This window comes from Stigmatopora nigra, chromosome 7 (genome assembly GCF_051989575.1).
Source record: "Stigmatopora nigra isolate UIUO_SnigA chromosome 7, RoL_Snig_1.1, whole genome shotgun sequence".
Taxonomy (NCBI): Eukaryota; Metazoa; Chordata; class Actinopteri; order Syngnathiformes; family Syngnathidae; genus Stigmatopora; species Stigmatopora nigra.
The window spans coordinates 15,854,455-16,303,792 of NC_135514.1; the positions used below are offsets into that span (position 1 = coordinate 15,854,455).

Here is a 449,338-nt window from a genome sequence, read left to right on the forward strand (position 1 = left end):
TATAAATAGTCTTCATATGACAGTTACGTCTTTGTAGATGACGGAAAAGTTTCCTAAAATAACAATTGAAATGTCTTGTTCTCATCACTGTAGTCTGGTCATGTGACCTTTGACCTCTCCTCTTTTCTATTGCTAACTACCACAGCGCCTCCTTGTGTACAGTATCAATGTACAAAATAATAATAATACAAATATTTTTTCCTGTATTTTCACGAGGAGCAGGTGATTAATCACAGTCTAGACGGGGGCCGAGTGGGCGGAGCCAAGCGCTCCTCCAAGGCGCCACTTTGCGTGTGAGCTCGGGATTAGCACGGGAGGGGGTGGGGCTTGTTGGTGGGGGTTCCTGAACCAAACCCCCCTCACACCCCCCAACACTCCTCCGGCTCTCCGATTGGGCGCCGGCTGGAAGGACAGGAAAGACCCGATCGATGCAAACGGCCACGCTCGGGTTTCACCGGCACACAACTTGCTAACGGGGACCAAAAATGGCCGACTTGGCGCATCTTCGTCAAATATGATTGGCATGTCAATGTTCCAAAAGTGTTTATTGAACAGCAAAAGAAAGAAAACACGGGAAAAAACAAAAACAATGGGTACTTTCATTCATTTTCCAAACCGCTTATCCTAATGACCTTCTGTTTTATAATAAAAAAACCTAAATATTATATCTAAAAGGGTCTAGGCCACATTGACATTAACGCGGCCCGCCAACCAACCCGAGTCTGACACCCTTGTACTAAATCGACCATTCATTTATTATCCTCACAAGGGTCGCAGGTGGGCCTTTTTTGGGCGAGTAGTTGGCCCAGGTTGAGAGGAGATCCTCCCGAGTGTGCTCGTGTTACAGATTGGGACCATCTGGCCGTCAGAGTGGTGGTCCCCACTGTCCTTTCTTTGCCTGATGAAAGACATCATTGGCTTAAAAAAGCCACCCCCCACCCCACACACACACACCCCCACCCGACACACACACACATACAGAGCCACCCCTAACCCCCTCCTCCCCTTCTCCCAAGCCACCTCCCCATACACACTTACGTCCTTTGTTTGTCCAGCGGTGGCGGGCTTTTTCAAAGATAGTGGCAGATGTCCGCTTGGGGGTCCGGGGACGCGTGGACGCTCACGCTAAATATGGCCGGGGGTCCGTGACCCCGAAGGGGGGGGTGTCACGTGACGTCAACCACGGGACGCTTGATCGAAAAAAATATAGACATTGGTACGGTTTGGATTGCACTTTTCGGACAAATGTCGCGTCAATTTATTAATTTGAAATTCTGTATTGAAGAAATTGTTTTTTTGGTCGTTTTGTTTTATTCGGATGTGAATGCGGATTTGTATTAAGAGTGAAAGTGGATTGGGTGCGCGATAATGCGGGTGTTGCCGTCATGTGGGAATATGAGTCAGCGCCGATGACCTCATTGCTTTTTGCGGCTGTTGGGTCACTGGCCCCGCCCCCTTAGTGAGGAACATGAAAGCTTCTTCCTGGATGCCGATGACCTCATACACACACACACACACACACACACACGAGGATCGAATATGATGTCACGACTGAAAATAGCTTGTGCACTCAAAATTTGATCATTGGCCAATTTTTCAACTCGAAAAGTCAGAGAATAAATTATAATATAATAAATTATATATTTTTTCTCTGTACATTTAATGTCGTATTGTTTATTGTTAAAATTGTTATTTGTTTGTATGTTATCATTGTATCATTGTATACCTGTGAAACTATCATGTCGTTAAAAAAAAAAAAAAAATATATATATATATATATATATATATATATATATATATATATATATATATATATATATATATATATATATATATATATATATATATATATATATATATATATATATATATATATATATATATTTGTTTCACAGGAAATTTATTATTATTAATGTGTAACATTTGAATTGAATTAAAATAAAAATCAGATACAATGATGATATATACAAACAAATACAAAGTTTAACAGTCAACAATACAACATAAAATATAAAGTTCATCAATAGGACCCTTCAAAATAAAAATTGACCCCACCCACACTCGATTTTTAGAAATAAAATGGGAAGAAATTTAATTAATTCACCAGAAATAAACAACGAACCTGATTTCTTCTGAAAAAACAAATGTTTTTGATTCATTTTATTCAACGACGGAACGTCCACCAACGTTTATCAAAGGAACACGTGTGTCCCTAATTGCATATTACGTCCGCCAGGTGGCGCTGTCTAATTAAGTCAATCCCTCCAGCCTTGTGCTTTTCTCCCCTCGACGTGTTTGTGTTTGTTTTGCCGTTGGCGTTTCACGAAAATTAGACTTTATTTTGTTAATGTTGTTTTCTTCTTGGACGGATTTTAACGGATTTGTTATGTAAGCGTCCAGTCCAGGCGGCGTGGCTCTTTTTCGGATGTGTTGAAGCCAAACACGTCGCGTGGCGTAGACGACGAAGACTACGAGCACCCTACGGAAGCTTCCGTAAATCTCAGGTGAGCCTTGTCACTATTTGAACGAAATATAGTATGTATAAAACGTCTTCATTTCGATTAAGCGTTGCAGTAGTTGTGGAAATGTGCATGGTTTTTAGTTGGGGTGACGTCATCAACCCTGCGACCGAATGTGCGTAATTGAATGTTATGAAGTGTAGGAATACTTTTACGCCGCGTGGGGGCGTCAGAGCACAGGCAAATTCATTAATTAAAAGAAGAAATCAAGGGTGGAAATCGATGAAATGAAATATCACTGAAAAGTTTGTCTGACGAAAAAATAAACTTATAAACTGATGAGAATAGCTCATGTTTTTTTTTGCCTGAATCGTCTGTTAAAGTTCACAATATTCTACGTTATGTATATTATGTTGTATATTATTTTGTTTTGATGCACTAACCAGTTATGAATGCATCTCTATATATTTCAATAACTCAATAATGTCTTCATAAAGCATATACGTTTGACTTAGAGTAAATTACGCATTGTGGTTGTATTTTTAATATACGTTTTAATTAAATAAACAGATTAAAAGTAAAATATTTATTTAAAAAAACTTGTGTGCAAACAAAACTGAATGAAGAAAAATGTTAAGGTGATACAAGAGGACATAATAAAATAATTTGATATCCACTAAAGACGTTGTTTACATTTTTTACGATAAATAAAAGATGAAACATGACAAAAAGTCGAAACGTTTCTTAAAAAGTTACTTTAAATTGATTAATGATTCGTTTACACTCATTAAAATCCACTCTAAATTGGACCTCCCCTGCCAAACTCCCCGTCCACATAAATTGGACAACTTTCCCTGTCAATAAATTTTGGGCATAAAATAATCAAACTTTGCTACTTAGTGCAAATAAAAAGTTTGAAAAAAGTCACGTTGGCAAACTGGAAAATGCTTTTTTTTCTACTCTACACTTTTTCCTTTCTTTTTTTTTCTTTTCTAAACACACATTGCCTTTTCAAGCTGACATTCCTGCGAACGTAAACGAGAGTGAGTGAGTCACGGATTGGCGACACACCTTTGCCGACGCAGGCTCGGGGAATGCGACGATGGGCGGGCGGGCCGGCGTTCTTCGTCCTCGCTGCTGTTTGCTTTTCGCCTCGTTTGACTTGTTTCAATGAGAAAGTCTCGCCTTAATGATCACCTTTGCACTCTTCACGTCACCGAATTTTTTTAACAAGGTTCGTTTGAAATAAAAGAAAACAGATGAATACATTTTTTTATGTCAATAAAAAAACAAATATGGGCGTTGATATTTGTCCAATCGATACTTTTCTTTAGAAACTAATTGTTGTCACTGAGCACGCTGTAAGATGTTTTAAAAATGTGGGACATCCCTAATATGCACCAACGGTGACATTTTTATAGTAGCTTGTTTTTTTAAAAAAAAATTAATTGTTTATTGCCAATCTTGTCTTAGTCAGAGGATCGGAATTGGGTAAAAAAATGGCTTTGGCGGTTAATGAGTTACAAAAAATGACCTCCAAGAATGAGGTAAACAATAATAAACTATTATATATATTTTGACGATGTGGAAACATACTGTAGTAAAAAAACCAAAAACAAATCTTAACTAAAATAGCTCCTTTTATGGAATTTGGTCACCAGTTTAATCACTTTACACGTTTATTCATGTTGTTTGTTATTTCAACAATTTATTTTGGTGCTCCACACCGGAGAAATGGGATTTATGTTTTTTTTGCCATTTTAGATATCATATTTAGGTATTTTTTTTATAATTGGATTAAAATAACTAGATTAAAATCCCAAAATATTCAGTTTTTATAGATCTAAAACAATGTTTATTTGATCTGTTTTAAAATATTTATTTAGATTTTACAAAAGGATTTTTGAACTAAAACACAGAAAAAATGATTAAAAAGTGACAATTAATGATTTAAAAGGGTTAAAATCATAAAATTTTATTATACATCTATACTTTTCATTTGAATATGATCCTAAAACAGAAAGTAGGTAGTCATAATGAACTTTTTTGGGCCACACAAAATGAGGCAACGGGCCAAATGTGTGCTTTAAGCCTTAAACAAGGAGATGTGTGTGTTGTGTCAGATAAAGCTCAACAGCTGCTCACACACACGCGCTCGCGCGGATGGGCGCGGCAGTCCGGCAGGGCGGCAGGCAGCAGACAGACAGAAAGGCAGGCAGGCAGGCAGGCAGGGCGACTCCTCCTTAGTCGCCTCCCTCTTTTCCTCGTAACCCGGAAAGTGGTCCGTGGACTTTTCCAGGCGTGAACGCATTCTCGTGAGAAGTCAGCGAGCCAGCCAGTGAGGCCTCCTCTCGCTCTTCTTTTTCTTCTTCTTCTTCTCCGCCACGCCGCTCTCGTCTACCAATCCTGCCGGCCTGCCTGCCCTTCCGTCCAATCCTAAAAGGTAAGCGGCCCACTTTTTAAAGCCTAAAAACTAGAAGAGAAGAGCCTAAAAGTAGCACTTTGGCATAGGAATGAGCACTTTAGCGAGCGGTGGGTGGCCGCTTTGGACGCCCACTCCGCTTACCACGCACGCTGAAAAGTGCTCCGTCCCACCCCCTCCCCCAAATGGCAAAAAAGTTGTTGTTAAATGTGGAAAAAAAGAAAAAAAAATGTATCAAATGGACTTTCTTTTGTAAAAGTTGGACTTGAGTTTTTCCCGTTGTTTTGTAATCAATATTTAAATGTTGTTGTTTGTCGCCAAAAGTGGAAAAAATGGACCGCAAATGGGATGTAAAAGTCGAAATGTGTCATCGTTCTTGTTTGCAATTCAATTATCATGTCGTGCGTTGATATCGTTAGCGCTTTTGCTAATGACCACAATGCCTAGCAATGTAAGATGAATGGGAATGGGCACGCTGCTGCCCACTAGTGGCCTGTTTGGCTTCTCGTTCTTTTCTCCAAGCTTGCAATTCACAGTAAAGCTGCATATTTTTTTTTCATAGAATAGTTGATCTGTTCTAATTCAATTTGGTTTCAATGATTCTGTTTAACCATTCCACAAATATCATTGGATTTCTTAACCTAAAAAATAAGTTTCAGGGAAATTAAATCTGACCGACAATGACTTAAAATATTAAAATCCCAAAACATGTCGGCAAAATTTCACAAATATGTATTTGCAAAGAAACTAAAGCCATGATGATTTTTGCTGTTCTTTTTTTTGATCCTGTTGAAATGTGCCCGCTGGGAAGGTTCCGTGCGTATTTCCGTGCCGCTTTTCTGGCCAGAATAATAGTCGTAGTAAAAAGTAAGAACAACAGCCCTGTTCAGTCACAGCCCCCGAGCCTTGTGGAAACTTTTCACTCCAACAACAAGAATAAAAAAAAGAGAAAGCTCTCCCATGTCCATGCAAAAAGAGTAGAAATACTTTTTTGCCCCAACTTGAACAAGGGCATATTTTACATTGACTTTGCATCATTTGTTTAGGTAAGAAAAGGTTGGGAAAGCTAATAGCCAATGGGAGAGACGCTCTATTGCGGTATTTTCAAAATAAAATACAGGATGCAAGATGAATTTTTGGCTTTTTGTCACTTGGAATTTTCTCATTGGATATTTTGTATGTAGAGGCATTTGTAAGTAGAGGTAATTGTAAGTGGAGGTAATCGTAAGTGGAGGTAATTGTAAGTGGAGGTAATTGTAAGTGGAGGTGTTTGTAAGTGGAGGTGTTTGTAAGTGGAGGTGTTTGTAAGTGGAGGTGTTTGTAAGTGGAGGTATTTGTAAGTGGAGGCATTTATAAGTAGAGGCATTTATAAGTAGAGGCATTTGTAAGTAGAGGCGTTTGTAAGTAGAGGCGTTTGTAAGTAGAGGTATTTGTATTTTTACCTGTATTTTTCGGATGAGAAACACGTAAATCCATTCTGACGCGTCGACTTTTTTGTTTGCAGCCGTTTGAAGCCATCGCCATGGAAACGCCGGGCCAGAGACGCAGCGGGCGTAGCGGGCGCAGTGGGCGCGCCACGGCCTCCTCGCCCACCCGCATCACCCGCCTCCAAGAGAAGGAGGATCTGTGCAACCTCAACGACCGGCTGGCCGTCTACATCGAAAAAGTGCGCTCGCTGGAGACGGAGAACGCCGGCCTGCGTCTCTGCATCAGCCAATCGGAGACGGCCGTCAGCCGAGACCTGAGCGGCGTCAAGGCGGCCTACGAGGCCGAGCTGGCCGACGCCCGCAAGACCCTGGACCAGGTGGCCAGGGAGCGCGCCCGCCTGCAGCTGGGCCTGGGAAAGGTCAGCGACGAGTACAAGGAGCTCAAGGCCAGGTCAGAGACGCCATTTTGGCTCTAAACCGACATTGTTTCATGGCTTTGTCTTCAATCTTTTTCTGAAATTCAGTCCCCATAAGACGGTATAAAGTAGTAATGTGAAATTTGGTAGGCTAGGTAAAAAAGTTGCGGGAAGCTATGCCCAAAAACCTACGGGGGCGGCCATTTTGGGTCTAAGCGGACATTGTTTCATGGCTTTATCTTCGAATTTGTTGTGAAATTCAGCCCCCAAGACATAATAACATAAAATTTGGTGGGTGTCTCGGTCACATGTCGATCCATAAAAAGCCTGGGGAAGAAGCTATGCCCAAAAACCTACAGGAAGTCAGCCATTTTGGTTCCAAGCAGTTTAATTTCATATTCAGCCCCCAAAAACTTGGCAACATAACATTTGGCAGGTTTCCCAATCACATGTAGACCCACAAAAAAGTCTCGGGAAAGCAAAAAAACAACTAAAAAGTAAAAAACTACAAACTAATACTATAGGAGGTCGGCCATTTTGATTGAAAGCGGACATCCTCTGATAACTTATCTACAAATTAGTGTAGTAATTCCGCCTAAATGGGCTTGTCCACCAACGACTTATCCCACAAGAATTATTAGATCCCCGAAGAAAGATTGAGCCGACACGCCCGTTCTGGTCCGGGCGCGGCCGCCCCGCCCGCCCACCCATGCCGACGCCAACGTTACGCCCATCCCTCCAGCTGTCAACGTACGTTTGAAGCCGCTCTTCCACGTTTTGATTTATTTATCCCGGCCGGCCTGGCTTTACCTGCGCGTAATAAACATAACTTCCGTATTTGCTTTGGCTGGCAACCCGCCTTTGTTCAACCACTGACAACCCTCCCCTTTATAACCGATTGGTCGCCTAGCGACAAACACGGACGCCATTTTTGGTTTCAATTTGAGCAAATTGACTCTGTAATTTATAATTTTTTCAAAGATGTTTTGCTATGAATGACATTAAGTTTACCGATCCACTTAAGCGAGTGAGTGTTCATTCGCTGAATTTGATTGGACGTCAGTTGCCGTTTACAGAAGAGCTTTTTTTTGTCCGCTTGAGGTCGTTGAGGTCACGTGCGACTTTTTTTTTAGATAAGTTTCCTCAGAAGTTCCCGCGAATCCTCGTAAATGATTGTGAGAGGGGTGAATGAATTCCATCCGTCTGCCTTGTTGCGTCATAGTGTTGGCACTTGGAAGGGGGGGGGGGGGGGGGACTGTGGGAAGCCCCGCCCCCTCGGCTTTGCCCTTTTCATCTGAATTTTCTTTCTATTTGTGTTCTATATAGTGGACAGTTTAACCTTTTTTTTTTTTTTTTTTTAGAATTACACTATAATGGGGATTAGTTTTCCTATTGTAATTTTTAAAAGAATTTTTTTTTTTTTCATTTAAAAGAATTTTTTTAAGGAATACATTTTTTTATTTTCTTTTAAGGATTTAAATTTTTTTTTCATCATTTACTACTTCATTTTTGAATAGATTGAATTAAATTTGAATGCCATTATTGTCATTATACAAGTAGAATGCAATTTATAGCTTCACTATGAAGTGAAAATAAGTGTTCTTATATATTTATATAATTAAAAAAAAGAATCCTATCACTTAAAAATGGAAAAGTTCCAAAAATGCTCACGAGCGTTCCGAATAAAAATAGAATTCCCTCCACCATAGCGGACAATTGCAGGAAAGCCTCGTTAAAACATCCCGGTTCCCTTTTTTGTCATTTTTTTTCTTCATATTTTTGTTTTTGTTTTTCCTTTTCCATGTTGCTAACACGACCAATTCGGGAAGTGAGCTAACGACTCGTTAACCGATAGCGGCGTTCTTTCTCTGACACGCCATCTTTTTTTTTTGCACGAGTTTCTGTGAATGACGACCCGAACAAAAGGCCTCTTGTAGTTTTCTATTTTTTTTTCACATTGGAGGCGGGACTTGATGACGGGCAAAAAATGGATGGCCATTGGAAGAGAAGCCGTCTCATTTGAATCTGGCATTAGTTGGAATAGTAATAAAAAAAAAAGAAAGACACGCACATGTTGACCAGATGTGCTTGCAAGTGCGTAAAAGAGGAATGAACAGTTGATAGCTCCGCCCCCCTTTTCATCAGATAGTAGTGGTTTGGAGGAAGGACGACAGCTGCCCGGCAACCAAACTAAACAGTTTTTAGCAAGGCTGTCTTAACAGAGACTACATTTTAATTTACATTTTTTTCATTCTTTAAATATTTTCATTTTTCAATTGTTTTCATCTTTTAGATTTTTTTTCATAATTTTTTTCTATATTTTTTTTCATTTTTTTTCATCTTTTTTATATTTTTATTTTTTTAGATAGTTCTTCTTTTTTTCATTTTAGGGGGGATAGGGTTAGGGTTTGGTTAGCGTTAAGGTTTGGCTAGGGTTATGTTATGGCTAGGGTTAGGGTTAGGGTTTGGCTTGGGTTATGGCTAGGGTTAGGGTATAGCTAGGGTTAGGGTTTGGCTAGGGTTAGGTTATGGCTAGGGTTATGTTATGGCTAGGGTTATGTTATGGCTAGGGTTAGGTTATGGCTAGGGTTAGCTTATGGCTAGGGTTAGGTTATGGCTAGGGTTAGGGTTTGGCTAGGGTTAGGTTATGGCTAGGGTTAGGGTTTGGCTAGGGTTAGGGTTTGGCTAGGGTTAGGTTATGGCTAGGGTTAGGTTATGGCTAGGGTTATGTTATGGATAGGGTTATGTTATGGCTAGGGTATGGCTAGGGTTAGGGTATGGCTAGGGTTAGGGTATGGCTACGGGTTATGTTATGGCTAGGGTTATGTTATGGCTAGGGTTAGGGTTTGGCTAGGGTTATGTTATGGCTAGGGTTATGTTATGGATAGGGTTATGTTATGGCTAGGGTTAGGGTTAGGGTTAGGCTAGGGTTAGGGTATGGCTAGGGTTAGGGTATGGCTAGGGTTATGTTATGGCTAGGGTTATGTTATGGCTAGGGTTAGGCTAGGGTTAGGGTATGGCTAGGGTTAGGGTATGGCTAGGGTTATGTTATGGCTAGGGTTATGTTATGGCTAGGGTTATGTTATGGCTAGGGTTATGTTATGGCTAGGGTTATGTTATGGCTAGGGTTATGTTATGGCTAGGGTTATGTTATGGCTAGGGTTATGTTATGGATAGGGTTAGGGTATGGCTAGGGTTAGGGTATGGCTAGGGTTAGGGTATGGCTAGGGTTAGGGTATGGCTAGGGTTAGGGTATGGCTAGGGTTAGGGTATGGCTAGGGTTAGGGTTTGGCTAGGGTTATGTTATGGCTAGGGTTATGTTATGGCTTGGGTTAGGGTATGGCTAGGGTTATGTTATGGCTAGGGTTAGGGTATGGCTAGGGTTAGGGTTTGGCTAGGGTTAGGGTTTGGCTAGGGTTAGGTTATGGCTAGGGTTATGTTATGGCTAGGGTTAGGGCTTGGCTAGGGTTATGTTATGGCTAGGGTTATATTATGGATAGGGTTGTTATGGCTAGGGTTAGGGTATGGCTAGGGTTATGTTATGGCTAGGGTTATGTTATGGCTAGGGTTATGTTATGGCTAGGGTTAGGGTTTGGCTAGGGTTAGGGTTTGGCTAGGGTTAGGGTTTGGTTATGGCTTGGGTTAGGTTAGGTTATGGCTAAGGTTAGGTTATGGCTAAGGTTAGGTTATGGCTAGGGTTATGTTATGGCTAGGGTTATGTTATGGCTAGGGTTAGGGTTTGGCTAGGGTTAGGGTTTGGCTTGGGTTAGGTTATGGCTAGGGTTAGGTTATGGCTAGGGTTAGGTTATGGCTAGGGTTAGCTTATGGCTAGGGTTAGGTTATGGCTAGGGTTATGTTATGGCTAGGGTTATGTTATGGCTAGGGTTATGTTATGGCTAGGGTTAGGGTTTGGCTAGGGTTAGGGTTTGGCTTGGGTTAGGTTATGGCTAGGGTTAGGTTATGGCTAGGGTTAGGTTATGGCTAGGGTTAGGGTTTGGCTAGGAATAGGTTATGGCTAGGGTTATGTTATGGCTAGGGTTATGTTATGGCTAGGGTTAGGGTTTTGCTAGGGTTAGGGTTTGGCTAGGGTTAGGTTATGGCTAGGGTTAGGTTATGGCTAGGGTTAGGTTATGGCTAGGGTTAGGTTATGGCTAGGGTTAGGGTTTGGCTAGGGTTATGTTATGGCTTGGGTTAGGGTATGGCTAGGGTTAGGGTTTGGCTAGGGTTAGGGTTTGGCTAGGGTTAGGGTTTTGCTAGGGTTGGGGTATGGCTTGGGTGGACTTCTGATGATTTGGTTGCCGCGTCCAAGTCGGACAATCGGTCAATCTTTTGATCTCACGAGCTGTTTCAAACATGAATACTTTGTAAGTGTGTGTGTGTGTGTGTGAGTTGTTCCCAAAGGCAAGACAGCCTGTTTATATCATCCACGTCTGATTTGTGTAATGTGAGGCCCTCTTGTGTAAATATCCTGGAATGTATTACAACTTTTTCCATGTGACTGCCAAGCGAAAAAAAATCATTTTAGCTCACTACTGCCCCCTATCCACTTCCTGTAATCCATTTATAGAAAAAAAATGTAAATATGATATCTAAAATGGTCCGGCCCACGTTATATCGACTCCAGTTTGACACTCTTGCTTTAAAGTATTTTTTTTTTACTCTACATAATGTATTTCAGTCATTGGCTGGCATTAACGTCACTCCATAAAATGAACCATCCGTCTTCTTGCTCAAAGGGGCGTGGCCATCTAGATGAGTCTTTATAGTCATTAGATGCGTATCTCCGACAAGATGACTCATTGGCGTCCATTCCGTTTTGACCGGGCGAGAGAGATGTTCGACGTTAACCCTTTCGCTGCCGATCCGACTGGATCGGATGTCTGGCGAAATAGTGGGCGTGGCCTTAAAGTCAATTGCTTTTCGCAGCCGCTCCCCTAAAACGGACACCGTTCGTGTAACCGGAGCGCGAGGAGGGCTGAGGTGGCACATCGTGGGAGAGAGAGCGCGAGTAGAAAAAAAGTGGGCGGGAAGTCGAGTTGGAATGCGTTGGCTGGCGTCCCGGGTTGGGCCATGACTCACGGGCGCACTATCTTTGTCTTGCGGACGCACGCATGCCAAAAAGAGAAAAAAAAACCACCACGACGACTTCCTTCTCCTGTCTGCCGGTTTGCTTTCCCGTTGCCACGGCGACCGACCGGGCCTTTATCGCAAACTCAGCCCAGGGCAACTTTTTCTTATTTTTACGACACAAAAAAGACATTAATATCCGACACCGAGCCCAACGAGTTGTCTGTCTTTTCAAATTTAAATGAAGAAACTAAATTTTTAGCAACTTACAAAAATAAAAATATTAATAATCATTCCCACAGACAAGATATGCAATAGTAATAATGGGACATAGGCTTTGTCATCATCATTGACTCGATGAAAGTCTAATTGTTATCATAACCAGAAACTGCGTATGACCAAATTGAGCCACTGCACCTGTAAACGCCGCCATTTTGGATCTATCAATGTAGTCAAGGTGCAATATTGGAAGGATTACTGTATGGGAGCTATTTTTGTTGACATCTTTCTTTCTCCTTACCGGCAGGAACGCCAAGAAGGAGGCGGACCTGGAGGCGGCGTTGTTGCGTCTCCGTGACCTGGAGGCGCTGTTCAACTCCAAGGACGCCGCCCTCTCCACGGCCCTGAGCGAGAAGCGCGCCCTGGAGCTGGAGGTCAAGGAGTTCAAGGCTCAGCTCGCCAAGGTCATTTTTAAAAAACTTACTATACTATCTCGTTTTTTTTTTTTTTTGAGAAAAAAGCCTTACTATACTATGTCATTTTTTGCAAAAAAAATTCTTACTATAGTTACTATAGTAAGATTTTTTTTTGCAAAAAATGACATAGTATAGTAAGGCTTTTTCTTTAAAAAACAACATACTATAATATAGTATGTTGTTTTTTTAAAGAAAAAGCCTTACTATACTATGTCATTTTTTGTAGTATAGTAAGGCTTTTTCTTTAAAAAACAACATACTATAATATAGTATGTTGTTTTTTTAAAGAAAAAGCCTTACTATACTATGTCATAATTTTAAAGAAATATAGCATTACTTTAGTATGTCGTTTTTTAAAGGAAAAAAAAAACATACGATAGTATGTCGTTTTTTTAAAGAAAAAAAACATACGATAGTATGTCGTTTTTTTAAAGAAAAATCCTTACTATACTATGTCGTTTTGAGTCCCATTTTTTCATGTAGAAGCCAAAAACTGCCCCCCCCTAAAAAAATCCCATGATGACATTTTTGAAGGAAAAACGCGAGAAAATCCACCTAACACCAAAAACGGGAAATAAAATAACAATCAGCTCCCTTTTGTGCCATCAAAATGAATAACAAAGACATTTCTTCTCATGTCGACGGACATTAGAAGCAAAAATGTATTCACCTGAAACGATGAATTGAAAAGTTGACCCAAAATCAAGGCTAAGGTTCCCAAAAACTCAACCAAAACCAATCTAAATATAAATTAAAAGGTTTGTTTTTTGCCCCCGCCAGTTGGACGGCGCCCTGGCCGACGTCCGCGCCCAGCTCCAGGACGAGATGCTGCGCCGTGTCGACGGCGAAAACCGTCTGCAGACGGTCAAGGAGGAGCTGGAGTTCCAGAAGAACGTTTACACCGAGGTACCGAACCGAACCCGGCCCTCGCCGGCGGCGGCTAAAAAAGAGGCGGGGCTGCCTTTATTAACCCTAGACGCTCCCTCCCCGACACCCGGCAGGAAATCCGCGAGTACAAGCGGCGCCACGAGACGCGAGTGGTGACCACCAGCCCCGGATCCCAGCGGGAGTTCGAGAGCAAGCTGGCCGAGGCGCTGGCCGAACTGCGCCTTCAGCACGAGGAGCAGGTGGCGCTCTACAAGGCCGAGCTGGAGAAGACGTACGACTCCAAGGTGAGCCACGGCGCCGAGTGACGGTGACGCCAACGCCACTGCCGTGGCTAACGCCGTCGCTAACGGCGTGCCCTTTACCCCAACCAGCTGGAGAACGCGCGGCAGTCGGCCGACCGCAACAGCCACTTGGTGGGCGCCGCCCAAGAGGATCTCCAGATGACCCGGGTCCGAATGGAGGGCTTGTCTTTGCAGCTGGGAAAACTCCAGAAACAGGTACCGTCCACGCCAACTTCCTATTAGCCTAGCGCTCATTGCGCCACACGGGCTCGCGTGGATGTTCTAAGTATGGCTTTTTTGTTGCAAAAAACGACATAGTAAGGCTTTTTATTGAAAAAATGACATAGTATAGTAAGGCTTTTTTCTTGAATTAAAACGACATAGTATAGTAAGGCTTTTTTCTTGAATTAAAACGACATAGTATAGTAAGGCTTTTTTATTGAAAAAAACGACATAGTATAGTAAGGCTTTTTTATTGAAAAAAAACGACATAGTATAGTAAGGCTTTTTTATTGAAAATACGACATAGTATAGTAAGGCTTTTTTATTGAAAAAAACGACATAGTATAGTAAGGCTTTTTTATTGAAAAAAACGACATAGTATAGTGAGGCTTTTTTATTGAAAAAAAACGACATAGTATAGTAAGGCTTTTTTATTGAAAAAAAAACGACATAGTATAGTAAGGCTTTTTTCTTGAAAAAAACGACATAGTATAGTAAGGCTTTTTTGTTGAAAAAAAACGACATAGTATAGTAAGGCTTTTTTTGTTGAAAAAAACGACATAGTATAGTAAGGCTTTTTTATTGAAAAAAAACGACATAGTATAGTAAGGCTTTTTTCTTGATAAAAACGACATAGTATAGTAAGGCTTTTTTATCGAAAAAAACGACATAGTATAGTAAGGCTTTTTTATCGAAAAAAACGACATAGTATAGTAAGGCTTTTTTATCGAAAAAAACGACATAGTATAGTAAGGCTTTTTTATTGAAAAAACGACATAGAATAGTAAGGCTTTTTTATTGAAAAGAACGACATAGTATAGTAAGGCTTTTTTATTGAAAAAAACGACATAGTATAGTAAGGCTTTTTTCTTGAAAAAAACGACATAGTATAGTAAGGCTTTTTTATTGAAAAAAACGACATAGTATAGTAAGGCTTTTTTATTGAAAAAACGACATAGTATAGTAAGGCTTTTTTATTGAAAAAAACGACATAGTATAGTAAGGCTTTTTTATTGAAAAAAACAACATAGTATGGTAAGGCTTTTTTATTGAAAAAAACGACATAGTAAGGCTTTTTTATTGAAAAAACGACATAGTATAGTAAGGCTTTTTTATTGAAAAGAACGACATAGTATAGTAAGGCTTTTTTATTGAAAAAACGACATAGTATAGTAAGGTTTTTTTCTTGAAAAAAAACGACATAGTATAGTAAGGCTTTTTTCTTGAAAAAAACGACATAGTATAGTAAGGCTTTTTTATCGAAAAAAACGACATAGTATAGTAAGGCTTTTTTATCGAAAAAAACGACATAGTATAGTAAGGCTTTTTTATTGAAAAAACGACATAGAATAGTAAGGCTTTTTTATTGAAAAGAACGACATAGTATAGTAAGGCTTTTTTTATTGAAAAAAACGACATAGTATAGTAAGGCTTTTTTCTTGAAAAAAACGACATAGTATAGTAAGGCTTTTTTATTGAAAAAAACGACATAGTATAGTAAGGCTTTTTTATTGAAAAAACGACAAAGTATAGTAAGGCTTTTTTATTGAAAAAAACGACATAGTATAGTAAGGCTTTTTTATTGAAAAAAACGACATAGTATAGTAAGGCTTTTTTCTTGAAAAAAACGACATAGTATAGTAAGGCTTTTTTATTGAAAAAAACGACATAGTATAGTAAGGCTTTTTTATTGAAAAAACGACATAGTATAGTAAGGCTTTTTTATCGGAAAAAACAACATAGTATAGTAAGGCTTTTTTATCGAAAAAAACGACATAGTATAGTAAGGCTTTTTTATTGAAAAAACGACATAGTATAGTAAGGCTTTTTTCTTGAAAAAAAACGACATAGTATAGTAAGGCTTTTTTCTTGAAAAAAAACGACATAGTATAGTAAGGCTTTTTTCTTGAAAAAAACGACATAGTATAGTAAGGCTTTTTTGTTGAAAAAAACGACATAGTATAGTAAGGCTTTTTTCTTGAAAAAAACGACATAGTATAGTAAGGCTTTTTTCTTGAAAAAAACGACATAGTATAGTAAGGCTTTTTTATTGAAAAAAACGACATAGTATAGTAAGGCTTTTTTATTGAAAAAACGACATAGTATAGTAAGGCTTTTTAATCGAAAAAAACGACATAGTATAGTAAGGCTTTTTTATCGAAAAAAACGACATAGTATAGTAAGGCTTTTTTATTGAAAAAACGACATAGTATTGTAAGGCTTTTTTATTGAAAAAAACGACATAGTATAGTAAGGCTTTTTTATTGAAAAAAACGACATAGTATAGTAAGGCTTTTTTATTGAAAAAAACGACATAGTATAGTAAGGCTTTTTTATTGAAAAAAACGACATAGTATAGTAAGGCTTTTTTATTGAAAAAACGACATAGTATAGTAAGGCTTTTTTATCGGAAAAAACGACATAGTATAGTAAGGCTTTTTTATCGAAAAAAACGACATAGTATAGTAAGGCTTTTTTATCGAAAAAAACGACATAGTATAGTAAGGCTTTTTTATTGAAAAAAAACGACATAGTATAGTAAGGCTTTTTTCTTGAAAAAACGACATAGTATAGTAAGGCTTTTTTCTTGAAAAAAAACGACATAGTATAGTAAGACTTTTTCCTTAAAAAAAACGACATAGTATAGTAAGGCTTTTTTCTTGAAAAAAACGACATAGTATAGTAAGGCTTTTTTCTTGAAAAAAACGACATAGTATAGTAAGGCTTTTTTATTGAAAAAAACGACATAGTATAGTAAGGCTTTTTTATTGAAAAAACGACATAGTATAGTAAGGCTTTTTTATTGAAAAAACGACATAGTATAGTAAGGCTTTTTTATTGAAAAAACGACATAGTATAGTAAGGCTTTTTTATTGAAAAAACGACATAGTATAGTAAGGCTTTTTTATTGAAAAAAAACGACATAGTATAGTAAGGCTTTTTTATTGAAAAAACGACATAGTATAGTAAGGCTTTTTTCTTGAAAAAAAACGACATAGTATAGTAAGGCTTTTTTATTGAAAAAACGACATAGTATAGTAAGGCTTTTTTCTTGAAAAAAAACGACATAGTATAGTAAGGCTTTTTTCTTGAAAAAAACGACATAGTATAGTAAGGCTTTTTTGTTGAAAAAAACGACATAGTATAGTAAGGCTTTTTTCTTGAAAAAAACGACATAGTATAGTAAGGCTTTTTTCTTGAAAAAAACGACATAGTATAGTAAGGCTTTTTTATTGAAAAAAACGACATAGTATAGTAAGGCTTTTTTATTGAAAAAACGACATAGTATAGTAAGGCTTTTTAATCGAAAAAAACGACATAGTATAGTAAGGCTTTTTTATCGAAAAAAACGACATAGTATAGTAAGGCTTTTTTATTGAAAAAACGACATAGTATTGTAAGGCTTTTTTATTGAAAAAAACGACATAGTATAGTAAGGCTTTTTTATTGAAAAAAACGACATAGTATAGTAAGGCTTTTTTATTGAAAAAAACGACATAGTATAGTAAGGCTTTTTTATTGAAAAAAACGACATAGTATAGTAAGGCTTTTTTATTGAAAAAACGACATAGTATAGTAAGGCTTTTTTATCGGAAAAAACGACATAGTATAGTAAGGCTTTTTTATCGAAAAAAACGACATAGTATAGTAAGGCTTTTTTATCGAAAAAAACGACATAGTATAGTAAGGCTTTTTTATTGAAAAAAAACGACATAGTATAGTAAGGCTTTTTTCTTGAAAAAACGACATAGTATAGTAAGGCTTTTTTCTTGAAAAAAAACGACATAGTATAGTAAGACTTTTTCCTTAAAAAAAACGACATAGTATAGTAAGGCTTTTTTCTTGAAAAAAACGACATAGTATAGTAAGGCTTTTTTCTTGAAAAAAACGACATAGTATAGTAAGGCTTTTTTATTGAAAAAAACGACATAGTATAGTAAGGCTTTTTTATTGAAAAAACGACATAGTATAGTAAGGCTTTTTTATTGAAAAAACGACATAGTATAGTAAGGCTTTTTTATTGAAAAAACGACATAGTATAGTAAGGCTTTTTTATTGAAAAAACGACATAGTATAGTAAGGCTTTTTTATTGAAAAAAAACGACATAGTATAGTAAGGCTTTTTTATTGAAAAAACAACATAGTATAGTAAGGCTTTTTTATTGAAAAAAAACGACATAGTATAGTAAGGCTTTTTTATTGAAAAATCGACATAGTATAGTAAGGCTTTTTTATCGGAAAAAACGACATAGTATAGTAAGGCTTTTTTATCGAAAAAAACGACATAGTATAGTAAGGCTCTTTTATTGAAAAAAACGACATAGTATAGTAAGGCTTTTTTATTGAAAAAACGACATAGTATAGTAAGGCTTTTTTCTTGAAAAAAAACAACATAGTATAGTAAGGCTTTTTTATTGAAAAGAACGACATAGTATAGTAAGGCTTTTTTATTGAAAAAAAACGACATAGTATAGTAAGGCTTTTTTATTGAAAAAACGACATAGTATAGTAAGGCTTTTTTATGGAAAAAACGACATAGTATAGTAAGGCTTTTTTATTGAATAAACGACATAGTATAGTAAGGCTTTTTTCTTGAAAAAAACGACATAGTATAGTAAGGCTTTTTTATTGAAAAAAACGACATAGTATAGTGAGGCTTTTTATTGAAAAAACAACATAGTATAGTAAGGCTTTTTTATTGAAAAAAACGACATAGTATAGTAAGGCTTTTTTATTGAAAAAACGACATAGTATAGTAAGGCTTTTTTATTGAAAAAAACGACATAGTATAGTAAGGCTTTTTTATTGAAAAAACGACATAGTATAGTAAGGCTTTTTTATTGAAAAAACGACATAGTATAGTAAGGCTTTTTTATTGAAAAAACGACATAGTATAGTAAGGCTTTTTTATTGAAAAAACGACATAGTATAGTAAGGCTTTTTTATTGAAAAAAAACGACATAGTATAGTAAGGCTTTTTTATTGAAAAAACAACATAGTATAGTAAGGCTTTTTTATTGAAAAAAAACGACATAGTATAGTAAGGCTTTTTTATTGAAAAATCGACATAGTATAGTAAGGCTTTTTTATCGGAAAAAACGACATAGTATAGTAAGGCTTTTTTATCGAAAAAAACGACATAGTATAGTAAGGCTCTTTTATTGAAAAAAACGACATAGTATAGTAAGGCTTTTTTATTGAAAAAACGACATAGTATAGTAAGGCTTTTTTATTGAAAAAAGACATAGTATAGTAAGGCTTTTTTATTGAAAAAACGACATAGTATAGTAAGGCTTTTTTATTGAAAAAAACGACATAGTATAGTAAGGCTTTTTTCTTGAAAAAAACGACATAGTATAGTAAGGCTTTTTTATTGAAAAAAACGACATAGTATAGTAAGGCTTTTTTATTGAAAAAACGACAAAGTATAGTAAGGCTTTTTTATTGAAAAATCGACATAGTATAGTAAGGCTTTTTTATCGGAAAAAACGACATAGTATAGTAAGGCTTTTTTATCGAAAAAAACGACATAGTATAGTAAGGCTCTTTTATTGAAAAAAACGACATAGTATAGTAAGGCTTTTTTATTGAAAAAACGACATAGTATAGTAAGGCTTTTTTATTGAAAAAAGACATAGTATAGTAAGGCTTTTTTATTGAAAAAACGACATAGTATAGTAAGGCTTTTTTATTGAAAAAAACGACATAGTATAGTAAGGCTTTTTTCTTGAAAAAAACGACATAGTATAGTAAGGCTTTTTTATTGAAAAAAATGACATAGTATAGTAAGGCTTTTTTTTTGTAGTTGTCTTCGAGCGAGGCTAAAGTGCGCGAGCTGGAGGAGGCGCTGAGCCGCGAGCGTGACCTGTCGCGTCGTCGGCTGGAGGAGAAGGACCGCGACATGGCCGAGATGCGGGCCCGCCTCCAGCGCCAGCTGGACGAGTACCAGGAGCTCCTGGACATCAAGCTCGCTCTGGACATGGAGATCAACGCCTATCGGAAGCTGCTGGAGGGCGAGGAGGAAAGGTTCGAACACACACACACGCGTATCAAGGCTCCACTTTTTGGAGCTACCTCTACAATGGCTTGTGTGTCTTTGTGAAATTTCCCAAATAGGGAAGTTCCCACAAACCATTCCCTTGTCGTGCCCCCAAAATCCTACAAAATGGTCCCCTTATCGCTAATAAAAATGAGGTAAAATTAAAAATGACAAAATTAAGAGACATTTCCTTTTTTTCTCAAATGACTTCAATGTTTACATACTTTAATTGGCCATTTCCACCCCCCCCCCCCCAAAAAAAAAACATTGCAACAAATCCGATCACCTCCACTCAAATAAATTCTAACAATATTTGCATGAATCGTGATGCATTTTATTCAAACACGGATCAAATGAAGCAATATTTTGGAGGCCTAAATTTGACATTTTCCCCCCGCAGGTTGCACCTGTCCCCGAGTCCATTCGTGGCGACCTCGGGTTCCTCGCAAAGCCGCTCGGCCTCCAGAAAGCGGCGGCGCAACGACAGTGACGCTTCCAGCGTGATGGCGGGCGGCGTGGGTGGCGGCGTGGGTGACATGATCACCAAGACGCGCGTGCTCCAGCAGGCCGCCGCCAGCGGCCGCGTCACCGTGGACGAGGTGGACCAGGACGGCAAATACGTCCGCCTCAGCAACAAGAGCGACGAGGTGAGCTTTTTTCTAAAAATAATAAATAAATTAAAAAAACATATCTTAGGGTTTGGTTAGGGTTAAGGTTTGGTTAGGGTTAAGGTTTGGTTAGGGTTAAGGTTTGGTTAAGGTTTGGTTAGGGTTAAGGTTTGGTTAGGGTTAGAGTTAGGGTTTGGCTTTAGGGTTTGGCTAGGGTTAGGGTTTAGCTAGGGTTAGGTTATGGTTAGGGTTATGTTATGGCTAGGGTTAGGGTATGGCTAGGGTTATGTTATGGCTAGGGTTAGGGTATGGCTAGGGTTATGGTGTGGCTAGGGTTAGGGTATGGCTAGGGTTTGGCTGGGGTTGGGGTTTAGCTAGGGTTAGGGTTTGGCTAGGGTTAGCCTAGGGTTAGTTTGGTTAGGGTTTGGCTAGGGGGGGCTTAAAGACCAGATCTAATGCATGCATCCATGTAATTGTTTGTCTATTTTGTTTGCGGCTCAGGACCAATCGTTGGCCGGCTGGCAGTTGAAGAGACAGGTGGGCAGCGGCACCCCCATCCTCTACAAGTTCTCGCACAAGTTCACCCTCAAGGCCGGAAACAGCGTCACGGTAAGAGCAAAAAAAGATGGCGATGCCCTTTTTTCCTTTTCTTTTTGCCCTCTGTGTGAGCCGTAACCTTTTGCCCAGGTGTGGGCGGCGTCCTCCGGCAGGAGCCACGCCCCACCGTCGGACCTCCTGTGGAAAGGTCAGGACTCGTGGGGAAGCGGCGACTTCCTCAGCACCACCCTCATCAGCGCCGCCGGAGAGGTGCCAAAATGATTTCTACTCACTGAACTTGACCGATCTGAAATGATGAGGAGAAAACATTTGGCCATTTTGATCTTCTTTAACATTTGACGGACGCAATACACTTTGTGTCCACCAGGAAATGGCAAGCCGCACTGTGACGCGCACCCTCTTCCAGGAAGACGAAGACGACACGGTAAGATGGTCCGCCACCGACGGTCGTGAATGTGGAAACGATTCTCGCCGATTGGCGTTCCATCGGGTTGGAATGACCCGCCCACTTTCTTGTCGCAGGGCGCCCCCAGCACTAGCGGCGACAACAACGACTACAACCTTCGCAGCCGCACGGTCATCTGCGACTCGTGCGGCCAGACGTCGGACAAGGGCTCCTCCCACGGCGGTGGCGGGGGCGGCGGCCCCGAAGCCTTGGTGGGACATTCCTTTTTCCTGCCGCCAAACCAGCCCAGACAGGTCAGCCGTTTTGGGATTCCTTGTCAAATTATTTAAACATCATTTAAAAAGAGAGCACTTAAGAGTCATTAGCAACCTCTATCTGTGCACTGCGGTACTGCATCAGGAAAAATGAATTGCTGGTTCCCCTAAATCTTAAATAGGATTAAACATAGATCGTTAAAAAAAATATATATATTCTTAAGAATAATTGTCTTTCCTTCCCTTAATTACATTTTTGAATTTTGTTGTAATTCCACTATTAACCACTTAATGCTTTGACTGCATTTTGAAAAATCATAACTTTCTGGCTTCTTAAAATCCGAATTCCCCCTGTGATACAATAACTCCAAAACCTAATTTCAAAAAATACAATTTACTTCCGCATCATTTATTTTTGGTGTAATTCTTCGTTCAACCACAAGATAGGAGTAACCCTCGTTTGTTCTTTTGTCTCCAGAGTCGCGTCAACCCCGAGAACTGCTCTGTCATGTAAATGCAGATTTGGTTGGCCCCGCCTCCTGTTGCCACTTGGATGGTTTTTCTTTTTGTTTATTTTCATTTTGCTGGTGTGTAATCCACTTTTTCTATGCTCGCTCGCTAGCTAGCTAGCCCTGCCGCTAACGGTCAAGCGCACACGCTGTCTTTTTTAATATTGTCCGATCAAGGTATGGATTGGTTGTTTTTCCATTTTTTTGGAAAAGGTTAAAATATGCTAAATTTAAAAAAACAAAACGTCACAATGTTTTCCTTCTTTCCCCCCAGAATTTTCCATACATGCTGGCATGCTAGCTTTTGTCGTATTTTGAGCGTTTTGTAGACGAGACGGAGAGAAAAAAAAAACACTTGTACGGGTTTTGGTAAGTTTCAAAATTAGCTTATTTTCTTAAATTGTCCTGAAACGCTAACACCGGTGCTAATTTCCGTTAGCTTGTCCATGTGTTGTTAACAATTAGCAAAATTCGACAACCATGCTAATGGGCTAACAATAGTCGTTGATTTTTCACAGTTAAGCTAAAAGCTTGTTTTGTTTTTTGGTTTAGCTTCTGGCCAAAAAAAAACTTGTCTAATTATTCTTTTTGGCTAGTTTACGTTTAATTTGATTATTTTTGTGCCTTATCTTGCAACGTTAGCCTCAACGGAACATTGTACTGTCTTTTTTTTTTTAGCCAAAGAAAGCCGGGCGCTTATAAGAAAATACTTGATGGCTTTTTTTGGGGTAATTTTGCTCCCCAAAAGTGCCTTTTCTTCCTTCCAATCGTACCCAAAGATGTATAATCGACACCAAATGATGTTTTCCGCAAATGCTTGCTGCTAAAAGATTTCTTTAAAGTCATATTAGTTGACGCCAGAATATTTTTGTGCTTTTTTTTCCCAAAATAAAATTGAAAAAAATCTAAATTTTCATGCTGTTCATGCATAACATTCTCCCAAATCAGAATTATCATTAAATTCAGTGACCTTTGTTGCATGTAGAGAAAATGTAAAGACGTTTATTCATTTACAAATATACAAAACGTTAAAAAAAATGGTTACATCTTGAAAAACGAGTTGAAATGCAATTTTCGGGGTCAATGTACAGCGCAATTGACGAGGGAACTTTAAAGAGAAAAAAATGTAACAACGTTCTCAAAATATTGAGCAAAACTGAAACAAAATGATAGTATTTTCGTACATAAAGCGGCGTAAAAGTAGTGGCCGTTTTTTGTTTGACAACGACGGTTTTGAATTTAGTGTTATTTGAATAAAACTGCCGGCCAATTGAGTTAAAAGCTATTCTTACTAAAGTGCATCATTTCAAAAGTATTTATTTGTTTGGGCCAAACAAAGTAGGACCAAGTAGTATTAGTACAAGGAAAAAATGTTATATGACTCACCATCGAAAAATACGCCAGAACGTTTGACTCCTTTTGATTGGCCAATTATTTTGACCATTTTCACCATTTTGTGTATAACGTTTCCATTTTTGTCTTTTCAGGTTAACAAATGCCGTTGGCCTCGAAAGGCTTGTTGAAATTATAGGTGCTACTCAAAATATGGGAACTGATGTTGTCGTAGTAGGCCCAATGGCATACTACCCTGAAAAAGTTGGAAGTTAAGCAGGTTAGTATTTGGATGGGAGATCAACCGATTAACTGACTCTTAAACTTACTCTTATGTTACCACGTGTGACATTTAACCTGTAAGAAACAGTTACATCTATCATTCACAGTATTTCTGTTGCAGGGTCATGGCCTAACTCCTCCTCCGGAAGCATGGATCTCTGCCTGCGTAGGTTCAAATCCCAGCTTGGTAAGTATACCCTTTGTTTATTTCTTTGTACTCTAAACACATGTCATTTTTTTATTACTTAAACTAATGTAGCCTCTGCTGGGTGAGTGGCTAGAGCATTGGCCTCTGAGAACCAGGGTCCTGGGTTTGAATCCCGGTCACTATCCGGAAACAAAAATCTTGTTTTCCTCCCGCCAGAGGTCTTGGCGAACAAAACGCTTGGATATCATAGTGTCCAAGCGTTTTGTTCCCCAAGACCTCTGGCGGGAGGAAAACAAGATTTTTGTTTCCGGATAGTGACCGGGATTCAAACCTAGGACCTTGGCTCTCAGAGTCTAATGCTCTAACCACTCACCCAGCAGAGGCTACATTAGTTTAAGTAATAAAAAAATAAATTGACATGTGTTTAGAGTACAAAGAAATAAACAAAGGGTGTTATACTTACCAAGCTGGATTTGAACCCACGCAGGCAGAGCAGAGCTTCATGCTCTTGAGGGCGACACGTTAACCAGTTAAGCCACGATCCCCCAACAGAAACACTGTGAATGATAGATGTAACTGTTTCTTACAGGTTAAATGTCACACTTGGTAACATAAGTGTAAGTTAGAGCAGCTGGTAATAATGTCAGTCAGTCGGTCGGTTACTCTCCCATCCAAATACTAACCTGCTTAACTTTCAAGTTTTTCAGGGTAATATGCCATTGGTCGCCGGACGTTTGGTCCCCGGGCGTTTGGTCGCCGGACGTTTGGTTGCCGGACGTTTGGTCGCAGAGAGTTTACTGTTGGAACCAGCTCCCAAAATTATATTCATGAGATAGTTTAATATCTAAGTACTGTTGTAAACAGTAGCTATTTAGATATTAAATTATCTCTTCAATACAACTTTAAGAGCTGGTCCCAACAGTAAACTCTCTGCGACCAAACGTCCGGCGACCAAACGTCCGGGGACCAAACGTCTGGCAACCAAACGTCCGGTCATGAGGACGTCAGATCCTCTATTTTGAGTAGTACCTATAATTAAAGCAAAAGCAAACTTTGACATGTTTAGTGCAGAATTTTCCTTGTGTTTGGCCCACAAACATACTTATTACTCAATGTACCTAGGCAACGATTTTAATCTCGTCAATTTGGTATATAATCGTTTTTTTGTTTTTCGGTAACATTTTGACGTGTCATGTTTTCTCGTACTAATACTGCAACATTAACTTTGTCTTTGTTTGGCCGTGCAAAAGTGAAGAAAATGGGACAAAAAACACAACCAAAGGTGTTTTCTGCCTCTAACCTGCTTTCATCCAGTCATTTGTCTCCCAGCCAAAAGCTCCGCCCACTCGCTCAGGGCGGCGAGGACTCGGGCGAGGGAGGAGGCGAGGGCGGCCGGCGCACGGGCGGGAGGTCGTAGTGGCCCGGGATGTGGCTGTTGATGGGCAGGTCGTAGTGGCTGTGGGTGTGGCTGTCCTCTGGGGGGGCGTGGCCTAATGAATGTTGACGCTCTGCAAAAGACAACTATACAATTAGAAAGAGAGCAGGAAGTATATGACAAAGTTTTACATGGAGGATTCTAACTTTTTGAACATTTATGAAATTAAAATGAGTTTTCAATTTTCACAAATACTTTTGATGACTATTTTTCATTAAAATATAAGAGTTTTGACCAATTTCATTGTGTTTTTTCAAGTTACATCAAATGAAAGATTAGCGTTAGTGGCTAATTTTAATTTCTCATCTTAAAAACTGAAAAAGCAACACGTTTTTTTATGGCTAAAAAAATGAAATTCTTACGTCTCCGTAGCGAGGCGGTGTTGAAGGGTGGCGGTGGGTGAGGTGGTGGCGGCGGTGGCGGTGGTGGGGCGCCCTGGGTGTAAGCCCGGGGTCGGGGCAGGACGGCCGCCTTCATCTCCATGTAGCCGCCCTCCGATTGGGGGTCGGACCAGTCCTTGATGGTGGCGTACGGGTTCTCGCTGTCCAGCGAGCCGCCGCTCGCCGCCGACTCGTTGACGTCTGCGAGAAAAGTCATAAAGTCAACATAAAAAAATATGAAAATATTTTTTTTTAAATCCATTCATCTCATATATAATTTTAATTTCTGTTCTGAATTATAATTCAGATGGGACAAGGTGAGTAGCACCAACCTTTGTTGAAATATTTCCCCAGGCTGGCGTTGTAGCTGTAGCTGCGATCTATCCCAAACACTCCTGCCAACAAAACCTTTTGTTAGACGTGAAAAAAAAAAAAAAAAATCACACTTTTTTTTTTAATCCCTCCCATATCCTTTGGACTCGGCTTAGAGGAAATAAAAGTGGTTTTATGGGAGGTTTTATATGAGGAGACTTGGCAAAACGTTCGTTGATTTACGTCCGGCACACGAATGCTATCAATAAAAAAAAAAAATAGGAATTTCAAGGCAGTTTTTTTTAGCATTGTGTTGATTCGCGGGTCGCTTTAACGTCAACTCGATTTTATGTGGGCCGGACCATTTTAGATAGAATAATTCCATTAAAAAAAAAATGGATTAAAAGATGTGAATATTCAGTTTTTTAGTGATCTAAAACAATGTTATTTTAGCTTTTTTAAATATATTTTTAGATTTTAGTAAATGATTTTTGAACTAAAAACAAAAAAATGAATTTAAAAAATGACAATGATTGATTTAAAAGGGGAAAATAGGAAATATAATATCCATCTATGCTCTTCATTTGAATTTGATGCTAAAAAAGGAAATGTGGTACTCATCATTGACTTTCCCGCGCCGCACAAAATGAGGCGGCGGGCCAGTTTTGGCCCTCGGGCCGCCACTTTGACACCCATGGCTTAGTGTATAGAAAAAGAGAAAGAGAAATGTAAATTTAGTCTCACCTGCGTCTTTCCCACGAGAACGCTGACGTTTCCAGTCGGCGGGCAGCGTGGCGTTGCTCCGGCAGTTTTTCATGCTGCAGAACAGCTGCTCGTTGGTGTTCTGTAGTAAACAAACAAATAAATAAAACAATGGAGGAGGGGTCACTCACGGACGGAAGGAGGAGGGGCGGAGCTCGGGCAAACTCACCTTGTGATTGTTGGGCAGGTGAGGCAACGGCGGCCGGTTGTCCCGTAGCGTGTGATAGCTCGGGTTGGAGTAGTAGTGCTGGTAGCCGGGAGCGGCGTCTGTGCGCAAAATACAACTATCATTTTTGAACAAAAAATGGATTAAAAAAAATGGCAATTATTGATTTAAAAGGGGAAAACAGGAAATGTAATATACATTGTATACTCTTCATTTGAATTTGATCCAAAAAACTATTGATTGACTTTCCTGGACCGCACAAAATGATGCCGTGGAACAGATTTGGCCCCCGGGCCGCCACTTTCACACCCCAAAAAAATGTTAGCTACCTGACACGATGTAGTCGGAGTTGACGGTGCGTCTGACGGTGGTGGCACCGCCGCCGCCGGAGGAGGAGGAGGAAGCGGAGAAGGAGACGGTGGGCGTGTTGTTGTGCTTGAGCTTCTGTTGCCGTCGGTAAAGAAGTAGCAGCGTCAGCAACAGCGCCGCCAGCAGGACCAGCGCCGCCACGCCGCTGACGGCCGCCCAGGGTTCGCGCTCGCCCGGGGGCAGGGCCACCATCACGCCGCCCGCCTCCGATCGTTCTGAAAAAAAAAAAAAAAGATTTGTTGGGCCAAGGGTGTCAAACTTGGGTTCCAATAACGTCAACTCTATTTCATTTGGGCCGGACCATTTAAGATTTTTTTATAATATAGATAAAGAACTTTTTTTTCTTAGTAAGGGAAAAACTTCACTTCAAATTGTGCTACGTTTGGTGAAATAATGACGATTGGGTCAACAGGAGCCAAAAGTGAGGGACAATTTAAAGTGGGAAAATTAGCCTAGCAAGAGTCATTTGCCTACTACCTTGTTGACAATCAGCGGTGTCGCACGGGCATTCTCCCGTCACCCGGTCGCACGCGGCGTCGCCCGGACACGAGCAAGTCTGGGCGCAGAAGGAGCCGAAGCGCCCCGCGCCGCAAGCTGGAAAAAATGAAAATAAAGATGAATATCCTTTCAATGAATATGTTCGCCGGTCAGTCACTAACGTATTGAGCAGTCGCTTGCCGTCCAGCCGGCGGGACAGCGGCACTGGCCGTCTCGGTGGTCGCAGGTGGCGTTGTTGGCGCAGTGCGGGCACACCCGCTCGCAGCCCTTGCCGTAGTAACCCGGAGGGCAGACTGCCGAGAAAAATTAACACCAATCACATCGTCTGTCACAGTCTTAACGGCGGCAAAACGCCATCCTTGACCCGTGGCCGGACGTTTGGTCCCCGGACATTTTCTCCCCGGATTCGCTCACTCTCAAAACTATAATGAGAGTTTGTAAATGTCAGAGCATTAATATCTAAATATTTAATATCAAAATTATCAACACGTTGCGTATTATTGGCGTGTGTGTACATGTCATTTGTTGCCGGATTCGCTCGTACACATGCCAATAATACACAACTTATTGGTAATTTTGACATTAGATATTTAGATATTAATGCTCTGACATTTACAAACTCTCATGATTATAATTTTGAGAGTGAACGAATCTGGCAACCAAACGTCCGGGCACTAAACGTTCAGGGACTAAACGTCCGTCCGACAAACCATCCGGGCACCTGAACGGCGACAGACGTAGCGTAGCACCCACCTCGGTGGCAGTCGTCCCCAGTGTATCCCGGGAGGCAGTCGCACTGGCCCGTGGCGTGGTGGCAGCGATAGGAGAGGCCGCAGGACGGGCAAGACAAGGCGCACTGCGAGCCGAACGTCCCCGACTGGCATTCTGACAAGGTAAAAAAAGGCGGGTCGGTTCGCCCGGGCCTTGGACCCGAGTCGGAACCCTCACGCTAGGTAGACTCACTGTTCTGACAGGTGACCCCCCAGAAGCCCGGGCGACACACGCACGCTCCCGTTTCCCGCAGGCAGGTGTCGCTGTTGGGGCAATGCTGGAAGCAGGTGCGGTTGCAATGGCGCCCCCAGAGGCCTTCTGAGCAAGGCTCGCTGCAGCGTGGACCTGACGGCAAATTTACCAAAAAATATCAACAAACCTTCCGCAATTGGAGAAAAAATTAAATTAAATAGCAACATTAAAATGGACAGAAAATAAAGACAAATGTCTTCAAATCATGAGAACATACAGGGAGTGTTCTAATAAACAGGAAGTATTCCAAAACACAAAATGGCTTCCTATTAATTTTGAGCCACTTGTGACTTTTGAGCCACTCAGTCACTGACCTGACCATCCCGGAAGGCAGCGGCACTCCCCCGTGGTCGCCTGGCAACCGTCGGCATGGATACACTCGCATCTCTTGAGGCAGCTCGGACCGAACGAACCCATCTGTGGGAAATCAGCTGTCAATCATTTAGCTCAAGGGTGTCAGACTCCGCGTTAACGTCAACTTGATTTCACGTGGGCCGCACCATTTATTTACATTTTTTTATATAAATAAATAGATTAAAAGAGCTGGTTTAAAACCCCTGAATATTCATTTTATACTGATCTAAAACAATGTTTATTTTAGCTTTTTTTTAAATATATTTTTTAGGTTTTACAAAATGATTGATTTAAAAGGGGGGAAATCAGGAAAAGTCATATCCATCTATACTCTTCATTTGAATTTGATCCGAAAACATAAAGTCAGCACTCATGATTAACCTTCCCATCCGCACAAAATGATGCGGCGGGCCTGATTTAGCCCCCGGGCCGCCACTTTGACACTTGTGATCTAGCTTAAGCAACACTGCCCCCGGTGGTTCTGAATGGATACTGCACCTTTGGCCTTAGATTCAATCTTATTTATTAGTGAGGTGATGCCCGAAAATTGTCAGTACTCACCGGACAGGGCCGGTCGCAGAGCGCCCCCTGCCAGCCGACGGCGCAGACGCAGGAGCCGTCGGCGGGGTGGCACTTGGCCCCGTTGGCGCAACGGCAGGTGCCGTTACAGCCGCGGCCCCACGTGCCCTCGGCGCAAGGGATCGAACAGTCGGGTCCTCGCCATCCTGAAAAAAAGTGGAAAATTGGAATGGTCTACTTTTCGATGGTGCATTTAGGTGTACAAAAACCTATTGTTTGCCCAGTGGGCCTCGGGCGAGAAGCGTCACTCACTCACTGACTGACCTTCTTTGCAGAAACAGACGCCGTCGACGGGCGAGCAGTCCACAAAGTTGTCGCAGGAGCATTCCAGGGAGCAGTTGTTGCCGTAAGTGCCGCTTTTGCAGGGATTCTCGCAGTGCACGCCCTGGAAAGACAAAAAAGATGAGCTCTCTCTGGTGGCGGTCGAGGGCATAACCCAAGGGCGTCAGACTTTATCGTCAAATCGATTTGACCTGGACTATTTTAGATATAATATTTTTTTTTAATGAATAGATTAAAAATAACTGGATTAAAAGCTCTGAATATTATTTTTTTTAGATCTAAAACTTTATTTGAACTTTTTTTTAGGCTTCAGGGTCATTTTTGGGATTTTTTAAATTGGATTAAAAGCCCTGGATATTCTGATTTTTATATATCTGAAACAATGTTTATTTGAGCTTTTAAAAAAATATATTTTTAGAGTTTACAACGTGATTTTTTAATTAAAACAGAAAAAAATGATTACAAAAATGACAATTATTTATTTGAAAGGGGAGAAATTAGGAAATAATATAAAATAAAAAAATCTATATAATGAATAAAATATACACCTACAATCTTCATTTGAATTTGATCCTAAAACAGAAAGTCGTGATTGACCTTCCCGGGCCGCACAAAATGATGCGGCGGACCAGATTTGGCCCCCGGGCCGCCACTTCCACACACTTCCCATCACTGCTTTTAGACTAACCGTGTATCCGGGAGGGCATTGGCAGAGTCCGGTGGCGCCGTGGCAGACGCCGCCGTTGACGCAGAGGCAGGGCTCCAGGCAGCCGTGGCCGTAGAAAGCGTGGGCGCAGGTCTCGTTGCAGTGGAGCCCCGCCCACCCCGCCTGGCAAGTGCACTCGCCCTTCATCGGGTGGCAGCTGGAATACACCAAGAATACCGTCCGTCAACGGGAAGGTCAGTCAGTCGGTCGCTCTGTGACTCGAAGCTTACCTGAGCGTGTTGGAGGCGTGGCAGAGGCAGGCGCGCTCGCAGTGCATGCCGTACTTCCCACGCGGGCACATCCTGTCCTCGCAAGTGGGCCCGCTGTAGCCCGGCTCGCACAGGCAGCCGCCGTCGATGTTGTAGCAGCGGGCGCCGTTGGCGCAGTCGCACGCGCCCTGGCAGTCCTGGCCGTAGGTGCCCACCCCGCACTCTTCGTTACACCTGAGTCGACACAAAAATGGAGGGGTTAGGGCTACCGCTTTGATACGCGAGAGGGGATTTCCATTTTGGGGTCAAGAGGTCAGAGGTCTCGAGGTCCAACTTAAGAACGGGAGCTCATCTGACCGGCGGCATATTTGTGATAAGGAACGGGGGGAGCTGAGGCTAATTTTGGGCTCATGAAGTCAAAGGTCACCAGGGTTTGGAAGAGAATCTTGCGATAACTTGAGAACTACTTGAGGGGATTAAGATCAAAGTCACAGGATATGTTTGTAACGTGGACCAATCAACTTGTGTACCTTTTAGGGTCACGAGGTCAAAAAGGAAGCCTCGGGATAAGTGAAGCCTGAATAAATATGAAAAATACACATTAAAGTTCTGACCTGGCACCGGTGAATCCGTGGGCGCACTTGCACTGTCCCGTCTCGGGGTGGCATTTCCCCCCGTTGTGGCAAAGGCACTCCTCGGCGCAATTGGGCCCGTAGCGGCCCTGGGGACAGCGTTCCGTGCACACCGATCCCTACACAAGCCACAAGCCCCGTGTGAGCCGCTTTTGGTTTTTCCCCCGCGGGATTTCCCGGTGGCTCACCGTCCAGCCGGGTGGGCAAGCGCAGACGCCTTTGCCCCGGCAGATGCCGCCATTTTGACAAGGACACCTGGCCGGGCATTTCCTGGAGCATGTCTTCTCGCAACTGCAACAAAAATATATATATTAGTATCAGAAAGGGGCGTGGCTTTATACGGAAGAAATTTGACGGGTGGTACTGACAAGGTTCCGGTGAAGCCGTCCCGACAGTTGCACTCGCCGCTGGCCGGGTTGCAGGTTCCGCCGGCGCCGCAGCGGCACTTTTGGAGGCAGGCCTCGCCGAAGGTCCCGGCGGGACACGCTTCCTCGCAGCGGCGGCCCGTGAAGCCCGGCGGGCAGCGGCACGTGCCCCCCGACGGCTCGCAGAGGGCGCCGTTCTGGCAACGGCAGCGTTGGTTGCAGCTCGGACCCCAGCGCTGGTTCTCGCATGCTGTGGGAGAAAAATAATATTAAATTCACAAAATCAAGCGGATTTGCAGACATTTCCTTTTTTTCGCAATAAAATAGTATGTTTTTATCATGAAAGAAGAAGTTCTTACCATTAATTATTAATTTTCAAGGGATCTGACAACAATAAAGTTCATTAAAACGAATTAGTTTGAATATTAAAAAAGGGAAGTTAAGAAAATGAAGACTGCAATCATTTCAATAATTAAAACACAAATTATTTTTTAAACTGAGAAAAACTATGCAAAAATGAAAAGGTAAACAAATTAAAAAAATGTATTGATTTATTTGAATAAAAAAACATTTTTAATTTTTTTTTTTAAATTTAAACAAGATATTAAAAAATGATCACGTTAGAAAATAATTCCTATTTTTGCTCAAAATATTTCTGCGCGATTGACGTTGGCGCCGAAAGAGTTAAGAAGAGTCACCCAAAAACCGATGAGTGTCAAAACCCTGAGTAGTATATTTTCACCGCAAATAAATGAAGAACAGAAGTATTTGTGGCTTTTTTTTCCAGGCCTCCCCCCGTAACCCACCCACCCTCCACGCTCGTCATCCAAGATAGGGGGCGGAGTTCCCGGTTCTGGGAACGTTGCAACGCCTGTCACGTGACTTCACGTGACCACCTTTGAAACCTGAACGGTCGTTTGTCAATTGTTTGGTTTCAAGGATCCCCGGCCGTTTGGTTTCAAAAGTGTCCAGGCCCCCCCCCCTACCGCCCGCCGGTGTTTATGAGCTGGTCGGTCGGGGGCCGCCGGTCTGGCCTCCGTCGTCTTCTCGAGTAATGACAAATTCAGATGGCGGATTGCGCGCCGTGTTTACACGGGCGTTGGGCGATGGGAACGGAGCGACTGGAAAACGGCGGCGTGCTAAGTCTCCCAAAAGGCCATAAAAGGTCCGTCTCACAACTCCTAAAAAATCATCAAAATAAACATTTCCTGATTTTTCTCCCCCTTTAAAGCCATCATTTCATTTTGAATCCATCTTTTTCAGTTTTTAGTTCAAAATTAATTTTGTGAAATCTAAAAATAGATGTAAAAAAACCCAAAATAAACTTTGTTTTAGATCTACATTAAAAAACGGAATATTCAGGGCTTTTAATCCATTTAATTTTAAAAAATCAAAATATTCTAATCAGCAACTTTTCAATGATGGCGGCCATGTTTGGTCGAAATGAACGGCGCTATTCAAAGAATTAGCATCTCAACTCATTCACAATATATGAAAAATAAGGTGTACTACTATCCAGCTAAGCTAAACTTGTGAAATGAGCCCTAAAATGAATATTGATATTCTTGAAAACCCACTTGATGTATTTTTCCTGCCAAAAAACAAAGCTACATAATACACACTTGTACTAACGGCGGCGTCCCTCCGGGATCAACGTTAGCACCCATACCGGGGAGTGTAAATATCCATTTCTGCCGACGAGTCATCATTTCTCTGGTTTTGACGACGTCACCAGCTTTGACGGATTGATTTTTAAAGCCCGAAAGCGAAAAAAAAGTCCCGGCCGGTGTGAAAAGCGTACACAAGATCCTCCCCCATTTTTCCACCGACGTTGCTAAGCCCAGCCACATTTTCCTGTAAAATTTCTCTCGGGCGCAAACTTCCAAACCACATCATTTTTGAACGCGCCTTCAAAAAGACACGCCAGATTTGGCGACCGCCATGGACGGCGGTGGGCGTCCAATCGTGTGAGGTTCAATGGGTGGCGACTTCATCCAGACTTAATGTCCCAAAAAAATGGTTCAAATGGATGTCAATGATTTCCAATTGTATTCATGGGTTAATTTTTAGAGAATTGGATGATGTATTGCAAAGTTGTATCTCCGCATTTTAACCAAAAAATACTTGCATTTTGCGTTAAAAAGAACCCGGCGCCGTATAAAGGGATCCTTGTGGTAGGCACAGGTGTTTTTATCATCTGAAATGTTGGAACTCTTTCGGCGCCGGCGAAGTCCCGTCACACTATTGCAAGGGTATCAAACTCGGGTTGTTTTTTGGGCCGCTTTAACGTCGACTCTATTTCCCGTGGACCATTTTAGATACATTTTTTTTAGAAATGGTTTAAAAGAACTGGATTAAAAGCCCTGAATATTCTGTTTTTTGTAGATATAAAACAATGTTTATCTGAGCTTTTTTTAGAAATATATTTTTAGATTTTACTAAATGATTTTTGGGCTAAAACACAGAAAATTTGATTAAAAAAAGACAATGATTGATTTAAATGGGGGGAAATCATGAAATGTAATATCCATCTCTACTCTTCATTTGAATTTGATCCTAAAACAGAAATTTGGAACTCATGATTGACTTTCTCGGGCCGCACAAAATGATGCGGCGGACCACATTTGGCCCGCGGGCCGCCACTTTGACACCAGTGCCCTATTGGCTGCAAATGGACGACTATGGGTGTCAATGGAGAGGTTTGAATGGGGGGAGGGATTGTAGGGTACGCAGGGAGCGCGAGGCGAGCCGGAGAAAGAAGGCAGGCAGGCAGGCTGATTTTTTCCATGGCCCCTTTCCTTGGCCCCCATTGGCCCTTTTCCCTCGCGCAGTCGCGGCTAATTGGCGGCTAAAAACAATAACAACGAGCCCGACTAGCCAGCGTACTTTGGATGAAGCAAAGACGAGCGCTCGATTAAAGAAAAACAATAATGCACGTCTACTTCACGGACATACTGACTTGGTTAATTTCCCTGGAACTACGGCATATACTTATTGATTGGTGTGGAATATTTGCAATGTTTTGATGATGACATATTAAAATATTATTATTATTTTTTTTCATACCGCTAGAGCAGTCGTCTCCTCGCCACCCCCCCTCGCACTGACAGCGGTCCGGGGCCACGCAGCGGCCGTGGACGCATTCCTTGGTGCAGCGGGCTGTAGAAAAAAGAAAAAAAAGAAAAATAACATCAATAAATAAGGACCATTTTCCAAAAGAAATATGACGACGGGCTGTTTATTAAAGGGAAGACAAGAAGGCCTTGTTTGGACGCTACAATTATGTTCGAGGGAAGAAGCTACTACTTTCTTTGACATTATTATTTCAAAAAGTCACCACGGGGCGGCCAACGGGCGCTATCATTACGCCCCCCCCCCAGCTAAAAATAGAAAAATCCGCCCCAGTGCGCCAGTGGGATTCGGACTCCAACCGTGGCTATTTGCAGAACGGAATCTTTGATGGGAAGAACGTTGGAAAAAAAAAACATTAGCATTGTTAGCGTTGTTGTCATAACATGAGGAGGCTTATTTGACGGCAGGAATATTCGGTATACGCAAGTTGTAGCTAAGCGCTAACTGTTGATGTCCAAGAGTTCATTTAATATTTATGGAGATTCGTGGATTTAGATTAGTCAGTGTGGTTCAAACGTGATTCATTTGTGGACACGGTTGAGTCGTATGCGGTTGCAAAATTGTAAAATTGGGAGGAAACCTGGCAAAATATTTATTTGGAAGATTGGAACTCATTAAAAAAAAAACCTTTTTTTGGCCAAAATACAAGATCCCCTTAAGCACAAAAAGTTGAAAAAAATGGTAAAAAGGAAAATATGTGTAATTCTTAAGAATGTTGGCCCAAAAAACATTGAATATATATAAAAAATTTTTTTTTAGATATTTTCTGGTGTAATACAAAAATAAAAAACTAGTCAAATGATGACTCTCATAGTAGCCTGGGCTACTTATATACTATCAAAATAAAAAAATGTATCTAAAAAAAAAAAAATACTTAAAAGAGAATTATAATAAAAATAATAACAATAATAATAATGAGTAATATGAATGGAGACTTACGAACACATTTGTCCCGACTCTCGTAGTATCCCGGGCAGCACTGGTAGCGTTTGCGGTAGTCCGTCTTGACGGCTTGCCTGTAGGCCGTCTTGTAGGTGATCCTAGCACAAATCAGCTCCGTCACCCCTTGCCAACACCCCCTACTCTCTGACCAATAAGATTTCAACCCCACTTGATTTTCACCTGTGTCGGGGGCAGCGGTAGTTGGTGCGAGGGTCCGGGCAGGGCTCGTCGGTGGCGTGGTCGTAAGGGTGCGAGTACGATTCCTTCACGGAGGTGGTGAAGCTGAAAGACAAAAGGAGAATAAATATATTAGATTATTGGTTGTTGTTTTTTTTTTGGGGGGGGGGGGTATAATAATGTGTAATTCATTTATTTTAAAAGGAAAAATAAATAACTAGCCCTTTTATAGGAATCATTTTAATTTGAAATGGAGCATAAAACAAAGTGCCGCCTGATTTATTTTGAAGACCCGCACTTGCTATCATTCAACTAGACGGAGGGAGGGAGGGAGAAAGACTAATATTTTCTAACCGACAACCCATCCTTGACTGCAGCCTTGTCTGGCCTTGGAATTGTCCAAAAAAGGAAGTCCGACGCTGGACGCTTTCGGATCGACGCGAGCGCGACCTGGCGTGACCCCGTCGTCACCCCGGAAAGGAAAGGACTTTTTGGCGGACTTGGGGGTCAAACCAGCCGGGCGGCCGGGTGGGCTCACCTCTCCCACAGGCTGCAGACGTTGGGGTCGCGTGGGTTCAGCGACCAGGCCGGCGGGAAACAGAGGACCAGGACAAAGAGGAGGACGTCCATGTCGTCCTGACTCGGGACCGCCTGAAACACCAAACGCAAAATGGACGCCGTTAATGTCTTGGTTTTGGACGTACAAAAATAACAACAATGTTAAGAGTACGACGACAAGATGTCGTAAAAACATGGCGGAAAGTTGACAAAAAAAGAAGTAGAACCAAACTAAACAGAAGAAGAAGAAAAGGTAAAAAAGGAGTAGAAAAAATATATCATTAAAAAATAGCAAAAGGCAAAAAAGGATTATAAAATAAAATAAATTTTAAAAGGAAGTTAAAGATAAAAAAGGAGTAGTTAATTTAATTAAATAAAACATTTAAACAAGAAGTAAAAGGTTAAAAGGCGAAATAAAATAAATAAAACATTAAAAAAGAAGTAAAATAACTAAAATAAAATGCAGACAGAAGTCAAAGAATAAAAAGAAAAGTAGAAGTGGTAGAAATACAAAAATTAAAATAGATGTCAAAGTGAAAAGATAAGTGTTTACAAAAATGTAGAAAGCGTAGTAGAAGTTGTACAAGTACAAAAACAAAGTCAACGTAAGAAAAGAACTCAAGTACAAAAGCACATGGAAAAAGAAGTCATGCTGTAGAAAGAAAAAAAAAAAGTCAACAAAGAAAGCCAGTGAGATTTGGCGCCCACCCCTCAGAAAAAGAAGACCTAAAGAAGAACACCCGGATCAAGATACAACGCAAACCCCATTTTTTTTTTAATTCCACACCGGGTCACTTGGACGTGTCCTATTGACCGTTGGAAAGGAGACTTGGTGGGGACTAACTGAGTCTCCGCCTCCATTCGCCGAGAAGGCCGGCCGGCGCCATCTGGATTCCATCAAGAGCACGAGAGGCGGCAAGGGGACGCCGTCGGGCTCTCAGGGAGCGAGAGGGAGGGAGCCAGGGAGAACGAGTCCCCCCCTCCCTCCGTCCTCGCCATTCCCAAAAAGCCAATCTGGGGACACTCTCTGGGAAAACAACACCTGGGTCGCGTGGCCTCCCAGCGATAACCTCCATCCGTACGTACGTAATGTTACTTTCTAATGGCTCATTTACTCATTGATGGTCAACCCATGCATGAGCCGTCCAATAAATCCCGCCCACATACGGCCCGTGGAAAACCATATATTATTATTGATTTTGAAATCACATTTTGTTATGTATTTCCAAGATATACATATACTCACTGTGATAGGCAGTCCTCCTCCTGGCACCCGGAGTCAGATGGGATAGGCTCCAGCACCCCCGGCGACACTAGTGAGGAAAAAACAGTTCAGAAAATAAGATGAGTTGGTTTAATTTTTGATGTTTGCATTTGGAATTCCAGTTTTCATTTATTTCGTTCACGTTTGAATGGAATCACTTGAAAAATTTATTAAATTCCATTTTTATTTATTGGTGTAAATTTCTCAAATATTCATTGATTTCCCCGCCCCTTTTTTGGGAAACTCCCATTTCAAACCTTTCTAACTCCTAACTCTTATTGTCTACTAGGGCTAATCTGCTAACGACTAACTCTTTTTGTCCACCATGGCTAACTGGCTAACGGCTAACTGTTTTTATCTGCCACGGCTAACGGTTAACTCTTTTTTTGCCACTCGGCACGTGCGCCTATTTGGTTGGGTTTGATTAGCGAGAAGGAGTTGATTCCCTTCCGAGTCCCCAAAAGGCGAATTTAACGAGAAGAGACACATGTCTCCCATTAAGTGCAACTGTTGGATATTTCATTAACTTCTCCTCTTAATTGCGGCCGGTTGAGGAAAAAGAATGCGGCAAAGCACACGCTACATTCCTCCAAGCTAACACAACAAACGCTCGCAGGAGTTGTTGTTTTGGACTTTTGCAGAAATCTGGGGCTCTCAATCCAATTCTGGAGGCGGAGTCTCAGCCTGAGCTCAGCTCCAGGTGGTGTTGTCATCACCAAGCAAAAAAAAGCAAAAAAAAGCAAAAATGAAAAGAGCCAGTCCGTCCACCGACCTTCATTTTTCTTGGAAAAAAAATCATCTTTTTCTTTGGCCGGCGACCGTTTTTTTCCAATCGTTGTGCCAAGCTGGCGACGGCTAACGCTAGCTCGCTAGCAGCTTTCAGCCAGTGGCCCGACACCTGACGCCGACGTCGATGGACGGCGAGGAAAAGTCGGGATTATGTTTACAGACATTCAAATTATACAAAAATAATCCTAAACGTGATCTAAATAAACCTTAAAAATGACCTAAAAAGTCAACTACTTCCTAAATGGTACTAATATACTATGGAAAATACTCAAAAATAGCTAAATATACTTCTTAATGCTTTTTCAAATGTTACTCAAGTACACAAATACTCCATAAATTGCCCAAAATACAGAAAAGCTTCCTAAAGATAATCTGAATACACTTGCATTTCATCACATAATCATAAAAATGACTTAAAAACGACATTCTAGTGAAATACTTCTTAAATGCTACTCAAAATATTTCCTAAGAATGAAAAAATACACATTTATTTTGTAAAAACAATCTGTATACATATTCTTATTTTATCATGCTTGTTAAGAACATTACAATGTTTTGTATATTGTTTATAAGTATATTTTTTAATGAATTATTTTGTATCAGTTTGAAAAATGCCATGTTTGTTTTGCATAAGAGTTTTGAAAAAGTATCTCCTACTTTTATGTTTAATATTTAGAATTTATGAACAGATTCCCTAATCTATTTTTGGGCTTTAGACTTTTGAGCATGCGTTTGACACAAACATACGGAATTTTATTAAATATGACTTGGTTTTATTTGTGTGAACGTGTCAGTGAATTTGGCAAAAATTCTCGAGTAAAAATGTTTTTTTTCCCTTTTTAATGAACTCATCCTAAGACAATTTTTTTCCCACAGCTTTATTTATAAAGTGTTTGGTTTCTGTTGTTAATTAGGCATGGTAACAAAGCCGATCAAATCCATATTTTTTCTTCTATTCTGGGTTGCGGTTTGCCCCCCCCCCCCCAATGAGCGCGCAAAGAGTATTTTTAACACAACGTGTGGCTTTAAATCTATTAAATTTTAGATTACCGTATTTTCCCCAACTAAAGTGATACCTGACTGAATATAAGTCGCACAAGTCAAAGAAATGGGAAAAGAATTTGGCCCCCGGGCCGCCACTTTGACACCTTTGGCTTAAAGAATTCAACATAACGAGCTGTTAGCGGTTAGCATGAAAAACACTAAAAGATAAAAGTTGCAGGTTCAGCAAAAGTAGGAAGAAGAAAAAAAGTGATTTATAGTCCTGTATGATTTTTAAGGGTCCAAAGGCACTTTTTGGCTACGAAAATAAACTCGCAACACTTTGTTTTACGGCAAAAAATGTCCGTCCAAAATGACGGCGGCTTCCGATATAAATTCTACGGGCCGTGTACAAGACCAGAAAGTGAATTATTCTTTTCTTCCCACTTGAAATGGTTTCACGCGCGTGCTACCAGTACAAAAAAATGTATTTGATGTGGGGTTGCCGTGGCGACGGTCAGCACAACACACGCGCCGTACAAAAGGGCTTCCAGGTGCGCCTATTCGGCAGCCTCTGGACTGACATTTCCAAAATAAACTCCATAAATGTACGCAAGCGTGAAGATCAGTGTTACCGTTTAACGCGGTAGCGATACGGAGCCAAAATGGCGTCTGAGCCAATAAATTAACGTCCGCTAGGAACGGATTGGACCTTCGATGTTAGGAGGAAAAAGGACAACGAGGTGTAAAATAATGGCGGAAAGTCAAAAAAAAAAAGGAGAACCAAAACCAAAAAGAACGTCAAGAAAGGAGTAGAAAAAAAAGATCATTAAAATGTTTTAACAAAGAAGGAAAAGGTAAAAAAGGATTAGAAAAACATAAATATTTTTTAAAAGAGGTAAAAGGTAAAAAAAGGAATAGAAAATAAAAATGAATGAAAAAAGGAGATGAAAAATAAAATAAATAAAAAATTAAAGGTAGAAAAACAGAGTAGAAAATAAAATAATAATGGGATGGAGGGTCATTTTAAATGGCAGCAGAAGAGGGATTGGACGCACAATTTACGGACATTTGTTATGGTCTCGGGGGAAAAGTGACAGGCTATTATAAAAAAAAACTAAAATTTAAGACGGCGGCCATCTTGGGTGGGGCGACAGCCATAAAATGGAGTTTCCGGTGACTCGACAAAGACGACTTACGGGAAAAAGACAACTCACGCCGAGCACCTTCCTTCGGCGTGACGCACCCGTTAGCGGCTAATCTTTCTCATCTGGAAAGCGCGGCGAAGGGGACTTCAACGACGCCAGCCAACGCACGTGTTTACGCTAAAGGGCCCCGAAAGGCCGAACACCCTCGCGTTGGAAAATGTGCCTCATCGAGGGGGGGACGGGGGGACGGGGGGGGGGGGGGGGGGGGGAGCCTCTTCTACGGACGGAGGAACGTAAGAAATCAATTGGTGACTTATTAATGGGAGACGGGAATGTGTTGTGGTAGTTAGCTAAAGATGAATTTGACATTGAAAAATGTGTCGGATCCATTTCAAATGAGAGGAACCAATCAAAGAGTTAAAATGCATTTTTAAAAAGTCAGAAATACGGTGAAAAGTTTCCGGATTTGCGTGTTTTTGGTGATAGGAATCCGAAAAATGGCGGCAAACTTTTCTCCCAGAGATTTTTGGGCGACCTTTCCCAGATTTTGCAAGATGACGTCGGCGCCGTCTCCAGAGGACGGAGCGCTGGGCGATAAGGTCGCCGTGGAAACGCACGTCTATCGGGGAACGTCAACAACACAACACGGCCAACTTTGAATCTTCGTTCCTTCTAAAATATACTTTTTCTTCAATCAGATAAAATAAATATTCAATTTTTGGGGATAAAATATATTAAAAAATGAAAAATAAATATTAAAGAAGACAACTTTTTAATATAATCATTTTTTTAAAGAATAAAACGAATTAAAAATAGCATCAAGCCATAAAAACAAAGAAAGAAATGAACTAAATTTAAATAATACGAAAATTTTAGATTAAATCATAAAAGAAGGAATAATTGACCATTTTTGAAATAAAAACAGAGAAAGATCCCTTGTGCGCTCATTCCTTGTCACTCAATTTCCTGTTTGACTTTTGTCATTTAATTTCCTGTTGGCCTTATGTCACTTAATCCCAAAATTCAACAGCCAGCATTTTTTTTCCCCCGCAAACTGTTTTAATTACCAAATGACACGCCTTTCCCTTTTTTGCCCATAAGTGTGTGACTTCCTCGCCGTGGCGAGCGACCGCACGTGCCATAAATCGCTCTGAAAGGAATTGAAAAAAAAAGATGACAAAGCCAATAAACGCGCCGTGGTCCGTTGATGTCGGGCCAGCTAACGAAGGCCGGACCCAATGGCGAAAAAAGCCAAAATGGAGGACTGTGAAAGGTTGCGGCTTGTAATTACACGTGGCGTAATTGGCCGCGGGTCATAACGGGCGCCCCAACACTCGGACTGAAGGAAAACCAAAACCAGAAAACACAGCTTTGCTACATAAACATCGGCCACGGCGACAAAACCTCCGCGTCCGCAAATGTCGCCGACGCTAAGCGACGGCGGTGCCCGCTCGCCTCAATATTTGTTTTTATTCAATCCACTCAGAACGCAACACTAAAAAAGCCAAATGAACAAATACTATCGGCTTATTTCGGCATTATTATTAAATTTAACATCAATATGTTCATTATAATGTGCTATCCCTTATTAAATAAGTCAAACTCAAACTATTTTGCTCATTTTGAGCATCGATAGCAAAAGTTGCCCTTTCCAAAATGGCCCCCGTGTAGGCACATTGCTTACTTTACCATGTGGCGGACATCTTGATAGGGGCAACTTGAATAGAATGGAGTGTTGTTATTGTCATTTTACAATTAGATTTTAAGCTTCACCTTAAAAAGCGCATAATAAGTCGGCATGAAAGGATTTATATCAAATAAAAAAGATGTTTGGCTACTGTGGTTAGTAAGATGTTTTTTTTCACATCACAGGCAAATGATTGGACGTCAGGCGCCGTCAATGAGCTCCACATTTCTTCGGGTAGGCCGAGAGAGGAAATGTTTCCGTCTTTTTTGGAAACTCGCTGAGTCAGAGGTCACGGCAAGAACAAGAAAATGGCCCACTATCTTTGGCATTCTTGACCCGCGCGACTTTTGACCAAAGGAGCCATTGATCTATAAGGACGTCGCCATGTTTACGACGTCGCTTCCCGACATCCCGACTGACTGTTTGGGGGGGTCATAGGTCACTGACCTAATAGTTTGGCTATCCTCGTATTATCTTTGTCGTTTTTTCGGAAGATTCCGGCGACCCAATGACTAAACACATCTGATTGACCACTTCCTCGCCGTCTTTCGTTCACGCAAAAACGTGGGGCGGGGCCTATACGCTGAAATGGGCCACATTACATTTGGATTTTGTATGGAAACGCAACGAGCGGCTCGAAAAAGAACAACGTGAAGAAAAACAAGGCGAGTTCCTTCGGTTCGGGCGCGCGCGCCGCCAAGCATGACATCACGTAAACTGGGGACGGTTTTGTTTTTCACAAGCAAAAGAAGGAAAAAAAAAGGCAACTCAGCACGGGCGCCCCCCTAAAAAAGGACTTTGTCGTTCGTTCTTCTTTCAATTTCTGACTTTTTCAAGTGTCGGGTTGCAGGCGGTCTTAACGAGCGCAAACGCGTGCACACACGCGCGATGAGGGGGCCAACATAAGCAAGTCCAGGAAAGACCCTGACCGCAGGACCAGGAGTGTGCGGTGCGCTGGGGGGAGGGGAGGGGGCCCACTTATGCAAGGCCCGCCCCACCCCCCCACAGTACCCGCTTCCAAAAGTGGAAAATGGAACGGCAACACGGGCAAAGAACGGGGGTGAAAAAGCGACTCGAGATGCTATTTTGAAAGAACACGTTGACATGATATTGACCGCAAAGCTTTTCCACAAGGGGGAGCTATCACTCGACCCAATGGGAGTTAAACCACCAAATAAGAAATTGGAAAAAACATTGAAATCGATTCTATTTCAAGTTTTAACGGGTTTAAATGTGCTGTTTAACTGGATAACTTGATGTTTTTCGTTTTGAAATAACAAGTTTGTCCATTTTGGTTACATTTAGCTTAGTAAAATCCAATGATTTCTGCAAACGGTATTGTTAACCTTTTAGCTGTGAATGCTCATCTTTTCATTTGGAAACATTTTTTTCCCATCTGAACAGAAGAAATATTTAATTTCAAAAATATATGAAACTGACAATAACTGATCTTGTTTTTTTTTTTTTAAAGGGCATTTTAAGAATATTTATCAATGTTTACGTGTTACTGGGGCCACGACCAGTGCATGTATTTATTGACTTAATTAAATCAAAATAATCCCAATATGAATGACATTAAAAGGTTCAGAAGAGTTACGTAAGAACGGACGGGGGTTCGCGTTAGGACGTCTATCGCTGTCAATGCCAGTCAATTCGTTAAAAAAAAAAAACAAATAAATAACAAGCAAATTGATCATTTTTGCCTGATTTCGATACTCAGAAAGTTGGTTACTTAGTAATAACAATGTCTCAATATTTTTCTCTCTGTATGACCGACGATGAAAACTCTCTTTTTTGACCACCGGCCAATCTTTTAAAGTTTTTTTAAGGGGTACTCACCTTTCCGCTGCTTTTCTACCGAGTGTCCCACGTACGAGCCGTGTCCAATCTCCTCCGGGAAAAAACTAAGACGGCATCCCACGGCTCTTTTGAGGAACAGCCCGAGGTAAAACGGCCAGCGTGGAAAGCTGCTCGCCACCGGGAGGGCCGGCACAAACTATGTGAAGAGAACCAAATGAGTTGTGTGGCATCAACACCAAAAAAAAAAAAACAGTAGAAGAAGAAGAAAAAAAGAAAAGGGAAAAGGGGGGAGGGTCGTTCAGACCACGCAAAGTGGAAAAACTGTCACACATGGAGGAAAGAGGGAGGCAGGGAGGGAGGGAGGAGGGGACGTGTTGCTTCTTTTTTTTTTACCTTTTTTTCACATAGATGGATGGCTTAAGTCGTCGGCTACCATGGACGGAGACAGGCGTCCAATTCATTTGGACTGGGAGGCCTGGCAACTGGAGAAGAATGGAAAATATCTTATTGGAAATGTAAACATAAAAAGTGACTTTTTTATAAACAAAACATTATATAACCGGTGAAAAAGTGGACCTCACAGTTCTGGGTTCGATTCCAGGTCGGTCCACACTTTGTGGTGTTTGCATGTAAAGCTAAGTATGTGCTAAATTGCCTAACCCTAGCTGTGATTGGTTGTCTTTGGTCTCCTTGTGCCTTGTCATTGGCTGTATGTAGTTGGCTGGCATGGGCTCCAGCACCCCCTGCGACCCTTGCGAGGATAACCGTTTCAGAAAATGAATAAATAAAAGAGAACTCCAAAAGAATAATTTAGCATTTATAAATTCTTCTATGATTTAAGGAGGTTCTGACTTTCCTTCGCACACTTTTTCCAAAAAACGCATTTTAATCTTCAACGCCGCCAGCCCCTCCCAGGCCAAAAGAATTGGACGGCGTCCACGACAGCCAGCCAATGACGCGGTAGCGCATGACTTGGACACTTACGTGAGCCTCAGCTGTGCGTCGGGCGGGAGCATCATCACGGGGGCCGGGACGACAGCCGTCCATCCGTCCGTCCATCTTGGGGCGACACGGTGACCTTGGTGAGCAGCTGCCACGCTGCTTTTTTTGGTGGCCTTGTTTGCCCCGCTCGTCATTTGGATGAAGATGTCCTGCCAAATATAGAAAAGTGGAAGAATGACAACAATGTTCCCACAGTGAGACTTTCTCAGAGCGCTCGGAACTGAATTTAATGTCAATATGGGGTCAAATTGCAATGCAAAATAATCAGAAACTTTGACAATATCAGAAAATGTCATAAACGCTATGTTCAATTTTTCAAAAATTGATATGCACACTGTATATATTGTCAATTATTTTCCCCGAAGGTTTATAATACGTTTAAGACTTTTAAACAGCATTCCACAGACATCCTTTCATTAAAAATCAGTAGTCATAAATAAAAATGCCATAAAAACAAGCTATAAAAGAAATCCAGTAGTTTTTGGTCATTCCCGATTTGAACAATGATTGACGTCATTGCGATCACGAGACGCTACTGTATTATTATAACCATTTGGCGAACCTAATTGTAGTTAAACGTGTTTGATAACATATGGCGCCACCTAATGTACATATATTGGTATGGCCATCACAATTTTGGTTGTCAAAAAACTACAATATTATATTTTGGACTACAAGGGGCTGGCGTCCACTTATGACATCATTTTTCTCAGACACTGCATCATGTAAAAATCTTTGTTTTTATATTTTTCAGGTCTCAATTAGCCTACATATCACAGAAAAATAAATTCATGCCTCGCAAGAGTCTGGGTCTTGGGTGATTAAAGCTTAAATACCTTTACTGAACAACAATTTCAGTAAAATGTTCACGTTTAACGTCTTGAGGTAAAAGCGCTTTGAGAGCAAGCTAGCCAATCGTCGTTTAAATTTCAACGAAAAAGTGTAATTTTCGACGAAAAAGTTAAACATCGTGGAAAAACTGTTGAAACAACATTAAAGAGTATAACTTTAAAGAGTCGTTAACCCAAATAATTCTGTTTTTGTTTTGCTTACCGGACATTTCTTTCGGAACATGTTTGAGTGACAATGAATTAATGGCGAATGTACCGGAATGTTACTTCCGGTCACCAGGTGCAAACGGAAATCAAACTTTTCAAATTCATAGACGTTAATTTTTAAAAACGAGTTATCATATTATACTGTTTACCCTTAGAGTTAGAAAATGATATCTATGGATTAATTAAGTGTAAAATGATAAATCTAAACAAATTTTTCATGTATGTACGAAAGAAAAGACGGAAAAATACACGACTCAAACATGACGCATTTCTGGTGTCATGGCAGCCTCCTATTGAATCAGCGTGTCTTACTTCTCTGAAGGTTTCTATTTTGTTATTATCTATCTCGGAATGAATGAGGCAGTAATATTTTATCGGATTAAATCCCGACACAAATACCTGTTAGTAAAACATCGATATGAAAAAAATGACCGACGTATTATTGTTACAAGGCGTTCGCGTCTGTTTCCATACTTTTCTAGTCGACTTGCAGTGAAAAATAACATTCAAGTTGTGTCCCAACTACAATTGAATTGCATTTATTTACCACATTTAGATGGCGGACGACGGCGAAGTAAAGGGCCGCGGCTTGAAGTTTGCTGAGGAGCAGATGAGACGTCAGGGTTGGAAAGATGGTCAGATGTTATTATTATTATTATTATTATCCCATCACATTCATTGACAGTCATAGACGAACCACATTCGACTTTTTAAGAATCGTTTACACTGTAATTATGCCATATTGCTACTTCAAAAGTTGTGTTAAAAGTCTTGACTACTGTTATCTTAAGTGTTTTTTCTGAATTGTACTTGTTTCTTCTAGCAAATGTCTAAAATGACGCATTCAGATAGAAAAAAGAAGTCTACCGTTGTCAATGTCAGTGAATTATTATTTTTATTTATTTTTTAAGGCAAAGGACTGGGTCGGGAGGAAGATGGCATATCCAAACCCATCAAGGTCAAAGTTAAATGCAACAAAGGCGGGGTAAGGATTCATTTTCTGGTGTCTTGGTGTCATGTGATCATTCCCTCAAAGACTATAAAATCAATAAATACATTTTAAAGTCCTTTTTTTCCTCTACAAAACTTCAAAAAAATTGTGTACAACAGGTGGGCCACAGAGAAGGAGAAGAATTTACCTTCCAGTGGTGGGATCACGTCTTCAATCAAGCCTCGTCCAGCTTGCAAGTGGAGACCAATCAGGTTTGTCTTGACCTGGTACTCCGTGCCGTCTTTTCCCAAAGGACAGAAATCTCATCTTTTGCTTCATCCAGGACGGCATTTCGCTAAAGAAGACGGTGGCGGCGACGGAAGAGGAGGATGACGACAGTAGGCAGATTTCCAACAAGAAACCTCGGAAGGCGGCGCTAGCCAAAGGAAAACTTTACGGCTGCTTTGTCAAGGTAAAAAAATAAGAAGAAGAATTAAAAATCAGGCGTGGTTTTGAAACTCCTTGTCTTTGTCGCGTCCAGACGGCCACGTTGTTTTCTGGTCGCGAGTGCCCGGAATCGGCCAACGACGACGACGACGACGACAGCAGCTCGGATTCCGAGGACGATCACAAACTGGATTTGTCCTCCATGACTAAGTGAGAAAACTCAAAAGATGGCCATTTTAAAGTCATTTCATCACATAAAAAGTGTTCTGAATACGCAAAAAGAATAATTGTCCACTAATATATTTCATGACATAAAAGTTACAACAAATATAAAGCCATTCAAGTCATTTGATCACCAAAAATACCCAACATTAAAAACATTTATTTTGAAAGACAACATCATGGACTAGAAATAAGATGAAAAAATATATAGTACACATTTTGTAAAAAAAAAAAAAAAACACATTTTAACCCGTGTGTGCATTTTCAACACACAAAGTACATTTTTAAAGTATTTCAAACACAAAAACACTGTTTTTAGTGACAGAAAAGTGTCATTTTTTTTGTAGGCTGTCTGATTCGGAGCTGATGAAGGCTTGCGGGGGACGGACCGCCCACAAGTTAGTCCCTTCTTCTTTTCTTATTTTTCTTCCCCACGCCAAGTACCTATTCCCCTAATTTTGTCCACTGTTTTTTTTTTTCAATGTTTAAGGGGAGCCAGACACGGCTTGAGCATGAGCGCCAAGTTGGCCCGGCTGGAACAGCAAGAAGCCCAATTCATGGCCAAGTACGCCAACAAGACCGAAGACCGCCGGCCTGAAAAACAGACGCCGAAAAACACTCAAGACGGCGGAACCAACGTCCCCGACGATGACGACGACCTCAAAATTGAGAAAAGGGAAAGGAGGAGGCGGCGGCGGCGGCAGGAGGAAGAGGAGGAAGAGGAAGCCGCACTCTCTGCTCCAAAACACAAGAAGAAGAAGAAGAAGAAGAAGAAGGAACGTAGTGGTGAAGAAGTAGAAGAAGAAAAAGAAGAAGAGGAGAGCAATAGTGGGGAATCCCAGCTGATTGTTTCTGAAAAAGTCCCAAAGAAAAGCAAAAGAGACTCCCAAGATGACCACAGTGAGCCAAAAACAGCAAAGAGAAAGAAGAAGAAAAAGAAAAAACAATTTCAGGATAAAGACTTGACAGACTCGAGGGAGATGGCTGACCGATCATCAGAAGAAGAAAATACTCAGATTTGAACAGTAAAAAAATGAAGCACAAAAATGCAAATTGATGAAAATTGTGTCAGATGATGTCTGGAATTCAGTTTTTTACTTTTTTTTATGCTTCATTTGTAACTTTGGATGAATTGCATTGTGAAAATGAGCAAATGATTCCTTCCATAAATCACAATCTTCTTTTCTAAATTTCCATTTTTTGTAGTCAACCGGCATGTTGTGAAATATAAAGCAATGGCACAAATGCAAATTATGCAAGGGCACTTCTCAGAAACAAAGAAATAAAGAGGAAGTTCTAAAAAAAAAAAGGAAACCCTGCCTTGGATCACAATTTGACTATCAAAAGATCAATCTAGAAAAATAGCTCCTCCATCTGAGAGGCCCCAACTGACCAAATGGAACATCCATTTTTTTGTTCTTTTAGTCCCGCAGCAAAAAAAATGAAATAAAAATCTGACCTGCACAAGAAGCTTCAGTTCACCCTACATTGCACTTATGGCCCACATCAAACCGAATTGACGTTATTGCGCCAATGAACCCGAGTCTGACACCCTTAAATGGCGCCGTGTTCATTTTAACGATACGACGGTCGGGCTCACCTGACGCTCGAGACGGACGGACGGACGGAGGGAGGGATGGCTCTGTGACAGCGTTGTTGACCCTATCCCTGGTCAAATTCCAGGAAGGCGGGCATTTGGCAGACGTATCGGTTCTTCATGTAGCAGGAGGCTCGGCTCCAGTTGTCCAGGTACCAACCCGTCTCCGACTTGGACAACAAGCCGCAGCGGTAGCTTTTGTAGATCACTTCGTTTCGCCAGAAGCTGAAGGTCAAACAAAGCGCTGGACGTTGGCCAGAATGGCGACGACGACAACGACGACGGCGTTGAGCTCACGTCTGATTGAGCACGCTTCCGTCGCGCCACCCCCACTTGTCCGTAATGATGTCCTTGGTGAGAGCCATCCAGTAGCCGTGCTTCACGTCGTTGTAGTAGCGGCTCTGGTTGGTCACAAATTCCTTGAGAAATGGCAATAAAATAAGTAAAGAGACAAAGAAAGGTCAGGAAAAATGCCTCAACGATGGAGATTTTTGAATAGAAAACACGGGGGTCAAAGTGGCGGCCCGGGGGCCAAATGTGGTCCGAGAAAGTCAATCACGAGTGCCGACTTTCTGTTTTAGGATCAAATTCAAATGAAGAATATAAATGTATGTTAAAAATACTGATTTTTTTCCCTTTTAAAATCAATCAATGTCATTTTTAATCATTTTTTCTGTGTTTTTTGTTCAAAAAGCATTTTGTAAAATCTAAAAACATATATAAAAAAAAACTAAATAAACATTGTTTTAAATCTAAAAAAAAACGAATATTCAGGGATTTTAATCCACTTCTTTAAATCCATTTATAACCAAAAAAAATGTAAATATGATCACGCCCACGTGAAATGGAGTTGATATAAAATAATAACCACCCCCCCCCCCCAAACTGGTTCTTAAATAGTTGTTTGTGTCATTGGTGTGCAAAATATATGCTATGCTAAAATAAGCTAAGCTACCTGCTCTTGTCGGCTGGCGACGGTCAGCAGGCTGGCGTTCCGGCGGCGGCACTCACCGGCGCTCTCCTCCCACGACTTCCAGGTGCCAGAGTACTGGTGGTGAAGGAAGAGGTAACACTTGGAGCCAAAGAGCAGCCAATGGCGTGGGCACGCCGTGCACAGGCTCAGCACTGAACAGAAAACGAGCAAGCAAGCAAGAAGGGACCAAAGAATGATTGGACGCCTCTCATTTCAAAGATGGCGCGCGAGACCACGAGTGACAGATGCCATTTTTGGACAGGGACTCATTTGACACTTACCTCTCTGCGGGCAGTAGGCCATCACGTGGAAGACGTCCAGGGCCAGGACGGCCTCCAGCGTGCGGTTGAGGCGCTGGCGCTCAATGCCCAGCGGCCGCCAACGCCGCCGCAGCTCGTCCAGCTCGTCCGCCGCGCCCTTGGCTGTCGGCAGAGCGGACGGTCAGGACGGCGGCCGACGAGACGACGGCGGTCCGAGTACCGACCGTGGAGGGCCATGGCCAGCACGGCCGAGGCCAGGAGCAGGCAAAGCGCGGCCAATATGGCGGCCGTGGGCGTGGGCGTGGAGACGCTCCTCCGCCATTTCTGTGGGCCGTTTGCTAAAGACAAAAGTTGACATTCATCTTTTCGGTGTCTTTGTCATTGACGGGTAATCAACGTATCCATTTTTGAAGTTGAATTTGTGTTCATTTTTGGCTCCATTTCATTCACCATTCGCCTTTCTATCTTACATCCCACTCAACTATTTCTTTCAACATTGATAGTCGTTTGATTTCTGTCAATCTTCATTGATATGGAATTTTGTTTTGAATCCATTTGTTGCCATTTTTTAAACCTATACAATCTTTAAAAAATGATTTATTGAAACTTTTTTTAAGGTGATTTCAATAGTTTTCAATTCATTTGAAGATATTTTGATTGATTGCAACTTGTTCTTAAGTCATGTAAAAAAAAATCAATCCATTTTTAGATTTTTTTTATGGATGGCAACTTTTTAAATGTGATTTAAATCTTTTTAAACCCATTTTTAAAAATATTTTTATTTATTGCAACTTTAAGGTGATTTAAATCTATTCTAAAATCTACATTTCAAAATGTTATTATTACACTTTTGCTTATTTATTTTCATTTCTATGGGTTTTCGTGCATCTCTATTTAAATCATTTCTAGATATACTTTTTGTTTCAAAGCTATGTATTAATCATTTAAAGTTTTTCCATTATTTACATTTGAAATGGGGATGTGTTCCATTATTGCTGTTCATCAATATCTATTCGTTTCTACATTCTTTAATGATACATTATATTTAGAAAAGGACTTCGAATCCCCCCCCCCCCCTTTTTTCTATATTTGAAAACGTGCGAACCTTTTAAGATGGGCGTCGGGTGGGCGGGCGTCGTTGTTGTCTCCTTGCTGCTGACGTCATCGTAGATGTTTTCCGCCTGTGCCCGTTTCTCTGCAAAGAGTTCAGAAATGGTTTGACATTGAGTTTCGGTCGAAAGTTGATGCCGTCCGGGAAGGTCAATGGCGCCGACAACCTGAGCTCCACGTGGCTCGCTGGCTCCTTACGTCGTCGTAGATGACGCCTTCTGTTGGCGGCTCTGAGAAGAACAACAAACAAGTCTTGAATCATCGGCTGCCGTTGACGGCAATAGACGTCCAATCCAGTTTGGATAAACTCCTCCCCCAAAGAATTGATGCGATTTATCGACTAGCAAAATTGTAGACTACATTTCAATGATACATGATATTGCACGACATAGAGTAGGTCAAAGATTACATTTGGGACTCACGGTTGGTGTTGAATTTGACGGCCACGTAATTGAGTTCTTCGGCCATCGTTGAATAAAATCAAAGAAAATTGACAAATACCCCCCAAAAATGGAAGAAAAAAACAGATTAATCCAGAAAAAAACGTTTCGGGTTGAGTCGCCGAGAGACGAACGTCAATGAAACTCAAGCTTGACTGAGTAACAACGTCACTTCTTTTTTCTTCATCCTGAGTCTTCTGCTTTTTTGAAGTGATGCAAAAAAAGAGGAGAGCAAAAGTCCTCTTTTGGGTGTCATGCGATTTTTGGCCACTAGACGTCCCCTTTCAAAAACTAAAATTGCCTTGTTTACAAACTTCTTCATTAGCACAACTGACAAATATCGACACGTACATAACAATTATAGTGCGTATTCGTTACAGCACGTTTACAAAATAAACGACTGCAAATATATCTATCGGTAAACGCAACATAAATAAATAAACACGGCTGTTTCAGATTTGTACTTTCTCCTTCAAATACAACGGCTTTATAATAATATTCACATGGAAAAAAAAGCTTTCCTGTCGAACCTGTTGAAATAAAAGGACTAAAAATAACTGACATTCACGACTACCAATAGTTAAAGTTCCGAAAACGTACTCAAAGTCAATAAAAAAACATTGTAGTAACTCGTTTACCTGAAGCACCAAACTGGCCGGCAACATTCCATGTGAAGATTCAAACAATAACACCGGAAGTCACCAACAGGTGCCTGAGAAAAAGAAAACTACGTCATTAAACGAGGGACCAAATAGTCCCTCTCTCTCTAATTAATACAACGTTCACAATTGGGGACATATATACTTATCTGTTCAGTGTTTTATTGATAATCTTCTAATGAAATCATCGTATAATCCAATTCAGATTGAAAAAAAATGCAGATATTAGAGTGGTTCAAAAGTAAAAACTGATCAACACACAACTGAGGGTGCTTTAAAGGAGGAGCGAGTTTGGAAGGCAAGGCGGAAGTGCGCGTGCGCCACAAGTCAAACACCTGCGCACCATTACAGGAATTAAAAAAAACAACAACAAAAAGCACAAAGTCACTGCCACTGGAAGAGGACGAAGACGAAGAAAAGGAGACGCCAAGATGCTTTGCGGGGGATTTGTTTGCACTCGAAACTCCCTTTGCGCACTTAATATACTCTACGTGGTGAGTTGCCTTTTATTTTGAAACGCATAACCTCAGTTTTTTTTGTATTTCTATTGCCTATTCAAATAATTCGGAAGATAGTTCACGTGTTTTACTTTTGACTTTTTGATTTCAAGTTAACTAGAATTTTCATGCTAAACGAGAGAGAGGGAAAATGGTGTCTAGTGTATTCTATTGTTTATGAAGCTCCCTTATTAAATGGTTAGCTGGCTAGCATATGATATTGTTGTCTATTTACGACTAATACGATAGAACCTTGCTAACTATACTTTGCAAAACATTTTTATTAAATATTATTCCCCAATTCACTTCAACCGAAGTGAAGGAAGTTGCCAAACGTCAACAGGAAATGACGTGTAAGTACCCCAAAATGAAAAAGTGACTGGAATTGTAACCATTGCCACTGATAGACAACTCATTTAAATGGGTTGCCATTGCTAACGTTTCATCTCTTGCCGCCAAGCGAGTTATTTTTTTTTTTGATGAATTTGTTAATCTGTCCAAAAGGTGCCCTCCCACCAATGTATAGTTCACTAATAATTGTGCAATCCCTTTTTAAAGTGGCAGAAAATCAATCATTTGTTCTCTCGACCTTTGGATTGGACGTCTTAGGCCGTCAATGGCAAAGCGGCGTGGCCGGGGGCTCAGCGTTTTCTCTATTTGACAGTTGGTGAGTTTGCTGCTGGTGGGCGTGGCGGCGTGGGGGAAATGGTTTGGCCTAGTGTCCAGTATCGGGGTGGTGGCCGGCATCATCGGCGTGGCCGTCTTCCTGCTCCTGGTGGCCTGGGTGGGGCTCTGCGGCGCCCTACGACACCACCAGGTGTTGCTCTTCTTTGTATCTTTTGGCCTAAAAAGCAGAGCACCTTTTGCCCATCCATTTGAGCCAATGTGACCTTAACGGTTAATGTCAGTACATGATGGTCCTCTTCCTGGTCTTCGTGGTGCAGCTGTCCGTGTCCTGTGCCTGTTTGGCGCTCAACCAGGAACAGCGGGTAAATAGGAGATGGTTAACTGTTATCCGGTCACTCCTTGAGCTAACTCTGGTGTGTACGCAACCCCCCCTCGCAAAGAACGCTCTCCTGGAGGCCGGTTGGAACAAGTCGGAGGCCACCCAGATGGACGTGGAGAAGACGCTCAACTGTTGCGGTTTTGCTCGCGTGGATTATAACGGAAGCTGCCCCGCCGTCAGTGACGCCGTCGAATCAAGAATAATCCCGCCGGCTCTTAGAATGGTGCTCATTTCCATGTTTTTTTTTTTCAGATGTGTTTCACGCAGGAAGCGCTATCGACTTGCACCACGTGCTCGGAAATCATCGAACGCTACGCCGGTCAAGTCCTGCGCTTCGTGGGAGGTATCGGGCTCTTCTTCAGCTTCACCGAGGTTTCCAGTTTTTGCAATTCCAATCCACTTCTCGTATTTGGTTGGCTACGTCAGGTCAATAATGGACATTTTTCTTCTCTGCAGATCTTGGGCGTTTGGTTGGCTCGTCACTACAGAAACATGAAAGACCCCCGATCCATGCCCGGAGCGTTTCTCTGATGGCCGGCAAGGAAGCGGCTTCCCCCGTTTGCCGTCCAATATGGCCAATAAACTGTTCCCCTGAAAACACATGATAGTTAGTTTCCATTTTACTGCAATTTTGCTTTGAAAGTGGTCATTCAAGAGTTAAAATATTACCGTGCCAAATTTGGGCGTCAACCCCCAGCAGGTTGACGGGCAGGTGACGCAATAGCAGGAACCGGACAGGACCGGATGACAAAGAAGGTGGCTCGGCCTGTTTTGGCCCATCAAAGCAACTGCCAAAAGTATATTGCCCTGAAATTGAAAGAGCTCAATACTTTTGAGAATAAACTATCTTTAAAAGACATCTTTCTCAATTTTCAAATCAATGTCTTTATTTAAGCGGTACTGTACACTAATGTACGGAAAGTAAACAAAAAAAAACCCAACTTGATTTCTTTCAACCTTGACGTACGCACGCACACAGCACAGTAGCGCCCACTGGCGGACGCGCACCAAACATTTCAAACGACCCGCGTCATCGACGCCTTCTGGCGACAAAAAGCGCGGGCCGATCATAGTTTGACGTCAGCGGGCGTACGGAAGATGGCTGAATTTAGAAAAACAAAAAGAAAACAAGGCTGACAAAAAGCTTGGGTCCAAACTAAGGAGGAATATTTGCAAAGGATGAAGCGCGGTGGGCGATAATAAATAGGCACTAGTAGCGTCCTGCCCTTAAGGAAGGACGGCCACGACCGATGGGATGAGGGGCGGGGCTACTACGAGTCCGACAGGAAGGCTCTGTGCGTGTCCGGGAACTGCTGAGCGCTAAAGTCGGCTTCGTCCCGCACTCGTTTCTTGATGTCCGACTTCACCTGAGCCCAAAAACAAAAACGCAACTTGATGCCTCCATCTAGACGACGACACTTTGTTTTTTCAATTGAAAAAGGTGAAAAGGTCACCTGCTCTGAGTAGGCCTCCCGGAGACGGGGCTCGTCCAGCTCCTCCTGCAGGCGCTCGGCGGAAGTGACGGGGCGCGCGCCGGCCGTCCGGGCCGCTTGGCTCACCGCCTCCGACAACGACGCCAGACTGCCGCCGCCGGGTCCCGTCTGGGTGGACGGACAAACGGTCAATCGGAATGACAGTCAGTCTGTCACTCGCCCCAAACTCACCTTGCGGCGTTTAGCCGGCATGCCGTGCAGGTAAGCGTCCGACAATGGCGGCTGCGCCTTCATCTTCCTCTGCGTCATCATGTCGCAGCGGATGATGGGAACCCACTCCTGGGGTAAAGAAAATGAGCCGTTTACAAATAGTCAGACATTCAAACGTATGGAATGAAAAAGCCTCACCGGCGGAACGGCCGCCGTCCACGCCTCCGTCTCGGCCGCCGGGTCGCGGGTGGCGGCGGTGACGGTGGCGTTGCCCTCGGCTCCCGCCTCGTCGCCGCCGGTCGGTGCGGGCGCGGCCCCGCCCAGGTCGACGGGCGGCGCTCCGTTCTCCTGCGTGGACATGGCCTCTTCGGCGGTGGTGGCGGCGGCCGGCGACGGGCTGTCGCTCATCTTCTGGTCAAATTCATGTTAGGATGGGTGGGTGCCAACAAGATGGCGCAGGGGCGACTTACCGTGGCGTTTTGGGCTTCTGGCGCCTCGGTGGGGGCCACGGAGCCGTCTCTCTGTCAAAGACAAAAAAAGCACATCTATTAGCAATCCATGTTGCCATCCACCAATTGTCATCACTTAAATGGGCACAATAAAAGGCATTCATATCAACCATGGAGACAAAATGGCGGTGTACCGGATCGGAGCCCGGCCCGCCGGATCGGTCCTACCTGGACGTAGACGATGTACGCCTGGATCTGCTCGCGGCTGACGGGCAGGTGCTCCAGGATGAACTGCAGCCGCACGCTCATCATGCTGATCAACCAGTTGAGGAGGCTGGGGCTGATGTCGCTCGACATCCTCCGCTGGAAGGAAAGGACGGACGGACGGACGTGAGGCGGCGGCAAAGGAAGGACGGCGTGACGGCATGACGTCCGACCCCTACGTACGATGCGGTGGTTGACCACGGCCGTCAGCGCCCGTCGGTCTCCTCTGAGGCAGTGCAGGTTGAGGGCCAGGCACTCAAAGAGGGCCCGGTTGCACAAATGGAGCAGACGTGGGCCAAAAGTATCGTCTGGCCAACGGAAAAAAAACGCCATATTTAACATTAATTTCTATTTCCTCTCCCAGAAGGGCAGATGATGGAAGCCAACTGACCGGTGCAGCGTAGGATGTGCGTGGCCATGTGCGTCAATTGCTGCCTGAAGAAGGCCATGTTGGTCTGAGTGGCGTCCACGCCATCCAGCACGCTCACCGACGACTCCCTCTGTGTGGGGGAAAAAAAACGTGGGTGGGTGACCCGGGATAGCACCACGTCGTCCCGGAAACCGGACTCACGAAGCTCTCCGTGATGTCATCCTCCAGCTCTCGGACGATGGTGTCGGCGGCGGCCTGTCGGGGAAAAAGAGACAGTACGGTTTAAGCCCCGGTCCGAAAAACACGGCCCGGCGTCCACACTGACGGCGATGTTTTCGTCGGTGGGCTCCCGGCCGCCCAGGTAGCTCTGGTGGAAAAACTGTGCCAGGCGGGGCTGGATGCGGCCCAGCGGCTGGTGGTTGGCGTGCAGGAGCATGACCAGGTCCGACATGGTGAAGGTCTGGCACACCAGGGTCAGCAGCTCGCCAAAGAACCCTGAATGGAGGGGAGAGACCACGACGCCGCCGTCAAACTAAAAGGTCGGCGCCGATTACGGTGAGGGGAGGGGGCGGCGCCTACCTGAGGGCTCCTCGGGACTGATGAAAATGTTGGACCTCTGCGAGAGCCTCTGCATGAACTGGGCGATGCTCTCCGTGTCGTTGTGGGCCTGGCCCAGCGAGCCCATCAGGCTGGTCAGGACGCCACGCACGATTTCCACAAAGGGCTCCTGGTCGGCCACGTCGGGGACGGAGCCCGGGGCCGCCGGCGCCGTCGGGGCGGACGCCGGGGGATCGGACGGAGCCTCCGAGGAGGCGGCGGCGTCGGGCGGCGTGGTCGGTCTGGGCCTAGGCGCGAAGAGGGGTTGCTGGTGCTGCGGTGGAACAAAGAAACTTGCAAATGGAGATATCCAAAAGGTACATTCCGTGCGCCGCGGCCACGCTATTTCTTAGGATGCTACGTAGGATCGGCGACATCCATTTCTTCTGTGTTCTTAGTTCAAAAATCATTTTGTAAAATCTAAAATTGAGATGGATTTTGAATTCCCAGCGGTACTGACCTGTCGCATCAAGTCGGCCACGCCCTCCATCAGGCTGGGGAAGCTGGCTTCGTCCAGCTCGATGGGGGGCGCCCCCCCCTGGCCGCCCAGCAGAGAGCCCAGCATGTGACGGAGTTCGGCGTACGTCTCCGTGGGCGGGTGGCCCTCGCCCTGCCCGCCGCCGCCGCCGTTGACCTCGCTGCTGGACGCCGAGAAGGTCGAAGACGAGGAGGCGGAGGAAGACGACGTCGACGACGTGGTGGTGGTGGCGGTGGTGGAGGCCGAAGTGGCGCCGACGGTGGCCGTAGGAGCGCCTGCGAGAGGAAGACATCACAGCTTCAAAAAAACTAATCTTTCTATATTTTCTGGTGCCAAAACAATTTTTAATGTGGCCCACTTGCCCATTTGTCCCGGCATCATCAGCTGGCCGACCACCGCGCTGATCATCTGGTTGAGGGCGGCGGCGTTGAAAGCCTGCCGACGGACAAAAAGCCTTTACGCCGTGTCAGCGGGCGCCAAGACTCCGCCCCCTTGCCCCTTACCTGACCCTGCTGGCCAGGCACGGCCGCCCTCACGTTGATGGTGGTCCCCCGGGTGCCGAACGGCGCCAGGGGCACGTTGGGGGGGAAGGGGGGGCGGGCGAAGGGCGGCCGGGTGAAGACCACTCGGGCCTGGGGGCCGCCGTTGGGGGGCTGCGGCGGCGGCGCCGCGGCCGTGGGCGTGCTGCTGGGGGTGTTGGGCCCCGTGGTGGCGGCCGAAGAGTCGGCCGTGGAGCTCGGCGGCGGCTGCGGCGGGACCGCCTGCCCCGCCGCCGTGGCGGCGGTGGTGGCCACGGCCGTGGCGTACTGGGTGATCTGCTGCATCAGGTTGCGAATGAAGTCTGGGGGGAGGTCACCTGATCAATTAGACGGGGAGACCTCAAAGAGAACTAATGCTTTGCGTAACTAAGCTTTTTTTTTGTTGGGATTACTTTAAAAATCTGGCTTTGAACTTATATTCTTCTTTAAAGTTGTTTTGTTTTTTTTACCTGGTTGTCCGGGAACCTGGTGAGCGGCCGTCTGGTTTGGGCCTGAGCCTGCAAAAAAGGAGAGAAAGGGTTGATTGGATGGCACAGATGGAGGGCCAAAAACCAGGTCTGGACAAGACTGGATTGGACTCACCGTCCGTGTTCATCTGCATCATGACCAGCGGGCCGGCCTGGTGGCTGATCCTGATGAGGCGGGGGCCGTGGCCCTGTCCTTGACCCTGGTTGGGCTGCCCGGGAGGGCTCTGCCCCTGGCCTTGAGCCGTCTGCTCCGATTGGCCGGACGACGGGGCGGGCGGGGCTTGTTGTCCCTCGCCACCGTTGGTCGCCGTTGCAGAAGCACCACCCACGTTCAACTGGGGTGAACAAAAAAAAAGAATGTACTGCAGGTCACTCCATAAATGGACTATTTGGATCAAAAAGTAAAATAAAGCTTTGAAGAAAACAGAAATAAATGAAAGCATAAAGCAATATCAAATGACCTCATACAAATATAAAGGAATAGACGTTTACCTTATAACAAAAAAAACTGAATCAAGGGAACGATTTAAATGCGCACAAGATTTGCTATACTCTTTTTCCACCAGTAGATGTCAGCAAAAATATCATGTAATATTTGTAGGTTATTTTCAGTTTTGCAAAATAACCATGACTGAACTTTGCAAAAACTATTGTTGATGGGTTGACATCATGAAATCGGGCCTTTTACGCCAATCACTTACTTGCACGGGGACGTGGTGGTGCACGGCGCCGGGCACGGTGACGGGAAGCGAGTAGTGAGAGATGGGGCGCACCACGTGGAGGTGGCGGGGGGCGGGGCTCAACAGGTTGAGGCGCAGGTCGCTCAGGGCCACCAGGGCGTTGCCGAGGAGACGCATGCACTCCCACGTCAGGACCAGCGTCTGCTGGTCGTCCTCTCTTTCCTGTAAGCGGAAAAATAAAGAATAAAAAAACTCATGTTTGATACACTGGTGTCAAAGTGGTGGGCCGGGGGCCAAATCCGGCCCGCCGCATCACTTTGTGCGGCTCGAGAAAGTAAATGATGAGTGCCGACTTTCCGTTTTAGGATCAAATTCAAATGAAGAGTATAGATGTATATTACATTTGCTGATTTTGTCCATTACAAATCAATAACTAAAATGGTCCAGCCTACGTGAAATGAAGTTGACGTTAAAGTGACCCGCCAACCAACCCTCGTCGGACACCCTTGGCGTACCGTGTTGTTGCTGTACTCGGCGGTGGTGGCCGTCTCCAGGATGGCGTGAGCTCTCTGCACGAAGGGTTGAAGGCGCTCCTCCACCCGCCGCATCTCCGAAAACATCTCGGCCAGCTCGGCGGGGCTGGGGTGGCTTCTCCGGGGGAGCGGGAAATAGGAAAAATACATACATAAATACATTGGAAAACGCTTTACCGTGAGCAGCCGGGCGGGGGCGGAGCGTCACCGGGGTCCGGGTTGAGGGGCGGGGCCTTCGGTCGGCGCCGCCGAGGAGGACGGCGGCGGGGGCGTGTCCGGAGGGGGGGAGGTGTCCATGGGTTGGGCGGAGGGAGACGGGGTGGAGGTGGCGGAAGACGGGGGCGGTGGGGCGGCGGCGGCGGCGGGAGGCTCTCCTCGGGCTTGGGCGGACGCCTCGCCCGTTCGACCCTGATGCCAGCGGAAACACAAACAAAAAAAGTCAGACTTTTTTAAATGACAAGGACTTCATTTGGGCTGACTTTAAGTCATTCACAGTCTTTTTTTTATTTGGGGACATTCCCAGGTCACTTGCAAGCAAAGAAAGCTGGAAATACCCTAAAGCACCGGTCGGTGTCAAAGTGGCGGCCCGGGGGCCAAATCTGGTCCGCCGCCTCATTTTGTGCGGCCCGGGAAAGTCAATTGCCAACTTTCTTTTTTAGCATCAAATTCAAATAAAGATTATAGATTTTGAATCCATTTTTAAGTTCAAAAATCATTTTGTCAAATCGAAAAATATTTTTAAAAAGCCAAAATAAACATTGTTTTAGCTCTCTATAAAAACAGAGTATTCAGGGATTTTATTCCAGTTCTTTTGATCCATTCATTAAAAAAAAAAATCTAACGACCCGTGATGAACTTTGGACTGACCTCCATCCTTTCAATCAGGTCGTTGATGTCCCTCAGCATGTTTTCGGCGAGCACCAGGCGGAGCCGGGGCTCGCTCTGCACCGGCTGATCCATGTCGATGTGAACGTTGACCGAGCCGTTGCTCTGAAAGACGGGAATAAAAGCACATTTAAAGCAAACACGACATTTTTTTTCTCCCCAAAAACTCCTGTTTGCGACTTACCCCGGTGCTGGTGGTCACTCTGGCGTTCCTGGCGTTTTCGCCCATCCCGGAAACCATCTGCTGAACGGACATCTAATGGCACGGGAGGGAAGAGAAAGGTGGATGGCCCCAAAAAGGGGAAAGCCGGCGCCGCCAGGGGGGCAAAATGATCGGCACCTGGATCTGTTGAGGGTCCATGATGTTGACGGGCAGGTTGAAGGTGCCCAGCATGACGTAACTGTTAGCGTTGCGGTCGTGCGGGGGACCCTGGGGCCCGTCCTGGGACGACGACGACGAAGATCCCTCGGCCGAGGTTCCGCCGGAACCGGAGCCCGGTTGGGAGGGCGGCGGAGGAGCGCGCTCCACCAGGTGGATCACCTTGCCGCCCACGTCTAAGAAAATCACAAAAAAAATTGGGGACTTTAGGGGTGAGTGTGTGTGCCTTTTGGGGTGAGGGGGTATTAAAATATGTTTCTGACTAATTTACAAATCAACGAGTGACTGACTTCTAGTTTGTTCTATGTTCAAAGAGAAAAACTAGATTTAAGGACCATTTGGAACACAATAAAAGACCAATTCTGGTGCAAATGTTGCAATCAACCTAAAAATAAAGTCAGAAAATAAAACCTAACTTAAAAAATAAAACCTAGCTTAAAAAAATAAAATTGGTGTCTTTTTAAGAACGCCGACCGAGTGTGGATGACTCACTGTAGTCGGCCAAGGTCCTTTCATCTTGCAAGACTCTGCCCTGGTAGATAAGCCTCTGTTTGTCATTGGGGATCCCCACTGACGACGCAATGTGCTCCTTGAACTCTTTCACGGTCAACTGCAGGACAAAAAGAAATAATAAAAGATTAGATGGAGCTTCCAGAAACTTGATATCCACTTTAGAGTTCCTTCATTTTTACCTGCGCGCCGACGGTGTAGGTTCTGCTCTGAGAATCTAACGTTTTCACCGTCACTTCTATCTCCGTACTTGGTTCTTCCATGGTCTTTCTGTAATGTGAAAATAGGTTCACAGAAATCAACGGACTCGCATTCCTAACGGTAACGGCTGCACAATTCAATTAAAAACAAACAATTTGACAGTAAATGACAATGTTTATTTTGGTATTTTGTATTGTTTTTATTCTAAGTTGTCATTCGTCGAGTGAGTTTTTTTAATTTTACAAATCATCCTATGAATGACGATCCTGTTTTCTTCATTTCAAAATTCATTAGCATTGTTGCACGCAGGCGTCCAATGAATGATGCGTATGGGTAAACAAATCACATTTTGACGTCACTAGAACACCTGGCACGGGTTGGTTCGTTACATCACAGATTTTTCGACGCTACTTGAATACTAAATGAACCCATAGGTTAAAAATAAATTTAAAAGGGGAACTAAAACGAAATTTAAAAGGCTAACACACACGAATCCACGGGACTTGGGATTGCTACTGGCGCGTTTTTTCCCCCAGATTTGACAATGTAGATGACTAGCAGAGAATGTTAGTCCCGCTATCAAAACCAAAAATGGCCGAACGCAACGGAAAAACAAAGATTTATTTTCTTTGTGCCAAAAAAGCAAATGAAAGCTTCTTCTCGGCGTTCGTGCTAAGAGAGATGCTAGCAAAGAAAGCTAACGGAACCGTACCCCGAACAAATGTCCGTCAACGATATTAGTGTTTATTGACAAAAATGGTGGCAAAGAGTTTCAGACAAGAGGAAAAAAAAAGTCCATCATTACCTTAATGGCGACTCTGGTGTGTTTGACTAATCTGTCGCAGGCGTCTGTTTGTTATCATCAATTTCCAATGGCTTTCGGGCTAGCGTCTCGAGTTAGCTAGCATCCGCCGGGGCATGAAGTGACGTCACGCACAAACAGGAAACTATAAATAGATTTACTCGTCATTTCATTCACATGTAGTTTTTCTGTGCTCAAATTTGTCATAAGTGTTTGCCTGTGAAATTATATAATAAAAATCATTCGGCAAAATTTCGGCGCAGTTGCGTCCTAACAAGTTAACCGAAGGGTATTACTGGATTATTATATTATTTATTTATATTGTCTTTAACAAATGTGTATTTATATTTTATTCGTAATGACATTTGTTTTTATTTATGTGACTAATTCCATCAATTTCACTTTTATGTTAATGTAAAGTATATTCTACTATAAACTGGTCGAACTGAACCCAACCACAATATCTTTTTAAAGCCTTTTCGATGAGTAAATATTTCAATGGCACAAAGTCAAAGAAAAGCTTTTCGCAGGAGCCATTTTTTCGACATTCGTTTTTCTTTGGAAAACGAAAGTTGCTGCGTCACGGTTGCGTCAGCCAGCACCATACCAACGAAGAAGAAGAAGCAACAGCAGCTCGGAAGCGGCGCGCTCGAAGCAACATGGCTAACATGCAGGAGGCGAAAACTCGGGCGGAATTTGAGGATTTGCTTGGCAAAAGCGGCCCACGGCTCACCGTGGTCCACTTCCAAGCGTCGTGGGCTCCGCAATGCGACCTCATGAACGAAGTCATGGTGGAGCTGGCCAAGGAGCAAGCCGACGCCACGTTCGTCAAGCTGGAGGCCGAAGCCGTCCCGGAAGTCTCGGAGAAGTACACCGTGACTTCGGTGCCCACTTTCGTCCTCTTTAAAGGCGGCGCGCAGGTGGACCGCCTGGACGGAGCCAACGCTCCGGAGCTCACCAAGAAGGTCCGACGCCTGGCCGCCTCCTCGGGAGCCCCGGATCCTCCGGAGTCCTCCGGCGGAGCCCCGTCGGACTTGAACGAGCGCCTGAAGAAGCTGGTCAATGCGGCGCCTTGCATGCTCTTCATGAAGGGCACCGCGCAGGAGCCCCGCTGTGGCTTCAGCCGCCAGATAGTGGCCCTCCTCCGCGAGAGGAACGTGGCCTTCAGCACCTTCGACATCCTGTCCGACGACGAGGTGCGCCAGGGCTTGAAGACCTTCTCCAACTGGCCCACCTACCCGCAGCTGTACTCCAAGGGCGAGCTGGTGGGAGGCCTGGACGTGGTCAAGGAGATGGCCGAGTCCGGCGAGCTGGACGGCGTCCTGCCCGAGGCGCCGTCCCTGGAACGCCGGCTCAAGGAGACCATCAACCTCGGCCCGGTGGTGCTCTTCATGAAGGGGAACAGGGAGGAGGTCCGCTGCGGCTTCAGCCGGCAGATCGTGGAGATCCTCAACGGCGCCGGGGTGGACTACCAGACCTTCGACATCCTGAGCGACGAGGAGATCCGGCAGGGGCTCAAGACCTACTCCAACTGGCCCACCTATCCGCAGCTCTACGTGAAGGGCGAGCTGGTGGGCGGCTTGGACATCGTCAAGGAGCTCCGGGAGAGCGGGGAGCTCGAAAGCGTGCTCCGGGGTGGCTCTTAGGACGCACGGCGACCAATCCCTTTGAAGTGGGAGGAGCCGCCGGACGACTTCCGACGTTGGATTGGACGTCACTGGCGAGAAACTGGTTTAAAATGACGGACAAAGCGATTAAGACCTTTCCTCGCCCCTACCCACGTGGCCTCTTACCGGCCATGTTGGTAGGGGCATAAAGTCCACTGGAGAAGGACGAGCGGCGTGTGCATTGATGGCGATAGACGTCCAATCGATATCCAACTTTTTTTTTTTATGGCGCCTCCCTGTTTAAATAAAATTGGATGTGGATTGGCGTCAATGGCGCGTCGGCTTTAAAGATGTTGCCACATTGTTCACTTAACGGTGGATGCTTCATACTTTCACTTTCATATTGAGTCATTACTTACTACTGTGTGGCCAGGATGCAAAATAAAAGGTGATGATAGTATAGTACTTCACACGTGACTGTGTTTGTTTGGCGGATAATTATCACATTTAACCAAAAACTATTTGGAAAAAAATGGTTTTTAGCTTTCTTTTGAAATAATACGGCGGGAAGAATGATCAAAAGAAATCCTATTTAATGTACTTTTTCAACTAAAATGACAGTCTTGATGAATGAGACATTTTATACGGATTAGATACCGCTTCATGTAATACTATACACATAATATTGCAACTTTTTGCCTTAATTTTAAATCTTTGAGGATAATGTTATGTCCAATTACTTTTTTGTCAATATACGTTACGTAAAAATGACTTTTCGACAAGTAAAGACGTGGGAGGAGCTTCTACTTCTGGACCCTCCGCTTTGGCCGGGACGGCGTTTACTTCCTGTACGCCCAGGTCACCTTGGCCCCCGGGTTCCGGTGGTGAGTGACGGTGAGCCGCCAGCCCCTGCATTAGCGTGCGCGTGGATGGCGACTTTCTGACCGAAGACACTTTCTAGGGGGCTTTTCAGATCCGCTCGCTGGAATAAACTTGAATTTTGGAAAAAGGCGCTTTTACGGATCAAAAGTTTTTATTTCAAAATGAACGTTTGGAACGGTCTGACTGGTTTGGACGGAGAATGTATTTTTAAACATACTTTTTGTTGTATTCTATCAAAAAAATCTGAATTAAAAATGTCATGAAAATTTTAACTCCTCCCCCTTTTCCATTCGACGTGACAGAAATATGTTTAAAAAATACCTAGTTATGAGAAATGCGAGGAAAAATAATGAAACATTTCAATAAATGTTCAAGTATAGATAGTTTTCTCTATTTAAAATCCAAATAAATTATTTTAAAAAAATCTAATAATAGAGATAAATCAATAAAACAACATTTTCCAAACATTTAAATAAAATAACAAAGTTCAAACATTGTTTTTCCGCTCTGTTGGAACAAAACGTGCACCTCTGTACTTTGACCACCCGATGGTGCCGTTTTACGATTTCGAAACACGCCTGCACTTTTTTTTTTAACTGAGAAAGTGCTACATTTCAATATCCTTGTGAGAAGCCTTCTATTTTAACAGACTAAATGACTTATGACACAGCCCAGATTTTAAAAAAATGTCTAATGAGCAATGCTGATAGTTCTAATGGAGGCTAAGCTCATTTTTCTGGGTATTCAGATTGTCTCCCTCCCTTTATGTCAATAAAAAAAAAAAACAATTTGAACTTGTTGCCCTTCTTCAATTGGCTCGATCCCGGTATGCATTTTATTGTCAAAGATGATTATAAACATTTCTTTTTGCTTTTCTTTCCAGGAAACAAACAAACCAAAAAAGAGGTTTACAAATGCCGAGCGAAAGTGAAGAAAGCGGCGGCGATTGGGCGAGCCGTCGTGTCGTGTCGCGACGCGTCACGACGCGTTACGACTGCAACCGGTCCTTCTGGAACTTTTCCTACACTCAACTGGATTTTGCAATTGTTTTTGGAAAGAAAGAAAGATGGCTGGGAATTTTTCATGCCGACATGCAAGCAAGCAACAAGCAAGTATTTTGGCAATGGATGCCGTGTGTTGGGTCAATTGTCACATTCTTTTATTTTTATTGGATATTTTATGGCCATTTAAAAAAAAAAAGGGAAATTTTGTTTTTATAATTCATTTTGATTGAAATGTTTGGCTATTGAAAAAATGACTTTTTGTTTGGGTAATTCAATTTGATTTAAAATGTTTGGCTATTCAAAAAAACAATAACATCTCGCTTCAGAATTCATTCCTATTGGACATTTTTGGGCTAATTAAAAAAAAACTTTTTATAATTCATTTGGCTATTTAAAAGAAAATGACATGTTTGTTTGTGTAATCCATTTCTACGCTGACAGGTAAAAAGGTTTTGAGCAAAAGTATTGACAAATTGATGGACAGCTAAAGATCTTCGCCAGCACTTTCAATGATGACGACGAGGAGGAGGAGAAAAAGTCTTAAAATAGATTTGGAGTTGCGCTCATCCATTGACACAAACACACCCACTGGCTTTTCAAAGGAGGGGAGGGGCCCCGGGGCCACGCAGTGGGGCATGCCGTTTTGACAGCCGCCAATCTAAATTTAAACGGCGTCTTAAATAATCTCAATCTCGTCTGAAGGAGGTGGAACGCCGCTCGGTCATTTGGTGGCCTCTCCGGTGGAAACTTTGCAAAAATTAAACTGGAATTTTCTGTTGACATCAACAATAGATTTAAGTTCATTAAACTATATAACAGTAGTACTACTACTACTATGACACATTGCACATTGGCGTACACCCAAACATATTTTGGCGGGTGGCCTCAAATGACCAAAAAGAAAAGAAATCTACGTGTTAGCGCTAGCCCTATGGTAGCATGGATGGCTAGCTAGCCTTCCCTCGTGGCTAGCCTTAACGTGCGCTTCCGGAAATGGCCTTCCAGGTTAAGTGAGGCGATTTTGAGGCCCCGCCCACAGCGAGTATCGATCCGACATTGCGCCAACTATAGAAATGTGAAAAACATGGCAGCAGGCCATCTTACCATTAGCGAGCATAATGGCGACGTCGATTGTGGCTTTGTTGTGATTTTGCAGAGTAGCAAGTCTCTTGTACTTTTTGTTTTTTGTTGTTGTCTCAGCCCTGAAAACAAACACAAATCATTATTAATAGTTGTAAAATTTAATATAAAAAGTGGCCAGCTGTGTGGAGCGTTAGCATACGCGGCGTGTGTCTGCTCTTCTCGGTTAGCTTTGGAAAATGCGGACGGTCACTCTTTTTTTCCCCTTTGAATCTATTAAGGCCACCCGCTGTTAGCCTTCCCACCAGTAGGTGGCGATAGCGGGAACACTTGGACAAAATGGAGGAAGTGTTTGCTAACGAAACTAGTTAGCACATAAGAAACCATCCATTTGTGTTCACCTGACATGTATTTTCACTTAAAATCCAAAACAATATGAAAGAAGAAATTAGAAATAATACTAAAAAAACTACAACATATTGCGTTGTCATATTTTGTATTTGTTTTCTAAATATTAGTATTCACATTGAAATTAAAACAAGCCGCTTTAACGTCAACAATAGACAATTTTAGATATATTATTTAAATTTTCTTTTTTATATGTGAATTAAAAGAAGTGGATTAAAAGCTCTGAATATTCTGTTTTTATGGATCTAAAACAATGTTCATTTTAGCTTTTTTCATATATAATTAGATTTTACAAATCGATTTTTGAACTAAAAACACAGAAAAATGGATTTAAATTGACAATTATTGATTTAAAAAGGGGAAATATAATATACATCTATATTCTTCATTTGAATTGGATCCCAAAACAGAAAATCGTCACTTTCCCGGGCCACACAAAATGATCCGGCGGGCCAGATTTGGCCCCTGGGCCGCCACTTTGACACCAGTGGCAAAAAGTCCCATTTCTGTGAGATTAATGACTCTTTTTTTGAGTATTAGCACATACCACTGGAAAAAGTAGGGGCTTTAAATTGTGAACATACGACAAGTAATACATAGTAGTCATTTTTGTCTTAGAATGTGTGGAATTTGTGCTTCCGTCAGCTTCATGGAAAACATGCGCAAATGCCACAAAGGGGCCACCAAGAGGCAAGAATGTGCCCAAGGGGGGTCCAAAAAAAGAAGAAAAAAATGGCATTCGGGCGACTTTGCGTCACGGACGGAGGGGGGGAAAAAAAATGTGAGTATTTTAGCGTGCCCGTCCGTCCGTCCGTCCGTCGTTAGCGAGTGTCGGTCGGCGGTTGAGCAAGAGGAAGCGCGCAAACTCGTCCGACGGCTCGGGCGCGCATTCCGTCGACGCGGGCGGGCTCCGTCGGTTCCGTCGCCCCCGCCGGGTGGGCAGGAGATTGAAACTGCCATCACGACGACGCTGGAAAGTTAGAACGCTCCCTCTCCACTTATTTGGGAGTCAATGATTGGTCGCCATTGTCCTCTGAAAAAGGTCATACGGCGTTCATTCCTTTTCAAGTCGCACACATTTATTTAGATGACTAACAAGTGTTTTTAAAAGGCGTTATTTTGCTGGGCTCATCGTATTAATGAGGTAACATTATTAATAATGGTTTTAAATAACAATTACATGGAAAAACAGGTTTGAAGTGAATGAAAACATTTTAAATACAAATAAATCCATAAAACTTGTTAGCATGGTGGCTATTAAATGGCAAAAGAAGGGAATATCATATTTTTTTGGTGCAAAAAATACACAATATTTTCAAAAATGTAAACAAATAATAGCTATCTGAAGTTCCACTTTTTTGTATGCTAGTTTTAATGGTTTTGTTTATCATTGAAATGGATTGAAATAACATGAATGAAGTCATTTTCCTGTGACGTTGACTTGCAATGTTTTGATTGAAATGAGCCCCGCCTTTTGATTGCATCACAATATTTTAAATGATCATTTTTGCCGAATTTCATTTTGGGAGCATTTTCCAACTTGGTTTACATTTTAAAAAATGACATTCAAGAGCCAACGGGGGTCCGTTTAGGCAAAAACCAATTGGATGTCTTTTGTTTTTACACATTTTACTGACGCGTTCCTAAATGACTTCATTTAGTATTTTTAATTTTTTCATTCGTGCTGTGACATGAAAAGAATGAAAATATGAAAAATCGGAAAGCACAGGATGTTTTTTTTTTTTCTGGATTGGTCCCACGGCTTGAGGTGTTCCTGCCTTGCTCAATTGCTCAAAAACTTTTCCTGATCTTGTAGCCTCGGGGCATTTTCGTCAAATTTTTTACAACACAATCTCCGCCGCTGCTGACGTACCACAAAAAAAAAAAAAAAGGTTACGGCGAGTTTAAACAGTGCTAAGTACACTACCCCCAAAAAAGTGATTAGTACGTTAGCCTCAGTTCTGGGATGGAGGGTTCAAATCCCTGCTGGGTCCTCGCTGTGTACTCTGGTTTCCTCTTTCATTTCAAAAACATGCATGAACACTGAAAATTGCCACTAGCTTGGTTGTCTGTCTTAATGTGCCCTGTGATTGGCTAGCCACTAGCTCAGGGTGCCCCCCATTTTGTGCCTGAAGTTGACTGGGAGGGGCTCCGGCACCCCCCGCGGCCCTTATGAGGAGAAGCGCTTCAGAAAAGGGGTAGCACTTTTTGCATGGCAACGCACTCGTAACATAACAAAATTTAAATAAAGTTGGATTACGATGCAAAAATAAGTTTGATCTAACCTTACACTACACTTAATTCATTTTTTGATAGCTTTTTTGGCTTTGTTTGAGTTTCAGATGTAACCTATCGGGGGTTGTTTGCTTTTGTATTTCCTTCAAAATATGCTGAAACTTATGCGCACACATGTCCTCACAATAAAACACCGGTGTCAAAGTGGCGGCCCGGGGGCAAAATCTGGCCCGCCGCATCATTTTGTGCGGCCCCAAAGAGTAAGTCACGAGTTTCTGTTTTAGGATCAAATGAGGGGTATCAATGGATATTACATTTCCTGATTTCCACCTTTTAAATCAATCATTGTCATTTTTCCATCCATTTGTTCTGTTTTTAATTCAATATCATTTTGTAAAATCTAAAAATATTTCAAAAAAAGCTCAAATAAACATTGTTTTTGATCTCTATAAAAATCTGAATATTCAAGGCTTTTAATTCGGTTCTTTTAATCCATTTATTTAAAAAAATAATATTGTAAATATTCTATCTAAAATCAGCCAAGCGGCCCGCCAACTAATCCGGCCGAGTCTGACAGACACCCTTCTGGTAGACTGTTTCCAGGTTGACAGTCATTCAATGAAATGTTTGGTAAGTCTTTCTGACGTAAAAGCCACCCGATGCCATTCGTGCAAAAGACAATGACTTGAAGTGACCCACATTTTGCGCCTTGGAAAGACGGGAGGCTGCAAACAGGTCAAACATTTCGACGGCCCACAAACGTGACGCTTCAAGCCTTTTTTTTTCTCTTTTTTTCTGAAAAAAAACCTTAAGCGCAGATGCTCTGGGTTTGAGGCTTTTTTCCAGCTCGTCACGCTGACTAAATATTTCTGCCACGGTCACCGCCAAGCCAAGCGGCGTCCGCTCTCAATGTCTTTGCCGATCGAAAAAAAAGGAACAAAAAAAAAAACGCCATGGTTTTTGAGCAATTCTATTTTTTTGGGGCCACGGTTTGATGAGCGCCGTTAGAGCGCGGCAGCCGCGCTCTCCACTCGACTTTCAGGCGTGACATCATTGGGAGTTTCCCCGAGGCAGCGACGGCAATAAAAGAAGGCGCTCTGCGACGGACTGTTCACTCGCAGCGGCAGGGAAAGACAAGTCAAGTCCACACAGAGCACCGGAACCAAAAAACGAGACCCCCCTCCCCGAAAAAAGATGGTGGCATACACGCCGACGACGACGGGCGACGTGGAGGCGGCGCGGGGCCTGTGCCCCGCCGACAAGATGGTGGTGCTGGAGAAGCGCTCGTACGGGGCCTGGATGTGGAAACTGTCGGCGGCCTTGCTGGCGGCGGCGCTGTGCCTGGGTATCGTCTTCCTGTTGGCCTGGTACTGGCACGACCGACCCCACGCCACGGTACGGAGCGGTTGGGGGGGGGGGGGGGGGGCTGAGTCTCTTCGGGCTGATGCCATTCCGGGCTATAACGCGCTTGTGGCTTTTGTCTAGGCGCCGTCGGTGGGGCCCACGCAAGCCCTGGTGGGCGACGGGGAGAATTCCGACCCGCACCATACGTTGAAGAAGATTGGCACGAACGCCAAGGCGGCCATTCATCTCGAAGGTGAGAAACGCTTTATGAATTTTAGTCTTTTTTAAAGGATAGATGCGCTTTGAAAATGTCATTGATTTAAAAAAAATACAATGATACAGCAGGCCAGATTTAAGCCCTGGGCCACCGCTTTGACACATGTGCTTTAAATAGACAGCGATAAGGTTTAAACAGTGTCATAAAATTGATCAAATGGGAGAAAAAATGGACCCAAACAGAATCACCTTTTTGTACCTAACCACTTCTTAATGCTATCTACTTTTATATGTATTACTTGTATACTAATGACAATAAAGGGATTGAATTCAGTTCAATAGACACGGAAAGCAGTACGGTCAAAAGGGACGTAACGTTTGCCATTCTGACGACGCCGTCTTTGTTTTTTGTTTTTTTGTTTTGGTCAGGCATCTACGAGGAAGGAGGCAAAGCGCAACTGCAGTGGCGCAACGGGCAAGGACAGACGTTCGCCCAGGGCGGCCTGGACCTGCGAGACAACCAGATCGCCGTGCCGCACACGGGGCTCTACTTTGTCTACAGCCAGGCGTCCTTCCGCATCACCTGCGAGCGGGACGGGACGGGGGGCGCCGGGGCGGCGGACGCCGGGGCGGCGGACGCCGGGGCGGCGGACGTGGGCGCCGGCGCCGGGGGGGCCCCCGTGCCCCTCAGCCACCGCGTGTGGCGCTACTCCGACTCGGTGGGACGCAAGGCCTCGCTGATGAGCGCCGTGCGCTCGGCCTGCCAGCAGGGCGGCGCCTCGGCCGAGGACGACGGGGGCGCCAAACACGGATGGTACAACGCCCTGTACCTGGGGGCCGTCTTCCAGCTCAACAAGGACGACCGCCTCTGGACCGAGACCAATCAGGTGTCCGAGCTGGAGACGGACGGCGGCAAGACTTTCTTTGGGGTTTTTGCCCTCTGAAGGTGCCGCCGCCGCCGCCACTCTATTTATTTTTTATTATTTAACATTTATTCCTGCCGTGGCCTGAATCTTTAATTGCTAAGGGTCTTAAATAATCCATTGTTTATTTATTTTATTTTTTAAAATATTTATTCCTGCCGTGCCCCCAATCTTTAATAATTTAAAATAATCCCTCATTTTTTTTAATCATGTTTGGCCGGATGATGGCTCGATTGAAATTGTTGGCCTTTGAATCCCCCCCCTCAATTTTTATCGACATTATGTTTTAGGCTTTTGGCTAAATATCCAGGGCACGGCCTCGAACCCCCTCCTTAGTTTCTTTTTGTAACGGCACGGCGATATAAATGAGCGGTGGCTCGAGCACTCGGCGGGCCTTTTTTCATCGTCCAACGGTGACTGAGAACTTGCTTCCATCTCCATGGAGATGACCCCCCCCCCCCCCTCCCTCCCTCGAGAAAAGCGCCTTGAACAAAGCACCTGATGTTTATCAACTGTAACAGTTTGGAATCTCCTTTTCACTATTTATTAATATTTATTGGTCGTATTTAAGCCGAGCGGGAACCTGGTGTTTTTTTTTTATTTTTATTGTTGTAGTTTGTTTTTAATGTTATGCCACTGGTGCTAATGTGGATTGCTGTCTTGTCTGGTACAAATAAAAATGAAATGACTCACTCACACCAAAGGTCCAAGTTGTCCCATTCCCTCGCATGCACACGCGTGGCCAATCCAGGGGGAACGGTCTCCAGGTCCGGTCCGGGAATTCCCTGCGTGTCCAAAGAATGCAGCGTCAGACAGAGGTCAGCCACCAGCGGCATTGGGATTTCCCAGCCAACCAACCACCACCGTTGTTGGAAGCTCCCACCAAACAAACCACCTGCCGCGCATTCCTGTCACATATGCTAGCGCTTTGGCAAAAATTCCACATGGACTTAAAGATAAAAAAACAAAAACCACAACAGATAGAAAAAATGCCCTCTCAAATACATTTTAAGAAGTTTTGGGGGGGATTTTTGACGGCCTACTATCAGCACGTCTCCTAAGTATTTTACTTAAGAGCGCAATGCTAAAGCTAGCATTTTGAAAATCTGGAATGTATTTTGCTTAGAGCATAATTGTAGCTTTTTTTTAAAGTTGTTTTTGCCATTGAAAATCAATTAGGATTTTAGGGGTCTTTTATCCAGAGTGTAAATTAAATTAAATACTATTCAGGACCACTTTCTCTAGGTCCAAATGGACATAAAAAGCACAATTTCATTTATTTTGCTTAGAGCCAAAGTGTAGCTTTTTGAAATCTCAATTGTTTTCCCATTGAACATGAATGGGATCATTTTTTGGGTCTTTTTATTTTGTAAATGAATTCATTTGGTGGCATCCTCTCCCATTCAAAATAGATTGGACATCAAGAACCATGAATGGAAAGCACTGAGGTTGTCAACAAGCGTCCTACAAAAGATGCGGAACCATAATCAGGGTTTCCTCTTTCTTCATTGCAGAATTTACAGGAAATGAAGTCAAAAAATAAAGGATATCTGTCAGTGCGAGCCCATACAAATCTTTGAGTGTGTGTTGACAACTTCAAGTCGGCAGCATTCAATCTGGAAATTCTCCCCTGACTATTGTTTACAAACGCCGTAAGAAAAGAAAAATGCCTCTAAAAATAGTATCAAAACGTGAGTGCTGTCATTGTACTTCCCACGCATTTTTTTTTCCTACTCGCTGCACCTTTCGACGGCGTCTCTCTCTCGCACGGTTCGAACAAAAGGCGCGGTGGCGGTTTCGTCATTTCGCCGTAGCGTCTTCTGGACGGACGGAAACGGCCGTCCAAATGTGGGCCAATCTGAGACTTGGAGAATGGTTGAGTATGCTGTCGTAAAAGACAATGGCTGTCATTGTTTACTTATCGTAAGCTGTAAATGTGATATTCCAAATTAGAGCACGCTACCGCACGCTTTTCAACTCTTGCCAATGTCAGGAAATTTCACGAGAATGATGTTTTGGGAACAATGAGCTATTGTACGGCAACTGTCAACAAGTTTCAAAGCTGAATTTTTGGTGTTTTCAGTCAAATTCTGCTTCAATTGTATCAAAAAAAGTACTACTTGTAACAAGCGAACTACATGCAAAATTACACAAAAATACACAATATATAACAAATTGTCTGATGTCAGTGTCATTGGGGTTTTATCAACTAAATTGCTCTTCACTCATGGAATTTTCTTCAATAATTAAACATGTTTTTGTCCATAATAAAACGTTAACCTGGCTATATTTTAGGCTGAAGTTTTTATCGTTATTATATCATAGCCTGCTATAACACTAGAATATTACTTTTAACTGGAGGTAGGGGTAGTAGTGAAATAACCTTTATTTTATAGAAAAAAAAGTGTCATTTATGAGCTCCCTCGTGAATATAAACACAGCAAGTTGGTACATTTTGGGCAACAGAAACCAACCTGTGTTTTTATTGTTTTAAACTGTTGGAGGCTAACTGGCGGACGAGCTAATTACCCATTAGAAACACCCGAGTTTGTTTTCAAATAGAAAACGCGTGTTTTAATATGACTTCTGAAACGCTGGCCAGTAAATTTAAGAAAAGTACCAAGTCGTTTCTGTATCTTTAAGCGGAACGTTTCGACGAGCCTTCGTTTTGGTATCTTTAAGCTAAAAGTTCTGACGAACGAAGCTTTTCAATTTCACAAAGCACCTTACGCTACCCACAGCTAGCCCGTTCAGCTAACGAAGCAACCGTGCAGTTTTGACGACATGTAAACATTTACTCAACGTTAAATGCAAGGTTGGATGATGGATGCGTGTATTTAAAGTACAATGGGATTCAAACGAACTATGAAAAAGGGTTAATACATCGTTAATTTAATTATTACAAACGAGTGTCAACTTACCACAAGTTGAGAAATGGCGCCAATCGATGTCGTCACACGCGCAGTGCGTTCTGGGATACGTAGTCTGACCGAGGGTTTGGCTCTGTTGCTTTGTCAAGTTCTTTAGATACTATTGTCGTTCAATATCTTTTGGGATTTTTTTTTAAATGATTTATTTTTTTGTGTATTCCATTTTTTTCCAGATTTGAAGAATATCTTACATAAAATGTTTTTAAACCCCACAAAATAGGAGTATATCAGATGATTAGGCGTGTCCAAAATAACCGTAGTGGCATCTAGTGGACAATTCAGGTGATACAGTTAAAGTAAAACCTTTAATGGAAGTCACATAGTTGCCTACACATTTGAAATATATGAACATTTATGATTTGATACAATAGAATGAGTACAAATATGACCTCTTTCACAAACACCTGCCTACATGTGCAAGATTTGAACAGAATACTTTTCTGCATTCATATGACGTACTTTTTCCGAGACGACGTAATATAACTCCGCTATTCATAAATATGTATAAATATGGCCTATTCATTTCAATCTCATAACCACTTGCGCACCCTGAGCTAATGTGGATTGTAATAACGGTATTTGACTCAAATCAAATAACAATAATCATTATCATCCAAGCTGTGCTTTATCGCGTGAACGCGTCACCGTACCAAAAAAATAAACATTATCAAAGATGAAATGGAAAAAAAACAATCGTGAAATAAAAAACACAAACATTTTGTCATACCACATTAAAAAAATAAGTGCTGTAAAACTGTAAAACTTTGCGTGAAAGCGCATGTCGTCGTGTTACTTCAATTGTGCTTGTGTTCTTAATTTATGTACACAAAGTCCAAAGTAGTGGATAGCGCATGCACATAAACGTCAACTCACGGCTAACCAAAGTGTCTTGTATGCTTGTGGGCGGGGCAAGGGGGCGTGTTCACAATGGGGACCGCCTTCCCCGTCCAAAGAGACAATGTCAACCAGAGTACAAAAGGTCAGGGGAGTCGGAGAGATGCTTGCCGTTGCCGTGGTGACCGTGGGCCGCCGCTGGCAAAAAGGCAGTGTCAGTCAAGGTGGGGAAATGGGGGCGGGGCTTAACTTCAAAATCATTCGACAAAAGGCGAGTGCAACACAAAATACGGGACGCACAAAACAAACTTTGCAATACGGATACACAGAAGAGACATTCGCGCGTTTACTTCGACGGCCACGGACATCCGATCCGTCCCAATATTTGTGGAAAATAATCTGAAAAATATTTGAAAGATATGTTTTTCCCCCAAGAGATCACATTCTAATACGGAGTGGATTGAGTTGTAATTTGATGGGAAAACCAATCCATTCGAAGAGGGAGGATTCACACTTTGTGCAATCATCAATTTAAAAGTAGAAATGAGCATGTTTTTTTAAAATGTACTACTCTCATAATAAAATGGGAATTCACGCTAAGTTAATAGAAATAACTGAGATGAATGGCCATTCATTTCAAATTCATAACTAGTAGTGGATTTGTTCAACATACCGCCATATTGGATGATCGACGGATCGGACGTCTGACGCCGTCAACGGACCCGAAACGGGAGCCTTGGCCTTGGCCCCGCCCCACCCCGCGGCTACTTGTAGAGGAGCGGAATCTGGCTGTTGTGACAATGGTTGCGGCTCATCTTGCTCTCGGCGGGGTAGAGGTTGGACGAGTTGGAGAAGGAGGCCGGCATCGAGTGGTTGTCGGCACCGGGGTAGCCGGGCGGCGGCGCCAGCGGCTGGGCGTTGTGGTTCTGGTTGTGGCCCGCCGACGGGCGCCGCCGGCTGCGCAAGGCTTGCCGCTCGGCCAGCTGGTTGCGCAGGGCTGACACGCGTTCTTCTTTCTGAAAACCGGACGGTAGAAATTAATACAAAATATATATTGTAAGGGGCATTTTTGTTGTTGTTTCTGACTTCCTGTATGATCTTTTGGAGCTCGCGGTTCTCGCGCTCCAACTGTCGCGACTTCTCCTCGTCGTTGTTGTTGGTGGACGAGCCCGTCTTCAGCGTGTCCTGCTGCTCCGACTGCCACTCGCCGCGCGTGATCAGCCGACGCATCTGAGCACATTTGCTCATTTGAGGACATTTTTGCACACCGTCCAGTAAGTATTATTCAACTTTTGACGTTAAATAGACCATTGATAGTCCGGAAAACGGAGTCAATGTAAATTGAGGCATCAGCTGCGTTGATAGGACATTCCAGGAGGTGGCACTGTTTCCTCACTACAGAAACTCAGTACTATATATTATTCCCATTTATTTATTGGATTGCCTATATTTTTCCCCTTTTTGGAACATAAACACATTGCTAACTCTACTTTATCCACCCTGAAGGTTACCTTGGGCACAAAGAGCACCACCAGCGTGATGTAGGCGGAGAAGACAATGGCCAGAGCGGCAAAGGCGAAAGAGGCGTCTTGCTGCGACGACAGGATCATGGTCACCGGCGCCGTGATCAAGCACAGCACCTGCGCCCACCCCCCGTCACACGTCGCCGTTAGAGAGCCCGCCTTAAAGCCGGGCGCCAGAGGGACGCGGCGAAACTCACCGCTACGTTGTAGATGGCCATGCCCACCGCCCGGTGGTCGTTGATCTTCTCCGTGGACACCGACTTGGTCTCGTAGGCCAGGAAGATGCCCAGTAGGAGCAGGAGACCCTTGTAGCCGTAAACCACGCCTTGGGATATTATGTTGAAATGGACCAAATTTGAAATGCGGACACGTCAGAATTCAAGTTTCCGGAAGAAGAAAAATGCAGAAGTAAATAACGTACCGAGCCAGGTGTTCATCTTCTCCGAACTGCAGTGCTCCAGCAGAGGCTGGATCAGGACGTCCAGGTCCACTTTTGGGGCTTCTCGGGTGAATTTCTGCCAGATCCAAAAAAAAAAAACGTCTCCAAAACTCGTTCAAATATGCATCCAAAAACATTGGGGTCAATAAAAGAAAATGCGACTTCACTTATCGCAAATTCACTCCTGCGCAATTTTTTTCTAACATTAACTATTTTTAAACATTTATTAACTTTCATAAAAATGTGAAAATCCCATGCTGAAACTTGTAAGCTGGCTATTAATTATGAATTAGTCTTACTTCACAAATTTTCAATGATCGCGGCCATGTTTGTTCTACATAAAGTGCGATATTCGAGGGATTACTCAAAAATACTCAATAGACAGAGTCAGAAAATGCCAGAAAAGATGGAAATGTATGAACAAGAACGTTTTAAAAGACAGCATTTCCAAATGAATGGATATTAAATAAAGAAAAAAGTTTAAAAAAGAATGTATTTGAAAGGCAAAATGGCCAACTGACTGACCTCCACCGTAATGTGAAGCGGGTCCACGATCTGCCAGATGACCAAGGACAGAAAGTCCACGGCCAGGAGGACGCCCACCGTGGCGTACAGCTTCCACGGCTCCAGCTGTTGCTGAAGCAAAAGCGCCCGTCGTCAATTGTCGTGGACATTTAAGGACGGATTCCCGCCGGGTCGCTGCCTTACCTTCTTCTTCTCTTTCTTCTCGTCCTTCTTGGTGAAGAGGGTGTGGACCCACCAGATCTTGGTGAACATGCTGCCGTAGGCCAAGCTGAAGCCCAAACCCAGCAGCCACAGTCGAAACTGCCCACAAAAAAAGACACATTGTTTGTTTTTCTTCCACAAAGAAGAAACCCCGGGGGCGCCGATATCGTTTGGCGCTTCCAAATACGAAGCTTGGTGTTGTCGCTAAGCCCAAAGGTGGGCCGGGCCGCCGATGACACCTCGGAGGGAAAGCAATTTTTCTTTTATTGCGCTTACACATTTTCCAAAGGGCAAAAAGAGATAGATTAATGTGGCAATAACATTCTTAACATAGAGCAAATCCATCTGGATTAAAAACATTAAAAAGTCATCATTTATAGCTGCAAATATCGCCGGCTTCCGAGATATGCAGAAAAAGAAAGTTGGGGAAGAATGTCCGCGGTAGAGAGACGCACAAAAAAAAAGCCTCCAATTGAACGTAAAGTGGACCATTTTGTTTTAAAGAAGCCATTTGAACCTGCCGGCGTCCGTTTACAATCGGAGAAGAAAATTCGGCCCCCGACATCCGTTTCATTTAATGACATGAAATTTGGCAGACATGTCCGTTGTAGAAATGCGCACAAAAAAGCCTCAAGAAGCCATGCCGTCAATCAAGCGAGAAGTCAGCCATTTTGTTTTAAAGCAGTCATTTTAACCAGCCAATACCAGTTTCAAATAGACAAAAAAATTCAGCCCCGGACACCAGTTTCATGAAATGACGTGAAATCGGGTGGACATGACCATCAAAACCAGGCGCACAGAAAAAAGCCTTAAGAAGCCATGCCGTCAATCAAACGTAAAGTCAGCCATTTTGCTTTAAAGCAGCCATTTCAACCAGCCAGCACCCTTTTCAAATGAACTAAAAAAATTCAGCCCCAGACACCAGATTCATCCAAAGATGTGAAATCTGGCGGACATGTCCGTCGTAGACGGGCGCACAAAAAAGCCTCAAGAAGCCATGCCGTCAATCAAACGGAAAGTCGGCCATTTTGCCTTAAAGCAGCCATTTCATTTTGTAGCATGAAATTGTCCGTCTCAACCAGGCACAAAATGGAGGGGGGCAAGTGTTGAAAGTGTGCATTTTGCTGACCTGGCAAACGACGGGGAACTGCGATCGATGCACGTGATGGCCGTCGATGCCCAGCGGGAAGACGGCGGCCAGCGCCATCATGCAGCCCGCCGCCGTCATGTTGTTCAGGTACGGTTGCGAGTTCTGGATGTAGCTGCATAAAAAGAAGGAAAGAGAGAAAGTCAACCAAAGTGCAAAGCTAGAAGAAGAATTAAAGCCCACAGACAATAAAAAGAAGCCGGTTCTTACCGCACGTTTCCGTTGTAGATGTTAAAGGTGAGGCAGACGATGCCCAGCAGGATGCCCAGGCCGGCGAATACCGACACGGCGGCAAACAACTTCTGCGACAGGAAGCGGTACTCCTCCTCCACCACCGTGCGGTCGGCCGGAGGCCCCGCCCCTAAAGCCACGGCAGACGGCGGACAAAAAAAAACAGACCCAAAAAAAATCCACATCAAGTCACCCCTAAAAACAAGAAATGTTCCAAAAAGGACAGGAATTTGTTCATTGGCAACAACAAAGAAAGGGGGGAAGAAATATCAAAATATCAGTCGAAATGTATTCTGCCATTTTTTTCATGATTTAATATCTGCATTTTGAAGGGAAATAATTTGGTTTAAATGTATTTTTTGAAAGAATATTAACAAATATATCAATGTATTTGTTCAATGAAAACTAGAAATTAAAAAGGTCAATTTCTTAAATAGAAAGAGATCCAGAATCATGTATGACTTTAGTCATTGGCGTGCATATTTTTCTTTTCTCATATTTGCTTTGGGATAAGAATCAAGTCGGAAGAATGAGAAATTCCAGACATTTTTTTTCATTTGATGCAAGAAACAGTAAACAGACAGATAACCGTGTGTGTGTGTGTGTGTGTGTCAGAAAGAAGGAGGTTGATGCTGTGTGTGTGTGCGTGTGTAGGCAGCAATGTGTCAGATGTCAGCGTCGGTCGGTGTCAGGCGTCAACGGCTCGCCGCCCTCCCGCGGCTCGTCACCGCGGCAACGCGGCCCGCCGTGTCTCAGAGGCGCCATCTGTCTGACGGCCGCCTGACAAAATACGCCAGCCACGTGACGGACAAACGGACGGGAGGAAGGACGGCCCACCAAGACCATTTTTTTTTTAAGTCCCAAGATACCATGGTCCTGTCAGATATGGACATGGATGTCAATTTCATTTTTCATGCTAGTCCAACATCCACATATTTTTTGGGTGGGGTGGCATCCCTGGTGGTTACAAAATAGGATGGTTTAAAAAGGATAAAAAAAAAATACATTTAAAATAAACAAAAAAACTGAATGTTTCATGTTGCTTTTTAAAAATGGAAATGTCAATACATCCTTTGTACTAAGAATTAGTTCACTCATTTAAAAAGGGAAAAATAGTGCCTATTTTCTTTCAACAATACAAAAGAACATTTTTAAAAATCAATGAAGTTTTTTCCAATTAGTTGTATTCTTTTGTATTTACCCAATCAAAACAAGTTAAATAAAAATACAACTGTTGTTTACAAAAGTTTTTTCCTCGTTCATTTTCCTATGAATATGACGAATAAAAACTTACATTTTCAGACTATTAAGCTCCCGCAAAGGTCAAGTTTTATCTGAATTATTCATTAACGATGAAAATATGTTTCAAGTCATTCGCTAATGAGGTGTCAATAAATCGTCATTTAAACTGCAAATGCTGGCTACTTTTATTTCCATTAATAATATATTTTTCTTCTATATTTTTGTTTCTGCAGTTGTTGCTTTGTGTGAGTTTTCCCCACGCGAGACAAATAAAAAGCGCGTGCGTTCTACCGTCTAGTGTCCTCCATTTAAAAAAAGGTGGAGAAAAAAGGAGGGAGGGGGAGGAGGAGGGCACATGAGAAGAGTGTTGCCATGGCGACGGCGCTGGGTAACAGTTGCCACAGCGATTAGAGGAGAACCGACTTTGAGTGGTTGTTAGGGCGACCGCAAAAAGAAAAAAAAAACGAGAAAAAAAGGAAAGAAAAGACAGAAATAAAGGAAGCAAAGATGCACTGACCGATCCACACGTCGTTGCCGAACCACGACAAGTTCTTCTGCGAGCTGTCGTAGTAGCCGATCTTCTTGTAGCTGCCCCCTAGTGGACGCAACACACAAAAGACAAAGGCAAATGATATTTTTCATCTTTTACTCACTCATTAAGACTTTCCCTGGTGCAGCTATAAAAGGTCTAAAATTCAAAAAAGGCAGTCAGCGGACGTGATTTTAGACCACTGGTGTCAAAGTGGCGGCCCGGGGGCCAAATCTGGTCCGCCGCATGATTTTGTGCGGCCCGGGAAAGTCAATCATGAGTTTCTGTTTTAGGATCAGATTAAAATGAATACGAGTATAGACTTATATTACATTTCCTAATTTTCCCCCTTTTAAATCAATAATTGTATTTTTCATCCATTTTTTCCTGTGTTTTTAGGTCAAAAATCATTTTGTAAAATCTAAAAATATAAATAAAAAAAGCTAAAATAAACATTGTTTTAGATCTATAAAAAACGGAATATTCAGGGATTTTAATCCAGTTCTTTTAATCCAATTATTTAAAAATAATCTAAATATTCGATCTAACTCATAAAATGGATCCACATAAAATGGATGAGGTTAAAGCAGCCTGCAAACCAACCCGAGTCTGACACCCTTGATTTAGACTAGCTTGCTATTGCTCGGCGTCACCAAGATGGCCGAAATCCCTCCCATAAGACGCCATCGAGATGACTGCCTCTCTCTCTCTCTTTCTCGCTCGCCCATTGTACAATCTCGAGTGCTTAATTGAAATTGATAATTGCAGCAGAATAATTTCTATTGGCCACCATTGGCCGATTTAGGGTCCGGTTCCCAATTCCGTAACGGATATTTCCGAAAATGGAACGCCGACCGTCTAATAATGCCCAAGCACTCCAAAGACATTCATATTGCCTTTTTTTCTGCCACTTGAAGAGCAATTCAGCAGGAGGAAAATCTTCTTTTTTTTTTTTTTTTTTGAATTGGCAAAGACGCTTCTCGGCTTTGTGTGTCTTCCGTAATTGCGGCGGACGTGCTCGGCGCGCCGTCGGGCGGGATTAGCGCGCCGATGGACGGTCACTCTTAAGGACTTTGAAGGATGAGCATGATAATGATGATCATCATTCAAGGAAGGAGGAGGAGCCTCCTGAAAAAGGTCATTGGGGCGGCGCACACAAATGACCCCACACCCCAAAAAGGCGTGGCCAAGAAGCTCATTAGTATTCCCGGTCGATCAAGACCGCCACGTTAGCTTCTTTGTCTTTTCTGTCACCTAGGTTTTCACTCTTAACTCTTTCACTGCCGGTACAAGTTTAAGATTTGTTAATAAGCACGCGAGTCACGTAACGTACAATTTAAAGCGTAAAGAGGACCGCCATTTTGTTGCACGTTTGCCCCATACGTTAATTCGTAGCAGAGTTAGTAAATGAAGAGAACATTATTATTATGCCAAGTTATTTATTACATTTCTCTAGACAGATTTGCAATTGCGAGAGTTGCTAATCAGCCCACCTTATTAAATCACATTTAGATTTTAGAAGCCATTTTGATTCTGTTGCGGAAATTGAATTTTAGCCTCAGAGGGTTAATAACGTCTTAATGCTCTCTACGTTATATCGCAGGTTTTAAAGTGGCGGCCCGGGGGCCAAATGTGGCCTTTTCATCCATTTAACTTTTTAAAGACCATGGATGGAGACACAAATGGAGGCTAACGTACCTTGTAGCTGTTCGATGAGTGTCATGGCCATCCTGGAACCCTGGGCGTCAAACACCACCTGGCCCTAAAGCCAAAGAAAAGAGCCAAATTATAACCCCAGAGAGGAAAGAGAGAGAGAGAGAGGGAGGCAAGCTCCTTTACCGAAACGCCCTCGAAGGAGCTGGTGTTGAGCGCCCGGTAAATCTCGGAGGTGATGTCCTTGTTGTTGTAGTTGAAGTCCTCCAGCCGCCGTCCCTTGGCCTTGAGCGGCGCCACCGTCTTGTTGAGGGCCAGCGCCAGGGCCCAGACGGCGTCGTAGGCCAGGGGGGCCTCCTGGAAGCCCCCCGTCTCCTCCGGGTTCATGCCGCCCAGACGGGACATCAACGAGCCCAAAAACTCTTGCGAAGTCTGAAGGGACACAAAAGGACACGTTAAAAGAGTCGTCACTCGGGAGAATTCCGGATTTGGCCAACATTTACGGACTATTCAAGTGCATTTAAGAGTAGTTTGCTAATATTTAGCATCGATTCAAAGACTTAGCTAACATTTAGCATCAATTCAAAGACTTAGCTAACATTTAGCATCAATTCAAAGAGTAGTTAGCTAATATTTGGCATCAATTCAAGGAGTAGTTAAGCAAATATTTAGCATCAATATTAAGAATAGTTAGCTAATATTTAGCATCGGTTCAAAGAGTAGTTATCTTAAAAACAAAATGACCGACAAAAATAATCATGAAACTTAAGTCGTAATACTCCAAAATGTCACAAGAAAAAAAGTACTTTTGATAAAATATAAAAAATGTCAGTGGTAACATTGTGAGAAAGTCATAAAACGATAAGAATAAAGTCCTCATGGATATATACAGAATATTTTGTACTGTATAGATAATTGGAGGCCACAAAAAGCATAGATGTTGCAGCTGGCGGCCATCTTGGGTAGGGCCCTTGAGAGCTAAATCTTGAAGAAACTATATTTGTCCCCCCCCCCCCCTTATCTCTCCCAAGTACCAAAGACGTCACATAACGCCTTATCAAAATGTCTGCGACATTAACGTTGAATTAATGGTCTCGACTTCACCAAGACTCAACGTTATTAACGCGGCCATTTTCCCACGGGAGCTAAGGCTAGTTTGCCCGTAGCCAACCATAAATCAAGCGTCTGCTTACCAAAAGTTGAAAGCATCTCCCGCTGGCGAAATCACGGTTTGCCGTACTTCCCGTTCGTTCATTTGGCAAGCTCGGAATTGGCACATTTTTGTGTGGCGGCGCCGCCGCGGGCGGCGTGATAGCGCCTCACTTTTATACGGCGAGGTGGAATTTTTTTAATGAACGGGACTCGTCACAGGCCGACGGGAAGCGCTGGCGCAGGCTTTTTCCCCGGGGACGGTTCTGCGCTAATCTGTCGTCGCACGCCGCCGCTCGCGGACCGCCTAATTGCTCGCCGTCGTCTCTAAGTTCCGTCGGCGGCGGCGGCAATCGCCGGGGGCTGGTTTGCGCCCGGAAACAAGCATGCGGGGAGGGGGCGCGGGTGTTTTGGTTTGGAACTTGTTCAGACTCCACGCACGGCGCTAAAGTGACGCTTTGTCGATAAAGTTGGATGGATTGGCGTTAGCGCAAAGCATTTTCTCCTAGCGGCGCTTTTGCACGTTTTGACGCGCTTGTCGGCAGCAACTTTTCTTCAAATCATTTGAATACTATGGAAAGATAGCTTGAATCATCCAAAGTATTGGCCAACTAAAATTGATGCTAAATGATAGCTAACCACTCTTCAAATTGATGCTCAATATTAGCTAAATACTATTAGAACCGATGCTAAATATTAGCTAACTACTCTTAGTGCCACTTTTAGTCATTTTTCTTAAAAATAACTTTACGACTATCATTCTTTGTAACGATTACAACTTTAATGGCAGATTTTAGTTCATAATATCAAGACTATTTTAAAAAATGACTTATTTTCCGGCAAAATCAGGTTATATAACGTAGTATTACCACTTTAATCTCACAATATATGACTTTACACTGGTGATATCAAGACTTTAATGCAGTCGTTTGACGATCCAAAAAAAAAAAGAAAGAATTCTCCCTGTTAATCTATTTGCAGTTGTTTTTTGGTCGATTTTGGGAAAGGATTATGTCACCCATCTGAGCACGACGTCCTATCCCCCCCCCCCCCCCCAACCCCCCCCCCCCCCCCCCCAAAATCTGGTCACCCCAGTTAAGAGGCTTTGGACCACATCCGTACCGAGACAGAAAAAAAATGCTGACAGGGAAAAAAAAGCAAACAAAAAACGACGGGGAAAGTGCGGCGACGAGCGCCCCCCCGCCCGCCCACCACGTGTGGAAATCCGCCTTCCTTCCAACGAGGAGATTTAGCCAACATATTGTTGATCGAGCGCTCCGAATATTTATCGCCGCCGCCGCCACCGTGAAAATCTGGAATAAATTTAGCGGATAAACGCTCGCCGCGGGTGCGAAATTTCCAGAAAAGGAGACGTATCTTTCGACTTTCTTTTCCCCCTCCGGCGGTCCGACGGCGTACGTACCATGTTGGAGACGCCGCGCACGGTCTCGGGGTTGAGCATGACGATCTCGGTGGTGACGTGTCCCTCCACGGCCTCCGTCAGGTTGTCCACGCTGCAGTTGACGGCCGGGTCCTTGATCTTGAACCAGTTGTCGGCGTACCAGCCGATCAGGAACCACACGTACTTTTTCCCGTAAAGCTTCTCCTTGAAAACCTGCTGTCGATGCCGATGTGACGTGGTCAATGGCGAGTCCATTAGCACGAAAGCCAATCAGAAATGGTCACCTCGCAAAAGACCTTCCTGGCTTCCGTCTCGTAGAAGAGACCCACGATGATCCGGGCGTCCTGACGCTGTCAAACAAACATAAATACCATCGTCATCGGTCATCATCCTAAAAAAACATTTGCTAATTAGCGGTAACAAACATTTATGGTGAAAATAACGGCAGACTTGAGATTATTTGGCGCTCCCAATCAAAACGGATTGGACGCCAAGCCCCGTCCATGGTTGGTTGAGTTAAAAGGTTAAAAAAAATCGAAACCATCCGTCATGATTCAATAAACCACGCTATCTTAATTTGTCGTGATTAACCAACAATGCCATCTTAATGTGAGGCAATCAATAAACAAAAAAAAGTGCACTCGAAAAATACCGTCCTACTGGAGAAGACGTTTTCGAAGCGTGGCGTTTCAAAAGCGCGGGCGCATCTCATTAAGGCGGCAAATTAATTTCTGCCAACTGGCGTCGGCGCTAATGATATTTACAGCTGCCGCGGCGGGAAAGGAAACGGGAGGAAGGAACGAGAGGAAGGAGCGTCCGTCTGGAAAGGCAGCCAGCGGTGGACAGCTGAAGAGAATTTTTCATCAAAGGCACCTTGAGGTTCTTGACAGCCACGGCCGGGTCGCTCAGGAAGCTCTGACGGACGCTGATCTCGATGCCGGCCTCCTTCACGCGTTGCTCTAGGTCGTCCAGAGTCTCAAAACAAAAAAGGAGGAGGACATTTTAGAGGGCCTGCCGACTCCGCCTTTGGTGCGCCGGGGGCGGGCGTGGCCACCCACCGAGGTGAAGACTTCAGTGGTCTGCTGGATGGTGGCGATGCGGGTCCACTTCCACTTTTGGAACAGCTGCACTCGGGTGGGGTTGTGCAGCGTGGCCGACGGGTGCGTCCGGAAGAAGGTGGGGAAGCGTTGGCGGTTGGACAGCGCCGGCGAGCTGGAGCCGTAAGATAGCTGCCAAGAGGGGGGGGGGAGGAGAGGCCGTCGGCTCGGGTGGTCCATTCACGGAGAGAGCGCCGGCCATCGACGGCCCACCTCCCGGCTCCCGAAGGCTCCCCGTCCTCGACTCACCACGATGAGGTTCCACATGCGAGCCGCCTCGGCCACGATGGTGGAGACGCCGCTGCAGCCGGGCATCAGCACGATCTTGATGGGCTCCGTGTAGAGGAGGTCGTACAGCAGCTTGGTGGACTCGCCCGGGTCGCACTGCAAATGCCGCAAAAGCCGCAAAAATGGCGTCAAGCAAGACAAAAAAAAACAATGTAAAAGTCGACTTTTTGACAGCCTTCAATCAAGTTTTATATAAAAAAGGAATGTTGGTTTGAATTTCCTGACGCTGGATTCAAATCATCTCATTTACATTCATTCAAATGTAAACTATTTGTTTTTTTTCTCACATTTAATTGTCAATTAAAACAGTGCATTCTTCTGTTCTTTGGTGAATTCCAAAATATAAACAATCATGATTATCGATATATTCATTTTTTTTAATGAAAAGGGGAAATACATTTGTTGTGCTATTTTTAGGAAAATGAACCCTTTTTACTTATTTTAATTGTAAATATTCCTAGCTTCTCCTTTTGAATTCCAAAATACAAATGTCACTGATTATTTACTTTGTATATATTTATAAAAAATATATTATTTAATGAAAAAAAAGGGAAAATATATTTTTTGTGTCAATTTGATTTTTTTGAAGCTCAGAAAAACATCATATTTTGATAATTAGTATAGTGTAAGGAGAATTTTTTCCAGCACCTATTTCTACAATCAATCACTTTCCGCCATTGACAGCGACGGGCGCCGCCCACCCGCCCGCCCTCCCTCCACGTGGCGCGACATCCCACTCCACGTGATAGCGCTTAACGATCCATATTTCCGTCAGAAACATGCATCAATTACTCGTATTTGAGCTGGGCGTGAGTGACAGGCAAGGCGTCCAAAATCCCGCCCTCCCCCCCCGCCCGTCAGTCACGCCTAAACGCCAGCGTGGTGACGAGCGCCGTGACTCACCCCGCCGGCCAAAATCGACGGCGGCGGAGACGGGTTTCCTAATTGGAGACGCTCGTCTCTTTGCGGCTAACGAGCCACGGCGCTTCCACGTCCTTCCTTACTTTTGCCGCAGCCATAAAGGGCAAATGGCGATGGCGGCGAGGAGGCGAGGAGGAGGCCAAGGCAAAAAGGAGCACCTGCTCCTTCTAATGAGCCGGAGGGGAGGAAAAAAAAAAAAAAAAGAAAGTATGGTCCACCCTGACGTTTCCGCCGCGCAAAATAGCTGAGGGGAAGGAAGTTTCTAATTAAATTGGCAAGCGGGCTCTGGCGGAACCTTGAATTGATCATCAAATATGCCATTTACAAAAATAAAAAACATTTTTTAAAATGCCCTGCTGGTTTTGCATCTTTAAATTGACCCAAAACGGCGGATTTGGGGGAAAATGTTTGTGTTTAACTGACTGGATTTCAAGTCTTGTTATGACAATGGTGGCCACCTGATTTCCAGTCATTGTTAGTTTTTGGTTCCATTGAAAAGGGGCCGCATGCAGGTGTAAAATGGCTGCTTAAAAAATAAAATGGCCGACTTTAGGTTTGATTTAGGGTAGGGCTTCTTGAGGCTTTTTTGTGCGGCCGGTCACGATGGACATATCCACCAAATTTCATGGCAATAAATTTAACTGGTGCCGGGGGCTGAATTTTTTTGTTCAATTGAAAAGGGCCCTGATGTCCAAAATAGCCATTTACAACAACAAAAACCTTGACTTTAAGACAAAAATATGACACTTTTCTACCAAAAAGCTCATCATTTTTTAGTAAAAAAGAAAAAGTAGTTCGGGGAAACAAATCTAAACTTCAAAAAGGGACTAATTTTGTAAAAAAAATTGGGGGAAAAACAGTCAGTTGTTATTATTGATATATTTATGGAGCTTATCCTTACAGGGCTCGCCCGCCGCTATTTTGGGCAAAATTGATTTCAATTTTTTGAACAGAAAACGTCAGCTATATTCTGGTTTTTAACCTCTGGAACGAAATGTTGAGACAACACAAAAAAGAAGGAGGAGGAGCATCCGTCTCCTTGGCCGCCGCCGCCGCCGCCATCGCTGATTTAACCCTTAATGCTTTGCGACATCCCACCTGGCGCACTCGGAAAAGGCGGCATCTGCGCCGCCATTAATAATTCATCAAAGTCGTCGCCACGGCAACGCTCGGCGCAAACGGAAACGCTCCATCCCGACCGACGGCGCGATACACTCGTGGGCTGCCGTCGACGGCCACGGACGTCCAAACCAAACCAACCTTCCTTCCTCCCTCCCTTCCTTGGCTACCGAAAAAATGATAATTATTGATTTAAAAGGGGTAAAATCAGGACATTTAACGTACATCTATATTCTTCATTTGAATTTGATCCTAAAACTGAAATTGGGAACTCATGATTGACTTTTTTGGGCCGCACAAAATGATGCGGCGGGCCAGATTCGGCCCCCGGGCCGCCACTTTGACAATAGTGGTTTAGACAAAATGTAGTCTTTTCATTTTTTCTCTACAATCTTTTTTTATAACGTCATAATAATTCAATATACGGAGCGATGAGTAAAAAAGTGTTTTTGTTTTATAAAACGAAGCTAACGACTAAAAATTGTCATTTTTTTTAATCTTTTGGAATGAGAAAGGAAAGGCCAATTTCAAGCCATCCCACAATTTCACGGCACCCCCCCCCCCCCCCCCAAGTTGAATTGACGGTGGCGAGCGGACGTCGGCGGCAACGGAAGACATGGGTTTTGTCCTGGGAATCACCGTGGAAACGGCGAGCGGCAAAGCCCCAGGCGCCAACGCCGCTCGCCGTCCGTTTGGCTGTTGCCATGCCGACGGAGAGCGACCGAGCGCGCCAGAGAGAGAACGCTTTGGGCCGTCCCGCCCGAGTCGCGGACGGACGGGAAAGAGACGGACGTCCGCTAACCGGGCGCCGTCGGGGACCGGATGCCGCCTGCCCGCCCGCCAACAAGTGCCACAAATTGGACGCTTTGTCATTTCCAGCGCCTCCCTCCCTCCCTTCCTCCCTCCATCCATCGCAATTTCAAAGGGACCAGACACAAAGAAAAAAAGATAAAAAAAATAGATAGAAAGCAACAAATGACAAAAAAAGTCAAAATTATCCAAAAACTTCACTCGTTGGGGGCAAATGTTCTATTTAAGATAAAGTCCTACATTTACAAATGCATAAAAATGGGGCGGGGGGAATGGTGTAATAATTCTAATAGACTAATAAGACTAGAAAATAAAATAAATGCAAAAAAATATCCATGCATTTAAATGGAAATTTTGAGATTTAATCATTTAATTGTATTTTTAAACATAATGTATTCAAAATAAATGAGCTCAAATAAAAACAAATCTTTTTTCCTTTTTCTAGTTTTTTGTTCCCATCACATCCAATAATTGTATAGGTTAAATTGTCAATATTATATTTTTTTCTCTTTGGGCTCCATTCTTCAAAAGGTCCATTTGAAAAGAAAAGATGAGCGTCGTCCGCGACAGTTACAAGAAATTAGACGTCAATCCTCGTCAATGGCAGACAATGATTCAAACGCACATGGAAAAAGAAATACTTTTTAAAGCATAATTTCTGCTTGATTTCTTTAGAAATGAATTTCTATTTGTCCTAAAGAACGACAACACTAACAATTCACCACATAAAAACAACCCCAATTGGCAAAATTACCCATTTTTTGGTCCTTACGATTCAACAGGGTAAAGTCACTTGACTTTGGCTTTTATATCCATTTGCGTTTACCCTAATGGGCGTTTTTTTGGTTTTGAACGGTCTCGATGGAGCTGGATTTGCGAGTATCTTTGTACTTTCTACTTGGGGACTTGGTTAAGCACCCCGGCGGCCTGGTTAAGATACGACGGGATCTGGGGTCACGTAAGCCGGGAACTCACTCACCATGCTGTCGTAGTGGATGAGCTCCAGTTCGTAGTCGGGCAGGATGTCGCTGCGGTTGTTGACCAGGTCCAACGCCATCTGGGCCGAGGGCATGCACGCCTGGCCGCCGGGCCAGCCGCCGCTCATGGGGAACAGAGCGCCGATGTACAGCTTCTTCTTGCCTGCCGTCGCCGCCACGGTCGCCAAGCACAGCCACCACCACAAAAAAGACACGCTCACGGTTAGAGCCGTCGGCTGCTGCCGCCGACGCCGCCGCCACCACCGCATGGTTCAAACCGTCCGCATGTTTGAGGAGCGCCGCGGGAAGGACATAAAAACGCTAGCGCGGCGAGAAGCGCGGACTACGGCGGAGGCGCCGTCGCCAGCGCGCTTTAAGGCGGCGGTCGCCATGAAGAGGAGGCGGGGGCGCGGGCCCTCCTCATTGGCTACGTAACAGACGGCCAGGGAGAGAGCGAATCAGAGAGAGAGAGAGAGAGTGAGGAGAGGAAAAAAAGAGAGAGAGCAAGAAAGCAAGAGTTGGGAGGGAGGATGCGAGAGAGAGATAGTGAGAAAGAAAAAGAATTAAGAGCGAGCGAGAGTGTAGGTAATAAATAGCAGCAGAAGACAACATCCCAATTCGCTGTTGGTTCGTCACCATGCCGTAAGATGGAGGCCAGAGTTCTAAACCGCCTCCCACCCACCCACGCCATTTGAGCGCTGGAAAAAACCTTTAGCAGACGTCTCTAGTCACTCAAACCACTGACTAGCTCGCTCGCGAGCTAGCTGCTTTTGGCTAACATCGTCCCCCCAAAAAATGCATGCCCAATGATCGAGAGTGGCTTACCGGCCTTCTATGCTTTACAACAGGTGTTAAAGTGGCGGCCCGGGGGCCAAATTTAGCCCACCGAATCATTTTGTGCGGCCCGGAAAAGTCAATGATGAGTGCCGACTTTCTATTTTAGGATGTTTTTACATTTTCAGCCACTGGGGATTTTTGCTCAATGCCAAAAGTGTGCCGCACGCCGTTCCAATCAGGTCGTGGCGAGTCCAAATGGCGCCTGGAGCGCAACCCGCGCTACAACGGGATTGTTTTGTGACACGGATATCTTGAAAACAAAGGGCGACGACGCGGGGCCATATCGTCGGACGACGGTAGCGACTTAGCGGCAACCAGGACTTGATGTTGTACACGAGGAAGACGGGTCGGGCCATACGACAGGCAGGTGGGTGGGTGGCGGGTGGCCAAGCTCTGGCATTTGCCCGTCATCAATTATTCAGCGTTGAACTTTCCGCACCCGCCTTTGTTTAGAAGGACCCCCCCATTAAGCACCTAGCCCCCGACCGCTAACGCGCTTGGATGCAAAGGTTGCGAGGGCGCATCTCGGAACGCTCCAATATTTTATGGCGTTTAGGCGACGTAGACGTCCATTTTTATAGTTTCACGATCATCTTTTCGACTCTATTAAAAATGTATTTATTCTCAATGTTTATAATCAAAATGTCATGACTCATTATTATTAATACTGTTATTGACCCACTCTAATCTTACAAATTGTCAAAAATCGAGAAAGTAAAACTGTTACTTTCATGCTTTTTAATCAATGTAAATATGTCTAAAAACGCATGTATTATTTTTCCAAAGTGACACAACATTACGAAACTCTTGCAATGGAACTCCAACATATAAACAAATGAGACCTCATCTTTAGATTCAAAGCGAGCACTGCCCCCTAGCGGGGAAAATGGCTAAACCTTTGAAAGAAGTGTGCTGCCCCTTGCGGTCACATCTATGCAAGCTGTGAATGATGATTTACATTAGAAAAAGTCTCACCTGTGCTGTTCTTGTCATCTTTGGGAGGCAGAAAGAGAAAGAAAACAGAAGATATGTTATAATGACGTCAACATTATGACTGGCTGCCATTAACAGGGATAGATGGACAGTTTATTTTGGATTGGACGTCTATCACCGTCATTGGCACTACACGATGGGGAAATTATCAACTAAAAATGTAAAGCTACACATTAAAACATTGGGGAAATAATAGCTATGAACTGACATAGAAAACTAAGAACGCCGGCACTTGTTAATGTGACCAGCAGAAGGCACTGTAACCGTGTTCCCATTGAATATGAACCCATCGGTCAGGGGGAAGAAAATAAAAGAGCGAACTCTAGTATGGCTAATGGTTAGCAAGGCGTCCTTAACAACATGATATGTTCGTTCATTGTATCATTTTTAAAATAAACAACACCACACGCGCCGTCGAACAACATTCCTCCTTAATAAAAGTTCATTTTTAAGCTCTTGGAGCGCCTAAACATTAGCTGCGAGTCGGCTAATGTTTCAGCTAATTCTCGAATGCTAGTAGTAATGCGTACCTCGTAACTTTGTCCCTCACTGGTTGTCTTTCTTTCTCGCTCTCCTATTGCCTTTTCTCCTCATTTCTTTGTTTTGTTTTTGTCTTTCCAGTGGCTTGTCGCCTTTTTCTGCACCTCATTGTCGTTAGCGTACTTTCCAGTCCATTTCGATTTTTGTAAAGAAAGAATACTGATTTCCGTCGCACTTGTCTGGGAGGCGGGGCGGGAAATTCGCGCGAGTTTTTTCATTGGACAAACTAAACCAATCAACGTCCCCAAAAAATACCAACCAATAGGCAGCGTATGTGTGTCTCTAACAGGCCTAAACCTATGTTGCTCAGTAACACTGAAGGGGGAATACAATACAAGTAGTGCCCACTAGACGTCACTAATAGTCCCGTTAAATCCACATTACACAGAGATGCCCTTACGTAATGTCACGGATAGAACTATTCTGGATACATATGCATATGTATATAACACACTATGTATATATGTATTATATAATATATCATACACACTAATACACATATATCCATATTTATACATATAGACTTATATTATGAGATATATAGAAAACTATATGTACGTATACATATACATACACGTACTACACATTTAAATTTTGTGTATATATAAGATGGGTGACCAGGATAGGGCTTTCCAAATTGTTCAGGATGACACAACCGACGTTCAAATCGGTACGAGGGCCACTTTATCGGTTGTCTTGGCGACGCTGATAACCAGATGGCGAGCTGGCGCTTTCTTTGATTAAATCCCCATTCAACCACGTCACGTAAATCCGCCAATTCCTTAACGTTATCGACTCGGATCGAAATGACGGGACTCACAGAGGCAGACGGGCTTGGGCGCGTCCCACTTGCCCAACTTGGTGCAGCGGCTGACGTTGCGCCCCTCCATCAGGAAGCCCGAGTGACAGCGGTAGTGCAGCGCCGTGCCTTCCACCGGCGGGCCCGGCGGACGGGCCGTCGCCTGACCGTTCTCCAGCGACGTCCACACGCGAGGACACAGCATGACTGCGGGACAAAAGGAACCGGCTATAGCACTGGTGTCAAGGTGGCGGCCCGGGGGCCAGATCTGGCCCGCCGCATCATTTTGAGTCTGACACCCCTGGGCCATAGGACCCGATTTAGGGCCCACTTTTCCCCCTGCTTGCCAGAGAGAAAGTTTCTTTCGGGCACTTACGGCAACTGCTGTGGCGCGTCATGTCCGTCCACGTGCCGTCGGGCAAGCACTTGCGGACCTTGGGCCCCACGATGACCCGGTTCCCCCGGCAGATGTACTCGATCTCGTAATCCACCGGCAGGATCTGAACGCTGCGGATCTGAACGCGAGAGAGTGTCACTCGCCTCGAATATGATCAATTTGTTCATCACGATTCCAGCCGTACCTGCTCTTGGGTCAGGCCTCTATATCGGATGCCTCCGTCCCTCGGAGGGCGGATGATGGCGCATCCTGGAAGAGGAGAAAAAAAAGGAGTTGGGCTATCTGGGGAAGCCATCGATGGGTCGCCTCAAATGCGAGGTGACAAACGGTTTCACAAATGACCTCCACTGGATGAATTATGGATGGCCGCGTTGAGACGTGGAAGAGCGTGGAGAATCAACAGCAATCCAAGCGCCGACATGGCCCCACCTAACAGACAGTAAAACACATTGACTTTTGCTCAAGAAGTTGGGATTTTGAAAAATACGTTTTTACCGCATAATTGTACCATATTTTACGTCGATTTTTTAAGGAAAACACAAGAGTGAAAAGGACAGAAAGGAAGTAAGGGAATGTCCAAAAATCAGGCGGAAGAGACCTAGAAATTACCAAAAAAACAAGAGGAAAGTTGGCAAAAATGCTTCAAAATCTAGAGCACCGGTGTCAAAGTTGTGGCCTGGGGGCCAAATCTGGTCCGCCGCATCATAATTCATAAGTGCTGACTCTCTCTTTTAGTATATAATTAAAATGAAGAAAATAGATGTATATTACATTTCCTGATTTTACCCCTTTTAAATCAATAATTGTATTTTTTTTGATCCATTTGATCTGTTTTTGGTTCAAAAATCATTTTGTAAAATCTTAAAATACATAAAAAAATACAACAACAGGAAAGGCTCCAAAACTAATGGAAAGAAAATGCACTCTGATAAGACCCAAAAATCAAGAGAAAGGACCTGGAATTGAAGAATAAAAGAATATGGGCGCTCATTCGCCGGCGAGGCAAACGAAACCGTCGCCATTTGTTTCCATAGATAGAAATGGTTGAAGCACACCTCCACGCGGTAGGCAGATGGCGACGGCCACTTTTGTTGGACCACAGACAAAGGGGCAGGCACCGTATTTTTAGACCAGAAAAGCCAGCGTCTCCGACCGACTACGGCCAACGCCGACATTGGCCGCCGCTCGTGAATCACGGCGCGTGACGGGCCCGGGACGGATCAAAGCGGCCGTGGTGGCCTCTGGCTCCAAAAGCAATTAAAGCTCGGACGGCACCCCCCGCGCACTTTGTCGTCTAGCTTTCCTGTCGTCTTGCTGAAATATTTACGCACCTTCAAGTCGCATTTTTTAACCTGCCGTAAGCGCTTTATGGACATTATTTCCACCATCGGGGACAGAATCGGAACGAGAAAAGGATTGACGTCAGTGGCAGGGAAGGAGTTCCGATACAGGATCAGGAAAAGGCCAAAAATCAATTAAGCAAATGATTTTTGAACTAAAAACAGAAAAAAATAGATTAAAAATGACAATGATTGATTTAATAGGGGGAAAATCAGGAAATGTCATATATATTTATACTCTTCATTTGAATTTGAAGCTAAAACAGAATGTCAGCACTCATCATTGACTTTCCCGGGCCGCACAAAATGAGGCGACGGCCCAGATTTGGCCCCCAGGCCGCCACTTTGACACACGTGCGTGTTGTTGAATGGCTGTGTCAGATGTCCCTCAAAAAATCCTCCACCCTCATATCGCCATGCATGACGACACATCGCCATATCAATATCCACATGTCATCCCTCGATAGAGCAGATAAACAGTATCGCTCCTCCTGCCCGCTGTCATGTATCGTATCTGGCATAGTAATTGGACACCGGAAGCTGCATGCGGGGGGAACCGATCGACTGGCATCCATCGGCAAGCTGGTCACGGGGAGGGTGGCACCACCGAACCGAGTCGAGCCGAGTGGAGCCGAGCGGAGCCGAATGAAGCCGAATGGAGCCGAACGACATGACCGCACGTAAACGCAACGCAACGGCGTTCACGCGCGATTGCGGATCGGCCAAACCCAATTGGAATCGAACCTTGTCGAAGACGTCTCACGTCCACATCAAGTCCGCTTACCTTCCTTCCGTCCACTTGCTCCACTTGCAGATGATGACGAGAAGCACAGCGAATCAAAACGCCTGCATTTTTCCTGCTCTTCTTCTTCTTCTTCGCGCTCGACGTCGACAGGCACGCGACAAAAAATAAACAACAAACAAACAAACAAATCAAGAAAAATAAAATGTAAAAAAAAAGAAACGCTGACAACCGCAAAAAGAAATAAAGAAATAAAAGCGACAAATGTCAGACGGCCACTATGTACAACGACGACGAGAAGAGAAGAGGCTCCTCCCTCCTCGACAATCTGGAGCTAATTCGCGTGCGACGTCATCTGGTTGACGCGCGCATGCGCAAGAGGACGACGCGACGTCGAGGTCAAGCCTCCATCTTGGAGCGAACAGAACCATCCACTCACATCAATCACGTCGTATTTTACGTGGAGTAGTCGAAACGGGGACGCAAATAGGCGTCCTTATGTTTGTAAATCAATGTCTGTCGTAAAGGTAGAGCGAATTATGGAATAGAAATGGACGGGGATAGACGTCCAAGTCATTGTGAATGGGACGTTACTCTTCAAAGTGACGTAATTATAACGAATATGATTAAAATATGAAGTGGGGGGAAGAAATTGACACAAAAATAAACAAAGTTTGTAGTCTTAAAACATCAATATGCACTATTTTATTTGAATGATGATTACGACTGTACAACTAACAAGTTTATTTTTTGTTGCAATAACATGAGCATGACACAAGTCACATTCGAATTGTTAAGTTATTATTATTATTATGAATAATTGTGGAAGCCAGAGGGATAAAATGATCATCACTCTTACAATTCACAAAATAAATCACATTCAAGTTTGCGTCAAACTGGAAGAATAAAATGAAGATTTGGACGCAAATTAAGCATAACAATTAGAAATGTGATCCAAATATGTAGAACTAAGTCTTCAGAGAATATTATTTTTATAATTTACCATTGATAACGGTGGTAAATTATGTAAAATTAGTCTTATTTTTGAATTTGTCCAAAAAATGTTAGTTTGTTCATTTGTCAAAACAAGCCTATGTCTTTCATTCATTTATTTGGACATTCCATTTTATTAAATTAATGATTTAATTCTCTATAATATTCTTTATTGCACATGGCAAAATGTCTACGAGCTTTTTTTCAATTCATGAACAAAAACAAAACCTCGGCGGGTGGGCGGGGCTTACAGTCAGGTGCACTTTAAATAAAAAGAAAAGTGTGGGAGTTTCTTTGAAAAAAATAGTTTAAAAACTGTTCAGGGCAAAAGAAAAAATACACAAGCGGCGGCGGCGGCGTCACGCAGCGTCGTTGGGACGCCGTCGGCCGGCACGCCACGCCGACGTTCCCTCGGGCGCGAGGATGGCCAACTCCGCCCACTTTTCCAGCTACAAGCTAAAGCTGCGGTGGTGCTGCTTGGAGAAGCGCTCTTGGCGGAGGCGGGCCACCTCGCGGCCAGGCTCCTCCCCCACCCCCTCGCCCTCTTCCCCGCCGGCCAGGCTGCCGGCGTCGCTGAGGTCGCCCAGGTGCTCCACCGAGTCGTACTTCTCCAGGTCGGACGCCACGGTCCGAAGACTGAAGACGGACGGCGAGTCGGAGCCGGCGCGCTCGGCCGGCCGGTCGCCGTCGGGCGGGTTGGCGCGGGCCCCGCCCTCCGCCTCGGCGCCCACGGGGGGGCTGCGTCCCAGGGGGCCCGGGCCCAGCCTCTGGGCGTGGATCTGCTCGCTGATCTGCTCCAGGTTCTTCAGGGCCGACGAGTAGCGGCTCTTGACTTTGGACACCTGCTGCTCTAGCGCCACCACTTTACTCTTGTGTTCCTGCGGGGAAAACGTTTGGGAATTTAGCGGGGGGAAGTCATACGGTGGATCCAATCATTTTCAGCTTCAAAAATTCAACCGCAAAAAAATAAATAAATTGGGTGACAACTTTTTTGCCAAAAATGAGATAAACCTAAAAAACATGCAAAAAATTGTGGCAGAAGGGGGGTCGACAAAAGTGACCCCCAAAAATTCAAATTTGATCGGCAACGGAAGACAAAATAATGTAAACATAGCGCAAAGCCGTTTTAGATATAATATTTAGATTTTTTTACATAAACGGATTAAAAGAATTGGATTTAAATCCCTGAATATTCAGTTTTTTATAGATCTAAAACAATGTTTATTTTAGCATTTTTTAAATATATTTTTAGATTTTACAAAACGATTTTTGAACTAAAAACAGAAAAAATGGATTAAAAAAATACAATGATTGATTTAAAAAGGGCAAAATCAAGAAATATAATATCCATCTTTCCTCTTCATTTGAATTTGATCCTAAAACAGAAAGTCAGCACTCATCATTGACTTTCCCGGGCCACACAAATGATGCGGCGGGCCACATTTGGCCCCCGGGCCGCCACTTTCACACCATTGTTTTAAATCAAACTAGCGTCATGACGCCTGGCAAATGGAGACCTGCCAATTTGGAACCATGAAAACTGTATTATTGCCGGACCGGAATCAAGCGCGTACTTAGCATTTTAGAGCAAACTGTGAGGAATTGTTGGCAAAATAATGTTGTCGGGCGGGCGCTGCGTATTTTCACCTCCAGGATGCGGTTGAACTGCGCCTTGAGCTCAAAGTACGGCTTGGACTTGACGATGGCCCTCTTCAGCGACTTCTGCAGCGTCTGCACGCGGCCTTCCGCCTCCTGACAGGCCCGAGTCACGCGCATGTGCTCGCGCTCGCTACGCAGACGCTCCTCCTCCGCTTCGTTCACCTCAAAATTAAAGATACGTACTATTAAAAACAAGGAGCTGGTCGGGGCCGTTTAGGACGGATGTCACCTTGGCGGTGGCGTGGTTGAGCATCTCCTGCCAGGTGGGGTCCAGAGTGTTCCTGCCGTCCGCCATCAGGCCCTGCTCGGCCACGTAAACCATCTCCCTGGCCGCCGTGTGCATGGAGACGGCGCGTTCGTAGCTCAGCGCCGCCTTCTGGGTCTCCTGCTGGGCCTGCGCCCACCGACCGACCGATGGCCGTTTGTCACTCGGAGGCGTCCGACCGTGGCATTTTTACCAAAGGCGTGGTGGAGAAAACGCGCCCCACCTCCTTGGCCAGCCGGCGGGCCTCGTAGTAGGGGCGGGCCTTGTCGATGCAGCCGCCCAATTGGGAGCTGTGGGCGTTGAGCTTGCGGGCCGAGTCGGTCAGAATCTTGCGGTATCCCGAGCGGGCGTCCTGGAGAGAGGAGAGGGAGGCCCCTCGTCAGACTCCGCCCACAAAACGGGACGGCGAACTCCGCCCACTTACGTCCAACTGCAGCTCCAGTTTGTTTATTTCGGCGCTAGCTTCGTTCAGGTGCTCCAACTCTTCCTGTGGACAGAAAAAGAAAAAGAAAAGTCAGTCCGCAGATTATAAAAATCATTTTTTGAGAAAACACTATTTTGTATTGCAAATGTAGAGAACCAGGACTGTTAAATAATAATAAATATGTAAATAATTGGTACATCTGTTGGAATTTGACGCAACTCTTTATAAAATTAATTATTTTATTGAAATATTTATTTGACCTAATGAATAAGCATGATTATAATTCACTTATCCATCCTTGTTTTGTTCCAAAATTTGATTCATTTGCAATTCAGAAGCTATTTTTTTGCTCTGCAGGTTAATTGTGATTCTGAACGTGCTAGAAAACTTTGTTTACGTCGAGCTGCAGTAACCCGGATGAAGACTAAATTCTGAACTTGTCATTGGCTAATGCTGGTGGAGGTGGGCGGGCCGAGCGGGACCCTCCCTTGTGTAAACACACAATCAAAACAATAGCTTTTTGCGCAGCGAATCGTCCTTTAAACAGTGAAAATCCATGTTTAACCACCGAGAAGCGTCTCAAAAGTACTACCGATTCCAGTACTGACATTTCTATGAGGGTCTTTTCCGGATTGTACGTCTCTCGCCGTCAATGGCAACCAATGAGTTCATGACGCATGCTTTTGTTGAAATGTGCACTACTATGTTTACCAATGAGTCAGAGAAGGAGTGATACTTTGGAAAGTGTTCATGATACGAATGAAAGATGGATCGGTCGGTCGGTACCTGTATTCGCGGATCCAATTCATCGTCGTAAGGGCTGTGGAGCTGCTCGCCCACCTTGTTGGCGTGGTTATCTCCAGCCACATCTTGTCGGCAGGCGTCCCTCGGCGACTTCGGCGACTCCACCACCGCCGCGGTCGGCTCGCTTTGGGCGGCTTTGCTCTCGTCGTCCCCGTCGGGTCGAACCTCCCTCCAGTCCCCGGCGTCCGACTCCCCGGAACCGGCTGGGCTCTCCCGCTGGTCGCTCGGCTCCATCCCGGACCGGGAGATTTGCGCAACAAATTGAGACTATTTTCCCACTTTTAGTCATAGGCCACACTCGAGAGGGTTGTCGACGTAAATAGGGGGGGAAAAAACAAATGGGCCATATTGGGGCGAGTGCGAGGTAGCCGACGGGCCGCCATATCAAATCACACCGAGTCACTTAGCAACCGGAGCTAAACTAGCTGCAGGCAGGTGCTTTCCGACCGTAACATCTCCCGAGGCTCGCAGCTCTTCTTTTTGTGGCGTGAATGAAATAAATCTATGAGAATGCTAAAACCTTCAACAAGCCCGTCATCTTTGTTGTCGCCTTTACATCCCACCATTGAATAAGGAGGTAGCTAATGAGCTAGCTAGCTAGCGAGTTCGGCTCACATCATCTCTACATTTGGGCGTGCTGTGCCACAGCAATCAGATTATAAGAGGCTAGATGCCTAATGTCACAAATGAACGGCGGCCATCTTGCGTCGGGAAACCGCGAGCCCTTGGTCCATGCATTTCCGTTCACCCAAAAATATTATTATTTTTAAATAAATATAAGATTCACGTTTTAATATCGAATTCGACCAAATAACTAGTGTAATTAGAAGCCAACATATGTTGTTTACGGCCACACAGCATAAAAGTAAAGCATATTTGTAACCAAAAGAAGACCAAAATTATATTGACACTTCCGGCGCTTTACAACGTCACAAAAGCGACGGCGTCAGCTACCCTCGAGTATCACGGTAAGGTCTTCGGTGTTCTTTTTCTAATGCTTCAATTTAATTTGAGGGATATTTATTGGGGATTAACACCCGTTTGTTTAAAACATAAGAGAGACTTAAATCATAATAGTCAGGTTTTATTTGGTAGGCACCTATAATGGGTGACGTTTTGGGGAAGGCTAACAACTAGTGCTAGGTAAACTAAGGACTGTGGGTAAAATGCGTGTTTAGATTAAGTTAGTTTAATGTAAGGGTTACATTCTCACAACGTTCAGTGTGATTATTGCACACATCATGAATGCCTATAATTGAGTAATGATAATTTTTAATGTACATCAACTTTGAATTTCTTTAAAATGATCCAAAATAAAACTTGCAGACTTATTCCCCACTCAAATATGGCTATAATCTTTATATCTCCTTCTAAAATCACAAAACTGAAATTTTACGATATATAACTTAAGATAACCATTGATATTAAATTATTGCCTTATGGCAGACCATTTCCACAAGGGTGATGTGGCTGAAAGACGGAGAGTTTGACCGAACCAATGAGGTTTTCTGCTGAAACAAGCAAAATCACCTAATTACAGTTTTAAGAGAACAACTTCGTGTAAGAAAGGGCCTTAACTGGTTTTTAAATAAATAGAGGGGGGAGAGTACATTAAATTGAACCTTGAGGGCCACCGTAATTCAATTCGCATTTAATGGCTGTCGTTCCTCGGCCTACCACTAGAGTGAGGCCTACACGCTCTCCCACCTGAGAATCACATAATTCATCAGCTGACGTACACGCCCGATCCATATAGAATGGAGCTTCCTTTATTCGCTCCTTCCAGTCCAAATGGATTGGACGTCTAGCGCCGCCCGCGGACGCCCACGAGTCAAGTTTGTCCTCCTGGCAGGCGGTCCGATGTTGGCCTCCGTCCTCCGCTACTCTCGGCCCGTCCTTCTCTGCCGCTCCCTCCACATGGACCCCTCCCGCCCCGTAGAGGGCGCCATCTTCGCCAAACTGACGGCCGCCTTTCAGCCGGAGCACCTGGAGGTGCGCAACGAAAGCGGCGCCCACGCCGTGCCCCCCGGCTCCGAGTCGCACTTCCGCGTCATGGTGGTCAGCGAGCGCTTCCGCGGCCTGACCCCGCTGCAGCGCCACCGCCTGGTCAACGAGACGCTGAAGGAGGAGCTGAGCGCTCGCGTCCACGCACTCGCCATCCAAGCCAAGACTCCCGATCAGTGGCGCCAGGACCCCGCCGTGGCCCGGAGCCCCCCGTGCGCGGGGGGATCCCGAGGGGACGCAACCGTGGAGGAGAAATTGAAAGCGGGGCGATGACGGGGACGCTTGCCGACGGACGCCATCTTTGTGGGGGCGATAATGAGGACGCTAGCTTTTGTGAAACACTTTGTCGGGATTACACAACAATAAAAATGCTCATAGACTGAATATTTGTTATCTTTTAAGATCTTATTTCCACTCAGGCTTTCAAATTGACAATATTTTCAGGCCCCAAAAGTCTTTTCTGATAAAAAGAGAATATTTTGAAGTCTTTCAGGGTAAGCTGGTTAAGCTTTTAGAGAGGAAGTGACTATTTTTGGTCTTTATATCTAAAATAAAACCCACCAAAAACAATATTAGCACAGATTACAAATATATTTTTGAGTCTAATTTGTCTAATTTATTTTTTTAAGTCTTTTTCAGTCTAATTTTGTTGTATTTTTATATAAGTGAACAGAATGATATTTAATTCTTTTAAAAGTGATTAATTTATGTTGCTCTTCTGCAGTACTTTTCACTGTCAATAGCACTAGTTGTCCACAAGAGGGCGACATGCGCACAAACCACACGTCCTCAATTTAGGACGATTCCCACTGGAAGAGTTGTTTATGCGCTCATTGAATAATTTATGATTTGGGAGATTATGTTAACCTGATTTATTTTGGTTTGCGTGGGTCACATTGGAGAAGAGAAGGAAAAAAAGATAAGATTGACGTACAGGCGTCAGCGTCCGTGAGAGCAGACGGGGAGTGTGTTTTCATTTCATCTTCTGGACAAATATTGGCCATGGAAATGTTGACTGGTGTCACTGGAAGCCTCATCGTCATGACGTCAAGCATATCGTGACCTTCCTCAATCTGCCCGACGGCTATAGACGTCTAATCCATTTCAAGTGCCGGGTGGGGCCTGCCAGCACTTTTGGGGAGATTTGTGACATTTATGCTCATATCCCCTCATCTTACACCCCCCATCAGACAAAATAATAATTTGAATGTGGGAAAAGCAGTCTAAAGCATGTGTGTCAAAGTGGCGGCCCGGGGGGCCAAATGTGGCCCGCCACATCATTTTGTGTGGCCCGAGAAAGTCAATCATGAGTGGCGACTTTCTGTGTTAGGATCAAATTCAAATTATAGATGTCTATTAAATTTCCTGATTTTGCCCCTTTTATATCAATCATTGTCCACATTAGAACTAAATGAAGAATCGATGATTAAAATGGTTGTCAAATCATGATTGAATTGATTAATGGTGGCAGCGCTAACATAGACACACACGGTGGGCCGGGCATGCTGGGAAATCCCAGCGCTAGCCAACCATTTGACCCGGCGTCAAAAGCCAAACGCTGTTTGCCATCTTTTTCTGAGCTGGAAGATTTGGCTCCAGGTGCCAAGTGGAGGAGGGGCGGGGGTCAAAGGTCGGGGCGCGGGTCGGAGCGCGGGTCGGAGCCTCGTCTGGAGCCGTTTACCCAAATCACTTTGGACATTTTTACACACTTTTGTCCAATACATTTGGACTGGAAACATTGGGACAATCCCTAAGCATTCTTTGCCCCTTCAATAGAATTTAAAAAAAAAATAACATAAGAAAAATCCATGGCCTCTTTTTAAATGATTGAAAATAATCACTTGGAAACCAAATAAATGAAGAAAAATATTCATTTGCCTTAAAAAAGGATTAAAAGTCCCAAATATAACGATATTAACGGCCAAAAAGGGCCTAAAAGTCTGAGAAATGGCGACAAAATTAACAAAATGAGCAAAAAGACTGTTTTTAAAAAGTTTATCGACGTTAAAACTAGCAGACGCCAAAAAGAAGTCGTGGTCGGCTTGCGTTTATCAAAGCATGTCAGATCCTGTCATGTGACCCAACCCCCCTCTCTCCCTTTTAGCAAAACCCACCTGTGTGGACTTTATTCCTAATCCAACCCCTCCACCCCCCCAACCCCAAAAAAGTGCCTCCTGAAATAGTCAGACTAGTGAGTGTAACTAATTGTCCCACACAAGGATATTGTCTTTCTCTATCTGCGCTTTTGTCCTTCTTTTTCAAGCCTATTCTGAGCCTATTCACTCATATGGTGAGTCAGGAGGAGGGAGGGGGGAGGGTGGGATGGGGGGCTCCTTTCCAGAGGCGGCATTTCAAAATAAAACAACTTAATAGGCCATTAGCATCCACCTCATGCCGGCCATCCCACTGCTTTAAGATGAAAACAAGCACAGTTCGTGCTTCATTACATATCTGCCTAACGAAAGTAATTATCAATCTGTTATTTTGTAGTAGTACATTTCTATGGACATTTTTTCAACTATTGTTTTTAAAAACAGATTTCAAATTTGTCGTATTTTTTCACTTTATGTTAATTTATCAACCGATTGATGATCCAAAACCAGCAGTCAGTGAGCCTTGTCATACTCCAGAACTAACCGGAAGTGACCCAAAACCAACAGGAAGTTACCCAGAATGTACAGGAAGTGAGGTAAAATATACATGGAAGACTTTTTTTTCAGCAATGTCATGTTGCCCCTTTTCTTATTGTCTTTTTTTCGGTTGACATTTTTCCAAACAACTGTCCGTCCGGGTATCCTTCAGTCGACTCCCGGCCACTCAGTCCGCCGTGGCTTGAGGGTGGGCGGGGCCGCCTTGCGTTTCACGCTTGACCTTCCCTTCGCTGGCTTTGTGACGCCGTCACTCCCGCCTGCAGTCTCTTGACCTACTTGCTCTGCCTACGTTTGTTCGTTAGTTAGCGACTGGCCGAGTCGCCGACCACGGCAAAGTTTACGTCTGTCTGGCGCATCTGGACTTGGCCCCGCCTGGGTCGTCCACGGCAACCGGGGCTTTATTTTGCCGTAATGCCAATCAGCTGAGACGGGAGCTGTGACGTCTGTCGCTGTCGACGGCGGCAGCGGCGGCGGCTAATGAGCTTAAATGCAATTTCCTGGCCAAGAAAAAAAAAACTAGTAGTGACCCGGATTTGACCTGAAAGTTACCTGAATGAAGGAATCCATAATGTACAGGAAGTGACCTTTCAATGGCCCAAAATCAGACTGTTTAAATGCTTCTAAACAATAGCCACAACACAAAATCAATAACAAGTAAGCTGGAAAATGGTCCAAAATCAACAGGAAATCATGTACAGCAAAGTTAGAATAGCGGTGACCCTACTTCACTATTTTCAATTATGGCGGCCATGTTTGTTCTACATTAAGCGCCATATTCCAGGGATTACTGCCAGACCATTTTAGATAGAATATTTATATTTATTTAAAGAAAAAAACTATTTTTCAACTAAAACCACAGAAAAAAATGATTAAAAAATGACAATGATTGATTTAAAAGAGGGGAAAAATCCGAAAATTTATTAAACATCTCAACTCTCCATTTGAATTTGAACCTAAAATAGAAAGTCGGCACTTTTGATTGACTTTCCCGGGCCGCACAAAATGATGCGGCGGACCACATTTGGCCCCCGGGCCGCCACTTTGACACCTGTGTCATAAGAGTTTATCGTCCAAAAAAACAAGGTGGTCTTTTGGAATTGGGCACAAATGGAGCAAGTATAAACCACCTTTCAAGTCGACTCGCTAGCAAAACAAAGTGTTCCGTGTCAAGGGGATGACACAAAAAAAACGGCTCTTGGTGTTCTCCTTTCATTTCCACGTGACTGACGGCAATCTCGGGCGTGTCGAGCTCCACGACGCCATCACATAACGTGGAAAATAGCCAAAATAAACATTGTTTTAAATCTATAACAAAACTGGATATTCAGGCCTTTTAATCCACTTCTTTTAATCCATTTATAATAAAAAAAAACTAAATATTTTATTTAATATCTAAAATGAGCGTCATGTTGACGTTAATGCGGCCCGCCAACCCACCCGAGTCTGACACCTTTGCATTATGGGATGTCGAACACCCAAAGACCTGGAGTTTTGCTCATTTGAGCGGCGCCGAGAGTGAAAGTGGACGGTCCGCTCCATCGGGGAAAAGCCGTCATTAAGCGGGGGTCTTTGTCCCTCTCTTTCGGAGGCCTCCCACGACACGGCCCCCGCCGGCCATTGTGCGGGCGGGCGGGCGGGCCGGCCGGTGAAAGGGCCCGGCGGCGGGGGGTGGCGGGGCCCATTCTCGCAGCGACGGGATCCTTTCTGCTCTTCTTTTCCTCCTCTCATCCAGAACAAGGAGGTGTCACTTTGGCCTCCCGCCACGCCGTTTGGCGCTTTGAGAAAGGACGCCGCCGTCCGCTCGGGACCTTTCGGACCTGGGGGGGGGGCAAAAGAAGCGATGGTCGGCTCCGTCCGTCGCTTCATCAATCAGCCCATGTTTATTTGAGCTTTATTCATGTATTTTTTAGATGTTACAAAATGAATTTTGAACTAAAAACAGAAAAAATGGATAAAAAAAAAAACATCATTGACTTTCTCGGGCCGTAAAAAATGATGCGGCGGACCACATTTGGCCCCCGGGCCGCCACTTTGACACCCGTTCCGTAGCATTAGCCTTGCGCTAACCACCCAAACGGCTTTTCCCACAGCTCATTGCGGCCAATTACCGAGTCCATTAGCGGCAGTCGGAACACGGATGACTTGAGAGGGCCAATAAAGATCTTAAACGTGTTGGGGCCGGGGGGGGGGGGGGGGGGGGGGGGGGGGGCTCTGGGCCTCTCCACAGGGGATTCAAAGACTGGGGGGCCAAGGGTCGACCACTCGGATCCGCCCGCGTCCTGCGAACGTGCGACAACGCTTGCGTTTTGTCCAAAGTCCAGCTGTCCGACACATACACAAATACACCCCCCCCCACTTTTTAGTGTCATTTATTGGATCTTAACCGTTTTTATTTCCATTGATTGTTATTTTTAAGATCCGCAAGGAAGGGCTGTTGTTTATTGTTGTTTATACAAAACAGAATTCCACTGGACATCTTCATATCTTTAAATTTCATCCGTTTTAGGGGAGACTCGATAAATACATATATTTATAAGACAATAAGAAAAAAAGGCATTCAAGCCAATGAATAATCAATCAAATTGACATTTAAATATGTTGTTATTAAGCTCTACGGTTGGTTTTTCGTTGCAAGTTTTACTGACTTTACTCCAATGACTATTTTTTTCTCTCTCCTCCTTTTCTAGGACCCCCCCCCCCTTTTTGGTTCCCCATCTCGCTCATTTGTGGTAATGTAGGAATGTCACGTTCCCACTGGGTCTCCCCGGGGCCCCCAGGCGGAGGACAGATGTGGAGGCCTTCCTTTCCCAGCATTCCCCGGGGAGGGCAGCGACAGGTCTTAACACCCTCCAGGAGGGGGAAGGATGGGGGGGGGGGGGCTCAAAGTGTTCGGGTGGGGGCCAGCTCCCCCGTTATTGGCTGAAGCCATGCATAAGTAATGCTTTGTTTGGAGCCGCCCAATGGACGGGATTCCACCACAATTGGCTTATTGCTCTTCAAAAGAAAGCCCAACGCATCATGGGATAGTAGGGTAAGCACATTTTACAATTTTTTATATTTATTTTTATTATTTATTTTGTATTTTTTCAGTGGTGTTTCAAAAAAAAATCATGAAAAATACAAAAATCAGCTTACTCTCATGCGTTAGCCTTTCTTTAAATAATATTATTATTATTAAAAGAAAGGTCAGCGCATCATGGGATAGGGTAAGCACATTTTTGTCTTTTTATTTTTTAAACACGAATGAACCCTAAATGCTGATCAATTTCTAGTCAATAGCACCAAAATAGCTTTTTTCACCCCTTACCAACATGGCCGCCCCGTGTTCACACTCCCATCCAAATCAAGGCGTCGACTTCAATGGGAACGTGACTTTAACCGAAAAGTTGTGACGAGCCGAGCGCAAATATTCCATTTCCTTTTAATCGGGTCCTCTGTGTTTGGACACCGAACTAAACGTCGGGCGTTTTTAGACGTTACCGGGACGTGACGGTTGGCGACAAAAGTCGGGGTTCCGGCCCCCCTCCGTCCCCCTCCGGCGCCCTCCGGCCAGACGCGCCGCAAATGTCACGGCCCTTCACCGCGGTCGTCCGGTTATTCGGCCAGACAAGACGCCACGCGCCCAGTCGGCGGCGCCGACGGCGAACGACGTACGCGTGCGCCCGTTCCTTTTCTGATGTTTATGTGGAAAGTCAGCGACAGGGTTTGGGGAAAAATAAATAAACACCCAAAAAAAAATCAGATTCCGACATCCGAGTGGCACTAAAACGACACCATTTTTGTCCGCTCGACCCATCCAAGATGGCCTGCGGTTGTGCGCGTTTCTTGCCCTATCCAAGATGGCCGCCAGTTTTACACGGCGGCTTGAAAAAGATGATGATGGACCTCAATACTGAGCACTTCCGTTCCTTGTGAGTTGAATTTGAAGCAATGCATTGGCTTGGCTGAGAATTTTGCCCCTGCCAACATGGCTGCCGTGGAGGCCATCTTGGTAGGGGCTAAAAAAATCTCCACTGCACTATTTTTGTTGTTATTTGTACTTGTAAAATGGAATTTGAGCTTCTTAAAAGTCATATTTGCAGCACTTTTGGGTTGAAATTGTCCGCTTTTGTCAATTTACCTGTTTTTTTCCTCCCAATTAGAACCATGAAACACAAATTTAGCGTTTTAAAATTCACCCGAAATGTCATCTCGTCTTGCCCATGAGTTTGTGTTCGATATCTTTAATAAAGGACATAAATATTATTAAACATATGTAATTATGCAATATGATAACTGTAATTTTCCGCTTTGAATTCCGACAGTGGGGACCGCTGGGATGAATTTGACAGACGGCCGCTTTATTGGTGTCCTCCTCATTCTGGGAAGGCACAAAAAAAAAAAAGAAAAAAGTTTTTTTCCTAACAGCGGGATAAAGCGTCCCGTTGTTACGGCGTCGGCGCACACAGCCCCGATTCTTCCCGTAGGTCGGGATGGGGAGCCGGCGGGCGCGGCAATTACCGGCCGGGCCGGAGGTGACGCGCCCCCGACAAAGAAGTCCGTCAAAAGTAGCTGACAAAAAAAAAGTCCATCAAAATGTTGGACGGACACTTTGCCGTTTGTCAGCCGACGTCAATGGCAAGGAAGGCCGCAAAATGCCACGTAACGGCGGGGGACATAAGCGCCCTTTTCACACGCTGCCTCTGCCATACTCAGCAGATTGTGTCCACGCGTCAGGAGGACCAAACTGAAAATTGACGGGCATGGCCGTCCAAAAAATTGGCTTACAAGCTAATTAAACATAGTTTAGCTTTAAACATTAAAAGAAGTGGATTCAAAGCCCTGAATATTCCATTTTTTATATATCTAAAACACTATTTATTTGAGCTTTTTTAAAATATATTTTTAGATTTGACACAATTATTTTTGAACTGAAAACAGAAAAAATGATTAAAAAACGACAATTATTAATTTAAAAGGGTTAAATCAGGACATTTAATACACATCTATGCTCTTCATTTGAATTTGATCCTAAAACAGAAAGTCAACACTCATCATTGACTTTTTCGGGCCGCACAAAATGATGTGGCGGGCCAGATTTGGCCCCCGGGCCGCCACTTTGACACCAGCTGTTTCTAAGCTCATTGGGCCTATTTTCCCAATAGACTGACTATCGTTTTGGGTCGTCCTTTCCGGGAAAAAGATCCAACGACATCGACGACAACAAGGAAAGAGAGAAGAAAAAAAAGAATAATAATAAAAGCAAAGGGCGTTTTGGAGCACCTAAGCCTGGGGGACCCTGCGGAACCCATGGGTGCCCTCGGGAGGGGCCCTCCTCTCTCCCCCCCCCCCCCCCCCCCCCCACCCTAGAAACCCGATCCGTCGGCATGCAGCGCGGAATTCTCTGCGTGGCCCTGACTTTTGACCTTTGGCCTTTTTGTCAGCGCACGCTGTAGAAGATGAAGTGGCCCAGCCAGCCACGGAGCGCCTCCTCTCGCCTCCTCTCGCCTCTCTCGCCCCACACACAAAAAAATCCCCTGTTCACAACCTTCTCCCACGCGCTCCTTCCTTCGTTTGCTCCTTCCTCCGTTGGCTGGCCGTTCCGGGACGTCCGTCTTTCCAGAAAACGCAGCGTGTTAGCCAAAAACAAAGGCCCTTTTGGCATCCAAAAAAAGTTCAAAAGTTGCATTGTTTTATGAGAAAAAAGTGACTTTCAGGCAATAACGGAGTAAACACGCTATTCTTAAATAGGCCATTTTAATTTTGTTTTCTATTTAAGGGTTACACTCAACGATAGTTAGCCGTGCTAAAACAATTTTTTTTAGTAATTCTGTTTATTTATTTCTATTTTTTCTTTCTAAAACTACATTTACAAATTGTATGCTAACACACAAATGCTATCACTAGCTGACTCTCTGGCTCCCTTTGACGGCGCTTGATGTCCAATCCATTTAAAGTAGGAGGGCTGCTATTCAGTAGATTGGACGTCCGTTCATAGGAAGAAAAAAAAACGATTGGACGCCGCGCGATTGGACTTTTGCGCACTCCTTGAACTCGCCGCACTACGTCTGTTTTTGACGCCGGCGTCCATTTTGTGCCGAACCTTCGATTTGACCTCGGAAAAAGCGCTTGGGAACCTCCGAGCGAAGAACGTAGCGTAACTTTGCTCTTTAATTAGCATTCTTGTGGCAGACCGTCGTTCTTGTCAACTTGGTGGAGAAGAATGAAGCAATAATTCATTGTTCAAAATATATATAGAGGCCCTGAAATATGTATCATAATGCCTTTTGATTGAATTGAATAGAGAGCAATCAATCAAACGACTTTGGAGTGACTTTTTGTAGGTTTTTGCCCGCCGTTAGCGTGCGCTTTCGAGCTCGACTCATTTGCATGAAGTAACGGAGCGTCGGCAAAAAAAGAAAGAAAGAAAGGTTTTGCGCCAGAGACACGGCCGGCCGCCCACCCAAAAAGTGTCGCGCGCTGATCCCTTGACCCCCCCCCCATCAGAGAAAGCCTTGTTCCGCATGCCCGCCCGCCTGCCCGCCCGCCGACGCGCTTCCTGTCGCCGCTCCCCAAAGAACGCCAATGGCCAAATCAGCCATTGCATTCATTTTTTTTCATTTAAAATAAGGTTTTTTTTTACATTTAGTCTTTTTTTTTTTTTTAATTTTAATTTAAAAAAATCTATTTTTAAAAATTGTAACCCACTTTCTATTTTAGTAACTATTCCTTTAAAATACAAAAACAAATATTTTGTAACTTTTAAAAGAAAAGCAGAACATGTATTGAATGTATTAAATAAAGGAGAAAAGATGATTGAAAGTATTTTCAATTGAGGGACTAAATAGGCTGTCCAAAATCCTCCATGAATGCTAATGGGTGAAGAGGGGTGTGGGGGGTGCTTGACCCTAGGGTAAGCTGCCCTCCGGTAGTTGCGAGCGTGGCATAATGGAGCCCCCTCATTTGCCGACAGGGGGGGGTTTCTCATCTTTGATGCTTGGCGTCCGCTAACAATGCGGCCTTTTTGCGCCGGGTGACAAACGGCCAGCGGGGGGGAACGGAGTCGGAGGGCCGGCGGGCAAGGGAGGGGGCGGGGGGGGCATCAAACCTTAAACCTAAACGGGGGATTAGCCGGGCTAACTCCTCACTCATCTTAATTAGCCTTAATCAGGGAGGCCAAACCTTTCTTTGGCGCCAAACGTCAACACCGTGACGTACTCGCGTCCCGCGGCGCGGCGGCGACCCGTCGTCCTCGTACCGTCAATTGCAATGGCTTTCCTGTCGACCCTCCCGCTTCCCATGGGTGGGACGTCCAACGCGTGAGCGAGTACAAAGCCGTAGCATTGGAGAAATAAGCTAGTTAAGACTTGAATTATTTTGGATGGGAATGTCGCCGCGGGGCGGCCATCTTGGTAAGGGGTCATGAAAGCAATTTTGGCTATAGCATTGGATATAATTGTTGTTTTTATGTTGAAATCTTGCTGGCAGGCATTATTATTTTTTTGTTTTTGACGCATTCTATTGTCATTTTCTTTTGGAAAGGTGCAACAAACGAGTCCAGTGGGTGAGATTGGATCTCTTTTTACACTCGCGTTTCCTCCGCCAAGACACATTAGGCCACTTTGTCGGCGAGGTTAACCCCGTATTGTCCCGGTGGCCCATTTGGAGCCGGTTCAAGTGACGACAGCCAATTGACGTAAAGCGAGAGGGCGGGTGGGACGTCCGTGGCCGTCAATGGAGGCGGCTCAAGTAGAGCGTGCGCCCTGTCAAGCGTGAGGCGGCGTTTGTTTAAAAAGTTTGCGCGGGGACACCTGGTATCACTTTATGAACCCTGAGCTGTCTTGACCCCGAGGGGCGGGGCCCGCGCCGACGTCAGTGCCGCCGGCCCTTTGAAGCCACGCGATGACTTTAGCATGTACGCTGACCCCCCTCCTCTCCCCTCCCCTCCTATGCTCCCGCTCGCCTCCGCCGAGTCGGCGAGCGCCGAAAGGTCAGCGCTTGGTCACGCCGTTTTATTGGGGAGGGGAGCGGGAGAACGTGTTCAAGACCACCGCCTGCGTTTTTAAATCCGGGGGGGGCGGGGGGGCTTAGGTTCTGGTGGGTGGGTATATCTGGCCGCCCAACCCGTTTCCAACCCGAGCGAACGGCTTTAAAGCTCGTTTTGGGGAGGGCATCGTTAGCGGCTCTTTTCAAGGCACTTCATCCGCGTTCTAGTCGTGGCTCAGCGATGCCAAAATGTTAGCCATTTTGAGCTTATTTGGGGGTCCTGTGGTGATTGGCCCGCCCACCCGACAAAAAAAATCATTTTGCCGAGTCCAACGGGCTCCAAAATTCCTCCACTGAAGGACGGCGCGGCGGGCAGGCGGGCGGGATTAGCGCCGATCTCCGTCTGACGTCATCGTCGGCGAAGCCTAAGTGAGCCGCCGATTAGTTGCGGTCATCCGGGATTTCCGCAAATAGGACGCGTAAGAGCGGGCTGACCTTTTGCTGCCGATGGTTGGGGGGGGGTTCAAGTTTGACGCTCGCTTGACTTTTTGACCGAAATATGCAATTGAATTACATTGGACGGCTAGTACGTGCTAACTTGTTCTTGTGGCCCTGCTATAACTTGAGTTTGTCCAATTGGCGTCCCATTTGAAATGGATTGGACGTCTAGCGCTATCAATGGCAGAAAACAATCTAAAGAAAAGCTGCTTTCACATTGATGAAATCATTTTTGAAAGAAAAAAGCTCAATGACTGCCCCTACCAACATGGCCGCCGCCAAACCATCTCAATAGGAGCGACGACTGACCGTCCAAACTCGATTGGCGCGTAGCCTTAGCGCTAGGTGAATAAAACATTGGAGGGGGCGTGGTTAGTTCACACAATAGACGAATAGATAGATAGATAGAGCTTTTTTCTTCTTCTTTTTTTTATGAGAGTGACATTCCTAGAGTGGTTGAAACAGAAGCCCTTGTTTAAAGGTGCCCCCTCCCCCGACCCTCCTTTTTTCATCTTCCTGGTTTTGGAGCCCGGGGTCAAAGGTCGAGACCCCCTCCAGCTTCAGAGACATGTCAGGTCAGGCAAGCCGCATAGCATTCCCCGTATAGCCGCCAGGCTATACTCGAACTAACCCGGCATCCATCAAAAACGTCCATTTCCCTCCCACGAAAGTCGGCGGCGTGAAAATTCCCAAGGCAGCCCGGGAGGATCCCAAATTAGCCCCGTAAATAGAGTCCAAAAAAGACGGATGTTCCAACGGCGCCCGTCCAAACAGCCCTAACGGAATGGATAGCGAGCGACGGGGCGAAAGAAAACAGCCTCATGATTTAAGCGCCGCTCGGCGCAAAAGCAGGAAATAAACGGCCATAAATCCAAAGCGTCGGGAAGCAATTAGGACCCACGCCATCATTCCGGGGAACAAAAAAAAATGTGTGTCGTATGAAAACAAGCGTTCTGGCACAGTCCGGACCGGACCATTCGCTCGCTCGCTGCCTGCCAAGTGTCACGGGTCGAAAGCCTACGCCGTCCACTCGCCAATTGGACAAAGGAAACGCCACCTGGACAAGTTTTTATTCCACTTTTTTTGGCACAAGAATATCTTTTGCGTGGTACCTCTACTTACAAAGGTTTTTTTTGTAAAAATGTGTATGTAGAGGTACTACTGTGTATACATAGTGTGTGGCCTAAAATAGACAAAATGTCATCCATAATTCACAAAGGAGCGACGTGGGAATGTTTAAATCTCCTCACAAAGTCATCAGAAGATGTCCAATTCCTTTTGGAGTTGAAAGAGCCAATCACAGAAGAGCTCATACCCCAAAATGAAAAGGATGGGATGGAAAATGTACGCACCATTTCTCCAGATAAGGCATTTTCTAGCTGTTTTTCTGGTCAAAGTTTTTTTTCTGGGGCGTATCTGCCAAGTGTCACAGGTCAGGAGACTGGCCGGGGCCGACGCTGACTCGGCAGATGGGACCGGACCGGCGGGCGGCCGGCGGATAAACAAATAACCAAATAAATCTTGGGGACAACGTTGGGTGGTGGTGGGGAGGCGGGGGGAGGGCCCATGTGGGGGGGCGGCGCAGGGGTGCAGGAACCGATAAATCTCGCCTCTCGCTAACCTCTTAATCAACCCCAATCGCCCGCGAGGAAACCGCCGCTGCCACGCGTGCCCGGGAAACGCCGACGCAGGAAAAACGCTATCCTCAAAATGGGATGTGTTGACCAGAGGATGTGTGTGTGTGTGTGTGTGTGTGTGTGTGTATAAGTCCATTTGTTATAGATTGTTCTAGCACGGAAATTGTAGTCATTGAATGAGAAATACAATGACTACATTAATTCTTTTTTTTAAAAGTTGGTCCAGTGAACAAGTGGTTCGTGTGTCGCCTTAACTTTCTGGGGTCGAGGGTTCGATGCCAAGTTTGCATGTTCTCCCTGGCCTTGTGTGTGTTTTCTCTGGGTACTATGGCTTCCTCTCACATTCCAAAAACAGGCATGTTAGGCTAATTTAGGACTGTAAATGGTCCCTGGCTGTGCTCCAGCACCCTCCGCCACCCTTGTGAGGATAAACTGTTCAGAAAATGAACATTTAAAATAATAACATTCATTTTGGACTGTCTTTCCTTCAAAAAGCCAATTTAATTCCATTGCTAATCATTTTATACTCATAATCGCTATTGATAATTTCATTTTCAATAACAAACTCTGCTTTTTCAATGATTTATTTGCAGTCTGGAAGGGCCAAACATTTGCTGATGATTGGTCGTCGATCTTCTAAATGCGTCGCCGTCCTCGGAGGTCGCGACCTGCGGCCTGCGCCCTTTTTGTTTTCTTTTTTTCTCGACTGGCCAGCCTGTCCACCCCCCCCCCCCCCCCCTCGGCGTATTGAGTTTCACTTTAATTATTAGGCCCAGTTTGGCCGAGGGGGAATCCCCCTAATAGTCCGTCGGGGGGCTAATTGGCCGCCAGGTAAGGTTACATGTGACAGCAATTAAGGCCAGCGACTTTACGGCCCCTGGCCGGGCCGGCCTCGCTCTGGGCGCCCAGCCCCCCAAAACGCCAGGACGCCCTCGCCTCGCCGTGGGCGGTGTCCCGACCCCTCCCTCCTCATGCCTCACGCCAGAAGTGACGCCTCTTGCCCGTTTTGACGTGAAACTGGACTCACACTTTTGAATGTAGCCACGGCCCAAAAGGAACAGCGAATCGGCCATTTTGGCTCCAAACGGCCATTCATTTGGCGCTTTGACTTTCAAAATAAGGAGCCCCCAACTATTTAGCATTTTGAATACAATGGTGATGGCTTAACGAGGCGATCGCAAACACCTGGCTCACTCGGAGCCAGAAAAGACACAGCAGGTGAAACACATTTGTAATCAAGCCACCATTGGTGTCACTGTCAGACAATCGGGAGCCCCCGGTGGCCATTTTGGCTTGACGCAAAAGCCCCATGTCCGGCAGAAATGTGGCAAAATCATCAAGCATTCCTTCTTGTTCATGACCTTACCCACAGTTAAAGAAAAAGGCCCCTAAAATCAACATGGGCTCAAATGGCCGACAGTTTTGCGGGCTCCCCCGCTAATAAATGCCACCTTTTGTTGACCGGTCGTCTCCAAATTGAAGTTTTTTTTGTGGGAGCAAAACCACATTGTTTTTAAAATGGACATCATACTTTGTTTTATCTAATCTGCCTGAAAAATGGGACTGAAGTATCACAAAAAACTGCAAATGTCATGTTTAAGCGCCATTGACGGCAAGAAATGCTCCATTTATTTCGACTTACAATGTTAGCTTTTCATAAATACTTCATTTTACCTTACTAATTTTACGGTTTTTTTTTTTTTTAATAACCGATGGCAAATTGACTTTCATTAATGAACATTTTTTAAAAAGTTTTTCTTGATGACTGGCCCTGTTTGGATATGTAAGTCATCCCCTTATATGGGCGTTGGTCTGTAAGGGGGCGGAGTCACGGGCTGTCCACACCGCCCCCCTAAGGAGCGCGCTTTGACTCGGGAGGGAGGCATGCATGCATGCGCTTGTTGTGGATGGAGCTCGCTGCTTTTTCAGCCCTCTTTTATTTCAATGCACGCTAGAGAGCGCCCACTTGGTCGGGAAGGCGGCTCGGCAGGAAAGTGGGCAGGCGGCGACAAAGCCAGATAGCTTCCACTCACTCACTCACTCACTCACTCACTCACTCACTCACTCACTCACTCACTCACTCACTCACTCACTCACTCACTCACTCACTCACTCACTCACTTCCCGAGTCAGTTAGTCGCTTAGACGGCCGGCTGGCCGGCATCGAGGAGAGTTTGTTTCCCCCGGACGCCGACATGGACGTGGACACCAAAACAATACGTCCAAATCGATCGTGAAGCGGAGTATTTGGTTCGTTTGTTTGTTTGTTTTATTTTGGGGCTCGAATCGGGACGCCGGTTCCACGAATAGGACGCGTTTATGGATCGGCGCGCGCCGTCCGGCAGCACCGGGACCAACACCACCAACACCAGCACCTCCTCCGACGCTCCTCGACCATGACTCGCCAAAGCCGGCCCTCCACTGAACTTTGATCACCGGGAGGGGGGAAAAAGTGGGTCAAACCAAGACCCAAAAACAGCCAGATCCCGTTTTTCCTATCCAAGGTCGTCCTGCGGGGGATCGTAGCATGGCAATGGTAGTAAACCAGTGGTCAGAGAACATTTCCGGCGGCGGAGGTGAGCCGGGCTCGCATTCTCATTCCCTCTCGCACTCGCATTCGCACCCGCAACTGCAGCTGGCAGGACTCTGCGGTCAGCAGCAGCAGGAACCCGGCGGGGGAGGCGCTCCCGGGACGCCCACCGCCTCTGTCGCCCCGGGTTCTGGGTCTGGCTCCGGTTCCACGCCCGGACACGAGGGTCTGTCCGGGGACAAGGTGCCCAACGTGGACTGCATGGTGTGCGGGGACAAGTCGAGCGGAAAGCACTACGGACAGTTTACGTGCGAGGGCTGCAAGAGCTTCTTCAAGCGTTCCGTGCGTCGGAACCTGTCCTACAGCTGCCGGGCCAACCGGGACTGTCCCATCGACCAGCACCACCGTAACCAGTGCCAGTACTGCCGACTCAAAAAGTGTCTCAAAGTCGGCATGCGGAGAGAGGGTGAGTCCACGTCACTTTACTTCATTTGTTTTTAGTCCAGAGTGGCAGACCCGGGTGGGTTCGCGGGCTGCTTTAACGTCAACTTGATTTCATGTGGACCATTTTAGATAGAATATTTAGATTTTTTTGTTTTATAAATGGTTTAAAAGAACTGGATTAAAAGCCCTGAATATTCCATTTTTTAGAGATCTAAAACAATGTTTATTTGAGCTATTTTTTAAATCTATTTTTAGATGTTATAAAATTATTTTTGAACTAAAAACACAGAAAAATATGATTAAAATTGACAATGATTGCTTTAAAATGGGGGTAAATCAGGAAATGTAATATACATCTATAGTCTTCATTTGAATTCGATCCAAAAACAGAAAGTCGTCACTCAATATTTACTTTTTCGGGCCGCACAAAATGATGTGGCGGGCCACCTCTGGCCCCCGGGCCGCCACTTTGACACATGTGCTTTAGTGTATATAGTTATTTCTATTATTATATTCAGGCAGACGCAAATGTTCCTCCTCAAAGTTGTGTCATGCGGGCGCTTATTCCATTTATTCACAAAAATAAAAGCGAGAGAGTTAAAGGTTAGGCACAAAAATAAGAAGAAATAAAGATTAAAACATGAAGTCCAAAAGAAGCTTGAGAATGGCATTAAAAAACATAAACTGAACCTGGGAATGGAATGACAGCAAAGTCGCTGAAAATGTACTAAAAAAGAAGAAAGGTCAACAATCCATCAGATTGAAAAAGCAAACACGAGACATCATCTGGCTCCCAAAAATCTCCCACTTTTGTCCCCGGGGGACTGGCGTCCAGTGTGTGACGGCTCCGGGACTGGTCTTAAAGGGCCGGAAGCCTGATTTTTCAAGCTCCCTCCATTCAAAGGCCAGCCCGCCGTTCACCTGAGCTGATCCCTGCCGCCTTTCCAGGTCACGCTCTCTGTCACTCTCCGTGTGTGTGAGAGAGAGATGCGAGAGAGTGCCACGCGCTCTCTCTTTTTTTTTTTTGGTAGGTGCGTGCGAGAGAGTGCCTGCATGTGCTCTCGTGCGCATCTCGCACAAGCCAACTCGGTCACGCTCGTCCCCGAGGAAATCTCCTGATGAGCTGCAATCTTTCCACTCCATTAAGATTAACCCCGCCCCCCCTTAAAAAAAATCCCCAAATGTACAGGAATGCCAAGCCAAGAGCGTTAACCCGTTACGGGACGCTTCTTAGCGTCCACGCCGCCACCATGTCTGACCTTTTTCATGTAGGTAGGAGCATTGGTTTTTCAAAATAAAGGCCATGAACAAGTTTTTGCGACAAAAGCGGGGATTTTCCTTCATTTCCAAATTCAAATGAAGACTAAAGATGTATATTACATTTCCAGATTTTCGCCCTTTTAAATCAATCATGTCATTTTTAATCCATTTTTTTAGTTTTTAGTTCAAAAATCATCTTGTAAAATCTAAAAATATATTTAAAAAAGCTCAAATCAACACAAAATGATCCAAATGTACAGAAAGCCACCCAGTATAAAAATGTAGAATTATTTTTATTTCATTTTAATGTAAGTCAACCTCCATAAATGTTTTGACATGAAGCCAAAGTGGCTCTCGAGCACTTGTATGACTTTAAGAATCAAATCAGGTGGTCAATGAACAATAAACAAGAAAGCGCGAGAAAGGCCCCGAGTGGCCAATGACAGTCACAATTGTTTGGAATAAAAATTAAATAAATAAATAAATAAATAAATAAGAAGTCCCAATCTACGCGTTTGAGGTCGTCAGTCGGCGGGCGGGCGGGCGGGATTAGCGGCTGTCCTCAAATCCTCTTTGCCGTCCGCTTTTAAAGCCCTTTTCCCGGCCGGGGTAAATAAACAATGTCCGCACGAACGCCGCGTCATCGTCGTCATCATCATCATTATTTCATCGCCGCGCATCCACGCTCGCTAACTTCAAGCCGGCTGGGCGGGGCAAAAGATGGCGGAAGGCGGGCCTCGTCGACGCCTGTTATATTTTAAAAATGGGAAAAAATCGTTGGCTACTTGTTTGTGAAAGGCTCCAAAAAAATATTTACGTCTCTGGCCCCGCCCCCGGGCCGCCATTTTGTCACAGATAGTGCGAAAAATCCCCCCCTGGGGGCAAAAGGCGAGCACGGTCAGTGGGTCATTTCCCACCCCTGGGCTTCCCGGAACCTTTGGCGCCCTTTGGCGCCCTTTGGCGCCCTCCTCACCCGCATAAAGACGGCCTTCACGACGGATTTTCTCTCCTGAATAATTAGCGCGTGGCGGCGTGGGTTGGGCTAACCCGGATCGCTAAAAGTTTAACGGCTTCCTCGTGCGGAGACCTTTGGGGTGCTCTTCCTCCTCCTGTTTCTATTCTGGCTCCTCCTCCTCCTCCTCCTTAACCTGGTCCGACCTCTCTTCACGGCCCCGTGGCGGAACGTCTTGTCCTCGCCCGACCCCGTCCTGCCCGTGTTTTGCCCGGAGAGAGACGGCGGGCGAGGAGAGAAAACGTTAGCGTGACAAGTCGCCGGGAAGCCAACGTAGTAAACAAAAAACACGGAGCTCGCCGCACAACGCCGCTCGTGTAATATTCATGCTGAGCGTTGCAGCGCTTTTACAATTGTTACCCCTTCGCTACTTAAATCACGTGACACGAATGGGCGAGAAAGTGTCTGTATGCTGTACAAAGTGTTAGTTGTCCCACCCAAGATGGCTGCCAGCCATGCACGAAGCCCTCCCCGAGATAATGCTAGGTATCCAATCATGTAGCCTTTCGATAAGCCTCTCTTTGGAAGTGAAATGACTTTTTCATTCACTGCCAACCTCTTGCTTCAAATAGCTTCGACCTCTAGCGCCACCTATGGCAGACTATGAGGAGACAATTGGCATGGATAAAATAATGTCTTAAAAATTGGTTAAAGGGAAACTCATTGGTTCTTCATTTCATAAACAATGCGCTGAATAGGATGGGAACATTGCCCCTACCAAGATGGCCGCCTTCCCCCTCATTTTCTTTGGCCAGTGAAAGTCAGCCGTCTTTTGCCGTCCTTTGATTGGCTCACACTTGACATTGGAACGTGACTGGCGCAAATTCCAGGCCGGGGGGCTTTGGGGGCCATTTTGTTGAAAGAATGAAAGTTAATGTTTAACTCTTTGTTACTTCTTGGAATACTCGCACCCAAACAAACAAAGCAACCCACAGCCCTCCTCCCCCGAATGATTGCCGTAAGGTGGCCGACCCCATGGCCGACCCCATGGCCGACCCCATGGCCGACCCCATGGCCGACGCCACCTGGCTCTCCATTAGCGGCGCCGTAGAAAATGATACCAAGAGAAATTCTCAATGTTCCATTTTTGTCCCCTTTTTAATAAGACGTCTTTTTTTTGCGTGCCCGTCCGTGTCTTTCCACTTTTGTCACATTAGTTTCCCCTTGACGAGAAAGGAAGGACGGACGCGTGTTGTCTTTGGCTCGCGTGCGTTTAAAAATAGCCGCCGCCTCTCGTGCGCTCGCCATCTCAAGAAGTGGTCCGTGCCAGCCCGTCGCCCGCCGTCCCTCGCCCGCCGTCCCTCGCCCGCCGTTTTACTAATTCATGGGCCCAGAGATGGGAGCCCCCCCCCTTTTCCCCGTCATTTCCATTTTTTTTCAACTCATTGCCTGACATTATCTGAGATAGACTTTCTTTCCGTGGGAAGAAAACCCTCTTTGACTTTCCCTGGCGTGCCACATTTGGCCCCCGCCCCGCACTTTGCTCTAAATGGACATGTAAAGGTCTCTGATTGCCCCCAAATGACCAGGAAATGACCTAATGAAGTGGTGAAAGCGTTGCCGCACAGCGTCATTCATTGATTGTACTTTTAGTAATGATTCGACGTCCAATTGATTGTTGAAAGGTTTGCTTTTGCCCTCTTCTGCGTGCGCGTCCTTTGCTTTTTCGATTCCCGGAAGGCCGGTAAGAAAAGTTGTCCTTCGGGGAACTTTAAAGATCACGCTCGCCGCGTTGACTTAGCGCAGCTGCGGCCGACATTTGTGTAACGCGACACCGACCCACCGACAGGTGTTTTGACAACACGTGTCGAAGGCCGCCATCGGCTTCTTCATTTTTAGCTAAAGAAGGTGCCGGCTGTTTTCGAGGAATTTAAGAGAAAAAATATTTTGCCCGGGGTGATGTGACAAAAAAAGAGAAAAATTCCCTTGAATGGATCCATTTTTCTAAATCAGCCCAGAAAAGGAACTTTGAATTATACAGCCGTTTTTCCACACTCATCATTGGTCGTTGAATGGTCGTTTGTTTCTCTGTTTGTCCTGTGACGACCAGTCTAAAGTGTAGAGTGCCGCTTTTGGCCACACAAGGAAATATGTCAGGAAATATAATGTCCATCTACACTCTTCATTTGAATTTGATCCTAAAAAAGAAAGTCAGCACCCAAAATGATGCGGCGGGCCAGATTTGGCCCCCGGGCCGCCACTTTGACACCGGTGGGCCACACCATAATGCAATAACGTGTACCTTTTGCCCTTTTTTTCCCCGCTAGCCGTCCAACGCGGACGCACGTCCAACTCGCAGAGCAGCCCGGGCCAGTATCTGAGTAACGGCGGCGGCGGAGGGGGCGGGCCCGGCGGGGGCGAGGCCTACGGCGGCCAGACTTACCTGTCGGGCTTCGTGTCGCTGCTGCTGCGCGCCGAGCCCTACCCGACGGGGCGCTACGGCGCCCAGTGCGTGCAGGGCAACAACCTGATGGGCATCGAGAACATCTGCGAGCTGGCCGCCCGTCTCCTCTTCAGCGCCGTGGAGTGGGCCAAGAATATCCCTTTCTTCCCGGATTTGCAGCTTATGGATCAGGTGCGAAAGAAAAAACTTTTAAAAAAGAAGAAAAGAAAAAAAGAAGTAACGCGCTCTTCTGTCCTCCGACCCATAGGTGGCACTGCTGCGCATGTCGTGGAGCGAGCTGTTCGTCCTGAACGCCGCCCAGTGCTCCATGCCGCTCCACGTGGCGCCCCTGCTGGCGGCGGCCGGCCTGCACGCCGCGCCCATGTCGGCCGAGCGCGTGGTGGCCTTCATGGACCACATTCGCGTCTTCCAGGAGCAGGTGGAGAAACTCAAGGCGCTCCAGGTTGACACGGCCGAGTACTCCTGCCTCAAATCCATCGTACTCTTCACCTCCGGTGAGTAGAAAAAAAAATACGGTAGCTTTGAAGGAGCGTTTAGCCCATGGGTGTCAAAGTCGAGGCCCGGGGGCCAAACCTGGCCCGCCGCATCATTTTGTGCGGCCCGGGAAAGTCAATCATGTGCTGACTTTGTGTTTTAGGATCAATTTCAATTGATAATGTATATTACTTTTCCTGATTTTCCCCATTTTAAATCAATAATTGTAATTTTTTAATCCATTTTTTCAGTTTTTTGTTCAAAAATAATTTTGTAAAATCTAAAAATATATTTTAAAAAAAGCTCAAATAAACATTGTTTTAGATCTATAAAACTGAATATTCAGAGTTTTTAATCTAGTTCTTTTAATCCATTTATTTAAAAAAAATGGAAATATTCTATCTAAAATGGTCCGGCCCATATAAAAGCGAGTTGCCTTTAATGCGCCCCGCCAACCAACCCGCCTACTAGGCCACCAATTTCGACAGAACTACCCATAATGAATGAAAAAATGTGCAAAACTGCCTGAAAAAAAAAGAAAAATCCCCAAAATATGACCCAAAAATGAGCTGAAAATGGAGAGGAAGTGAGTCAAAGCATCCCTACTGGTGAAATGAGGAAAGCTTCCACCGGGTGGTCCGAGTCGGCTGGCCGGCCGGCCCTTCCCCCACCGCACAGCTGAGCGCCAAAGAGGGCAATGTGTGTGTGTGTGTGTTATGGATGGGGGGGAGGCTACGTTGCGCGCTAGCTCCACTTTTCACACTCTTGGTGTCGTGTCGGGGGGCGAGCGCCAGGGATTTGGCGCCGTGTGAAGTCCAAACAAAGACGCTTTTTTGAGGGGGGTGGGGGGGTTGTGACCCCCACGTGAACCCCTTCGTTCCTTCCCTGGCCGGGTTTTAACCTGTCAGCTTGCATCGGGGCTCCTTTTTGTCACAGCGCCCTTTCACGGCACCCCCGCAAAAAAATTGTCAAGCCGCGTGAATCACTGCCGGGTTTCCACGCTGCCTCGTTGGACAGCTGGACTTTTTGTGTGTGTGTCGGTCATGTTCGTGACAAAGAGATTATCCCGGCCGCCCCCCCCCCCCCAAAAAAAGCCGCTTCGCGTGCCCGAGCCGGAGCAACAGTAAGTTGGCTGCCGGCGGCCGAGGGCCCGTCCGATTGGACGGGGACGGTTGGCAGCGTCTCGGCCATTTTTTTTTTAACATTGCCTTTTATGATGGATTATGATCATGAGTATTATTTTAAACAGTTGGAAACAGTCGCAAGTATTTTTTTCCTTTTGAAAGCATATATTATATTACAAATTTAATTTAATTTCAAATTGTTAAATTGTTAAAAAGACAACCAGGGTGGCCTCTTGACTTTATTTCTGAATTATTATTTTTGTTTCATTTTATTTGATATGATGGTTATTTAACATCATTGGCGTTCAGTTTTTTGCATGACTGTGAATAAACAAATATTAAAAACAGACCATAGATTATAAAAAAAATACAAAGGGGGGGGGCAGATGTAGGTCACTTGGGTTGGCGAGGGCGCTGTAGCCAATCCGCCGCCATGCATAATTTAGCTGGCCAGATATGACTCAATAATAGATGGGATCACCGAGGAAGCCAAAGATCTCCCTAGCTTGTGTGTTAGCTTGCACTTTAGCGCTCACGTTAGCTCACAAGAAGCACCTGACTGATTGGAAATGGTGTTTTTTGTGGTCCCAATTGGGCGGGTCCTTGTTTGTTTTTCTTCAGTTTGTGAATTTCAAGCCCTACGACATGTTTTTTTTTCTGTTGGTTGTTGTTGTCGATTAGACGCCATGGGCCTGTCGGACGTGTCTCACGTGGAGAGCATCCAAGAGAAGTCCCAGTGCGCCCTGGAGGAATACGTCCGCAACCAGTACCCGGGGCAACCCAACCGCTTCGGCCGGCTGCTGCTGCGCCTGCCGTCGCTGCGCATCGTGTCGTCGCCCGTCATCGAGCAGCTCTTCTTCGTGCGCCTGGTGGGCAAGACGCCCATCGAGACGCTCCTGCGCGACATGCTGCTCTCGGGCTCCGGCTACAACTGGCCCTACGTGCCGGCCGCCGCTGCCGCCGCCGCCGCCGCCGCCGCGCAGCGCGAGCGGCCCGTCTCGCTGCATTACAACGACGGCGGGCCCTGAGCGGACGGAGACCCCGCCCCCTCTCCTCTCTGGACTAAAAGCGCGAAGCGGCGTGACGTGCGGCTCCAAAACGGGAATTTTGACGGTGCCAAAATCCAATATGATATTTTGGGACACACACACCGGAATTGGGAGTTTTTATTTTTTAACCTGGAAATCACCAGCAGTTTTCTTAGAATTCGGACAAAAACAGCTAAATATCCTGTCAAAAGTACACAAAGAAATTGGTTTTTGTCACTGATTTTTTTCAACTACATGTTCAACTACATTTTAGCCAAATTTTAAAATTTGTATTGAAGTAAAGTTCATGCTTTTTAACAGTCATTCTTTTCTGAACAAAACATTAGCCAATTTTTCTTATTTTTTTGCAGTTGAAGTTTTTCAAATCAATTCTTTGCTGTTTTTTTTTAACAGTCAACTTTTCACAACCAAATTTTTACTGCTGAACTGAAATGGCCACCATTTTGGCAACCCAACTTTCACCTCTCAATTTTTGGTCACTGGATTTTTAAAGCCGATTTCATATGCTAAAAAAAATAGAATTTTAATCCTGGATTTTTTTTTAAATCCGAAATTCAAACTCTGTTGTCATATTCATTTAATTCCATCATTTTAAAGACAAAAGGCGGTTAACAGAATCAACAAAATCCTCCACACAGGCACGTGCGTGTTTGTCAAAATGTGTCCTTAAATGGGTTAGCGACCAATCCGGGACGGTCTCCATTTGGAAATTGCATTGTGAATGTCCTGCGTGTCCTCGATGGGCTGGCGACCAGTCGGAATTCCACAGAAATTCAAGGCACTTGCGTCCATTCAAACGGGAAGTCACGTATTTTTACGCAACAATGGTCACCAGTATTTTTTTGTCTTTTTTGGGTGGGGGGTGCGTTTTTTTTTTTTTTTTTTTTCCAAACTAGCTGTACTTGCCTTAGAACAAAATCACATTTATCTTATGACTGTGCCATAATGTGTGGTTACCTGTTATGACAGGTATTAACTCTTTGACTGCCGCGGACAGCGACGGACGTCCCGTCCGGGATTGGACGCCGATTGCCGTCCGTGGTGCCCCGAAGAGTAAACAAAAACCTCAAGTGTTGGTTCCGCTCGGATGTTTTTTTTTTTCTTCTTCTCATGGCAAATATTCGCGACTTTTAACGCTCGAGTCTTTTTTGTTGTTGTTTGTTTGTTTGTTTTTTGACGTTCTGACGGACGTTTTTTGACGTGGAGGCGTCGCGTGTCCTTTCTGGTCTTTTTTTGGGTGGTCGATGGCGTGACAAGACCATTTGTTTAAATAAAATTTGGTTATTCACACTGTAGTCTGACGTTTGTCACTCATTGGACTAACAATTTCTCAAAAAAAAAATATCTTAGAGGGGGGGTCAAGGTCATGTACAAGTCAGGCTCCCTTAAACATTAATATTAAGGAGTTTCTAGGATAAAATAAAAATGTACGTATAGCAGCGGTGAAAGACCTTCTCTGCTGTCTTAAAAAATATCTTAATTATAGACGGCTTTTAATTGTTTTACGTCCATACATAATTATTAAATAATACAGAATTAACTGTTCACTTTTCCCCGGTTGCGCTACTTCCTTATTTTGTTTGGATTTAACCAATCACATTTGAGTTAATATGTTGTTGCCAGGATAAAAAATCTGTCGTCGGTCCATCAGACAGTTACTTTAACCAATCAGAATTGGGGTTGGCGACAGCAAGGCCTTCTGGGAAACGGAAACATCTGCGTTTTCCCACCCTGTGATTGAACAGTGAGAGAGCGGACAAGCTAGCTAGTGCTAGCAAACTGCACCTGTAGCGAGCTGCAGCAGGAAATATATTGTTGTTTTGTTTTAATAACGGTTTTGTCAGCCCACAATGGCCGAAGAGGTAGAAGAAGTTTATTTTCTGGCAGTTATGTACGGTCGAAGCCATTTTGTGGACGGACTTTTCAATGAAGAGACCCTAAAGAAATCTCCCAAGCTAGCTAGTTTGCTAGTTAGCCTGTCACTCCAAATCCGTCCGACATCTTCTCAAGGAAAGAAAGGAAGACAGCCAAAAAGGATTTTTGGTGAGTACAATCATTTTACTAACATTTGGCTATGTTCCCTAATAATATCGCAATTGTTTGATGTTATTATTAATGTATTTTGTATGTGTTGTAGCTGCAATTCATGTTTTTTCGCCATAAAATAGGGATTGAGCTGATTCAGGTTGTACACAATTCAATTCATACAGAAAGTTTCTATGGTGTACGTTTAAACGTGTATTTGTACGTCAAAATATGGCTCATAATGTCAATTTCAATGTACGGAAGGATGATTGGACACTGGTCAATGGTGCTGAAAGAGTTAAAAAAAGCAAAGAATTTGATATTTCAGACTGGGTGGTCTTCCACAAAGCCTCCATTAGCAATTGGCCTGGCCATCAATATTAATATTTTGCTTGGCGGCAACTTTGTCCCGCATTAATATTCATGCTGCCATACATTACTGGCCACCATTTTTAGGATTTGGAGTAAGTGGAGCGGGTGGGCTGATGTGTATTTATCTCGTGCACCATTTTCCACGAGGGTGCCGTTCCCGCAAGGTTATTGGCAAAAATGAAACTTTCGTACGACAAACTTGACGGGGCTGGACGTCCGTTCCATTTAAAGGATTGGCAGAAAATGACCTGGAAATCCCACAAAATGTACGCAAAATAAACAAGGTGAAAAAAAGCTGAAATAAACATCATTTTAGATCTATAAAAAACAGAATATTCAGGGATTTTAATCCAGTTCTTTTAATCCATTTATTAAAAAAAACTAAATATTATATCTAAAATGGTCTGTCCCAGGAAGCTAATGTTTTTGCGTCCGGCGTCGTCAATGGCAACCGGTGAGTGCGCATATTTATTTCTTGCGCGCCCGCGTGGCCTCATGATATCATGGCCGCGGCGGCGAGCTAGCGCAAACAGGCGATTACGCCGGGCGCCTTTCTGGGTCACTAAGTTAAATATTGCAGATGGTTTATTTTTAGTGGGCGCGCGCGCGTGCGCACACGTGCTAATGCGCGCGGGTTGTCCGCCCGCGGGCGGCGTTTGACCCACTAAGTCGCGTTCGCACGGCCCGCGGGCCCCAGGCAGTGTTTGGCCTGGGCGCCGTAACCATGACAACCGACGCGTCCAATTCACGCCGAGGCGGAAAACAAATGGAGCGTGATGGACTGGCAATTTGGAAACCGAAAATTGACATTTTAAGCCCTCTTCCTTTCTATTTCAATGAAATGGCAGCCATTTTGAAATTGTTTTAGCCAGCTAAGAGACGAACAAATAAATAACGAATCAAATAAACACTAGGAAAAAGCCAAGTAAATGCGTGTTTCAGACTCAAATTAGGCATTGATGGCGACTATACATGACCCGCCGGCCGGATGGCGGCCAAGCCGGCCGGTTCCAAGTTCCGGGGCATTCCGCCGGGCTCTCGGCGTCAAGCGTCTCGCGCCGTCCCCGTGAGCGCGACGCCCCGATCCGACCGACTTCTCACCTGCGCCATTGTGCTCCCTCGCTAATTGGGAGCGCGGATTCCGGGCCGCCGTTTCCTTTTGTCCCGCCGCCAGCCGCGAAGCGCTGACCCGGACGCCGCGGGTCACAGCTGCGCTAATTGGCGCCGCCGACGAGCATGCGCGCCCGGCCGGAACAATGGCGCCCGTCCGCCCCTCGCTTTGATTTGGCTCCCCGGAATACGAAGGCATCATCATTGCCTACCCGGTGACATCTTTTGCAAACGTGCCTTGTGGTAAAAAGCGGTACTACATTTGCGCTAAATTGGGTAACTACGTGACTGTAATTAACAGGAAATGTGCCATAATTGACAGGAACTCGGCCCTTAATATCAGAAATACATTAGAAAGTGACGTCATTTTAGATAGAATATTTAGATTTTTTTAATAAATGGATTCAATCAACTGGATTAAAAGCCTTTTTATAGATGTAAAACAATGTTTATTTGAGCTTTTTTTAAAAATATTTTTAGATATGATGATTGAGCTAAAGACTGAAAAAAATGGATTAAAAAAATTATAATGATTGATTTTAAAGGGGGATCATTTACGCCATTTACGCTCAAACGTAAAGCGCTTGGAGTCGGGCCGCCGTGTCAAAAAGTCAATGCGACCGCTCGCTCGCTCGCACGCTAGCACGCTAAGTAAGAGTAGCGGCGTTGGGCCCCCCCGGCGAGCCAGCCAGCGGGTCACGGACGGGTCAGCGCCAATGGCTCGGGTTCTATCTGGTGTTGAGCCCGTGCACGGACAGACGGACGCTCGGATTAAACGGGGGAAAGCGAGCTTGTCGTGACGGCTCCACAAACGCCACGCCATGTGGCTAAGGCGCATTTCACTTTGCCTTTCCACTCATTGGCTGCCATGACGGCCACACGTGTTTCGAACGGGAGGGGCCAATGGAACAAAAAAAAGGTCACATTTGTTGCGCTTCAACATGTACGGGGAATACTATTATTCCACTTCAGGGTATTCACTCAATACCATAAATTGACTCCTGTATTTTGTCAAATGGACCAAAAACACAAAAGATTGGAACCCAGTAGGTCACGTGTCCGAACATTTTAGATATTATTTTTAGATATTTTTTTAATAAATGGATTAAAAGCCCTGAATATTCCGTTTTTTTATTGATTTGAGCTTTTTAAAATATATTTTTAGATTTAAAAAATGATTTTTGAACTAAAAAAAAAAATTCTCTGGCGTACGTGGCCTTCGGTCATCACCTGTCCGGCGTCCCATAGAGCGGAAAGATGATTTTCCGGACGCACGGAAGCTAATCCGCTTTCCATTCGACTTTTTGGGTATCGACGCGCGCTTGACCCGAGGTGGACGGCGCCCATTGACCGCTGGGAAAGTTCAGACGGCGGTCACGGGACGGCAGCGGCGGCGGCGGCGGCCGACTCTCACGGGACTTTTTCACGTGCGCCTCGCCAGCGCTAGGTCCCGCCTTTTTTTTTTCATTTTTCATAATGACTACAAAGGGTGATAGTTTTCATTTTATTTCAATTTTAAAAATCTAAAGAAAAAGCTCATGTCACGTGATTGCTTTGTATCATTTTTAATCCATTTCATATGTTGATTGTAAGAAAGTAACTATGCTAATTTGAAGAAACTCTTCAATGTCCTTTCTCAACACACGCAAAAATCAAAATATTCCATCTAAAATGGTCCGCATGAAATGGAGTTGATGTTAATGTGAGCCGCCAACTAACCCGAGTCTGACACTTTTGCCTTGGAGGAAAAAGACAAAAAAAATGTATGTACAGTAAGTGCGTTAACAGTAAGGACACCAGTCCGTGTGTGTGTGTGTGTGTTTGTGTGTGTGTGTGTGTGTGTGTGTGTTTGTGTGTGTGTGTGTGTGTGTGTGGGTGTGTGGAGATCATCAAGTTTGGGTTCATGCTGAGTTCAGGGGGAGGTTCAACGGGCGGTTAGCGGGCCATGTCCAGAACATGTACATTCCCCCCCCCCCCCCCCCCCCCCCCCGCTATAACTACGAAACATGCGCACACACACGCGCGAAGGCACTCAGCTGATCTTTTGTCTCCAGTTTGACCCGTGTCGTAGCAAGAGCAGGCGAGTGTGTTCAAATGAGGTATTTTTAGCTTCTTTTTAATGCGTCTTTCCTCCACGCACGCTCTCTTTACAAGACAGCGTGGAGGGGAAGAAAAAAACATTTGCACAGAATATCATTCTTTTATTCAGCCATGGATACCTTTAAAAAAAAATATATATTCCCATATCGATTGATTCATCCATCCATTTCAATTGAAGAGTTCATAAATACAGAAAACCAGATGTTAAAAAAAATCCTCACTGAAAAAAATATTTTTAAATGATTCTATTGATATAGAAAATGTCGCCTGATTTTTGGCAAATATTTAAAAAATACATATATTATTATAGCCTTACAAAAAAGCACCTGCCATCTGGGCAGCCATCTTTTTTTGTGTGACTCGCACCCTTGCACGACAAACGTAAAGGCGTATCGTCTTTTTTTTACGGCGCCCCCGCCAACAAATGGCGGGTCACGCTTAAGTAACCCTATCTTGTAATTGGGTTCAAGGTTAAGCGACCCCACCGCGCGCGACGGAGTTTAAGGTCACCGCGTCGCTGGCGGGGGGGGGGGGGTCCCGTGGAGATGGGAATCGAGGATGGGGGCGGGGTTAACTCTTGACTTGCCATTGACACGCCTTAAAAAAAGGATTTTCTCACATGCAAGCCGTATTTGTAACAAAAAAATGATGACTGGACTTGCCATACTCCTTTTCACCAGTAGATGTCGGAAAAATAACATTTACTATTTCTGGGTTATTTTCTGTTTTGCAGTAAGAAAAAAAAACATGCCTGGATGAAATGTGGAGAAATTGTGAAAAAAAAATACCATTTTACGGCTATCTTAAGGGTGCGGCTTATGTGCGGGGTGGCTTATGTGTGAGTAAATATAGTAGGAGACATTTTTGGGGGATTTTCCTTCGCTTCATAATCATTTTTTGGGAGGCGGCGTTTGAGATTAAAGCTCGCGTGGTTATAGAAGAAGCTTTTAAAAGGAAAAAGAAATCATTTTTGGTGGTGGTGATGCGTTTGAACTCCATTCCGGGCTCTTAATGTGCTATTTGCTAATTCCATAATTCCACCAAAGAGTTGTTTGGTCTGTTTGGCGGATTAGCCTCAAAGAGAAAAGCATTTTTTTTTTTGCACAAATTTGGAGAACGGATTGCTTTTGCTCTTTTTCAAGATTAATCACATGATTCCCCCCCCAAAAAACATGTTTTCTTGGCCAAGGCAACCTCACCTAAAATTCTTAAACAATGAACAGGCATTAAACACGAAAAAAGTTCAACAATGCAATGTTTTAGGGGGCGGCGGCTTGATTTTTTTGAAAGGAGAAAGTCTTGGCACTTTAAATTTCTGCGCCGCCATATTGACCTCGCCGGCGACCCCGCGCCAAAAGCGCATTTGGCTCGGCCGCTGCCCACAAAGGCCAGCTAACGCGGAGGGCCGCCGCATTGGAGGTGGCGCGTGGATGTACCCCAAGTGACTCTTGTGAGGATGAACAGCCAGGGAAATGAACTCTCTCTGTGTATTTCTCCAAATTAATTAGTTTTGCCGATTGGCTGCTGCCATCCCTCCCGGTCAAATTGGATTGGACGTCAAATGGGCTTATTTTATTCATTATTTTTTTACTTCTCGTCCATGGCCGGGAGGTTGACGGCGGCTCAATTAGCTTGCGTGGTGGCGGCGGCGGCGACTTTGAGCCGGGGCCAGCCAGCTAGCCAGCCAGCTAGCCAGCCAGCTAGCCAGCCAGCTAGCCAGCCAGCACGGGTCCAAATCCTCTCCTGCGGGCCCAGCTGGGAGGATTAAGACGGGTTCCTGTCCCGTGGCTGACCTCTCCAAAGCCCCAACAGATGTCCCGGCCCCGCCCACCCCCGTCACCGGCCCCCGCCGCCGCCGCCGCTCCCCTGGAACCCCCTCTTGACCCCGCACTCAAAAACGGCCGGCGCACTCGGGCGACGGCTCTGGTGGAGAGAAACCTTGGGGCGACCCGCCGCTTGGTTTTGGCGTCTCCCTTAAGGGCGGCCTTCCCCAATAGACTCCGCCCCCTAACCGCCAGGACATTGAATGGCCGCAGCGAGTGACTTTAAAATGTGTATTTTGACCAGCACCCACGCTCCCATAAAAAAGAGGACGAGGCGACGATAACGGCGCCTATTATTTTGTACTTTGAAAGACGGCGTTTGGGCCGTCGGAGCGTGGCCGGCGGGCCAATTTGTCCATTCTTTTGCCCGGCTGGCATCCCGGCATCCCGGCGTACGGCTGTCAGGAGTCTTAGGGAAGCGCTCATCTGTGAAATCGCACAAATTGCCGCCGCTTCTGCGTCTGGCCCGCCGACAGAGAAAGAAAAAGAGAGAAAGAGAGAGCCGTAGAGTTGCGTTTTTCACCCCGGCGACCACGTACGGGCGGACACATTTTCCGCCTCGACACTTGCCGGCCCGTAAGCCCACCCCAATACCGCCTCCCCCACCCATGGCACAGACACCTCCACCGCTTTGCTACGTCGTTTCCGGGTCACCTCACACACACACACACATACACAGGTCCTCCAGAGTACTGGTGCCAAAGTGGCGGCCCCGGGGACCAAATGTGGCCCGCCGCCTCATTTTGTGCGGCCCGAGAAAGTCAATCATGAGTACCGACTTTCTGTTTTAGGATCAAATTCAAAAGAAGAGTATAGATGGATATTAAATTTCCAGATTTTTCCCCCTTTTAAATCAATCATTGTCATTTTTGAAATTCATTTTTCAGTCGTTTTTCGTTCAAAATTCCTTTTGTAAGATCTAAAAATATATTTTAAGAAAGGCTAAAATAATCATTGTTTTACATCTATAAAGGTCAAAAACAAAGCTATTTAGGCACACGAGAACCTTTTTAAGGAGAGCCCGCCGCCACTCGGAGATTCTTGGTATCGGCCGCCGGCGAACGCCCACGCCTACGCTTGGGGAAAGCAAAGTGGTTGCGGTGACCCGCGTCCAATTTACCAAGAAGCGGGAGGTTCGATGGCGGTCAACCGGTTCGTTTTGGGGTCAGATGCCGTTGATTCGGGGGAGTTTATAGGTCACTTTTTGTTGACTTTGGGTTACTCAGCGCCAAGTGACCTGGGAATGTCAACAACCAGTCACTCCAGATAAACAGGAAGTGGTGACCCACCTTCGTTGACGGCCTCCGTGTCAAAATAATCAAGTTTGCTGCCATTATTTATGGCCAAAGAGGATATTTAGGGGAATTTCAGATCATTTACTGTTGATTTGGGGTCACTTCCGGGTGGGTTTGGGTCACTTCCGGGTGGGTTTGGGTCACTTCCTGTTGATTTATGGTCATTTCAGATCATTTACTGTTCATTTTGGGTCTTTTCCGGTTCATTTTGGGGCTTTTCTAGGCCACTTTGGGGAAATTATATATGATTTAATTCTATAAATGTTCGGTTACTAAGCAAGAAGTGACGTAGAATATCCATATATGTATAGAAAGTGACTCACAATCCATAGGTAAATGATAAGTACAGTAAAAACAAAAAAAAAACTTGGTATTGTTGGCTTGGCATACTCAACATCGTTGAGGCAGTGACCTCTAGTGGCGAAAGGATTCAATTACTACACTACCTCCCAATTTAGCCTTCTTTTGTTTTTGGTATGATATTTTTGTGACATTTTTCATCTGCAAATGGCTGTTGTGAATGCAATACAATTCTTTTACATAAACATGCTCACGCAAATGAGATAAAAAGAAATTAAATTGTCATTTTGAGGGTCTGACGTCGACATTTGACACCTTCAAACCGAGGAAGTTCCTTTCAAAGTTTCTTCTCCGGTGGCAACAAATTGTTGTTATCATTCTAAAACTGAAAGCGATTCGCTTTTGGTTGTGAAATGAACAGGATTGACACGGGTAGCTTTTTGATAAAGTGCCAATTCCCCCAACTGGAATATTTCATTGTTTTATTCTTCACAACCGGAGTAGAAAGTTGCCTTAAATTCTAAATCCAGAAAGTGAAAGGTCACGTGAGCACGTTTTTGGGCAGCTTTTCTTTTGTCAACCAAAATTAAAGGTGAAACTTATTTCAACAATCTGTTTAAAAAAAATGCTATTTGAATTTCTTTTTAAGAGATATTTTACAGTGTTTTTTTTTTCAAGTGATGATGTTTCTTTCTAAACATCCATTTTTTTCTTGTATTTTAGTGTCTGTGCGTCCCACTTTTTCTGGACTTTTTTCTGGACTTTTTTCTGGACTTTTTCCATGGCGGCCCTCGTTTGGGTATTTTGGGACCTCCTGATAAATATTCAAAGTGGTAAGTTGTGCTTTATTTCCTTATTCATAAAAAGAATGCATTTTTAATCATGTATAAATATTTTTTAGCCTTGCTAAAAGGAAATATTGATTTAATATTTTATTTGACTTTTTATTCCTATTGAGGAGAGATTTAAAGAGGGAAGAAAGTGAAAATATTTTTAAGGAATTGGTTATGAATTTTAAAAAGACATGAAAATGATATTTTTGCTTTTTTTTATTAAAAAAACATTGAATTTCAGCTTTTAATGATGTTGCATCTCATAGTAAAGAGCATTTTTTGTGTCTTGAAAGCTAATATTCTCTAATCAAATTGTCTTTTTTTATGAAATTTATTTGAAATGTACTTCAATTTTTTTAACAAAAATGTATTACAAATAAAATTCATTCCATTTTTTTCCCCCCTAATATAAAAGATGGTATTTTTGGGAGCATTAACACCAAGTGGAAAAGGCCCATCTGACTTTTAATATTTTAATGTAATTGAATTTGTTTGGTGTTCTTTTCCAGCCTATTCGTCCGTGTGTGGCGTGTCCTGCTTCACCGACTACAAGATCTTGATCAACTGCTCGTGCGCCCGCCTTCCGGCGCGCCCGCTCCGCCTGCGCGTCAACTGCAGGTACGGCGAGCGTTTGGCCAAAGCCCGTCCAAAACCCGTCCGACCGCACGGGCCACTCACAACCCCGCCGCCGTTTCCTCCACCGCAGCGACGGGGAGCTCCACGCGGCCGGCGGCTGTCTGCTGACGCCCCCCCGCCCCTGGTGCGTGGCCTACCCCCCGCGTTTGGACGACATCGCCGCCGTGGGGACCGATTGCACCACGGCGGTCGGCGGCGAGTCTTCCAGCTGGGCGCTCTACAATGAGGGTAAGCCAAAAAAAAAAAATCTTCCAACCAGTGATGTCAAAGCATTTGCTATTTTCAGTATTTTACGGACTATAAGTCGCTCTTTTTTAATCATTTTAGCTGGGCCTGCCACTCGTACTCAAGTGCCACTTCTATCTTTATGTAAGGGTGTCAGACTCGGGTTGCTTTAACGTCAACTCCATTTCCCGTGGACCATTTTAGATAGAATATTTTGATCTTTTTTTAAAATGGATTAAAAGAACTGGGTTAAAAGCCCTGAATACTCACTTTTTTTATAGATCTAAAACAATGTTTATTTGAGGTTTTTTTTAATATATTTTCAGATTTTACAAAAGGATTTTTGAACTAAAAACAGAAAAAAATGGATTAAAAAATGACAATGATTGATTTAAAAGGGGGAAATCATGAAATATTATATACATCTATATCATTTGAATTTGATTCTAATACAGAAAGTGGCCACTCGTGATTGACTTTCTCGGGCCCCACAAAATGAGGCGGCGGACCACATTTGGCCCCCGGGCCGCCACTTTGACACCTGCGAGTTAAACCAAGACGAGCGACTTTCCCCAATTTCAGTGAAACCGGCGGCGCCCCACGACGTCCGAGCGACCAGCTCCCCCGACGGCGACCTCGACATCACGTGGGAGCACGTGGACGCCAGTGAGCAGTGCCTGCGCTACGGCCTGCGAATCCGACCTCCCTGGCCGGTGAAGTCCGTCCGTTCAGAGGCCTCCCCTGCCAAAGCGCCCTAAAGCCCCCATCCCATTCTCTGCCACCGTCAGAACCCGGCTCGCTCCTCGGTGGCGGTTGACGGGAGGTTCCTGGCGGTGAGGCGCGACGGACTGCCGCCCGGCGTCCGGTTTGACGTGGAGGTGCGGGCCAAGTGGTGCCCCGAGAACCCGTCGCAGGGCCCCTGGAGCGACTGGAGCTCTTCCGTCCATTGGACTTCGGCTGACGTGGCGGGTAAGGACAAACCAAAGTGTGTCAAAGTGGCGGCCCCGGGGCCCAAATGTGGCCCGCCCCATCATTTTGTGCGGTCCAAAACAACCCACTCAAAAGTGGAGTAGGGTACTCTGATGGTGGATCATTCAGTTATACAACGGTTACAATTCCTCTTAAAGCTGTTATTTTTCAACTCTAGCGAGAGGATGGCGCTCACACGCCCTCTTGGTGGTCTTCATCACGGTGGCGGCGGTGGCGGCGGCGGCGGCGTCCCTGGCCACCGCGCTCCTCCTGGCCTGCCCTGGAAAGCGGTGAGTACCAAACCCTGGTGGGGTCACGTTTTGCCTTGGCCGCCGCCAAGTGAGAAACCACAATGCGAATGAACGCGCGCTCGACAGGAAGTCACGGCGTGCAAATGCAACACCTTACTTTCTTTCCACAAGAAACGGAAGAAAACAAACACCCAAGAGAAAGAAAGCAAAAGAGAGAGAGTAAACCCAAGCACAATGCCGCTCAACAATATACCTGCTCTTGGCACTCGTGAGAATAATAATAATAATAATCATAATGGGACATGGGCTTTGTCATCATCATTGACTGGACAAAAGCCTAATTGTCATCACACCCAGAAACTGCGTATGACCAAATTGGTAAAAAAAAAATTAAAAAAAAGAGCATAAGCATAGAGCCACTGCACCCGCACGCGCCGCCTTTTTGGATCAAAACAAAAGAAGGAGACCAGCCAAAAGAGGCAAACAGCCAACCATAGCAAGGGACAATTTAGCACGTTCAAGCATTTTTGGGTGGAAAATGTTGTAGAAAAGCTTTTTTCTTTGCTCTTTCACGTTTCAAATCCATCCATTTTATAATGGTAATCCACGGTTTGACCTTCCAAATGTTGCGTTTTCCAGACGCTGGCTGAAAACACTGCGAAGGAGCGTCTGGGTGTCCAAGCCGCATCACTTCTTCCAACCGCTCTACCTGGACTACGGAGGCGACTTCAAGGTGACAAAGCGCCAAACTTTTTCACCGCCCACCTGGGAAGGCCCCCCAATTTGACACCCAAGGGTTCCGTGCCCTCAAAAATATTTGAGTTTAAGCTCTCAACGTCTGTGTTTCCAGTCTTTAGATAGATTTGTTTTAATTTCCGGTTTAAGCGAGAAAGGAGCGTTCGTGGCCCCTACCAAGATGGCTTTCGTCTTGGTCGTGGCGGCCATCTTGGTTGGGGCCACCTGCTCAACCAAGTCATTGTGCCGACATTCAAATTCAATCGTGACTCACTTATTTAACGTCCAATCAAATGGTTCTTCTGCATTTTTGGGAAATCCTCACGCGGCAGGAGTGGGTCAAGCCCGTGTTCGGCGAGCACGACTTGTTGCGGAACGCCACTGCGACGGATACGCCGACCGCCGCCGCCCCCGAGGATCCCGACCCCGCAGGCCGGCCCCGCCTCCTCCGTTTCCTCGTCCTACCAGTGGAGAAGGGCCACGCGTCCATCGGCACGGTGACCGTGCAACGAGGAGGAGACGGCAACGGCGCTCCCGGTGTCGCGCTGCTGTCGGAAGAGGACGCCGCGGCGGACAAATCCCCGCCGTGGGACGACACTTACCCCCGCTTGGAATTGGACGGCATTTTCAGGGAATGCGCCAGTCTCGTTAAATGGGGCGCCCAAAAGCCAGGTGATTTCCCAGATGAGAACTTGGTCTCGCGTTCCCACTACGTCAAGCAGTGGATTATGGGTAATGACCACCAAAGCGCTCTGAGTTCAACGCTTGAGTAGTCGCACGGGGCTGCCTTTTCCACCTATGTCGGATTTTATGTATGTGTACCTTTTTGTTTTGTCAATTAAATCACACAGGATTCCTTATAATGACTGTTTTTTTTAATAAATTACATTCGTAAGTACAAGTGTCTCCAACTCCTAGTCCAGTATTTGTTATTATTGAACGGCCAAAAAAAGAAATATGAATGATTGAATGAAACCATTTCGGGGGGAAATAATTGTTTAAAAACCCAAATTAATTGTATAATTTTTCCTCTTTTAGACTTCGAGCTACTTGCTACTCTTGTGGCTTGTCATTACTCTTCCCGTCCTCCGGAGGGCGCTCAAAGGTCGGGCAGTCCACCGACGACAGCCGATAAACAACCCCGCATACAGCATACAACATCAGACGGCGACGAGTAACGAGTAAATTAGACGGGGACGCCGCGTTTTCGCCACATTGACGCAGTCACATCGCCAATTTGTCGTCTTTTAATGCTCTCCCATCGACGCCAAGTGTCCTTTTCCCCACTTAGATGTAACTTTTAGCACCAACGTGCCTGTCCGAGTTGTTAGCCGTTAGCCACTAGCATCACAAAAGGCATGAATTTGAGCCAAAACGCCGGCCTGAGGCCGGACGAGGCTCTCATGGTGGAGAACGCCATCCGGCTGGCCATCGACTCGGTGCTCAACGTCCTGTACGGCGTCAACGGCGGCCGCTGTCGCGAGTATCAGCGGATACTAGCCGACAGGGACAAAGAGATCCACCGGCTACAGCGGGAGATGAGTGCTCTGCGGCGCCGACGGGGGTGCGCTTCGTGCGGCCAGCTCAACCGAGGAGGCACGCCTGACCGCTCGCCCGGATCCGGAAACGCCGAGCGGGATGCCGAGGAGGAGCAGCAGCCGGTGAACTCCGAACCTGGCTTCTGTACGTAAATTCACATTTCCCCCACTCTTTTATATAACTCATTGACGTGTCTAGACGTTCAATCCGTTTTAAGCCGGAGTAGCGACTGGACGTGCTGTGTTATATCAAAATAAAACGCTATCTCAGTACGGGCTGGCTTATATCACGAAAATATTGAGATTTGTTTTTAGTTTAGGGGCCAAATAACAAGAATATTCTAGCGTCAACATCTCTGATAGACCGTAAAATGTGCATACAAAGTCCTCTTTAACAGCCAATGGGACATCTGGAGGATTACTATAAGCAAGTGAGTAGTAGTAAGTAGGCGCTGTCTGCTGGCCGAAACGGGCATTGCAGTCTAAACACTTTTAGAGGCATGTAAAGTCAGGAGAAATTTTTATATCATACATCTTATAACAATGTAAATTGTTGAAATCTGGGTGCCCTCTGCTGGTTGAAATCGGCATTACTTGAACAGGTGTACTGAAATAAGGACCATATCTTAGTTTTAAACGTTACTATCTGGCAAGAAGTTAATGGTGTTTATCTACCCTGTTAAATGTATCCACAGTGAGCCTGTTTGACGCCGCGTCATCTCACTGCACCACCCCGACGCTCCCCTCGCCCACCCTCGGCCAAGCGGAGCCCTCCGCCGCCTCGGTGCCGGGCGTCAAAGACGAGCCGTGCCCAGTGGACGTCGTCCCGATCAAACGGGAGCCCGTCGAGGAGGGGCAGCCGTACCCTGCCGGAGGTGGAGGCGGAGCTTGTTGGGACGCGGGTAACTCTTTGGACGCCAAACTGGCGGCCAATTCCACAAAGACTTTTATCTCGTTTGTGATTGGTCTTTGCTTTTTTTCCCAAGAACTGGAGTTGAGAGAAGTGATGACGTGCGAGCAAGCCGACGGAGCGCCCCACAACGCCCAGGCCCAGCAACTCAGGTGATTCCATCTGGATACACTAGCGCAAAATTAGCCACCTTAGCCACAATTAAGGGTATTCCATTAAAAAGCCTGGGTGGAGAACCATGTGGCCGCCATTCACAACCAGTATACTTGAATTATGTAGTCAAGTTTTGTTTTTTGTTGTATTAAATGATGGCGGGGGCGGTCCCTCCCTCAGGCACGAGAGGAGGCGTGTCCCCACGGCCGAGCAGGCCGAGGAAGCCCAGCAGCAGAAGCGGGCGGCGTGGCGAGCCGCCTCCCGCCGCTACTACGCCCGCAAAGTGGCCCGCCAGATGGCCGGCCCCGCCCACCTCTACCACCCGCTCCCCTCGCGCTACGACGGCGCCCGGAAGTGGACGGTGGCGGCACTGGCGGCGGACAAGGGCCCGCCTGCCGACGGGCGAGCGTGGCCGGCCCCCTCCAGGAAGTTTCACCGCACCAGGTACCACGAGCCCCACCCACAGCCGGCGGGGGACGACAGAGGAGGAGGAGCCGGAGAATTTTTACCCAGTTGATGACTTGGACAAAAAGAAGAGAAACAAAAACAAAAAAACTTGTCAATTTCCTCCCCAGGGCCTCAAACTCAAATAATTTTGTGGTTTTATGAGGTAGGATCCCGTCAGTTCCATCCCAAAATATTGGAATTCCGTTTCAATGAGGCCACTGAGGTTCATTGACTCGCTTGACAAACAGCGCTAAGCTAAACACTCTCATGCTAGCTTGCTCTCGAATCCATTAGCCGTTGGCTATCTGTCTTTAGCCTGAGCTAAGCTACCTTCATCAGGTAAGTCATTAACCGCAAAATATTGGAATTAGTTTCAAATAAGAGACAAATTGAACTCTTGAAAAGCCTTTAACTTATTATTCCATCTTCAAATGTGGATTTAAAGCCTATTTCTTAAAACGTTGTGTTGAATTTTCACAATTGTACTCTATTGTATATATTAATAAAGTATTCTTATCGAGTCAATTTACAGAATATAGATTGAATCAATGCAGAATTGAAATTGAATCAAGAGCGCCCCTTGTGTTCAAAGTTCGCCATTACATCAGGAAGTCATGTCTTAAGTTAGTTTTGCTATCCAGTTTTGAATGAGTTATTTCATTCAAAATCTTAAATGAAATAAATCATTTGATGAAGTATTTGCTTATTTTTACACAGTAAAAATGTCATACTTTAATGCACACAGCTATTATAAATTATAAACAATTTCACTGACAACAATAGATGTCAAATAATCCTATAAAGAAGAAAGGACAAATATTTGACATAAATATAAATCCACTTATTTACAATTGTATGCTGTTTTTTGTCCTTTTGCGTTTCTCTATTTAAAAAATCGAAAGAAACTAAAGAAAATTAATACAAAAATTCCTATATATATTAAAAAAATGTATTCAAAAAAGGAAGGCAAATGACAGCAGATATATTTGAAATGAAGCTAACTGTATTTTATTTTTTTAATAGGGGTTTTTGGGGGCCTTTAGAAGACAGCCGTTGCAATTTGATCCGCTGGCTCGACAGCTGCTCGCCTGGAACAGCCGCATGCATGCCAGCTTGGTTAGTACTGGTGGTCTCTCTTTTGTGAACCTTCTTTTTTTTTTTTGCTTTTAAACCCCAAACAACCTTCATTTTATTCCACAACTTCCTCATAGTTGCGACGCATCATTTGCGCGCATCTCGTCAGCATGCAGACGGAACCGAGAGGGTGTTCTTTTGGGCCCGGCCATCCATCCATCCGTCCATCCGACAAGATGTATTGAAGATCCACCTTTTCAGCTCCTGAAACAAGAGGGGCTCAAAATTAAGTGAGTGTGTAGCTTGTGCGCATGCGCGCGCCGCCGCTTCCACACTGCGCGCTTTAAAGGGCTCGATTGTGTCACATTACACGCTTGTGATGCCCTTGAATGCTTCGCAAGCAGGACTAATGTGGTTTTACAAGTTTATTTACCATCAAACACACTTTGAAGGCGATGAATCGAGCTCTTGTCTCTTTCCAGTAGCGATTGCGCCTCGTCGGGGCGCTTTCTGTTGGACCGACTCCAAGAAATATGCTCCACTTGAGGTTTTTCGCTGGAAAACGCACCTTTTTAAGATTGGATGTGCAAATTGGCGGAATCTGTTGAGAACTTGGAGAGATTTATAAGCTTTGTTCTTATTTTTGAGCAGGTGGAAAAGGCATTCTGGCGTCAGGGCGCACGTCGACAACTTTCTGCTTGGTTTCGTCGACTTTTAAGTCATTTGAAAGTGGGTTATAAACGCCCGAGTGTCTAAAGGACTGCTGGATATTCTCAATGGAGCGTTTGTTGTGTCTAAAGTTGCTTCGGGGCTGAGCTAGACGCTCAAAAGCTTCCTTTTTGGAGCTCAGCTAGGCGAAGGCTGACAAGTGGGTTTTACATTTAGCCGTTGGACTATGGAATAGACCAAAAATATCTTCCCTACCGGGGTGGACTACTGGAATCACGAGGGCCTTTTTTGATATTTTGAGCATTGTAACTGACAATTTGATGCATAAAATTGAAATTGTATTCTATTTTACCTTCTAAATGACAATTTTACGCACTAAAAAGCCTCTTTAAACCTTTAATAAATGGTCTTCCTCAATATTCTCACCCCTACACGTTTACGTAGATGGACGTGTCCTTTTCATTGCAGGGATTGCTAGGAAGAAGGAGGAACCAGTCGAGCCTGGGTCGGACGACAAAACACTCGGATCAGCCAGACAACCACTGAAAAGGTAGGAATTGGGCTGGCATTTTCTGGGTAATTGTGTCCAATTTAGCTAAGGAGCACTAGTAGAAGGTGTAATGTTCATGTTGAGGCAGAAAAAAGCGAGTTTTAATGACTAATTTGAGTGGTTGTTGACTTTTTGAACGGGTGAGGCCTGGGCGTTTGCGTTCGCAAGCTAACACGGAGGCGCGGCTAGAGGGAGCCAAAGTCGGCAAATAGGGAGGCCCAAGGCCTCTAGTTTTAACTAAAACGGATGTTGGGGCTCATTTAGAATTCCGAAAACACCCAGCAAGTCCGGAAAACACGCTATTGTCAACGTTGTCGGAGTTATGTCCACTTTAGCTACGACTGCTGTGTACTTCCTTGTTCGGACAAAGACATGGTTCCAACTTTTCCCTCAATGACTGACATCAAATTCGCCTCAAATGTTCTGTTGGACGTAAAAAGTTCATTTTGGTCACAATGGTTCACTTTAACGTTGGATTTTTAGTGTTTAGCTTAGTTTTTGGTAGTGGTTAGCTTAGTTTTGGGCTAAACTTTCAGGGTTCAAGATGGCTGTCGATTTTTTTTTCTGATAACAGGTGACGTCAAGAGGCTGATTAAGACTTCCATGGAAGTAGCAATCAAAATCGAAAGCCTTTTTCTTCATACACAGCTGCGTATAAGGAAATTGGCCACTTTACATTTCAGATCCTATATGACTTGAAGGGCAATTTAATGAGTTTACACAGTAAATAAATATATTTGCTAATATTTAGGGAAAAAGTCCAATTCTCCTTGAGTGACTGACAAACAAAAACCTGCTACTGTTTGAAGTCAAATTAGTGTCAATCACAAAATCTTGAGGAAAACGCCCAAACTTGCGTAAGGGCACAAGTTTGATTGTATTCTGCCGCACTCCTCCAGTCCAATCCAATTCGATCATGAGTTTCATTTCCAGAGCTTGTTGAGGTTGCCAGACGTCCAATCCACTTGAAGTTCACGTTGACTGTCTTCTCTTGACCTCCACCCAATCTGGCAACCACAACATAACAATATTAAAATCCGATGGATCTTTTCTCCAACCAATTTTGGAATATTTGACAAGCCACCAGATTTGAATGTTCGCCACCGAGTCGATCAAATCACCGGTTGAGAAATAAACTAGCTTTGACATGATTTTTAACGTCAATGCGTTGACGATACCAACAGCGCCACCCTTGGCCGTCTTTTCACGCTTTTGCCACCAATTGAAATGACTTGGATGTCCATTTTGGTAAGAGCGCCGCTTTAAATGGATTGGCCCGACCGGCAGCAGTGGCAGAAAACCAGTTCAACAAGGCCTGATTGGACCATTTTGGATAGAATATTCACTTCTTTTTTGAATAAGTGGATTAAAAGAACTAGATCAAAATCCCCGAATATTCCGTTTTTAAAGGTCTTAAACAATGATTTTAGCTTTTTAATGTTTTTAGATTTTACTAAATGATTTTTGAACTAAAAACTGAAAAAAATGGTTTTAAAAGTCAAATACTGATTTAAAAGGGGGAAAATCAGGAAATGTAATATCCATCGATACTCTTCATTTGAATATGATCCTAAAACAGAAAGTGGGTAGTCATTATTAACTTTTCCGGGCCGCACAAAATGATGCAGCGGGCCACATTTGCCCCCCGGGCCCCCACTTTGACACGAGTGATTTATGGCTTTACATCCAATGATGAATGGATGCGAGTCAAATTTTCCCCACTGCTATTTTGCTTTTGGTCCACACACTGTGGTGCTGAAATCCGTCTATGTTGACTTTTCTGCCCTCTAGTGGACACGCGCGGCCACTGCTTTCGCTTTGTCCACGCCCTGCAGGCTGCTTGGTGCTGAAACGCTGCAGAAATAAACGTTGTCTCTTTCTGTTTTAGAGCGGCGGCGCGCCAGTTTGACACTCGTGAACTGCAGGCAGAGGAAGAAAAAAAAACTCAAGCAAACGTGAGTGTCGTCTCCTCCGCCGACCCCCCACATCCCTCCCCGCTAACAGGCTAATGGGCTAACGGCAATCGGTCCCTCCCTCATCCATCCCCGGCGACAGGCAGCCATGTCGGACCACGTGATGGGAAATAACCGCTCCAAGCTGAAGAGCGGCGTGATCCAGGCCTTAAAATTGGGGGCCTGCATCTCGTCGGCGGCGGCCATGGTCAACCCCATCTTCGGCGTGGCCGGCGCCCTCCTGCGCGTGGTGGTCAACCACGTGGACGACGAGGACATCTGCAGGCTGAGGCAGGAGTTCGGCTCCATCAACCGGAGCTTGGACGACATAAAGCGCGAGAACGAGCGGGTCCTGAGTGCCATCCAGAAGGAGACGGTGGTAAACCAGTACTCCAAGTTGCAGGAGAACCTCAAGAACCAGTTCCGCAAATACGTGGAGCTGCTGGAGGCCCCCCCCGAGCACCTCCAGGGCAAGAAGGAAGACTTTGTGGCCTCCTACAGAAGCGATGGCGGCGACACCAATCTCTTCTCGCTCTACCGCGGTGTGGTGGCGCACGCCAATGTCTTCAGCCACCCCATTCTGGAGGTGAGTTCCGCCCGTGTCGGCCACCGGACCATTGGGCGACCGGACGTTTGGTCAACTGTTCTTTTTTTTCTGGCCTACAGGTGTACCGGACGCACTCTGGTGGCGATCGTCCCAGCATGGAGCGCTTGTGTACGCAACTGACCTACATGTTCTGGATCGGCCTGGTGGCCCTGCTGGGGTTCAGCGCCCTCATCGAGGACGACGTGGAGCAAATTTCCGAAGATTGGAGCCAAAATATGCAGCAGGTGAAGGAGAAGATGGAGCAGGTGCTGGCCGAGTGCAAAGAAAAACCCTAGGCCTCCCGTCCTTTTTTCCGCCGCCCCGGCCGGGGGGGGTCCTAAATTGCCACGCTTTCGCCCCCGTTTTCTTTTCCCTCTTTAAATGCACGAAGGGGAAGAATTGGATTGGATCACTTTTATTCATCCCGGATTTAGGCAAAGGCCGCAAATCAAAGATAGATGGGATCATTAAGAATCACCAAATCAAATCATTCAGACAAAAAAGCAGCAAGAACACAAAAGCAACTAAAGTAGGCGGAGCTACAGCTTGCTTGCACTTGAAAGTTGTAAAAACATGCAACAAAAAGAGCTTTTAAAGTTGGATCACACGCATATTGGAAGGTCAAGAGCAAACTACTGGATCGGTAACTAACGTTAGAAAAAAAAATGGACAACGGCACTTTGGGCCAAAACGGACGGCCGTCGACCCCGGGAAGACAAAATTCCCCTTTTTTATCCTTTTCCCACCTCAAAATGCACTACAAAGGATGGCCCAAAAAGTTACGTCAGAGTCCAAAAAACGTGATTATATCGATGATTATATTCCCGTTAATCTTCTTTTTTTGGGGTGTAGGGTCACAATTTCCAAAAATCAGTCACTCTAAATATGTTTTTCTTCAAGTTATCTCGTATGTCAACACTAAATAAGAAGTTAAACACTACTTACTTAAATATCACTACCTTTTGATGATTTCAAATTTTTTTTAAGCACGTCCTGCCTTATTTTCCGTCAACGTATTGCAAAGTCAAGCTACGGCGGACATCTTGTGCCGATTTGCGCTGCCTCAAAGTTTTTATTTTTATATTTTTACGGATAAATATGCTACGTTTAACGGCTCGATGCCTGAATGAACACTTAATTTCATGTACTTTAAGCATTGGAGGACATCATAAGTACAGAAAAAATAGTATTTCTAGAAAAAAAGGCACTTAACCTAGGAAATAAATTCAAACTCAAATTTATTTTTTAAAAAATGGATAAAAAATGTTTGGAACAATGAAATCCCACCTCATTCAATTAATTTTTTTCAACGGTTTTGACATTTGGTCGTGAATGTGCATTTTCTAAATGACACAAATTTATCACAAAAAAATAATTAAATTCAAAGAAATCAAACAGGAGCTGAAGTTGAAACAATTCTAAAATATGGCTAGTAATTATACATTTCTAAAATAAGATTTAGTATGGTAATGTTTAAAATGTTTTTCAGCCAATCAACGTTTTAGTAGAATAATGTTCATGTCCCCCAATGCTTTTGCATTCATACATTGGGCCTTAAAGTTGTTACTTTTTTTAAACTCGTGTTGTGGGGGAGGGGAAAAAGGGTACTATATATAATAGGTCTATCATAATGGGTTTACTTTTTATTGTATGGGACTATCTTTCCTGTATTTGCACGTACTTCAGCACCTTGACTGCAAATAAATCCCAATCCTTGCATATAAATCAACTTGGCGCTCCAAACTTTTTCCCTTTTAATTAATTATTGTTATTTATCATTTCATGGATTTTTTTTAAGTTATATCAATAAGGGGGAAAAATAGAAGTACCATATATGCCAGTTGAAATCTCAAGTGTAGTTATCACTTTTGTCCAGCAGAGCCTGCTATTTTCCTTACCATACCTGCTCTGTTGATTTTAGTTACCGTTTGATTGATGGAAAGCAATTAGGTTTAAAGACGACCGATTATTTAGTTTTAAAAGAAAATAAATAGACTGACGTAAATATTAAATCCAACATTTAGGTGACATTGAGTACAATGACTTGTAGTTTATTTTCACGGAAAGCTGGTCATTTCATTGTTTTTTTTCCCCTCCCTTAAAAACTAATTTTAACTTTTTAATTTCATTTTTCAAACACGCATAACAAAAAGAAATTGATAATTGGGCCTATCCACTCATTTCTATCCCGATAGGCGATTACTATGTTTGTTTGTTTGTTTTGACGTTTGGGGCCATACAAGACACAAATCCTTCCGCATTTGTGTGTAGATAATCCAAGGGTGCAATTTGACAGGTTGTCCACCAGATGGTGGGCTTTGACTTTAAAAATTTCCTTCCCACGGCCCGCTCTAATATGTATTATTTTGACTCACAGGCCGCTATTGATACAAATACATCAAGTTTGATGCATACAAATTGGAAATAACCTGAATAATTTCCTAAAATATCTATTAGAAAAACTTATGACGAAGAGGAAATAATGTGGACATTAATCAATACAATTTAAAAAAATGTTGACTTAAAAATGGAAAAGGGTTGGCTAAAAATCATCGTCATTGTCTATATAGTTTGTGAAAACTTAAAGCAGGATTCGAAATGTCTAAAATTGGACAATTTTGTGTTATTTAGCCACATTTTCAATTCCAAATCGAATGTATTAAATACAAAATGAAGACAAATGTATTGAAATGAAAATATCAATGTCAATGGTTTTTGTTCCAAAATGATCTTTTAGAAATGCCAGGTTGAAAAGGAGCCATGTCTGCCCTGCCGACCCTCCCAGCCTCAGCGGATCGGACGTCTATGGGCGTCAATGCGGACGAATGAGCTGGAAGGTACGTTTGTCGCATTTTGCGCATCCGTCTTATTGCCGTCCATATCCGATATGATCCCCTCCTTGATCTGAAATGGTCTTACCTGAAATCCATCTTCCCATTTGATGATTTGAACAAGTCCAAAGGTCTGACAAATCCAGTCCACGAATCGTCCAAATTCTCCTCCAAAATAACCAAGTGGACCTAAAAATCCGTCTCTGTGCCTGGAAAAAAAGCCACTGTCAAATGTGACGTCTTGCACTCTCTGTTCTTTCTTCCCCTCCCTCTCTCTCTCTCTCTCTCTCTCTCTCTCTCTCTCTCTCTCTTTCTTATTTATTTATTTTTTTCCTTCTTTATTTGGACCCCTCCCTCCCTCCCTCCCTCCCTCTTTGCCTCCCCTGGCAGCTTTTCTGGCGGACCAGCGATATCACGGAAATCTTCCGCCAGCCAAACTTGTCGGACGTTGAAAAGAAGAAGCCGGAGAGAGAAAGGTAAGAAAAATCCCATTTCCATCATTTTTTTGCAATTTATTTATATGTTCAAACGCGTCGTCACGTGTCCCGTCCGTCTCGCCCCCCGTTTGTACGCCATTTTGTCCCCATGACATCACCATCTTAAGGTTTTGTGTTTAAGAATTGTTTCATTGTGGAAATTGAGATATCCCCACCTCAAACATGGCCACCGGCTGATTTTAGTGCCATTGACCAACGACTGTGGTGGAAGAAAATGGGCAACCTACGAAAAGATACAAAAAAAAAACAACATAAAAAATGTCAAAAATCGCCTAATATCTGCAAAAAAAAATTGGTTTTTCGTCGTTGGATGTAGACGTCCAATCCAATTAGAGTAGTACGGGCAACTGAACAAATGCTTAAATATACACACCCCTCTAGTGGGAGGGGCTATCAGCAATCGTATAACAACAAAATTGGGATTTTCCTATGAAACGTTTCCATACAAACGACAAAATCGTCAGCCATTCTCTGACTTTTAAAAACTGAACTTGAATTGATTGTCCGTACTTTATTTTTTAATTTTTGTTCCAAACTGAAAAGTTTGAGAGCGGTCGTTCATTTGGCTCAAGGTCATATTTTTTCAAAAGTTTTTTTCTTTTCTTCAGTCTCTGATGGAATTTTTCCGTCCACATCAATAATGGATGCCAACAAAGCGGAAAGCTAAATGGAAGCAGCTCTCGCGCCAAACGGCTTGGGCGCGAGAGGCGGTTGTCACGACAACCGTCGATAGCCGCTCGCCTCGTGGATGAAACCAAGGCGTATGACAGAACAGATACCTTGAAATCAATGGCCAACGCCCTATCCACCGTCGTAGATGTCCAATCTGTTTCAAGCGGGAGGGGCGGCGGATGAATGAATGTTCATGTACCCAGTCTATGGGTCTCTTGGCCAAAATCGAAATCGGTCCGACCCACGTGAAACCGAGTTGACGATAACGCGGCCCACCAACCAACCCGAGTCTGACACCCCCGGTCCACCCGTTTTCCGTACGGTGGCTTCATTGAACCGTGTGTGGTCCGGTCCCGCAGATCATGAGCGCCCCCCTGGAGAAGGCGCTGGCCCAGAAGAAGGAGGCCCTGGAGGCGGCGGCCGACGTGCTGGAGCGCGGCGCCGAGGTTCTGGCCGGCACGGTGGGCCAGCTGTTCCCCCTGTGCCAGGCGGCCGCCCCGGTCCTGCGCCTGGTCCTGGACAACGTCCACAGCAAGGAGGTGTTCTTCGTCAAGGAGCGCTTCCAGAGCCTGTGCGGCCGCCTGGACCTCCTCTGCGTCCAACTGGAGGACGTGGAGCGCGAGATCCAGAAGGCGGGCGTGGACGTGCGCTACTTCTCGGCCGAGGAGAACGTGCGCCACCAATTCAGGAAGTACTTGGACGTGGTGGAGGCCAAGGCGAGCTTCCGCCAGGTCAAGACCAGCCTCTTCCTGGACTATTTCCAGCACAGCGGCGGCGAGAAGAACTTGTTGGAGCTCTACCACGGGATCATGGGCCAGGGCGCCTTCGGAGAGTCCCTCCTGGACCTGGTGGAAAGGTCGCTCGCCGTCGCCACACACAATTACCGCATTTTCACCACTATATGGCACAGTGTCAGTAACCAGTGCTATTTCTGTATTTGACACACACACACACAGGACGCAATGCATTTAAAGGCGCAGCCAGGCATGGCAAAAAATACAAAAGCTTTACCATAATATACGATATTCCTTTCCGACGTTGCCGGCGAGCTAATTGTGCTTCTTTTTAGGTACGTGTCCAGGAGCCGGCGGCGCCTGGAGGACTTTTGCGCCCGCATGAAGGAGCTCCTGTGCCTGGGCCTGATCGCCCTGATGGGCCACGCCGCCCTGGTTCTCAGCCCGGAGGAGGAACACCACCGAATGCGGGAGTGGAACCGCAAGATGGATGAGATGGAGCTCCGCATGAAGGACGCCGTGCACTCCTGCACCGACGCCTTCCCGGAGCAAGCCCAGCTCGACGTGGGGCTCCTCCTCCGGGAGGAGCCCGAGTCCGAACCCTCGCCCCAAACTACGCCCACACCCCCGCCCGTAACCCCGCCCCATCTCCTGGATTCGGCACAACGGATCCTGGCCTTTCTGGTCCACAAGTACGACTGGGTGAGCTGGTCGGTGCGCCTGGTCGACCACGCCGGCGGCGGCGTCTACCGCAACTGGAGGGCCGGCCAGCGCTTCCACCAGATGTCCGGGCGCAACTGCTTCGAGGTGGCGCCGCCGCCGGACGGCCACGTGGGCGTGGCCGTGTCCTACAGCGCCCTCCCGCGCCCGGTGCCCAGGGACGCCGTGGCCGGGTTCCTGGAGGAGGCCGGGCGGCGGGGCCACGCCCCCGCCGTGGCCGAAGTCCTGGAGAAACGCCTGAGCGGCTTCGTGGTGCACGCCGTGGACCGCCACAAGGAGGCGGCCGCCGCCTGGAGCTTCCCCGAAGATTGCCACTACTGGGAGAGGCACAAGAACGTGGCCCTCTGCGTACACTCGGAATAAAGGCCCACACAAGAAGCTTGAGTTCAGCTCACGTTTCGTTGCGCTTTGTCAGTTTTAACGCTCGCTCCCTGGCCATCATGTCCAGTCAATGTAACTGGACCCTTTTGTTTTCATGCCTTCCCTTTCTAAACCACTTCCCCTCACCGGCTTTTCGGGGGTGCTGGAGCCCAATGCAGCTGGCGGAGGACACCCAGCCTGTCACGGGGTTCAAGAAGACAAAGGACAAGCCATCATAGCTAGAGTACAATTAGCCTAGCATGCATCTTTTGTGGGATGCAGAGGGAAAAAATGAAAGTACCCCAGTAAAACCCACGCGCATGGCAACACGCCATTGAACTTTCCATTCCAGAAAGACGAGGCGGATATGCTAACCACTCTGCTGCCCACATTTAGTTTGAAGTCAATTTCTGGATCCCCCAAAGGATGGTTAGGAAAGGATTGGTCACCGACGACTGGTCTCACAGTTCAGGGATGGTGTGTCCAAGCATTATTTCTTTATGGACTCTCCGGCACGGCAGGAATGAAGATAGCAGTCAGTGGATGGGCGTGGCCTCTGGCTTGCCGCCATGGGCCGGGGCGCAAAAGTGATTGACGCTGCGGCGGCGGCGTTAGCATGGGCCGCCGCTAATTGAATTGCCCCCCCCGATGCCCGAGTCAGCGTTTCCCAGACCGCGCCGCTAAAAAGTTCCCGCAGGCGAGCGGCAAAGTGCTGCGCTCACCACCACCGCCGCCGCCGCCGCCGCCTTTGCGGTTTTTCCCGCCCACCTTCATTGAACTATTCACTCTATTTTTCTTTTTTTAACATGCATCTACTTTAACATTTAGTGTAACGTGTTATAAGAGGCGTAAAATCATTTAGCTGAGCTGTGCCTGCCCGCCCGGCTGCCTGCCTTCCTGCCGCATTTTAATGGGGCAGATTGATCGGCGGTGGGCGGTGGGTGTGGCCTCTGGCCTCCGCCAAGCCGTATTGATTGCACCATCTCTGGTTTTCATCTCCGTCGTCAAACCAACCCCCCAAAAAAATAATTCCCACTTTTCCCCGAAGCATCTGAACAAGTCGGTACAAGGCTGCAGCACCCTCGGCACGCAGAATCGGCGGCGTCATGCCGTGGCTTAAAAAAGAAGAAAAATGTAAGATGGCGTGCAGAGCCATATCTCGTGTTTTCAGTGTTTAAATCCCCCTGCAAACAAAACCCCCCAAAACACATTTTGTTTTACATTCCTCAAATCTGATATATCACCCATAAAAAACATATTTTATATTCTCCTGCAAAAATACAAGCCCCCATCCAGCAAGCCTTCAAAAATGTATCCATATTGGTATAGATGCACTTTTATTGGAATACAATGCATCACCATTGAGACAAATGGAGGCAGTTTAGCTAGCAAAGAAGTCGGGGCAAAGGGCACTATCTCGTTTCCTCTCCAATATCAATATTTCATAAGGAAAATGAAAAAGGCGATCGATGTGGCAAGGCGAGGCGAGGCAAGGCGAGGCTTCTTCTCGGCTCCTTCTCGGCTCCTGATGATGTTATTAGGCGTCTATCCTGCACTTTGACTCAGCCAATTGGATAAAAAGCCTTCGAGCGAAATTTCCACATCGAGCGGAAGAGAGCGAGAGAGGGATTTGGCCCTCTCGTGGTCACGCTGTGAACAACGCGAGGGAGGCCTCCAAAATTGATTCAATGCCCTTACCGACATGCCTTTAAAGCGGCCATTTTGGAAGGGGCAACTTTCCCATCAACGTCATTGTAAAGACAAACAATTCAAGAAACCATTTGTTATTTTTATTTTTTTTAACGTTAAATATTTTGGGTGGCTTTCATCGACAGCATCTGACGTCCAATCCCTTGATTGTGAAAATTTCTCAGCAAAATATAACTCGTTTTTTTGTGGCTCCCCACCAGCATTGGCGTCTTTTTGCCACTAGACGGCAGCAGAGTCCCACTCAAATTCAGGAATGCATGTTCTCCTCGGCCCTGCGTAGGTTTTCTCCGGGTACTCCGGTTTCCTCATGCATTCCCCTAGGCTGTAGCTAAATTGGCCCTAGGTACAAATGTTTGGTTGTTTGTCTTCTCGTGACCTGCGATTGATTGGCTGGCCACCAAGTCAGCTCAGCTCCAGCACCCCCTGCAACCTTAGTGGGGATACAGCGGTTCAGAAAATGAGGTGAGATGAGAGGTATGTAGAACATTTATATGTTGACATATTCATTTGAATTCACTTTAAAACCAAAGAACCAAAATGTATAAATAAATGTTCAACTCTATTATGGGTAAACATTTCAATCATTTGAGCATTAAATCAAATGATGAATTTATTGATTGGTCTTTTCTTTTTTCCTCTTGGTCTTCTTCAGAGAGAAAAAAAAGAAATAATCTGTCAAGTAACCTTTTAACAAGAAAAAGTTCCAACATAAAACTTGTCAAGGGCTACCATACCTGTCAACTGGTACGTTCTCGCCGTAATTGGTACAACTGAAAGCCCATTTTTATATTGGTACGCTGTACACATGAAAATGGTACGCTAAACGGTGATTTTGAGAAAAAAAAATAAATTAAGGCACTTTCTAGCCATTTTTCACCATCCGCCATTGTTTCTTCCCGGAAACGCATGTCTGCCAAGTGATATATCATATATCACTTGAAACGAAAATGAAACGAAATGTTTATCATGATCTTTTTTTTTTAGCCAATCAGAGGCGCCGGTACATATAATATGTACCGGCGCCTCTGATTGGCTAAAAAAAAAAGATCATGATAAACATTTCGTTTCATTTTGGAACTTTGAAAGCAATAAACACATAAACATACATTTTCTACTTGTTGTTCGTGATTTTTTACAAAAAAGTAAAGTGGTAAGATTTTCCATGTATTTATACATATATGTAAGGGCGAAAACAAAATTTGGTAAGATCACAAATGGTTCGAGGTTGACAGGTATGGGCTACGACGTTATTGATTTTTCCTGGTAAAACTCATTAAGTGATAAGACGATATAGATTGGTCTTCCCTTTCTTTTGTCCTTGGGTCAGCAAAACGCTTCCCGGCAAACAAACGAGCGCATCTAATCTAACCGCTAATGTAATTAAGCAGCATGTCAAGGGCCAATAAGCAGAATTGGACGCTGTAGAAATCTATTCCACTTCCCTCTTGGCCATTTGATCTTCTTTTTTTTCCCCTCAAATATTGACCGAGCCAATTTGAGACACTCCTTGGAGTCTTTTGTTTGGGTTTTTCTTTGCTCTTTTTTGAAGTTCAACCCCAAACTGGTTTGTCCAGTATTAACAATAGTCAAATATTATTATTTCCCTGTCTTGTTTGCACAGATTCTATCTACAAAGCTAACGCATTGGATCAATGTCAAATGGTGCCTGCAAAATATTATCCATTGAGCACCAATTGGCCCCTCGGCCTCAGGTTTAAGACCCCTTTTTTATGTGAATGTCTCTGAGTTTGTGGATGAAAGCTTTAAAATGTATATGATTTATTTAGCATATTTATGGCCTCGGGTGTATTTTGTTCAACGAGTGGAAAGATGCTCAAATAAAAAAATAAAAATAAAAAAACCGGATGTTCCGTTTTGAACTTCCTTTTTAGTGTAAATCGCATGAAAGGACACAATGATCGCCCGTAAGTACGTTTAAATGCTCTAGATTTTGTGTAAAGTTTGTATAAAATAGTTAAGCAATGGTACGAGTGCTAAACTTTTTTAGCACTTGGCAGTCGCGCTAGCACAAATAACGCTAATGAGTAGCTTTAATGTTGTAGCTTGTCAAATAAGGCGACTGCTTATCACATGGCGGCCACGCAATTTGGCATCTTTTATTTTAAAACAGCCCGTCAACTGTTGTCTTCGAATTATTTTTACAGTTTTCTACAGCGATAAAAGTTAAAAGGATGTCCGAAAGGCCTCCTAATTGGACGAATTGTGTGTAGCTACAGCTAGTTAGCAGCAAGCCGGCAGCACTGTCTCTTCTTCTTGGCCGAAATTGCCGTAGGTTTCAGTGCTGCCCCCGCTACATTGCGGCACGAGGCGGTACTACTGATAAGAAGACAACGTCTGTAAATTTCGGGTGAGAATGACGAGAAATACGAGGAAAAAAAACGCCGAGTCGTCACGATGCGTGTCCGCCTGTCACGGCTTCTGGGAAGGGACAACCGCCTCCATTCACGCTGTGACTGACCGATTCTGTCGGCGACCAATCGCCTGGCGTCGCAAATTTATGTCTAGGGGCCCGAAGAGTGAGCTGGTGGTGGAGTATGTGTGTGTATGTGTGTTGGCTATGGTATAAGGACTAAGGCGGTTGGTGGGACTGTGCACGGTTGCCGTGGTGACCAGTCTGAGCCACAACAAGGCCCGTTTTGTTTCGGGACAACCGGGGTCGGGTCGAGCTGCTCACATTTGCACTTCCTCGCTCTGCATATGATGGAAATAATGATGATGATGATGATGATTGTTTTGATTCAAATTGAAGCCATTTGATTGTTCTTTGATTTCTTTTTTCTTTTGTTCTCGCTGCCTCACAATTCTTTCCATTTAAATATAAAAATGTCACTCCAAAATATACGTTGTTTAAAGAAAAATGGAAGCTGTGCTCAAATCAAATGGAAATTCCATTTGATGATGTTACATTGTTGAACAGGTTTAAGAAAAAGTTCAAAAGAAGAGTATAGATGGATATTACATTTTCTGATTTTTTCCCCTTTTAAATCAATAATAGTCATTTTTTTCATCCATTTTTTCTGTTTTTAGTTCAAAAAGTATTTTGTCAAATCGAAAAATATATTTAAAAAAAGCTCAAATAAACATTGTTTTAGATCTATAAAAATGGAATATTCAGGGCTTTTAATCCACTTCTTTTAATCCAATTTATTTAAAAAAAAAATCAAAATATTCTATCTAAAATGGTCCGGCCCACGTGAACGCGTCCCGCCAACCGACCCGAGTCTGACACCATTGGTCCTAGATTGTGTCGCGAGATGACAACTTTGCCGATGTTTTGCGGTGGTGGGAGCAAATAGAAGTGAGCCTGCCTCCCACAAAAGCCTACTAACGCACACACTTCCTGTGTATCTTTCCAGGATGTTATCTGCTTCTTTCCCACTGTGTCTTTCTCTCTCTCTCTCTCTCTCTCTGTCCGTCCATCCATCCGCTCGCCCTTTGGAATGCTGGGAAAGGACGGCGGGCGGCGTTCCCCAGCAGGGGCGGAGTGACCAAATGGGCGAGCCAGAGACAGACACAGAGAGAGAGAGTGTTGGTGGTGGTGGTGGTGGTGGTGGGGGTGCCTTTTTAAAGCCAGTCTAGCTGTGGTTGTGACACGCATTCCCTCCTCCCTGGCCGCCCGCTTGGCTGGATTATCTCACAAGTTGGAGAGTGTCAAGGTGAGTTTGCCTCTAATTTTCTTTAAAGCTGCACTTTTTTTGCTTCCAAAAATGGTCATAGAGACCACATCATCCTTATTAGTTTACTTGATGATCTTTGGTAGTTTATTTTTTAATGAGACGTTGGAGGACACTAATTCACTCTTTCTTAAAAATACACGCTACCTATTGCATAATATCATTTTAAAAAAGGAATCTTTTTATGGCATCTTCATTTTGAGCTGACGACGATAGACGTCCAATCCGTTTTGACGGTGGGGGTGGGTGGGGGGCGTGGTTTCATCAAACTAAAGATCATTTTATCTGAATATTTGGATCTTTTTTTTCATTTTTGTTTTATAGATTAAGGATTTTTCAACTTTTAATTGGCATTAGCATTTTTTTTATTTCATTTTTGGATACTTGACTTTTATTTTAGGTGCTATTATGTATGTTTTGGGAATAAAAATGCCAAATGTAGCAAATCAAACGACAAAATGTCGCCAGAAAGTGAGAGAATCGGATAGATTAAAAACAATAAATGTCGATAAATATATAGAAAAAAAATACCTCTTCTAAAATGATATTTTCTTGTTTCTTTTTTATTTTCTGGCTGCTATTAGGACCCAATCAAAGACTGACTGTTTTTTTTTCCATACATATACTCCCTGAAAATGTTGAAGTCTATGACATTTTTTTGAAAATCCCTACCACAAAAATCCACCAGTGGGCCTGAAAAGAAGAGTGAAAGTGAGAAATGTGTCTGCGCATTGTAGCGGAAAAGATAGTCAACGTCAAGGTCCACTCGCTGCTATCACTTGTTTATCAACTTCCTTTTTCACCTAAAAGGAAATTGAGAAAGAATCCCGATGGCAGCTCACTTTTTTTTTTATCTGCATTTCAATCACTTTGAGCTCCTCCAACGTTCTCGTCAAGCGTGACGTCCATCCGTCCTCCTTTGGACCTTATTTTCTGTGAAAAATCCAAAAAATGGTCAAGGCTTTTTGTGCATCTGCGTGTGGGGGTTGACTTGCTGTTTGGGAAATCACTGTAATCTATAAAAGGGAGAGAAAAAAAGGCAGGGGCTGGCTTGTTTGGAAGGCCTCGCCCTTTCAACAACAAAAAATTCCACCTTTTAAAATGAGCTCACGTTCTTGTGCTGGGAAATTTGGAGGGAAAAAAACAGAGCATTCCTCGTTGTTTTTCTGGCGGGGGGGGTCCGATCGGGTCGCTGACGTCAAATGCGCCCGTCCACGGAGCTGTTTTGCTTCATCACAATTTGTGTTTAGCCATCACCAAGACCAACAACAAAAAACAGCAAGTTGAAGTGGACTTTTGAAGTGGCCTCCCTCCCTCCCTCCCTTTTATAGATCTAAAACAATGTTCATTTTAGCTTTTTTTATATATATTTTTTTTAGATTTTACAAAATGATTTTTGAATGAAAAACAGAAAAACATTTATTAAAAAATGACAGTGATTGATAAAAAGGGGGAAAATGAAATTATTGATTTAAAAGGGGGAAAATCAAGAAAATATAATATACATCTATAATCTTCCTTTGAATTTGATCCTAAAACAGAAAGTGGGCACTCAACATTGACTTTCCCGGGCCGCACAAAATGAGGCGGCGGGGCCAGATTTGGCCCCCGGGCCACCACTTTGACACCAGTGTCCTAGATTATTTCAAATCAGAGTTGACATTTTCTAGTCTTTTAGTGACCAAGTACTGTTAGTTTTAAGGAATTTAAAAAACAAACCAAGATGGCCACTTTGATAGTTCCAAACTGGCATTTCCTGGCTTTTTAGTTTAAAGAGGAACTTTAGTTAAGAAGACACTTTGGGCTTTGTGGTGTTTGATTACAAGGTTTGCACAAGTGCGCTCTGGGTAAAAAAAAAGGGCCTCGCGGGCTTGGGCGGGCCGGCCGCGCGTGAGTGACGTAACGCACGTGGACACTCTGGGGAGCGCAACCCGGATCGCTGGCCCGGATGACGCGCGTTAAATCCCCCCGCCCCCTTTCCTCCATCTGTTCCACGCCACCTATACTGCGTGCCGAGGGTGCGGCGCCGCGTCCTCGGGCCGACTTGTTTGGACGCGTCGTGACAACGTGGGATTTGTTTTTTTTTTTTTTTTGCTATTAAACTAAGAGGGAAATGTTCCACGCATTTTTTCATTTCATTTGTTGTCAAATCCATTTCAACTGTCAATCATCTTGCTTCTCTTCTTTGGAAATTAACATTCATGATATAACTACATAATGATTCTAATTAAGTTTGTTTCACGTGAATCTCTTTTAAGAAGAACCTCATTAAGTCATTCAAGCCTTTATTGTCATCATACACAGCTGCGTACAAACAAATGGGTGGGGCTACTTTTATAGCTAGTTTAAAAAAAAACTATAAAAGTATAAAAAAGTCACATCCCGGCTAGGTGAATTCTAAAATATTGCCCAGATTCTAAAATATGGCACGGATTTTTAAAAATATTGCACATTGTTATTGTACAGAAGGGACTGTGTCGTGCTACCGCAAGTTCAGAGTAGTAGTAGTGAAGTCTATTTGTTCTGTATTCTGTTGTATTTATGCATTGTTGATTTTCTTCCACACTGCTTTCTCATTGAAAATTAAAATCTTTTCAAATGTTTACAAATATTAAAAAACAAAAGTCATTCGTTGGAATGACTTTAAATGTTAATCCTTCAAAATGTCCTCACCAGGGGAATTTGCAAAAGTAGCCTGTTGTCAATGGTTTAACGGGGACAAATTGTCATTCGCAGGGCGACCTTGACCCCGAGCGACCCCAACAACGGACGCCATGGAGAACGTGGCCAACTGGCTGGCGGACAACCGCGACAAGATCGAGAAGGGCCTGGAAGTGATGGGCCAGGCCTCGGAGGTCCTGGCCAGCACGGTGGGGACGCTGCACCCCATCCTGGAGGCCGTCTTCCTGGCCTGCGGCGAGATCCTGGGCAACCCCGACGGGAGGGAGGCCGCCTACCTGGGCCGCAAGATGGAGGAGGTGGACCGCCACCTGGCCACCCTGCGCGGCGACATGGGCCGCCTGGCCCTGGAACAGACCAAGACCTCCATCAACAAGCAGAACTTTGAGCGCGAGGCGCACATGCTGGGCCAGTACGACAAGTTCCAGGAGTTCCTCAACGCCAAGCCCGCCTTCCGGGACAAGAAGAAGGACAAGTTCCTCAAGTACTACGAGAACACGGAGGGCGACCTCAACCTGGAGGCGCTCTACAACGCCGTGACGGGGGATTGCGCCGACGGGCGCCCCCTGCTGGACACGGTGGTGGAGACGGAGCAGAGGAGCCGGCGGGCGGTGGAGGACTTTTGCGCCCGCCTCAAGAAGCTGCTGATGGTGGGGCTCATCGCCGCCTTGGGCTACGTGGCCCTGAAGGAGGGCGGCGGCGGCGCCGGACAGGCGGCGGCGGCGGCGGAGGCGGCGCTGGACAAGTGGCAGGAGCGCACCAGGGACGCCGAGCGCCGCATGAAGGAGGCCGTGGAGCACTGCGCCGTCACCTTCGCCGACCAGGCCAAGCTGGACCTGGAGGAGGCGCTGAAGGACGGCCAGTGCGCGGTGGGCCGCCAGCTGACGGACGCCCTGCTGGCCTCGCTGGCCGCCAAGTACGACTGGGTGCGCTGGTCGGTGCGCGCCTTCAACAGCCGCGAGCGCATCTTCTTCTACAACTGGCTGGCCGGCCGCAAGTTCCACGGCAGCGGCGGCGCCAACTGGTTCGAGGTGCCCACCGGCAACCGGGCCAAGGTGGTGGTGTCCTTCTGCGTGGACCCGCCGCCGCCCGTGGACAAGACGCTGATCTACCAGCAGATCGAGGCGCAGCGGCTGAGTGGCAACATGATGGCCGTGGCCCTGGAGCTCAACCGCCTCTTCCCCGACTGCCTGGTGCACGCCGTCAACCACTACAAGGAGGTGGTGGAGTCCAACAACTTTAGCGTGGAGTCCTACTACTACGGCAGGCACAAGCGGGCCTTCATCTGCATCCACCCGCAGTGAGAGAGACCGTGGCGCCCTTGACGCCCGTGGCGGCCGTGGGGCCTGGTGTCGTCGTCGTCGGTGGCCGCCGAGGATTTACATTTCAGTTTCAAAAAAGACAAAAGAAAGAACTGCACAATTGAAAGGAATACATTGGAGAATGAAATCCGCATCTTTCAATAAATCCAAGTTCCAAAAAAAACAACTACCATCTAGTAAACATGCTTATTTCAAATCACATGTAGGACATTTTCAAGCCCCGAGTTGGAACTCGCCGCCAGTAGATGCCCAATCCACGTCGGCGGAAGACCAAAGCACACCATGTGATGTACATGAAGACGTACGGTAGGTCTTAACACTCGGCCATTTGTTTTGTTAAATAGCCTGGCAGCTGATGGGAGGAAGGATCTGCCCAAGCGCTCCTTCCCGCAATTAGGGGGCGGCGTGACCGGACGTTTCGTCGACGGACAAGGTTAGTGGTTAAGGTTTAGGTCCGATTGCTGAAAGAGCTTCGGAGGGACTCCGCAGACTTGTGCAGGGGTGGGAGGTGCCGTCCATGATGGTTTGTTGTTGAGCTACTTCAAATGTATCCACTATTTCGAATGTCTGTATCTTGGATGTTCACCCGAGTGCTCTGTTGACGATTCCTGCGATTCATGTGCTTTCTTTATGCGCTGTAAAGGTCATTCGGCGGAGTAAAATTGCATTTATCGGAAATGTTAAGTTGAATTTTTTGGGGCGTTGGCTTTGTGGATCCATGATAACGTCATCTTTGGGCACTTGTTTTTCTGCATGGGCGGGAGTTTTACTTGTTTGTAATTGGTGGTTGATATCATTTGTTTGCCTCTGCGCTGGTTGAAAGCATCGTGGTGAAAAGTTTGGACGTTTTTTTTCCTCCTCGCCTGAAATTTTTTGGTTTCTCTGGTGAGTACTACTAAATCTTCTACGAAATCAATATTTACTGCCACGCGCTTTCCATTAAGCGAGATAACCTTGTTAAAAACGACTTATCGACGACGTACGTAATTACAAAATCAAGGAACGTTGCGCCCCCCGACAAAGGTTCGAATGGGTTTCTTTAAGCGATATAAACGTCAATTCAGCGGAGTACAACTGCGTTAAAATTTGCGTTTATCGGGAATGTTGAGTTGAATTTTTTGGGGTGTTGGCTTTGTGGCTGGATAATTGTTTCAGATCTCGTCTATAATCTGTAACAATTAGGACGTCATCACCCGGTTTGGGCACTTGTTGTTTAACTGCGTGGGCGGACATTTTACTCGTTTGCGGTTTTTGTAAGATGGTTCATATCATTTGTTTGCCTCTGCGCTTGTCGATCGATAAGTGGCCATTAGGAGAACTCATTAAGAGCATGTTGGCTTTCAGGGAAGTGCTATTGGGACCCCCCCCCCCCCCCCCTTCCCTTGCCTTCAACCAGCTCCATATTTGTGACATTCCATGTGGAAAGTGCAGTATTTGGCCAAATATGATAAACGAAGGCCGCTTTTCGATATTTTCAAGCGGCAGCAGCACGAGAGATGGCAGAGAAACTTAAGAATCTGGTGTCGGAGAATAAGGCCTTGGTGGAGTCGGTGATGGAGGTCTTCGAGAAGGGCGCCGAGGTGGTGGCCAGCCTGGTGGGCGACTTCTTCCCCATCTTCTCCATCGCCGCGCCCATCGTGCAGCTGGCCTTGGACAACGTAGAGAGCAAGGAGGCCGTCTACATGAAGGAGCAGTTCCAGAAGGTGCGCGACCGGCTGGACGCCGTCTCCGATCAGACCCGCCACATCCACGGGGAAATCCAGCGGAGTGGCGTGGACATAGAATACTTCTCGGTGGAGGAGGACATCAGCAACCAGTTCCGTAAATACATGGACATCCTCAACGCCAAGCCCAAGTTTCGGGAAGTCAAAAAGAAGCTCTTCCTGGAGGACTTTGAGAGGGTTGGCGGAGACAAGAACCTGCACACGCTGTACGACGCCGTGACCGGCGACAACTTTGGGTCCCGATCGGTGCTGGAAGTCATGCTGGAGTGCGAGGAGAAAAGCCGGCGGGCCCTGGAGGACTTTTGCGTGCGCCTCAAGCACCTCTTCTGCTTGGGGATCATTGCGCTCATGGGCCACGCCGCTTTGAAAGGCTATTCTGGGGAAAAGGCCCTGCTGGACAAATGGGGGGCCAAGATGAAGGTGGTGCAGGAGAAGATGGATACCGCCATCCAGGTCTGCGTACGGGACTTTGAGGCGCAGGCCCAGCTGGACACCCGCCGCCTGCTGAGGGACGCGCCTGACCGGGGCCACCGGCAGCTGGCCGAGTACCTGCTGGCCCACCTCCGGAAGAAGTTCGACTGGGTGGGCTGGTCGGTACGTGTCTTCGGGGCGCCCACGGGCTTCCGGTCCTCCAAGAAGTTCCACTGCGCGGCCGGGAAGAACAGCTTCCTGTCCCCCAAGAAGTTCCACTGCGCGGCCGGGAAGAACCGCTTCCGGGTGTCGTGGGCGGATGACAAGCTCAACGTGCACGTGTCCTTCGGCCCCCGGACCACGCCGGTGGACCGCACCGGCATCCAGCAACTGCTGGCGGGCCACAAGAAGACCAAGGCGTCCACCGTTGCCGAAGCGCTCTTCGCCCTGGGCTCCGGCCCCGTGGCCGTCCACGTGGTCTTGGCCGCCGCCAAGGAGCCGGTGTGCGTCTGGAGCTTCCCCGACGAGACGCACTACTGGGAACTTCACGGCAAGCGTCTGTACGTCTGCCTCCACTCGGCCTGACGGAGGACAAAGTTAGAAAAAGCAGGACTCTACAATTAGCATTCTAGGGTCTTCAAAAAGTACCATTGTGACCCTGGAACAGGATACTTTATACATAATTTGAGGTCAACATCTTGTTTGTTAGTATGGTGGGATATATAACGTGGATAATTAGCCTTTACATCTCCATGAACTAAAAGCAGCTTCAAATGTGTTTTTTTTTTAAAGTCGAAATACACCACAAAGCTATGTTGTTGCTAGCCTAACTGTTTGTAACGAGGTGACTGCAACTATTAATTGAATACTTCAAAACTATTATGCTTTATTTTCCTTGGCAAGTTAGCTTGTTATTGTCTGAGAGCAATTATGTACTATACATTTTCATTTGGAAGAGACTTTTTATTTAAAAAATGAAATACATCCTATATGGCAACATAATAATATTGCAACAAAAAAAAGCAAGAATAATTTGAATTCCTCCAGGTACGCATTTCTCATTGTGGCGAAGTTATAATTTGGTCGCGTTCAGATGACGTCTCTCACTGTTCCCGCCCATGCCCCAATCAAATACCCGGAAGACGAAAGCACACCGTGGTGAAAAGTTTGGAAGTTTCTTTCTCCTCGTTCGAACTTTTTTGGTTTCTCTTTGAGGAGGTGAGTACTACTAAATCCCATACGAGGTAAATATTTACTCGCACTCACTCCGTGAAAGCGAGATGACCTTGTCAAAAACGACTTATCGACGTACGTAGTTACAAAATTAATGAACGTTGCGCTCCCCAACAAAGGTTCGAATGGGTTCATGTGGTTCCTTTAAGCGTTATAGAGGTCAATTTAGTAGAGTACAATTGCGTTAAAATTCAGTTTGTCGGAAATGTTAAGTTGTTTTTTTTTTCTGGGGCGTTGACGGCTTCGTGGCTCGATGATGACGTCAATGTCCGGTTTGGCCATTTGTGTTTATCTGTCTGCGTGGGAGGAAATTTTACTTGTTTGCGGTTTCCGCAAGATAGCAAATACCATTTGCTTGCCTTTGCACTTGTTGAAAGCACTGTGGTAAAAAAGTTTGGACGTTTTTTGGTTTCTCTTTGAGGAGGTGAGTACTACTAAATCCCCTACGAGGTCAATATTTACTCGGACGCGCTCATTATTGAGCCAGATAACTTTGTTAAAAACGACTTATCGACGTAGTTACAAAAACAATGAACGTTGCGCTCCCCAACAAATGCTCAAAGGGGTTCATGTGGTTTATTTAAGCGTTTTAAAGCTCAATTCAGCGGAGTAACATTACTTTTGTCGGAAATGTAAAGTGGAATTTTCTTGGGCGTTAGCTTTTTGGCTCGATAATGACGTCATCACCCGGTTTGGCCACTTGTTTATCTGCGTGGGTGGACATCTTACTCGTTCGCAGTTTACACAAGATTGTTCATATTATTTGTTTGCCTCTGCGCTTGTCGGTCGATAGGTGGCCATTATGAGAACTCGTTAATAGCCTGTTGGCTTTCGGGAAGTGCTATTGGATTTTTTTCCCCTATCTTCCCTTGCCTTCAACCAACTCCATATTTGTGACATTCCGTGTGGAAAGTGCAGTAATAATGCTGAAAAATTTTCAAACGCAATGGTCAGAACGACAACATAATCATTGGATTTGGACTTGTTTGGCATCGGATGCACGCCGAGCGTCGAATGCGGCGCCCCCAGTATGATAAACGAAGGCCCCTTTTCGATGTTTTCAAGCGGCAGCAGTGCGAGAGATGGCGGAGAACCTTCAGAATCTGGTGTCGGAGAACAAGCCTCTGGTGGAGACGGCCATGGAGGTCTTCGAGAAGGGCGCCGAGGTGGTGGCCAGCCTGGTGGGCGACTTCTTCCCCATCTTCTCCATCGCCGCGCCCATCGTGCAGCTGGCCTTGGACAACGTGGAGAGCAAGGAGGCCGTCTACATGAAGGAGCAGTTCCAGAAGGTACGCGACCGTCTGGACGCCGTCTCCGATCAGATCCGCCACATCCACGGGGAGATCCAGCGGAGCGGCGTGGACTTAAAATACTTCTCGGTGGAGGAGGACATCACCAACCAATTCCGCAAATACATGGACATCCTCAACGCCAAGCCCAAGTTTCGGGAAGTCAAGAAGAAGCTCTTCCTGGAGGACTTTGAGAGGGTTGGCGGTGACAAGAACCTGCACACGCTGTACGACGCCGTGACCGGCGACAACTTTGGGTCCCGATCGGTGCTGGAAGTCATCCTGGAGTGCGAGGAGAAAAGCCGGCGGGCCCTGGAGGACTTTTGCGCGCGCCTCAAGCACCTCTTCTGCTTGGGGATCATCGCGCTCATGGGCCACGCCGCTTTGAAGGGCTATTCTGGGGAAAAGGCCCTGCTGGACAAATGGGGGGCCAAGATGAAGGTGGTGCAGGAGAAGATGGATACCGCCATCCAGGTCTGCGTACGGGACTTTGAGGCGCAGGCCCAGCTGGACACCCGCCGACTGCTGAGGGACGCGCCGGACCGGGGCCACCGGCAGCTGGCCGAGTACCTGCTGGCCCACCTCCGGAAGAAGTTCGACTGGGTGGGCTGGTCGGTACGTGTCTTCGGGGCGCCCACGGGCTTCCTGTCCCCCAAGAAGTTCCACTGCGCGGCCGGGAAGAACCGCTTCCGGGTGTCGTCGGCGGACGACAAGCTCAACGTGCACGTCTCCTTCGGCCCCCGGGCCACGCCGGTGGACCGTGCCGGCATCCAGCAACTGCTGGCGGCTCACAAGAAGGCCAAGGCGTCCACCGTGGCCGAGGGACTCTTCGCCCTGGGCTCCGGCCCCGTGGCCGTCCACGTGGTCTTGGCCGCCGCCAAGGAGCCGGTGTGCGTCTGGAGCTTCCCCGACGAGACGCACTACTGGGAACTTGACGGCAAGCATCTGTACGTCTGCCTCCACTCGGCCTGACGGAGGACAAAAGCGTCCAGAAGCCCGGCTCAAGAGGACAACGGGTGCATCGGCCCTTTTTGAGAATCCAGCCCCCAAATTTGTTCCGGCAAGCACAACGTCTGGAAGAGCCCTTTGATTTTCTTTAAAACCCCCCACCTAAGGAAAAAGCCTTTTTTTTTGTAGACACTATAGCAAAAATTTGTCCGGAAGTCAGCCATTTTGGCTCAAAGTGACCACAAACTTTGCCATTTGGTTCCAAACCTATCGTATCTGAAACACGTCAAAATTCTGCTTGCCCCCAGTAAGCCATTTAGCTTAGAAACGTAGCTAAACCTAGCAAAAAGGCTAATCAAGCCGTGCCCAAAATAGCCACAAGAAGACGGCTGTTCTAGGTGGAATCAGCCATTTTGAAACAGGAGTTTGCTGCCTGTTTTTTTTTTTTTTTTTAATTTGTTTTACAACTAACGCGATGGGATGATTGCTTATTTTTGTGTATACGTACTCTACTCTTGTGAATGTATCTGCTCTTTACTAACCACTACGGGGAAAATGCTACAGAAATATATTACCGGAACATTTCATGGGAAAACATCTTGGTACCTAAATAATTCTCAGAATAAAATCTCCAAAAGTTATTTTTGGCGGGTTTTTCCATTTTAACCGCTGCGCTGGACTTGAGTCGTAGAGGAAGGCTTTTTTTAGCGTAAGTGGAAACGCCCTGGCCAGCCCTGTCATTACCCGATTGCGACTTTTCTATCCATAGACGTCTGCTCCATTTCAATGTCTTTATGCATAGTCACAAATGTAATATTTCCCTAGAATTTTTGGGGGATTGAAAACTTTCAACTCGTCCCCAGCCAAAATAGTTCACTAATATTATTTTTGTCATCGATGATAATAGAAATGTCGGAGAAAAGTCGATAAAATTAAGATGTAAAGACACCTCCCAAACAAAGGAGGCGCTGGTGCCACATGAATGCTAATTCTAAACCAAAATTCCTCTTTGTCTTTCATTGGTTTTTACTGTACATGGCATTTCAGGGTCGGTCGCAGACGTAGTTTGTGGGATTTCCGCCTTATTTGACCATGTTTTTAGAAAGTGTGTCGCGTTCACCAACAGGCTCCGCCCTCATATTAGGGTGAAAACCAAACATTTTGGTTACCAAAAACGGCAAAAACAAGTCACTACTACGTTTTTTTGGTGAGCGCGTGACCCATTTGCTACCAATCGAACTTGTCGAAGACAACCATGTTTTTTTTCTCTCCTGATTCAGCCCTCTGCCTTGTTTTTTTTCTGTTGTTTTTTTTCAGGCTGTAACAGAGCGGACTTTGGGGACGTTGAATAGGTGCCGTGATGTTTTCCATTTGAGCGCACAGTCGGCGCATTGAGGCGCCAACAACGGTCAGGACATGGCAGGAACGTGGATACAAATCACGAGGTAAGGCTCGGATGGGCGCCGCCGATTAGTTCTGTTGCAAAAGTGTCTGCAAATTGAGGTGCTTCAAAAAGTGGAGCTCCCTCTAGGTGTACACAAAAGTATGATCGTGTCGTTAGGTTTTTTTGGGAGAAAAAAATGACCATGTATGGTAAGACTTTTTAAAATTAAGATGACTATGTATAGTAAGGCTTTTTAAATTTAAAAAAGATCATGTATGGTAAGGCTTTTTTTTGCAAAAATGTCCATGTTTCGTAAGGCTTTTTTCTTGAAAAAAAACGACATAGTATAGTAAGGCTTTTTTCTTGAAAAAAACGACATAGTATAGTAAGGCTTTTTTCTTGAAAAAAACGACATAGTATAGTAAGGCTTTTTTCTTGAAAAAAACGACATAGTATAGTAAGGCTTTTTTCTTGAAAAAAACGTCATAGTATAGTAAGGCTTTTTTATTGAAAAAAACAACATAGTATAGTAAGGCTTTTTTATTGAAAAAACGACATAGTATAGTAAGGCTTTTTTATTGAAAAAACGACATAGTATAGTTAGGCTTTTTTCTTGAAAAAAAACGACATAGTATAGTAAGGCTTTTTTATTGAAAAAACGACATAGTATAGTTAGGCTTTTTTCTTGAAAAAAAACGACATAGTATAGTAAGGCTTTTTTATTGAAAAAAACGACATAGTATAGTAAGGCTTTTTTATTGAAAAAACGACATAGTATAGTTAGGCTTTTTTCTTGAAAAAAAACGACATAGTATAGTAAGGCTTTTTTATTGAAAAAACGACATAGTATAGTTAGGCTTTTTTCTTGAAAAAAAACGACATAGTATAGTAAGGCTTTTTTATTGAAAAAACGACATAGTATAGTTAGGCTTTTTTCTTGAAAAAAAAACGACATAGTATAGTAAGGCTTTTTTCTTGAAAAAAACGACATAGTATAGTAAGGCTTTTTTCTTGAAAAAAACGACATAGTATAGTAAGGCTTTTTTATTGAAAAAAACGACATAGTATAGTAAGGCTTTTTTATTGAAAAAACGACATAGTATAGTAAGGCTTTTTTATTGAAAAAACGACATAGTATAGTAAGGCTTTTTTCTTGAAAAAAACGACATAGTATAGTAAGGCTTTTTTCTTGAAAAAAACGACATAGTATAGTAAGGCTTTTTTCTTGAAAAAAACGACATAGTATAGTAAGGCTTTTTTATTGAAAAAAACGACATAGTATAGTAAGGCTTTTTTATTGAAAAAACGACATAGTATAGTAAGGCTTTTTTATTTAAAAAAAACGACATAGTATAGTTAGGCTTTTTTCTTGAAAAAAAACGACATAGTATAGTAAGGCTTTTTTATTGAAAAAACGACATAGTATAGTAAGGCTTTTTTCTTGAAAAAAACGACATAGTATAGTAAGGCTTTTTTCTTGAAAAAAACGACATAGTATAGTAAGGCTTTTTTCTTGAAAAAAACAACATAGTATAGTAAGGCTTTTTTATTGAAAAAACGACATAGTATAGTAAGGCTTTTTTATTGAAAAAACGACATAGTATAGTTAGGCTTTTTTCTTGAAAAAAAAACGACATAGTATAGTAAGGCTTTTTTATTGAAAAAACGACATAGTATAGTTAGGCTTTTTTCTTGAAAAAAAACGACATAGTATAGTAAGGCTTTTTTATTGAAAAAACGACATAGTATAGTAAGGCTTTTTTCTTGAAAAAAACGACATAGTATAGTAAGGCTTTTTTCTTGAAAAAAACGACATAGTATAGTAAGGCTTTTTTCTTGAAAAAAACGACATAGTATAGTAAGGCTTTTTTCTTGAAAAAAACGACATAGTATAGTAAGGCTTTTTTCTTGAAAAAAACGACATAGTATAGTAAGGCTTTTTTCTTGAAAAAAACGACATAGTATAGTAAGGCTTTTTTCTTGAAAAAAACGACATAGTATAGTAAGGCTTTTTTATTGAAAAAAACGACATAGTATAGTAAGGCTTTTTTATTGAAAAAACGACATAGTATAGTAAGGCTTTTTTATTGAAAAAAACGACATAGTATAGTTAGGCTTTTTTCTTGAAAAAAAACGACATAGTATAGTAAGGCTTTTTTATTGAAAAAACGACATAGTATAGTAAGGCTTTTTTCTTGAAAAAAACGACATAGTATAGTAAGGCTTTTTTCTTGAAAAAAACGACATAGTATAGTAAGGCTTTTTTCTTGAAAAAAACAACATAGTATAGTAAGGCTTTTTATTGAAAAAACGACATAGTATAGTAAGGCTTTTTTATTGAAAAAACGACATAGTATAGTTAGGCTTTTTTCTTGAAAAAAAACGACATAGTATAGTAAGGCTTTTTTATTGAAAAAACGACATAGTATAGTTAGGCTTTTTTCTTGAAAAAAAACGACATAGTATAGTAAGGCTTTTTTATTGAAAAAACGACATAGTATAGTAAGGCTTTTTTCTTGAAAAAAACGACATAGTATAGTAAGGCTTTTTTCTTGAAAAAAACGACATAGTATAGTAAGGCTTTTTTCTTGAAAAAAACGACATAGTATAGTAAGGCTTTTTTCTTGAAAAAAACGACATAGTATAGTAAGGCTTTTTTCTTGAAAAAAACGACATAGTATAGTAAGGCTTTTTTCTTGAAAAAAACGACATAGTATAGTAAGGCTTTTTTATTGAAAAAAAACGACATAGTATAGTAAGGCTTTTTTATTGAAAAAACGACATAGTATAGTAAGGCTTTTTTATTGAAAAAAAACGACATAGTATAGTTAGGCTTTTTTCTTGAAAAAAAACGACATAGTATAGTAAGGCTTTTTTATTGAAAAAACGACATAGTATAGTAAGGCTTTTTTATTGAAAAAAACGACATAGTATAGTAAGGCTTTTTTCTTGAAAAAAACGACATAGTATAGTAAGGCTTTTTTCTTGAAAAAAACGACATAGTATAGTAAGGCTTTTTTCTTGAAAAAAACGACATAGTATAGTAAGGCTTTTTTCTTGAAAAAAACGACATAGTATAGTAAGGCTTTTTTCTTGAAAAAAACGACAGTATAGTAAGGCTTTTTTATTGAAAAAAACGACATAGTATAGTAAGGCTTTTTTATTGAAAAAACGACATAGTATAGTAAGGCTTTTTTATTGAAAAAAACGACATAGTATAGTTAGGCTTTTTTCTTGAAAAAAAACGACATAGTATAGTAAGGCTTTTTTATTGAAAAAACGACATAGTATAGTAAGGCTTTTTTCTTGAAAAAAACGACATAGTATAGTAAGGCTTTTTTCTTGAAAAAAACGACATAGTATAGTAAGGCTTTTTTCTTGAAAAAAACAACATAGTATAGTAAGGCTTTTTTATTGAAAAAACGACATAGTATAGTAAGGCTTTTTTTTCTTGAAAAAACGACATAGTATAGTTAGGCTTTTTTCTTGAAAAAAAACGACATAGTATAGTAAGGCTTTTTTATTGAAAACACGACATAGTATAGTTAGGCTTTTTTCTTGAAAAAAAACGACATAGTATAGTAAGGCTTTTTTATTGAAAAAACGACATAGTATAGTAAGGCTTTTTTCTTGAAAAAAACGACATAGTATAGTAAGGCTTTTTTATTGAAAAAAACGACATAGTATAGTAAGGCTTTTTTCTTGAAAAAAACGACATAGTATAGTAAGGCTTTTTTCTTGAAAAACAGCCTAACCTTAAAAAATGACAAAGCCATGTAAGGCGTAAAGATATTAGCGTCGTAGGACAAAAATGTTGTGTTAAGAAATAATTGTCTTTATGTCATGAAAGATGCATTGGACAGTTTGGCAGTGGAGCAGGAGGAGAAGAACGGAGTGCAGCTCACCCACCGACCGACCTACGCTGCCTCGGCAAGTAAAAGAGCGCCGGCCTCACCCCGTGACAGCCGTGGGTTTGAACCGTGTCAACCTCATTTGGCACCTTCTCTTTATACTTGGACTGGCTAAGTATTTTCGGTAAGAGTGCGCTCGAGTCATTTTGGCTAAGTGTGCTAGCCATCTTCCAATTCAGCATGATTGAATGTGAAATTGAATTGTTATAGTTTTTTTTAGTAACAGGTAATTTACCTTTTGTCGCAGGTAGGACCAAGAGTGCGTCTGCGGGAAGCGAACCGGCGTCTTCTCGGCGGTAGGCGCATACTCACTGTTTGCGCTAGATGTCCCAGCCCACACTCCCACTCAACTTCGAGCGCCCGAGTATTTTCTTTTAAAGGGCACTTGACTCATTTGACTAAGTGTAGAAGCCACGTCCTGAAAAAGAAAAAAGAAGTATGGGTCTGTTCACTTGGTTTTTATTTGACTTGAAAAGTGAGAAATTGGAGGAGGAGGAGGAGGAGAATCCAAGCGATGGCCTTGCGTATTGGGAAGTTGGTGCTCTACTGTTGAGGTCAGCCACCTGGTGGTATCGACATCCTACATCAGCTTCATCCACGGGTGAGTCTAAGAAAAAGAAAATAAGTATTTTCTGCACAGCAACATGAATGTCTTTTCAACTTACTTTTTTGTCTTCAGGTGTCCTAGCTCTCCACGTTTTGGAAAAGCTTTTCGTTGGAAAACTCTGCATCCCACAAGTCATCCATTTTTGCCTTCATCACTCATCTGAAAAAATAAAAATAAAAGTTGACAGCAAATTATCACTTGTTCTCTCTTGTGACCTTGACTTTGATTTATAAGAAATATGGTTAGGGTATGGCTAGGGTTAGGGTATGGCTGGGGTTAGGTTATGGCTAGGGTTTGGGTTTGGCTAGGGTTAGGTTATAGCTAGGGTTAGGTTATGGCTAGGGTTAGGTTGTGGCTAGAGTTAGGTTATTGCTAAGGTTAGGTTATGGCTAGGGTTAGGTTATGGCTAGGGTTAGGTTATGGCTAGGGTTAGGGTTTGGCTAACATTAGGTTATGGCTAGGGTTAGGGTTTGGCTAGGGTTAGGGTTTGGCTAGGGTTAGGTTATGGCTAGGGTTAGGTTATGGCTAGGGTTAGGTTATGGCTAGGGTTAGGTTATGGCTAGGGTTAGGTTATGGCTAGGGTTAGGTTATGGCTAGGGTTAGGTTATGGCTAGCGTTAGGTTATGGCTAGGGTTAGGTTATGGCTAGGGTTAGGGTTTGGCTAGGGTTAGGGTTTGGCTAACGTTAGGTTATGGCTAGGGTTAGGTTATGGCTAGGGTTAGGGTTTGGCTAGGGTTAGGGTTTGGCTAGGGTTAGGTTATGGCTAGAGTTAGGTTATGGCTAGGGTTAGGTTATGGCTAGGGTTAGGTTATGGCTAGGGTTAGGTTATGGCTAGGGTTTGGGTTTGGCTAGGGTTAGGTTATGGCTAGGGTTAGGTTATGGCTAGGGTTAGATTGTGGCTAGGGTTAGGTTATGGCTAGGTTTAGGTTATGGCTAGGGTTAGGTTATGGCTAGGGTTAGGTTATGGCTAGGGTTAGGTTATGGCTAGGGTTAGGTTATGGCTAGGGTTAGGTTATGGCTAGGGTTAGGTTATGGCTAGGGTTAGGGTTTGGCTAGGGTTAGGGTTTGGCTAGGGTTAGGTTATGGCTAGGGTTAGGTTATGGCTAGGGTTAGGTTATGGCTAGGGTTAGGTTATGGCTAGGGTTAGGTTATGGCTAGGGTTAGGTTATGGCTAGGGTTAGGTTATGGCTAGGGTTAGGTTATGGCTAGGGTTAGGGTTTGGCTAGGGTTAGGGTTTGGCTAGGGTTAGGTTATGGCTAGGGTTAGGTTATGGCTAGGGTTAGGGTTTGGCTAGGGTTAGGGTTGGGCTAGGGTTAGGGTTGGGCTAGGGTTAGGGTTGGGCTAGGGTTAGGTTATGGCTAGGGTCAGGTTATGGCTAGGGTTAGGTTAGGGTTTGGCTAGGGTTAGGTTATGGCTAGGGTTAGGTTATGGCTAGGGTTAGGTTATGGCTAGGGTTAGGTTATGGCTAGGGTTTGGTTATGGCTAGGGTTTGGTTATGGCTAGGGTTTGGTTATGGCTAGGGTTTGGTTATGGCTAGGGTTTGGTTATGGCTAGGGTTTGGTTATGGCTAGGGTTTGGGTTTGGCTAGGGTTAGGTTATGGCTAGGGTTAGGTTGTGGCTAGGGTTAGGTTGTGGCTAGGGTTAGGGTTTGGCTAACGTTAGGTTATGGCTAGGGTTAGGTTATGGCTAGGGTTAGGTTATGGCTAGGGTTAGGGTTTGGCTAGGGTTAGGGTTTGGCTAGGGTTAGGGTTTGGCTAGGGTTAGGTTATGGCTAGGGTTAGGTTATGGCTAGGGTTAGGTTATGGCTAGGGTTAGGTTATGGCTAGGGTTAGGTTATGGCTAGGGTTAGGTTATGGCTAGGGTTAGGGTTTGGCTAGGGTTAGGTTATGGCTAGGGTTAGGTTATGGCTAGGGTTAGGGTTTGGCTAGGGTTAGGTTATGGCTAGGGTTAGGTTATGGCTAGGGTTAGGTTATGGCTAGAGTTAGCTTGTGGCTAGGGTTAGGTTATGGCTAGGGTTAGGGTTTGGCTAGCGTTAGGTTATGGCTAGGGTTAGGTTATGGCTAGGGTTAGTGTTTGGCGAGGGTTAGGGTTTGGTTAGGGTTTGGTGAGAGTTAGGGTTAGGTTAGGGTTCGGTTATGGCTAGGGTTTGGCTAGGGTTAGGTTATGGCTAGGGTTAGGTTATGGCTAGGGTTAGGTTATGGCTAGGGTTAGGTTATGGCTAGGGTTAGGGTTTGGCTAGCGTTAGGTTATGGCTAGGGTTAGGTTATGGCTAGGGTTAGGTTATGGCTAGGGTTTGGCTAGGGTTAGGTTATGGCTGAAGTTAGGTTATGGCTGAGGTTAGGTTATGGCTAGGGTTAGGTTGTGGCTAGGGTTAGGTTGTGGCTAGGGTTAGGTTGTGGCTAGGGTTAGGTTATGGCTAGGGTTAGGGTTTGGCTAGCGTTAGGTTTTGGCTAGGGTTAGGTTATGGCTAGGGTTAGGTTATGGCTAGGGTTAGGTTATGGCTAGGGTTAGGGTTTGGCTAGCGTTAGGTTATGGCTAGGGTTAGGTTATGGCTAGGGTTTGGCTAGGGTTAGGTTATGGCTGAAGTTAGGTTATGGCTAGGGTTAGGTTGTGGCTAGGGTTAGGTTGTGGCTAGGGTTAGGTTGTGGCTAGGGTTAGGTTGTGGCTAGGGTTAGGGTTTGGCTAGCGTTAGTTTATGGCTAGGGTTAGGTTATGGCTAGGGTTAGGTTATGGCTAGGGTTAGGTTATGGCTAGGGTTCGGTTATGGCTAGGGTTCGGTTATGGCTAGGGTTTGGCTAAGGTTCGGTTATGGCTAAGGTTCGGTTATGGCTAGGGTTTGGCTAGGGTTAGGTTATGGCTAAGGTTTGGTTATGGCTAGGGTTAGCTTGTGGCTAGGGTTAGGTTATGGCTAGGGTTAGGCTAGCGTTAGGTTATGGCTAGGGTTAGGTTATGGCTAGGGTTAGTGTTTGGCGAGGGTTAGGGTTTGGTTAGGGTTTGGTGAGAGTTAGGGTTAGGTTAGGGTTCGGTTATGGCTAGGGTTAGGTTATGGCTAAGGTTTGGTTATGGCTAGGGTTAGCTTGTGGCTAGGGTTAGGTTATGGCTAGGGTTAGGGTTTGGCTAGCGTTAGGTTATGGCTAGGGTTAGGGTATGGCTAGGGTTAGTGTTTGGCGAGGGTTAGGGTTCGGTGAGAGTTAGGGTTAGGTTAGGGTTCGGGTTGACAGCCCTACTATACATGGTCATTTTTACAATAAAAATCTGACAGGAAGATGTCAGTCACCTTAAAGAAGAGTTTAGTTTGCTTCGTAAACAAACATTTATAGCCTTAATTTAATCATGAACATAATGCTAGTTAAAATAAATGTTATAGTCATTGTCCTACCTGCCCGGCGTCCAATAGTTTTGAGATCGTGTGCTTGGCTCCACCACCTGAAGCCATTAGAAGTTGATCAGCGTGTTGTTGTTTCCGTGCCCTGCGATTGGCTGGCTGTGAAGCTTTAGTTGGCTGGGATAGCCTTCAGTATCCCTGCGCCCCCCTGCGGAGAAAAGCGGTACGGTAAATGATTGCATCAATGAAGTATTTATTTTGAAAAATTGAATTATATTGGCATCATAAAAATAGACCAGAGCTATTTTGTATAGCTACCAAAGAGATGTATCTTCTTCCAAATAAATAACACAGAATACATAGCAGCTTCATGACATGACTATACTATGTCGTTTTTGAAAAACGACATAGTAGAGTAAGGCTTTACTTCTTCAGAAAAAAAGACAATGGTTAGCAGGGCACAAGTCACTCGTGCTTTTTTCTTGTCACTTTTATTCAGGAGCAAAACAAGTACAGGGTGTTCCAAAATGTTTGACACCATTTGGTAGGCCAATCAATCCCTTTTGACTATTTTCGTTGCAATGACGTCAAATTTTGGCAACTTGTGTCGAAACGCTTCAAGTTTTTCCGTGTAACGTTTGTCATTTCCAGGTTAACAAATGCCGCTCACTTCAAAAGAGACGGCATTTTGCGTGTTGGAGCACGTTCGTGGCGGCCTAAGTGGTGATTGCGTTGGCCTCACTGCTACGCAACTCTGGCCACGAAGGTTCAAATCTTGGTGTCCCCGATCGCATGGCAAACTCCACACTGGACCGACTGGGATTTGAACACGCAAAATACCTTTTCCTTTGTAAGTCAGCGGCATTTGTTAACCTGAAAAGAAATGGCAAATTGTTAGACAGAAAAACTTGAAGCGCGTCTACACAAGCTGCCAAAAGCCGACGCCTTTCCGACGAAATTTGTCAAAATAATTGGCCAACACACTGGAATGCATCACGTGGAAATGTCAACGTCATCACACCGAAAGGCAAAATATTCAGCAGGTTCAAATGTGAACATGATCACTGTAAACATACTTTTTGTTCCTCTTTGAAAGAATGCAAAGTCCTATTTTTGAGCTCTCAATATTTAACACTGGTCCCTAGAAGGTAAACAAAAGTCCAATTCAATCATTATACCATAACAAATACTATTTTGGAATAATACTCCATACTTCCATCCAAGAAGGAACGAGGCTAACGTAGCTTAAGTGGCTAGCCGCCGTCGCTTCTTATGCCAAAGATCTCTCGCTCGTTTGGAAGATTGGAGAAGTACCTCGGGAAGACGGGCGCCATTTTCCATTCGCGGCCTAAAAAAAAGTCAGCGCTCAGCCCTCCTTGGCGTCCATTGGCTAACCGCCGTCGCCGTCCGACGACGCGATGGAGTCGTTGACGGCGTCGCGGTCGTCGCCATCCCGGGAAAGGCGGCGCTCGGCAGCCAGGCGGCGGCGGAGGCCGCGCACCTCCCGGATCAGCAGCTCCAGCGGGTGCGTGTGCTCGCCGCTGGGCGGGTGCGAGAAGGCCTGAAAGACAACAAACGCCTGGTCTAATCACACACTTTTGGACATGGGAAAGGTAAATGCGTATAGCACGTGTGTCAAAATGGCGGCCCGAAGGCCAAATCAAATCATTTTGTCAAATCTAAAAATATATTTGAAAAAAGCTCAAATAAACATTGTTTTAGATCTATCAAAAACAAAATATTCAGGAATTTTAATCTAGTTCTTTTAATCCATTTATATAAATAAAAAATCTAAATATTCTATCTAAAATGCTCCGGCCCACGTCTGACACCCCTGGCGTACATTAAAGTAGGACAACGGTTGAAAAATGGAACGGTGCTATTAAATACCTGAGCGTGCAGCGCCCCCCGGTGGTAACATTCCCTCCACAGACCCAGGCAGGGTCCCAGGAGGAGGGGCAGCAAGGGGCGGCAGGGGTCCCGCTGGGCGTCGGCCTTCAGCAGCCGCTCCAACCCGGGGAAGCTCTCCGAAGACGGCGCCCTCCGGTGGCTCTTGCGGTAGACGCCCGAGATGCTGGCCGCCGCCGCCGCCGCCGTCACGCCCGCTGTCCCGCCACGCCAGGGTGGCAGGCCGGCGGGACATGAGAAGATACCCCGGGAGAAGAGGAAGACCGTGCCCGGCGTGCCCTCCTCGCTGGCCTGTTGACAAACAAAAACTAATCTTAATGTTTTTTTCTGCCACAATAATAAAATATTTTAGCATTCTTCATAAATGTTGTATTTTTTTGTATTATATTCATAAAAAATGAAATATGCAAGCAAAAACAGCCTCATAACCATAAACTTTTGAAAATGATTTTTGACGGCTTACCCCGCGGGCGTCCGTTTGGGCGTTGAGGTTCCCGTTCAGCAGCGGGCGCGGCGCAGGCGGCGCCGGAACGGGCTGCGTGAAGCCCGCCCGCCGCCGTTGGCCGTACTGCAGCGACCAATCCCACACCGACGGCAGCGGCGGGTCGGCCGGCTCGGGACCGCCGTTCACCGGCGTGTAGCGCTGGCCCGCATTCTGGGGAGAGACCCGGGTGGTAAAATTAACGTCACGGCGGCGGCGGCGGATAGGTGGCGCCGTACCTGCGTGCGGCGGCAGCGCTCTCTTTGCGAGTTGGCCAAAAAGCTAGAGAAGAGCGGCAGGTGGGCGCTGTCGTGCAGGGCCAGCAGGAAGTCGTCGCTAAACTGGAAGCGCCACGGGAACTGAGACCACAGTTGCCAGACGCAGTCCAGGAAGAGCAGGAAGACGGGAGCCTGCCAACGGAACGCCAGGTGACGGTCAAAAGCTCCGGGGGGGAGGAGCTTAGCCGGACAGAGAGCCAACCTCCTCCTTGGGGTTGTCGCGGCCGTAGTTGGCCCGGCCGCGGAAGCGGTGGCCCGCCGTCACCCACTCCTTCTGCACCAGGCTCTGGAAGCCGCGTCGGCCGCGGCAGTGCGGGTCGCACATCACTTGCGCCAGGCTGGACACCAGGCAGCTCATGTCCCGGTCCTCTGCCTCTGTCAGGGGGAGAAAGGGGGAATGGGGGGCGGGACAAAAAGACACCAAAAACAGCTTAGAGGGCATGTGTCAAAGTGGAGCACCGGGGGCCAAATCTGGCACGCCGCATCATTTAGTGTGGCCCGGGAAAGTCAAAATAAACATTGTTATAGATCTTTAAAAACAGAAAATTAAGGGATTTTAATCTAGTTCTTTTAATCCATTTATAAAAAAAAAGGATCTAAATATTATATCTAAAATGTTTTTTTTCTTCTTCTTTTGACTCACCCTGCAGCGCCACCGTCATGCCACCACCGCCACGGAGAAGGCGCGCCACCTCCGAAGCCTTCTTTAGACACGCCCTGCGCGGAGGAGGCGCGTTACGGGGGTCAGTCAGTCAGTCTGTCCGTGACCGGCGAGCGGTCGACGGTCACGCTCACCTGGTGTAGTCCAACCAACGAGTGGCTTCCAGCGTGGACAGCCATTTGTCATCCGGCACGGTCGCCGACGTGGAGATGTCTGGAAAAAAAGAGAGAAAAAAAAGAAGGTGACAATAATGCCTCCAGACTCGCGTCCTATGGGTCCAAGACTCCGCCCACCTCCGAGGCAGAGGGCCCTCAAGCGGGCGTGCGCCAGCTGGACGTCGGGCGGCGAGGGCAGCTCGTCGCCCAGCTCCACCACCACGCACAGGTTGCCTTGGCAACCGAAAAGGATGGTCTCCAAGTTCCTAACGTGAGGCACAAAATGGACATGGTCATCAATTCTTTTTTTTCCAAACCCTATTAAGTTTCACACAACAATTCAAGGAAATAGACCCACAAATAGTAAATGTTACTCTGCCGACGCCTACTGGTGGAGGAGAATATAGCAGAATTAGACTGACTAAGTCAGTTTAAGGCATTTTTTTTTGTTGCAAATAGAGTTTATATGCGAGAAATTAACGGTATATATTCATGCTAAACTTTACATTTTGGACTTTCCTATAAAAAAATAGGAGCAAATGTGGAACCTTGCTAGCTAGCTGGAAAAGAAAATGAAATTGGATTTTTGTCCTAGTATATTGTTGTTGTTGCTGTGTAAAGTGAACGTCCAATCAAATGGTTTGCTTCAAAAATGTCCAATTTTGGCGCAACCAAGACGAACGACGTCCCAACCTGATGTCGTCCTTCTCGTGGTAGATGTTGTTCTGGAAGCCGGCCATGCGCAGGAGGTCGCTGCCCCCGCGCGGGTGGCGCCAACACCAGCGCTGGAAAGAAAGAGATCAATAAAAAACATGGAAAATCAATCCAAAGCTTAAAATCCACATTGGAGAGAAGGGAAGACTCACGGGGATGCGCCCGTCCTGGAAGTGGGCAAAGACCTTCTTCAGCTCCGTGTCCAGGACCTTCTGAGGAACCGCCAGGTACCGGGGAAGACTACCAAAATCAAAAAAAAGTCCCATTTGGTCATGTCAGCTCATTAGCATCGATTCATATCATTTGGTCGACATTATTTCAAATGATTTACACTTGCGTGATGCTTCCAAACAAACGATATATGCCAAAAAAATAGACTAATATCATTGATGAAAGGAAATGGATAACTAAAGGGGGAAAAAGGATAAAAGAATGAAAGGTATCAATACAGCAAAGTAAAGGAATCAATTAAAACTAAAACACATTGAAATTGAAAACAAAGTTACATGATGAAAAATGTATTATCTCTAAAAAGGGACAATTTGGAGCGTTTGATCCAGTCCGGCTGGCCGGCCCACATAAAATGGAGTTGACGAGCCAACCCGACCCGACTTTGACACCCCTGGTACCTGGTGGACATCTCGAAGCGCTCGTTGACCGAGCTGACTCTCCAGCCGGTGGCGCCGCAGCGCTCCAGCTCGCGCTCCCAGTCGCCCGCCGACTCGTGCCAGTTCATGTGGGCGTCTCGCTGCCGGTTGCTTAGAAACTGTTTCATTTCTGTCCGGGAGATCGACAGAAAAAAAAAAAAGGTGAATAATCCATCCACATCTCGGAAGGAACGGAAAATCCGTACGGGCGCCCGACCAACGTACCCACGCTACCCAGCGCGGCGTTCTGGAAGGCCGAGACGCAGCCCACCCTGGCGGGCTGGTACGTTTTGGCGATGGTGTGCGTTATCTGCCCAACGGGAGGAAAAAAAGGAACGTGAAGGAGGGGTGGCCGTAGCTAGGCCCCACCCCCGCTGACCCCGACGACCCCACCCACCTCTAGGACTTGCGCGTCGGGGGTCAGACGGTCAAAGAGGAAGCAGACCACTCGCAGGTCGCGGCAGTAGAGCACCAATTCCTCCGGGGTGAACTTGAGCGACGAATTGGGGGTCACCAGTTTGGTCCGGTTGGGGCCCACTGCGGAAATGACACGGGACACGTCAGGGGGGGGACACCAGTTCCTTAGATTTGGAACCCGGAGGAGCCTTTATGGTCTCCACTCACCGACAACGACCTTCTCGATGGAGGCCAAAGCCACGTCGTGGTCCCCCAGCAGAACCGGGTCGGCGTCGTCCTGCAAAGACATCTTTTGATTTATATTTGGGATTTTTTTTTCACCCGATTTTAGGACGGCACCAAAGGTTGCCAACCTGAGGCTTGGGGGCGTCCTGGGGCACAAAGGCCACTCGGAAGGCGGTGCAGAAGAGCGTCCCCGACAGCCAACCGCGGCCCTCCCTCGCCGTCAGCTTCTTCCGGACCATGACGGCCCGCCGCAGCACCACCTCGCCTGCGGACCAGGAGGTCGGTCGGGGGCGGCGTGGCGACGGGGGCGAGATAGCGACTTACCCGGAAGACACGGCAGTCCCGAGACGTCCGGGCGGCGGGCGTTGCTCCCGCTCTGGGTCAGCATCCTCTCCTGTTGAGAAGGGTCAAAGGTCAGGGAATTGCAACATCACTGTCTTTAAATCCGCCCATCCACAGCAAATCCATGTTAAAAACAATTTTATTAGCAGGAAAACAGTAAATATATTTTCAAAATATGTATATTTTTTCAACAAAAGGTATTCCAATTTCTAGTTAGGTATTTTGATGTTATATTGTTAACAAAAAAATAGAGGATTAGGGAAAAACGGCTATTTATATAAAACTTTAAAACGTTTTTTTTAAATAAATATTAAGTTGAATTAACTATTATTATTTAATTTAACTTTTGTGAGTTTTTTTACATTTAAAAACAATAAACCATATTTTCTTCCCTTTTGGACTTTGTTTAAAGCTTTAAAAATCCAACTCATTTGAAAAAAATAACAATTGTATTTGTTGATTTTTAGTAAAACAACAACGAGACTTGATTTTCCTCATTTCTTCAGTAGGAGTTTGGGAAGTGGCCGGCCAACATCTGGAAGTGCGCACGTTTACGACAAAACCCCGGCGAGAACCACTTTGACTTTTACGAGGAAGGAGGGGCGCCTCGCCGGAACGTACTTGTGCTCGGAGAAAAAAAACCAAACAAAACGGAAAATGTTCCGGTCCGAGGCAATATTTCATCCTGGACTCATTTGGCCTCGCTTATCTGTCGGCGGCCAAGAAGCGCCAGGGGAGGAAGGGCGGCCCGAAAAGATCAAGTGAGTGGCTGGGTGGGTGCGCTTCCGCCAATTACGGCCATTAAAAGGCCCCCGCCAGCAGCGGCGCGCTCGTAATACGCTAATTAGCAGCCCCAGTGCTATTTCCAAGGGGCTAACTCAGTATCCACATGAACAACAACAATCAATCAACAGGCCTTAGGCTTGTCAAAATTATTCATATAAATTACAGGAGTCAAAGTGGTGGCCGTGGGGCCAAATTTGGCCCTCCGCATCATTTTGAGGTCAAATGACGATGCAACGTTGCTTTTTAAAATGGACATTTTCCTTCCAAATTTGGTGTCCAAATAAATGGCAGAATGGTGATTTCCGGGGTGGGATGGGGGGAGGGACGCGTCTCATTTTGTAACGGGACGCCAAAACACACAACTCCGAGATTCCGATTGCACCGTCGTCATGGAGACGGCCAGATGTGCTCTCTTCCCCTTGTTTTCCGTCACGGACACAAAAAAACAAACGCGTACGCAAGCGAGCATCTGACGGCAGGCAGGCAGGCAGGCAGGCAGGCAGGCAGGGAGGCAGGCATTTCCCCTGCGGACGCTGAAAATAACCGCAGAGGAAGAAGAAAAGAAGGAACTTAGACGGACGGCGGCCTCACTGGCTTGCTTGCTTGCTTGCCTTCTTTTTTTTTTCTTTTCCCTCAGCTGCTCCAAACTAAGAAAATGACTCAAAAGTCAACATGACAACGGAAACTACCAAAACAAAAATAATTCCTCCTGGAAAAAAAATCTCAGTGGTCGGTATTCATTTCAACCACATTTTGGTCGAAAAATGCCAACAAACAAACGTCACATATCATTTTTAAATCTCTTAAACAAATATTTGACATTTGGAATCAATTAACAGTATGACAAAAACATCTGATTTTACTTTTTGGGGAGGAAAAAAAATCAATTTTAATCCAAGAGATTTTCCAGACGACTTTCAAACGGAAAATTAGCCTTACTTTGTTTTTTTAACAAATGGTATGGAAATGACAGTCAATGCCAAGGAGATGGACGTCTAACGCCGTCAATAACACCGAGTTAACCACGAAGGGACCCAAAATAACCCCAAATCAAGAGGAAGTAACCGAAAAATCCAAAGAATGTGACGCACCACATCCACCACCAACAAAATTTGCCTTTTAACGTTCGGATTTCATTGCATTAAAAAAGCTTTTGGGGTGCATTTGAGTCCAAAACATCATTTACAGTTACTTGCTGTCGAATATTATATCTCGGTTAAAGTATATTTGGAAGAAGCAGGTGAGGCTAATTGGTCGAATCTTACCTTGATGTCGGCTCCCATTTGCCTGACTTTGAACGTGCTTTTCGAACCGGTCAACATGTTTCCTCCAGAATCCAAAACACTCCAAAAAAATAAAAAAATATAAGGAGGAATAAAGGGTAGCTAGTCCCGTCCGTGTTCCATGTTAACTGGTCGAAAAAAATCGCCGAGGGAAATGAATGGAGGAGAAAAGTGACGAAAGTGCGGCCACGGTCATCTTCCCGTTAATTACACGACCTCCGCCGACGAAGATGAAGACGAAGAGCCCGACTTCGGAGGCGGCTTCCCCGCGGCCGACGACGCTTTTCATCCCCGTGGACGTCGGCGGCTCCTCCGCAAAAAGCAACAAAACCGTGTTCGTTTCGTGAGGGGGAGCGAGGGGCGCCCACTCACTCACTCACTCACTCACTCGCTGGCTCGCTAGCTAACCAGCTAGCAAGTTAGCTGCCGAACGTCGACGCTTTCTTGGCCGGGGCGAAACATTAAAATAGCGCCTTGGAAATGCTTGCTAACTTGTCATTACTCCACGAAGACGGCGAGTTTCCGAACAATCCCGAGTGAAGTTTCCGAACGCAGCTCAGCCGAAGCGCCCACTTTCTTAAAGAGACACACGACCGGAAGTCGCGGCAAAACAATGGCAGCATTGTTTTCTTAGCAAAAATATTAACACTTTGGGCCTAACCTTTACCCTTTCACTCGTTTCATTATTGTTTTAAAAACAGTTTTGGAAAATTCCCCAATTTCACATAAACACTTACAAATAGTTTGCACATATGAATATTATAATTTGCCCCTGGGCAAATTTGAACCAGAAAATATTCCCCACTTTTAAAAGCTGGAAGAATTCCAATATATTTGAACCCACTTAAAACGGCAATTAATACATATAAAACTGCAATTTTCCAATTGTGGCTACATTTTGACTCCAATTCCATTCTTTGAACCACACCAAAGCCTTCACTTATTTCCACTTGAAAACATTTTCCGCATTTGCCAAGTCGTCCATTTTGTGGGGCGTAAAAACCACAACATTTTTGGTATCGAGGGCAAATTTCTCAACTGATTTCCACATAAAAATCCATCCCACCTTGGCCAAATGCTTCCAAAAATGATTCGAAACCACTCCTTTAGTGCTACCTTTTTTCACGAGGGCCTCCGCCGGTGGCTCTTCCCGCGGCTCATCCGACGGCTTTGAAATTTCTCTCATCGGAAAGTGAGCGAGCGACTCTCTCCTCTCCTCCGGTCTCCTCTCTTTGTAAAACACAAAGAGAGCGAGAAGGGGATTTGCCGCCGGTCGCCGCTCCTTCAATATTACATAAGGCTCTCCAATTTCTTCCATTCAAAACAAAACGCGCACAGGTTGAGGGCACGTTGGCCAAAAACAACATTTTGGGCTCGTCGGTGGGGACAGACGTCCCATCTGTTTGAAATGAGAGAGATGGTTAGCTGGTGGTGGTTCACATTCCAACCAAATCAAAACTAGGATGTACTACTCCATTTATCCAAATCGTAGTTTTCAATATATACAGATTTTTGTATATTTCAAAAAAAAAAATCCCAAGCGAGTGTCCTTCAAATACAAAGAAAATTTATTCAAATGGTGCAAAAGTGGGCTGGGATGAGAACAACACCCTAATAAACATCAAACGCAAAAATATTCTTTCCGTCCACATTGCATACTCGGTCGGCAGCCTCAAACAAGTGTTCAAACAATAAAAGTCCTTAAAAAGAAAACTAAAACAACAGCCGTTAAAAATAATGCACACATTTGGTTTAGAGATGCATATTCATGCAAATTATCTGTAAAAAAAAAAAAAATAACCAAGTCGTTTTTAGTGTCGCTGGAGGGAAAACAAAAAAAAAACAACGTGAATATAACTGACAACCAAATAATGATTATAAAAAAAAAACACCCGATGAGACGCATCTATAAATATATAGTATTTCAATTGTGTACCATTGGAACCGACATATACGTACATTCTTCTTCAACTTTTTTGAGTATTTTCCTTTGCATAAACGTTGCAAAATTTACAAAAATAATATTTTCCGAGCGTTCCTTTTGCGCTTTCCTTTTTTTTCGTACAAAATGCTCATCTTTGGAGTAGTCAAAAAAGAAAAAAAAAATGCACCCGAAACACACGGCAAACGCTCAAGTCGGGGGTTTGTCGCCTCCTGTTAGCGAGGCAGTGAACTGCACGCAAACTGATTTTTGTGCTTTCATTGTAGTGGTCCGTTTATTGTAGTTTTTATGTTATTTTTTGCGTAGCAAGCATCGTCTCCGACGCCTATTGGCTATGGGAAACTTTAAGCGTGTACACGCGAGGACACCTTTGGGAGGAAGCCAGGCCTTAAGTACGCAACAAGCGGAAAAGTGGACTCGCCGAAAACTCAATCTAGCGGTCCGGTCAAGTCCAACCAGGTAAGATCAGTGCAGAGACTTTTTTAAATGTGGGCTTAAGGTTTTTTGTTGGTTTGTTTGATTCTCATCGTACAAGAGGGCTAGCTCATTTTCCTTCGCCATGTTAACAACCCAAATGAGTACCCCATCGAGGTTTAAGGTCTGACTTGGAGACACCACAGATAACTTACATAAGGCTAGATGTCTATTTTTAACCAAAGGAGGGGGAAAAAAACAGTAAAAAAAAACTGAGAAAAAAACCAAAAACAAATTTGCATGCGTGGCCCGGTCATTTTCAACGCACTACAAAAAGGTTGGTGCTTGGTGGCCATCTTGGAACAGACTAAACAGACGTTCAAAGATGCTCTTAACTCGCACTTACTGACATATTTTGAAACAATTTGGTTTGGTTGGGAGAAAAATTAATAACAAGTATTTATTTTAAAAAAATAATCATTTATGGCAAACCATTGGTTTGAGAATGGAATTGTCTATTGTTGTTTCAAGTTACACACGCATTTTACTTTGAATGCTATAGGTGCAAAATGTCAAGCAAGACGGAGTCTCAATTTGTCGGCCATTTTGAGACAGGGCCGTCCTATTAGCATCACCTGGTCAACGGCGTATAAGCATCGGCGTATAAATGTCGAAAAGCAGTCAACAAACCGTGTCCTCAAATTAATTGTACGTAAAAGGCTTAACCGTGTCACTGATTAAACCATTGGCTGCCGCTAGACGCCTAAACCATTTGGACAGTCCTTACGTTTGAAAAGAAATGGATGTCAATGACGGCAGTTCAATCAAATCACCTATAGCCTGTTGCATGGCCTGGAATTTGTATTTCAATTGAATTCATTGAAATTTGGAATACACATTTTATTAATGTGTAAAAAATAAAATAAATGCTAGTGTGCTCGTAATATCAGAATTACTAATGTTTAAGTACTTTTACATGGCAAAAAATGGTCACTAAAGCCTTCAAAAAGCCCTGAAAAGGATTAAAAAAAAAATAAGGAAGATGAACCATTACATCTGTCCTGAATCCCAGCCACGTTAGTACAGTTTGTCATAAATCCAAATATTTGCAAATCCCTCCCAAAAAAAGAAGCGTATTTGAATGGCTCACCTTCGATGGCTTCTCTGACGCAAGATGGCCGCCCGTCATCTTCTGACGGTGGGACGCCAGTCCCGCCGTTTACATTCTTTCCAATAGGAGGCGACAGAGGACAGGACTCGACGCCCACGTTAGAAACGCAGTGCACTTTTGGGAGCGGGGGGAAGGGGGCGCTAGTCTTTTTCCTCCGGGTCAGAACCTCCGTGCGGGGACCCCCGTCTCCCTCTTCTCGCGGTAGCAGCGGGAGCAGTAGTCGCCCGTCTCGGGGTGTCCGTAGAATTTGCACTCGGGGCTCCGACACTGCGCCGACGGCGGGCCTGGGAGGGCGCCGGCGCTGCCCACCGAGTAGTGGCGCACCGGCGGCGGGAGCCCCTCCGACGGGTAGTCCGGCGGGATGAGCTCGGGCGGCTCCGCCTGGGCGGGGCAACGCCGCGGGAGCGTGGCGTACGCGGGGCGGGAGCCGCCGGCCAGCTGCCGGCGAGCCTCGGCCGCGTGCTCCAGGAGGGAGGGCCGCGGGATGGGCACCACGCCGGCGTACGCCGCCGGGCCCAGTAGGGCGGTCCCTTGGGGCGGCGGCGGGGGCGGAGCCGGCGGCGGCGCTCCCTGCGCCTTGCGCTCGGCCTCGCGCCGCTGCTCCTGCTCGGCCCGGAAGCGTTCCTCCACTTCGGTCAGGTAGCGTTGGATGCGGCGCTCCCGCTGCGGGTGCCGGTCGTCGGTGGTCAGCACGCCGGCAAAGACGAACTTCCTCTCGCCGTGCATGGCCGCCTTGAGGAGGCCCAGGCTGGCCTTCACCTCGGCGCCGTACTTGGAGACCTCGCCGCCGCCGCCGCCACTGCCGGATGAGGGCGAGCCCTTGCGGTGAGGGTCCTCCGGGGCGGGGGGCGAGCCCTTGTTGCCCGCGTCTCCCGGGGCGGCGGGCGAGACCTTGGCGGAGTCCTCCGGGGGCGGGACGAGGTCCTTGTCCGCCTTCTTTTTGAGGGGTCCGGCGCTCTCCTTCTTGCCGGCCATCAGCCCGCCCACGTTGCGCTTCAACTTGCTGCCCAGCGTCTTGCCGAAGCTGCCCAGTTTGTTGGCCACCGACTCGGCACGCTTCTTCTCCTTCTCTTTCTTGGCTTTGTCCTTGGAGTCTTTGGAGTCCTTGGAGTCCTTGGAGCCCTTGGCGCCGTCGGAGGAGGGGCCGTTCTTGGCAGAGTCTCCGCCCCCGCCGTTGGAGCCGCTGCCCACCGACTCCTTGTCGGACTCGCCCGAGTCCTGCGGCGTGCGGCCGTCCTCTCCGGCCGAGGCGGTGGGCGATTCGGGCTGGGCCAACGGCGCTTGCTGCGAGCGGGGAGAAAGCGGGAAGTAAAGATTCTATCTAAAATGGTCCGTCCCACATGAAATGGAGTTGACGTTAACGCGGCCCGCCCGCGGAGCGACCCCACCGGGTTTGATGCCCTTAATGTAGATGAACGAGTTCCTTATCGGCCACGACTGTTCGACAACGCCGCCTCGTGATATTTTTGCCCTTTCGGGAGACGCAAAAGTCCCCAGAAGGGCGTGCCCAGTGCGTACTCACCTCGCAGGGAAGCGGCAGCCAGCTGACGGTCATGTAGGTGTGCAGCATCTGGAGCTTGGCCTCCAGAGACAGCGCCACGCTGTCCACAAAAAAAAAGTCTCATGTCAACAACACACTACATACAAAGTTTGCATTTCACACCGGGGAAAAAAAAATCTTTTTGTGAGCCGCTCTCTAGTAGGAAGATTCGGCAAAGAGCTAGCTAGCTAGCTAGCTAGCTATCCACGGCTCATTTAGCACTTTCTCCAGTCAGTCGTAGCCACGACTTAGTCGACGTTAATCTGGTGAAGGAGTCTGGCTAATCTGGCCACGGGATCAGCCTGCCAAAATAGGAGCACACTACGAGGCGCGTCTACACGTCGTCTCGTCGCCCAATCCAGCTAGCTAGCGCTTTTCCTCCCGTGGCCAAAAATTCACAAGAGAGGTCCGCATTTTGGATCAAAGATAAATAATATTAAATAAAATAGTGTGCTCCTGGCCAACAGGCCAAAGAACCTAAAAAGAGGCGGACTTTATAGTTCGGAAAACGCGGCGCTGTGGTGGGTGACGTAAGCCACAAGTGTCAAAGTGGCGGCCTAGGGGCCAAATCCGGCCCGCCGCATCATTTTGTGCGGCCCGAGAAAGTCAATGATGAGTTCCCACTTTCTGTTTTAGGATCAAATTTAAATGATAAGATATAGATGTGTATTAAATTTCCTGATTTTGCCCCTTTTAAATCAATCATTGTCATTTTTAATACATTTTTTGGTGTTTTTAGTTCAAAATCACTTTGTAAAATCGACAATTATATTTAAAAAATGCTAAAATAGACATTGTTTTAGATCTATAGAAAATTGAATATTCAGAGCTTTTAATCCATTTGTATAAAAAAAATCTAAATATTCTATCTAAAATGGTCCACGTAAAATGGAGTTGACGTTAATGCGCCCCGCCAAGCAACCCGACCGAGTCTGACATAAGATAACGTTTGGTACCTTCCGAGCATCATGTTGTTGGCGTCGTCCTTTCCCCACTCCCAGTCTTTCCCCGGATCCACGGCAAAGTGCAGGGGCAGCATTTTGTGCTCCGAGTCGGTCAGCGGGATCACCACTGTGGATCAGGAGAAAGAAAAAAATGGGAGGAGTTTAGCCGGCGTCTCCCCCGAAAGGACGCCGGCCTCACTCACCTGACTCACCTCGCTCGGCCGAGCCGTCCTTCTGCTCCATGGGCACCAAGGCCGAAAAGTGCGCCTGGTCGTAAGCCAGCACCAGCGGCGAGCGATGGCACTCGCCGCACGCCGCCTCCAGCGGGAGGTAGATGCCGCCGAAAGGAATGGGGGCGAAGGCTGACGGGGGACAGACAGGAGGTGAGGGGAATAAAGGAGACGGGAGGTCCCGGCGAGAAGGAGGCCACACCTTCTCCTCCAGAGTCCCTGAGCACGGTGTCGGCCACCACCACGATGGGGCGCTTGAGGACGTGCGCCAGGACAAAGACGTGGAACTCCTCCAGGCTCTCGTAGACGGGCTCGTCCGACGACTCGCCGGCGCCCCCGCCGTTGTTGCCGCTTCCGCCGCCGCCTCCATCGCCGTTGGCCAGGTGGGCGCCGTAGCCCAGGCGCGGCTCGCTGGACGCCAGCTTCAGCAGCTCCTTCCACTCCTTCTGCCACTCGTCCTCGCTGTAGACCAAGCCCGACTGGCGCCGTCCAATGTGACCCGCAAAAAAAGAAAACAAAAAAAGAGGACCTCCGTGTTACAAACTCAATCATTTGGAGATCAAAGCTAACCCAACAAAAATGTGTTATATGATTTTTTTTTCCCATTCATTTTGTGAGCCACTTATCCTCACAAGTGTGGCAAAAGGGGGCTGGACCCAAGTATCTACGGGCATTGGCCAATCACAAGTCATTATAGCTGGAGCCAACCCAGAGTGCTAAATTAGCCTAGCACGCATGTTTTGGGGATTTGCCAGGCAAAAAAAGGTGATTTTTTTTTACACCAAAATGTGGAATTATTATCAGTAAACTTTTAACGTGCCTTAGTTTTTAACCAACGACTTTGTACCGGTGTCGTCGCCATCGTTGCCAGTAAACGGCGGAAAGACGCAAAGGCCCGACCGGCTCGACCTGCGCCGCCGACCTTTTGACATTTTTTGTGGTTTGGCGTGGACGCCGGCGCGGAAACGGAAGACAAACTTTTTGCGGCACCTCTTTGTTCTGCTGGGTCAGCTGCCACCTCCAGCGCCGCCTCAGGGCCTCCCGCTCCTCGCCGCCGTCCATCTGCCGGTGGAGCGCCTTACGCAGCGACAGGTCGCGGTCGTGGCAGCCCCACATCCCTAAAAAAAAAAAAAAAAAAAGTTCAGCGGCGGCGGTCCAAACAGACGGCAAGTGTCACGAAATGTAGACCCACCCAGCGAGGCGGCGTGCAAGAGGCAGTTTCCGTCGCCCGTGGTGGTCAGCGGTAACAGGCTCTGGCAGGCGGGAACCACTTTGGTCCACCAATTGAGACGTCCTGTCGAGTCCAAGGCGTTACCATCGGTCGGGGAAGGCGGACGAAGGAGTGGCGCCCGGCCGTTCACCCACCGGCGTGCTCCAACGCCACCATCATGGACTTCTCGATCAAGTCCCGCTCGCTGACCCGAAAGTCGTCCTGGTAGGCGCTCAGGTCCGGCAGCTGGAAGGTGTACTCGGGGGTGTTGAGCAGGCGCTCCTCCGCCAAAGCGGCGGCGGCGGCATCGTCGTCCATCTCGCCGTCGCCGTCCCCCGCCATTGCAGCGCGCTTGTCGTTGCCTCCTCCTGGGGAAAAGTGGAAATACACACGTCAAAATAACATCAAAAAAAATAATTTTAAAAAGTCCCCAAAATGCAAATAAAGACCAATCAATTCAATTCAAATTCATAAAAAAACAGGTGAAACAAATGATTAAGGACATGAATTGACCAAATTAATGTTCTCATGAATAGAATCTAAAAAAAAAAAAAAAAAAGTTTGTGCCCTTACTCACCTTGCGCCGTGGGGTCATCCGGTCCCGGGCGCCTTCTCTCCCGAGGGAGGGCGTAGGTCACGCTCCCGCCGCGCACCTGTCGCAGCTTTTCAAAGTCGCTCAGGGCGGCGCTCAGGTCCCAATTCTTGCCTGGGACACAAACAAAACAAACACACAAAAAAACACCCACGGAAGCACCGAGCCAGTGAGCGACGGAGAGTCAGAGTCGGAGCCGAACGAGCCGAACGAGCCAAACGACTCACTACCTTCCAGCAGGTCTCTGGCTAACCCCGGCTCGGCTCCCGTCGACTGGACGAAGCTGGATAGGACGGCGTCCATATCCACGGTCATGTGATCATGAATTCGGGTGGCGGCCGGCCGCCGGCCAGAGACGGACACACACACACAAAAAAGGAAATAAAAAAAACAACAACAAAAAATGTGGACGTCAGGCCTGCAAAGACAAGAGAAAAGTTTCGTCAGGATCTATTAGCTCGATGCTAACACAGGCTAAGAAACCTCATAGACGGGCTAACAATTAGCATCGGCGCCCAAAATGAACTCATGGCCAGACTGCTATTGACATGTCCAATTCAAAGAAGCAGTGGACGGTGATCGGACGAACGTGGCGGCAAATAAGGGAACGTTTTGGGCCAAAAACAACGGGAGAACTAGTTTTGGCCGAGTTGGACGGCTTTGGACGTCCACAAAGGCGGTTTGGCACCTCGGCGCATAGCGACCATTCCGGCGGCTCCTCCAACCTGCCGAGCGACTCCTTAACCTCGCCTGCTAATTAAAAGACAAAGGCGTGGAATCGTTTCTTTCCCCGTGATATTTGCAATTCGATTCCAACCCATTTTTTTCCACTGGATCAACCGGGCCAATTTGTCCGCGTTTGAGTGACACGCGTCAAAACTGAAAGCAAATTCCGTGGCTCTTTTTGACCAGAAAGATTGACCTCATTCGAGCGAAAATTGGCATGACGTGATCCAAAATGAATGAGGAATGCTCAAAAAATTATTTTCAAAAAAAAAAATACTCAAAATCAATTGAACAAAAATATAAAGAGAGTAACCCCGGAGTTTCCCAAAATGTACAAGAAGCGATTTAAAATCAAAAGGAAGTGATTAGTATGTAACCTAGTGGACCGAGGCAAAATAAAGTATTGACTGAGTCTTAAATCATCTAAATTAATAAGGAGAAAACAAAAGAGAAAGCAACCCCGAAGCAGTTGCAAGCGGCCATTGTGCGGGTGGCGACACGGCGTCAGCCACGGACGGGCCAGCGACTGACGTAATCCAGATTTAAGACACTTGACTGTCTGTCTTGTTTGTATGTTTGGGGCTGGCGGCACTAAAACAACTTCATCCCGCCTCCTTTTTAATGATGGCCAATTGCCGTTCAACAAAGTTTTTCTTTCTTGGACGTGAAAAGAAAATCACGCCATGTCATCATTCGGTCAGCAGTGTGGCAAGCCATCGCCAAATTTCTATGGCATATATTGTTTGGAAAATATGTGCTTCATTAGCCCCGCCCCGTCCAAACGGATTTGACTTGTGGTGCCGTCAATGGCACGGAGACACCAGCCGTCATTTCCATTCAGTGAAATTCATGTCTATCATTGTCAATGGCGTCCAAGGACCCGAAAAGGTGAATCAAAACAGTGTATTTCTGTGTTTAGTTTCATTCATTGACTGCAATTCTTTTTAACCACACATAACAACAACTAATACCATGAATAAACATACCATTGCCAACATCATAATGGTCAAAAACAGCCATGATTCAAGGCCTTGACTTTTGAATAGCTGTCCACTCTCACTGAAATGATTCATATGAACGTGGGACGTCCGAATGAATTGGACGTCTGGACCCGTCAAGTACATTTACGATATAACATTAAATTCCGTTAAAAGGTCACCAGTTGTTTGACGTTATTAACTTCCTGTGAGTATTCCAAGTGATAATAAGTTAAGGCGTGGGGAAAAAAAATGTCATTTTTTAAAGCACACCCGATTCGTCTATCGCAGTCAATGGCACTCAAGGAGTTAAACGCGTGGACGTGAATGTGGTCGCAAGTTGGAAACTTGGAAAGCCGTCCGACCACGTCCAATTCCACCCCCACGTATCGAATGTTTTAACCGAGGTAATGTTGCGGCAACTTGACGGCTGAGGCTAATCGGCGGCTAGCGTTAGCCGTTAGCTAAGCGAGAGCTTGTCACTTGCTTGTTACCTGGAGGCGCTCCGCGGTTGTTTTCATCCTTTCATCCCGTGCTCCGACGTCCCCCTTCTCGGTGGGAAAGTGACCGAGGCTAACTTTCAAGCATATTGTCGTGGCGGAAGTGAGCGTAAAATCCCCAAGCCGGACCATCAGCCACAAAGTAATTTCCACTCCACTTACAACAACAACGTCAACCGACTCTGGGAGCCCGCCTCTGTCGCCATGGGGCCAATCACAGAAGGGAACGTTTCCCGGTGACACCGAGACGAACCAGTGAGCGAACGACTGGCGTTTTAATCGACCTCGTGTTTGGCCATTGGGGACGAGAGTCGGCAGAAAGAGTGGCCGTTGATTGGCTGGCCGATTAAAAGGGGGCCGAAAGGTGCACTTCCGAGGCCGGTCTAAGAGCGGGGATATTACGCAAACAGGCTAGACTGTGAAACGAGCAGGTGGTAAGTGGTGGCCATCTTGCGACAGTGTTCCAGAGAGCACAGAACGCCCCTAAATAGATTTCATTAATCAAAGTGGTCTTAATTTTGGACGGATTGACAAAAACAATCCACATTATCGGGCTGGAGTTTTATCGATATTTTGAAGCATATGGACTTTAAAAAATATAGCGACAAAGCATTATTCATTCACAAAGCAATCAGAATATAAAATAAAAAATCCACCCACGCATTATTCTTAGTAAAACTTTTAATTTTGCTCGAAAGTCATGTAAAACAAAAACACGTTGCCACAGTAAAATGCAAAAAACAACTAAACGATTTTCATCGGAAATGAGGACACGAGGGGCCAGAACCAAAAACGGCCGTGTGAAGTCACCATAGCACAAATTGTACACAGAGAAATTTATCGACGTCGCCTGTCGGGGCTCCTGCTGCGTCGCCGCCCGCCGGTCCTGCGAACAAAAGGTGCGGCGATGAGGCCGGTGCCAGGCCGGTTCGTTTCGGCGTCCGGCGGAAACGGCCGCTCACCTGCGCCTGCTCTTGGGGGGGCCGCGGACAAAGCCCCAGTCCACGCTGATGGGCTGGCCCATCATGTCCTGCCCGTTGAGGCCCTCCATGGCGGCCTGGGCCTCTTTGTAGGTCTCGTACTCCACCAGGGCGTACCCCTGAGGGGGGCGCAGATTTTGCTCACAACTGTCCAGTGACGACGGGCAGACCGGGGACTCACCTTGAGGTATCCCGTCCTGCGATCCAGGTTGAGGTGCAGGTTCTTGATCTCTCCAAACTCAGAGAACTTGTCGTGGATGTCCTCCTCTGTGGCTTCCTCGTGGACGCCCGTCACAAACAGGATCCAGCCCTCTACGGCTAGCGTTGGAGGAGCGAAACAAGTCGACGGTCAATATTTACATTGGTATTCGACTATTTATTTTCCCCTAGCGGGAGACAAAAGGACAGTTGTCCCTTTGTTTATAGCTCAATGTCTTCCATTGACTTGGATAGATGTCCAATCTATTTGAAGTAGGAGTCTGGCAGCAAATGAACATTCCCACTTTCAAAGAATTAGATGTCTATTATTGCTGAATAACACGTCCTCGTATCATTTAATTTCAAATAAAGATCACTGGACGGCAACCGATTGGACGTCTATCAACGTCAATGGCACACAGACTTAATTTCACATCCAACTCACATCTCTGAGGCCCTGGCTCATCTCCATCCTGCTCCACGGTGTCAAAGTCTTCCTTCATGCGAGATCTGGCACCTTCATCTACCGATAAGAACGAAAAGTGAGCCCTCCATTATTTTGCCTGTGCATCAATTCCTGGTCGTTTTCCACTTACCGGAGCCGAAACCTCGGCCTTTCCTCCTTTTGGCTTTCTCCTTTAGCTTATGGATGCTTTCTGTGTGGGAAAAAATAACAAGAGTTACCCCACTTGCTTAAACGCAACACGAATGAAGTTAAATGATGAACAAAAAGATCGTTGGTAGCGCGTTGTTAGCATGTTAGCGTTGTTAGCGCGGGCCTTCTACCGCACACTCGACGAGTCACTTCACGCAGGGCGTTTTACTCCACTACAAAAGCTACTTCAAATTGAAATGTAAGTTTAACTAGGCTTTGCTTGTAAGGGGACACAGAAATGTGAATTACCATCCTCATCCATAGGAAAATCCTCGCCTCCGGCTTCGAGAAGTTCCAGTACGTCCGCCATGTTGACTGCGAGTGAAGGCGAGCGAGGCACAGCGCATGTCTTCTTAGTTGTGACGTGACTAAGCGAAAACAGGAAGTTATGTGCGAATTCAAGTGGGCTATGTGCTCTCGATCTCCCCCTGGTGACGCTCTACCGCAAGTGGTCCGTATAAAATTATTTGATATTATGTATTTGGATGATCTCAACAATGTAAAAGAGACTTTTAAGCAATTTTGCCTTACCATTGTCGCGGGAAGTTCAGAGAAAAATATTCAAGACAAGGGTTAGCTAAGTGATAAGTTCCAAGTGGTATGTTTTACGTTATGACCAGATTCTTTTCAAGTTAAAATATTAAAAGGATTACATGTTTTACATGATGCATTCTTCCGCAAAACATGACACCCTATACAATTTCTATGTACAAAAATAATCAATGAACAATCTGTAAAAATACACATGGTCAAGAAAAACTACCTTGACAGCAATGCAACATTGTGTTTAATAACACATTGATTGGGGGAAAAAACTTTTGTACCTTGTAAAAAAACACGTACAGAAATAACATTCCACCATGTTTTTTTGCACAAACGTGTGACTTCAGGATGAAAAAAAAACAGGTAAACAAAGAAAAAGTCAACTAGCATCACGCTAGCTGGGGGGGGGGTCGATACGCGAGCTCCACTTTGTATTGATCGGCGAGTAAAAAGCAGAAAAAAAGAAAGGACAAAAACTTGATGATTGGGCGCTGGAGCTGCCGGCGTCTCCTCAGTGGAGTGGAGGACAATGACATGCTGTCCTTTCTGACACAAAACAACAAAATCACTAGTCTTCCACGCCGCTGGCGGAGCTCTTTTCCACGCTGCCTTTTCTTTGCCTTTAAATGCTTTCACGCTACAGTCATATCTTGTGTATAGAATGGACCTGTTTGCGATATACTGCAACCCCCCCCCCCCCCCCCCCCCCCGACTTTAAAATCTGCATTCTTTTTGTACCGGTGTACCAGGACGAGATCAAAAAGAACTACGACCACCCGGCTCCCTCTGCTGGTTAACTCGCAACAGGCAACCCTACATCTTGCACCCCTGAATGTATTTAATTAACCCGAGACCCCCCCCCCCCCCCCAAAAAAAATGGGGTGCAAAGGTCGATTAGTGTAGAATTGGACGCGCTAACTACCACCGCACATACAGACCCATGCAATCCCCTCGGGGGAGACCGGACAGCCAATCATTTCATCTTTTCATTGCTGCTGTTTATCTTTTTGGATCCCCCCCCCCCATCAAGGCCCCGCCCCAAAAAACATCCACTTACCCACGGAGCAAAAGGGGGCTCGGCAGGGGGTCCCCCAATGTTTGCCAGCCCGTCCGAATGAAAAGCGTAAGACGGGGGGAAGCGGGCCCGGGCGCTGGCCACACGCCCGGCGTTTGGTTTTTGCGGCGTGCCGCCCGCCCCGGGAGAAAAAGAAAGGCGCCGACGTGACGTGGCGTGGGGCTCCGCCCCCGGTAAGGGGGAAAAAAAGGAAACTCCGCCCGTGGCGTGTTGCTCAATGCTTCTTTTTCCATCTTTTTTCTTTTTCTGGCACTTTAGTGGCTGTCTTTGTGCACGCGTCCTTGCGTGCGTCAAGTGCATTTTCCAGACACGCCTGCCGTTTTAGCCACGGACGCCCACGCAGTCCACTACGAGGCGACATCGTTTGTTACTTTTTTTTTTTAAGGTCAGAAATGATCATTAAATTTATTTTTTAAAAAGGGCGTTATGATTTGGCAACGAAATCAGATCGTTGGGGGGACTTTAAAACTCTCAAATTAGACATTTGAACAAAAGAATGGCTTGATTGGCTCAATTTGGAGTGGGTAACCCACGACTTGAGAGCCACATGCGGCTCTTTGGAGCGCAAAGACTTGTGCGTGGGCCTTCTGAATGGCAAATGCAACTTAATGTTGTCAAATATGTGACCTGTTGCCAATTAGGAGTCTATGCTAATGTACATTAATGGGCGTCACTCTCTTGGGGTTGTCTGGCTCCTTCCTTGTTAAAGTTTGACAACCCCAATTGTAAATTGAATTTTTCCAAATTTTCAATTCAGTTTTTATTTCTATTGTCTGATTCTCTATAATGAATGTGTCTTTACATAGGAGTCTCCAATTCCTGTTTGAATTTGTACGATATTCTGCACGATAGACGTTTATTTTGCGCTGCAAAATAAAAATGTTCTTTTTTTTCCCGATCTCTCCCTCATTGGTCCGTGTGTGTGTGTGTGTTTTTGCGCAATGCCATATCCCAATTTGGAAAAGTAGCAACAGGCAGCCGCCCGCCAATTCAGCCACTCCACAATGGAGCGCCGGCCTTGGAAACGGTTGCTAAGCGCCCCCGCCAGCACAATGCAAACCTTTAAGTGGACCCCACGCGCTTCTTTCGCCGACGTCCACCACGGGCGGGCGGGCGAGCGGGCGTGTGCACGACGCTGGACGGCGAAAGACGTTCAAAAAAGGGGAGGGGGCGGCCACTGAGTTCATCTAAAAGAGGAAAAAAAACAAAGAGAAAAATGATTTGAAATAGAAATCACTGCTTCTTTGGATGTCAGAAAGAAATATCGTAATTAGACGTCCAAGTGGATTGAACGTTAATTTCCGTCAATGGCGGGCAACGACTTCATCATGTAAGTGGGGAAAAAAATAAGGGGAAAGAAAATGGATTTGAAAAAAAGAAAGGGTTTGTTGGGTATTACAAAAAAAAATGAAAATGGGGAAAAACGTTTCAGTGTTGGCGATAGACGTCCAAAAAAGGATCGGACGTCTGTATCCGACGAGAGACGAGGAAAATTGCCCCTTCTTTTCTTTTGTTCAAGTTGCGTTTTTATATTCTGCCTTTTATTCCTTTTAGGTGAAGATTCCACTGCGAACCGCTAGAGGGAGGCAGTCCAATTCGATTGTATGTTCATTTGAAGAGGACAGATTTTTTCAGTGAAAATGATGGTTCATTTGACGTGACAGACAGTTGATAGTTTGAGATTTTTCCCGAAAAGTACTTGTATTCATTCACAGAGTCCCCTTTAGTAAGGGCTCCGTCTTTTATCAACATGTTTATCACTAGTAGATGTCTATCTTATTTCCAATGTCAACGCAGATTAGAATTTAGCCTGCCTCTACCAACATGGCCGCCCCACCAAATCTCCTTTGGCGTTTGTGCCGCCAATGGAAATAACTTCCTAAACCACGCCAAGCAGTTCTTTGCCACCAGCCGTCCCACTCACTTGGACGCGATGCGGCGTCACATGCTAGCAACTTGATTAGCATCATTTCAGCGCTATCTAAGGCGGAGAATGGTACCTATGCTACGCGAATGACTCCAGATGCCTACTGTAACCAGCGCTAGTCATTCCATTAGCATGAGTACTGTAAATTAACCCCCCCCCCCCCCCAGTTTTTTTCTTCTTTTTAGCCTTCGAGCTCCGAATGTAAGCAAGTCACTTAGGGGACGGCGCGTCATGCGGATTCCATTTCAGCGGCTATTAGAGCATGCCGGGCGCCCCCCCCCCCCAGCCTCTTTTGCACTCTCCCATCTGCGGACCCCCCACCCCAGGGGAGCCCCCCGAACTGCTTATTCAACAGCAGTCTGCCACACGGAGATATGTAATGACATTTTGGAAGGCAAAGAGGCCCGTGCGGTTTTTAATTCCCATTTAACGGCCGTGGCGGAAGCGCTCTTTTCATTGGTGGCCATAGACGGCCAGGGACGTCCAATCCGCAGCCAGCGTGAACAGTGGGAAAATGCCATTTCTGGAAAATTTGCTTTCTCGCTGTACATTTGTGACCTGCGCCCAATCCTTTTGGGGCTTTTTCGAGACGCCATTGACAGAAACAGACGTCCAAACCAATTGGACAGGGGGAAAATACGTACTTACGTACCTGTAGGTCACGTCCTGTTGCTTTCAGAGTCACTTCTTGTAGACTTGGGGGGGAAATGAAGATGGATCCTTTGAAGGGCAGCCCGCCCACTTGAAGAAATTGGACAAAGATGTCCTAAAATGACAAAGAAGAGACTGTAAGTCAGTTTTTATAGATCTAAAACAATGTTTATTTTAGAAAATGATTTTTGAACTAAAAGCACAGAAATGGATGGACGCCCGCCCGCCGGGTCGCACTTATGCTGGCGTGGGGCGCCGAGGGAGGAAAAAAAAAATGGAACAACGCGCTTAGCAACAGGCCGCCCGAGCCTTAGCGCTAGATCTACCGCCGTCAAGCAATCACCTGGGCCAAATAGCCACCGATTACGGCTTGAGATGCCCACTTTCGTTTGGACGCTCGCCGCCGGCGGTCCACTGTCGGCTTTCGGCGCCGTCCCAACTCGCCGTTCCAAGCGGAAGGCCGGCGTTTGTTGACCGCCATCTAGTCTGATTGAAGGCCACGCCATTGGACATGGACTTGTACTTGAGGCGGTAAGGGGGCGCTCACACGGACGTGGACGCATTGACATGGAAATGAAGAAATAAGGAAGGAGAAGACAGCGCCCGTTTGACCCGGGGTTAATACGCGGCAGGTAAACACCACGACGGGGCCCGCCCGGGGAGGCTCGCGGAAATCGATGGAGCCGCCGACTCCCGCGGGCCCGAACCGGATCGGACGACGGGCGGATCGGATGGCGAGCTCGCCCCGGCTTGAGGACGACCGATCGTTGCCAATAAATGAAAACCGTGGGGAAAAGGGGCCATCTTTCAATCTGTGTCATAAGAGGATTCACCAGATACTATCTTCCATCAACAACACAAGACTACGATAAACGCAAAAATAATCATGTCCTGGATGAGGGTCGCGGGGGTGCCAGAGCCAATTGTGACAGGAAACAAAGAGGAAATACATATATTATTATTTTTTAAAGAAACAGGTGTCCTGGAAGCCAGCCCGTAAAATCCTTTCAACGTATGACCATAAATAAGTCATAAAAATGGCATGCTGAATAATTGAAGCGGCGCTGGGCGGCCCGACCCACGCATCTGCGGGAAAGACCTTTTATTTCGACGCCCTTAATTAACGAGAACTATTCCAGCAAAAACAAATGGAGACAGACGGGCTTTACGGACCAAAATCACTACGTTTATTCGGCCGTTTCAGAGCTGTGACGTTTCGGGCTCCGGCACCCCTCGCGAACCTTGCCAGGATAGGCGGTACTAAAAACGTTTCATTTTTATTTGTATTGATGGGTCTCTTTATTTTGCGCTGACGGGGGGGGGGGGGGGGGGGTGGTGGGGGGGGGGGGGTCGGTGCGACCATGACGACGACTTTCCCAGAGCGCGCCTTTTGATTATTGACGTTTCCTAGAAGTGTGGAAGATGGCGACGGTGGGAGGCAACAAGTCTTCCAGAAAGCTCCAACTGGACTCAGGTTAAGGCCTCCCTCTATTAATGCCAGCCCTCCCCTCTTGAATTCCCCGCAACATTGCTCATTTATGGACGCCGGCCCATGTTCAATTGTCATCTCTAACAGTCTCTTTGGACGAGAGCACATAGACGGACGGCGATGGCGACGTGGGAGGCGAGAGCGGCGCGCGGTTGGGCCCCACCTAAGCCCCTCCCCTCCAAAACACCTCCTCGGGTTTCCTCCGGCGGCCCGAGCTCGTCGGCTAATGACGATCCGATCGGATTTCTCATCGATTCCGGGTTTGCCCAAAAGACGGATCAAACGCGCGCGGCGCTAATAAACACCGGCTGATGCGAGCGTCGGGGAGGGAGGGGGCGGGCGCTCGTGGATGGCCCGGGAAACTAGCAAAGAAAAGAAAAAAAAAAAGATAGGATAGGGGACGGACGGACGGACGGACGGTTGCGGATTAGGAGGACTCGGCCGTGTTCAGATCGGACAGATAAGGAGGGAGCGCCACGGCTTGTATCTCATGTCGCTCGACATGCGCTAACGTGGCCACAAACGCCAAGGGTCGCGGCGATTAGCGACCCAATCTCTTCCCAGGATTCCTGGAAATGACCAGTGTCAGACTCGGGTTGGTTGACTTTGGGCCGCATTAACTTCGGGGCCATTTTAGATAGAATAGTTTGATTTTTTTTAAATAAATGGATTAAAAGGCCTGAATATTCCGTTTTGTTATAGATCTAAAACAATGTTTATATTAGCTTTTTTTAATATATTTTTAGATTTTACAAAATGATTTTTGAATGAAATACAATGATTGATTTAAAAGGGGAAAATCAGGAAATGTCATATAGTAATCTATACTCTTCATTTGAATTTGATCCTAAAACACAAAGTCAGCACTCATCATTGACTTTATCGGGCCAGATCTGGCCCCCGGGCCGCCACTTTAACACCGGTGTTCTAGGATGATTTTAGCCTAAAATGGCAGCTACACATTAGAAGACCCGATCTCTCGCGACTTTTCCACCATGGCTTTTTGAGATTTTTTTTTTACGCAAAGTGAAACCATTTAGCGGGCGTGAAATCGTCCGCAATGGACGCACGGACGCCCGCAAATCACACAAGGTGGTCCAAGTGTGCAGCGCCTTCCGTCACATTTATGGACCCGGGCCGGCGCTGGTTAATGAAGGGCGGAGAGTATAAAAGGCGTCTTTCCTGGCACGCCGTCCAAAAGAGCTTTTACACGTCCGCTGGTGAGTGTCCGACCGACTCTTTCCTCGTTCATCAAGATGAAAAATGACGGCCGGTTGTTTCGGGGACGGGGAGCAAAGGGCAACTTTGCTAAAACGACTCAATCATTCCTTTCAACCAGTTTATCACGACGAGACGTCCAATCCTTTTGTGTGATTTGAAATGCATGGGATTGGAAAATAAGACAGAAATGAAAGAAGAGTTGTCCCCATTTTTTTGCTTTTTTTGTCACAACAGCTACTCTTTGACCTCTAAAGTGACCCCTCCCACAGAACCGTTTTTTTTTACCCAAAAATGCCTCTAAAAACTTGTGACCCGGCTTGAAACGACGTCTATCGCCGTCCCCGGCTATATTTTCTAAAAAAATGAAAAATAAAGGAGCTATCAAAAAGCGCCTCCTCCCTCCTTCCTGCCGTACGGAAGCAAATTTGTCGGTGACGGATGGGCCGGGGCGGGCGGGGTTAATGGCGACACTTGGCTTTTCAATCCATCTCCCGCAAAGATAAAAAATACGCCGGCGGCAGGAAACAGACGCGCTGGGCTCATTGTGGCGTCGCCGACCCCGACCGGACTAAGCCCCCCCCCCCCCCCCCCACCTTATCGCGTGTCTTTCCGTCCCAAGTCAACATGAAATGGCCGCTCCGTCATCAGAACTCATGCTAACCCATAGGCTTCGTAATTTAGCCTGGAAAAAAATCAGCATTCCCTTTTTCTGGGGACGTCATTTTTGGCAAGTGCTGGCAAAACCAATGGGTGAGCATCCAATCAAAAGTTTGGGGTCACTCCATCGCCAACGTCTTCTTTGGAGACTTTTGTGGTGAATGAGCGCTTTGTCCCGCAACACTTTTTGCTGAGCCCAGAAAAAAAAGAGGAGAAGAGTCATTAAGCTAGCGGCTAAAGCTGATGACAGCGGCAAAAAAGGGGTTTTAACGCTGGCTGGTTGGCTGGCTAATTAGGGTCGCAAGAAACGGGCGACCTCGCTTGGCAGTTGGACGTCCGGGAGGTCGGCGGTCAAATGCGTTGGAACTGCCTTCAAATGATCATCTTTGGGAGGACTGACTGGCCATTTACAAATTGAAATTGAAGTTAAGATGGCATTCATTCTGATCCTCACGTGGGTGGCGGGGGCACCGGGACCTATCCCGTCCAATGACGGACAGCTGGGCAACAACCAATCACATAAGCTTGGGCCAGTCCATTCGGTCAGTATTGTGAGGCGGACGTTTCTTAGACCGGTCAGGCACCGTCAATGGCGTCCGGCCAGTTCGCTTTTTGCTCGGGCGAACAGGCAACGTAACGTGGAACGAGCGACAACGACTTCTTCCCATCCGCACGGCGGCCCGGTCCCGCCCCCTACGGGTGTCCGGTGACGCCGGCCCCTCCCGGAGAGAGAGAGAGAGAGAGTAAGAGAGGAGCGTCGGTCCCCAGAGGCCCGTGGCCAGCTCGCCAACTGGCCCAAGCGGCGTGCAGCCCGGCCGCTCAGTACATCCCGGAACTGGAGCGAGAGAGCGGCCGGGATCGGCAACAGCACAAATGAGCGGCGCGGCGTCCCCCACGCGGCGGCGGCGGCCGCCGCCGAGCCCGGCGCTGACCCTGGCACTGGCCCTGGCACTGGCCCTGGGTCCGGCCCCCAGCCAAGAAGGATGCCCGTCGGCCTGCCGCTGTTTCTCGGCCACGCTGCAGTGCCTGGAGCCCGACGGCGTGAGCGCCGTCCCGACTCTGACGCCGCAGGAGAGCGAGAACGTGACGGAGATGTGAGTAGCCCCGGAGCGCCGACCCCGTGACCTATTTCTGCCGTACGCACTTTTTTAAAAATCTATTTAGAGAAGGCCAGGGCCAAAAATCAAATCCTTGGATTGGCTTAACGAAAGAAAACAAAATCCTCAATGAAATCCAGCAACTTTGATTTGTTTTAGCGTCGCTAAAAAGGGTGGCGCTTCGAGTTCAACTTTTTCCACGTCAAATTTGATAGATGGATTTACCACAACGACGCACAACTAATAAGCGCCATAAACAAAGGGCACGCGAAGATAGAGAAAATGACAACAAATGTAAAGAGGCTGACAGTAAAAACTAAAAAAAAAATAATACATTTAAAGTTCCCCCTCTAAGGTCAGGTGGCTTATCATGAATTGGGGGACGTATCAAGCATTTTTGGGGCCATCATCCAATGAAAAGGTATTTTTGCGGGAAAATCTGTCTCGACGTACAAACTGGGAATTATACGCCGACTACTGTACTCTATTTGCATTTATTTGAAAGTATATAAGTACTGTACATGTGTATGCCACTGGTCACATCTGGTCATTTTACTGTGGCAAGAGGAGGCGGAGTCGCTCGAAATTGGACCCAAGTGACAGTAGCGTCTCTTGGCAATAATATTACGTTGTAAAAAATGTAAAAATCCCCCCAAATTCAGACAAGGAAAAATAAATAAAAAGGAAAAAATGTATTGAGTGAAAGGAATACTGAAGTCGTGAGCACCTGCTGATAACGCTTGATTTATTGTTAAATGAATGCTCTATTTCATTTATTTTTCTTCATCAGCTACAGTTTAAGTCTATAACCTATCACGTTTGCATATAAAGTAACGAAAAAATTCATCGCAATTGACCGGAAAATGAGAGCGAAACGGAAGAGTGCCCTCTCGTGGCCAGGATCAGTATATTTTCCACTAAAACGGTCCTCATTTTGTTTTTTGAGGTCTATCAATGCCAAAGAGAACACTTGAAATCTAGATTTTGGAATCCGGCATGTTGACGGCAGCGCTAAATGTCAAATGGTTGATTTTTGACGGCGGTTTGGAAGGCCCCACCCACTAGATTACGGCGTGCTCGTAATGTAACGTCGGGTAGAGAAAAATCAAGTTTAACAAATGTAGAATAACGCCATGGTGGAAAAGTAGCACTTCTTCACTAATCTCAAGTAAAAGAAGACAGCGCCGCACGTTAAAACTACTTTTAGGAGGGCAATGGGCTCTAAAAGTGACCCGAGTAAGCGACAAGAGTAAATGTAACGCACCTCTGGAAATTTGCAGCCACCTAAGTTGGCCAAATTTGACAGATTCTGTGGTGGATGATCTTCTGGGGAGGACGGATGGGCAGGATGGGCAGGATGGGCTCTCCTTGGGTTGGGTCAGATCGCTATTGCACAAATCATTTACACAAAGAATTTTTCATTAGTGAGAGAGACGGTTCCGGCCGGCCGGCCGGCCGAGCGAACCACCGGGGGCGAGTTGGCCGTGACCTCCTCCGCGGCGGACGCTTGAAATTAAAGCAAGAAATGATCAATGCCCCCCCCCCCCCAAAAAATGGCTTTTCTCGGAAGTTTATTTTTTGTTTCCCCACCAAAACAATTGGATTCTCAGAAATACATTTCCTTCCCCATTTTCTTAAAGGCAACCAAATTTTCGGATAAGAATGAAGGTTCATTTCATGGGCCTACCTAAAAGGAAAATGAAGGTGTTCTTTGAAAAAGATGCCATCCAAAAATGCTGTCTTTTTCCACAAACAATATTTCTTTGGAAAACAAGTAACAATTTTCTGAAAAAGACATTTTGACGTCATGAAAGAGGCTTCAGTAAGGCCTTTTTTAGAGCTACGTTTGTTTTGACCCCAAAATATCATGGAAAAAATGCTCATCTAAAAAATACAATGATGAAAAATGTGACATTTTACGAAAGATAATACACTTTTGCTCAATGTCATGCATCCGGACAAACGGATCGGACGCCACAACTTGTCAAAAATGGGGACTTTCAGCCCTTTTTAAATTGAAAACATCAACTTATTGACGAGTGGTGGAGCAATAATCCATCTGTCCGTCCGTCCAAATCGATAATGTTGCATTTTCTAAACGGGGCCCGATTCATCATCCGCAGAGTTAGAAATTGAATTTTGCCAATTGCCAGTCAACGCACAATCGCCTCCGCCCACTCAGCCCCAGCACCCCCGCCCCCCCCCCCCCCTGCCCCCCTCCCCCTCCTTTCCCCCCGGGGAACAATAGATGATCTACAACCCAATTGGCTCAATCCAATAAGTAAAGGCGATGGGCGATCCTTGGCCCACCTGCCGCTCTAATCACATTAGCGCCGCGTGGGCCCATCAAACGGCAATAAAAGAAAAAGACAAACTATTGGTCGCCGTGGACACTGACAGACAAAACACACTTGCTTTCAAAATAGACTTTTTTAGCCAACGTTAGCATTTTAGCATATTTCCCCAGACGTCATGTTGCCAAGTTGACGGGCCACGCCCCCGGCGTCACATTCATGGGTTCAACTTTTTGGGGAAATCTTTTGAGGTTTTCAGGCTAAACATTGCGGGGAAAATAGTATTGCTAAAGTAGAATTCTAGGTGCTTAATTTAGTTATTAGCTAAATTAATTATTAACGAGCGACCTATCAGATCGAAGGCAAATTTGAACGATTTGAATCATAAAAGTAGTCTGTAGACATCTGGAAAAACGGCCAACATTTATGGCAGACATTTTATACAAGCAAAACTGATAATACGTCTTTTTTGTTTTCGAGTTCATTTGTGGCCTCACTGCTTTCCTGACAATTGCTCAGAAAAAAAAATCCTAGTGGATTTACGTTGGCTGCTTTGCCTCAATAAATCCATTCCATTTCATTCCATTTCATTCCATTTCATTTTATTCAACTTTTTCCAATTTTGGCCAGGGATAAAAACATGGTCCCAAGGATTGTGCAGATAATGGAGCCCCTTGAAATATTCTCTTGTCTTCATACAAGGGCATAAACGAGTGGTTGGAAACTAAACGATAAATATGTCGCTAGGTTTTCCTTGTATTTCCTTGGGCGCCCGCCCGCCCGCCCGCCGTTCAATGCAATGCGGGGGACGACAATGAATTTGTATTTTGTTCCATCATAAAGCGTGCGTGCGTGCGTACGCGTGCTAGCTAAATGCCACTTGACGCTTTGTTGGCAGCTACATTGAAAACCAAGCCGGCCTGGAAAATATCACGCTGGCGGAGCTCAGCAACTACAGGGAGCTCAAAAACTTGTAAGTATTCGCATCATTTTTCTCCTCCTTCTTATCAAGTTAACACTTTCAACCGCTAACTAAATGACAGCAATTAACATTCTATAATTGACAAGCTAAAAAAAATACTCATTAGAAATTTTCATGAATTTGTATCTTATTTTGGAAGAGGATACATGCTAGTTGTTGTAAGGTAAAAAAAACAACACCATTTTATATTATACTGTTTTCATAACCTTTAAAAATACATGTGAAATGTCTATATTTATGTTAGTTACATGAGTTTTCTGAAGTAATAATAACCCTTTCCTTTAAAATAATGCTTTGTCAATATTTCTCAGTACAATTCTAACAATTACAGCTTCTTCTAAAAATGTTCCTCAATAATTCACAAACTTTTTGTTTGATTTTGAATTGAAAGGAAATGGTAGCAGGTGTTTTGGCATACATAAATACTAACATTGGATTGACTAAATATAGTAGTAGTAGTAATGGCTGCCCCCATGTCAGACGACCATGTCATTACTACAAACAAAACAAATTTCAAGTGAAATAGTGGAAATAAACTTACCACAAACGAGAAGAAAGAAGTTGGAACTCTTGTACGCCAGCTTTATCAGTCTGACCGTCGAACGGTTCGCCATGGAGTCTCTTAAACACAAGACGAAGCACAATTCAGTAAATGGAAGCCCAGAAAACATGACAAACATTTATATATGCATCCTAATTACCTCTATATTTGACTTGACATCTATTTATATCACCCGTAGGCTCTCAAAAGTGGAGTCCCAGTATGCTATATGCTAAACAATAGCAAACTTTAGCGCCAATGATTTGGAATAATCCATCTGCGTTTTGCTAAATAAACAAACACCCCTTTGTATAGATAATGACATGGTACAATCCACCTGCTAACAAACATCGACACTTAAATAAAACATCCTAATGAAACGTGTAATGCTCAAGTGCAATATTTTGAGCGTACAACTTCCAAAACATAACGCATCCAGAATTTTAAAAAATTAAAATAACCGTATACCGGGCAACAATGTTAAAACTAAAAACAGTGTTATGCTAATTCAATGATAGTAGTGTTGACCATTTTTGAAAACGGCGCGTAAATAGCGGAAGTAGTTCTGTCGTATGTTGCATTAGCGGTCGTTTGGATAGTAGGAAAAATCCAATTTGGTACTAACAACATTCAGATCATGTTTGACCACATTATTTTGCCTTATAAATTCGTGAATTGTGTGACACACCAACTTTTAGCTTATTTAATTGTAATGATATTCATTCTTTTTTCATGTTTTACCGCTTGCCTCTTTAGCACAGTGACATCATGCAAACTGAGACATATTGCCGCCAACGCCTTCCGCTACAACCTCAAATTGCAATACGTGTAAGTACATCTTACAAATATGGATGATATTCATGCATAATATTTATGTTGTGGTGAGGTGAACCCCCTGGCCTCTATTACGCTCACGGCATGGACAAATATTTTGACAGTGGATGAATCTTCCAGAGACATCCTTGACCTAAAAATTGTGCGATTACTCTTTCTACCCTTATAATAGTAAATCATTGTTAAAAAATAACAAAAAATCAAACTAGTTTTTTTGTATGATTATTTAAAATTTATTTAAAAAATATATTCAGTATATATTAAACCTCCAATCATTTTAAAGTCTATGAAATAATTGTGTAATTTCTAATGCACGCACAAATAAATGTAAATCGTCAACGAAAATATGAAAACATCAGGGAGGAGAAAAAAAACAAATACATTTAGAGCATCAGAGCCACTGAGCTAATATCATTTGTTGTGCTCTGATTACATTTTCTTCAACAGAATTGACTAAAAAGAAATCGGGCTGAAACTTGACCTCCGTTTTAGCTAAAACCACGCCAGATGGTCTTTGGGCATTGATTTTTTTTCTCAAACCTGACAAATAAGGGTGTAAAAATACATCAAAATGCTACCATGGAATGGTTTTTGATGTTCTCCCTTCAGAAATATCAATATCATTTTAAATAGATGTCAGTTCATAAACAAAAAAAATCACCCAACATTTTCCACAAAAATGATTCTAATATAGTAAAGAGTCTATGGGGGGCTTTTCAGATCACTTCCTGTCCATCTTTGAGCATTTCCTGTTGCCCTTTGGGCATTTACGGGTCACTTTTGTTGATTTTGTGTCATTTGGGGACATTTCTACGAGCCCAAATCCACAGGAAAGGACGCAATTCTCCTAAATGAACGCGTCGGCTAGCATTTCTTTCGTATTGTGTGCTTATTTTAGGATGCTGACCATAGGTTTCAAGCCCTAGTGACAAATGTACTGCAAAAACACTGGGCGTCCATTGTTTTTTTTTCTGCCCTTTTGTTTTGGGATTGGACGGCGCTGGAAAGATAAGCCCGGCGGGGAAAGCCGAGACGCCGTTCAACGCTCATCTTTTCCCAATTATCGACAAGTGCTGCATAATAAATACACTCCACTCAGGCTCCATTATAGCTAAATCAATAATTCCGCTCGGAGGGGCCCAGCCCGGCCCGGCGTGGCTCGGCTCGCTCGGCGTGGCCGGGCTGGCCGGGCTGGCGTCGCGCCTACGCACCAAAACAACGGTAGGAAAATGACATATCGCCATGGCCATCAGACTAATGTTTTTGCCGTAATTGCCATGTTTACGAAAAGGGAAATCCATCGGGGGTGAGGGGGCCGTGCAGACGGCAAGCGGTCAACAATAAGTATCCGCCTAAGCCACGGGTGTCAAAGAGGCGGCCCGGGGGCCAAATCTGGGCCGTCGCATCATTTTGTGTGGCCCAGGAAAGTCAATGATGAGTGCCGACTTTCTGTTTTAGGATCAAAATCAAATGAAGACTATAGATGTATATTACATTTCCTGATTTTCCCTTTTAAATCAATTATTGCTATTTTTAATCCATTTTTTCAGTGTTTTTAGTTCCAAAATCATTTTGTCAAATCTAAAAATATGGATAAAAAAAGCTCAAATAACCCCAAATCCACTAAAGATGGCCGTCTAGCTAGCAGAGACTTTTTGGGGTGGGCGGGGCCGGGGCAGCCACCAAAAAAAGAAGACTGGTTAAGATGTGATTGTTGCTTGTTTCAGGAACTTGGCCTTTAATTCTCTGGAGAACATCTCCTGGCGGGTCTTTCATTTTCTGCCGCTCCTCAACCTGTGAGTTTGCCGCAATTTGACGCTTTTTGAGATGGCCTACGTCACCTGGCCACTTTATGACGGCCATTTTTTTTCCACGGCTGATTCCTTCTCCGGTCAGGATTCTATTGGACAACCCCCTGGTTTGCTCGTGCGACCTCCACTGGTTGCAACACTGGCAACGCCACCAGCGCGCCGGCCTGGACGAGCACCCCTTGACGTGTCTCTCGGCCGGACGCCAGGTGCCGCTCGCCACCCTGCTCGTCGACAATTGCAGTGAGTCGTCGTCATTGGCGGCGGCGATGTTGACGGGCGTGTTTCGCTCTCGGAATGAAGTCTTCCGTCTCGTCGTTGCGGTCAGGTCTCCCCGAGGTCACCATCTTGCCGTCCAACAACAAAGTGGAGGAGGGGGGCAACCTGACCTTCGAGTGTCACGTGACGGGAAGTCCCACCCCGCAAGTCAGCTGGCGTACGGAAGCGCTCCATTCGCGCTTCGTGGCCCAGGTACGCCATTTTGCCGACGTTCGAGACGCCAGTGACGCCCGTAACCTCTGGCTCTATCGCCCTCTGGTGGCAGGAACGAATCTGGGATTCCACGCTGGAAGCCGTCCTGTTCCTCGGCAACGTCTCGTCCGCCGACAACCTTCACAATCTGACCTGCGTGGCCGAGAACCGGGCCGGGCCCGGCGAGGACGCCGTCCAGCTGGACATCGAGTGTGAGTGCCCCCGTTCGTCTCATTTGGCTTCGGGTTATTTTTCTCCTTGATGCGTCAATGCTAACCTTAAAATCAAATCATCTTCGTTGGAAAAAGACCAGTGAGACTAGGGGACGTCCGCCGACCGTGGAGCCGGGCGCGACCAATCAATGGCAGGGCAGTAGATAGGCCACGCTGGTTTTCTGGGAGGTGATTAAAGGGCCGGTGGTTAACGAGCGTCCCGTTGATGGATGGCCGCCGTTTTGCGCTCTGCCAATCGCCAACCGGGGCTTCTTTTTTTTCCGGTGTGGGCGGGCGAGTCCATTAAGGGCCAGGCCAGGCCGGGCCGGGATTTCCCATGGGATCTTGGAAAACCAGAAGAATCCTATCCACACCTCCAAATGGTTGTCAAACAGTGAAAATGGCTGAGAAAAAGACAGAAAAATGAGTCAAACCAATTTGAAAAGCCTTTTTTGTCCCTCCCCACTTTAGACGTTTTCTTTGGATCCGTAGCGCTAATGGCGTCGGTAGACGAGAAACCTTTTCCCTCCTTTGCGGCTTTGATTGCGGAGCATTTAAAGGTTGTTATTATTCTGATTGGACGGCTGCCGCAGGGAGCCGGCCGGCTCCATTAGAAAGAAAGTCGAGGCTTTTATTTCTATCGCCGCCATTTGCTTGGCAATGCTCGGCCATTAAGTCCATTCCGGCATGGCGTGCGTGGGCTTCTGGGGCATTTTGCCAGGGGGACCGTGTCAATCTTCTTAGCGGAAAGCCCTCCAAAATGGGCGGAGTTTAGTCCTTTGCTCAAGTAACCCGCCGAGTCATTTCCGGCGTTTGCACTGGCTTGGGTGCGTTCAGCATTTTTTATTCCCACCAGCGACGCCGTCGGGGGTCTCTGGAGTGTCTCCCCGCTTCATTTCCCGTAAAGTTTGCGGCGGGCCGGCGCAACAACCTCACCGTGACCGGGCTTTTATTATTCATGGCGGGGTCAAGGCGTGTCTGAAAAGAACGGCAGGCGTGACATCGATTGGTGGAAAAGCGCTGCGTCTCCACTAGGGAAAGTCTTTGTGCTCGAGTCCATTTCGTTCCCGGAGACAATTCCAAATGTATTTCCATAGACGGTCCTTGTCTGGTCTCGGTCAAGTCTGGTCAATGTTTGGATCTGGGCCCCCCCCCCCCCCCTCGTTTTCCGACAGTCCCGGCCAAGATCGTGTACCTGGGCAACGCGGTGCCCATGCACCACTGGTGCTTCCCCTTCATCGTGGACGGCAACCCGGAAGTGAACATCAGCTGGCTGTACCGAGGGCGGGAACTGCGCGAGACGGTGCTGACGTACACGGACATCATCGCCGACTCGGGCGACGGCTCCAAGAAGCACGGCTGCCTGTACCTGGACAAACCCACGCACATGAACAACGGCCTCTACACGCTGATGGTGGACAACAGGCTGGGCGGGGCCCGGGCCAACGCCACCGGCGACTTTATGGACAACCCCTTTGGCTCGGATCCCGAGGGCATCATCCCGGGTGAGTGGTGGTGGTGGGGGGGGGGGGGGGGGGGTGACCCCTGCCGTTCTTCTTCCACTAACTCCTGCTTTCTGTCCTTCAAGTGGTCACCGCCAGTCCGGGTGAGTAGCAAAGAAAATGATCCCGGCCCAAACGCCATCCCCTCTGACCCCCCCTTGGTCTTTCCCCGACGTCCTCCCTGCAGTTCCCACCAACAAATCCACCGTGGCCGACGTCACCGAGAATCTGGAGAGCGGCGTCTTCATGGTCGGTTCTTTGGCCGTCCCCTTTTTAGCGGTGGGCAGACTGACCCCATTTGACCACGTCCGTGTCTTCAGGTGTCGGTGGCCGTGGGTCTGGCCATGTTCGCGTGCACCTTCTTGCTCCTCGCCGTCTTGGTCCTCAACAGATGTGGGCGTGACTCCAAATTTGGCATTCACCGTAAGTGGACGTCTCCTTCTTCTACTTTCAAAGATGGTACGACGCTCGTAGGTGACTACGGTTGACACGTTGGCACTCGTAACGCTAAATAGTAGCGACCCCCTTTTTGAAGGTACTTTGGGGCGCCGCTGAAAAGACACGCCAATCCATTCCGACTACAAACACCAAAAGGGGAGTGCAAAACAAGGTCGTAAAGCGGCCACCGAGTGGCTCACGCGGGACCCCGGCCGGCTTTAAGCGCGGCGGCAAAGTGCCTTAATTACAGGCAGAGAGAGAAGCCAAAAGCTCCCTGGGCTGCGGCCATTAAAGACGGCTGCTCGATCTTGGCTCCATTTGCGCGCCTAAGTGGTTGCCTCTCGCCACGCCGATTGCCTAAGTGGAGCGAGCGAGCGATGGAGCGCCTTTTCTTTTCCACGAGGCCAAACCCCAGAGTCGGACCTCAATGTAACGGCCTTCAATGGCCGCCATTATTGCCAAATTGAGGCGCCGCAATCACGGGGCAAACGAGGCTCCATCGAAACGCCCGGGCCCGAGAAAAACTGACCCGGGCCGTCCCCGGCAGGTTCGTCGCAGCTGGGCGCCGAGGACGACTCGGCCGTGTCGCTCCGCTTCGTCAACTTGGGGAGCGGCCCGCCCTCGTCCGACGAAGACTCGGGGGTGTCCGGCTTCGTGGAGAACCCGCAGTACTTTTGCGGCATCGTCAAGGACAAAGACATGTGTGAGTGGGCGTGACCGGAGGGGGCGTGACCGGAGGGGGCGTGACCGGAGGGGGCGTGGCCCTGACCGGCCAAACCGACACGTTACCCTTACAGGCGTCCGCCACATCAAGCGCGCCGACATCCTCCTCAAGTGGGAGCTGGGCGAAGGCGCCTTCGGGAAGGTCTACCTGGCCGAGTGCGCCAACCTCAGCCCCGACGCCGACAAGATGTTGGTCGCCATCAAGGTGGGTGGAGGGGGGGGAGCGCCCACCAACGAAAAAGACCTTTGCTCAATGCGTTTTGTCCCTGTTCAGACGCTGAAGGACGCCAACGAGTCCACCCGGCAGGACTTCCAGCGGGAGGCGGAGCTCCTGACGGTCCTGCAGCACGCCCACATCGTGCGCTTCTACGGCGTGTGCGCCGACGGGGAACCGCTTGCCATGGTCTTTGAATACATGCGCCACGGCGACCTCAACCGCTTCCTCCGGTACGTCCAAACTGAACCCTTGCCCAGGAAAATCAAAGATTCTCCTTTCCAAACGGTTCATGGGTTCTGGCAGGGGGTGGAGCCCGAATGGGTGGCCGACCAATGGCCGGGCACAAGGTCAACAGAGCACTAAACCTACGGGACAAATCCAAAATGACCAAAATGACAATATCTGTGGCGTCTCGTCCAGACCGTCCGTCCACGTTGGGCCCGGAAAGCGGGCGGCGGATGACGGCGCCGTTCATTGGCCAGATTAGACGCCACGGCGGCCAATTAGAAGGCCCGCGCGGTTACCTGGGAAACGCGGGCCTCCCTCCACGGCGTTTTCGGGGAAGAGCGCGAGCAGCTGTTTCCCCCGTCCCGTCTCGTCTCGTCCCGGCGCGGCCGGCCACCTGCCACCTAAACTAATAGGCGTCCCAATTCCGAGCTAAAGCTAATGCGATGGCGCCCACGCAGGCGTCGGCCACGGGGCGCTTCCGTTTGGAACAAAAATTCAATTTCCACAAAAATTGGGCGAGAAATCCACTTAGTTTTTTTTTCTTCCCCTCATTTATCCGATCAAGACATCTTGTCCTCTCGGACTGTCATTTTTGGATGGTTATGTGTAAAGCCATGCACCTGCAACATTTTCTTTCCAGTATGAAAAAGGAAGTCAAAACGGGAGCAATTTTTGTCAGCAAGAGCGTTCGCTTTTGCGGCCACTAGCTTATCTTTTTTTTTTTTTGCGACGTCAGAGCGCACGGGCCCGACGCGGGCATCCTGGACGAGGCCAAGACGGCGGGCGAGCTGAGCGTGCCGCAGATGCTGCACGTGGCGGCGCAGATCGCCTCGGGGATGCTCTACCTGGCCTCGCTGCACTTTGTCCACCGCGACTTGGCCACGCGCAACTGCCTGGTGGGGGAGAGCCTGGTGGTCAAGATCGGGGACTTTGGCATGTCCAGGGACATCTACAGCACCGATTACTATCGGGTCAGTCGCCACACGCTCGGGTGGGGAGTTCACCCGTGGGGGGAGCGCCAAATGACGGGCGTATTCTGCGGCGGGACGCAGGTGGGAGGCCGCACCATGCTGCCCATCCGCTGGATGCCGCCCGAGAGCATCATGTACCGCAAGTTCACCACGGAGAGCGACATCTGGAGCTTGGGCGTGGTCCTCTGGGAGATCTTCACCTACGGCAAGCAGCCCTGGTACCAGCTCTCCAACAGCGAGGTGGGTCGTCGTGGCGTAGCCAACGTTCTTTGGCTTTTTGCCCTTTCAAAGCTAAATACTGCCCCCCCGACCCCTTCAGGCCATCGAGTGCATCACGCAGGGGCGCGAGCTGGAGCGGCCCCGCACCTGCCCACAAGCCGTGTACCAGCTGATGCGCGGCTGCTGGCAGCGCGAACCTCAACGGCGCACGTCCATCAAGGACGTCCACGCCCGCCTCCTGGCCCTGGCCGAGAACCCGCCCGTCTACCTGAGTATCCTGGCCTGAGAGCGGAGCGGACGGGGGAGCTCCTTTCTCACGGCGTAATGTAACAAGCCACTGGTTCATTTGAGTCCCACAGAGAGAACATTTTCTGGCTCCTCCAAAATGCTAACATTGGGTTAGTCTGGCCGATAAAAGGTGGAGTCCTTCCACTTAAAGTCCTCATTTGTGTTAACAACGTCCAAGTTATGGAAATGTCACTTGGAATCTCTTCGTTATGAAAGTGAGGGAGAGCAAAATGTGTCACGTGACTGCCATTTTTTGGGGGGGATTGCTACGTCAAAACAATGAACCGTGTAAATAAATACAAAGCGTCATGTAAAAACATTCAATCCGTGTTCTATACTGCCTGCCTGTTTTGGGAAAATGACAATACACTTGTACCGTCCCTTCACAATAAATGTGATTTGAAAACATTGAAGTGGACAAAATGTCTTTTTTTAGCCATTTTTATCATCGTCAACGGCCCTGAAACTGAGCCAAGACACTTGAGTTTTTATGGCCTATTGGGGACGGCTGCCCCCTGGCGTCCAATTTTGAAACCGTTCCCCCTAAGACAGAACTATGGACAAATGACTTGCTAGCTTTCAAAGTAGAGAAAGAAAAGTTTTTCAGAGTACTCACCACCCACTTCGGCCATCTTTTGACTTGTTTGCCTTGTATTTCTTTGGTTTGGTGTGGCGTGGCGTTCGGTGGCGTCGCCTCCGACATTTCCCAGCCCAGTCTATGAGCGGACCAACCAGGAGCGAGTTCCACGCACACGTGACCGCTACGCCGAAATCACTACAACAGGTCACAGGTGCGCAATTATTTATTTATTTTGGCGGCCGTAGGTCGAGTTGTTTTGAATTCAAGTGTGACGTTGTTGGAATTCAACATACATTTTTAACATGTTCAATTCAGACCTCATAATTGCAGATATGACAAAATACCCGAGAGAAGTAATGTTATTTTTTCCCTTAATTTTATTGTTCAAAGATGTCCACCGACACACACAGGCAGTTTGTCTTTTTGCGTACGATTGGACGCTCACCCGCATTCCACTTTTCAAGTGCCACCTTCCAATAATAAGCCGCCTTTCCCTTCCAAAAAGCAAAAAAACGGAAAAGCGTTACCGTTGGGCTACAAAAATAAAACGGATGACATCATTTCCTTCTGGGTTTTGGACCTCACATGCTCCCCCAAAATGCATCTTATAAATAAATCTCCATGGTGGGACAATCGACACCCAAAACGTAAGCCAACTTTTAGTTAAGTCGCTTGAGATGAAGTCTTTTGCGTTGACATTTATTTCTTCGTCCAATTTATCACCCCACATCCCAATTTTCATAATTTTTCCCTCCCAGATTAAAAATGCGATTCTCACGGCCCAAGACACCCGTGACGATGCCATCGGCCGCCACTGACGGCCGATCCGATCGCTGGCCGACCCTCCAAGTTGGAATGGATGGGACGTCGATGGCCATCAATGGCAGCCCATGGGTTAAAAGAAAGAAAAAGAGAAAAAAAGGCGATTTTTGAATGCCCATCTATCTCAGCGTGCCGCCGCCGCCGCTGCAGATTGTGCTTTCCTCTCCAAAATGGCCTCCGCTCTCGCTCCCAAAACAAGGTACGGGACCCCTGGGGGCGGGGCCACCATAATGACATCACTTCCCGTGCGTGGATTCTTTTTGTTGGCTTGGCGTACGTGCGTCCGGTCTCCGCTTCCCGACCCGACCCGACCGGTATGGGAACTCCCGCCGCTCCGGTGGCGTTTCTGCTCCCCGGATAATAAGCTTCTTGGTTTGCATTTTTTTTTCTTGAGGGGGCGGGGAATGGGGGTGGAGCCTTTTTTTCTGTTTCAGAGATGCGGGTACGCACGCGGCCAAAAGTGGGAGAGAGAGAGAAAACGAGAGAAAGAGAAAAAGAGAGAGAGAGAGAGAGCTGTTTGGCTTCAGCCCATTTCCTTCCACTGCCGGTAAAAGTCGGCCACGTTTTTTAGTTCCATTCCCGCCGAGCTCACCGCCAGCATGGCCGACTGGAAGAAAATAAAAGAAAAAGATGAAGTTTTTCAACTTATTGAGACTTTTTTTGTTGGCAACCGACCTCCATGGCGGCGGAACGCCCGCACAAGTCGTCCAGCGAATGCCCGGTGAGGAGGGTGACCATGCCGGCCGTCTCCTCGTCCTCGTTGCCATGGGAGACGGTCAGCTGGCGGCAGCTGTCCACCATCTTGTACAGTTGCCTGACGGAAGGACCGCAAAATAGAATAATCTATTTCTTTGGGAAACGGCGCCCGATGATTGGTGGTCGTACCAGGCGTCCAAGTCCTGTCGTTTCAGCTTATCTCGTTCAAAACTTCGGCTCGTCTCTTTGTGGCTGCGGATGTACCTGACGCCCCCAAAAAATACATCACGTGACAAAGGTCCTTTTTCTCCCTTTGAAATGATTTTGCCCCGCCCCCCCCTAAACGCACCTGTTGCCTTTGCGGAACTCCGACTCCAGGAAACGGATGCCGTCGCGCGCCCCCGCATTTTCCTTCTTCAGCCGGTCCAATCCGTCGATCACTGTCCCACCACATTGTGTCACGGCCACGTTTTGAGGGGCGCCCCACCAAGGAATGGCCGACTTACCGGTCCTGGGGATGATGACGATGAAACGTCCGCTGGCCAGGAGCTGTCGCACCGCCGTCAGATGGCGGCAGAGGGCGGCGGCGTCGGGCACCAGGTAAGGCGACACGGAGGCCTGGGCCTCGGGGCGCCGCAGGCTGCCCTCCAGCTGCGACACTTCCAGCTGGGGCAGATAACCGGCTCAAAATGGCGGTGGCGGCGAAGGACGCCGAGGTCAAAAGGGCGAGCGTCAAACCTGGAGGCGGAGCTGAGCCATGTCGCGCATCAGGCGATTGCGACGCGCCTCCTCTTCCGCCTGGAGTCCGACAAAAGAAGCCACATTAAAAGGGGGGTAGCGATTCTAAGACTGCCTTTGGGCCGTCGGCGGTCAAAATGCCGGCCCGTGGCTCTCACCATCCGGAATTGAGCCTCGGCCTGGCGCGCCAGGTCGTCCGCCGGCGACGGGCTGACGCTGGTGAAGATACCCGCCTCCGAGTTGAAGTGGAGCACGTTGCCCTGGAGACTGGTCAGGAAGTGGCCAAAACTGCGGATGCAGCATATTCGCACCACGCACTGGACAAAATACATTAAAAATCCCATTTGTTACATTCCCAAAAAGAATACAAAGGCCAGAGGAAACAATGGTTTCCGTAGAAACCATCAATTCTTTCATCCGACCTCTTGAAGGGGGCCCAGGGAGGCGGCGCGGCGAGCAAAGTCCAGGCGCCGGTGAGCGGCGGCCAGGGCGGGCAGGTGTCGCAGCGCCACATCCTCTGGCAGCGGGGGCGCCAGTGTCCGCGTCTCGCCCTGTTCCCGGCCCGGCGCCGGGGGCGCCGGGGGCGGCGTCTCGCACTCGGAGAGCAGCCGCGTCAGGTCCGGGCGCTGGGCGGCGCCCGCTTCCAACATCTGGCGGGCGTCCGGCAGCAGGTTGAGGAGCACCGACAGGCGGTTCCACAGGCTCTGGGAGCTGCGGGCGCAGGCCGCCGCCACGTCGCCGTTGCTGCCCAGCCAGTCGGCAAACACCTTCAGCGCCCCCATCAGGCCCTGCTTGCTCAGGATCTCCAGCTTCTCCGCCGGCGTCTTCTCGCTCGCCGCCGCCGCCGCCGGCGCCGCCGACAACGCCGCCGACAACGGCGAAGGGGCGCCGTCCCGGCTGCCCTCCGAGTCCGACTCCGTCTCTGCGGCGACAATTTCAGCTCGGCCGACGGAAGAGGAGAAGCGCCATTTTGGAATCGGACAGACGGCTCCTACCGTTTTCGTCGGTGCCGTTGGCGGCGCTTGCCTCGTCGGTGGCCGGGGGGGGCCGGGCGGGGGCGCTGGTGGCGTCGGCGGGGGGGTCCGGGCTCCGTCGAGGCCCGGGCGGCATGTTGCTGAAGGTGGGCGCCAGGCGGAAGCAGCGCTTGGCCTGGAAGAGCTGCGACGACATGGCCTGGAGGTTGCTGCTGATGGCGCCGGGGGGCGTGGCCCGCTCTCCATCGCCCTCCTCCCGCTGGCGCTCGGACGGCTCCTCCGCCATTTCCCGGGCCGTTTGCCGGGCCGTTTGCCGGACCGTCCCCCGGCCCTCGGCCTCCTCCATGTCCTCCAGGTCGGAGCGGGACTCCTGGCTGTTCATGTCCGAGTCGGTCTCGGCGTCGAACGCCGTGCCGCCGTCCTCTTCCTGGGGGCCACAACCTCCGCTTAGTGGAAGCTTTTGCACGTACATGCCGGTTTGGCCACGGAATGGCACCACCGGGGTCGACACCTACCTCCTCCTCCTCCTCTTCGGAGCCACTGGGCCATTCCTTACGAGGGACAACGGGCGAGGGGCGAGCGGCGGGGGGCGCGGTGGCGACATCCCCGGCCGGGCGGGGCCGCTCTTCCTCCTCGTCACCGTCGGCGGCGGCGTCGTCGTCTTCGCTCTCAAAGCCCTCGCTCAGGTCACTCTCGTCCTCGCCGGCGGCGCGGTCCTTGCGCCGCCGGCGTAGGCGCGACAGCCGGGCGTATTTCTTTTTCTGCTGCTTGGGCACGCCCGTGCCGCCATCTTCCTCCTCCTCCTTCTCCTCGCCACCGTGGTCCCCTCGCTCCAGCGAGCCGTTCTGCAAGGGACACTCGCCCGGGTCGTCCAGCTCGTCTAGACCAGAAGGAAGAACCAATATTGACGTCACTTGTAAATTTGGCGGATTTTGTGGAATCGGGCACCTGCGGCGGGGAGGACGCCGGGCGTCTCCCCCGGGCTCTCGCCCTCCTCCAGCTCGGCCTGCAGCCGGATGTTGACGTGGTTGACCAGGTGGGAGAAGAGCGCCAGCGTGAAGGCGATGGCGGCGCTGTACTGCTTGGATCCTGACAACGGGTGGGCGGAGCCGGTCAAACGGGGGACGTCCCCCCTCAAAAAGGGGGCCCGGGACCCTCACCTCCTCTCTTGAGGCCGGTCACCGCCATCAGGCAGGTGACGGCCATCTTGAAGACCAGCGCGTCGGGCAGCGCGGCGCCGTGTTGAGGCGGCGGCGGCTCGTCGTCCTCCTCGCCGGGGGAGGGGCTGGCGTTGCGAGCGTGCGACGACGGCAGGTAGAAGAGCACCAGGTTAAAGTCCTCCAGCACCGACTGGCACAGCGAGGTCACCTCCGACTCGGTGGTGCTGAAAAACAAGAGCGATTGATTGGCCCGGGCTTGGCGCCGCCTTCAAAACGCCACAAAAGGCAAGCGTCACCGCACCTGTTCTTGGGCTGCAGCAAACTCTGCAGGTACATGAAGCTGACCAGGAGACGCTTGATGTCTCGGGATCTGCCGACCGACACAACCGAATGGTTAGAAAGCGGAAAATTCCAACTTTCTCGGTCGGGCGGCCATTTTGACGTTCTCGTCCTGACCTTTGGCGAGCCGGGGACAGCTTCTTGGTCTCCTGCTTCTTCACCTGCTGGTACATCTTGGACGCCTTGTCGAAGAGGCGCTTCAGGTTGCCGTAGGCGCCGTCAAAGGGGCTCTCCGATTGGATGCTTGGAGATCCAAAAGGAAGGAAGAAACGCCGCTTGAAGGACGGGCCGGACGGAAAGGCGGCCATCCCGGCCGGCCGGCCGGCCTGCTTACCAGCGGAGGTAGTAGTAGGTGGCCTCCACGTTGTAGAACTTGCTTCCGGCCAGCGTTCCCAGTTGGTTAAAGGGCATCCCTGGAGGAGGGAAAGGCGGTTAGGGTTGGAGGTTATCCCGGCAATTTGCCGCCAACTCGACTCATACCCAGGTGCGGCATGACAAAGAGGGCCTGGTGGTAGAACCTCTGGGCCAGATTCTCCGCTTCCACGCCGGCGAGCTCGTTCTGATAGCGTGCTGGGGGGAGGGAACGGGGACACGTTGACAAAGGCTCCAAAAATGGCCCCGTATTGAACGTCCATTGTCAGCGGGCGGGCGCCTACCCAGATCGCCCAGGTAAACCAGGCAGCGATGACAGGCCGTCTGCGCCCACTCCATCTCCTTGGGGGAGGCCGACACCGCCTTCTTGCGACCTGCACGAGAGGGGCGGGCTCAGGTGTGGTGCCCTCACTCGGATGGCGGCGGCGGCCAGCCCACCGATGAGCGGGTCGGTGACGTGCGTCCAGTCGATGCAGTCCTGCAGCTCCAGCTGGTAATGCGACTGGACGTAGAGCAGCAGGTGCTGGTAGAAGCCCACCCCGGCCATCAGGTGCGTGCGGTAGGCGCACTCCAGGACGCCGCGGCTGTGGACGTGCTGCCGGCCGACACAGCGCCCGTCGTTAGCCGTTAGACATTTTACGGCGGTCAAGTGGATTTGATTCAGCGCTTGTAGGGATCTTGAATGAAATGAAAATGGCCGGCCACGCTACGCTTTTGTACCTTCTTGTTGCTCTTGATGACCTGGATGACTTCGTAGTAAACCTTCCTCCAGAGCAACTCCTCTGCCTTGCGGCCGTAGTCCACGGGGTGGAGGAACATCAGTTTGACGCACAGCTCCCTCAGTCTGAGGGTACACAGCGTGGCGGGTCAAAACGTGGATGGGGGCGCACCCATTGGACAACCCACTTGTTGCGCAGGCTGATGTTCTCCGGCTTGAAGACCTCCCGGTACGACGCCTTGCCGCCCACGATGGCGTCCAGCTTGTGCACCGACTCCACCACCGCCCTGCCCGACATAAGTGAGTTGCATTTTCAATTTTGAAATGGCTTAAGCGTAGAAATGGGGGAAGATGTTTGAATTTCACTTTCATCGGTAATGACTATCAAAGCAAAATGTTTGTGGAAGGCCTACTCGGTCGGGCTTTGGCAACCCCTGACGGCGATAAACGTCCAATTCATTTTGACCGAAGGATGTCAATGCCCCAAAGTGCCATTGGAAAGGACGTCTATTGCCGTCAATGTCAGTCATCAATGCCAGCCGCCTCCGTTGAAATGGATTCCATGCCTGTCAAATTTGACATGACGCTACGTAGTGAGACCATGAAATGACGTCGAATAATGAGGAACATCGAGCTTCCTTTTGGTTCACTCAAACAATAGCCTCGGTACATTTAAAGTTTGAGGGCGAAGGTGACCCCAAAAAAATGACTTTTCCTTGCAATAAAGGCTCCGAAATGACTTCTCGAATTGGGCTGGAAAGGCGGCTAGCAAGCGAGGGTAATTGGCGCGGTGCGGTGCGGCGAGGGGTGGCGAAGGGTGGCCCGGCTCCTTCCGTACCTGTACAAACGCTTGATAAGAAGGACCTTGGCCTCCGGTTCGCTGTCCTGTCCGGGTCCGCTCATGTCCGCTTTGGCCTCGACGACCCTCGGGTGGAAAAAGGCTCCGCTCGTCACGGCTACCGCGGGCTCGGAGTCCCGGGCGCTAATGGCCAACCGTGTTGTTAGCCGGCTAGCAGGACTAGCCTCCGTCCGAGTTGCGGCGGTAGCTCGTCTCCGCCGAATGTCTTGGCTTTCCTGTAGGTCCCCCTCTCTACCCATCCGACCCGGGCACCGGGTGAGAGAGCTGCCCGGCTATTTGTGCTCTTCTCGGTCAGCTACAGCCGCCCGGAGTGCCTCTCGCGCGGAGTTCCGTTGCGGTCAGTGCGACGAGGGCGGCCATTCTTCCCCTACAGGTAGTTCGGCGCGGAAAGTTATCGCGAGATCTGGGAGACAGCCGCGAAAAGTGGACGGTGGGTTGCCAGATTAGGATGAGGGAAAAACGCACTTAAATGTGGAATAGGAAAGAAACATTCCCTCAAGAAGAGGTGATACATAGAAGTAGACGTCAATTCACAGGAATATTCATCAATCGATATTAAGCCGTGTTCTACTTTATTGAGGAAGTTTTCAAACAATTTGCTCTCGTGAGGTGACGCCGCCAATGGGTTGCCAAGTATGGAAAAACACAGCATTTCCGCATTCGGCCAAACGAGCCAAAGCATTTTCTTCCACTTCAGACCTGGAAGGTCCATTTCAAAATGTATATAATGATTTTAAAGAAATCGTTTTTTTTAATTGGATCACCCCAAAACATTAGAATCCACTTAATGTAGTTTTTTTTGTATTGAGTGTGTTGCTTTTCAAAACCATGAGACATTTTTATCTTATCTGAATGTCATTTTGATTTTAAAATGAGCTGTCCTATTTCTTCAGTGTAAATCCAGACACGAGGGCATTAGAGTCAAAAGCTCCCAGTGGAAAGGTTCACTGCTTCTTTTTGATGACGTGGGCGCAGTCGTATTTCCCCCGGACGACGGTGAGCTTGACGCCGGGCAGGTCCTGCGTGCGCCCGCCCTCCACCAGGACCACGTTGTGCTCCTGGAGGTTGTGGCCCTCGCCGGGAATGAAGACCACCGCCTCCTTGCCGTTGGAGAGCCGCACGCGGGCGCACTTCCTGTTTGCCGAGTTGGGCTTCTTGGGCTTGCGGATCAGCGTCTTCAGGACCACCGCCTTCATCTGAGGCCGGCCGAAAGTGGCGCCCACTGACGGCGGCGGCTTGGACGGTTTGCCCCGCCGGTGCATCTGGTTGAGGGTGGCCATGGGCTGGCTGGGCACAAAGCGGGCCCAGGCGTGCCGGGACGCCGCTGAGAGGTCATTCAAAACAAATATATATATATACATATTTTTTTCCAGGTGCTGTCAATGTCAAGAATGTGTACTCAGGCTACTTACCTTCAAAAAAGCCGGAGAGGGCCGTCAACCTCAGCCCTTGGAACAGCGACATGACTGAAAACAAGTACAAAAAGGGGAACAAAAACATTTAGAAAATGGATGTATATGTTTGACTGTTTAATAAATATATGATGCTGTCATTTTAACGCATAACAAAATTGACCACAAATTTGTGCATTATTCAAATGGAGTAAAGATCAATTACTGCACACTTGCGTAAGTCCAAATGGGTTATAGGTAATAATACTAATGTAGGTCAAATTGTTAAAAAATATATTAACAAACTTTCTGAAAGAAATCTATCCGATCACAAAAATCGTATTCGCGACGTTCACGCTGTTTCTAGTTCATTATGACGAATAAAAAGAGAGAAAGGCGATACTTTTACTAGAGAATAAGGCAACTCGTCCTTGGCTCTGCAGTTTAGCTAACAGCTAGCAACAAACCTAGCTTTGACGGCGAGCTCGTCCTTCCGCGAGCAAACGGCGACAAATCTTGTTTTATGCTCCACCGGGACTCAAACAACGGCAGCAGCCATTCTCAAATACGGCGAAAAAAAAGCCAGAGTCAATCCCTTTGCAGTATTTTGAGGGGAAAGAAAAACGAAAATAAGGCTGCACATGAGAGTCGAAGGCACAGGAAACTAACTGTCATCAACAAAGGGCACTTCCGGGTCACGGACCAAACAGGGATTCCATAAATTGAGGTAAATCCTCAACATTTATCAAATGTGGCTGTTATGATTTTAGCCTATTTTTTGAAAGAATTGATACTGACACTGAATGAAAAAGACAAAAAAAAAACGATTTTTTTTTTAGTCTTATTTTTAAAAAAGGCCTACATTTTTTAGAGCCATTGACAAGAGTAGACGTCCAACCAATGTCATCGCCCTTCCTGTTGCTGTGAAAAGAGCAAATATATGAATATATTTTGAAAATAGAATTCTTGGGAAATTGAAAATATTGAACGAAAAAATAAACAGCACAAGGCAAATGTAAATCAACCGTGAAATAAAAGACGATTGGCGACGGCGCGTGTGAATACAGTCTTTATTGTAAAAGAGGTAGAGAGAATACAGGTGTTGAAACCACTGTACAGAAGAAGAAGAAAAAAAAAAGACAACAACACTCGGCCTTGTAGAAAACCACAAAAGCAAGAAGCAAAAGACACAGAAACAAACAAACGTACAAATTCTTTGGATTTTCTCTATTGCCTCATTCGCGCCCCTCAGAAAACAGCAATGTCGGGGGGCGGGGGGTTTAGTTAGCTCGCCCAATCGGACCGCCCGCCCATCCGTCTGAAGCTATTATTCAGAAGAATGCATTCATGCACACCACCACAAAATCAAACTGGGGACGGGAAACCCAGCGGGCCGGGCATCGTCATTCCTCCTGTCCTCGTGGCCCCCACTCAGTCCGAGTTGTCCGAACGCTCGCTGCGGGGCGAGCTGCCGGGCGGGGGCGAGGCCCGGGCCTGCCAGCCGCCGTTGCCCTGGCGACGGCCGAAAATACAAACGTTAGGATGCGGTCGAGGAGCGACGTCAGACAGACGCCAGGCCGTATTTTGCGCCACGCCGACCCACCTGCGCCCCCAATTGGTAGGCGGCCTCCCCGTTGACGGGCGGGACTCCCAGGAAGAGGTCGGTGGAGAAAGAGCCCGAGCCTGGAAGAGAACCCCGCGTCAAAAGGAACAAAAATGTACCCTTGTTTTTTTTAGACGAGCTAAGGGCTAACCGGTGGAGTTGGGGGTGTGCGGCGAGTCGTCGCCCTGCCGCGCCCCCAGAGCGTTCTTCATGGCGTACAGGTTGGCCTCCTCCTGGAACTTGCCGATGTTTTTCTTGTAGCGGATTCGCTTGTTGCCGAACCAGTTGGACACCTGACGTCAAGAGAGCGGAGCGTTTATTGGCGCCACGTCGAAACGTCAAACGCCAGACGGACGGACGGATTGTCCTTGCGACCTGAGAGACGGTGATCCCGCAATTCTTGGCCAGTTCCTCTTTGGCTTCTTCGCTGGGGTACGGGTTGGACAGGTGCGAGTAAAAGTACTCGTTGAGCACCTCGGTGGCCTGCTTGCTGAAATTGCGCCTCTTGCGTCTGCCGAGACAGCGGGCGGCGCCGTCACCCGGGAGTCCGCCGGCCGGCCGGGCCGGGCCCGCCCCGCCACTCACCTGGCGTCCAGGAAACGCGACCTGAGGATCATGACGGCCTCGCAGGTGCTCTGCTTGAGCTGCGTCTGGATGGAGCTGAACTTGCGGTGGATGATGCCCACCATGCGCTCGATCTCGCGCGGCGTGACGGGCCGCGTGCGCGACTGCTCCCGCAGCAGGTTCATCACGTGCGTGGTGAACTCGGTGCAGGCCTGTTTCAAAAAAAATCGACACTTGCTGTAGTATAAGTTGCACGAGCCCCCCACAAAATGCAAAAAAAAAAAAAAAGCGATTAACCAACCTGCTCGTACTTCTCAAGCTCGGTGTGGTAGATGCCGCGTATCTGGCTGAGTTTGCTCTTGTAGTCAGAGTGCTCCAGCGAGCTGTCGGGCGACATGGCGCCCGAGCTGGTGGCCGCCGACACGGCGGCCGCCGCCCCGCCCCCCTTCTCGGGCCCGGCCACGCCCTCGGCCAGAAGCATGTTGTCCAAACGCACCAGCTGGGGGTCCTGGGACTCCTCCTCCTGGTTGTTCCTCATGGACAGGCCTGAAGACCCGGACACAAAAAAAAAAAAAAACATCAATTCCTATGCTCTCTTGTGTTGCAATGGTGATGGAAATGGGTCAAATATACAGATTAAAATCAAGAGAGAAAGTGTGTGTTGGTACCTGTCTTTTCTTTAATCTCACACAGCACGCTGAACAAGGCAGGCTTCATTCTGTGGCAGTTGAGCGCGTGTTTCCTAGCAACGCGATACCAAAGTCAGTCCAATAAAAAGTTGTCATTAGCAGCAAGCTAACTAACATAGCATCATTCCTCCAGTTTGTGCAATGGGATCATTAGTACCTGATGCATATTTTTGCATGTCAACAATGGAATAGGACACCAAAAGCCTCCAATGAGTTGACTTACGAAAGAGTGGCAAGGTTTATAAGGTGTATTTTGTGGTTATTTGCCAAAAATTACTTGTGCTCTATGAAGAGTTCATTTGGGAGCAAATGCCCGACAGGAGAGCCACTCAAAATAAAAATAAATGTGACTTGAGAGCTATTTGGAGTTTGATTTCATGTGGACGACGTCCATGCATGCATGTTACGAGGCAACATTACTAAGAAATACTTAGCAGAAATATTTCACAGGTCATTTTGTTGAGTTGTACTAATAGCGGCGTCGATGTCGCTTATTCGTAATAGCAACTATTGGCTGTCAAGTCCACTTGAAGGATTAAAATACTTAAGTTGTCAAGTTTCACCGCAGAGTGATAACAAGCAAGTAGGTTAGCTAAATGCTAATAACACAGACGAAGCCGGACAGGACGTCGTCAAGTCTAAAACATTAAATACGTCAACTTTTACATACATTGTTGTTCATGGAAACATGTGAAGTCAATAAAGTTGTGTTTGATAGCGCTCGGCAGACACCGTTTGTGTTTTTTTCTGTGAAGTTGTATGGCTTAGCCTCGCTAGCTAACAATGGCTACCACCTACCTAGGTTAGCTTCTATAAAGCCAGTCTCAAATCATAGACTAAGAAATGTACAAAAATAAGACACTTTATCGTCAGATATTCGACTTAATTTTTTGGAGGAGTCCGTGTGGGTCAAAGTAGTTAGTACGCGAGTGAAGGCTGCAAAGCCATTAGAAGTTGTGGGAAGTTTCCCAGTAAAGACCGCAAAAAAGGACAAATATGAATCAAGTTGGTGAAATGAGAATGAAATGCCTGAAAGATTGACTGACTTTGCCTGCGCTTCGTCCAAACTTTGGTCGGTGATGGTCATAATCTGCTGCAGGATGTCACCGATGTCCCGACGGGCTTCGTGGCCGTTCTCGATGCCGTTCTCCAGGCCCGCCGCCGCTGCTGCCGCCACCGCAGCCACCGACGCCGGCTCGTCGGCGGAGCGGTGATGCGGCCCCATGCCGGGGTGTCCGCTCATGGTCAGGCCCCGGCCGTTGGAGGCCCCGTTGGCCGTCAGAGGCTGCGGCTGCTGCTGCTGCAACATCTCGTCGAGCGACCCGCAATGGCGGCGGCGACGACGACGACGACGACTGGCTGCCGCTTGCCCGACTGAGGAGACTTGCTGAGACGGATCAAGAGCACCACGCCGCCGCCGCCGGCGCAGCCGCCTCCTCCTTCTCCACTTCCCCCTCCCACCGCCAGGTGGCGAGAGGCAGCGCTGCGACCTGCCGACTAGCCGGAGGTCGCGCAGCGACGGAGGACGCGACAAGCGACCGCCCCTGTCAGTAACCAAGTTAAAAAAAAAACGGTTCCTATTGCTCTTTTTTCTTACAAGAAACACTTTTCATCCATATATCAATCTTCTTAGACTTTTACCTCGTTCTTAGCCTTGCAAATTTTCATTTTTTACTCAAACAACTTAGGTAACTCACGTACTGCTAACCAATTTACGTCACTTTAAAAAAATAATACCATCACTTCATTTTTATTGCATATATATCTTTTTAGGACTACTTAGTACTGATGTGTGCACTATATGGTGAATCTTAAAATATAATTAGACTTGTATAATGAGAATAATGGCATTCAATTCAATGAGATTGACGTCGCTCATCCAATGGTGTTAAACCTTTGGAGTGGGGGCAAATTGAGACTCGCGGATGGCTTTGTAGATCCCCATTGGACATCAAAATGTCCCTTTGCTATCATTGACATTCATTTGCATGTCCTTGCCGCCATTTTCTGGATGAAAATACAGCCGTCTCAACTTATTCACTTCTCTTTTTTTTCTTCTTCTTTTTTCTTTTTTTGAAGCTGCGAATCAACAGGAAGTCAAGCCAAACCACATTGAAGCTGGCGCGCCTGTTTCAACACGAGTGGAGGCGCCGATCTCCTCCCTGACGACGGCCCGCAAAGGAGTGTTTGTCACTTCTGCTTTTTTGGGGGTGAGCGCTAAAAGAGCAAACAGGAAGAGCGGAGAGAAGAAGCCAGAAGAACGGCGGCGACCAATCCAGAAAAGTAGCGTCCGGTGTGAATTTTGGGCGCTGGCGTCGGAGAAGACGGCGGCCACGCGAGGAGGCCGAAAGGTACGATGGGATTGGCTGGGATTGGTCGAGCGTTCTTGTACGTCCGACTTGTCCGGGCAGCTGCGGGAATGTTTCCTATTTGCCGCTACGTGCCGTGGCCTGCTTTCACTTTTCACAAAAACACACACACTTCATAATAAGCCTTTTTGGGGGGGTTTAAAAAAATTACTATGTTTTTAAAGTCATTTAGTTTAGTTTGCTTTCATCAGTGCTCCTTATTTAAAAACATCTCCTTTTAAATATCATTTATGGGTTTTTTTGACGTTTTTCTTTGAATTTTTTAAATATTATTTATTCATTGACATTTTTCTTTGAATTTCTGCACTTTTTTTCAACTGCTTCAACAATGTTGATATTGTCATTACTTCCAATGTTGTGGATTTGTTTCAGCACTCGTTTCTATGAATATAGTATTTGTCTTTTTATTTCATGATCACTTTTTATTGTATTCATTTTTTTTAAATCAATTTTATTTTTATCTATCAATTGTTTTCTTTAAAATTTTACACTCACTTCTACAGATTTATCTGAATATGTTAAAGCTGTCAGTCTTTTTATTACTTTAATGTATTACATGATCCCTTTTTGGTTGGGTTTAGGCTTTTAGGCCACTAACTGCTTGTTTTCTGGTAAAAGATTTTTGAGTAGAACAAAAGGTCACACTAAGACAAGAAATTTCAAAACATTTGATCACACAGGAAATACAATCAAACACTCATGACAGTCCTGCCCAAATATTTGTGATTTACACCCACAATTGTTATTTGAAAAAATAAAAAATAAATACATAACATGACCTGTAATTACAGGAGCTTGTTGTTAGGCAGACTTTGATTGCGCCATCTCATTTTTGAACCTCTCTCCACCTTTTCAGACTTGAGCAAGCAAAGAAAAGTCAAGCGCGGTGCGGCGGGGCGCCCCCGCATCCCCCGTCCCCATCCCCGTCCCCGGCCCGCCCTTGGCCACGCCCCTTCGGCCATGGAGCGCGCCGAGGTCAACGCGGCGGCGGAGGCGGCCCCAGGAAAAGAGGACGCCCGGCCGGAGGAGCGGCACACGGAGGACCTGGCCCGTCGCCTCTTCCGCATCCACCTGGATCAAGTGGAGCAACAGGTGCGGGGAGCACGGGCGCCGCCATTTGTCCGTTTTTAAATGTGACTCGCCGTCGGCAGGGCGCCTCCCCGACGCCGGAGTTTCCCGAGTCGCTGTACGAGCTGCTGTGCGCCCTCCAGGAGGGGCGGCGCCTCAACGACCAGCGCTGCTCCTTCGTCCTGGACCAGGCCGACGCCGCCGCCGCCGCTGGCGTGAGGAGGCGCTGCCACTCTGAGCCCAACTCCGGCATGCCCAAGCGCAGAGGTGAGCATTTTAGCCCGAGCCTCCGACGGGGAGATTAACCAATCGCCGTGTCCCCACCGGCAGCCGTCTTTTCCTCGCTGACGTCGCTGCAGCGCGAGGAGTTTTTCGAGCTGGTGGCCAAGGCGCAGGCTCGCCGCCTGGACGGCCAACGGGCGCTCTTGCTGGAGAGTCCGGCGGGGGCCACGGCGCCCGCCACCGCCAACAAGCGGAAGGGTCCCGGCTTCCGGGGCAGTCTCAAGCATCTGTCGTTGATGCGGCGCCCCCCCAAGATGCCCGCCAAGGAGGACCTCTATCACATGATCCTCGCCACGCAGGTAAGCACTGTTTGAAAATGATGGGTGGAGCCACCAAAGGCCAGAAAACATGGGATTAGTGGGCATTTTCTGCCGCTTCAAACTATTTCCTGTTGATTCGGGGACAATCACTGTCGGTCCGAAAGCCCCCAATCAACAGGAAGTGAGCTAGAAATGGCCCAAAATAAAGTTTGAAGCGCTCTTGCTGACATTGAATGATGTTCTGCTCGTCATGGCAAATGGCCTCATCATCAAAAAAAAAAAAAAGCTTTTTTGAGTCACTTCCGCTTCATTTCGGGACATTCCCGGGTCACTGTCGGTCCAAAAAAACCCAAATCAATGGGGGGGAGGGTCCACCCACGTTGCTTGAAAACCTCTTTGGGGTCCTCTCAAGGCTCAGGGGCGTCTGGAGGATCAGCGCAGCCGGGCACCGGGACCCATGGACGACGAGGACTTCTTCTCCTTGCTGCTGCGAGTCCAGGGGGGGCGCATGGACGAGCAGAGGACTTCGCTGCTGCAAGCGTGACCAAAAACAAAACAAAAACAAAAGCCAAAAGAGTTCCCCAAACCTTTGGTTCGCGCCACTTCACATTCAAGGGAAAGAAAAAGTACATCCCGCGTTTATATTTCACTTCCAAACTGAGGTTTTTGGCAGATTTCAAAGTTGTCTTTGACCACACGCGTTGGCTTCAATAAAGGCATTTCATGGAATTTTCAAGCCGGGGAACTTTCCTTCTTGCCGCCCGCGCCAGCGAATGAGTAAGAATTCCAAAGAGGAAGCAAGATGAAAAGTAGCGCAAAATTCAAGCAGAAGCCTCTTTTGACCTTAAAAGTCACGTCGATGAGGTGGACAAACAACGTTCTCAGCAAAAATGACAGCTGAGACTTCAAAAAATATTATTTTGACAACACTGTCACACTGTTGCTAACGCCACAGAGAAGAAGAACAAAATATATATTTCCAATTAGCTCCACTAGAGGCAGCGTCAACGTGACGCTCCCATTGGTGGCTTCGGGATTCGGCCGTTTTCGCATTTGAGCTCCGAGCCATATGCAGCCATCAAAAGAGCCACGCGTGGCTCCCGAGCCATAGGCTCCCCAACCCCGGCTCAGCCAATGAGGCGGCGGCATTCCACGGGAAGATTTTGGTAGCCACGCGATGCTTCCTTTGTCAACATTTTTCCAAAGGAAAAGGCTTGGCCAACTTGTGGGAAGGCCTTTCCTAAGACCTAGCTTGTGTAGAGGATTGCGCTCTTAAGGCTCCAAGATGGAGTCCAGGTGGTGGCGTGAGGCGTTACCACGGCGACGGGCGGCCACTCGCTGATCCGCGCCCTGATCCTTTGATCCCTCGCCATCGGCCCGGCATGCCGCTCTTCCCGCTCCTCGCGTTCTTCGGGGTCCTGCCGCTGCCGGGGGTCCTGGCGGGCCCCCCCGCGCTCCCCATCCTGTGGATGGATCCGTGGGCTTCCGCAGGGGGCGGGGCCAACGCCAGCGCCGGTGTGCGTCAGGCCCTGGAGGACCTGGAGCGCCAAGACGTGCTCCCGGGAGCGTACCGCCTACGACTGCGCGTGGTTACTTCGCAGGTAGGGGGCGCCACACTCCGGCCGCGCCGGTCCAGCCTCCGACCTTTGCCCCCCCCCCCCCCCCCCCCGTCAGTGCGACCTGTCGGCGGACCTCAAATCTCTCTTCGACGCCCTGCGGGAGGAGCCAGAGTACCGTCTCCTGCTGGGTGGGGCGTGTCCTCGGGTGGCGGCGCCGCTGGCTCGCGCCCTGCCGGCTCTCCGGATGCTCCAGGTAATTGGGCGGTCCCGCCCGGTCTCCTCCGAGTCCTCTCAGGGCGCCGCCTGTCTCCCCGTCCAGGTGTCCTACGACGGCGAGACGGCGGGTGGCGGGAAACGCAACGGGAACGTCTTCGACGTGGCGCCGTCGGACCGGGCCGTCCGTCGGGCCGCCGCCCGACTCCTCGGGCGATTGGGGGCGACGCGCGTGGGACTGGTGGCGCCGCGGGACGATGCGGAGGTAGCCCCACCCATTGGTCAATGCGGTGAAATACATAAAAATCCTTCTTGAAAATGAGTTAACATGGGCGGCTCGCTTCAGATGACCCAAGACTTGGCCAGTCAGATGGACGCCCGGCCGGTTTCCACGGCAACGCTTCCGGACCCCGACTGCCGGGGCCTGCTGGAGATGAAGGTGCGTCTTCAAGTCAAATGGATACATTTTTTTCCCATTCAAATTTCAATGAGAAAGCCACAAAATACTCCTTCTTGGACCAAAATTGGCCCCTGGGACGCAAGTTTGACACCCCTGGTTAAGAGTCCATTTTCAGGAACGTGACGTGGACTTTGTGGTGGTCGTCGTCGCCGGCTTCCTTCCAGCTCAAGAAGATTGGCCCGCTCGAGTATTCTGTTGCGTAAGTGGGAGAAAAAAAAACTTTGTCGTGCCTACGTACGCTTCTGGACGCCACGTTTTTAGGCCTCCAGGCTGGGGATGTTGAGCGGGCGCCATGGCTGGATGGTGGCGGGAGGAGACCCCACGCGGAGGTCCGCGTCCCGCCTTCCCGGCTGCCATTTGACGGCGGCGACGGACGGCGTTATCTGGCTCTATCACACGCCCGCGGGACTTTCAGAGGCCCCGCCCGCTTCGGGACGGGTGGGTGGCATTGTATTTTGATTCCAGTCGCCCCTACCAAGATGGCCGCCACAGCTTCCTATTCCGGACTTTCCCCGCAGACTGCGCTCCAACGCCACCCGGTGACCCGGCCCACTTCCCTCCAGGACTACGCCTACGACGCCGTGTGGGCGGCGGCTCTGGCGCTGACTGGAGTGGCGGAGACCCGACACCACGGCGGCGAGGAGGACGCCATCCGGGACTTGAGATCCGCCCTGGCCCGCACGCACTTCCGGGGCCGCACGGTGAGGCTCCGATGAAATGGCGGTCATCGCCGGCGTCAGGTGACGGTCTCTTTCTCAGGGAAGCGTCTCCTTTCGGCGCGGCCGGCGAAGCTCCAGCATCCGCGTGGTCCAAACTCGAGGTGAGCGCGTCGCTGGCTTGATGGCGTCCGTGGGCGTCACGGTTTCGTCGGGCCCTCAGGTTCCGTCGCCGTGGCGGTGGGGGAGTTTGACGTCGACGCCGATCGACTGCGGCTGTCCGGGCCTCAGCTCAAGTTCAAAGGTGACGTGGGTAGATTTTGTTTTTAGGAATACTACCATCTTTTTTGAACGGACATACGTAGTAGAAACACGTTTGGGCAGATTGGGACCTCACGGATGACGTCGACGTCCTGGTTTACGGCGTCCTGTCTGCAGTAGCCGCCGTCACGGCCCTCGTGTCCTTGCTGGTCCTCTGCCGCTCGTCCCGGGACGCCACGGGCGCCACCATGACGGCCGTCTTCCTGTCCGCCGCGTCCGTGGTGGCCGGCGGTCCCCGCGGCCACCTTCTGGACCGGCGGACAACAGATGCGCTCTGTCTGGTCAGTGAGCTCGTGCTACGTATTGGCGGGTTGCCCTGGCTTTTGTTACTTCTGCGGGTGGAGTTTGTCGCTAGCCACGCCCACTTCGCTCCCCGCCGGGCACTTTGAAAAGTGATGGACGTTCCGGACACCGGGAAGTGACCTCATAAAGTGCAAATACTTTGCATTGGCAGCTCCGCGCCTGTCTGCTGTGCGCGTCCCACACGCTGTCGTCCTCGTGGCTCATGAGCCAATGGTGGCGCAGCTCGTCCGGCCCAGCCCGGGTCCCGTCCCCCTGGCGCCTGGCCGTGGTTTTGACCGCGGCGGACGTCCTCCTGGTGGCGTGGCGGGCGGCCCAAACTTGGCAGGTGGGTTCGTCGGTGGGCACGCTCTCTCTCGCCCGACGGCCTCAAAAATCGGCACCGCCCACTTCTTCCTTCAGGGCGACGGCGTGGACGGCTGGACCGCGGCCGTGTTCGCCTACAAGGCGCCGCTATTGGTGCGTAGACGGGTTTGGGACGGGAAGTTATCAGTGCTATTTCATCACGTGTTTTGCTTTTAGGTGTGCGGCTTTTTCATTTCCCGCCTGGCTCCCGGACAAAAGGCGGCGTGCGCCCGGCCGGCTCACCGGGGCGCCGCCTGCCTGCTGTGGGCCAGCGCTTGGGCGGCCGTGGCGTTTTCCCCTTTACCGGAGTGGCGCGTCTCGGACGCCGCGGCGCTGGCCTGCGACCTACTGGTCGCCGCGGCCGTCTCCGTCTCCGAGCTCCCCCGCCGCTGTTCTGGCCCTCCCGCCGCGGCGTCGCGCCGCCGGCTTTTTCGGGGACGCTTCCGGCGCCGGCGGCCAGTCGACTCGGAGGACGACGAGGCGGAGGATGACGACGCGGAGGACCGGAGGGAGCCGGGACGGCGTCGCGTGGCGGAGGTGAGGTCTCCGGCTGCTGTCGGGAGAGGCCGACGGGAAGTGACGCCCGCTCACTGCCCGCAGCTGGACGCCCAACTGCAGGCGCTGAGCGCAGAGCTTCGCCAGGCGGAGTCGGACCCGCGCCAGAACGGCGAGACGACATCTTCCCCCGACGGTGACGACGACGTGAACGCTCCCGAACTGTGAGTGCTTCCTGCGAGGGGCGCACGTGGCCATACGCCATACGATTGGTTGTGTGTTTTTCAGCGTGCGTCGGCGTCTGTCGCTGCGGCTGCCCATCCTGCACCTTTCCTACCTTCCCGCCGTGGGCGGAGTCAGCGCCAGTAGTTCCTCCCACTTTGACCTTTAGACTTTGGCGCCACCCAAGGTCACCTTTCTTGGTTTTGTGACGGAAACAGGGTTGAGAGATTAAAAGAGGGTGGCGCACCCAGATGCGGCGGCTCGATGCTTGTTTTTCTCCAACTTATTATCGTTATTTACTAACTTTGCTCCCTGCCCACTCACAGCGGCCCGACCCCCGCTGATTCAATTTGATCTGTGCTGGATGACTTGGGGGAAAAAAGCAGCCATTTCAGGACTTTTATTGGAAAAAAATTGAGAACAAGAAAATTGAAATATCGGACATATGAAGGAAGATATAGTGTCCCGTGAGACGGATTTAACAGGGCTGTGCAAAATTAAAAAAAAAGGCCAAAATTGAGTGCTTTGGTTACAATTTCTAAAGAGGAAAGCTTTCCGCAATACTAAGTGTCCTGTGAGTGCAATCAGTGGATTGCCATCAGCTGCTTGTCACAGCCCAACCCCCGCTCCTTCCAAGTTTGTCAGTCAGCTCGGTCGGTCTCTTCTGGACGATGGCTTGAGCCAAAAGCTCCCCCCTCCCTCCCCTCCCCTCCCCTCCCCTCCCCTCCCCTCCCCTCCCCTCCTCACCCACGTTGTCCCAACACCCGGTGATTCAAATTTGTCACCTATGGTTGTGCCAGATGATTTGGAAAAGGAAAAGGTGCAATTGCGGACCAAAGGCTTGGCAAAAGCACACCTGCCTGGTATAAAATGTCAAATACAGACTTTTTGGGGAACTATTTAAAACAAATTGAGAGCAAGAAATTGAAGCATTGGACATTTGAAGGAGGACATAGTATCCCATAAAACTAAGCATTGATTTAACAGGGCTGGGCAAACTAAAATAAAGAGCCAAAAGTCAGTGATTTGCTTTCAACTTCTTTTTGCAATATCAAGTGTCCTGCGTGTGCAATCAGTGGATTGGCGTCAGCTGCTGCCTGTTTGGGCCCAACCCCCGGGGCTGCTTCAACTTTTTCAGTCACCTCGGTCGGTGCCGGATGACTCGAACCAAGAGCTACTCCCTCCCTCCCTCCCTCCCTCCCTCCCTCCCTCTCTCCCCACTCACGTTGAACCAACCCCCGTAGATTGAATTTTGTCAGCTATGTGGTACGCTGGAAGCACGGCAGCAGAAAGAAAGGCCATGCAGAGGATGATCAACACAGGCCAGAAGATCATGGGCTGCTCTCTGCCCTCATAGCCAGGATGTGACTTTTTAGACTTTTATACTACTAGTATTTATGTGAACACACTATGAAAAATTCATTTGGTTATATGCAGCTGTGTATGATGACAATAAAGGCTTTTTGATTTGATTTTCTCTTTTTGTTGGGTCATGATGCTGATGGCAGGGGCGGGGCGGGGCGGGAAGAGGCGTGGCAGTGCAGGGTGGGGCTTACGGCCGGCCTGCAAGTAAGTACCATTGCTGGGAGGTGGATGTTGAGGTGATGTCTCACTCTGCTTCGATTACACGGCGCTCACGTTGAGCCGTCACGTGGTCCCCCTATGGGCCGTTTCCCAGCACCGATCACAACATTTCTATTGAGAAAGATTATTGTGCACGAGCCTGCTACTACTACAATATTCTTTGGTGGGATGGGCCTGGTAGTGTTTGTGATTTATTTGAACAATAAAGCGTTCGTTGAACAAATAATCTTTTTTTGTCTTTTTTGATGATGAGATTTGAATGACATGATGTCATTGTATGACATCGTTTATGAAGGATAATGCATGAATGAAAGAAAAAAAACACTGCAAAGGAAGGAATGATCTGAATGTGGACTGGGTGGAGCTCGCGAGTGAGACGTCTGTCGAATCGAGGATCTTGGAAGATGTCTCAGTGCGCAGACTCGCTGCATCTTTCCAGCATCCGTCAGTCACTCCGTCGAGCCGAGACGAGACGATTGGAGACGACGCCCGCACCGGAGCCCCAACCGGAGCCCCAACCGGAGCGAAGTAGGAGGAGGCAGGCAGCTTTCGAGTGTCTGATGTGAAAGGCAGTGAGCGAGCGAGCGAGCGAGCGCTGCCTTTTTCCTCTCTCCTCCTTTCTTCCTTCCTTCTATTTTCCTTCCTTCCTTTCTCCCTTCGTCGTCTGGACGCTTCCCGCTCCGCTCTGCTTGGCCCTGCCCTGCCCTGCCACAAAATGGCGGACGTGACAGAGCTTCGAACCTCCTACGGTGAGTGAACGAACCGAGGCTAGGGCCGGCTAGCTGCCTAGCCGCCTAGCCTCACCGAGATGCGGGCTCCGTTTCGCGGCCGTCAAACGCTAATTCCCGTCAAGGGCCGCCTCGAAGTCTCGCCAAATCGCCCGCCCGCGGCGCTCTTCGCCTTTTTCCACCTGCCGCGAGCCGCCATTTCGCTCCCATCGCGCTCCACGGCGCTCCCCCTTCCCCTCTATTCATATTTTGAAGTAGTATATTAGTGTAATAAATAGAAAATGTCCGAATGAAGGCATCGTGTGTTTTGTGTTTTCGGACATGACGTCACGTCTGTACGCGGTGGTCCCAGTGCGGCCTCGCCGGGGCATGACGTCATTGTTTTCAACACACTGCCTCGTTTGTTCTGGCCGTTTTTGGCCATTTGGAGCTCATTGGCGACTCCCAAAGGGATCGACAAAAGGCTCCCCTAAAAATTCCGCTAAAATGACACCGACGGCACTCGGCGTCCGCGAGTCCGTTTGCTCACCCGTTCGTTCGCCGCCCGCAATTGGACGGGACGCCGCGCCGTCGACGGCGACCACCGGATAAATGGCTGATGCTTTAATGGTCACTTGACAAATGCCATTTAATGTTAATGTTGTTGAATTTGAGTGTAAGGCAGACCCTACCAATATGGCCACCTGGACGAACCAAAGCCCCTGTCGTGCTTCGAGCGTCAATCCAAGCGACTTTGTCAATAGATGACGTTCAATACAGTTCGGGATGGACGTCCTTTGCCGTTAAGGGCGGCGAACGCGACGGTGGTCAAAGCTATTGACGTGGACGTCTAGCGGCGGCGAGCTTGTCTCCATTGGCCGGAGGAATGGGCGAGTGGGCGGCGCCCTACACCAGACGCCGCAAATGTCGGGGAATTGAGGCGAATTTAGCATGTGCGGTGTGTCCGACAGGCATGTCTCCGGTGCTGGCGGGCTTTGCGGGGGCGGGCGTCCTGGTGGTCCTGCTCCTGGCCGCGCTGGCCCTCTGGTCCTTCTGCCAGCGCCGCTTCCCGCGCGCCCAGGGGCGCTACAAGCTGCGCGGCGACCGCTACGGCGACGCCGAGGACCCGCCCTACAAGTTCATCCACATGCTGAAGGGGATCAGCATCTACCCCGAGTCGCTGAGCGGCAGCAAGCGCATCGTGCGCGGCGCCGGCCGGAGCCAGCGCGAGGGCGCCGCCCCGGGCATGGTGCTGGTGGACGCCGACAACAACGTGCTGGACGTGCCGCTCCAGGGCGCCCGCCGCGGGCCAGAGCGAGCCCCCGCGCACCTGCGCCTCCCGGACGCCGGCGAGTCGGCCTCGCCCTCGCCGTCCACGCCCGCCTCCTCGGTAAGCCGGGGGGACACGGGGACGGGGACGTGCTTCGGAACGTTTTTTTTTTTTTTTTTTTTAATCGATCGATCTGTTATGGACCGATCTGCCCCCGACAGGCCTCCTCGTCGGAGACGGAGGCGCCGACCTCGGGCCCGATCCCGGTCTCGTCCCCGCCCGACCTGGGCTCCATCAGCCTGACGGTGGACTACAACTTCCCCAAGAAGGCCCTGGTGGTGACGGTGGTGGGGGCCCGGGGGCTGCCCGCCATGGACGAGCAGGGCGGCAGCTCGGACCCCTACGTGAAGATGACGGTCCTGCCGGAGAAGAAGCACCGCGTGAAGACCCGCGTGCTGAGGAAGACGCTGGATCCGCTCTTCGACGAGACCTTCACCTTCTACGGCGTGGCCTACGGCTCGCTGCCCGAGCTGACGCTGCACTTCCTGGTGCTCAGCTTCGACCGCTTCGCCCGCGACGACGTCATCGGCGAGGCCCTGGTGCCGCTGGCCGGCGTGGACCCCGGCGCCGGCCGGGTTCACCTCAGCCGCCCCATCGGCAAGCGCAACGCGCAGGTGAGCGAACGGCGAGGCCACGGCTGTGGGACAAGACGGGAAGTGACTTTTTTGTAACCACTTTTGGGGTTTTTCTTCAGTGCGAGAGCCGCGGCGAACTGCTGACGTCGTTGTCCTACCAGCCCGTGTCTCATCGGCTGAGCGTGGTGGTCCTCAAGGCCCGACACCTCCCCAAGATGGACGTCGCCGGACTTTCTGCCAGTGAGTCCCAAAACAGAAAAAAAGAAAGGCGTGTGCCCATAGAGGCGGCTTCGACGCGGCTTCGACGCGGCTTTGACGGCCTTTTCCCCCGCCTTTTCAGACCCGTACGTGAAGGTGAACGTGTTCTACGGACGCAAGCGCATCGCCAAGAAGAAGACGCACGTGAAAAAGTGCACGCTGAACCCGGTGTTCAACGAGTCGTTCATCTACGACATCCCGCCCGAGCTGCTGCCCGACGTGTCGCTGGAGTTCCTGGTGGTGGACTTCGACCGCACGGCCAAGAACCAAGTGGTGGGCCGGCTGCTGCTGGGCTCGCACGGCGCCCCGCCCTCTGGCGCCGCCCACTGGCGGGAGGTCTGCCACAACCCCCGCCGCCAGATCTCCAAGTGGCACGCCCTGGCCGAGTACTGAGCGGACGGAGCACGCCCGGCCCCGCCCGGCCCCCCCCGGCCCCGCCCCGTCTCGCTCTGACGCCGGCCATGGCGGCAAGATGGCTCACTGGACAATTCCCACGGCGCCCGCCGGTGAGCTTTGCACGCGACCCGCCCCTTTCGGCCTTTTAGTCTTTCCCGTCCGGCTCCGGCACGCTCTTTCCCACAAATGAGCGTTCCTCGTTGACGGCGCCGGGCGCCCCGTCTCAAGGGATGGGACGTCCGCCGCTGTCAACCGTAGAAACTCCATTTTGGGTCACTTCCTGTACATTTGGCATGGCTTTCTATTGATTTCAGAGTATTTCTGGGTGACTTCCTTTGAAATGGTGTTCTCCTGTTTTTTTTTTTTGTAAATGTGCAAGGAAGGCCTTTCTAGCTAAATTTCCCGCGCGTCAGGCCAAAAAAAATGGCTAAGCGTTTTCACCCTATACTCCATCGCCATGAGCCGATGATTTTTGAACTGTTGGAGTGCTTGGAAATGTGGGCCTGTGGCGCAGTGGCAGGAAAGTCTCAGGTCCAGACACTTCCTCCCTTGAGTTTTCTCGCATTGGTACAAAGGGCGTACCGCTAGCCGGACCTTTAGTGAGTTGGCGGCGGGCTGGGCGGTGCGGGCTCGCTACTGGTGTAAATACATTCCCGCCTGTGCTCGTCGGTGGCATGAGCGACGTCCTCTACGCTTCCTCTCGTGGCTCCGGGACTTCCTCCTCCTTGACGCGACGCGACCCCTCGGTCGGCCAGCCGGAAGCTCCTCCTCCGTTCCGTATCGACCACGTGGTCACCCCTCGGCCCCCCACCTCACCTCGTCCGTCGGCCGTCGACGTTCTCGGCTCTTTGTCCGGTTTCCACGTTGTGTGAAAAAGTTGAACGAAATGAAGACCACCCTCCCCATAAACTAACATTGTGAACTTATTCCTTAACTTTGGATGGCGCGAGACGTACGATCCGTTTCAAGTGGAAGCGTCGGCGGACCTTCCACTTGAAATAGAAGGCCTGTGATGGTGTGCTCATGTGGCAGTCATTTTGCTAGGAGCGGCGTATTGGTGAATGCTATCAAAAATGCCAAATACCCTAATATTTTGCCTGTCGGTGGGTGACGCTGTCCAAATACCCCCGGCCCCTCTTCCCTTGAAAAGCACAGCGTTGCGTCCATTGTGTGCGGCCGACGATCTCAGTATAAAATATAGCTGGTTGGAGTGAGCCGAGAGGACCACGCCCCCAAGCCCAAGCTTCTTCTCACGCGAGGCGTCAAACGGAAATGGACGTGTCGATTTTGTATGGATATTATCCCCCCCTGAATGTCCCGAAAGCTTTCCGCGCGACAGAGCGCTCCCTGCTGTACTTCCGAATGTTGCTAACCCTCCTCATTGACGTGCAAATAAAAGAAGTGAGCCTGATGTTTTCTTTCTTTCTTTTCTTTTTTTAAATGACACTCAATCCAACCACTATGGGTTTATAAAGCAAAACATTTGGAATGAGCTAATGACTCGTATTTCGTTTAGGAATGCTATCGCTCACTACAGGTTGGTGTCTGATGCAAGATGGCCGCCAGCGACCGCTATTTCTTGCAACGAAGCCACCTGATAGCTAAGCAAATGCTTCTGCTACGGATTTAAGCTAAACATTTTCGCCCCTGTTTGTTTAGAAAGAATAAACGTAAAGCTGAATTTTATTTTGTTCATTGAAAAATGATGCGTAAGAGGAAACGATTATGAATTAGCGTGACGTATTTGGGAATCTGTATTCGACGCTCGGTGTTGTTCCCTTCCGGTGGACTGAGGCAGACGGACCAACAACATGTCTGCCGCCGAGGATGGGCTGGCCAAAGTGTCTCAAACTGAGGACGAGGACAAACTGCAACTGATTAAAGGTGAACGTCCCGTTTGTCTGCCATTGTCACTCGAACGGTGGCTGCCAGTCCAAAAAGATTGGACGTCTATCGTCGCCACTGACGGACATTTTTGTTTATGGCTAAAAGTGTTCAAGTCGATCGAACAGTAGGAAACGCCACTCCGAGTCGTTGTGATTTATGGGGGGAGTCGTGAAGGGAAGACGCCACTCCCGGGCGGTTGTTCAAGGTCACGTCACGTGACGGTGTGCCGCTCGTTATGCTTCCGGCCCGCAGGTGCCGTCTTCCTGGCCGCCGCGTCGTCGCTGGGCCTGATCGCGGGCTTCGGCTCCACGCTGGCTCTGGCCAAGAAGAACAACCCGGACTGGTTCAGCAAGGTGAGCGACCGCGCCGACGCCAGACGGGCCCCCGTTTCCGTAAACTAAACGCCGGCGCGTTTTCCCACCCAGGGCTCGGCGCCGAGGGCGGGGCTCCCCGAGAGCGGCGCCTCGCTGGCCCTGCGGGCCCTGGGACGGGGCTCGGCGTACGCCTTCTGCGGCGTGGGCCTGCTGAGCCTGGCCGTCTGCAAGATGCTCGGCGTGGCCGGCGTAGGTGGCGCCGGGGGACGGAGGCAAAAACGGAGGGCTCTCGCTCACCCTCTGGCTTCTTGCTTTCAGCTGTCCGACCTGAAACGGAAGGTGGGCCCGTTGCTCCCGCCCATCCCCAAGTCCCACGCGGCCGGATCCGACCCGGCCGACACGGACGCCGTCTTCAAGGTGGAGTGACGGGACGGCGTGCGCGAGAGAACTCCAAGGACTTCCAATCCGTACCGACTTGGCGAGAAAGGATGGCCTTCCGGTGCCGGTTGGCGGCCACGGACGTCCCTCCGGAAGTGGCGCTCACTGTCAAAAAGATGGACGGCGACCTGTGGCGCTCAACGCCGGATTTGCTTATCACGCGACCGTGGTGAAATGCGTGGGCCGCCGTTGACCACGTCCACCAATCCATTTGGACCCGCTAGTAATAGGTCTAAATCCATGACTGATCCGCCATCCCGGTCCCAATGGCTTTGACATCTATTGTCGTCAATGACAGTGAATGAGTTCAATCTAAAGGACAAGGTGAGCGACAACAAGACGATCAACGTATTTGAAATGGAGGCTTGCTAAGCCCAATACACAACTTTGACACCTGCCATTACGACTCAATAAATAGCCAATTATCCCCTGAATTTGCTTTTATTTTTTATGGGCCAACTCCCGTATGATGATTTGGGCTTCCGTCCTTTTGGGTGACTTGCTGACATTTTGGGAGCCTTTCAACATCTCTTCTTCTTTCCCAGGTCACACAGAATTCAGGTCATTTCCTGTTGATTTGAATGATCAAAAAGGGAGCGAAAATAAGTTGATTTTAAAAAGAAGGAAGAGCATTTGAACCCGTGCCCTGAAAATAGGTGAATTGCGAGTCGACGTGAAGGTTTGCCGCTTCATAGCGTCAGGGCGTAGAAGACCACGGATGCCAAGGCCACGGTCACCGGCGAGCTCCTCCCCCGTCCTCCTGCCGGACGGAGAAAACGCGGCGGATGACGGCGGGCGCCGGACCACGGGCGAGCGCCCTTCGGCGGTCCTCACCCGCGCCCACGGCGGCCACCAGCATGTCGGCGGTGTGCTCCAGAGAGCCGTTGTTGGGCTCGGCCCGAATGCCCAGCAGGCGGCACATGAGCGGGTAGATGTGGACGCTGTCGAAGGGCTCGGACACATAATTCCTCCTGAAGTCGGGTCCGAAGGCCCGGAAGATCATCTTCATGTCCATCTCGCCGTTGTGGAAGCCGTGGTCGCCTTTGTTCACGTACACGATCAATCTCTGGAGGACAAAAGTGGCCGTGGAATTAGCCGCCAGCTGACCGGCAGTTAGTTACACGGCGGTTAGTACAACGGCGATATAGCCTCGCCCCCCCCCCCCCCCCCCCCAACCATCCAACGAGCCCCGTTACCGAGTTGAGGTTGAAGCCGAGGTCGGCCAACAGCACCACGGGCGGCAGGCGTCGGCTCCGGGCCAAATGGAAACTCTGGGGCATGTCCTCCTTGGTGTACACGGTCAGGTTGGGGGCCTTGGCCAGCGCCGCCACCACCTGGGCCTCCTTCCCCGGCCGCGGGGTCAGGATGCCGAAGCCGCCGTAGTCCAGGATCTCAAAGCTGGCCAGCTTGATCAGGTTGAGGTACTTGTTCAGCACGATCTCGTCCACCAGGGGGCGCTTCTTGACGGTGGTCATCCCGTGGTCGGACGTGACGATGACGTTGAGGCGTCCGGAGAGGCCGCGGCGCTCCATCTGGAGCCGCAGGTAGCCCAGCAGCCGATCGATCTGCGCCACGACGGCCTTGCGGTCCGGGTGCTCCGGCCCCCGCATGTGGCCCACGTTGTCGGGCTCGCCGTAGTACAGTGTGACCAGCCGGAAGTCCTCCTCGGAGAACCAGCTCAGCACCGTGTCCACGTTGTTCCGCCACTCGGTCTCGTTGTCGTCGGGGCGCCCGCTCCCCTCCTCCACCACCGCCCGGTCCACCGCCCGCCCGCCGTAGGTGGCGCCGCCTCCGGGGAAGTAGAAGGAGCCCGCCTTCAGACCCTGTAAGAGGAGCGTTAGCCGACGGCGGGCCGGAGGCGAGCGGACGGGCGCGGCGCCACCGCTCGCCTGTTTCTGCGCCGTGATCCAGAGGGGCAGGACCCCGTTGTCCCACCACTCGGAGCGCCTCATGGTCTCCTTGTGGGGAACCTTCTGGTTGGTGGTGACGTTGAACATCATGTTGTGCACCACCTCGTGGTCCTCCACCCAGCGGCCTGCGTCAGATGGTTAGCTAGCGGGCTCATCACGCCAAAAAAAAAAGAGCTCCATGGAAAGAAACATTTAAAAAAAAAAGACCTGTGATGGTGGTAAAGTGCGACGGCGAGGTCATGGTGAGCATGGGCGGCGTGATGTATTTGGCCTTGACGCCGTCCAACGCCATCCTGTCCAGGTGAGGCGTGTCCACGTCTCGGTCGTAGTCCCAACGGAAGCCGTCGAAGGAGATGAGCAAGAGAGCCTTGGCGCCGTGGGCCGCCCGGCCCCGGGGCGCCGCCGCGCCCGGCGTCGAGAGCGCCGCCAGGAGCAGGAGGAGGATGGCGCTCGACATGGCGCCGCGTTTGCGAGTGGCGAGCGGATGGACGGACTCTGGACCGTCTTTACCCCGATTAGGATTTACGACCACCTGACGCGCGGTGGACCGTCCCCGTTATCTGGGCGGCCGATAGCGCCGGATCTGATTCACGCTCATCAATAATTAAGCCGTGACAGCGTGATGTATCTTGAATGTGGAAGCCCAGTGAGGAGCGGTCACGTTCTGGCGTTTGGACAGCGCCAGACGTCCGAGCTCAAAGTGCGTGAGCCACAAGTGCCCTCGAATGGACAGAAAATGATCCAAAAAAGTGAACCAAAGTCGCTTAAAATGACAGCCGCGGGTCTTGAAATGAGCTCGCTGACGACAACAATTGATTTGGGCGGGCTCGTATCTCCGTGCCAATGACGAGGCTTGGCGTTGGTCCATCGCCGTCAAAATGGAGGCCCGCCCGCTGCTGACAATGGCACTGATAAATGAGCCTCCTCAGCAAGATCAGTTTGGAATGAATTGGCAGTTTATGGTTGAAAAGTTCCTTTTGGGTGACTTCCTGTTTCGATTTGGGCCGGTTTGCGCCACCCAAATGTCTCATTTTGCATTTCCCGTGGAATTGAGGGCGGACCGTGAAAAAGGAAAAAAGGTCAAAACACTGTAGCAGCCGGCAGAGGGCGCTTGCTGGGCCGAAACTCCAACGAAGAAGACAAAGGCAGTTTTACTTCCGCATTCCCTCGCGCCCTCCTTTCAAACTTTTCCAAAATTCCAAAATGGGGATAGTTTGTCCACGCATAGATAACATTGTTGAATTTGAACACTTTCCAACTTTGGGCGGAGGAGCAAACGAGCGAAAGCAAGTAGAAAGACCACGGAAGTCGAACGGTGGCTTCCTTAATATAGTCTCACAAATGTAATATTAAAAAGCGGAAATAAAGTCAATAAAAAGGGGAAGAAAGAGAGTCCATAAGTAAGCGAAATGTGAAATTTGAAAGCAAAAGAAGACAACAAAGAAGGAGCGCGCCGCATTTCCAGGCAAGTTGATTTCAACTACGTTTCCTTTTTGCTTTCCAACTAAAATTTGCCACCGACAAAAGTGACTCCTAATAGGCTAGGAAGTCATTGACATCATTATTGTGCCATTTGTGTTGTGACGCCGGCTGGTATGGATTGCTATCAAGTCATAAATCGCCCTCTTGCACTTTGCTCAAGTTACTTTGAACTAAACTAATATACAGATGCCGAAGCAAATAAAAAAAAAAGAATGATGGCATTTTAAAGAGCTATGTCCAAAATGAATGACAATGCAGATGCAGTCATAAATAAAACTTGATGTGCATGAATCAATAACATTTGATTTTGTTGGTGTGATCAGATGTTGTTCCTGTTGTTGCTGATTTCTTGCTCGCCACACGGGGGCGACGCATCTGCCATAAGTTGCTATGACGACCGGGGCGAGCCCACCGACTGGTACTACGTCATACGTCACGTCACCTAGTAGCCCGCCCTCCAATTGGAGTCCCCAAAGTTTGAGAATGTGCTTATTTGTGTTTTTTCGCCGAGGTTTTACATGTACAAGCTGCCCAAGAGGCACGGCGCCCAGTCCGGCCTGAATTACTTTTTCCTGGGCCGCGGCGGCGCCGATTGGACGCCGGGGCGCGCCGGCATCGACCACCCGGCGGGGGCCCTCGGCGGCACGCTGGGGCAGCTCTACTCCCGGCGGGTAAGCCCGGGTGAATGTGATTCATCCAAAGGAAATGAGACGAAAAAGAAAGAAGTGGGAGAAGCTGAAGAAGAGCATTTTTTTTCTGCTGTTTTGGCACAGAACACGGAAGTGGCGTACATCCTTTACAACGACCAGCCGCCGCCATCGCCACCGTGGCACTTCCCCTATCAGCGAGGAGGAGGACACACGAAAGGTTGGCCAGTCCTCATTTCCCGCTCATTTGCGGGTCACTTCCTCTTGCTTTTATGCCGGGAGGTGACCGAATAATCGGGGGGGAAAATTATTGCCTGAGGCCGGCTAGCTTTCCGCTGCCTCCGTCAAATGACGGAGACGGACATTTGTAGGCGTGGTCCTGCTGGACGAGACGCAGGGCTTCTGGCTGATCCACAGCACCCCCCACTTTCCCGCTTCGCCCCGCACGGCGGGGAAATTCGGCTACCCGGACAGCGGCGTCCCTTACGGACAGAACTTCCTGTGCGTCACCTTCCCGCCGAAGAGCTTCCAGAGCATCGGTAAACGCCGGCAGGCCGGCCGGCCGGCCGTTGACGGGGTCCTAAAGAAAACTCAGCAGGTGTGTTCCTTAGGCCAGCAGCTGCAGATCAACCAGCCCGCCGTGTACGACTGCCGGGTGCCGGCCTCCTTGGCGGCGGCGCTGCCCGCCCTGGCCGCCGCCTGCTACCGCAACGGGACCTGGCGACCTCCCGCCAACCGCAGCGTGACGCTGACGTCCCAAGGCGGCACCCCCTTCCTCGGCTTCGCCAAAGGGAACGCGTTTGACCGAGGTGAGCCGGGCCTCTTGGCGCCCGTCATTTGGCGGCACGCAAAGTTGGGGGCGGCTCTAAAATGGACTACCCTCCCCCCACCGTAGACCTGTACAGCTCGTGGGTGGCCCCCGCCCTGGGGTCGGACCTCCTGGTCCAGTTCTGGATCCACTCGGGCGGCATCCTGCCCCCCTACTGCGGCCCCGGCCCCCAAGTGCTGGACGTCACGCGCGTCTCGCCGGACGCTACGCCCGCCTTCAACAGCAGCAAAGACCACTCCAAGTGGGCCGTCAGCCCGGAGGCGGGAAACGCCAACGGCGGCGGGGGCGGCGGCTGGATCTGCGTGGGCGACATCAACCGCAACCAGGCCGAGGAGAAGCGAGGCGGCGGCACTCTCTGTCAACGGGACGCCGCCGTCTGGAAAGCCTACCGCGGCGCCGTGCTGGCCTATCGCCCGTGTTAAAAAAAAAAGAGGACAACAGGACAACACCTTGGTGGGACAGACAGCGTGAATCCGTAGGCAGCCAATCGCGGGGCACCAGGATATCAAACCCTGGTCACAGAAAGTGTGAGGCCGACCAGTGAAGCGCTCAACCAGCGGAAGTCCACAAATACAATTGATATCATCTGAAGAATTGACCAAAAATTGACCATTGAGCTATAAAAAGAGGCAATATGGATGGATATGTTATCTTTTTTTTATTCCTGTTCCTCCCAAGCACAAAAGGCCAAAGTATCATTTTGAAAATGGAAACGAAATCCTTCCTTAACCCAAAAGGTAAGGCCACCAAAGGGAGGCTGGCAAAAGGCCACTTTCAAGCACAAAGTCCCCCAAGCAAAATGGACAGGTAGAAAAAGCAATATTTCCAACATCAAAAGTCACACAAAGCAAAGGCCAGGCGCAGAAAAAAAGCTCAAGAAGGCAATGTTAAGAAAACTCAATAAATAAAACCCCCGGACAACAAAAGTCATGACGAAAATGAATTCTAAAAGGAAAAGAGTAAATATCCTCTTCTCTCCATTTTAAAAAGTGAAAAAATGCTTTACGAATTGGACGTCCAAAGTTGTCCATGGCGGACCACGACTTAACCGCCGGATTTCTGTTTTGAACAAAACAAGTCATGGTCTGCAGCCCATTCCTTTACGGGGCGAGTCCTTTGAGCCAATTGGACCTCCATTCTCGTCAAAGGCGGCCAATCAATACACTTCAAATGGGACGTTTTTTTTAAAAAGGAGGCAAAAATCCCTCCATCGCTCGCCCGCTTTAACGTTGGAATTTGAACGACGACCACAGAGCGCGTCAAAAGAGCATTGCGGCCAGTTTCCTGCCCTTGGCCTTGCTTCGTGGGTAGGTGGCCGGGGGGGCGGGGCTCTGCCGCGGGGCCTGCCCTCTCCTCCGCAGCAGGAAGTCGGCGCTGGTCGGCGTCATGGCGTAGAACACGTTGGCCGCCGACGGGATGGTCAACTCTGAGGACCGCGCGGGAAGGACGGTTAGCCGGAGGTGGAGGGGGCGGGGCCCGAGGAGGAAATGGGGCGGCACCTTTTCCCTGAGGCAACAGTTGCACCAGCTCGTAAGCCCACGCCTGCGACGGGTCCTGGTTGTGCTTCTCCAGCGCCGAGCGCACGGCCGTCGCCGTCTTGTCGTTGCTCGTCACCTGGGTTTTCCACAGAATCAAGGTGCCATTTGCTTTAAAAGCCAGCCACCCCACCCCCCCCCACTCACCAGAATGCTGCGGTAGAGGTTGCCGTCGTGCAGGTCCATGCGGATCCTGACCACACGCATGTCGGGTCCCGAAGAGGCGGCGGCGGTGGAGGCCCGCCCGGCGTTCTCGCCGCACGAGACGGAGCGGCGGTGGCCGCCTTTGGGGGACGGCGGCGCCAGCGACGACGGCGCCGGCGGGGGCGACACGTCCACGTCCAAGCACGACACCGACGGTGATCGCATGTGCTGGAAACAAACGCAAACCATTTGGTACCGGCCGAGCTTTTTGTCCCAAAACCAACTTTCTTTTGGTCAAAGTCACCTTGGTGAGTTTGGAGATCAGGCTGTTGACGGGCGACGACGCGTCGCCCCCGCCGGCGACGGGAACGCTTTGACGGGAACACAAAAAAAGGGGGGGGCGTCAAACTTCACGGTCCGCCCACTCCATCGGGCACCCGCACTTACTCGGAACACTGGGTGACCACCACCATGGGCGTGGCGGCCGCCGCTTCGCCGGGCGCTTGGATCTCATCGGACAGCGCGTCACTAAAAGCAAGGCACACAAACGTACAACTTTCACCTCTGCGAGACGACTTGTTCGTCGCGCCGACGGAATTGGTCCGGAATGAGGCCGGGGCTGACCTTTGCTCCTGGCTCAGCAGGGGAACGCTGCGGTACCACAGCGAGAAGGTGGGCTCGGGCACCGAGATGCAGTTCTTGCACGATGACTGCAGCAGGCGGATTTGGGCCAGGACTTCAAACTCCTGCGTGCAAAAACAGGGGAGGAAGAAGAGGAGGAGGAAGAGCAAGAGGAAGAGGCTGAGCCGGCCTCCGAACGCCGTGGCTCACCCGCCGCCGCTTGTCAAAGTTGACGTAGCCGTTCTGTGGGGGGAAAAAAGGCGTGGCGTCGGCGTGGCGTCGGCGTGAGGTCGTCGACGTCCCGGTCCCGCCCCTCCGTCTCCTCCCCCGGCGGCTCACCTCCAGGCGGTCCTTGACGGCGGCGTCCAGCATGGTCAGGTCGGTCAGGAAGAGGCCCAGGTACGGGACGGTGCCGCGCGGCGCGCCCTGCCGGCACAAAATGTCACTGTCACTTCCTGTTCATTGGGGGGACTCTGGGGACACTATTGTCTCCATTGTTTTGGATCATCTCCTACTCATTTTAGGCCCCTTCCGGCTCCCTCCCTGGCCCCTCCCCCTTGAGCACAGCTGAATCAAACAATGCATCAGCTGATGAGGATGATTGGATTCAGGTGTGTTGGTGTACAAAACAGACTGGATGGTGGGAACAGAACATCGTTTTCCATGGATTAAGCGACAGTCCACTTTAAAATGAAGGACTTGGGACTCACCTCGGCGGCGTGTTTGCGCTGGCGCTCCGGGTTGGCGTACTTGGACGTGCCCTCCTGGAAGAAGGCCCGGGGTTAACCAAACTGCAGCGTTAGCGCCAGCCGCGACGCTCACGGCACCTCCTTCAGCAATTCCCGGCTGTGCGCGTAGTTGTCCCTCTCCGAGAAGATGTCGCGCAGCTCTTCGTACTTGCGAACGGCCTCCCTGAGCGCAAGGAAAACAAACCTTGACCTTTCTTTCTAGTCCGGAGGCAAAGGTCAAAGAGCTGACTTGTCCGTGTCCTGCCAGGTCTTCCTCAGGCGGTGGATGGGTTTGCTCTGCAACGCCGACACGATGGCGTACAGCGACGAGAAGTTCTTGCGCTCGCGACACGCCTGAAGAAAAAGACGGCGTCCGTAAAAGGGCCGTTTCCCCACTGGGTCGGGCCGCCCCGGTCCCGCTCCACTGGCCTGCGCCACGGCGATCCACTTTTCCAGGAGACGCGCCGGGTTCAGGGTGAGTCCGCCCATCAGGCAGGACGCCAGCACGGCGTTGGCCAGGCGGTTGAACTGGCGGACGGTGGCTCGCACGGAACCGCAGGCGCCCTCGCGACCTTTCTTGTCGCGCTGGGACCACTGGGAGCCCAGGCAGTGGTACGGGACCAGGCGCACAAACAGATCCTGCCGGAGAGGGAAGGGGAAGGAAGACCCCGATTGGGCTCCGAGTCCCACCCGAAACCCACCGTCTCGATGCGAGTCAGCTGCTCGGCGACGGCTTCCGACGGGAAGGCCAAGAGGGCGCCGGCCTGGAAGCCGCACGTGGGCGTGGGCGGTGGCGGCGGCGGCGGCGGCAGAATGCCATCTGCCGGCAAGAAAAATACATTTTCGAGTTGAAGAGAAAGCTTCACAGAGCGGACGGTCGGGGCCGACGGTCGGGGCCGACGGTCGGGGCCGACCTGGACCAGCGTCGGGCAACAGCGCCCTCTCGCTGAGCTCCTCGGCCAGGCGCAGGACGGCGGCGCGCAGGCGGGCGGCGGACGCCGGCCGGCCGGGGAGGAGCGGCGCCAGTCTCAGGAGGCGCGACGGTTCCTTCAGGGCCCGGAAGTCCTCGGGGTACTCCGACAGCCAGGCGCCGAACACCGAGCACGTGGCCCTGCCGGACAAAGGTCGGAGGTCAAAGGTGGCAGGATTTTGGGCATGGAGGTAAGGGAAGAAAAAATCAGGGGATATGAAGAAAATGCCAGGGTATGTCTGGAATAGGCCTTCAATTTTGGTGTCAAAAGGTCAAAGGTCAAATGCAAATTGCCATCTTTAACAAGGGGCCTTCCTTTTAGCATGGTGCTCCTGGAATTTCCATTGTTTAAGCCATACACTTTCACTTTTTTTTTTTCTTTCTGCCAGCAGCGACCTGTCAAAGGATTCCCGCCGGTCGCGGCCTTCCTCGTCGCCGGGCGGCCGCTCCAACCTGCCCGGGGAAAAAGGCCACGGCGTGAGACCGGCGGGCGTCGACGGGACCCCCTTCCTCCCTGGTTACCTGTCGCTCAGGACGTCCAAGACTCTCTGCGTGGTGGTGAAGGAACGATAGGTGGCCAAGAAGACGGCCACGTAAGACGGGTCGCCCAAAGCGAAGGCCCACAGGAGATGCAGCGCCAACTTCTCCTCCGTGGCCGCCTTCACGCAATACTGCCAGCCGCGGGGGAAACCCCTCCCGTTAGCTTGCGCGGCGACGACGGCGGTGGCGGCCATCTTACCGCAGAGGAGGAAGGTGCTTGTTTGAGCACCACCGTGTAGATGATGCCATCTTCTTCCCTCTCTTCTCCCTCCACCATCACCCCCGTCGTCATCGTCGACTACACACACACACACACACACACACACCGCGTCACATCACTATTTTGTCTCCAATGGATTCGTTTCCAATTGCAAAGTTCTCCTCACCGCATCTAATGGACAGTACCACGTGGTCTTCTTCTCGGAAGACGACTCCACCTGAGACGTGAGCCAAAGGTCGCGTGTCAACAAGGGTCAATTTTGGGCGTGCGCAATGGCCGGCCTCACCCGCGGGGCCCCGTCGGCGGACAGCGCCCGGTAGCCGATGAGCGGGACGGCGCCGGACTCGGAGCCCGGCAGGTCGTAGGTGCCCGCTCGCGTGTGTCGCGGCAGCATGCTCCCTGTCCTGTGGAGTGTGCCGCTTTCTACGGGAAATCAAAAAGTTTGTTTTTATTTTTTTTTTGAACTCTCTTCACAGGTACAAAAGGACCATGGCGGCTTTTTTCTCCCTCTTTGGAGAGACCCCCTTGCACTTGAAATTGACGCCATTCCGTGTGGAGCACCAACGGCATTAGGCACCGGCGGCCATCTTAAGGCAGAGGAGGGCTCTTTTGCAGTGAACCAAAGGTGAGTCATCCCTTATCCTCTCCACTAAAGCCATCTTTTAAAAAGTCGCTGTTATCTTGACGGATTTTTAAGCAGTTTGCTGCATAAGACGCTGTCTTAACGTCACTGGATTTTGGAAAAAGGGTTAGGGGGATTTGGTCTATATTTAGGATTGACTCCATTTCTGACTTTCATAACAAGCCAAGCGATTTAAAGATGGGTTGAACATTGATCAATATTATTGATAATCTCATCTCATTTTCTGAACAGCTTCATCCTCATTAGTGTGGAAGGAGACCGGACCGTGGATTCTAACCCAGGACCCCAAAGCTCCGAGGCCGACGCGCTAACCACTCGCGTCACCGAGCTGCCCATTGATGATAATACATCATATTTTGATTGTCAACCCAGTTAAATGCATTTTAAAGAGGCAATTTTAGAGTTTATTTATTGGCCATGACCAGAGTATTTTTTTTCATTCATTCCAACATTGTTTCTCTTAACCCTTTCTTCCATCCGGACAGTATCCATCCAAATTAAAAAGAAAACAATAAAAACAAGATATGATAACTGAAAGACTTGAGCTGTCATTGACATCAAGTCCCTTTTGAACCGTGAAACAAAGCTGACTTCGAGTGATTGTTGCACTGCGTTGACGGAAAAAAATGCATTTTGTGGCAGTCTTATTTGAAAGCGAAAATGCTCTTGAACGGCTCAACCTCGTCAAGGTTTTGAAATGTAGTTTAGCGGTGGCTTGCTTAGCATTAGCACTTGGCTAGGAGGAGTGGAGCTTTTCAAAACAACTCGTTGTCGTCTTTGTTTTCGGGTAAATGTCACAGCCCCGAGGCTTAAACGCCACCCGGTTTGTCTTCTCAGCTGGCATTTTATTCTTTTTTCCCCGCACAAACAATGGACATTGGAGCCTTTGTCCTCGCGACTCGGGGGACTTCGTGAGGCGTTCATAGCTCGCACGCAAAAATAAAAGCCGCTTCCAGGGATGCTTTCAATGACAGTTCGGAAACTCAGAAGATTGTCAAAACTGTCAAAAAAAGCAAGACAACATTACAATCCGGAAACCCAAAAGACAGCCAGTACTGTCGAAGATATGTTCATAAATGTGTCAGTGTGGACCAAGAGGAGGACAGTAACATCTTTTAAATATAAACACGTTCATTTGTAAAGCGTTTCGTCTTTTACATGAACGTGAAATCATAAACTCGCTTGAAGCCGTTCTTGACGACTGGACCAAAAAGTGGAGGGCCAATTGTGGCAACTTGTCGAACTCTTCGACCAAGCCTGTATTTATTACGTGTTTACTGACAACCCGTTCTTGTGTTGTTTTTAGAGCTGTCGGCAAACTTGTGCTTGCTGTCAGAATCTTCGGTTTCACTTGACGTATGACTAGATGGGAATGGTGGCCTCGGCGGCAGCCATCTTGAGGCAGACAGCGAAGCCAGGGTGGGTGATTTTTTTTTTCTCCACTAAAATACTCTGAACTGGGCGAAATCTCGGCGGATTTTCGTAACGGCCACGTGGATAACAAATCGTAGGAATTAACCAAACAAATGTTTCGAGGTACGTTTATAACTTGGATGGAAAAAGCCAAACCGTCTGAATTTGTCGTTCCCTTGACTGGCATATTAGTTGACAATGGCTCTGACTCAAAATGGCCGTCGAGCGATAACAGCCAGCTGGTTTGGCTGACAAACGGCGCACTTTTCGCATCTCGCCTCTTTGTACGTTTGATATCTACAACGCGTTTGAGGGCTCCCTCGGGTCACGTGACCCCGAGAGCTCGACAGACGAGATGATGCGGAAAAGCGGGATCTTACCCACCGGCGGTCAGTCAGTCGTCAGTAGCGGAAGTAACGGAAGAAACGTAGGAAACGGATGGAGCGGCTGGGGTGGCGAGGGTGGCGGGCCCGGCCGTGCCGTATCCCCCCGCCGCCCCGGGACGCGAATGCAGGACGACGGCGCCCATCGGGAAGTCTGTCGCTTCCTGGAACTTTGTTTAGAAGTGGGAGGATCGTCGTGCGCTGGCTGCTCAGCTCCGCCCTCTTTTCTTTGGCGCGTCTATCTGCCGGGGACGCCGCGGAGACTCCGCTTGTGCGAGCAGCTGATAGCTCAACACAATTTTATCTTTATGGACAACTACGTAACTAGTATTTTATGGGGTTTTTTTTCTACACGCGACTCATTGCCTGCCATTGAAAACGATAGACGCCCAATTACATTCAATCGGGATTACAGGATACGAATGCTCACCTTCCCGTGCCATAGACGGTGGTGGACGTTCAATACATTTGAACTGGGAGAGAAGAGTCGAAAAAAACCCACAATGAAATTCCTTTTTTTAAAGTTTAATTACGAAAAAATGGAAGAAAATAAATAAACATTTGATCTTGCATTTATTGAGCCCTCGCTCAGCCCCAACAACAATGCATGAGGCCAATGTTCGCTTTCTGCGCAATTCTACTTGTGAAGTTAGAACCATGTTAAAAATAGTGTCACAATCAACAAGTCATTACAAAATATTTTCAAGGGTAGGTTTAGGTACAGAATATTTACAAATTGTAGTATCGTGACAAGAGTCCAAATAGCATTTTCACACGAGCCCCCCCCCCCTTTTTTTTTGTAAGCGAGGAGGTGACGTCACACGAGCCACCGCGAGAGGTGGGGGCGTAGGAAGGATGGCTGCCACCGCCGCCGCCGAATCGTCCCACTTGAAATGGACTTGTAGACGTCTATCCCCGTCGACAGCAGCCAAGGGGTTAATGAGGCGTTTCCGGGCTCGCTAATTGGCCGCTTAATTGAGCGTCCGGCGCCTGCCAGCCTTCCTGCCAGCCTTCCTACCAGCCTGCCATCACCAACACCTTCCTCTTCTTCATCCTCTCTCTCTCTTTCTCTCTCGCTCTCTCGCTCGCTCTCTCCATCTCGACGTTTTTACGTGTGCGTCACAACAAGTCGCAGGAGGAGGACGAACGAAGATGGCGTCTCCAGCGGCTTGACTAGCCAGGGGCGTCCGGTCGCTCGCTCGGTCGGGCCACCGGGCGCGTGCGTGCGTGCCTTCGTAGCGCGCGTGCGCTCGCTTGAGTCCAAAAAAAAGAAGAAGAAGACGGCAAGCCAAAGGAGGAGGCGAGACGAGGCGCGGGGCTTTTTCGAAAGCTGCCTTCCTGTCGGTCCCGTCATCATGCGGCAGGCGGCGCCCGAGGAAGGAGGCCATTAGCGGGGAAACACTCTCGGCTCGACTCGGCTCGACTCGGCTCGGCTCGGCTCGGCTTCGGGAGGAATGGGGGGAGTTCGTGAGGGGGACGACGTGCTGGCCCGATGGAGCGACGGCCTCCTCTACCTGGGCAACGTCAAACGGGTGAGTGCTGGTGTTCGCCCTGACTCAAAACAAAAGAGAAGAAAAAACAAACAAATAATAATAGTCATCATTGGAAATCACTCCACGTTATGGGCCACTTTAGGGTCACTTCCTGTACATTTAGTTTCACCTCCCCATTCTCCGCCCCCAAGCGGCTTTTATTTTTGCATCCGTTTGCTTTCAGGTGGACGGCGTGAAACGTTGCTGCCTGGTCCGTTTCGAGGACAACTCCGAGTTTTGGGTCCTGAGAAAAGACATCCACTCCTGTAAGTTTAGTCGTCGTGGCCATTGATGTTGAGCTAGCATCCCAGTTGACCGCCTGTCATTGTTTGTGTCCAGTCACCGCCGGCGTGGAGGAAGTTTGCTGCATCTGCGAGGCCCCGCCTCTTAAAGAACCCCTCGTAAACTGTCTGAAATGTCGCCACGGTAAGGATGGGCGAAGGCCTCGCCCGCTTCTTTCCTCGCCCGTCGGAGGGAATCTCCGTGGTCGGAAAGGGAAGTAAGCCAGATGCGCTGGAATAGGTGGCTATAGGTGGCCATGTCGTGCGGCCCGATTCTCGTATCGCTTGGAAACCCGATCTTAACGCCTGCGTTTTGGGTGGAAAGAAACCATCGGCGGCTACACTTCCACTCGCGTCCACTAGTAAGCAGTTGCCGTGCCCAGCCGTGTAATAATAGAGCTTGGACACACGAGGGTGCTGTTTCCACAGCTGAAGTTGTTGTTTTTTTTTTTCATATTTCGAATCCCGCAATCGCTAAACAGATTTGGACTTAAGATCGGAGAGGGTTCTAACAAAGTGACAATGTGTCTATCAGAGTGCTGAAATGATCTGCTTTTGCCCCCACAGGTTATCACGCCGAGTGCCACACGCCCTGCATCGAGGCCCCGGATGACGACGAGTCCTGGATCTGTCGCCAGTGCGTCTTTGCCGTGGCCACCAAGGTCGGTCGGCCACAAAAATGATTTAAAAAGTGCTTCTGAATGGTCTTTTTTTGGAGGCATTCTGGCTTTCTGACGACCACGCGTCCTGTATTTATTAATTTTGTTCCTCCCCTTTTCTGCAGAGGGGCGGAGCCATGAAACGTGGCCGCTTCGCCCGCCTCATGCACTTGATGAAAGTGCGCTTGCCCTATCAGCTGACCTCCTTGGACTGGGACGCGCAGCATCTGTCCAATCGGCAGCAGTGTTACTGCTACTGCGCCGGACCCGGAGAGTGCGTGAGACCTCGTCCCGAGCGCCGCCCGAGCGCCGCCCGAGCGCCGCCCGAGCGCCGCCCGAGCGCCGCCCGAGCGCCGCCCCAAATGGTGACGGGCGACCGCTCCAAATTGGCTTTCAGGTGGAACCTGAAGATGCTCCAGTGCGCCAACTGCGGCCAGTGGTTCCACGAGGCCTGCACTCAGTGCCTGACCAAGCCTCTTCTCTATGGCGACAGGTGGGCGTGCTCGCCGGGGACGACGGCCGGGCGTGGAAACCGTCTCTTGGCGGGCGGCGGTCCGGGCGGGACACGGCGCCGTGTGGTGTGACGCGGGCTTTGCTTTCAGGTTTTACCAGTTCCGGTGCTCGGTGTGCAACCAAGGAGCGGAGACCGTCAAGAGACTCCCCATGAACTGGTAGAAAAACACGGCGTGTGGAAGGAACGTGGGGGGCGGGGGCTTCCCATCTACCCAATCCAAATCCTTGTGTTTTGTAGGGTGGACTTGGCCCACCTGGTGCTCTACCACCTGTCCCTGTGCTGCAAGAGGAAGTACTTTGATTTTGACCACGAGATCTTGTCCTTTGCCAACGAGAACTGGGAATCTCTTCTGCTGGGCGCGGTACGTTCCGTACGCTTTTTATCCTTATGTTTAGGGGGGGGGTCACGGAGGGGTGGGGATTCCCGTAGATTTTCGCCTCGGTGAAGGGGAAGAATGAATGACTAGGAAGTGACTCCAACGCTAGTTTCTTGTCGTGGCGTTCTCTAATTTTTCTTTTTCCGGGACGCAGCTGTCGGAGACGCCGAGGCAAGAGCGATGCCGCCAACTGCTGGACGCCCTGAACTCCCGCAAAGACCGGTGGGTGAGACGCCGTCCCGACGGGAGGGAGGAACGGTGACCCTTGACCCGGGTGGGCTGCTCGCAGATTCGTCTCCGGGAAAGAGATCAAGAAGAAGAAGTGTCTTTTCGGACTTCAGGTCCGAGCCCCGCCCCCGACCGCAAACACCACCACCACTAGCGCCACCGCCACCATTAGCGCCGCCATCACCGGCGCCACCGGCACCGCTGCACCCGATCCTTCACCCCCCGCGGTCACCGAGCCGCCCCTGGACGTCTACTGCCACGGAAGGTCGGGCTGACAAATGGAGGGACACAACAAATCCAATGGGAGACAGGTTTTCGATTTAGTTTTTTTTTTTTTGGTTCAGCCCGTCGTCGCTCAGCTGCCAAAGGAGGTCGTCCGAGGCCGACACCCACAAATCCAAGCGCCGCCTGACGGAGACGCAGGTGGGTCCCGTCAAATGACATTACAAGTTTATTTCATTCCCTTCCAATAGATATTTGCCAGTATGTCCAAGAATGTGTCCACTTGAAGACGTGGCTTCCAAATTCCAAATGTAATATTGACCAAAAAATCATGGCATAACGTCTAAATAAGCCACGTTGTCGCCCTCCGTCCCGTCAAGGCGCCGCTTTGGTCCCGCCCCGTCCAGCCGTCATTGACGGCGTTGACGCCGCCGTGTTGCCACGGCTACGCCGGAGGGGACGGCGCCCCCGCCCTCCCCCAGGAGGAGCTCCGCCTCAGGTGGGGTCATTTTTTTGCCAACGGATCAAATGATGGAAATGAAATAACGGCAACCGCCGGCCTTCTACTTGCAGCCCCCCGCCCAAACGGATGTACGCGGCGCTCTACCACTCGTCTTGCGGCAGAAACGCGGCGCTCTCCGGAGGATGCCTTCACGCCAACAGGTTTTTGCACAGACGTCACCAAAATCCGACTATTCTTTTTTTAAAAAATTTTCATCCCGTCCGTCACCGATCAGCACGGATGACGCCCGCAGAGCCCCGTACGGCGCGGGCGACCACGACGGCGGAGGCCAGGCGTTGGTCCCGGCGGCCACGTCGACGGACGCGGCTGGAGGCAACGGTGACGGCGGCGACTCGCCGGCCTGGAGCTGGGGCGGCGGCGGCGAGGCGGTGAGGATCCTGGCCCGACGGGTCACGCCGGACGGGAAGGTGCAGTACCTGGTGGAGTGGGACAACGTGGGCTTGTACTAAACGCAACTTTCATAAAAAAAAAAAAAACAAAAAAAAAGGAGCGAGCGAGCGAGCGACCTTCCACTGAGTTGGACTCCAGTTTGAGGTGAGTGGGCGTGTCCCTTTTTTACGTCCTTTTTATGCCACGCGCCGTGGACTCTCCGGCTATTGTTTTAAAAAAAATAGACAAAAAAATGATGGGGGGGGGGGGACGTTATTACCATTACTTTTTTTTGTATTTATGATCATCTATTTAATGTTTTTATTCTAAAAAAAAAAGTGACCAAATGACCTGTTTTTTTTATATAATATTATTGTTTGTGTTGTACTGATATGTATTTTTTTTCATTTTAAACCATGTATGCCAAAGGTAGGATGGGTAAGGAGTTTTCTTGAATGAAAAATATTGATGATTGATCATAAAGTTCTTTCTTCATTCAGCTCATGTGATGATAAGATCATGATTATGAACAAGAATAAGTCTCGGGATTCAATGATTTGAGACCAGTCACTCACTGGGTTTGAAGTGGGACATTGGTTGGTAAAATTGTGCTTTTTTTGAAATTTAATTTAATTTATCCGGTGTTTTAGGCCTTTTTTTTCTTTTCCGGGCACGTGTTGAGCAAAATGAAACGTTTATATTTGTACAAAAAGCTTTTCCGGGCCGATGTTTGTCGGAAAGCTGGACTTGACTTGAGACTTTGTATTCCAAAGACGTAAAAAGGCCGGCGGTCCGTCCTTATTTCCGTCCGTTCGTCCATCCGTCTGTCCGTCCCTCCATCCCACGGGATGTCTGTACTTGTCCAGTGCTCCTTGTAGCTTGTTAGGACGGAATAAAGACGCACTTTTGCACCCGGCCTGGAATGGCGTCCATCTTTTTCGACCTGCCACTAGCTCTCTTGCCAAATCACACGTTGTGTACTGGTGGCTTTGGGGGCGTTTTTTTAAAATTATTTTACTAATGCGGAATTCCTGTGGTCACTATTTGTACATTTGGGTGATTTTCTCTTGTAAGTGGGATGTGTACTGCACACACTGAGTCCAAAATAAGTTCAACTTTGATTCAAATAAGCTTGTCATTCGAATTAATGTGTTTAAAATCGAGCTTTTTTTGCCCACCCCAATAATATCGCAGTTGCCGAAAACTCGTGGGATTCCTCCTTAAGATATCCCTCATATAGAGCCCTAGATGCCAAAAGTCGTAGCCATTTTGAGGCAGTGGATTTTTCCACAAGCTGGAAGGTGAGTTCCTCGACTCCAGTATTTTAAACTAAAACAATTCTTGACGTTTTTTCCTTTGGTCACCGTTTGTTTTAGAGAAGCGTATGTAAACACGATCGCTATTATTCTTGTTGAAGGCCCATTTGCCGCTCCCAACTCTCCCACTGCCATGGAGTCAAATGAGTTAAGAATGCGATGAACTTCCAGCTTGGCAGCTAGCAAAAAGCTAGCAAAAAGCTAGCAAAAAGCTAGCAAAAAAATCTAGCACAAAGCTAGCAAAGTACACGTGTCGTAGCGATCCTTTTTGAAGTAAGGTGTCGAAAGCGGTACGTCAGTGTCGATACATGGCAAGTTGGAAAGGCACTGACCCAAAATGGCAGCCAAGGGACAACGTCCCGTAGCTGATCGAGTGACCAATTATGTACGCTAACTATCACCGGCGGGCCCTCTCACACACACTGTCTCTCTCTCTTTCTCTCTCTTTCTCACTCCCTCCCTCTCACCCACTCGTTCCCCCTCCCCTCCCCTCTCCTTTTGCTTCCCCTCCCACACTTTGAAACACGCACACATTTGTTCATCATCCCTTCATTTTTTTTCCCTTTTTTTTTAGAGGAGGGGGGGCGAGCGGCATGCGCGCGCGTGCGCGCTTTGGCAAAGGGTGCTGGATGATGCTTCTTGTGGACATGTTGGAGCTGGGTGCTTTGCTTTCGCTGACGATGACGCCGATGTCGGCGACGGCCACGGCCACGGCCACCATGGACTACTGGCATCTTCCGTGGCATCGGCATCGGCTCCCCTAGGAAGGAGTACGCCGCCTGGCTTTTTTTTTTTTCCTCCCCCCCTTTTTTTCTTCTTCTTCTTCTTCTCAGCACCCCCCCCCCCCCCCCCCTGCCTACCTCCACTCCAACGCCCCCCTCCCCAGCCCAATCCCACCTCCCCGCTCCGCTCTTTTGGTATTTTGAGTGCGCCGTTGGTTTCCCGGAACGCCGAGAGCTGCCGCAACCTCCGTTCAATGCACTTGGAACATGTCCTATGTTCCCATCCAAGGTAGGGAAAAGAGTCAACGTCAGGACTGACAAACGAACAAACAGACAAACGGACGTCTCTCCACCGTGTCTATTTTTCTTCATGTTGTCATCCTCATCGCCGCATCCTCTCTTCGTTTCCTTCCTGTCTTCCTTCCTTCCTTCTTTCCTGTCTTGCTTCCTCGTGCCCGTTGGCCACCGTGCCGGGCGCTTTTTGAAGGCACCAGTGGCACCAGTGGCACCAGTGGCACCAGTAGCACCAGTAACAGCGCGCACGGTCGACAGGTGCGTCACATCCACTCGTGAGTAATTTGCGCGCCGATCAGGGCGCACGCGCGCCCGCGCCGTAGCGCAGCGTGGGTCCATGCGGCATTTGGAGGGAAGGAAGGAAAGAAGGACGGGTTCGAGGCAGGCAGGCAGGCATGAGTGCCCCCCCCCCAAAAGTTGAATATTTTTGCATAAGATTAGCAGTTCAAGCGGGTGCAAATAGGGTCCAAATCATCCATAGTTGGGGCAAGCAAAAGGACTTTTTTTAGGATAGGTCATTAAAAGAGATCTCAACCATATCCTAGAAAATCCACGTCACTAGCTAGCTAGCTAGCTAGCTAGCTAGCCACTGGAACGCCCGATAGCATCACCAAAACATTGGTGAAAATGAGCGTCCCACGGAAGTGGACAAGAGCCAAAATCAACAGCAACCGCGAGAGAGAGAGAGCGCTTTACCTCCTCCTCCTCCTCCTCCCACGGAAGTACCCCCAAATCAACAGGAAATGACCCCCCAACTGCCCCCAAATCAACAGGAAGGGACTGAAAAGATGTTCCAAAAACCACACGTGAGCGCAAAATGCCCATCGAGCTAACGGGAAGTCAGTGGCATTAGCTTTTCCACCCAAAGGCATCCGTGATGGCGTATACAAATGCATCCATTGGCCACAAACTCTGCAACATATGGTGAATTTCTTGACACTCTTTCAATTTGGATGTTGCCAGCGTTTGGAGTTTTCCAGCCGGCCGGGCGGGCGGGCCGGCTTTGCGCTTTGTTGCGAGCGACTCGTAAAGTCAAGTGGCGGCCCGCCGTCAAAACTAAAACGCCAATAAATGAGGCGACGGGCAGGCCAGAGGAGGCCGCCGTCCAAATGTTATGGCAAGTAAACCAGCGGCCTCTTAACGAGGGCTTCTCGTACCACACGCCCCCATAAAAGCAGCCGTTAACCGGCCGGGCGGGGGACGGCTGCCGTGCTCCCGCTCCCAATAGATTGGGCGTGGAAGTCCATCGGAGATGAAACGGGTTTTCACCCTAAAAAATCTCTCCGAAAGTCCAATCCCGGCGTTACAGATTTACTTGCGGAATTGAACGTGCGTGGCCCGGGGTGCTTTGTGAAAAAACATTCAAAAAAACAATCCCTACAAAGATGAGGAAGAATGTTAATATGCTAACGTCGTCGCTTCAACTGCAATTGCCACTTTTTTTTAAGCATAAGCGAGCGGCAGGGCGGGCCGAGGGCCAAGAGTTCATGCTCGGGCGGCGGAATTTGCCGACGCCGGCCGCAAAAAGTTACCCCGACGGCGTCAGCTTCTTAGCCGCGGTTGCCCTCCTCCTCTCTGGCGAGCGCCAGATGGGCTCCCCGAGGAGAGGAAGTGGCTCTTTGCGTCTGTCGCCACTCGACCCGCGAAGAAAAGAGTCGTGACCCCAAAGAGAGAGAGAAAGTCAGCTGTCCAAAAGTGGCTTAGCCGGATCTGGACCGACGCGTCCGTCCCCGGAGGAGCCCGAAGGCCTCCGAGGTCCACGCGAGCAAGGACGGAGAAAGTCAGCCACGTTTCTTCAAAGTAGCCATTATAGATTGGACGACGCTGAGGTGGTGGAAATCGCACGTTTGCAAAATTCCCGCCCCGATACGGCGGGCACCTTCAAAAGCCCGCGCTCTCCTCAAACAGAGTCCGCTTGAGCAAGGACGGCCAGAGTCAGCCATCTGTGATTTTGGGCCGTCCGCTACGGGCTCTCCGTCCGGGACTTGTTTTCCACTCGTTTGGGGACATTGGGCAGTCGTTTGCAGCCACTTCCTGCTCACTCGCAGGCATTTCCCGTTGTTTTGGAGCTAACGTTTACAAAACTTGCCCGAGCGAATGACCAATCCACGTCCGTCCGGGGATGGCATGGGATGACATGGGATGGCGAGAGTGCGTGACCGCTGCCCGACTTGACATTTTGTCGGCGAGATGAGCTGAAAGGAAGGCCGAACCAGCGACGTGGGAGGAAATCCACTGGCCGAGAGTCGTGGGAGGGAGCCAGCCGGAGCGAGAGAGCGAGCTGGTGAGAGAGCGAGTGGGTGGTAGACCGGGAGGGGGGTCGATAGGGAGGGACCAAGGGAGGCGGGATGCCCGGGACGCTCACTTCCTCGTCATTTTACCATACTTCCAGGTCATCCTTAACTACTGATGATGAGGGACGTTTGTCACTTCCTGCTGATTGGTGGCCATTTCCTGTTGGATTCCTCTTGCTTTGGAGGCACTTAAGCCGCTCCCTCACAAAGTGAAGTGGAAGGCGCCGCTTTGATTGGCCAATGAAATGAGCCCGTGAGAAATGAAACTCCATCACGCCAGTCGCCAAGCTGTGCTTTAGCGCCGCCCTGGTGGTCATTTGACGCTTTTGGTCCAGGGTTCGTCGACGCTTTGGGGGTGCCGGGGCCCCTTCGGACCGGCGTCGAATCGGGGTGCCTCCGTATGTATGCGTACTGACGAAGAGGAGAGAGTGAAAGAGAGAGAGTATTTGACGGCTGGCTGCGTTGCTATGGGAACAAGAGCCTCTTCCCAAAAAACTCTCTCTCTCTCTTTTTTTCTGTCTCCCTCCCTCCCTTCCTTCGTTCACCCCCCCCCCCCCCCCGCCCCATTCCTTTCCTCACCCTACCACCCACTCTCATCTCCTCCATCCCTAATTCACCCCCGCGCGCACCGCGCTCTTTTTCTATTCTCTTCTGGGTTGTCATGGCGATAGGCCGGGGGCGTGCGAGAGTGGGCGTATCGGAAGTGACATCTCTCGGGCGCTAACCTCGTTTCCTGCGCGTCGGGGGCGGGCGTCGATCGGGAGGGGGGGAGGGGGGGGCTGAAGGGGGGGCGTTTAGTGCAAAGCTTTGGAAAAAGCAAAAAGCCGGATCTTCCGGTTCCGTTTGTTTGGCCGTATGTTGCCGGGGGTCAAAGTGGATTCCCCGACTGCTGAAGTGAGGGAAAGGAATGCACGGGGGCTTTCCGCTTTCATCGTCGTAGGCAACAAGGCAGACTTTTCTTGTCATGTTTGCTTGGTCGGGTGGTGACTTTCGTTATTGTGCGTCCTGTCCGCGTGATTGGCCACCGGCGCTCACCTGCCGTATCTTCCCGTTGGACCCAGGTGTTTGCGCTTGTCTCGTTAACCGCCCCCCGCCCGTGGATTTAAACCTCGTATCGGTCTTGGTGTGCATCGGCGAATCGGGCTTTTTCCCATTTTTTTTTGGTCGCTGTGCGTCTCCCTTGTGTTTAGTTTGTATTGAGTTGATTTCTTGCCCATTCCATTTAACATTTTCCCCCCAAGACTGCCCGCCTCTTGCTTTTGGGTTCAAGTCCACTCCACAGTCGAGACCCATCACCACATTCGGGTTCACGGGACAGGGCATTGTGTTCCCGTGACCCGGGTCCCCCCCCCCCCAAAAAAATCGTTGTCTACTTCCGTTTGGGCGAATGAATGCATCCCGTTGTGGAAATGGAGCGGCGCGCTTGAGTGGTGAAGTGATTTTTGCGTGCGTGGCTATTCTTCTCTTCCAACCGCTGGCGGTTATTAAAAAAAAAAGCGTCGTGCGTCCGTCCGCAGCGGCTCATCAACTTTTAATGCGTCCTAATGAGGCCGTCATATTCATGAGCGGCAGGCCCGTCATTAACCGGATTAACCTTTTTCTTTTCTTTTTTAAACCTTGGCAAATTGACGGAGGAATGAATGGCGGACGGACGGACGGACGTAGGCTCTTCTACCTTTTCATAAAATGTTCTTAAATTGCAGGTCACTTGCTGTGTTTTGTGATGCTTTTGGCTGGGTGGAATTTGTTTGTGGGACTTTTGCGAGCACTTCCACATGACTCCATTTTGTGTATGCCCTCCCGAACCGTGTCCAGATGCCAGGTGTGCCATCGCCCCCCCGTCCTACCATCAGCACCGCCACCAGCAGCAGCAGCAGCGGTTCCAGCGGCAGTTCCCGGGCTTCCCGCCGGCCTACGAGCGCCTCCCGTACGGCCGCCCCCTCCCGTACGAGCCGCCGTCCGACGAGCGCTGGAACGCCCGTCTGCGCGTGAGCCCCGCCGAGCCGCAACCCATGTTGGACCAGGAAGAGGTGAGAGAGAGGTCGTCACAAGTTGGCCGCATTGCTTTGTTTTATGGGAAATGCTCTGGGGCGGCGGGGTCATTCCTTGGTGTACCACCAGAGGGAGCCAACGAGGGGCCGGTTCCCAACTTGACTTTTGACCTCTGGGTTGACGTGGTCATTTGGGATTATGATTGAAGTGAGGCCGGGGTTTCCGCGTGCACAGATTCACCCGCTGCTGATGCGCGAGAGGCGCTCCGAGTCGCAGAGGAACAAGCTGCTGCGCCGCACGGTCAGCGTTCCCGTGGAGGGACGCCCGCATCTCGACGTGCAGGGTGAGTGACTCGGCCCTTCCTTCCTCTTATCTCTTGGACGCACATTGCACGTCTAGACGTCGGGCAACGGGGAGCATCACGCTGACCGGGGCTTTATCCCGTGGGAACCACGATAACCGTATCGAAAGGCACGCTGGAAGGCTGTCAGTCAGTGGCGCGCGCTTGGCGTCAGAGCGGACAGACGGGCGGGCACAGCGGCTCCGGCTCCCACGCGCTCGCCCTCTCGCCGCTCCGTCCTTCCGTCCGTCGGTCTGCGGCGCGAGCCACCCCCGCCACCAGGTCCAATTACGGCTGACATTTTTTCCCTCTCAACGCCGTCTGGTTAGGGAAAAGAAAAATGCTTCTATCGGATCCAAAAGGTGGAATACGCCTTTCTTTTTGCCGGTCTGGCGAGCGGGTGGCGCGGGACAACGCTCGCTCCACTCCTGGCGCGACGTGTCGTATTGTTCCTTTTTTCTTTTTCCGCCGGCCCTCCCGGCAGATCAGCGACCCCGGCGGAAGAGCATCGCCACGGGAAAGCAGCCCAGCATGGACGTCCCCCCCAACGTCCCCATCCAACCCTTCCGACAATCGGTGAGTGGACGACGGCGGGCTCAATTTGGCTCAACACGTCACGTCAACTCCTCCCTTCTTTTTCCAGAGTTTCCTGAGCAGGAGGCTGAAGGGCTCCATCAAGAGGGCCAAGAGCCAACCCAAACTGGACCGCAGCAGCAGCTTCCGCCAGATGATCCTGCCCCGCTTCCGCAGCGCCGACCAAGACAGGTGGGTGGGGTGGGGGCGTGGTCACTGGCCGGGAAGACGCTCAATGGGCCGTGCTGGCTTGGGCAGGACGCGCTTGATGCAGAGCTTCAGGGAGTCGCACTCGCACGAGTCGCTGCTGTCGCCCAGCGGCGCCGCCGAAGCGCTGGACCTGACGTTGGACGAGGACGCCGTCATCAAGCCCGTCCACTCCAGCATCCTGGGACAGGAGTACTGCTTCGAGGTGAGAGCCCCGACCGGAAAGCCACTCTAAACCGGAGCCCGCGGTGAGCGGCCGCGCGTCCGGCCCAGCCATGCACGCTAACCGCCACCGCCTCAGGTGACCACCGGCTCGGGGACCAAGTGCTTCGCCTGCCGCTCGGCGGCCGAGAGAGACAAATGGATCGAGAACCTGCAGAGGGCCGTCAAGCCCAACAAGGTGAGCGGAAAAAAAACACGCCACCACCGCCCAATAGCGTCACTAAAACAGCTTTCACCATTTTAGTTGAAATTATTCTTTTAAAAAAGTGACATTTTAAACTGTTTGCATTTTGTTTTCCTACCACGTATACTGTAGCTAGCCGCTAATTGCTAACTGCTAAGCCATTTCCGTCCATTGGATTAGAAAGGCAAATTCCCATTTAAAGGGACAAAAAATTAGGATTTCAGCTAATTTGACTCGCACTTTGAGAATGAGAACACTGGAATTTGGCGGGCGTCGCCGGCCGGCCGGGTCACGTCACCCCAAATGAAATGGCGGTAAAAAGGACAGCGCGCGGCATACTTTTGCGGCCTTTGTTTCCCGACAGGACAACAGCCGTCGCGTGGACAACGTGCTGAAGCTGTGGATCATCGAGGCGCGAGAGCTGCCCGCCAAGAAGCGCTACTACTGCGAGCTGTGCCTGGACGACATGCTGTACGCCCGCACCACCAGCAAGCCGCGCACCGACACCGTCTTCTGGGGGGAGCACTTTGAGTTCAACAACCTGCCCGCCGTGCGCAACCTGCGCCTGCACCTCTACAAGGAGACCGACAAAAAGAGACGCAAGGTGAGCTGGCATTGGGTCTTTTAGGGGGGGGGCACGGTCTCAGACTCGACTTGGTCGGCACCCATGAATCGCCTTGACACGCTTGACCCAAATGTTACGGCCATGGTTTTAAAGCGGGCGTGTCCTTTGTGGCTAGGAAAAAAGCACGTACCTGGGCCTGGTGATCATCCCCATCTCCAGCGTGACGGGGCGGCAGTTTGTGGAGCAGTGGTACCCGGTCATCCAGCCCAGCGTCCTGAGCAAGGGGGCGGGCGTGGGCGTGAAGATCATCAACGCCTCGCTGCGCCTCAAGTCGCGCTTCCAGACCATGAACATCCTGCCCATGGAGCTGTACAAGGAGTTTGCCGAGTACGTCACCAACAACTACCGCACGCTCTGCGCCGTCCTGGAACCCGTGCTCAGCGTCAAGAGCAAGGAGGAGGTGGCCTGCGCCCTGGTGCACATCCTGCAGAGCACGGGGAAAGCCAAGGTACGACAGGGAGTCCGTTTTGGGGAGGCCTTTGTTAAGCCCCTCCTCCTCCTCCTCCTCTAGGACTTCCTGTCGGACATGGCCATGTGCGAGGTGGACCGATTCGTGGACCGGGAACACCTGATCTTTAGAGAGAACACCTTGGCCACCAAAGCCATAGAAGAGTACCTCAAACTGATTGGACACAAGTACCTCAAGGATGCCATCGGTTGGTCCATTGCCGGTCTCGGGCCACTTGGACTGGAACCGGCCGGGCTCAATCCCTTTTGTTGTCGTTGTCCTGCAGGAGAGTTCATCCGCGCCTTGTACGAGTCGGAGGAGAACTGCGAGGTGGACCCGGCGCGGACCCCCCCCTCGGTCTTGGCCGATCACCAGGCCAACCTGAGGATGTGCTGCGAGCTGGCCCTCTGCAAGATCCTCAATTCGCAATGGTCAGTCTCACAAAAATGGACAATTTGAATTGAACTTTTTGCTGTTTTGCTCCCCTCTCCCTCTGGAATGAATGAATGATCTGAATTTTTGGGCGTCAGCGTGTTCCCCCGCGAGCTGAAGGAAGTGTTTGCGTCGTGGCGCGCCCGCTGCGGCGAGCGCGGGCGCGAGGACATCGCCGAGCGTCTGATCAGCGGCTCGCTCTTCCTGCGCTTCCTGTGTCCGGCCATCATGTCGCCGTCGCTCTTCAACCTGACGCAGGAATATCCCGACGAGCAGACCAGTCGCACCCTCACGCTCATCGCCAAAGTGCTACAGAATTTGGCCAACTTTTGCAAGTAGGATCTTGGGGGGAGGCGGGCGGGCGGGGCCTAACGGAAGGCTCCAAAGTCACTCGTTGCCCCTGGCCATTCCGTGGGACTCAAAGTCACTCGTTGCCCCTGGCCTTCCCGTGGGACTCAGGTTCGGCTTGAAAGAAGACCACATGTGCTTCATGAACGAGTTTGTGGAGCTGGAGTGGGGCTCCGTGCAGCACTTCCTCTACGACGTCTCCAACGCCGACGGGGCCGGGAACGCCGGCGCCTTCGAGGGCTACGTGGACCTGGGACGCGAGCTCTCCGTGCTGCACGGGCTCCTTTGGGAGGCCGTGTCCCAGTTGGGCAAGGTAAAAATACTCTGCCGGGGGCAGTCGGAGGCTGAAATCCCGCCCCCTCCGTCTGTCCCGCCCACCGCAGGACGCCATGGTCAAGCTGGGCCCCCTGCCGCGCCTCCTCAACGACATCAGCGTGGCGCTCCGCAACCCGCACCTCCAGCGGCAGCCCAGCCACCGGGCCGGCGAGCGCCCCTCCTTTGAGCGCCCCTCCTTTGAGCGCCCCTCCTTTGAGCGCCCCTCCTTCGAGCGCGCCCCCTCCTCCGACTTGCGCAACCTGGTGGCGAGGGACCTCAACAGGTTTCTGTTGATTTTTGGGGGGAATTTCCATTCACTTGCTATTTATTCGCGGTCCGGCGTTTTGCTGACTCAGCCCCCCCCCCCCCAGCTCCATGGACACCAGCCGTTTGCCTTCACCCACCTCCACGGGCGGCTTGATGGCGCCCCGCTCGCAAAGCAGCTTCCAGGAGCGCTTCCTGCGGCGCGAGGCGTCCAAAGAGGCGTACTACGCCTCGCGTCCCCCGCTGGCCCGCTCCAGCCCCGCCTACTGCACCAGCAGCTCCGACATCACGGAACCCGACGGCAAGGTGAGTGGCGGCGCGTCACGCCCGGCCGGCATGCCGCCCGCTCATTGCTCGCTGTCCCATCGGCGAGACTACAGTGAGCCCGCCTTTATCGGGGGGGGGGGGAGGACGGACACCTTTTCCGCAATCTCACGCTAGCATTCCTTCGCATATCGAGCCGGATCGGGCAGCCATTTGTATTTCTTCCAGTGATGAATTGAATTCCGGCAATCCTGGTCCTCCATTCGCGGCGAGTGACGTCCCATCCGATTGAACGGATTGGACGTCCGTTGAGCTCGACGGCAGCCCGCTAGATTGTTCCGAAAGACGGACGTCCCAAACAATCTGATCCCTCGGGCCCTAAAGAATTGGACTGGAATGGCCCTCGTCGGCACCGGAATCCTTTTTTTCAAGAAACCGCGATAGAGCGGGGGAACACTGTATACCACCACATCTGCTTGTTTGTCCATTTGCCGTCCCAATTAGCCGCCTGACTCAACCAGAGATATCACATGAATACAAGAACTAGATGGGTCGGTGGGCCATCTTAAAGGGGGCCGGCCAGGCCTTTTGCGCTTGAAATTCTCCTGGGAATCAAGCCCATGCACAGCAACTCACGGCAGAATCCTCAACTAGCCTTGTAAGCTTTGTTTCGGGTCAAAAATGCTAAGAATATTTTGGTCAATTTGGGGGCAAATAGTGGCTCAGGTAAAATAGATTTTAAAATGGCTTGTTGAAGGAGGTCATTGTCCATTTTTGGCTTAAACGATTGTTTGCTTCTAGTTGGAATGTTTTGGTCAAAAATGGTTCCTCTATAGTAAGAAACATCCTTTTTCGGATTTGTTTCTCGTTGGGAAGAAACGTTGACTTTGGTCAAAATGGCTTCATTTTTTTTGGATCCATAACGCCTGTTTTTTTTGCCAAAACTCGCTCCTTGTTTGCTTCCTCGTTGACTTTGTCAAGTCGTCGGCTCGTTCACTGGTTTTTGACGGAAAGATGAGGCTGGTTCTTTGTACATGTGACATCGGGGTCTGGGCTGGGCCGTGTCATGCGGGGGTGCCGTACCGTGTCATTTGGGGGGGGGGGGGGGCGGCGGGGGCCACCGGAGTAAAAGCCTATTTATATGATGGACCTCCAGGATTCCCGAATGAACAGCGTGTCTCACCTGCAGTCGGTGGACATGCTCAACTCCTCCCACGGCACGGGCAGCTTTGGGGGGCCCGGCGGCGGTGGCGGCGGCGGCGGCGGCGGCGGTGGCGGCAGGTCGTCGGCCGGCTCCGGCCGGCTGCTGGCCGCCGCCGCCTCGGTCGCCACCGCCGACTCGCTGTCCCGCCAGCAACAACTGCAGGCCGCCGCCATGCGCTACCCGCTTTCCTTCCAGAATCCCCTCTTTCACCTGGCGACGGCGGCGGCGGCGGCAGACGGACCCCGCCAGAGGCCACGCCCGCAGCAGCGGCAGTCGACTCAGTCGCAGCGGGCTCAGCCCCCCGCTCCCCTGCTGCTGACCCCCGAACCTGCCGGCTACGTGCAGCAGTTTGCCCACGGGGGCTTCTCCCGCAGCGAGGACCTGTCCACGCTACGCGGGCGCGACGGGCGCGACGGGCGCGGCGGTCATCTGGGCCAGCCCGCCATCATCCACTCGCACAGCTACAGCGACGACTTTGCCCGACGGCAGATGTCCGTGCACGCGCAGGTAGGGCGTACCTGGTCGGATGCCTTTGGGGGGCGGAAAATGCCCCGGACATTTTGTGCCATTTTGTTGTAGGTCATTTCATGTACATTTTGGGACATTCCCATTTCGCTTCCCGTACATCATCCATCATTTCCTCTATGGGTCATATCCGGATCACCTTCGTGGGTAACTTTATATCCACTAGCTCTATATTATACGTTGAGCTGTCCCCATCTGGTGATTTTGTGTCATTTCCTGTATATTCCCGTTGGTGTCCACTTCCTTTTGATTGACATTGTCCCGAAATGTGTCAGGATCACCAAACCACGGGCCTGACGTCGCACACGGGCACCTCCCACTCGTCCCTGGCCACCACGCCTCCCTCCACGGTGCAAGGCCGAGCTCCGCCCCCTCCCGCCCAACGCCTCAAATCCCAGACGTCCCACCAGCTGTCGGTCGGGGGCGTCCCGGCCAAGTCCCGGCCGCCGAGCGCCAACCTCCTGCAGTCGCCCGAGTCGGCCTTCGGTGGCGGGCGGCAGCAGCGTGGCGGCGGCGGCGGCGGCGGGGGCGGACTCGGCCGGCAGTCCTCCGGCAAGGACAACGCGGCGCCGGGGCTGCCCCGCCAGCAGAGCTCGGTGCGGGAGTCGGGGAGTCCCCAGGGGAGCGGCAGCCCCGCCACGCAACAGTCGCCCCAGCAGCAGTCCCAGCCGCCGGCGCCGCCGCCGCCACAGCAGCAGCAGCAGCATCTGCTCAAGCCCAACGTGGCCAAACAGGTCGGTGAGGCGTGGCTTTCCTGGCCTTTAAGGCTAAGCCCTAACCCTTCCCCCCCCCACCCCCGCCCTCCCAGGCGCCTTCGGGTCTTCCGGCCAACGAACGGACGGTGGCCTGGGTGTCCAACATGCCTCACCTGTCGGCGGACATTGAGAGTTCGCGCATGGACCGCGAGGACTTTAAACTCAAGGAGTACTCCAAGAGCATGGACGAGTCGCGCATGGACAGGGTGGGTCCCAAAGCCTCCCCGCCCCCGCACGCCCCGCCCCCGTAAAGGTGGCCATTTGTCCGGCAGGTGCGCGAGTACGAGGAGGAGATCAACTGCCTGAAGGAACGTCTGGTGATGTCGCACAAGAAGCTGGAGGAGTACGAGCGGCGCCTGCTGACGCAGGAGCACCAGACCAACAAAATCCTGCTGCAGTACCAGAACCGGCTGGACGACAGCGAGCGCCGTCTTCGCCAGCAGCAGCAGGAGAAGGATTCGCAGATTAAAGGCATCATCAACAGGTAAGGAAGGAGACACACCTTCCCGACTAATGACGTGGCTAGCCAACACGCTAGCCGGCCAACTGACTGCGTAGCTAGCTAGCTAGCTAGCTAGCTAGCTAAGTGGCTAGTCGCCACAGTAACTACGCGACTAGCGGGCCGCGTAACGGGAGCCCAGCTGGGTTAGTCCAAATTGAAATCTTCATTTAAATGGGAATGATTTGGACTGTCTTGTCAGAATTTCCAGATGTATTTTTGACACTCCAATTTTGGATTCATTTCCACCATTGCCATTAAGAGCTCATTCTTTCAATAGTGATTCATTTCAATTGGTGGTCACTTTTCCTCAATTTCAATTGGGATTCATTTTTAGTTTGACCACATGGATGTTTTGGAATTTCCACTCATTTCAACACATTCATGAATAGATTTATTTGGATGATAATATCCTTGTGTTTTCAGCAGTTTTTGAAGAAGTCAACGTTGAAATACATCTTGAAATCTTGAAATTACAAATGGAATTTAAATAGAGAATTTTGCCAGCTATTTAAAGATTTGTTTGATTTAATTTTGGCCCTCAAAGCTGTCATTAAAATGAATTTCCTTGCCGTGACAGCTGCAATATATTGTACGTAAGTGTGCCGAAATGCATAGTTTTATCTTTTATATATCTATCAATATATATATATTTAATCCATATTTAAGTATGTGTGAGAGAGAGATGACAAGAGCCATAAGAATAGTAGCACCATATCAATATGTACAGAATAGAAACCAAAGTGAGACTATATTATAAATCCAAGATGTGTGTATTTTTTTCTTTTTGGCGCTTTTTATTCAAATCTTTTGGCCCCAAAAAAAGATGAACGGTAACATTGAAGCCACACATTTAGATGAACAATTCAATGTGTCATGGAAATGTTTTCAATTTAGAGCTCAACTCATTGATTTGACTTTTCATTATTTCCATTTGTTATTGTTCTATTTTCAATCTTAAATCCAGATTTCATGCAAACGTTGAAATATGGGGGCCATTTTTGGATTGGACCATGACGTCATACAATCCATATTTATCCAAATTCATTGATGAACTTTGAATTCAAATGGAAATCAATCAGATCATTAAATGCAGAATTCAAGCCAGAGCACTTTAAATCATTCAATCAATGTTAAAATAAGTCAACATTTCAACCAATCACATTTCAAAATTCATGAAAAAATGGAATAAAAATATCTGAAAGTCGAGGAATCGATCAAGTCGTTGACGTGAATGCGGCATGTGAACATTGACACATTTAATTATCTATTGATTTCCTTTTGGCACTCTGTTTGGCTTGAGGTGCTAATCTGCCCGGCAACGGGAGCCTTTGCTAAAAAGAAAAGCCCATCCGATTGGTCGCCACTTAATATTCCATCCGATCGGTCGCTGTCTTTTTCCTGTTGTTGAGGGTCGTTTCCTGTTGAACGACCCTCCCCCGCTCCTGCTCCATCACCCCCGCATACGCATGGCTGTCATGTCCGAATGCTTCTTTTTCTATCTGCTTCTTTCTTACTGTCTCTCAATCTTTTTTTTTTTGTGTGTAAAAGATCTCAACGCTGTACTCGCTGATTCGCCAATAAAACATCCAAACGCTCATGTTTCAAATTGGAATCTTTTTTTTTTTTCCTTTTTGTTCCCGTTTTTTTCTTTTGTTTTTACATTGTGTTTATGTTTGGAGTTAACGTGGTGCCTGCATCAATCAAAACGGCATCAAAATGCATGAAGGTTACAAAAATTCCGTGGTTGGATCTCGTCCCCCGGCGTTCAAGATGGCTACAAAAACATTTTTGTGTTTTGTTTATGCCAAAAAAAAACACTAGCTTGGCCCAGTCATTTACAAATTGTAAAAACATCCCATGTTTTCAAAGGGTTCCAAATGCCAAATTCAAGATTGAAATCCCTCAAAACACCTCAAAGTGAAGGCAAGGAGAAAAAGATTTTTAGCTAGTTATTGGCAAAAATTTCAGACTTATTGATATTCACTCTTTTGGGGAAAATGCCCTCAAATGAACAAGAAAGTCAGCAGGAAATGAGCCCAAAATTGGCCAAATAAGAACACCAAATGACCAATGAACGGGAAAATCAAAAAAAGCTCAAGATATTTTTGTTGATCTCATGAAAAAAAATGCTGCAAATATGACTGAGAAGACACTTTTTTTTTTTTGCCGAGATTTGAAGTGTGAAAAGATTTGGGAGGCTTTCCAGTGGGAAGTTGAAAATCAGGTCATGGCGCCGTCTGGCAATGTTTTGCCTTTTTGGAGCAACAATTCCCACGGGATTTGTCATTGTAGCCATCCGTCGCACACACACAAAAAAAAAAAATCCACCTTTCCATATAACATCCATTTAAATGCATTTGACCAAAAAGGAAAGCAAAGTAAGTGTCCTTTTCCAAATGAAAGCCGCCAAATCATTCCTGTTTGCTAATGCCGTCTCTTCTTGTCCTTTGTCTTGTCCCAAGACTGATGGTGGTGGAAGACGAAATTCGAGGAGGACACGTCATTGACAGCAAAAGCAGGATTTTCTCCGACCAGGTAGGTGCATGGGACCGTCTTTTTTCGGGGTCACACTACCTTTTTTGTGTTTTTTTTGTTTGTTTGTTTGTTTTGATGCCATACTGTGATTTGTTTTAGGGACGGCGCCCGTCCATCTTGGCGCAACCTCGCCTGGCCGCCGTCCCTCACCGAATGTCCAGGTAATTGCACGCTCTTTCTCCATTGTTTCTCTTTCTGGCTCTTTTCACCCCCCCCAAAAAAATGTGTCCCCGTCATTCATTCACTCACTCATTCACTCATTATATACCAAATGATCTCCCCAAAAATGTGTTAAAAATCAAAGAATGCAAGATTTTCCCCAGACCAAAAGCAATTTCATTTGAAATGCTCTCATTTTACTAAATGGCGGCAACTCATCATATCAAAGGTGTATTTTCAATGTTCCATTCTCAAATTGAATTCCATCTTCATACTCGTATTGATATCCATGGCAATCGTAAGCATTAAAAGAAGGGCATGCTGGGAAATCCCCGTATCTGACCATTTCTCGATGTCTTCTTGTTGATTTTTTTTTAAATTTTATTTATATATATGTGTGTGTGTGTGCGCGGCGGTCATGTGACTCTGCGGTTTTGTCTTTTGTCTGCACTTTTTTTTAGCCGTATAAAAACAATTTTGTGCTAATAAACAAAGAAGGGCGCCCCTGCACACTTCTCAGGTGGGTACGTTTTGTCTTTAGTTTTGATTTCACTTTCTGTCTCCGTCTTTGTACTTGACCTTTGAACTCATTGACAGCCACAAAAAGCCACCCAAATCCTTTTCAAGGGCCAGCCAGCCAGCCAGCCGTTGGGCCTTCTAGAAGGCCGTCAGGTCATTTTGGAAGGCACCTTTACGTGACGTCCACGTCAAATGGGCCGACCAATCCACCAGTGACGATCGACGCCGCTTCCCGCTCGGTTTCAATGTCCGTTCCTTGTTTTGGACGTTGAAGTAGCCCCTGGCAAGATGGCCGCCACACCGGCACACCGTTATGCTTGTTGTGGTTGTGGTGCTTTGGTGGATTGGAGGCTATCCAGATGGATACGGCGACGAGATGGAGTAGTCCCCACGCCTACGTGGCAGCCATGTTGGTAAGGGCCACTTTGTCCGTGGGTTAGCACTCGCCACCCTGAAATTGGGGAAAGTCGATTGGACGCCGCCGACGCCAGCCAATGAGTTCAAAGCGCTGTTTTGTGGTGTCGAAAAGAAGCAAAGGCGGGATGGGGTTTGGTTCTGGTTCTGAGAAGAGAAAGCACCGTGAGACTCCAGTTGTTGCTTGGGCCAATTTGGACCTGCTTAGTGAGGAGCAACTAAACATTTGCGTCTGTGTGTGTGCGTCTGTCCTCGTCTTTCCATGGACATTATTTTTCTCTACCTTTCTCTCTCTCTCTCTTTCTCTCACCCTTTTTGTCCCGTCGTTTCATCCACGTTGCCCCGAAACTCGCTTCCATGCCGGTACCACGTCGAGATGACGTCCCCCGGGCGGGGGTGCCGGTTCAGTGGCCGCCAACCCTAGGAGGTCGCCCCTACCAATATGGCCGCCTTGGCGCAAATTGCCATGCATTTATCAGCGGTAGGAGGGCCGGCCAAAAGTTTAGGCGGGAGAAAAAGGTCAAGAAAAACAAGTGGTTTGATTTGGCCAAAAAAAGTTGGGTTCTCCCGGCCGGCTCCTCGTCCTCTCCCTCCCTCCCTGCCTCCCTGCCTCGCTCCCTGCCTCCGTCTCTCCGATGGGTCATTGAATGGCTTCTTCTTCTTCTTCTTCTTCTTCCTCTTTTTCTTCTTCTTCTTCTACACGCCCCGCCCTCTGTCCTTTTCTGTGTGTGGCCAGGAAATGCAGCTTCCCGCCTTGGGTTCAGCAGACCCCGGTGTGAAAATCCCGCCTCGAGACGGCAAAGCAAAGCGGCCCTCCGCGCCTGCCCGGTCCTCTTCGGCCGGCGGAGCTCCGTGGCCACCCACCGGACCTTTTTGGGGGGCGTTGGCCTTAAAAAGACAGACAGAGAGAGAGAGAGAGAACGAGAGATGCTCTGAATGAAAGTATATCCCCTGCTTTCACGCACACACACACGGAAAAACTAAAGAAATAGAAAAGGGCTTTCTACAACTTTCTGCCATCTTGCCGGACAAGATGGAGCGGTCCTCAGTGCCTTGCGTCCGCTCCCACTGGGACGGACTGCCCACGGCCTTGTTTTCTCTTCTCAATATCAGAACCCAAAAGCCGTGCTCAAACGGGGAGGGAAAAAAAGGGGGCCGTTGGAATTTGGGGCGTTTCCGCTTTGTCCGTCAGCTCTTGTCCCTTGGTCTTTCCTTCTGCTTTTGAGTATCGCGTGGGGCGGGGGCCCAAATGTGGGCTACAGTGAATGGCTTGCCGGCCAATGGCGGGGCACAAGGGGACCGCGCCACCGGCCCGCAATTAGCCCGGCGTGCATGGAACCGGAGTACCCGGGGAAAAATCCACGCCGACGGGAAGGTTCCAAACTGGGGGTCCAACCCGCCATCTCAGAACTGTGAGGCGGACATGCTCAACACTCTTCAACCGGCCTTGTTGGGGCCCTCCGTCTGAAAAGTTATTTTCTTTATTTGAATGACTAATTGAACTGGAGGGCCGCTGGAGGTGATAGCAGCTTTTCATTCCAAGCCACCTTCACACACGGACAGAAAGTTGAAGCCAACCAGCGGGGGTTGTGCTGTAACCAGGCACAGCTGATGCCAATCCACTGATTGCACTAGTATTGAAGAAAGCTTTGCTCTGTCCAGATTGAAATGGCATCCCGCACACACTTGTGCAATAGTTTGCCCACCCAGCCCTCTTCAATGAAGGCCTGCTCTTATGCCACGTTAGTTTATATGTCCAATGCTTGAATTTGATCAAAGCGTTCATAAATGGTTCAAAAAAAATGTTAAAAGCCTTTGATCCACCGCATTTCACATTGGTCCAAAAAAAAGTCTTGGACTGGACTGGATTGGCTTCCGCAGTCTACAAAGCGGTCCCGGACGGCCGACAAAGTTGACTAAACGGGGGTTGGGCTGCCGTGACTGGGGGGAATTGGCGGCGCTTTTGTTCCCGGCCATCCAGCACCGACAGACACACAACTAATTGAAGCGGCCCCGGCCGGCCGGGGGCTGGGCCCAAACAGACAGCAGCGGCTGACGCCAATCCACTGATTGCACACGTAGGACACTTAGTATTGTGGAAAGCTTTCTTCTTTGGAATGAAAAGCTGCACACTGTGGAATATTTTGCCCCGCCCCGATATGTATTGTTTGTAAAGTTTGGTTTGGCCAGTGGTTGATTTCCCCCCCCCCGCCCCCATTTCTTCAGCTTGGCGGATGAGCGCCCGGAAGCCAAGTGGCTGTGGCGCCGCCAAATGTCCCAGGCGCTTTCCCGCGACGCCGTCGGCTGACGAAGGGAGCGCGCCGGCGTCCCGGTCCGCGCGCCGTGAGGACGTCGGCCCATGGCGGCGGGAAGCGTGCTTCTCTCTCTGCTCTCTCTCTCTCTCTTTTGGGGGACTTTTGGGACACGTTTGAGCACGACTATGCAGCGGAGGATGCCAGTGCAGGTGCATTGTGGGGATTGTATTTCCAAGGTGCTCCACCTCCAGGAACCCCTCCCTTTGAGTGGCCGCTCAAATGGGATCGGGGGGAGGCCCCTTCTTTCTATTTTTAAGGGCCTGATCTTTGTGGAAATTGTCCGCGACGAGGCGTCCGTGGCTTTTGGAGACCTGTACCTGTCCGCCCCATTTCATTTGGATCAAACTGCTGCTGCTGCTAACACAGGCCTCCCAGTGTACAGCCCCGCCCCTTTTTTTGTCATTGAATTGGTCTAGGAAAGGAGAGTTTTGGGAAAGTGTGATACTTGAGGAGGTAGGCCTGTGTGTCTAGCACATTTTGTGTCCCTCAGTGAAAGTCATAAACAGGGTTTTTTTTTTGGTTTGTTTTTTTGGTGATCATTGCAGCCCCCCTTCTCACAGGATTGGTCTCCAAGATGGCGGCTAACAAGCAATGGATAGCTTTATTGTCAGAAAAGCTTTCCTTTTCTTTCAAGTTTTAAACCCTATTTTGATGACATTTGTCCCCCAAACTTTTTGGTGCACCCTATCAAGATGAAGAATAGACTACCTAAGGGAGTGAAACTGGCAAGCGGGGCTCTTTTTGTCTGGATTCTTTGTTCCCCAAAATGGCTGCTCCAGAGTGATGATCGCTCCTCCTCCTCCTTTTTTGGCGGCCATTTTGGCCAGGGCAGGCAACGGTCGGAAAGCCATCCGGATGGGCCAGAGTCCCTTTTTTGCTGAGCCTACAAACTGTGATTTGAGTCGTAGTTTCCAGGACATAAACGGGCAAGATTTTTTGGGGGGGGGGGGGGGGGGGTCAAAGGTTTTAGGGCTGGGCTCAACTGACATGGACTTTTTCATTTTTATTTCTACGTCCATTTCAAAGGTCTCGCCCGGTCTTTCCGTCCGTCCACGGCGCCCAAGCATCTCTCTCTTTCTCTCTGTTTTTTTCTCTATCTGTCTCGGCCGCAAATATTTTAAAAAGTTAAAAAACTCTATATTTGTTGGTTTCCAATTTGATGGAATTGTTTCAGGAATGTGTTGATTCCATTTTTCAATGGATTGAATGTATTTATTTGTTCATTTAGCGTGTACAATATTAACCGATAGATTTGAGGAATTGAACCAATGGACGGCAATATTGGATCAATTCTCCGCTTTTATTCCCATTTTGATGGATGGCATTATTTCTCAAAGGTCTTTTTCATGGTTTTTATTGCAATATTTATTGATGCCGTTGGGGGACAAGTCCTCATTTTCTGAGCGCCCGGCACTACTTCAAACTACGACAACATCTTTTTTTAGTTTGTTCTTAGAGTAATACGGCGGTCCGACATCTTCCAGACATTTCCATTTTGGACAGACGGCAAGTTTGCGCTTTTCTTACCGTGACAATCCGAAGCGGTCCCGTCCCTCCCGGCCCCGCCCCCCGGCCCCGCCCCTCCCGACCCCGCCCCTCCCAGCCCCGCCCCTCCCCCGGTGTCGCCAGCGTCCAATTTGCACACGGTCGCCACGGAGCTCCCCGTTTCCAAACCAGAGGATGCTATTTTCTACACCTCAAGTGGGGACCTTTTTGGGACTCTTTTCAGATATTCCTGAGCCGGCGCCCATCTTGTATAGCGATAAACTAAATATAGATATATATATATATATGTAAAAAAATATATATATCTGCTATGTATATGTTTGTTTGTAATACCACGCAGAGTGTACAGTTATTTTTCTTCCCCCCTCCGGCCGGCCCCCCCCCTTCATCTCCGTGGACAAAAAAAGTTTGCCCGTTTGGGCATCTTTTGGGAGCTTCTTTTCTCCACGGTGGCCATCTTCCACTTGATTGTTCGCGGATTGTTTCGATTTATTCCGACCGACCCCTTCTTTTTCATTTTTGCTGAGATTTTTCTTTGTTTGTTTTGCTTTGAATCCCACTCCCAAGTGTGCCTCTACGACGGAGCGTTGGGACCACGCAGAGAAAGAAAAAAGACCAAGTGGCGTTCGCCCGAGTAGTTGTTTCAATGGCAAGAGTAATACATTAACAAATGGAAGTCCTAAAATGTCACAAGTTGACCCAAATTCCAGGAAAAATAATGTTAATATGACAAGATTCAAGTGGTTGTTTGCGGTGGGGCTCATTGAGCCTTTTGTCTTTGTTAAAATCACCAACTTTTGCGAAAACTACCACTTGAATTTGGTAATGTCACGTCACGGGATGACTTTTTGGTAACAGGTCCCAATATTAAATCCCTTGCTAAGAGGCCCGGGCCCGTTTTTCTTTCTTTCTCGGCGTGGCAGCGATGCTCGCTGGTGGTCTCCGTCTTGAATTATTTCCTGGTTCCCGCCTTTTCCCTTCTGACAAGCCATATTGAGCCCACCCACCCCGTCTGTCCGACTAGCCCCGCCACCGTACGGCCCTTAGGTGTTTTTTTTTTGGGGGGGGGGGGGGGGTGGGTTTACAGGATGACTATTTTTTGATGTATATTATTGGAAGAGTGCTGTTGAAGAGTGATGTACATGAATGTGGCTGTTCTGACAATTTCATTATTGCTGTCATAACAATAATAACAATAATATGAGTAATATCGGTAATAATACTTGGCTTTTGTGGGTTGAGTCGACGATGACCGCGTTGTGATCCTCTGGGTTTTTTGCTTGGTTTTCCTTCCTTTTGAATACCATCAAAGATGACTATATTTTTGGGGTGGGTGAATCTGGAGCTAGAAATGAAATCAATTCATGAATAAATGATTCAGTTGTTTACAAGAGTCTGCTTTAGTCGTGCACTTTTTATTGAGTGGATTTTTTTTGGAAAAATGAATATATTCATTTCATAATTGTCTTTTTTTAAAAATATGTGTCATTTGTGTATTGGATTCTCGTTCATGCGGATGGACTGTGCCGTGGGTCAAAGCGAAAGTCGGTCAATCCATTTCAACGGTGCACTGACACAAGATGGCCGCCGGGCGATGACGGTGGTCCCGATTGACCGGCAGGTAGCACGCTTTTTGCATCTCCTCCCGTCGACGTGTGAGTGTGTATGTGTGTGTGATCGAAGAGAAGCAAGGGCAGAGAGGCTCCTCTCTAGCGTCCATTTGGCTTTTGCCGAAGCTATCCGGAAGGCCGACGACGTGGCCTGCACACGCCCGAGTCCAAGCACAAGGTGAAGTGAAAATGTCCAAGAAAAAGCGCTCGCGGGCTCATTCCATTCGATTCGTGGTCGTCGGCGGATGGACGGACGGATACGCCTCCGCCGCTGTTAGGCTCGGCTAGCTTGCACTTTAACGCTAAGGCGTTAGCCTCCGCCGCAAGCTAACCCGGTCGGATGCAGAAAAAAACACCACCACCCCCAAAGCTTATTCTTTGTCAAGCTTCATTTTTGCTAACCTTTGTGTAAGGACTTTAAAAATGTTTTGGGGAAAAAGACGCGCGAGTCGAAAGAATAACTCTCCGCGTTTTCGATGTTAGCTAGCTTCCTCTACTTCGTCTTTACGTTGCTCTTTTCGTTGGGGAGTCGCTTTTGTTATGGTTTAACACATGTATTTGAGAAGGAAGGGTGACGACGTCGGGGGGTTTATAGAGTAAAAAACAAGGTTTCTTTTTCTTCAAATTTGCAAGGCTCAAACGCGAGGCTCGGTGGCGACAATCGCTTCCATCGCATCGTCTATTCACATCCAATTTCCTTCTGAAGCGCGAGGATAATTGGACATGGTTTCCTATTCTTCCTAGTATCAACAATAACAAACATGAAATATAAACGGATGACGAGATATCTTTTTCAGGCATTTGGAGGCGGGGGGCGAAATTGGAGGAAAACAAATGTCATCTGATGTATTTTATTCCTTCTAGACCGCTGGAGATGAACGAAATGGACACGGAAGAAAAGCCCGAGCCCGAACAGTCCCCGGCCGGAGGTAATGTGAGGCCGCCGCCTCTCGACTATCGAGCCCCGCCCACTATGGGTGTGGCAATACGCTGAGCGACATGACCTTTGCCAAAGGGTTATCCATGTGCTCTCATAAAGCGTGCTTGTTTAAAACGTCCAATTCACTTTGACGGGATTGGCCGTTAGACGTCCAATTTTCTTTTGGGTCAGGCGAGGAGGAGGAGACGGCGGCGGAGGCCACGCGGGTCACCCGGGCGCCCGCCAAGCGTCGGCACAAATGCTCGCTGTGCGAGCGCGACTTCTCGTGCCCGTCGCGGCTGTCGGACCACGTGGCGGCGCACTTTGGCGAGAAGCCGCACGCCTGCCCGCTGTGCGGCAAGCGCTTCAGCAAGAAGATCAACGTCAAGGTGCACCAGCGCGTGCACACGGGCGAGAAGCCCTACGCCTGCCAGGACTGCGACGCCCGCTACGCCCAGCTGGGCTGCCTGCGGCGCCACCGCTTGCGCCACGCCCCCAACCGCCAGCACGTGTGCGAGCAGTGTGGGCGTTCCTTCCTGCAGCGACGTTACCTGTTGCAGGTAGAGCTGTCCGTCCGTTCTAGACGATGGATGGATGGATGGATGGATTGGTCGACCGATTGATTGATTGATTTCTCGGCCTCTCTCCAGCACCAACGCATCCACACGGGCGAGCGGCCTTACGCCTGCCCCCTGTGCCCCAAGCGCTTCGCCTCCACGGCGGGGCGCTCGGAGCACCAGCGCACGCACACGGGCGACGCCTACACCTGCCCGGTGTGCCGCAAGGCCTTCACCACGCCGTCGGCCTTCCGCGACCACGCCACGCTGCACACGGGCCGCAAGCCGCACCCGTGCTCCGTCTGCGGCAAGAGTTTCAACCGGCCGGGCCTTCTCCGCAAGCACCTGCAGAAACACCTGGAGCGGGACGCCGAGGCGGTGAGCCACCCTCCCGAAACCAGCGCTCGGCCCGGCCTGACCGCGCCTCCCGCCTCACGCAGGACGAGGAGCGGGACGGCGAGGAAGACGGGACGACGACGTCGTCGTCGTCAGGTGAGCGCCCCCCTCGGGGGCAGCGGCGGCGGCGGCGGGCGAGGCTTTGGCTCAAAACGAAAGAGAGGCAGAGCACTTTTGCCGGCGGCGGCAGGCAAGAAGACGGCGGCCAAGAGGAAGGTGCACGAGTGCGAGCGCTGCGGCCGCGTCTTCTCCAGGCCGTACAAGCTGAAGGAGCACCTGGAGGTGCACGCCGCCACGCGCCTCCACGGCTGCTCCATGTGCGGCAAGAGCTTCGCCAACGCCACCAACCTGAAGGCCCACCAGAAGATCCACACGGCGCAGCGCCCCCACCGCTGCCACGTGTGCGACAAGTGCTTCCTGCGCCCTTACGAGCTGCGCAAGCACGTCAAGACGCACGAGCGCCAGAGCCTGCTGGACCTGCCCGCCCCCAGCGTGAGTGGCACGGCACATTTCCCTTCTTTCTTTTCCGTCCGGCTCTTGACGCAACGCCGCCCGCCGTACCTAGCCCGTTCGGGAGGAAGTCCCCGAAGACCGGCACCCGGCGACCGGTGAAGACGACGCGGGGGGAAGCGAGCCGGCCGGTCGGGACGACGCCGTCAACGGCCTCATCAACTCCGACGGCGAAGAAGAGGACTGGGTCCCCATCCTGATAGGTACGTCTATGACGCGTCGAGGTTTGACGGGGGAGGGGGGGTGACACCGAAAGAGCCTTTTTTCAGAGGCGGACGGCGCAGAGGCGGCGGCGGCGCCCACCACGGCGACCACCACGGCGGCGCAACCGACGCCACCCCCCACGGCGGAAGACAAACGCGGACCTCACGCCTGCCCCGTGTGCGGGCGCGACTGCTTCAAGGCCTCGGCCCTGCAGAAACACCTGCGCATCCACTCGGGCGAGCGTCCCTTCCGCTGCGCCACCTGCCAGAAGAGCTTCACGCAGCAGGTCCACCTGAAGGAGCACCGGCGCATCCACACGGGCGAGAAGCCCTACACCTGCCCGCTGTGCGCCAGGACCTTCACCTTCTCCAGCGCCCTGCGGCGCCACGTGCGCCTGCACGGCGACGAGCGCCCCTTTGCCTGCGAGGTGTGCGGCAAGACCTTCAAGCAGGCCACCTCGCTGAAGAGCCACATGCTGGTGCACTCGGACGTGCGCCACCACTGCCCCGTCTGCCACAAGGCCTTCACGCGCCCGCTGGAGCTCAGCTACCACGTCAACGTGCACGACGCCAGCCGCCCGTACTTTTGCCGCCTGTGCCGCAAGAACCTGAGCGGGGTGCGGGCCTTCCGCAAGCACCTCCTGCGCCACCAGGCCTGGGACGCCGCCAAAGAGCGGGACGCCGCCAAAGAGCGGGACGCCGCCAAAGAACGGGAGGCGGCCAAAGAGCGGGAGGCCGCCCGTCCACCCGGGGAGATGGCGCTCCGGCCACCGGCCCAACCGTCGGAGACGGCGGCGCCTCTTTGAACTGGAACGCGAGAGGAGAGCTGTGGCGGCGGCCGTGACTGTACCTGCGTTCAGAGACAATCCGCCAAATGTAACCAATTGACGTGGCCACGCTCTCAATAAATGTAACCGGTCAACACCAAAAATACACCCTCTCTATCCATCTCACCTTTGGGGGGTGGGGTTGGCGGGAGGGAGTCATGAGCCCGCTTCCAATAGCTTGAAACCAGTTGACAGTCCAACCTTGCGTTGACCAGCAGAGGGCGCCGCCGGGCGGCCAACGTCCCGAGGGCAGGGCCTCAGCCTGCGAATCGGGGGGCCCGTCGGGGGGGCTCGTCGGACGGCCGCTCAGACGCAGCGATGGCCGGCGACCCGAACGGATCTCACCACCGGATGCAGGTAAAGCCACGGGACGGGGCTGGGGTCCGACGGAGCAAAATCCTTACTTTTGCACACGTGCAGTTGGCGAGCGGCGCACTGGCCTGGATCCACGTGGCCGTCTCCTTCATCAGGTGACTCGCAATGGCTCGTCCTCCATTTGGACGGCGCTAACGCTGCCATCTCCGCAGCGCACTGGGCTCCGCCTCCGTGCTCACCTGGGCCACGCGGCGGTGGCACCCGGGCGGGGCGGCCTCCGAGGTGAGCGAGCGCCGCCACCCCGCCTCCCGACGCCAAATACGTCAACGGGCGTCTTCTGGCCACAGCTGCGGCCGCTTCTGCTGCTGGCCGCCTGCGACCTGCTGCTGTCCCTCTGCGGTCTGCTAGGGGGCGCCCTCCTGGGGATCCAGGCGGGAGACCCTGCCTGGTACGCGCTGGGTGCCGCCACTCAGGTGCGTGCTCTGCCCACAAACTAAAAAACGACAAACGAAGAAATTCTGGAAATTTCGCCAGGTGGTGTGCATGATGTCCTTCTTGTTCACGCTGGACTACGTGTGGAACGCGTACGCTCGGCTGCGGATGGACTTTGCCTGCGTTGGCCACCAACTTCCCGCTCAGGTAAAGCTGGAGAGGTAGTGGCCATCTGATGATTTTTCAAGTCAAATGGAAATGTAGTGTGCCACAACTGGAAACAGTAGGGCGCTGGCTTAGCAGGCAGAAGGTAGTGGCTTGGATTCCCACGTGCCAAGTGACCTCATACCAACCGGAAGTGAGGCACTCACCGAAAGACGTCTTTTTTTTCATGGGCAGATTGCCCGGCGTGCCGTCCCGAGCGCCGACGCGACGGCGTTGCTTTCTGGGTAAGTCGGCCCGCCGGTACATTGGGGCTGGAATTGAGGCGCTCGCCCGCCCGCCCCAGCCTCCTGCCGCCCGTCCTGGTGGTGCCGGTCTTTGCGAGAGCCGCCGTGGACGGCTGCGCGGCCGACGGTCCCAGGTGCCTGCCCACGCTGGCGGGGGCGCTTCCCGTCGCCGCGGGCGTCCCGGCGTGCCACCTGCTGCGCGCCTACGCCGCCGCCGTCTTCCTGGCCGCCTTCTCGGTGGCGCTCGTCGGCGTGGTGGTGAGCCGTGGCGATGGACGGGAAGTGGTTGAAATTCATTTGTAGATTGCCGAGTAGCTTATCGGCAGGAAGTGGCCTCAAATGGAGGGGAAGTCACGTCACGGAGCTCCTCCCACCGCAGGCGCTGGTGGCCAAGTGCCGTGGACTCTACCGGCGGGTGGTGACGTCGCGCGGCTACCTGGGGCGCCGGCAGCGGCTGTCCTTGAGGGCGCTGGACTGGCGTCTCCTGGCGCACACGCTGGTCTTGGCCGTGTGCTGGGCTCCCAGTAAGTCCCGTCTCGTGATCTCGTACACCGCGTCCACCTTCTCACCAGGCGGTCCTTTGCGTGGTCAGCCGCGTACGCCGTGGCCGCGGGCGTGGCCGGGGCCGGGCGCCGCTGGGACGTCTTGTACGCGGCGCAGGTGGGTCCCTCGCTCCACCGCGTGCGTGACGGTCCACGCCTTGAAAGCTTTGTGCGTGTCCGCCGGCAGGCCGTGGCGTCGGCGTCGCCGGGCATCCTCCGTCTTGGCGCGCTGACCTGCACCCGGGGCCGGACGACGGCGACTCGGGACCGGCGGCGCCCGGACAACGTGCTCACGCCGCCGCTGCCGGCCTCTTGGGGACAGGGGGAGTAGACGACCGACGCGTGGAAAGCGGGACGAGGGACGACGTTTGCCGGCCGTTTGGAGTGGAAGTCTGAGAGCCGAAAGAGACATTTGTGTGGACTCGTTTGAGGGGACGTGAAAGAGAAGAAGCTTTTGTTCACAATCGTCTGCTTTGGAAAGGCTTGCACTAAAACTTCCAAAGACAACTTTGTGTTCATCTGGATCATGTAAAAAAAAAGATACGTGAAATAGAGTTGACGTTAAAGTGGCCTGCAAAAGAAAACCCGAGTCTGACACCCTTGGTGTACCCTATCGACTGATTTCTTTGATTTTGTGGTGATAACAATTTTGGTATTGGTCCATATATAAAGTGCACTGGATTATAAGGCGTTGTCCCTGTCTATTTTAGAGAAAATTTTAACTTTAAAGTGCGGGGCAATCTAAAATAAAGGGCCAAAAGTGAGTGTTTTGGTTTCAACTTCTTTTTGCGATACTAAGTGTGCTGCGAGTGCAATCAGTGGATTGGCATCAGCTACTTGTCTTTTGGCCCAACCCCCGTCACTTCAAGTTTGTCAAGTTTGTTTGGCTGGCTGGTTGGGTCGGCGGTCCGGGATGACAAATGCCCCCCCCCCCCCCCCCCCCCTCACCCACAGCGAAGCCAAGCCCCGTCCATTCAATTTTGCCACCAGCTATGTCTTTGCTTGATGACTTGGAAAACAAAAAGCTGACAGTTCATGAGATTTTTTTATGACCTATTTCAAACTTGGGCCTTCAAATTGCAAACTTTTGACCGTTCAAGAGAGAGAAAGAGAGAGAGCGCCTCCAAGAAATTGAAGCATTGGACTTACGAGGGAAGACATAGCACCCCATAAGACTCGGCATTTATTTAACAGGGTTAGGCAAACTTTGAAAAAAGGCCAAAAGTGAGTGTTTAGATTTCAATTTCCAAAGAGGAAAGCTTTCCACAATACTAAGTGTCCTGCGTGTGCAATCAGTGGATTGGCGTCAGCTGCTCCTGGTTACAGCCCAACCCCCGGGGCTCTTTCAAGTTTGCCAGCTCAGTCGCTGCCGGACTGCTTGCAAAAGCAAAATGTGCCCCCTCCCTAACCTCCTCCCTCCATGGTCACCCAACCAACCAACCACAGTGACCCAACCCCCATTGATTGAAACTCGTCACCTATTTTTGGAGTTGACGTTTAAGGGGCCCGCGAAGCAAGCCGAGTGTGACACCCTTGGTATGTGTGGCCTTATTGAAATCCAACACACGTTTATTCGTTCCCAAATGGTAATGTTAAGGTGAAATGGCGTGCTCAATGACTTCCGTGGCAACTTTTGGGGAGCTTTTCTGTCACCCCGCCCAAAAGAGCAATTGGGTCAGTAGAGCGTGCCGCCGTGCGTAAGCCCCGCCCCTCCCGGCCACAAAAGAACTTTTGGCGGCCGGCCGCGCGCGTTGCCGTGACGACCCAGCCATCAGAAGGCCGCTAATGAGCCCGCCGACGTCGGCCGTTGTTCCCCCGGACATTTTTTTTCTTCTCAAAAGCGTCCTACGTTCCGTCCGTCGGCCAATGGCGAGCGCAGAACTCGCCAACGCGCGTCCCATTTGACCGGGAGGCCCGCCATTCCCCGACTTTGTTGCCGTCCCTCGACGACTTGAAGAGTCACAAAAGATGATTGAGTTTGCCAAACGTCCAATCCAGATTTCTTTGCTTTGTGAATATTGGTGGAAGGGCCCCAAATGGACAGGAAGTCACCCAAAGCAAGTCGGGCCAAATCAAGTCATTGACGAGGGCCGGCGAAGATGCCGGCGAGCCCGCGGAAAATGCTGCCTTGACGGCGGACAGGAAGTGAGCAAAGCGTGAGGTTTACGCCCAGCGTCTCTCAAGACTTTTCATTTCACATCCGTTTGTGCTCCCAGAAAAAGAGGAAGGAGCACTTTTTGCCCACTTCTCTTTCAGTCGAACTCAAGCCCACGAGCTTATTTTCTTTGCTTCGGCGGCGCCATGGTGTCGTCGCTCACCCACGGCTTTCTTCTATTCTGCTGTCTTACGGGTGAGCCCGGCCGGCCGGCGTCTTGGCTTGTCTTGCACACTTTTTTCGAACCGTATCTGGTGGATGTCTTTCTTTAAATTCAATTTGGGATATTTAGAGGCGGAATGTATTTTTCCCTCCAATTCATTGATTTTGCTGGCGTGGCTATTCTCCGGGTACTTCACCCATGCTAACCGTCTGCCAAATAATGACTAGTTCTGAGTAACGTGGCTCTCGGAGCACCGCCGTCGGCCGGCCACCCACCCACGCATCTGACGTGGCCTCTTTCTATCTTCAGCTTGGGCGGCGGGCCCGGGGCAACTGGTGGGCTACCCGCCGGAGACGTGCGCGGCGCCCAACTCCAGCGTGACGCTGCGCTGCTCCTTCACGCCGTTGACGCCGGTGGCCCGGGTGGTGTGGTGCGTGCGGCACCTGATCTGCCAGGGCACCACCCCGTCCGTCTACGACAGCAACGGCATGCGCCGCGACCCGCACTACGTCTACCTGGGAGACCTGGAGCGAGACTGCACGCTGCGGATCCACCAAGTCCGCCGGCGAGACCAACAGACCTTCCGCTTCCGCATGGAAACCGTGGATGCCAGGCATAATTTCACCGGAATCGCCGGGGTGAAAGTCTCCGTTGTCGGTAACCCTCCGTTTGCCGCCCGGGGGCGCCGTGACCGCGCCGCCAAACCGGGGCTGGGCCAGGCGGTCCCAAAGGGCCGCCGTGGTTGGGGGCAGCCTTTTGTTTGTCGGGAGGTGGCGCTTTTGTTCCCAGCCATCCAGCACCGACGGACACGGAACCAGTTGAAGCAGCCCCGGATGGGGGTTGGGCACAAACAGGCAGCGGCTGACGCCAATCCACTGATTGCACACGTAGGACACTTGGTATTGCGCGAAAACATTTCCAGGTTGAAATGAAATGGGAGTTGGAACCAAAGCACTCCCGCACCCCCGCACCCCCGCACTCCCGCACCCCCGCACCCCCGCACCCCCGCACCCCCGCACTCCCGCACCCCCGCACCCCCGCACTCCCGCACTCCCGCACCCCCGCACCCCCCGGCGGCCCTTTTGCGGAATAGTTTTCCCACCGGGGCCGTCACTCCTCGGCCCTAATGCCTCACCCCGTCTGGTCGTAGACGACGATCCCATGCGGGTGGTGAGCGAGCAGCCCGGACGGGCCGGCGAGGGGGCGGGGCTGACGCTCCTATGCACCTGGCGCTGCTCCTTCCTGGGCCTGGACGTGCTGTGGCGGCGGGACGGGGGCCGGCTCTCGGAGAGTGGCCCCGCCCTCCACCTGGGCCCCCCGACCGTGGCCCGGGCGGGAAACTACACCTGCGCTCTCAGCGGCCACCCCCGAACCACGTCGCCGCCCTTCAGTGTTCAAGCGGAACCGCGTCGAGACGGTAAATGCCTTTTTTTCGGGAAAGCGGATCTCCGAGGTGACGCGGGATGGCGGCGGATTTGAAAGTCGCCCAGAGTATAACTTTAGCGGGCTTTCTGTTTTCAGAGCGGTCCCCGAACTACGCCCTCTACGTGGGCGTCCCGGCGGCGCTGGCGGTCGCCGGCGCGGTGGTGGTCTCGCTCCTGGTGCGACGGTGCGTGGGCCGACCGCTGCCGGGCGTTGGCCGACTCCTCGTTAAGCCCCCGTTTGACCTTTCCGCAGGAGGCGACGGCGTACTCTAGACGCCGGAAACGAGGGAGAGGTGAGTCCGGCCGCCCGACGGGCCGCCCGACGGGCCGCCCGACGGGCCGCCCGACGGGCCGCCCGACGGGCCGGCCGACTTCTCTCTCATGGGTGACGTTCCCCGGAAAGGGGAGCCGAAACGTGTACGAGGAGCCGCCGCCGCGCGCTAGTCGAAGCGGACCGGACGGACAGGAAGTGGAGCAAACTGCGGGGGAAGTCAATTACGCCGCCGTGCGGTTCAAGGCCAAGGCTGTGGGCAGGTATCCGAACAAATGTCGGACCGTGAAAATAGGGGCCCCCTTTCCTCGGCCTCGGACCAACGCGTCGATGGATTGTGTGTGGCCCGCAGGCCGGCGTCGGAGAGCAAAGAGGACGTGGTCTACTCGTCCGTCACCAAAACGCGGGCCCGAGATGACGGGGAGTGAGCTCGCGCTTCCATGAAGAAAAAAGAAGAAAGTCACCACACACACATACGTGCTTGAGCACAAAAGCCAATAAAGTTCAACCAAAGACCAAGGCTGTGACATCATTTCCTGTCAGCTAGTTTGTGACATAGTCAACTTTCCCACCCGACAGAGGGCCGTCCGGAAGACGTCACGGCGTGCCCTTCATTCCACGCGGGTTGGACGTTTATGGCCGTCAAAGTTGGTGACGTTCAACGTGTCTTGCCATTTTGGACACATGATGCCTTTGTTTGGAATAATAATATTAATTCAGTCCAAAACATGTCTTCTGTGGCCATTGCGTCTGTCCATAAACCAGAATGAACCGGTCCGGACGGGTTGAGATGGGTTCATGTGGCACCAAAAGCAAACAAAAGCAAGTGCCTGGCAACGCACGCTCTCAAGACGCCATCAGCCGAGACAGAGCGGCCCCGGACGTCAGCCGGCCCCGCCCCCGGGCCCTCGGTTCCGCTGGCCGAGCTCGCTGACTCGGCTCCCCGGAGGCCCCATAAAAGCGGCGCCGCCGGCACCCGACCTTCAAAGGAAGGAAGATGGAGCGATCGCTGGTCTTGTCTCTGGCGCTGATGCTTTGCCGCCCAGCCGCTCTGGACGCCGCACCTTCAGGTCAGTCGCCGCTCCTGATTAAAAGAAAAAGGCTAAAATGTCAACTTGACGTTTTGACACGAAAGCCCGGGGATTCCGAAAGGCTGGATAGATGGCACTTCCCGTTTTGCAACGTCTCTGAGACTTTGTGCTGAGCCATCCCTTGTTTCCATTTTAGAATATCAGCTGGATTCCAGCGTGACGCCGTGCGAAGCGCTGAGGAACGCCACCGGGTCGGCGGATCTCCGTCCGCAATGCACGCACGACGGAAGCTTCCGGTACGTGTCCCGGCCCCGACCGCCGGCCTTTTTCTTTGGCTTCGTCCACCCAGTCGGGAAAGGTCTTAACGTGTGTGCGCCGGTGGCGTGGCCAGGCCCGTGCAGTGCCGCGGAGGGCGCCAAGACTGCTGGTGCGTGGACGCCAAAGGACGAGAAGTCCCCGGGACGCGAGGCAACCGTTCCGTGCCGCACTGTAAGTAAGACGCCACCGGTGTCGCCGGCGCCACGGCCTGAAGCGCGTATTTGCACGCGTCAGGCGCCACGGCGTGCCAGCTCCGCTCGTCCTCGCGCTGCTCGCCTTCGGGCGGCTTTCTGCCGGTGCAGTGTGACCCCGGCGGAGGGCAATGTTGGTGCGTGGACCGGGACGGCGCCCAGATTTACGGGACCAGACAGACGGGGACTCCGCACCGCTGTATGCGCACCCGTGAGCGTCCCTTCACCTCGGACCCGCTACCGGCGTTGACCCAAAGCCCTCCGCAGGCCCCGGCGGCTGCGAGGTGCTCTCTCGAGGTCTCCTCCACGCCGCCGCCGCCGCCACCGGCTCCCCGTCTCCGCGGCCTTGGTCTTCGCCCCCGCAGTGTTCCCGGGACGGCGACTTCCTGCCCGTTCAGTGTCGGCTGGTCAACGGCACGGACGGGCGAGAGCTGGACACCCTGCGCGCCTTCAACAGGTAAAGAAATTCCATTTGTGCGCCACGCTGGCGTTTGTCTTGACCCCCGGTCCCGGTTTGTCGTTGGCGGACAGCTTCCCAGAGGCCTTCTCCGACTTCAAATCCTTCCGCAAGTTGTTTCCCGCCGTTTCCGCCTACTGCTTCTGCTCCGACAGCAGGGGCCGCGAGATGGCCGACACGGGTATGCTCGGAGCGCCTTGGGCCCCGCCCTCGGCCACGCCCTAACTCTAACCCTTCAGGGGCCGAACTGTTGACCTCGGACGTGTACGACTCGGCCTTCCCCGGCCTGGGCGTGGCCCGCTCCTTCGCCGAGTCGACGGTCTTCAGAGTTCTCAGCCGGAGGACGCTGGCACTGCGGCTGGCCGCCGTCGGAAAATTCCGCTGTAAGCCGTCGTCCGAGCTCCTCCCCCGGAGGGCCCTCGACCGACGCTCCCCGTCCCGGCAGGTCCGTCGCCGTGCGAGGAAGAGCGGAGGGCGTCCCTGGCGTCCCTGGCGTCCCGGGCGGCCCGTGCCTCCGTGCCGTCCTGCGAGGAGGACGGGAGCTTCTCGTCCCGCCGGTGCCTGCGGGGGGCGTGTTGGTGCGTGGACCCGGAGGGGGCGGAGCTGCCCGCCACGCGCCGACGCCACGGGGAATCGCTGGACTGCGGTGAGTCCACCATTGGGCGCGGGGACGGCACAATGGGATCTTTTGTCGAGGACGATGCCACTCCTCTCTCTCTCTCGGCCGCCGCCTCCGCCCCTATAGGCAAGGCCGCGTCCGAGGACTGCGCATCTCTCCGCCGGGCGTCCCTGTCCCGCCTGTTCTCGGGCCCCCTGGAAGGCCGTCTTCCCGTCCCCTCGTGGGCGGGGCCTCCCGTTTCCTGTCCCGCCCTCCTCCCGCGGGCCGTCAGAGCGCTCCTTCCCGAGGAGGCGGAGCCCCCGTCCTTTCTGACCCTGACGGCGGACGTCCTGCACGGTCTATTCCCCTCCGGCCAGGGCCTCCGAAGCCCCGCCCGCCGCCTCTCCCGGGCGTCTGCAGGAGATCCTGTTTGGCGGGAAGTTCCTGAACAACGCCGCCAACTTCAACCTGAGCGGCGCGGTGGGAACGCGAGGCGCCCCGCGCCCGGACGCCGAGGCGTCCCGGCATCGGCGACTGCTGCTGGCCGTGAGCGCCGCCTTGGAGGACCGGGATTTCCTGGCCGCCGTCCGGACGGTCCTGAGGGGCGCTCCGGGATCGGCCTCCGTGCGACGGGTACGAGCCAGATTTGCGGAAAATGTCGGGAAAAACCGTTTTGGGGGTGACTTCCTGTGGATTTGTGTTGACCCGATACGCTTGGGCCGTTTTCCGTGCTTTCCTCCCAGGCGTTGAGCCCCACGTTCCGCGCCTGCGCCGGCCGGGGCCGGGACCACGGGACGGCCATCTTCGTCCCCGACTGCGCTGCCGACGGTTCCTTCCGAGAGGTGCAATGTCGGGGCGGCGAGTGCTGGTGCGTGACCCCGACAGGCGCCCGGGTGGAAGGAACGCGGACCGGCGCCGGACGGCCCCGCTGTCCGTCCCCTTGCGAGAAGCGCAGGGCGGCGGCCCTGCGGACCCGAGACGGTGCGCCGTTGGGCCTCCACGTGGCGGTCCCGGCCTGCTCGCCGGACGGACGCTACCTGCCTTTGCAGTGCGGACCCGCGGGATGCTTTTGCGTGGACCGCCAGGGGGAGCCCGTGGCCGCGCCGACGCCGGGCGGCGCTTTGGAATGTAAGTGGCCGAGGGCTTGCCGACGGCTTGCTTTCTTCTTCTTCTTCTTCTTCCGCTTCATCCCGCCTCCTTCCTGTCTTTTAGGTCCCGACGGGGAACCCCCTGTGGAGCCCCGCTCATCCTCGGGTGAGCAAACGCAAGCGTCGGCCGGCGAGGCTCCGTACCCCGGGCGGAATCACTCTCGGGACGGGCTCCTTCCGCTTCCGTCATGTGACCCGGTAATCCCTCCACACCCCGTCCCTAATAAATAACGGCCGTGCCGACCCACAGGCCAATGTCGGAGGGCCTTACGGGAAGTGGAAGACTTTGCACGGGAAGTGGGTCAAATGGCGGCGCTGTCCAACTCCACCCGCCTCCCGGCGGGATACTCTTTCCTATTGGGCGACGGTCCGCGCCTGACGGCGGAGGAGCTGCGATCCGAGGAGGCGGGGCGCCTGTCGGATCGGCTGGCCAGCCGCCCCAAAGCCGCCCTGCGATTGGCCGCCTACTCCGGTGGGCATCGATTCCTAGCGATGGTTCCCGTACCACTAGAGGGTGCTCACGTACTGCGGTGCTTCAGCCTGGCAGATGTCGCGACCCTCGGGAGGCGTGTCCCGTCGGCCCTTCCGTCCGCAGTGTGACGCCCGCGGAGAATGGCGGCCCACGCAGTGTTACCACGGGAAAGGTGGCAAGCGTTCCGGTGCTGCGGGCACGCCGTCGCCGGCCGGCTGACCCGTCCCTCTGTACGTTCAGGTCAGTGTTGGTGCGTGGACCAACACGGCGAGTACGTCCCGGGATCGTTGAGCGACCGCTCCGTGCCTCCGCCCAAATGTAAGGCATCGCGCCGGTGGTCGGACGGGACGTCTTCGCCCGCTGACGCTTCTATTTTGCCAAACAGGTCTCACGCGCTGTCAGAGAGCTCGCGCCCGTCGGCTTATCTCCGGTTGGAGCGACGGCGAGGCGGCGGCGCCGGGCCACGGCCCCGAGTGCCAGCGGGTAAGCGCGCCCGTGATTTGGCCCAGGGTCCGACAAGGCCCGTCACGCGGAGTGTGTCTGCGTGTCCATTTGTCAGGATGGCAGCTTCTCCGTGCTTCAGGCAGAAGGCGGCGTGGGCCGCTGCGTCCATCCGCTCAGCGGCCAGCCACTGGGGGACGCCACCCCGGGCCCGGACGGCGCCCTCTCCTGTACGTGCCCATCCGCACCGCTTTATTTGATCTGGCAGTCAACGGCAGTCAACTTTTGACTGAAAACGCCGAAGGCCGGGAATGACGGGCGCCAACTTGTGTTCAGGCCCCACCCCCTGCCAACTTGAGGGTCTCCGCTGCGAGCCCGACGGTGCCTTCGCCCCTCTGCAATGCCACGGCGCTTCCTGTTGGTGCGTGTCGCCAGACGGACGGGAAGTGGCGGGAACCCGGCAACTCGGTACCCCGTCTTGCGAGCGTAAGTTCCTCCGCCACCGTCTGGCGAAGCCCGTCGCGGCGTGACCCGGTGTTCTCCTTCAGGTCCCGCTTGCCCGGGCGCCGTCGCCCACGGCGCCCTCCTGTGCCGCCCCGCGCCGGACGGTCGGCAGAGCTGCCGACTGACGTGCGACGACGGCTACGACGACGTGCTTGGCGCGCGCGACTTCGACTTGACGTGCGATGCGAGGACCGGTGGTTGGGACCACCCACCTCTGCCCGGAGCCTGCCAGAGTACGAGCTTTGAGCCCGGGTGGGCTTTTGTCTGCGTTTTGTGCGCCGCTCACCATGCGGTTTGTGCGCAGTGATAACGCCTCCCCAGAGCATGCGGGCGTCGCAGACGTGGTGGTTGACGGCGCCTTGTCCCGACCCGGCGGCGCTCCGAGCGCAGCTCCTCCGCGAGATGACCGCCAGGGGGCTCTGTTCGGCTCAGGTGAAGCCGCACGCACTGTCGACTCCGATCCACAAATCGGGCGTTGATTTCTGGCCCATTTTTGATTGGCGTAGCTCCCCGCCTCCGGGCGAAGAGTCTCGCTGTGCGAGCACTCCCCGTTACGCGTCCGTTGCGACGGCGACGCGACCGTCAACGTGACGGCCGAATGGGCCGTGTTCACCTCCGACCTCCCGACCTCCGAACTGCCCGACCTTCACGACACGGGTGAGCCGACGGCACGCTCTTCCCTGGGTGTTTGAGGACGACCGACGGGGCTCGACGTCCGATCGGCGGCGCCGCTGGATTTTTTCCCCCCGAGTGGTCGTCAAATGTAATTTGTAACCCAATGATGTCGGCTTTTGTCCAGCGCTTTTCCTCAACGTGTCGAGCCTCCTGGATCGATTTGAGCGGCTGCTGTCGGAACGGCCGGACGTCGCCGCCCTCTCTCGAGCGGACGCCGCGGCCACGCCCCGGGCGAGCTGTTCCCCCGGCTACCGATCGAGCGACGACGGCCAGGGCTGCGGTGAGTGATACGACGATGGGGAGCGGGCTGGCCGACGGAGCGCGTTGACGTGGTCGGTCTCGTCCCAAAGCCATTTGCCCCGCGGGCAGCTACTCCGCCGAGGGGGCGTGTCTTCCGTGTCCCGAGGGAAGCTATCAAGATGCCGAGGGGCGGACCTCGTGCCAGCGTTGCACCGCCGGCTCCTCCCCTCCCGGAGCTTTGGCCGCCGACCAATGTGAGTTGCCGGCCCTCCCTCCCTCCCTCCCTCCCTCCGCCCGCGCCGCCGTCCTCGCCGCCGTCCTCGCCGCCGTCCTCGCGCTCATCCCGTGGTCTGGCGCGCAGGCGTGACGGACTGTCAGAGGCGTGGCCTCCGTTGCTCCGGCGGCGGCCGCTTCCTGCCGGCTCAGCTGGACGTCCCGTCTGGCCGCTGGAGCTGCTTCACTGGCGAGGGGGCGGAGCTGAATTGGACCGTGAGCGACACGCCCCTGGACGACGAGGAATGTTCAGGTGAGAGGGAAGGACGCGCCCACCGATTCCCACCCCGACCCACGGGCACAGCGGCCGTGGGAAATGACCAAATGGACGTTTGAATGTCTGCGCGTAGTCCTGGGCAGGTTAGACGCCGTCCCCGAATCAGAGGTCATCTTCGGAGCCCGAGACGCGGAGGTCTTGCAGACCACGACCTCTGACCTCCGAGCCTGCGCCAAATGTCCGTGAAAATAAGAGCCCGGCCGGCCCCCGCGCACGTGCAACTGGGTCGCTAAGAAGAAGTGTTTTGCGTGTGTTTTAGCGTGCGCTTTGAACACCTCCTGCCACCACGTGGCGCTGTCGTCCGGCCGATGCCGAACGTACAGCACGCACCCGCTGAACACGCGCTGCAACGCCTCGGAGCAGGTAGCCGTCGCCTCGCCCGCCGTCGCCTCGCCCGCCGTCGCCTCGCCCGCCGTCGTCTCGCCCTCCGTCGCCTCGCCCGCCGCTCGCCACACGCCAACTGCGCTGACGGCGGGCTCGCGTGCGCGCAGGTGAAAGGCTTTCTGGGTAACGCTCAGGCCGAGCTCTACCGTGGCTTGAAATGCCTGCTGAGGGTGAGGGGCGGGGCCTCCGACGCGCTGGTCCTGCGGAAGAGCGGTAAATGGTCGCGGTGAGCCGCAAAGCACGCCCCGCCCCTTCTTTAATAACCGGGTGGGCTGTGTTTTAGGGGCGGAGTCTACCCCAGACTTCATCAGGTCAAGCATGTCCAAGGCGGAGTCGGGCGTGTTTGGGACACTGGCGTTTGTCGGCGCCTCGCTGGCCGACGCCCATCGTTGGTGTGAGTTGGCTTGCCGCCGGGACGACTGCTGCCGAGGTTTCGTCCTCAACCGCAACAGCTTGGAAGGCGGTGCGTGCGTGCGTCCACGTCCGCTCTCGTTTCCGCGGCCATTTTTTCACCTTTGAAAATGTACGGGTGGCTCCTCCCCCTCAGGTTCCGTGCTCTGCGGTCGGCTGAGAAGCCCGGCCGTCTTGGCGTGCCACCGGCGAGACTGGGACGTGACGGGACTGGGCCCCGCCCGCCGGCTTTGCGGGCCGGGTCTCTCTTACGAGCGAGCCCGAGGCCGTTTCCTCTTTGACTTTGGCGGCCAAACGTTTCACATCGGTAAGGACGTGGCCGAGGACGTCGCCGGTCTCCCGCGAGCGGCGTTTTCAACCAAAGCCGTGGCCGCAGATGCGTCGGCGCTACCCGCCTCCGCCGCGGACAAAAAGGACTACCGGGCGTCTTTGGTGGACTTCCAGGCCGTCTACCTGGCCACAGGTAGAGTGCCGCCTGGCCGTGGCTCTAGCGTCGCCTGGCTCTAGCCCCGCCCCTTACCGGTCGCCTGGCCTTTCCTCTCTTTTGGCAGAGCGATCGGACACCGGTTCCTGCGCGCTCGCCCCCGACGCGGCTCCGCCTCTCAATGGTGGGTTCATTTGGTCTGTCTGTGACCGTAGGAATTTTTTTTCTTCTTCTTCGATTTTCTTGGCCCGTCTTTACAGGATGACCCGGCCACGTTCCGGCCACCAATAGTATAGAAAATGTTCATAGTGTAAGAACAATAACATAACGCTAGGGGGCTGATTTTACTGGCCACTAGGGGGATCATTTTGCTGGCCACTAGGGAGCAGTGTGGTCACTCAGGAGTGAAATAGCCGTCCAAAAGTCTAAACAATGTTTAATTGGACATCGGTGGCATCAGACTGAAGCGTGTCGGCGTGCGCTCAGGCTCAACGGCCAGCAAGTTCACGCCGGTCTCCCGAGAGGACGTGTCGGCGGACGCCGCGACGTCGCTCCCGGCGCTGTCCTTCCTGCTCAACCAGAAGACTTTCACTTCCCGGGAGGCGCTGCTGTGGTGCCTGACGCGTACGTGCTCCGTCCGACGCAAAGTCCAAAAGAAGCGGCATCACACCCACCACGCTAACACAAAGTCTGGCTGGCCGCTTGGCCGGCCGGCAGGTTGCGATGGCGAAGCCGGCTGTTCGCTGGCCCGCTTGGACGAGAGCCGCTCGCCCGCGCCGGGCTTCCACAGGTGCTTCCTGTTTCCCGACATCCGTGTGTGCGGCGCCTACGACGGGCCGATCCGACAACCCTGTCGCCTCCTGCTGGATGGGAGGCCCGACGGCACCTTTAGCAAGAAAGGTTAGATCCAAATTCAAGTGTACATTTGATGTCCCGAAAATGATGACATCACCATCAAAAATGTCTTTGATTCATTTGCCGAATCTTTTTCTCTCTCTCCCCCCCTCTCTCCCCTGTTCCGTAGTGGACCTGGCGGGTCCGGTCAAGAGCTTCTACCAACGAGTCCCCTTCCAGAAGATGGTCTCTTATTCGGTGCGCCGTCGCGTCAGCGTGGAAGCCGACACGCCGCTGGCCCGCGGGTAACCCACCGCTGGGAAACGCACGCCGCCTTCTCAATCCGTGGAATTTTCTGCCTTTGGGGCCCACTGGAGGCTATCCACCACACCGGTTCCACCGCTTCCCTGCTTGCGGACTCGTAGTCCCCGGCGGGGACGTCGTTCCTCCGTTCCATGATCTCATCTGGTGCGCCTCGGCAGGTTCGCCGCTTGCGAACGACGCTGCGACGAGGACGCTTGTTGCCGCGCCTTCGGCTTCGTCCGAGACGTCAAAGACGGTGAGCTTAGCCCTCCGGCGCCACACGAATACGGGAGATAAAAAAAAAGTCAACGCCGCCGCCGTCGCTTTGGCCACGGCAGGCGGCACGGGGCTGGCGTGCGTCATTCTGATCAGCCTGGGGATTCAAACGTGCGCCGAGGAGCGCCACAGCCCCTGGAGCGTCACAGAATGCCGACCCGGCGACGTCCGCGCGGCGCCCACGCCCCTGGGCTGGTACCAAAAACCAGGTGACCCCAGAACCAATTCGCTCGCTACGAACGGGGCGCGTCAATGTGCCTTTTGTGTCTGTCTCCAGTGGATCGGTGGACGACGTCGCCGGCCTTGTGTCCCGCCTTCGCCCTTCCCCTTTTCAAGAGCAACGGTAAGACGAGGCAGGGAACGCCACCGGTCCATTTTGCTGAAATGCGGGGTGGCGCGTCAGTTTCCACGGACGACTGGACTCTGCTGCCCGACTCGTGGCTCCTGCTGGACGCGTCGTCTCCTTCTTATGATGTCATCCACATCAGCCGCGACATCGCCGTCGACCCGGCCCGGACCAGAGACTGGTGTCTCGGAGGTGAGAGCCGATGACCCACGTGGTCCCGGAGCGCCTTCCGTCCCGCCGCCTCTCTCCTTTCAGCCTGCCAGGAGGCGGAGTCTTGCGCGGCCGTATCGCTGGCGGAGACGCCGTCGGCCACCCGCTGCGTCCTTTACCCGGACACCGTGGCGTGCGGCCCGAGCTCCACGCCCGAGTCGGAGAGCCCCTCCTGCCGGCTGGTGGTCCGAGAGCCCGCCCCCCGCGTCTACTTGAGGACAGGTGGGCCGATCGCCGAGCCGCCGCGCGTCCCGTTTTGCCCGACTGACGTCGGGCGTGTGTCCGGCGTCCGTCCGGCGGCAGCCCGGTCGCCGGCCGCCGCCGACGTGGCCATCGAGGGCCACGGCACCCTGCGGGGCGCCGTGGTGGAAACGGCGTCGGGCTCGGAGCGCAAACGGGTGCTCCGCTTCCTGGGCGTCCCGTACGCCCGGGCGCCCACCGGATCGCTCCGCTTTCGAGAGGCGCGGCCGTCCGATTGGACGGGAACTTGGGACGCCACCCGAGCGCGGTAAGCGGCACGCCACGGCGCCCGACCTCCGCCGGGCGCGCGGCTGAGCGACGCCCCCGGCCGGGTCCCTCCCTCAGGCCCTCGTGCGTCGGAGCGGGCGGAGCGGACGGCGACGAGGACTGCCTCTACCTCAACGTCTTCAGGCCCGCCGCCACGGTGAGGCCGCCTTGCGCCGTTAGCGGCGAGGGCCACGCCGCCTGACCTTAACGTTGCGCGCAGAGAGGAGGCCTTCCCGTGCTGGTCTTCTTCATCAACGCGGTGAACGGCGGCAGCCCGGATGGCTCCGCCCTGGCGGCGTTGGGGGACGTGATGGTGGTGACGGCCGCCTACAGGACGGCGGCCCTGGGCTTCCTCGCCACGGGTCGGTATCGGAAGACGGGTCCGGGGCGGAAGCCCTGATAGGCCACGCCCAATCTCCAAATTGCCCCCCCCCCTTTCAGGCTCGTCGGATCTCCCGGGCAACTACGGCGCGTCGGACCAGGAAGCGGCCTTGCTCTGGGTCCGCGCTCACATTTCTGCGCTGGGCGGGGACCCAATGCGAGTGACGGCGGGGGCGGAGCGCCAAGGCGCCGACGTCCTGGGCCTGCGTCTCCTGGGCCCCGCGCCGCTCTTCCAGCGTATGCTTCTCATGGTGGGTGTGCCAAAGCGTGGCCTCGGGGCGACCCCGAGTCGGACCGACCAATCTCGTCGGGGCGCAGGGCGGCTCTCTCTTCTCGCCGTCGGCGTGGCAGACGGCGTCGATCGCCCGACGCCAGGCGCTGCGATTGGCCGGCGAGCTGAACTGCCCGACGGACGAGGAGCGGCGGATGGCGGCCTGTCTCAGGGCGGCGCCCGTGCGGGAGCTCGACGCGGCTCAGACCAAGGTGAGGGCGGGGCACGTCAGCGGGCGGGGCACGTCACTGACGCGGGCGGCGTCTTCCCCCTTTCCAGCTGCTGTCTATGGGCGGGCCCTTTCTCTCGTGGCCCAGCGTGCGCCCGCGAGACGCCGCGCCGGACTCCCTACGGCGGGTGGACCTTCTGCTGGGAACGTCGTGGGACGACGGCATCGTGGAGCGAGCGCGCCACGTTAAGGTCGGAGGTCATCTCCGGGTTCTTTGGGGCCGTGGCGCGTGACGGCCGTTAAGTACAAAACAAAGTGACCAAAAGACTGTCACGGCAGGAATTTGCCTCCCCCGGCGGCAAGACGGCCTTTTACGAGGCCTTGAGCCGCTCGCTGGGCGGAGCCTCTGGAAAGTCCCTGCTGAAGGAGGCGGCCGCCTGGTTCTATTCGCCGGAGCACGGCTCCGACCCCGCCAACTACAACCTCTTCTCTCGCGCCCTGGACAACGCCACCAGGTCCCAGACGCTTCGTCTTGGTCCGTTTTAAGGATAGCAATAATGCCTCATATGTTAAATTGTTTGTCTTGGCAGAGATCTGTTCATCATCTGCCCCACGCTCCGGATGGCCAGCCACTACGCCTCAAGCGGCGCCAACGTCTTCCTCTACCACCGGCCGGCCGCCGTCAGCAGGTGGCGAGCGTTTCCCGCGCCTCACCCCCACGCGGCTGACGTTTCCCGCGCCTCACCCCCACGCGGCTGCTAACGTTTCCCCCCTCGGCGTGCAGGGTGGAGGCCTCGGCGGCCTCGGCGGCAACGGCGGCGGACGTGCGGCTGTTTTTCGGAGCGCCCCTGCGGCCGGAGTCCCGCGCTCGCTACAGCGCCGACGAGCGACGTCTCTCCTTGGCCGCCGTGAGCTACGTGGCTAACTTTGTCAGGAGCGGGTGAGGAGCGACGGCGCCACGCAACAACGGCGGCGCGGTGACTGACGTTTCCCCGGGACGGGTATTTCACCCCGGGACGGGTATTTCTCCCCCCTCAGGGATCCCAACCCGGCGTCGTGGTGGCCCGAGCGCTCGCTGCCCCGCTGGCCTCCGGTCCTGCCCTCTGTGTCCCCGCCCACCTTTCTGGAGCTAAGCCCCGCCCTCCGTGAGCGATCGGGCCTCCGCCAGAGGAGCTGCTCTTTTTGGAACGATCTGGCCGGCATCCTGGCGCCACACGGTGGGTCTCCGCCACGTCCCGCGTGTGTTGGCCACCTTCTGAGTTGCCGTGTCCGCAGACCAAGTCGGGGCAGAGCCGGCCTTCCGTGGAGATCTCCCGGTGGACGCGGCGGACGGCCGACCCCAGAGCGACAAAGACGCTTACAGCTGAGCCATGGTGCTTTGGCTCCGGGCCCTCCCTCCCTCCCTCCCTTCCTTCCTCCCACCCATCCATCCTCTTTTGTCTTGAAATCCTTCCTGAAATAAAAATCCTTTGCAAACCCAACCAAACTACGTGTCATGGCCTCCCACACATTTGTGTGTGTGTGCACGCAGCCCGGCCCGGCCGGCCAGCCCCGCCCACCCGAGGCAGGCAGGCGCGCACACACACGTGCCACAAGCACGGCTGCTTTGAACAAACGTGAAGGAAACAAACATTCCATTCTGCCGTGGCCAGTTCACTTTTTAAAGCCATTTCCCTCACAAACTTATCAGATACCGTCGAGAATGATACACGTCCAATCCGTCTAGCATCCACGGGAGGGCGCTAACGAGGCCGCACCCCGCCGGCTCCGCCTTTGCGCGGCCACTCTTTTAAAAGGCCGTCGGCGTAGACTGGCCCGCTCACTCGGCCGGAAAATGCGGACTTGGACACCGGTGCTGCTGCTGCTGCTCGCCGTGGAGATGGCAGGTCAGAGGTCAGAGATCACGCCGCGGGCCACGGGTCCTGACACGGCTCTGCATTTTACCAGCGTGTTTAGGCACGGACGGTGTCTCCGGCGGGACCACCCAAACCACCGGCCAGCTGGGGACCACTGATGCCGGGACCGCCGCCGACCGGGTGACCACCACCAATGTATGGACCAGCGTCAACGCAACCACTCATGTGAGGACGACCATCGGCGACGGCACCAGCGCCAACAGCGCCAACGGGACCGGCGCCAATGCGACCACCCCGGGGGTCACCACGAGCAAGGCCGTACCCCCGAAGGGCGGCGGCGTTCCCGGTTGGGGAATCGCCCTTCTGGTGCTGGCCGCCGTCCTCCTGGCGCTCCTCCTCCTCATGCTAATGGCTATGGTAGCGCTCCCATTTGTACTGCTTACGCGTAAACCTAAAAGCAAAAAGCCACGTTTTCTTCCTGTCAGATGTCGTGGTGCTGCTGCTGCAACGGGGGGCGTCTCAAGCACCCCGACGACATCCCGCTGTACATCACGCACTCTCGCTTGTGGAAGGGCAATTCCACCCCCGCCTACGTGAGTTTCCGCAACTCTTTTTGGGGACTCCATATTGGCGGGGGGCCACGCCGTCGGTGGTTTTTACAACTGTGTCCATTTTCAGGAGAACGCCACGGCCCCCGAGTGAGGAGGAGCGGCCCGAGTGGCGGCGGCGGCGCCCCTTTTGGGCCGGGAGGCCAACGGATGACGAAGCGCCGCGACCAAGCCGACCGAGACAAAGTGGAGCGGGAGGTGCGGCCCGGGCGGAATGCGCTCCTTTTGTGCCCGCGTCCCAAGTCCAAGTGGTACCGAGCCCAGTCCGCAAACGTTCCTTTTTGTCAAGTTGTCAATCAATCAATCAATCAATTGATCCAATAATAGCTGCCTTGTTCACTGGCCTTTTTACGGCGCCGCCATTGCATTGGGATTTGATTTGTTAATCAGAGATTTTCTTGTTTTTCTTTACTTGAACAAATCTATAAAAGCATTGTACCATTGTTACCTATGATATATATTGAAGTGGTCAATCATGGGAATTCCTTCAAATTGATTTGAATAATGAATATACATTTCAATGAAAGGAGAATAGACGTGGCTGTTTTTTTTTTTTTGCTCTTTTTTTTAAATCATGAATCATTATTTTACCTTCCCAAACAAACAACAACAACAACAATAGGAAGGGTCATGTGAACAGGAAACTAAATCATAGCCTTATAGTTTTTTTTAAGAATAAAAAATAGTTTGGAGGGGAAAAAGGGGTTCAGACAATTTTGTGAGTGAGAAGAATTCCGTCTGTATTAAACAGCACTTTTAAATACATGCCGAAAACATATTTGTCTTTGCTCACGAACAAGTTTGTCTGAGTCGCGTGAGAAAATGTCACTTGGATTTTGACGACCGGGAAGAAAGGCAAATATTCAAGCGGGACAATATTTGACTTCCTTCCTCGGGAGAAAAGAAGAAAAAGGAGCTAAGTTGCGGAGCGTCGCCTCGCTCATGCGTTACCGCTGGCATCCACGCGAGGGCGTCAACGAATCGCCCTCTCTCACGTAAACACGTCATCTCTCCTATGATCAATCGGGTGACAGGACGGGGTCGACGCCCCGCCCAACACGGCCACAGCGGCGATTCAAATGACGAATGCGGAAGTACAAAGAAAAGCAAAAGGAAATGAGGGATTAAAAGCGGCCACGACGGAAATCCCAGGTAAGACTGAATCAAAAAGTCATTGAAACTCTTTCTTTGCCTAGTTTGACAAGTTGTTAGATGTGACCCCGTAGCCAGGCAGCCAGGCAGGCAGGCAGGCCAAGCGGATCCAAGTGTTACTACTACTTGGATCCGCTTGGACTACTTAAAAGTCCAAATGGACGAATGGCGCTGCGCGTACGCAATAGAAATGTTCTCAACTTTTCTCGAATGGAGCTAAAATGAGATCAGGAGATCATTTTTCAAATCTTCATTTCATTTCTCAAACTATTTCTTCCACAAATACACGCGACGGTGAAAGAATCCAATGCTACCACGAGACAAATAGCCCGGAAAATGCCACCCACGGCCAATCCGCCGGAGCCACCGAGAGGACCGGATGGAACGAGGACCGGCTGCCGACCCTCCCCGTGCCAAACCGTTCCGGCTCGGTTTGACGGCACGGAAACGCCGCCAGATGGCCTTGGTCGGGATTTGGCCCGGTGCCGTCCGGTGGCGTTCTTCCGGATTCCGTCCGCGGTCCACTGCACGTTCAGTGACGGACAAAGATGAAGGACGGGCCAATGTAAACGCGCTCTGTGGCAGCGGGGCCCGGGACCCCCTGGGCGACCCCCTGGGCGACCCCCTCGGCGTCCCCCTCGGCGTCCCCCTCGGCGTCCCCCTCGGCGTCCCCCTCGGCGTCCCCCTCGGCGTCCCCCTCCCTCGGGACCACGCACCATCCCGCTTCAGGTGTTCCGGGCGACCCGAGTGCCGCCCGAGACTCGATGGAGCGGGCCGTCACTCGCACCACGTGACCGCCGGCGCCGCCGCACGCCTTTTGGGACTTTGTTTTGCCGCTTTGGTATTTCAGGCTTTCAAGAGAAAAGAAGGCAACCTCCCTCGCGGGTCCCTTGGCAACAGGAAATCCAAGGCGGTCTCCCGGCCGCACCCGACTCCCCCTCGGCCGGGGACATTTTGGCTGGCGGTCATTGGTCGGGGCTTTCTCCCAGCAGCCAGTAGGTGGTCATCTGGCCCTTGCCCTTGACGTGCACGTCGCCTCGCAACTCCAGGCGGAATCGGCCCGACTGGCGCAGGACCTGGCGGGCCGCCGCCGACACGTGGATCTTCAGGGCTGCGTGCGGAAGGACGGAGCACGAGCCAGGTGAGCCGGGCCTTCCCGAGGGCCCGGCCCCAGCCACCCGCGTCCCACCTTCTCCGGTGGACTCCATCCTGGACGAGGTGTTGACCGTGTCGCCGAACAGACAGTAGCGAGGCATCTTCAGACCCACCACGCCGGCGCACACTGGACCTACACGTGGATTGAAAGGGTTGAAAAGACGCGGGCGTGGAGGTCTGGCCCCGCCCGCCCGCCCGCCCACCCACCGCTGTGGATTCCGATACGGAGCTTGAGCTGCTCGTCGGGACGGTGGCGGATGCGGAAGGTCCCCACGGCGTCCAGCAGGGCCAGGGCCATGCGGGCCACCTCGCGCCCGTGCAGCTTGCCGTTCCTCACCGGGAGCCCCGACACCACCATGTAGGCGTCGCCGATGGTCTCCACCTGCGGGGCGGGCCGCAGCCCATTTGCGCTAGACGAGGGGGGGGGGGGGGGGGAGTCTGCGAGGGGACCTCCGACCTCACCTTGTAGACGTCAAAATTGTCGATGATGGCGTCAAAGCACGTGTACAGGTCGTTGAGCAGCGTCACCACCTGCACGCCAACCACGGCAAAGAGGTCACTCTTAACAAACAGAAAGACGGCGGCGCTCACCTCCATGGGCGTGCTCTCGGCGGAGATGGCGGTGAAGCCCACGATGTCGCTGAAGTAGATGGTGACCGAGTCAAAGGCCTCCGCCTGCACCGTCTCGCCCCGCTTCAGCTGTTCCGCCACCGAGCTGCGGGGAAACGGCCGTCAGCCGGGGGCCGTCCTATCGCGCCCGTGCTTATCCGGCGGAGGTCGGTCACTGACTGAGGCAGGATCTGGTAAAGCAGCGTCTCGGCCTTGCGCTTCTCCTCGTGGTAAGCTTGCGTGCGCTCCTCCACCAGCTCCTCCAGGTTGTTGGCGTACTGCTCCATGCGCGACAACAGGTTGTCCAGGATGTTGGTCCGAGACTCCCTTTTTTGAGGCGCACCTGGATTATAGTTTGCCGGCCCAAAGGTGGGTGGCCGGGGTGGCCGGGAGGTTCCGCCACCCCCCCCCCCCCCCCCTCCCTCACCTGTTGTGCTTCCGCAGCAACATCCGCACGTGGTTGAACTCGGGTCTCTCGGTGGCTTCCTCGGCCCAGCAGCGCTGCATCAGCTGGCCCAGCTCGGGACTGTGAGCACGCGGGTCCAGCGCCGGACGCAGGCACGGCCAATCGCCCAGCACCACGCGCTCCACCACCTCTGCGGGCCGGCCGGTGGATGGGGCGTAAAATGAGAGAAATGAAGGGAGGGAAGAGGGGAGGTGGTCCGCGGTGACCAAAAGCCAGACACCCACCTTTGGGGCTCAACGGCTCGCCCTCCAGGTAGAAAACCCCCCGGCGCAGCGCCACCTCCTGGAGGATGATCCCGAAGCTGTAGACGTCGCCCTTCTGGCTGCCCTGAGGGGGAGGCGACTCCATCCGCAAGAGTTCCGGAGCCATCCACAGCCGCTCTGCGTGCCAAGAAAGGCCCAAATGCAGTCGGTGGGTGGGTGGGTGGGTGTCCATCCTCTGGGAGAACGGATCCGAGCGTAGGACGCTCACCAGAGTAGTAGGCGTGGGCGTCCTTGGCCGCCGCCGCCGCCGGGCCCCGGGCCCGCAGGCTGCTCAGGCCGTAATCGGTGATCTTCAGCACGAAGCGGTTGTCCACCACGCAGTTGGACGACTTGAGCTTCCCGTGGGACAGCAGCACGCTGTTGTGCAGGAACACCATGCCCTGGCCCAGCCGCGCAAACCACGCTCACATTTGACCAGAGAATGGAGAAGGAAGCGCGGCGGCGGCGTCTGACAACCTTGACCAAGTCGTTGATGAGAGAATATCGGAACATCCAGTCCAGAGTGATGCTCTCGTTCTCCAGGATGTCCTACGCCAAGAAGGACCGGGCGGGCCATTGGAATGCTTTTACCGTACGTACACGAGCGGGGATGGGAGCTAAGTGGCTGACCTGCAGGCTCCCTCTGGGACAGTACTCTGTCAAGATGCAGGTGTTGGGGGGGTCCACGCAGGCGCCGATGAAGCGGGTCAGGTGTTCGTTCTGAACGTCCCGCATCTGTGGAAGAGCGGCGCGTGAGGCGGGGCGTGAGGCGGGGCGTGAGGCGGGGCGTGAGGCGGGGCGTGAGGCGGGGCGTGAGGCAGGGCGTGAGGCGTCACCCTCGGCCAGAATGGCCGCCCTCACCGTCCAGCGGGCAAACCCCGACCGAACCGGCCACTGGCGAGCGGCTCTTGAGTGCAAGCAAAGCTTTTTGACGGGTCTCGGAAGGTCACTCACGTGTTTGAGCTCGAACAGGGCCTTCCTGTTGAGCTCCACGCGTTTCCGCTCGGTGTACTTGATGGCCACCAGGTTCCCCTGCGGGCCGCCAGCAATCGACCAATCAGACGGCCGGCCGGCCGCGCCGGGCGGACGGAAGCCCACCTTGTAGTAGCCCGTCTTGGCGAAGATCTGCGCCTGGCCGTCCGTCATCAGCGAGCCGTAGTTGGAGCCCCTCTGCGGAGACGGAGCGTCACGCCTCTGCCGGCTGGCTAACCGGGCCCGCTCGCCCGGACGTACCAGAGAGGGCGTGGTCCTGCCTCCGCCGCCGTTGCCGCCGGCTTTTTCCGGGTTGCCCGTGCGGACGTCGTCCCACGAGATCCGCCACAGCTCGGCCACCAGCTCCTTCTCCAGCTTCATCCTCCTGCCGGTTTCACCGTTTGAGTCGGAGGCCCCCGGGACCGCCTTCGACTTCCTCACCTGTAGACAAAGATGGCCACTGTCAGGGTCATGGTCAGCACGAAGAAGACCAAGATGGAGGCCAGCTGCGGGATGGTGATGGTCCCTGTCGGCGCGGTCAGAAAGAGAGAGAGAGAGAGAGCGCGGCTTGTCAAGGTAACGGTCAATCGAGACGGGCGGGGGAGACCAGTTACGGGCGAGGCAGGCGGGGTTGTCGTTGTTGAAGCCGCATTTGGGAACGTCGGGGGGAATCTTTCCGCCGGGCCACTGCAGCGCCGTTCCGGGAACGGCCGTCAGGTTCTCCTCCAGGGTGTTGTACACCAACGCCACCTAGAGGCCGAAGCGCCAAAGACATGGGCAAAATGACGTTGGCGGGGATGCAACGCCACTCTCCACCGTTAGAGGGAAGCAGCGGAATGAGTCTGAAATTTGACCCAAGGGGAATTGAGGCTCTTTTCCAATGAAGTTCTCAATTGAATCATCTTTTTTTCCAAGACCAAAAAACTTCATATTGTCTTGACAGCGATAGATGTCGGTTGAAGAAGAAGGAATATTTATAAAAAATCTAGTATTTGAAGGCGCTTTTAGCAGCGCGCCAATGTCCGTCCCGACACTATGAGTGACTCTGCTGTCACGTCTATGGATAACAATGACAAATACCTTTAGAGTAAATGATTTACTCCCTAACCCATCCACACACACAGGCATACACAGATGGTTTGACAGGATTGCGGCACGTGCCTGATAGACGCTGGTGTTGGTGTCGACCATGTCCCACAGAGCAAAGTCGGTCTCTCGGTCCCCGTTCTCGTCCAGATGCAAAGTCCCGGTCACCCCTGCGCGCTCACAAACAAACAGACAAACAGACAAAGAAAGCAAGCAAATCTATGTCAGAAGACTTGACGGAATCCCCAAATGTACAGAAAATCGCCTCGTTATTAAAATCCTCCAATTGAAAAGGAAGGAAGATTCTTAAAGGCCCCACCCAATATGAAATGAAAGTAGCCTTTTAAAATGATAGGGCGTGACCCCCAAGGCCACAGGAAATGGCCCCCAAGTGCTCCACAATGAACAGGAAGTGTTAAAAGTGGCCCGCAGGGAAGGTGGAGGCATTTTTTCCTAAATTCCTTGCCTTGACGTTGTCCCCAAAAGGCAATACACTATGTGTGCTAGCTCCACATAGCAGCAGCACAAGAGGAACATTTCCAGCAAATGATGAAGGAGATACATTTGGAGATCCTCTACGTCCCTCCGCAAAATTTGTCTCATTTTAGTTTAATTCAACACATTTTATTACTTTTAAACCACTAGTTGGGTGTCACTTTGTTAATAGATGGCCAATTAGAAGAAATAAAAGATTTTTTTTCCAATCCAATATCCTGTTTTTGAGGGTCGGAACCGATTCAATCGGACCGAACTGGGTCTGGGAATGGACGAAGCTGGTCGTCGTATGTTGAGCTACCCCTGTCATCTCCACGCTTTTTTTTCCTCTCCAGAATCTTCTGGCGTGCCCGTGGTAAACGGCCAGGGAGTGAAATGAGTGGGCCCTACGTGCGTCACCTAGCAATGACCCGCCCGTAAATTAAGAAAAAGGAAGTTGCCGACAGACGGGCCAGCCGGCCAATGCGTCAGGGCAGACGGGAAGGGGGGGGGGGGGGGGGGGGATGACGACAATTGGGCAGCCTTTGCACCCACGTCCATCGCCGTCGTGCTTTTTTTTTTTCTTCTTCTTTTGCTGGCGCAGCTGCCAGTGAAAAAAAAGGGGGGGGGAAGGGAAGGAGGGTTCAATCTAATCAGGGAGGCCGAAGCCGCCGATGGATTGACGGCGCCATCGTCGGGGGGGAAATAAAGGCGGGGCTTTGTGCCTGCGTTAAAAGATGGGGCGCTGAAGGTTGTGTGTGTGTGCATACGCTTGTGTGTGCGCGTGTGTGAAGACATTCGAAACAAACAACGTGACACTGATGATGGATGAGACGCTAATGGAGGACGCGCCAAAACAAAGAGAAGACACCAAGGACAAATAAATCCCGGCCGTCATGGAAACAAACGCATGCCCATTGACATGGAGCCATTTACGTGCGCGTGCACGTGCGCGTGCACGTGCGCCTCTTCCCCTTTGGGCCGGTCGGGCCCGGCCGGCGCCGCCATTTCATCGCCATTCAACCTCTGGTGGATGGCTCTCGCCATCTTGTCGCCAAGCTGAATTTTAGGACGGTTATTTCTCAGAGAAGAAACTTACCGTGAAAGGTTCTGTTCCACATCCTGCGGGTGACGGAGCTCCCCGCCGGACGCCGGCCGTCCTCCGTCATGCTTTCGTTGAGGGCGTGCGCGTAGAGCAGCAGGCCGTCGTAGAAGCCGCCGGCGATGATGTTCATCTGAAACGGGGAAGGAAACGGCCCGTCTTCACTCGGACAAACATTTCGCAAAAAAAAGCCATCCGAGAGCGGGAGGGAGGGAGGGAGGGACGGCCGGCTCGGACGTTTTGTCCTCTGGCGCAAATCACAATTTGGACCGTGGTTTGCGTGGGGCGTGAGAGAGATGGCTCCTGGGCCCGGGCCGCCGCCACCGCTGTTGACCACTTAAAAGCCATTAGCGTCCCGCTCTGCCAACCGCCGACCGGCCGTAACGCAATTAGACGGCAAAGCGGCAGACCACGTTAGCTCATCTTAACTTAGCTTAGCTCGGCTCAACTCATAGCTTAGTTTATGTTTGTGGGGGGACTCACCAGCGAGTCGTCCACGGTGAAGTTGAAGTCCTCCTTGGCGTCTCTCTTCAGGTCGGCCACAAAGTCCTTGTACTCTGCGTTACGGGGCTCCCGATAGGTCAGGATCTTCACGCTCTGGCCCAAAGAACAGCCAGGTCACACATCACGCTCCTCCTCCTCCTTTCCGGGGCTCCTTCTTTCCAGACGGCGGCGGCGTTACCCGGAAGGCCTCCTTGGCCGCGGCGTCGTCGGCGTCGCCGCGGCGCCACGGCCGGCGCGACTTGAGGCTCTCGCCGAACACGTCGATGAAGAAGAAGACAAACTGCCGGTGGGGGAGTTGGGCCCGCCAGAAGTGGACCATCAGCTGGCGGAAGACGTCGGGTGAGCAGCACACGAACATCACTAATTGAAAAAAAGATGATGATGATGATAACGCCGTCCAAAGCATTTGCCAAACTTTTTGCCATCTTGGTGAGGACGCCAACTGTCAAATGATTGGCCTTATTGTGGTTGTTGTTGTTGTTGTTTTGGCCCCCGTGGGGGAAAGCAAATTTTTGCTTTTTTATGTCCGGATGGAAGAATGAGGCCCAATTCTTGGCGCCTTCATTGACCACCGACCGGTCGCTCGCTCGCACGCACGCACAGCAGGAACTCTCAGCGCCGCTATTGTTCCAGCGTCAGGAAGCCGGGCGGGCAGGAAAAGCCGCCACCGAACGCGTTGCTTGGCTGCTACGGGAAGCGGAGAAAAATGCCCGCCATCTTTCTTCTCCGTCTTTTGCACCGATGGCCGGGGGCAGAATTGCCAGCTAAATTTAGGGCCACGGCCCGCCCGGCGAGCTGGCCTGGCGGCACGGCGCCGCTCTTTCTGGAAGTTACTGGAAGCGGCGTGTTTGTCAGGAAATAGCTGGACATCTGATAGGCAGGCGCCGGCCGCTTCCATATAAGGACGCGGGGTGCTGACCTGGCTTCATCTCTCTCTCTCTTTCTCGGCACTTCTCGCCGCCAACTTTCCCACCCGTGGCGGGCCTACGTTGGATCGGCCTCCAACGTCCGGCCAGTATGCCGACGGCTCTTTCTCAGCCCCGACGCCGGCCTTTCCGAACAAACACGTCAGCGCGGCGGAAGCTAATCAATAAGCAATGACCCCCCCCTCAGCAGATCGGGTTCCCCTTCCCCCGGCGTCGGCGCCATTAGCGCCCCGCTCCGCCGCGGCCGAAACACGAGCCCGAGCGCCTCCCGCCCGAGCGCCTCCCGCGGGAGCGCCGTCGCTCCGTTTAAAAGGCGCTTTTTTTTTTTTTGGAGGGGCGGGGCCGCCCGACCCACCCACCTCGGCTGGACTGCACGTCGGCCAGGATCTGCGTGTAGTTGATGGCCTGGCGCTCCTCGAAGACGCTGACCAGCAGCGTGGCGTTGAGCCCCCGCAGGCCGGCGTACAGGCCGTCGGTGGCAAAGTAGCAGGGGCGGTCGTCCACCTTGTCGTCGCCAAACAGCAGCATGAGGTGGCGGCGCCAGTCAAAGTGGCGGCACAGGCGCTCGGCGAAGCGGCCCAGCTTCTTGTGGGTGGGGCCGGTGTTGGTGACGGACAGGTAGCTGTCGGCGTGGAAGGCCACGGCCGGCGCCCCCGCCGTCAGCATGGGCACGCCCCAGTGGGTGGTGAAGCGCCCCACCGGCGAGGAGGTGTAGCAGCAGCCGGGCCCCACGAAGGCCCAGGGGTTCAGGGCCAGCTTCAGGTCCACCGCCACCAGGGGCGCCACCGACTCGGAGCACGAGCCCTGGCCGTCCTCGCTGCTCTGGAAGCGGTAGCGCAGGTTGGCGCCCGGCAGCAGGCTGGGGTCGTCGTTGACCCGTCGCACCGCCCGCTCCAGGGCCGGGCCCACCCGGGGCCAGGCCCAAGGGTAGGCCGTGTTGCTCCCGGGAAGGATGACGGCCAGCGTCACGTTCACCTTGGTTTGCGTCGCTGACGCCGGCGGGGACGGCGGCAGCAGCGACAGCAGTAGTAGCAGAGGCAGCGGCCCCCACGCCGGCCCCCACGCCGGCCCCCACGCCGGCCCCCACGTCGCCACCATCATCTCGGCCGCCTGGGAACGACGGCAGAGAAAATAGCTGAGGAATGCCTGGGCGCAAACACACATAAATTTAACGTTGACTCCCGTTTGAGGGTGAGGGTTCATCTCGTAAATTGGAATTGCCCCCCCCCCCCCCCGGATCGTGGTAAAAGACATCATCGGGAACATTTCAAATCAACAGAAAATCCCACGTGGCTGCCCCAAATGATGCGGTTCCTTAGGGGTCACCTTTGGGGAAAAGCCAGCGCTGGATCCGCAAAAGGCCCTTCCGCCGCCGCCGCCGCCATCTTGAAAATGCTCCGTCCCTCTGGTGCATTCCTCCTAAATTTAGCCACGCAAATCAAGTCCAAATGTTTTCTCCACTTGTTCCCAGACTCATTTGCAAACGCGTCATCCGTCGGTCGAGATCCGCATTCGGTTTTTTTTTCTTCTTTCTTTTCTGTTTCTTTTGGAATGGATCGCGCGCCGACGATTGGACCGGCCAAACCCGGCGCAAAAAGAGCTTTGGAGGCGCCGGGGCGGGCGCCCATGTTGGTGGCGTGCGCAAACCATATTTCCGTCAAGGAGATCCGACCGTGCGCTCAATTCGCACAGAAGCGGCCAAGCCAACGTGGCCGCCACATCAAACGTTACGGTTGCGATTGAGTACGGCCGGGCACCCGGCGTCTGGCCACCCGTTCGATTTGGATGACTTTAGTCCCACTTTTTGAGCGTACTTTAAATTGTGACTTCCCTGGCCATTTTCCGCTTCCAGCCCTCCCTCGTCCCGGGCCGTCTCTGGCCCGGCGGCCGAGGAAACGCCGAGGCTTCGGATGGCGTGGACGGCGCCAGACGCCCGAGCCACTGGAAGAGGGCAGCGAGCGTCGTGGGCGTCCGGCGGATTGGACTTGTAGTCTGGTGGCCGTGTGGCCGCGAGGCTACAAGAGTAAGTACTTGCTATTTCTACATAGTATTTGTGCCTTTGGTCAAAGTGCGGGCGAGGACGGGGCGTCCCCCGAAATGCCCCGCTAACAAATGGTTGGCCGTCGGAAAGGTTAACGGCGGCGCCGGGGTCACTCGCCCGCCCGGGTCAAGCGGTTAGGAATTTCACGCGTGGCTGGTTTTGCTTCCTTTCCAAAAGGTCACGCCCATACTTTATGTCCCGAATGCGACGTCACGCCAAACGCCGGACGTCCAAATGCGTGGAAAGTGGGAGGGGCTGGCGGCAGTCGAGCATTTATTATTATTATTTTTTTTAAATCCTTGCTTATTTTGGTTTCCTTTATCTGGGATCCATCCATTTCTTTGAGCTCCGTTATCATCCTACTCTGTGTTCCTACTTTAGATTTTTATGGCTCGCGTTTACGATCTCTTGTTATTTTTTTATTTTTATGCCGGACGGACGCGCCGATGCGTGTTTCCTCTTTTTGCGTGGCTTCAATTTGGGCACCGAGGGGCGGGAGCTAATGGACGGCGTGGCGTGGCGTGCCGTGCCGCTAGGATTGAAATTTATCTTACCTCAGCTCGGGGGATCCGTCCGGCCTTCCGGTCTTCATTGGCCGGCGCCCGCCGAGGCGCACGTCCCCGGCGGCGTTCCCATTTCACCACGGAAAAACTAAACAAACCCAAAAACTAAGAAAAACAAAAACACTCAACAAAAATGATAAAGCCAAAACAAGTTGTTTTTTTCCCCTGCTTCACATGCCTCCAACAAGTCGGCGGAAGGACGTCTCTGCGGCGGGAGACGGCGGACGGGTGGGCGTCGGGGGCAAAAAGGCCCGAAGGCGCACGGCGATTTGTCAAACGGCGGCCGTTGCGCGCACTCTCGCTGGCGGACCGGGAGAACAATCTGATCGACCGCCAGACTGGCGAGGAGAGGAAGGGAGGGACGGAAGGGGGAGGGCCCGGGTGAGGGGGTGGGCGGGGGTGGGCCTCGGGAGCCCGCCCGGCCGGCGGGGAACGCGCCGGAGAGAAAGGAAAAGAAATGACGACAGGAAATGAGATGAAGGCGAAAGATAGGTTTGTCGTTCGCCGTCCGTTACCGATGAGCGATATCGGCGGCGGCGGCGAAAAAACAAAAGGAAAGCCACTCTCTCATAGCACCCGTCCGCTCGCCATCGTGGTCATTTGTGCCGTGGACTGGTCTCTGATGAAAGCCAATACCCGGCGGGGGATCGGGAGGCTGAAAAGACCACGGGCGTGCTCTTATCTTTGGGAGGCCCGTCCCGGCCTTCCTCGCTTCTTTTCTCGCCCGGCCCTTCTCTTGAATGATTGATGAAGCACTTTGCCCGTCACGTGACCTTTCCCGCCCGAGCGCCGCTCTCCGACCTGGTCCACGACCGGCACCCAACGTCGGTGCGCCTGTACCGGAGCCGGTCCAAAAGGAAACTCCTCAAATCACAGTGACATCCTCCCAGAGTGCCACCTAGCGCTAGGAGTAGGGAGGGCGCCAAATGGCTACTCTGGCCCAAAGTCCACGCGCCCGCCGCAGCCGCGTCTCCGCGGAAGACCAAAGGCGGCGAGTCACCCCGACGTGGTTCTTTTAGCGGCGAGACGCCGCCGTTCCGCCCTTCTCGCGGCCACGTGACACTGGCCCGGCGGGGGTCCCGGGTTCTCCTTCTTCCCGCCGGGCCGGCCGGCTGAGGGCCCTGCGCTAAAGGTCAGCAAAGGTTCACGCGGAGACGAGCGCAGTCGCCCCCTGCTGGCCGCCCTCCATTATTTAAGGCCTCGGCATCTTATTACGGGCTCGACCGTCACACGCTGCCATCTTTTCCTCATCATGAGCCGAGCAAAAGAGAGAAAACGCTTGTGTGGTATGTGGTTGCTGGATGGCATTGGGCGTCCCACCTATCACGCCACCACCGTCTTTGGCGTCAGTCATCCTCCATACCGCTCATCTTTGAACGAGTTAGGGTTGCTGGAACCTAACCCAACTGTCTTGGGGCGTAAGGCAGACTACACCCTAGATTTGTCACCAGTCAGTCGTAGGGCACACAGAGACAGACAAACAACCTGTTGTTGTTGTTGTTTTTACTGCAGTAGCAAAAGACGATCGGCAGGGTGCGGGCTGCCACTCTGTCCAAAGCAAAGATTGCAGGTGCAAGACAGATAACTCACTCAGACATCAACTCTCACTTTGCCTTTGATCGTCGGATAGGGGGGGGGGGGGGGGGGCTTTTTGCTTTGTGACTTACATGAGAAGTTACCGTGGCAACCGATCAACACAATAAACTGTAGCTGTCCTAATCTAGCAGCACGTCCGAATAGTTTGTGCCAATATTTGGACATCGTTATACGAATGCTCGCTCGTCACGTTTTCGCAAAAAAGACGGCGAGTAAATGTATTGAAGGTCACCCGGGTGACAATGGGCCGTCTAAGGTCCCCTTTTGTCCCTCACAGGTCATTGAGTGTCTTCGGGCGCGTCCAAACGTGGCCACGGAAACCGAAGGCGGAGTGAGCTCTCTCGCGCAGATGCCATCTTGGAAGCCCGGCGCACGTCATCGTGCTGCGGTGGCGGGCGAGCGCAACATGTCTGCGGGCTCAGGCGGCCCAACGCCGGGACCCGGCGGCGGACCCGCGGGGGTCGGCCCCGGCGGCTCCAACCCCCGCAAGTTCAGCGAGAAGATCGCCCTCCACACGCAACGGCAGGCGGAGGAGACGGCCGCCTTCCAGGAGGTCATGATGGACATCACGTCGACGCGGGTGAGCGAACGAGCTAGCGGCGCCAACCGGCCGGAGTAGGCCTCGGCCGGGACTCCGGTGCCGTCCGTCGGCCCGACGGCTCCGGAACCCTGGCGGAGGTCTGCGCGGAGAGCTCCTAAGCCCCGTCTCGTCGCCTTTATCGGGCTTCACGCATGAATTGGGCACCGCTTCCGAGAATCGTTAGCCTAATTAGCATGTTAGCTCGTACAGCGGCTAGTTGGCTTGTTTACTATTTGAGCGAGCTGTCAAGCAACGCACGCCGACGCCGGAAGCCGAGCGCCCCATTGGCAGCGGCTTTTGCCTCACGCGTGCGCGGCCGCCTCTTTCTTCGGACGCCTGCCGCCCGGCTCCCGAACACATTTGGCCGAGTTGGAAACCTTCCACAAATCGGCTTTTGCTGCAAAATGTTGTACTCGGAGGCCTCTGGGGAAGAAGCAACGGAAGCGCTCGCTCGGTCGTTCGGAGACTTGCAACGGTTTGGGATGCGAATGGATACGACCATCTGGCCAACGTTTCCCGTCTTTGGCAACATTTTTTTTAAAGTTATTATTATTATAATAAATATATTTTTTTAGCAGAAAGGGCCAAGCACAAGTGACTCGCGAAGCACCATACTTTATTTTTAAGCCGCAATACTTGATGCGTACAAGTGGCAACATTTCTCGCCTATCCTCGTTTCTCTTTCCTCTGATCTTTGTTTTGTGGTGTTCAGCTGCAGGCTCAGAAGCTGCGCCTGGCCCGCACTCAGGGCCCGTACTACGGCGGCTCGCTGCCCAACGTCAACCAGATCGGCCGGGGGGGACCTCACGAGCAGCAGGTGAGTGAGTGGCCGCGGCGGGCGTGCAGGCATGGGAGGGAGGCGCACGCTCAAAGCCGCCGCCTTTGAGCGTGCGCCGACCGCCCGCCCGCCTTCCCCCCAGGTCCCCTTCCCGCCCGAGTCGGCTCGCGCCACGCGTCACCACGGCTTGGTGGAGCGCGTCCACAGGGAACGCCGCTTCGTGTCGCCCGTGGGGCCCTACCGCAACCGACAGGTAGGTTGGGCGGATGGAAACGGAGGCGAAAGGGGCTCTCCTCACTGCGTCCTCTCGCCCTATAGGTGGACAACGTTCCCTACAACTACTCCTACTTGTCCCCGCCCGCCGATCCCAGCTGGAGAAGGTAACGGCCGTCACCCCCGTTTGCTACTTTGGTGGCGTTGGGAATTTGGGACTCTTCCCCTCGTATCGGGCGCTCGCCCGCCTTTGGCTTTTGTCGCCGTGGCGCGGGCACTTGGCTGCTACAGGTGGCTAGCGTGGCGCTCTTTGTTGCCGTGGCCTTCGTCAGGAGAAGGGCCAGCGCGGTGGCGGCGGCGGCAGCCATCTTGGTAGGGGCAGCTTTACCAAGATGGATGCCTCGTTGAAAGCTTCAGTCTTGCGAGCGCACGCGGGGCGCCACGTCCACCATTCCCAACACCGCCGAAGCAGCGTAGCGCTAACTTGCTAGCCCGCCCGCCGCCTAGCCGCTTTCCCGCTGGCCGCTTTTCTAACCAGGGGGGGGGGGGGCTGAGGCGATACGCACGTGGCGGCACCGGCGCCCTCCCTCTCTCTCTCTCCCTCCCTCAAACACGCACACGCTTCCTGGTCGGGTCGGTCCGTCTGGCGTCTTTTCCCTTCTCCGTCTGTGACGTCGTCCTTTCGGGCCACCGCCGCCACCGCGGTAGATAACGTGGCGTTTTTGTTCTTGTGGATGGTCCAAAGGAATTGGGGCGGAATCTTCCCGGGGGCAAAAGGCCACTTGTCGCGTCTCCCGAGCACGGCGCTCAGCAGGTGAAGTCCTCTTCATCTTCCGCCATCTTTTTCCACCCACCATCCGCTCGCCGCCACTCTTCACTGACCTACCTTCTGCTCTTCTGTCTTTTCTTCATCTTGTGCAAAGTACATTGCTATTGCAATCCCCCCCCCCCCCCCCCCATCCATCCATCCATCCACACACTTTGAGCCATTGCAGCCTTTTCTTTCCAATTTGCCCCCCGACTTTAACAGTCCCGACAAAATGGGCCCTCCTTTCCTCTTTTCTGACGGCGCCAACGTTTTGTGTTTCTGCCCGACAAGTTGGTCTGTTTGGACCCCAAAATCCGCGCCTTGGCGGCCCTAAACCCGTAAGAAACACAATCCTCCCATATCGGGGGCTAAAACAATAAATAGGAAGGCTTTCTCCCGAAAAAGCGGGCGCTTTTGGAATTTTCTTCCTCCTTTCCATCGGTCCATGGGCTCCTCCCAGGCCCCGCCCATCTTTTATTCCGGGGCACATTCTTTGGCTTCTTTCCTCTTGTCCGGCCGACTTCCCGGCAGGTAAGTTAGCGTTCGTCGACCGCGCCGGCGGCGGCCTCGGGGACCAGGGACGCGGGCGAAAAAGCCCGGCGTTCTCCGGGAGGGGCGGCGGGAGAGAGCGAGGCCCCGTGCCGGGCTGACCCGCCGTCCATGCGTTCCTGTGCCACAGGACCAACTCGGACTCGGCGCTACACACCAGCGTGATGAACCCGCCACCCGGCGACCCCTTCGCGGCGGGAAACCACGCCCTCGGCGGAAGACACAACGGTGAGAGCCGCCGACTTTCTCCCGTCCGTCGGTGGGTCGGTCGGCACGGCGACGTGACCTCCCGCTCTGCCCTCAGTTTTCCCGTACCCCGTCCCGCCCATAGAGGAGAACGTGATGGAAGACGCCAAGCTCCTCCCCGGCAAAGCGTGGGACGCCAAGAAGGTGGAATGGGGCGGGGGTGCCCCGCGGCCAGCCGTTGGTTGACCCAAGCGGACGTTTTTGTGTTCAGTTTGCCATGATGAGCTCCAGACCAAAGTCGTGCGAAGTCCCCGGCCTCAAGTACGCCCATTTTGCCAGCCGGCGGCGGTACCGACACGCCGCCCGTCGCCGCCGCCGCCGTAAGGGGCGGGATTTTACTGAAGCGGCCCTCCCCCTTCTCCCCGGGCAGCGCGTTTGTGTCGCCAGAGCAACCCTCCATCCCCAGCCACGGCCACGCGGCGCCCCCGGCGCTCAACATCAGCGGCTCGCTGCCGGACCTTTCCAGCCTCCACTTCCCGTCGCCGCTGCCCACGCCGCTGGACCGCGACGAGCCCGCTTACCCCGGCGGGGGCAGCGCGGGCAACCTGGCGTCCACGCTCACCCAGCTGGGCATCGACGGCGACCTGGGCGAGGGCCCCTTCCGCCTTCGCCACCAAGCGGGTAGGACGCCGTCTGTCCCAGAACATAATGCCGTGGCGAGCAAAGTGGCGGAATGGCGGCCGGCACGCCATTGCGACGCTTTTGTCACGATCGGATGGCTTTGTGACCCGCCCAGGCGTGGGGGCGGGGTCGTTTGGGGGGGCGGCGGGCCACCCGTCCCTGCAGTCGTCGCTGAGCAACCCCAACATCCGGGCGTCGCTGAGCGGGAGCGGGCGGCCCTTCGGCAACTCGCTGAGCTCGCCGTCGTCGCTGGGCTCCTCCCCCTCGGCGCGCGGGCCGTCCGGCAAGCCCGCCTCCTCCTACGCGGGGGCGGCGTCGCCGCGGAGACGGCCGCAGCCCTCGCCGCCGGTGCCGGCGGACCCCCGGAGACATCACGTCAAGCCCTTCTCGCCCGCCTTCTCGCCCACCTTCTCCCCCGCCGTCTCACCCGCGCTGTCCTCCATCAGGCAGGTAGGTGGCGAGCGTTTTTCTTCATGGGGCTGGGCTTGGGTTAAAAAGGATTTGAGTTGAAACAAAAAGCCAGTTTGCGTCGAGACGTAGCCATTGGAAGAAAGGCAAATGGGAGGGGCATTTGTTTGCAGGGCGTGGCCCTGGACACCAGTAAGATGGCGTTGGAGCAACGCATGGCTCAGTCCTTCCCGCTGGGACCGGCACCCCAGCGGCCTCCCCTCCTGGCCCCCCATCCGGCGCAGCCGCAGAACTTGCTCGCCGCTCAGCACTTTGTACGTCTCGCTCGTCGTACTTGTGATGAAGCCGGAATTGAGGATGTGGGGTATGGGTTGTGTGCGGCAGCAGCAACAGCAACAGCAGCAGCACGCCAGCAGCGCCTGTCAGGTGGAGAGCGGCGTGGCGTCGGAGCATTACCACCTCCACGTGGGCGCGCGGGCTCCAGTCAGGCGAGAGGCGGAGGCGCAGAGGAGCGCCGACCCGCACTCGGCCCCCGACCTCTACCACGTGAGTTTTGGCCGGCCGGCCGTCCACCGGTGGCGTCCGTCTCTCGGCCCACTCGGGACGGACGTTGTGTGGGCTGTCTTCCAGGACGCCCTCCTCAACTCTCTGCTGGACGACCCCTACCTGAATCTTCAGCTGGACGGCAAAGCGGCCCAGCAGGTACCGCTGCCGCGCTTATTCCTGGCATTTGGCGGGCTCGGCCAGAGTTTTAATGGCCGACTGACCGCGTTGGCTTTGCGGCCGCCGCAGTTCCCCCCCGCCGACGGCCGAGCGGACGCGGGGCGGCAGTCGGGTCTCCAGAGCTTCCTCAACGAGCAGAACCTCAACTACGGCAACGACGCCCGCCGCCACAACGTCCCCAACATCATTCTGACGGGTGAGATCGGGGGACCGGGGGGTGGGGTGGGGGGGGGGGGTTATAACGTAGTCACCCACCCACCCATCCATCAATCCATCCTTTTTCACGTGGCCGTTTGCGCGCAGGCGACTCCCCGCCGCCGCCGCCGCCGCCGGGCCTGTCCAAAGAGATCACCAACGCCCTGGCCCACGTGCCGGGTTTCGAGATGGACCCGTTCGCTCTGGACGACCCGCTGAGGATGGACGCCCTGGAGCTGGACATGCTGGAGGGCGACCTGATGCTGGCCGACCCGGCCGTGGAGGACTCCTTTCGCTCCGACAGGCTCAAGTGAGCGCGTGTGGGAGGCGGCGGGACCGACCGACCCGAAGGGGGCCCGTCCCGAAAGAGTGGCCTCCTTCCCTTTCCCACAAATCTCCACCCAATCTACCCCCCAAAAAGGGATGTTTTTTTTTTCCCGGCCCAACGGCATTAAGCGGGACCAAAAGTTTCCCCGTGCCGCCTTGCCCCTCCCCCTTTCTAGGCTTGATGACGGATGATTTTTTGGGGCCTTTTTGTCCAGCAATTGTCAGCGCTTTTGTTTGCGTACTGGCCACTTTGCTGCGCCAGCCAGCCAGCGGGACGGTCGGGTGGCGGCCACCCCCCCATCCCCCCCCGGCCCAAATGGGACAGGATGCTCCCGGGTGGGCACGTGCGCGCGCTGGCGCTCGCACACTCAGGAAGTCCTGGCCGGAGAGAGAGACTCTTCCCAGATTTGCCCTGGGGTGGGGGTGAGGATTGTGGGTGGGGCTCAGGTTTTTTCCCCAAGCGCTTCCCGTCTTTTGGCGCTTTTATGCAAGCGAGCCAGCCGGCGGGCGGGCGGAAAGGCCCTGTTTTGTCGCCCTTTTTACACGTGGAATGTTGCGATGGGTCCTCCGTCGTCCGGCTGCCCCCCCACCCCCCCTTTTTTTGTGAGCCGGGACGTGGTTATTTCTTTGTACATTTGAATGTTTGCAAAGCAGCTGACAGAGATTTATAAAACTGTTACTTTGTGCTCTCTTTGGGTTTTTTTATGCAGAAAATAAAGTGTCAAATGTCAAAGGTGGTGCCATGGCAATTCCTTTCCAAAGTATTTCATTGTTGTGGTCACCAATGGGTCAGAAGTGGAAAGCATTTTAAAAATAAATGGCCAAGTGTTTCCTCATCGGATGACATGGGCTTCATCCGAGGGACTATTTGAGTGGTGCTCATAGAAGTGGACAGCCAGACCTTACCAAAGCTTAAAGCCTATTTATGGCTTCCATTGTCATTTTTGCCGTTGGAGACATTTTATGGAGCAACGGGATAGGTTGCCTCACAAGACAGAATGTGGGATTTGTGTACAAATCATATGGAATCATAGGTCGAATATGAAGACAGAGATTATAGACGTTGCTTCAAGCAAGTGGAGTACACTTGGTTTGTCGTCACGGAAGCTTCCTCAACAGTGAGAGGGGGCGGCGCCCCCGTCGTCTTTTTCAAACTCTAACCCTAACGCGACAGATCCTAACCAGCAAGTTGGCTCGCAAGTTTTCGGCCAGCATCTCCGTGGCGGCGTCTTCATCCGTCACCAGCGTGGGCGGCATGCTGGTCGTCACACAGGTCATTCCCCCTAGACGGCAACTCCGTCCCACTGCCGAAGAACGCCGAGTTGGAGGTCCGGGAGAGCCCCGTCCGTCGGCGAGGGGCGCTCTCGGGGTGAGTACCCGGGAGAAGACGGGAGGGGACGGGACGGGACGCCCTTGTCCCGCCCTCACCTCGACTGACGTACCTTTTCAGGCGATCCAGGTGCTGGTGGCTCTGCTGTGCGTCCTCTTCGGCCTGACGGGCATCTCCCGCCACCTGACGCCGCACTTGGCCTTCTGCGCCGGCATCTGCGTAAGTCAGCTTGGGGAGAGAGTGAGTGAGAGAGAGAGAGAGAGAGAGAGAGAGAGAGGTGGAGAGTGCCGTACGCACCTCGCGTCTGTGTCATATGGCCGCCCGGTCAATTCACGTTGAATCGCCCATCTCCTGCCTTCCGTGTCCAGTTGTTGGCGTCCGGCGGGTCGGCGCCGTCGGCCGAGAGGCGGATCACCGGGATGCGGGTGAGTCTTTCAAAATGTAGCAGTCTCATGCCTGGTTTTTCCTTTGTGCACGGTTGGTAACTATGGCCAATTTTCTGTTTTAGCATCAAATTCAAATGAAGATGATATATTATATTTTCTGATTTCCCCTTTTTAAATCTATAATTGCCATTTTTATCCATTTAAAGAAATATATATATCTAAATATTCTATCTAAAATGGTCTGGCCCACATGAAATGGAGTTGATGTTATTGCGGCCTGCCTGCGAAGCAATCCCAGTTTGACAAACTTGTCATCAAGTGTAGCAAAAGCTTGCGGGCAGCCCGAGTCCGTCCGACCAACTCGCTCACAAGAATGATCGGACGGCTATTGTCGTCAACGGGATTGAAAGAGTTTTTGAACAAGTCGACCCGACTCCAAGCAAGCGTCGTGTCCGCCAGCTGTTCGACGACCTTTTATTTTGTCGGCCACTCCACTTCCGGCACTTCCGGCGGCGAGCCGAGCAAGATGGCGGCGCCCGATGAGCTGTTCGTGTGGGAAGGAGACTGGGGGCTGCCGTCCGTCAACAGCGACTGTTTAATGCTTCTGGTCGGTCACCTTTTTCTTCCTCTTTGTCTTGATTTTTGGCGGCGCGCGCTATCTTAGTTGAGCTGCTTCCCGGATAACGTGAGCGAGCGCCAAACTAGTAGTCCTGACGTCACTATTGTGCGTCACACAGAAAGGAACTTCACGCAAATCTACTACTACTACTACTATACCGTATTTGTTTTTACATTGAATAACATGCTAGCCAATAAATACAAACATGGTCTTTCCATTGAATTTGAGCGCGATAACTGTTAATTTGAGCAGGTTATGCATGTTTAACGTCAGGACAGGTTATGTACAGAATAGCCGTGGTTCGTCCACCAGCAGCCCGAGTGACAGCTGATCAGTCCATCCGTTTTCTCCGGGCAAATGTTTGTGGCACATCGTGTCAATGTGTGCCGTGCTTTCGTCTGTCTGTCCGGGCAGGCGTACGCGCAGTTTTCTGGCGCTCCTCTCAAAGTTCACAAGGTGTGCAACCCGTGGAGATCTCCGGGAGGTGAGTTGCTATTTCGCGGCGTTGCCGGCAGGGGTCGGTCGCCCCCCCTCCTCCTCCTCCTCTTCACTATCTCTCCCCTTGGCCGTCAGGTTCCCTCCCGGCCATGAGGACCGCCGACAAGGAGGCTCTGTGTCGACCTTCCGACATCATCATCCACCTCCGAAAGCAGGCAAGCCACGGGCCCAACCAGCTTTCCTCCAAAAAGCGCCACCACGCGTAGCCATCGTCGTTGGCAGCAAAATTCTAGAAAGTTGGAGCCATTGTTGGTTGAGCGTCATGTTTGGACTGGCTCTATAAAAAAAGAAATAAAAGCATCGGGCATTCATAAGGGAACTAGAAGCTTTTGGAGCGCACTCATGGGTGAAATATACAGGAAGGCCGCACAAATTGACCAAAAGGAAAAGTGGCCAGAAATTCAAGGCAAATCAATAAGAAGGCACCCAGAAGGGAGCCCAAATCAACAGGAAGTGACCCGGAGTTGAACCCAAATCAATAGGAAGAATGCCCGGTAAATGGGGCCCAAAATAAACAGCAAGTGACTCCCACGCAGCAGTTTACCGACCCTGGGCGTCATGGCCAACGGGGATAGACGTCCGCTCGCACTTCAAAGGGATTGGACGTGGGGGGGCCGTCTTATTTGTGTTGGCTGATGAGTTGAGTGGCGTGCGTGCCAGGCAGGCATTGACCAAGCCAGGCGTCACCCAGCCAGACGGATGCTTGCTAAGATTTTCCTGCGCCCGCCGCATGCTTCCATCTTGTGACCCAAATTTTCCTCCCCCGAAGCACGTTACTAGCTAGCCCTCCCTCCCTCCCTCCCTCCCTCGGCCGGCAGCTGGAAGGCATTAACCCGCTCTCTCTCTCTCGCTCGCTCGCTCGCTCGGACGTCAGCTACTACTACGAACGAGCGTACCCAAAGCACCCAAACTGTACTTTTGGGAGTCTGGCCATCTGACCTAAGATGGCGACCGGACGGGTTCATTCGCCTTCGTCCCTCCCGCTACCGTGGGACGTCCAAGCGCTGTTCACGCCATCTAAATAGTTGCCATTCATCATTTCAAAAACATCTTTTCCAAATGAAATGGATCACCGGCATGGCATCGACGTGAGCGGCCCCGACCGAGATGGCCGCTTTCCGGCCGCAAAAGCGCCTTTCCGCTTGGGCGTGGAATGAAACCGAGTGGTCTTTTTTTGTCTTTTGCAGAAGTACAACGCGGACTTTGACCTGTCGGCCGACGAGGCCGCCGACAGCCTGGCCTTCGTGGCCCTGGTGCAACAGAAGCTGACGCCCGCCGCGGTGGGGGTGCCGTCCTCCCGGGACCGCGGGCGCTGCCCACGCCGGCTAACGCTTTCGGTGCCGCCGCCGCCGCCTCCGCCGTTGGCAGATTTACGCCGAGTGGGTGGAGCCCAAGAACTTTGTGGAGGTGACCCGGCGCTGGTACGCCGAGCACAGCGGTTTCCCGCTCGGCCTCTTCCTACCGGGCCGCATGCGGCGACGCCAGCTGGACAAACTGCGCCTGCTGCGGGGGGACGCCCACCTGGAGGCGTCGGAAGAGCTGGAGAAGGAGGTGGGCCAGAGACGCTAGCGCTGGCGGCCTCCTCCTCCGCGCGCCGGTCTGCATCCCATCCCACCCAATTGACCGTTGCGCCTTTCATTCAGCTATACGGCGAGGCCATGGACTGCATGGACCTGCTGGCCCAACGACTGGGCAGACACAAGTTCTTCTTTGGCGACTCGTGAGTGCCGGGGGGAGGGGGGGGTCGACCTTTGACCCGGGCCCACCTCTGGCCCCGCCCGGCGCAGGCCCTCGTCGCTGGACGCCGTGGTGTTCGGCTGGCTGGCGCCCATCCTCAAGTGCAAGCTGCCCGCCGGCAAGCTGCAGCGCCACCTCAAGTCTCTGGACAACCTGCACGCCTTCTGCTCCAACATTCTGCTCCTCTACTTTCCCCGTAAGTCGGGAGCCGCCCGCCCGCCCGCCCTCCGTCGCCCGTCTCTCGTTCGCCCACCCACGCACGGGCCTTTCGTCCGCCGCGCGCAGAAAATGGCGGGGGCGGGGACGTCCGTCCGGCCGAGGCCGGCGAGCTGGCCCCCGAGCGGCGCGGTAAGCAGGTCCTGTCGGCCCTGGCCGCGCTGGCCGCCATGTTGTCGTACGCCGCGCTCACCGGCATGCTGTCCGTCCGCCACGGGGGGGCCCCGGAGCCGCGGGGCCACCGCGACCACCGGGACGACGACGACGACGAGCGAGACTGAAGTGGGCCCTTTTGACTGTGCGTTTCCTCCCCTCTTCATTTTTCCAATCTCAATCTCCTCCTCATTAAAAAAGCCAAAAGATCAGGCCGCACAGACACGTTTGCCGTGTGTTTTGATTCCTAAATTCTCGGTAGGTGAAAGGAAACCCGAGTACGGTGGCGGCGGCCGCCCCGGGTTTGCGGCCTGCGCTCTCTGGACTCCAGCTGCACGCGTGACGTTGACGCTGAGGAATGCGCTTTGCCTTAACCAGCCGTTGTGGGAGAGGTTCCCCCAAAAAATACACAAGGTTCCGCCCCGTGGCGCCGTGGCCACGGCAACCACAAATAAACAGGGGCCCCCTTCCTCCCCTCTCCGCGCTCCAAGCTTTTGTTTGCTTGTCCAAGTGAAGAAGAGGACGTCGTGGGCAGCCTTTTCAAGCCAGGTGACGTCACGTCAATACGTCTCCCCACCCGGCCGGTGGCGTGTGTTTCTCGGCGGCACGTGGTCACACTCGCGCTCGCACGCGCCCTCGCTTCTCGTCAGACGCCGCCGGAGAAGATGAAGATGACTTTGGTGCTGTCCATCATTTGGCTTTTGGCGCTGGGATGGGCGCAGCAACATCCGGAACAGCGAGGTAACCACGCACGCACAAACGCACACTATCGGTCGGGACTTTGAGTACAAAACAACTTTGACTTAGGACCATGATGAGAAGTACTAGGTAGGTGACCTATGGAAACACTTGGTATGCTCCGTTTGCGCTGCCCTCGTATTCTACCACCCCCCTAAAAAAAGAAATGAGTGTGAGCGCTGGCATATTAGAGCATCAGGAGAAGCTTTTTCCTTCTCGAACATTAACGGGCCGGGCCATACCAAGTGTTCCCGCAAGAAAGGGCAGACAACGGGACATACCAACCGTGGACAGTGGCGTCTCCACCGACAGAGCCTTTTACAAAAAGGGGACTTTTGGAAGCTCCCAGCAGAAGCCACGGTTGTTTAGTGTGTTATTCGGCGGCGCTCCATGGGACGAAAAAAACATCTCCACGGAAGGCGTCCCGCGGGTTTTCCGCTCCGGTCCAGTTTTCCACGCTCCGCCACACCCGAATCCAAGAAGCGGAGGGCCCGCCCGGTCACGGGGCTCTCCGGAGAGCTCGCCGAAAGCTCCGTCGCTCGATTGACGGGGGGGAGACGTGGGAAACGGACCGGGAGACGGACGGGAGGACCACATGTGCCGACCTGACCTCCTGACCTGTCGTCCTCCACACAATTATGCTGGGGGGGAGCCGACAAATTGTCAACGGGGTAATATAGTTGAGTGGGAAAAAAAATGGAGGCGGTCCTTCCGTGCCTCCCCAGTCCTGGACCTGCTGAGCGTTCCGGAGCGGACCCGGGCCGGCCGCTTTTGGGCCGAGTGGAGCGCGGCGGAGCAGGTCTACGTGGCGGCCGTCATCCGCTTGCCGCCCAAGACGGGCGGCCTCCTGCTGGGCGTCTACGGGAAGCGCGACAACAAGAAGTACCTGGAGGTGGCCGTGGTGGCCAAGGTCAACAAAGGTGCGCCCGTCTGTCCGGCTCCGACTTCCGGCCCTGCCCCTCTCCCGGCATTCCCACGCTTTCCACTTTGCGCCCTCCCTCCGCCCGGCAGTGTCGCTCCGCTTCTGGCGGCCGTCGGACGGTAAGACGGACACGGTCCAGTTGGCCAACGGCGAGGTGCTGGACGGGCGCCGCCATTCGCTGCTCTTGCGTCTGGGCGACTTCCGGGGCGGCGGCATGAGGGCGGAGCTCTACGCCGACTGCCGCTCGGTGGACGTGGCCCGGGGGGCGCCGCGCCCGCCGCCTCTCCCCTCCGAGCCCGACGCCCTGGACGTCCGACACGGACAGAAGGCCTACGCACGCGCCCAGGTTGCTTGCGGTCTTTTCCCGCTCACTTCCTGTCCATTTCTCTCCGTCGGCACGTTGACCGGATGCTGTTTTTTCTCTTTAGGGCGCCGTGGAGTCCCTGCGGGTGGCTTTCGGGGGCACCCTGGCTCAAGCCGGGGCCCTGGTGGACTGCGCCTTTCCACGGGACTCCGCCCTCAATTTAGGTGAGCGCCCCGCCAAGCCTCCCCGATGGCTCAAGTCACCCCCGCCCGCCCGCCTCTGTGTCCGCAGCCAGTGGCGAGCTGCACACCGTCTTGGGTGAGGTGCCGTCTGTCTGTCTGTCTGTCTGTCTGACCGCTGGCCATCTGACCGCCGGCTTTTTACTTTGGCTTAGCCGAGCACACCAAAGCGCTGATTGGTCAGATGGTCCTCTTCAATCAGATGCTGGGAGAACTGCGACAAGACGTCAAGGAGCAGGTGAAGGACGGCAGTAAATGTTGAAATCAGATGAGCCGCACTGAGCTGGCGTCAACGTGAGTGACCGCGCTGTCAACCCGTCCGTGTCCGCACCCGCAGGTCAAGGAGATGTCTCTGCTGAGGAACGCCATTTCCGAGTGTCAAGCGTGCGGTGAGAGTCCGCTGAGCGGCGTGGGCCGGCGTGGGTGGGCCGACGCGTCATCTCATGCCCCCCAACCACCCCGCCCCGGATGCCCGCCTCCTAGGTTTCCAGGAGCCGCGCTCCGGCTGCCGGCCCAACCCCTGCCACCAGGGCGTGGCCTGCGCCGAGAGCCCGCAGTTTCCGGGATTCACCTGCGGGCCCTGCCCCACCGGCACCCTGGGCGACGGGACGCGTTGCGACGACGTGGACGAGGTGGGAAGTGCCGCCGCCGGGCCCCCTCCCCCCCCCCTCGCTAAAGGCCGGCCTCTCCACAGTGCCAGGCGCGACCGTGCTTCCTGCCGTCGGCTTGCGTCAACACCCAGGGCGGCTTCCGATGCGACCCCTGCCCGGCCGGCCTGCGGGGGGCGCCCCTGGCCGGGAGCGGCCTGCACTACGCCCAGACGCGCAAGCAGGTCAGGCGGGTGAGCCGGCGGTGGCCGGCGGTAAAATGGACGCCGACGCCGCGCCCGCCGCGCCTTTTTTTCTTTTCTAGGAGTGCGTGGACGTGGACGAGTGCGCGGAGCTTCCCAACGCCTGCGTCCAAAACTCGGTCTGCGTCAACACGCCGGTGAGTTCCCCGAGTGGCACGCGGCGGGCATTTTTGTTCCCTCCCCGCCGTCCCCGCCCATAACCCGGTACGGTGGCGAGGCGATCGGACGCCATCGGTGGCGAGGTGCCCGACCTGAAACGGGGCCTTCTCGTGGCGGTCAGGGCTCCTTCCACTGCGGCGCCTGCAAAGCCGGTTACCATGGCGACCAGAGCCTGGGCTGCCTCCCCCGCCGCTCCTGCGCCACCTTGACCTTCGACCCCTGCGACGCGCACGCAGACTGCCAGATGGAGAGGAGCGGCATTCCCATCTGCACGGTGAGCGAGTACGCGCCCATTCGGTCCGTGCCGTGGGATGGGACTGGATCCGCGTCCGACCCCGCCTTGACCCCCGCCGGGGTGCGCAGTGCAAGGTGGGCTGGGCGGGGAACGGCAACACGTGCAGCGTGGACAGCGACCTGGACGGTTATCCCGACCGCCAGCTTCCCTGTCTGGACAACAACAAGCACTGCAGACAGGTAGAGCGTCCTCTTCGTCTCCGTCCGTCCGTCCGACCGACCGGGCCTCGGTCGTCCCCCCAGGACAACTGCGTGCGCACCCCCAACTCGGGTCAGGACGACGCCGACGGAGACGGCCTGGGCGACCAGTGCGACGACGACGCCGACGGAGACGGCATCAAAAACGTGGAGGTCCTTACGCCATTCCGAAAAACAATTCACAACGGTGTCAAGTTGTCCCAAAGCGGGGGGAAAAAAAGGCGATTTGCGCTAAAATGAATGATGGAGTAGTAGACTACCTATGTCAAGAAGATTTGAAGGAAGGCACCGTCCACGGCCGTTACTGTCATGCGGGCGGGCGAGGCTGACCACTTTTCCACGGCGACAGGACAACTGCCGCCTGGTTCCCAACAAGGACCAGCAGAACTCGGACAGCGACTCCTTCGGCGACGCCTGCGACAACTGCCCCAACGTGCCCAACGGCCAGCAGAGCGACACGGACGGCAACGGGCGAGGGGACGCCTGCGACCTGGACATCGACGGAGACGGTGGGCGTTTGATCGATCCCGTGCCGTCCGGACGGACGGACGCTGACCCCGAGCGCCCCGCCTTTGCCCCGTCTTCCCCCCCCTCCTCGCCCCGCAGGCATTCCCAACGTGCTGGACAACTGTCCCAAGGTGCCCAACCCCATGCAGACGGACCGAGACGGCGACGGCGTGGGGGACGCCTGCGACACTTGTCCCGAACTCAGCGACCCCACGCAAGTGAGGACGGCTTTGATTCTTTTGGCCGGGGGTGCCGCGTCCACTGGGCTCAACCCGAGTCCCCTTTTTTTTTTTTCTTTTTCTCCCCTCGGCTCTACTCGAGCCCCTTTTTTTTTCCAGACCGACACGGACGACGACTTGGTGGGAGACATCTGCGACAGCAACCACGACACGTAGCCGCTCCTTCCCCGTCGGCCCCCTCTCGATCGGCCCGCGACTCTGGCGGGGGGCTCCCCGCCCCCCCCCGCCCCCCCCCACCCCCGACGTGACGGCGGCGCGCCGGGCTTTTCAGGGACGGCGACGGCCACCAGGACAACCGCGACAACTGCCCCCGCGTCCCCAACGCCTCTCAGCTGGACTCGGACAACGACGGCCTGGGGGACGACTGCGACCCGGACGACGACCAGGACGGCGTGCCCGACGTGGGCGACAACTGCAGGCTGGTGGCCAATCCCCATCAGCGGGACCTGGACCGTAAGACGAGGGCCCGATCCCCGCCTCCCAGCGCCGAGCGAGCGACCGATGACGCCGCCGCTGTCCCCAAGTGAACGGCGTGGGCGACGCGTGCGAGCGGGATTTCGACGCCGACGCCGTCTCGGACGAGGCGGACGCCTGCCCCGAGAGCGCCGAGGTGACGCTGACCGACTTCCGGGCCTACCAGACGGTGGTTTTGGACCCCGAGGGCGACGCCCAGATCGACCCCGACTGGGTGGTCCTCAACCAGGTGGGCCGCCGCCGCGCCGTTCTTCCCGCCGGCCGCTCACCCTTTGATCCTCAGGGGATGGAGATCGTCCAGACCGCCAACAGCGACCCTGGCCTGGCCGTGGGTAGGTGGTCCGGGGGGGGGGCAGGCTTATCCGGCCGGGTGGGGTTGGGACGGACGGCTGACGGCGGTCCCTTTGGGGGGCGCAGGATACACGGCTTTCAACGGCGTGGACTTTGAGGGGACCTTCCACGTGAACACGGTGACGGACGACGACTACGCCGGCCTGGTCTTCTCCTACCAGGACTCGTCCAGTTTCTACGCCCTGATGTGGAAACAAACGGCGCAAGTCTATTGGCAGACGCGGCCGTTCAGCGCCGCCGCCAGCCCCGCCCTGCACCTGAAGGTGGGCTCGCCCGCCCGCTCGCCCGCCCGCTGGCCCGGTGCTTCTTTCTCTTTTTTCCGGCGCCACATTGCCGCCCCCTCCCAGGTGGTGAAGTCGCGCACGGGTCCGGGCGAGTATTTGAGGAACGCCCTGTGGCACACGGGCGACACGGAGGGCGAGGCCAGGCTACTGTGGGAAGACCCCAGAAACGTGGGCTGGAAGGACAAGACCTCCTACCGCTGGCAGATCAGCCATCGCCCGCAGGCCGGATACATTCGGTGGGTGGCTCGTCCCCGGTGGGCTCGTCCCCGGTGGGCTCAAGGGTTGACGGCACGCGCTCCGCCTCAGGATCCGTCTGTTGGAGGGCTCCCGGGAGGTGGCCGACTCGGGCCCGCTGATGGACGGCACCTTGAGGGGGGGCCGGCTGGGCGTCCTCTGCTTCTCCCAGGAAAACATCATCTGGTCCAATCTGCGCTACCGCTGCAACGGTAAGTGAACGCCCGCCCGCTTGCCCGCCTTTCCTAGCGTTAGCCCTGACCCTCACGCCGCATCATCGCTTTCAGACACGCTTCCCGAAGATTTCCTCACGCCGGGCCAGAAGGTGGTGATGCACGTCCAAGTGTGAGCGCAAGGCCGGAGGGAGCCGGAGGGAGCCCATCGCTTTTTCTTTTTTTTTTTTCTTAAAGCCCGTCCCGGGACACGGAGAATGGCAACGTGAAAGATGCCACACAAGCCAACTTGTCGATATTGTCTTGTTTATTCGGAGGAAGAAAAAAAAGCAGTGGGCGGAAAAGGCTTTGAGGGGAGGGGGTCAAGGGCCAATCTGACCCCAAGTGAGAAAAGGAGGAACAGACAGAAAAATAAAAAATAAAGTACAACGTGACGCACGTTATTTAACGTTCGCGATGGGGCTGTGGGGCCAAGTAACCAAAGGGAAGATGAGTGGTGACGCCCGGAATCCCTTGGCCACTTGGCCAAGGGCCACTTGGCCAAGGGCCATTTGGCCCTTGGGCTTTTAATGGGAAAAGACGATTCCAATTTCCACGGGGAGTGACCTGAACGGCCCTAAAATCAACAGGAAGATAATCCTCCCACCCGAAAAACGATGAAATCCAGATGGCCAAAATGTCTATCCGGGCTAAAAATGTACAGTTCCACATCCAACCAGCAGACGACGATCCAAAACAACTGCCCTTATATACCTATCTTACATTGTTCCAAACTTTTGGAGAGGTTGCCATAGAAGGATATGATTGAATGTTTACGTTCGGTTCGTTGCTAATGCCAACGTGAACTTTGTTTTTTTTTTTTGCTATGACATTGCTATGATAAAGTAGCAGTATTTGTGTTTTTATCTGGCAAGCCAAAGCGGAAGAGAGCCTGCGCCGTAATAGTTGCACTTGGCCGTCTTTCTTCGAAGCCTACATTCCCCGTGGGAGCGTTTGGAAAAGGTGTCCTCGGGGTTTTTCCCCGTGCTGTTGGAACGAACGTTCGATTATTGGTGAGGACTTTCTCTCTGTGGTGGTTTACTAACAAATCAATCCGAACGGCATCGGCGCTCGTGAAAGGCGGGATCGCTGCTACTAACGCCTTTCTTTCTCGCCTTTTCTCATCTCGTTCGATGAACATCTCTGCCTCCGCCCGCCCGGGGACGAACAGGCGGGCCGAATCAACGGACGCAGCCAACGACGACGCTCGAGCCCGAAGGGGGAGGGCCTCTCGATTCTATTGGCCTCGACGGCTGGGTGGGCGCGGCCTACAAACAGCAGGAGTCGGCGAGTCTCCAACATGGCCGCCGTGTAGAGCGCCTTCGGCTCGAGCTAGCGTCAGCACTTGTTTGGATTTCTTTCCCTTGGCGCCCGTCAGCTTCAGGCCAAGCAACATGGAAATGGACATGAAAAAGAGGGTCCATTTGGAGCTGAAGGACAGAAGTCCCTCGGAGGTGGGTCAATCGCCCTCCCTCCTTTCCCTCTTTCTCCGAACGTCGTCTCTCTCGCTTATTTTTGACGTCGAATAGGCGCACGGCACGCCGACGTTCGTTCTCTTTATTCGGCCACCGTCTTTGTCGTTCGCCTCGCCGTGGAAGCGTCGCCTTTACCCCTTCCTACCTTCCTTCCTTCCTTCGCGCCTTTCGCTCGACGGGACGTATTTGAATCGCGTTTAGGCGCCAAAATCGCCCCGCCTTCCGGCTCGGGGGCTCGGTTCCCATGGCGACCGCCACCAGCTCCCTCCTGGCGTGGGGTCGCGGCGGCTTTCCGTGGCCGGCGTGCGCTCACCCGCACGAGCTCGTCGCCTGCCCGTGTCCACCGTGGTTGTCGTGGTCATGCTCTAGGTGTGCGTGTTGGCTTTGGACGCGTGTCGCTCGGGCGACGGCGAGGTGGAAGGCGTGACGGAGGAGTTCTCCGCTCTGGAGGTTCTGCGCATGGTCAACGTGGGCCTCAAGTCGCTGGCCAAACTGCCGCCTTTGCCCAAACTGCTGGAGGTGGGTGCCAGGTGCCAGCCACCGGCGGGGATCGCCGCCGCCGCCGCCACCGCCGCCCGCCTCAAGTTCCGCCGTCTTTTGCAGCTGGACTTGAGCGACAACGCCATCTGCGGCGGTTTGGAGGCGCTGGCCCAAAAGTGTCCCAACCTGACACGCCTCAACATCAGCGGGAATAAGACGGTGGACGTGGCCGCCCTGGAGGCTCTGGTGAGTGGGGGGAACCCACCGGGACCGCCTCCCCCGCCCGACTCCTAACCCACCAGACCTCCCTCCCTCCGTCCCTCTGCAGAAACCCCTCCAGAAGCTCAAGACTCTGGAGGTATTCGGTCGGCAGGCCGGCGCACGGGACGACCGCCGCCGCGCCGTCTTCCGCCTCCTGCCTCAGGTGACGTGCCTGGACGGGTCGAATCGGCGGGACGACCGGACGCCAGATGACGAGGACGGCGAGGACGGTGAGCCACCGCGTGGACGGGCCCGGGTGATGACCGATGTCACTTTGGGAATTTTGCCTGGCAGGCGAGGACGCCGGCCCCCGTGGCCACCACCCGGACGACGATGCCTCTGAGGAAGAGGATGACGACGATGATGATGATGACGACGACGAGGATGAGGAGGTGGGGCTGTCCTACCTGATGAAGGAAGGCATCCAGGTGAGTGCCCGTAACTTGTACCGGCCTCCCCGACCGACGGTCTGGTAAAATGGCCCCCTCGCTCCCAGGACGACGACGAAGACGACGGCGACTACGTGGAGGAAGACGAGGAGGAAGAGGAAGACGGAGGTGAGCTCCGGCCACGCGGCGTGCACGACGGGGGTCAAAGGTTAAACGCCGCGGCTGGCGTTCTAGACGACGAGGAGCAGGCGGTCCGGGGCGACAAGAGGAAGCGGGACGACGACGACAACGACGAAGACGACGAAGAGGAAGACGACCAATAGGGGAGAGCGGCGTGGTGTGTAAATAGTTTTTGCTTTAGTTTTTTTTTTCTGAACTGCTCCCTCCTGGCATCCTTTTGTGATCACGTCAGCTTCATATTTTTCAATAAAAAGGAGAGATAGAGAGCGCTCCAAACGCCTTCCTTTCCACATCCGGCCGGACGGCCGACTGCCATTGGACGCCAGCCGGCCGGCCGGCCCCTCCTCCCCCCCCCCCGGAGACGGCCCTCCTTTCAAACGGACATGGACTCGCGGCCTATTTCCTTTTATTACGCCGTGACCGGAAGACGGCCGTCGGGAGACGGGCCCACGGAGGCGGCTTTGTCCGACGGGCCGGCCTCGGGTGGGGGTGTCGGGTGCCCCCCAAGTTCCCGGAGCCGCTCGGCCTCGTTCAGGAGCCGCTCGGCCGTCTCCAGGACCTCCAGCGCCTCCATCAGGAGCCGCGAGGCTTCCTCTCTCATTTCCTCCGCCGTCCGCATCCCCCGGGCCGGGTCCCGCGCCGCCGCCTCCGCCAGCAGCCGGCGGGCCCGAGCCGCCTCCGGGCCCAGCAGGCTTCGGAGGCGGCCCTCGGGCGGGGAGGCCCGGATCTGGCCGGCGGAGGCGCGCCGTCTCTCCGTGGATCTCCCGGATTCCGCGGCCGCCTCCCGCGGCAGGCTCCGCCACTTCGGGTCGTAGGAGAGCGCGCCGTCCGGGGCGGGCGGGCTCTGCCCCCCGTCCTCGTCGGCCGACCGCCCCGTCTCGTCCGTCGGATCCGAGGTGGCCGTCCCCTCCGACCGGGAGGCCTGGCGGGGGGGAGGAAGCTCAGAGGTCGGCGACAACGGCCCGGCGGGAGCCGCGGACGTACCGCGGCCAAAAGGTGAGCCCGACTGGGCGGGCGGCGGCCGTGACGGAGCCGGGCTCGCTCTCTGGTGGGGTGATGCAGCCGGGCCTCGTCCGACGTCACCTGCGGTGCGAAAACGGGGCCACTTAGCGCTCTTGGGATGTCCTGGCGTCGGTGGTGGCGTCGCCGCCACTACCTGGTCCAGGACTTTGTTCTTGGCCCGATGGATGGCGCCGTTGAGTACGTTGATCCACGCCTCTTTGTCCTCGGGGCTCGAGGCCAGGAACACAACATTGACGCCCTGAAAGGCCCGCGGGCGTCAAGGCGGAGACTGTTCAGAGTGGCGTGCACGTACCGTTTGGCGGTGGCAGCGCTGCAGCGCAAACTTGCTGCGCTCCTTTTTGCCGCCACTTTTCCTTTTGGGCTTCTGGACGTGGTCTTCGCAGCTGCGGAAGTGGCTCAGGTCCAGGACCTCCACGGCTCCGTGCCCCTGCGGCCGAGTCCGGTCGGCCGTGGGTGGGGGCGGCGGGGGGGGGGGGACGACAACTTTTTGTCCCCACTTACCTCCTTCTCGCAGAGCACGAGCTGTTGTTCTCCGAGGACCGCGAAGCGGCTCCTCCAGATCCCCCGGAAGAGCCCCTTGCCGCAGAACCTCCGCAGCCAGCCCGCCTTGTCGGCTCTGTCCGACCGCTCCGGCTCCTGGAAGGTGAGGGACGCACGCACACTCAGGGGAACCACAGAAAAGGGGGCGGACCCATTGTTTGGCGCCGGCCGCGTGCCCGATCGACATTTCTTTCGTCACCAACTCCTTGAAGGGAGTTGGAGACGTAACGGCGGCGGTGGCGGCGGCGGCAACTTTACTTCCCGGTCGATTTGACGTCAGTTGGAAAGGAAACGAGGGCCCGCTTCCCGTTTTTCTCCACTGACCACAAAAGGGGAAACGGCAGGCCCTCGGTTTCCCCTTTTTGGTGGACGTGCCAAAAGCAACGTCGGGCGTAGCCTGCTCTTCTCAGAGGTTGACACCCAACCGGCTTCTTTGGGTACATCGATCGATTGATGGGTCGCTGTTAATTTCAATCCCCGCCACGAAGGCTTTTTTTTTTTTTGGAGCCCATTCTCGGCGGGCGCGTTTCCTCTTTTTTTCTGACCCATGAGAAACCCCCAAGAGATACTCGATGGGATCGCTTCGAGGATGCCATACGGGCGGTAATGGCGGGCGCCGCGGGCACGCTACGGGCACGGCGCCACGCCAGGATTTCCAATGGATCCCCGTCGGGACGGAGGGTTGATATTTTTCAACCGGGAAAGTTCCCGGGCAGTTTCATTGTAAAAATAACGTCCCCTTAGCGATGAGGCCTTTTGCCGGTCCCGCTTTGCCTCCCTCCCTCTATCCCTCCCTCCCTCCCTCCCTCCTACCTGGGTTGCTGTCCTCACCTGGCGAACGTCGCCTGTTTTGTTCTTCTTCATTGCTGTCTTGCAGTTTCCCGGCGTCTATCAGAAGGCCCCCATTCTCGTAGGGGAAGGGACGGAGCCTCCGCCGGCCTCTGCCGCCGCCGCCACCTGGCGTCTCGTGAGCCGCGGCCGAACCGAGCCGAGCTGAACGAGTGTCCGGTTACTGTCTGTCGGGGTGGCCTCCCCGCCTCCCCGCCTCTTCCCTTTCCCGGCCGTTGGCTCGCTCGCTCGCTCACTTGCTCATCTTGAATCGGCCCCCTGCTGGCCAGCTCGTCAACTCCGCGGTGCCCCCTGCTGGACTCTGTCCGGAAGCGACTGACTCAACCCTAACCGAGCCAGTGGCAGTTTTGGTTGGCGGAGTCGCCTTCCCTCCGGTCGACTGGCCACCACGACCTCGTTTGCCTCCCTCCCTCCCTCCCTCCCTCCTTTTCTGGCGAGTGACGCATGGGGAGCCATCCAGACCCAGTCCCACGGGACCAGTTACTACGGGCAGCTCACGGATCCCACGTTGGGCCTTCGAATGGAACGCTTACACACGGAAGAAAGGCGGCTAGAAGCTTCTCACTCTTCTAACATCTTTAATAGGGCTTTACTGGCGTGGACGGGGGTTGAGGCTAGCTGGTCCTTCTAGGCCCCAACCCTCCTCTTTTGGACTCAGCACGGGTCCCGATCGGGGATGCCGACCAGTCGCGCGCTCTCCGTCCACAGCCTGCGGGCCGTCCGATCGTCCCGGCCCTCGGGCGCCGCCTCCTTCACGGCGCAGTCGCTGAAAGGACGAGGAGGAGGAGGAGGAGGAGTTATCCGGGATTGCCTGCAAATCCAAATTCGACCGTGAGCCAAACAAACAATTCCACCTGAAGTAGCAGCCCGAAAACTCCTCCAGTCCGGGCGTGACGGCGCAGTACAGGCTGGTCTGGCTGCCCTGCCACGGCGTCTTCATCAGCAGGCGCGCCGGCAGCCGCAGCAGCGCCCCGCACAGGGGGAAGCGGCTTTCCACGTGGCGGCCCAGCTCGGTCCGGATGACGCCGGGGTGCACGCAGAAGGAGCTCACGTCGGTGCCTGAGCGGAGCCCGCCCCGCCCGGTGAGTGGAGATGGGCCCGTGGAAGGGCGGCGGCCCCGTCACGCCCCCCCCCCCCCTCCCCTCCCGTCAGCTCACCCCACCTCGGAGACGGCGAGCCAACTCTCGGCCAAAGAGCACGTTGGCCAGCTTGCTCTGCCGGTAGCTCTGCAGCGGCCCGTACGGACGAGAGGCGAAGAAGAGATCGGAAAAATCGATGTGACCTGGACGTGGAGCCAGACGTGGGAGGGCCGCGCTTTGGCGCCGCGACGGGACGGCGCTCCTGGTAGGCGCCTACCTCCCCGGTGGGCCACCGACGCCACGGTGACCACGCGGCTGGGGGCGGAGCTCTTCAGTTTAGGGAGCAGCAGGTTGGTCAGGAGGAAGTGAGACAGATGATTGACGGCAAACTGAGTCTCGAAGCCGTCCTCCGTCAGCCCCCTGGGGCACATCATCACGCCTGCCACACGCCCCGCCCCCACACGACCCGCCGTTTGGACGCCGGCCACTCTCGGCCATCTTTGCCGGCGGCTCTTGCCGGCGGCTCTTACCGGCGTTGTTGATCAGGAGGTCCAGCCTGTCCTCGCTCTCCAGGAAGTCTTTGGCAAACTGTCTGACGGAGTAGAGCGACGCCAGGTCCAGGTGTCGGGTCACCACGTTCCCGTTGCCCGTGGACGCCCGGATCTCCTGGGCCGCCCGCCCGGCCCGGCTCATGTCTCTGCACGCCATCACCACGCGGGCACCTAAACGGGAAGCGCTCGGCTTTTCTGCCCCAAAATGCGCCGCGGAGAGACGGCCCCGCCCGCGAGTACGGAAGACGAGGGACAATTTCAAGTTGATGCGATGAGTATAGTTCAAAGGGAGGGCTTTTGTTTTTTGGCCGCCGACGGGTTAGCTAGCATTAACGGCGGCTCTGAGCGCCAGTATTAGCCAGCCTAATGGGCTCGGGCCACCCCGGGGCTTGACCTCGCTCACCTCGCCTGGCCAGCTCTCTGCAGGTCTCCTTGCCGATGCCCGTGTTGGCCCCCGTCACCAAGACCGTCTTGCCGTCCTGCCGCCGGCCGCTGCGGCACACGCCGCCGGCGATCCACTTGCGCAAAGCCGCCACGCCTGCACACAGCCGCCCACGCGCGTGAGACGGGGAAGCGGAGTCGACGTACGGAAATAAAAGGCCGTCCGGCCGGCCGGCTCTCACAGATGAGCAGGAGGGCCCCCAAGGCGGCGCCCCCGCGGAGCATGGCGCCCGCCCGCCCCTCCTCCGGCGACGGGACCGAGAAAGCGGCCCCGGGCGGCGACATGGCTGGCCGACGACCGTGGAGTTTGGCTCCGGCGAGAAGAAGGGGCGGGCCCGGCGGGATCAAATCCGATTAGGATTAAAAGGCACGCCACCCAACGGCCCAACGGCCTGCCACCTGTGAGAAAAAGCTCACAGGGCCTCTCCCTCTACGTACGAAATCGGTCGCTGGCAGAAGCGCATTCCCAACCCGCTGCCCTATTTTGGCCTCATTTGTGAAGCCTTTAAAAAGGAGCAAAGCATACCATATTTGGATGTTATTTACACGCAGTGGCAGCGTGGCGCTGATTTGTGTTGGAGACGGACGCGTTCAATTTCAGGATCAACACGAAATCAAGAAATGAAACAGAATCGAAAATTGACGCCACTCCAATATTTATTCAAGAAATGTCATCGAAGCGTTGCTTTCTTTTTTTTGTCCTGACGGTGGCGCTTCCGAAAAGTGGCACAAGTGATCGCCCACCCGGAGGCTCGAATCCACCGGAGGTCCCGCCCACGACTTTCCGTTTTGTCGGCGAGCCGAAGCAGGTCGCTAGCCAGCTCGCCAGCCAGCTCGCCAGCCAGCTAGCCAGACCGTCGTTATCTCCGACGGCGGTGGCTTTCGGCGGTTCCTCCCGCGGTGGGTGCGACTTCGCCTTCACGAGCAGGTAAGGAAGCTCGCTCGGGCTCGGTTCGGCTCAGTCAGAGCCGGCCCGGTGCGCCGGACGGACGGACGCGTGCGACGCTGCTGCTCGCTCTTCCACTCACTCACTTCGACGCAGCACAATTAGCTAGCTAGCTAGCTGGCCAGCCCAGTGCGAACGAGCTAGGCTAAACTAACCGAAGCGACCCCCGCCTCGCCGGAGGATCTTTGTATTTTTTTAACTTGCTCACTTGGCGGACCTCTTTTGAGCCGTCGCGAGCTCACGCCGAAGAAGAAAGACCAGATTGCCAACGAGCGGCGCCCCTCGGCGGCCACTGCCGCGCATTGCTGTTGCCAAACTAAGCCAACTGCACTCGTTTTTTTTAAATATTTGTCGCGATACATTTTCACCGAATGTCAACACCCCCGACCCAAATGAACAACACTTTGGCGTCACGTCCCGATACTCTTTTCAGTGCAAGATGGACGCGCAGCTGTTTATGGAGTGCGAGGAGGAAGAACTGGAACCCTGGCAACAGGTGGACCACCTCGTGGACCACCTCGTGGACGAAGTCGACGAGGACGCCAAGGAGCCGGGTAACCAGCGCCGCCCGCCTGTTCTCCTCCGACCGGAATGGCGTCAACTCCCCGGTCCTCCCCAGCTACCGCCGATGTGCCCTCCGCGACGCCCCCTCGCGCCGGCCAGCTGCCGCAGTCTCGGGCCCCGCCCCTCCACCCGACGCAGACCGGGGGCGCGGCGCGCCTCTCCTCCGTTCAGGTGCTCCGAACGCCGCCGGCCCCGGCCATTGTGTCGCCCGGCCCTCTCGAATGAAAAGGGGCCCTTTTTTTCTTCCAGACGTTCCCGGCGGTCGCGTCCGGACCCTCGCCCTTGCACCCGCCGTGGTCGGACGGACGCCGACCGCTCTTTGGCGATCCTTCCGCAGCGCCGGCCCCGGTGGAGTCCTGGCCCAAAGGCGGCGCCCTCCAGGGAGCTCCCCCTGTGCAGAAGCGCCCAGGTCAGTGGAATTGGCGTCTTATCTAGTTAGACCGGAACTTTGACCGGGTGACGCGCCGTCGGTTTGGCGCTACCCGTACCCTGCGAGGTCTGCGTGCGCGCGTCGCTGTAAAAGAGAGAAATAAGCCAAGCGAGACGTGGACACCCGGGGCCCGCAGCCACGTGAAAGGAGCCCCTCAAAGCTCTCTCGGTGCCAAAAAGCAGAAGCATTTTGTCCAAGCGGGACGGAATAGACGGGTGCTCATTTGCCCCCCCTCCCAATGCCTTTGGCGGCCCACGGATTGGAGAAAACTCCAAAGACGGAGCTCATGGCAACGACGTCGGTATGCCCCCTCTGATTTGGCTCCGGACTCACCAACAAAGGACGACACGCCGCCGGCCGTCTGGTGGCCGTTACTCCCGACTAGGAGAGAAAGTGACTGTGGGCGCGGACCGAGGCCTCCTCCGCCCACCGGACGGGAAAATGCCCCGAGTCGGCGGCGGGGTGGCCGGGCGGCGCAAAATGCCAAAAGGAGCTCCGCGGATGCCAACGCCACGGGATGAGCGGTCGCGGTAAGTCGCAGTCCCATTTGGTTGGTGTCGATGAAAAGTTCTCTCGTAATACGGGGGCGAAATGTTTAGTCGGATTATTTTCTTGGGCCGAGCATTCACGCTGAAATGTTGTTTTGGTCCTGCAGGAGAAGGAGCCTCTTTTCCCGCTCTCCACCTGGCCGCCGCTGCCGCCACCGCTGCCCAGCCCCCAGGATGACTGCGAGCGGGACGCCTCGCCATGGCCCATTGCTGTTCACCAGATGTCCATGGAGTGTTCGGGGCTCCTCTTCTCCGACGTCTGCCCGACGGTGTCCGGGAGGGACTCGCCGCCCGGGGCCGCCGACAACGACGGCGACACGTTCGCGGACCTGGGGATTTGTGGAGCGCCCTAAGCCAAGCGGAGGCTGGTTTGGCCCCGCGCCACCACCCAAGGAAGAAGGCCCACTTCCTCCGTCGGACGGAGCGCCCGGAAGAGGACGGAGGCCGCATCCCACGCGGACTTCGGAACGGAGCCGGCGCGCCGTCCGTGAAGAGGGCGGGCGCAAAGCCCGGTCGCCGAGCCCACAAAAGGGAACCCGACGGACGCCTGGGAAGTGCCCGGCCCCCCACTTGGCGCTCGGTGTCATCGTGGACGGCCAGTGTTTTGCCCAGTGGCGCGTGGAAAGAGAGCGCCAACAAAGGCCGGGCCCCTCCTCCCAACAAAGGTCGGGCCCCTCCTCCCAACAAAGGCCGGTCCCCTCCTCCCAGCCCGAGACAAGCGGCCCCCTCCCCGGCCGGGACGCCGTCTCGGACGCGTCTCACATCTTTTTTTTTTTTTGTACAGAACCCCAGAACGCACCAAGGAATAAATAGTGTCTTTGTTCAATTCCAATCGAAGGATTCGTGTCTTATTTTTGGGGCTGGCAGAGTGGATTTTTTTTTTCCCCCCCGTGATTTTGCACCGAGAGGAAGGGCGTCTTTGTTGGCCCGCTACCCCGGAGATAAAAGTCTTCAAAAGTTGGCCAATGACCTCAAAAGCCACGACAACGTGGCCGGACTTTGCGGGCCCCGGCCGGGGCTCCGTCTCAACCCATTCCCCGGCAGATGTCCACGGTGGTTCGTTCACCGGCGCTTGACGCGGGCAGGACGTCTGTTAACGTCAAGAGCGGCGGCGGCAGACGCGCCCCATCGGTACGCGCGTAAAGATTTGGAGTTGCTTTTCCAAATTGGGCCAGCGCAAAGTGTCATTTTTCTCTGCTCCGGTCCGCGGTGTCCACTCTTTGGTTAAAAAGCAAACGACACGCCTGCCGGCAGGTCCCGACGTTCGCCTCCGCCCCGTCCCCGACCGCGTCCCCGGTTCCGGCGCCCCGCCCGGCAAGGTGGTCCTCAGCGTGGACGAGTTCTACTACGGGACGGCGGGCGAGGAGCGGGCGGCCAGGAGGAAGTACCACGCGGCGTCCAAAAGCGCCGCTTTCAGTTGCGACATCTGCCGGCGCCCCGTGGGCGACAACCTCAGGTGAGCTCGGCGGGGGGGGGAGGGCTCATCCGTCCCAGTGGGCCGGCTCCGGACCAGAGCGTCTCCGGTGGTCTCAGGCTGGCGCAGCACACGCTGCAGCACTCGCCGCTGCTCCGTGGCGGGGAGGAGCGTCAGATGTGCGCCTTCTGCTTCCGGCACTTTTCGGGCGCCGCTCAGCTCCAGGGCCACCTCCGGCGGGTGCACGGCGCCGCCCCCTCTTCCTGTGAGTCCTCGCCGTCCGTCCGTGGGTGGGTAGGTGGGACGCCGTCTGAGTGGCGCCACGCCGTTCCGTCCGTGTGGGCAGGCACGTGTCGCATTTGCGAGTGGGCCTTTGACAGCGAGTCGGCCTTCCTGGCCCACATGAAGAGCAATCACAAGCCGGGAGAGATGCCCTACGTCTGCCAGGTAGGTCTTTCTTTCCAGGTCTTTCGGACCGTGGCTGTATTTTTTTGTCATGCGTTTTTTTTTTTGTCGTCCTCAGGTGTGCTCCTACCGCTCGTCCTTCTACTCGGACGTCCTGCGGCATTTTGCCAGCCGCCACAAAGATTCGCGCTATCTCCTCTGCGTCTTCTGCCTGAAGGTCAGCCGCAATGCCAGCGGCTACCAGAAGCACGTCCTCCGCCACAAGGTACGGCGGCCGGGCGGGATCGGGCTATTTTCTGCGACGGAAGGGCAAACTTTTCTTGTTTTGTTTTCCTTCCACTTGTGCAGGCGGGCGGAGGATTCCACTGCAACCGCTGTCGGCTGCAGTTCGCCTTCCCGGCCGACAAGAAGCGCCACAAGCTGGAGCGCCACCGCAGCGTCCGCCGGCCCGCTAAGCTGGAGGGGCTCCCCCTGGGGTCGAAGGTCAGTCAGTCGCCTGCCGCCGCCCCCTCCCCCCGACCGATTCGAACTATGACGACGCCGCGCGCAGGTGACCGTCCGCATGTACGGCAAGAGGCGGGGGACGGCGGCGGCGCCTCCCGGGATGGGCGCCACCGGGATGGGCGACGCGCCGCTCTTGCGCGACCCCTCCTGCCTGGTCCGGGCCATCAAGATCAAGGCCGAGCGTCGGGAGCCTTCTCTGGCCGCCGACGGGTTCCCTCCGGCCAAGGCGTGGCGCTCGGCCTGGCTGAACCCCGGCAGGTGAGGGGATTTCCCCATTTTCTAAGGCAGATGGCCCAAATTTTAACGTCTGCGGTGCCCGCCCGCCCACGTGCCAGCCTGTCGTGTTTGGAATGCGGCGGCGACGTGTCGGACTTTGCGGCGCACTACCCCACGCACGCGCGTTGCCTGCTGTGCGCTTTCGCCAGCTGCTGCTCGCGCGCCTACGCCGCCCACATGATCCGGTAAGCGTGCCCGTGGTAAGCCGGCCGAAAGGCCCTCCATCCTGACCCGCTTCCCTCGCAGCCACCACGTGCCGCGGCACCGGGACGCAGGCTTCCGACGCCGTCCGCCCCCCTGGTGAGTAGAGGGCCGTCGGTCCGTCAGTCAGTCGGCGAGAAACGGCCGCCGAGCGTCTCTCGCCTTTCAGTCCCTTCTCGCTGGCGTGTTCGGACTGCGGCTTTGCGTCGGCCTCCGGCGACGAGATGGCCGCCCACCTGGCGCTCCGCCCCCGGCACGCCGCCGCCGTCTGCCACTCCGGAGGTGAGCGACGCCGCTGGTGCCGCTGGCGCCCCTGGCCGCATTTCCAACTTTTTGTTGTTTTGTTTTTTTTTTCACTCCAAAAATGTATTGACAAAAATGATCCCGTAAAATAGCTCCTCCATTGACGTACATGCCCTAAAATAGAAAAAAAAAAAGCTCGGCCATGGCTTCTGGCCACTTAGGCCCAAAGCCCATTTGAAAGAAGAATATCCCGCAAGTGCAATCGGTGCATTGGCGTCAGGTGCTCCTCATTTGGCCCAACCCCCCCTGCCGGTTTGCCAGTCAGCTCAGTCAGTGGGAGCAAAAACTCTCCCACCCACAGTGGCCCCATCCATTCAATCTTGCCAGCTATGTTTGTGCTGGATGGCCGGGAAAACACAAAGCGGCCACTTCAAGCCTTTTTTTTTTTGGACCTGTTTCAAACACGGGCCTTCAAATTGCAAACTTTTGACCATTGATGAGCGAGTGATCGCCTCCAAGAAATTGAGGCATTAGACATATGAAGGAAGATGTAGTGTCCCGTGAGACGGATTTAACAGGGCTGGGCAAACTAAATAAAAGGCCAACATTGAGTGCTTTGGTTACAATTTCTAAAGAGGAAAGCTTTCCGCAATACTAAGTGTCCTGCGAGTGCAATCAGTGGATTGCCATCAGCTGCTTCACACAGCCCAACCCCCGCGGCTTCAAAGTTTGTCAGTCAGCTCGGTCGGTCTCTTCTGGACGATGGCTTGAGCCAAAAGCTCCCCCCTCCCCTCCCCACTGACAATGGCCCAACCCCCGTTTTTTGTCAGCTGTGTCTTTGCGAATGGCTTGGAAATGACAAAGCAGCCAGTTCAATACTTTTTTTAAAAACCTATTTCAAACACGGGCCTTCAAATGGCTAACTTTTCACCATTGAAGAGAGAAAGTGGCTGGAACAAATTAAAGTATTGGACATATTAGGGAAGACATAGCATCCCATAAGACTAGTCATTTATTTAACAGTGTTTTGGTTTCAACTTCTAAAGAGGAAAAGTTTTCTACAATACTAAGTGTCCTGCGAGTGCAATCAGTGGATTGGCGTCAGCTGCTTGTTTCGGCCCAACCCCCACTGTGCTTCAAGTTTGTCAGCTCAGTCGGTGCGGGATGACTCCAAGCAAAAGCTCCCCACCCTCCTCCCACGTTGGCCCAACCCCCGTCCATTCAACTTTGCCACCAGCTATGTCTTTGCTGGATGGCTTGGAAAACATAAATCTGCCTGGTGTAAACTGTCAAAGACTTTTTCTGGACCTATTTCAAAGGTGGGCCATCAAAGCGCGGACTTTGAACCATTTTGACCCATTTAAGAGCACCTTTGTTGAATCATATTTCACCCATTTCACTATACGCAGCGGTGTATGATAATAACACTTCTGCTATCTAGAGAGAATGATTTGCTGCTATCTCGAAATGCCCGTATGTCCAGCTCGCTGACCCTAACTTGCTCACTGTATTGTATCTGCTGTGCTTTTCCCGCCGCCGCCGCGCAGAGTACGTGGAACCGGACATCCCGCCGTGTTTGGAGGCCGAGGGGGACGACCGTGTGAAGGAAGAAGAGGAAGAGGAAGAAGAAGAGGAGCCGTACCCGGACACCTGGAAACCGGCCCGGGACGACGAGGGCGACGAGGCGACGGCGGCGGCCCCCTTCGCCGGGCCCGGCGGCCCCCGCGCGCCGCAGCTGAGGGACGGCGACGCCGCCGACTTCTTCGACCTTCTCTTCCCCCCGCCGCTGGTGGAGCTGATCGCGGCCGAGACCAACGCCCACGCCGAGGCCCGGCGGCGGCGGGGAGCCGGCCTGGCCGACTGGCTCCCGCTCGGCCCGCGGGAACTCCGGGCCTTCCTGGGCCAGTGCGTCCTGGGGGGGGCCCACCCCCTCCCCGACCGTCCCGCCGTGGCCCCCCGACGCTTCCGGCAGCTGGCGGCCGCCGTCCGCATGGGGCGCCTGGACGGCGGGCGGGGCCGGGAGCCGCTGCGCCCCTTCCGACGCATGCTGGACATCCTGAGCGCCGCCATGTGGGAGGCCTACCGGCCCAACTGCTGCCTGAGCGTGGACCGGGCGCCGCTGCCGGCGCCGGAGGGGGCGGGGTCCCCCGCGCCGGCCGGCCGTCCCCAGGTCTGGCTGCTCTGCGATTCCAAGTCGGGCTACTGTCACCGCTTCTACGTGGAGGTGGAGACGGCTGGCGGGCGGGAGGCGGGTTCCCGGGAGGCGGGTTCCCGGGTGGCGCGGGAACTGCTCCGGGGCCTGGAGCACAAGCGCCACCAGATCTTCTTGGCCGGCTCGCTCACGTCAGCGCCCCTCCTGCGCCATCTGTTGGAGCGGGGCATCTACGCCTCGGGCTCCTTCCCGGCGGGCAGCCGCGTCCTCCCGCCGGCGCTGTGGCGGGACGGCCGTCTGGACGGGCCCGGGGACTTCCTGCAGCGCCGCCGCGGCCCCCTGCTGGCCACGCGCTGGAGGGACGCCAAGGAGATGGGCTGCCTGTCCACCAACGCCCCGGCGGGGCGGCCCGACACGGTTTGGAGGCGCTCCCGGGGTGGGGCGGGGGCCGGCGCGGGCCTGGAACCGGTCCGCCGCCCGCTGGCCTTCCGCCTGCTGCAGGAGAACATGCGAGGGGTGGACATCTGCAAGCAGCTGCTGGCCTGCAACCCCCTGGGCGGAATCCCGCGGGACCGCCACTGGCGGGGCCTCTTCTGGTTCCTGGTCAACCTCAGCGTGGTCAACGCCTTCATCGTCCTGCGCGAGAGTCGCAAGGACAACCCGCCCTCTTGGGTGCGGGACGGCCTCTTTGCGCAGGCACACTTCCGCAGGCGCCTGGGCCTGCAGCTGACCAGGGCCATCCAGTGTGGCGAGGTCCGGCCGGGCGAGGTCCGGCCGGGCGAGGTCCGGCCGGGCGAGGTCCGACCCGGCGCCGTCGGACCACGCGGGAAGCTCCCCGGGCGCCACCGCTTGCGCAAGATCGGCGGCTCCTCCAAGAAGTGCCGACAATGCGGCGGCGAAAGGGGCGGCCCCTGGGGCTGCGCCCTCTGTCGCGTCCGTCTCTGCAAGGAGCCGCGATGCTTCTGGGAGTATCACGGAAAGGCCGCTCCCCACCAAGGTGAGTCTGTGCTCTCCGCTGGTGCTCTAAGAAACACACCCACCCACCCTGACCCGTCGCCTTTGTGCTCCGCAGCCACGGACGCAGAACGCGTGCGCCACCTCCCCAGGTAACGAGCGACGGCGCCGGTCTCTGGTCGGGCCGAGCCCAGACTCCAGACTTGCCTTTGCGTGTGTGACAGCGAGCGTGCGGAGACGGCGGACATAGAGCACTCGGACCACCTGGCGCCCTTGGAGCACCTCTCGGAAGAGGAGGAAGAGGCGGCCGTCAAAGAGGAGGAGCAGCTCTGGCCCGCCACCCCCCAATTGCCCGACCACTTCCCGTCGGCCCACCAGCTGAGGGTGGCGCTGCTGTTCCTGTGCGCCGGCGCGCGCCAGGCGGCGGCCGTCTTTGGCACCGAAGCCCGCCTGGTCCGCGCCTGGCTGAGGCGGCTTTGCCGGGGCCCGCTCCCGACGGAGCGGGAGGGCGACCCGGAGGGCGACCCGGACGGCGAGGCCCAGCTGGCGGCCTGGCTGCTGAGCCGGCGCGAGCGCCAGCTCCCCCTGGACGAGAGCGTCTTCTTCCACCGGGCCGCCGCGCTCCACGGGGACGGCTTCCGCGCCTCCTACCGATGGGGCGTGCTCTTCATGCTCCGCCACGGGCTGGGGCCCGGCCGGGAGCCCGCCCCTCCCGCCTCGCTGGCGGCCGACGTCCACGCCTTCCGGGACTTTGTCCGCCGGACGCTGCGGGTCCACGGCCTGCCCCGGGGCGCCGTGGCGGCGGCCGACGAGCTGTGCCTCTTCCTGGACCCGCTGGCCTTCCGGGACCCGCGCCGCCGCGCCGGGGCCCTGAGTTTCGTGGGGGCCGGCGCGCCGCTGCTCACCGTCTGTCTGGCGGCGCTGGCCGACGGCACGGCGCTGCCCGCCCTGGTGCTGCTGAGCGAAGAGGGCAGCGGCGGCGGCGGCCAGGCGGCGTCTCCGCCGTCGGACGTGGCCCTGGTGGCGGCGCTCCGTCGTCCGCCGCCCGGGGAGGCCTTCAAGCTCTGGACCCGGAGGGTGTGGCTGCCGTACGTCGGCGGCGGCGGGCGCGGGGGCAAGTCGCTGTTGCTGTTGGACCGCCACCACGAGCACGCCGGAGAGCCCTCCTTGGCCGCGCTGAGCGGCGCCGGCACGCTGCCGGCCGTGCTCCCCGAGGGCTCCTCCTTTCTGCTGCAGCCCCTGCAGCTGGCGGCCAAGCCGGCCCTGGAACGCTTCCTGGGGGCCCGCTGGGACCGCCACTGCCGCCAGCTGGGGGACGACGGCCCGCAGGACTGGGAGGGGGTGGCGCCCACGCTGATCCGCTGGACCGTCCGGGCCCTGGCGCGACTCAAGGACCTCCGCCGCCTCTGGAGGACCTCCTTCCAGATGACGGGGATCCTGGCGGCGGGAAAAGACCACGACGGGGGCGGGGGGGCCGCCCGGGAGGAGGACCGCCGCGCCCTCCGAGAGGAGCTGGAAGAGACGCTCCTGTCCGCCGAGGACCTCCCCAACGAAAGAGAGGATTCCGGAGACGAAGACGGAGAGGGGGCGGGGGCGTCGGAGCGCCGGCCCAAAGACACGGAGCCGCCGGCCCAGACTAAAGTAGTAGAAGAAGCCAATGTCGACCAAAACATAGAAGAAGAAGAAGAAGAAGAAGAAGCCCGGGCCGACGCTCGGGGTAGGGAAGTAGCGGGACCCGAGTGCCGGGACGGCGCCGGTGAGGAGACGCCCGCCGACGGCGTGGGTGACCCCTTTTGTTCCCCGACAACAAACTGAAGGAGGAGCTTGTCCGAATCCAAGCTGAAGTGAGCTCGGGCACGCCACGCGCCGACGTGAGATTTGAAAGCCGCTCGTGTGTTCTTCTCTTTTTTACCATAAAAATCTTTTGAAGCCAAATGGACTTTTGTTTGATTGGATGGATAGATGGATTGCCCCCGATGGGGGAGGGCGAATGGAATCATTCAAAAGCCTTTCCTGTCATCATACGTGACCAAATTGGTGGTGCTGTGCCACAAAATGTGTTTTCCCAGTAAAAAGAGAAATAAGTCATTTAAAAAGTCCCGTCCTGACAAGTCTTGATTCCAAAATACTGCACAATCGAAGATTTCTATGCGCCAAAAGATAACTTTGCTCGGGCCAGAATTTGAATTCAATCGCTGGCCTGAAAAAAAGATGCCACCAGAGGACGCTCGAGCGCAGCCTTTGATTTACCTCGAGTGAGCTTTCCAAACTTTGTCCTCTCGCTGACCCCCTCCCTCCCTCCCTCCTTCCCTCCTCGTCGTCCTCCTCCTCGTCTTCGTCTTCTTCGTCCTGCGGGCCCTTCCTTCCTTCGTCTGTGTGTCGAAGAAAGCGTTCTTCAAAATGGGTGAGTGACTCGCCCGCCAAATGTCTTGTGTTTTTTTCAAATTGTCCTTCTTTTCCTCCGCGATGCTTTGGACTAACGTACGCGCTTGCGTCCTAACTTTGGCGGCCAAGCAAGTTGTCTCTGTCGCATGTTGCTTCCTCGGGTCAGAAAGTTCGTAACCGGAGCCAAAGGGATCGGTTCCGTGCGCACTGGCAAACAAAATGTATTCTTACTTTTGGCCTGAGTTCAATCACGTGTGATTTGAGCCAGTGGCCAAAAGGTGGACGCATTTGAACGGGAGGGAGGGGGGTTTGCTTTTTGCACCATCCAAATTCCACCAAATCCAGCCAGCGTGTGCTGGATTTAACTGCAGCCAGTTTATTTTTTAACTTTTCTTTTATGCGGCTGACCTTTACACCCCGGTGCACTTGCTCCATTTATGAGCGCCCTCCGGGCGTTTCATAAAAAAAATACGTAACTAATTGGAGTTTTGCTCCTAAGGTGAGTATGGCTATCCCACGGCAGGTCGACACATCCCCGGGGAATAGATTGCCCCGGAGTCCGATCTCGAGGCCGAAGCCAAACTCCGGGCTCAAATGTCAATCAATAGTACTTTGGCTTGGGATGGGGCCGGCTTTCAAAAGACGCTCAAAGCATGTGTGCTTTCCCTCGCTGACTTTTTTAAAGTCAAATCAAATGTTTTTAAAAAGGTATACCTCAAAAGAAAAAGCATGTGTGGATCCTAAACGAAGAAAAAGAGTTGTCATCAAAGAAATCATGAGGAATTTCCATAAAACCTCATTGTGATTGGAGGCGGAGCCAGCGTAGGCTTGTGGCATTTCCAGGTGGCAAGCAGTCTTTTTGCTCTGGTCCGACAGCAAAAAGGCTTGTCATTAGAAAAGATGGAAATGTTTACACAGTCTTGAGTGAAATATGTTGAGGGGCGGGACTTCCGGCCGGCCGGCCGGCCTCCTTCCGCTCCTCCTCTTCCTCCTCCACATTTGGCCTCTGTCGTGCGCAGCCGCCTGCTCGCGATGCGGACCGGGATACCCGAGCCCGCGCCACGCCATGAAGGGTGAGCGATCGGGACGGCGGGGGCGCACCCACCCACGCACGCTCTCCGCCGACTCACGTCTGGCTCTCAAGGCGAGCGCGAGAAGATCGTCTATCTGCCGTGCATCTACCGCAACACGGCCACCCGGCAGGCCGACTACTTGGCCACCGTGGACGTGGACCCCGAGTCTTCCACCTACTGCCAGGTGAATAGGGCGGCGTGTCGAGGCATCGCCAGCCGTCCCTCCGTGCGTCCGTTGTACTCTCCCTCCTTGCCGACTCTCCCAGGTGATCCACCGGCTGTCCATGCCCAACGTGAACGACGAGCTCCACCACAGCGGCTGGAACGCCTGCAGCAGCTGCTTCGGCGACGCCTCCAGGAAGCGCGACCGCCTCATCCTGCCCGCGCTCATCTCCTCTCGCATCTACGTGGTGGACGTGGGCGCCGACCCCCGCAGGCCCGCCCTCCACAAGGTGTGGTCCGCCGCCGCCGGCCTTGGCGGGGCGAGGGGGCGAGGGTTCCCGCCGACCCGTCCTTTGTGTGTGGCGTCGCCAGACGGTGGAAGCCGTGGATCTGCACTGGAAATGCGGCCTGGCCAACCCTCACACCAGCCACTGCCTGGCCAGCGGTCAGATCCTTGTCAGCTGCATGGGAGACCCGTCGGGTGAAGGCAAAGGTCAGTTTGCTCGCTGGAAACTGGGCCTGTGGGCCGGTGTCGCGGCTCTTGACATCCTCCCCTTCCAACCCTCAGGCGGCTTCGTGCTCCTGGACGGCGAGAGCTTCGAGGTGACGGGCAACTGGGAGCGTCCCGGCCAGGCCGCGCCCTTCGGCTACGACTTCTGGTACCAGCCTCGCCACAACGTCATGATCAGCAGCGAGTGGGGGGCTCCCAAATTCCTGGCCGGGGGCTTCGACCCCGCCCACGTGGCACAAGGTAAAGACGGAAAGGCCGGTCCCGGGGGCCGAGGGGATTGTTTTTCGGGGGAGGCCGGGCGGAGGTCGGGCGGAGGTCGGGCGGAGGTCGGGCTCGCTTGCGGTCAGCCGCTTCCCGCTGGCGCCAGGCCGGTACGGAACCTCCCTGCACGTGTGGGACTGGAGCACCCACCAGAGGGTGCAGACTCTGGATCTGGGAGAAGAGGGCGCCATCCCCCTGGAGATCCGCTTCCTCCACGACCCGGACGCCGCCCAGGGTTTTGTGGGCTGCGCCCTCAGGGGGAGCGTCTTCCGCTTCTACAAAGCAGCGGTGAGCGGGCGGGCTGAGGGTTAACCCCGCCCCAAGCCGACGCCATCATATGCCGTCCTCTGCCGTCCTCCGCCGTCCTCCGCTCATCCTCCCGCCTCTTCCTCCCGCCTCTTCCTCCAGACGGGAAAGTGGGACGCGGAGAAAGTCATCGGCGTTCCCGGCAAGAAGGTGGAAGGATGGATGCTCCCCGAGATGCCGGGTGGGTGGAGTCGGACGAAGCCCCGTCCCGCAACCGCCCCGCCGTGGCGTCACTTACTTGTTGGTCCCCCTCCGCAGGTCTGATCACTGACATTCTGATCTCCTTGGACGACCGCTTTCTTTACTTCAGCAATTGGCTGCACGGCGACATCAGGCAGTACGACATCAGCGACACCCGCAAGCCTCGGCTGGTCGGACAGGTCCGATGGCGGCGAGGGCGCCGAGGGCGGCGATTCCAGCGGTTGGAGATATCACCCTCTCGCTCTTTTTCTTGCCGTCTTCAGGTGTTTTTGGGAGGCAGTCTCACCAGCGACGGGCCGGTACGAGTCCTGGAGGAGCCGGAAAAGCAGCCCGCCCCCCGTTTCATCCAGGTACGGCTTGGTAGCCGCCCGTTCTACGCTTTTGTCGGTCCAGGGCAGTGGGACGTTCCGTCCTATTCCGTCCCATTCCCGCCTACGCACGCTTTTATCCCACAAGCGTCGTCAAGCGTGCGCTCGGGGCTCACTTTAGCATCGGCCGGCGCTCTCGTTGGTTTCTTACCGACCGCTGAAAATGGATGGCTCCTAATATGTAGAGGAGGTGACCTGCGAGTACCTGGAAATGACAGTGCCCCAAAATGACCCGAAATGAACAACGGATTCAACTTTCTGCTCTGTCCGTGGCCCAGGGAAAGCGTATCCACGGCGGCCCTCAGATGCTGCAGTTGAGTTTGGACGGTCGCAGGCTGTACGTCACCACGTCGCTGTACAGCGGCTGGGACAAACAGTTCTATCCCGAAATGGTCCGGTAAGCGCCGCCGTCCGTCGTGGCCGCTCGCTGGCCGCGACGGACCTCAAAGCAGCGGTCGCCGCTTCCAGGGAAGGCTCCGTCATGATGCAGATCGACGTGGACTCGGAGCGGGGGGGTCTGAGCCTCAACGACAACTTCCTGGTGGACTTTGGCAAAGAGCCCGGCGGTCCGGCGCTGGCTCACGAGCTGAGGTACCCCGGGGGAGACTGCACGTCCGACATCTGGCCGTGAGGGAGCGGCCTTTCCGTCAAACTCGCTCCCGGATGCCGTTCCCACTTGCCAGTAAAGAAGACGCGCGCACTTTACTATCGCGTGACATCTTCCAATAAAACATTGACACGTAAATAACAAAAAACTGGTTTGTGTTATTGTTTCCCTGATTTCAAGCAGATTCCCTTTTGAAATCATTTCATTTTTTTTTTCAAATATTCGTCCTCCTCAGTTCAACTGGATTGGGAGGCTAGGGGTCCTCCATGGCCAGGAGCAGACAGTCGTCCGAGTTCCTTTAAGTGGAATTTGGGGAAAGGTTTCTTTGCTCTTTGCAGACTGCTTGCCCCGACCAAAATGGCACCCGTCGTCTGGCGTTCAACAGGGGGCAGACGGCTGCGTCGACGGCGGCTCGCGTCTCCCCCTGGCGGTCTAGGCTACGGATCACCGGCATCCGGCGCGGCTGCTCCGCGGCTCTTCGAGACAAGAGACCGACCACCAGCATCCATGGGGAAGCCAAGTTGAGCGGAGGGAACGCACGATTGACAGACGCGCAAGTTGAACGAGGTAGCCGCCGCCTAGCCGTCGAAGCGACGCACGGTGTCAACCATTAGCTCGGCTAATGGCAGCTCAGCTTCCGAGTTAGCTCGGGGAAGGCAGGCAGTCAAGCAAGCAGGCAAGCAATCAAGTAAGTATTTCTCGCTTCACGGCAACAGTTGGCTCATTGACAGCCAAGCTAAAAGAAAGCGCCGAGTTAGCTTAAGGCAGGCCACCGGCGACATACACACACACACACGTCGGTGCGCATCCACGGTTAGCTAGCCACTAGCCCTCAAAATCTCCTGCCAGTCGAGAGTGCGCTAATGCTAATGTTAGCTGCTAGTCACGAAAGACGCGTTGATGTTGTTGTCGTTGCGGACTCGTGTGATTGGAAAACTAGTCTCGGCTCAAGTCACGTCTCGACTTTTAACGTGTCCTTTAACCCAGATACAGTTAAATGCTCGTGGGGGACTTTTTTGGATCGGGTTGTTGAGTCATGGGGGGAAAAAAAGTGATTCATAGAGCAGACCGCTTTCTCGATTTTCCCATTCCGTGGTGTCATGTGACCGACCGATCGACAGACACAAGAGAAAGAAAGGTACCAAGTTTTGCGTAGGCTTTCTAGTCTAGGCATTTAGGAAGGAAAATATCCACGGACCAGGGCTCTGGGCCTGGCCAAAACCCTTTTTTTGCCGTCTGTCATCCTCATTCATATTTGTCTAAAGTGGTCCCAGTTCCATTTTCCAAGTGTAGGCGTCTATTTAAATTCGGCAAGACGTATGGATTGTCTTATTAGTGCCCTTGGCGCTGATAGGTGTCCATGACGTGGCGAATTGCACTTATCCCTTTCTGACTTTTGACCCCAGGCCTCCAACTGGAATCCCCTCTCTTACCAAAAGATCAGTCAATCGACACGTCGGATGTATTTTCTCTGAAACAACCCCATTTCAGCGTAACAACACGTTTTCCTCTTTTTGACGCGCTCGATTCCGAAGGCAACGTTTTTGTACCTTTTATTTTGCTCCGTAGCCAGGTGGGCGGAGCCTCCCCGCGCTCTCAATGGAGGAGGAACGGCAGCGGCAGCCGCCGCCGTCGTCCCCCGTCCCCTGTCACCGCGACAACCCCTCTCCCCCCTCCCCGAGCTCCTCCCCGTCTTCGGGCTCCACCCCCACCCCCCCGCTGGGCGTGATCAGCGAGGGGTCGGGCGAGGGGGGCACGCTGATCGACGCGGCGGCGGCCGAGAGGGCGTGCCGGGAGGTCCTGCACAAGCTCAAGCTGCGGCGGGCCGACGGCCCGACGGAGGACGGGGACGCTCGCCCTGACGGCGCGTGCCTGGACGAGGAAGGCAATAGCGGAGGTGGTGGCGGGCGGGGGCGGAGGCGTCCGCACCCGCAAGCCAATTCGTCCAGCAAGCAGTCGTGGCTCCTGCGCTTGTTTGAGTCCAAACTCTTTGACGTTTCCATGGCCATCTCGTACCTGCACAACTCCAAGGAGCCCGGCGTGCAGGCCTACATCGGCAACCGCCTCTTCAGCTTCCCGCACGACGACGTGGACTTCTTCCTGCCGCAGCTCCTCAACATGTACGTGCACATGGACGAGCACGTGGGCGACGCCATCAAGCCTTACGTGGTGGGTGCGTCCGGCCGTCGTGGGCGCGGACGGGCGTGGCCAAAGGCGGACCCCCATCCCCCGCCGTTTCCTCTCAGGTGCACCGCTGCAGGCAGAGCATCTCCTTCAGCCTCCAGTGCGCCTGGCTACTGGCGGCGTACTCTTCGGACATGCACATCTCCACGCAGCGCCACTCCAGGGGCGCCAAGCTGCGCAAGCTCATCCTGTCCGACCAGCTGAAGCCGGCCGGCGGGCGCGCCCGGCGGGAGCCCCCGGCGCCCTTCTCGGCGCCCTTCTCGGCGCCCTTCTCGGGGGCGGCCGAGCACGCCGGCCTGTCGCCCTCCAAGCGCACGCACCAGCGCTCCAAGTCGGACGCCGCCGTGGCCGTCAGCCTCGGCAGCAACCTGAAGAGGACGGCCAGCAACCCCAAGGTGGAGAGCGGCCACGACGAGGTGAGGGCACGCCGTCGCCGCCGCTTTGCGTGCGTTCGCCGGCTCAGGCCGGGCCGTGCTTTAGCTAGCCGTGCCGACCGCCTTTTTCCGGCGGGATTGACCGTCCATTCGTTTCCAATGATTTTGTGCCTTCCGACCCGTCGGGGGCGTGCTCCGGGTCAGCCGGGATGGGCTCCCGCACCTCCCGCGACCTGGGCCGGGATACACGAGTCGAACCGAGTGGGGTTTTGGAGACGCTCTGGCGAGAGACGCCGACCCGAAGGCGGCCCGTGGCAGATTGCCCGAGTCGGAGCCAGAGGGAGCCCGCCGCCGCCGGCGTCGGCGGCTGTCCCGGCCTCCCCTGACCTCTGAACTGTGACCCCCTAGGAAAGCCCCGGCTGCGACTGTGTTGACGGCGGCGTGACTGTAAGTTTTGTAAATTGTCCCAGGTCTCGTGGGAAACGCGTCCGTCGGGGTTCAGGCCGTCGGGTTGCTTCTTCTTCTTCTTCTTTTCTCGCCTTTTGAGGGTGCCGCTTCCTCAAATCTCTTGGAAACCAATGTGGTCGGCCTCTTTTCAATTTGCCCAGATCTGCCCGCTCATCTTTTTTTGTCTGCGCCCTTTGGTGATGGACTCCGGGCGGGGGAAACGCTATAGGCTGCAAATAAGATGTTTGATCATTCTCAAATACATCCTTTTTTTGTGTCAAATGAGGACATTTTTCTTTCTGGCAAAGTACTGTCAAGGTTCTGCGACGTTGTGACTTTTTGTACCGATGTGGCCGCCACCTGAACGTGGGAAACCCAGCTCTCCGTTGTTGTCACACGGCGGCGTAACGCTGTCGTGTATGCGTGCGTGCGTGCGTGTGTGTTCCCCAGCCGGTGCGTCTGACGCCGCAGCGAGACTTCATGAAGTCCCTGATGGGCATCGGCAAGCGTCTGGCCACGCTGCCCACCAAAGAGGCCAAGACTCAGCGTCTGATCTCGGAGCTGTCGCTGCTCAACCACAAGCTGCCGGCCCGCGTCTGGCTGCCCACCGCCGCCTTTGAGCACCACGTGGTCCGCGTGCCGCACACGCAGGCCGTGGTGCTCAACTCCAAAGACAAGGTGAGTCCGGGCTCCCGGCCGTCTCCCGACCGCTCCCGACCGCTCTCGACCTCCGCCGACCTCCGGGCAGGCCCCCTACCTGATTTACGTGGAGGTCCTGGAGGTGGACGACTACGAGACGGCCAACGTGCCGGCGCGCATCCCCGAGAACCGCATCAGGAGCACGCGCTCGGTGGAGCACCTGCCCGACTGCGGCGCCGAGCAGCGTTCCGGCAGTGGCGGCGGTGGCGCTGGCGGCGGCGTCTTCTCCAGCGTCCCCAACTACGACAACGACGACGAGGCCTGGTCGGTGGACGACATCGGCGAGCTGCAGGTGGAGGTAGGCGGACGCCTCTCCTCCTCCCCGCCGTCGCCGCCGCCGCCGCCGCCCACACGGGCGCTCACGCCGGCGTTGTGCCGCAGTTTCCCGAAGTTCACGCCAGCTGCGACAACATCAGCCAGTTCTCCGTGGACAGCGTCTCCAGCCTGGAGAGCAAAGAACCCGTCTTCATCGCCGCCGGCGACATCAGGTGGGCCTCGGCCGTCTCGCCCGCTCTCCCGCCGCAGGAGCGAGCGTGCCGACCGCCGCTTTGTCCGGCAGGCGGCGTTTGTCGGAGCAGCTGGCGCAGACCCCCACCACCTTCAAGCGGGACCCCGAGGACCCGTCGGCCGTGGCCCTCAAGGAGCCCTGGGAGGAGAAAGTCCGGTAGGCCGGCGCCGACCGGGGGGTCACGGGACGTCCCGTGACCCCCCGGCCCGTCTTCCTTTCAGGAGGATCCGCGAATGCTCCCCTTACGGGCACGTGCCGGCGTGGCGCCTGCTGTCCGTCATCGTCAAGTGCGGCGACGACCTCCGCCAGGAGCTGCTGGCCTACCAAGTGTTGCGGCAGTTGAAGGTGGGCCGTGGGTCCGAAGTCTGGCCTTGTAGAAAGCGTGCGGACGCCGCAGAATGTGTCTGGCCGTGGGTCCGACGTTTGGCCTTCTAGAAAGCGCGTCCACGCCTTTTAAAAGGTGTCTTTTTGCCTTGGACCCTGTCGCACGCAACGCAGTCCATCTGGGAGGCGGAGCGCGTGCCGCTGTGGATCAAACCCTACAAGATCCTGGTGCTGTCGTCGGACAGCGGCATGATCGAGCCGGTGGTCAACGCCGTGTCGCTGCACCAGGTGAAGAAGCACAGCCAGCTGTCGCTGCTGGACTACTTCCTGCAGGAGCACGGCGCCCCCACCACCGAGGCCTTCCTGTCGGCGCAGAGGAACTTTGTGCAGAGCTGCGCCGGCTACAGCCTCATCTGCTACCTGCTGCAGGTCAAGGACAGGTGGGCTCGTCTGCGTGGACGGAGAGAGGCGCGGGCCTCCTCCGTCTGCCGCTCGCTCACCGGCTGGCTCCGGCTGGCTCCTCCTCCTCCTCCGCCGCAGGCACAACGGCAACATCCTGCTGGACGCCCGCGGTCACATCATCCACATCGACTTTGGCTTCATCCTCTCCAGCTCCCCCAAGAACCTGGGCTTCGAGACGTCCGCCTTTAAACTCACCGCCGAGTTTGTGGAGGTGAGTGGCTTGGACGGCGCCCCGGCGTGTCCCTGAGCGTGTCCCTGAGCGTGTCTCTTTTCAGGTGATGGGCGGCCCCGACGGCGACATGTTCAACTACTACAAGATGTTGATGCTGCAGGGTCTGATCGCCGCCAGGAAGCACATGGAGCGCGTGCTGCAGATCGTGGAGATCATGCAACAAGGTCAGCCCTCCCTGGCCGCCTCTCCCCTTTTTGGGCCCCTTTTTGGGCCCCTTTTGGGCCGCCCTCTAAATGTCCCCCTCTGTGCAGGTTCTCAGCTGCCCTGCTTCCACGGATCCAGCACCATGCGAGGCCTGAAGGAACGCTTCCACATGAGTCTGACCGAGGAGCAGCTGCAGCTTCTGGTGGAGCAGATGGTGCTGAACTCCATGCGCTCCATCACCACCAAACTCTACGACGGCTTCCAGTACTTCACCAACGGCATCATGTGAACGCCGCCGTAGCATTCCGGGAAGTCTGTCGTCCTCGTGGCCACCGGGACCGCACTCTCAGGTCTTTCCTTTTTTTTCCCTTTTTTTCTTTTGTCCTCCGCAACAAGCGCCGAGCGCTCGGTGGGTTTTTTTCCGTGGGCGGTTCGCCCCATCCGGTCCCGCGCCGGTCTTTGTCTCGGGGCGGCGGTCCCCCGAAAGCCCCCCCCCCACCCGTCAATGGACGTGGGTCTGCGCCCAATTTTTTTTCCTTTTTTTTTGCACCACCGGAAGCCAGTCGAGTGACGATGGTGGGCCAAAAGAAGTGTAGTAGCGCTCGCTCTGTGGACTCGTCAAAATAAAAGTGTGATGAACTTGAAACGCTTTGTGTTTGTCAAACGAGAACGCGCGGACACAAAAAAAGGGAGGGGACGCCAACATCGAGTCAAGTATGGACGCGTGGCGCGTGAAAATGCCGCAAAGCCCGGTGAGAAAACTTCAAGTCGGGCCCGGACGCCCTTTAGCCGTGCCGAGCGACCCGGGCCGCTCCCACCGCTTCTCATTGGATGCCTTTTAGCCCTTGAATTGCCTCGAGGCGTCGTATCAGAGTTATGCGAAGAGCTGGCTCATCCGGTTTGCTGGCGCTAACCGTAAGTATTAGCCGTCGCCGCTAAGGCTAGGGAGAGAGCAAAAGGCCGCCACGTTGGCCGCCACGTTGGCCGCGGTTCCCAGCGGCAGAGACCACCCGTCGGACGATGTCGAGAGGCGGCGTTTCGCCCGAGGCCCTTTCGCGGGCCGGGGTCAAAGCAAAGCCGCTCCCTCGTCCGAGCCCGCAAAGATCTTCAAAGGTCTCCCCCCACCGACGGTGAGCGTGAAATCCGACGGCCTTCTTCTCTCGACCGGATTGCCTCTCTTTGGCTGGCCCGGGGGCGCCCTCTGAGCCCGTCCATTTATCGGGGCTCTCGTGGCCGCTCATCTGTGTTTAACGACATGGCCGGCGGTCAAACCTTGTGCTTTTCCCCCATTTAGCCTCTCTGGAGTGCGGGCCCAGCAAAGCGCGCCGCGCGACCCGATGCCGCCGGTCCCGTTGGTGTCTCCCTCCACGCCCTCGGCTCCCCAGGTGAGCCGTTAGCACGCCACTAGCTGTATCCGTCCGTCTGGGGGTCGGGGGACCCGCTTTGAGCGGGATTTGACCAGAAATGCGCGTCCAACGTCCAGGCGTGAAGATTGAGCTAAAGGCCCGAGGGGGAATTGACCTCAAATCAATGCAATGCGAAGCGCCAAGTCCAAGTCGGCTGAAGGAGGTCACCCGTGACCGGCCCTCGGTGAAGACCCATAGTGAGCCGGCTGGGAATGTCCGGAAATGGAGCGCTTTTACGGTCGACCGGGAAAGCCCACCACCTAACGCCGAAGCTCTTTTTAGACGGGGGTGCCGTGTCCGGCCCCGGTCCCGTACCCGATCCCCGCGATCCGGCCCCGGGAACGAGCGGACGTGTGGTCCCGCCTGGGTGGAGGGCGGCTCGGCTACTCGACCTCCGGGAGGGAGTACGGGCGGAGAGCGGCAGTGGCAACCGGTCGGTGCGCTTCTCTTTTTCTACCTTCTCTTTTACAAAGTGGGAATCGACACGGATTGACGGTGTTTCTTTTTGTTGTCGTCCCGTGCGCCAGGAAGCGGCCGGAGGTGGGCGGGCCGTCCCCACGCCTGGGCAAAGCCCCCGGGACGACCCTCCGTAGCGGACCGGCCGGAGAGGGGCCCGTGGGGGCGGAGCCGGGAAGCCCCGCCCACCAAACGGCAGCTGGACGCGCAGCTGGAGCGCTACATGTCCAGATGCAAGAGCCGCCTGGACGCCCAGCTGGAGCGATACATGGCCATGTCCAAGAAGCGACTGGACGCCGATCTGGACCAGTACATGTCCGCGGCCGGGAGTTCGTGGCCCTACTGGGAATGATAGGGTCGGAGGGAAGGTGTTATGAGAGGAAAAAAGTCAGAGTTTGTCTTGAAATATTGCATATTTATCATTGTCTCTTCCTCTGCGACACTACTTTCGGTCTAGATTTCCCAAGCCCAAGTGGCGGGCCGCCCAATCTGCCGATCCTCAGGCCAGGTGAACGCTCGCCAACGCCAGCAGGATCCCCAGGCTCGGCCCCGCCTGCGGAACCTGGGCGGGGTCGGAGGCGGGACGGGACCCCGGGTCCGGCCGACCGATACCCCGACCGGCGCTCACCTGGTTCTTCTTCGCCGCCGGCGTCCGCGGTTCCGCGTCTGGGAAGGAAGGCCAAAAGCACCGTGACTCTCCTCCCGTGCTCAAAGCAATAAAAGCCGGCCGCGGGCGGCGTCCTCACAGTATTCCGAGTAGTCAAAAGTGGCCGTGTAGTCGTAGTCGTATTCGGGCACGGCGGTGCCGGAGGCGGCCGTCGGCTCCTCCGCGCTTCCCGCTGTGGCCAAAACAAAAGTGCACGCACGCATGCGGTCAACCTAATCGCCGGCGGGACCCCCTTGGGCGGCGGCCTACCCGAGCGGAGCCCCGTCAGGAGGAGGAAGCACAAGACGACCGTCGGGACCGTCGGGACCGTCGGAGCGGCCATGGCGACGAGAAGGAAGGAAAAAGGGCGCTGGCGAAAGACAAGTCCGGGCAACGTCAAACGGGTCCCTCCGCGCCCGCAGGAATCCCTCTGCTTTGGTCGGAGAAGCCCAAAAGACAGCAGCCAATGGAGAAGGGGTCCCCAAAAGAGGAGACAAAATCAACGAGCACCTCCCACTCGTTCACTTGCCCCACTGCGTGATTTTCCTACGTCTGCAACAACGAGGCGAGGCGCACGTGAAAAAAAAAAAAAGGTGAGTGAGTAAGTGCGTCCCTTCAACTTCAGACGGGAGGACTGCAGCATCCCGACAGCAGGGGGCGTGCGGGCGCGCGCCACATTTTCCCAGGATTCCTCGGGCGCCCGGAGAAGGCGCGGCTCGTTTACTTTACCTGTTTACACCTGAGCGGACTGGACTCGTCTCGGTGCTGCAAACTAGCGAGCCAGCCCGTGCGTGGAGACGCTTCGGGATCTCAACGAGGAGCCTCAACTTGAACTCTGACGGCTCGCTCGACATGGTGAGTGAGCGATTGCGCGCGCGCGCCCGAGAGAGAGAGAGAAAGTTAGAGAGAGTCCAAGTTGAACTTGTGAAGCCTCTTGTCTTGTGGAATTTGCTTGTTATCTTGTTTGTTGGTTCTTTGGCGCTCCCTATCGTCCCTATGGTTTCGGTTGGATTGGTGGGAGAGATGCGCTTTCCCCGCGAAGCCTTCTGCACCAACTGGGAGGAGTCCAATCGTTCGACACACTGCAAATGGACGTCTGGCGCCGTCTACGCTCGTGATGCGCTGTGGTTCACGCCCCCCCCCCCCCCCCCCTGAAATCATTCTATCCACATGAATGGCATGCAAGTCGTTAACTGCCAGTGACAAAAAAACTTGTTTGGAAGCCTTTTCCGTGTGTTTGAATTGATCTGGCTGCCGATACCGTCGTATTTATTCAAGAATGCATTTGACAACGCGTCTCGTGGCCACCTTTAATCGGCAATTCCACCCCCCCCCCCCCCCCCCGGCACCGTCGGAAACGGCGTCTCCGAAAGCCGGCGGATAACGGCGTGAGCCGACACGACTTTGGAATGTGGGAAATCCGGGAGGCCACGCCTCTCTCGGTAACGGGAGCCTTTGCTTGCCTTGTGAGCCGCAGGGCAGTAAGGAGCGCTACCATTGGCTGGCCCAGGACGCCAAAGTCAGCGGCGTGGACGACATGGTGCTGCTGTCCAAAATCAACGAGGACGCCATCACCGACAACCTCAAGAAGAGATACATGGACGACTACATCTTTGTATCCACGCCGGGGTGCGCTTGACCCGGAGCTCTTTCCCGACCCGGAGCTCCCGCTTGACCCGGAGCTCCCGCCCCCCGCCCTTTTCCTTAACCCCTTGACCAGACGTACATCGGGCCCGTCCTGATCTCCGTCAACCCTTTTAAACAGCTTCCGTATTTCACGGAGCGAGAGGTGGAACTCTACCAGGGAGCGGTACGTCACGGCCTCACGCACGCACGCACGCACGCAACGTGCGTACGTTGGCGTGGCGTCAGTCGCCGACGTTGACCCGACGTGTCCCAGGCCCAGTACGAGAACCCGCCCCACATCTACGCGCTGGCCGACGACGTGTACCGCAACATGATGATCGACGGCGAGAACCAGTGCGTCATCATCAGGTAAGGGGGCGGGACTGTGTCTGCCCAAAGAAGCCGGACGAGCAGCTGAGGGAGGGGGCGGGACTCCGTCTCCCCCGAGAGGCCCGACCACCGCTCCCACGGAAACCGTCTCCTTTAGCGGCGAGAGCGGCGCCGGCAAGACGGTGGCGGCCAAGTACATCATGAGCTACGTGTCCAAGGTGTCGGGGGGCGGAGAAAAGGTGCAGGTAGGTGCCGAGGGCGGGGCTCAAGGATCCGGCCCGCCGTTTTTGCGCTAGCCCAAACCCGGCGGCTTTCCTCCCCGCAGCACGTGAAGGACATCATCCTGCAGTCCAACCCCCTGCTGGAGGCCTTTGGGAACGCCAAGACGTCCCGGAACAACAATTCCAGCCGTTTTGTCAGTAGGAACGGACGGATGGCGATGTCCACGGCGCCGCCTTCCGGTGACCGGGTCGCTCTCCTCCCCTTCTTTGCAGGGCAAGTACTTTGAGATCCAGTTTGGCAGAGGCGGCGCTCCCGACGGGGGCAAGATCTCCAATTTCCTGCTGGAGAAGAGCCGGGTGGTTTCGCAAAATAGCGGAGAGCGGAACTTCCACATCTACTACCAGGTGGGCGGCGACGGTGGGCGACGCTTTGAGGCCGGCGGCGGCGCTCTGTGGCCGGCGCTCTGTGACCTCCGGCCTTCAGCTGCTGGAGGGGGCCAGCGGGGAGCAGAGGGAAAACCTGGGCGTCACCACGGCCGACTACTACAACTACCTCAACCAATCGGGAACCTTCACGGTGGAAGACTTGGACGACGCCAAGGAGTTGGCCGCCACTCTGGTGCGCCCGCTCGAAAGTATCAAACGCGGGGATTTCTTTTCGCCGGATTGGCCGGGCGGCCAGTCGGCCTGAACCGCCTTTGCGTCCGCCTTCAGGAGGCCATGTCCGTGGTGGGCCTCTCGGTGGAGGACCAGGATTCGGTGGTCCAGCTGGTGGCGGGCATCCTCCACCTGGGGAACATCAACTTTTGCGAGGAGAACAACTTTGCGGCGGTGGAGAGCTCCGACTGTGAGTGGGGCGTGGTGGGGTGTGTTGGGGCGTGGTGTGGCGTGGTGTGGCGTGGTGGGGCGTGGTGGGGCGTGGTGGGGCGTGGTAGGGCGTGGTGGGGCTTGGTGGGTGCCCGGGCCAGGCGTGATGGCGCCACTGGGCCTTTTCCCCCCAGTTCTGGCCTTCCCGGCCTTCCTGCTGGGGATCCCCCAGGAACAGCTGCGCGGCAAACTGACCAGCAGGATCATGGACAGCAAGTGGGGGGGCAAGAGCGAGTCCATCGCCGTCACCCTGAACACGGAGCAGGCCTGCTTCACCCGCGACGCCCTGGCCAAAGCCCTCTACAGCCGCCTCTTTGACTTCCTGGTTGACGTCAGTTCGGTGCCGAGTTGGGGGGGGGGGGGGGGGGTTCGACTTCGGAAGGCCTCTCACCTACTTTCTTTCCTTCTGCCTGTGACAGTGCGTCAACAGAGCCATGCAGAAGGAGCAAGAGGAGTTCAACATCGGCGTGTTGGATATCTACGGCTTCGAGATCTTTCAGGTACGGACGTGGAAGGGGCCGATGCCGCCGCCGCCGCCGCCAAGGCCTCCCGTCCAGACTAACGCGCCCGTGTGCTCTTCTGGCTCAAGCAAAACGGTTTTGAGCAGTTCTGCATCAACTTTGTCAACGAGAAGCTGCAGCAGATTTTCATCCAGCTCACCTTAAAGGCGGAGCAGGTACCGCCACCTCCACCGCCACCGCCACCTCCACCGCCACCGCCACCGCCACCGCCACGCGCGCCCCGCCCTCGCCTAACGGACGGCGTCCTTGCAGGAGGAATACGTCCAGGAGGGAATCAAATGGACACCCATCGACTATTTCAACAACAAAGTGGTGTGTGATCTGATCGAGTCCAAATTGGTGAGCCGCTCCTTCAAAACGGACCGAGTTTTGGGTCTCCGCTCCCCGGGAAGGCGCGTGCCTTTTCAACCACCACAGCGCGGGGCTCCTTTTCCAGAATCCCCCCGGCATCATGAGCGTGTTGGACGACGTGTGCGCCACCATGCACGCCAAAGGCGACGGCGCCGACCAGACCTTGCTCCAGAAGCTCCAAGGTCAGGTGGGCTCGCACGAGCACTTTAGCAGCTGGAACAAAGGATTCGTGGTCCATCACTACGCGGGAAAGGTGCGCCCGCCGTTCTATCGTGCCCGCCGTTCTATCGTGCCCGTTGTTCTATCGTGCCCGCCGTTCTACCGGGCCACGCCCTTTGCGCCACCCCTTTCAGGTGTCGTACGACGTCAGCGGCTTCTGCGAGAGGAACAGGGACGTGCTGTTCAACGACATCATCGAGCTGATGCAGGGCAGCGAGTTGTAAGGCCGGCGTCCGTCCGGGCCGGCCCTCTGCCCTTCCCGCCTGACCGTTGCGCCGTGCCTCCTCCTCCTCCCCAGTCCCTTCATCCGAGCGCTTTTCCCCGAGAACCCGAACGGCGACAAGAGAGGACGTCCCACCACGGCCGGCAGCAAGATCAAGGTGAGCGCCGGGGCGTGGTGCCGGTGTCCGCCGTCGGGTCCCCGTGGCCCCGTCGTGGCCCCGTCCTCCGTCCTTTAGCTCCGCCCTGCCCCCCCCCCCTCCCCCCGACTTAGAAACAAGCCAACGCCCTGGTGGGGACGCTGATGAAGTGCACGCCCCACTACATCCGCTGCATCAAGCCCAACGAGACCAAGCGGCCTCGGGACTGGGAGGAGAAGCGGGTGCGTCACCAGGTGGAGTACCTGGGCCTGCGCGAGAACATCCGGGTGCGGCGCGCCGGATACGCCTACCGTCGCCTTTTCCACAAGTTCCTGCAGAGGTGGGTGAGGGCCGCGTGGGGTCACACGCCCGCCGTCCTGAGCCCGGCCCACGCAGGTACGCCATCCTGACCCGGGAGACCTGGCCCGTCTGGTCGGGCGAGCCGCGCCGGGGCGTCCTGCACCTCCTGGGCTCCGTCAACATGGACGAGGACCAGTTCCAGCTGGGCCAGAGCAAAGTCTTTATCAAAGCTCCCGAGTCGGTAGGAAAAGCGGGATGGCGGTGGGCGGGATGGCGGTGGGCGGGATGGCGGTGGGCGGGATGGCGGTGGGCGGGATGGCGGTGGGCGGGATGGCGGTGGGCGGGATGGCGGTGGGCGGGATGGCGGTGGGCGGGATGGCGGTGGGCGCTTGGGCGGTTGGCGGTGGGCAAGACTTCTGCAGTGTGCCTTCTGCAGCTCTTCCTGCTGGAGGAGATGAGGGAGCGCAAGTACAACGGCTACGCTCGGGTCATCCAGAAGGCGTGGCGCAAGCACGTGGCCGTCCGCAAGTACGTCAAGATGAGGGAAGAAGGTGAGAGTCGCTTCCGCTCTGTCGAAAAGCACGGTCCACTTCTCTGCCGCCGTCGTCGCCGCCACCACCTTCTCATCCTCTAACCCGCTTCTTCCAGCTTCCGACATCCTCTTGAACAAAAAGGAACGGCGCAAAAACAGCCTGAACAGGAACTTTGTGGGCGACTACATCGGTACCGACGACCACCCGGAGATCCGCCAGTTCCTGGGCCGACGGGAGAGGATCGACTTTGCCGACGTGGTGGTCAAGTTTGACCGCAGGTTCAGGGTGAGCGGCGGCGGCGGATCGGGCCGGTCCGGTCCGGTCCGGGACCGCAAACGCTCCATCTCTTTCCTTTTTCTTTCTCCCGGGCAGACGGTCAAGCGCGACCTGGTGCTCACGCCCAACTTCTTGTACCTGATCGGACGGGAGAAGGTCAAGCAGGGGCCCGACAAGGGGCAGATCCGGGAGGTGCTCAAGCGGAAGATGGACCTGGCCGGCATCCAGTCCGTTTCCCTCAGGTGCCGGACGTCGGGAGGATATTGGGGGGCGGGGGGATCGGAGACAAGCGGGTCGGGCGGCCTCTGAAAGGCGCGCTCTCCACGCAGCACGCTGCAGGACGACATCTTCATCCTCCATCAAGAAGAGTACGACAGCGTCCTCCAGAGCGTCTTCAAGACCGAATTCCTCAGTCTGCTGCTCCGGCGCCACCGGGAGAAAACCCGGGGGGATCTCCCGCTCAAGTTCAACAACTTGTGAGTGCGTTGGTCAGCCAGCGGGACAGCCAGCGGGACAGCCAGCCAAAAAGTGTCCTCCCTTCCATTGCCTCTTCCTTTGGCTCCCTCGCTCATCCTCGCTTTGACCTCAGGTTGGAGTTCAAAGTCAAAAAAGGGGGCTGGGGCCCCTTCAGCTCCTCGGGCTCCAGGCAAATCCAGTTCCAGTCGGGCCAGGGCGACCAGGCGCTGCTGAAACCCAGCGGGAAGCTTTTGCGCGTCTCCGTCGGGCCGGGTTTGCCCAAAAACTCACGTGAGCCAGCGCCCGCAGCGCCCTCGGCGCCCGCCGCGTCCGCGACACGTCCACGGCGCTCCCTTCAATCCTTCTCTCTCTCGCAGGACCCACCAGGAGCGACGGACGCAAGAGTTTCTGCCGGGAAAGGCGGGCCCCGCCGGCAGACTCGGGTACTCGTCGGAGGGGCCGCCGGGGGGCCGCCGGGGGGCCGGCCCGTCGGGCAGGCCCATCCAACCTCTCCGTTTTGTCAGTTCCTGGCCGAGGCGGCACGGAGAAGCGAGGGGGGAGCTCCGTCAGAGGCTCCTTGCTGAGGCAGGCCAGCGGCGATCAGCCCGTCCTGCCCCGCCTCCAGAACCAGAACCGGCGCCACAGCCGGCCCCTTCCCGAAGCCGACATGGGCTTCATGGACGTCCCGGAGCAGGGCGCCGCCGGGTGAGTGAGCGCGCCCGGAGCGTCCGACCGGAGCGTCCGACCGGAGCGTCCGACCGGAGCGTCCGACCGGAGCGTCCGACCGGTGTTCCTCGGCTCAAAGTCCAAGCGGGTCGGTCAATTGGCTGGCGTCTCCACAGACTGCAGCGTCGGCGTTCCAAGGAGGCCAAGGCCAAGCCGGTCCCGGGGGCCGGACGCCCCAAGCCGGCCCCCAAAGCCAAGGCGCGTAGCCCGCGCTGCCGCGCCCTGTACGCCTACGACGCCCAGGACACGGACGAGCTCAGCTTCAACACGGACGACGTCATCGAAATCCTGACCCAAGGTGGCCCGTTTCCTTGGCTGCCTTGGCTGCCTTGGCTGCCTTTCTCCTTCCCAATCACGCCGTCCTTTTACTCCTCCCTGGAAGGCCATAAGCTAACTCCCTCCCTCCCTCCCTCCCGTCCAGATCCGTCGGGCTGGTGGTTCGGACGTCTCCGCGGCAGAGAGGGAATGTTCCCCGGAAACTACGTGGAGAAGATTTAGACGGCCAGGTCCGAGCTCAGCGACCGTTCTTTTCCCCCTGGGAGGGGCGCCATGGCGGGTCAAGGGGCCGTCCGTCCGACCGACCGGCCGGCCGTCCCGCGGAGCCACCCGGCTAGCACTTGGGCGCCACACTCGCCTTTTGTCGTGTTCTGCCCGACGACGGCAAGAAATCTAGTATTCAATAAAGTCCAACGCCAACATTTCCCGGTGAAGTGGTGCCGTTCGTTTTGTCGGCGCGTTTGGTGCTGGCCATTTGGGGCTTACTTCCCCTCAATAGAAATGAGTTCAAATGACGCGATTTTGCGGGTCCCAAACTGAGATGTGCCCGTGGGTGACAGACTTGAATTTGAGTGAGGGGTCACACGGATCTGTTTTTTTGTTTGTTTGTTTTTTTCCACAACTTTCAAGGCAAAATTTGGAGCTGATTATTTTCGCCTTTCCCAGAGTTCCGTTGGTCCGCTTGGGCCACGTTGCCTTCGGCCACTCGTAGAAAACAAACACTTTCGTCACGTTTTGCACACGAATCGATAGCAAGAGGACGGAGGTGGCCGTGGCGTCATCCTCCCACAGCTGTTCGCGCGGTCCCCGGTTGATGACGTCACCTTCGCGACTCAGCAAAAAGACCGACCGGAGAGACGAGCGGACGGACGGACGGACGGACGAGGGGACGGACGAGGGGAAGGCTGGCCGGCCAAAGAGCAAGGCGACCGCTCTCCTTTGGCTCTTGACAGCACCGGGAACTTGCTTTCCACTCTCATGCTCGTCACTCCAATCCATTGGGCGACTTTCGAGAGCGCAAATTCAATCGATGGATCTTCGTTTGACGAGCGGAGGACCGTGAAGGCGTGAACGTGACCCTTCCACGCATTTTGGAATCGACGAGCGACAGCGAGAGAGAGCCATGGACGACTTTCTGTTGACTTGCAGCGAAGCCGTCAAGGTAGGACGCTTTCTTGGCTTTTGCCCACCAGGGGGCGCTGTTGTCCGACGGGTCCATGTCTTTTAAGTTTCCAAACTGCAAAATGGGTCCCCACCTTCCCCACCTTCCCCACCCCAGGCGGACGCTTCGCTCCCGTCGGGACGGCTCTTCCACGTGGTCCTGGGCAACGAGGCCTGCGACCTGGACTCCATGGTGTCGGCGCTGGCCTACGCCTACTTCCTGCACAAGGTGCGTCCGCTCCATCTGTGCCTCCCTTCTCCTCGCCTCCCTTCTCCTCGCCTCCCTTCTCCTCGCCTCCCTTCTCCTCGCCTCCCTTTTCCTCACCTCGCCCCACTCCGGGCAGACGGCGGGTGGCGACGCGGCGCTCGGGGTCCCGCTGCTCAACATCCGGCGATCGGAGCTGCCCCTGCGAGCCGACAATCTGTTCCTGCTGCGCCGGGCCGCCCTCTCGCCCGACTCCCTGCTCTTCCGGGACCAGCTGGACTTGGCGGCGCTGCGGCGGAGCGGACGCCTCCGCCTCACGCTGGTGGACCACAACGTCCTGCCCAGGTCAACGTCCAGAGGGGCCCGGCGTGACGCCGCCCGAGCTTTGCTTGCTTTACCTCCGACTCGTGACGGCGGTCGCTGCGCCGATAAGCTAGGAGGAGGCTAGGATAGCTAAGAGAGGAGCCGGCGGCCTAGCGCTCGGAATCGGGAGGCGCCCAAAGTTTATCGCCGCCGTGCCACTTACTTGCAGTGGCGACGCGGATCTGGAGGGGGCGGTGGTGGAGGTCATCGACCACCACGCGCTGGAGAGAGAGCCCTCGCCCTCGTGTCCCGTGACGGCGGAGACGGTGGGCTCCTGCGCCACCTTGGTGACGGAGCGCATCCTGCGGGAGGCGCCGCACGTCCTGGACCCGCAGCTGGCTCAGCTCCTTTATGGTAAACGCCCCGCCCCCCCCCCGTCTGCCGACCACTATCCTCCGCCGACCGCCATCCTCCGCCTCACTCAGCGGCCATCTTGATGGACTGCGTCAACATGGCGCCGGCGGCGGGCAAAGTCACGCCCAAAGACAGCCGCTGCGTCGCCGCCCTGGAGGCGGGCTTCCCCTCGCTGCCGCCACGGGCTCATCTGTTCCGGGAGCTGCAAGACGCCAAATTGGACGTGTCCGGTAAGCCCCCCAAAACGCGGTGCGACCCTGGTGACCCTGGCGACCCTGGCCCTCATCCTCCTCATCCTCAGGCCTCAGCACGGAACAGATGTTGATGAAGGACATGAAGACCCTCGGGGGAAGCGTCTCCATCGCCGTGTCGGTGCTCTACCTGTCCACGGAGGTGGGTGTGGCGCCGGCGTGGCGCGGCGTGGTGGGCGCCCCCAACCAACGCTTGCGCTCCCCCCCCCCCCCCACCACCCCCCAGGTGTTCATGCGGCGGTCGGAACTGGAGGCGGAACTTTCCGCCTTCTGCGCCCAGCGCGCTCTGGATCTCCTGGTGTTGATGAGCATCCGCTTCACCGAGGCCGAGGAGCCCATCAGGGAGCTAGCCGTCTTCGGTCTGGCCGCCGAGGCCAGGGAGCAGGTAGTTGGCGTGTGTGTGTGGGTCGCGGTCAGCGCCGGCCTGCCGCCGGCTTGCCGCCTGCCTGCCGCCGGTCCGTCAACACCGCCCACGGTCCTCCGCAGGTGGGCAGCTTCCTGGAGCGAGCCGCCAACCCGGCCTTGGACCTGCGTCCCATGAGCAGCCCGCATCCTCACCTGCTGGTCTATCACCAAGGTAACGCTGGGCTTCGCACCCGCCCCCTCGCCTCACCTGCTCCTCCCTCTTGAACAATGGCCGAGCCCATATTTGGGGTGGCGCCGGATGAGCCGTTGATTCAAAGTGGAGGAAAACCAAGATCCCCCGCCATTTACTCGACGGCGCTGCCGAAGCCATTTTAGTGGCGAGGCTCCTTTAAAAAATTTTTTTTTAAAAAAGTCCGTCGGGAACCTCCCACCGACGCCTCCGCTTTGCGCGCCTCCGTCAGGAAACGCCTTGGCGTCGCGGAAGAAAGTCCTGCCGATACTCAAAGACTTCGTCAGGCGGCGCGACGGCGACGAGGAGGCCGAGGAGGACGAGGAGGAGGACGGGACCTGGGTGCCGCCCACGCCCGCCAACAGCTTAGCAGAGGGCTGCCCCCTGGACGGCGGGCCGCCCGCCTTCAGCGCTGTGGCGCTGCACGAGCAGTTGACCCGCACGGACGCCCGTTGAAGCCGCTCAATAAAATGTGGAAAGAACAAAGTGTGGAGTAGGCCTCCTTTGTCACGGGTCACCCGCCGACTTTCGGTGGACCTCCCAACTCGGGTGGTGGAGGGCCCCTCGGCGGTGTGTTTTGTCTCCCGCCTCCGACGCGCCTGAATCCGATCGGCGTGATGGAGCTCTTGGAGTAAATGCCACATTTCATTTGATTTGGGTGCGCTAGAAGGGAGAGAAGTTTCAAATAAAACATGATTGTTTGAGGGCAAATTGGTGAGCCAGGACCTGCAGCCCCGAGCCCATCCCACAGCTCGCAGACGTATAGCAAATGGAAAAAAATCAAAAAAGACTGCCGCGCACTAGACGCCACCTGCTGTATTTTGACGCTGTAGGCAAATCTGCCCGGAAAAAACGGGACTCAAAGCCAAGTCGTTTGGCGGAGAAAACGGCCGCCGCGCCCCCTCCCTCTCGCGCGCCGGGCCTAGCCCACCACCGGCCGTCTGGCTCTCTGCCCGGACTCCGTCTCGTCCTCTCGCTCCTTCTCGGGAGGCCGTCGGCGAAGGCGAAGGCGGCGGCGGCAGCCGGCCAGCTCGGCCCGGAAGGAAGGCGTGTAGAAGCCGTAGATGAGCGGGTCGCAGCAGCTGTTGAGGTTGCCGAAGAGGAAGAGGCCGTGGTGCACGTATTCGGGCGTGAAGCCCACCACCTCGGGCCGGAACCAGTACCACACCCCCAGCAGGTAGTACGGCGTCCAGCACACCACGAAGGAGAGCACGATCAGCACGGTCATCTTCAGCGTCTTCATCCTGGCCCGGGAGACGCCGTCGGCCCCGCTGCGACGCAGTCCGCCTGGGGGGCGGGGGGACGATTGGTGAGCCCACCCGTCAGCCGTTTGTTGTCGCCGCCCTCGTGGGGAAAGGCCGCCCACCTTTGTTCCGCGCGTGCGCCTTTTTGATGTGCAGCACGATGTGGCCGTAGCTGCAGCTGATCACCAACAGGGGGATGGCGTACAGGGTGCCCAAGTAGAACATGTTGTAGAGCGTGGCCTGCCATGGCGCGCCGAAAGCGCCGTGGGTCGCGCACTGGATGAAGTCGCCGCCGTCGCCGCCGTCCGCCTGCAGCCCCGCGTTCACCGTGCCAAACACAAACAGCTGCAAAAAGAGGCGCCGTCACACCCGTTTGAAAAAAAAGTGACATTCGGACAAGACTTTCTCTGGGATCAGGACCACTCTCTTATGGGTTAACTTTCCCCAGCATTCCGCTGGGGATTTAGGGCACGCCGTGGCTTCCACCCCACACAAAAGGCGCCCGCCGGGACCCGACGTCACCGACAAGAGTTAGTCCGTCAGCCGGCTAGCTAGCGAGTTAATAGGCCCCGGCGCAGTGTCACGGGCGGCGAGCACCTGCGGTGCGGCCAGCAGCAGGCTGAGGCTCCAGGCCAGCGCCAGGGCGCCTCGGTTCCCGCGCCGGGCGCTCAGCGGCCGCACCACGGCGCGACGGCGGTCCAGGCCGATGAGCGTCAGCACCGAGGCCGAAGCCTGCATGGCCAGCAGCTTCAGGAAGCTGAGGAGGCGGCAGAGGGCGTCGCCCCCGTACCACTGCACCGTCACGTTCCACACGGCGTCCGACGGCATGGCCACAAAGGTCATCATCAGGTCGGCCGCCGCCAGGCCCGCCACCAGCGGGCGCAGGCGGGAGGGCGGACGGCGCCGCAGGCTGGCCGCCAGCGCCAGGTTGCCGGCGGCGGCCACGGCGAACAGCAGCGCCGTGGCCCCCACTCGGAAGCGGGCCGCCCCCCCGAAGGCGGGGGCCTCCCACCGGGAGGCGTTGGCCGGCCGCGACCACCGCTCGCCCGACATTCTCGGACGGGAGGTTGCCCGGAGAAAAGAGAGCGCGGCGTTGATGGTGAACCTGCTCCCGAGCTTCACTCTAAGCTCCGCCTATTTCAAGCGTGGAAAAGAAAACGTCCGCTTTAGGGCTGGCCTCTTTGGAGCTCCGCCCTTTTGTCAACAGCTGGAGGAGCGGGCCTAAAGTTTCCAAAAGCGCACACGCAGGCGGACCTTGGCGATATCGGTGAAATCGCCGGGGGTTTGGTTTGCACGGAGAGAGGGCTGGTATTAGGGTTAGGGGCCATTGGCGAAATATGACGTGCTACTAGTGTCTACTATGAAAAAGCTTTACAAGTTGCTCCATTTTGGAGGTTGATGTTTCACAAAGATAGGTAGAGAAAGTTCCAAATCATGAAAACGTCTATTTTTTATATCCAGCCCAAATAACAGTGACGTTCATGTGGTGGTTTGTTTCAAAGCAAGCCGTTTGTAAATCTGTCTGGAATTCGGCGCCGACGGCGGAGCATTTGAGTGGAGGAAAACCGGACGTTCACTCAGCCAGCACACTTGTCTCAACGCTCTGACGCAAGATGGCCGCCAGATACCTACGCCGCTCTGTGCTTTCATGCGGAAGACGTCACGCACTGCGAAGCGGCCGCCCAACCAATAGGAGAAAAACGCGGGCTTTCAAACATAACCCGGAAATAGGCGTCTCGGCTTGTTGCCTTTCTCGCGCTCGCTTGCACTTTTGCTTGATTCCCGAACGCAGAGCTTTCTAAATTGGATTTGATTCTTCCTGCGAAGGATTGAAGACGTCGAAGATGTCAAAGATGTCGGAGTCCCCGGCCCCCTGTCATTGTGAGTTAGCCACGGCCTCGTCGCCTTACAAAAGTACTGCAAGTCGAGTCGATGTTGTCGTTGTATTGCGCGCATGACAACTCCGAAAACAATATCTTCACACTGTGACAAAATGTGTCTGGTTCGCGCTCGCCCAATTTGTGTTTCTTTCCCTGTCCTGCGTTTGAGAGAGAATGTATTCGTCAATCGCCTACGTGTGGAAATGCACCAGTGTTTTTGTGAAGTACTCTTATCACGAGAACAGAACTCGCAAACACGGCATGCCACCCCCCCCCCCCCCCCCCATGTTTGTTGTTTTGCTGACAAGGGAAAGGCAAACGATTGGGACTAGTGCAAAATCAATCAGACAAGGCCTTTCCGTTGAGCAAAACATTAAGCGGTGCCTCAGGACGGATGCTTTGGGCAAATCAAAGATGCTCTTGGGACACCACATCCAAGGGCCAACCAGCCTATTCTGAAGCCCCGCCCGGGTGACTTTTGCGGCGCAGATGGACGCCTGACGGCCGAACAGATGGACGAGCAGAGGATTCAAAATGTGGCCTATCACTATTTGTGTCGACTGGAGGAGGCCAAAAGGTGCGTTCGATTCTTTCCAAATTCAGCCATTCTTTCCAGTCGCACGGCGTCACGTTTGCGAGCGTTCCCGTGACCGACGGTCCGACGCTTTTGGTGGCGCAGGTGGATGGAGGCCTGTCTGGGGGAGGAGCTTCCGCCGCCCGGCGAGCTGGAGGAAACCTTGAGGAACGGCGTGCTCCTGGCCAAAGTGGCCCATCGCTTCGCTCCGGCCGTCGTTCCCCGCCACAAGATCTACGACTTGGAGCAGCGGCGATACCAGGCCAGGCCTTAACCCAAGCCCCCCCCCCCTCCTCCCGTCGCGACCGCCTCCTCAACGCCCTCGTCTTCTGCTTTCCGCAGGCCGGGGGTCTGGAGTTTCGCCACACGGACAACATCAATCGCTGGAGAGGCGCCATGGCGGCGTTGGGGCTGCCGTCCGTGAGTGGCCCGCCGCCGACAATAAAGTCCCCAAAAAGCAACCCAACGGGCGGGCGCCAGCCACACCTAATTGGTTCCCGTGGAAAGGGTCAGGTGTCCGAGGCAATCTGTGTCCTCCCTTTAGATTTTTCATCCCGAGACCACCGACGTCTACGAGAAGAAGAACATGCCGAGAGCCGTGTACTGCATTCACGCCCTGGGGTGAGAGCGCGGCCGCCGACCCGCCGCGCCCATCGCTGACCCGCCGATCCCCCTTTTCTGGCAGCGTCTACCTCTCGGGCCTGGGCCTGGCTCCCCCCGTGGCCGAACTCTGCGGCCGGGTCAAGTTTTCGGGTAAGCGCCGGCAGACCCCCACAACCCCCCCCCCCCCCCCCCCCCCACCTTGAGCTGGCTCCCTCTGAGCTGACGTCGGCGTGGCCGTGCCCTCAGAGGAGGAAATCCACAACATGAAGCTGGAGTTGGACAAATGCGGCCTCCGCCTCCCCGCCTTCCACCAAATCCAGGGGATCCTGTCCCAAGAGATGGACGAGGCCGCCCGGCGGGGGGACGCCCGGCGGGACGAGGCCGCCCGGCGGGACGAGGCCGCCCGGCGGGACGCCGCCGAGGGTGAGTTGCTTCCTCCTGGCTCCTCACCGAATGACGCGGCCTGACCCGTTGATCCATTCCAGCGCGAGCGGCGGCGGAGGCCGTCAACGAGTCGCTGCGGGGCGACGACCCCGGACTGACCTTGGAGCGTCTGAGGGCCCCCCCTCTAGGACTGCCCCCCGTTTTCCCCCGCGGGATGTCCCTTTATCACCGCCAGCTGGGGTTGTTGCAGACGCGCTCCCCGCAGGTACGCAGTAGAGTGGCGCCCGTCCGTCCGCGCCGCGCTGACGTCCCCGCGCCACCCGCAGGGGGCGCTGCATCAGGAGGAGCTGTTTGTCGCCGTGGAGATGCTGTCGGCCGTGGTGCTGGTCAATGGAGCGCTGGAGGCCGGAGATCCGCGGCAACTGGGCCGCGCGTTGGCCAGCTCGTCGGCCGGCTTGACGGAGGTGGATCCCGCCCTGCTGGACGGGTGAGGACGATGGGAGGGAGGGAGGGAGGGAGGGAGGGAGGGAGGGAGGGAGAAGGCGAGCGAGGGAGCGAGAGAGAGAGGGAGGCTTAATGGCTACAATTTGTCATGTTAAAGCATTGACTTGGATGTAAAGTCAGTTTATCACTGGTACCTTACTCGTATGAGCAGTCATTTACTATGTATGGGTAGAAAGGGATATTTCTATTGGTATAGCTTTGGCTTGGGTACGCCATGGCTACGGGGAGACCAACATGCCAACACCAGCGACGCTCCAAACAATCCGCACAGGTACTTGTCGCACCTGTCCCAGCTGACGCCCTCGGCGGGCTGCCAAATGCTGACGTGGAATCAGCTTCAGGAAGGAATCTGGCGGGTTAACGAGGAGGGACGCGCCCGGGATCGCCGTAGGTGGTCCGCACGGCCGGCCTGCGCCATTTTCTGGCCTGACCGTCCGCGCCTCTGACCCTTTAGAGATCCTGGCCCTCCACGCCGTCAACGAGGCTTTGACCACGGGGGACCCCGACGGCCTGCTTTCCGCGCTGATGTCGCTGATGCCGGCGGCGGCGGCGGCGGCGGAGGGCGGCGCCGAGCACGTCCGGCCCGCCGACGTGGGCCGTTACCTGAGCGTCATGAGGGACGTCCGGCGGCACAAAGCGCAGGTGAGCTCGGGCACCCCGCGCCGACGATCTACGTGGTAGGAACCGGCGCTCCCCCGTCCATCATTCAGGTCGGCGGAGACGCCGGCGCCGAACTGTGGTTGGCCGACGTCCGGGAAGTGGTGAGCAGAGTCAATGGGGAGACTGGCCAAGCTCTGAAATGTGAGTCGGTGCTCTCCTTCCCTCCCGCTACGCTTTTCTGGCCTCCCGGATGGCGCCCAAAGTACAAAACGGGCTAAATTGCCGGCGGCCACGTTCGCAGCGTGCCTGGCGCTGGCGGCCGTCAACCAAGCGGTGAAGGAAAAGCAGGCGGCGCAGACCCTGCGAGTGCTCTCCCTGCCGGAGGTGGCGCTGCAGGGCGTGACGCGCCGCGACGCCGCCGAGTATCAGCTGCGGCTGGCCTCTCTCGTGCGGCGCAAGGCGGCGGCAGGTGACGCCCACGGCCAGGGAGGGGGCGTAGAGAGCGGCCGCTGAAGCCCGTGCGTGCGTGCGTGCGTCCGTCCGTCCTTTTGCCCGTTTCTGCAGGAAACAACAAGAGTCCCTGGGTGGGAATCCCCAACCCGGACGGTGCCGTCTTCTTCTTTCACCTGGGCAGATTGGAAGGCACCTGGCAGAAGCCGCCCCACTTTGTCCACAACAGCGTCTTCCTGGACCGTCGGGACGTCCAGGTGCCGCCTGGTCTGGCCGTGCCGCACGCCCTCCCGCACACGGCCGCTCACGCCGTCCACGCCCGCAGGAAACGGTCAGCCACGTCCGGGCCGAGCGGCGGCGGCGAGAACTTTGGGCCGACAACGTGGAGCTGATCGCGCGCCTGCAGGCGGCCTGTCGGGGATTCCTGGCCAGGCGTCGTCTGGCGGCCCGCCGACGTTACCTGCGTGACAACGTGGGCGCCGTGGTCCTCATCCAGGTGCGCCCACCTCGCTCCCCCTCCCCCCGGGGATTCCCAGAGAGCCGCCTCGCTCACGGCCGCCCTCTGCCGCCCTCTGCCCTCCTCTGCCCTTCAGGCTCACTGGAGGAGGTTGCTCCGCCAGCGGGCGTACAGGAGCCGGCTGCGCTTCCTCTACAGCCAGTGGAGGGTGGCGGTCAAGGTACGTGTCGTCGGCCGAGTACGCGGGCTCTCACGCCCGATCCGCCGCCAAGTGTGCGCCCGTCTTCTCCGTTTCAGATTCAAGCCTCCGTGAAGATGTGGCTGGCCCGCAGGAAATACCTGGCCCGCCTGAGCTTCTTCCGACAAAACGTGAGTACGTGCCGGCGCGCCGCCAACAACGGGCGGCCCGGGCTTCATCGCCGCCCCGATTGCGCAGGTGGGCGCCATCGTCAAGATCCAAACCTTCTTCCGAGCCCGTCGCGCGCAGGCCGAGTACCGGGCGCTGGGTGAGTCCGGGACGGCCGGCCAATAGATGGACGCACCGAGCGAGCGAGCGAGCGACCGTCTCTCTCTCTCTCGGCAGCCCAATCGGACGCGCCTCCTCCGAGCGTGCTCGGGAAGTTCGTCCACTTGCTGGACTTGGGCGACGGCGACATGCGTGAGGAGGCGGAGCTGGCGCGTCTTCGCGGGGAGGTGGTCCGCGCCGTCCGCTCCAACCGCCGGCTGGAGGCCGACCTGGACCTGATGGACTTGAAGATCGGGCTGCTGGTGCGCAACAGGGCCACCCTGCAGGTCGGAGCGCCGTCCGTGACCCGGCCGGGCGAGCCGGGCGAGCCGGGCGAGCCGGCCGGCCGGCCAGCCGGCGCTCTTGCTCGTCTCACGCAAGTCTCCCGCAGGAAGTGGCGGCTCACTGCAAGAAACTGACCAAGAAGAACAAGGAGAAGCTGTCGGGCATGATGGACGCGGAGAGGAGCAAAGGCCTGAAGGCCCTCAGCCGCGAGCACAGGCAGAGACTGGAGGCCTACCAGCACCTCTTCTATTTGCTCCAAGTGGGTGGGACGTCCCGCCGGCGTCCCGCCATCGTCCCGCTGAAAGCCACGGTGCCTTTCAGACGCGTCCGTCCTACCTGGCCAAGCTGCTCTTCGTGGCGCAGCACAGCGGGAACTCGTCCTCGGTGCAAATGTTGATCTTCGGCCTGTTCAACTACGGGGCCGACGACCGGCAGGCCTTCCTGCTGGTGCGCCTCTTCACCGAGGCCCTCCACCTGGAGCTGAGGTGGGCCCTTTTTTCTCCTCTAAAAGACCGCCGGTTATAAGAATAGTAGCAAGTTGAATTGTTATTCTGCAACTGGGGCCAGTAGCTGGGCCAGAATGACACCAGATAACCCTCGCCAAAAGTCCATACTATATGACGCGTCGCCCTCAGGTCCGGGGTGAGCGAGCCCCGGGACGTGATCCGGGGGAACTCCTTGGTGGTCAAAATGCTGGTGGACTTCTACCGGCGCGACCGCGGTCGCGACGTCCTGCGCGAGCTCTTGGAACCCGCCCTGGCCGACGTCCTGGCGGCCGGTCAGCCGGACGTGAGGACCGACCCGCTGGAGGTCTACAGAAGCTGGATCAACCAGAGCGAGAGCCGCAGCGGGCACAAGAGGTGAGGCCGACGACGGGTGGCCGACACCCGCCCAAAGCACTCGGCTCAATCGGGCGCGCTTCCCCCCTCGCCAGCTCCCTCCCTTACGAGGTGTCCGCCGAGGAAGCGCTGGCTCATCCCGAAGTCCGGCGGCGCGTGGACGTGGCCGTGGTCAACCTGCAGAACCTGACCCAGAGAATCCTCCAGGCCATCACTTCCAGTGTGGACAAACTCCCGTAAGCCGCCGCCGCCGCCACTGCCCATTCCTCCTCTTCTTCTTCATCCTCCTCCTTCTCTTCCAACTCTGGTTTTGCCCTCGGGCAGGTACGGCCTCCGCCACATGGCCAAGGTCCTGGGAGACGCCCTGAGGTCAGAGTTCCCGGCCGCCGGCCAGGACGACGTTTACAAGGTCCGTAACGGGGTTGGCCGTGGGCGCCCCGACGTGAGTGACGGCGCCTTGGGTCGCAGGTGCTGTGCAACGTGCTGTATTACCGCTTCATCAACCCCGCCGTGGTGGCGCCCGACGCCTTCGGCGCGTGCCGGCTCCCGGGGGCGCCCGGGGGCCTGCGGCCGGAGCGCCGCCGCCTCCTGGGCTCGGCCGCCCGCCTGCTCCAGCGCGCCGCCGCCGGCGAGCGCTTCCTCGGAGACGACCGGCACGCGGCCGCGCTCAACCGCTACGTGGAGTGCGCGCACGCCACCTTCAGGTCGCCGTGGTCTCCTAGAAATGGGATCGGGGGTGTCCAAACCGATGAGGAACGTATCGCCGAATTGGCACAAAATGAATCCATTTGTTCTTTTTTTTGGACAACCCCGATCGAGAGCATCGCACTTGTCACGCGGTTCTAAGAGTGCTCGTGTCACGCCGCAGGAAGTGGGTGTCGCGCGTCATCGACGTTCCCGAGCCGTCGCGCCGCTACGGCCTGGACGAGTACTCGGAGACGTTGACCGTGGGCCGGCCCGTGGTCTACCTGTCGCTGGGCGAACTGCTGGACGCCCACCGGGTGAGTCCCGCCACCGCGCCGCCCGTGGCCGACGCCGCTCGTGGCTGACGCCGGAGACGTGGCCGGCCCGCAGCTGCTGTTGGAGCACCGGGACGTCTTGTGTCCCGAGGCCGCCGACCCGCTGGCCGTCCTGCTGGCCGACGTCGGGCCCGTCCCCACCCGGAGCCAGCTGACGGGCGTGGCCGACGGCCCAGGTAGCGACCGGCTGGTCGCCGCCCGGCGCTCTTGACGCCGCCGTCGAGCCCGTTCTCTCCCGCGCAGACGACCCAGCGTGGGACTGGAGAAAGACGGAGATCTCGCTGACGCTCGCCGACAAGTTTGAGGAGCGGCGCGGCGGCGACGAAGACGACGGCGACTCGGCCGAAGCGGGAGCGCTGCTCTTCCTCCGGTGAGTCCTCGGCCGGCTTCCCGCCGCCAATACCCGCGTGGCCGACGCTTTGCCTTCAGCACCAAGCGGCTGATCGCCGACGTGATTCGGGCGCAGCCGGGCCAGACCCTGGCCGACGTGCTCCGGACCGCCGCCACGCCCGAGCAGGTGAGCGCGCCGGCGGAGAAGAATCCCGTGCGCCGTCGTTCCAAATGGATTTGGATGACGAATGGTTTGCTGACAAACAGGAGGCGTGTCACCGGCGGCTGATGAGGCAGCGGGCGTTGGGAGACGCGCCGGACCGCCCGCTAAGAAGGACGTCCTCCTCCTCCGCCCTCGATCTCGAGGAGAAGAAACGAAAGATCGGCAAGAGCGTTCGCCGTCTGGAGGCCTCGGGGCTCCTGCCGCCCGTGGGCGCCCATCGCCGCCTCCTGGCCGCCATCGCTCAGGTGAGTGGCCCGAGGAAGGGCGCCGGGCGCCAAGGGCCGGCCGCCACCGACGCCCTCCCCTCACTTCCCGCCGCAGGACTTGAGAAACCGCCGTGCCTGCCGACGGCGTCGCGGGGCGGAACTGGCCAAGTTGGGCCAGACTCTGGGCGGCCTGCGGGCCAAGAGCCACTTCCTGGGCGGGCAGGCCGACTACTACCGCCATTACATCGCCCGCTGTCTGGACGAGCTGACGGCCGCCACCGGGTGAGTGCCAGGCGCCCTTTCCCGGGCCCGCCGGCCCGCTGACATTTTGTGGCCCGGCAGCACGGCCCCCGGTGAGAAGAGAGCGGACGCGCGGGGGAAAAAGAAATTGACCACGGTAAGCTACACGGCCGCACGGCTGCACCAGAAGGGGGTGCTGTTGGAAATCGCCGACCTGCCCTCGGCCCAGTGAGTACGCCGCCCGACCGGCGTCGAGCCGTGAGCGCCCACGGAGGCGATAACGCGCACGTGTGCTCGCGCCAAGGTTGAAGAACGTGCAGTTCGACATCGCCAGGGGCGCCGAGAAAGGAAGCTTCCTGATCCGCGCTCGCTTCCTGGGCGTAGACGTGGAAGAATTCCACATTAAGTACCAGGTACGGCGCCCGGCCACCCGTTTGTCTGTTATGCGTCCGGCCTTTTAATAGCTAATGTCTTGCACACGTGCTCCCACCCGCCCAGGACCTCCTCCAACTGCAGTACGACGGCGTGGCGCTGATGAAGATGTTCGACAAGGCCAAAGTCAACGTCAACTTGCTCATCTTCCTGCTCAACAAAAAGTTCTTCAACAAATGAACGCACGCCGAGTGGGTCGGAGTTTGCAGTATGCAAACAAGTTTTACTCTATTTAGCCTTTTGCGTATGACAAACAATAAATATTCTACCTCGCACAAAAGTCGCGCTGGTGATTTCCAAGCCGCCGCGTGGAGATTGATTGGTCGCCGTATCCACTGTAATGGCGCCGCCCCCCGTGTTAGCTCGGGCCTCAAAAGACACCGACTCCTTCTACCTCTGGACGGGGTTAGTTCATGTTACGCGGCCGTTAGCGGAGCATCCCATTTGGCCGCTGTACAGAGTGACCCGATATTATAGTGCGTGGTCACCTTTAACAAACCAAGATGGATGGAATTTAAGCCCCCCTCCCCCCCCAAAAAAACAAACGATGAATGTCCATGTACCTATGTCATTGACTTAGTCATTGACCAAAGCGTATCTGGAGTAAACACAGGCTTTTTAGGGTCGGGATACGACCGCCCGCCCGCGCCTCAGTCGCCGTAGGGCTCCGACACCTTCTCGGCCAGACTCTCCCGAAAGACCGACAGCTGCTTCATCTGTTCCGTCTGCATGGAGTGCCTCCTCGTCAGCTTCTTCTTGCGGGGCTCGCCCTCCGGGTGGCCTTTCTGCACTTTGAGGGGCGGCAGGAAGCCGCAAGGCGGCCTGCCGTGGGCCAGGCGCTCCAGCGGGAAGGTGCCCGAGCCGCGTCGCCCGGCCCGCTCGCCGCTCTCCCCAAAGGGGGTCGCCTCGTACGCCTGGCGCTCCTCGGGACATCCGGGGACCGGACCCGGGAGCCGCTGGCTCCCGCCGGCTTCGGCCGAGACGGGCTCGCCGCTTCCCAGATACGGGACGCGGTGCCGCTGAGCTTCTTCCGGGCGGCGGCAGGGGGCGCGCCCGGGGCGCTCGTCCCGCTCCGGTTCGTGCGTCTCGATGCTGTGTCTCCGCGACGTGGACGCCCGGGCGGGCTCGGCCAGCGACACGCCGTCCATTCGCTGACTCAGCCGAGCCACACCGTCGGCCAGGCGGGCGGGGGGCGCGGCCGGGCCCTCCGCGGCCGGCCCCGGGCGGGCCGCGGAGGGCGCCACCAGGCCCCAGGGCTCGGAGTTCAGCCTCTTGAGCAACTTGCGCGGAGGCGCCGGCGCTCTCTTCTCCCCGCGGGGACGGGCGGCGGAGCGAGGCGGAGGGGGCGGCGAGAAGCTGAAGACCGGCTGGCCTCGGCCGGCGGCCGGAGACGAGGTGGCGATCTCCACGTCCGACGGCGACATGCAGGCGTCGGGCCCTCCCGGGGACGGGGGAGAGTTGAGGTACTGCTTGGTCTTTTTGGTGCCGGACGGGGAGGTGTCGCTGGTGATGATGATGACCTCTTTGCCCTTGGCCCTGCAGGCGTCCAGCAGCACCCGCAAGGTGTCCCGCTGGCCCTCTTCCAGGGCCCGCGTCAGGGCGGAGCGCCCCGAGTGATCCTTGAGGCTGGGGTCGGCGCCGCCGGCCAGCAGGAGGGCCACGGCCTCCCGGCCGGCGCGCCGGGCGCAGGCGTGCATCAGGGCCGTGCGCCCGCCCTTGTCCGGGATGTTGGGGTCGGCGCCCCTGTCCAGCAGGTAGCGCAGCATGCGCAGGCGGGTGCCCGGCTCGCCGTAGTCGGCCAGGCAGGCGGCCGCCAGCGGCGTGCGGCCCAGCCGGTCGCCCTCGTTGATGTAGGCGCCGCCCTCCAGCAGCAGGCGGCTCAGCCTCAGCTTCCCTTGGAAGACGGCGCTCAGGAGGGCGTTCCCCTCCATCTGTGGGGGCGCCACGCCGACGCCACTGCCGCCGACGCCGCCACCGTCGCCGTCACCACCGTCCCCCATGGCCGCCGCTTGTCAATGACCTGGCGGGAGAGGCATCGTCTGTGAGTGGTCACGGGGCCTTTTCGCCGGCCCAAATGTCACTCGCGAGGAAGTTTGCCCCGTTTTGTCCGGAACGGCCATCGCCGCCGGCACCACCGCAAAGTGGTTAGCGAGGGACGGTGACCACGAAGGACAAGTGCGGCCTTCGCCGTGGCTTTCTCGTGTGCCGCCCCATCGTCTCACCTCGCCCCCCCACCCCCCGCGTGACGGCAGTGAAAAACAAGAAGGGGCTTTGCCTACCGCCGCGCCGCGGGACCGCCGGCTTCGTCGCCATCACTGCGTCGAGCTCCCTCTTCACCGGCGAGCGCTTCCAAGGTTAGGGCCGTCACGTCGCAGTCACGTCGCCGTCACGTCCAACTAGCTCCCGCCGTCGCCACGGAAACTGACGGCCGCCTCCGCCGTGCGGCGGTCAGAGCTCCGCCCGCTGGACCACCGCAAAAGGAAAAAGGCGCGCCCCGAGCAGACGGCACAATCGCTGGGGCCGGACTCGAGCGCCTTCCTGCCGCCTCCGCCATTGGTTCAAAGTAGCCGCCGCGTCACGGTCACGTGAGTGGGACTGGAGACACTGTTGCCATAGTTACGGAGGACGAGGAATTCTGCGGTAAGTACTCCAGTCCGACAGGGGGCAGCGCAACGCTCTTCGGCGCGACGCCTTTCGAGCGAATAGGGGATTGTTATTAGCCGAGAGGAAGCTAGCTGCCTAGCTAGCGCTCCCCGTGTTGTTGTTGCAGCGGCGGCGGCGGCGAAGCCAAGCCTGTCGTTTCTCCCGGCCGGCCTTGAGCGTCGCCCAGCCTTGCCATGAAATGGAGCCTTCTTGGACACCCGCAGGTATTGTTACTATTTGAGCGACGAGCTCGCTTTGGTGGCGAAAGCTAAAGACTCGCTCGTTCGGCTCCTCGTAGCTGTGGAGGAAAAGGCGCTTCCAAGGCGTACGAATAGCCCACGAAGGGCATTTCCAAACAAGCCGTGGCAAAGCAAACAAAACAAACTGCAGAAATAGACCGAGAGCGAGACAAATGCATCATTTGTCCCTTGTTTCTTCCTTATCTATCGACTACAGTGGTGCCTTGAGATATTAGCCTAATGCTCTTGGGGACTAAGCTCGCATGTCGATTGACCTTTTCTCATAGAAATGAACTCAATCTATATAGTTATAGTTAGTAGCGAGGGCAGAGAGCAGCCCACCATCTTTGATGGCACAACTTGTGCTTCTTGCCAATTTTGACCCACCGTACGTACACCTTTTCAACCTCCTGGATTCATCGAAGGAGGAGAAAGAGAGCACTCGCGTGGGGCTCGCGCTCGTGGGGTCGCGGGCGGTTGTTCTGGGCATATGTGTTTGCCTCCAGGCGAGCGTCAAGCGCCCTTCTCGCCCTTCTCGGCAGCGCGGACGCACCGGGACGAAGACGGCCCATCCCGAGAAGAGCCCCTGGCCGAGGAGTCGAGCCGAGACCAACTGGGCCGACTGGACATCGACCTGGACAGGAAGTCCAGACGACACAACTTGACGGCCGGCAACGTGCGCGACATCCTGCACGTGAGTCATCCGTCAACGTCCGCAGGCGTCCGTCTTTGACTCGCGTCCTCGCCGCCTCGTTCACACCCTAGCGTGTCCCCGTCAGGAGGTGATCACCGACGAACGCGTGGTGGCCATGATGAAGGCCGCCATCCGAGACACGCGGGACACGCCCATGTTTGTAGGTGGCGTGGCGCCCTCCCGTCGCACTCGCCCGCCCCCTCCTTAACCCGGATTCCTTGTCGTTTGCCACGGCGCCAGGAGCCCAAGATGACACGGTCCAGGTGGAAGACGGCCGTCCGGCAGGGACAGGTGAGCCACGGATTGGAAAGTGGAACGCACGCCCGACTTGACGCACGTCTGGCCTCTTTGCGTTCAGTGCGTGGACTGGAGTTTGTCGGCGGAGCAAAGTTGGCAGGTGAGCAGGATGGGGAAGGGCACACGGCCAAAAGACCCGCCTGCGCCTCCGTCCCAAAGCGCGCCCTTTGTCTCCAAGCCGCCGCAGTTTGCGGACATCCAGCTGGACGCCGACGAAGACTCGTCGGACGAAGAGTACCGCCCCCAGGAGGAGGAGGACGACACGGCCGAAGAGGTGCGCCGGCCCCGTCGACTGGCCGGCCAGCCGGCCGACGCTCGGCCCCCAACTGATTTTCCTGGCCGTCTTTCAGTCTTTCCTGAGCGACTGTGACGTCATCTGGCCACCCGAAGACCAGACGCCGGCAAGCGGCTGCCGGCCGACCGACGACGACGCCGCCGCCCCCTCCTTCCTGGAAAGCCTGAACGCCGTGGAGGAGGAGCTGGATCGCGGGCCGGCCTACGCCACCTTTTCGGTAATTACAAATCCTTCCTGGGGAGGGAGGGATATAAAAGGCGCTTTGCCTGGGTCCGGGCGACGCCAACGAACGTGTTTAATCTGTCGACACTGGCTTCGTTTGGTCCCGTGGCAGTCTCTCGGGATGGAGGAGGAGGACGGCGGCGGCGGCGGCAGTCTGGCCTTGCGCACGCGCTCCAAGCTGCCCCTCGTGGACGTCCCCTTGGAGCGGCTGGAGGCGGAGCTCCCGGCCCCCGACGGCGCGGCCGACGCCGACGAGGTCGGGGGTGGCGAGGAGGACCGCCATTGGACGCGCTGGCTCCACGGACTGGTGGCGACGCACCACGAAGGTAAGAGTACGGAAGGTAGACCTCCGGGACGGACGTCAGTTTTGTTTTGCTCCCCCCTCCTTCAGAGGAAGCGGACGACGACGACGACCCAGAGTACAACGTCTTGGACGACCTGGACGAGCCCGACCTGGAAGACTACAGGACGGACCGCGGCGTTCAGATCACCAGTAAGAGCGTTGAAACGCCGCTTTTTGGCGCCCCCGATTTATCGGCGGGGAGGTGGCAAGCCGGCGGCCCGTGTGGCGCAGCTCGCACAGACGCACAGTCTTTGTTTTCCAGAGAAAGAAGTCAACCAACTGCTGGAGGAGCTCTTTCTCACGGTCAGCGGGCGCGCTCTCAAACTCGCGCTTTGATCCGCGGGCGGCGCCACAGTTCATCCGTGTGCGTGCACGCAGCTGCGGGATGGAGAAGGAGGCCCCGAGGAGGAGGAGGAGGAGGAGGACGAGGAAGATGAAGAGGAGGGCGAGGAGCGACCCTCGGAGGCTCGGAGGTAAGACGGCAAACGGCGGGGACCCTCCCGTTGGGACGCCCCGGCAAAGACGTGCCGTCGGCGTTTGGGTCGGGAGGGAGAGCGAGGGACCCGCCCGTGCGCGACAACTTTCTAGCAGGCCAGAAAGAAGGAGCGTGCGGTGGGCACAATGCAGCCATGGGATGGGGCGGGATTGGATGGGACGGGATTGGATGGGACGGGGTGGGATCCCTCAAATCTCTTGTTGTCTTTGGCAGCCCCGTGGAACGCAAGCGAGCAGCCCGCCAAAGCTGCCACGCCGTCCAGCCGCCTCCGCCGGAACAGCAGCCGCAGCAGCAGCGGCCGGCCCTCCGGGACGCCACAAACTGGCCGGCGACCAGCGTTTGGCTGGCGGGCGCTCGGCCCCCCGCCTTGCGCCTGGACTCGGCCCACAAAGCGCGACTCGGACAGCAAATGCAGCAGGTGCTCCGTTCCACCGTCCCTCCCTCCCTCCGTCCGTCCGTCCCTCTGTGGCTCGCCCAAACCTTTCTTGGCCGCTAGGTGGAAAAAGCAATGCCACGGCGCCTGCCGGTTTGCCAACAAAGTGGCATCAGACGGTGGGACGTGTCGATTCTAGCGCCGGTGGCCTTTTTCTCCTTTCAGCACGTCCAGCTGCTGACCCAAGTTCACCTGCTGAGTCGCGACGTCGGCGCCCTCAAACACGAAGCCTCCGTCACCAAACACTTTCTGGTCAGTCACCGGGTTCGGGCGGACGGGCGGGCAAGTCGGACGGCCCCAGTGACCCCGCGTGCGGCACGCAGGAGGAGCTGCGGCGCTTCGCCGCGCGCCGAGAGCAGCTGTCGCGTTCCTCGGCCTTCCGGGCGAGCAATCTGCAGGAGGCGTTGGAGCTCCTGGAGGAGTCGCGCCACGCCACCCAGCTCCCGCCGCGCCAGCCTCCCGCTTCCGGGCGCTGGCTGCCCGCCATGTCTTCCACCACGGCGGGTATGGATGGGCGCAGGGCGGGGTCCCGCCCTCCCTGCCTCGCTGGCTGATGCCGTGCCTCCCCCCAGGTCACGCTTTCCCCGTCTTGCCGGCGGACGCCGCCTGGCTGCTGGCCACGCGGGGCGTCTTCCTCTACCCTCAACTGCTTCCCGTGTGCAGCCTGGACCCTGCGCGCCACGCGCGGCCCCACCGCGGGACCTTCACCGCCGGGGAGGACGGGTGAGGGCGCCGGACTCCCGGGAGAGGCGGAGCCGCCCGCCCGAGACGTGTCTAAAAGGCCGACGCGTGCGTGTGCAGCCTGATGGTTTTAGGCCTGAAGCACTTTGAGGGTGCCGTGCAGCCGCAGCATCTGATGGCCACCTACCTGCTGTGCAAGAGCGCCTTCCGCTTGGCCAAACACATCCGCGAGATGAGCGGCCCCCGGGCGCCGCCCCGGAACATCCTCAAGGTCAGCTCCGGTCCGAGGGCACGGCGGGAGACGAGACTCTGTTCACGCGCCTTTCCTTTTCCCCGCAGATGTTTCTGACACGGCAGCCGGCCACCCCCCGGCCGCTGGACTGCGAGCCGGCGGGAGCCCCGGACCGCCGCCCCCCCGTGGAGAAAGATCCCTCCGTCATGCCCCTTTGGCTTCAGGTGCGTCATGCCGCGGAGAGCCCTCACACTTAGGAGCCAGTGGGCCGGGGAAGGTGCCTGGTCGCCCTCCCCCTAAAAGCCACGACGAGGACTCCGGCCGGGCCGGGAAGCGCGTCTGACTTTTTTTTTTTTTCTCCCGGCGCCGCCCTTCGCAGAACAGCCGAGAGGCGGTCCGGAGGACGCGAAGGGACGGCGGCGGCGGCGCTCCGTGCTACCCCGGCTCCCTTCCCAGGGGATGCCACCTGAAGCTTTACCCTTCCCGCCTCCAAAAAGGCCCACAGCGGCCGGCTCCCTCCCGCCGGCGCCTTTTCACCCTGGCCCACAACGCCTCCTTGCACCCCATCTGCCCGGCGCGACCGCAGGGCGACGCCCTCTTCTCCTCCCCCGTCTGCGCCGGGGGCATCCTCCTGGTCGGAGGGGACGCAGCCGTCTCCCCGCCCGTCGGGCCGACAGAGTCGCCGACCCGCCGCCGACCCCGAGGTGTGGAAGAGGAAGAGCGGGCGGGAGCGGACTCTGGGGAAGGGGAGCCGGCGGGGGGGCCCGATGGGCGAGGTCGGGAAGAGGAGCGGGCGGGAGAGGGAGAAGAGACCCCGGGAGCGGACCGAGGGGAAGAGGAGCGGGCGGGAGAGGGAGAAGAGACCCCGGGAGCGGACCGAGGGGAAGAGCGGCGAGCGGCGGGGCACGAGGACCAGGGGCGGCCAGAGGAGCGGGCAGGAGGGGGGCGGGAGGGGGAGCGGGAGGGGCAGCGGGAGGGGCAGCGAGAGGGGGAGGGAGAGCAAGAGGGAGAGCAAGAGGGGGAGAGAGAGGGAGAGCGGGAAGGGCAACGGGCTGGAGAGGAAGAAGGGGAGGAAGAGAAGGATGAAGAGGACGACGACGATGATGAAGACTTTGACGAGCTGACTCAAGACGAAGACTTCGACGAAGAGGAGGAGGAGGAGGAGGAAGAAGAGGCGTCGTCCGAAGAGTCTCTCCCGCCCGCGGCCGAGGCGCCGCCCAGGTCTCCTATCTGCCCCCCCCGGGCCTGCCCCAACCCTCGAGAGAAGGCCCCAGGGAGGTCGCGTGGCCCGTCGGAGGAAGAGCACTCGCCCGGCTCGCCGGACGACGAAGAGGAGGAGGAGGAAGAAGCGCCCAAAAGAGACGGCGGGGCGGCCGTCGCCTCGGAAGACGACGACCCCGCCGCCGCCGCTCGCCAGGAAGGAAGGCTTCGGAAGCCGCCCCGGGGAGGTGCAGCACGCGGGAGAGGTAGGTAGCCTCCCACGGTCGCCCGAGCCGCCGTCAGCACGGCTCGCCCTCCCCCCCCAGGTCGACGGAGCCCGGGCGACGGGGCGGCGCGGCGAGCCCGTCGGGAGCCCCCCGGGAAAGCCCCCGCCGGTCCCCCCTACGACGGCGACGCGCCGGAGAAGGACCCTCGGCGGCAGAGCAAAGACGCCGCCTACGCTCACGGCTATCTCCGAAGGGTGAGCGCCCGCCCAGCAAGTTGGAGGCCTTTTGGCCCCTTTCTGGCCTTTTGGCCCCTTTCTGGCCTTTTGGCCCCTTTCCGGCCGGCTCGGGGCTCATTTTCCTATTGTGGGGCGTCCGGAGGTTCGCGAGGCGCTGCGCGACCGCCCGGACAAGTTGGAGGACTTTGTCCGGGCGCTGAACCAGCTGGAGCGGCCGGACGGACGCCAGGTGCTGGGCGTCTTCCGCAAGCTGCGCGGCATCCTGGGAAAGCGCACCGAACTGCTGCGCGACTTTGCCGCCTTCCTCCATCCCGAGCAGGCGCTGGAGTGCGGACTGGTCGGTGGCGCCGTCCAACGCGGACCAAAACCCCGCGTCGTCCTCCAAAGTCCAAAGCTCTCTCTCTCTCTCTCTCTCTCCCCCAGTTTGAAGAGCAGCAAGCCTTCGAGCGCAGCCGCCGCTTCTTGCGGCGACTGGAGGTCACCTTCGGGGACAACCCGTCCCACTACAACAAGATCATCAAGGCCCTCCAGCCCGGGCCGCGGCTGGGCGTCGCCGCCGTCCGCGAGGTGAGCCGCCGCCCGTCCGTGGCGCCGGGCCGGCTCCAGGTCACCCGCGCCGGTTTGTCTCAGCTCCAGGCGCAAATGGCGGCTCTGCTGAAGGGACACCCTCGGCTGCAAGAGGAGTTCTGGGTGTTTTTCGACGAGCTGCGCCCGCCGCCCGCCCGTCCGGGCCAGTTCGAGGAAGCCCGTTGGCCGGAGGAGGGCGAGGAGGGGCCGGGCCTTCCCACCGCCGCCGCCGCCGGCTTCGAGGAAGTCACCTTGCCCGACGAGGACGCCGGCGAGACGGACGCCTCCCTGAGCCGGCACCGGATGAGGAAGTTGCGCTCGCGCGCGGCCCCCGACGAGGCCGCGGCTGACTGCGCTTTTCCGTCCTCGCCCTTTTCTTCGCGGGGATCCCATTGGCTGCGTCGCCGGCCGCATCGTCGGAGGGGGTGCGCCCGCGTCCGCGGCGGCAACGTCCAGGACTCGCCGGGCACGGCCGGGGTCTCGGCGAATTCCGACCCGCTTCACGTTCCCGCCTCCCGAGACGGCGCCGGTCTTTCCGACGGACCGGCGCGGCGGCGTTCGGCCGACGAGGAGGAGACGGGGTCGCCGTCTCCCAAGAGGAAGCGGGACGAGGACGTCCCGGCGCCCGCCGAACTTCCCGTTTGCGCCAAAAACATTTCCCTGACGCCCAGTGGGGAGAAGGTCATCCTGTGGACCAGGTGTGGTGCGGCCCCGCCAAGATGGCACGCGCTCGATCTAGCGCGCCTTTTTCTTCTTTCTTTTTTTTCCAGGGAGGCCGATCGGGTGATCCTGACCACGTGTCGACGGGAGGGGGCCAATCCCGACACCTTCCGGGGCATCTCCGCTCTGCTCGGCAACAAGACGGCCGGCGAGGTGAGCCTCCGTCGTCGGGGCGCCGGCCTTGTTGCCTTTCCTTTCTCCAGCCGACGGAGCCCTTTGCGCCCGGCTCGCAGGTGTCCGGACGCTTTGGGGATCTGATGCGCCTTTTCCAGAGCGCCGCCCGCCAGGCCGGCTGCGGAGACCAGCCACCCACCCTTTGACCGACGCCGCCGACGTGCTTTCCCCTCCAAACTTTTTCGTGAGAATAAAATGGCCCGGTGGCGGGGGCCTGAAAGGTTGACCTATTTTCACTTTTTTGAAAGCCGAGTGTCGGGGCAGTCGTTTAAGGTTCAAATGGAAAAAGGGTGGCTTTATTGTCTGTCACTCTACAACCAAATAGTCAAAGAAGAAGAAAAAAACAAAGTAGCGGGACGGGGAAGCGGGGTCACGGAACAGCGGCCCCACGTCCACTTTTGTCCCTCATCCAAAGAAGCTCGGGGCCTCGGGAGAGGGCGATTGGGCGGCCAGAGCCAGGTTGACCGTGGCCAAGGTCAGGGTGGGCAGGAAGGACAGCCCCATCCCAAAAACGCGGACGCTGCTGCCCCGGGCGGCCGCCGCCCAATAGCCGAACCTGGACGGGAGCAAAGGCGGGTTAGGCCGGGAGGCCTTGGCTCAATTCCGCTCGTTCCCCCCGTCCCCCCGTCCCGTCCCGCTCATCCTAACCGTCCCAAGGCGAAGAGGAGGGCCAGCAAGGGCACCAGCTTCAGCTGCTCCTGCCTCAGGTAGACGGCCGTGACGGCCAGCTGCGACAAGTACATCAGGAACAGGCCGGCCGACTCGCCCGAGTACCTCCCGTGGAAGTTCAACTCCTTGCCGCCGTCACGCTCCTCCTCCGTTCCACCCGGCGGGGGCCGGAGGCGGAGACGCGCCACGCCCATGGCCAGCCAGCCTGGGAAAAAAAAAACAACCAAAAAGTGTTAATGCCAGAGCGGAACTCAAACGCGGGACCGGCGGACGGACGAGCGAGGCACCCGAGACCACGGGGGCGGCGGCAAAGACGGAGCAGCGCATGGCGTAGAGCATCCTGAGGGGGGCGCCGCGCAGCACGGGGGCGTCAAAGGGCAGAAAGACAAAGCCCCCCCAAACCAGGAAGGGGAAGAAGAGGGCCGCCGTCACCAGAGACACGCCCGCTTTCAGGAGGTCTCGATGGGCGCAGCCGCGTCCACCTGAAAAGCCGCCGGTCTCGTCAACGGCGGGCGGGCGGCCGGGAGGGAGTGAGGGAGGGAGGGAGGTCGTTTACCCTTTGCGGGCCAGTCTGAGACAATTCTTTGGGCATCATCACACGTTTCCCAGCGGGCCGCTGCCGCCGCCGCCGCCGCCGCCTTCTTTGCCATCGGGGAAGCCTCCTCGTCGGACGACGGAGCCCACCGGTCCATGCTCGCCTGCCGACGAGAAGGCGCGGAAGTTAAGGGTTAGGGCTTCTGTTTGTAAAAAAATAATAATAATAATAATAAAAATAATAAACAATTTCTTTTGTCCAGCCTTCCCGCTTGAACGCTTTTTGGTGTCGGCAAGAGTCGGCGACCCGAAACCCAAAGAGTGGCCAATGCGAGGACCGTCCGGTCTTGTTTTCCACGTCCGATGCGACACACCTGAATCCCATAAGGGGCGGAGTCTCGGCCTCTCCGATCATTTAATTCAGGTGAGCTTAGAGGACACGTGGACAACAGACTGGATGGAGGTATTCCGTTGGTGACCCAAGGTAGGAAACGTATAGCCTTGTCTGGGGCTTGTCTAGAAATGGCATCGTTGGAAAGTGTAGTATTGGCTGCGGAACAGACCGGAACGGACCGGGTCGGGCCGATAAGGGGAGGGGTTAAAGTACGGACCCCGGGGTCTTCGCGCGTTTGACATTCCCTCGCCAATGACGCCACTAGGCGGAGGGGACTGGGACATCGCCGACGGAAGTTTGACTCCCGAGTGGAGCCCAAGTGGGGACTTGCCTGACGTTGATTACAGACCAAAGTCCACGCCAAACTACTACGTGGGTGTCTTCAACTGACCTGTTGCGACGGACAGAGAACACAAGGGCCGGCGATGAAGAGGAAGAAAGAAAGGGGAAAAAAAGGTCCGGCTGGCTCGTTTGTTGAAGACGCGAGCGACGCTTGTCTTGAGCTCGTTTGCCGGCGTGGCAGGTGAGCGACCTGAGAACAACTCTCCTGCAAAGCGGAAGCAGACTCTTGCTTTCAAACGACGACACCAATGCACTTGCCCCTCCTCCCCCTGACTTTTACGCCTATGTATACATTGAGTGAGTTCATTTTCAGCCCCAAACGTGGCAACAAATAACGTGGTTTCTTCCTATTTGTCTTCCGATCTCCTCAATGGTGCTTGCCGTTTAGTGTCTTTGTGCACTCTTGAGCCGGCTCACTGACTTTCATTTTTTTTCATTTTCATTTCTTTGTATATTTTGGGTGCAGAATATGACATGCTGCCTCGATCGTTTCTGTCGTCAATAAATGTGGATCTGTTTTGATCAAATAAATTTGCCAGGAGGAGAGAAGGCTCCATTTGGGTTTTATTGCTTCACCTCGAACGTTTAAACATGGCTTTATTCATCGGACCGTGTCATTGACGTGGAGGAAAAACTCGATTGAATTGAAGACGCAACAAAAGATCCGGATTCGAGTAAAGAGGCTAAAGATAGATCGTTCCTTCTCAGAAAAATCGCCATTTGTGGATGTGACTTTTGCGGCAGCAACCAGAAGAAGGAGCCGCATTTAGTCGTTATTTCTTCACGTGACCGCCGAATGGGCTTGGGAGGGGGGGTGTTGTCTGTTTGGAAGGCGGCGGCAGCGGCGGGTTCCACGTCATCCAAAAAAAGGTGGAAGTGTCGCGGCACTTCCGGAAAGCGGCCGGCTGGCTGTCCGGCGTCACGTGACTCCAAGCTCGTCCACCGCCCATCACCCCCCATTGGTCCGTAGCGCCGGCGGCGGGCTGAGCTCTGATTGGTCGAGCGACTGTCACTCCCGCTCCGTCTCCCCGCCCCGTTTCCCCGCCTCTCCGGCTGCCTAAGACCCGCCTTCTTCCAGACCGCAAGGCGCTCGCTGGCTCGTTCTCCTTCCTAACTGTTCACGTCGGAAAGGAAAAAGAGCTCGGCTGGAGCGGAGATTAATCGATCGATCGATCACCGATTGGCTCATTACGCGCGCTCGCTCGCTCGCTCGCTCGCTCGCTCGCACGCGCACGGACGAGCGGCGGGATGTCCCGGCTGCTGGAGGGGAAGAATAAAGACAAAATGAAAGACAAGATGAAAGAAATGAACGCCAAGGTGAGCCCCCCACCCTTCTCCCTCCCTCCCCTAACCACCGAACGGACAAAAAAGAAGGGGGAAAAGGCAGGAGTCCATCATCGATCATTGCTGATCAGTTATTGGCTCCCCGGAGTTTGAATGAGCGACTTTGTGAGGCTGTTCCGTTTTTCTTGGTCTTTTTTTCCCTTCTTCTTCCCTCTCCCTTTTTCCCTTCTTCCTCCTCCCTTCTTCCTTCCTTCCGTCCTTCCTACCATCCTATCTTCCTTCCTACTTGCCTCCCTCGTGTCGATTTAGTCTCCCCCCCCCCCCATTTATCGCTTTGCTTCTGTTGGTGATCGATCCGCTATCGGAAGACGGCTTGCTCGACCGACCGACCGATTTGCGTCTGTCACGCTGGCCGCGCGTGCGTGTGTGCGTGTGCGCGTGATTGTAAACAACTTGGCGGAAATGTTGGCTTTGGGGGAGAACAAATTGTGGGTTTGTTTTTCTTTTCTTTTTTTTTCCACCACGACGGCCGAGTTTGCCCGTCCTGTCGTACGCGTGCGCGTGCGCTCGTGCTCGTGGCGATCAACGTTTGGCGATTGGCCGCGCACGTACGTGCGCTGCGCGTCCGTTACACGCACGCAGCGTGGCCGGCGAACCGCTTTGTCCTGCAGAGGAAGTGAGCGGGCGGCCTGACTGGCTGGCTTGGCCGAGGGGGGGAGGGGACGGTACGGGAAACGGAGGGGCGGGGCGTCGCTGGGCTGCGCACGCGCGCCTCTCTCGAGCACCAGGAAGTGCCGCATCGTTGTGCCAAATCGAAGCCCAAGCAGCTCCAGCCAAAGTTAACGCCAGAGATGTCAACAACAAAAAGCCGATCGATCGTTCGATCCTCGGTCCCGAGAAGAATTCGCCTGAATTTGGCCTCATTTCCCTCTTGTCTTGTGTGACGAGTCGCCGTCAGCTGATTGGTCCCATAAAGCAAAACAAAAAAACAAACAAAAAAAAAAACAAAATCCCCCGATTGCCTGGCCGACTTGCGTTCAGAAAACGTGAAAAGTCTGCACTTGCTTTCACTTGCATTTTCTGAATGTCAAATAGACACCCCGTCTAGACATTGGACGTGACTGGCTGTTAAAAAGAGAGCAACGTAAAAGTGGCGGGGTCACCTCGCATCCGTGTGTGTTTTTGCTTTCTGCTCGGTCATTTGGAGTGTGTGTGTGTGTGTGCGTGCGTGTGCGTGTGTGTGTGTTGTCAGAACAAAGAGAAGGAGCGCGTGAAGGAGCGGGAGAAGGAGCGCGAGAAGGAGGCCCGCACCAACAAAGGCCACCTCTTCACCTCGCTGACCGTCTCCGCCACCACCCTTTGCTCGGCTTGCAACCGTAGCATCACCGCCAAGGAGGCCCTCAGCTGCCCGGGTGAGAAGGGGCAGTGGTTTGCTTGAAGGAAGGAAGGAAGGAAGGACGGGGAGGCGTCGCCCCGACCGCCCCGACCGTCCCGACCGTCCCGACCGCCATTTGTCTTGACTTTTTGCCTCTGACCCTCGTCCCTCTGCACCAGGCTGCACCGTCACCATCCACAACCGCTGCCGAGACAGCTTGGCCAGCTGCGCCAAGATGAAACAAAAGGTAAGGGGCGGAGCTCCGGGGACCACAACGCAATGGGGCCACGCGTGGCGTCCTTTTAGCCGCTGCCGCCGCCGCCGCCGGTGCCGGCCCTCCCTCCACGCCTATATCCGTTGACGCTCCGCAGCAACAGAAGCTGGCCATGGCCAGGAACAGCTCGGCCCTTCAGAAGGTGGCCCTGCGGACCAAGAGTGAGCGGACGCCAGCGCCCCAGTTGGCTCCCTTCCGTGGAGCCGCTCGCCTCACCCGTTTGCCGTCGGCGTTTCAGGCACCGGCGTCAAGGAGCGGCCCAGCTCGGCCATCTACCCCTCGGACAGCCTCCGCCAGTCCCTGCTGGGACCCCGACGGGTCCGCTCGGGCCTCCTCCTGTCCAAGAGCGTCTCCACCACCAACATTGCCGGGTGAGCGCCGTCCCTCTGTTTGTCCGTCCCTCTGTTTGTCCGTCCCTCTGTTTGTCCGTCCCTCTGTTTGTCCGTCCCTCTGTTTGTCCGTCCCTCTGTTTGTCCGTCCCTCTGTTTGTCCGTCCCTCTGTTTGTCCGTCCCTCCGTTTGTCCGTCCCCCCCGTTTGGCCGTCCCTCCGTTTGTCCCCCCCCCCCCCCCCCCCCGTTTGTCCGTCCCCCCGTTTGGCCGTCCCACCCGACCGGGGCTCACGACGCGGCGCGTCCAGGGCCGGCGACGACTCGGCCGGCCTCCGGAGGATCCTGTCCCACTCCACCGAGTCGCTCAACTTCCGGAGCAGGACCCTGTCCATGGAGTCGCTGACGGACGAAGGTACGTCCCCTGGCCGCCCCCAACGCTTGCCGCCCCCAACGCTTGCCGCCACCGTGGCGCGGCTTGAAAGGCCGTTTCCCCCCCTCCTCCTAGGAGACTGTTGGTGGACCCCCCTGCTGGAAGACCTGCAGTTGGAGGGTCGCGGCGTTCAGGCGGACAGTTGGAGTTTGCTGGTGGAGCCCCAGTTTCTGCAGAGCCTCCACAAGGACCTGATCAAGCAGCAGGACGTCATCTACGGTAGCACGCCCCCTCATCGCGGCGCCCTTTTCTTTTTCTTTTCTTTGACCTCCACGCCGTGGCGCAGAGTTGATTCAGACCGAGTTTCACCACGTGCGGACCCTGCGCATCATGGAGGGCGTGTACCGGCGCGGCATGCTGGAGGAGGTGATGCTGGAGCCGGGCGTGGTGCACGCCATCTTCCCCTGCCTGGACCGCCTGCTGCACATCCACACGGGCTTCCTGGCCCGCCTGCTGGCTCGCAGGAAGCAGGGCGGCGGCGACGCCAACTTTGTGGTGCCCGGCATCGGAGAGCTGCTCCTGGCGCAGGTGCCAAAGCCGTCCCCAACTCGCTCTCCGTCCGGTCCCCGTCCGGTCCCCGTCCGGTCCCCGTCCGGTCCCCGTCCGGTCCCCGTCCGGTCTGACCGCCGGACCGTCCGTCCAGTTCTCGGGTGCGAACGCGGACGAGATGAAGAAGGCTTACTCGGAGTTTTGCAGTCGTCACCCCAAGGCCGTCAAGCTCTACAAGGACGCTTTAACGCGGGACAGAAGACTGCAGCATTTTGTCAGGGTGAGTCAGCGACTTGGATCTCCCTCCTTCTTTGTCTCCCCCGTGGGTCAATGTTTTAGTCAGCGCCGTTGGCTTTTGCGCACAGCGCGCCTGCCGCGGCCCTCTGCTGCGTCGTCACGGCGTCCAGGAGTGCATCTTGCTGGTCACCCAGAGGATCACCAAGTACCCCGTTCTCCTCCAGAGGATCCTGGACAACACCAAAGGTAGCCCTATCTCTCTTTCCCTGGCTCCGGCGCTCGGTTCTGGCGCTTGGCGCTGGTTCTGGCTCTGACGGGACTCTCGGGCACCAGGCGACGAGGAGGAGGCGCGGGCCCTGGGCCGAGCCCTGGCTCTCCTCAAGGAGCTGATCGGATCGGTGGATCGGGAAGTGCTGGAGCTGGAGCGCGCCGGCAGGCTGCAGGAGGTCCAGTCCCGGCTGGACCCCCGGGCCCGGGCCGAGGTCCGCGGCGGTGGCGTCTTCCGAGGCGGGGAGCTCTCGCGACGGAAGCTCCTCCGCGAGGGCTCGCTCCTCTGGAAGGTCCAGGGCTCCAGGCTGAAAGGTGGGACGGCTGCCCTTCACCTTGGTCGGCTCGGCTCGGACCGCTCACGTCAAACCCCTCCTCTAAATAACCCCCCCCCCCAGACGTGCGCGTCCTGCTGATGACGGACATCTTGATCTTCCTCCAAGAGAAAGACCAAAAATTCACCTTTGCGTCCTTGGTGAGCGCTCGACGGCTTTAGCGTTAACCCGGGGGTGGGCAAAGGATTCCAGCGCCCGCGGCTTTTCCTTCCGAGCCATTAAGAGGACGGGTCTTTTCACCAATCTGGTCTCTTACAAGTGCAATGGGTGGAGGGCAGTCGGGTGCCTGTTGTTTTCTGCACCAACGTCATCGGTCAAAGTGTCCGTTTCCCGGATGGCTGGGAAGAAAAAGCCGTCCGGGAGCGGTCTGCCCACCCCCGGCCGGGTTATCCCTAAGCTGAGCCCTAAGCCCAAGCCGCGTTGACAGGACAAGTCTCCGGTGGTGTCTCTGACCAAGCTCATCGTCCGGGATATAGCCAATCAGGAGCGAGGCATGTACCTGATCAGCGACTCGGCCCCCCCGGAGATGTACGAGCTGCACGCCGTCTCCAAAGACGAGCGGCGCGCTTGGATGAACGCCATACAGCAGGCCTCGGGCAGGTAGCGCCGGCAATCCGTGTCGGGCGCCGTCCCGTGTCGGGCGCCGTCCCGTGGAGAACGCCGTCCCTTTTTCACCGTCTCTTTCCGCAGTTGTCCGTCCAGAGAAGACTTCCCCCTGATTGAAACGGAACACAAAGCTTTACTACGTCGCCTCAAAGGTATCTCCTTCCTTTTTGCTCCCCGTCCCGTCCTCGCCGCGGCCCGCCTTCTCTTTTGGGCCCACGACCGTGAGCGCAAATCATTGCCAAAGACGGCAAAGTCCGCCGGCCCCCCCGAGCCTGACCCAATGTTGGTCGGGGGGGTTAGGACGGCCCCGGGGGCCTTTCCAGAGATTAAACAGAAATACAAGTCTCTGGGCACGCGGATACGTACGCCGGTGTATTGTGGGATCCTTTTGACCAGCTCCATGCCTTCTGGTCCCAGCGGACATCTTGCAGAAGGACCGCGAGTTGTTGGAGCTCCTGCAGGAGCGCGTGACGCTCTTCTCGGAGCTGGCGGAAGCCGCGGGACGAGGCGGCGCCGTCGGCTCCAACGGCCCCGCCTCGGGCGACGAAGCGGGCGCCGGCGCCAGAACCTTGTTTCGAGCGGACGCCGTGTCGGCCCCTCCCGCCGAACCTCTGCTGACCGGCGCCATCCGCGAAGGTGAGGACCGTGGGCGCGTCGGTCCCTCCTCGGAGCTGACCGTCTCTCCTCCCCGACCCCCAGTGGGCGAGCTCGGCCACCTGCTGGCGGGATGCCGCATCGTCAAAGCCTCCGTCGCCAACGGCGACCGGGAGCGCAGCGGTGAGCGCCCGTGGTATGAAAATGCCTCGCCGGGAGAATAATAACCCTTGCCTGCCTGGCTTTTGTCAGACGGCCAAGTGCCCACGCCGGACGCGTGGCCGGAGCCGCCCCCCTCAAAGGTATGGATAGCCGAGCGACCACGTCACCCGGGTTAGCCGGCCTCCCGACCGGGCCTCGGTCACCAAACGTTCCTTTTGCCTACCCCTCCCCCCCGCCGCGACAGGACGCCAACGGGAACCGGCCGCAGGAGGACACCTTGAAAGAGGCAAGCCTTGGCCAAAATGGGCGCCCGCCCTAACCGCTGCTAATGGCGCGCTTTCCGCAGGAAGTGCGTCGACATCTGGTCGGCCTGAGCACGCAGCTTCACGCCCTTCAGGTGGGATGGGAGTTCCCCGTAGCGGCGGCTGGGCCGACCCCGGCCGACCCCCGCCGACCCCGGCTGACCCGTGCGCACGCACACCCCGCAGGCCGCCGTCGTTCGCCAGGACTCCGCGGTGGAGCTGCTGGTGGGGCCCGCCACCGGACCCCGCCTCTGCCGCTCGGTCTCGCGGGACACCGGCCTGGACGGCGGCGGCGGCGGTACCGAGGCGGCGCTCTTGAGGCGGCAGGTGGAGATCCTGCAAGAGGAAGTCAAGCGGCTGCGGTGGAGGGAGACGGAGCCTGGCAAAAAGGAGGCGGATCCCGCCGGCAGGAGGAGCAGCAACGGGGATTTGAGCGACCTGGTAGGGAGGGCCGCGCGGCTGGCTTCCGCCCGTGGGGACGGGGGGGCGCGCTCGGCCTCTCCGCCGCCGTGACCTCTCCGCCGCCCTGCCGGGAACAGGGTAGGAGGAGGCGGGGCAGCAGAGAGCTGGAACTCTACCCGCTGGCTCCATTGGCCACTCACGACCCGCTGGAGCAACTGGACGGCCTTCGGGAAGCCAACGAGGAGGAAGACCAACCGCCGACGCCCAAGATTTCTCCTCGCTCCGACAGCCCCCGAGGTGAGACGTGGCGAGGACGGGTAGAAAGGCGGACGCCGGTGGCAGCGCGCTTCCGCCGAGACGGACGTCTACTTGTCGTGCTTTGCCGCACGGAAAGTCTGCCCGTCGTGCTTTGTCGCCCGCGCTGACACGGCCGCCCAACTCTGACCTTTCAGACCTGCAGGACATCCCGGAGGAGAGCGAGTGCGCGGCGGATCCCAGTTAAGGCGCCCCGCAACGCTAGGACGGAGGGACGGATGGGACTTTGCTCCACGTCGCTGGCCGCGTCACCCTCGCCGGCCGCCGTTTACTTCTCGCCCCCGGAGGAAGGACGGCGGGTTGTCCGTCTTGCCGAGGGACCTTCTTGTTGGACAAAATCAGACGGACGCTCGGCTCTCCATTTGGCTCTTTTGGCTTTTACCCCGGCCCGTCGCGTGGGAACCGCCGGGGACACCAGTCAACCGCCGCCAGCTTTGTTTCTCCGCCGCCGAGCCTCCCGATCGGAGTGGACCGCCGAAGGGACGAGCGACCGAGTCGAGCGAGAGTCCGATGCTGGAGAAGTTCCCAATGAGAATTGACAGACCAAACGAGAGTGTGAGCGCTCTGGACGGCTCGCGACGACGGACGGCAGCTTTTCGAAACGATAACGGACGGCGGGCAAGTGACTCTTTTTGCTCTTGAAAAAAACCCTTCAATACAAGCAGTTATTCTTTTTGAAATGGTTAGTCGTCTTCTTCATTGATTTTGGGCTTGTTCTGGGTCAGGGTTGCGGCGGTGTCAGACCCGTCCGGCCGACGGTGGGCAGAAGACGGACGGGGGACACCGTCAATGGCTTGTCTTGTCTTGGGTTGTTAGCCAATCGCAGGGCACAACAATTGACTCACCGCTAGGGACAATTTGGGGCATCCACCCGATTTTGGGGGATGTGGTTAGGAAAGCCGAGTTTAGCCGACCGAGTATAGCCGGAGAAAAAGGACACGCTGGCAGGCACCGACCGGAAGGACGCCCAAACAGCAGACGGGGAGCTTGGAAGCCAGCCAAGGATTGGCCCTTGAACTGTGAGACTGGCTAAGCACTACTTGTGAGTAGTCTTTGATATCATTCTTAATATATTTATAAATGGAAACAATGTTGATCAAAGCGTTCTAAAGTTGAAATGAAAATGAGAAATGCCAACGTGCTGACGGTCCCGAGAAACACCCGAAAGTCGCTCTCTTTATTTCTGTCATCGACTTTATCGCTGCACTTGACCGGGAGGGATTGAATTGAAAGCTTTATTGTCATTGTACACACATACACACGGATATATCTTTACTAGCTAACTGAAATGAATGAAATGGAATGCAATGCCTCGATTGTCATTTTAGCCCAATTACACTGAGGTTGAAATTCGCTTAGTGAATTGAATGAAATGGAATAGAATGCCTCGATTTTCGTTCTAGCCCATTTCCACCGAGGTTGAAATCGAGCGGCCGCCAGCGTTCGAGTCGGGGAAAGGCTTTTATTGAGAAAGGCTCGCCGTCAGCTCTAGTGGCTTCCTGTTTGGCGAGTATCAACGCGGAAGAAGGCGGAGTCCCGCTAGGGAGTTGGTCGGATACGGAAGACAAGACCGACTGAACGAGACGGGACCAAAAGCGCCAGCCCAAGCACGACGCCACCACCACCACCACCGCCGCCGCCACCACCGACAACGACGACGACGACGACGCCCAAGTCCACGACTACACAGGCCGCGTCAAAGGCGTACGCTACTTCCTCTTGCTTCAGCAAGCCAGGCCGCCCTGCCATTCGACGTTCCGGTGGCTGTCCGTTAGCCTGCTAGCCTGTGACGACTCGAACAGGTAACAAGTGGGGCAGGCGTCACGCGCGCGCGCGCTCTCGCTCGCTCGCTCGCTCGCTTGGCTGCTTACCCGCCCGAAACTTCCTCACGACGACATAGTCGGCGAAAAGCGTCAACGTCGGGAAATCGGAATGGTCGGCCTTTCGCTCGAGGCGTTCGTTCGTCGACGTCGCCCGCCCGAGCTCGCGCGCGCGCGAGCTAGAGAGAAAAAGTCATTCAGACAGTCAGACAGCCAGTCAGTCAGACAGCCAGTCAGTCAGACAGCCAGTCAGTCAAAGGCAGCCAGCCAAGCAACCAGTCAGTCAGTCAATTGCCGGAACGTCCGGACCCGCCCGAACCTGCTCCGCTCGCTGCAGTTGCAGTCATAGTTGTACTAGTTGCAGTTGCTGCTGCACCTCGGCCGCTTTCCAATTTGTCCCACCCATTGTCAAAGGCTTAAACCCGTCGCGGAAACGGAACTTCCCGTTTGTCGAAATGACGAGGCCGAGTTTGGAAGAAGCGCTTCGAGACCGGCCTTTTCTCGTCAGTAATCGCCCCGTCAATTCCACGCCGTTACCCGCTCACTATCCCGGCAGCCCGCTCGGAATTCCGCCGCCCTTTTCCGTCGAGGCGGACGGAGCGAGCGCCCGAAGGTCATCTGGAAGGCCGTTGGCTTTCGAGCGCACCTGGGCTTTCCCGCCTACAAAATGTTTGCTACCAAAACAGGGATATATGGCCTTTTGGCTCTTACAAAATGACGGCACATTTCCCGTTAGCGTCGCCGCGTCGTGGGATGCCGCTTTGAACCCGTGCCGGGCCTCTGGAAAAGATCCTACCAACATTTTAACGGCCCCACGGGCGTAGGGGTCATGCAAGCGTGCGGATGGGAGCGGGAAAAAGCAGGGCCGGCCGGGCGCCGCCGAGTCAGAGTTGTCTTTTTCAGACGGGCGACCGCCCGCCCGCCATTATCTCTCTTGCGGCTAGAAGGAGAACGGCAGGATGATGAGCGGCGTGAGCAGCATCGAGGCCGTCAAGAAGAAGATCAAACTTCTTCAAGGTCAAGCGGAAGAAGCCGAGGACCGGGCCGAGACGCTGCAGCGCCAACTGGAGGCCGAGAAGCGGGCTCGCGAAGAGGTGAGTGCCGGCGGTCGCCGTCCGTGCGTCCGGCCCGCGCCAAGGGCTACTTATGCGCGCCGACTGGCCCGCAGGCGGAGGCGGAAGTGGCGGCGCTCAGTCGCCGGCTTCAACTGACGGAAGAGAACCTGGACCAGACGCAGGGGCAGCTCAACTCGGCCGTGGACAAGCTGGACACGCTGGAGAAGGTGGCCGACGAGAGCGAGAGGTGTGGCGGAGTGCCGTGGTGGTGCTGGGCGGGGGCTAGCTGGCTAGCTGGCTGGCTGGCACCAGCGCCTGCTCACGCTTGCCCGCCTTCCTTCCTTCTTCACTTGGCTTCAGGGGCATTCGCGTGATCGAGACTCGAGCCATGAAGGACGAGGAGAAGATGGAACTCCTGGCCTTGGATCTCAAGCAAGCGCAGACCATCGCCGAGGAAGCCGACCGCAAATACGAGGAAGTAAGTGCCGGCCGCCGGCGCCGCCCTCTTTTTTTCCCTCCACGATGCCGTGCCAGCCCGCTGCTTCCGATGGACAGGTGGCCCGCAAACTGGTGATGGGCGAGGGGGAACTGGAGCGCGCCGAAGCCCGAGCCGAGTTGGCCGAGAGGTGACGACGACGCCGCAGCCGCCGCCGTTGATGGCTCGCTGGTCTCCCTCTGTCCAAAATCCTTCTCTTCTTTTCTTTTCCGCAGCAAAACCCGCGAACTGGAGGACGAGCTGAAGAGTCTGGTGGCCACTTCCAGGAGTCTGGAGTCTCAGGCCGATAAGGTAAGCGGGGGCGGGACCAACCACTGAGCCGGCGCCCGCCGGCGCCTGCCGTCGCCCGCCGTCTCACGCCGCCCGCCGCGTCTGGACAGTTTTCCCAGTGGGAGGAACGCTCGGACCTGGAGATCGGCAGCCTCAGGAGCAAATTGCTGGAGGTGAGGCTCGCCTAACCCCCGTCTGTCTGTCCGTGCATCCGTCCGTCCTGCACAACCTCATTCCCTCCCTCCCTCCCTCCAGGCGGAGAACCGGGCCGAGGCGGCCGAGCGCAAGGTGAGCAAGCTGGAGAAACATGCGGAAAACCTGGAAGGTAGGTAGTCATCCATTCAGCCAGCCAGGCAGGCAGGCAGCCAGGCAGGCAATGAATGGATCAACCCATCTGACAGCTATTCCGTTTGGGCAGAATTACTGTTGGCCACCAAGAAGGCCAACGACGATCTCAACGCCACCTTGGAACGGACCATGGACGAGCTCAGCTCCTGCTGAACATTCCACCCACGTCTGCTCGCTCATTCCTGGCTCGCTCGAAGGGAAGGGCTCATCCTATCCAACCTATCCTACCTATCCTACCTATCCTACTTATCCTATCCTATTTCTGCCAAAACCCGGTCGGTGCTGGCTTAGCCCGGCTGACGGGTGTACATGGGGCCAAACACGCCCACGCCGTCGAGCGGGCATCACGTGGTCTTACGCTGTTTCTGTGACAGCTTTGGGTTTTTTTGTTGTCTTTTTTTTTTCTAAAATAAACGCACCATGCCCATTGATCCCATCATTTTATTGGCCGTCGACGGCTTTCCAAACAGATTGCACGGCGGTCCGGCCGGCTCCTTTCGTCTCCGGATCCCCAAATTGGCTCGTACCCCGACCGGAGAAGGGACGTCCGAGCGCCAAAACAAAAAGCCCCGGCGGCGGGCTGCGTCACGCCGCTTTGCCCGCTCGCGCCGCGGCTCGGGCCGCCAGCGCCAAGATGGGTCGCAGCTGCTCGTCCAGCGGGGGAGCGTCGTCCTCGTTGCTCACGGTCCAGTGGAAGTCCACGCCGGCGTCCAGCCCGCACTCCGATTCGCCGTCGTCCACGCCTGAAAGCCAGAAAAATGGAGGATGAGCAGAGGGGGGTGAAGGCGGAGGCGCGTGCCCTGCGCGCTTACCCGCGGTGAAGATCCAACCCCTGCGCCTACGGGTCTCTTCCCGGCTCTCTATGCGGATGCAGCGAGTCCGCCGTGGAAATTGGGAGAGGAACCAGCGGAGGTCCGACATCCGCCGCGCGTCGCTCACCACCTGAGATGGACGGAGGGCGTCCGTCAGCCGGCCGTTGGGCGGGAAGCGCGCCCGCCCGCCCGCCCGCCCGCCCGCGCACCTACCCAAATGGGCCGGCGACGAGCCCCCCGCGTGGCCAGACGGCAGAAGAAGCCGGGGTCCGAGCGGCGCCGATCTTCGCCCCAGCGGATCATGTCGGCCCGGTACGCCTCCTTGTAAGAGCCCGTGCCCAAAAGCTGCTCCAGGTCCAGACCGTGCTCCTGCGCCACAAGGCGGCATCGCTCGGTGACCGGACCGATGGGACCGATGAGTCCGACCTCCGTCCCACCTCCGTCCGTTTGGACCGGAGGTCTCTCACTCGTCCCTGTCCATGTAAGTGTGGCGCACTCGGCGGCAGTTTTCCAAAAGCGGACTATTTCAGAGCACACGGAATCAAATGTGGAAAGGGGAAAGGCTTGTGTTTTGGGTAAGGTTGTCCGTGTTTTGGAAAAGGCCGCGGGACGCAGCTCCGGTGCCGGCTGACTCACTTTGAAAAGACTCCTAAAACCAATCACTACGACGTAAAACGTCCGCTTTAGCGTGACGTCAAATTTGGGCAAGGCTGCTTCCGACTTTCAAATATTGACACGGCGTAACACGAAGGCAGGCAGAAGTTTTCGCTCGAGTGAGGTCGACGAACGCGCGGATGGTTGGAGAAGGCCAGGAGGGTGGCGGTCCCCAGCCCACCTCCCGACGGCGCGGCTTGACGTCACTCACCTGTGCGTAGGCTTCTTTGAGAGGCCCCGAGAGGCGAACCCGGTCGCAGACGTCTTCTCCGAGCCTAGAGCGGCACGGTTAAAGGGGGTGGGACACTCACACCTGATCGACGGACGGACGGACGGACGAGAGGTTACCGATCTACGAGCAGATCCGTCACGTAGTCTTTCCCCGACTTGCGTTTGCCGCTCAGAACCAAAACCAGTTGAGGTTCCGAATCGGAAGCGAGCTCGTGATCGCCTCGGAGCGTGGACGACATGTCGTGGCGCGTGGTCGCCGATGGGCCGCTTATTCGATCGATCGATCGACCGGTCGGTCGGTCGCTGATTCCGAGAGAGGGCGGAACTGGAGGAACGCCCACGACCACCCCCTCGCCGGGGAAGCTTCAAAACAACAGTCTTATCCAAGCGGAGACGCTGGGTGAGCGGACGGCCGAACTGGTAACGAGGTTGGACGCCGACACCGCCGCCGCCGCCGTGCTTTCGACCAAGTGTTTGCTAGAGAAATGAAAGACGTTCACTCGCCGCCCGCCGCCATTTTCGCTTTATTCTGAAAGGGATAAGGCGTACATCCGGGTCCCTACGGCTCCATGGCGGTGGCTCTCGTCAACATGGCGTCGGCGTTCCTTCGCAGGAAACCTTGGCAAACTTTTCTGGCGGTGAGTGTCAAACGAAGGGACTGTTTGTTGTTGTTGCTGCTGCTTTTCTCGCCGTCGACTAGCTCCTCGAGACGTTTTAGTCGCCGGTCGCTCTTTTGACCTTTCACCCATTTTACTGTCGATGATGCCCGTGAGCCCATTTAAAGGGACAGACGACTCCCTTCTCGTCTCGCCTCGCGTGCTTCCCAGGCAAAAGAAACGTGTTTGATACCTGGCTAAATAGACACATTTTGTCGTGGAATACAGGAAGTGGTCGTCGGCGGCGGCGGCTATTCCAAGGCACTTGCCGCCAACCATTGGGGCACCCCGTGACGTCGATAATACCCATCGAGGCACTTACCCGTGGCCGTCAGCCGCGCCGCGGTTATGGTCATTTCTCGTCACCGACTTAAATGAAGAAATTGGCTTTACATGCTTCCAAGTGAGCCGCCCTCCCACGTGACGCTCATTTAGTCCGGGGCTCGTCTGTCCCTTTACCCCCAAAGATGCGTCTGTCAAAGGTGAATGGAAATATGAGCGCCGCTAAAGTAGCCCGGCTCAGGGTAACGACGGCGAGCTTGGCCCACGGAACCCAAACATTTTGTACGTATTTGCCACCCAGCACCCAGAAGAAGTTTTTGTCTTTTTCAGTCGGGTTTGAGCGGTTCGCCGCCGCCCCCGCCCCTCCCCCAGTCGCGCTTCTTCCCGCCGCTGGAGGAAGCCATGCTCCCGCCCGGAACCTTCCGAGGACGGACGGCCCTGATCACGGGAGGGGGGACCGGACTGGGCCGGGCCATGACCGCCGTCCTCTCCCAGCTGGGGGCGCAGTGCGTCATCGTCAGTAGGTCAGTGAGTGGGTCGGACGGACGCCGGCGGCTTTTCTCTCTTGCCGTGACCAAAGCCGGCATCGGCTCTCCTCGGTCCCGCCCCCAGGAAGTTGGACGTCTTGCAGAAGACGGCGGACGAGATCAGCGAGCGGACGGGGAATCCGGTGAGTGGCATGCGTGCGCCGGGCGGGCGCCGGCCGGGCGCCGGGGGGGGGGGCGCCCTCCCCGGCCTGACGTCCCGCCGTGACGTGAGCCGCCTCCTCCCCCAGGTCCACGCCCTGCAGCTGGACGTCCGAGACCCGGAGGCCGTGGCGCGCTGCGTCCAACAAGTGGAAAGCCTGACGGGCCTGCCCGACGTAAGGACGCCCGTCTCGGCCGAGCCGCCGACCCCCCTCGACCGACCGTCCCTCCCAAGGTGATCGTCAACAACGCGGCGGGAAACTTTGTGTGCCCGTCGGAAAATCTTTCGGCCAACGCCTGGAAGACGGTGGCCGACATCGTCCTGAACGGAACGGCCTTTGTCACGCTGGAGCTGGGCAAGAGGCTGCTTCGTCAGCAGAAAGGTGGGAGGTCGTGCGTGAGTGGTTCGGGGCGCTCCCGACGCCCCCGTGCCCAAACGCCGTGTCCTCAGGCGCGGCTTTCCTGGCCATCACCACCATTTACGCCGAGTCGGGCTCGGGCTTCGTGGTGCCCAGCGCGGCGGCTAAAGCCGGCGTGGAGGCGCTCTACAAGTGAGTGGGGCGGGGCTATCGTGGGCTCTCCGTCCGGCCAGACGGCCGACGGCGCTCCCTCCAGCCAGACGGCCGACGGCGCTCCCTCCAGCCAGACGGCCGACGGCGCTCCCTCCTCCTTTTCAGGTCTCTGGCGGCAGAGTGGGGGCGCTACGGACTCCGCTTCAACATCATCCAGCCCGGACCCATCCGAACCAAGGTAACGTGGCGGCCGTCTTCCGCTCCGCGCCGGTTTCCCGCCGACGCCAACGTCCGTATCGGCGCGAAGGGGGCCTTCGGCCGGCTGGACCCCACGGGAGAGTTCGAAGCCGGCACGCTGAGCCGCATCCCCGCGGGGCGTCTGGGCCGAGCCTCCGAGTTGGCCAACCTGGCGTCGTACCTGTGCAGCGACTACGCCAGCTGGATGTCGGGATCCGTAAGTGGACACCCTCGCCGTTTCTGAGCCATCCGGCCGGCCGTGCCTAACTTCGGTCTTCAGGTGGTCCGCTTCGACGGCGGCGAGTACGCCATGATGGCGGGAGAATTCAACGAGCTGCGCAAGGTGGGGCAAATTTTTATTTACACCCCCACCCCCCTTTCTCTGGAGTGGCCGCCCTTTCGGCGGCTGACGGACGGCGGCTTTGCTCAGGTCACGCCCGAGCAGTGGAAGCTGATGGAAAAGATGATCCGGAGCGTCAAAGGGTCCTGAGGTGGCGCCAGCGAGCCAACGAGGGGACCCCTTTCCCGAGCGCACGGCCTTCTCCTAATGCCCGCCGTGCTAGCCCCCAGTGCCTTGAGCCCATCAACGGCCTATCCTTTGATAGAACGCCGCCGCCGCCGCCTTGCCGGGCGGGGAACATCAAATGTAACGGATTGGAAAAATGTCAGCGTCCGTTGCAAAGGCGCTGCCAACATTAAAAGTGCCAGTGAATTCATTCCCGTGTCATCTCATTTTATTTGGGCCTTCCGCCCCTTCATCTCCATGACCACCCAGGGCAGAAACCCATGAAAATGTTCCGAAAAAGAAAGCCGGAAAGACATTTGGGGACATAAAAACCCTCCGTTCAAATTGAAAGCGCAGAAATGCGCAAAACGGACGTGATCGGCTTGAATTCCAATGGAACGTTGTTCTTTGTGGACACTTTGAAAGCGTCCGTGGGGCCAGAGGACCTTGGCCTGGCCAGAGGACCTTGGCCCGGCCAAAAATCTCCCAAATCCAGTGGACGTGGTAAAAATCTGGGATGGATGGAGCAAAAGCTAAGCAGGTCTCTTGGGCCTTGCCAGGCGCACGCACGCGCACGCACGCACACGCACGCACGGCGTCAGTAGACGGCTTCGTCCAGGTTGTCGTCGCTTTCGGCGCCAAACTCTTCGCCGTTGTCAAAGTAGGACATGATGTAGTCCGTCTCCTGCCGCAGACAGACAACAAGTAGAAAAAAAAGGCGGACTTTTCCACGGCGGAATGGGGACGCCGCTTCCCCGCCCACCTCCTCCACTTCTTCCTCGTCGTAATCTTCCTCCGCCTCCTGCCGCTCCTCCTTCTCCTCCTCGTCCTCGTCTTCCTCGTCCTCGGAGCCGCGGCGCTCGTCGCCGGCCAGCGTCTGCGCCGGTGGGTTTGCGTTCAGGCCGCGTTCGTCCGCGCCGACGTCCGGCCGGCCTGTCGGTTGGCCGCCTCACCTCCAGCTTGACCACAACTTGTTTGTTTTCCGTCAGGGTTGGAGCCCCGCCTCCTTTGGCCTCCCCGGCCGAAGCTGACGTTTGCCCGTGGGTGGAGACGGACGGGAGGTCCGCCGCGGTGGCCGAAGGATTCCCGCGCGACGAGCGTCTTCTTTTGCGGGTTCTTCTGACGCTCAGTCGTATCTCTTTGGGGAATCTCTTCCAGTCTGCGGCAGAGAGCGAGCGGTTGAGCGGACGGCGGGCTCGGACGGCGGGCTCGGACGGCGGGCTCGGACGGCGGGCTCGGACGGCGGGCTCGGACGGCGGGCTCGGACGGCGGGCTCGGACGGCGGGCTCGGACGGCGGGCTCGGACGGCGGGCTCGGACGGCGGGCTCGGACGGCGGGCTCGGACGCCTTTCTCCGGTACCTGCGATCCAGTCGTTCAGCGCTTCCGTCTGCTCGCCCCCGTTGTGATATTTGTCCGAATATCTTTCCACGTCTGAAAGGGGGGGGGTCCAGGTGAGAGAGCGTTGGCGGAACGCCCACCCGCCAACTTCCCGGCGGCGCCCGGCCCACCTGCGTGCGACCTCTGAGCGGCGGCGTCCGTCTGCGTGAAGCTGGGCAGGGTCTTCATGGCTCCTCGGAACTCCTGCTTCAGCGCCAAAAGGTACTCGGCCTCCTCGCCGCAAGCCAGGGGGAGGGCCGTGCGCTCCGCCGCCTGGGCGGGCGGCAGACGGGGTCAAAGGGGAAAAGGCGGCGGGCGCGCCGCGTCTCGGTAAACTCACGGGAAAGGCGGGACCGGGCTGCTGGACGGAGGGCAGGAAGGGTTCACCTCGGTTGACGGCCGCCGGCGTCGGCTCGCCGCCCCCCCGCCGTCGGCCGCGACCCGACGACATCCGGGGGTGGGAGGGGCCTCAAACACCTTAACGGCAAAATTAAAAATAACCATTGTTTCGGGGGAAAGCGACGAGCCAAATGCTTCTAGCGAGAGAGAAGACCGTCTCAGCTAGTCAACTAGTCCCTGGCGCGACGCAATACGTTCCGTGCCGGCCTTCATTTATTACTTGTTATTACCATGTAACATCAGGTAGTATTATACAGGTCATTGAAAAGGCGGCAAAAACAAAAATAGAATCAGTTTCAGTGGACTCATTGCAAAAGCTAAAGTCCACAAGTTGTTCCGGGACAGATAAACGACACAACTAAAAACCATACAGGCGTTTTTTCTTTAGCGCAATGCGGTTGCTCGTCACGGAGAGTAAATGCATAGCCGGGTGTTGTGTCACTTGTCTGTGTGTGTGTGTGTGTGTGTGTGTGTGTGTGTGTGTGTGTGTGTGTGTGTGTGTGTGTGTGTGTGTGTGTGTGTGTGTGTCACTCGGAGGACAAGGCACCTGGGACAATGCCGTTACAATCGCGTAATGAGCGTCGTGTTGTCGTCGATGATGATGTTGTTTTATCCGTCGTCATGGACGACGCGTGTTCAACGTTGACATGTTTTTAATCTCCTTTTCGGCTCTCTTGGCTGATTGGCGACGAACACTTGGAGCATTTGCTAATTTGGCTCTTTTGAACGCGCCGCCATCTTGTCGCGGTCCTCGGCTGGGCTCTGCTGCCCTTTTTCCGGATTCCGTCGCCTGCCAGAGGAGGGTCGGCCCGCCACCGACAGCGCCTCCCGGTGGCCCGCCGAGGCACCGCGACCACGTCTTTGGTTTCCCCAACCCAAGCGACAAGTTCCGTCCATCAATTGACCCAAATGGCATTTTTGGCCCTTCCGCACATGCAAGAAAATACTTTGGATTTTGGAGATCGGCGCGGACTCAAAATCGCTCCGAAGCAGCGGTCAGCAAGTGGGCGTGGTGACCACTTATTCATGTTGACTGACTACTTATTATTTGTTGATTGTTTATTTGTGTACTTCACGGCGAAGCTTTCAATCTCATTATATGGTGTACTTGTATGTAATAACCACGCATAAAGGCATTCAATTCAATCCAAATGTCCAGCCCCGATGTAGGCGGAAACGATGGCTCTTGGTTTGAAAGCCACCCGGAAGTCCAGCCAAGCTTTCTGAGATGGTGGCCAAGCCGTGTTGTGTCGTCGTCGCGGAGCGATTTGTCAAAACATGTTAAAGAGACGGGAACTTGCGGTAAGTGCAATACGCGTCGCCAGCCGTCCCCTTCTCAGCCCCGCTCGCCTTTTCCTCTCCTCTTCCCCCTCTCTCTGGTCCTTGCGGCTGCGGGGGACGGAGGGTGACGGCGCGGCTCGGAGGGCTCGCCTAGCATCCGCTGTTGAGGGGGAAGGCGGAAGGACGTGCTGGCTGGCCGGCCGGCAGGCTATCGCCAGCATTAGCGTCTCACTAATACCGGAGGCTCGGGCGACTCGATGGTCGATCTAGCGGCTTGCTAGCGGCTTGCTATTGGCGTGCTAGCGGCTTGTCACTTGGCCGTAGTCGGCTAGGAAGTGGCTCCGCGGATACTTAATGCTCAACCGAGGTGAAGGTTGGCGTCGGTCCGGGCAGGTAGGGACCGGGACAGTGCCCGAACTAGATCGCCCCGACCACACTCTTGTTGCCTCGTGCCGAAGCCGGACTCCGAACCCCTGCCGATAAAAAGGGATCCCGAGGTAGTGACTGTCAATCATTGGACAGCCAGAAGTCACCTGATTGCAAGAATGATTTTCTTCGAGTGGCTTTATGGCCCCAAACAAATAGAGCGGAGCCTTTGTTGACTGTCGAGGTGAGAAAATCAACGTGTAGCATAAAAAGCAACGGATCGAGCGACATCCCCCGTCCCAAAGCCACCCCCGGGTATCTGAGTGCCGTACCAGAAACCAAAGCCTACATTTCCATATATGTGGGAAAGCGGCAGGAAATGCCCGCCGGCGGACTTTGTTTCGTGGCCTCGTTCCGTTACGCACGGCCCAGGAAGCGCGCGGAACATTTTCAGGCGTGCGACGCTCGGCTTCCGGGAAGCGCAAGGCGCATTGACCCCAACTCGCATTGTGCGCGGACACAAGTACAGGCCATTCGGGGACCTATCTTCTATCCGGGATGGGCTAATCCACTCTCTCGTTCGATGCAAAAGGCCACCGCCTCCGGTCCGTGATCGGGCTTTGCCGACGAGACGCTCGAGTCTTGCCGGAACGGACCCAAACAAAGGCCTCGGATTGCTCCAAAATGTGGATTTCCCCCGAGAGAGCGACCGAAAAGCCACATGGAAGGCGAGGGAGGCGCCTCGCCGGGCCAATTGTTGGCTACGGGCCGGACCGGTTGGGCCGCATTGTCTTGACGTGTCCCGATCCACGCCCGCGCTCTGGAGAGATAGACCGACGCGAGGACGCTCTGCGGCTCTCTTCCCCGCGCGGGTGTCGTCGGGAACAAGAGTCAATTGGGACAGCCGGAGCGGTGGTCTCTTTGAATTTGCCCCTCGAGCCCAAAACCTCCTGCCCGCCATTTTCGGCCCGCTTTGCCGTGGGGGGGAACCGTGTTCGAAGGACCAGGTAGGCGGCCAAACTTGTTTTTTTTTCAGGGTTAGGCTAAGGTTAAACTCGCAGCACGAGAGGCCCTCCTATCCATCTCTTGCCTTTGACGCCGCTCTCGGTGTTTTGGAAGGAAGGAACGGCGCCGCGTGCTTTCATTTTTTCATGGCGGCTCTCATTTGAGCCCGCAGCGCTTATTCCGAGTTGACTTGTTTCGGGGTCATTTGTCACGACATCTAGTGCATTGTGGAGGGAGGGGGCGCTGGGCTATCCCACCCGGACTTGCGGGACCATATAAGAGCCGTCTCCGGGCCCGACGTTTTGGTGTGGCGCGGTGAGCAAATATTTGACAGAGGAGAACAAAAGGGCGGCCGCCCAAGCAGAACGGCCCTTTGACAGTCTCTCTCCAAAGAAAGCGGGTCGCCGCCACCTAAGACGGGTCGCCGCCACCTAAGACGGGTCGCCGCCACCTAAGACGGGTCGCCGCCACCTAAGACGGGTCGCCGCCACCTAAGACGGGTGGCCGCCACCTAAGACGGGTGACCGCCACCTCAGGCGGGTCGCCGCCACCTAAGGCGGGTCGCCGCCACCTAAGACGGGTCGGCCTTTGGCCGTTGCTTTTGACCCCCCGGAATCGGAAGGCCGAGGTGATTTTGCGGCTCACCTTCGGCACTTTGTTTGTCCTCAGCTTTCCCACAGACATGCGCAGTGCGGCCAGGACGAAATAATGGTTCCAGTGCTCACTTCCAAAAAAGCCAGCGAGCTGCCCGTCAACGAGGTGGCCAGCGCCCTGCAGGTAAGAGCCCACTCGCCCGCTCCGTAGCCGCTCCGTGGCCACTTGGCGAGCGCCGACCTTGCGCGCAGGCCAACCTCCAGCACGGCCTGAGCGAAGATGAGGTGTCCCGCCGCCGGCTCTTCCACGGCTGGAACGAGTTTGACATCGGCGAGGACGAGCCGCTGTGGCGGAAGTACATCTGGCAGGTACGACGGCCGGGCGGGCGTTGGAGAAACGGGGAGAAACGGGGAGGGCGGGGCGGCGTGGCGAGTCCACCTCCTCACTCTCCGCTTCCTCCAGTTCAAGGATCCCTTGATCCTTCTCCTGCTGGCGTCGGCCATCATCAGCGTTCTCATGCGGCAGTTTGACGACGCCGTCAGCATCACCGTGGTATGAGCCCACCGCCGAGCCACCTCTTTTACCCTCGGCGCTGAGCGCCGCCAACGCCGTCTCTCTCCGCACAGGCCATCATCATCGTGGTCACCGTGGCCTTCGTCCAGGTGGGTCGACTGACTTGCGTTGCCCGTGGTGCTCTTTTCCACGCTTACCGCTTGTCCGGCTTTGGATTTGACAGGAGTACCGCTCGGAGAAGTCTCTGCAAGAGCTGGGCAAATTGGTCCCGCCCCAGTGCCACTGGTATGTGGCGCGTGGCCTTCCTCCAAAATGGCTCCCGTCCCAGTGCCACTGGTTGGTTAGTGGCGCAATAGTTGGAAACCTTGGCCAACTGCCGTTTCAGCGTCCGCCAGGGTCAGATGCAGCACACGCTGGCCCGGGAACTGGTCCCGGGCGACACCGTGTGCCTGGCGGTGGGTGAGCGCGTCCCGGCCGACCTGCGTCTCTTCGAGGTGAGCGCTCCTCTGCCGCGCCCGCTCCTCCGCCGCGCCCGCTCCTCCGCCGCGCCCGCTCCTCCGCCGCGCCCGCTCCTCCGCCGCGCCCGCTCCACTCCGCCGCTCAACCCCCGTGACCCGCGCCGCCGGCAGGCCGCCGACCTCTCCGTGGACGAGTCCAGTCTGACGGGCGAGACGACGCCCTCGGCCAAGTCGGCCGCGTGCCAGCCGCCCGCGGCCGACGGGGACATTGCGTCGCGCGCCAACATCGCCTTCATGGGAACGCTGGTGCGCTGCGGCAAAGCCAAGGTAGGACCCCGGCCGGACGGCGAAAAGGCCGGCGCGCCCGACGCCACGAGGGCTCGTCCTTTGCCGGCAGGGCGTGGTCATCGGAACCGGAGAAAACTCTGAATTCGGGGAGGTTTTCAAGATGATGCAAGCCGAGGAGGTAAGAGGTCCCGGTCTTTGCCGGCCTGCGCTTCCCCCGCGGTTAACCGCCCGCGGGTTTGTGCTCCGAGGCCCCCAAGACGCCGCTGCAGAAGAGTATGGACCTGCTGGGGAAGCAGCTCTCGCTCTATTCCTTCGGCATCATCGGTCAGTCCGTCTGCGGCCCAAAATGGTCTCCCCGCTCCCTCGGCGCTAGCTAAACGTGACGGCCGCGCGCATCCGTCCCGCAGGAGTCATCATGCTGGTGGGCTGGCTGCAGGGCAAGCGAATCATGGACATGTTCACCATCGGCGTCAGGTGAGGCCGGCTCGGCCGTCGCCGTCTCGACGCGGTCCCACGCGATCCCACGCGGCGGCAAACCAGTGCGTCTCCTCCCGGTCGGGGTCTTCGTTTTTTTTTTTCCTCTCCCTTTGCCGCTCGATCCGAAAAGGGCGGTTTGGGTTTTTTGGCCCGGTGGCGGCCTGTTAGACTCGAGGCACCCACCGTCAAAATAGTTTGCTCGCCGTTGCCCACGGCTTAAGCTAAGCTGGGCTCGCCCTTCCGCACGCAGCCTGGCGGTGGCGGCCATACCCGAGGGGCTCCCCATCGTGGTCACCGTGACCCTGGCGCTGGGCGTCATGCGCATGGTCAAGAAGAGAGCCATCGTCAAGAAGCTCCCCATCGTGGAGACGCTGAGTAGGCGCCGGCGCGCCGTCGCCCGTCCCGGGCTCCCTGGCGTGCACGCCCGTGCTTGACCCCGCCTCTGACCCCTTTGGGCAGGCTGCTGCGACGTCATCTGTTCGGACAAGACGGGGACGCTGACCAAGAACGAGATGACCGTCACGCAGATGTTCACGTCGGACGGACTCCACGCCGAGGTGGGTCTCCCCGCGCTCTGCTGCGCCCTCCTGCGCCCTCCTGCGCTCTACCGGGCTTCTCCCTTTCATTTCTTTTTTGGCTTCAGGTGACGGGCGTGGGCTACAACGGCAGCGGAGAAGTTTTGACCCAGGGCGAGCTGGTCCACGGCTATTCTCACCCGTCGCTGAGCAGGATCGCCGAGGTGGGTCCACCTTCCCGTCCTCCTTTCTTGCGCGTGCGGCGGGTGCCTGAACGCGCCCGTCCGTCTTCAGGTGGGGCGGATCTGCAACGACGCGGTCATCAGGAACGGGACGGTCCTTGGCCGACCCACCGAGGGAGCGCTCGTGGCCCTCGCCGTCAAGGTAGCTTGCCTCTCTCCCCTTGGTGGAAATTGCCCCGGTGACGGCGGAGGGCGGCCGGATGGACCCGGCCGCCCTCCCGCTTTCCGATGCCTCGGACCGGACGCTGGCTCTCGCTCGCAGATGGGCCTGGACGACGTGCAGCGGGAGTACGTGCGCGTGGAGGAGCTTCCCTTCACCTCGGACAAGAAGTGGATGGCGGTGCGCTGCGTTCACCGCACGCGCCAGGTACGTGACCGCATCCGGCCCGAGGTGGGGGCTGAAACCGGGGCCGGCGGATAAAACCGGGGCGCCGACGGTGACGTGACGCGCCCGCTCCGCGTTCTTCAGGACCAGGCGGGCGTGTTTTTCGTGAAGGGCGCCCACGAGCAGGTGATCCGCCTGTGCGCCTCCTACAACGGGCGGGGGAGCCCGCTTCCTCTCAACCAACAGCAGATAGAGCTCTATCGGCAGCAGATGGGCTACATGGGCAGCGCCGGCCTCCGAGGTAGGCCCGCCCCATCCCCGTACCGTCCCGAGCGGTGGCCGAACTCACGCCAGTCCGTCTGCCCTCAGTGTTGGCCTTCGCCTCCGGCGAGCAGATGGGGGCCCTGACCTTCCTGGGCCTGGTGGGCATCATCGATCCTCCCAGGCCGGGAGTCAAAGAGGCGGTGGGCACGCTGCTGGGCTCGGGGGTCGCCGTCAAGATGATCACCGGAGACTCCCGGGAGACGGCCGCCTCCATCGGTCAGGAATGCTAGCTAGGCTGGCCCTAGCCTCGCCTAACCGAGCGTCTCCCGCGGAGGTCGTCGGCCCCCCCCACCCCGCTGACAAACCACGCTACTTTTGTGCGAGCAGCCGGTCGTCTGGGCCTGTCGTCCAAAGGAGGGGAGTGCCTGTCGGGAGAGGAGGTGGATCGTCTGGAACTGCAGCAGCTCTCGCAAATTGTCCCTCGGGTGAGACCCCCCCCCCGGCGTTCGGCGCTCGGCCCGCCAGCCGTGCTCACGAGAGGCTCTTCGCGCCCTTCGCGACTGGCCTTTTATTCGATGTTTTTTTCCGCACGCAGATATCCGTTTTCTACCGAGCCAGTCCCAGACACAAGCTGAAAATCGTCAAGGTCAGTACGCACGCGCACACACGACGGGCGCCACCCCCCAGGGGTCAGCGCAGACGCAAACGGGCACACCCGACGTCTGCAAACACTCTCTACGGGGAGGTGGGAAGCGGGCACCTGACGCGTCCATCCGCCGCAGTCCTTGCAGAACATCGGCGCGGTGGTGGCCATGACGGGCGACGGCGTCAACGACGCGGTGGCACTGAAGGCGGCCGACATCGGCGTGGCCATGGGCCGTTCCGGGACCGACGTGTGCAAGGAGGCGGCCGACATGATCCTGGTGGACGACGACTTCAACACCATCGTGTGAGGCGCGCGACAGCGAGGCCAAAAGGCAAAGCACCCTCCCGCGGACCCCGATGGACCGGCCGCATTTCCTTTTGCTTCCCGCAGGTCGGCCATCGAGGAGGGAAAAGGAATCTACAACAACATCAAGAACTTTGTGCGCTTCCAACTCAGCACGTGAGTCGCCCGTGCCACCCGTGGGCTATGGTGAGTCCTCGATACGTACGTTGGCACACGTATCAATCACTCGCGCCACTGCCCTCCGCAGGAGCATCGCCGCGCTGACCCTCATCTCCCTGGCTACGCTGATGAACTTCCCCAACCCGCTGAACGCCATGCAGATCTTGTGGATCAATATCATCATGGACGGGCCCCCCGCTCAGAGGTGGCCACAAAATCCCCAAGGGACTTTTGAGCTGGCGGCGGCGACGGCGGCAGCTAACGGGGTGTGCCGTCCGCTTTCAGTTTGGGCGTGGAGCCGGTGGACCGGGCGGTGATCCTCAAACCTCCTCGCAACGTCCGAGACAGCATCATCACACGCGGCCTCATCCTTAAGGTTTTGGTGTCGGCCTTCATCATCGTCTGCGGGACGCTCTTTGTCTTCTGGAGGGAGGTAGGGGCCATGCCGTCCGCCTCTGCCGTCCGCCTACGCCGTCCGCCTATGCCGTCCGCCTATGCCGTCCGCCTATGCCGTCCGCCTACGCCGTCCGCCTATGCCGTCCGCCTCTGCCGTCCGCCTCTGCCGTCCGCCTCTGCCGTCCGCCTACGCCGTCCGCCTATGCCGTCCGCCTCTGCCGCCCCCGTCTGCTCCGTGGCCCCGCTCAGCTCGTTTCTCACAGCTGCAGGACAACGAGATCACTCCCCGAGACACCACCATGACCTTCACCTGCTTCGTCTTCTTCGACATGTTCAACGCGCTGAGCTCGCGCTCGCAGGTGACCCCCGCCGTCCACTCCCGACTCCCGACTCCCGGCTCCTGACTCCCGCGTATTCCCAGACGCGCATGGTGCACGAGCTGGGCCTGTGCAGCAACCGCGCCTTCTGCGTGGCGGTGCTGGCGTCCATCATGGGACAGCTGCTGGTCATCTACTTCCCGCCCCTGCAGAGCGTCTTCCAGACCGAGAGCCTCAGCTTCCTCGGTGAGTCCTCTGAAAAGGTCCACTCCCAAGACTTTTCTTGGGTGCTCCGCTTCCCGCCACCGCCGACTTCCCGCGTGGCCCTCCGACCGTGACGGACGGACAGAGGGCCACGCGGCGGCGGCCGGGGAGCGGAGGGTGCCTTCCGGCCGCCTCTTTTTGGGGTCTCGCGGCGAAGAGGGTCCGTCGGCGAGTCCCGGCTCAGACGCGGGGGGTGACACGGGGTCGGGGCGGAACGCTCTCGCCCGAGGACGGCGAGTCGTCCGAACGGATTCCGTCTGAGCCGACCGGGGAGAAGCGCAAAGATGGACGCGGCGTCTGTACGACCGCGGCTCGGCGCCCCGCAGCCCTTTGGGCCCTTTGGCCAGCCAGAAATCCATCACGTGCCCAAAGCGCGGGTGGGTCGCAAACGTCCGCCTCAGACTTCCTCTCTCTTGTGCGCAGACCTACTGTTCCTGCTCTTCCTGACGTCGTCCGTGTGTGTGGTGTCAGAGAGCATCAAGAAAGCGGAGAGGTGGGGGAGCGCGCCCAGGAGGATTCCGGCCGACGGCTTCCATCAGGTATGACGCGTGTCCACGGCGAGGGACCCGCGTGGCGGCGCAAGGACGCAAAGCAGCCTACTCGGCCGCGCTGCCGCAGCTTGACCGCCAGCGGCCTCCCACTTGGCGGCGGCGCGCAGGAAGTGACCTCGCCACGTCATCCCCGGCAGACTCTCTCCGTCGGAACGGGGCGGCCCACCCATCTCCCGGCCGGAGGCTTTCCTCAAACTTTTTCAAACCAAGGGTTTGGGCCCGAGGGTCAACGCCGGTGGCCCTTTGGGACAGATGGCGACGGCCGTGTTGGCCTTTTGACCTACCGCCAAGTCTTTGAGCCCGCTTGCCTTTCTGGTCTCGTTCTGGGGTGGGAAACGAGGATTCCCGGTTTAGGGTTAAGGTGGCGGACAAGTCAAGTGAACCCCTCTTCAGACAAAGGACAATTTGCTCCCCATTGACGCCATTCGGGGCTCCCAGGATGTCCGCACGCACGCACGCACGGACGGACAAATAAATGGACGGCTGTTCCCAGATCAGAAGCCCGGCCCTAATTGGCCGGTTGTCGCCAAGCTATCGTCATGCGCTCTCCTGACCAATTGCATTCTTGTTCTTTCTTTCTGTCTTTTATTTTTATTATTTTTAAGGACCATTTAGGGACTCTACCTGAAGCCTTTGGTCAAGCGGTGGTTAAGAGTTAATCAGTAAAGAAAGCAAATCATCCCTTTGATGCCACCTGACCTTGTTTGTTTTTAAGGAATCATTTATTTTCTTGCCGAATAAAGCAAAGATTGAGACGCCGCAAATCTTTGTCCTCTGCATCCACGAAAGCTCGCGTAAGTATCATAGGGTTAGGGGTCACGCAGGGGTGGGCAAAGCAGTAGTCGTGCAGGGCCGCTGCGGGTTGCAGCTTTTTGCTCCAAGCTATCCAGCACAGACGGAGTTGGACCAAGGGAAGTCTCCCTTTATCCAGGAGCACCTGACTGCCATCCACCGATTGCACTTGTAACATGCCACATTTGTGGAAAGCTTTCCTCTTTAGACGTTGGGAGGAAATCTCTCCTTTGATGCCCACGCTCGGATTTGACAAAACACTCACGCACGCACAAACCCCAACACACGCACACACAGAGACGGTGACGGGGGCGTCGCTGTAGCTGGGCCTGAAAACGGATCGCCTCCGTTCATGCTCCTTCGCCTTTTGATTTGCTCGCAGTCTAACGAAGGCAAAATAAAAAAGAAAGGGGTCTCGCGCATGCGCACGAGTGACGAGTGCCACGGCCAGTTCCAAGCGTTCTATCACGTGATCTGAACGCCGAACTAGTTGGAAGCGGCAGGAAGCAGCTCCGTGAATCGCTCAAGCAAGCCCGTCTTCCCTTCTTTTTCTTTGGCTTTTTATTTGGTAATCCCGCCAGCAGGTTGCAGGTGCGACGACCGGAATGACGACGAGGACAACTAACATGACAGCGAGAATGCTGAGCACCACGCGGGTCGTGGGGCTGGCGTGTCGTCGCTTCGGCTGGGACGCCGCCGCCCCCCTGGTCCGCACGCGAGCCTACGTGGACGGCCGCTGGCTGGACGCGCAAGACGACTTCGCGGTGGTGGACCCCGGCGCCGCTGCCGGAACCGAGATCGCGCGCGTCGCCGATTGCGGCCCGAAAGAGGCCAAACGAGCCGTGGACGCCGCCGACCAGGCTTTCCGCCGATGGAAGGACGTCACGGCCAAGGTGAGCGAGCCCACTAATTGGCCAAACAAAGGTCCGCTCCGGTCCCGGCGGTGGTTCGGCTGCAGTCGTCGCGTTTGGCTGCCACTTTGGCCCGGAAAATGCCCCCTCCCTGCGTAGTCGGTTACAGTCGTCGCAGTCGGCTCTCACTTTTACTCCAAAAAAAAAAACGCCCGCTCAGGCACCGACCGACCGACCGGCCAGTCCACAAAAAGGAAGGCGCCATCCGGGACATTGGGCCCATTGTATGTAAGATTCGGCAGGGTGCCTTTATTCAGGTCCCTCGAATCTTTCGACATGGAGCATATTTTGCTCGGCCATCCAGCGCCGCCGTGGTTTTCTTTCCAAGTCATCTAGCTTCACGCCAATGAGCTTTCCTCCGCTCAGAAGCGGGGAGCTCCACCGAGTCCACTCCAGAAGGTGTCGTCTTGTCGCGTGGGAATCGAACCCCTTTCCGGCCCCTTGCCGGCCCCTTGTCGTCACGTTTGGCTTCCCGAGGAGCACGCCTTCAAATGCCACTGGTTTTTGCTTTGTGCAGGAGCGCGGGGCCGTGCTGAGGAAGTGGGCCCACCTGATGGAGCAGCACAAGGAGGACCTGGCCAGAATCATCACCTTTGAGAGCGTCAGACTCCACACTCTCTCTTTTATTAGCACCAGCGCCACCCCTTTCAGCTCCGTTTTAGTCCGCCGGCGGCACGTGAAGTCTGTGCGTGATCTTCCTTCCAGGGCAAGCCCATGAAAGAGTCGCTGGGGGAGGTGGCTTACTCGGCGTCCTTCCTTGACTGGTTTTCCGAAGAGGCGCGTCGCGTGTACGGCGACGTGGTGCCGTCGCCCTTCAAGGACCGGAAGATCCTCCTCCTGAAGCAGCCGGTGGGCGTGGCTTCCTTCATCACGCCGGTGAGTGAGAGGCGGGCGAGCGAGCGAGCGAGCGAGCGAGTCATGGGGAAATGAGCAAGTGGCCACCTTTTGTCTCCTAGTGGAACTTCCCCAGCGCCATGATCACCAGGAAGGCCGGTGCCGCGCTGGCCGCCGGATGCACCGTGGTGGTCAAACCGGCCGAGGATACGCCCCTTTCCGCTCTGGCCCTGGCCGAGGTCAGACACGCGCACGCCGCACGGCCAACGTTAGTCCCGGCCGGTCCGGGGCGAGACGTATTTCAATTTCCAGACGTGTTTCCTAGCCAGTCCCGATGCGATACAGGCCTTGCGCACGTGTACTCAAATCCGTGTTAAATGCACTCCCCAAGTGATCGACTTGTATCCGACCACACCAAATTGTGCTTGACGGCATGGTTTGGCCCGCCAGCTGTCGTGCCGGGCGGGTGTCCCCCCCGGCGTCTTCAACGTGGTCCCCTGTTCCAGAGAGCGGGCCCCCTCGGTGGGCCACGTCCTGTGCACCGACCCTTTGGTGGCCAAGATCTCCTTCACGGGCTCCACCGCCACCGGCAAGGCAAGACCGTCCCGCGCTCGGACGGTCCCGGCGCCGGGCCTTCCCGGCTCACGAGCGCCGCTTTGTCAGGTTTTGCTGAAAATGGCCGCCGACACCGTCAAGAAGGCCTCCATGGAGTTGGGGGGACACGCCCCATTCATCGTCTTCGACAGCGCAGACGTGGACCAGGCGGTGCGCGGAGCCATGGCCTCCAAATTCAGGAATTCCGGACAGGTGAGCGCCCGACGCGTCGACGGGCCCGCGACCCGAATGTTAACCGCGGCTCGCCGGCGTCCTCACGCTTGTCCGCGTCTGGCCGGCAGACGTGCGTGTGCTCCAACCGCTTCCTGGTGCAGAGCTCCGTCTACGACGCCTTCTTGGCCAAGTTGGGCGCCGCCATGGACCGTGAGCTCAAGCTGGGACACGGCAACCAGCCGGACACCACACAGGGACCGCTCATCAACGACAGGGCGGCAGACAAGGTGGATTACTTGACCCGCGGCGCCCCGCGGGAGGGAAAGACGGCCGGCGCGGGCGGATCTGAGTCTTCCTCCTTGTTCCCAGGTGGTCCATCAGGTGGAGGAGGCCCTCTCCCGGGGGGCCCGGCTCCTGCGGGGCGGCGGGCGTGTTGGCGGCTCCTTCGTAGCGCCCACGCTGCTGGCGGACGTCAGCCCCGACATGTTGTGCATGCGCGAGGAAACCTTCGGGCCCCTGGTTCCCGTAATCAGGTGAGCCCAGCGCACCTACGTCCCAGTAGAGAAAGTGCGTCCCGGTAGAAAATCCCGAGCCCCGATCGGATGGACGACCAATTTGCCTCGGTCTTTGGCCCGCAGGTTTGAGACGGAAGGGGAAGCGCTCGCCATCGCCAACTCATCCCGAACGGGCCTGGCAGGTGAGCGACCGCAACGAATCCACCTATATCTACCTGTTTTCAATACTAGCCTTATCACGTCCAATCCCGTTCTCTCGGCCCCACTCGTAGTGTAGTTGTTGAAGTGGCGCCACGCGTGCTATCCACGCGTCAAGAGCGTTAGTAATTATTGCGTCCTCGCCCGATTATAGGACAAGGCTTAACTGGGTTGCCCGGGCTGGCTTCAGTCTAGTACAGGGGCGGGGAAAGCGGTCCATGTGGGCGCAGGTTTTTTTTGTCCAACCCGACCAAACGAGACAGTTGTGGTTTCTGCTGAAACAAGGACCTGACTGCAGTCCACTGATTGCACTTCGAAGATACCAGATTGGTGGAGAGGAAAGGTATCCTCTTTAGAAAGCTTTCCTCTTGGTAGGTTGGAATAAAATCCCTAAGCCACCGTGGAATAGTTTTCCCACCCCTGGTCTAGAACTCAAGCCCCCAGTTGACCGTTTGCTGTGGCTCGGGGGTCACGTGGCGGGAGCTTGACGCCGTTCGTGTCGCCGCCTTAGGTTACTTCTACTCGGCGGACGTGTCTCAGATCTGGCGAGTGGCCGAGGCCTTGGAGGTGGGTATGGTGGGCGTCAACGAGGGTCTGTTGTCCGCCACCGAGGCCAGCTTCGGCGGCGTCAAGGAGTCCGGTCTGGGCCTCGAGGGCTCCAAGTACGGCGTGGACGAGTACCTCCACGTCAAGTACGTCTGCATGGGCGGCTTGGCGGGCTAGCCCGCCGAGCCCCGTGCAAAAAGACGCCGCCCGTCGGGGCGCGCCGACGCTCTTTAACCCGTGTGGCCGAGCCGTCGCGCGGCTGTTAGCTTCACCTCATCTCGACCGGTCGGCGACCCCCAACTTCCGATGCAACGCGACGTGGCCGGTCGCGGGTGACACTTGCCGATTCTTTCCACCCCGGCCAAAAGGAATGGAAAGCACAATTAAAGCAGACGACCCCCAATGAGATTTTTCTAACATGTATAGAGTGCGTCGCATCTCCATTCACACATGGTGACATCCAGGAATTTTAGGGATACTGCCCCTCCAGGACTTTGTTGTTGTCCTAGGGGAAATAATTGTTTGTCTAGTTATAATAATAATCATCATCATCGTACATTATTCTTCTTAAGGGATATAATTGTCTAGTTCAGAGATGAAGTCAACAATAAAAAATTTCTACAATCAGCACATTGTTGTCCAATCCTTGAAAGTTCCAAACATGGAGCGAGTATTTGACCCGTGTGCGTGTGCTTCTGTGTGCTTTTGTGTGTGTGTGTGAGAGAGAGAGAAACACACACGGCATGACGTGCCACTCTTCTTTCCTGAAGCTGATGGCGGAAATAGTGGCCAAAATGTGCCACTGCTCTGCATTATTTTGAAAGGCATAAGCGGAAATATCTGCTAGCGTGACTAACTTGACCACCTTCCTCTCCCCCTCTCTCAGCAGGTCTATCCAACATGGAGTTGGCGTGCGAGGGGAACCAATGATAGCAACATGATAGTCGCCGAGTTGTGCCGGACGAAGCAGCATTCCCGGGGAGGTAAGGACGTTAGTCGCCCGCCGCCGAAGAGCAACCGGAAGCGCTACAATGTTGAAAGAACTAGCTGGTGCTCGCGACATCGAATGTAACGGGGCGCCGCAGCTGTGTTGTCTGCGTCCGTGATCTGACACGGTCGAGCGAGCGAGCGAGCGATAGATAGATAGACGGGCACCTCAACTGTCCTACAAGACCGCCTCGATCCCACCCCCCAAAGGACAATTTCCATGGACGAAAAAACAAATAGGGCCGAGCGACGTGACAGCAGCCACAGCCGCTGTCCAATAATGGAAGTGGCGGTCGCACGGCTTGACGGCTGGGCTCCGCACCGTCCGTGTCAGTCCGTTCGTTCGTCCGTCCGTCCGTCCCAGCGCGTGCCTGCCCCTGGCGTGTCACGCGATGCCTCGCTACTCTGTGACGTAGTGCGTTTATTTCCGGACCGGGGGTCGCGCCAAGCCCGTCTATCCGATCCGTCCTTCTCACCACCGTGATCACGCACCGTGGGTGGAGCGGGCCAACAGTGACACCGTAAACATTAGCCAGTCGGCCTCACTGCTGATTCCGTACTGTACGTGGAAGATAGCTCTTCTCGTGCGCCCTAAAAGTCCCGGCCCGGGCAGGCCCAGGCATCTTCCCTCTTTCTATCCTTCCTCACAGAAAGCCCACCAAATGAGGTGGGAAGTACTTGGCAACGCTCCTTGTAGTTGGCTAGCATATAGGAGCACATTTCTGGAAAATTGGCAGATTTTCAAGCGGAGACTTTGGCCACTTCTTTGGCGAGCCTGCAGCCCACGGGGCAACGCCGATGGCGCGCAGGTAGCCCTAACCCAGGGCTGGGCAAACTATTCCATAAAGGGCCGCAGTGGGTGCGGGCTTTGGTTCCACCCGATGACAGGAAACCTTTCTACCAATCTGGTATGTTAGAAGTGCAATCGGTGGATTGCAGTCGGCTTCTGGCTTCAGCACAACCCCCGTTGGTTCAACTGGGTCTGTGTCTGTGCTGAATGGCCCGGAACAAAAAGCTGCACCCACCCGCAGCGGCCCTCAAGGACCTCTTTGCCCACCCCTGCCCTAATCACAACCACTCTCCCCAAGTCTGGCGCTCGGGCTTCCGTCCGTACGTTGGCGCACGCAAGCAACTTTACAGAGTGGAATGCACTGAAACTTTCTCTGTAAAAAGGAAGTGAAGCGATGACGCTTTAGAAGAACTTTCCATTTCCTGTGCCGCAACGCTGTGGGTCACACGACCGCTACATTATTTCTTCACACCGTGGCGTCAAACGGGAAACACCTGAAGGCTCCCTTCCCTTTTGAGACAATTTGACTGGCGGCCACATATTTATGGTAGATACATGTTTTTGGGACGTATTCATGTGTGCTCTTGATGGCGAAGCTTTAAATCTCATTGTACTTGACAACAAAGGCATGGCTTCGGGATCAATTCGATTGTCGCCATGACGAGTATTTGTATTTTCTTTTTTTGTGCCGACCCTTGCATTAACGGGGCTCACGGTCAGAGCGGGCAGGGCTCACCAGAGGCAGTCCGGGTTGTAGCCCAAAGGACAAGCGGCTGGGGATTTTTGGAGTCGCGCCCCTCACGGCAGACCAACGGGGGGAGGGTTAGAGGAGGCAAGAAAATGAGGGGAAGGGCCACTTTTGCATGCCAAGCGCCCGGACAGAATGTTTGCCGACCTTGACGCGCGCTATGACCTGTGCCGTGGCAGAGGCGACGGCATGACGGAGGACCAATGCCCGCAGCTGGTGGACTACTTTGTGGTGGCGGGCCTGGACCCAGCGGGGGGGCCATGGCGACCCCTGGACGACGGGGGCAGGGCCCCGGCGCCCCGGGGGGCGGAGCCCGTGACCGACCTGGCGGTGATTGCCAGGGGTCTTGGCGAGGAGGTGCCCCAGGGCTTCACCTGCATCGACAAGACGCTGGGCGGACACTCGGCCGAGCTGGGGGGGGGCTTCATCAACAACCCGCGCCTCTACCTCTGCTACAGGAGGGGCCACGACAAGCCGCCCGTTCTGGACATCGGGTGAGCTTCCGTCGCCGCTGAGCTTTTGCTTTTCACCCCTTGCTTTTAACCCTAACCCTTTTGTGACCTACCCAGGGCGTTAACCCTAAGCCCCCGTACTCCCGAACCAATGGCCCGAGGTTAGGGCCCAACCCTGGAGTGGGCAAACCGGTCCCGGAGGCCCGCTGCGGGTGCAGGTGTTCGTTCCAACCGATCCAGCACTGACAATTTAACCAATTGTGTTTTCTGTGGAAAATATAAACCCCTGGCTGCAATCCCCCGTTTGCACAGCAGATAAGGTCAAAAAGTGTCTTCTTTGTGGTTGGAACGAAAGTTTGCACCCACGGTGGAATACTTTGCCCATCCCTGGTCTAAGCACAACGCCCTGTAAGACCGATCAAAAGGCCCAGGTTTAGGGATTGGGCCCTGACCCCAAACCCCGAGTCCAGCCACAAAATCCCTTCCCGTGGTCCCCTTCGATCCATCCGCTCCAAAGGATTGGAGAGGAGAAAACGTGTAACCCGCACCACACCACTCAAGCAATTGGACTCTCTCGATTGGACGTATGAGTTGGTACCCGATGAATCTTATCGGCGCGATACTCGGCTATCCGGTCTAGCCGTTGCGGAAGACTCATTTCAGTTGGAGTCGGCTTGTCGCGTCGCCAGTGATTCACTCGGCGATATCCTACTTTTCAGTGGAATCTCAAATTCACGTTGACGCATCGATAATTACGGCAAGGCTCTGGCGTCGCACAAAATGTGACATCCAGTCAACCATTTTGACGCGGGCGACGTCGGGACGCTCCAGTGAAAGTCTCGTGCGCTTTCCTTCTACTTGGGGAGAGCAACAGGCGGGAAACGGAATAACCAATGCTTTTGCGCCCGCACAGGTTGCTGCACGAGGGTAAGGAGCAGTTGAAGGCGGGCTGGTACGTGATCGAGACCACCCCGTACAGCCGTTCGGCCAGCCTGAGCTCGGGCGCCGGCCCGGCGGCCCACCGCGTCTTCCTGACGTACCGCCGGGCGCCGGACCTGCGCTCGCTGGGCGTCACCGACGTGGGCGTCCTGCTGCCCGGCAAAGGCGAGGCGGCGCCGCACACGTTCAGCCGCGTGGACAAGAACCTCAACACCGGCATGGTGAGACTCGAGCCGGCCGGCCGGCCGGCCGGACGTTTGGGACGAGCCACGAGTCTGTCCGCTCCGCTCTGCTCAGTGGGGTCCCGCCATGTCGCTGTGCTACAAACGAGCGGTGGCCAAAGCCGACGCCTTGGTCTACGAGGCGGGTGAGCGCGCGCCCATCCCGACGGCTGTCGACGTGCCGCTCATTGGGTCTCATTTCAGGTCTGCTGAGCCGCTACCCGGCCGACGACCTGGACGCCTTCCCGCTGCCCGAATCGGTGCCCGTCTTCTGCCTGCCCATGGGCGTGTCCCTGGAGAGCTGGCCCGTGGACGCCAAATACCAGTTGCCCGTCTTCTCCACCTTTGTGCTCACCTCGGCCAGCGGCGACAAGGTAAGCCTTCATTTAAAAAGCGCACCACCCAAACCGCCCCCCGCCGCCTGTCGGAAAACAAGGGAGAAGCGCTTGCCCGCCCCCCCCCCCCCCCCCCCCTCCATGGAGGCGTCCGTCCAGATGTCAGCTAGACGTCCCCGCTTTCTGAGTTTGACGTATTGAATGAGGAGGGCCAGCGCTCATGGATGAACGGCCGACACGGGATTTGTCCCACGCACGCAGGTGTACGGCGCGGCCATCCAGTTCTACGAGGCCTTCCCCAGGGAGGTTCTGTCGGAGCGCCAGAGCCTGCGCCTGGGCCTGCTCAGCGTGGTGGACCGCCGACCCTTCCCGGAACGCGCCCTTCGGGCCAAGAAGAGCATCTGCGTCCTTTCGCACTGGCCCTTCTTCAGCGTCTTCCAGAAGTTCCTCACCTTCGTCTATCGATACTCCGTCTCGGGACCCCACGTGCTGCCGCTGGAGAAGTCAGAAGGCGCAAACGTCTGCCCCGGCACCACCCGGGGGCCGGCAAAGCAACGCTCTCCTTCCGTTGCAGGCACATCTCCAGCTTCATGCGCAACGTGCCCTTCCCGTCTCCCCGGCGACCTCGCATCCTGGTCCAGGTACGGCCACGCCCGTGCCGCCCATGCCGCCCGGGTCAACGCGGGTTAACCCGGAGCCCTTTGCGTCGCAGCTTTCGCCGTACGACAACCTTCTTCTCTGCCAGCCCGTCTCCTCGCCGCTGCCCCTCAGGTGCGTTTTGCGTGCGCGCGTCGTCTACGAAAGTTGACCTTGTCGCGTGGCGTGGATAGCGGCGCCAGCTTCCTGAAGCTCCTCCAGAACCTGGGCCCGGGAAACGCCTGCACGCTGCTGCTGGCCGTGCTGACGGAGCACAAAGTGTTGCTGCACTCGCTGCGCCCCGACGTCCTGACGGCCGTGGGCGAGGCGCTCATCTCCGTAAGCCGGCGTGCCCTGGGCCAAATGGTTTGACGCGCCGTCCTCCCGCTGACGGCCCGCTGACGGCCCGCCTCTTTGCCCGCAGATGACTTTCCCACTGCGTTGGCTCTGCCCCTACATCCCGCTGTGCCCGCTCCAGATGGCCGAAGTGCTCCTGGCGCCCGTGCCGTTCATCGTGGGTGTGCACTCCAGCTACTTTGACTCCTACGACCCCCCCGCCGACGTGGTCTGTGTCGACCTGGACACGAACGCCGTCTTCCAGTGAGTTTGCCGACCGACACCCTTTAGCGTGGCAGCGTTTGTCCTGGTCAGGCACCAAAGTCTGTCGATTTGGAAGTATGGGAGCGCAAGACTGATGTGTGTGTGTGTGTGTGTGGGGGGGTTCTTCTTGGTCATCTCCTCTTTTGCCACTTAGAATTGTACTTGGGAGCGACCGTTCACATTTACACGCCCAGAGATGTTTTCTCCCCTTTACCTGCGTTCGTCATCGGCGAGGGGGAAACGATGACGTGACGTGGGAACGGCTCGTCCGAGTGTCGGCGTTTCATCGGTCTCTGCCCTCTGTCGCCCTTCAGGTCAGAGGACAAGAAGCCGTTGACCTGGCGATCGTTACCCCGGAAACCGGCAAAGCTTCTTTTCAGTACCTTAAGCGACCTACACAAGACCCTTGAACAGAGTAGGCAGTCCGCCGTGCGTGCGTGCGCGCGCGCATGCGCCAGGGTGGCCGAGCTTCCCACGCATCTCACCCAGCGGCGTCAGTCTGCTCTCCCGGCCAGGAGGAGGCCACGCTGGACTTCCTGCTGACGGACTTTGACCAAGTGTACCGGCGGCGGAAGCAGCTGGAGCTGGAGATTCAGGAGGCTTTCCTACGCTTCATGAGCGTCCTGCTGAGGGGCTACCGCGCCTTCCTGCTGCCCATCACGGAGGCGCCCTCCGACACGGCCACCGACTGCGGCTCCCTCTTCAATCTGCAGGGTACGCCCCGGCTCCCGACGCCGCCCTCCCGGAATTGGCCGGATGACGCTGCTCTTCCCGCGCTCAGGCTTCCTGAAATCCCGCGAGCGGGCTCAGCAGAAGTTCTTCTGCCAGCTGACGCGCACGCAGATGTTCACGCAGTTCATCGAGGAGTGTTCCTTCGTCAGCGACCGTCACGCCTGCCTGGAGTTCTTCGACGAGTGCGTGCAAAAGGTGGGTCCCTTTTGGCCGTGCTGGAGCCAGGGGCAGCTTTTTGCTCAACATTGCGGAAACTCGTAGACGTCGGCACTCTGCCATGTTAACGAGTCCTCGGTCGTCCCTTTCCACGTACGGGCGGCGGCCTTTTGAGGAAAGGCATTTTGTAGAAGAAACGTAGGATGGAGGCGATTAGTTTCCGAACTTGGGCGCTCAATGACCAATCCGGCGGGAATTGCAAGCACGTCGCTTTGCGAGAGACGAGATCCCAGAGCGGAATTTGGGCCTTTCTTTGTTGACCGCCGACGTTGACTTTGCTCTTAGCCTACTCTGTCCCACAGGTGGACGTGGAGAAGCCAGAGGAGGTGCGACTGGTGGATGTGGACGAGGGTCCCTGCGGCGAGCGCACCGTCTTCATCGTGCCGCCCGAGGAGCCAGTGGAGGAGGACGGCTCCGAGTGCGCCGCCTGCTACAGGTGATCGATTGACAGCGGAGGACCCACGTGTGTTTAAAAAAATAAAAATAAATAATAATAATAATAATAGTTGTCTTTTGCCCCTCTTGTGTAGCTACGACACCTTTCCGCTCTTGAAGCCGGAGCTTTTTGACCGGCCGCTCGACCAACTCTGTGTCCCTGCCAAGGGCGTGGCGCCCAGTAGCCCCGCCCCCAGACGGACCAAACAGGTACGCCGAGCAATAAGGAAATCAGAGAAATTTTAAACGGAATCACGAAAAGCCACCAGGAAAAGAAAACACTATGAAAGAGGAGTTTATGCATAGCCGGTAAGAAGCTTAAGAAATTGAACTCGTCACAAAATAAGGGGGGGGGAATAAGAGAGCTTGAGAAAATGGGTGCACGAAATGGATCCCGGGCAACCGCCTTTTCCCCAATGCGCCGGACCGGCGCAATAGGGAGTGTGGCTTTTACCATTTGTGGGGCAGGAGCTGAAGCTGGCGCAGCGGCGGGCGCAAACCTGCTGCGGCTCGGCGGACATGTGGTGCAAGTGCCTGCTGGGCCACGTGTACGGCTTATGGTTCATCTGCCTGCCCGCCTACGTGCGCACGCAGAGCGCCAAGGTGCCCGCCCTCCACGCTGCCTACGATGTCCTCAAGCACATGGAGGGGAGGAAGGTGCCGCTGCCCGACGAGGTGAGCCCAGCCCCTCTTTTTCTACGTTGCCTCCATTGCCTCCGTTGGCCCGCGTTAGCCCGCAATAGCCCGTGTCAGCGTCTGCGCCAATGATTGCTCCATGGGTCCCTGCTTTTTTGTGCCTTTCAGGTGTGTTACCGGATTCTGATGCAGCTGTGCAGTCAATACGGTCAGCCCGTGCTGGCCGTTCGCGTGCTCCTGGAAATGAAAAAGGCGGGCATCACGCCCAACACCATCACCTACGGCTACTACAACAAGGTAGGTGAGAAAAGCGGCTGTCCGAGAGCAGATGTATACTTCAAACTTTGCCCCGCCCATGCAGGCGGTCCTGGAGAGCAAATGGCCGTCCACTCACCGGGGCGGGCGCTTGCTCTGGGCCAAGCTGAGGAACGCGCTGCTGGCCGTGGCCCTTTTCAGGCAGCCCGTCAAGCTGCGCCGGGACGGCCCTGGCCCCAAACGGGGGGACCTGGCCGGCCACTCTCCGTCGCCCGGAGAGCGGCGCCTCGTCCCCCGCCGGACTTTGATCCGGCAGGCTAGCTGGAGCGGGCTGAGCGAAAGCTCCAGTCACGAGTCCCTCACGGGATCCTTGGCCAAGAGCAGCAGCCTGGGCAGCGTTCTGACGCCCGCGCGACGTAAGTTGTCCGCACCCCCGTAGAAATATCGCCCAAACGCACGTCGAGCTCCCTCGTCTCGTTGCAGTGGCCGACGCGGGCGGCGACGCCGCCTCGCGCAAGCCGCCCGTGGCCCCGCCCGGCATAGGCGTCGCCGTGCGCCGGAGTGACATCTGCTTGTCGGCTTTCTATGCCGAGGCGGCGGAAAACGACAACGAGGACCCGTACAAGTCCCGAAGGTGACGCGAACCGCCGACAAGCAAAGCGGATAACGGTGAGCCCGCTCCGCTGTCGCGCTCACCCTTTCAAACACCCCCGCGCCCTTCCTCCCTCAGAGCGGCGATGGCCGCTGAGGCGGCGGCCGACGAGAACCACAACAAAGTGTCGCCGCGGGGCCCGGGCCTGGCGGGAAGGCTACAGCGGCTCCTGACACCCACTCGCCACCGGGCGGCGGTTCGACGTGCGGCCAGCGTGGGCGAGCGCCGGCCCGGCGTGGGGTCCTCTGCCCGCCGGGCTTCTGAGCAGCGTCGCTCCAGGAAGGTTCTAGAGGCGGAAACGCCAGCGGGAGGCAAAGAAGGCCTCGCCGGCGCCACGTCGGAGGTGACTCCGCGTGCACCCCGCACCGTATCGTGCGACGGCGCGGCCGCCGTGACGCTCATGTTTGTACTCTTGAATAGAGCTCCTTGTCGCCGGGAAGCGACGCCGACTCGGTGGAAGCGCCCCGAACCCAGCGCGACTCTTGGGACGCAGAGCGAGACGAGGAGGGAACGGAGGTAGGCCGAAACGGCGGGGCTTCGGCTCGACCCCCTAACCCGACCGCCGCCGCCTCTGTATGAAGTTTGCACTGATGGCAACGTGCCCGTTTGAGGTTTTGATGTCGAGCTGCTCGCGCTGTCGCTCCTGCGGCTTCCTGGTTTACGACGAGGAGATCATGGCGGGGTGGACGCCCGACGACTCCAACCTCAACTCCCGCTGCCCCTTCTGCGGCGCCTCCTTCGTTCCCTTCCTCAACGCGCAAGTCTGCCCTCCAACCAGGCCCGGCAGGTGGGAACCGCCGTCGCACTTCCCTTCCCGGGACATACTGACGTGCGTACGTACCGTCTTCTGCCAGCGACGGCGAAGTCGCGCCTCCCGCTTGCAACGGCGCCGGCGAGAGCGACGGGACGGTAAGTCTAGGCGGCGCGGCAATGTCGGGGGCGGAAAGCTTGGGGGCGCGGCAGGACGCGGCTCAAACGCCGCAGTTTCTCCCCCAGGTGGCTGTGGCATACGTCAGTCCGCTAGTCTTGCGGAAGGAGCTGGAAAGTCTGTTGGACCACGAGGGCGAGGCGGTTCTCGGGCAGCCGCAGTTCCTGGAGAGCCACTGCATCATTTTCTGGAATCTCCTGTGGTTCTTCCGCCGCCTGGGCCTCCCCAGCCACCTGCCTCGGCTGCTGCGCCCGGCCACCCGGCCCCCGCAGGTACTCTGTGACCGACGCCCACTTTGGGCTTCGGACGCTAAGTCTTTTCCGAACGAGCCCGTCTGCGTATTTCTATCGCACCAAGCAGAGGAGCTTTGAAGCACAATGTTTTGGTTTGAACCTCGTTTGTTAAAAATGCATGTCACGCCGCGGTAAGTGACGGGTTAAAATTGGCATTTGAACGCGGCCAAATTTGAACAAACGCGGGCGATGACTTCAGCTGAGCGGCCAAGTCCACTCTATGGACCTCTATATCTATCTATATCTTACTGCCTGAGATCCCTGGGAATCGGTGCCCAAAAAAGACAAATAGTCTGCGGTATTCGACGCTCGAGAGAGTCCTCGTGGGCCGGCCGGTGGCCGTCCCTCTGCCGGTGTTTGCGAGGCGAGAATGAATGAGTCTTGACCCCTCAGCAATCGGAGGCCCCTCTCCGGGTGAGGCCCATGTGGGACACCCTGACCCCGGACCCCGACTCCTGGCCGCCTCTCTACGTGCTATGGCGTCTTCACAGTAAGCGACGCGGGTCAGCGGCTCCCCCCGTCGCACGGGCCTACTCTGTTCGCCGCTCCAGCCTCCCTCTCCCAACAGGCGGCGTGCCCGTGCGTGACTCGCGCCGGCGACGCCACAACCATCCATTTACACTGTCCTTCCTGGAGGAGATCCTGCGCTGCGTGGGCATGAACGAAGTGCACAAGGCCGTCACGCTCTTCTTCGACACGGTGAGCCGCCACAGCCGCGACTCGGCCACCCCGCCGCCGCTTCGCAGGTAAGACGCCGCGTCGTCTCCGCCTTACTTTGCCGCCTCGCTATTTTCCCTGACGCGATTTCCACGCCCGAGCGCAGGGGTGTGTACCGAGAGTTGTTGTTTCTCAGCCTGGCGGCCATGGGCAAAGATCATGCGGGTAAGCGTGGCCACCCGCAAAGTCCCGGCCGTCTTAACCGTCCCGGCTGATGACGCCCCCCCCCCTTTTGCCGGCAGCCGCTTTTGACAAGAAGTACAAAGCGGCCTACTCGCGGCTGGTCGGCGTCCTGGGCAAAGACGAGCTGCGTGATCGGCGCGCCCAGCCCCCCGGCGCCAAAGCTCTGGACTGTCGACGGAGCTTTCAGACGCCGCTCCAGTGCTGATACCTCATCGTGCCCCGCTTCCGACGTAGTCGGGTAGCAAAGTCACACCTGGTGCCGCACCACCTAACCATGAGGAAGGCCAGCACACTGGGCAGGAAATGTCACAGGATTGGAACTGTTGTGTTTCCTTTGTAATTTATTTTGCTTACTGTAAATGTCTGGGTTCGTTTGTTTGTATGTTTTTTTTTTTTTTAGAAAATAAAAACAACAAACATGTCGGAGTGAAGATCTTTATCGACGACCCAGTAGCGTGTCCGGCTCACGAGGGAGCAATACCAGGTGAGTACTTAGCAATGGTCAGGGGTGCCATATTTACTTTTTGAAATTTGGCAACTTCTGCTACAGAGCAAACCCTGATTTTCGCCCAATGATTAAAATATGGTTTATAACCCCTAACCCTGGGAAACATTTAAATTTGTCTCATATTTGTCTGCCTGTTAAAAAAAAAGTTGTTTTCCCTCCCCCAGCGTTTTAAAAATGCAAAAATAAAAAATCTCCACGGAGCCACCCAGGCAAGAGAATCAGACTCGGGTTGGTTTGATGACGTCACCTTCATTTCACGTGGGCCGGACCATTTTGGATATCATACTTAGAGGGTTAGGGGATAGAGAGTTGAAAAGCAAAATGTCTTTATTTGTTAATTTTCTTACAACGATTTTGAAGTGTGTTACTGTCAACTCGATCTTTAAACACTTCAATTTATAAACAAGCAACCAAAATGTTAAGAGCTTGTTTAGAATCTGATACCTTTATGGTGCACGTCATAAAAAATGAGAATATAGAGATGAAATGAAACTCATTAATTGTTAACACTAATCATTGTACTTATACTTGTTTACGAGGGGCAATGTTGTGACACTACTTGCACGATAAATGTAGCCCCTACGGAGTACAACTGTTATCCTGTATAAAATCTCGCGAGAAATTAAATAACTGCATACAAGTATTTTATTTTGTAAAACGGAAGTCTCCATTTTGAAGGAACACAATGACGTCACTTCCTTTTTCGCCACGCTCCTCGCAAACGGCACATGTTAGCGAGCTCCAAATGTTTGTCGGAAGAATTTGGACTGTGTTCATCCGTAAAAGGACGTGAGTACATTCTATCATAATAACTCTAAAGTTGGCTATTTGTATCTCTGTGTTGTACATGCGCCGCAGTTGTAATGTTGCCCTAGTCATGGGCTAGTAGTTACTGTATTGACGACATGGCGTCCATGTCTAGTCGGCGTTTGCCACCCTCTGAAAAACAAAAGACATGCTATTGAATTGGAAAAAAACGTTTTATTTCTTCTAATTCGAGATATATTTACAAAGTAACACAAAAATAGTAGTTTAATATTGCCAAAATGTTTACTAAGAAGACCCGGATAATAGTACTATGAAGACCCGGACAATAGTACTATGAAGAGCCGAACAATAGTACTATGAAGAGCCGAACAATAGTACTATGAAGAGCCGAACAATAGTACTATGAAGAGCCGAACAATAGTACTATGAAGAGCCGAACAATAGTACTATGAAGAGCCGAACAACAGTACTATGAAGAGCCGAACAATAGTACTATGAAGAGCCGAACAATAGTACTATGAAGAGCCGAACAATAGTACTACTACTACTAATATTCATTATCTTTGGAATTTTCCACTGCCTACTATTATTCCGGTGCCTACTATTATTCGGGTCTTCATAGTCAAAGTAGTACTAAAATTATACAGATTTCGAAGGGGGCTGGATGTTAATTCTTTCCCACCCTCTGGAAAACAACAACAACAGGATATTGGATTGAAACAATGTTGTATTTCTTCTAATCCACCATCTATTGACAAAGTAACACAAAACTAGTGTTTAATGTTATTAAAATGTGTTTTATAGTAGTACTAAAATTATACAGATTTTTGATGGGGGAGAGAGAGAGAGATGGAGTCCAACCCTTGTTGCACATCAACACGCTCATTTCAAAACAACATTTTTTAAATAAACTTGGAAAATAAGTTTCATCTAACCTTACACTAAACATAATTCTAATTTTGTTCTGCATTTTCATATATTCCTTTTTCCCGGCCGGCCGGGTTCGCTGTTTATTCCGCTTCCAACCTGATTTTCACTATCGATGGGCTGTTTGCTTTCATATTCCCTTCAAAATATTCTGAAAATGATGCACACAAATGTCCTCACAATGGGATGACGCACGACCACTTGCCAACGATAAGTAATATATATTCCTCGTAATAGAGATCGCTACGCCATTTGTGCTGAGTGATGGGGGGAAAAACACTGTTATACACGAAAGAGATGCAGCAAAAAAGACTAGTGCGCTATAATCATAAACAGCCACATGTCTTGCTTTCTCGTATCTCGAAATTGGTCTTGTATCTAGAGATTATTTGCTCGAAATTTTACTCGTATCTCGAATTCCTCGTATGTCGAGCTACCACTATATATTGTCAATTTTAAATGAATATATATATATTGTTGTGCCTTGTATTTTTTTCAAAGTAAAAAGTACTGCAGCTGTAAATAGTTCGGGAAACACATTCTAACTCCATACTACTTTACAGGTTCTTCTGGGCGCCAACGCAAGTCGTCTCAAGATGTCGTCTCATGTAAGTTTCTTCTAATTGATTTGAATTTTAATTGACTATAACCCTAACCCTGAAACTAGTTTATTCTTAGGCATGATTGATGACATAACCCGCAATTGGTCTTGAAACCCAAAATGCCTCCCATACGCTTTGATTTAAAAAGTATTTCCTATTAATATGGTCTCTTGCTGCCATCTTGTGGCTGTTTTGAAAAAGTTCACCATACAATTATTTTCCCGACCCAAAAACTCAGCCATCCTCTTTGATTTAAAAATTACTTCCCAGTAATATGATCTCTTGCTGCCATCTTGTGGCCGTTTGAAAAAAGTGCACCCTGCAATTATTTTTTTCCGACCCAAAAACCCTGCACTATTGTCCAGTAATATGGCGCCCCAAAAGAGTGACCCCCCCCCCCCCCCACAAACACACACACACACACAGTCGGTCATTAAAAGGCTTTCGGTTTATGTGATAGATGGGACTTTTTTCCCCCATTTTGTCATCCAGAGTGGGACGAGTTGTCGTCAGACGAAGAATCTAAAGAGCAGGACGGTTCCCGGTAGGCGTGCCAGGAGGCCGTCTATCCGTCTGTTTTCCAGGGAAGTTGGAACCGACATCTCCCCCCTCCCCACAGGTCCTTTGCCACTTTGGCCAACAAGGTGAACCGAGGCCTGCCTGTCTTCAACAAGGTATTCACCGGGCGCGCCGAGGTCCTCTGGCAGCACGTGGTGAAGCTCCACGCCCTGGCCGGCCAGCTGGCCACCTTCCACCAGAAGGCCAAAGTAGCTGGCGTGACGGCCATCGCCGGCCTGGCCCTGGCACCCTTCACCTTTAGGGCATCGCTCATCGCCACGGCCGGAGGGATCAGATCGGCTTCCGCCAGCATCTCGGACAACGTCAATATCTTCTCCTCCCCCCGACCGCCTCCCTTCTCCTCCCCCCCGACCGCCTCCCTTCTCCTCCCCCCGACCGCCCCCTTTCTCCTCCCCCTGACCTCCGCCTCTTCCCTCTACACCCCCCTCTCCCCCCCCTTCCCCTCCCTCTCCCTCCTCTCCCTCCTCTCCCTCCTCTTCCTCCTCTTCCTCCTCTTCCTCCTCTTCCTCCTCTTCCTCCTCTTCCTCCTCTTCCTCCTCTTTCTCCTCTTCCTCCTCTTCCTCCTCTTTCTCCTCTTTCTCCTCTTTCTCCTCTTTCTCCTCTTTCTCCTCTTTCGCCTCTTTCGCCTCTTTCGCCTCTTTCGCCTCTTTCGCCTCTTTCGCCTCTTTCGCCTCTTTCGCCTCTTTCGCCTCTTTCGCCTCTTTCGCCTCTTTCGCCTCTTTCTCCTCTTTCTCCTCTTTCTCCTCTTTCTCCTCTTTCTCCTCTTCCTCCTCTTTCTTTCTCTCTCGCTCTGTTTTTTTCTCTTTCCCTCGCTCTCTTTCTCACTCTCTCTCGCGCTCTTTCGCTCTCTCTCTCTCTCTCTCTCTCTCTCTCTCTCTCTCTCTCTGTTTTTTTCTCTCTTGCTCTCTCTCGCACTCGCTTGTTCGCGTTCGTTCGCTCTCTTGCGCTCGCTTGTTCGCGTTCGTTCGCTCTCTTGCGCTCGCTTGTTCGCGTTCGTTCGCTCTCTTGCGCTCGCTCGTTTGCTCTCTTGCGCTCGCTCGTTCGCCCTCTTCTCGCGCTCGTTCGCCCTCTTCTCGCGCTCGTTCGCCCTCTTCTCGCGCTCGTTCGCCCTCTTCTCGCGCTCGTTCGCCCTCTGTCTCGCGCTCGTTCGCCCTCTGTCTCGCGCTCGTTCGCCCTCTGTCTCGCGCTCTCTTGCGCCCTCTGTCTCGCGCTCTCTTGCGCCCTCTGTCTCGCGCTCTCTTGCGCCCTCTGTCTCGCGCTCTCTTGCGCCCTCTGTCTCGCGCTCTCTAGCGCCCTCTGTCTCGCGCTCTGTAGCGCCCTCTGTCTCGCGCTCTCCAGCACCCTCTGTCTCGCGCTCTCCACCGCCCTCTGTCTCGTGCCCCCCACCACCCACCACCAACCAACTCTTCCTCCCCGCCACCCACGACGAACCCTTTTCCCCCCACCACCCACCACCAACTCTCCCTTCGCCCCACCACGAACTCTTCCTTTCCCCCCACCACCCACCACCAACTCTTTCCCCCCACCACCCACCTCCAACTCTTCCCCACCACCAACTCTTCCCCCCACCACCAACTCTTCCCCCCCACCACCAACTCTTCCCCCCCACCACCACCTCTTCCCCCCCCACCACCAACTCTTCCCCCCCCACCACCAACCCATCACTCACCACCAACTCCACCCACCACCACACTCTTTTTCCCACCCCACCACCACCAACAATTCTTTCCCCCCACCACTACCACCAACTCTTTTTCCCACCACCACCACCACCAATTCCCCCCCACCACCACCACCAATTCCCCCCACCACCACCACCAATTCCCCCCACCACCACCACCAATTCCCCCCACCACCCACCACCAACTCTTTCCCCCCACCACCAACTCTTTCCCCCCACCACCTACCACCAACTCTTTACCACCACCCACCACCTACCCCCCCCCCCTGCCGTGCGCCAGCCAACCTGGGTAGCTTCCCCCCGCACCACCCAACCCGGGAACCCCCCCCCCCACGCGGCACCCAACCCGGGTAGCCCCCCCCCCCCCCGCGCGGCACCCAACCCGGGTAGCCCCCCCCCTGCGCGGTACCCAACCCGGGTAGCCCCCCCCCCCCCCCCGCGCAGCACCCAACCCGGGTAGCCCCTCCCCCCGTGCGGCACCCAACCCGGGTAGCCCCTCCCCCCGCGCGGCACCCAACCCGGGTAGCCCCTCCCCCCGTGCGGCACCCAACCCGGGTAGCCCCCCCCCCCCCGCGGCACCCAACCCGGGTAGCCCCCCCCGTGCGGCACCCAACTCGGGTAGCCCCCCCCGCGTGGCACCCATCCTGGGTAGCCCCCCCCCCGCGTGGCACCCATCCTGGGTAGCCCCCCCCTGCGTAGCACCCAACCCGGGTAGTCCCCCCCCCCCCCCCCGCGTGGCACCCAACCCGGGTAGCCCCCCCCCCGCGCGGCACCCAACCCGGGTAGTCCCCCTGCGCGGCACGCAACCCGGGTGGCCCCCCCCCCGCGGCACCCAATCTGGGTAGCCCCCCTGCGAAGCACCCAACCCGGGTAGCCCCCCCCCCCGCGTAGCACCCAACCCGGGTAGCCCCACCCTGTGCGTCACCAAACCCCGCGCGGCACCCAACCCGGGTAGCCCCTCCCCCCGCGCGGCACCCAACCCGGGTAGCGCCCCCCCGCGCGGCACCCAACCCGGGTAGCCCCCCCCGCGTGGCACCCAACCCGGGTACCCCCCCCCCCCCCCCCGCGCGGCACCCAACCTGGGTAGCCCCCCCCGCGCGGCACCCAACCCGGGTAGCGCTTGCGCGGCACCCAACATGGGTAGCGCCCCGCCCCGCGCGGCACCCAACCTGGGTAGCCCCCCCCCCCCCGCGCGGCACCCAACCCGGGTAGCCCCCCCCCCCCTGCGTGGCACCCAACCCGGGTAGCCCCCCCGCGCGGCACCAAATCCGGGTAGTCCCCCGCGTGGCACCCAACCCGGGTAGCCCCCCCCGCGCGGCACCCAACCCGAGTAGCCCCGCGCGCGGCACCCAACCCGGGTAGCCCCCCGCGCGGCACCCAACCCAGGTAGCCCCCCGCGCGGCACCCAACCCGGGTAGCCCCCACCCGCGCGGCACCCAACCCGGGTAGCTCCCCCCCGCGCGGCACCCAACCCGGGTGGCCCCCCCCTGCGCAGGACCCAACCCGGGAAGCCCCCCCCCCTGCGCGCCACCCAACCCGGGTAGCTCCCCCCCGCGCGCGACCCAACCCGGGTAGCTCCCCCCCGCGCGCCACCCAACCCGGGTACCTCCCCCCGCGCGGCACCCAACCCGGGTAGCCCCCCCCCCTAACCCTAACCCTAACCCCCCGCGCGGCACCCAACCCGGGTAGCCCCCCCCGTGCGGCACCCAACTCGGGTAGCCCCCCCCCGCGTGGCACCCATCTTGGGTAGCCCCCCCCTGCGTAGCACCCAACCCGGGTAGCCCCCCCCCCCCCGCGCGTCACCCAACCCGGGTAGCCCCCCTGCGCGGCACGCAACCCGGGTGCCCCCCTGCGCGGCACGCAACCCGGGTGTCCCCCCCCCCCCGCGGCACCCAACCCGGGTAGCCCCCCCGCGAAGCACCCAACCCGGGTAGCCCCCCCCGCGTAGCACCCAACCCTGGTAGCCCCCCCCCCCCCCCGCGGCACCCAACCCGGGTAGCCCCTCCCCCCGCGCTGCACCCAACCCAGGTAGCCCCCCCCGCGCGGCACCCAACCCGGGTAGCCCCCCCCCCCCGCGCGGCACCCAACCTGGGTAGCCCCTCCCCCCGCGCGGCACCCAACCTGGGTAGCCCCTCCCCCCGCGCGGCACCCAACCCGGGTAGCGCCCCCCCCGCGCGGCACTCAACCCGGGTAGCCCCCCCCCCCGCGCGGCACCCAACCCAGGTAGCCCCCCCCCCCCGCGCGCCACCCAACCTGGGTAGCCCCTCCCCCCGCGCGGCACCCAACCCGGGTAGCGCCCCCCCCCCCGCGCGGCACCCAACCCGGGTAGCCCCACCCTGTGCGTCACCAAACCCCGCGCGTCACCCAACCTGGGTAGCCCCTCCCCCCGCGCGGCACCCAACCCGGGTAGCGCCCCCCCGCGCGGCACCCAACCCGGGTAGCCCCCCCCGCGCGGTACCCAACCCGGGTAGCCCCTCCCCCCGCGCGGCACCCAACCCGGGTAGCGCCCCCCCCCGCGCGGCACCCAACCCGGATAGCCCCCCCCCGCGCGGCACCCAACCCAGGTAGCGCCCCCCCCCCGCGCGGCACCCAACCCGGGTAGCCCCACCCTGTGCGTCACCAAACCCCGCGCGTCACCCAACCTGGGTAGCCCCTCCCCCCGCGCGGCACCCAACCCGGGTAGCGCCCCCCCGCGCGGCACCCAACCCGGGTAGCCCCCCCCCGCGCGGCACCCAACCCGGGTAGCCCCTCCCCCCGCGCGGCACCCAACCCGGGTAGCGCCCCCCCCCCGCGCGGCACCCAACCCGGATAGCCCCCCCCCGCGCGGCACCCAACCCAGGTAGCCC

The 449,338-nt window shown here is 53.0% G+C and overlaps 68 protein-coding genes and 1 long non-coding RNA gene across 131 annotated transcripts; 45 read left to right on the forward strand and 24 right to left on the reverse strand.

Moving 5' to 3' along the window:
• The first annotated feature begins 2,230 nt into the window (after positions 1-2,230).
• On the forward strand, positions 2,231-23,162 carry LOC144199304 (prelamin-A/C-like). Of its 2 annotated transcripts, none has more exons than XM_077720837.1 (13): positions 2,231-2,504; positions 6,386-6,759; positions 12,318-12,474; positions 13,267-13,392; positions 13,488-13,658; positions 13,746-13,871; positions 19,684-19,904; positions 20,318-20,564; positions 21,027-21,134; positions 21,213-21,332; positions 21,451-21,507; positions 21,606-21,782; positions 22,222-23,162. In XM_077720837.1, exons 2-13 carry the CDS (start codon positions 6,404-6,406, stop codon positions 22,255-22,257), a joined length of 1,902 nt encoding a protein of 633 aa, XP_077576963.1. In that variant the 5' UTR covers positions 2,231-2,504; positions 6,386-6,403; the 3' UTR covers positions 22,258-23,162. The 2 variants fall into 2 exon arrangements, with proteins under 2 accessions (XP_077576963.1, XP_077576962.1); XM_077720836.1 differs by lacking the exon at positions 2,231-2,504 and adding an exon at positions 4,737-4,902.
• A 1,830-nt stretch (positions 23,163-24,992) lies between these two features.
• On the reverse strand, positions 24,993-46,670 carry pear1 (platelet endothelial aggregation receptor 1). Of its 2 annotated transcripts, XM_077721552.1 has the most exons (27): positions 46,620-46,670; positions 45,549-45,715; positions 44,958-45,046; positions 44,604-44,760; positions 38,142-38,208; positions 36,876-36,988; positions 36,341-36,442; positions 36,158-36,258; positions 35,153-35,245; positions 32,090-32,336; positions 31,910-32,012; positions 31,704-31,840; positions 31,111-31,323; positions 30,863-31,037; positions 30,157-30,277; positions 29,875-30,038; positions 29,274-29,376; positions 28,900-29,052; positions 28,690-28,821; positions 28,098-28,229; positions 27,916-28,032; positions 27,399-27,653; positions 27,073-27,170; positions 26,886-26,985; positions 26,162-26,224; positions 25,812-26,030; positions 24,993-25,522 (listed from the first exon to the last, which is right to left on the reverse strand). In XM_077721552.1, the coding sequence occupies exons 6-27, from the start codon at positions 36,965-36,967 to the stop codon at positions 25,365-25,367; spliced, it is 3,078 nt and encodes a 1,025-aa protein (XP_077577678.1). In that variant the 5' UTR covers positions 36,968-36,988; positions 38,142-38,208; positions 44,604-44,760; positions 44,958-45,046; positions 45,549-45,715; positions 46,620-46,670; the 3' UTR covers positions 24,993-25,364. The 2 variants fall into 2 exon arrangements, with proteins under 2 accessions (XP_077577678.1, XP_077577679.1); XM_077721553.1 differs by lacking the exons at positions 45,549-45,715; positions 46,620-46,670 and adding an exon at positions 45,146-45,166.
• A 163-nt stretch (positions 46,671-46,833) lies between these two features.
• On the forward strand, positions 46,834-49,788 carry gpatch4 (G patch domain containing 4). Its single transcript, XM_077720034.1, has 8 exons — positions 46,834-46,946; positions 47,181-47,259; positions 47,536-47,609; positions 47,735-47,827; positions 47,899-48,027; positions 48,097-48,212; positions 48,572-48,622; positions 48,715-49,788. The coding sequence occupies exons 1-8, from the start codon at positions 46,842-46,844 to the stop codon at positions 49,244-49,246; spliced, it is 1,179 nt and encodes a 392-aa protein (XP_077576160.1). The 5' UTR covers positions 46,834-46,841; the 3' UTR covers positions 49,247-49,788.
• Positions 48,365-53,218, reverse strand: LOC144198857 (C-type lectin domain family 4 member A-like). 2 transcript variants are annotated; one of them, XM_077720038.1, is made up of 9 exons: positions 52,587-53,218; positions 52,332-52,394; positions 52,160-52,249; positions 51,279-51,392; positions 51,076-51,216; positions 50,833-50,946; positions 50,119-50,240; positions 49,825-50,046; positions 48,365-48,818 (listed from the first exon to the last, which is right to left on the reverse strand). In XM_077720038.1, the coding sequence occupies exons 1-8, from the start codon at positions 52,630-52,632 to the stop codon at positions 49,897-49,899; spliced, it is 840 nt and encodes a 279-aa protein (XP_077576164.1). In that variant the 5' UTR covers positions 52,633-53,218; the 3' UTR covers positions 48,365-48,818; positions 49,825-49,896. The 2 variants fall into 2 exon arrangements, with proteins under 2 accessions (XP_077576164.1, XP_077576162.1); XM_077720036.1 differs by having other exon boundaries at positions 50,777-50,946.
• Positions 53,219-53,378: 160 nt separating this feature from the next.
• On the forward strand, positions 53,379-55,366 carry LOC144198858 (tetraspanin-13-like). Its single transcript, XM_077720039.1, has 6 exons — positions 53,379-53,757; positions 54,425-54,592; positions 54,669-54,749; positions 54,828-54,941; positions 55,019-55,138; positions 55,223-55,366. Exons 1-6 carry the CDS (start codon positions 53,695-53,697, stop codon positions 55,295-55,297), a joined length of 621 nt encoding a protein of 206 aa, XP_077576165.1. The 5' UTR covers positions 53,379-53,694; the 3' UTR covers positions 55,298-55,366.
• A 269-nt stretch (positions 55,367-55,635) lies between these two features.
• On the reverse strand, positions 55,636-63,727 carry bag6 (BCL2 associated athanogene 6). 6 transcript variants are annotated; one of them, XM_077720032.1, is made up of 25 exons: positions 63,567-63,727; positions 62,743-62,830; positions 62,543-62,660; positions 62,012-62,226; positions 61,856-61,912; positions 61,654-61,776; positions 60,995-61,194; positions 60,769-60,904; positions 60,275-60,475; positions 59,689-59,908; positions 59,556-59,603; positions 59,071-59,423; positions 58,930-59,002; positions 58,550-58,842; positions 58,072-58,363; positions 57,818-57,987; positions 57,694-57,747; positions 57,514-57,622; positions 57,306-57,430; positions 57,087-57,221; positions 56,880-56,930; positions 56,608-56,820; positions 56,431-56,538; positions 56,221-56,367; positions 55,636-56,133 (listed from the first exon to the last, which is right to left on the reverse strand). In XM_077720032.1, the coding sequence occupies exons 2-25, from the start codon at positions 62,821-62,823 to the stop codon at positions 56,038-56,040; spliced, it is 3,618 nt and encodes a 1,205-aa protein (XP_077576158.1). In that variant the 5' UTR covers positions 62,824-62,830; positions 63,567-63,727; the 3' UTR covers positions 55,636-56,037. The 6 variants fall into 6 exon arrangements, with proteins under 6 accessions (XP_077576158.1, XP_077576154.1, XP_077576156.1 ...); XM_077720028.1 differs by having other exon boundaries at positions 61,856-61,927; positions 63,567-63,724; XM_077720030.1 differs by having other exon boundaries at positions 60,769-60,901; positions 61,856-61,927; positions 63,567-63,723.
• A 416-nt stretch (positions 63,728-64,143) lies between these two features.
• On the forward strand, positions 64,144-65,635 carry glrx3 (glutaredoxin 3). The gene has a single exon (XM_077720035.1). The coding sequence runs from the start codon at positions 64,223-64,225 to the stop codon at positions 65,207-65,209; it is 987 nt and encodes a 328-aa protein (XP_077576161.1). The 5' UTR covers positions 64,144-64,222; the 3' UTR covers positions 65,210-65,635.
• A 6,219-nt stretch (positions 65,636-71,854) lies between these two features.
• tnfb (tumor necrosis factor b (TNF superfamily, member 2)) lies at positions 71,855-73,292 on the forward strand. Its single transcript, XM_077720721.1, has 3 exons — positions 71,855-72,174; positions 72,265-72,376; positions 72,769-73,292. Exons 1-3 carry the CDS (start codon positions 71,974-71,976, stop codon positions 73,281-73,283), a joined length of 828 nt encoding a protein of 275 aa, XP_077576847.1. The 5' UTR covers positions 71,855-71,973; the 3' UTR covers positions 73,284-73,292.
• A 3,186-nt stretch (positions 73,293-76,478) lies between these two features.
• On the reverse strand, positions 76,479-98,267 carry LOC144198943 (gamma-aminobutyric acid type B receptor subunit 1-like). 3 transcript variants are annotated; one of them, XM_077720206.1, is made up of 24 exons: positions 97,970-98,267; positions 96,188-96,274; positions 96,030-96,094; positions 95,825-95,963; positions 95,470-95,655; positions 94,092-94,109; positions 92,282-92,442; positions 88,414-88,548; positions 88,126-88,296; positions 87,941-88,042; positions 87,352-87,417; positions 87,089-87,280; positions 84,703-84,948; positions 84,562-84,625; positions 82,852-82,929; positions 81,072-81,222; positions 80,844-80,976; positions 79,697-79,813; positions 79,514-79,618; positions 78,971-79,064; positions 78,747-78,874; positions 78,538-78,666; positions 78,113-78,256; positions 76,479-78,042 (listed from the first exon to the last, which is right to left on the reverse strand). In XM_077720206.1, exons 2-24 carry the CDS (start codon positions 96,264-96,266, stop codon positions 77,791-77,793), a joined length of 2,955 nt encoding a protein of 984 aa, XP_077576332.1. In that variant the 5' UTR covers positions 96,267-96,274; positions 97,970-98,267; the 3' UTR covers positions 76,479-77,790. The 3 variants fall into 3 exon arrangements, with proteins under 3 accessions (XP_077576332.1, XP_077576331.1, XP_077576333.1); XM_077720205.1 differs by having other exon boundaries at positions 79,514-79,624; XM_077720207.1 differs by lacking the exons at positions 95,470-95,655; positions 95,825-95,963; positions 96,030-96,094; positions 96,188-96,274; positions 97,970-98,267 and adding an exon at positions 94,640-94,783 and having other exon boundaries at positions 79,514-79,624.
• A 380-nt stretch (positions 98,268-98,647) lies between these two features.
• LOC144198944 (SH3 domain-binding protein 5-like) lies at positions 98,648-102,736 on the reverse strand. The gene is made up of 6 exons (XM_077720208.1): positions 102,055-102,736; positions 101,269-101,331; positions 101,068-101,196; positions 100,809-100,973; positions 100,568-100,741; positions 98,648-99,798 (listed from the first exon to the last, which is right to left on the reverse strand). Exons 1-6 carry the CDS (start codon positions 102,304-102,306, stop codon positions 99,370-99,372), a joined length of 1,212 nt encoding a protein of 403 aa, XP_077576334.1. The 5' UTR covers positions 102,307-102,736; the 3' UTR covers positions 98,648-99,369.
• A 222-nt stretch (positions 102,737-102,958) lies between these two features.
• Positions 102,959-104,460, forward strand: bola1 (bolA family member 1). 4 transcript variants are annotated; one of them, XM_077720210.1, is made up of 2 exons: positions 102,959-103,040; positions 103,829-104,460. In XM_077720210.1, the coding sequence occupies exon 2, from the start codon at positions 103,864-103,866 to the stop codon at positions 104,347-104,349; it is 486 nt and encodes a 161-aa protein (XP_077576336.1). In that variant the 5' UTR covers positions 102,959-103,040; positions 103,829-103,863; the 3' UTR covers positions 104,350-104,460. The 4 variants fall into 4 exon arrangements, with proteins under 4 accessions (XP_077576336.1, XP_077576338.1, XP_077576335.1 ...); XM_077720212.1 differs by having other exon boundaries at positions 103,925-104,460; XM_077720209.1 differs by having other exon boundaries at positions 102,995-103,040; positions 103,756-104,460.
• A 14,100-nt stretch (positions 104,461-118,560) lies between these two features.
• nr2f5 (nuclear receptor subfamily 2, group F, member 5) lies at positions 118,561-128,419 on the forward strand. Its single transcript, XM_077720685.1, has 4 exons — positions 118,561-119,823; positions 124,341-124,648; positions 124,725-124,971; positions 126,757-128,419. Exons 1-4 carry the CDS (start codon positions 119,355-119,357, stop codon positions 127,101-127,103), a joined length of 1,371 nt encoding a protein of 456 aa, XP_077576811.1. The 5' UTR covers positions 118,561-119,354; the 3' UTR covers positions 127,104-128,419.
• Positions 128,420-128,808: 389 nt separating this feature from the next.
• Positions 128,809-140,699, forward strand: LOC144199860 (interleukin-21 receptor-like). Of its 2 annotated transcripts, none has more exons than XM_077721736.1 (9): positions 128,809-129,167; positions 136,873-136,982; positions 137,492-137,600; positions 137,689-137,846; positions 138,426-138,556; positions 138,632-138,812; positions 138,991-139,102; positions 139,703-139,796; positions 140,131-140,699. In XM_077721736.1, the coding sequence occupies exons 2-9, from the start codon at positions 136,931-136,933 to the stop codon at positions 140,569-140,571; spliced, it is 1,278 nt and encodes a 425-aa protein (XP_077577862.1). In that variant the 5' UTR covers positions 128,809-129,167; positions 136,873-136,930; the 3' UTR covers positions 140,572-140,699. The 2 variants fall into 2 exon arrangements, with proteins under 2 accessions (XP_077577862.1, XP_077577861.1); XM_077721735.1 differs by lacking the exon at positions 128,809-129,167 and adding an exon at positions 136,440-136,741.
• Positions 140,700-140,889: 190 nt separating this feature from the next.
• Positions 140,890-143,371, forward strand: LOC144199861 (uncharacterized). Its single transcript, XM_077721738.1, has 4 exons — positions 140,890-141,481; positions 142,032-142,238; positions 142,323-142,398; positions 142,580-143,371. Exons 1-4 carry the CDS (start codon positions 141,157-141,159, stop codon positions 142,914-142,916), a joined length of 945 nt encoding a protein of 314 aa, XP_077577864.1. The 5' UTR covers positions 140,890-141,156; the 3' UTR covers positions 142,917-143,371.
• Positions 143,372-143,829: 458 nt separating this feature from the next.
• LOC144199293 (uncharacterized) lies at positions 143,830-150,782 on the reverse strand. The gene is made up of 3 exons (XR_013326882.1): positions 150,597-150,782; positions 144,354-146,146; positions 143,830-144,184 (listed from the first exon to the last, which is right to left on the reverse strand). It is a non-coding gene; the product is annotated as an uncharacterized LOC144199293 (long non-coding RNA).
• rpz (rapunzel) lies at positions 144,325-149,406 on the forward strand. Of its 2 annotated transcripts, XM_077720816.1 has the most exons (5): positions 144,325-144,788; positions 145,058-145,139; positions 147,028-147,094; positions 147,195-147,677; positions 147,758-149,406. In XM_077720816.1, the coding sequence occupies exons 4-5, from the start codon at positions 147,201-147,203 to the stop codon at positions 147,971-147,973; spliced, it is 693 nt and encodes a 230-aa protein (XP_077576942.1). In that variant the 5' UTR covers positions 144,325-144,788; positions 145,058-145,139; positions 147,028-147,094; positions 147,195-147,200; the 3' UTR covers positions 147,974-149,406. The 2 variants fall into 2 exon arrangements, with proteins under 2 accessions (XP_077576942.1, XP_077576943.1); XM_077720817.1 differs by lacking the exon at positions 144,325-144,788 and having other exon boundaries at positions 145,042-145,139.
• Positions 150,425-155,924, forward strand: LOC144199291 (uncharacterized). Its single transcript, XM_077720815.1, has 4 exons — positions 150,425-150,514; positions 150,899-150,984; positions 152,037-152,533; positions 152,747-155,924. The coding sequence occupies exons 3-4, from the start codon at positions 152,040-152,042 to the stop codon at positions 153,492-153,494; spliced, it is 1,242 nt and encodes a 413-aa protein (XP_077576941.1). The 5' UTR covers positions 150,425-150,514; positions 150,899-150,984; positions 152,037-152,039; the 3' UTR covers positions 153,495-155,924.
• Positions 155,925-157,071: 1,147 nt separating this feature from the next.
• On the forward strand, positions 157,072-163,063 carry rpz5 (rapunzel 5). Of its 3 annotated transcripts, none has more exons than XM_077721906.1 (3): positions 157,087-157,126; positions 158,579-158,878; positions 161,633-163,063. In XM_077721906.1, the coding sequence occupies exon 3, from the start codon at positions 161,671-161,673 to the stop codon at positions 162,877-162,879; it is 1,209 nt and encodes a 402-aa protein (XP_077578032.1). In that variant the 5' UTR covers positions 157,087-157,126; positions 158,579-158,878; positions 161,633-161,670; the 3' UTR covers positions 162,880-163,063. The 3 variants fall into 3 exon arrangements, with proteins under 3 accessions (XP_077578034.1, XP_077578032.1, XP_077578033.1); XM_077721907.1 differs by lacking the exon at positions 157,087-157,126 and adding an exon at positions 157,552-157,569; XM_077721908.1 differs by lacking the exon at positions 158,579-158,878 and having other exon boundaries at positions 157,072-157,126.
• A 133-nt stretch (positions 163,064-163,196) lies between these two features.
• LOC144199987 (uncharacterized) lies at positions 163,197-174,598 on the forward strand. Of its 2 annotated transcripts, none has more exons than XM_077721904.1 (5): positions 163,197-166,250; positions 169,820-169,947; positions 173,737-173,921; positions 174,045-174,398; positions 174,477-174,598. In XM_077721904.1, exon 1 carries the CDS (start codon positions 164,394-164,396, stop codon positions 165,615-165,617), a length of 1,224 nt encoding a protein of 407 aa, XP_077578030.1. In that variant the 5' UTR covers positions 163,197-164,393; the 3' UTR covers positions 165,618-166,250; positions 169,820-169,947; positions 173,737-173,921; positions 174,045-174,398; positions 174,477-174,598. The 2 variants fall into 2 exon arrangements, 1 of the variants encoding a protein (XP_077578030.1); XR_013327018.1 differs by lacking the exon at positions 163,197-166,250 and adding an exon at positions 166,285-166,689.
• On the forward strand, positions 166,114-169,143 carry LOC144199989 (uncharacterized). Its single transcript, XM_077721909.1, has 2 exons — positions 166,114-166,250; positions 167,331-169,143. The coding sequence occupies exon 2, from the start codon at positions 167,348-167,350 to the stop codon at positions 168,524-168,526; it is 1,179 nt and encodes a 392-aa protein (XP_077578035.1). The 5' UTR covers positions 166,114-166,250; positions 167,331-167,347; the 3' UTR covers positions 168,527-169,143.
• mtmr11 (myotubularin related protein 11) lies at positions 174,241-186,227 on the reverse strand. Of its 2 annotated transcripts, XM_077721903.1 has the most exons (20): positions 186,015-186,227; positions 185,609-185,936; positions 183,540-183,609; positions 183,344-183,480; positions 183,198-183,267; positions 182,971-183,110; positions 182,799-182,883; positions 182,556-182,703; positions 182,079-182,166; positions 181,906-181,997; positions 181,351-181,478; positions 181,192-181,270; positions 181,040-181,113; positions 180,599-180,771; positions 180,358-180,528; positions 180,101-180,292; positions 179,620-179,928; positions 177,784-179,290; positions 174,463-174,563; positions 174,241-174,404 (listed from the first exon to the last, which is right to left on the reverse strand). In XM_077721903.1, the coding sequence occupies exons 2-18, from the start codon at positions 185,663-185,665 to the stop codon at positions 179,120-179,122; spliced, it is 2,184 nt and encodes a 727-aa protein (XP_077578029.1). In that variant the 5' UTR covers positions 185,666-185,936; positions 186,015-186,227; the 3' UTR covers positions 174,241-174,404; positions 174,463-174,563; positions 177,784-179,119. The 2 variants fall into 2 exon arrangements, with proteins under 2 accessions (XP_077578029.1, XP_077578028.1); XM_077721902.1 differs by having other exon boundaries at positions 185,609-186,227.
• A 2,937-nt stretch (positions 186,228-189,164) lies between these two features.
• otud7b (OTU deubiquitinase 7B) lies at positions 189,165-196,044 on the reverse strand. Of its 2 annotated transcripts, none has more exons than XM_077721901.1 (11): positions 195,867-196,044; positions 193,900-194,087; positions 193,655-193,783; positions 193,233-193,445; positions 193,060-193,161; positions 192,858-192,985; positions 192,070-192,346; positions 191,850-191,999; positions 191,650-191,764; positions 190,676-190,754; positions 189,165-190,437 (listed from the first exon to the last, which is right to left on the reverse strand). In XM_077721901.1, exons 2-11 carry the CDS (start codon positions 193,982-193,984, stop codon positions 189,313-189,315), a joined length of 2,403 nt encoding a protein of 800 aa, XP_077578027.1. In that variant the 5' UTR covers positions 193,985-194,087; positions 195,867-196,044; the 3' UTR covers positions 189,165-189,312. The 2 variants fall into 2 exon arrangements, with proteins under 2 accessions (XP_077578027.1, XP_077578026.1); XM_077721900.1 differs by having other exon boundaries at positions 191,841-191,999.
• A 491-nt stretch (positions 196,045-196,535) lies between these two features.
• Positions 196,536-198,073, reverse strand: rbm8a (RNA binding motif protein 8A). The gene is made up of 6 exons (XM_077720146.1): positions 197,955-198,073; positions 197,647-197,706; positions 197,496-197,573; positions 197,034-197,170; positions 196,835-196,971; positions 196,536-196,758 (listed from the first exon to the last, which is right to left on the reverse strand). Exons 1-6 carry the CDS (start codon positions 198,013-198,015, stop codon positions 196,710-196,712), a joined length of 522 nt encoding a protein of 173 aa, XP_077576272.1. The 5' UTR covers positions 198,016-198,073; the 3' UTR covers positions 196,536-196,709.
• Positions 198,074-198,522: 449 nt separating this feature from the next.
• Positions 198,523-218,845, reverse strand: LOC144198915 (uncharacterized). Of its 2 annotated transcripts, none has more exons than XR_013326799.1 (5): positions 218,710-218,845; positions 210,183-210,262; positions 201,903-202,016; positions 200,384-200,510; positions 198,523-198,794 (listed from the first exon to the last, which is right to left on the reverse strand). XR_013326799.1 is itself a non-coding variant. In XM_077720152.1 (5 exons), exons 1-4 carry the CDS (start codon positions 218,723-218,725, stop codon positions 201,910-201,912), a joined length of 318 nt encoding a protein of 105 aa, XP_077576278.1. In that variant the 5' UTR covers positions 218,726-218,793; the 3' UTR covers positions 199,563-200,510; positions 201,903-201,909. The 2 variants fall into 2 exon arrangements, 1 of the variants encoding a protein (XP_077576278.1); XM_077720152.1 differs by lacking the exon at positions 198,523-198,794 and adding an exon at positions 207,630-207,751 and having other exon boundaries at positions 199,563-200,510; positions 218,717-218,793.
• On the forward strand, positions 206,070-218,432 carry ntrk1 (neurotrophic tyrosine kinase, receptor, type 1). Its single transcript, XM_077720153.1, has 17 exons — positions 206,070-206,362; positions 209,558-209,632; positions 210,939-211,010; positions 212,744-212,812; positions 212,913-213,067; positions 213,153-213,295; positions 213,369-213,507; positions 214,683-215,012; positions 215,096-215,113; positions 215,197-215,258; positions 215,330-215,432; positions 215,995-216,150; positions 216,245-216,375; positions 216,445-216,617; positions 217,352-217,586; positions 217,668-217,826; positions 217,906-218,432. The coding sequence occupies exons 1-17, from the start codon at positions 206,142-206,144 to the stop codon at positions 218,089-218,091; spliced, it is 2,427 nt and encodes an 808-aa protein (XP_077576279.1). The 5' UTR covers positions 206,070-206,141; the 3' UTR covers positions 218,092-218,432.
• Positions 218,846-219,017: 172 nt separating the features above from the next.
• smg5 (SMG5 nonsense mediated mRNA decay factor) lies at positions 219,018-225,747 on the reverse strand. The gene is made up of 21 exons (XM_077720134.1): positions 225,331-225,747; positions 224,681-224,779; positions 224,495-224,618; positions 224,213-224,369; positions 224,059-224,148; positions 223,883-223,972; positions 223,737-223,815; positions 223,520-223,645; positions 223,365-223,433; positions 223,064-223,287; positions 222,852-222,992; positions 222,419-222,783; positions 221,925-222,330; positions 221,352-221,851; positions 221,088-221,246; positions 220,930-220,989; positions 220,698-220,857; positions 220,541-220,631; positions 220,381-220,455; positions 220,171-220,309; positions 219,018-220,102 (listed from the first exon to the last, which is right to left on the reverse strand). The coding sequence occupies exons 1-21, from the start codon at positions 225,588-225,590 to the stop codon at positions 220,019-220,021; spliced, it is 3,498 nt and encodes a 1,165-aa protein (XP_077576260.1). The 5' UTR covers positions 225,591-225,747; the 3' UTR covers positions 219,018-220,018.
• Positions 225,748-225,900: 153 nt separating this feature from the next.
• Positions 225,901-227,441, reverse strand: mrps12 (mitochondrial ribosomal protein S12). Its single transcript, XM_077720149.1, has 3 exons — positions 227,210-227,441; positions 226,764-226,817; positions 225,901-226,675 (listed from the first exon to the last, which is right to left on the reverse strand). The coding sequence occupies exons 2-3, from the start codon at positions 226,813-226,815 to the stop codon at positions 226,296-226,298; spliced, it is 432 nt and encodes a 143-aa protein (XP_077576275.1). The 5' UTR covers positions 226,816-226,817; positions 227,210-227,441; the 3' UTR covers positions 225,901-226,295.
• Positions 227,442-227,795: 354 nt separating this feature from the next.
• pbx2 (pre-B-cell leukemia homeobox 2) lies at positions 227,796-230,939 on the reverse strand. Its single transcript, XM_077720143.1, has 8 exons — positions 230,645-230,939; positions 229,578-229,651; positions 229,211-229,455; positions 228,931-229,121; positions 228,721-228,856; positions 228,497-228,638; positions 228,346-228,425; positions 227,796-228,254 (listed from the first exon to the last, which is right to left on the reverse strand). Exons 1-8 carry the CDS (start codon positions 230,905-230,907, stop codon positions 228,174-228,176), a joined length of 1,212 nt encoding a protein of 403 aa, XP_077576269.1. The 5' UTR covers positions 230,908-230,939; the 3' UTR covers positions 227,796-228,173.
• A 96-nt stretch (positions 230,940-231,035) lies between these two features.
• On the forward strand, positions 231,036-234,313 carry LOC144198912 (G-protein-signaling modulator 1-like). Of its 2 annotated transcripts, none has more exons than XM_077720148.1 (6): positions 231,036-231,144; positions 231,678-231,949; positions 232,824-233,059; positions 233,119-233,302; positions 233,366-233,616; positions 233,990-234,313. In XM_077720148.1, exons 3-6 carry the CDS (start codon positions 232,928-232,930, stop codon positions 234,119-234,121), a joined length of 699 nt encoding a protein of 232 aa, XP_077576274.1. In that variant the 5' UTR covers positions 231,036-231,144; positions 231,678-231,949; positions 232,824-232,927; the 3' UTR covers positions 234,122-234,313. The 2 variants fall into 2 exon arrangements, with proteins under 2 accessions (XP_077576274.1, XP_077576273.1); XM_077720147.1 differs by having other exon boundaries at positions 231,139-231,286.
• Positions 234,314-234,593: 280 nt separating this feature from the next.
• Positions 234,594-236,866, forward strand: LOC144198908 (gamma-aminobutyric acid type B receptor subunit 2-like). The gene is made up of 9 exons (XM_077720142.1): positions 234,594-235,178; positions 235,252-235,389; positions 235,456-235,614; positions 235,696-235,788; positions 235,925-236,008; positions 236,071-236,247; positions 236,328-236,510; positions 236,569-236,629; positions 236,689-236,866. Exons 1-9 carry the CDS (start codon positions 234,960-234,962, stop codon positions 236,793-236,795), a joined length of 1,221 nt encoding a protein of 406 aa, XP_077576268.1. The 5' UTR covers positions 234,594-234,959; the 3' UTR covers positions 236,796-236,866.
• On the forward strand, positions 236,841-238,571 carry LOC144198910 (uncharacterized). Its single transcript, XM_077720144.1, has 6 exons — positions 236,841-237,067; positions 237,241-237,414; positions 237,489-237,545; positions 237,609-237,968; positions 238,032-238,150; positions 238,215-238,571. The coding sequence occupies exons 1-6, from the start codon at positions 236,975-236,977 to the stop codon at positions 238,315-238,317; spliced, it is 906 nt and encodes a 301-aa protein (XP_077576270.1). The 5' UTR covers positions 236,841-236,974; the 3' UTR covers positions 238,318-238,571.
• A 1,570-nt stretch (positions 238,572-240,141) lies between these two features.
• Positions 240,142-244,409, forward strand: LOC144198906 (synaptotagmin-11-like). The gene is made up of 5 exons (XM_077720141.1): positions 240,142-240,481; positions 241,411-241,829; positions 241,931-242,383; positions 242,464-242,584; positions 242,685-244,409. Exons 1-5 carry the CDS (start codon positions 240,448-240,450, stop codon positions 242,993-242,995), a joined length of 1,338 nt encoding a protein of 445 aa, XP_077576267.1. The 5' UTR covers positions 240,142-240,447; the 3' UTR covers positions 242,996-244,409.
• Positions 244,410-244,727: 318 nt separating this feature from the next.
• On the forward strand, positions 244,728-246,071 carry tmem242 (transmembrane protein 242). The gene is made up of 4 exons (XM_077720151.1): positions 244,728-244,882; positions 245,138-245,238; positions 245,311-245,448; positions 245,518-246,071. Exons 1-4 carry the CDS (start codon positions 244,810-244,812, stop codon positions 245,623-245,625), a joined length of 420 nt encoding a protein of 139 aa, XP_077576277.1. The 5' UTR covers positions 244,728-244,809; the 3' UTR covers positions 245,626-246,071.
• Positions 246,072-246,130: 59 nt separating this feature from the next.
• On the reverse strand, positions 246,131-249,045 carry LOC144198974 (ectonucleotide pyrophosphatase/phosphodiesterase family member 7). The gene is made up of 5 exons (XM_077720246.1): positions 247,755-249,045; positions 247,527-247,672; positions 246,834-247,460; positions 246,472-246,703; positions 246,131-246,397 (listed from the first exon to the last, which is right to left on the reverse strand). The coding sequence occupies exons 1-5, from the start codon at positions 248,002-248,004 to the stop codon at positions 246,327-246,329; spliced, it is 1,326 nt and encodes a 441-aa protein (XP_077576372.1). The 5' UTR covers positions 248,005-249,045; the 3' UTR covers positions 246,131-246,326.
• Positions 248,667-251,148, forward strand: dnase2 (deoxyribonuclease II, lysosomal). The gene is made up of 7 exons (XM_077720247.1): positions 248,667-249,012; positions 249,353-249,447; positions 249,541-249,700; positions 249,803-249,896; positions 250,048-250,215; positions 250,288-250,485; positions 250,572-251,148. The coding sequence occupies exons 2-7, from the start codon at positions 249,353-249,355 to the stop codon at positions 250,925-250,927; spliced, it is 1,071 nt and encodes a 356-aa protein (XP_077576373.1). The 5' UTR covers positions 248,667-249,012; the 3' UTR covers positions 250,928-251,148.
• rgl2 (ral guanine nucleotide dissociation stimulator-like 2) lies at positions 251,143-257,914 on the reverse strand. 4 transcript variants are annotated; one of them, XM_077720242.1, is made up of 20 exons: positions 257,704-257,909; positions 255,550-255,686; positions 255,430-255,480; positions 255,243-255,341; positions 255,026-255,174; positions 254,900-254,956; positions 254,448-254,644; positions 254,235-254,353; positions 253,963-254,172; positions 253,784-253,887; positions 253,633-253,717; positions 253,516-253,569; positions 253,145-253,231; positions 253,016-253,048; positions 252,809-252,930; positions 252,632-252,712; positions 252,489-252,555; positions 252,188-252,412; positions 252,005-252,119; positions 251,623-251,931 (listed from the first exon to the last, which is right to left on the reverse strand). In XM_077720242.1, exons 2-20 carry the CDS (start codon positions 255,655-255,657, stop codon positions 251,765-251,767), a joined length of 2,130 nt encoding a protein of 709 aa, XP_077576368.1. In that variant the 5' UTR covers positions 255,658-255,686; positions 257,704-257,909; the 3' UTR covers positions 251,623-251,764. The 4 variants fall into 4 exon arrangements, with proteins under 4 accessions (XP_077576365.1, XP_077576366.1, XP_077576367.1 ...); XM_077720239.1 differs by having other exon boundaries at positions 251,143-251,931; positions 252,188-252,555; positions 257,704-257,911; XM_077720240.1 differs by having other exon boundaries at positions 251,143-251,931; positions 252,188-252,555; positions 257,700-257,911.
• On the forward strand, positions 256,913-263,317 carry phf1 (PHD finger protein 1). 2 transcript variants are annotated; one of them, XM_077720245.1, is made up of 15 exons: positions 256,913-257,325; positions 258,507-259,234; positions 259,419-259,500; positions 259,574-259,660; positions 260,083-260,177; positions 260,300-260,448; positions 260,572-260,667; positions 260,777-260,845; positions 260,926-261,049; positions 261,219-261,286; positions 261,354-261,557; positions 261,637-261,715; positions 261,895-262,013; positions 262,088-262,177; positions 262,252-263,317. In XM_077720245.1, exons 2-15 carry the CDS (start codon positions 259,157-259,159, stop codon positions 262,484-262,486), a joined length of 1,575 nt encoding a protein of 524 aa, XP_077576371.1. In that variant the 5' UTR covers positions 256,913-257,325; positions 258,507-259,156; the 3' UTR covers positions 262,487-263,317. The 2 variants fall into 2 exon arrangements, with proteins under 2 accessions (XP_077576371.1, XP_077576369.1); XM_077720243.1 differs by having other exon boundaries at positions 257,318-259,234.
• Positions 263,318-263,679: 362 nt separating this feature from the next.
• Positions 263,680-283,769, forward strand: syngap1b (synaptic Ras GTPase activating protein 1b). Of its 7 annotated transcripts, none has more exons than XM_077720126.1 (22): positions 263,680-263,707; positions 264,297-264,733; positions 268,848-269,062; positions 269,259-269,367; positions 269,849-269,940; positions 270,008-270,129; positions 270,196-270,349; positions 270,446-270,544; positions 270,915-271,154; positions 271,291-271,623; positions 271,687-272,054; positions 272,154-272,390; positions 272,515-272,716; positions 272,787-273,001; positions 273,090-273,288; positions 274,403-274,957; positions 275,251-275,709; positions 275,784-275,936; positions 276,003-276,214; positions 278,695-278,767; positions 278,867-278,928; positions 282,086-283,769. In XM_077720126.1, exons 2-22 carry the CDS (start codon positions 264,712-264,714, stop codon positions 282,165-282,167), a joined length of 4,203 nt encoding a protein of 1,400 aa, XP_077576252.1. In that variant the 5' UTR covers positions 263,680-263,707; positions 264,297-264,711; the 3' UTR covers positions 282,168-283,769. The 7 variants fall into 7 exon arrangements, with proteins under 7 accessions (XP_077576252.1, XP_077576254.1, XP_077576255.1 ...); XM_077720128.1 differs by lacking the exon at positions 263,680-263,707 and adding an exon at positions 279,388-279,446 and having other exon boundaries at positions 264,202-264,733; XM_077720129.1 differs by lacking the exons at positions 263,680-263,707; positions 282,086-283,769 and adding exons at positions 279,388-279,446; positions 279,524-279,539 and having other exon boundaries at positions 264,202-264,733.
• A 1,490-nt stretch (positions 283,770-285,259) lies between these two features.
• On the forward strand, positions 285,260-288,806 carry LOC144198905 (uncharacterized). Of its 6 annotated transcripts, none has more exons than XM_077720135.1 (8): positions 285,260-285,468; positions 286,155-286,219; positions 286,378-286,769; positions 286,860-287,144; positions 287,207-287,258; positions 287,353-287,654; positions 287,728-287,875; positions 287,942-288,806. In XM_077720135.1, exons 1-8 carry the CDS (start codon positions 285,275-285,277, stop codon positions 288,679-288,681), a joined length of 2,178 nt encoding a protein of 725 aa, XP_077576261.1. In that variant the 5' UTR covers positions 285,260-285,274; the 3' UTR covers positions 288,682-288,806. The 6 variants fall into 6 exon arrangements, with proteins under 6 accessions (XP_077576261.1, XP_077576262.1, XP_077576264.1 ...); XM_077720136.1 differs by having other exon boundaries at positions 287,207-287,252; positions 287,350-287,654; XM_077720138.1 differs by having other exon boundaries at positions 286,860-287,141; positions 287,228-287,252; positions 287,350-287,654.
• Positions 288,807-288,913: 107 nt separating this feature from the next.
• On the forward strand, positions 288,914-291,127 carry tmem116 (transmembrane protein 116). The gene is made up of 10 exons (XM_077720154.1): positions 288,914-289,059; positions 289,123-289,172; positions 289,230-289,299; positions 289,365-289,490; positions 289,552-289,656; positions 289,849-289,898; positions 289,958-290,156; positions 290,278-290,422; positions 290,491-290,558; positions 290,628-291,127. The coding sequence occupies exons 1-10, from the start codon at positions 289,021-289,023 to the stop codon at positions 290,769-290,771; spliced, it is 996 nt and encodes a 331-aa protein (XP_077576280.1). The 5' UTR covers positions 288,914-289,020; the 3' UTR covers positions 290,772-291,127.
• A 680-nt stretch (positions 291,128-291,807) lies between these two features.
• Positions 291,808-294,972, forward strand: LOC144199441 (uncharacterized). 2 transcript variants are annotated; one of them, XM_077721078.1, is made up of 7 exons: positions 291,808-291,976; positions 293,068-293,415; positions 293,909-294,175; positions 294,280-294,367; positions 294,436-294,475; positions 294,586-294,716; positions 294,806-294,972. In XM_077721078.1, the coding sequence occupies exons 1-7, from the start codon at positions 291,832-291,834 to the stop codon at positions 294,879-294,881; spliced, it is 1,095 nt and encodes a 364-aa protein (XP_077577204.1). In that variant the 5' UTR covers positions 291,808-291,831; the 3' UTR covers positions 294,882-294,972. The 2 variants fall into 2 exon arrangements, with proteins under 2 accessions (XP_077577204.1, XP_077577205.1); XM_077721079.1 differs by lacking the exon at positions 291,808-291,976 and adding an exon at positions 292,275-292,790.
• A 478-nt stretch (positions 294,973-295,450) lies between these two features.
• On the forward strand, positions 295,451-307,080 carry tg (thyroglobulin). The gene is given in 50 exon segments (XM_077721257.1): positions 295,451-295,523; positions 295,681-295,780; positions 295,876-295,973; positions 296,037-296,192; positions 296,261-296,450; positions 296,525-296,631; positions 296,690-296,833; positions 296,896-297,096; positions 297,196-297,418; positions 297,420-297,681; positions 297,792-298,176; positions 298,261-298,302; positions 298,447-298,668; positions 298,736-298,840; positions 298,909-298,986; positions 299,054-299,151; positions 299,228-299,339; positions 299,446-299,595; positions 299,658-299,846; positions 299,918-300,045; positions 300,120-300,270; positions 300,413-300,568; positions 300,639-300,782; positions 300,890-301,054; positions 301,152-301,256; positions 301,338-301,441; positions 301,570-301,675; positions 301,746-301,925; positions 302,010-302,180; positions 302,250-302,336; positions 302,425-302,481; positions 302,784-302,921; positions 303,015-303,197; positions 303,322-303,436; positions 303,614-303,690; positions 303,773-303,919; positions 303,988-304,053; positions 304,114-304,248; positions 304,312-304,488; positions 304,570-304,774; positions 304,852-304,930; positions 304,994-305,135; positions 305,215-305,405; positions 305,473-305,637; positions 305,705-305,845; positions 305,934-306,109; positions 306,185-306,283; positions 306,379-306,534; positions 306,633-306,811; positions 306,870-307,080. Coding segments are annotated over 50 exon segments (7,152 nt in total). The 3' UTR covers positions 306,962-307,080.
• A 182-nt stretch (positions 307,081-307,262) lies between these two features.
• Positions 307,263-308,422, forward strand: LOC144199827 (uncharacterized). The gene is made up of 4 exons (XM_077721701.1): positions 307,263-307,480; positions 307,542-307,867; positions 307,936-308,043; positions 308,129-308,422. Exons 1-4 carry the CDS (start codon positions 307,429-307,431, stop codon positions 308,150-308,152), a joined length of 510 nt encoding a protein of 169 aa, XP_077577827.1. The 5' UTR covers positions 307,263-307,428; the 3' UTR covers positions 308,153-308,422.
• A 1,451-nt stretch (positions 308,423-309,873) lies between these two features.
• Positions 309,874-320,338, reverse strand: LOC144199594 (atrial natriuretic peptide receptor 1-like). The gene is made up of 23 exons (XM_077721349.1): positions 319,529-320,338; positions 319,342-319,455; positions 317,106-317,856; positions 315,999-316,180; positions 315,800-315,913; positions 315,314-315,449; positions 313,816-313,910; positions 313,269-313,404; positions 313,096-313,180; positions 312,916-313,039; positions 312,781-312,852; positions 312,637-312,714; positions 312,313-312,417; positions 312,160-312,231; positions 311,912-312,083; positions 311,665-311,820; positions 311,402-311,570; positions 311,155-311,301; positions 310,957-311,080; positions 310,828-310,896; positions 310,573-310,747; positions 310,400-310,498; positions 309,874-310,321 (listed from the first exon to the last, which is right to left on the reverse strand). Exons 3-23 carry the CDS (start codon positions 317,845-317,847, stop codon positions 310,176-310,178), a joined length of 3,198 nt encoding a protein of 1,065 aa, XP_077577475.1. The 5' UTR covers positions 317,848-317,856; positions 319,342-319,455; positions 319,529-320,338; the 3' UTR covers positions 309,874-310,175.
• On the forward strand, positions 315,996-327,127 carry LOC144199592 (CREB-regulated transcription coactivator 2-like). 6 transcript variants are annotated; one of them, XM_077721347.1, is made up of 16 exons: positions 315,996-316,159; positions 321,224-321,526; positions 322,239-322,343; positions 322,447-322,557; positions 322,623-322,684; positions 323,263-323,331; positions 324,005-324,102; positions 324,179-324,264; positions 324,332-324,408; positions 324,491-324,741; positions 324,857-325,191; positions 325,323-325,463; positions 325,534-325,695; positions 325,780-325,851; positions 325,942-326,068; positions 326,176-327,127. In XM_077721347.1, exons 2-16 carry the CDS (start codon positions 321,296-321,298, stop codon positions 326,379-326,381), a joined length of 2,133 nt encoding a protein of 710 aa, XP_077577473.1. In that variant the 5' UTR covers positions 315,996-316,159; positions 321,224-321,295; the 3' UTR covers positions 326,382-327,127. The 6 variants fall into 6 exon arrangements, with proteins under 6 accessions (XP_077577473.1, XP_077577467.1, XP_077577468.1 ...); XM_077721341.1 differs by lacking the exon at positions 315,996-316,159 and having other exon boundaries at positions 321,065-321,526; XM_077721342.1 differs by lacking the exon at positions 315,996-316,159 and having other exon boundaries at positions 321,065-321,526; positions 325,537-325,695.
• Positions 327,128-331,020: 3,893 nt separating this feature from the next.
• On the forward strand, positions 331,021-337,733 carry LOC144199591 (thrombospondin-3b-like). Of its 2 annotated transcripts, XM_077721339.1 has the most exons (25): positions 331,021-331,160; positions 331,250-331,882; positions 331,984-332,074; positions 332,797-332,991; positions 333,083-333,339; positions 333,422-333,521; positions 333,589-333,615; positions 333,692-333,774; positions 333,874-333,925; positions 334,020-334,168; positions 334,231-334,368; positions 334,449-334,523; positions 334,667-334,819; positions 334,909-335,019; positions 335,083-335,190; positions 335,387-335,546; positions 335,644-335,762; positions 335,883-335,935; positions 336,055-336,236; positions 336,308-336,486; positions 336,541-336,589; positions 336,675-336,871; positions 336,956-337,128; positions 337,199-337,338; positions 337,414-337,733. In XM_077721339.1, the coding sequence occupies exons 2-25, from the start codon at positions 331,253-331,255 to the stop codon at positions 337,473-337,475; spliced, it is 3,483 nt and encodes a 1,160-aa protein (XP_077577465.1). In that variant the 5' UTR covers positions 331,021-331,160; positions 331,250-331,252; the 3' UTR covers positions 337,476-337,733. The 2 variants fall into 2 exon arrangements, with proteins under 2 accessions (XP_077577465.1, XP_077577464.1); XM_077721338.1 differs by having other exon boundaries at positions 334,909-335,190.
• A 461-nt stretch (positions 337,734-338,194) lies between these two features.
• LOC144199593 (acidic leucine-rich nuclear phosphoprotein 32 family member E-like) lies at positions 338,195-340,389 on the forward strand. The gene is made up of 8 exons (XM_077721348.1): positions 338,195-338,351; positions 338,510-338,792; positions 339,183-339,332; positions 339,417-339,539; positions 339,622-339,784; positions 339,849-339,982; positions 340,051-340,111; positions 340,178-340,389. The coding sequence occupies exons 2-8, from the start codon at positions 338,733-338,735 to the stop codon at positions 340,264-340,266; spliced, it is 780 nt and encodes a 259-aa protein (XP_077577474.1). The 5' UTR covers positions 338,195-338,351; positions 338,510-338,732; the 3' UTR covers positions 340,267-340,389.
• A 123-nt stretch (positions 340,390-340,512) lies between these two features.
• On the reverse strand, positions 340,513-342,875 carry LOC144199013 (pleckstrin homology domain-containing family O member 1-like). Of its 2 annotated transcripts, none has more exons than XM_077720337.1 (6): positions 342,500-342,875; positions 341,648-341,782; positions 341,439-341,573; positions 341,280-341,384; positions 341,108-341,206; positions 340,513-341,045 (listed from the first exon to the last, which is right to left on the reverse strand). In XM_077720337.1, exons 1-6 carry the CDS (start codon positions 342,548-342,550, stop codon positions 340,533-340,535), a joined length of 1,038 nt encoding a protein of 345 aa, XP_077576463.1. In that variant the 5' UTR covers positions 342,551-342,875; the 3' UTR covers positions 340,513-340,532. The 2 variants fall into 2 exon arrangements, with proteins under 2 accessions (XP_077576463.1, XP_077576464.1); XM_077720338.1 differs by having other exon boundaries at positions 342,518-342,859.
• A 218-nt stretch (positions 342,876-343,093) lies between these two features.
• crdhl (cone RDH-like) lies at positions 343,094-345,237 on the reverse strand. Of its 2 annotated transcripts, XM_077720332.1 has the most exons (7): positions 344,789-345,226; positions 344,569-344,703; positions 344,145-344,336; positions 343,892-344,053; positions 343,698-343,817; positions 343,390-343,594; positions 343,094-343,301 (listed from the first exon to the last, which is right to left on the reverse strand). In XM_077720332.1, the coding sequence occupies exons 1-7, from the start codon at positions 344,889-344,891 to the stop codon at positions 343,190-343,192; spliced, it is 1,029 nt and encodes a 342-aa protein (XP_077576458.1). In that variant the 5' UTR covers positions 344,892-345,226; the 3' UTR covers positions 343,094-343,189. The 2 variants fall into 2 exon arrangements, with proteins under 2 accessions (XP_077576458.1, XP_077576457.1); XM_077720331.1 differs by having other exon boundaries at positions 343,693-344,053; positions 344,789-345,237.
• A 193-nt stretch (positions 345,238-345,430) lies between these two features.
• On the forward strand, positions 345,431-355,178 carry pogzb (pogo transposable element derived with ZNF domain b). 2 transcript variants are annotated; one of them, XM_077720306.1, is made up of 17 exons: positions 345,431-345,534; positions 345,986-346,106; positions 346,172-346,287; positions 346,366-346,525; positions 348,349-348,550; positions 348,628-348,773; positions 348,855-348,955; positions 349,032-349,178; positions 349,262-349,396; positions 349,464-349,675; positions 349,753-349,878; positions 349,940-349,993; positions 350,064-350,176; positions 351,685-353,042; positions 353,073-353,286; positions 353,362-353,395; positions 353,468-355,178. In XM_077720306.1, the coding sequence occupies exons 2-17, from the start codon at positions 345,992-345,994 to the stop codon at positions 355,056-355,058; spliced, it is 4,824 nt and encodes a 1,607-aa protein (XP_077576432.1). In that variant the 5' UTR covers positions 345,431-345,534; positions 345,986-345,991; the 3' UTR covers positions 355,059-355,178. The 2 variants fall into 2 exon arrangements, with proteins under 2 accessions (XP_077576432.1, XP_077576431.1); XM_077720305.1 differs by having other exon boundaries at positions 351,685-353,286.
• Positions 355,179-355,500: 322 nt separating this feature from the next.
• selenbp1 (selenium binding protein 1) lies at positions 355,501-359,259 on the forward strand. 2 transcript variants are annotated; one of them, XM_077720328.1, is made up of 12 exons: positions 355,501-355,647; positions 356,648-356,701; positions 356,773-356,885; positions 356,968-357,153; positions 357,236-357,356; positions 357,432-357,614; positions 357,742-357,923; positions 358,044-358,122; positions 358,200-358,321; positions 358,406-358,492; positions 358,789-358,907; positions 358,979-359,259. In XM_077720328.1, the coding sequence occupies exons 1-12, from the start codon at positions 355,644-355,646 to the stop codon at positions 359,139-359,141; spliced, it is 1,413 nt and encodes a 470-aa protein (XP_077576454.1). In that variant the 5' UTR covers positions 355,501-355,643; the 3' UTR covers positions 359,142-359,259. The 2 variants fall into 2 exon arrangements, with proteins under 2 accessions (XP_077576454.1, XP_077576453.1); XM_077720327.1 differs by lacking the exon at positions 355,501-355,647 and having other exon boundaries at positions 356,547-356,701.
• A 233-nt stretch (positions 359,260-359,492) lies between these two features.
• On the forward strand, positions 359,493-365,137 carry pi4kb (phosphatidylinositol 4-kinase, catalytic, beta). 7 transcript variants are annotated; one of them, XM_077720321.1, is made up of 13 exons: positions 359,493-359,684; positions 360,524-360,609; positions 360,687-361,286; positions 361,364-361,717; positions 362,084-362,122; positions 362,573-362,800; positions 362,871-363,119; positions 363,203-363,309; positions 363,381-363,485; positions 363,551-363,674; positions 363,828-364,093; positions 364,194-364,326; positions 364,391-365,137. In XM_077720321.1, the coding sequence occupies exons 3-13, from the start codon at positions 360,717-360,719 to the stop codon at positions 364,778-364,780; spliced, it is 2,565 nt and encodes an 854-aa protein (XP_077576447.1). In that variant the 5' UTR covers positions 359,493-359,684; positions 360,524-360,609; positions 360,687-360,716; the 3' UTR covers positions 364,781-365,137. The 7 variants fall into 7 exon arrangements, with proteins under 7 accessions (XP_077576447.1, XP_077576445.1, XP_077576444.1 ...); XM_077720319.1 differs by having other exon boundaries at positions 359,517-359,805; XM_077720324.1 differs by lacking the exon at positions 360,524-360,609 and having other exon boundaries at positions 359,519-359,805; positions 364,391-364,511; positions 364,599-365,137.
• Positions 365,138-365,196: 59 nt separating this feature from the next.
• Positions 365,197-367,285, forward strand: LOC144199017 (uncharacterized). The gene is made up of 5 exons (XM_077720343.1): positions 365,197-365,621; positions 365,786-365,876; positions 366,180-366,330; positions 366,425-366,721; positions 366,811-367,285. The coding sequence occupies exons 1-4, from the start codon at positions 365,512-365,514 to the stop codon at positions 366,703-366,705; spliced, it is 633 nt and encodes a 210-aa protein (XP_077576469.1). The 5' UTR covers positions 365,197-365,511; the 3' UTR covers positions 366,706-366,721; positions 366,811-367,285.
• Positions 366,760-368,118, reverse strand: LOC144199019 (uncharacterized). 2 transcript variants are annotated; one of them, XM_077720346.1, is made up of 4 exons: positions 367,729-368,118; positions 367,270-367,551; positions 367,100-367,192; positions 366,760-367,019 (listed from the first exon to the last, which is right to left on the reverse strand). In XM_077720346.1, exons 2-4 carry the CDS (start codon positions 367,340-367,342, stop codon positions 366,853-366,855), a joined length of 333 nt encoding a protein of 110 aa, XP_077576472.1. In that variant the 5' UTR covers positions 367,343-367,551; positions 367,729-368,118; the 3' UTR covers positions 366,760-366,852. The 2 variants fall into 2 exon arrangements, with proteins under 2 accessions (XP_077576472.1, XP_077576471.1); XM_077720345.1 differs by having other exon boundaries at positions 367,270-368,118.
• myo1eb (myosin IEb) lies at positions 367,667-374,484 on the forward strand. Of its 2 annotated transcripts, XM_077720316.1 has the most exons (27): positions 367,667-367,854; positions 368,477-368,614; positions 368,720-368,809; positions 368,900-368,994; positions 369,113-369,200; positions 369,281-369,370; positions 369,450-369,581; positions 369,661-369,795; positions 369,891-370,023; positions 370,178-370,374; positions 370,463-370,543; positions 370,633-370,719; positions 370,817-370,903; positions 371,001-371,168; positions 371,269-371,354; positions 371,433-371,514; positions 371,628-371,833; positions 371,890-372,034; positions 372,230-372,344; positions 372,442-372,611; positions 372,699-372,844; positions 372,932-373,078; positions 373,192-373,349; positions 373,436-373,501; positions 373,583-373,763; positions 373,901-374,082; positions 374,206-374,484. In XM_077720316.1, the coding sequence occupies exons 1-27, from the start codon at positions 367,852-367,854 to the stop codon at positions 374,280-374,282; spliced, it is 3,285 nt and encodes a 1,094-aa protein (XP_077576442.1). In that variant the 5' UTR covers positions 367,667-367,851; the 3' UTR covers positions 374,283-374,484. The 2 variants fall into 2 exon arrangements, with proteins under 2 accessions (XP_077576442.1, XP_077576441.1); XM_077720315.1 differs by having other exon boundaries at positions 373,436-373,763.
• A 366-nt stretch (positions 374,485-374,850) lies between these two features.
• prune (prune exopolyphosphatase) lies at positions 374,851-377,475 on the forward strand. The gene is made up of 9 exons (XM_077720330.1): positions 374,851-375,222; positions 375,340-375,450; positions 375,566-375,771; positions 375,959-376,143; positions 376,215-376,373; positions 376,445-376,536; positions 376,621-376,779; positions 376,881-376,971; positions 377,222-377,475. Exons 1-9 carry the CDS (start codon positions 375,184-375,186, stop codon positions 377,443-377,445), a joined length of 1,266 nt encoding a protein of 421 aa, XP_077576456.1. The 5' UTR covers positions 374,851-375,183; the 3' UTR covers positions 377,446-377,475.
• A 374-nt stretch (positions 377,476-377,849) lies between these two features.
• On the reverse strand, positions 377,850-380,347 carry LOC144199012 (gonadotropin-releasing hormone II receptor-like). The gene is made up of 3 exons (XM_077720336.1): positions 378,831-380,347; positions 378,356-378,578; positions 377,850-378,276 (listed from the first exon to the last, which is right to left on the reverse strand). The coding sequence occupies exons 1-3, from the start codon at positions 379,284-379,286 to the stop codon at positions 377,912-377,914; spliced, it is 1,044 nt and encodes a 347-aa protein (XP_077576462.1). The 5' UTR covers positions 379,287-380,347; the 3' UTR covers positions 377,850-377,911.
• LOC144198998 (ras GTPase-activating-like protein IQGAP3) lies at positions 379,318-388,289 on the forward strand. Its single transcript, XM_077720307.1, has 34 exons — positions 379,318-380,114; positions 380,603-380,690; positions 380,793-380,949; positions 381,030-381,107; positions 381,232-381,308; positions 381,373-381,440; positions 381,537-381,713; positions 381,776-381,939; positions 382,001-382,161; positions 382,450-382,565; positions 382,633-382,820; positions 382,889-382,979; positions 383,080-383,247; positions 383,343-383,485; positions 383,554-383,724; positions 383,822-383,905; positions 383,983-384,054; positions 384,122-384,191; positions 384,269-384,477; positions 384,582-384,734; positions 384,797-384,960; positions 385,111-385,335; positions 385,410-385,550; positions 385,639-385,723; positions 385,783-386,018; positions 386,183-386,315; positions 386,389-386,509; positions 386,577-386,703; positions 386,763-386,850; positions 386,931-387,131; positions 387,208-387,374; positions 387,435-387,560; positions 387,637-387,745; positions 387,831-388,289. The coding sequence occupies exons 1-34, from the start codon at positions 380,078-380,080 to the stop codon at positions 387,942-387,944; spliced, it is 4,509 nt and encodes a 1,502-aa protein (XP_077576433.1). The 5' UTR covers positions 379,318-380,077; the 3' UTR covers positions 387,945-388,289.
• LOC144199007 (ankyrin repeat domain-containing protein 34A-like) lies at positions 387,956-390,508 on the reverse strand. Its single transcript, XM_077720329.1, has 2 exons — positions 390,044-390,508; positions 387,956-389,784 (listed from the first exon to the last, which is right to left on the reverse strand). The coding sequence occupies exon 2, from the start codon at positions 389,762-389,764 to the stop codon at positions 388,415-388,417; it is 1,350 nt and encodes a 449-aa protein (XP_077576455.1). The 5' UTR covers positions 389,765-389,784; positions 390,044-390,508; the 3' UTR covers positions 387,956-388,414.
• On the forward strand, positions 390,435-397,687 carry gon4lb (gon-4 like b). The gene is made up of 24 exons (XM_077720308.1): positions 390,435-390,631; positions 391,189-391,340; positions 391,426-391,500; positions 391,581-391,631; positions 391,699-391,737; positions 391,816-391,911; positions 391,988-392,149; positions 392,267-392,480; positions 392,546-392,647; positions 392,760-392,800; positions 392,876-392,970; positions 393,207-393,411; positions 393,592-393,678; positions 393,750-393,930; positions 393,999-394,149; positions 394,228-394,378; positions 394,447-394,563; positions 394,719-395,805; positions 395,866-396,020; positions 396,145-396,339; positions 396,426-396,569; positions 396,633-397,267; positions 397,340-397,442; positions 397,523-397,687. Exons 1-24 carry the CDS (start codon positions 390,607-390,609, stop codon positions 397,607-397,609), a joined length of 4,350 nt encoding a protein of 1,449 aa, XP_077576434.1. The 5' UTR covers positions 390,435-390,606; the 3' UTR covers positions 397,610-397,687.
• A 43-nt stretch (positions 397,688-397,730) lies between these two features.
• Positions 397,731-399,672, reverse strand: LOC144199016 (transmembrane protein 79-like). Its single transcript, XM_077720342.1, has 5 exons — positions 399,452-399,672; positions 398,689-398,830; positions 398,420-398,614; positions 398,112-398,337; positions 397,731-398,019 (listed from the first exon to the last, which is right to left on the reverse strand). Exons 2-5 carry the CDS (start codon positions 398,822-398,824, stop codon positions 397,869-397,871), a joined length of 708 nt encoding a protein of 235 aa, XP_077576468.1. The 5' UTR covers positions 398,825-398,830; positions 399,452-399,672; the 3' UTR covers positions 397,731-397,868.
• An 806-nt stretch (positions 399,673-400,478) lies between these two features.
• On the forward strand, positions 400,479-407,483 carry LOC144199003 (rho guanine nucleotide exchange factor 2-like). Its single transcript, XM_077720317.1, has 22 exons — positions 400,479-400,719; positions 401,939-402,098; positions 402,241-402,308; positions 402,433-402,496; positions 402,574-402,706; positions 402,973-403,076; positions 403,170-403,313; positions 403,381-403,622; positions 403,738-403,863; positions 403,949-404,066; positions 404,154-404,402; positions 404,486-404,562; positions 404,850-405,022; positions 405,113-405,180; positions 405,446-405,664; positions 405,728-405,805; positions 405,875-405,924; positions 406,029-406,070; positions 406,131-406,181; positions 406,273-406,527; positions 406,626-406,785; positions 406,941-407,483. The coding sequence occupies exons 1-22, from the start codon at positions 400,651-400,653 to the stop codon at positions 406,988-406,990; spliced, it is 2,700 nt and encodes an 899-aa protein (XP_077576443.1). The 5' UTR covers positions 400,479-400,650; the 3' UTR covers positions 406,991-407,483.
• An 822-nt stretch (positions 407,484-408,305) lies between these two features.
• Positions 408,306-411,223, forward strand: LOC144199014 (uncharacterized). The gene is made up of 9 exons (XM_077720340.1): positions 408,306-408,605; positions 409,568-409,717; positions 409,792-409,925; positions 410,039-410,156; positions 410,234-410,304; positions 410,390-410,465; positions 410,555-410,617; positions 410,700-410,769; positions 410,863-411,223. The coding sequence occupies exons 2-9, from the start codon at positions 409,583-409,585 to the stop codon at positions 410,943-410,945; spliced, it is 750 nt and encodes a 249-aa protein (XP_077576466.1). The 5' UTR covers positions 408,306-408,605; positions 409,568-409,582; the 3' UTR covers positions 410,946-411,223.
• Positions 411,216-413,020, reverse strand: pmvk (phosphomevalonate kinase). Its single transcript, XM_077720344.1, has 5 exons — positions 412,607-413,020; positions 412,470-412,533; positions 411,818-411,973; positions 411,605-411,734; positions 411,216-411,535 (listed from the first exon to the last, which is right to left on the reverse strand). Exons 1-5 carry the CDS (start codon positions 412,726-412,728, stop codon positions 411,378-411,380), a joined length of 630 nt encoding a protein of 209 aa, XP_077576470.1. The 5' UTR covers positions 412,729-413,020; the 3' UTR covers positions 411,216-411,377.
• Positions 412,349-415,578, forward strand: decr1 (2,4-dienoyl CoA reductase 1, mitochondrial). Of its 3 annotated transcripts, XM_077720335.1 has the most exons (11): positions 412,354-412,917; positions 413,026-413,127; positions 413,758-413,951; positions 414,040-414,097; positions 414,203-414,289; positions 414,349-414,496; positions 414,565-414,664; positions 414,791-414,863; positions 414,933-415,079; positions 415,143-415,205; positions 415,293-415,578. In XM_077720335.1, exons 2-11 carry the CDS (start codon positions 413,059-413,061, stop codon positions 415,350-415,352), a joined length of 999 nt encoding a protein of 332 aa, XP_077576461.1. In that variant the 5' UTR covers positions 412,354-412,917; positions 413,026-413,058; the 3' UTR covers positions 415,353-415,578. The 3 variants fall into 3 exon arrangements, with proteins under 3 accessions (XP_077576460.1, XP_077576459.1, XP_077576461.1); XM_077720334.1 differs by having other exon boundaries at positions 412,349-412,909; positions 415,143-415,578; XM_077720333.1 differs by having other exon boundaries at positions 412,350-412,917; positions 415,143-415,578.
• Positions 415,579-417,939, reverse strand: LOC144199015 (DNA-directed RNA polymerase III subunit RPC7-like). Its single transcript, XM_077720341.1, has 7 exons — positions 417,692-417,939; positions 417,086-417,222; positions 416,877-417,018; positions 416,728-416,799; positions 416,321-416,526; positions 416,131-416,244; positions 415,579-416,052 (listed from the first exon to the last, which is right to left on the reverse strand). The coding sequence occupies exons 2-7, from the start codon at positions 417,194-417,196 to the stop codon at positions 415,966-415,968; spliced, it is 732 nt and encodes a 243-aa protein (XP_077576467.1). The 5' UTR covers positions 417,197-417,222; positions 417,692-417,939; the 3' UTR covers positions 415,579-415,965.
• On the forward strand, positions 417,707-426,872 carry atp2c1 (ATPase secretory pathway Ca2+ transporting 1). Of its 3 annotated transcripts, none has more exons than XM_077720314.1 (27): positions 417,707-418,446; positions 420,466-420,573; positions 420,642-420,758; positions 420,853-420,942; positions 421,017-421,052; positions 421,127-421,188; positions 421,289-421,397; positions 421,533-421,688; positions 421,759-421,827; positions 421,898-421,973; positions 422,057-422,123; positions 422,377-422,501; positions 422,586-422,683; positions 422,770-422,865; positions 422,936-423,025; positions 423,146-423,250; positions 423,353-423,509; positions 423,578-423,748; positions 423,860-423,957; positions 424,068-424,118; positions 424,255-424,421; positions 424,509-424,577; positions 424,669-424,785; positions 424,866-425,013; positions 425,240-425,335; positions 425,398-425,539; positions 425,981-426,872. In XM_077720314.1, exons 1-27 carry the CDS (start codon positions 418,423-418,425, stop codon positions 426,100-426,102), a joined length of 2,766 nt encoding a protein of 921 aa, XP_077576440.1. In that variant the 5' UTR covers positions 417,707-418,422; the 3' UTR covers positions 426,103-426,872. The 3 variants fall into 3 exon arrangements, 2 of the variants coding, with proteins under 2 accessions (XP_077576440.1, XP_077576438.1); XM_077720312.1 differs by lacking the exon at positions 417,707-418,446 and adding an exon at positions 419,596-419,798; XR_013326817.1 differs by lacking the exons at positions 417,707-418,446; positions 425,398-425,539; positions 425,981-426,872 and adding an exon at positions 419,549-419,798 and having other exon boundaries at positions 424,255-424,419.
• A 350-nt stretch (positions 426,873-427,222) lies between these two features.
• aldh5a1 (aldehyde dehydrogenase 5 family, member A1 (succinate-semialdehyde dehydrogenase)) lies at positions 427,223-431,302 on the forward strand. Its single transcript, XM_077720326.1, has 10 exons — positions 427,223-427,793; positions 428,329-428,412; positions 428,517-428,687; positions 428,768-428,884; positions 429,096-429,239; positions 429,309-429,452; positions 429,542-429,700; positions 429,783-429,946; positions 430,052-430,110; positions 430,638-431,302. The coding sequence occupies exons 1-10, from the start codon at positions 427,506-427,508 to the stop codon at positions 430,847-430,849; spliced, it is 1,542 nt and encodes a 513-aa protein (XP_077576452.1). The 5' UTR covers positions 427,223-427,505; the 3' UTR covers positions 430,850-431,302.
• Positions 431,303-431,489: 187 nt separating this feature from the next.
• Positions 431,490-441,848, forward strand: dennd4b (DENN/MADD domain containing 4B). 3 transcript variants are annotated; one of them, XM_077720309.1, is made up of 28 exons: positions 431,490-431,655; positions 433,377-433,691; positions 434,563-434,809; positions 434,886-434,955; positions 435,014-435,183; positions 435,406-435,647; positions 435,719-435,785; positions 435,857-435,915; positions 435,975-436,119; positions 436,205-436,380; positions 436,695-436,795; positions 436,879-437,094; positions 437,162-437,307; positions 437,631-437,764; positions 437,835-437,973; positions 438,232-438,438; positions 438,568-438,696; positions 438,761-439,070; positions 439,138-439,288; positions 439,385-439,649; positions 439,727-439,822; positions 439,918-440,093; positions 440,161-440,215; positions 440,291-440,506; positions 440,921-441,017; positions 441,096-441,273; positions 441,351-441,409; positions 441,487-441,848. In XM_077720309.1, the coding sequence occupies exons 2-28, from the start codon at positions 433,387-433,389 to the stop codon at positions 441,630-441,632; spliced, it is 4,302 nt and encodes a 1,433-aa protein (XP_077576435.1). In that variant the 5' UTR covers positions 431,490-431,655; positions 433,377-433,386; the 3' UTR covers positions 441,633-441,848. The 3 variants fall into 3 exon arrangements, with proteins under 3 accessions (XP_077576435.1, XP_077576436.1, XP_077576437.1); XM_077720310.1 differs by having other exon boundaries at positions 440,303-440,506; XM_077720311.1 differs by having other exon boundaries at positions 437,859-437,973.
• The last annotated feature ends 7,490 nt before the right edge of the window (positions 441,849-449,338 follow it).

What these genes read in the sequence shown, in the direction of transcription:
- LOC144199304 (XM_077720837.1), top strand. Translation starts at nt 6,404, where the DNA reads ATGGAAACGCCGGGCCAGAGACGCAGCGGGCGTAGCGGGCGCAGTGGG. An exon ending in AGAAGACGTACGACTCCAAG is followed by an intron (nt 13,659 to 13,745) that starts GTGAGCCACGGC and finishes TACCCCAACCAG; the next exon opens with CTGGAGAACGCGCGGCAGTC. An exon ending in CGCCAAACCAGCCCAGACAG is followed by an intron (nt 21,783 to 22,221) that starts GTCAGCCGTTTT and finishes TTTTGTCTCCAG; the next exon opens with AGTCGCGTCAACCCCGAGAA.
- pear1 (XM_077721552.1), bottom strand. Translation starts at nt 36,967, where the DNA reads ATGGACGTCCTCCTCTTTGTCCTGGTCCTCTGTTTCCCGCCGGCCTGG. An exon ending in TGGGGACGACTGCCACCGAG is followed by an intron (nt 28,230 to 28,689) that starts GTGGGTGCTACG and finishes TTTTCTCGGCAG; the next exon opens with TCTGCCCTCCGGGTTACTAC. An exon ending in TTCTCGTGGGAAAGACGCAG is followed by an intron (nt 26,225 to 26,885) that starts GTGAGACTAAAT and finishes TTTTGTTGGCAG; the next exon opens with GAGTGTTTGGGATAGATCGC.
- gpatch4 (XM_077720034.1), top strand. Translation starts at nt 46,842, where the DNA reads ATGTATGTACGAAAGAAAAGACGGAAAAATACACGACTCAAACATGAC. An exon ending in CGTGTCTTACTTCTCTGAAG is followed by an intron (nt 46,947 to 47,180) that starts GTTTCTATTTTG and finishes TACCACATTTAG; the next exon opens with ATGGCGGACGACGGCGAAGT. An exon ending in TTAAATGCAACAAAGGCGGG is followed by an intron (nt 47,610 to 47,734) that starts GTAAGGATTCAT and finishes TGTGTACAACAG; the next exon opens with GTGGGCCACAGAGAAGGAGA.
- LOC144198857 (XM_077720036.1), bottom strand. Translation starts at nt 52,632, where the DNA reads ATGGCCGAAGAACTCAATTACGTGGCCGTCAAATTCAACACCAACC. An exon ending in CCCGACGCCCATCTTAAAAG is followed by an intron (nt 51,393 to 52,159) that starts GTTCGCACGTTT and finishes TTTTGTCTTTAG; the next exon opens with CAAACGGCCCACAGAAATGG. An exon ending in GGCCTACTGCCCGCAGAGAG is followed by an intron (nt 50,947 to 51,075) that starts GTAAGTGTCAAA and finishes TTTTCTGTTCAG; the next exon opens with TGCTGAGCCTGTGCACGGCG.
- LOC144198858 (XM_077720039.1), top strand. Translation starts at nt 53,695, where the DNA reads ATGCTTTGCGGGGGATTTGTTTGCACTCGAAACTCCCTTTGCGCACTT. An exon ending in CACTTAATATACTCTACGTG is followed by an intron (nt 53,758 to 54,424) that starts GTGAGTTGCCTT and finishes TCTATTTGACAG; the next exon opens with TTGGTGAGTTTGCTGCTGGT. An exon ending in ATAACGGAAGCTGCCCCGCC is followed by an intron (nt 54,942 to 55,018) that starts GTCAGTGACGCC and finishes TTTTTTTTTCAG; the next exon opens with ATGTGTTTCACGCAGGAAGC.
- bag6 (XM_077720028.1), bottom strand. Translation starts at nt 62,823, where the DNA reads ATGGAAGAACCAAGTACGGAGATAGAAGTGACGGTGAAAACGTTAGAT. An exon ending in CAGTCCCGAGGAGCCCTCAG is followed by an intron (nt 57,988 to 58,071) that starts GTAGGCGCCGCC and finishes CCCTCCATTCAG; the next exon opens with GGTTCTTTGGCGAGCTGCTG. An exon ending in CCACCGACGAAAACATCGCC is followed by an intron (nt 57,748 to 57,817) that starts GTCAGTGTGGAC and finishes TTTCCCCGACAG; the next exon opens with GCCGCCGCCGACACCATCGT.
- glrx3 (XM_077720035.1), top strand. Translation starts at nt 64,223, where the DNA reads ATGGCTAACATGCAGGAGGCGAAAACTCGGGCGGAATTTGAGGATTTG.
- tnfb (XM_077720721.1), top strand. Translation starts at nt 71,974, where the DNA reads ATGGTGGCATACACGCCGACGACGACGGGCGACGTGGAGGCGGCGCGG. An exon ending in ACGACCGACCCCACGCCACG is followed by an intron (nt 72,175 to 72,264) that starts GTACGGAGCGGT and finishes GCTTTTGTCTAG; the next exon opens with GCGCCGTCGGTGGGGCCCAC. An exon ending in GGCGGCCATTCATCTCGAAG is followed by an intron (nt 72,377 to 72,768) that starts GTGAGAAACGCT and finishes TGTTTTGGTCAG; the next exon opens with GCATCTACGAGGAAGGAGGC.
- LOC144198943 (XM_077720205.1), bottom strand. Translation starts at nt 96,266, where the DNA reads ATGTCGGCGCTTGGATTGCTGTTGATTCTCCACGCTCTTCCACGTCTC. An exon ending in GACGCGCCACAGCAGTTGCC is followed by an intron (nt 95,656 to 95,824) that starts GTAAGTGCCCGA and finishes TTTGTCCCGCAG; the next exon opens with TCATGCTGTGTCCTCGCGTG. An exon ending in TCCAAAAGATCATACAGGAA is followed by an intron (nt 78,043 to 78,112) that starts GTCAGAAACAAC and finishes TCCGGTTTTCAG; the next exon opens with AAAGAAGAACGCGTGTCAGC.
- LOC144198944 (XM_077720208.1), bottom strand. Translation starts at nt 102,306, where the DNA reads ATGGAGCCGAGCGACCAGCGGGAGAGCCCAGCCGGTTCCGGGGAGTCG. An exon ending in AACTGGAGCTGCAGTTGGAC is followed by an intron (nt 101,197 to 101,268) that starts GTAAGTGGGCGG and finishes TCCTCTCTCCAG; the next exon opens with GACGCCCGCTCGGGATACCG. An exon ending in TCAACCACGCCACCGCCAAG is followed by an intron (nt 100,742 to 100,808) that starts GTGACATCCGTC and finishes TTTAATTTTGAG; the next exon opens with GTGAACGAAGCGGAGGAGGA.
- bola1 (XM_077720210.1), top strand. Translation starts at nt 103,864, where the DNA reads ATGGATTGGACGTCTAGCGCCGCCCGCGGACGCCCACGAGTCAAGTTT.
- nr2f5 (XM_077720685.1), top strand. Translation starts at nt 119,355, where the DNA reads ATGGCAATGGTAGTAAACCAGTGGTCAGAGAACATTTCCGGCGGCGGA. An exon ending in ATTTGCAGCTTATGGATCAG is followed by an intron (nt 124,649 to 124,724) that starts GTGCGAAAGAAA and finishes TCCGACCCATAG; the next exon opens with GTGGCACTGCTGCGCATGTC. An exon ending in CATCGTACTCTTCACCTCCG is followed by an intron (nt 124,972 to 126,756) that starts GTGAGTAGAAAA and finishes GTTGTCGATTAG; the next exon opens with ACGCCATGGGCCTGTCGGAC.
- LOC144199860 (XM_077721736.1), top strand. Translation starts at nt 136,931, where the DNA reads ATGGCGGCCCTCGTTTGGGTATTTTGGGACCTCCTGATAAATATTCAA. An exon ending in CCTGATAAATATTCAAAGTG is followed by an intron (nt 136,983 to 137,491) that starts GTAAGTTGTGCT and finishes GTTCTTTTCCAG; the next exon opens with CCTATTCGTCCGTGTGTGGC. An exon ending in GAATCCGACCTCCCTGGCCG is followed by an intron (nt 138,557 to 138,631) that starts GTGAAGTCCGTC and finishes TGCCACCGTCAG; the next exon opens with AACCCGGCTCGCTCCTCGGT.
- LOC144199861 (XM_077721738.1), top strand. Translation starts at nt 141,157, where the DNA reads ATGAATTTGAGCCAAAACGCCGGCCTGAGGCCGGACGAGGCTCTCATG. An exon ending in GAACTCCGAACCTGGCTTCT is followed by an intron (nt 141,482 to 142,031) that starts GTACGTAAATTC and finishes ATGTATCCACAG; the next exon opens with TGAGCCTGTTTGACGCCGCG. An exon ending in CGGAGCTTGTTGGGACGCGG is followed by an intron (nt 142,239 to 142,322) that starts GTAACTCTTTGG and finishes TTTTTTCCCAAG; the next exon opens with AACTGGAGTTGAGAGAAGTG.
- rpz (XM_077720816.1), top strand. Translation starts at nt 147,201, where the DNA reads ATGTCGGACCACGTGATGGGAAATAACCGCTCCAAGCTGAAGAGCGGC. An exon ending in TCAGCCACCCCATTCTGGAG is followed by an intron (nt 147,678 to 147,757) that starts GTGAGTTCCGCC and finishes TCTGGCCTACAG; the next exon opens with GTGTACCGGACGCACTCTGG.
- LOC144199291 (XM_077720815.1), top strand. Translation starts at nt 152,040, where the DNA reads ATGAGCGCCCCCCTGGAGAAGGCGCTGGCCCAGAAGAAGGAGGCCCTG. An exon ending in CTCCTGGACCTGGTGGAAAG is followed by an intron (nt 152,534 to 152,746) that starts GTCGCTCGCCGT and finishes GCTTCTTTTTAG; the next exon opens with GTACGTGTCCAGGAGCCGGC.
- rpz5 (XM_077721908.1), top strand. Translation starts at nt 161,671, where the DNA reads ATGGAGAACGTGGCCAACTGGCTGGCGGACAACCGCGACAAGATCGAG.
- LOC144199987 (XM_077721904.1), top strand. Translation starts at nt 164,394, where the DNA reads ATGGCAGAGAAACTTAAGAATCTGGTGTCGGAGAATAAGGCCTTGGTG.
- LOC144199989 (XM_077721909.1), top strand. Translation starts at nt 167,348, where the DNA reads ATGGCGGAGAACCTTCAGAATCTGGTGTCGGAGAACAAGCCTCTGGTG.
- mtmr11 (XM_077721903.1), bottom strand. Translation starts at nt 185,665, where the DNA reads ATGTTGACCGGTTCGAAAAGCACGTTCAAAGTCAGGCAAATGGGAGCC. An exon ending in CCGACGCGCAAGTCCTAGAG is followed by an intron (nt 182,884 to 182,970) that starts GTGGGTGGGGTC and finishes CCCGTTGGGCAG; the next exon opens with ATAACGCACACCATCGCCAA. An exon ending in CATGACGGTGGCGCTGCAGG is followed by an intron (nt 180,772 to 181,039) that starts GTGAGTCAAAAG and finishes TCCCCCTGACAG; the next exon opens with AGGCAGAGGACCGGGACATG.
- otud7b (XM_077721900.1), bottom strand. Translation starts at nt 193,984, where the DNA reads ATGACCGTGGATATGGACGCCGTCCTATCCAGCTTCGTCCAGTCGACG. An exon ending in GGTGGCGTTGGAGCACGCCG is followed by an intron (nt 193,162 to 193,232) that starts GTGGGTGAACGG and finishes TGGACTCGACAG; the next exon opens with GACGTCTCAATTGGTGGACC. An exon ending in GGCCGAGCGAGGTGAGTCAG is followed by an intron (nt 191,765 to 191,840) that starts GTGAGTGAGGCC and finishes CCTGATCCACAG; the next exon opens with TGGTGATCCCGCTGACCGAC.
- rbm8a (XM_077720146.1), bottom strand. Translation starts at nt 198,015, where the DNA reads ATGGCGGACGTACTGGAACTTCTCGAAGCCGGAGGCGAGGATTTTCCT. An exon ending in TTTTCCTATGGATGAGGATG is followed by an intron (nt 197,707 to 197,954) that starts GTAATTCACATT and finishes TTTCCCACACAG; the next exon opens with AAAGCATCCATAAGCTAAAG. An exon ending in AGGCCGAGGTTTCGGCTCCG is followed by an intron (nt 197,574 to 197,646) that starts GTAAGTGGAAAA and finishes TCTTATCGGTAG; the next exon opens with ATGAAGGTGCCAGATCTCGC.
- ntrk1 (XM_077720153.1), top strand. Translation starts at nt 206,142, where the DNA reads ATGAGCGGCGCGGCGTCCCCCACGCGGCGGCGGCGGCCGCCGCCGAGC. An exon ending in AGCGAGAACGTGACGGAGAT is followed by an intron (nt 206,363 to 209,557) that starts GTGAGTAGCCCC and finishes CTTTGTTGGCAG; the next exon opens with CTACATTGAAAACCAAGCCG. An exon ending in TGGAGAGCGGCGTCTTCATG is followed by an intron (nt 215,259 to 215,329) that starts GTCGGTTCTTTG and finishes CCGTGTCTTCAG; the next exon opens with GTGTCGGTGGCCGTGGGTCT.
- LOC144198915 (XM_077720152.1), bottom strand. An exon ending in CTTCTTTCTTCTCGTTTGTG is followed by an intron (nt 207,752 to 210,182) that starts GTAAGTTTATTT and finishes TTTGTGCAATAG; the next exon opens with CGATCTGACCCAACCCAAGG. An exon ending in GTGGCTGCAAATTTCCAGAG is followed by an intron (nt 202,017 to 207,629) that starts GTGCGTTACATT and finishes TTGTCATTTTAG; the next exon opens with GACATCTTTGTCCAATTTCT.
- smg5 (XM_077720134.1), bottom strand. Translation starts at nt 225,590, where the DNA reads ATGGGTAGAGAGGGGGACCTACAGGAAAGCCAAGACATTCGGCGGAGA. An exon ending in CTTATCAAGCGTTTGTACAG is followed by an intron (nt 224,780 to 225,330) that starts GTACGGAAGGAG and finishes TATGTCGGGCAG; the next exon opens with GGCGGTGGTGGAGTCGGTGC. An exon ending in GGCGTTCCGCCGCCATGGAG is followed by an intron (nt 220,103 to 220,170) that starts GTCGGTTGCCAA and finishes ATTTTCTTCCAG; the next exon opens with TCGGCCATGCTGGCGGTGAG.
- mrps12 (XM_077720149.1), bottom strand. Translation starts at nt 226,815, where the DNA reads ATGTCGCTGTTCCAAGGGCTGAGGTTGACGGCCCTCTCCGGCTTTTTT. An exon ending in CCTCTCCGGCTTTTTTGAAG is followed by an intron (nt 226,676 to 226,763) that starts GTAAGTAGCCTG and finishes ATGACCTCTCAG; the next exon opens with CGGCGTCCCGGCACGCCTGG.
- pbx2 (XM_077720143.1), bottom strand. Translation starts at nt 230,907, where the DNA reads ATGTTGCAGCAGCAGCAGCCGCAGCCTCTGACGGCCAACGGGGCCTCC. An exon ending in TTGGACGAAGCGCAGGCAAA is followed by an intron (nt 229,652 to 230,644) that starts GTCAGTCAATCT and finishes TCGCGTTGCTAG; the next exon opens with GAAACACGCGCTCAACTGCC. An exon ending in TGAGATTAAAGAAAAGACAG is followed by an intron (nt 229,456 to 229,577) that starts GTACCAACACAC and finishes CCGGGTCTTCAG; the next exon opens with GCCTGTCCATGAGGAACAAC.
- LOC144198912 (XM_077720148.1), top strand. Translation starts at nt 232,928, where the DNA reads ATGGAGCGCGCCGAGGTCAACGCGGCGGCGGAGGCGGCCCCAGGAAAA. An exon ending in TGGATCAAGTGGAGCAACAG is followed by an intron (nt 233,060 to 233,118) that starts GTGCGGGGAGCA and finishes CGCCGTCGGCAG; the next exon opens with GGCGCCTCCCCGACGCCGGA. An exon ending in ACATGATCCTCGCCACGCAG is followed by an intron (nt 233,617 to 233,989) that starts GTAAGCACTGTT and finishes GGTCCTCTCAAG; the next exon opens with GCTCAGGGGCGTCTGGAGGA.
- LOC144198908 (XM_077720142.1), top strand. Translation starts at nt 234,960, where the DNA reads ATGCCGCTCTTCCCGCTCCTCGCGTTCTTCGGGGTCCTGCCGCTGCCG. An exon ending in CGCCGCGGGACGATGCGGAG is followed by an intron (nt 235,615 to 235,695) that starts GTAGCCCCACCC and finishes GGCTCGCTTCAG; the next exon opens with ATGACCCAAGACTTGGCCAG. An exon ending in CCCCGCCCGCTTCGGGACGG is followed by an intron (nt 236,248 to 236,327) that starts GTGGGTGGCATT and finishes CTTTCCCCGCAG; the next exon opens with ACTGCGCTCCAACGCCACCC.
- LOC144198910 (XM_077720144.1), top strand. Translation starts at nt 236,975, where the DNA reads ATGACGGCCGTCTTCCTGTCCGCCGCGTCCGTGGTGGCCGGCGGTCCC. An exon ending in CAACAGATGCGCTCTGTCTG is followed by an intron (nt 237,068 to 237,240) that starts GTCAGTGAGCTC and finishes TTGCATTGGCAG; the next exon opens with CTCCGCGCCTGTCTGCTGTG. An exon ending in CCTACAAGGCGCCGCTATTG is followed by an intron (nt 237,546 to 237,608) that starts GTGCGTAGACGG and finishes TTTTGCTTTTAG; the next exon opens with GTGTGCGGCTTTTTCATTTC.
- LOC144198906 (XM_077720141.1), top strand. Translation starts at nt 240,448, where the DNA reads ATGGCGGACGTGACAGAGCTTCGAACCTCCTACG. An exon ending in AGAGCTTCGAACCTCCTACG is followed by an intron (nt 240,482 to 241,410) that starts GTGAGTGAACGA and finishes TGTGTCCGACAG; the next exon opens with GCATGTCTCCGGTGCTGGCG. An exon ending in CGTCCACGCCCGCCTCCTCG is followed by an intron (nt 241,830 to 241,930) that starts GTAAGCCGGGGG and finishes TGCCCCCGACAG; the next exon opens with GCCTCCTCGTCGGAGACGGA.
- tmem242 (XM_077720151.1), top strand. Translation starts at nt 244,810, where the DNA reads ATGTCTGCCGCCGAGGATGGGCTGGCCAAAGTGTCTCAAACTGAGGAC. An exon ending in ACCCGGACTGGTTCAGCAAG is followed by an intron (nt 245,239 to 245,310) that starts GTGAGCGACCGC and finishes TTTCCCACCCAG; the next exon opens with GGCTCGGCGCCGAGGGCGGG. An exon ending in AGATGCTCGGCGTGGCCGGC is followed by an intron (nt 245,449 to 245,517) that starts GTAGGTGGCGCC and finishes TCTTGCTTTCAG; the next exon opens with CTGTCCGACCTGAAACGGAA.
- LOC144198974 (XM_077720246.1), bottom strand. Translation starts at nt 248,004, where the DNA reads ATGTCGAGCGCCATCCTCCTCCTGCTCCTGGCGGCGCTCTCGACGCCG. An exon ending in GGATCACGGCGCAGAAACAG is followed by an intron (nt 247,461 to 247,526) that starts GCGAGCGGTGGC and finishes CTCCTCTTACAG; the next exon opens with GGTCTGAAGGCGGGCTCCTT. An exon ending in TCGGCTTCAACCTCAACTCG is followed by an intron (nt 246,704 to 246,833) that starts GTAACGGGGCTC and finishes TTTGTCCTCCAG; the next exon opens with AGATTGATCGTGTACGTGAA.
- dnase2 (XM_077720247.1), top strand. Translation starts at nt 249,353, where the DNA reads ATGTTGTTCCTGTTGTTGCTGATTTCTTGCTCGCCACACGGGGGCGAC. An exon ending in CGGGGCGAGCCCACCGACTG is followed by an intron (nt 249,448 to 249,540) that starts GTACTACGTCAT and finishes TTTTTCGCCGAG; the next exon opens with GTTTTACATGTACAAGCTGC. An exon ending in GAAGAGCTTCCAGAGCATCG is followed by an intron (nt 250,216 to 250,287) that starts GTAAACGCCGGC and finishes TGTGTTCCTTAG; the next exon opens with GCCAGCAGCTGCAGATCAAC.
- rgl2 (XM_077720239.1), bottom strand. Translation starts at nt 255,657, where the DNA reads ATGCTGCCGCGACACACGCGAGCGGGCACCTACGACCTGCCGGGCTCC. An exon ending in CGGCGGGAATCCTTTGACAG is followed by an intron (nt 254,645 to 254,899) that starts GTCGCTGCTGGC and finishes TTTGTCCGGCAG; the next exon opens with GGCCACGTGCTCGGTGTTCG. An exon ending in ACTTTGACAAGCGGCGGCGG is followed by an intron (nt 252,931 to 253,015) that starts GTGAGCCACGGC and finishes TTTTGCACGCAG; the next exon opens with GAGTTTGAAGTCCTGGCCCA.
- phf1 (XM_077720245.1), top strand. Translation starts at nt 259,157, where the DNA reads ATGGGGGGAGTTCGTGAGGGGGACGACGTGCTGGCCCGATGGAGCGAC. An exon ending in AATCTCTTCTGCTGGGCGCG is followed by an intron (nt 261,050 to 261,218) that starts GTACGTTCCGTA and finishes TCCGGGACGCAG; the next exon opens with CTGTCGGAGACGCCGAGGCA. An exon ending in GACGTCTACTGCCACGGAAG is followed by an intron (nt 261,558 to 261,636) that starts GTCGGGCTGACA and finishes TTTTTGGTTCAG; the next exon opens with CCCGTCGTCGCTCAGCTGCC.
- syngap1b (XM_077720126.1), top strand. Translation starts at nt 264,712, where the DNA reads ATGTCCTATGTTCCCATCCAAG. An exon ending in CCATGTTGGACCAGGAAGAG is followed by an intron (nt 269,063 to 269,258) that starts GTGAGAGAGAGG and finishes CCGCGTGCACAG; the next exon opens with ATTCACCCGCTGCTGATGCG. An exon ending in CCGTGTCCCAGTTGGGCAAG is followed by an intron (nt 272,717 to 272,786) that starts GTAAAAATACTC and finishes CGCCCACCGCAG; the next exon opens with GACGCCATGGTCAAGCTGGG.
- LOC144198905 (XM_077720135.1), top strand. Translation starts at nt 285,275, where the DNA reads ATGACGGTGGTCCCGATTGACCGGCAGGTAGCACGCTTTTTGCATCTC. An exon ending in CGAACAGTCCCCGGCCGGAG is followed by an intron (nt 286,220 to 286,377) that starts GTAATGTGAGGC and finishes ATTGGCCGTTAG; the next exon opens with ACGTCCAATTTTCTTTTGGG. An exon ending in TGGAGCGGGACGCCGAGGCG is followed by an intron (nt 287,145 to 287,206) that starts GTGAGCCACCCT and finishes CGCCTCACGCAG; the next exon opens with GACGAGGAGCGGGACGGCGA.
- tmem116 (XM_077720154.1), top strand. Translation starts at nt 289,021, where the DNA reads ATGGCCGGCGACCCGAACGGATCTCACCACCGGATGCAG. An exon ending in GATCTCACCACCGGATGCAG is followed by an intron (nt 289,060 to 289,122) that starts GTAAAGCCACGG and finishes GCACACGTGCAG; the next exon opens with TTGGCGAGCGGCGCACTGGC. An exon ending in GCCACCAACTTCCCGCTCAG is followed by an intron (nt 289,657 to 289,848) that starts GTAAAGCTGGAG and finishes TTTCATGGGCAG; the next exon opens with ATTGCCCGGCGTGCCGTCCC.
- LOC144199441 (XM_077721078.1), top strand. Translation starts at nt 291,832, where the DNA reads ATGTGCCCCCTCCCTAACCTCCTCCCTCCATGGTCACCCAACCAACCA. An exon ending in GGTGAAAGTCTCCGTTGTCG is followed by an intron (nt 293,416 to 293,908) that starts GTAACCCTCCGT and finishes GTCTGGTCGTAG; the next exon opens with ACGACGATCCCATGCGGGTG. An exon ending in AAGGCCAAGGCTGTGGGCAG is followed by an intron (nt 294,717 to 294,805) that starts GTATCCGAACAA and finishes TGTGGCCCGCAG; the next exon opens with GCCGGCGTCGGAGAGCAAAG.
- LOC144199827 (XM_077721701.1), top strand. Translation starts at nt 307,429, where the DNA reads ATGCGGACTTGGACACCGGTGCTGCTGCTGCTGCTCGCCGTGGAGATG. An exon ending in GCTCGCCGTGGAGATGGCAG is followed by an intron (nt 307,481 to 307,541) that starts GTCAGAGGTCAG and finishes GCATTTTACCAG; the next exon opens with CGTGTTTAGGCACGGACGGT. An exon ending in TCCTCATGCTAATGGCTATG is followed by an intron (nt 307,868 to 307,935) that starts GTAGCGCTCCCA and finishes TCTTCCTGTCAG; the next exon opens with ATGTCGTGGTGCTGCTGCTG.
- LOC144199594 (XM_077721349.1), bottom strand. Translation starts at nt 317,847, where the DNA reads ATGATGGTGGCGACGTGGGGGCCGGCGTGGGGGCCGGCGTGGGGGCCG. An exon ending in CGCCCACGCCTACTACTCTG is followed by an intron (nt 311,821 to 311,911) that starts GTGAGCGTCCTA and finishes CTTGGCACGCAG; the next exon opens with AGCGGCTGTGGATGGCTCCG. An exon ending in ACAATTTTGACGTCTACAAG is followed by an intron (nt 310,748 to 310,827) that starts GTGAGGTCGGAG and finishes CCCGCCCCGCAG; the next exon opens with GTGGAGACCATCGGCGACGC.
- LOC144199592 (XM_077721341.1), top strand. Translation starts at nt 321,122, where the DNA reads ATGCTCGCTCGTCACGTTTTCGCAAAAAAGACGGCGAGTAAATGTATT. An exon ending in TGGACATCACGTCGACGCGG is followed by an intron (nt 321,527 to 322,238) that starts GTGAGCGAACGA and finishes TGTGGTGTTCAG; the next exon opens with CTGCAGGCTCAGAAGCTGCG. An exon ending in CCTCGGCGGAAGACACAACG is followed by an intron (nt 324,103 to 324,178) that starts GTGAGAGCCGCC and finishes CTCTGCCCTCAG; the next exon opens with TTTTCCCGTACCCCGTCCCG.
- LOC144199591 (XM_077721338.1), top strand. Translation starts at nt 331,253, where the DNA reads ATGGCGGGGGCGGGGACGTCCGTCCGGCCGAGGCCGGCGAGCTGGCCC. An exon ending in AACTCAGCGACCCCACGCAA is followed by an intron (nt 335,763 to 335,882) that starts GTGAGGACGGCT and finishes TTTTTTTTCCAG; the next exon opens with ACCGACACGGACGACGACTT. An exon ending in CCGCAGGCCGGATACATTCG is followed by an intron (nt 337,129 to 337,198) that starts GTGGGTGGCTCG and finishes GCTCCGCCTCAG; the next exon opens with GATCCGTCTGTTGGAGGGCT.
- LOC144199593 (XM_077721348.1), top strand. Translation starts at nt 338,733, where the DNA reads ATGGAAATGGACATGAAAAAGAGGGTCCATTTGGAGCTGAAGGACAGA. An exon ending in CTTTGCCCAAACTGCTGGAG is followed by an intron (nt 339,333 to 339,416) that starts GTGGGTGCCAGG and finishes CGTCTTTTGCAG; the next exon opens with CTGGACTTGAGCGACAACGC. An exon ending in TGATGAAGGAAGGCATCCAG is followed by an intron (nt 339,983 to 340,050) that starts GTGAGTGCCCGT and finishes CCTCGCTCCCAG; the next exon opens with GACGACGACGAAGACGACGG.
- LOC144199013 (XM_077720337.1), bottom strand. Translation starts at nt 342,550, where the DNA reads ATGAAGAAGAACAAAACAGGCGACGTTCGCCAGGTGAGGACAGCAACC. An exon ending in AGCGCTGCCACCGCCAAACG is followed by an intron (nt 341,385 to 341,438) that starts GTACGTGCACGC and finishes CGGGCCTTTCAG; the next exon opens with GGCGTCAATGTTGTGTTCCT. An exon ending in AGAACAAAGTCCTGGACCAG is followed by an intron (nt 341,207 to 341,279) that starts GTAGTGGCGGCG and finishes TTCGCACCGCAG; the next exon opens with GTGACGTCGGACGAGGCCCG.
- crdhl (XM_077720331.1), bottom strand. Translation starts at nt 344,891, where the DNA reads ATGTCGCCGCCCGGGGCCGCTTTCTCGGTCCCGTCGCCGGAGGAGGGG. An exon ending in CCTCCTGATCAACAACGCCG is followed by an intron (nt 344,054 to 344,144) that starts GTAAGAGCCGCC and finishes GGCGTGTGGCAG; the next exon opens with GCGTGATGATGTGCCCCAGG. An exon ending in TTTTCGGGCTGCTACTTCAG is followed by an intron (nt 343,302 to 343,389) that starts GTGGAATTGTTT and finishes TCGTCCTTTCAG; the next exon opens with CGACTGCGCCGTGAAGGAGG.
- pogzb (XM_077720305.1), top strand. Translation starts at nt 345,992, where the DNA reads ATGGACGCGCAGCTGTTTATGGAGTGCGAGGAGGAAGAACTGGAACCC. An exon ending in CGAGGACGCCAAGGAGCCGG is followed by an intron (nt 346,107 to 346,171) that starts GTAACCAGCGCC and finishes GGTCCTCCCCAG; the next exon opens with CTACCGCCGATGTGCCCTCC. An exon ending in CCCGTGGGCGACAACCTCAG is followed by an intron (nt 348,551 to 348,627) that starts GTGAGCTCGGCG and finishes CGGTGGTCTCAG; the next exon opens with GCTGGCGCAGCACACGCTGC.
- selenbp1 (XM_077720327.1), top strand. Translation starts at nt 356,560, where the DNA reads ATGTTGAGGGGCGGGACTTCCGGCCGGCCGGCCGGCCTCCTTCCGCTC. An exon ending in CCGCCCCCCGTTTCATCCAG is followed by an intron (nt 358,493 to 358,788) that starts GTACGGCTTGGT and finishes TCCGTGGCCCAG; the next exon opens with GGAAAGCGTATCCACGGCGG. An exon ending in TTCTATCCCGAAATGGTCCG is followed by an intron (nt 358,908 to 358,978) that starts GTAAGCGCCGCC and finishes CGCCGCTTCCAG; the next exon opens with GGAAGGCTCCGTCATGATGC.
- pi4kb (XM_077720321.1), top strand. Translation starts at nt 360,717, where the DNA reads ATGGAGGAGGAACGGCAGCGGCAGCCGCCGCCGTCGTCCCCCGTCCCC. An exon ending in TGCTCAACTCCAAAGACAAG is followed by an intron (nt 362,801 to 362,870) that starts GTGAGTCCGGGC and finishes ACCTCCGGGCAG; the next exon opens with GCCCCCTACCTGATTTACGT. An exon ending in ATCGCCGCCGGCGACATCAG is followed by an intron (nt 363,310 to 363,380) that starts GTGGGCCTCGGC and finishes TTTGTCCGGCAG; the next exon opens with GCGGCGTTTGTCGGAGCAGC.
- LOC144199017 (XM_077720343.1), top strand. Translation starts at nt 365,512, where the DNA reads ATGTCGAGAGGCGGCGTTTCGCCCGAGGCCCTTTCGCGGGCCGGGGTC. An exon ending in AAGGTCTCCCCCCACCGACG is followed by an intron (nt 365,622 to 365,785) that starts GTGAGCGTGAAA and finishes TCCCCCATTTAG; the next exon opens with CCTCTCTGGAGTGCGGGCCC. An exon ending in GAGAGCGGCAGTGGCAACCG is followed by an intron (nt 366,331 to 366,424) that starts GTCGGTGCGCTT and finishes CCCGTGCGCCAG; the next exon opens with GAAGCGGCCGGAGGTGGGCG.
- LOC144199019 (XM_077720346.1), bottom strand. Translation starts at nt 367,342, where the DNA reads ATGGCCGCTCCGACGGTCCCGACGGTCCCGACGGTCGTCTTGTGCTTC. An exon ending in CCTGACGGGGCTCCGCTCGG is followed by an intron (nt 367,193 to 367,269) that starts GTAGGCCGCCGC and finishes TTTTGGCCACAG; the next exon opens with CGGGAAGCGCGGAGGAGCCG. An exon ending in TTTTGACTACTCGGAATACT is followed by an intron (nt 367,020 to 367,099) that starts GTGAGGACGCCG and finishes CTTCCTTCCCAG; the next exon opens with ACGCGGAACCGCGGACGCCG.
- myo1eb (XM_077720315.1), top strand. An exon ending in TGGAACTCTACCAGGGAGCG is followed by an intron (nt 368,810 to 368,899) that starts GTACGTCACGGC and finishes GACGTGTCCCAG; the next exon opens with GCCCAGTACGAGAACCCGCC. An exon ending in AGTTTGACCGCAGGTTCAGG is followed by an intron (nt 372,612 to 372,698) that starts GTGAGCGGCGGC and finishes TCTCCCGGGCAG; the next exon opens with ACGGTCAAGCGCGACCTGGT.
- prune (XM_077720330.1), top strand. Translation starts at nt 375,184, where the DNA reads ATGGACGACTTTCTGTTGACTTGCAGCGAAGCCGTCAAG. An exon ending in GCTGGCTCAGCTCCTTTATG is followed by an intron (nt 376,144 to 376,214) that starts GTAAACGCCCCG and finishes CGCCTCACTCAG; the next exon opens with CGGCCATCTTGATGGACTGC. An exon ending in CCTGCTGGTCTATCACCAAG is followed by an intron (nt 376,972 to 377,221) that starts GTAACGCTGGGC and finishes CGCCTCCGTCAG; the next exon opens with GAAACGCCTTGGCGTCGCGG.
- LOC144199012 (XM_077720336.1), bottom strand. Translation starts at nt 379,286, where the DNA reads ATGTCGGGCGAGCGGTGGTCGCGGCCGGCCAACGCCTCCCGGTGGGAG. An exon ending in TGCTGCTGGCCGCACCGCAG is followed by an intron (nt 378,579 to 378,830) that starts GTGCTCGCCGCC and finishes CTCTTTTTGCAG; the next exon opens with CTGTTTGTGTTTGGCACGGT. An exon ending in GGCGCACGCGCGGAACAAAG is followed by an intron (nt 378,277 to 378,355) that starts GTGGGCGGCCTT and finishes CCCGCCCCCCAG; the next exon opens with GCGGACTGCGTCGCAGCGGG.
- LOC144198998 (XM_077720307.1), top strand. Translation starts at nt 380,078, where the DNA reads ATGTCAAAGATGTCGGAGTCCCCGGCCCCCTGTCATT. An exon ending in TACTGCATTCACGCCCTGGG is followed by an intron (nt 381,309 to 381,372) that starts GTGAGAGCGCGG and finishes CTTTTCTGGCAG; the next exon opens with CGTCTACCTCTCGGGCCTGG. An exon ending in GCCCTCCACCTGGAGCTGAG is followed by an intron (nt 384,961 to 385,110) that starts GTGGGCCCTTTT and finishes CGTCGCCCTCAG; the next exon opens with GTCCGGGGTGAGCGAGCCCC.
- LOC144199007 (XM_077720329.1), bottom strand. Translation starts at nt 389,764, where the DNA reads ATGGGGGACGGTGGTGACGGCGACGGTGGCGGCGTCGGCGGCAGTGGC.
- gon4lb (XM_077720308.1), top strand. Translation starts at nt 390,607, where the DNA reads ATGGAGCCTTCTTGGACACCCGCAG. An exon ending in CGCGGGACACGCCCATGTTT is followed by an intron (nt 391,501 to 391,580) that starts GTAGGTGGCGTG and finishes CCACGGCGCCAG; the next exon opens with GAGCCCAAGATGACACGGTC. An exon ending in GCGTCGCCGCCGTCCGCGAG is followed by an intron (nt 396,570 to 396,632) that starts GTGAGCCGCCGC and finishes GGTTTGTCTCAG; the next exon opens with CTCCAGGCGCAAATGGCGGC.
- LOC144199016 (XM_077720342.1), bottom strand. Translation starts at nt 398,824, where the DNA reads ATGGACCGGTGGGCTCCGTCGTCCGACGAGGAGGCTTCCCCGATGGCA. An exon ending in CTCAGACTGGCCCGCAAAGG is followed by an intron (nt 398,615 to 398,688) that starts GTAAACGACCTC and finishes GCGGCTTTTCAG; the next exon opens with GTGGACGCGGCTGCGCCCAT. An exon ending in CTCCTCTTCGCCTTGGGACG is followed by an intron (nt 398,020 to 398,111) that starts GTTAGGATGAGC and finishes GCTCCCGTCCAG; the next exon opens with GTTCGGCTATTGGGCGGCGG.
- LOC144199003 (XM_077720317.1), top strand. Translation starts at nt 400,651, where the DNA reads ATGTCCCGGCTGCTGGAGGGGAAGAATAAAGACAAAATGAAAGACAAG. An exon ending in TGAAAGAAATGAACGCCAAG is followed by an intron (nt 400,720 to 401,938) that starts GTGAGCCCCCCA and finishes GTGTGTTGTCAG; the next exon opens with AACAAAGAGAAGGAGCGCGT. An exon ending in GCAGCAGGACGTCATCTACG is followed by an intron (nt 403,314 to 403,380) that starts GTAGCACGCCCC and finishes GCCGTGGCGCAG; the next exon opens with AGTTGATTCAGACCGAGTTT.
- LOC144199014 (XM_077720340.1), top strand. Translation starts at nt 409,583, where the DNA reads ATGATGAGCGGCGTGAGCAGCATCGAGGCCGTCAAGAAGAAGATCAAA. An exon ending in CGAGCCGAGTTGGCCGAGAG is followed by an intron (nt 410,305 to 410,389) that starts GTGACGACGACG and finishes TCTTTTCCGCAG; the next exon opens with CAAAACCCGCGAACTGGAGG. An exon ending in TCAGGAGCAAATTGCTGGAG is followed by an intron (nt 410,618 to 410,699) that starts GTGAGGCTCGCC and finishes CCCTCCCTCCAG; the next exon opens with GCGGAGAACCGGGCCGAGGC.
- pmvk (XM_077720344.1), bottom strand. Translation starts at nt 412,728, where the DNA reads ATGTCGTCCACGCTCCGAGGCGATCACGAGCTCGCTTCCGATTCGGAA. An exon ending in TCAAAGAAGCCTACGCACAG is followed by an intron (nt 411,974 to 412,469) that starts GTGAGTGACGTC and finishes CTTGTGGCGCAG; the next exon opens with GAGCACGGTCTGGACCTGGA. An exon ending in CTCGTCGCCGGCCCATTTGG is followed by an intron (nt 411,735 to 411,817) that starts GTAGGTGCGCGG and finishes CGTCCATCTCAG; the next exon opens with GTGGTGAGCGACGCGCGGCG.
- decr1 (XM_077720334.1), top strand. Translation starts at nt 413,059, where the DNA reads ATGGCGGTGGCTCTCGTCAACATGGCGTCGGCGTTCCTTCGCAGGAAA. An exon ending in CAGTGCGTCATCGTCAGTAG is followed by an intron (nt 413,952 to 414,039) that starts GTCAGTGAGTGG and finishes TCCCGCCCCCAG; the next exon opens with GAAGTTGGACGTCTTGCAGA. An exon ending in GCTGCTTCGTCAGCAGAAAG is followed by an intron (nt 414,497 to 414,564) that starts GTGGGAGGTCGT and finishes CCGTGTCCTCAG; the next exon opens with GCGCGGCTTTCCTGGCCATC.
- LOC144199015 (XM_077720341.1), bottom strand. Translation starts at nt 417,196, where the DNA reads ATGTCGTCGGGTCGCGGCCGACGGCGGGGGGGCGGCGAGCCGACGCCG. An exon ending in CGCTCAGAGGTCGCACGCAG is followed by an intron (nt 416,800 to 416,876) that starts GTGGGCCGGGCG and finishes CCCCCCTTTCAG; the next exon opens with ACGTGGAAAGATATTCGGAC. An exon ending in AAGTTGTGGTCAAGCTGGAG is followed by an intron (nt 416,245 to 416,320) that starts GTGAGGCGGCCA and finishes CCACCGGCGCAG; the next exon opens with ACGCTGGCCGGCGACGAGCG.
- atp2c1 (XM_077720314.1), top strand. Translation starts at nt 418,423, where the DNA reads ATGTTAAAGAGACGGGAACTTGCG. An exon ending in TCACCGTGGCCTTCGTCCAG is followed by an intron (nt 421,053 to 421,126) that starts GTGGGTCGACTG and finishes TGGATTTGACAG; the next exon opens with GAGTACCGCTCGGAGAAGTC. An exon ending in GGAGACGGCCGCCTCCATCG is followed by an intron (nt 423,749 to 423,859) that starts GTCAGGAATGCT and finishes TTGTGCGAGCAG; the next exon opens with CCGGTCGTCTGGGCCTGTCG.
- aldh5a1 (XM_077720326.1), top strand. Translation starts at nt 427,506, where the DNA reads ATGACGACGAGGACAACTAACATGACAGCGAGAATGCTGAGCACCACG. An exon ending in CCGCTCTGGCCCTGGCCGAG is followed by an intron (nt 428,885 to 429,095) that starts GTCAGACACGCG and finishes TTGGCCCGCCAG; the next exon opens with CTGTCGTGCCGGGCGGGTGT. An exon ending in GCTCCACCGCCACCGGCAAG is followed by an intron (nt 429,240 to 429,308) that starts GCAAGACCGTCC and finishes CCGCTTTGTCAG; the next exon opens with GTTTTGCTGAAAATGGCCGC.
- dennd4b (XM_077720309.1), top strand. Translation starts at nt 433,387, where the DNA reads ATGACGGAGGACCAATGCCCGCAGCTGGTGGACTACTTTGTGGTGGCG. An exon ending in TGGGCGAGGCGCTCATCTCC is followed by an intron (nt 436,120 to 436,204) that starts GTAAGCCGGCGT and finishes CTTTGCCCGCAG; the next exon opens with ATGACTTTCCCACTGCGTTG. An exon ending in ACACAAGACCCTTGAACAGA is followed by an intron (nt 436,796 to 436,878) that starts GTAGGCAGTCCG and finishes CAGCGGCGTCAG; the next exon opens with TCTGCTCTCCCGGCCAGGAG.